The 468,510-nt window shown below is 46.1% G+C and overlaps 10 protein-coding genes and 7 long non-coding RNA genes across 22 annotated transcripts; 6 read left to right on the top strand and 11 right to left on the bottom strand.

The window, feature by feature from the left end:
- Nucleotides 1–1,865: 1,865 nt before the first annotated feature.
- Nucleotides 1,866–63,811, bottom strand: CFDP1 (craniofacial development protein 1). The gene is given in 8 exon segments (XM_053953045.1): nt 1,866–2,610; nt 7,562–7,720; nt 46,622–46,726; nt 60,535–60,635; nt 62,415–62,643; nt 63,375–63,483; nt 63,549–63,624; nt 63,626–63,811. Coding segments are annotated over 8 exon segments (1,056 nt in total). The 3' UTR covers nt 1,866–2,519.
- On the top strand, nt 56,170–58,513 carry LOC128793683 (uncharacterized). Its single transcript, XR_008432860.1, has 3 exons — nt 56,170–56,261; nt 56,580–56,631; nt 57,725–58,513. It is a non-coding gene; the product is annotated as an uncharacterized LOC128793683 (long non-coding RNA).
- Nucleotides 63,812–63,993: 182 nt separating the features above from the next.
- TMEM170A (transmembrane protein 170A) lies at nt 63,994–68,172 on the top strand. The gene is made up of 3 exons (XM_053953134.1): nt 63,994–64,119; nt 64,209–64,379; nt 64,953–68,172. Exons 1-3 carry the CDS (start codon nt 63,996–63,998, stop codon nt 65,081–65,083), a joined length of 426 nt encoding a protein of 141 aa, XP_053809109.1. The 5' UTR covers nt 63,994–63,995; the 3' UTR covers nt 65,084–68,172.
- A 673-nt stretch (nt 68,173–68,845) lies between these two features.
- SLC12A3 (solute carrier family 12 member 3) lies at nt 68,846–77,320 on the bottom strand. Of its 2 annotated transcripts, none has more exons than XM_053953132.1 (26): nt 77,027–77,320; nt 76,618–76,764; nt 76,312–76,387; nt 76,086–76,181; nt 75,800–75,939; nt 75,481–75,591; nt 75,180–75,291; nt 74,813–74,943; nt 74,471–74,555; nt 73,960–74,114; nt 73,550–73,657; nt 73,185–73,308; nt 72,983–73,084; nt 72,733–72,888; nt 72,558–72,657; nt 72,032–72,143; nt 71,344–71,484; nt 71,053–71,159; nt 70,823–70,905; nt 70,565–70,641; nt 70,293–70,413; nt 70,005–70,116; nt 69,623–69,709; nt 69,398–69,533; nt 69,225–69,292; nt 68,846–68,989 (listed from the first exon to the last, which is right to left on the bottom strand). In XM_053953132.1, the coding sequence occupies exons 1-26, from the start codon at nt 77,318–77,320 to the stop codon at nt 68,848–68,850; spliced, it is 3,123 nt and encodes a 1,040-aa protein (XP_053809107.1). In that variant the 3' UTR covers nt 68,846–68,847. The 2 variants fall into 2 exon arrangements, with proteins under 2 accessions (XP_053809107.1, XP_053809108.1); XM_053953133.1 differs by having other exon boundaries at nt 70,293–70,394; nt 70,573–70,641.
- A 4,726-nt stretch (nt 77,321–82,046) lies between these two features.
- On the bottom strand, nt 82,047–155,127 carry NUP93 (nucleoporin 93). Of its 2 annotated transcripts, XM_053952914.1 has the most exons (21): nt 154,855–155,127; nt 154,180–154,297; nt 112,659–112,721; nt 110,816–110,944; nt 104,288–104,362; nt 102,081–102,170; nt 100,602–100,741; nt 98,396–98,528; nt 97,253–97,410; nt 95,586–95,751; nt 94,716–94,809; nt 93,451–93,642; nt 93,097–93,223; nt 92,917–92,989; nt 92,549–92,593; nt 90,960–91,076; nt 90,219–90,337; nt 88,192–88,309; nt 87,736–87,819; nt 86,894–87,022; nt 82,047–82,283 (listed from the first exon to the last, which is right to left on the bottom strand). In XM_053952914.1, exons 1-21 carry the CDS (start codon nt 155,031–155,033, stop codon nt 82,173–82,175), a joined length of 2,460 nt encoding a protein of 819 aa, XP_053808889.1. In that variant the 5' UTR covers nt 155,034–155,127; the 3' UTR covers nt 82,047–82,172. The 2 variants fall into 2 exon arrangements, with proteins under 2 accessions (XP_053808889.1, XP_053808890.1); XM_053952915.1 differs by lacking the exons at nt 154,180–154,297; nt 154,855–155,127 and adding an exon at nt 125,518–125,675.
- Nucleotides 155,128–169,259: 14,132 nt separating this feature from the next.
- Nucleotides 169,260–170,605, bottom strand: LOC128793612 (metallothionein-1). The gene is made up of 3 exons (XM_053952942.1): nt 170,499–170,605; nt 170,103–170,168; nt 169,260–169,525 (listed from the first exon to the last, which is right to left on the bottom strand). The coding sequence occupies exons 1-3, from the start codon at nt 170,527–170,529 to the stop codon at nt 169,431–169,433; spliced, it is 192 nt and encodes a 63-aa protein (XP_053808917.1). The 5' UTR covers nt 170,530–170,605; the 3' UTR covers nt 169,260–169,430.
- Nucleotides 170,606–177,609: 7,004 nt separating this feature from the next.
- LOC128793637 (uncharacterized) lies at nt 177,610–178,609 on the bottom strand. Its single transcript, XR_008432844.1, has 2 exons — nt 177,822–178,609; nt 177,610–177,737 (listed from the first exon to the last, which is right to left on the bottom strand). It is a non-coding gene; the product is annotated as an uncharacterized LOC128793637 (long non-coding RNA).
- A 783-nt stretch (nt 178,610–179,392) lies between these two features.
- BBS2 (Bardet-Biedl syndrome 2) lies at nt 179,393–200,589 on the top strand. Of its 2 annotated transcripts, none has more exons than XM_053952493.1 (17): nt 179,393–179,618; nt 180,996–181,223; nt 181,600–181,725; nt 182,002–182,064; nt 184,580–184,657; nt 186,813–186,917; nt 187,784–187,870; nt 189,634–189,769; nt 191,649–191,788; nt 192,575–192,719; nt 193,293–193,464; nt 194,499–194,628; nt 195,229–195,297; nt 195,881–196,018; nt 196,463–196,575; nt 197,254–197,402; nt 198,065–200,589. In XM_053952493.1, exons 1-17 carry the CDS (start codon nt 179,502–179,504, stop codon nt 198,169–198,171), a joined length of 2,103 nt encoding a protein of 700 aa, XP_053808468.1. In that variant the 5' UTR covers nt 179,393–179,501; the 3' UTR covers nt 198,172–200,589. The 2 variants fall into 2 exon arrangements, with proteins under 2 accessions (XP_053808468.1, XP_053808467.1); XM_053952492.1 differs by having other exon boundaries at nt 195,229–195,360.
- Nucleotides 200,590–202,246: 1,657 nt separating this feature from the next.
- OGFOD1 (2-oxoglutarate and iron dependent oxygenase domain containing 1) lies at nt 202,247–210,221 on the bottom strand. Its single transcript, XM_053952494.1, has 13 exons — nt 210,071–210,221; nt 209,794–209,939; nt 209,651–209,697; nt 209,082–209,182; nt 208,566–208,682; nt 207,653–207,744; nt 206,496–206,621; nt 205,991–206,104; nt 205,592–205,671; nt 205,161–205,456; nt 204,163–204,285; nt 203,292–203,350; nt 202,247–202,791 (listed from the first exon to the last, which is right to left on the bottom strand). Exons 1-13 carry the CDS (start codon nt 210,219–210,221, stop codon nt 202,630–202,632), a joined length of 1,614 nt encoding a protein of 537 aa, XP_053808469.1. The 3' UTR covers nt 202,247–202,629.
- A 137-nt stretch (nt 210,222–210,358) lies between these two features.
- Nucleotides 210,359–217,614, top strand: NUDT21 (nudix hydrolase 21). Its single transcript, XM_053953020.1, has 7 exons — nt 210,359–210,581; nt 212,751–212,951; nt 214,073–214,136; nt 214,798–214,887; nt 215,520–215,595; nt 215,966–216,080; nt 217,322–217,614. Exons 1-7 carry the CDS (start codon nt 210,466–210,468, stop codon nt 217,341–217,343), a joined length of 684 nt encoding a protein of 227 aa, XP_053808995.1. The 5' UTR covers nt 210,359–210,465; the 3' UTR covers nt 217,344–217,614.
- Nucleotides 217,615–219,157: 1,543 nt separating this feature from the next.
- AMFR (autocrine motility factor receptor) lies at nt 219,158–247,554 on the top strand. 2 transcript variants are annotated; one of them, XM_053952742.1, is made up of 14 exons: nt 219,158–219,524; nt 220,976–221,068; nt 222,735–222,899; nt 224,687–224,839; nt 228,099–228,139; nt 229,848–229,980; nt 230,495–230,628; nt 232,264–232,374; nt 235,252–235,442; nt 237,063–237,166; nt 239,139–239,273; nt 239,924–240,007; nt 244,412–244,596; nt 246,040–247,554. In XM_053952742.1, the coding sequence occupies exons 1-14, from the start codon at nt 219,303–219,305 to the stop codon at nt 246,182–246,184; spliced, it is 1,896 nt and encodes a 631-aa protein (XP_053808717.1). In that variant the 5' UTR covers nt 219,158–219,302; the 3' UTR covers nt 246,185–247,554. The 2 variants fall into 2 exon arrangements, with proteins under 2 accessions (XP_053808717.1, XP_053808719.1); XM_053952744.1 differs by lacking the exon at nt 219,158–219,524 and adding an exon at nt 219,987–220,349.
- Nucleotides 247,555–248,702: 1,148 nt separating this feature from the next.
- GNAO1 (G protein subunit alpha o1) lies at nt 248,703–391,060 on the bottom strand. 2 transcript variants are annotated; one of them, XM_053952677.1, is made up of 8 exons: nt 390,525–391,053; nt 390,397–390,439; nt 341,889–342,030; nt 296,995–297,155; nt 274,737–274,865; nt 273,892–274,021; nt 252,391–252,544; nt 248,703–250,654 (listed from the first exon to the last, which is right to left on the bottom strand). In XM_053952677.1, exons 1-8 carry the CDS (start codon nt 390,640–390,642, stop codon nt 250,467–250,469), a joined length of 1,065 nt encoding a protein of 354 aa, XP_053808652.1. In that variant the 5' UTR covers nt 390,643–391,053; the 3' UTR covers nt 248,703–250,466. The 2 variants fall into 2 exon arrangements, with proteins under 2 accessions (XP_053808652.1, XP_053808651.1); XM_053952676.1 differs by lacking the exons at nt 248,703–250,654; nt 252,391–252,544 and adding exons at nt 255,318–261,680; nt 265,647–265,800 and having other exon boundaries at nt 390,525–391,060.
- Nucleotides 292,835–296,828, bottom strand: LOC128793477 (uncharacterized). The gene is made up of 3 exons (XR_008432817.1): nt 296,742–296,828; nt 294,414–294,546; nt 292,835–293,643 (listed from the first exon to the last, which is right to left on the bottom strand). It is a non-coding gene; the product is annotated as an uncharacterized LOC128793477 (long non-coding RNA).
- Nucleotides 391,061–391,204: 144 nt separating the features above from the next.
- On the top strand, nt 391,205–396,238 carry LOC128793476 (uncharacterized). Its single transcript, XR_008432816.1, has 4 exons — nt 391,205–391,359; nt 392,156–392,328; nt 392,946–393,110; nt 395,998–396,238. It is a non-coding gene; the product is annotated as an uncharacterized LOC128793476 (long non-coding RNA).
- A 3,578-nt stretch (nt 396,239–399,816) lies between these two features.
- LOC128793334 (uncharacterized) lies at nt 399,817–400,606 on the bottom strand. Its single transcript, XR_008432781.1, has 2 exons — nt 400,532–400,606; nt 399,817–400,267 (listed from the first exon to the last, which is right to left on the bottom strand). It is a non-coding gene; the product is annotated as an uncharacterized LOC128793334 (long non-coding RNA).
- A 1,210-nt stretch (nt 400,607–401,816) lies between these two features.
- LOC128793713 (uncharacterized) lies at nt 401,817–403,302 on the bottom strand. The gene is made up of 3 exons (XR_008432871.1): nt 403,159–403,302; nt 402,319–402,491; nt 401,817–402,232 (listed from the first exon to the last, which is right to left on the bottom strand). It is a non-coding gene; the product is annotated as an uncharacterized LOC128793713 (long non-coding RNA).
- A 40,064-nt stretch (nt 403,303–443,366) lies between these two features.
- On the bottom strand, nt 443,367–445,262 carry LOC128793699 (uncharacterized). Its single transcript, XR_008432866.1, has 3 exons — nt 444,981–445,262; nt 444,474–444,597; nt 443,367–443,635 (listed from the first exon to the last, which is right to left on the bottom strand). It is a non-coding gene; the product is annotated as an uncharacterized LOC128793699 (long non-coding RNA).
- Nucleotides 445,263–468,510: the final 23,248 nt, after the last annotated feature.

Raw genomic sequence — 468,510 nt, 5'->3', positions numbered from 1 at the left:
TCAAGGTTTTCCACATTTGCTCAGCTGAAAAGAAGAAAAAACTCTGGAGGGTTTCTGAAGAGCAGAACTGGGACTGGCAGGCAGGATCCCATAAATTGCAGGTCATCAATTTTCCCAGTTCACCAGCATACCAGGGGAGGTTGTGCTGGCCACATCCCTCTAACACACCATTAGCGTGTATGTGAATCCAAAGCCACCCCCAAGCCATCCAGAGCCAGATGCAGCTGCAGGACACACTACGGACACAGCCTGGAGCTCTTTAATGCGTTTAAAAACAAGGCTGGCTTTGGTGCCTCTGGCCTTTAGGATCTCCAAGGGTACTTGTTGCATCTCTATTCTGCTCTTGCTCATGATACAATGCACAGAATTATTTTCCATTTCTTACCTACTTGATGCTGCCCAACTGCTGGAGCAGAAAAGGCCCTAGAATGCTGCAGGGATACTCACGCTGCAGCAAATGTTTTGGTTGGCAGCCCCCAGAAGCCAGATGCCACCGGGTCCCAGCCTGTGCAGGGGTGACATGATCTTTCCCTGCCATTATCCATCATCAGAGTCATGGGGGACACAGGGCAGAGATGTTCCCAAATATTTCCTCTTCTCCTCTCAGCAACAGCAGAGCAAATAGGCAAATCATTTCCCTGGCTGCCTGCTCAGCACTCACAGCAGGCCCAACCCTCCCAGCCGTGCTTGTGGCTACCTCGGCATCTCACCATCTTTGGGGATCTGCAGCAAAACAAGCCTGGGCTGCCTTGGGGTTGCTGTTGGGAGGGACCTTGTAAGGAAGGCAGGACAGCACACAAGAGGAGAAGGTGCTGGAGATGGTCCAGCACCACCATTCCAAGCAGGAGAGCAGCTCAGCTACTGCAGCAGCACCTGCCTTGCTCCACAGCCCACACTGAGGTCCTGCCAGGGCCATTTACTGCCACTCAGGAGCTCTGAGCTGAGATAGCCCCATGACAGTGCCCTGCACAGGGACTCTGGTTGTTTTTGCAACCTAAGCCAAAGCAGCAACTAGCTTGGAAGTGTTTGGAGATGAAAACATGTCATCACTCCCGTTGTTTTGTTTCTGTCCAATTTCAGGCTTGTTTAAGCAGGTCCGTTACAGCTGATTCTGTACAGAACAGGGTGCCAAAGGCTGCAGCTCCCCTGAGCACGTGGTATTTTGTTCTGGTGTATTCTGCAGCACAGCAACAGAGCAGGGGCTGACTCAGCAGCGGACACATGAGCCCAAGGCTCAGACCATGCTCAGGAGCTGCAGGCAAGGGGCCACGGGCAGCGACGGCATCGCTCACGCTGTGGGCAGGAAGGATGGGGCTTGTGCTGCTTTCCCCCAGCACAGCACCAGCATGGGCTGCCACACCAAGCAGGCCCAGAGCACCCTGTGGGCAAATGCTGGTGAATACCTTTACTCCAAGGATGTGCACAGGCCAGACATCAGGAGCTGCCCAACTCCACCAGAGCCAGGCCAGCAGGGACGGCCGGGATGACGGTGCATTGCTGGTCTCCAGCTCCAGCTGCTCGATCCACACCCAGCCGCCTTGGCCTGCCCTCCCAGGCAGCTGCACTTGCTGAATGTCCCTGCGTGGCCATGCTTTGGATGAGTTTCCTTACTCCTGCAGCGCTGCTACAGGACTACATTGACCTTGTCACCCCCAGTTCTGGGTTTCATTGCACTACCAGCCCCAGTAATGAGGAGGGAAGGTGATTCAAGCACTTGCTCTGGCCCCCAGGCTGCTATCAAGGCACACACTGGGCACCTCTGAGAGAGGTTTTTATGACTCTCGTCAGACACTCCTTATTGTATGTGATCCTTAATTTCTTTGTCCTCTACTTCCCATACAAACCACACTGCCAGCATCCAAAAGTGTTGGGATGGAATACTTTATTCACGTGAACACTCAGATCCTGGCCCTTCCTGCCTGCTGCAGCTGCTCCCATCTTCTTGACAGCGTGAACAAGGAAGGATTTCTTCACCAGCTTGCTTAAACCCCCCCCAGCATCATCAGACCCCACAAACAAGTACAGACAGTTTGGCTTTGTCTGGACAGGAGCAGAGGGCGGAGGGGCAGGGAGTGCTGCGGGGCTAGCAGAGCAGGCAGAAGGGCTCCAGCCCACAGCTTGCGTATGTACAGCAGCCATGAAACCTTCCTGCAGCTCCACTCTCACCACCAAACATGCCAGTACTCTCCCAGCCTTGGCGCTCCTCCTGCTGCCAGAAGCACCGGGGATTGGTAAAGGATGGGTGCCACCACCTCTTCTCCTTGGAAAGTTGTTGCCAGAATTACACCAGTGTCTTCTATCAGCTGCTGGGCCATTTAACCCTCAAAGTGCCTCCTGTCCATTGACAAATACCCTCTCCAAACTATTACAGTAAAAGGAAAACCCTGTACGTTGAGACATACAGGCTGAGTCTTGGGTAGAGAACAGTTTCCGTGTTTGGTGGTCGTCAGTGGCCGGCAGCCCCCAGCCAGCCCTGGAGCACAGAAGGGAGCAAAATGCCCCCGGCCACCCCCAGCACATCAGGGCTTCATCCTGCTCAGTCTGATGTCACGTTCGATTTCGAACTGCCTGTGATCCACGCGCTCCAGGAACGCTTTCCTCTCGATGTACCTGCAGGGAGGCAGAGGCAGAGGCTGTGAGCGGTGTCTGTGGTAGTGTGGCCCCCAGCCTGGGGCAAACCCCACCCAAAGGGATGAGCAGGGAGGGAAAGCACTGTCTGTCTCCCTCCCTCTCTTTCCATGAACCCATCACTCCAGTGAACATCTCCTATGGACACCAAAACTGCTCTGCGGCCTGTTGGCTGTCATCTGGGGGACTCCCAGAGGTCTGGTGGTCACATAGGCTAGAGAACTGAACTGGCTGATTCTGGTTTCAGCTCTTCTCGTACAGCTGAGAAATGTCCTCCACAGACACCTTGAAGGGGATCAGAGCAGGCCTTTGCACCACCCAACAAAGCATCTCAAACCCAACCACAACCTTCAATACAAGCTGACAGGCCCACAATACAAGCCAGGAACAGGCACAGAGCGCATTAGGGATGCAAAAAGCATCACCCAGCAAGCCTGCAGCAGCTCAGGGATGCAGGCCAGGGGTTTCCCAGCCACAGACCAGCTTCTAACCACTGACTATTTAGTGCTGCCCCTCAGCATGGCACCTGAGTGCTGCGAGGAAGAAGGCACGCCTACGCCTGGAAAAGCACCTTGCTGCTCATTAATGGCATGCAGCTGAATTTTAATGTACTTTGCTGCAAACCCTTGCCATAGAAGCCTGGGGCTGTGCTACTAATTAACCTACAAAAGGAGCGAAATTGCAATTCAAAGCAGGAGCTGTAATTGAATCATCACAATTGTTTTGCATTTGTTCCAGGGTGGCAAACACTGGACTGCCACGACAAGGTCATTAAACTTGTGTGGGGAACCCCTGAATTTCGCTGTTCTGATGGTCACTGTTTTTCCTGCTCACCAGAGCAGCCCACTGCTTGAAAGCAAGACCAAAGCCTAATGGAAGACGAGCATCTCAGGCTCTGCAGGTTTTCCAGGCTGCTGAGTGGTTGGCAGTGTGCATGAAAGTGCCCAAGGCCCACATGGGAAGGCTGAAGGCCTCTCCTACCAGTAGTCTCTCTGAGACAGATGAACATTTGGTGATGAGGTCCCTTCAAGGTCAGGCTGGATGGGGCTCTAAGCAATCTGATCTAGATAAAGAATTCCTGCTCACTGCTGGGGGTTGGATTAGTTGGCCCATAAAGTCCCTTCCAACCTGAACCATTCTGTGAATCTGCAATTCTTTATGCTACAACTATGGAACCTGTACCGAATGTGTTCCCAGCAGGGAGCCTTTGCCCTTGCTGCAAGGGACAGCCCTGACACTCCTGCCCACCCAGTCATCATTGGAAATGAGTCAATCCAGATTCATTTCAGCGAGTGACTCCCCCACGCGGGTGAACAGCCCCGTGTGTCCCTGCTGCCACCCCTCTCCCATCGCAGCTCCAGCCCGTCGCGTGCTGACACAACGGGGTCAGCTCATCTCTGCTGGCTGCGAGGGGCAGGGACCAGCACGGCGCAATGCAGGCGAAGAGCCGGCTGGGAGGAGGTATTTCTGTGGCCCCTGCCCCTCACCGTTGGAGGAGGGCTGTGCACTGAGGCCCCCTCCCCACAGTGGTTCAGGAAAGGCAGGCAGGGGAGTGTCGCTTCCCTTCATCCCTGTGAGCAGGGAGGTGACCGGCTCCTGGGGCTGGGCTCAGAGAGGCCACAGGAAGGAAGCTGAGGGGTCACACTGTATGTGCTCAGTGTCATACTGCTGGGCGTGTGGCTTTTCTCCCCCTCCACTGCTAAACACCAACCACAACCCCAGCTGGGAAGACAAGGACAGGAGTTACTGATGTTCAACTGGGAACAGCCCAATGGCCTGAGCAGAACAGCCCAGCCTACTGAATCTGAAGCTCTTTTGGCCCTTCTGTGACACCCATCTATCAACCCCAGCAAGGGGTCAGTCTATTTCTTCTCCTCTTCCTCCCTGACTGCTGTGCCTCTCCGGTGGGCAGGGCCTGCCTCCTGGGGGATCGATATGGATCATGAACAAGGAATGTGGTCTCACAGCCGCAGCCAGCAGCGCTGCATGGAGGAGGAACTGCCACCGACGTCATCCCATGGCGTTGTCCTTGGCTGGCCACAGAAAAGTGCTGTAGGCACCAGAGCAGACCCCCCCAGGCACTACCTGGGCATACACCAGGGCTCATGGGGCCTGGCCAGCTTGTGCTGCAGGCACACAGGGGTGGAGGTGCAGACAGACGTGAGCAGGGAAGCTGCAGGGTCAGCACAAGCCCCTCCATGCTCTGAAGCCTGTGCTGGAGCTGCAGCTCTCTCTGTGCTCAGCCAGCTCCGTGCAGCCGACACCAAGGCACCACCAAACACGGTGCAAAGTGCATGAGTGAGGCACAAACACCCGTTCTGCGCTTGTCTAAACAACCTTTGCTACCTGAATCAATAGCTTCCTGTAAATTATCAACCCGCCTGGAAACAGGGCAGCTGTGATCCACAGCAGAGCAGTAAACCCATTGGGAGCAAGGCTTTCTCTGCTAACAAGGGCAGCTGCAAGCTGCTCTGGGGAGGGTCTCGGGTGCTGCCTGTCCCCTGTCAGTCACCATCAGTCACCGTGTGCAGCAGTGCCTGGGGCCGGCTGCTCCCCCATGGGGCTGCCCTACAAAGGTGGCCCAATTAAGAGGCCACTACACATTTCCATTTATAAAGCACATCAGAGAGATGAACAGCAAAGGGGATAGCTTCCTCTGCTCCTTACTCCAGCCCCTCCTGTCAAATCCAGGACAGGCCCTCAGGACCTGATACAGCCAGGCTGTAAAAGCCCAGATTCTACTCCTAAGGAAATGCAAATCCCTGAATGGGGGCTGGAGGTACAAGGGGTGGAAAATCAGAGGCAAGGGAGGACAGAGCCATGGGGCAGCACATGTCCCCTCAGGATTTCTAGGCCCAGGCTGTGGCTGACTAATAACTGGCACTGGCAGCAGAAAGATGCCACAGCCCCACTGCTCCACTGGTTGCTGTGTTCTGGTGTGGCTGCTGGAGAAGGGCCAGGGAGGTACGAGGAGCTCTGGGCTGCAGCAACTTCCACAGGGCTAGCACAATAAAGGAATTCAGCCTGTGTTCCCTCCTCCCGCCTTCCTTGAGACATGCATACACCATCTCTGTAAGTGCACAGGATGTGTGGCATTGAGCAAACATCTCCAGGAGTGGGCTGCAGCTTTCCTTGCCAGGCAGACATTTACAATCACACAGCAGGACACGTGGAGAGCAGAGGTTTCTAAGAGCACCAGGGATTAAAGGCAGCGCCCCACTCTCGCCTGCCTGGGTTGAAGGGTTAACAACAGCTCGTTACAATTTTTATAGAGATGTGTAAATGATTGCCCACTGAAGGGTGAGCACAGTTGACATTATTAAAGGAGAAGAGGCAGCTGCAGAAGGGACAACAGGCTCCTGTGAAATGACCTGAGGCCGGCAGCAGCTGTGTCTGTGTGACCTGCCCCGCAGGCGACATGGCTGCTCTGAGGGTACTGCACCCTTCACACCGAGGTGGCCTGTAAGCAGAAATGCAGTGGGCTGTGCCTCCATCGGTGCTCCTCCCTTCTCCCTTCACCTTGAAGGTGTAAGCAATTCCTAGTGAGCAGATACTCGGTTGATCCCTCACGCTGCATGCCTGACTAGTATAAACATATTCATAAGGAGTGTCCAAAGTTATCCTGGCATTATGTTCCTCCTTTGTTTAATGACAAAAACCGCTTGCCAAGAGCTCAGCAGATTTTCTAGCCTGGGATGTGACAGGCAGCAAAACCCAAAGCTGTCCAAGATTAAAGATGCTCTTAAAATTGCTGCTCTGCTTTGCTCATCTTTTCCCTGTGCTGATCCCTTCTTTAGCCTTCAAGGACCGTCACGTGAGCGTCGTTGGAAAGGTCTGCCAGGCATGAAGCTGTCCTGCTTGGATGGGGTGGGAAAGGAAACAGCACTGGCCAAGAACAGTCAACATACTGGGTTTGGGCACACAAGAGATGACACAAAACACTGCTCTGCCACACCTGTATGTGGTGTAAATCATGCACCTCCTTGGACTTCAGGGATCTCAGAGAAACAGCTGTTCCTCTCCAGCACTCCTATTGAATTGCTCTACTTTTTCAAGCGTATGCATTTATTTCATGACCAGAAACAGATCAGGGGAGATTTGATGGATAAGGTGTGTTTGTGGAAGGGTGCAAGACCAAACTGAAAATATCTATTTGATAGTTTGACCGTTATAAAATATCTGTTTAAAATAGAAAAACCAATCTGTTGGAATGCAGAAGCTTTGAGTTCTTCCAGTAAAAGAACAGCTTATAATAAAATGTACATTTTACGAGCTGTCCACTAAGCTGGTTATGTTTTCCCAGAGCTTAGCAAAGCACTTGTAGTGGAAATGCTGCTTCTGATCTCATTATCACTCCCCGCAGTGCATGTTATTAACTTTCTGTTTTATTTACAGCATTGCCATTTACTTTTATGATACTTCCATTAACTTCATTGGAGTGAACATTGCTTGATGCACACAACCAACGCCCAGCACTGCCATAATCTTTGATGCACCTTGCCAGCTGTTCTGGGTTTACACAAATCTTTATGCGGGAGGAAGGAGGACAGATGCAGCTGAAACATGTGATGTGATGAACAGAACAAAACCCTCCCAAACTGAAAAAAGAAAACAGGGCAAAGGCAACTGTGTCTCCTCATGGAGGGGCTGCATTAGACCAGTTCATGCTCTGTGCCACAAGCAGAAGAGATGACAAAGCCAGACATTGGCTGGACTTAGAGAACTCACAAGGTTGTTAGCAGAGAGTGATGGGTGTTTGCAGACTTACCTGTCTCCCTGTGATGCTTACAGCAGCTACTGGCTTTATGTATCCCTAGAAAAAATCCTTAAGAAATCCCATGGGTTTTTGAACTCTGTAGCCAGTAATGGGCTTCCCACACGTAAAGGAAGTGATGGGAAATTCTGGACTACTATTAGGTAAAGACCCTCTTACCCATCTTTCCCTCGGTTATGGATTGCCAGCTCCTCCACAATCCCCTCCTCCTCCTTGAAGTTCTCCCAGTCCAGTTTAGATTTCTCCAGTGTGCTCATCTTCTGCTTTTTGGCACCGATCTTCCCCAGGAGGCTACTCATACCGCTTGGCCTCTTCACCCTGACAGAGATTAAGGAGCAAATGTTGGTCAAATGCAGGGAGAGGGCAATTAAAAACAGAGCTGAGAAACGTCACGCATGAGAGTGGTGGCCTTGATGGTGGTGAGCCACCACCACCAAACAGATGGCCACCAACCCCAGGCAGCCTGCAGGCGGCAAGGTCACGCTTCCTGCAGATCCTGCTCTGCCGTTCCCCTGGAAGCAGCAGAGTTCATTACACACATATCTCAAGTGCTTGGTTTTTATGAAAGGGCTTTTTCATTTTTCTTCTTAAGAGAACAGAGAGCTTTCAGGCCAAAAAAGATCATTAAATCATCTAGTTTGACCCCTTGTATACACCAGGCCAAGCCATTCCACTGATCACCTCTGTGCTAAGTCTGCTTCTTTGTCTTCAGTTAAAGTGTTGTTTTCTGGAAGGCATCCAGCCTCAGTGCGTCACTAGTGCTGACAACACATCTAGGAATTAACCATTTACGTGGTACTAATGCTTGATTTTCTCTAGTTTTAGGTTCTGGTTGCTGCTCCTTATTCCAAATCCAAGAACACTTTGGTCTCCAGGTGAGTCTCATTAGTGACATACTTGTACACCACTAATGAACTTACATCTGAATTATTTTTATGCAAACAGATAGAGTTCCTTATATCTCTCATTGAAATGCATTTTGCCCCAGTCCATACATCACTTAAAATGTTTTGTCCCCCTGCTTCCATTTCAATGCTCTTTGAAAATGGGAGCACAGAACTGCCTGTAACCCCCACCCTTCTCCTGATTTGTTTCTGTCCAAGCATCACCTAAATCCTGTTAGCTGCACATTGAATCCCAGTGCATGTGCACTGTGATCCCATACCATCTCCTGGGTCTCTGTTTGGCAGGAAGACCACTTTGGTCTTTCATCCCTTGTTCTTAGAGGAGTGAAATCCCACCCGCGCAGTGGGGCCCCCAAATCTCCCCTTTATGCTGGGAAATGCACACACAGGGGCTCAGGTCAGCCAAACTGCCCTCTAAGGAAGACAATTCTCAGGGACAGGAACCCATAAAACAAACTTGTATTAACCCTTCTCCACCCCCCCCCAGGAATGGGGGACAAACAGCATCCCATTGAACTCGTGTTTACACACATTCCAGAGATAACTTCAGGTCTGCAGGGCCTTTGCCTCTGCAAGAAGCCAGAGAGGAAATTACTTTCGTTCCTGAGAGATGAAGGAATTTGGGAAGGGGGGCCCAAGGAAGGCAGCCAGGTGAGCATGGCAAATTGCTCTCCATCAGTGCTCTCTGAGCACACTCTTGCCCAGGGGTAGCCGTTCTTGGGAACGTATCCAAAGTTGTCCTTATCGGATCATTAGCATGGTTTATGCTTCCGTAATTTGCAAGCCTCTAAAGGAAAATAATTCTGCAGTTTATATGGAATTAAATCAAAGAAAATGACAACTCTGTAAGCCTCAGCCAGAAGACTCTCAATGAAAGAATGGCTGGCTAGAGTCACTTGGGGTTGCAGCTTCCTGACATAGATATATTTGGGATTAAGGACATCTTGGCAGGCTCCATAGCAACTGAACAAGGCTGCCTGTCCCTCCTCAATACCAACCAGAGGAGCAGGAATGTCCTAGGACCTGGCCCTCTTATTTCCTTCAGTCCCAGCCCATGGCTGGAGCACAGCCCAACAGCCAGCAGTTGTTCATTCTGTGGGGACACAGAACAAGCTGGATGCTCTTTGATTCACCTTTATCCCTGAACATCTCATCAAGATGTCTACAGCCCTTCACACCATGATCACACAATAAAACCTTGATCCTTGCTCGGCCTCCAATTCTCCCTTACTTTTCAAGGCATGATGGCTCCAGGTATCCTTATCTGCAGGTAGTAGGGAAGTGGTGTAAGGAGGCAAAATGGGCAAAGATGTTCTCAGCAGAAGAAAAAATTGGAGTGACTTGGTTCCCACATCTGGCTATCTAGGACTTGCACAAACACCAAACCCAGTATCAGATGTGTGTTCAAGATGTGAGGGAGTCAGAGGAAAGGAGATATGACAAAGAATAAGGATGAACCAAATAAAATATTGGGCAAGCCTCCCCCATGGCATTCCCTGCTGCACAGCTGCCTGGAAAGCAGAGCCACAGTGGTTGTGCACAGCAGTCCTTACGCTGCACTGGGAGGCCTTAAAGATGCCCTGAAAGACCTAGGGAAGTGCTACGGCTGATCCAGCTGGTAAAGCTCCTCTGTCCCAAGCCTGGCAGGCAGAAGGTGTTTAAATTAACACAAGGTATTCAATAACACATTTCTCTGAATAAACTTAACTTCTCAGACACAGTTGGGCTTAAGATTTTCCTACCATTGAAGTGGGAAAAGCAGGGATGTAGAAATGGAGGGTGTTGTCCCCTGTCCCTAGATTTCTCCTGAATGTTTTTTTGAGGCAAAAACCCCCAATGAGTCAAGAGCCATCTCACCTATCCAAGGATACCCACAGCTCATCTGCATCCACTGACCATTCCATGGGTGGAAGTCCACAGTCACTGTCACTTGAAATACAGACAGGTCTGACTGCAAAGGACACAGCACACACCTGGAAAAACCCATCTGAAAGTTCTGGGATCTTTCCTGGGTGTTAGAGAAATCTCTGCCCTGCAGAGTGACAAGCAGGCTCAGAGGCAGGCTCACACATGCTGAGGCTGATCCTTTTTGGCTGAACCTTGGTCGGCTGCTGGTATGGAAGAGCTGAGTTGAGACAGGGGCCAGTCGGCCAAGCGGGGCTGTTGAACTCATCTCTGCATAAAACACAGACTGGGACCTGCTGACAGGCCACTGCTGTCCCCAAATCACAGTGGAGGACAGATGGGAGGGAAGGGAACCAAAGGCAAGGTGGTTCATGGCCAAAGGTGGAATAAGAGGTGGTGCTAGCCTAAGGGAGCAGGAGCTGCAAATTAGATGAGAGCTGCTTACGATGTATCTTTTCTTCCATGGCAATTCCTGGCATAAATTAATAACATCTGGATGCACACATCCATCTGTAATGGTGCTCAAGGCCTCTGTATGTCCTCTTTGCCATGGATCTCAGGAATATTGCTTAAAACATATAATTCACCTCTTCTTTGAAGCTACAGAGTCTGGGCTATGATATGGACCTCCATCAAGGGCATCTAGATAATCACAAGAATACTCACAAGTCAACAGTTCCTTCAAGGCAAGGGAACATGACAAAAAAGGGCAGGCTATATTGCACCCTTGTGTTGATGACTACTCCAGAAATATTATTAATATCCAAAGCCAGTTCCATGCTGGAAACTGGTTCTGGGCTGGATAACCAAGTTCTGCTCCTGTCCAGACAATTCTGTGCTGCTGCAGCAGGACCAAGCCTGGGCCAGGCAATGGGGCCAGGCACAGGCTGAGGGACATGTTTGAGTCTGCAGCTGAGTCTTCATTCCACGCTGAGCCTTTTATCACCCTGAATAAATCCAGCAAACCTGGGGGTGGGAATTCCTACGCTTGTGCCAAAATGAAGTAAATGAGAAACATTAAAGTCCAATTAAAAACTTGCTTGGCCTTAAATGCCTCATCTGTTTAAAAAGCAAGTAAAGGGGCCTGATTAATTGCATTCAGTGCCAACAAGAGGAATTATTACCCTTTTTGTACTCATTAAGGGTATCTGCTGTGGCATCTTTAATCACTAAGGCATTTAAAAGAGGGAAAGTAATTTGCTAAGACATAATGGATCCCAGGGATGAGGATCAGGACAATCGCCTATTTAGGACACAAAGACATGCTCTGAATTTTTACAATTAAAAAGCACAGCCAAAGTCTGCCCCTGAGCCAAAAAAAAAAAAAAAAAAAAAAAAAAAAAAAAAAAAAAAAAAAAAAAGCAAGCTGGGGAGCTCTGCCTTGGTGGGGGGATTCCCCTGCACCATCTAACCATCTAATGTTGTCAGCACCAGGACTGTGCCTGTGCATCATCTGGCCTGGTTGTACACAGGGACAAGCAGCAAGCCATGGGCTCCCTTGCTGTCCCACTACAGGTGAACACGCTCTGTATCTCTGTCCTTTACAGTAACGCTTCCTCCATCTTGGTGCAAGCCTGCAGCTGACCAGGAGCTTGGAAAATTGCTGCTATAGCAGTGATAAAGTGCCACTGCCACATGTAATCCCTGATGTCCTGTAACATGCTCAGCAGTGTCTGGGAAAGGTATGCCTGTTTAATGGAGGTGGACTTCATCACAAGCTTTAGAAAATAATCTTCCAGCAATTGGGAACCTGGCTACAAAGGTCTCATAGTGCATCCCACCAGCCAAAGCAAGATGAGTTCCTCTCCCACCCACCAAGAGATGGGTGCTCTGAAGGTCTCCTGACAACAATCCCACATGCACTGAGGTTTCAGTACTTCATCAGCCTTTCACTTATGTAACTCTTCCCCCATGACTAAATTGCCTTGCTCAGCCTATGACCTGATATCTTCTTCCTAGTAGCTACTAAGAACAGATCACTCCCTCACTTCTTGCAGCAGCCTTTTATGTCTTTGAAAGCTTTTCATATTGCCCCCCCTCCAGCTTGCTCCTTTCTAGACTAAACAATCCCAGGTCCTTTCAAGCTTTTCTCATTCCTCATGGTTTCCAGCCCTCTGACCCCTTTCACCACTCTCCATGGACTCATAATGCAGCATCCAAAACAGGAATAGCATGAGTGATGGATTCACCAGCACTGGGAGCAGGGGAATGCTTCAGATGCCTTGGGAAGCACGCAGCTCCTTGCAGACCCCCTGTGACGTGTGCCTTTTCCACAGCCATGTGACAGCAGTGACTCATGCTGAACCTGTGATTCACCGAGGTATCTGTCTGCTCCACTGCTGCCAAGCCACTTTCTTCCTCCATCCATGCAGAACATTCCTGCTATCCAGAGGCAGAGCTCGGTGCTGCTCCTCCTGTTTGCCCTCACATTTCCCTTAACACAGTGGATCTCGGATGTCTTTGCAAATCAGCCTCTCCTATCCACAGCAACCATGCTGCAGCTGTTGAAGATGAACACTAGGGAAAGCATCTCCTGATTTTGTGAAATACCTATGGAGACTATTTAACAGCTGAACAGCACTAGTTGGCCTAAGAAGATCAAGGTGACTGGCCAGAAGCAGGCAGGGACCAGCAGGGTCAGACTGCAGGAGCTGACAGATGAACACCAATGAACAAACTGAGCCCAAAGGACACTTACTCAAATATTGGCCAAGGAGCCAGCAGTGTTCCCAGCTTTAGCCTGACCTCCACCTTGGGGATCACAAATCCTCTGCTGCTCTGTTTCTGCTGGCTCCACAGACCCTGTGCTGCTTCTCCATCTGCCTTGTAGCATCCTCCTTGCTGTGGATAACAGCTTCTGTAGCAGGAAGGCCCTACTTCTGTCATCTATCAATACTTTTAAGAAGGGCTCAATTTGTAAGAAAATACTGAACATGAAACAGGGTATTACTGATTCTTAGCTAACACTTCAATGCTTCCTCACCCCTCTTCTTGTTATGCCACATTTTGGGGAAATAGTGTGAGCAAACACACAGAAGAGGATACTCACTGATGTACACAAATCACAAATGAGTTGCTTGCTTTTCCCCCACTAATGAAAACCAGCCCCCTGAACCCCAATTAAACAGTGGCAAATAACCTGTTCTGCCAATGAAGGTCTTGTGACAAAGCAGCTGCTGCAAGACTTGGACCAAGAAGAGTATTTTTTTAGACTATGCTTATTCCATGAGGCATCCTGCACACCTTGCAGCTATGGGGTAGAGGAAATAAGACAACAGAGTGGGGCAACTTCTTTGGCCTGATTGCAGGGTTTTGCACCTCCCAGAGCAGACAATTTAGTGCTGGATACTCCATCATATTCCAGCATCCATCCAAAACATCTGGTGACTCTCCATGAGGCACTGCAGAGCAATCTTTCCTTCTGCAGAAATAAATGTGGACTCACAGAGATAACATGACGTCATCAGTAGGAAATCTTGCAAGACCAGGAAAGCCCCTGTGCCTTCTGCCCCAAGCCTTGGAAGCAGATTATCAGAGATCACCTTTACCAATTTAAAAAGGCAGGTTATACCTACCACCTATAAAAATCCACTTTCAAGCAAGGTTCAGAATTTGGATTGATAGTTTTTGTAGTGTGTTAGATGAAACTACTGCACTTGCAAGGGCAAGTGTATTTATGATGTCTGGCAGAAGAAGACAAGCAGGAGGCATGCATTCCCAGATCTCCAGCATGGCTGAATGGCTTTCCGATGGCTTCAAGCAGAAGAACTCAAACACACACTACAATACAAACCACTTCTCTGCTGGCTCCCTGCAGCACTTAGCAGCATGTCAGATCCCACCATCAGGACAGGGTGCTGGCAAGCAGATGTCACCAAATGCACAAAGATGGCATCTCAGGCCCCAAAGCCCTTAAAGCACCATCCTGACCAGCCAGCCCTGGCTCTCCCACTCTCCCTCTCCTTCCTCCCCTCCCTTCCTCACTGGAACTTGTGATATTTCCTTGCAACACAGCAATGGCAGCTCTGTTCCTGTCACCCCAAGTGCTTTGATGGCAGAGATGCAGGTGAGAAATTTGCCCACTCAGCAAAAAGAAGTTTTTGGACATTGTAGTATCTCTTCCTTCCACGATCTGATGTAAAGCTGAATAGTTTCCTTAAGTGCAGGAAATGGTTCTCATGCAAACTAACCACAGCTGGGCAACTGATGCAGCCAGTAAATACTTTCATTTTAATGAAGTGGAAGATTCCTGCCCAGAGCACCATGCCCTGCTGTCCTTCCTTCTGCGTGGAAGGGTGTGAGAAACACTGCATGAGAGGGATGCATGCAGAGACCTGGCTGGTGCCCATGTGCCAGCTCTGCTGTTCACTCCCAGACCATCTTCCTCAACAGAGGAGTCAAAATGCTGACAGGGAACAAGAGGGGCACGTCAGGAAGGCAAGTGCAGTGCCATCTGCCCCTTAAGGTCAGGATGGTCTGGCTGGATGGGGCAGACAGCAGCAGAATGACAGTGCCCAGTACTGCCAGCTTGTAGAAACCTTCCCCAGAGTGATATAACAGGTCTTGATCTTCAGAACCTAAAAGTGACCAGCTCTTCTCACCCCTAACCCTACATAACCAGCCAAGGACAGGAAGTCTTCCTGGAAAAACCCAACTGCATTTCTACTTTCTCTCCCTGCCCCTACTTGGCATTGTTTCCCAAACAGGCTCTCAGGTAGATGCAGAGAGCAACCTGGCTTGTTCTCAGCTCTGCCTGTCACAACAGGTATTTAAAAAAGCAAACAAGAAAGCCTCCTTAACACCAAACAAACAAACATTGAAATCCCAGGTGGGAAAAAAAAGAAAGCAAGGAAGAAATTAAGATAAAAGCAGGGTGGATGGGGCAGGAGGGCTGGCGATAATCCTGGTTGGAGGGCACTGCCCAAGGCAGGCTGGCAAGGCGAGGACTGATGGATTTCCACCATCCAGCCAGGGTGGCACAGCCCAAGGAACTCACTGCTAACACAGTGGTGCCTGTCCACATGCTCCACTTGCTGAGCTGATAGCAGCTACCCAGCATTTACACCCTAATCACACACAAAGTGAGCCAAAGAACCTGTCTGAAGTGCTCAGGGAGTAGTGGGGATTTTTGACACAGGGTTGTATCTTTGTAGTGAGGGCTGTCAAACTTCCTGCACTCTGAAGAGCAACACAGATGAAGCCACTTTGGAAAAGCAGCCATGGCTGGGACAAAACCCACTGAGTGCTGCTACAGGGTGCAGCAGAGCAGGCAGCTGTGTCCAAAGGCAGCAAGAGATGCAAATGCAGTGGGAAAACAGGAATTGCCCTGCCTGTGATCCTGCCAGCAGACCAAAACTTCTGCTGCACGGAGGGCTTTGCTGACTGCCCACCTGCAAAAGGAGCATGGTCTGACTGTAGCAGATCAAGTACTTATAAGGAACAAGGAAATGGGAGTTGTAACTCGAGTTGATAGTGTGAGTTAACTTTTCTCAGGCTTTTGTTCAGGCTTGCCAACCCAGGCTAACCCCAAGCTGCTTTGTCATCACCGCTTTTGCAATCTCAAGAGCTAAGCCGAGCCCCAGGTCCTTTCTGATTTCTAACGTCACCCCATACTCTCTGAGACCTCAGACAGTCTCATGGTGGAGAGCCCTACATGAACAGTGATGTTCACAGCTTCTTTCTACTCACAGGAAGTCTTTGACACTGGCTCCACTGAGCCAAGGAGGTAATCCCTGAGCAGGATCACAACTAAAGCACTCTAGTGTTCAGACAGTAATGTGACTAGCCAGGTCCCATGTTGAAAAGTGTAGGAGGGGGATAAAAAGCACCATGAGGAAAGGACAGTCGGACAATTCCATCCCAGCAGCCCACCAATTGAAGCCTGGGCGAGATTATGCATTTTCCATCAGTGTGGAGAGGCAAGGGCAGATGTGACAGAATAAAAGCCCACGTGATGTTGCCCTGGTGAGGACTGCTGCAGGCAGTAGCAAAGCTTGCCATGGGCACAGTTGATTCTGGATATACTTGTGTCTAAATATAGTCAGTGGGGGAACAAATATTTGTCACAGGGGAAAAAAACATGTCACTCCCAATTCCCAGCAACAGCAGCAAGCATTGCCTGACAAAGGGCAATGCTCCGGTATTCCAGGTTTATTGCTGGATTTGTTATTAATCCAGCACAGTGAGTTTAGGAGTGACTTTAGAAGTTGTGCAATGCTACTCTGGCAGAGTGCACCTCACCTTGAGGAGGGAAATAAGTGTCATGGAACCAGCTTTTGAACAGCAAAACTGACACAGCAGCTGGTGAAGGGGCTTGCAGAGCACCATGCCATGGGCTGCCAGCAGATACCAGTCAGTGACTTCCTTTCTAGTGCACTCTCCACGATACAGAAACACTTCATCCTATCTTCATGTCATGGACTGTACTGGATAGGCCTTTCCAAAGTACAAAGCTGGAAAAAGAGATCTAAGAGCTTCCTTGCTCCAAAACAGGACAGCACCTTATTCTCCAGTCCACTTCCCAAACTGGGGGATATCCCAGGTGTAAATATACATAATACTAAACACATGAATACAGTTATTCCAGGAATAAAACCAGTGTTGAGTCTCCATGTACAGTAAGAGGCAAACTTGCTGAGCAGGGGAGAGATGGGATGCTCTAGCTCAGGAATGTCAGAGAGCAGCAGCAATATTACAGCTCTGGCAGAGCTGGCCTTTCCTCAGGCAGGTCCCATTCTGTGGCATCTAGGTCTGCACCCACTTCTCTGGAGGGCCTGGAGTCTCATTTTACAGGCTCTGGAGGACGTGCTCATCAAAAAGCACGTCAGTTCTTGGGGAGCTGACTGGCTCAGGCAGAGCCCCTGACCCACAGGTTCCCTTATCAGCAGGAAGAGCTCATTAGGGATTGGACCAGGGTTTCCTGCTCAGGACCGAACCCTTTGTGAAGAGACTGCTGCCATGGAGAACCCACTTCCTAACAGCCAGAGGAAGCAAAATATTTCCCTTGGGTCTTTAAGACAAAGTTGCTATGGGGTGGATATCAACAAAGCAAAGTTGCACTTGTGGAGCTGGGCAGCACTCAGCCACGCACAGGCTGTTACTGCAGGATGAAGGTACCCCCAGCAGCATCCTCGCCTGCCCCAGAGGCAGGGACAATTCAGAGCAGCATAAGGCCCACTCTGTACCAGTGTAACTGCAGCTGCCCTCCGGGCTGTACTGGCAGAACTATTTTAGCAAAAACAAAATCTCACACCCTCCTAATCACTATGACATTGTGCAGAGCTCAGGGCTCGCTCTGGCTCCCCTCCAGCCTGGAGCACAGACAGAGGCTGTTTCAGCAGCAGACTCTCCCAATGCACTTGCAGCAGGCCAGCCAATTATATTACAGTATCTGTGCATGGAGTTCAACGGGAGCTTAATTGAAAGAGCTGTAGCATTCAAATGACTCTGACACTACGAAGATGTTAAGGACTCCAGGACTAACCAGCACTAACCAGCCCTGCCTGATGCTCGGCTGGCGGGTAAGGACCTGTAACTTGGGCTTGGTCTACAGCCAAAGCAACGCCCCTGTTACACACAGCACTGCAGCTGCAGCCAAATGCTGATGGAGCTGCCCCTTCCCAGCTGGAAGCTGCAGTCACTCCTCATGAGAGCTCTCCTCCACCCAGGGCATCCACACAATGCAAACCAGACCTGCTCCTGCCACTGAAGGACTGCATACATGCACCAGAACTCCCAAATTGTTCCCACATGGACTAAATTGAATTTGCAAAGCACTGCTTGTAGTAATTAATTTTATTGAAAAAAAAACTCACGCATGTTCTTTATGTGTATTTTACATTCCTCTTGAGCACATGTTTAGGGATAACGTATGTGTCAGTTTCAGATGGACTTTGCTACACCAGCAGAGTCAGTGCACCTACCCCACTCCAAGGTGGTGGGCTACATTTAATTTTGTATCTAAGTGCTGCCACTGAGACTGGCAAGAAATGCCTCTTATAAACTTCTAACAGTCCACATTGTGTGGGAAAGTGTAGGGGTGGGGGAGGAAGGTGTCCCACTTCTGCCATTCTCACTTCTGACCCAATGGACAGAAATCAACAGAAATGCACACATATGCAAGTTGCCAATGACCTTATACTCCTATGTGGTTGTGAGGCACCTCACACCCCAACAGCAGGTAAGAGCAAAAAATAAAAGTGAGAGGGCAGGATGTGTTTGGTACTCAGGTCCAACAGGTTGATGACTTGAAAGCTGTCAGAAGCTACTGCAGGTGGTGTATGTGGCACACAGCACACTTGCTGGGCTCCAGCTTGGGTCACACACTGAAGTATTTTAGAGTAACACCCTGCATTACGCCCATATTTAGCCATGCAAATAAGTGTGACTTGACTTTCAAACACTTGCAGCTCTGACTGACTTCACTGGGTTCAGTTGAGATGTTTCAAATAAGAGAGTAACGACCACAACTCTGGGCTGGGATCAAGCACAGGCCATTTTTATCTTAAAAGGCATTTGTTTGAGAACATTCAGAGCTGCTAGAACCAACAGCACTGAAGTAATTTCACCATGCAACCTTAAAAATGTTGACAGCTTTGTCTGCAAAATGACATGGATTAATTGGTGACCAATCCTTAAAAAAAGAATAGTTAGAAAAAAACTGCTGGCAAACAGAGAAGAAGTTCTTCCTCTCTCAGAGGCTCACTCCTTCCTTCTTTGTCTAACAGCAGACCTTTTGTTCAAGACTTCAGCTGCAAGCAGCCCCGAGGTACGCAGGGAATGTCTTGGTTATGACAAGCTCTCCACATTTGTGCACAGACTTAGTTTTAATCGGCAAAGAAACCCCTCCAAATCAGGCCTAAGAAGTCCTGCTAATGGAATTGTTCCAGTGCTAAAAGGATTTCAAAGTGAATGAGTGAGGATGGCGGAGCAGCTGGTGTGACTCCCAGATTGCTCTTTACAGCTCAGTGTGCCATGCAAGGAGGATCCAACACCCAACCACCCTTGAGAAAACCCCTCAGTGTCCCCCCAGCACTGCAGAGTCCCCGTGTCTGTCCCTGTGGCTCCCAGACAGCCTTAGTGTTCAGTCCTGGTTAGCTTCCCACTACAGTGATACATCAGATCAATGCCAGGCTTTGATCAAAATGAGGTGAGAACGGCAGGACAGAGGCAGGGAGGGACCCCCTCCTAGCCCAGCAATTAATCTGACAGCTTTAAGAATAGATCTGATTAAAACAAATACACTGCCTTCCACTGGCAAATGTTCACAAAGCTCAGCAGCCTCGAAGAGAGGAAAGTTCTCAGGAAATTAAGTGAGGGTGAAGGAGAATCAGGGCTGCATAGCACAAATGCATCACTACAACAAGCAACAAGCTAGAGCCCAGCGGAGCGGCTGCTTTGCTGTGTTGTGCAAGTTAACCAACAGCATAAATAGAAGACGGTATCTTATCCAGTGCAAAGCTTGGCCTGGCAGCGTGTGGGACTTTGGGGGACCATAAATGTTTGGGCACTACTGCAAACAGTCATAAAACATAAATGAGGGTTTGACCACATTTAATTGCTTTGGGGAAGGGTAATATCACTGGGGCATCCATCACAATTACCTGCTCCTGTTCCAGCCCAGATTAAGAGCTGGGCCCAAGGATCCAGATTGAAGAGGGTATTTTGGGGGTAAGGAAAGAAGAGAAATACCCTAAAAGCTTTGCAGATGTTTGCCATATAGAACATAATGTTCAGCCAGGAGAGAACAGACAATAGAAAGTCAACTGATGAAAGGATGTGCTCTTCTTCTCATTAAGAACTTTCTCTGTTATTTCAACAACTTTCTAAGGCTGGAGAAAAGCTTAGTAATGAACCAGAAGACAGTGCAGAGAGCCGAAAATGTACGCAAGAGGAAAAACTAAGATTATGCTCTGTTTTTCTTCCAGGGCTTGACTGAAGTGTTTTAAATGTCTGAGGCTGGCAAGGCCACCTCCCAGTGCCTTTTGGCTTTAGCAGCACTCACTTAGAACTGCCCTTCCTCTTCCCAGGGACCCACCTCACTGGGAATAGATTTAAGTCTCCAGAGGAAGAAAATGGAAACAGTTGACTTCTCCCAGCCACAAGATCAGTTGTCACCTTCCAGCTGGAGGCAGGCAGAGGGGTAAGTGCAAGGCTTCCCTCCTGCCCACAAAAAACTGCAGGCTCCCAAACAGATTTTGCAGCTAACATCCACCTAGCAAAATCTGCTCAGAAAGCCAAAGCTTTCCTTGAACATGAGGACTGCAACCTGGCAAGGCTCCCACTACCTCCAGCAGCCTCGTGCAGAGGGGCTGGCAGGGCCAAGGCTTTCATGACACATCATCTCTGGAATTCACTGCTGAGTGTCCCACAGCCTCTGCTTGGTACAATGCCAGAGCTGTTTCTCAAATCCTTTGTGACCTACCAGCTGTTGAGGGCAAACCAGCAAGGCACACATCCACCCAGAGAGGAGACGAGACCAGTGGAGTGTTGATAAACGAATACACTAATGCTTCACAAAACTCACTCCACACTCCTGGTTGGAGAGAACAGATTCAGTTCCTGGCTGTCCTAGAGGAGCCTGCATGATCCCAGAAGGCCTTTAGTGCCCTTGTAGCAAAACCTTTGTCTCAGGAGGCAGAGAGCCATGCAGCAGCACTGAGCAGGGCAGGCAGGTTGCCAGCTGAGGACTCAAACTCCTTCAGGGAACTGTAACAGTTACATGGTAAATGCATTAACCATGGGAACAGCTTCCCAAAGGATGTGGTGGATCCCAAATTGTAAGTCTTTCCATTGTGAGTGGATGCCTCTTTCAGAAATGCAGGCTGTAGTTCAACCACAAGTGCTCGTAAGGAGCTCTCAGGAAAATGCCATGACCCCAGAGAAGGCAAGGGCTCAAACAGGGTACCCAGGCAGACACTTTGAACCCTCAAGCACCTAACCTATGAGATTCCTGCTCTTTGCACTGTGCCATGGAAATTCAAGACTTTTCTTGGCTATGATCCTTTTCCATGTCTCTGTCCAGCCCAGTTTTCAGCTCTTTCTGTTATCTGCTTCAGGACAGCTACATTTCCTTTGACCCAACTTACTGAACAATCCTCTGAACCTTGTCACCCTCTCTAGCTGGTTTTGTTTCCTTGTTTTTCAATTACAAACAGATCTCCTAGTTAAACTTTCTCTGCCTTATAGCTTGAGATTCTGCTCCCCCAGCAACAGTTCCTTGGCAAAACTCTCAGGTAAGGACTAGTGAAAGCCTTCACAGCATGTAGCACCCAAGGACCCACTGCTAGAATCAGATTGTTCACCATTCTGCCTACTCTCAGTTCCTGAAGAGCAGTCCTTGGTGGGAGAGGAGACAATCTCACTCATAGCATAATTCCTCATCTTCTTTAACTTCAGCTGTGACAACTGCATCAAGGGACAAGGCTGTCACACACTGCTTAGGAGCTACTTTGGGATACCCCTACACTGGTACTGCAGTGTGCTCCACTGATGTTAAGCACCCAATTACGTGTGTATTCTGAGTCCCTTCCTGTAAAACGAGATGCCTCTAGCTGCTCAAAACATTTGGCAGCTTCCAGCAGAGAATCTGCTTGTGAACAATTCTGATGCACTTCAGAGGCTACTGTTAGCAAACGGGGAGAAAAATACATTTGAAGGGAGAGGAGAGGGAGATGCTTTGCCCTGCTCCTGACTTCACGCTGCTGGGCTCTCCAGCACCAGGACCATGCTCTGCAAACAGCCAGGTACAAGGAGGTCATGCTCAACCTCCCAGGAGACCAGTAAGAATCAGGAAATTTTCTGCATGAACAAAAAAAATCCCTTATCTGGCTCAATCACAGTAATATTTGGACAAAGTGTTCTTGCCCGTATCTGGACTGTAATCTGGTGTTTCAGCAGGGCTGTTCTCAGGTCTCCAGCAACACTTAGCTGATCCACATGCACCTTGCTGGAAAGTGTTACATATAAAGTTCCTCCTTTTCTTATCTCTTGGCTTTTGAGTTTCTAGTTCTCTTCAGTGACTATAATCAGATATTTGAGTTTATTTATAACCAATAAAAAGCCTCCTCCGTGATATCTATGCTACAGCACTTCTCCTTCTATGACTCTTTTCCTTCCAGTCACAAATCTAAATCACTTCCATGGGCAGAAAAGGTAAAGCCTTGTCAAGGGAAGAAGCTCTCCCATTATTCTCATCCAAGAAAGTGGCACAAAGGGAAAAAGACAAGAAGGGATGGCTCACATCCCTGGGTCATGGCAGAGAGCTGGGAAAGGCTCATCTCCAGGAGGACAGTGCCAGAACTTCTTTTTTTTAACTTAGCCAGCAGCTGCAGAATTTAAGCTTTATTAAAAGTCTATTTTGCCCTTGCTGCTGCAAAGGAAACCAACTCCCTCTTCTCTTTTCCCAAATAAAAGGCCAAAGTCTGCAGACAGACATCCTGTAATGTCACCTTAGAAAGAGGTGGCAACCTGATGCATCTTAGTGGAACATGCATGGAGCAGTTTTAGTTCAGGTTACAACAAATGAAATACATTGCTCCCACTGCTGATCCTTGCTTTGAGCCTTTATTATGAGCAATCTGACAAACCTCCAATATTCTCTGATTACAAGTGCAAGAAAGGAAAGGCAGGGAAAACAGGTGGGCTGGATTTTGATGCTCTAAGCATCATTCATTTCACAGTCTCCCACTTTGTTTGCAGCACTACTGCATGCAGGAGCCCTCTCTCCTACAGACACATGCTATGTGACGGGTCAAAAAGACACCATTTAAACAGCCTTCCTAAGACACATTTTAATGTAACACAAAGAAGAGATTGCTTTATTTGTCAGGTCAGAACAACAAGAGACAGAGAGCACTGAACTAGATACCACTTATTAAATATTGTTCTCCAATGGCTATTCTAAGCCTACCTCAATTTATAGATTAATCTGCTGGATGTGTAATTTGGGCTATTTGATGATTACCACTTAGAAGTATATGTTTCTGGGAACGCTGAAAATGTGCTTGTGATTTGCAAAATTACTGCAGGGTCTCTAGTGGATTATTTGTCAGAGGCAGGTGTTCAGCATTAGCCACATTCTCCCCTCTCTCCCCACATCCAGGTTTAGCATCAGCAATGAAATACCAACTGTTCCTGCAACATTTACTCTAAAACAGAAAAGCAAGTGTGAATCTTGTCCCCCTTCCCATTTCTAGCCTGCTGCCACACAATATTAAGGCTTTAGGATGATGTATATCAACCAACTGGGGTGTGGGGGGAAACAGGACCGGAAAGCATCCAAGTAATCTGTGCCCTCCCCACACCCTGGGGACAGCACCCAAAGCCTGCCACGACGAGGAACATTCCTCCTCTGCATCCGTGCTTGTGGAGGAGGATGGTGCCAGCTGAACAAAACAGATTTGAAGAGGGAAACAGCCAGTCTGACTCTGTTTGCAGCTAGCCCCTCCTTTTGCCCAGCCCTTTCTGACTCTGACCCCAAGCTGCTGCTATCTTTCAGGCTTGCGCTGGGATTTCCCCTGGAGCCTGTCAGCAGAGCTCTTTAAAATGGCAGTTGGAATCCTCGTGAAACACCAGACTAAGCATCCTTCCTCAAACAGTGAGTGCATGGGCTACAAAACCCTCCTGGAGCCTGTAGTGTCTTCAAAGCAGGCAGAGAGCATTGCTTCAGCTGGCTCTCAGCATGGCCCCTTTCATAACACAAAAGGAAGCTCAAATCCCTCAGGGCTCAGATTTTTTCCAAACTGGGTAAACACATGCAAACAGACATTATTTGCATGCACAGCAACTGGGACAAAGGATCTGTGGCCAGGTAGGTGTCTAACTGGTGGTCTAGGCATGTGGTAACATGTGTGCAATCCTAGAAATCTTGAGCTAAAACAGACTTATCTCTAGACTGACTCTATACTGCTTCCAAGTCTTGCTTTGAGATTAAAAAGCAGCCTTTGTTGTTTGGACCATTTCAGAAAAAAGCCCCACCCCTGCTCCACCCCCCTCCCCCAAAGGTTTAGTTTGTAACCCAAAACATCAGCGCCTTAATAACGTAAGGTCAAAGCCCTCCAGTCATTAGGCAGATTATATTTAAGAGCCCTATGTGCAGCTGATCAGAGGCTTATTCCTTAAAGGATTGAAATGGCAAGCCAGCGCACCTCAGCAAGCAATCTTGTTTCATAGTCAATTAAGAGAGACGTGCTCTTCTGAGCTAAAGATCACTGCAAACAACAAAAAAAGAAATGCACCACCATCAGCTTTCCTGCACTATTGCTATTAAATCAAGCCAGCTGATCTGCTCTTTCTTTAGCTGGTAAGGCAGGGACGCAGTTAGAAATCACACTGCAGTTTTATTCCAGCCAGGATGGTAACATTCTTGATAATAAACATTTTTTTTAGACTAGAGGAGGGCTGGATGGACTGAGAAGTCAATAGCAAAACCCCAGCTTTTTCAATACAAAGTCTTGTCTCTGAGCATATAACTAACCTAGGGCAAGATACAATCCTCCAGCAGGGTCCCCTTTCAGCTCCAGATAAGTCAACCCTACATGCAGTGCCATACATCTGGGAGGAGGAAGAGCTAACTAAAGTCACATTTGCATAGTGGTGATGTATTACTACCCACCAAATTACAGCAAGGGCAGGCCACCTACGTCCAGCCACATGTTGGCAACAAGCAGTGCTGCAAACCAGAGCACAAACCCAAGTTTCACAGGCACAGGGACATCAGTGTAACCAAGAGCACATGGGAGCTCCTCTCTAGAGCTGCCAACTCCAACGTTCAAAAGCCCAGTCAGCCTCCACACCCCCTCCAGCTGACGTTTGCTTGAAGACAGGCATTGTGGAAAAGGAACAAAATCAGAAGCAGCCATAATTTGCCTCCTAGTTTCCTACCCTAGCTTAAGCCAGCCAGAGTGGCTGTCCTTTCCTTCCAGCCATTAGAGGCAGAAGCTTTCTTTTCCTTTCTCCAAAGCTGAGGTTCTTACCTGATTGCTTTCCCTCAAGACTTCAGCTTTAGAAGGAAAATTTGCCAAGTATTTGCAGACTTGGCAGTTCATTCAAAGCTAGCATCACGCACTCCCACAATCTGTCAAATGTGACACTGGGTGACTCAATTTGCAACAAGAGGCTTGTGCTGGTTGGTTAAGAGTAGACCAGAGCTGTATCCAGAACCCTGCCTGGAGAGTGTGATGGAAAGGTTTATGCCACCACATCAGTGCTCTTCACAGTATCCCTTTTTAAAGAGTTTTAAGAGCAGAAAGACTAAAGGGTTAAACTGCTCATGGACTCTGAATGACCAGTTATGGCCACAGACTGTGTGAATGACCCTCTAAAATCCTCTGTGCTGGAAAAGGTGAAGTGCAATGTCATGCTGCAGAAAAACACTATTACTAGTGCAACCTTCCAGGCAGCAGCAAGAGCAGGGTATGAAATCTGTCCATACTGGCCCAGCAGCATCGACAGAACTACAGAATTTTCACAAAAACACTCTTCTGATGCAACATGGAAAACTTAGAGACATAGCAGACAGTCAGCAGACATGATGAAGGCACATCAAAGAGTTCCTCCTTGCTTGTGGGTTGCACTCGTCCCAGCAGGCTGACACCTAACCTGGGGACTCCAATTTACTCTCCTGCTTTAAAGAACAGGAAGAACACCAAGATGCCCAAAGCCTGATAGCCAGCCTGGTGACAATGTGCAGAAAGAAACTGAAGCTTACTTTCTGCTCTTATCATTGCCATGTTGACTCTGTACAAAGGGAACAAAAACAAAGCAAGACTGCCTGAATGCCCTTTCTCAGCAGCTAAGTTAAACAAGACTGATTCTGAATGGCAAAAGACTCTGAAATTGCCACTAGAGATGATAATTTTTCACAGCATACCCTTGCCTGAATGCAGCAACAGTAATGAATTCTGACCGAAGAAAAACTGACAGCTTTTGCCAGTTAAATATATGCCTAAAGGCATCACTTAGAAGTAGGATTCTTAGATTATGAACAAAAAAACCCTTCAGTTTTCTTCTCCCTCACAGCAAAATCCTACAGGAGCATCTCCCAGGTGGGGTGATGCTTACCTGAACAGACCCTGCTGTGCTCAACTCCTCAGAGAAACAGAGCAGATGGGAAAGTCTGCATCGGTACAGTCCCAAGTAGCAACTTCAGAAGGTAAGTGTTTATTTTACCTCTTTCCTCCCCTCTGAGTGGAGGGCTGGCTTTCCCTGCTGTCTTCCTGACCTTGCACATTTGAGATTAAGGTGGGAAGCAGCAAGCACTTCTTTCAAACTCAGGAGCAACAAAAGACTGCTGGGGCTTGAACACAGGAGCAGAGAGGCCAAAGTTACAGGCGATGGTGGTTTGTAACAAGAAAAGTGACATGGAGGTATTAACTCTCAGGGTTAAAGCACCACAAGGAATGATGCTGAACTTCAGAAGAGGACAGACACAACCTCTCAGTCCTCCATGGGTGTGAGGCACGCCCTGCAACTTGGGGAAAAAAAGAGCAGCACACAGAGATGAAGTCAGACAGCAAACTCAGAGGCAGAGCCAATGTGTCCTGGCTACAGGGTCACCTCCTCTTCACCCCACACTTCTTTCCTTCAGATTGTACACTGCCTGTACGTGCAGCTTGGCTGAGAAAGCCTTGCTGTGCTGTGGAAGTGTTGGTAACTCAGCTGTGTGTCTAATCCAGATCAGGGATTTTCCTTGCTGTGCCACGATTCCTTTGCTTTTTTAGCTTATCCGATTGTAACAGCCTCAGGGCCTGAAGGCAAGATCAGGCAAATAACAAATGGCATTTTTAGCTGCAGGGTCTCCCCCAGGCCTTCACCCTGCATGGGGTAGCTGCACCCACAGCCACATGGAAAACCTAAGCTGGTTTGGAGCACACCAGCAGCAGGAGGCACAGATTCACTCAGCTTTCCCAAAGCAGCATTGTGCCTGGGCTGCTCAGCATCTCCACTGCTCTCCAGACATGCTGGCTTTGCCTCACATCCTCCTCATCCTCATCCCTCTGGTAATACAGAGGGTGCTGGGTCTGGTGTGCCCAGCTCTCCCTCACACCCCCAAATCTATGGATCATGAAGTCAGAGTTTCTGTGTTCAGTTAAGCTACTAACAAAGCAAGTGCCCTGAGACACTGGGTAAGTCTGTTACGCCACACGAAACCTGCTCACCGTCAAATCCTCTTCAAGCAGCTTCACCACTTGTTTCAACCTGCTGACATAACGATGAATGGCTGGCAGGAGAACGTTAAACATGGTTTCAGGCTGCTCTAGAGATGGTTGTGTGGGAACAGCTCACACCCCTCTCCTGAGCACACGCTGGGACGAGTGCAGTCTGTACAATACTCATTTCTGAGGTCATGCAGCTACAGCAAGGGGAGCATCTTTGTTCCTGCCACATGTGCCTGCCTTAAAGGGGTATGAAAGCTGCTGGCTTTGTTTAACACCGGGATCCATGCCTTTCAAACCCCTTCCCACAGTTTTCAATACAGACAGCTGGAAGACCTTCTCCAAACTCTTTTCCTTGCTTCCTTCTTTGAGTTTGGGACAAAGTTAATCTGATCCTCCCTGATTTTGCCAAATAATTTTATGGAGATCCCAAGGATGACTATTTATTGATTGAAGAGCTGGAGCATCACAAGGCTAATGAAGAGGTCCTTTTCCCAAAAAGTTTTTGACAGTCAGCCAGAAAGCAAAAGCAAGAGACTACAAAAATCTCTCAGTGCTTCTCACATTACATCCTCTTTTTTGTTGTTCATATTTAAAGCATGCAAAACCCCATATATTTAATTCCCTGTACGTTGCTTGGTCTCCTGCATTGCAAGCAAGACTATGTCATGAGAACTCCAGCACAGCACATCCTTACCCATCAATTTTGGGAAACAGGGCTGGGCTGTGGTAAGCAGTAGACCAAGAGGAACATTGTTTTATTCCCTGTAGGATCTCCACATGCTTTCCTACCCCCACACCATTTGGAGGAAGCAGCAGGGAAAAGAGCAGCATGTTAGACACTTCAGTCTTTGGCCTTTTTCATATCTGCAAATACAAAGTTTCTTATTAAAAGATAAAAACCCTTTCATCCTCTCTGTCCCGACCTAATCTTTAAATACCCAGTGAAATATAAGTAATTGAGAGATGCCTTTAGCAGCTGTGGGCTCACTCATCCCTTTCATGTACGTAGGCAGAAGATGACTAGGACTAAGGGTTGCTTAAGTTAAAACTGACAGTGTGATCACTGTGCCTGGCAATGAATATTAAAAAGCAATGACAAGATTGACTTTATCTAGCTGCACTGTAGCTTCTACTTTTTTTTTTTTCCATTTAAATGCTCCGTTCCTCATTTCTTACTGCAAGGATCTGAGTCAGGAAAATATAGCTCAGGCTGACAACTTCCAGAAGTGCCTGCTAAAGCCCAGCTTGTAGTGTGCCAAACTTAAGACACTTTAAAGAGCTCAGCTTACAAAGCAACACAATTTCCTGAGAACAAACATGAATAAAAACACTCCTTGTGTGTCATGTGCTGTGCACACGTTTGAAGTTTCAAAGAGGCACCCCTTGTTTTTTTATTTTCTAAATGTTGGGCAACGTTGCTAAATCCTTCTTCACCTTCACAATCAGTTCTGTTCTCTCAGAAGTGACTGCAGAGAGGCAGTAAGGAACTGGAGCTCTCCCACGTGCTCTAGGGACCACGTTAGCTACAGTTTCTGCTCCCAGCGATGACAGATGTTTTCCTGAATGTGCAGAATTCTTTTTTTTTCCCTAAAGAAATGCCTTAAAAGCTGCTAAGTGTCTCCAACTGAATGAGTGGTGGTAAAACAGGGCATAAGACAGAACAAGCAAGTTGCCAAAACGTTTTCTCTCTTTAAATAGGAGAAAGCACCAGTGCCTGCACAGACTTGCTCCAATGCCCAAATTGCTCTCACCACGAATATGTACCTTATTTCTAGCTTCAGCCTTCAGTCACTGCTTATAGCTGCTTCTTGGTGGGCTGGGTCAAAGAGCACCTCCTTCAACTGAGAATTACATCCTTGTGCTGCAAACTACAGGCTAAGGTCAAGTCATGATTCCTCCTACCCCAAAAGCTCTCATGTTAATCAGAGCCACCATGTGATCCAAAAACTCATGCTGAATTTTGTAGTGGGGGTGAGAGCTGTTTCCAAGCAACAGGGCTAAAACCTTGGGCTGCCCAAGGTCACAGAGGATATCTCTGCTGAGGAGTGCACTCAGGCACTTCTGCAGCTGCTGCCCTGAACTCCACAGAGAGCAACGAAGTCTCCTGGGGGATCCCCTTGTATGTTCCACATGGGCCAGCTGGTTCTTCTGCAGCTGCAGAACAAACCTAAGCATAGCTCTCCCATGGGCTTCCAGCCCCACCTATTCTACAGCAAGGATGAAGGCAGCAACAGCACTGCTTGGGTGTCCACGGCAGAGATGTTCTTCTCCAGCTCCCGGGGTTTCCCCTCCCCACTGCTCTCACCCCACAGTGAGGCACAAACACTGCTGCCATGCTGGTCCCACACTGCCATCAAGCATTGCTACGGACTTGCCTCTTCAGGCTGCCTTACAGTATCAATTTGATCATTACAACTCTGTAAAGGGCAGAGACCCAATTCTTGCTACCTCTTTCCCCTCTCCCTGTCCTTCAAAGGAAATATCAGTCAGCTAGGAACAGTGTTTTCATCAGCAGATGTTCTCCTTGAGCATCTTGTCATCCCAGTCTGTCCTCTTTAAATCTTTCTGAAGTTACAAGATGCTTGCTGAAAGCTGATGGTCAAGAGCTTGCACAGCAAAATTGAGCTCAGCCTGGCCACTTTGTAAATAGTTTTATTGTACATGGAAAAAAGGTATGAAAGCCCTGCACAGGGCATAAACAAGTTGACTGTACATAATGGACATTGTTAGGTGTGTGAATAGGTCACTGACTCAAAGGAAAGTTCAGCTCCACAATGCAGGTCCTGAGCTCTGAATACAAGTAGAAAGCATCCCTGTGCACTCATACCCCATGAATTCAGCACAGCTGGATCTTTTTGTATTTCTCACTGTCCATTTCCTCCTGAATTTCCCTAGTTTCCTTCCATTCGTATTATGAGCCTTTGTTCTTTCTCTGCCCTCTTCCTCCTTCTATTTTGAAGTGTACAGATGGAGTCTAAGGGTGGAGAAGCAAACAGTTACAGCATACTAGAAAAACAACTTTCACAGCTTAGTAAAAATAGGATAAACCAACTCTAGCACTATATAGAAGCAGTGACCCCTGTTGCAAGAGACAGAACCCTGCCAAACTGTAGCTAGAAAGAATTTTGTATGTTAAGAAGTTAAAAATAGGGACCTTCATGGAATTAATTTCATCCTAGCCTTTGTTAGTTGTTAAACCCTTGCACATGAGGCTTTGGACAGGGACATTCCACCATCATGGTGGATGGGGATGTAGTGATAGGGCAAGGGAAAATGGCTCTAAAGTGAAAGAAAGGACATCCACAGTTTCTCAAGGCAAGCTGTGCCAATGCTTTTCCACCTCAGTGAGAGATTTCTTCCTAATAACTCATGTAAACTTCCTATCTCTGAAAGTGTTCAAGGCCCAGTTGGATGGGGCTTGGAGGAACCTGGTCTAGTGCAAGGCGTTCATGCCCAAGGAAGGGGGGTGGAATGAGATGATCCTTTTAAGATCCCTTCCAATCCAAACCATTCTAGGATTCTAAGAATATTCTTCTTCCCATCAACAGGTCTTGAAGTATGACAAGCATTTGTGCATTACAGTTCAACTTTGAACATGGCTTGAGACATCCTGAGCAACAGGTCTGAGTCACAGTCTTTCAGCATAGAGAAAGGTATTTGCACAGTGACATCCTGGGTTTGGGTCTGACACCAACGAGCTTCTCCTCTGGAGTCAGACAAGTTGCAGATTGCCCACTAACAAGATAAATTTTGTAAGAGGTGCCTGCTGTGAAGAACAAACCCAGAAGCTGGGTCAGTGATGTACAGCTGAGAAGCACAAGCTGAAAGAGATTCTCACCTCTAAGGACAGAGCCAGGGAAGTGCTGGAAATACCTACAGAAGTTGTCTAGTTGTTATGGGCATCACTTTGTTTTGGGTTTCGCAATTAGGACTGCCCCCCACTGAAGTCCAAGATATCCCAGGTTGTTCTGGGACCAAGGTAGGTCCTGCCCCAACAGAGCAGTGCAGACAAGCTGTATACGTTTTCTACAAGTTTTCTACAGCCTTTCCTTCCAAAAAAAACCTGCATGCATTGAAATCATCAGGACTTCTGCAGCACTTGAGACTAGCAGAGCTGTCAACTCTTTCAATGGTAATAATCACCTGTCAAAAATGCAGATCAGACTGGAGAAGAAATAAGGGTTAAAAGGAAAAGCATCAATAAGTACCTCAAGCTGGAGTCAAGACAATCACGAGACTGAATTCAGCTGCTTTGGTAAGTTATCTTTTAATTCAACATGTTCCTCCTTTAGTGCAGGAGCCTTACGGTGACTCCACAGTTGTTTTGTGCCTGTGGCTTTAAATTTGCTAATAAATAGTCTATGCACTCATGCACACAATGGTCATGGGGGAGGGGAAAAAGAGAAAGATTTTAGATCACAACAAAACCAGCATTTGTCACTTGCTTTAGTTGGTGTGAGACGCAGATTCCACGCTCTTGGTCTGAGGAAGAATATTTTCTGTTCCACTCCTGATGTGCTTGGCTGCCTTATACAAAAACCTGTTTTAAATCCATTAATGAGACTAGGCTGAGTCTACATAAATTTTAATACGCCAATGGGAAAAGGGCACTTGGGCATATTTCTGGGAACAACAGACATCCAAAATTCCCACTGCTGTCACATGAAGCAGTGCTCTATGGCCAGCTCCCTCCTCAAAATCCACTTTCTCCCTGGAATATCACAGCAAGTTGTCGCAGATTGCTTTATGGAGAACACAGGAGCTTGATGAGATTCACTTTTCTCTTTGTAGTGGCACCTCAGTACCAGCTCCTCCAGCATTGCTGCCGTGTGTGCATCCAGGTTCATACCCACTGGCGAGATCCCACGCAGACACGTGGATCAAGTTTTGGTGCCCATCTGCACTGAGGTCATGAGTGGATCTGTTCCAGCTAGTAAGGATAATGGGAATGACAAGGAAGTCTTTTTCCTCCTGTACTGCCCTGTCCTGCTTTAAAGGGACCCACCCAGCACCACAACCATGCCTCCTCTCCTCAAGAGAGGATGAGCTGAAAGCCTTCAAGGACAGGGCCCACTGTTGGTAGAGATGGGGCCTGTGCCTAGGACAGTGCCTTTCTCCGGAGATCTGGAGAAGAGATGCAAAAGCTTCTTACAGCAAAATGAGAATTATTCCAACATATGAAAATAAAGTCCTCTTTCCCAGACTGTTAAGGCACTAGTAGATTACTTTTTTAAAAAAACTAAGTAAAAGGACACAGCAACAGTTAATAAAATGGGCAGTAGTATTTTTTTGGCAGAAGTAATTTAAGGCTAACCTCCTGTTCCATGAACAGTGGCAGCCTAAATGGGAAGGATCACTGAGTCAGCTTTTGCTTTGGACTTCACAATGTGCTCTATGTTTTCCAGCAGGCTCTAATCTACTAGGGAAAGCTGAAGTGGAGGGAAGAGGGCAAACATCAGAGCTTTGAAGAAACGTGGAAAGAAATATATGGAATTCAAGTCTCTGTTTAATTAAAAAGCTGAAGAAAATGTATCATGGTGTCTCTGAATAAGCTCTGACTGCAAAGACCACAGGCACCAGCAGCTGCATGTGTGTGACTCCAGAGCTGCTGTGCTAGCACATAACCTATTTATTCTTGCAACTCTATGCAACAGCAGATGATAATCCTAATATCCTAATAGTAACCTTAACACATATACACACAGAACAGCTTTCACAACAGAAGATTGTTCACTGCAAGTGAGCCATTTGTCCAAAGGGCCTGGTTTATCCAGGACCTTGCATCAACTACTGCTCTAGAGCACACACCTAAGAGAAGAAAGTACAAAATGGTCCTTCCTTGGTGCATGATTCCTGCCTCGAGAAAACAAGCTCGCTTTGAAAAGATTAAGTTCTTTAACTAAGAATGAAGTTCCTTCACAATTAAAATCTATCCATGACACCGGCTCCAGCACTCAGCTGTTGCAGGGCTGTTTTAGCACGTGATGCTGGCAGTCAGGCTAGTTTCAGCTAAGTGCACTGAAATAGCTCAGCAAAAAGATCCAACAACCAAAGATGTGAGAGGAATAGTGGGAACACAACAGCCAGTGGCCAGATCATCTGGCTGACGCTGCAGGAGCCTAAGCCTGAAAGAAGTGTCATGCGAAGGACCACGCTGTTAACAGTATCTTTTGCAAGTAGCCATGAAAAGCTTTTATATTTAAATAAAGGACTTGGCAGAGAAAAATCACTTTCTCTCATTTACTCTCGCCACACTGAGTGAAATTTCAGCTGAATTAAGAGACTGGGTTGCTATTCCCCTCCCTGTCTCCTGCAGCCTCTCAGCAGCATTTGCTTTTTACATTAAGATAGTTATCCTAAATTCTTATAAGCTTGCTTTTCCTTCACCAACTAACCATGCTGAGGTGCTCAAACTCTACAGGGCAGTGTACACAACTGCCATACACACTAACTCAAAACAAGGTGCTCCCAGGATGCTCCCTGATGCATCAGGTGCTGAGACCCCTCTGGCACAGTACAAACGCAGGGTCCTCTCCTGCACAGCTTTACCTTGCCCAGAGGAGTCCCAGCTGTGCTAGGATGTTCTCTGCTACCCTCATCAATAGTTACCCCTTTATTTTGAAGGTTTCTTGTAGCAAGAGCTAAATTCTATATTGGAACAGCCTGCAAAAATTGAAGGAGTCACTACTAGTTATGTTGTAGATGACACCTACTACAACCAGCTACTGTAAAAGCCAGAAAATATCCTACAGGCAGCTCCCCACCTTCACAGCAGCAGGGGAGGAAGCGGGGCTGCAATGCCCAAAGTGTCAGATCTCTGCCCACTGCTGTGCAGCCAGCCCAGGTGCCTCAACAGGCATTGCCCAGCAAATCCCACTTGGAGAGAACTGATTAGACCAGGCAAAGGAAGGCACAAAGCCAGCTCAGATCTGAAAGCAGCACAGCTCATCCTGCACAAAGCTATGCTTTGCTAGGAAGCCCTCTGAGAACTGGCAGGTACGCTCTGTGTGAAGCCAGCTCAGGAGTCTGCAGGCTTCTTACAATTTATTCACAAGCTGTGATGGGGAAGAGGCAACTGCACAGGCAGGAACCCCAGCATGTGTGACTGTGTATTAGCTCCACACATAGCTCAAAGTCCTAAAGGGAGTGAAGAGATGAGAAGAACACAAAGTTACTTTAAAAAGTTTTTCAGCCCTCAACATGCCTTCTGGATGACTGTTCAACTTGATTAGCTGATGAAGAACCACACAGCAGAAGTACTTGATACTCTCTGGACTGAGGCTCTAGAGATGACTATGACCTACCACATCCAGCTCCCCAAGCCTTAAGCATTTCCAAAGAACAGGGTCTTCACCCCTTCCTCCACAGCAATCAATCCATAGGCGCCTAGGTTTCTGGGCAGCTGCTTCCTTTTTAGTTACATCACAAATCAAAGTAAATAAAAAAAACTGTCAGGGGCCTCTTCCAAAGACTCATCAGCCTCAATCGCTTCCATTTTCAGCCTCACAGCCTGTGGACCCAAGAGGACCCCATCCATTATTTCTCCATCTGAAGCATGTTACCACTTTGCAAAGCTCTTCCTTTTATTTTACACACCACTGAATTCCCCATGGCATTCAGCATAATCTCTGAGCTAATGCTTCAACGTTCCCAGATTGTCACAGCCACAGCCCTGTTATATTGGTATCAATATTTAAAACCAAGAGGCCTCTTCCTCCAACACAATCTGCATTTCCAGGTTTATCACAAACAGTAAAAAATTCATGTGCGTACATTTGGCTCAAGGTGCACATACGAAAGCAGATTCACTCATGCATCAGTCAGACAGCTGACATCCATCCTGACATTTATCTCCATGGATGAGGAAAGATGAATCACTCACAGCTATACAGCTGGGGAGTTTGCCCTTGGTCAAGCCAGTAAATTACATAAATCAGCCACTGTGCATCCTCAGATTCAGAGACAGGCACCTTGAGAGAGCTGGAGAGCAAGAGGGACAGTGCCAACCTCTTCCACATGAAACAGGCATAAACACAACCACGTCCTAGTGACACCTAAATAAGACCCCCCAGAAACAGAGCTCAAGAAATTTGCTGTATTCTGGGAAGTTCTAACATATTTGTAATTGTTTCAAATGATTTGTTCAACAATTAGTTGCTACTGTTAATTAAGTGCAAAGAAATGTAAGATTCTTCATTTATTTGAGTTGAAGAACTCAAAAATAGATACAATTCTTTGCCAGAGAGGCCAGACAAAGGCCACTGGTTTGGCACAGGCATGGCTGGGGAGAAATGTGCCACGCAGGAGCTGAGGCAGATGAACTCCTGAGCATTGCTGGCCTTCAGCTCTAGCAGCCAGGCAGAGGCTGTAGCTGACAGTAGTTGACTGAGGAGCCAGTTTGCAGGCCTGCCATACCCTGTTCAGAGAGGGTTTTGGAGTTTTGTCCTTTTTTTTTATTGAAACCTTTTATCATGCACAATCAGATTTTAACCTAAAAGCAGCACTATTTAGCCCAGCAGTCACAAAGACTACATGGGAAGCAAGTGCTACAAGAAAGACAATCCAGAAGCTCAGGGTCAGCCTCAGATCTGGGAAATTGCATTGACCAGGCTTCCTAGGAAACCTCAGGCACACCAGCCTGTGGGTGCCTTCAATTCTCTGTTTAACAGCCAGGATGGATGAAGACAATAACCACAGCACAGTAATCAGGAGCAGGCAAAGGGTATTTCCAGGGAGCAAATTAACAGGACAGTTGGTCTCCAACATTTTCACCCATTCCAGCAAAGGTTTTGGTACCTTCAGCACACATCACAAACCCACTGGTTCTAGCTCAAATTGCCTAGAAAATGGTGCTAAAGCCCAGAGTCTCTCCTGCAAAGCACAGATCCTGACAAAGAAAGGACACTGAAGGTTTGAATTTTTTCACTGTTACTCAAAAAAAACCCAAAACAAAACAAAAACAACCAAAACAAAACAAAAAAAAAAAACAGCAAGAGGTCAGGATGGGCTCATAAAGGCACTGTGTTCCAACACAGCTGTACATGCTGCTCAAAACTGTTTCAGGCTGAGATGTTTGCGCTGTTTTAGTCTGGATGGCACTCAAAGCCTTCCTTTTATTTCAAGAACAGATCTGACGCCAAATAATCTAGTGTGACACCTGCCACTGAGTCCCATACTTATTAAAGACTACTCCAGTAGTTAAGGACAAAGCAGCACAAATACCTGCTGACCTGGCTCAACAGGAATAGGGCAGGTTGTGGAGCAGGAAGGTATCAAAGCTGACCAGAGGATCCCTGTGCCATGCAGAGACAGGAAAGCACTTCTTGTAACAGCAGTGATACCTACTTCCCATCCTGCCTGCCTGATGCTAAAGGAAGGAGGCAGCAGGAAACTTTTTCCCAGGAGACATTTGTTTGTAACAAAAGAAGTAGAAGATAGACAGCTCTGTAGTGTCCCTCAACAGCTATGACCAACAAGCACTTACTAATATTTACCAATAAACTTTTACTTCTAAAGGCTTTGAGAAAAGTAAGGATGAAAAAACCTCCCCCATCTGTTTGAGTGCAGGTATTCTATCCCCATAAAAAATCCAAACCCTGCCCTACAATCGCAACAATGACCAGGGGGAAAGTTGCTAAGCACCCTGACTGTCCCATAGGACCTGTAAAGCTGCTGCTATAGTACTCCTTCAAAAGATTCTTAAGGGTCCTTGTTAAACGCAAGGGCCAGGCCATGAAACCATAAAGTGAGGATGGAGACAGCTATCCTGTACAGTCTTCAAAGTCAGCCCAAAGCACATGACCTGTTTTGTGCTGATCTCTTTGCAGAGGCCATGTAATTCTCGAGAAGTATTTTTGTTTCCAAAACAAATGCTACACACTTTGCTTTGACTTGGGAAAGTAGAAAAAATCCCTCCCAATGCAAAGAGCCAAATAGTGCTGGCGGGCTCACAAATGCACGCGTGTGAGTGGGAAAGGAAATGAAGAGCCTTTCCAGCTTTCCAAAGGGTTATTGCAAACAGCAGGGAGGGAAAAGGGATTTCACACATTAGGAAAAACACCATGATGGTGCTTGTCCTTAAAGCAGACGCTACACAGAAGGCCCTGGGTTGCACTGTCTGTTTAGCACTTCTCTAACACCAAACATTAAGTGGAACCCTTTGTCACAGGGTGCACATCACAGCACCGTGATGGCTGCAGGTCAGCGTGCAGAGTGCTGTACAAACCACTGCTGAACCACCTTCCTATTCTTCTGGCCTAAACAACTTTGCTGTGCATCATCCAGAACCTACAGCAAAGCCAAAGACATCCCCACATTCCAGTCTCCGGAGAGTTAGAGATATCGCATACACCAGCTGCTTCCTCAGCCGCCCTGCAATGGGAAATCTGCAGGTCACAGATGAAGAGGCAGACATGCTGCATCCCAGTCACAGTGTAAGGAAACAGCACGACCATGCTGAAAAATTACTCTTCCAGTGTTCTCCCAGGAAAGTTAAAAAATCTCATCGTTCACACGCTTACGCCTCTGCTGGGTTTTCACAGAGCTTCCCTGTGTGAGCCGTACTGGCAGGGACGCAGCTCCAGAGGAGTCAGGAAGGTTATCCTGCCTCTAGCAGAGGGGAGGGGGTGGGGGGAGACAGAGATGAAGCCGGCTGAATTCCCACAGGCTTTGCATTATGAAAGCCATGAGCAGCAATCAGCCAGGCTTCGTGAGTTCTCTTTAACCCCCTCCTTGCTGCTAAACAAACATCTGAACCGACCTCTGAACAGCAAACACATACTGGTGTACAGCACACCCAACATACTCAACCCAAAGGCAAAACAAGCAAGCATCTAAAAAACCAGGCAATTACTTTCTTTCAGTATTTTCCAAGAGGAGCAAGTTTTCTCTGTACTTCCATTAATGGGTGCTGCAACCAGACCTGCTGCTCTCAAGCCTACAGCTTAAAGGGGGGGAAAAAAGTGTAACAATCCAACCCTGCACATGCCCAGGACTTGTTACTTCAAGAAATGCCATCATTGTTCCCCAGCCAGGCAGTCGGGCGATGAACAGGCATCACTATTGTCCACTGGCTGCCTGGGGGCTTTTAGTAACAGCACTGAAGTATGAGCTCTTGAAAGGGTATCAAAGCTTTTGCACAAAGTCAGATCAGACTCATATATATCCTCTATTATTTGCTGATAATCATAGAATCCTAGAATGGTTTGGGTTGGAAAGGATCTCGAAAAGGATCATCTCATTCCACCCCTCATTCCACCTCCATTCCCTTGGGCAGGGACATCTTCCACTAGACCAGGTTGCTCCAACCTCCATCCAACCGGGCCTTGGTCACTCCCAGGGATAGGGCAGCCTCAGCTCCTCTGGGCAGCCTGTACCAAGGCCTTGCCACCCTCACAGGGAAGAATCAATAGTAGATGCTATGAAAAGAGATGGCACAAAATACATATTCCCCTGGGATTCACAGAAAAAAAGAGTGGTCTCCAACAGAAATGTCAAATAAATCTGTTCCCTCCACTCCCTGTCTCAGTGGGTACAAGAGCATGTCACACATGTCCTTGCACACCCGGAGGGACATCTGCTGCCAACACAACACTGGTTATCTGCCTCTGCAGAGGGTCCCTCTGCACAGCAACTGCCTCAAGGACCGCGCGCTGAAAAGCACAACGGCAAGGGCTCCGGGGCAAAGACGACTGGGCTGTAACCCAACACATTAGTAAGGCTTTGAAACTCCTTGGATAGGGAAACAAAGTACTCCATGGCTTGGCAGACTGGATTAGAGCACCCTGGAGAGCTTGAGACAGACTGGAGCTTGTTTGAGGTGCCCTTTCAGCTCAGACTGTGCACCAGTTCACTTGAGGCTCAGTTTTTTTTCTGCAGGAATAAGAGCAGTGGAAAAAATGGGGGACTCTGCCACCCCCACACCAGGACAGCAACAGCTGAAGTGAATCCTAGCTATCCTAATCATCCTCATCGCAGAGGAAATCCCCATGGGCCAGGCAGACACTTGCTCAGCCTCTCCTGGTCTTTTTCTAGAATCAAACAAAAGAGCAGTGGCAGAGACTGGTGCCAGCTGAAGAGGTTGCAGCTCTGAAGAGAGATCAAGCATGCTCCAAGAGCTCAGTCACACCAACACCTCCTTTCAGGCATGAAGGGAGAAAGCTGGCATTAGTTGGTAACTAACCCTAATTGCTTGACTTCACATCTTGATATCAATCCAGCCAGCCCATTTTCTAAACACAGTCCTGCACAAGGCTGACAGCATAGCATGCAGATCAAAGTTTTGGCTAACAAATGTGCTGGAAAATACTGGTGTGCTGATTTTCCATGAATGAGGCCACTAGTATGAGATTTTCCATGAATGAAGCCACTACTATGTGAAAAGCCTGGGGCAATGGGACTGCCTGAGAGCAGGGAGCATCACTCTACTCTGACTGCCACTCCAGCCTTACTTACTTGGTTCATATTTTATGAAGAATGATTCAGCTGAACTTGCTCCTTGACATGAGAAAAAAGGAGGAACACAAGTGTGGGAAAGCAAGAGGATGTAACACAAGCATCTGGTATGGGGGAGACACTCAAGGGAGATGGTAAGGCTCAGTTAATATGCAAGGAAGCACTATAAAAGCAAAATAAAACAGGAGTGGAAACAAATCTTGGTAGACACACAGGCAAGGCATGGCACAGCTGCTAACAGGAGCTCTTAGCATCCACCTTCAATCCCAGGATTTATCAATAAAGCAAGGCTGCCCTTCTCACCTCTCACTCCAACCACAGCAAGTCCAGCATGGGAAGATACAGGGGTTTCCCTTCGCAACTTTGCAAGGGGTCTGGAATAAAAATTCAGCTGGCTTCACTCCCCATTAGCAGTTAATTTCCTCAATCATTTTTCACAGAGGAAGAAAGAGAAATGCTCATGATCCAAGAGATGAAAGCATATGAAAATAAGCCTCATAAAACCTGTACTGCCCTAAGGGAAAACTGTCCCACAATTTTCATTGGGGAATTATCAAAGGCCCCAGGCTAGTGGGGGGTTGTTTTTATTTTACAAGACAGATGCTTTAGAGAAGTAAGTCCTCAAATAGCTGAGATTCCATTCTGCTGAACCTCCAACGAGACTAGAAAAAGAAACAGCTGATCCCACTTAGTCCAGCCCAGGGATTCAGCTTAGCCACATCAAGACGAGGACTGGAGTAAGGCACGTAACTGTACAGGCACTGGTAAACTTCTTTCCAGTTAGATGCCATTGCCCCAAAGAAAGGCAACTGCACGTGTGGTAGCACGGCCACAGGAAAGCACAGCACAGAGCGAAAGAATCTCATTCATTTCTGTTGCAAAACAGAGGCTGAGGTAGAAGGCATTGACTCATTTGGCCTGAGAACAAGAAAGAACTGCTCCTGAGAGACTAGTTTTAAACAAGGATGTTTAGTGCACGTTTTGCTTTGAGTCTGGGAGAGTGAGTATGAAACTTCCCACACTCAGAGCTCTGTTTCTTATCAAAATAGGTTTAACATAAGCTCAGGAGAAAGAACTGTTCAGAAAAGGGGCAAAGTCCCAAAATGGCAGAGCTCTCCCACACACAGCTAAGCCTCAGAGGTGACTGCAGCCCTAGATAAGCCTGCAGGAAGCAGTCAGGTCCCCAGCGCAGGATCCAATGGTAGAGTGGCCATGGCTCACAGCTGGCTGGACAGGCAGACTCACTTGGCTCCTCAGCTGGGCTGTGAAACCCCTGCAGGTGCCCACGCTGCTGCCAACCTGCACTGACCAAGATGGGCACCCTCAGTGCTGTGTTCTCATTTCATGTGACACTGACTTCAAGAGGGGAGGCAGATGCTCAGAGGATGAGGTGTTTCACATGATTTACAAGTGTGCAGTAATCAGCATCTTATTTACTATGGCTGATGAAAACACTTCAACACTGAACAGATAATTTTTCCCAACAACAAACTTCCCCCCCAGACACATACAAACACCTTTCCACATTCATCCCTATAGAGTAATTAATTTCAGTTCCATTAGCAAATAAAACCAAGATACTCCAAAACCTCACCTAATCTCGTTACCATATTGACTCAATGAGTGGATACGTGTAAAACAGAAGACAGACACTAACAACGAACAATTAAAATGAAGTTAATAACAACAAGGGATCTAAGATCCGAAGAGAAATTATTTACTTGGAACAGCTATTGCCACATTTAATCTTTCACAATAAAAGCGTATGAATAAGTAAAACTAGCTCTCGGGCACAGAGTATTGCCCCTAGCTGGTTCATCATGTTCACAGAAAAGTATGTCATGTGCTACTACACCCAGACGTTTGGCTGCAGTGCAGGGGGCTGGATCTCTCTGTCTGGGAGAACAGCACTCTCTGGAGCACATTAAGGGAAGAGCAGGAGAAAGATGGGAAGCTTTGAATTCACTAGAAAGAGCAGAATTATTCAAGTACTTAAGTGACTATTGAAAAAACTCCAGCTCCCCCAAATGTCTTGATTACTTGCTTTACTGGCATTCTTACTCATCCTGTACAAGAAAAATGTCCAAGAGTTTTAGCTAAATAATTGTTTGCAGTTGATACTGAGCTGAAGACTGTAAATTCTGCTTTCTGAGGAATAAAAGCCCATGGGATTGCTATGAAATGAAATTGCTCCCTAGAGGCATGCAAGTACTGCAGCACTTGCTCTGGATCATCCAAAGACTCCAAAAACTGAGAGCCTGTGCCTGTCTCACCAGTGTCCACATATGATCTCAAGTAACTAGTGTTGGTCATCATAGCAAAGGGATTCAACCAACTCATGCAGAAAGAGCATCTTCTGCAAAAAAAAAAAAAAAAAACTTTGGATGCAAAGTAGCTCCTAGGAGGGGCCAGGCTGGAGAAGAAGGTCAGCTTAGAAATTACAGTAACATGTCAAGATGCTGCAAACAGGCACCAGGTTCTCCCACCATCCCTATCCTCCCACAAAAGTTGCCACCTTGGCTCCTGCACATTGGTGGTAGAAAAGAAGCCATGGACAGATGTGTTCCTGCTGGAGTCCCTCTACTCCAACGTTAGCATGTAGCAGAGTAAATTATTTCTAAATGAAAAGATCTGAAGCTTTTCACACCATTTAGTAGTCAGTCCATGTGAACTGCTCTACTGTAGGGCTCTGGGAGGAAGGCGTCCATCATGAACAGGCTAGAGTTTATCTGGCTTTCTTCTTTCAGGGCAAGTATGTGTTCTCAGGGTCAGAGCTGTCCTGCAGTGCCTCTTCCTGCTGGGTCTTGTACTGAGGTCCAAACCCTTGCAGTCCCAAAGCAGCCTGGGGGTCGGCAAGCACAGCACCTCCTGAACTCTGTGGGAGCAGTGCCTGCTTGCTTCAAAGGCAAATTGTACCCGGTGTTTATACCAGCGTACAAGGCATGAAAAGGCCTAGGAGGTCAAATATCCACCACTGTAATTTCAGGCAGGATCAAACAGAAAAGCAACAGCTGGGCTGAGTGAGCAAGTCCACATTTAATTACAAATGGTTTCAGTAATAAGCAAAAGCAAGAACAAAGCCAGTGAAAAACCTCTCTTTTTCTTCCTGGCTCCTGTTCAGGCTGTATAGAAACAGTTGTCTAGAAGAGAATGTCAAATAAGATCCACCAACCACATTTTTTCCATTTTCAGGACTGCTACAGCACCACTATTCCCTGGGCAATGCCACTGTGCTTTGACAAGTGCCAAGGACCGATGGGCAGATCACAGCTGCTCCCACCGCAGGGCTGGGTCGGTGCAGGGCTTTCCCAGCCTGCAGCTCAACCCCTGTTGAGTCTCACAAGTACATGCACAGAGTCATTTTGCAGTAAGCTGTTTGGAGGATTTAATTTGCTTTAACATCCTTTGAATACGAAATGCTGCTGTAAAATGGGATTGCTAGCACAGAGATGATGGACCCTGCTCACAGGTCCTGCCTGGCCTGGGGAGAGGGCAAAAAACATCTCTTGGAGTACCAGGAATGCCCACTTATCCCTCCATCAGGTCAATGCATTTCATTTACAGCCAGGATCTACTCTTTCATTCCCCAAAAGGTCCTGGAGCAGTGGTTAAGGATAGGAAATGAGCCCTAAAACACAGAGACAAGAAGGCTTAGCTGAGTGAGTGGAGGGCTTTTTTTCGATGTTGGGAGCCTTCCACCCATTTATTGGGGTAGCAAGTAAGAAGAAATCAGTGGGTCCCCTCACCACATATGATACCTCTGATTGCATCAGCAAGAGCCTAACAGAACCCAAGAGCACAACAGAAACAACTGGAACAGAGTATCACAACACCAAACCTCTCCAAAAAACCAATGCCCACTGCTGACAGAACACTGCCTAGCTGTGTGTCACAGGAGGACACAATGGGAATAATGTGAAGGCTGGGAAACCATCACATCCCTGGGAACCAAGGGCTTCTGACCTTTCTAGCAAAGCCTGCTGAGAGAACTGGGTGGGTTGTTTTGTACTCCTGACTTTAATTACAGCCAAGTGTTTAAGTTATTCTCCTCCAACCACCCCCATGTCCCTCACAAGCACAAATCCAGCTTTTTATAGCACATCCGGTATGGATGTTAAACACATTCAGGAAATGCACTTTCAGCCCCAAACATCCCCTCCCCTGGACCAGTTAGTATGCAAGGGTTTGTAACGTGAAGACGTGGAGCCGGGTAGTTGGTTTTGTGACTGTTGCTTTTCTGGGTTACTTCTGCCTGTTTAGAGAAGGGAAATTCAATAAATGCAGCCTACCGAAGGGTAGGCTGGCTGCATTCAGAAATAATACACACTGCTTGCAAGGTGAAGAAAGAAAAGCCAGATGGAGAGGCCACTCTTAGCTGCTCAAATTCCCTGCACACAGGGCAAGGCTTTTTTTTTTTTAATAGCTGACAAAGCTCTTGGGGGCTGACAATGGCTCACAGCACAGTGGGTGTCCACAGGCACAGCTAAGATCCCAAAATCACGTTTTTCACTGCCTTGTGGCAATAGACTGGGGCTCTCCCATAATGCATAAGAGAAAAATGTACCCACTCCCCCAAATCTTCTATTTTAAGTAGACAAAAGGTGCAAAGAACTGTCAGGCTATGCCAGGCTCTGTTGGTCCCCAAGAACTGCTCTGGCATGTCACCAAGGCTTGTGACTCTTTGCTCCAGAGCAGCAGGGTCTGGATAGCTTGGCTCAAGTCTAAAATCTGACCTTTGAAATTTGCTTAACATATGGGGTTTGCCTCTGGCTTTAAGGAATACCACAAGCCTGCTAGTAATTTTCTCACCTGAAAATACCCTGGCTGGCTTCCCAGCTGGAAGCATCTTCCTAAGCCCAAAGGCAAGCATGTTTGCTGGCAGACTCAGGGATCAGTCTCGGATACTAGTCCAAGACTCCCTGGAGCACTCTCAGATCAGAGAGCCCATGCTGGCCAGATTGCCCCAGAGAACCTCCTGCTAAAGCCTCAGGAGAGCTGGCTGTTTCACACATTGATCCAAACACCACTGCTGTTCCTCTGCTATAGGATCCTGCACAAAGTCAGGATGCACTGCAGGAGGTTGTGAAAGGGAAGGCATTTGGGGCTGTGCTGCTTTGGGGTTTGGTGCTCTGAAGAAAGGCAAGACATACAAGCCCAGGGTATTTTCCGCCACCCTCCTCCACAGCCAGGTCACCTCATGTTCCGGCCAAGCAACAGTCAGTAGGACATCACACATCAGCAAGCTGATCAATGACCTAATTAAGCTGCTTCCAAAATAATCTCACTGAAGGAAAGTTAAAGTCCTTGAACTCATTATTTCTTATACTGATTTTTAGTCTACTTTTTTCCATATCTGATGTGAATTCTTCAGAGATCTGCAACATGAACTCAAACTGAGCTGTGGCTATTACTCCTGTGCAATCCAAGCTCCAGCAAAAGAAACCATGCCCCCTGGAAATGACCAGGCTGCACAAGTCCACTGGCCACCCAGCTCCTCCCCTGGGCCTGTAAGACGCAGGAGGAAACATGGATCTCTGCTGAACTGGAAGGTGAACAGCCTCTGGAGCTTTCCCAGTGGGCTGCCAAACGTGCCTGCACTCAGAGCAGCAGACTGGAAGGCAGTTCTGAAGACATGGGACCATCAGCAGTGTGCACAGTGTGGAACTGCCCCAGCTTCAGCTGCCACTCAAAGAAACTTCGGCCACCAAAACAGCACAAAGAATGCCAGCCCAACCCAAGGCAAGTTTTCCAGCACAAAACCCTGTACACAACACTTAGGTTACAATTAATGAGCTCTGCAGGGACAAACCCTTGTGCAGTGTGAACAAGAGCATGAAGACTATGCTCATCTATGCCTTCATTCAGCTCAGAGAACAGCAGCTGTCAAGGGTCATGCACACACACACATTATGCTTTCACTACCCTGAGCTAAGTACAAGCTATGCAACACTTAGCTGGAAAAATGAGTGACAATCCAGCTGCAGCAACTGAATAACAGCATCTCAGGGAAAGGCAGCCTTAACTCACACTGGAGAATTGCTCTAAGCAGACGGGAAGGACAATGTATTTATTTGATGGGTATTGTTTCTGTGTGATCAAATCATATGCAGCTTGTCTTTCAAATATAAATGCAAACAACTGACTTAAATAAAAATCATCACTGGAACACAGAAGCATCTCCTCTATTCCTAAGAAGCTGGTGATCTCCCAAGCTCATCAAGAACCAGACTGGCATGTCAGATGCACAGGGGACTCGACCTCCTTGTATCTTTGACAAGCATTATGATAATCTCAGAATTAGGTGTTAGAGCTTGAACAGAAAAGTGACAAATCCACATCAAAATGATATTAGAGAACATCAAAGAGGCAAAACCATCTCTCATTTAAATCCTCACCCAAAGTCTCTAAGAAGCCACAGCCCAGCCTGACATGGCTTTTTATAGCCCTGAGAAGCACCTGTCAAAGGAACTGCAGACAATCTCAGGAATGCTCCTTGGCTACCTGCAGTTTCATCAGGCTGCTTGAGACACTCAAATCGCTATTTCCTCACCAGGATGAATGATTTAAAGGATTAAAAATGTGAGCCTGAACCTATGAAGTGAGTCACTGGAACTCACAGGTTGCCTCCCCCGCTTCCCTCCAGCCCAAATCATCACACCTTCCAGGCCTGCTCTTGCTCCCACTGAAATACTGCAGAAAACAAACACCCATTAAATACTGCAGAGCCGGCACTATCGGCTCCAGTGCCATCTTTCTCACTAAGGGCCCATACCCAGGCAGGGAAATCCCACACTCACCCCGAGACTGTCGGCAAAGAAGCTGGAGCTGCTGACTGCAGTTTCTCTTGCTGCTTCAGAAAAGATTTAGCTTCTTTTGAGTTTGAGTCTACTTCTTTAGTTACCCTGTTGGAGGAAAAGAGAAAAACCAGAGGGTAAGGAAGAGCTGTACTCAACAGTAAAATCAAAGATCCATCAAGGAAACACAGAAAACAAGTACAAGAGTCTCCACATCCCCTGCACAGAGATCACCTTCATCAGCTGCAAGCTGCATACACATCTTGTTAAGATTTCATTCCAGTGACAAACCCTCTACATTCATGGCAGAAAAAAGAAAAAGAGTAGCTAATTAGAGCTGGGAGAGGAGGGAATGTTTTTTCTTTCCAACAAACTGGAATGCTTATTCATTCAAACAGGCGTGTCTCACTAGCAGCTACTAAATGCTCTCCTCAGGTCACTGGGGGCAATTCCAGGCTCTTAATTGGGCTCTTGATTTTCTCATTTGTTGGTCAGTGAGGCAGCTCTTCTGCCACCCATCTCTCACAGCCCATAGCACACAGGCTTGGCAACATCTGCAACCCAAACCAGAGCATGGAAACTGGCTCTGGGAATAGGCAACGGGAGAGAAAGCTCTGACAAGGTAGAATGTAGAAATTTACTCTCACTTTCTAGTTAATTTTTGTTTGAGGCCCTGAGGGTGCAAAATATTGAACTTCAAAAAATTATAAATCAATATGGCATCTACAGCAGGGAATGAATTATAAACATGAGAAAGAATCTCTAGAAAACCACTCAATAATTAATTGTTAGAAAACCCCAGCTACTTTAGCCCCTTCATTTACCATGACCTGCCTCCAGCAACATGCTTTTCACGCTCTCAGTAGCTCTTAATGAGGTTGCCCTGATTTGCCAAGCTAACAATTCTGTTCCCAGGGAGCACAAGCCTGTAAACCTCTCCAGGGCCCTGCAGCTCTATGGGCACAGAGGCAGCCTGACCCACAGCTCAGTCAGCACAGAAGAAACAATCCTCCATCTCACCCTCCTGCATCCTGGGCTTTTGGTTGTATCTGCTCCAGCAAGGATGTGCAGGCTCATCCCTGGTCTACATCAAATGCTGACGAGAGGCTGAAAGCCTGGCTGGCCATGGGGTCTCCCCTGGCTACAAGTCAGGCTAATCACTGCTTGCTTCCTACCCACCAATCTGACCCCGTAACTTGCATGAAAAACTGGCTAATAGTCATGGAGAAACCTCAGGAGCTGCAGCCCCAGATAGGTTTCTGCTGGGCTGCCGTCAAGGAAAGTGACACAGAGTTATCTGTTAACCCTGGAGGCACTGATGTCCTGAAATCTCATTTGCACACAACCAGTGCATCCACATCTCCATCCTGACAGTGAATCAGCATCTGAAACTTCCTTCCTCCTCCTCCACAGACTGCAAATGCAGTGCAAAAGGCACAAGAGTCAATGCCTGTGCTGTACAACCGCTCAGCCTTGTTCTGCCAGTGCGGGAGGAGATTAACCCCATTTCCCCCCAGCATTGTCACATGCCTTTCAAACCATGGCAGTCATGTGGATAGAGACAATCCCACACTATGAATACTTAGAAGTGTTTGCTGATCAGATTGGTAAGGGAAGGAGTAGGAAAAGGAGAAAAGCACTCCAGATAGAAAAAAAAACAACCCTTGCTACAGCATCATCACAGTTGAGAACACCCCAAACACACCATCCAGTCACAGCCCTTGGCAGCAGTGGTCATGTCATGTAGCAGTCATACACCAAAGGTTACCCTACATCCATGGATTTCATTTGACAAGATAAACTTGGTGTCTTCATGCAGCAATAAGAATTCCCCCCAACCATGAGGCTGAGTTCAGATCAGTGCAATCACAGAGTCTATTTATTTTCAAATGCAGCATCTAAACAGCCAGCTCTGACCCCTGCCAAGCTGAGAAGCAGCACCCTCTCTTGTGCACTTTGCAGTGCTGGCTCCTGGCAGGGTCCCTCTCCTCTTGTCAACCGCTGCACTGCTGTGTCATTAAGGGTGCACCCCTGGCACGCAGGGAGCACATGAGCCACAGAGAGAAACATCAGGCAACCTCGAGTGTGCAGGAGGCAACCAAGAGGTGCAGCACAACAGTGAGCAAGTCTTCAAAGCCAGTGGCAGAGCTGAGATCTCAGCACTGGGCCCTTGGCCTTAACCTCCTGTGTATCTTCAGCCTTCTCCAGCCTGGAAACAGAACTAACTGATGTCTCCCCCACCAGCTGAGAAAACGAAAGGCACAAGGCTAAAATGAAAAAGAGCTCTAGGGATTTGCACTCTGACAGAGTTAGCATACTCTTGGTTGGACCACCACTACAAGCCACAGCTCTTGGAACAAGAGATACTCAATCCCAGAAAGAGTGAGAAAGCAGAAAGCACATGATGCACAGGCAGAGTCTGGCACAGGCCTTCAATGACAGACACTTCAGCTATCCAGGGGTACAAGATATGTTGCTACCAAGGGTTTACTTGTGCTTCGATTCTCACACCCTCCTTCACCTTGGAGTACCAGTAACAATGGCTGGGCACAAAATACAACACTTAGCTCCATTTTCTTTGCTCCTTTGGCCTGTCAGCAGCTGCTCCAACATATATTTTTGGAGTTGTCCGCTGCAGAAATTTAGCTGCAAGGCTGCATGCAACCTGTTCCACCAGGACTGCCCAGCTGGGGACAGAGGAATGCGACAGAAATGTAATTAAAAGTGACCTTTCAAGGCAATTCCATCACAAGACACACTTACTGCCTCATAAATTGAAACAAAAGCTGCTCTGAGGCAGGCTGCTGCTGGGCTGATGCCAGCAGCAACTCCTGCACCACTCCAACAGGAATGATGGAAGAGTATTAAAGAGCTTTACAAGGTATTAATTCAGGTTATGCACATTTCAACCTTTCCCAGATCCCAGGCCAGGAAGGAAAAAGAAATCCTCTGGTCTGCATTATTATGGGAGACAATAACTCTCTCCATGTAGAAACCAAAACAATTCTTGCTCTTCATGGGGAGAAATGGGAGTCATTAATTCAGCTGGAAGAAATCACAGTCATTACTAAGGAAAATTACAAGACCTTTCACTTTTAAATACTTGATAAATAACTATTTGCCTGACTGTTTACTGGGATGCTATTCACACATTGTAATCCAGGACTAAACATGAAAATAAGTACATTGTCAGCAATAAAACAAGTAGCTAGTGTCTCGCCCACTTGCAGCCCTGTAATTCACACACAAAGCTGCTCACTCTCATCACTTTGCCACAGAGATTTCATTACACTGCTATGCTATTAAATTGCATAATAAGACTTCCAAAACATAGAACAGTTATTAATTTTTTGGACCATGCCAGAGCCTGGTAGCATAGATGATGCTACTGTACAAGGTGTTGTGCAACTGTAAAATAGAAATGTTTTCCATATTTAGAAGTTATTATAAGGAAAACATGTTAGAAAATGGATCACTAAGTGCCCTGAATACTTACAGATGTCCTTCTTAAAACCCTTCATCTCTGAACCAAGCTCAAAGTGGTAGCCAAACATTTAGGCATAGTCATACCCACCCAGCCTGCTGGTTTGGTGCCCAGTGGTGGGTATGTTAATTCCAACTTCCACTGAAGAACTTATCACCCTCCTTTTACAGTTACCAACTGAAATGCTGCAACCCAAGTGCATGGAAAAGGCCCCAGGTTATGTATGCTGGGCACAAACCACATGAAAACAACACCTGCTGTCAAGGCTGTCCCAGAAGGGGTTCCACAGAGCACTTAGAGTACTGAAATGTAGCAGATTAGTTTAAGAGCAAGTGGTTGATCTGCTCCCAGCAGTGCTCTTAGCCATATTAACTGCTACAAAGAAGGAAGAATACATGCTGGAATGAGCATTATGCTGACAGCTCCAGCTAATCTGCAGAAGGGGATTAAACCCAAATTTTCATGCTTTAGTTCAGTGGCAGAGTGAGTCTAACACACCTGCTTGTCTGCTGCACACTGGTCCTACACCTGGTGTAGAGCTACCAGGCAGGAGGGTCCCAGTCCATCACACCATGGCACAACACAACACCCACAGCCCAGGACTTGCCCCTGTGTGGTGCCCAGGTGCCTCCACTCCAGCACAGCTGAATCCAGTCCTGCTGGCCAGAAACAGAACTTGTGTAAGGGATGCCAAGGCTGCAGTGTGTCAGCAAAGCACCCAGCTCAGCAGTGAGCTGCAAGGTGCCCTGCAAGCCCTTGGAGAAGTGCACCAGCAGAGCTTCATCCTTGCACAGAGAGGAAATGGAGTCAGGATAAGGGCAAGCTGGGAAAGACAAACAGGCATATCAAGAAAGCTTGCAGGCTAATTATCTGTAGTCTGCTGTAGCAACCTTATGCATCCCAAGTGCCAAAATACTTCCAATTTACCCCCAGGTGGCTCAACACAGCTACAGTCTCCTAACCAAAACACCTGGTGCACATCAGGCTGAGAAAGCACATGTTGGTATTTGGATATAAGGGGACTTAGAGCAGTTAAAATCTTTACTCACAGCAGCACAAAGTTACTCTCTCCCTGACCCTCCTGCTGAGAAAGGGAGAACAAGGGTGGAAGCTGTGGAAAATGCCAGCTCTTTACCACTCGTACTCAGGACACTTTCCTTGCTTGGGAAACCTGCCCTAGTTTAGACCTGGCACAGTTATAAAACTTTCCACACTATCTTAATGTTAGCTCTGGGGAATCACAGACCAAGGAGGACAAAAATTAGGCTAATTACCCTTTTTCAATATTCCCCATCTGTGTTTAGTCTCAATAAATAGTCCTCCAGCCTTCTGGAATGATCACTTAAGGAGAAAGTAATACTAATCTACAGGGGTTTGTTAAAAAAAAAATCCCTTTTGAGTTGAGGAATATTTTTTCTGAATTTTTTTGGTGGACTTTTGTGCTTGAGCTGCAATGTTCCAGGTGCTTTCCACAGACAGAAACAATGCATGAGAGGCAGATCTTCCAGCCCGCAAGGTCCTGAAAATGCTGGTGTGCACAGGTTCAGCACTTTCCAGGAGGGAATTAAGTCCTCACCCAAGTGAACCTCCAGACCACAGCTGCCTGCACACTGCATATATATGTATTTTATGTTGAATTGCCTGGTGTAGAGCAGAGAGAGCTAAAATTAGTACAACCCCATCACTTTTCTAATTTCAAAGTAAAACATTAGTTTTCCCCCTTTCAGAAAAAAAAAAAAAACATTCCTCTTCAAACCAGGTAGGAGAAGCTGTTCCCTGGGAAACTCAGCCTATTCCCTGAAGCAACACAGACAAGACCAAGCTGGAATAACTGATAATTTTGTAGGTTGACTAGATAGGCAGAAGAAGCTGGCTGGTTTCTAGACAGAAGCTGTTGGCTGGTTTCTAAAAAGAAACAAATGTGATGAGAGCTCTCCTGCAGTCAGGCAAGGGCCAAGCTGCCTGCCTGGTGCTGCTCCTCACAGCAGGTGTGTGCTGCTGTCCAAGCAGTCAGCCCAGGCTGCATCTCAAACCAACTCACCTGAAAACAAGCACAGGTGAATGGTATTTTAACATCAATAATGCATACTTGTAAGCCTTGAAGGAAACGACCGATTTTCCGTGATCTCCTGCATGACAAAGACTCCGTGACAGATGCAAAGAAAACATCAGTGGATGGACAGTGCTGCCTCCTGAAATGCTGACCAAGCTGTCAGGCCCCTTTTGGACTTCTCCTTGCAGCTCCTGCAAGAGGCTCCCTAAATCCAGAGGGCAGTAGCACTCCAGTTATCAAGCTCCCACTGGGGCTTGCAATAGGTAGAGCATGCCAAACATGGCTCTCTGGAGAAGCTGACCCGCAGCCAGGGCACAAGCCTTCATCTTGTTGACTGGAGCTGTATTCACCCCAGTTTTAAGCACCTCCAAGTACCAGGTCTCTTCTTGCTTCACTGGATAAGTATTCCCTTGGCCAGCTCCCTTGCACTGCCTCAAAGTCCCACCATGCATTAGCATGTCAATCTTTGAAGCATCCCTGTGTTTTAATTTGTACCTCTCAAAAGGATTAAATTAAGATTCTGGAACACACCTCTGAGCTGAGTAATCCAGATGAACAGATGAGCTGCTGCATGTGTGAGTATGACAGTCCCCCATTAATCATGACCTGCAAATACACTGAAAGCCAGACAGATCCCTGCAACCCTCCAACTCCCCCAAAGCAGCACAGTGCTCGTGTCATGGGTGCCTCTCCTGCTGAAGGATAGGAATACCACACGTATTAAGAGCCAGGGGTTCCAAATTCACTTAGAGCTATGAACACTGGACACAAAGGCTACACGGATCATAGCAGGAGCCAGCACACACTACAAAGCAGAAGCATCCCCATGGGGGAAAGGCCAGACCAAACTTGGCTCAGTTTGTAGTGTGTTAATGAGATTGTATGGCAGCAAACAGCTCTGCCTCCCCTTCAGGCTAACACAGAATCCCTCTTGCTTCACCATCTCTTAGTTACAGAAGAAAATAATGCATCTTGCAAGCTGCACTTTTCAGCAGGAGAAACCCCAGGCCCAATGCCTGTGAAGCAGGCTCTGCCAGCACCTCACCAGACATCAAAAGCCCTTTTCTGAGCCTGGAGCTGTCAGGAATGAGCAGCAGCTTGGAAACAAGGGAAACAGGCCAAGCAGCAATATGCTGGGAGTGGATCTGAGGCCCCTGAGATGAAGGCATGAACAGAGGGACCAAAGAGCCCCTCAATAACAGCAGAAGAGCTCCTGTGATACCGAATTGGTCAGTAAGCATCTTCTGTTTTCACACAGGAAACTACCTGAGAGCCAGATAAAGAAACAGTATCTTCTTCTGGGGAAGGCTGTGATTTTTACTGAAGTATTTCCACACTGACTTACACAGAACACAGGCAGAACACACACTGAAGAACCTGAAGATGAGACAATGCAGCTTGTCATCCAGTTCCCAATGCAGCACCCAGACAACCCAGGTTTGAAAGACCCAGAAATGGCCAAATTAATCTGGAGGTCAATCCATCATTTTGGAGATGCTTTGAGACTCCTCCTACCTCTGGAGATCCCAGCTGAGCCTTCTTTTTCATCACACTGATTACCAGCAAAACCACACAAATGAAACCAGCATACATAAATTATTTCCTTGAAAGCAGCAAGCCACATTAGAAGCCAAAGATGACTTTCAGGTGGGCATCTCCTCAGTCACTTTGGGAGTTTCACAAAAGCATGTTGAGATAAAGGAAAACAGGGGTCAGCATGCTGGTGAGTGCAGGGCTGTAAAGTAACACTTTGCAAGTCACAGCCCCTCTGAGCAGAAGCCTCATCTGCACATCTGCTAATGACAAAACCCTGATTAGACACTGTTCATTAGCCCCCTCCCCTTTTCCAAGCACATTAAGCATAGCATGATTTATTTTAGAAGCAAGTGTTCTGGCTTAGAGTCCTGGCTTGATTTGATGTTTATGAAGTTACAATTTCTGCAGCTGCCTCTGAGAAAGGCAAATGGCTCACAAGTGAACCAGCACACAGCATAGCTCCTGCTCACACTTACTGACCTCATCCCTGGGCCACCGTTGTGCCAATCGGCACTGTACAATGTTAGTATTCCCCAGGGAAATTCTGAAGCATCAGGGAATGGATGCACACAGAGGAAAGGTTATCAAAACGAGCTCCTGAGACCCTGTCATTCTTGAAAGGTAACGTATTTTCATTTAATGGCTTCCAAAAAAAAAAATCAATAGTTGTTTTTTAAATTGGAAAAAGCCAATATAAACTGTAGATAGCTGAGGCATGCTTTGACCTCTAAGGAAAACAACAGCATAAGGGCAGAAACAGGCTGCTGCCTACACTCCATTATTCCAAGATCAGCATTTTGGTGATTGGTGGTAGAAAAGCAACCACCCACTTTTTAGTCTGCCACTCTTAAACAGTGGTCACATTCATATTCCAGGTAATTCTGGTCAGTTTGATTTTTCTTATGGTCCCACAGCATTATCCCCATGCTTATACTGTTCAGATTAAATTTCTGGGAAAATCTTAAAAGCCAAGGTTTTTGCACCATGCAAGCTTCCTTCAGAAAGTGGCTAGAACACATTTCTCTAGAACACCTTAGCCAAAGAGGACTGAGGATAAAACCCTACTGACAAGCTGGCACCACCAGTCAGCAACACAAAACAGAAGTCCTCAAGGAGTGGCTTTTCAAAGGGCCACTGAAATTCATTTGTCTTACTTTTTCTAACAATTCCTTGCTACTGCAATCAAAGCCATTGCAAAAAGCACATCAAAATATGAATGGTTTCTTCCTCTGCTCCTATTAGCTCAGTTCATTGTCTTCCATATCTAGCCTGACAACACCCAACCACCTCATCTGGTGGAAGTTGTGTAGCACTTGCTATCCCCCTGGACAAAAGGCAGGGCTTTCCAAATATCAGGCTTCAAGACACACATTCTGGTGATGCTCACCTGCCTTCTCACTCACAGGTACAAGCAATACAGCAGAAGCTTTTTCAAAAAAGCACACATGGAAGACTTCAAGCACATCAACCTTGATCTGATGTGCACCACACCACCTACAGCATCAAGAGATGCCCACCCAAACTCCTGATCTTTCTCCTGATTTTAAAAGCTACTGTGCTTCACTCAGCATTGCTCAAAACCCCATGAGCACAAAACAAATTACCAAGATTCACACCCAGCAAGAAGTGTGAGCATGCTGCCAGCCCCTTGCATTGATTCATCCACTGAGTTCCCTGAAAAGCATCACAAGGTAAGGAGAGGGTTAATGGTGTCACATGCTCTCTCACTGCTTGTTAGCCTGACAGGTCTGACTGGGCCATGCTGAGAGCACAGAGCAACACAGATGGACAATTATATGTTTTAAAAATTACCCTCTGTGCCAGCTCTAAATCTTGAGACTTGTGGGAGTCAATTCCCTGCTCTTTTTACCCATTCCCCTTGAAATACATCATCAGTATCAGGATTTTCCTTCCACTCTTCTTGCTTTCCAGGAAAAAGCAGAAGCAGCTGCTATTTCTCAGACAGCTACCTTAACTGTCTTCAAAGCAACAACATAAGTGACAGACTCCCAAACTCCTTTGTTTGCCAACTTTGTCACAGTTGGTTGGTCTTAGTAGTCATGTAAGGAACAGAGACGATATCACAGCCACTGATAAGGAATGAGAATCTGAGCAAGGACTGTGGAAAGCTCAGGCTGTTCTCAGGTGTCTGATCTGTTTCTCCTGCACCCTTTCCACCTGCTATCTCCTAAAAAGGGTCTGGGATCAAGTGGTTGAAGCTCTGGAAGAGGACAGCAGATCCAGAGTTAAAACAGTGAGCAGTCTAGGACATAGCTGTCCATCCAACAAGCACACAGGTGAGCTAAAATTAATAACAGAAAATCAAAATTTCAGTAAGGAGAGGCAGCATAAAGCAATCCCAAAGCAGCAGTACTGTACAGCTGCAGAGAACTGAATTATGACCTCACCTCCACTCTGAGGTCAGCACTTCTTGGTGCAAAGGAATAAATCAGTCCTCCACCAGGTCTGCACAACTCTACTGAGGAGCTCACCAAGGTGAAGAGCTCAGCAGCCCAGACAACACCTCAGACTGGGCTCAGGCCTCACCACCTCACCCAATCAGGCCTAAGGTAAACCTCAGTGATTTCACAGGACACCTATAAAAGAAACTCCATCAATGGTCTGTAGCTGCGCCTGCACAATTCCTGTTGTCAATGGCATTCTTGTACAGAGACTTGGGGCGCTGGCCCAGAAAGGGCTTCCATTAGCACAGGCAAGCCTCCTGACAAGAACCTGCTCTCAGCCACCTCCCTTCACCTTTGCTTCCTCTGCTCAAAAGTCATGAACTTCGCCACTAAACCCCTCAACTTAAGATCCAGCTTAAGGTCCTTAAATTTCAACTTGCAAACAATCTCCTCTGAATAATCTTTCTTGAATCCTTGATGTAGGCTGAAAACCTGTGAAGCAGCAACACAGAACGAACAATGAGGTTTTGTCCAGGTACATCCTAGATGATAACCACATACAGACAGTAACAGATGAAAATCAGGTTATTTTTCAGCCCATACTTCAACTGTGGCAGATGAAGTATCAAATTCAGCTAGTATAAACCTCAGTAATGACTACAATAATTTAAGCTTATAACTATTTGGTTATAAATCATATACCTTAGGTACTTCTTTAGCAGTTTTAAGATGTAATAGCTGCACTGTGAACTACTGTGTTCCCTAACTCAGAATACAAGCTCAGCTCTGCTCAGCACATGTACCAGCACAGCTTGTTTCCTCAGAGCACAGTGGTCACACAAGTAAAAGCAGTCCTACAGCAGCAACCCAGGGGCTATTCTACGTTACAAATGTGGTCTCCTACACAAGTCAATGACAGGCAACCCTTATCCAGAGATGGGAGTTCATGTCTCAGGTAGAACAGCTCAACACACTGTTTTCACATGAGTTTGCCTACCTCTTTCTACAGAACTATATAAACTTTAAGTATTCCTTAAATCCAGCAGCAAGTTACACACTCAGTGTGACACTGCTTGTTTGGCACTGGCCCTTCCTACTTTGATTTGGCCCATGCAATGCACCAGCTCAGTGTGGCCCCCACCTATCCTTGTGAGAAAGGAGCTGTGACAGGAACACCTCCCCATTCACAGATGGAGAGTGGAGCCCTACTACAGCTTTGCTTTGGCTGCTTGGTTCATGCACATGGGGAAGCAGCCAAGTCACTAAAGCAGCACAAGCCACAAGCTCTGCCAGCACAACACAGCATCATCAGTACAGCACAGCAACTCTGCAGTAGCAGGAAAGCATCCCCACCACAAGAACAACCTGTGTAAAGCTCTGGCTTTAAACTAGACGAACAAACCACGTGCAAGAAATACAAAGCTCCTAGTCTGGAGTCCTCTACTTGGAATCTGAAACATGAATAAAGCAGGGTGCTGAACACAGGCCTTCCTAAATTAACACCCAAGCCACTACTCCTTTTAACTTAGCTTTGCCTCCCACAAGCCAAATTAAGGTAGAGAAGATGTTTCAAAGTAAAATCTGTTGCTGACAGCAATCAATAATCTGACTATGCTTTTCCCTCATAGGCTGTCACACTGACACCATGGGGCCAGACCAGCTCCATGTATGTGAGCTCCACTCTGCTGCAGTCCCAGCTGGACACAAAGTTCACTTTCATGGAAAGAGCACAGAAGAACCATTTTGATGCACTGAGCACAAGAGAGTTTAAAGAAAGCCAAGGACCAAATCCTTTTGGAGTGCCAAAGAGAAAACAAGCAATTACAAATCGCAACAGTTTTTCCCTGGCACTAGGGATGCAATTCCCTATTAATGCAAACACACGTCCTGCACTGAGAGGCAAGTTCATAAACCAGAGGCTTCAAAGGAGTTTCAGTCTCTTCTGCCAGGGAGAAATGGCTTGAACTTCCATTTAGATGCTGAATTGCCTTTGCAAATTGCTCTTGCTGCCCACAGTTACAGCTATGTGGGTGACAGTCACCTGCTGCTCCTAATCTACATGAGGGAGACAGGAAAAGCAGACAAAGTCCCAACTGGAAAGCACTGCAAACAGTTTAAGATTGTTTCTAGTTCCAGGATTCAACAGCTTTAGTTTTACAAGGCAAAGTTATATAATGTATTTTCTAAAATTAGAAGCTACTAAATTAAAATCTTCATTTGGTAATTGTTAATTCTTAACACTCCAAAGCTAAAGTTCAGCACTAGCAACTGATACAAACACAGACTCATCAAAACAGACATTATGTGCAGCAAAAACCTACAGGGGAGTTGACAACACAAAGCCCCTTTACTATTCCACTATAGCCCTGTAGCTGGAGATCATTCAAGCCACTTCTGCTACTCCAGTCAGGCCAGAAAAATCATACCATCTTTGTACAGGAGAAAATAAATTGTTCTGCAACAGGAGATCAGGGCTAGACAATCTTCTGTTAAGAGCTTAGTGAGCAGACTGTGAAAATTTGTACCCTGAATCTTTCACTGCTTAAATACTGATCTAAATTCTTCTCAAGCTTTCAAAAGAGCAACACTCAACAGTAGCCTCAAATCATTTAGAAAGGCAAGCAACAGAGACAGCTCTCAGTTCCTTCAGTCCAGAAATGCACACGCACACAGCTACCGTGTGGTGGCCTTTTATAAGCAACGATTTGCCAGCTGCTTCCCTGAGCAAGGAAGTCAGTGTTTGGTATTCAGAGCATTTGCAGACGTTGGGGTGGTGCAAAGACAACCTCCTGCTATTTTGGAGAAAGAGCAGCCCTCTGAGCCTCACCTATTGCCATTAGGGGAAAGTACCAGCAGCTGTGAGTAGCAAGTACACCTTGTACTCTATCCACAGCTAACAGTGTAACCCATTTAAAGAAGCAAAATGTAGCAAACAACATAAAAGAATCAGCTTTGCACATCACAAAAATCAAGGGGGCAAAAAACATTGAAGGATTTTTCTGTTATCAAAGAGCTCAAGAACATAACTTTGTTATAACTCTGGTACCAGCAGAAAACAGTGCTCCAGACCTCACTGCAAACCTTCTGTTGCTGGCTCTGTAACCAATTGATATAATACCTGCTGTAAACAAAACATGCATTAACCTTGGTGTTTGCAGAATTACAGTCTCATTGTCACCCAGGCTCCAGCTATTGCCTATTTCATCAAGAACTGGTAGAAATTTCTAGTGATTCCTCTGCAGTTTCCCAAGGGAAACAGTAAGCACTGAGCAGTACAAAAAACACCATGAAAGCAACTGGTGCAGGAAAATATGTCTTTTTCTTAGTTACAGTTCTTAAGAAACTACAGATCAGATACTGATGTCAAAAGCATAAAATCAGCATCTTAGGAGCCCTGAACAACTTCTGTTCATATAAGGCAACCAATGTTCCAAAGGGCAGTAAATGAAGTGAATGAAGCTCATCAGTGAACGAGGGGTATTCCTATGGTCTGGCTTGCCCAGGGAAGTAGCAAAGTCCCTACTGTGGCTCACAGCTCTCTTCAGATTTTTCAAACAGCTCAGGCAGCAGTGCTAACATGAAAAGCAAGAGAGGCAGAAGCCCCAGCTCTGCCTCCTCCAGATTTAGGCAGGGTGAGTGTTATTGCTGGGAGCTGCTGCCCTCTGCTGTCACAAGACACGAGCCAAGTTAGTCTGACAAAACCAGATTTACTGCTCATATAAATAAAATCCCCATTATAAGAACCAGCAGTTCACAGGGCAGTCAGATTTCAGGTGGGTTCAGCCAGGCCCCTCAGTTCTGGTCTTATGCATTTATAAAATACCTGGCCCTTCTTGCAGCACAGCCTGAGAGGCCTCTTGTAAGCCAAACTCAGCCTAAAGCATGATTTTACCCAGGCCATCCCCTTTGCTGCAGCTGTTTCAGAGGCAAAAGCACTCAGCTGTTAGTCTGCTAACTAGCAAAACACCCCTTACTGCCTGCAAATCTTGTTTGTGGATTGTGAACATCACCAGGGAAAGTGCCAGCCAATATCCTGCCTGCAGCACAGAACCTGGACTAGGCTGAAGGAACAAAATGTGTTACCCTGTGGGACCAGATGTGCTTCCTTCCTTGTCTCAACCTTCCCAGTGACAGTGTCACCAGGGAAGCTCTGCCAACCATTATAAACACTGGCCAGATGGGGAAGTCTAAGTGAATTTGAATTACATTTATGAATGTTATGAAGTTGAGTAAAGACTGAGGTCTGCATATAAAGATACTCTGCAGCTCTGATGCAGGAAAATCTTGGCCTCATTTTGCCTGATATCTGTATGTGCTCACAATAAAAGAAAAAAACAGTGTAAAGAAGACCCACTGTGCTTTAGAGCTCAGCTCCAGCCAGCATGGAGCCAGCATGTGCACTGGGCCCACAATGGACACGTCACATCTGCCAACTTACTTGATTTCCTCACCAGCAAAATCAAACGTTTTGGTGATTGTCACTTTTCCTGAATCTTTTGGCTTCTCCTGAGGCTTATTCCCACTGTTCTCTTCTTCAGCCTACAAAATACATGAAGGAGAAAGCAAAATAATGCATTTGTGGTGCCAAGCCAAATTATTATTCCAAAGGGCCAAGGGCCCAACACAGACCTTGGGTAGCACTGCAATCAGTGGGTGGTCTAAGCAAGTCACTCACAGACAAGATAAAATAAATAAATAAATTTCATTCCACCAGAATGGAATTCCCCATTCCCCAGGCTGTCATTGAAGCTCTAGGATCAAAACAAACTAAAACAATAAGTGAAATTGTAATAAATGTAGGAAAGAACAAGAATACATTGCAGTGGTTCAGAAAGAAAGCAAAAGCCTGGAGACTTGGTTCTCTCAAACTAAGCACCACCAAGCAGGAAAGCTGCCAAGGTGAATTCCACTAAAGTATGTTTATTTTTACTCAAGAACAGAGAATAACAAAACTCATGAGCAGAAAAAGCAATGCTGATCTCCCCTGATCTCCCTACTTGTCAATAACATCTCTTTTATTTGAGAAGGAAAAATCTTTATCAAGCAATTTGTCAACAATGCCTCAATTTACTCAGTCACAGCTACAGCTAAAAGGATACATAAAAAACCTCAACTGCTGTAAGTTACCAAAGCAAACTCCAAATTCTTGGTCTAAATCAACCACACACCACAGAGATCTTCAAGGAGGCAATGCAAGCCCAAGAAGTTCACAAAGAGAACAGAGGAACTGCATGCCTCCATGAATTATTCCAGCCTATGGAGGAACTTTCAAAGACATCTCACATTTTAGCAACCAGCCCATAAAAGTAGAAGTGCTTAGAAGAAAATGTTCACTTCTCTTCTTCCCTCTGACTCTACAAGTAACCACCCCAGTTGCTCAGTCAGTAATAAGGAGAAGCAGGAGGGCTCAGATGAAAGGACTCTCCTTCCAAAAGCTGCAATCAAATACTACAAAACTATACTTGCTCCACAACCTTCCGACAGTCATAGGAAGAAGCTTCACACAGTCAGAACTGTACTCACCAGGCAGACTCCAGTCTTCTGCTACTGAACATTTATTTTGGCTGACCATCTAAAAAAACCCAAACTGATAATTCTAGCAACAGAGGCTCAGTTGTGGTACATTCTTCCCTTCTACCACCTAAAGCATGAAAGGTTTTGACAGGGAAGCACATGCACCTGGTTTTACTGAGAACCAAATCCTTTCAAATAGCTACCACACAGAATTCTCTCTCCAGAAAAACCTCTGCACACTGAGAGCACCTTACTGGAGCTTACAAAGCACACAAGAATGCCAGATTCTATCTTGCTACAAATGTGCAACATGCAGCACCCTCCAGACCCCCTCCATGAGGATGGAGGCACAGAGATGCCAGCACAGACCCCTCTTGCTTCCCACTCACACACACAAAGCCTCCTTTTTTTTTTTTTTTTTTGGTTTTTCTTTTAAGCATCAGGAAAGGTACAAGCCTCAGGGAGAGCTGGGTCCACAGGCACAACTCAGACCAAAGCTCATCATTCCTGTATCAAAAGAGGCATCCAGGACCAGAAAGGGAAGCCAACAGGGCTGTGTAGGACACTCCAAGATGCTGACAGATAGCTCCAAAAGCAGCACCACCTCTGCACTAGGAAGGAAGTCAGCACCTTGCAGTCTGGCCCATCAGGGGATGTGAGTCTTACAAAGGAGAGGGGGCAGGGGCAACCCCAGCCTCCTCCCAGCTGTGTCCAACACCTGATACCAGCCAGAACCAAGGGGGCATGCTCTAAACCTTCAGGCCCTTCCCACACTCCCTGGCTGAAGGCCCAGGCCCCCATTACCTTCTTGATTTGTGTCCCTTGTGTGGCAGCCACAGCTTTGGGCTTCTGTCCTACATCACTGAGGAAACTGGCCCAAAGAGCATCCTCTTTCTTTTTTTCTTCTTCTTCTCTGCTTCTTTCTACTTGCTCTACATTATCCACTTCCTCCTCTTTCTGCTCCTCTCCGTTCTGGGCCTTTTCTTCCTCTTTCTCATCTGCCTCTACCAAGAGACCGCCTTTCTTCCTCTTCCTGAAAGCAGATGCCAAAAAAGAAGAAAAAATGGAGCTGCTGCAACACTATTCCAGAGCTGAACTGTAACCTTGGGTGAAGCAACATAATATTTCATATTTTTATTAACACATCCAATTTGGGAGGTTCTCTTTTAACCTTGGGAGTATATGTATTTTATTAAAAGATGCTGCTGCTCAGAAAATACAGTGAAACTGATGCAGGCAGTGCTCCTGAAGTGAACTGGCCTATTTGCATGCATTTCTGTGAGTATATAATGTGCTGAAACACTGGCACAGATTGGCCACTGGCTGCCCCATTGCTGGAAGTGTTCAAAGCCAGGCTGGCTGGAGCTTTGAGTGACCTGTCTAGTGGGAGGTGCCCCTGCCCATGGCAGGAGGGTGGAACAACGTGGTCTTTAAGGTCTCTTCCAACCCAAACCATTCCAGGGTCCCGTGGTTCTGAGATAATGCAGGAGCCAGGAGGGGAGGAGAACCTGGGCTAAATAGAAACCAACCTCCGCTAAAGTATGTATATATTTATATCAACGTGAGAAACCCCGTATGTGCGTGCTTTGCACTGGAAAAGGCTAATATAAACAACTCCTGCTGGGGAGGGTTTTCCGGCACGCTGTCTCTCGGGGCCGAGGTTCTCTGCTCCTGCCACTAAACCGGAACGCAGAGCAGCGTTTCGCGTTCCTCCGCCCCGCAGCGTACCAGCGGCGGCACCGGGCCGGACCCCAGCGGCCGTACCTGCTGGCGGGGCGGCGGGGGCTCCTCCTGCCGCGGGGCGGCCGCGGGCTGTCCGCCGGCTCCTCCTCCCGCACCAGCTCGCTCTCATCATCCTCGCTGTACTCCGCACCTGCAAGCACAGACAGTGAGCGCCGGGACCGCCAGGACCGCCGGCGCCCGCCCGCCGCCACTCACCTGAGGGCACATAGTCGTCATCCTCGGCCGAGGAGTACTGCTCCTGCTCCGACTCCGACCCCGACATGCTGCGGCCCCGGCCCCGCCGCTTCACTGCGCCTCCCGCCCGCCGCCGCCCAGAGCGCCGCCGCCGCCCGCGGGCGCCCCCTGGCGGACAGGAAGAACAGCCGCGGCTCCGTGGCGGCGCCGCGCACGGGGAGCAGCGACGAGAGTCCGCCAGCGGGCCAGAGCGTCCCGCCAGCCCCTCCGGGGGCTCCCAGCATTCCTTGCAGCCCACAGCCGTTCCCATGGCAGCGCGGGGTCAAGGCGGGGCCCGGCTGCCCGGAGGCAAGCGCTGATTGGTGCTAAGCCCTGTCTGTCATCTCATAACGCTTCCTATTGGCTGCGGCGGGCGGAAGGGGGCGGGCGGAAGAGGCGGTGGCGGATGGCGGCGGGGCGGGTGCGGGGATGGACGGCGGCGAAGCGGGCGGCGGTGGCGGGGGGCTCCTGCAGCAGATCCTCAGCCTTCGCCTCGTGCCCCGCGTGGGCAATGGCACCACCACCTACTCCAGCCCGCTCTCCACCTTCCCAGGTATCTCCCTACTCGGAGCGGCGTCCGCCCGCCGGGGCCGCTGGAGGCCTGCGTGTCCCGGGCCGCCCTCACAGCCCTTCTCTCCGCAGAGATGTGGTACGGCGTCTTCCTGTGGGCAGTCGTCTCCTCCCTTGCCTTCCACGTCCCGGCCGCGTTGCTTGCCCTCTTCACGCTCCGGCACCACAAGTACGGCAGGTTCATGTCCGTGAGCGTCCTGCTGATGGGCATCGTGGGACCCATCACCGCCGGCACCCTCACAAGTACGGCAAGTGCCCCGGGGGGCTGTGGTGATCGGAGGTTGCCTTCGGGAGCGCGTGGAATGGCGGTGTTCCCCCCGATGGAGATTACCGTTCTGGCTTTATTCCCCCCTTGCCCCAAGTTTGAAAGAGCTGGGCCGTACCCCGTGTCGAGCCCTGCATCGGGCATACCAAACGTGCCCATCGGGTGCAGAGCCAAGGGGGCTCTCACATTTCTGAGCACCTGGAGGAAAATCTCTCAGAGGTTTGCTGGCAGTGCCCAGAACTGGGTAATGTTTGCAGCCTGTGGGCTGTGGGTGGGGGATCTTGTGGCAAGGGTATGTCCCGACCCCCCACACCTGCTGGAGGCCTCGACAGCGTTTCAGCACCAGTTCACCCATTCCCACTGGCACGCACAGGTTCCTGGCTGAGGTTTGTCAGACGTGCCCAGCCCAGCATTCTTGCCTGCTGGTGAGCAGGGAGAGGTTCAGACCCTGCTGTTCTCTGCCCCAGCCTCACATCCTGAGGCTTCCCCTTCATCCCTGTGCAGAGCAGCTGTCTCACGTTCACATCTTGGCTTTTCCCCCCTCTCCACAGGTGCTGCCATTGCTGGAGTTTACAGAGCTGCGGGGAAAAAAATGATTCCCTTTGAGGCCCTCATTTTTGGCGTGGGCCAGACGTTCTGTGTGGTGGTGGTTTCCTTCCTGCGCATTCTGGCCACTCTGTAGCTCCTCTGGAGAGGCTGGAGAACACAAACCAGAGGGGGAGCAAAGGACCTGCTGTCTCAGAACAAATCACAGGGAGCACAGCTCCAGCCTTGTGTTTTGTCTGCTGATTTAAGGAATTGAGATGGCTTGGTCTTGCCTCCAGCCTGGCTTGAAATTTTAAAATTGTGAATTTTGTTACTTTTTGGTAACATTAAGTGCCAAGTGAAGCTTTTATTTCTCTGGAGGGTAGGAAAATGTCTACCAGAGGAGGAGACCCAGGTACCTTTCACCAGTGATGAATTGTAGTAACAGGACATGACTAAAATGTGACACCAGCTATGCTGGGGTAGGAACAGGACCAGAGTGACATTGTGTCCTCAGAGCTCACTCACCACTTTGTTGCTTGGTTTACAGTGAACCTGAAGCTCTTTTAATGTCAGTTTTTAAATTAAAACATTGTTTTCTTCCTGGCCCAAATTTCTTAATACCAGGTCATAGCCATAGTGGATTTGGAAGCAGCAAAAGGAAAACTCACTTTAGATGGATGAGAGTGCAAATTTGTGTCTGGGAGCTCTGGCTGTGAATACTGCACAGGGGAAATGACTGGTATAAAAAAGATTTTGTGAATTTTATTACAGCAAAGCTCTTCTGGCCCTGTGAATGTTTTGCCCAGAGGCAAAGCAGAGTGGAATGGGCACTCCAGAAATCCCAGGTGTGCACAGCTCACATGTGGGTGTGCACAGCTTCTCCTCAGGCTTTGAAGGAGACTTGTGTTTTCAAACCACCCTGTTCTCCTTTGACTTGCTGACGCTGTTCATGTTGGTGTGGTGGTGCTGGGTGTCTGCACTGATCTGGAAGTGGCACTGGCCAGCTTGGATAAAATCCCTCATGCTGATGCTGAGAGCTGCATGGCCAGGCTGGGTTGTGACCTGGGGTGTCCCCAGTGCAGGGAGTGTGCCACATTTTCAGCATCCAGCCAACAGCATGCCGGGGACTGGGAGAGCTGCAAGGCTCCTGGCAGGAGCCTGGGTAATTCCTGTGTCCATGTGAACACAGCTCCAAATCAACCCTTCTCCACAGGCAGTACTGTCTCCTCATGAATTGTTTTAGTTTGTTTTGTTTTTAAGTGACTTTTAACTAATTGGTAGCTCTGCACTTGTGCCTGGAGTTGTGCTACATGGCTGGGGCACTTGAGCAGCTAACTGGGTATTTCCTGGGGCTTGGTTCCTTGGGGAAGCTGAGGTTGAATTCCAGGGATGTGGCTGGGCAGTGCAGCCACCCCTAGGGATTTGCTGTGGGCTGTGTTTGTACCCAGCTCACACCATGTGGGCTGTAGAGGGAAAGCACTGTGTCCAGCCGTTCAGGGGACAGTTCCCATCTGTGTCTGCATTGAATTCCTCTGGTTTCCAAATCAGTTCCTTTTGTACCTGCAGCATTTCCTAGGGCCATTTATCTACCATGAGCCCATGTCCTCAATGCTGGAATGACTGGATGTGGCACTTAGTGCCATGGTCTGGATGATGAGGTGGTGACCAGTCAAAGGTTGGACTGGATCTTAGAGGGCTTTTCTAAACTAAATTGGTTCTGTGGTCCTTCAACAGGGCACTGTGTTTATCATGGAAGAGGGTTTCTGTATGCATGGACTCCTCAAGAGTGGTCTGTGGTTGGTGGGAGGTGTTTTGCAGGAGCTACTAACTGAGATTGCTCTAAATTTTAGCCTATGTTAATTCAGGGATTATAGATGCACAGTTTAGGAAATAATTTAATGTGAATCCTTCTCCTTAGGTGGATGAGGTCCAAGTGGTGTAACTTATACTAAACCCTGGATCTGTGGAGAGCCCTGTGTGCTGTGCTGCTTCTAGAGAGCCAGTCTTCCTGCCAGGGCAGAAACAATGAAAAAAAAAAAAGAATAAGCTTGCATTCTTTTCCTCTTTCCCATTTCATATTTCAATGTGCGTACAGAGGGCACAGTTTAATTTACAGGAATTATCCTGTGTTTTCCTGGATGGATTAAAAGTATCTTATGGAATTTGAATAGGGTGGGTCTGGCTTTTCCTTTGAGGTGACACCAGAAACCAATGTCCTGAGCACCTGCTGTGCTCTCCTTTACCCTGCACCGGTGCCTGGCACCACTCAAGAGCCATTAAACTGATTGCAACTGAGAAAGCACTTTATCCATGTGCCCTGTGCTACAGCAAGAGGAGGTTTCCTTGTGGGAACAGGGCTGGGGGGTGCAGGACACAAATAGGGCTGTTTACAGAGCTCAGAACAAGTGAAAAATTGCTCAGTAAAGTCACTCAGTGCTAGGTGAACTGAAATCATCCCATTTTCTATCCCTTGGGATCTCTGAGAGTTTGTTTTGAGGCAGTTCTGGTTTACTTGAGAGTTGGCACCTTGACCCTGTTTGGAGTGTTTGGAGCTGGCGATGCCTGCATGCTGTGAAATTTTCAGGGAATTCTTGCATAAAAGGTGAACAATCAGCTGATTTGTCTTGACATATGAGCACAGCAGGCAAGTTCTCAGTGTCACCTTGGTGCTCACAGAGCATCCTCCACTCTACTGGCTGCTGCTGGTAACCTCCCTCTCCAGTAAAACCAGAGCTAAACAGAAAGCAGGAGTAGCCTTGAGCTGAAGCACCAGATGGCAGTTGAAGCACTGGTGGCAGTTTCCTCCCCTCATTGGTTTGGCCTTCCCTTTCCATTCCTTTATTCCAAGTGAGGCTTTTGGAGGAATCCCTTCAGTTTTTATCATGTATTGGTAGACTTTGCTCAGACTTGCCAAAAACTGCAAAGAGTTGGCAAAAACATCAACACTGAGGTGTTCTGGGCTCAGCAGTGCTGTGAGCCTCTGCTGGGGAGCCCAGCCAGTGTGCTGGTTAAGGAAACACCTTCTGGAGAAGCTGCCTCCCCTGGAGGAACACCCGCTTATGCTGAGGCTCGTGGCCCTGCTCCCTGTGTGTGACATCCCCTCTGCTCCCACCCAGCTTCCCTCGCTCACAGCTGCGGCTGTCATGGACAAATCTTTGTATGATTGAAAAGTCTGTACATTTTATTTTTCTACTGACACTCCTAATCCTGGTGGTGATTATCAGTAAATTCTGTAACTCTTGAGGTGAATGAATGTTGTGTGTTTCTTCTGCAGCATGACAGCGGGGCCTGGGTTGTGCTTTTGCAAATGAGCTGCACTCCTACTTTGCTTGGGGCCATCTGCACCAGAAATGTCCTGGTTCTGGTGGTAAATGTTGTCTCCATTAGGAGCTGGACCTGCATCTGCAGCAAGGCACCACAGTCTGAGGTGACATTTCACTGCTGCTCAGTTGTTGGGGACAGGCTTAGCAGTTGTCCATGTCCCTGAGGGGACATGCTGGGGCCCTGCAGTCCCCAGGCTTGGTGCTGACCTGCTCCCTGTCCCTGGGGCTGTTCCCACCCTGGGCCAGTGGCTTTGCTGGGGCCAACATTCAGTCCCTGCACACTCTGGGCTCTCCTGGGCATGCAGGTGCAGGACCCCACAACTCCCCTGCCTGGCTGTGGCTAACCCCAGGCCAAAGCAGTACCTGCACTGCAGGTATTGCACTGCATTGCTGTTTATCGATGTACAACCTACAGAGCCTCAGATGGGCCAAACAAGTGTTTGTAAGAGGGTGGCAGCTGTGCCTGGTGGGCATTTCCAGAGGGCTGGTAACCACCATGCCTTCACTGCTCCCCCAGACTCCCAGAGGAGCATGCTCCAGGATCAAAAGTGGCCTGAAAAATTCACATCTCAAGTCATCAGGAATCCAGGAGGTTTTATTGGCAGTAAAAGGTCAACACATTCTCTTGGTTTCCTCGTGTGAGGATGATGGGGGGTCTCAGGTCCTGAGAGAGTGTCTCGAGCCAGGCCATGTAGAGGGAGCTGGGGCAGCGGCCCTTCCTGCCGATGGGCGGAGTGCTGCGGCACAACGAGGGGCGTGAGGCAGGGCTGGCACAGAGTGCTGGCACAGACCCTTTCTCAGTCCATTGCAGGTTATTGGTGTCTTCCAAGGGCTTTTCCCTGTGCTGCAGCACTGTCACCCCAGAGCATTCAGGTGTCTGTGCAGGACCTCCCCACCCAGGGAGGGGTGGACATTCTGAGGAACCATTCCCATGGGGTAAGAAACGGGTGTGAGGGCATGACTGGCACCTACATGGCTATGAGTGCTGCATCCCGTGAGTAATCCAGCAAAATCTCATTCAACCTCACTTGTCGGAGTGACTGTGGAGCAAAGAGCATTGAGAAACACAAAATAATGGTTTCCAGAAAGACTAAATTTTGTCTAAAAAGCAGGAGACCCTTTGCAGGAACTCCCCACAGTGCTACCTTGGCTCTGTTTTTATCGACCTCCTCATCAGAAATCTTCCAGGGACAGCCCTGTCTCATCTCGTTCACTGTGGCCTCATCTTTGAAGCCATCATTCAGCCTGAAGGGAGCGATGAGTTCATCAAATCTCTTGATGCTGCAACACAAGCAGACAGTGCCAAGGAAGAGGGTCTCAGCAGATTTGGGGTGCTGTGGGGGCACAGGGAAGGGAAGGGGGATGGTTACTGCTCTGGCCGGGGTTTCTGGTTGATGTCAGGGAGGATGTGGACCTCATGGAAGCCGAGGCGGAACTTGCTCAGCAGAGAGACAATCCTAATGGAGGGAAAAGGACATATTTTCCCCAAGTTAGTGGGGAATGGTAGATCTGACAGGGACCTGCCACAGCAAAGAACCCTGCTGCTGGCCTCAGATTCCACTTTGGGTTTTCCCATTCTGCAGCCACATTGATTTCCAGAGAAATGGGGCAAAGTAGCTAGGTCAGAGCTCATAGATCCCATTATGGCAAAGCTGTGGGGGCTCAGCAGGGTGGGAAGCAGCTTGTATCACCACCCACAGGACAGTGGCAGTGGCCAAGTGGCTAAGAGGTGCAGTGGCCACCAGCACTTACGCCTTCCTCTCCTCGTCCATCCTGTTGATCTGCCCGCCGACAAACACCCGGATTTTGCACTTTCCCCAGCGCTTCTTGCGCCCCAGGAGGTAGGGGATGAGCAGCGTGAGACCTGGCCCCAAAACACCCGGTGGCAGATGCAGCAGTGACCCCCAGGCTCACCAGTGCTTCCTTGATGCCAAAGGCCAGGGATGCCCTGGCTCTGTTTGGCAGGGACTAAGCCCTCCTGGGCACTGCAGTGGAGGTGCTGGGCTTATGTTATGTGGACAGATGGAAGGTGAAGGTTACCTCCATCATCAAAGAGCCAGTAAATGTCAATAGTCTTCTTGCCCTGCTTGCTCTGGAAGATGGTGCTTGCCTGCTGCTCACTGGCCAAGGCAGTGGGGTCCACTGCTGGGGCAAGAGGGTCCTAGTGTCAGCAAAGGGCACCACCAGCCACAGATTAAAGGCTTCACTTTTTCCTGGTCCCAGCCCTGCTCCCATCAGTGCCTGAAACCCCCACCCTGCGTGCAAAATAATCCTCAGAGCTGGGGATGCTCTGGGCAGTCACAAGCCAGGACCAACTTACCTGTGCCTGGGGCTGCTCTGTTGCCAGTGCCGTTCTCGGGGTGCTCTGCTGCCTCAAACGTGGGGTTAACTGAGGAGGGAGGAGAAGAGCAAGGGCAGCACAGCAGTGCCTCACTGTTCCCTCCCCTTAGATCCCAGCACAGGAGTGATGTCCCGCCAAGACTGTGGCCTTTGTCTGGGGACATGGTGCTGGCTGGCACATCCCACAGCTCCATGTCTCTGTCCATCCCTGGCTGACCAAAACCACTTACCATGTGCCTGCAGCACTCGGGAAACATTCAGCCCTTCCTTCATCCGCATTAGGCACACGCCGTACTTGAAATCGAAAGCGTCGCTGGAAGGAGGGAGGAGAAGGCAGTTAATGGAGGGTGCACTGTCAGCCCAGCTGGACCCTGCACATGTGACTGCAGCTGTCAGCGACCGCGGGGCCACCACCAGGTGCCAGTGTGCCCGAGAGGTGGAGGAGCCGGTGTGGCCGTACTGCAGGATGCCCACGTAGTCCTCCAGGCTCTGTGGAGATGCCGTCCTCCAGTTCCTCTTGTAGCCCAGCACTAAGATGTTAGGTCGCATCTTCCCGAGGCCAGCAGCCTACGGATAGATGTCCCCATGAGATCCCTCTGCAGGGACAGACGGACACAGGCGGTGTCAACTCACTCCATGGAGGAGCAACACAAAGGGGGGGTACCTGGAGATCGTGGAGGGAGGTCAGAGCTCCCCCAAGCTGTGACAAAGAGGAGGGACCCTGCTTCTGGAAGGCCAAAGATGGCTGTACCTGGATGAGCATTTGGACACCACTTCTCAAATCCTCAGCGACCACATCTGTGTAGAAAGCCTTGATCTTCCTCTTCATTAGCCATTTTGTGTGGCCGTCTGCCACCAGCCGGGACTCTGGCATCTTCTGCTTCCGTGGTCCCTACAGGAATCAGGGGCAGGAGCTCAGGCAGCCCCTTCCAACTGATGGTCTTGCCACCAAGGACTTCTAGCTCCTCTCTTCCCAAATCATTGGCAAGAGGTGGATGTAACCACTGCACACACGGGAGGTTGAAATCACAGCCAAGAAAACCAGTGAATCTGGGGAGTCGACAGCCAGTGCACACAATCTCAACAGTCCTGTGGGTGCAGATGAGCTGGTTCTTACTGCACCCAATTGCTCTGGAGATTTCAGGGCTGCAGGAGCCCCCTGTCCTCTGAGCAACTACTTCATCCTTCCAAATCTTCTGCAATTAATTTGCAAAGGGAAGCCATAAGCCCACAGGGACATCCTCATGCTTCACCAATATTGCTTAACAACTCAGAGAGGCTTCCAGTTGACACATTTCATCATCCAGCAGCATACAAGTGGGCACATTTCAACCTCCACCCTGTATCCACCAGGATACAACTGGATTTCCCAGCCTACCACCCAATGGTGGCCAGAGACCCCAGGACAAGGAACCAACCAGCTTCTGCAGGTGACTCACAATCAGCACATTGCCGCAGAGCATCAGGCTGAGGTTCTTGGTGAAGGTCCCCACAAAATCCACCAGTGCCGGGCGGAAGTTGGGCGGGCCAGTCAGTACCAGGCACTGCGGTCTGCAGGCAGGGGAAAAAGGGAGTGGAGAATAGTACTTTGGAGGCATCCAGCCTCTTTGGAATGAGCCATGTCTCTTCTCCCATGCTTGGCCAGTGGCAACTTATAGGGAGCATCTTTAGACTGAGAAAACATTATGTGGCCTGAGGGTCCAGTCTCACTCTTTCGTCTTTTTATGACACCAGTGTGTCTGTGTCTGCCTGGTACAGGGAGGGCAGGGTTTGCCCAGTTTTCTACCTTATATGGCACAGACATGGGATTTTGGAGAAAGACACATTTTGCTGTAGCTCCTGGTTACTGGGGGTGGTGGTGAGGATGTGGCCAGCGGCACGAAGCCTCCCTGGGTTTACTGGAGTCAGGAGCTGGCTCTTCATCCCACTCCTTCCATGCCCAGCACTGCAATAAGCTGCCCTTGCCTGTAGTTCTTGATGTGCTCATCCACTTCACTCAGCCCCACTGAGTAGTTGAGGGCCATGTTGTAGGAGCTGGCTTGCATGGAGGAACCCCAGTTGACATCTGCATGGGGAAGATGGATTAGACACGGCCAGACACCTTCTGGGGCATCGCCAGTGCCAGGTTACCACCACCCACCTGGCTTTTTGTAGAGGACATATCCCAGGAGGAAGATGACGATCCCGAAGGCAATGAGGGCTGCCCACCAGGTCAGCAGGAACATGATCACCACTGAGACAGCAGCTCCAAAGAGCGCAGCCCACTTGCTGTAATACCGAAAGGAGGGTCGCCAGCCTGCACGCAAACACACACAGTGGCCGCTGCCGGGACGGGGAGCCGGACGTGGAACCGGCGGCTGCAGGGCACGGCTTGGCGCGGCACAGCCCACCTGGGGAGTTGGTGATGGAGGCATGGAAGCAGCTGAAGTTGATGAGGGCGTAGGAGCAGAGGAAGAAGTTGGAGATGATGGGGGCGATGGCATTGAGTTCAGCTGCGGAAGGAGGAGAAAGAGAGTGAGCTGTCAGTGGTGGGGAGTGAGCCACCATGCTGGTGGCAAACTCCAGGAGGGTACTGGGGCAGCAAGTACCTACCAATGAGGATAAAGCCAATGGCAATGACATAGGTGAGCATGTAGCCACGGATGGGCTCACTGTTCCTCCCATAGCCCTTCCCGAAGAAGCCGATGAGAGGATAGAGCTGGTCCTTGCAGAGACACTGCAAAGAGAGACACAGTGGGGACAGCAGGCTTTGTCAGGGACATGGGATGGCAGTGCCTTCCATGTGGTGCCTCCTGCATCTGTAAGAGCAAGGGCCAAACTGGACACATGCTCTGTGTTGACAGCAGCATCCTCCTTGCCTCACGGCTGCTCATGGATGCAGAGCCCTGCACCAAGGAGCATCACCCACTGCTGAGCTCAGGGAGAGGAGCTGGGGTGTGCGGACACCACCCCCTCACCTGGAAGACTTTGGGGGCTGAGACAAGGCAGGCCAATGCTGAGGAGAGGGTAGCGCCAAAGATCCCTGCTGTAATGAGGGGGCCAAATCCAGACACCATGCTCATGCTCTGCATGAAAACCAGGGCATCAGGAACCCCAGCATCCCTGGGGGGTCCACCCCAACCCTGAGGGATTTCCAGCCCCATCCTGCTGCATTTCCTTTAACATTATCCAGGCAGCAAAGTCCAGCCACATCCAAAAGCCCACTCCCTGGTGCCTTCCTGTTAAAAAATGGCTGTTTCAAGAGCATGGGTGCCCCCCAGGATGGCAGGTAGGTGCCAGGCATGCAGATGCCCTGGGAAAGCCATCCACTGCAGCACATACCTGGCCAAGAGCAGGAACAGGGGCTGGTCATGGTTCTGAGCAGTACCTGGTAGTAGTTGCTGAGCCCATATCGGCAGCTCTGCTGTTGGGTGCAGGCAGTGAAGTTCCAGCCAAAGCTGCAGGCCAGTCCCTCACAGCCCGGCGAGCCCACGGCCACGCTGTCGTTCAGGCTGCCTGAGGCATCTCGGACCACACAGGCACCTGAGGGACACAGAGGCCTAGAGCAGGGCTGGCACCTCTCCACGGTTTCATGAAGCCCAGCCCCACATCCTGTTGCCTGTGACAATTCCCAAGTCCCTGCCATGGGGCTGCCCCACTGCATGATGGCTTTGAGCAATGCCATGAGCTCCACTGCCCACCCAGGATGACTTTGCCCCACGTGGGGGTAGGAACAAGGTCTGGCACCTGTGGCACTCACACTGGGATATCAATGCCAGCGTACACAGCTTGCTCCTGGCTCCTACTCACCTGCGTCCTCCCAGGCCACCTATTTTGGGTAGGGGCCAGCCCACCCACCCAGCCCCCTCACCCATTGCACCTGAGGACATGCTGCTTACCAATGGTAGCAGAAAGCACCAGGTAGGACACAGTGGTCCAGAAGATGGCCATCAAGGTGCCCTTGGGGATGGCCACAGCAGGATCCTGCCCAAGGGAGTTGCAGAGATGTGTAAGACAGCTTTCCAGCAGCAGTGCTAATGTAGGCAGCTTATTTGTGGCTGCTGTACAGGAGGAATTTTAATTCACTGTATCACAAAGCCACAGAGCATCTCCTGGCTGAGCCCAAAGTTTGCATAAGAAATAAAACAAAGTCTAATGGTTGGATCAAAATGAAAGCCCCAGGGAAAATAGGGCTTGAGCCCCGAGGAAAACTGGCTCAGGCAGCAACAATCACAACCCACCTTCAGGTCACCTGAAATGTTGGCCCCAGCCAGGATACCAGTTGCGGATGGGAAGAAAATGGAAAACAAGCCAAAGAAGGAGCCCTCAGGTCCACGCCAGTTGGGCACAAAGTTCTGAGCAAAGATATCAGCTGGGGGGGAAGCAAAGGAGAAGCATTTGAGGCCTCTTGGCTACTTTTTTCCTTGCTAAAACACCTCAGCACTGGCTGTGGGCATAGTGCTGATGGCAGGGACCCCATGGGAGGGGACACTGTGCTTTTAATGATGTCTCTCAGCAAGGAGCACCTTCCCATAGCAAACATCTCCCCAAACTGCACCAAAGAGCCAGGCTCCAGAGATGCACTTGGACCTGCTGAGTGCTACCCACCTCGGTAGCTGAAGAAGCCCTTTGCTTGCTTCTCAGCAGTGGCTGGGATCACTGTCCCCACAAGGTAGTTAATGAAGGAAACCAAGATGACCAGGAAGAACAGTATTTGTGCCTGCCAGACCAGAAAGAGCCAGCTAAAGGATTGGGTGTTTGGGCACAGAAAGAGTGAAGAATGCATTAGGAGAAACCCATGCCCATTTTTAGGGAGCTACAGGCATCCTCTGCTCCTCAGATGCCTGGTGGCCAGCAGGGGCAGCTCTTATCAGCCCAGGAGAAAAATGTGAGCAGGAGTGAGGGTTACCTTGGCCTCCCATTCCATGCCAGCCAGGGAGATGCCCAGCAGCACCGTCACAGTGATGACCCCAATGATTCGGATGTCATTGGTGGGGTCCACGATGAGGGAATTGTGCTCCTGGGGAAGGGGAACTATTCACAACATGGAAATAACCCACTTCCTTACCAAACCACTGGTTTTCCCGTGAGTTTTAGCAGCCACTATTTGATTATCAGTGGTCCAATGACAATGCAAATATTAATAACACAGGTTGTGCAGGGAGAAAGTGGGGATGGAGGGGTGGGGGGGACATTGGGACCCAGAGGACACAGAGCTGCTTTCTTACCTGCAGCAGGTCCCGGACAGTTTCAGCAAAGCCCACTGTGTGCATGGCCACAGCCACCGCGTTTGCAAAGGCAAAGATCAGCCCGATGGAGCCGCCCAGCTCCGGCCCGAGGCTCCGCGAGATGAGGAAGTAGGTGCCTCCTGAGGCAGGGAACACCCCATGGCATTGCTGCTTCCCCCACATTTTTGGGGTTCCCCCACGCCTCACAGGCCATGCCAGGAGTTCACATCCATGGGGCAGCCCCAGGATAAAGAGACCCTGGAGTGGCCAGGGGGGAACACACTACCTGACTTCACTTTGCCATTGGTGGATATGGCAGAGATGGACAAGCCGGTTATGGTGGTCACTGTCACGGACATGAGGATGATGAGCCATGTCAGAGCTGCAGGGAAAGGGCATTACTTCACTCCTGTATCCCCCAGCCTTCCCTAGGAGTCCCACCACCCCCCAGGTGTTTGGGTGATGATGGGCCCAGTGCCACTGTCCAGCCCAGAGTGAACCGCAGCACCCACCGATTCCTGCCTGGGCGGTGATCCAGGGCAAGCGCAAGTAGAGGATAACTCCCCAAATGTTCAGCATGCAGCGAATCTGAGGGGGGACAGAGGGGAACTGGCCATCAGGGCATTGACACCTGGGGATGGCCAATCCATGCCAGCTCTGCTGCTCCTCAGACAAAACCACCCCACCAAGGAGGGCAGGGAATTCTCAAAGCACATGTGCTTGCAAAAAGAGAGACATTGAGAAAAATGCAACAAGGGTAAAATGATTACGAGGTAGGAGGGTAGGAGGATGCTCTGTGGGGGATGGGTCACACTCACCATGACGCCCTTCACCCATCCAAATCGGACAGGTTCTGGCACAGAGTCTCTGCCTGGCTCCCCTTCTGCCTCCTCCAGCCCAGCCTCTGGCAGGCCATTGCTCTGCTGCAGGTCAGACACGGGCGTGCGAAGGCGGCCCGGGTCAGGCTGTGGGACGGGGAAGGCAGGTGAGGGTGGACTTCAGGCAGCTGTACCTGGAGGCAATGCTCTGGTTGAGCACACAGCTGGAAACAGCTGGATTCTCTGGCTTCTCTCAGGGCCTTCTTGGGGATGTGCAGTCGGCACAGCACCAGTTATGGCACCAAGAAGCAGAGAGAAAGAGTGACCCACCACAGTCACTTCGGAGGGACCAGCAGCATGACCAGGGGGATGCCAGAGATGCTATGGGTACAGCCAAACCCCCTGTTACCTTGAGGATGGAGTGCAGGTCAGCCAGCGAGGGCCTGCCCTTCCTGGGGTCGCCCACCCCCTTGCTGTTGGCATAGTGTTCGTAGGCTGGCACCTCATCCACCGTGTTGTAGCCGAAGGTCCTGGTGCAGAGGGTGCTGCTGGACAGGTGGGTGGGCTGGACGCTGTCGCAGCTGGACCCCTCGGTGGCTGTGTAGGGACCCCGGCCCCCCTCCTCCACGCCCAGGAGGGTGCTGATGGTGAAGCGGCCGCTGCAGCGAGCCGGGGGCAGATCTGGGATGGGCAGCTCAGCCATTGCCCCTGCCCAGGAGCCTGCCAGGTGGGGGACAGGGTGGAGAGGGGCTTGCCAGCTTTATACCCCGCAAAACCGGAGCGAGGTGACCGGCACACACCCACCACTGATGCTAATAGAGGAAAGGAATCAGCTTGAACCACCCCGAGCTGGTCAGGGGGAAAAAAATAGCTGGAAGGGATACCAAAACCACCATAATGGGCATCACTGACTCCCAGCACTTGATGGGGGCAGCGATAACAGATTTGAGATTAAGTCCCAAGGACAGATCAGCAGAGAAGTGCAGCGCTGAATTTGCCTCCGGCCCCAACCCAGGAACATTCAGTTCACAGGGATTTATTATGGAAAAAGGGAGTAAGACTCCCACGCACCCTCGCCCTTCCCTGGGATACTGCCCCAGACCCGTCAGATCTCATAAATCATCTTGGCTGGTCTCCAAGATGCTGCCTGTGGCACTGAGCTGGGCCGGATGTGGGGAGGGGAATGGCACCCTTATCTCACAGTGAAACCAGAGGGAAGGGGGGAGCATGACATCAAGGGATCTGAGAGATGCCCCTGCTGGGACTCAGATTCCAGGCTGCTGGAGAAGACAGGCTGTAGTCAGTAGCGTGGTGTCAGTCTGTCTGTGCTTGTCCAGCGCCGGGAGCTGGCAGCTCTCAGTAGCAGGCAGCAGAGATGCCCATGGTCCCACAGCCCCCTTCCCCTCCAGACCCAGGGACAGGGTACCACTGAGCACCAGGGCTCAGAACTGCCCCCAGTCCCATCCCAGAGTTAATAAGCCACTTAAACCCTTGCTCCCATCACACAACACATGAGCCGAAGCTGTGTGGCCGTATCCCCACAGCCACAGCAAGCGAGGACAGGGGGAGGGATGGGCGTCTCTTACAGTCCCGCAGCCCCTGTCACATGTGCCACGAAAGCAGTTACAGATAAGATCAGCAAAGACAGCAAACAAGGCCAGCAATAAAATTCGAGGGCAGCCCATTGGAATTTCAGCTCCGTGTGGCTTTGCAAGTTAATGGAAAATTGGGCCTGCCTGCCCTGCTGCCTCTGGCTGTCTCTGCATTCACACACAAATTTTGACCTGATTTTTGAGGACTTGCTCCAGCCCCCTTGTTTGTGCGAGGTCAGACGGCCGTGATCACCCAAGCCCCGCGCAGCTGAGGGCAGGCAGCCCGGTCTGCATCCGTGCTCAGCCCTCGCAGCACTGCAGAGCACTGGAGCCTGGAGAGCAGGGACAAGGGCGAGGTGGGGACGAGGAAAGAGCATCACCCCAGCACCTCACACAACAACCTCCACAAAGTGGACACCAGCTTCCTCTCACAACAGATGCATCAGCAGACTCACAACCAGCAGAAGTGGCTTTATTTTAGAACCTCACTGTTTCATCAAAACCGCTGATTTGCCCAAAACAGCACAAACCAGTCTCTTAAATGGGGGGTCTGTTAAACACAGCACAGTCAGAGATGCTCCAGAAGACACAGGAGGGCTCCAGAGGTGGGCGAAGAGCGAAGTGAGTGGTATGATGCAACCCTGGTGTAGTGAAATAGCCGGATTGTAGGAAGCGCTTGTCGTCGGCCTGATTCACAACACCAGCTGCAGCAACAATACCGGGGCCGAGCGGCGCTGGGAGCTGCGGGCAGGGAGGGGAGCTCTGCAGCACCTCCCTCCAGCCCCTCCACTCACACGGAAGAGGTGCCAAGTTGTTTCTGCAGGGCTTTCCCTCATTTCCAGCCGATCCCCCAGTTTGGTCTGGATATTAAATGCTTAAAATGAACCCAAAATCGAGTTAAGCAGAGCATGGTGCGGTGCATTACACAGCTTCTTTTAAAGACTGCCGAAGTGTTATATTCCAAAAGGTTTTAATGAGGCTGTAATAATGACCTGTTTCCATCCCTGTGGAAGAGGGAACCTACCGCCCTGAGTCACACAGGACACACGAATGATGCAGGGGCTCGGCACTGCAAACCCACCATGCACAGCAGACTCAATTTCTCAGCACCACAGCAAAAGAAGCCTGGGAAAAGAAAAGAGATGGTTATTCAGCCAACTGCCAGTAACCTTTCCCAGTAGGAACACAGAGGTCATCTCCCATCTCTTCCAGACACCATCTCCATTCTTCCAACTTCAAACAGAGAGAGAAAAAGGACAAAAAATGCTGATACAGGGACATGAACAGAGGCAGTATTTGAGTGTTGTCCCACCCCAGGGACACAGAACTGGAATTAACAATATCCCCTTACTTCTTCCAGGCTGGAAGAAAAACATTTTGCTTCTTTGAGAGGCTAGGGTGGCAAGGGTTGGGAGAGTAACAAAACCAAAAGAAGTTCATTGAATTCACTTTTTCTGAAAACAATTTCTTCAGCTCCTGCAAGGAACAAGGTCCAAGCACTAGTAGACAAATGCAGTATTAGTAGGAAACAGTGGTGAACAGAAAAGCCATCTCATTTAGCAGGTCTACTCCAACCAGAGGGTCTGGAAAACATAATAAAAAATCAGACTGAGATGCAGAATCTGCATTCAGCAGGGAAATCCAAGGAAAGGCAGAGGAGTAGGAATGTAACCCATTGGCAAGTACTCTGACTATGACCAGCATACTCTGAGGTAATGGTGAAAATACTTAAAAGGATTAATTTTGTTGTCTGGACTAGAAAAACCTAACAAGAGACAGCTGAGAAGAGAGGTCCCACTGACACCAGCTTTCTGACAGTGTTTAGGAGGCCGTCGAGGTACATTTCAGCAATGCCAGTTCCCTCAGGAGCCGTCTTCCCTTAGCTCAGTGTCGTTTTTACCAGGTTAACCCTGAGCAGAACTTTAAGCTATTTTTTTTCCCTACTGGACAGGTAACACAGAGCACCTGCTATAGCCTCCTTGAAGGGCAGATGGAGAAAGAGTAAAGAACTGTTTATAAAAGGTCCCCAGGTTCAACAACGGACATGGGAACATGGCAGTGAGGCAGCACGACAGCTCTCCTGAGCAGAGGATGGGCAAGAGACAGGAGAACAAGGTCCTGAAATGGCAGCACTAAGAGCTGAGCCCCAAAGGTCTTCTGTTCCTGCATGAATGGCAAATCAGGGAGAGGGAATTACAGTGGGGAAGGTGGCCCTCACTCTTCCCAGACTCCAGCAAACATTGTCCCTCTCTTGCTCAGGTCAGTGGTTGCCTGAGGACAGGTGCAGACTTGCCAGACTCTCTGGGAGGTGGTTTGATGCTGGGAGTAACTCGGGGACAGGGGCTGAGCACCAGCAAGGAGAATACAGCAGAGTCATCCTGCAGGACTGCATCTGGGGCAGCCCTGGCCCCACCACAACTGTCCACAGACAGGGACGGTGCCTGTTCTCTAGGGAATGGCATCAATTCTTACCTGAGATATGTCAAGAAGCATTTCCACACAAATAGACCAGAAATGTTAATAGCCAATACATCTTTCCACACTCACCTGTTGACAAGTTTGTTAAGCAATTCTAGCCCACTCCCACCCTCAAATAACTCCTTGGTAACTCACCAACTCCCCTTTTACCTGCAGGGTGTTGTCCAGGTCTCCCTCAGCTTTCAGTTGGGACAATCCTGGCCATGCTACAGGAGCACTCCATGCCGTACACAATCCCTAGCTCTATCCTCTGAGAACCCAGCAGCTGGTTTGCTAATGCTGAGAGACATGGATTGGGGTGGCTGGCAAGCCCTTTGCTTCCTGTCCAAAAGGTGGACAAAACTTATGCTACAACATTTCTGGTGAAGAAAGTAATTGGGAAAATTGTCATCATGTCAGTCAGATATTCTTCCATCCCAGTAAACTAAGACATTGCAAAATGGAGATGAATTCTGTCCCATGATAGCTGTTAACATATAAAGGCTGAAATCAGCCCCTACATTTTGCTGCCTGCTCTGCATTCCAAATGCCACATGTTCTGATATTCCAGTAACACAAGAGGGTGAGACAGCAGCAGGAGAGCAGCAAGAGTAACCACCAACATTCCTCTCATTTTTTTTCAAAGATAGGAAGTTATACTAAAAATAAAAGTTTCTACTATAAAATGCTCCTTGGGCTTTCACTCTTATTTAATTGTAGCTCAAAACACTTAAAGGTAACAATTTTTAAAGCCCCTTGCTTTTGCAGGGTTCACATTTCCTGCTAAACCAACACCCAACACAGCCTCACCTGGGCCTCTCTGGTTCAGCTTTCTCACTTCTGGTGAACTTGACAGGGGCCCACTTGGCATGCAACTGACTAAAATTAATGTGTTGCTCACAAAAAACTCTCCTACCAAAATATACCTGTTTCCAACCCACCTGTTCCTGCAAAAGCTTCAGCAGAGCTCCAGGGCTGCGAGCACCTGGTTCAGCACGGAGGGGTGTGTGCAGCACACAGAGCTCACCGGCACCGCAGCAGCACATGCGCCACACGAGACAACGGGATGGGCTGATGGCAGTGTGTCACACGGGTGAGTGGGGCATCAGACACATTTTCAACACTTAACATGCATCCAAAACCCCCTAAAGTTTCTCAGCTGTAAGTACATTAAGCAATAAATCAAAGTTTTCTTCTCCATTTCCTCTTCTGCTACAAAATTCCATTTTCGTGTCCCTACTGCAGAACTATGACTTGTTTTTCTGCATAGCCTATTAACTAATTAAGAATAAATTTCTAAATGTAAACCAACTGAAAATAAAATCAATAAAAACATAAAACCACAAGAATCGGTGAAAATTAAAATGTCAAAAACAAATATCAAAACCAAAGAAATTTATTTCCATCAACAAAAATACAGAATACAAAATGACACTGGTCCCATGGGCCCTCTGAACGTACTAAAGACAGGCACAGGCTGCTGCAACCCCAGCCAAAGCTGCTCTGCTAATTCATAAGGATCTCCATTTGCACCAGTCTTGCGTTTGTGTCTCCTGATGTTCTGTATGGGATCATCCCAGCAAACATTATCAGTGCCCGAGCTTGAGACTGGAGTTGCTAAAAAAGAGAAAAACAAAGTACAGTTACTTTAGTATAAAAAAAGAACAATGATAGAATACTCTTCAAACAAACACATGTAATCTTTATCTCTCAGAGCTGCTCTCTGGAAAAGGAACCTCTGCATTTTGAAGAAAATCCAATTATTCCCTTTTCCAACCATTAAAAGTATGTCAAGTTACCCTTTTGTTTAAAAAATGATCCCATCTTATTTGAAAATATCTAAGAAAAATATTTTCAGCAATGTGGGGCATTGCTATACTGCAGCAATCTTATAATTTCTGCATGAAGTGGGATTTCCTAGGGCAACAGGATTCCTTCCCATCTTGCAAAACATAAAGTTGATCCTGTTGAAATGCAGCATCAATGTTCTCAAAGCAGAAGCACTAGAAATGAATCAGAGATGCCACACACACATGGAGATCTCCAGCATCACCCTGCAACATGCCAGTTCCTCAAAGGCTCTTCCCACCAATAACACAACAAAAGCAGAGGCACCAAGCCCACTCAGACCTTCACCCAAAGCAACCAAACCCCTTCTTGCACACCAGAAGACTACAGAACAGCTGAAGGAATTCAGGAATAATTTGTTTCATTTGTTAAAATGGTTATTAAAGTAAAAGGAAAGTCATTCCAATAACTGGTAGGAGTTAAGAGAATACAGAAAACCCAAATCTTTGTAGAAAACTGTTCAGACTGCTTTGACTGCTATAAGGTGTTTCTTCTTAAATATTAAGCATCTCAAAATTACTGTACTGTACAGAGGATCCAACTGTTCAAATCCTGCTTTCACCTACTGACTGCAGGGAAAGCCGAAGGTTTTCAGGTTGCTATTGACATGTGGATGGTTAATCTGACAGCAGGAACTTGCAAGCTGAGAAGTGACCAAAGCCCATTCCACAGCTGGGAGCTGTTATAAACACCATCCCAGATGCCTCTTTGGCCAATTCCACCCCTTTTTCAGGGTGTTGTTAAACCAGTCTGTTATTCAACAGCCACAGAGAAACTCTGGAGGCTAATAATGGAGAAGCTGTGAGAGTTTTCCCTAGACTGACCTAATTGCTATCATCTCCCAGGACAGTTTCCCTCCCAAGCTGTCAGTTACCACCAGCGGACTGGCAACTTAACAAGGTAGCATGGAAATCACTCCTTCTGCTCCACTCACAGTCTCCCAGCCTGCTCCCAAATGTGTTAGACAGTGAGGCTGTGTAATTATGTCTGAGCTGCGGCTTTTCAGTGGAGGTGGTAGATGAAAAAAAAAAGCATGTCAAGGTGTCTGACTTAGGAGTTAAAGTATTAAGAGGCAAAAACTCTCACCATGACTAAGAAGGGTCAAGTAAGGGTGTGAGTTACTGTTCTCTTTCCCTTTACAGTAGCAATGATACCAGAGCTGGCCTATTTTCAAAAATCTAAACAATACTTTGGGAAGAACAAACAGAGGTTTGCAGAGGTTAAGAGCGGCCTGGAGGTCTAGATGTTCTATTGGCTGTAATTACTTAATGAACGTTACAGTTACTTGCAATTTTAAACAAGACCATAGATAATTTAAAAAAATTAATTCCATTCCATTCATGACCTAATTTTGCCAAGATAATGCCCTTGGGCTGCTCCAGAGAGTTCACCACCCCTGACTGGGGTGAGTAGCCTACGACATTGCTGTCATGCACTCACAGCATCTGGGTCAGGGCTGTCACTGCAGCCATGGTTTCCAGGACTGCAGGCTGGGCTCCCTGCAATCTCTGCCTGAAATCTGACAAAATGGATCAGGCCTAGTGGGACAGAACTTTGTTCCCTTATTCCCAAAACTAATTAATTATATACATAAAAGAAAAAATACCCAAAACATAGCTTGGGTGATTTCATTTGGAAATAAACACAATGCAGAAATGCCAGCTCTGACCCCAAACCTGATCTTTTCTAGTCCACCTCCAAAGTGGGACAGGAGATGTTTTGCAGAGAGCATTACTGGGTTTGGGGGGGCTCCAGCAGTACCACTCCCCTCCATCCTGCCCGTGCTGCCAGGTCCATGCTGTTCCTGCTAAAGTCCCACCCACGGCAGCAGAATCCTGCTCAGGGTGCTCGGCAGAACCGTGCTTGGCACCAGAGGGCAGATTCAAGGGCTGATTTCCTCTCTGGGGGACGCTGCTCCCTGCTGTGTAGAAGAAGCCTCTGAGTTACAAACAGCAACTATATTTTCTTCTGATGAACAGAGGGATCTGAATCTGCCTGTTCTGATGGATCTAAAGAAAAGCCAGGGATTTCAAAGACCTGTTCAAGGAAAAGTAATTTCACCTTTGCTGTCCACTAGGCAATGTGCCAAGACTAAACTTCTGACAGGGTCTGCTTTCCCCATAAATTTGCTTCCCCAGAGAATATGGAAAAGCTGCCCTTCTCCCAGGGAAGTTCAGGAGACAAATTCTTGTCATGCACAGCCTGTTGAAGCTCATGTCTGTCATCTCCGTCCAGGTGAATGAGGTTTTGCTGAAGGAACACCTCTCTCCTCACATCTATAATGCCCTCATTTCTTCACACCACTAAAATTGCCTGAGTTGCCTCTCAACTGAAACAATCTAAATTCCCTGCTCCTGCAGTCTTGGAAGAAATTCTTCAGGGTAAATAAAAAGGATAACACATGCTAAAGCCATTCTTACCCTACCTTCCAAGTGCTCATGTCTGCTATTATTTCTGCACATGCAAATCTTTAGGCAGATGGGACCTACAGGGTGGTAGGAATTTTCTCTTGCTAATCCTACATTTGCAGATTTACGCTCCCTTGTGACACTCCAGTCACATAGCTGTTCCCTTATCCCCTCCCTGACAGCAGAGGCAGTGGACACTTGTCCCCTCTGATGGCAAAGCACAGCTTGTACTGCACACGGCAGCCAGAGATCCATGACTCAGAACCCCCCGTTCTCCCAACATCACTGACACCCTGCTGCCATGAGATCCCATCACAAGGCCTGGAGCTTGATTAACAAAACTTGAAGCCTGAAATAAAGAAAACTTTCAAGAGCTTTTAGCAAGGTACAACATCAGTTCATCTCCACAACTGTGACAACACCCGAGAGTGCAGAGCACATTTATGAAGCGGTGTTCACACTGAGCACACTGTGGATATGATACAGTATCACGGTGGCCGCCTTCCACACAAACCTCTGCCAGCAAAGCTGCTAATCCCATCCCCAGTCAGCCCATGGTATTCATCCTGACCTGGCACCTGACAGCACTCCACCCCTATGGAGATGGTAAATCCTTCTACACAAGGCATAAGACTGAAATCACAAAATCAAAACAAACAGTTCACTTGGAAAGCAAGGAGCTAAGGCACTCTTTTCTCAGTGCCAACCTTGTGAAGACACACAGCAGCTAACACCAGATTGTGTTGGCCTGGGACTTCTTCACACGTGCAGAGTTTAAGGTGGAAGAAGCCCAAGCAGTGTGTATCCATCTCCAGTGCTACTGACCTAGAGTACAAGCAACCTTGTGAGGCAGGATCCCGTAGCTCTTGCAGGCTGTTGTGCCCCAAGACAAAAGCTGTACCATTACCTAAGCCTTTTATTTTTCTATGTAATTTAAAAATGCTACTAAAACTTTTACCAGTATTACAATTTACAGATCAAATGCACTTCTGTAGCTGACTAAAGCCTGGAATAAAGCTGGCTATGGCCCAAGTTGGTTTTTCACTCTCAAAAGGAGTTTATATTTATTTTCTAATCTGTTAAGACAGGATGAATGGTTTGGCCTTGGTTTCAAGCGCCTGCAGCAGCTTTAACTTATTAAGAGTTACAAGACCAAAACTAGCTGGAATTAAGCCATGAACCCTTCTGCTCAACTCCACATGTTGGCAGTTGAGTGCTTACAAATCTGGCTGTGCCATTTAAATGCTGCCTATTCTGCAGCTTGCTGGAGGTGGAGGCTCCCATCAGTGGCTCAGGGAAATGCCTCTGCACCAGCTGGAGCAGTGAAGTCAAACCCACAGTGGTCATGCACTGCAACAGCAGCCAGACCAAGCTGCAAGCTGCAACAGCAGCCAGACCAAGCTGCAAGCTGCCCACTCCTTGCAGGGGTAGCAGAACAATGCTGGTGTTCACCAAGGGGATGTGCTCGAGCATCTTGGTGTTTCACCCAAGAACAGTTGGAAAATGTTGGCCTGCATCACTACAGAAGCAAGCTGAGGGGAAGAGTCAGGGAAGGCCCTTCTACCAGAAACGGGCACTTACTCAAATGAAAAAAGTGGCAATCAGGTGCTTAAAAAGCAACAGATCAGTTATCAAGGCAGCAACATCAACTATCCTAGAGACTGCACTGTTCCCATTTGCTTTACTATCTAAGATTCCACTAAGAAGCAAAGTGGACACTTGTTTTCTCTTGCTAGGAGGTGAATATAGATGCAATATCTCCATTAGCTCAATGTCATTTAAACAATATCATAGGCTCAGAATGGCTTAGCCTCAAAGGGACCTTAAAGATCACCCAGTTCCAACCTTTCTTTACACAAAACTGAAGGCATCAGACCATTAGAGATCCACAGTTACTTGAAGCCCAATCTCTTGAAACCAGCAGAACAGGACATAAGAAAACTTGTCAGACAGTGAGAATTATATTCTTACCGAGTCTCTGTCTTCCATTACCCGCTGGGGTCTGGCAGGTGTGGTTGGGCTTGTGCCTTTCATCCTCTTATACTTGGTGAATAAAATATTCATGGTTGCAAGCAGGACTTCAGATAAATTGTGTTTGATCTACACAAAACAAGGGGGAAAAAATCCACATTGCAGCATAAGCAGGTTGACAGAACCATGAGCCTTACTTTACAGATTTCTGTAGCAGTCATAGGTGTAATGGTTACCCCTGCTATGACTGCACCATCCAGCAGAAACACCACTCAGAGCTTTGAGACAGACATGCCCAATGGCTGCACCTTCCTGTCTGATAGCAGCAGGTCAGATACAACCCAAAGCACCCAAATACACGCAACCACTGCCTAAAAAAGAAGCGTCACCCTCCAGTTAAAACAGTTCAAGAGCAGTAACAGCTTTCCACTATGCTTCATTTGCTAATACACAAATCCATTAATTCCTGTAATTTAGAGGGAAAGAAAGAAGCAAGCTACAAATGCTTAGTGACCATTAAGAACACGAAAAAATTAAGTCACCAGCAAGTTAAAAGTTTTCAATATTCTGAATTCTTGAATGAAACTCAGTAAGTTCAGGGAGACTCACATCTGCAGATACTTTCTTCAAAATGGAGACAGGATTTCTGGGTAGGGAATTCTAGTGCTCAAAAGAGCAGCATTAAGAAGAAAAAGTTGCAAGCCAAGAGTATACTTGTATGAAATCAAAATAATCTCATCCTTCTTCTCCGCTAAAGAATAAGAATGATGAGATGACAAGGTTTTAAGATCCTTTTAATAAAGCAAAAGGCTTTAGGAAGCTAAACCCAAGACATGACTTACTTCATCGCTGAAATTCCGGAAGGCAGCGACTCTCTCCTTGACACAATCTTGGCTAAGAGGTACAAGCTTCAGGCGCTCAATAATCTTCAAAAAGAAAAGCAGGAATCAGGACAGATAATCAGCATTCTATGTACCATATATTAATAAAGCGTGTTTTGAAGTGTTAATGAAATGCTTCTGTTTCCATTCAAGAGAAATAATTTCATTGTCATTTACTGGTTTATCTCCTCACTTTGTTGAGCAACAGGAATGTTTTGTTTCATGTCTACAAAATAGCTCCAGGAAGATCATCCTGTTTCTCAAGCAACAGGGAAGAAACACCTTTTAGAATTCCTGTAACATTGCAGTCCCTTCTAACTCATTAAATCAAATTTTTAAAGTGATGTTATTTGAGACATTCTGGGCTTTCAAGGGCATTAGGAAGGCTACACTTCAAACAGAACTCTTAAAACTTACATCAAAGGCCCTGTCAACGTGACCAGCGTGATATTCATCAAAAAATGTGATTAAGTCTAGCAGAAGGTAGAACGTGGAGTCAATGGATTTCTTTGCACTTATCCCCTGCGCTTTGTACCTGAAAGAAATTGTGTTACAATTTTATTGTGCAAAATGGTAACCTTTTATAACTGTGCCCTTGCAATTCTTGGAAGTGGAGACATCAAACTCAAGGACAAAGGGCATTTAAAAAAGACAGCTTTCATTTTCCTTAACTGGGAGGCAGAATTTTCACAGGTTGTGGCTTTTTAAAAACACTGTTAATCACTTCCAGTTTTGCAAATCCAGCATTTGTTTCCTTTAAAATGTTTATATTTCCCACATTCATGGGGAAACAGTGCCAGGCAGCAGAGACCTGCAAGGCAAGCTCTGTACCAGCATGTTTAACACGCTGCTTTACAGCAGACAATCCTCCAGCACAACTGCCTGCTTTAGGCAAGAAGTTAAGACTTTAAAGATGGATTAAGAGTTCCTGCATGCTCTTGGGAGCTACACTGGCTATGGGATGAACCGGAGGGCTGCCTGCTCTCACTCCTAACTTCATGAGGGCACAAAGAAGCTATTTCCACAAGAGTGGTCCTGCAGATGAGGAAACCATGTAGGCTCTTGGCCTTTTTCTTGGGTGTCTCCCCTGCTCCAAAAGCATCACAAGAACACACAGGAGGAATGCTGCATCCCTACAGCACTGTCATCAGGACAGTACACATGGAAAAGCCCTATCTTACATTTAAATGTAAGAAGATGTGCTAGTCAGAACTGCTCTGGCTTTGCAATCACCCAGGTTTGCAGCTGTGAAGTGGCATTATTGTACAGTAATATTTAGTGCTTTCAGACAGATCAAAGCACGTAGCAAAGCAAAAAAGCCCATTACAGCCTTTGCTGAAGCTTTAACTCAAGCCATAGATTTAATTCTCTTTAATGTCTGCCACCAAATCAGTCTCTCACCAAGTCAATACGGCACCGATTTTGCACTTGATCCCAGCCTGCCCAAATAAAGGAAAGGCTGACTAGAAGGAGTGACTGGCAAATGCCACTTGTCAAAAGAAGAAAGGCAAAAGCCTCTGATGGAAATCAATACATTTCTGTATTTGTCTTCCCAATTTCAAAGTGCCAGCAAGTGGGCTTGGTTTATTTTTATTCTCTCTGCAGCTCAATGGTTGATAAAAAGCAGTAAGGCATTCCTCATAGGAATCCACATTTTGCTCTAGTAAAATACAAGAATTGTCCCTGGCAGTCACCGTGACAAGATGCACCAAAAGGTGACAATTCAAGAAAATCATGGACATATTTTGCAACTACAGCTTCTCAGAATCAGGTTAATCCCAGCTTCCAACTGTTAATGAATCTTGAGCACTGATGTCTCTCAAGCCCATACCCTAATTAGTATACAGACATGGCAGGGGACATTCCTTTCAGTTGCTTCCTTTCTTTCTGGACACCACACAGTACTTGGCATTAATATAACAGGCTGTGGAAATGAGGTCCACTGCTTGCATTAGCCATACACAGTTCATCTTAAATATTCCATTTTTAGTCTTCATTAAAGCAAAAGTTTTCAGACAGCTACCAAACAATTGTTACAACTCAGAATTACTGGGTTTGTAGCTCTCTCTTAATACTATTTCAAAAAAGTGAATTGCATGCAATGACTCAGCAACTGTTACAATCTTTTGCTTTAAAAATAATATAAAACATACAATTAATGTATTTATTGCCCCTTAATAGACTCCATCTCCAGCTGGCAATCCTGATTCACCTACAGATAAAACTTCTTGCCAAATTTACCTGACCTGCCCCTGAAGATTTCTGGTTTTGGTACTGCAAGCCATCACGAGCAGGACAGGGTAAATTCTGACCCCTTCTTTGTCTTTCTAAATATACTGCTGTGGATGCCACAGTCCAACCTGCAGAAACTAACATCCACAGCTCTGACAGTGCCAGGTTGTGCTGAGGTGAATCACCCAGTCCTGCCCTTACCTGAGTCTTACCTCTCAGCAATGGAATGGGCCATGTTCTTCAAACGCTCCTTGTTTGACTGGGGAGTGCTGATCTGGGGAACAACTGGACTAAGGAGCTTGTTCATCAGTTCTAAAACTTTGTCAGGGTTCTGTTGGCATTAAAGTTACAAAAATAAAAGGAGCACGATGAAACGTGGTGTCTTAATCTCATTGAAAAAGCAGAAAAGTCTCATGCAGTGGTGTCTACTGCAAGCCAGAGCCACTTCCCTCCCATAATGAGTCAGGGTCATATTAGCTACAAGCAACATAATGCTGCTGGGTCACAAGAAAAAGCATTTCCCCCTAGTTTTTCCTCTAAAACTGTGGTTATGGTTGTATCCACATCTATTTCCAAAGGAAACAAGAGTACTCAGTATAAAGACCAACTATTTTAGACTTCAGTTCAGCATCCATGAAATTGGAAGAGTACACTCCAGGTAAATAACTGCACTAAACTGAATTAAATCATGCATGGGGCACTCTCTTCAAAAGAGCACATTGATAAGGACCACAATGTCCTAAATCAGAATCCCTGGAGTGCAATCCATCTGGATGTGCTAACTAAAACATCTCTTCATGCAGCCTATGGCTCTGTTCTTCCAGCAGTAGAAATAAACTGCTTGAATAAGGGCAATTCAATCTCTGAGATTAAATTTAACCTCCTAATCACAGGTAGAATGTTTGGAAGGAAAAAAGGTGAACCAAATATAAGGCAGCACACATGATATATACCTTTGCAAGGTCATAGAGTTTTGCAGCTTCTTCAAACAATCCTTTATTTTCTGCTGCAGAAGCCACTTTGTTAATAATGGATTTTGTGTCACTTGTAAACTTGTCTATCACGCCAGGCTAAAGAGGTGAGACAAAAATGAAAAGAGAAAAGAGAATCAGAAGGCTCAAACACTCCAGAATATTCTGTCAAGGCAATGAGTATTTTACATGTTGCCTTATGATTGGAATGGCCTGTACATTTCCATGGGAATGTGCAAAAGTGAGACATTAAAAATAGAATGAGCTCTTGCAAGAGGGACTCTCTCTTAAATGGAGTCAGCACTGAGACATCCTTGGTTTCCAATTCATTCAAAATGACCCAGATAAAATAACTCAGAGTTTGAGCTGTTAATTGCTGATGACACAGAGAAGAAAACACAAAAGACTTCAGCATATAGCATTCCAAGGGCTCCAGGGATGCAGTTTGTTTATACTGGCATGACAGATTGTCAGGGAAATCTCACACAGATAAATAAAAGGGCAACAAGAATTTTAAAACAAATATTGAACATGTAGAATAAAAGAGATGAAAGAGTCAAGAATATCTGGACATTACTGTAGTTGACAATGCAAAAATGAGACTATATCAACTAGAAGAATTTATTTTAAACTTAAAATTGTTGGTTTCACACCAAAGAAAGTGCAAAACAACAAAATATTTGTAAAGATTATCAAGTTACCTTGTTCTCTTGTATGCAATCTCACTGCTTTTGAAATGAGACAATAAAGACACCTAAAAGAAATTCCTGCCAGAAATAACTTTCCCCCTCTATTTTTGACAGCAATATGAGCCCTAATCTTAAAATTAAGATGCAAATGATTCTGCAGTCTGCTTTACACAGAAATCTTCCAAAGCTGTCATAGCAAACAGAAAAACTTAATTGATTATCTAAAATTTTCATCATTTGCATGCACTCTCCTGTTTGCAGGTAAAACCTTAAGGTTTCCTTTATCTTCTGACTGTGTAATCTTACATTTTACTATTAGGAAACTGCTTTTACACTGGAAGCAAGATCCATCACATCTAAAAATGGCTGAACTTTTATCCAGTACTTGCTTTCACCTCTATGAAGGTCAGATAAGCTGTGCCTACGCTTGTGGTCTGTTAGCCCTTGCTCCTTTAATTACAAGGATTTCTCAAGGACTGCAATCCATTTCTTCTGTGAGGTGAATGAGGATGTCATAAATCATTTTCATATGCACACCTCGGTTAACAGAACACTCTCACACACCCACTTAAACTAAACTCCATTTCTGGCTGGGAAGACAAAATTCTGACTTCACTAAACTTACCTGATGCCATTTGCTTCCTCAGTTACAGCAGCTGTCTAGAGGAACATAGTTTGCCCTGCAGTTCCCGACCTGCCTTTTGTTAGGGCAGGCCACAGATTATTCTGTAAAAGGATCTCAAACTGGGAGAACTTGAACGTATTCAAACACAGTAATAATTTAGCTAGTGGAAAACAGAGAGAAGCAAAATAGCCTCATGACTACTTTGGAAATCATACATCGGTTGTTCTTTTAATATAATATATAAGTTGTGAACTCACCTTCCTACTACCATCCTTTTCCAGCTTTCCAAGAATCATATCAAACTATATCCACATGGATGTAAAGTAAGAAAAAACAGGAAACAAAAATAGATGAATTGCACATATTTCGTAACATATTTATTAATACAAAGACATAGTCATGGAATGAAAAACAGTGACCAATATAAAAGTATTTGTAACTAAATAACAGGCCAAAAGATATGACTAAATGTCTTAAATGCAAGGCCATTGCAAGATCTTCTCTCATCTGGGTCTGCATCAGGCAGAAAGAGTAAGCAACTCTAAGACTGTCCTGACTAATAAAGATTTTAAAGAAGAAATTAATTTCAGTTTAACTGAGGAAAGCAAAACATGGCTAAACGCACCTCTCTGCTTTCAATTACTATTTCACTAACGCAACGCAAGAACATATTCTCTCCTTGGCTGTCCTTCTCGTTCCTATAAAATAAAGAGAGGGAGAAAGGTACTCCTGTTTCTGAGAACAGATAAGAATAATAAAGCAGTAATAACTAGGAGAATATCTAAAGACATATATTGGCTCCTACCTGAGAAAATAAAAGTACTGCAGAGCTTCCCTTGGATCTGTTGATTCAAACTTACGGGTGTAAAGCATCAGAAGCCGCACAAAATTTAAACGTCTGACACCAGGAGGGTCACCAGCTTCATGGCTTACTGCAAGGTCAGAAACAGCACTGTTAGAGAATCTAATGCCAGGAAAATGCTGATCTTCCTCTCAAATTAGTCAGAACCATGATCCAGAGCTCTAATGCAACTAAAACAATTAATTTTTATGAGGTTGTTCCGATAAATCTTCGATTAATCACTCAGACCTGCCGTTTATAGAGGGTACTCTGAGGGCTAAGAAAATATTCCTTTACTATAAAGTAAATAGGACTTACATAGCTGTGCACTCTGCCCAGATGCTTTCAGGAGCAATTTTAACTCAAACAGGACCAAAGCAACATGAACAGCGTGGCAGCGCAAGCGCTCTGTCCGGAAAAGAAAAGCAATTGCAGCTTCAAACTGTGCTGTCAAGAACAACACTTGGAAGTAGAGGAACGGTGGCTGGTTCACTGCAAAATGTGATTCACCTGAAAGAAAACACAACACGTAGCATTTTCACACCATTTTCATGATTTTGCAGTCAGAGATGACTGACAGTGGATGCTTCCTGTCACACTGCATCGTTACTGTTTATTAGGTGCCAGCTGAAATGAACACAGTACACAAAACTGAATTCCTAACCACACATCAGTGGCTCACCTACAACTGTGCCACTGCAGATTTATCATGAAGGACCACAGCACAAAGACATATTCAAAAAGTGAAACAGAATAAACAGTTACTCAGGAAAGTTCCTTTGTTCTTTTCAGACAACAAACCATCAACTCTGATCAACTGTGATAGATTCTCTAAAGACCACAACTTTTTGTCTTCATTTATACTTATGCTAAGTGGTACAAATAATGTTGAAAAAACTGGATCTTCCTACTCAGTGACACCAACAGTAGCTTATTATATTTATTTTCCACACATTTTTATCTGAGTGTGAGTGATACTACAAACTAGAAGGCTGTGGAGACTCAAATTTGGTATGTTTTGGACAGTTCCAAGTGACAAAATTTTTATTGACTGGAAGACATTTACAGGAAAATGTATTCTGTGGATGTTCTTAAAACCTTCTGAAATGGAAGGAACTGTGACTTGGGTCCCCAGAAATTTGCTTGAAATGCTAATTTAAGGGAAAAGATAAACACCAGATGCACACAGAGGAAAAGCTTGGAAATACATGCCTACATTAGGTAGTGACTGCTTTTCTGTTCTGTATTTCCAAAGCTGGAAGTTCTACTAAAGGACTTTTGCATATTTATGGTGAGAGAAAGCAACCCACAATTAATGGATAAAGGAGAAACAGCAGCAGTGCTGCTCACAGATGAGTATTAACTCTCTGGATTGCTGGGAAAACATGGGACTCATTCATCATGTCTTACTGAAGTCTGCCACAGCTCCAGGGAAGCAGGCTGTCCATGGACAGAAGATGGCCTGTCACTAGTGGAGAGCTGCAGGGTTTTTGTGTAGTCCAGGATTTGTGTAATAACAACTGGAAAATGTCCTCAGCAAAAAAGCAGAGCCCCAGGTAAGACATCACTCTGTGGTTTCTCACCATAGTCTTCCAGCAGCTGCTTCTGGAACTGTGATAACGTTAGCCGGTCCTGCGGGGAGCTCGCGCCACCATCATCAAAACACACTTGGTTCAACTAAAAAGCACATCCAAAAAAGAGAAGCACAGATATTCCTCTTGCACAAGCAATGCACTTAGAAGCTATTAATTCCATCTGAGCCCCTCCTAGGATTTGACCAACTGACTAGAAACTGTATCTAGTCACAGCAGCAGCTCCATCCACTGCTGGGAAGCAAAGATCTCTAAGGCAGCAACAGCTGAAATCCATGCAGATATAACCCCGGGGTTCCATATCCCTCCATGCCAGCAAACTCTGATGCTGGGACTCCGAACACTCTCAAGCAGCATTTTTTGCCACAAATACAATAGTAACAAATACATAATTCTACCTTTTTCTGACAAAGAGGAGAAACAGGTAACAACCAGTATCTATCATGTCCTTGCCAAAACTGTAAGGACTTCAGAGACATTGACATCATTGTGTCTGGTCAATTCACACTGACATTTCAGACATCCATCCAGGAAGGAGAATTCAAAGAATCCTCACTGTAGCAAGGTAATACTACTTCCAAAAACAGGTGACAAAGATCAGTGTCGAATGAAGAACATGACAGTTCCAAAGACAACAGTACCAAACTAACACCTGATAGCACAGAGGGTAACAGAACAGCCCTGGGATTCAGGTTCCCAGCCCTGCATTATTTTCAAGGTCAGGTCACATGGACTATGTTGATGCAAAACACCAGATCTAGAAGTAGGAAGGGTAGCAGAGCAGTGGAGAAATGTGGTACCATTTAGACCTGCTCTTACAAAAAGAAAAACCAAACACCACAATCCCAACACCAGACTTACTTTTAGCCAAAGATAATCTTCTGTTTTATCAGCAACTTCACTCTGGTTGTCTGTAATGTCACAACGGCCAATAATACAATAAACAGCCCTTTTGTAGGGGTCAGTGTTATTTCTCAGAGCTCGTCTGTAATGAAGACGAAGTTTATTTTCTGTGGCAGGAGACAGTCTAAGGAAAAGAAAAGATTGAAGGAAAGACATGAAATACATTTTCCCTGTATGAGGAAACCTGGATACAAATCAGTGTAAATAGGTGCATATCCACAGCAAAGGCATAATGACAGTAAGCACTGGCCAATATTTCTTGCACTTCCAGTTCATATCTGTAGGTAAAAATTTTGCACACATGAATTTAAATACATAATTAAAGTTACAGAGGATCATCTTCAAATGCTCACTGCAGGGAAAGAATCCACATATGACAGTCTCTTTAGGGGTACAATAATACTGTGGCAGATGAGCTATTTTTGTCTGACTCTACTATTGCATCATTTCAGAAAAAGAGAGCTCACGACATCTTTTTAAGTCTTTGTGTTAGGAGCTAACAAGTGAGTAGGTCTTTGTACCATGACGTCCTTCAGGAGAGACACTTTCATCATTATTAAACAGTCATAATGTTCTTTGTCATTGTTTTTGTCTTGCAACCTCTTGTTGAGATTTTTACAGAATTTAATCAATAACGTATTCTAGACTAAGGCATTGTTTGTCAAATCTGTAGGCAGAGCACTTTTTCATAGCTGTAATAAAAACAAAATAGATCTATTATGTTGTATCTCATAAAAGTGTTTGTAATGAAAACAGTGACAGTATCTTCAACAAGGTTTCTGCAACAACCTTGATATAATGAGCTCTCCTAGATACTCTCTACAAAACAGGTTGATTTATAGAAGAATACCATGGCGTACCATACTCGGTAAATGGCACTTGGATTTTTATCCTTTCAGTTTATTTTGTTAGCTTAGTTATTTTTAATTGGTCTGTTTGTTGGTTTTTTGAGTTTTTTTTTTTTAATTCACTGCAAATTGAAAAGATGGAAAAGAAAACCACCGTGGAGTTTGGAGCACACCTTAGGGTGCACTAGCTTAACAACTTTGCAACCACATCAGCAGCAGTTTGGCCAATGGCCTCTGTCTAGTGCTGGACAGCAAAAACTGGAAGAGGAGAATAAACACAAGAAAGATATAAGAGTGAGGCCTCTAAAAGCCTCTAACAAACACTGCTTGCTTTTCCTGTGTAGCATTTTTATGAAAACAGGTGTAGTAAAAAGTGTTCCCCAAAGGAAATTCAGCTAAAATAAGCAATGGGAAATAAAAAGATACAGGATTAATGACAGAAGATGAAATCTGATCTATTGTATGCTATATTCCACTGTTATACTGGGCTTATCCTTCTGTAAAAAAGTAAAGCTACACTACATTGTATTATTTTTGAAATGTAAATTTTTTAATATTTTCAAGCAACTCTTTCTCTGTTGAGATTTCTCAACTTCAAAGCCACAAATTAAAATATGCAAACTTCTACATGTAATTTAGGTAGGTAATGTAAACCTCAGGCAATCATCACCACCAGAAGAGACTTGAACTTTTTGTATTTCTACCAAACCACTGATAATTTCACTACTCCACAGCAATTCCCATCCCTCACAAAGATCTTTCCTAGCTCCCAATTACCTTCTGTCTTTACTGTGCATGTACTCCTGGAACCAGGTTTTGAACTCTCCCAGCTGGTGCTGTGCCCGTTTCACCACGTGCATGGCTGCAGTCAGATCTCCACAGCGCATGCAGTAGTAAATCAGTGCCCACACAGGATGGCCCTCCACCTCACCATCCTGAAAAGAAAGTAGGACATACTTAATTTTTTCTTAAAAGCAACATATTTGAATGATTTTTCTTTATCCTTTGCCTCATTCATTATTTCTGTCCTTATACCCACACCCATACTGGTAAAAAATTCTGTTTGTTACAGAAGCCAGAGGTCATGAGGGTTAAGTCCTGGCAAAGCTCTGCACATCTCAGCAGTGATAGGTGTGATTCTCTTCTGCTTGCCCAGATTTCAGTTCAGAGGGAGGTTCTGAGAATCCCAGAATTAGCATATGATATCCTCTACAAACAAGAGACCGATCTGGATTAGGCCACCGAGGTATTAAAAACATTTTCACTGAAACAGAAAGATATCAAACTAATCACTGATCTCAGCAGGTAAGAAGAGACAGCTAGACTTAGCTGTGTGCATTCCAATGTTATAATTAATTATTTCTTCATTTAACTTTTATATCTAATTTTTCAACCCGCGCTGCCTATCTGATTATTTTTGTAGATGCACAGCTGTGCACATCTTACTACATGCAGGTAAGAAGGGTCTTATTCAGATTCTTAAATAAAAGGCCCAGGCTACAATTCAGATGAAATCATTACACATTCAGTGATGGTTTCACCATCTTACAATAAATGTAAAAAAAGAGAAAAAGCAAAACAGGGAGATAAAGTTAGTGCTTTTTTGAACCATCATAATGCATTTTAATTCTTGCTTGTTGATTTCTAAGATAATGACCAGAAGACCCCATAATTTCTAGAATTAGTACTCAAGCTTCTGAGCACCCACCATGCTTTGGGACTAGGTCTGAACTCAAGAGTGATTTTGCCTGCCATCTGCCATTTTCCTAGTGAAAAATTCTAGAGAAGGAGTAAGAGCCTGATGCCCTAAAAGCAGCTGAAACAATAGAAAAGCCACTGGAGGCTGCCCTGGTTTCCCCTGTGCACTGGGTGAACAGGTTTGTGTTAGTGCAGCTCAGTGGCTGACAGTGCTGCCCATACCTGCAGGCCAGGGACAGACGCCGGGAGTTTGATGTTCAGGAAGCTGCGGACCAGCTGGTAGGTGCCTGGGACTCCACCCAGCTGAGCCTGGTGCAAGTTTCCAAAGACTGTCACAAAAGTGTAATTTTTGTAACTGAAACATAACACAAGCAAAACAAACATGAACAGACTGAAACACACCTGCCACAAAAACATCCACTTCCTTTCAGATCTGACAGAACTAACAATTTAAAGCAAATTAACTCGATGTTCAATTATCATTACAACAAAAAGAGGCACAAATTTCGGTCAGTTTAGGAAGATCCTTGTATCTAGCAATCTCAGACAACACCAGGTTTGGAGTCTGTGGTGGACTGCTCCAGGTTCAACTCTCAATTATTAAGTTCCTCTTACTAGATTAGTACCTAGTAGTACAAAGTTAAGCTCAAATATATTTAACTGGCAAAAAGCCTTTCACCCTAATACTTTAACTCTCAATCATGAAAGAATAGATAAATACCACAGATGTGTTTGTCTCTCCTCTCTGCTCTATGGAAAAATATCAGCCTTAGGGCTATGGACTTACCAGAAGAAAATCCCAGAGAAAAAGGGAATTTAGAGAAATATAACTGGTAAAGGCAGCTTTAAGAAAATCAAAGCATTTAATCAAGGCAGATCAATTTAACAAATACTCATGTTTAGAAGCAGGAGTCTCAAGAATTTGCACACTGAAGGAAGACCTAAGTAAGCAGCATCAATAAATGACATGAAATTATTTTTACTTCTCTGCAGCACATTAGACTTGTGTGCCATCAGAAATCTGAAAGACTATATAAGCAATATATCAGAGGTATCAGAGTATCTTGATAACTAGAATATGGCTGAGGCAAGTGCATGTTCCTCAGTGCTTAAGATCATAGTTGTTCCAAAGGAACTAATGTATAAACAGCTGTGAGTGGCATTACATCTCTTTCACATATGAGTGAGGGGCTGGTGAGGCATGGAAACACTCTAGTATTAGCCAATTCCCACCGGGGAAGAAAAGCTATGAAGCAAGGCACAGAGTTTGGGCAAGGTTTTAATTACCAAAAAACCCAACAAAAACCAAGCCTGAGAGGCCTGATCTCCACAACTGGGAACATTGGGAAAGTAATACATATAACTAACTCTTAACTTCAGCTAGCAGTTAATGGCACTGTTAACATTTAGCAAGTTGGTTATGTGGCAAATCAGGTTAAGAGTCACTGCTCATTGCACTCTGCTGAGACTGAGGAACTGGGAACAGAAGATCCTTCTGATGTGTCAGCTCCTCTGTGCACAGGCAGCAGCTGCCACCGCTCCTGGGTGACACCGAGTGCTGATGGGGTGTGACAACCAACTGCCAGGGCCAAGAAGAGGCTGTGAAAGCATCTCTTCCCACAGTGCTGTGTCAGAGCGCAGGGCTTTCTGTGCTCCGATGCAATCTGTGTCCCTAACAAATGCCCACATGCTACCCTGCAGTTACTGCTCGCACGGGCTGGAAGAGGCTGCTGGCATCACATTGCAGCTACTAGAAAAGAGAGACTGCAATATCCATCCACATGTGCAGTGGATGGGCATTTGGCTTTGGGCAGCTTCACACCCTGCAGTTCTCCGAGAACTCTATCGGTCAAGGAGCTTAGGCCCCCATGGTACTTGCTAATAAACACAGCAAGCCACTTTCAACAGTCTGATAATCACTGCTACATATCTCAACTTCAGCTTCTTCACATTTTCCAAAAACTTTTCAGTGTAGAAATGGCATGATCAGAACTTGACTCACTGCACCAGGTTTGCTCCCATGCTGTCCTTTGGGCTGCTGACAGCAACCAGCAATCAGAAAGCAGGCATATAGAAAAGAGGATGTTCTTTTGCAGAAGAGAAACAGATCACTTTCCTCAAGTGAAAAACCTTCACATATCACCGTACATATATAGAATATTTATAAGCGACACAGAAGAAAGAATAAAAGTCTTTGCATCTTCTAAACAACCTCCCCATGGATTCAAGGCCTTTTAAACTAGAACACTGTTAAACTAGAACAGTTTTTTATTTAAGTGGCTGCTCTAAGCCCTGCACAATAAAAAAGACAGGCAAGAGACACGTCTGTGAGCAGCACGAGGTAGCTGACACTTTAAGTGCACTACAAAGTCATCCTGGCTTCTTATTAGGGAACTCTATCAATGTGTACTCAGAGCACCCATCTCACCTTTCCTCCAGGTAGTGCAGAGCGTGCCTCACGAACTCCATGCGCACCTCCATGTTGGTCCGGACCTTCAGGGCATCGCTGGCAGGAACCAGGGTGACGTCGGTCATTTGTTTTACCATGGCCCACATCTCGGAGATGTTCTGTAAAAAGTCATTCCATGCCTCAGCAATTAGTACAGAGATGAACAAGCAACACTGTTTTGAGCTACATCGTGTTTTGATGCTTAAGAAAAGCATAAGAACACAAGAGTAATTCATGTCAGTTTCGATTTGTAATGGAGATACTGGGCACAGTCATGAAGGTAAGCTGCTTCTGTTCCACAGAATTCAAGTTTTTTTTGCATAATTCTTGTGCAAGAAGATGGCTATAAATGTTGTACCTGCAATTGTTCCCAACAATTGACAACTATTTCCAAATTAGGCTGGGTACTTGGTATTCAGTCTCTTGCTCATTTCTAGTTCACACTTCCCACTCAATATAAACCACAGCATCATCAGCTTTCCATGTAAGCAATGGCTCTGGCTGCTGTTGGAAAGCTGTGTGATCAGCTGTGATAAGAAGCATTAGAAGGACACTGATCACTTGGACAAAGGCTCAATTATAAATAAAGGTTGAAAACCATCCAGATCTGTTCCTTCACAAGGACAAGATTGTATCAGTGTTTACAGGACTAGGGCATCCCTGCTGAAATGGCAAAATACTGAGAACTAACAGCACTGTTCACTTGGGCAAGGGCAGCACTTTGATCTCAGTGCTTCAAAGCAGCAAGAACACTGAAACTCCCCGTGCTGTCCCTTGCAAAACAAACAGAGCTGTTCAGAGTGAAGATGCACATCTGTAATTCAGATCCAATTGAAGGGTTTGCCCCTCAGCTTCTGAGCAGCTTTTTGCTCTCCCCATTTACACAGTTTTTTCATAGCTTGACCCTGTTGCAGTATTCTCCTCCAGGCATTTCTCCAAGGTTTGTGCATTTGTTTTCTTTTTTAGGGTGGATCAAGGCAACACAATTAAAGGAATAGAAAAAAAGGAAAGTAGGCAGATGATTGATTCAAAGTCAATCCTAGGGGTTTTATGCTTTGCTATGAGAGCCTATTTCAGCTCTAGCAGAGTCTGATTGAAGACCCTTTACCCCCATCTAAATACCTTCAAAGGACATTAAGAGACCACATTTTGCAAACCAAACTCAACAGAATCTACTTAAAATTACAAGCAATTTTTCCCTCAACAGCCTATCACCTATGATGGGACACCAAGTTAATTTCTTCCTCACTGTGTTAAGAAAATTTCACCATGACCAACTTCATGGTAGGTGGGCCCTGCTGGAGAAAATTCCAGTATTGCCTCTGTGTTTTCTGTGGAGCCATGCAAGTTTTTTTTTTTTGGCAATATCAGTATTTTTCCCCCTGATGTCAGCAGGCTGTTAATCACAGCCTGAAAACAGCTTAAATACATTTCCTTATGTTAACTTACTGGCAGTACCTTATCATCCAGGCCTGCAGTAGCAGCACAGAGGTCCACCAGGTTAGGCTGCAGATGTCCATTCACTATCTTCTCATTATAAATATAAATCTAAAACATAATTAAAGTAAGCATGTTTAACAATACATATTATGCTCCATTCCATCCCCAGCCACAGCAGCAAAATCTAAATCATGTTTCAAAACCAGTGTTCCCAGCAAGTCCTTCTGCTTCTCTCCCACATCAGCCACTTCCAACCCAATGGCAGAGGAATGGGCATCAGCATCACCCAAGCTTGCACACCACCTCAAAGCCCCAGGCCTGCCCCAAGGCCAGCAGCAGCCCAGCTGTTCAGCGGTTTTGCATGGCAGAGCACTGTGCTGAATGCCCTGTTAGACTAACTGCAGCTAATTGTTGAAAGACAAAGATTCAGAAGTGACCTGACAAGTGGATGGCTGTGATATTCCCCTGCATGGCAGCCTCCTACCTGCTGATGTGAAAGAAACAGGATTTTGCTGGTTTGTGGCAGTATTCAGGGAAATCTGAGACAGGGAAATGAACAGGAACCTGACCCTTCAGAGCCTGCCCTTAAATATTCCCCTGTTTTAACCCTTGATCTTCACTGAGCTCCATCTACTATTGTTTATTCTACTCTCAGTCCAAAGGCGTTCCACTATGTCCAAAAAGAATAATTCTCAATACTAGAAAGGCAATGCCATTGTACTTTAACTCCATTTGGCATGCAGCACTACTGAACATGGCCAGGGTGCAGACAAGATGTAGAGCTCAGGACTGCAAACAGAATGCAGCTTTGGTGAAATCGTGTCTGTGGATGCCACCGTGTTCCTGTGAGACAGTTTGAACTATCCAATAAGAACAAGTAATCACTTCACTGTAAATATAACACATTTCATGGCTGCTGATAAATAGAAGCAGCATGGATCTCCAGCTCTCCTGCCCGACCTCCAGGTCTCCCAACTCCCCACTGAGGCCACAGGAGCCCCACACAGACTGCTGACACTGGGTTATTCTTGAACTGCAGCAGGCTGACATAAGGACAGCTCAGCCAGGCCAGCTTCTCTGGAGCCCCTGTTGGGAGCACGCAGTGATTGCACCAAGTGTTGTGGTAGCAGAAGCCTGGCCACAAACACCACATTTCCAGGGCACACTGCAGCAGTCTGTGCACAGCCCGTGACCCTGACAAAGGCCCACAGTGACTCCACAGCTACCCCAGAGCCAGGACTGCTAGAGAGACTGGGCTTCCCATACCCAAAAAGCAGCACAGAGAAACAGTGATATGGCTTCCAAGCACAGACAGTTATGCTTTAAAGAAGACCTTTACTGTGGATATATTACAGTAGATATGAACTAAATTAACAAACTGTTAAGAGCCTCTAAATCAAATGTACACTTTTTCAGCACAACCACGAATCTTTTGCTATTAGTTTCTTCCCAGTTACCATAACTGAATGCAGATGTAGGAAAACAGATGCACAAGCTGCTCTCTGCCTCAGTGCAGACAGAGCCAAAGCACACAATAAGAGTAATTGTGTGCAAATTAAGCAACATCATTTCACATATTCCATTTTGAAAAAATCAAGTCCTTTTCTTTCATTTTGTTCTCAACAGTGCTGGTAAACAGATAATCTCAAATAACAACAGTAACAAATTGGTTATGTAAAGGTTTAACAGTTTTCCCTGAAAATTTTCCGAGGGAGCCTAATGCTACCAGGCACATTAATTCATAGCTGATGCACTAAAGCCTCTCATAAGCAATGTCATTAAAATAGGATATAATTCAACAAACATCAGGATTAACACTTCAGCATATTTTTTCCGACACACATACATGAGAAAAATGATCTTCCACATAATAAAGGGAATATAAAGCCTTCATTTGTAAACAATTATGCATTGACACACATCCTAAAAAAAACTGCTTTCAAAAACTTAAACGAATTTGAGTTTAATTTACAAGCTTAAATGCTTTCTACAGTCATATATGGTGCTCAGGATCTCTATTTGAAAAAATATCCTGTAGCAAAGAGGTGAGTATGCTTCTAAAAACATCGAGATTTATGTGTTTGTCAATAGCATTTTATCTCTAGGCAGGTGTTTTCATGTTTTACATACCATATTTTCTTTTACACTAAGCTCCAATCTTTATTTTTCCTGTCTCTCTCCATGTAGAACACAGTGTTTAATGAAGTTTTTTCACTTCCACTCACCTGACGAGCATATGCCATCTCCACACTGTCCATGGAGCTGCGACCTGGAGGACCCACCTCACCAACATAGCTGGGCTGTTGAATGAGAAGCATAAAGGAAGATATGAAGTATAGAAATACCACAATGCATTTTACCAATACATCTGCTCCTAAAGAACAACAGTAAAACCATGTTCCTGACAGAATTAAGAACAGGGTTTTGAACCATCTACAGAGAAAAATGCAGTCTCACTGCAATACCCCATTATCTTCCCAATATAGCTTAAACTTTCTAGAGTGACAGAAATCCTCCTTATTCAGTGCACAAACCAGCCATTAGCTCTCTAGAATTAGGACATCAGTGTCTCTTGGTAGCACCTTATAATTTTAATTCTTTGCTTTTGTTTCTTGAAAGGTTGCTTCTTGTCAATGTCTCGCTGTGAGGCATCTACTCTGAACCTCCATCACAGCAAGGACATAGAATTCAATAGACAAGCTCAAATAGATCCAATCTGGCAGATTTGATACTCCAGTTTTGTCCCAGTACCATGATATAGACATAAAATAGGACTGCAGCATTCAATTGTGTGCTGGAAAGTGCCCCACTGCTGGTCTGCTGCAAGAGGAAGTATGCTGGCAATCTCCTGACCTGAAAAAAAGTAGTCTTTTTACCCACAGAGACTATGCCAAGATTGAGATATTTTGAGCATAGAGCAGGGAGAGAGAGCCAATGGAACCATGGCATACAAAATTCATACTCTTATAAAACTCATAATACAACATGCCACAATAGTATGCTGCTGCATAAAGTGATTTTAAGTATTCACTCCAAGGCACAGGTATGTTCTCAGCACAGCCACCACTGAACATAGATGTTCAGTACTCTGGAGGAAAGAATACTCTGAGCAATGCTCTCTGCTATTTCCTGTTTTCTAAAAGAATGTAATTCTTCATTTCAGCATCAGCATTGCAAGTCTTGAGTTTGAAAAATAAAGTACAATAATTTTAAAGACAGATCCCTTTGAGGTAAACAGTCCTTTAATATCAGCTGCTTCAGAAGCCATGCTGGTCTGAAGATCAAAGCAAGACAAGCTCAGTTCAGAAGCATAATATTTATTATGAAGCCAACTGACAGAGTTGGGGCAGGCAAAAAGGAACAGACAAGCTTTCAGCAAAGCAAGGTTTTCAAGCTTGTTACCATATAACTCAAGGCCATGGATATTCATCTAAACTAGAATCAGTAATTTTTTCCGAGAAAGGGCAGGTACATCTGCAGAGTTTAAAAATTAAGCTTTTTACCATCAAAGTCAGTTACAACTGGCTGCACATCCTCATTAGCTGTTACAGTGCACCTAAGCAATATGGTCAAAGAGCTTTACTGCTTCTTACACTGGTTACCCAGAATGTCAGCACTTTACAGTGCAGCCAGGATCACCTCCAAGGATTGCTTCATGATGTGCTCTAGTCTTGCCTGGAAGAGTTCACTTAAATGTGACCAACTTGCTGCCTGCACAAACGTAAAGCCCAAATGCAATAGGAAAATCATTGTTTTCACTTCCAGTTTAATCAGCTTTAGAGTTCAGCTTTGCTGACACCTGTCAGACTGCAGCATGGCAGGAGCAATGTTCCTGCCATGACCTGGCTTGTGTGGATTTCAGGAAGCGATCCAGAAATGAACAGCTTTCCTCCAGATGGTGCCATCATTCAATTTCTTGTTTCAAATGCAGATGAAATACTGGCAGAGTCTTCAAAACAATCTTTTTTTGGGAACTGTATCCCAACTTCAAAATGAAATAACACAAACAAATGAACTTCCAGACATGTTATTGTTCAGTGTAAAAGTGATCATTCTCTCACTCATTCCCAAATTAATTTTATTTTGGTATTAGTTTAACCTGGAATATCTTCTACCATGTAAGACCTCTCTTACACTCATGAGCATGTGTCCTTACAAAGACAATTACTATTCACTGTCCCAGTCTGGGAGTTTTGATCAGTAAAGTGTTCACAAGTTAAAATTTAAAAAGAAAAGAAGTTACACAATTCGAATGACCAAGAAACTGTTCTGCACTGGCTAGGAATTTATACATGAAGATAAGGGCACAGACCTCTATCAAGAAATGATAAGAGCTTTGTGATATCTGTAGTTACAGGTTTCTGTGCAGTTGGTTACAGAATTAAAAATACTCAGCAGTGTTCGTCCCTTACATAATGAAATATAAATGAATGAAGGTACCAAGGATGAACCTGGACAATTCTTTAAAATGGCTGAAATAAATTTATTGCTGCATTAATTTCTCACTAATGCTATTTAAATAATGTTTAACCTGATTACAAAATCAGGCAGGTGCATTTAGACCTTAGGCTCTATAAAAATGCCTTAGAAAAAACCCAAAAGCAATTTCACTTTTCTTTCTGCAACTGAACTTACACTAAAAATATTCTTCACAGTCCCTCTTAGTGGGTACTGATATTCAGAAGCATCTGCATTTTTCTTTCATTGCCAAATCATCTGACACAAATTCCTTTAAACCCATCTAAAACCCGACAAATTCTTTGTTCTAAAGAACAAAGAAACAGTTAAAGCAGGTTTCCTGGGAGACAGACGTGATGGCAGAAATAGCGCTTTGCAGCCTCTCCCTGTGCCGAGCCAGATAAAACGCAGAGTTATTTAAAGTAATGCTAAATTATGGACGTTGTCATTAATTACCGATGAGGTTTCATCTCCTAAAGCAAGTGAAGACTAGTACATAGTGACTTGGTGTCACTGTCAGCCACTGCCCAAGCAGCAGACACACAGGGACTGGGGCTTTGTTTTGTGAATCGTTCCTTTTTCTGCTTTGCGGCACCAAAGAGCACCCACGTGGCTGCCACTCCAGAGACTGGTGTGTGACTGCCAGGCTCAAACGACTTTAGGTAACCATCTGAATTCAAAAGTGCATGCCTGAAACTAAGAAATAACTGCTCTGGGGTTGGGTTTTCCTTTCCTTTCGCCAATTTTAGTTTAAACATTATGCTTTAGCAAACACTTCTTAGCTATCTGCTGCAGCTGAGAACTGCCACACTGAAATTAAATTCTTTAAATTCTAATGGCTTGGCACTTTAGGAAAACAAAAATCAAGAAGTCTAGAATTTGTCCTAATTTTCTTATACTTTTCTTTCCTATGGAAAAAGAGCCATGGAGTAAGCTTATTTCCTATTTTTTCCCATCTCATGCATGCATTCTGGCTTCACCCTTGAATTATTAAACTACAAGAAAGCACTAGCTCACTGAACTATCACATGGCTGTGCTAAAGGGAAAGTTCAAAAGGAAAACTAAAGCAGTGAGTCAGCATGGGAAAGGCCACTTCCATGGCTCCCCCTGAACCGCAGAAATGGATTGTGCGGGCAATCCTTCCTAAGAAGGGAAGTACTTTCCCCCCTACAAACTAACGGGGAAAGTGGAGGTGGGGAGAATATCCTTTGCTGGCAAACCAGAACTTACCAAGTTTGAAGCAAGAAAAAGATAATGAAAGATGTGTTCAAAACAGCAGCTAGGAGCATATGAGAAGAAGCATGTTTCAGGTCAGGTTTTGAAGTTTAACTAGAACAGCAAAAGGAAAAGCAGAAAAGTGGGGGATGCACAAAGGACTGCAGAAGTGTAAGTGCACACACACAAATCTTGCTGTATCTCTAGTCTGATATTGCTTAAATGGCTTGTGCTGTTTTTCTCAAACACCTTTGCTTTTCCCTGCCCTGAATTTTGATCTTTCTAAAACATTATTCAGACCTGTAATATTTATTCTGAATACTATCCATTTCTCAAAGCTGCAGCTTAGCTGCACTGCCATCACGTTTTTATCTTTTAAATTCACTTAGCCAAACGATGCTGCTTTTCAAAGGAGTCCTCCTTCATTTGCACTCAGCCAAGCATTCAGCCTCACTTGCACACCAAACCCCGTGCATGTAAAGATGCATTATTCATCACCCTCATATGCATATGCACATTCCTCAGCAGAAGTCTGGGCAGACATTTTGTCAGCACTCCAAATGGCTTGGCCAGTAGATGCAGTGAATATCTAGGCAGGAGACCAAGCTGGAGAAACCCCATCAAAATACACTGTGGTGGAGTGGAAAGCATCTTGCAGTGCTTGGGATTTAAGGGGTATGAAGATGTGATTCAGAGGGGCAGAGCAGAAACCAAGAGGTGCCAGTGTCTCCCTATCACTACAGAAGCATGCTGCTTGACAGCGGGAGTGGAAGAGCTTATGGCAAGGGTGGAAGAAAGAAAAACCTGGAATAAAGAAAAACTTGGAAAAGGACAAAGGAAATGCCTTGGCACCTCATGGCACAACAGTCATAACAAACACCTTCAGACCATAGGTGTTTGATACCTTGAAGAGAAATCTCAGGCTTTAAACCCTTTTCAGCCCCACAAGAAGCACCTTTATATCAGCTCTGGTTTTCCCTGACAAGAAGGTGGCGAGGCTGGAGGACAAGGGGTAACAGAAAACCTTAATGGCAAGCCCTGCGCTAGGTTCTTTGAATCATGAGCTTTGCTTGTTAATTGGTCTTATTTCCATGAATAATGTGTTGGTATTTCACTCTGCCCAAATTAGCTTGCCCAAAGCTTGAGAATTGGCTCGCAGGCAGACCCGGACCCCTGCTGCGTTTGGATCTGTGCCTTTTCAGCTGATTCTCCATCTCCAGAGGATATCAATTAAACCTCTACTATATTCTACAGGCTGTGTCTGTTTGTGTCACATACACACAAAAAACTTATTTGACTGGAACAAGGCTTTAGAAGAACAACCTGCTGTGGGAGGTTAGATAACAGGCTTTTAACACAGTAGATGCACTTCAAACCTCTCAGACCTTTGACTTCTTGAAGCTAAGACTAGAATATATCAAGGATTTTAAATGCTCTTGAAATGACATACTGCTACTATGAAAGCTTTGAAACAGAGAGTGGAGTATTACTGAGTGATAGTGTACACTGAGTCTTTAAACACATTCACCAGAAACATGAGGAGCTGAGTTTTCTCCCCTCCTCTCTCACACCAATTTGATGCTTGGCATCTCAAGTGCCATGGACTGGGGGTAGCATCCATTTGACAATGAAACACCAGAATAGGGTTTTTACCTGTTCAGAGTGCGTTATTAAATTACTTCTGCTAGCAGTTAATGTCCACACTCCAAAAGGAAAACCCCATACCAGTAACTAGCACACAAATCAAAGATGTTAGAAGGTATCAGTGTAACTACCAAGCCTTCAGATTCACATCCTAAAATAATAGGATAGCTGTTCCTCGTTTTAAATTAATTCAGTCTGCATTATTTAGCATTTCTAATATTGGAAATCTGGACGACCTTTGAGAAGTCCCAGTAACGCATCAGAAAAATATTTTCTAGGGAAGACAGCCCCTATAAAAAGAGGTATGCTAACTGGGATTAACCTATATTTAAAAGAACAGTAATCAGAAAGGGACATTTCATTAACAATTTTAATTATTTCCAAATCCCTATACAGGTCATACCACATTAGCACCAAGGGCTTTTTAAATTTCAGTATACTTGCAGGTCACCCCAATGAACAAGAACTCATTTTCATGGGTGGAGAATGTGACTATAAAAAATATGTCTCTTTTTCAGCCTGAAAGCACAGCAACTTGCATCCCCCCACTCCCTATCCCTATCAAGGAAAGCTTTTTCATGGAGCACAGTGCAGCAGCAGTGATGTAACTTTGTGCTCCAGGGATCACAGCTGCTGTCTGATGCTTTCAGCTCAGAGGAGATGGGTTCCCAAGACCCTGCACGTAACTCGAAACATTTTCTTTAAGAGAATAAACTGTAAAGGTTTAAAGTGTAACAGAAGATAAAGAATGTTTTAAGATGATAGTCAGTATCTCTTCTGTTAAACATGGAGTCAGTCTTGCCCAAAGGATTTGGTCACTGCTGGATTAACCTGAACACCAGACGTCTGAGCAGCACAAAATTCTAATCTGCTCTGCATGAGACAACAAGATAAAAAGGAAAGCTTTTTTTGTTTGTTTGTTTATTCATTTGGTTTTGCCAAGAAACCTGAGAGACTTCATCAGTCTCCTAAGAAAAGCCATAAATCCAGGCTAGCACACAGTAAGGGGAAGAGACACTCTAAGACCTATGTGTAAGCACAGTTGCACCTGAGAAACTCCCTGGTGTCACATCACAAGGGTTTCCTGAAGCCCCCAGTGTGTTTTCTGTCCCCTTGGGTATATTGACCTAGAATGTGTTTGTGACTACGTTCCAGCCAGCACATATGTTGCTCAAAACACAGCTTCAGCAATAGCAGCTCCATTGCCTGTACCCATCAGCCAATAAATAGAAACAATCACAAAGGTTTGATACTCTGCTAGACAATGCATTCTGCTAGTCAGAGCCATTCTAGAACTAAATAGGGATTTTATATTTCTCATTTTCACACAGTTGTAGTTGCAGAATATTTCAGAGGTGGTTTCAGCAGTGCTGGAATGCCAACTGTGTACAGTGCTGTGCATGACTGTGTACAGCATTTAGAAAGACAGAGTTACCTCATTTTCCTGTGTGAAATCAAGAGCATCTTCCCCTGATGCAAGCAGAGAATGAAGAATCCTTTGTTTCACCTGCTCCCATTCAACCAGCATTGATTCTCGGTGATACTCCTCAGCCATGGCAAAAGTCTGTTGGTGAAGAAGAACAAGAGCTAAGGAACATGTAGAAACACCCACCAGCCTAACTCTGCTATTAACAGACAAGACCAAAAATGAAACAGAAAATAGCAACTACATAAATCAACCAGGTCAGCCCTCAAGAGCTGATGGTGTGCTGCATATTATTTTAACAGGCTTCCTGTTCAGGTACAATGGGATTCAGAAAGTAGGTGTACGTGGAATTAAGACAACTCTCACATACCCCCAGCTGGTAAAAGAGGGAAACTGTGTCTTTTCCATGGCACAGCAGCACAGGAACCTGAGCAAGCTGAAAATCAGAAGGCTTCCTTCTCTAACTTAGCAGCACACACACAATATCCAGATTCTTCACTGATTTGTGTGGCTTGTTGAGACTTAACTTTTCTAATGACCACTAGCTTTTCACCTCCCTGGAGACTACAAAGGTCTGACTCGATGGTCATTCTTAACTAAGATGCATGTTTATTGCCCATAATAATTTTCAGGTCTTTACCAGTGTGTTTTTCTTTTAAACGTGAAATAGGATAAAATAAGATTCAAAATATTAAGGGAAAACAAACCAGTGTCAAAAAAAATCAGGAAGTCTCTTTTATCAGGAATATAACTTGGGAAAGCACACAGGAAAATCAAATCCCAAGAAAAAACAACCTTTACCTTTAAAACGGCTGATGTGCCACATTGTTTCAGATCCAACTGGGGAACATATGGGAAGGAACAGCTTTTCCCTCAGTAATGGAAATATTCCCTTATTTTGGCAATAGCATTAGGATAGAGAAGATGCTTCACTACCTTTTCTGTTATTGTTGGGGTGAGACTAATAGCCTCAGGTGTATCACCACAGGAAATAAGAGACTCTCCACTAATTCTAAATAGAGAATAAGTTATATTGTGTCTTCTACTTTTGTCTTCACACAGCTCCGTGCTGCAACATACTTAACTAAATCTCTTGGTTGGCTAAGTTTTTCATTTCATTGCAGTTCACTGCTAGGATATTGTCAATTAAAGAGCAAAACGTTCCTCAGAAGAAAGAACTGATAAGAGACAGTGACATTTGGCAAACATTTAATTACAGTGCAAACATGAAGCTAGAGCTTAAGATTTGTGTTTCTTTGTTGCATTATAAAATTTACTTTATACTTTCATGGCAGGATATAGGTCTCACCCCTACCTTCACTATAATCACAGGGTTTTAAATATGCTTCAGTAGTTACAGATAATTTTATATAATTGAAATATTTTAATCATGTTTAGGTACTATTTCTTATCATTTGAAAGAAACACAGGCTCAGCTCTAAACCTGATGCCCCCAGTATACATGGAGGGAAACAATCATAAGATGAGCACTAGGAAGTATGGAATGACATTTCCAAGAAGGAGTTTCACGACAAACAGGAAGCATTTTTCCATGCTGCATAATTCAATTACGAAAAATCATTGCCCCAGAAGATGGCAGATCCCAAAAGCACAAACAGATTCAGAAACAGGATTAGATTAATTTCCTCTCAGAAAACAAGCTTCTGCTCAGATGATCTTCAAAACAGCTATTTGTTCACAGGTGAAGATACAGGAGATGAAGAGGGGAAGGCTAACTCTGTCTTTTTCTTACAGGCTAAATACTGATCCCTTTCAAGGGAAGAAAATCAGACTGCAGACCACTCCTGTTTTTGTTTTTAGGCAAAAACAATGGCGATTTCTTCCAACTTACCCTCCTCCTAGACTCTTCAATGGCAGACAGCAACGCATTATCTTTTTCATTCTTCAGGAATCCCTGCAGAAAAGGAGAAACAGAGCTTCAGCCAAAAAAAATCAACCTTGCACTAACATCAGACACATACTGTAGTACTCAGCTATTTCAGCTCTGAGAAGTGCTCAGAACTCTCTCTGCAGTCCAGTCCCAAGAAGTTTAAAAGTCACTTTATTTCACCAAAGGTACAGTAAGATGCCCATCCAGAGCAATGTGAAAATGAAAATGCATTAATCCCCTCTTTTAATATGCATTAAATCCTAGTGAAATGTCCTGCTTCTATTCTCTTTTATCTCTATGTCCCAGCATCTCCTTCCTCTTGCTCTCCATTTGAGGGAGCTAGGATGAAAGCTGGTAGGAGCGATAAGCCAAGATAAGATAGTTGGACTTGAGCATGCTGAAAAAAATAAAACAGGCTTTGACTTGGCAGCTTCAGGCAGAAGTGGAGCTCTTGGAGGACCGATACAACTGTGAGAAAGAGTCTTAAAAACAGTCAGTTGCAGAAGGACGGAAATAACTAAACAGTTGGAAAGCATACAGAAAAAGTTTACCACACAGCTTCTCTCCGTGAATACAGCTGGAGTGGGTAACAATGAAGAACTGTATTTTTAATTCTCAGTATATGAGTAAATCTCAAAGAGGTCAGGTGTGTATGAACAAACTGATTTAGATGAGCTGTTACCTCCTTATACCAAAGGTTACTTTTATGATCTATACTAGGAAATACAAAATGAAGTTTTAACTTTAAACAAGTAGCTGTGGGGTAAAATGCAGTAGCACACAGAGACAACAAACAGGATATGTTTATCACATTTTAACATGCATATCTTTATTTTGAATTTTCACTGTTATATCACTAATTAAATAAATCAAGCTGATGTGTATGCCCAGACTTCAACTTAATCATTATTCAGGTCATAAAAAAGAAAAAGAAGCTTTTGTATCCCTCTGAAGTAATCAGCTATAAATTATCAACTCCATTAAGTGCTAGTATCTTAAAAGTCTGTACACTCACTCCACAGCTCTAAAACCAAAAGCTGCTAACAAACCCAGAGAGAGGGAACTCAGTGGACCATGCTTATGCTTTTATAAAGAGAAAACACAGTTGCAGCAGTGTCCAACTGAATTTGTCAGGAATCAGAATGATTTTGTGCCTTTTAGTCTCCCTGTCTTCCTGCAAAGAATTCCTGTGGTGACACGTGGAGATTTGGGCTTTTGGAAAAATATATTTATGGTAGGTCTTAGAAACTACCCTGCAGCAGGAATATATACAATCACAAGTATCACAGAGTGATACTTAGCTCTGGGAGGTGAGGAGCAATTGAAATCTCCCCAATCTGAAGCAATCTGGCAGGACACTGTTGCATAGATGTACTGCTTGCTTCCTGCTCCCCAGCACCAGCATGTGAAATGAAGGGCATTGCACCCTCTCCTTCTGAAATATGTAGAACAAGCATTTCAGGTACATGGGACAGGCTGTGACCCCCTTCAGCTGGAAATAAGAAGGTGACCCCTTTCTGTACATCCGAGAGAGAACAAGCTGCCATCCTCCAAGAGACGTGCAGTGCAGTTCCCCAGAAACAGCCCTTGAATTACACACGAAGAGAGCGGTCACCGCTACCCAGCCTATTCTTCATTTCACCAGCCGACAGGTCCTGCTTTATTTTTAGACAATGCCCACAGAGAAATCACAGTTACAACCTGAAAAAAAGGAAGCTAAATCCAGATCCTTGCACATGTCTGGGGACCAGCTATTACAGCAGCTGTCACTGAGACAAGGGTTGCCGCAGCCACCTAACTGGGTCAAGACCCAGCCTCAGCTCTGTGCAGGAGAAGGATGGAGACATGCCTTGTAAGGCTTGTCCCTGCCTGCATGGGTAGAAGGACTTTGGGAGGGCAACAAGTTTTCTGGGTTCCTTTTTTTTTTCATTTCCCCACCTTCAACCTAAAATGGAGAAAAATTATCTGGAATTAAAACAAGCAATGCTTCAGAGCACACACCAATACGTGAACAGAAGAGACAGACCCATTTCTAATGGTAGAGATCAGATGCTGCAGAGAACAGTGTGTCAGCTGTATTCTAACAACACTGCTAATTTTACAGTCAAAACCAGCCCATTGTCTCCAAGATGCAGACCTACAGTTACTTGGATGTGATGGATGGTGTGAGCTTGCAGAGGTCCTGGATACCTGGCTTCCTTCTTACTCTGTGAGCTCTGGACTCCTGAACACCCCAAGAGACACAAGTCCTACCTTTCCTGCCCTTGGTCTTCTCTTTCCTTTCAGGGATGTGTGCACTAGCAGGTATCTGCCTAGAAATGTACACAGCAATGATGGTAATCAACAGGGTAATTTAAGATGTGCTTGAACTTCCCCTGATGTCAGTAAATCCAGGCTGAGTATCTTAATGAAACCACCCAGCTCCCAGAGACTTCTACTAGGTCTGTTTAAGGGATCATATTACACCAAATGCCAATTAGAGGATAATTGTCTTTTTCAATCTCAAAAACTACTTCTTTAGCAAAATAAAATCCTCACATATTCCAAATAACATCTGTAATGCCTCACTAAGGAGAAATAAATTTTAAAAAGGTTGCCCTATGTCTTGTGCTAAACATTATGACTCTAGCATGACAATTTCTGCTTCAGTTAATTACAGGCTAATTGTTAAACCTCAGAAGAGGGAGTTTCAGTAACTGATGCTGGAGCTCCTCTTACTGCTTCTGCGAGCTGCTTCTACTTACTTAGGCCAATAAGAGCTCCTGGGGGTGTCACTCCCGGCTTTGGTGGCCAGAATTTCACTCGTTAAGAAAGCGAGGTGCATCCGGCTGGCTGCTGGATTCCCTGGATTTATCGCAATGCCACCTAGTGGGGCACTACTCTTTGATCACCAGACATGATTTCACGGATATACATAAATGCACACAAATACACCTCTGCTGCATGAAAAAGCAGAGCCCCGGAACAAGGATAGGCAGAAAGATGGCAGAGATGCACTTTACATCAGAGAGTTTTTGTCCTCAGAAATCCCAGGTCACTTTAAGGGATCACGTATCTCTTAAGAAGGCTGGGCTGTGAACAGCACTGGTTGTGCTCACCAGTTACATGTGCCTTAAAAGCTTTCCGCAGTCCCAGAGGCAAGGTTTGACTTTGTCACGAACGCTGGCAGACTGTAACAAGGATACAGAGGTGCAGCGTTCAGCACACACGGGGAGTGCACGACCCACAGAGCAGGAGCTGCCCTCTCAGGGGAGATGCTGCTGATTGTACAATGAGTAACCAGATATTGCTTCATATTCAGCATCCAAAGAGAAAAGCGGGAGGAGAACAGAGATTATTGTTAGGAGACAAAAGCTATTTCACAGAGGCAGATGGCAAAGATAGGAACAGCCAACACGAGCATTGCTGTAATCTCAGAGGTGAAAAACCTCACCTTGCAGCTCCCCATGCACAAGCTTTGTCAGTGCAGGGATCCCAGTGTAGCCTGGATTTTGCTTGAAAATGAAAATCTTACTTCCCTGAGGCAGGTTTATGCAAAAAGCTCACAGAGCCTTAATGTCACATCACTCTGCCCTCCTCTAGTGAGTATCTTTTGATTTTCCTCTCTTTTACTGTCTGACTCCCACACATCCTTCCTGCATCTAGTTTGGAAGGGAAGTAGCATAACTCTTCTCCATCACCAGTTCTTTGCACCACTCATTTTTGAATGTTTCCCACACACCATTTGTACAATATCCGATGCGATGGTGTTTGCAAAACAGGGACACAGGCACAGAAACACACCCACTCTCACACCTTCAGGCTCCCGCTTCTCGGTTAGTCCCGCTTACACTTGCGTGTCTACTGACTCTCAGCATCCTTTCTAAGCACATTCCAGATCCTCTTGGATCTCCTACACCTTGAATTTCAGCCTGATCTCACAGTCTCCCCTTTTTGCTGAAATCCAGCCTCACTCTGCTTCACTCGCTGATGGTTTGTAGAAGTGGCCCCACAGTGGAAGGGCAGGACAGGACCCCAGCAGTCTGTGCTTGCTCCACTATTGCCTCTCATCTTAGACAGCCACTGACTGACACAGGCTGGTTTGACAGCAACCAGCACCTGCCTCGCTCCAGCCTGAATTCCAACAAGAGTGTGTTCCAGTAGTTCACTTTCAGTACAAAAGGGCACACGTTCACACACCAATGGTCTCTTTTTGACAGGAGACAAAGTCTCTTCCATTTACTGCAGTAAAAGAGGTTAGCAAACTCTCCTGGCTGAGAGAAGTCTCTTAATTACTTTCATCAGCCAGGCCATACTTTTAATGCTTGATCTTAGTATTCAAGCTGTCAAGAGAAGGCGAATGTTGCCAAATAGTATATTGAGGCTTTGGATGTTGACAGCAATGGGTACTTTTTCACTGGCACAGAAAGAAAGAAGAAAATGAAATGAACAATCTGGGACCATTTCAAGTCAATTGCTCTTTGATTAAAATATTTCCAAGTGCTGGATTTCCAGTAGATGCAGTGAATCCAGCAGGGACAGTTAACAAAAATCACTCTGGCAACTCCAGGTAAAGCACCTCAATTTATTATTTCTACTGGCAACTCTAAGAAACAATTTGCTAAATACAATCCTACTGAAAACATGGATACATCTGAGCCCACTCCTGAGGTGGTGTACCCTGGCACAACCCTCCTGGCCATGTTCTGTCTGGAAACAGAAAATGAAGCAAAACTACTTGTCACTTTTTAAATCTAAATTATTGTTTGTGCTGACACAAGCATCAGTGTCTGGCTTTAAATAGATAGGCCAAAGGGTGAAGAATCATGGCCAGCTATTGTATTCCCAAGGATGGGGACACACCAGTGTAGCATGGGCAGTATTTGTCTATTCATGCTTCCATTGTATGTGTGACACCACCATGTCACACATATAATATGTGGAATACATTATGGAAGCTTCCATAGCTCTCCCATGATTTGTTTTTCAGAAAGCATCAGTTTTTTTGGGCTAAAGCCATGCAGATAAGCAGCTTCACTACATACTTTGGCCTGTGCAATACTGTACCCTTCAAAGCAGCAAGGCAGATGCCCAAAGATCAGCTACCAAGCACGAGCCAAGAGCATTTGTGAAATTGGCTTCCTCCTTGGAGAGCTTCAGATGGCCAAACTGCTATGGGGCCAAAACAGACTGAGGGCAGAGAGTAAGATAACCCAAGGAAGGGTGATTCACCAGTCAGTACCACTTCAAAGCTGCATGAGATGCAAGGAATGCATCATTGTACACAGACAAAGAGGTCCACTGGAAAGGACAGTCATCCCATAGCTCTATACATTGTTCAATTTAAGGATTTAGCAAGACAAAATTTCCCTAGCCTAAGACAGCTGCAGTTGTCAAACTACAACATACATTTCTCAACTTCCTTACCATCATGTTTAGAGTGGGAAATTCCACAACATTTTTAATCCCCTGTTGACTGAACAGAAGAAGCAGGGAAAAACCAGAAGGCTTTAGAGTTTGATAAGACCTAAGAGTCGGTTGTTGCATCAGAGACTTTCAAAAGCAACAGCCGTGTTGAAGCTGAAAAGGGAAAAGCACATAGCAATAGCTAGAACACAAAACTGTGCTAATACAGCCAAACACTGGGCTTGGGGAAGATCTGCTGCTCTGCTACCTGCCTTCACAGGGGTCGAATCACATTCCCCTGTGCACTGTGACCCTCCTACACACTTGTAGCCAATACTCATGCTCAGCTGGTTTGAGAGTCAAGCTAGGAGAGTTCTTCCCCACCCTGCAAGCCAATAGCGTTTGAGTGGGAGTAAGTCATTAAAATATACAAAGTCTGGCTTCATCTCTGCTTCCTTGTGTGACTAGTAGCAATCTTAAACATTACTTCAGGGTTTTTAAAGTAGCTTCCTGCTCCAGCAAAATCAAATTTTGCAGAGCTGCAATACTGTCTTTCATGATGGAGAAGCAGCAACCTGGGCCTCACCCCAGCAGCAGCAGGAGTCATGCAGGCCAGGCTGGAGCCCATGTGCAGTGCAGAACAAGAGGGGCACCCCCACTTGCCCACAAGGCTCTCCCTGGGGCTGTGTTCACCATGGAAGATGCACAGAATTCCCCTTCCCAGAGACAAGCACTGGGGCAGGAACAGGCCTCCCCTACCTTGCCACTGGCACACGTTGATGTAGTGACCAGGTTCAAACACAGTCTTTAATTCGTGTTACAGAGTGAGCCTTAAGCAAATATTTACAAAGAGCTCTCTGCTGCAGGTTAGTGCCTGCAATGCAAAGATCTAGCACTCTTTTCTGTATTATTTTACTGGTTTAGACTGTTTTATCTGTGAAACTCATGCAGTTTTCACAGTAATCCTAAGACAGTATCCAGGAATACTGGATTTTGCTGTGTTGGATAAATATCATTATTCTTTCTAGCCATGACAGGAGAAACTCAAACTGCCGAAAGAAGCATTCCTTGGGAAAATCACGGATCAGCTCTAACATAAGCAGGGGCAGATGGTGCACGCTCTTTGACTCTTGCTGGGCCTGTTTGAATCTGGCAAGTGAAGACTGGAAATGTGTTCCTCAGACATACAGGCTTGAAGGGAAGAAATACAAACACCTCCTAGCACACTCACTTCAGCCAGGACACCATCCATCAAGCATGGAAGGCTTATATCAATACAATATCAGTTAATATAAAACATTCAGTTAGTATCAAACCATCCCCAGCACTGAGAGGCACCACCACATCCCACACCCAACCACAGTCCTCCAAAACACATCTGCAGCATGTGGCCAGCAAGGAGAGTGCAGGTATCTGCAGTGAATAGAAGCAAAATTTACCATGAAACATACAGGGAGCAGAGCTTTATCATACTGGAAATGTCTAGAAAAATACCACTGCTCAGATTTCCTGCAGAAATATTGTGCCAGGCACTCAGCAGCGCCAAAATCAAACTCTCTGCTATGTGCCACTGCTTGTTCCGTGTATAAACGAAGATCATCACTGCTGGCAAGAAACATGATTCTGCTTAATTTTAGTTACTTCTAATTCAACACAGGATGCTCAGTGAGTTCATGCACTATAAGATTTCAGTATTTCATTTAAAACGGTACTTACACGTGGCTTAACTCCTGACATAACATGAAAACTCATTGCAGTGTTCCTGTGTATTTTAGATTTTTTAAAAATATATCAGAGACATTTCCAAGATTTAACAGATCCAAGTGCAATTAAAATGATTGAAGTAGGACATGAGTTTTAAAAAACACCACAATATATCCACCATTGCAATATATATAATTTACATACTGCTTACACAGCATACATAATTATTAAAATACTAGTAAATATCCATACTATTTGTTCTGTCTTTCCCCTCCATCACAGTGAAACCAACAGAATTTCAATTACACAAGTTAGTTTCTCATTCTCAGACTCTAAAAATTGTTGCCATGTCATGTTGGGCTCCACAGCACATGGGAATGCTGTAAGTTTTTTTCAAAGTCACAAAGACTTTAATGGCATAAGACTAAGATAATACATTTCTTAATCCAAAATTTTGCAGCAAAGTTGATTAGAATGAAGTTCTCTTTCACATACAATCACCAGCCTCCACTGCACAGATCACTTTTGACAGCAATTGTTAATGCAACACAAAAGTACTGTAAACAACAGTGCTACTTTCTCTAGTGATCCTGTCTTTCTCCCCAGGCATATACTCCTTTTCCTTCTCCCTGTGGTATGACTGGGAGTGGTTCAACAACAATCCCAGGTCCTATCAAGGTACAAAGCACCAAGGAGATCAGTGCAATAACAAAACAAAGTCTAGAATAGCCCTAACTTGCTGAGAAGTCATACAAAGAACAGGAGGAGTAACAATGAAAACAAAAATCAGAACTAGAAAGGTATTACCATCTTTACATTCCTGAATATTTTTATCAGGAATATAAACATCTCTGTGTTTTATTAATTGAATAAATATAAAAATGGAAAACTAGAAAGAAGGTAGACAGACTCTTGCCAGCCAACTGTAGCAGAAGGAGACAATTCTCAAGAAGGAGCTTGTTCAGCTGGCTAACACTGGTACATTACATCTGAAAACACCTCAGATGGTGTTTCTGTTTGTCTTAATCAAGACAAAGAAACCAAAATGTCACAAAGGCAATTAGACACTGTGCTACCTCACTTAGAATTACAAGTTCTTGAGTGAGGGAATCTCTCCACACAGATCAGGCCAGCAGGAGCAGCAGCAGGACTCACGGGAAGCCTCCTGTGGCACCGGCATCAGCACAGAGCGAACAGACCACACAGTCTGAAACCTGAGCTCATTCACCAAGTTTCCAAATATATGGCTACCTGTTCTTCTTGACATTTTTGAATGTAGAGGGATGACCTTAGTGTGGGGCTTTGCTCAGACCTATGATGAATGGTTACAGTTTCCTCCCTGAGCTATACAAGTCCTCGCATTATGATCCTGAGTAAAAAATACAAGCCTACAAAAATCACAAACAGGTCAAGAGATCCACAACCAAAACTCAAGGCTTTTCCTCTTTTTTGGAATTTAAGTAAATTAAACTATGAGATAATTCCAGTGGCTTGATATCCACAACCCCACAGTGAAAATATTTATACCATGCAAACGAAGATAAGTTCTGATCATCTACTAGAATAAGCTGTTATACGCGCCTCTGCGGTATGATGATTTTTAAGGGAATATTGTGAAAAAATCTAGATATTTAAATGATTTAATATCTTCATTGTACAGTCATATCTAAGGCTGTAATGTAATACCTCTTGCTGGAAACATGCTCGCATCGGGCAGGACGCCCTCAAATCAAGCCATCAAAACCAATTTCACTGATGACGCCATTTTCTTACTTCTTTCGCTGCCATTTTAGCATCGTGCTTACTCCACATTTCCTCGAGAAGTAGCTGTGCATTCTCCCTGCTCTAAGAGGAAGCCAAGCTCGAATAACACGGTGACAAATGAAACTTCTATGTTGAATTTCTGCCTGTGTCATGTCCCTGCATGGCAGGGGCAGGGACGAAACACAGTTGCCATTGCAGACCACACCTCAATTCCCTGTACCGAGAGCTGGTGAGGAGTCTCCTAAGAAGGTGCAAGCTGAGAAACCAGCCACTGGAAATCCACAGGCACCACAGGAAAAACTGATACAACTGAGGAAAGAGGAGTGTCCAGCTCTTTTACAGGAGGTATCTCTCCGAACCCCACAGAAAACACTGGCTAGTAAGGGAGTAGTTTGAAAAGAGAAGCAAAAGGCATAAAGGAGGCACACAGACAAGCTTGCAGTGTCTGCTGCTGGACTAACTGTGCATTAACATATAGGCAACCACAAAAACCCACTCAACCTGGCAGCAGAAAATTCATTTCTCAGTATCACATCCAAAAGCTAAACAGTCACCCCAATCAATCAATAAAGTATTCCTTATCCCAAAATGACATTTCTGATGGATCACCAGCAAGAGGGGCAAATTATTAAACAAACCTGCTACTCATTAACACCCAGCTTCCTCTAATTCACTTCTAAAAATTTTATTGCAGTCCTTCAGTCTCTCCCATCCCTTGCTAAGTGCTTTATCCTTCTGCTTGTCTGACTGGGAACGTGTAACCTTGCTGTTTGCGAGAAACAGGGATGCTCTCAGGATTTTTTGAAAACCAAAACATGATTGAGATTTCCACATCTCTTCCTTCACAATTTGAGATGAATTGAAACAGTTAAATGCCTTCAAGTTAGTCTGAAACTCTAGGTAAAAAAACAGTAATGAAAAAAATTGGTTCTCTTTACCTCCTCTGGATTCAAGTAGTGAGCCTGGCAGCACTGAGTCTAACACTGTCCCTGTTCTCAGGCTGACTCAAGCGGAACAATTTCGGCTGCATGCCCCCATCCCACAGCTGAAAACCTGCATACTGCCTTCCTGAACATTCCTGAGGAGCATGAGTTATTTTTCTGCTTCATGAAAAGAAAAGCCAAGCAGCATCTTTCAACCTCCATCTGCATTTCAGACAGAAAGAGAAGCAGGCAGCGAACGCTCATTGCCTCAAAGGGACAACGCCTGGTTCAGACATCAGAATCCTGTCAGCACTGGAAATGCGACAACCAAGTTACACCGGGATGCAAATCCTGAACCAGCATAGGTGGCTTACCCCAGTGCTGTACCTCCACAAAAGGGATTCCTGTAACATTTCTACTGCAGTTTGAAGTCTCTCAGAAAAACCCATACAAAGAAAGAAAACCTTTCCCAAGTTAAATTTATTTTGCTGATGGTGACTAACATGACAAAGAGACAAGATTACATTCACTGTAGTGTGAAGAATGTAGGCTTTTTTACAAAAAAATACATGCTGGAATGTCAAGAAAATGTGTGAATTTGAAGTTCAGCCCTCTAAAATAACATGAGATGATTTGGCAAAATCATCCACCTGAGTTAAAAAAAATAAGCCCAAGTTAGCCACCCCATTCTTCCTCAGTATTTGCAAGTAAATCATAGCTACTTTGTTCACCTAATAGCTATTTTCAACATGACACCTTATCCCCTAGAATAAATATAAATATTTTACTGCCAGTGAAAGCAAGCAATTTGGAGTTCATACATGTCACGATATCTTTAAAGCCTCAATTTAAACATGCCGTGGTCTTTAGAAATGGTTTTTCTTTACTACATTACTGATACATTTCACATAGTTAATTATTTAAATTACATATGAATTATGAATTACAGATCATTAAACTAAGAAACAGAAGTCTGTAATTTACCTGTTATAATTATACAACTTGTATTTTAAAATGTTAGACACTAAAGGGCTCAGAGAGAAAAGCATACATTCACAAATTCTCTGCTGCAATAAATATGTTACAATAAACACTTTATCCTTTTTCATCTTATTTCTCCTATTGTGTAATAAACCTAAGGCTTAAACTTTCCAGACTTGGGGCATGAGGCCGGTGTGCTGAGGATACACCACAGACAATAGGTTTCCATTTTTCTCCTCTGGCTGTACTCCACCCTGGCTAAGGAACTGTCTAGCAGTGCGTGCCTTTATTTGCGCCTTGCATTAACAAGGCACACAAGCTTTCGGACTTTAATGTAAATGAAATGTCAAGTGCAGATGCTGCCAACAGATATCACGGAAAACCCTGCTATAAGAGACCTATAGCTAATTATTCTTTACAGTGGCTCAGTCATTTTTTCATACATTAATTTATGGAGCTTAGTTGAAGTCTGTCTCCCACCCACTTCAAACAAAGGAAAATAATTTGCCACACTGTACTAACTGCAGGGATAACTGAGCCGTCTCCCATACGGGGTCAGTGGGGATGGGATGGCTTCCTCCATGTTTTTACACAGGCAAACCACATATTTAATTGTCCTTTACCTGATTTTTTGCTGAGCTGCTTCTGTGGAAAGACCCCCCCCCTTTGCACAGGTAATCTGGTTGGAGAGAGGCAACTTTTTGGCCATGCTATGCCACTGTTCCATGTCTTCCCTCTGAGCATTTCTCAGTTCACAAAAGGAAGAGTGCAGAACGTGGCACACAGTCACCTTCATATTTGGGGAGGGAGCTCCAAAAGAGGCAAGTCACTCTACTGCAAAAGCCCAGGTGCCGTCCCAGCACAGTATATTTTATTAAACTGCTTCCTTTCATATACAAAAATAGAATTGAAAGGAAAGGAGAAAAAAAATCAACCCACTCTGTACTTTTGTCCCCATACCAAAGCCAGGCAGAGCTCCCAGTTTCATGCAGCCTCTAAGTCCCCAGATCTGAGAGTATTAAATGAGCTGCCACCCACCCAGCTAGTAATGGCCACAACATTTATATAAATGTTAATTCCCTGACTGCTTCCCTTTACTATGACTTTACTGGATTAACCCTTTTCATAATGTATCCTATTCACTTGAAAGAGAGGTGGGACCTAAGCTACAAACTCCAGTTGACTAAGCAAATATGCTTCACTACCTCATTTAAGAAATTAACAGAAAAAAAAAAAGGCAAATCTCCACATATCTTCATTTGCTTTGAAAGAGTAGAAATATTTTCTCTCTTATTTTTGTCCTACATTTGAAATCCTTACTTCAAAATAAAATTAAAGAAAGTTTAACGTGTCTTCTAAATAAATCATAAGTGCATATATAAGAACAGGGGAAACAGAATGGACCAACATCTCTGCACCACAATGAAAAGCAGGAGAAAAAAAAATTCATAATCAAGTAGCATCTTTATTTTTTGTTTAAAATACTTCCATAGACTTCTCATAGCCTAGGGAACAGAAAACAGGAATAAAGGCATTCAGAAAGTTATGCTACTGTATTTCTGCATAAATGAAAAGCAAAGTCAGCAATGTCAAGAGGGTCTTTAAAAAGGCAACACAAATGAAACCCAAAGCAGACGCTGGACTGCCCCACCCAACAGCTGCTCTAGCAAAGAACATTGGAAGGTAAAGGCACAGACCTTCCCATTTCTTTTCTGTGAGCAAAGGACCTTTTCTCCAAAACTATTCCCTGTTCTCTTTAATTACTCACCTACAAATTAAAACAACCTGCAGCAACAGTACAAAGAAAAACCACCATAAAAGACACCGAAAGGAAAACTCTCTCTTATCAAAGCAAGCTTTTTATCCTCATTTTATATATTTTAAAAGATAGACATTCCTACCTGTAGATCTCAGTACTGAGGAGTTACAAACCTGTTAATGCTGGCTGTAACTGCCACACTTCAGCTGCCTGGCATTTAGGCTTACACAGCTGTACCTATCCCTATTAATGTTCAAGTTTTCTCATCTTAAAAAAAAAAAATATATATATATAAAAATCAAACCTGCAAGTCTTGAAATGGCTGAGACAGTCAACAGTCCAGCAAGACAATAAGAAAGCAGCTGCTTTCCACAGCTGAACACCACTGCCTGTAAAGCATCTATATATTTTTTCCAGTGGTGCTTTATTCAAATTCTAGGAAAAGCATCAGTCTGAAACCAGTAACTGATGGGAGTAACAGTTTATAGGTTACAGAAGGATATTTTATTGTTAACGGACTGTACCATGTAGGAATTAGGAGGGGGTGAGGCGGCAGGCAGGCAAGAGGAGAGAGATGCTACTATTTTTTTTCCCCGAGCCACTGCAATTACCCTGATGTGAATTTTTGATGACTTCCGACATATTGCATGGTTAATAATCGTTTCAGCTGTCATGTTTGGTTAATGTGGAAAATGCATTTGCTGCATTGTGATGCAGCACTCCAGCCACAGATTGTAACACCAGTTGTGAAGCTATTCCCTTAACTGAGCTGCATGAATTTGCACATACCATGAGGCTGAAATAAATGGTAGTTTGATTTTTATACAGCAACTGAAAGCTTCTGCCATTTTAGACCTGCAGAGCTGTTGGTACAACTTGTACAGGCAGATAATTTTACTGCATATTAATTGCTGTTGATGCTCTTTAAATGGGAGCTTTGATTCTCCATTGTTTTGCTGTGTTTGGTTATTTAGCAGTTAAAAGACTGAGATGCTATTTATGTTAAACATCGCACATTTTTGTAGCTTTACACAGGTTATTTAATTGTAAGCAAATATACATCAATGAAACTGTCAGCACTACAGAAATGCAGCCTTGTTATTCATACAGGCTCAACCTACTTCTTCCTCCATATGATACTTAAGAGTATGTATATATATAACCTTGTTTTACAAATGATTGCACATGAGGTGTGAAAATAAAATGATTGCACGTAAGGGGTGAAAATATGCTGCTTACAATCAAATAAAGAGAATTTTATTTGCAAAGTACCACTTCTTCACCTACACTTTAAACATCAAAAGGAAAAGTATAAGGTTACATAAATACTCGTGTGTGCCTTTCACTGTCACCAAGAGAAAAACAATGCTGCAAGCAATCATGCAATTACAAGAGGAGATGTAAAACGGCAGAGATGAAGCCATGCTAGGAGCCAGTCACCCGATGATTAAAGTCAGGCCAGTGTATTCCAGCAGTCAGGTGATGGTGCCATCATTACAGTGCAGAAAGCCATGGAAAAATCGAGAAACAGACCACCCCCATCTTCAAGAAAAAAATTAGAAGCACCAAATGAATAAAGAATGCACTTGCTAATATGCCAAACGTACAACCATGAAAAAGCATTTCACAGAACGTGTGTGTAACACTATCGGGAAGTTACTGTCACAGGTCCCAAGTGTACATTTAACCCACGGTGCTAACCCAGCTCCAGTCTGCAAACTGCGGGTGACACTCCTAAATTCAAAGTTCGTTCTTTTTAAATTCCAGAACAACAGCCCTGCTGCCACATCACTTCATTTCACAGTTCAGCAAATCCGCTCACAAATGCACGTCTTCAATTTGCAAACACATACATGCAAAAAATCCAGACTTGGGATGTCTACGCTTAATGAAGAACAAAAAGCTATCAGGAGAGTGTTTTACTGTGCATGAACACTGACATACCTGCAGAATTACCACCAATTCATTAACTCCACTTCTGTTTAAATTAAAACAACACTGCAATGAGTATGTTAGACACAAAATATCAGAAAATACATTTTATATGGAAAAAAACAGGAGTCTCTGAATTATCACTGTACTCTCTGGTTTGAGAGCAATTCCCATTAACAGGGTTATGTCTGCTGAAGGTGCTCTGTGACTCAGGCTCACCTACCCCAAAGGCATCATTGCACCTTGCACAATTCAGAGTTTTGCAGGTGGCAGAGTGATCTCTTACAGTGTGTTCTGGCTTTGAAATTAGCAAACTTTATCTTAAAGGTGATTTTCCTCAAATGACTGCAAGGAGCCATCCTTCCCTGCTTGTGACCAAATGAACACTGAATATCTGAATCCTCCTACCAGGCATTTCATGAGGGATGAAGACAGGTCCGAATCCAACATTCTTAGAGGAAAACTGCAGTCAGTTGCATTGCAGGGAAAATTATTGATCACAACCAGCTACAACCCATAGTGCAGGCAAAGTCCCTTTTGGGAGAGGAAGGTTAATACATTTGCAGGGATAATTTAACTCTGGCATTCCTCCTGCATTTCTGAGCATCCATGTCTGGCACCATTGCTGCTGCTGGGCTTGCTTCAGTGACTTGCCACTCACCTCACACACACTGCTCTGGTTTTGATGGCTTCTCCCCCTGCTTACCTCTAGTCTGCATAACCCACTAGTGGTGCAGAGACAGAAGCACCAAGGATACACAGAGCTTTTGCTTCCTAGCCAAACTCTGAAACTGGTAAAGGTACCTGGAGGGACAGTCGATTCTTTAGGACAGACAGCAGCCTCCCAGGAATTTCAGGAGCACTATCATCCATCTGGAGCTGCTAGCCACAACTTTAAATGTGCTGCTTTTCTCAAGAGACATTCTCTATTATTTTCTGGCAATATAATGCTACTGCAGAAGCTCCTTGCAACTGCAGATCTATGCAGTTACAATCAGCACGATTATATATCTACACTCTGTTTTACATATCGCATTACCAGGGAAAGCCTTCCTGGTGTAGCTCAGCATAGCACTGTTTCCCATTACCTATGGATTTCTTAAAGCAACAGCTTTGAGGGATGTGAACAGAAACTAACCACCCCAAATGGCTGTTAGTGTAAACAACTGTGAGTGCTAAGCCAGCTAAGATGTCGGAACTGCTATCTGTTTCACTGGCAATCAATTTAGTGGAGCGTTCAGTCAGCTCATGCATCAATCACTTCTGCACTCTGATGTGACTGTGGGAGGAGAAGAAGGAAAACTACTGTTCAGTGTTGCTGGGCCCCAGCTAAGGAAAACTGCAAAAGTCTTCCTTCTGAGTAGAAAGCATCATATCTCTAAGAGAATGACAATGCAGAGAGAACGCAGAAGCCGTTGGAGTAAGAATAACCTTCTCTGGGTCCTGATCATTCCCTCACTCTATCTCTGGGTGTTCACAATGACTTCCCTGCCTTGTTAGGTAAAGCTTCACCTCTGGAGTGATGGAGATTCCTTCATCATTACTACAAAAAAGAAGAAAAAAGATGCAATCACCCATACCTTAAAAAAAAAAAAAAAAAACAAACAAACAAAAAACCCCACCAACAATCCATAAAACATGGTAGCCTGCACATTATATCATCTCATTTTCTTTCAGTCTTGCACTGGACAGGGATAAATTGGAAAACAGGACCAGCATCCCTGGATCTGCTCCTGTATTAGTGCTGTTTTGAAGCTCTACAGTTTCAATGTCTGCCATTGCTAGTGAGCATTAGCCAGCAAAATTGAGAGGCATTGCTGGCAGTGAGTTGTAACAGTGTAACAGCAGCTCCTTCTCAAAATTTCTTCTCTCCTTAATCCAGCACTGTAGCAGCAGCAGCAAATACTGCACTGTCATACTGGCTCTGGAGAAAGCCTTAAAGCATTAGCTGGTCCTTTCTGCAAGGCCAGCAGGGTGATTATCCAGCATTAATGACAGGCGAGGTCTCTTCCTCTGTCTTCAGCTCTGCACACTCATCCTCCCCCTTCAGAGGGATGCAGAAAGAACAGCCAGAGAGTTCAGGAGCCCAATCCAAGCAGGTGGTGAATGAAAGAGGAAGAAAACCCAGACTAACACTTCAACATCACTACAGTTAACACAAGCAGAGCAGAGTTTCAACACCTGAGTTTCAACACAGCTTTAGAACTAAATTTGTACCAAACAAGAGAGTAGGAAACACCCCTGACAGAACGGATTGAGGACCAGTGCTTTGTGTGACCAGGCAGATCCAGGGGGAAGTGAAACACAAATCCTGTAAAATTAGAAGAGTGCTGGTCCCAAGCAGGGGAGAGGTGGGGGGAGCCCAGCCAAGCAGAGAGGATTAACACCAACACTGGCAGTGCTGTTACCGCCATCCACACCCCAATTAGTGGTATCATTTGTCCGGATGAATGGGGAACTTGCACTCAATTCGGCAATTTGACAGGGTGTCACTGAACTACCTCACGTCCATATTTATCTAAGAGGCAAGTGCAGGAACCAGTTTTAATTAGAGCCTGTTTGACAAAGAACTGAGGGTATTACCCATGCTCTCACCATCAAGCGATAATTGAGATGTAATCGTTTAAACAAAGAGCAACAAGTGTCCATTTACCCAAAGCCATTGTTAAATATCCACTAGGAGATTATTTTCAAAATTATAATGTGCCATGAATATGCAAACCACTTTCCATCTTTAGCATTGAAAAGAATAATCACCTTTAAAAAAACCCACACCACCAAAAACCACAACTGAAAGCCGAACAGCTATTTTGCAGCAGAATTTGAGGAGTGCTTTAAACATGCCAATGCTAATTTAAAAGGAGGGGGAGAGAAGTGATGGCTCTGCTTTGGGGCCATTAAACTCTGTCTGGAAAGCCCTCTTTTGTACAGCACTAGCCTGCTGTAAATCTGTAATTATGAGGAGAATGTGTTAATTTTTAATTCAGATTGCTAACCCCTTTTTTATGTACAAACCCTGCATGTCAATCCCTCTTGCAGATGACTGTAAGCACCGACATGATCAAATTCAACCCTCGGTGGTAAAAGCACGCTCTCCCTGGGAGGTTTGGCACTGTGCATTGGAAAGCAACTCAACCCCGTAGTGAAATAGCTCTTTTATAAAACTGTCACCTCAGCAATGTGGCAAACAAATCCTCTCGACCCACAGCCTATTAAACCAGAACCATACGGCCACTGATATTCACACCTTCACTTCAGCATTCTTCTGTCTGGCTACTGAAATTCTAACACCACTACACAGGAAGCTGAATTCCCATGTCCTTCACATTCCCAAACACAGGGAAGGACAGGATGAGGAAGTTAACCTAACACTGCCTAGAGGCCCACACCAAGTTAATAGCTGTCAAACACTAAGCTCATCTTTCATCTCTTCTGACTCCTACTGATGCCAGCAATCCACGGAGCAACCTGACTTAAGAGCATGCTTTGACACAGTCCAGCAATGAATTATTAACTCCAGCGGAAGCTGCAAAGCGTCAGCTAGGAGCAAACATGAGCCTTCTATGATGATTAACCAGAATGCAATTATCAATGCTCCTGCTTCTCACAAAATGTCTTCAAATTCCCCATCACATAAAGTCCAAAAGGCACCACACAGAAATGCACATCCATATGCATGAAAGCAGATACAATTCTGAGCTTTTACCTTTCTTTCTTCAGGTTTATAGTATCAGCTGTGAGTGGTCTGAGAGACAGCAATTAAACATGGACTTGCAACACTAACAGAAGAGTCATATATGCAGAACCAAGTTCATATTTTTAATTTTCAAAGCAAATAAATCCATATTGGACTGGATAAAATACAGTCACAGAAACCTGCCTGCAGATTCAGAACAATCCTTGGACATGTTACACCACCCTGGGCACACAGAAGCAGCTGTGGCTCCCAGCCTGCTCACCAATAGTAGACAGATGAAGGTAGATACATTCACCCCTTATGATGACGAGTGCTACACAAAAGGGCAGCCCAGCCTCCTTCTGAAACACATGGGCCCACCCTGCCAGTTGGATGTAAGATATGAGCCTCTAGCAACATTCCAACATTCAGGAAGAACAACTTGCTCAATTCTCTGCCAAAGGAATCCAGACAGCTCCCCACAGTAAACCACAAGGTGCCAAGAGGCAACAAACACTAGTGATGGACCTAAAAAGACCTGCTGAATCCCAAAATGCACAAGGATGTTTGCTTGGAATGGGGTGCCATGCCGTTCTGAAATTAGCAGTGAAAAGCCAGGATGAAGACAGCATTTTAGGTTTTTCTTAGATGAGAAGCTAAATTTGTGCTTTTCCTTTAATTACAGCTGCCAGCTCTGAAGAAAGTGGCACTAGAACTGCTGGCCAGCATGGAAAATAAACGCCCACAAGCATGCAGGTTAAAGTGAACAACAGCAGTTGTATGGCTGCTTTGTAAAACCATCCTTGTATTTCTCATAGTGAAAGTACAACTGAAATCAGTATTGGCACCTCAGCAGGCTTAATTAGAAGTCAGGTTTACTCTATTCAGGTCTTTATACTGTGCTCATTACATTAATACCCAAGTGCCTTCCAGTCCTGCATTAAGTGACATGACTAACATCTGTCAGTGTTGTTTGTTCTCTTCTCCATTTCCTGGAGGAGTGGAAACACAGTGTTCAAGCAGATCACAGAACACCCAGAGACTGGGAAGGGAGATTCCTTCAGCCCTGGCTCACACAGAGCATGGCCATGTCTGCTTGGTTAATGGTTTTATATCATAGTCATCAGCAGAATGATTAAGCAGCTATATGTATTAAAACCACCAGGTCCCCTCCCAGCAGCATTTTCATGCAGGATTGACATGATTGGAAGATAAACAAAAATCTATCCTTTGTGGACCAAATGAAGTAATTTGGAATTTTATCATTTCAGTTCTCTGCCTGAATCTCCTTGCCTTGTCATCTTACATTAGATAATGCTGAGGATACAACTTCCAGCAGAGGAAATAAAAGCATCCATCTGTTGAATTTGAGTAAAAGGAACAACAAAAGTATGAACAGCTTATCCTAATCTTAAATCCCTTACAAAACACACATCTTAAAAGCTACAGAGGTTTCATCTGGCTATCAAAACCAGAAGACTGAAGTCAGTTAATTATTACTTTTGTTCTCACATGCCTTTCACCTTTCCCAGTGATTATCCATCTATATATCTCTATCCTTCTGATGTTGAAAAGTATTTATGTCACCATTTCTCCCAAGTTATAACCCAGTAATTCTTTGAAAAGACATTGTGAGGACACTGAGATAGCTAAAGAAGGGAAGAGCTAGAAGGAAAAGAACTGGGAGGGATTGAATCTTAGACTCAAGATGAAGGATTGGCAATGCTGTATGTCATAAGGTCAGCTAGCTGGGGTAGGGCAGATGCTTCTAGTAAAAGCAAATGCCTAGAGAAAGGTCAAACTCAAGAATATAAACTTGATAGAGATTGGGAAACAATGGGCTGCAGGGGATAAGACTCACTATCACCTTCTCATTTGTCCATCCAAACCTTCAAAACTGAAGGTAACAGAAGCCCACTGAAACTGAGTCACCAGCTGTTAGATCAGAAAAAAAACAAGGACTCATTCCAGGCGAGTGAGGGGAATGCACAGAGCTTTCATTTAATGCAATGTGCATAGCCATACAAAATGGGGATTAGTCTTTCACAAAAAAAGAACAACCTTTTCAAGTGTATAGATAAAAAGACTCTCAGGAAGGGACAGAGGTTGACTCAGAAAACTGTTAAAAGGACAAAGTGACTTTCAAATAGAGGTCACTAGTTCAAACATGAACTAGATCAGTAGTGGCCAAGACTAAAGCATCTAAAGACTGATTAGTGGTGTAAACAAAAATCTCTTGTTAATCTTCTTTGAGCTCCTGCTACACAGGAGCCCATATTGCAAGATCCATGCAGAAAACAATGCAGAATTTACTTTCTGTCCAGCCCCAGAGGAACAGCCAGGGCTTAGGTGGGTACCCAGAAACAAAGTGCCTGTCCCTAATCGGAGCAGAAGTGAGACAGCACTGCTCCATTCGCTTAAAATGGCTAAATTATTCATTCTGGTTAGGATACTCTAGTATCCTAGTGTGCTTACATGTTTGTTGGTGGATACATATTATCAGATATTGCACTGAACAACACCCACATAGCATCTATAAACAAGCATTATGATCACATTGCAGGCTTCCAGTATTATTTTGTCAGAGAATTTTCCTGTGAAAATACTTTGCTGATTCACTAATGTCATACAACTTATATATTCATGAAAAATAGACCACCAAATGTCATTTATCCTTTCCCCCAACACAGCTCACAAGAAGCTCCAGTTATCTCTAGACATCTTGCAGCACTGCAGACTCAGATGTCTATTATGAGAAGCCTTACTGCAGAACATCCTTCCAGAGGACATCCAAAGAGGGCAGACAGGATTCCAAAACATACATTTCAGTAATGAAAAGCAGCAAACACACAATGTTTATCACTCAGGAGGTACATCCAATAATGCAGCCGCTTTAACTTTGGTCATCAAGCACAACTTGGGTGTCTCCCATCTACCTTCACAGGGTATCACAGCTCTAACATCACACCATGCTGTAAAACACAGATATCCAGTGAAACATTATCCTTTTCACTACTACTGGGCACTATAACTGAGGTTGCAGGGGGGGTTGTGTCAAACCACTGTATTTACAGGTAGGGTTGTGTCAAATCATCCTTCAGCTACTATTAAACAAACACTTCTTTATGGAACTGCACTTTAAGTAGCACAGTCATCATTACATACATCAATGCATACTTTTATGTTGCTACTCAATTATGATATAGCATATTATTAATGTACTATTACTGAACTAGGATCCTGCAAATAACATTAATTCCTGTGTCTATTTATTGAAAGCAAGGACATGATGGAGGCAAAGATATTGAAGACTTGATTTCCTTTTTAAAGAAAACTTTTATTAATGTTTGTTCCAGACAAGATCCTCCAGCTGCTGAAGTTTAATACCACCCAAAATGTATTTTCCCTAGGGTCCTCCATTATCAGCAAGGGCCTTTCTTGCAAGACAAATCTTTCAAGATATTTTCTTTGCTATCCAATTTGGGAGACTTCAGCATTCAGCATTTGAGGAATGCAAGCAAGTCCTGCCCCTTCCAGGCCTTCTGGGGCACCTATTAATTTAACCTCCTGTAGAGAGGGAATTTATCATCTCTTCCAATTGCTAGTATCTAAAAAAGTAGAACACAGCAACTTAAATCTGCATTGCAATTATTTAGTCTATAGATAGTTGTTGCCATAGTGTTAATTAAATTGTTATATGGTAACGTCCTTTCTCTTCCACCTTTTAAAGTTGAACGCTGAATAAGTCAGGTAAGCTGGGACCATGCCATGTAAGAGTCCATGGAAAATGAGTACAAATGCTTAGACATTATATTGTATTCCACACAAAGATGAGCTGAAAAATCTGAAGTAGCTTGTTATGTTCTCTCTTTCCCACTTGGTATGAAAGAGACTAATTTCCAAAAGGCTTCATCATCTGTCACCCAAACTCAAAATTTTGAAAAAATCGCCATAAAATTTCACAGACCAACCACAGCAATTGAATGGATATGAACTGCATAGAGAAGGAAAAAAAAAAAAAAAAACCTGAAATTTTTTTCCATCATCTTTGTGTTTTGGAAAGATGGTGAACAATAGTGATGGCCACCTCTGCACAGGATTATCAGATCTGGCAGACCATTGAAACAGGGAAATGGAGAAAGTCAGATATGGATAAACAAACACTAAGCCCAAGATATGCCATGGCAGATAAAAAGTCAGTTTTAACACAAATACCAGCACAAGCTTCATTTTGGTAATTATACCACTCACACTGGTATTTGCTCAGAGATGGAGCAATTTCTACTACTTCCCAGTGAGAGAGAATTTTTTTTTTTTTGCAAAAGTATCATAATTTATTTTAAAGTGGTAGACTCGTAACAGGCAAAAACTTTACCTTACAAAACTTTATTATTTAATGGAAAGCTGAAATGACAAGAAAGGGACTGTATCAAGTCCTGGCAACAAGTTTAAGTGAGAGAGATTAAATAACACTCAAGACAGTAGTCAAAGGGCAAACTCTTGGCTCCTCATCCTTGTCAAGTGTTTCCCCTCATGTTTGGAAGTGCAGGAAGCTGTTTTGGTCTCCCTTAATTTCCAGTACTTCTAGCCACAGTGAAGTATTTAGTATTTGTGTAATCACTGGTTTTCAGCAGGCTGTAACAAACAGCAAAACTACCTGACAGAACCAGATAGCTGAAAATGTCATTTTCCACCAAAAGTGTGGCCATGCCACCACCTAAGCCCACAGATATACATAAACCAAAACAAGCTTAATCTGTTCTGTTTTGTGAAGGTCTGTGTTTCTAAAAAAGGGAGAGATAGCTCCTGAAGGATCCCTGGTTACCTGTACCAGAACAATTAGAAAGGAAAGGCCTGGGTAAAGAAAGGCTTCTGGCTCACCACAGTGGCAAGATTCAATTGATAGCAATTAAAGGTTCCACCCTGTCTACCTTATCAATACATCAAAGTGACTCCAATTATCAGGACAGCTGCTTTCTACAGAATTATTCATGTGCAACACAGTAGCATCAGGCCTTCCACACCCATCTGTCCAAAACCTGATGTGGTCTTTCCTATAAGCTGGACAACTGGCCATCAGTAGCATGAGCCTGAGACTGAAGCAGAAGGGACTAAGAGGAACATGGACCTTTAAACCACACTGGGAAGCATCCCAGGAACTGAGCACAGGTTACTGATGGTGCTGCAAGGAGGAGAGGGCATGACCCTTCTCACATCTGGAGAAGCATTACACAGTGACTACAACGGGCATATTTTATGAGTAGTGCTACTAACATGCAACACACTTGTAAAGCTATACAAATAAACTTTCCCCTAAAAAACAATAACTAGTTTAAAAGGAATAAATTAGAGCATCCCTTAATGTCTGTTAGCAGCTCAGCAAATGCTGGGCATGTCAAAGATCAAAGGTGAAAAATACCAGGAGGCACAAACCTTAGAACATTAGGATTTCTGTCAGTCTCCCTCTGTCTTCTTTTCAGCGTCTCCTGCTTCAGAGGTTCAATTCAGTATGTGAAGTTGAACAAAAACAAAACAAGGAAACTCACAACTTGCCTATTTATATTTTTTTAAAATCCAAACCGCTTTTAGATAAATTATATTATGAATGTAGAATTTCAATATTCTGGCACCAAGCCACATTTTAATGGACATTCCAACACTAACTAAGGAAATGGTTGTGCATTAAGCCTGTCAATAAGTCAACAATCAATACTTCAGTACTGCAGTAAAAATACAATGCACCCTTTTTAACTGCCAGTGGCCTCATCCTTCTTTATCAAGCTCAGCTCCTAATTAAAAAAATAAGAGTCCTGAAGCAAGAAATGAAGCACATACTATTCCACAGTCATTAAGCATTTATCTTAAAATCTAGACCTAATTGGTCCTCTGAACTGTACAGATTTTTGTTTTTCAAAACTGTGTTCTGACAGGGCAGAAGAGTCAGGAATAAAAAGGACAGAAGCTCAGACACAAAATTAATCAAGCAGGTCAACAGGTAAGGGCAGCAAAATATAGAAACCACAAACAGCAAAGCCCCAAGCAACTGCAAGTTAGGAGCTGCTTCCAACTTATCTCCAAAAAGCATCTCAGTCAAAAGAAAACAAAAAAAAATCCCATCAAAGCATACTAACATTTGTGTTTTAATCCAATTAATAGATTTTTAACTGCCTGCACAACATCAATCCTGCATAATCCCTCGACATAGCCATCCTATCAGTTTGATCCAATGTAGCCAAAGGCAACCTCTGCAGAGCATGAGTTTTGGACACCCTCTGGAAAGTGTGACCATCAGGCCATATTGCTCTGCAATAGAACAAATGCTTTCAAAATTTAGTTAACTCTGGCTTCCCAGTCAGCACCATCGCCAGAATGCTGAGCCACCACTCTATTTCTTGACAGTGGAAAAAAACCACAGGTTTTGGATGCTTGGAGCAGCTGTGTATGTCTGCAGAAAGGTTCAGGGTATGCTTTACAAGAAGAAATGGTAGCAGACATTGATCCAGTCCTGTGAAACCTGAATGTAAAAACAGGAGGACAAAAACAACCCAATTGATCATTTTTATCTCCAGAGCCTAGTAAGCTCAGTACTGAAATGGAACTTCATCATGGAATGGCTAAGCCAGCTTAATAGTTTGTGTAAACAAGCCAACTGAATTCTCCATTTTCTTCTCCGAGTCTGCAAATACACAGAGGGAAACAGGGAATGATTGTTTCAGAAATCCCCCCCCAGATCCCTTACATTTATTTGCTAAAACCATCTTGCATCCCTGGGGTTTCAGCTCAGAGCACGGTTGAGAATTTGGAAAGACTTTTTACTGATATTTTCAGGTCAGGACATCTGCATCTTGAGGTTGAGCTCTGCAGAAGTAGCCAAGGCTGCAAGCCTGGCAGGCAAGGGGCAGGAATACCCAAGTCCTCACAGACCATGGAGCAGTTTGCCAGTGCACAATCCGAGTTCAGGAGCAGGGTGTGTGCCCAGCAATAGCCTACGCCAGACCTCTGACTATTAGGTTTTGCTACTTCAGCTCACTCTCCCTACATCAGGCACATCCTAAATAATCCATCTCAAGTGAGAGTCACCACACTACTAAACACTGCTGCATAAAATGATTATATTGGGTAGCAGGCAGTAGCTGTATTGACCAAAGTTTTAGCCTACAACTCTAAACTGCCAGCTTAAAGGGTTTTTGCATGGCCACAATTCCAGCTCAGAGCAGCAATTAAGAGCAGTCTTTGCACAAATTCAGCTCAGAGAAGTTGAAGATCTCCAGCAGCCACTGCTGCTGTCTTAATGACAAAAGGGTGGTTTCAGCAGAGCTGCCAGTGGACAGGTGTTGGTAGCACAGCTTCAGTTTCTTGTTTCATGTGGGCAAAGGAGCTCTGCTGACAGTCTGTACCACAGGGGCAGCCAAGGACTGTGCTGTTTAGCACTGCCAAACTAGAAAACTACTGATTGAAAGAAACAATCTGATTTTTTCACAAGGTCTGGTGGTATCTGAGGGAGTGGAACTTGGAGGCCAGTTAAATGTTGCCCAATATTGTTCACAATCCTGATCAATAAAGAGGTCTGACAAAATAGCAAAAAGGAAAACATCCACATAAGCTTCCACTACAGAATCTCACAATCTTGTGAGAGCCAGTGGTAAATGCAATTTTTAATTCTCAGCTGAAGAAACTGATGCATAGGAAGGCATTTCTTGAACTCAAAGTCAAGCATAAAAATCATGACAAAAATTGGATCAAAATCCAGCTTTCCCAATTTCCTGCAATGAAAAGCAGCTGCCACAGAAGGCCATTTTCTAAGTAAATATATGCATCAGGGGGTGCCAGTCAGGCAAGGATCCAAAAATTCAAGGGTCAGGTGCTATTCAATATTTGAATCAGTACAATAAAACACTGCATAAATATTTAAACTGGCACTCTTGCTCCAAAATACTCTTGGAACGTATTTCAGCCACTTGCTTTCAAAGTTTATAACTGACATTCTCTTCTTTCTTCTGTCCTGTGGAACCTCTGAAAAAAAACCCATTCCCTGTTCATCCACAACACATCTGGCAGCAGTTTGCTTGATTTGAATGTGCTGCTTTCAGTCAGCAAGTACAAATAGATAAATCTCAAGTGCTGAAATCCTATATAATTGGCTCTTTATGAGCTCTTGTTCTAAATCCATCCTCAGTTTCCCTGAAAAACCCAAACAAAAAACCAAAACCTGAAAGTCCAGAACACTCTCCATTTTTTACATCTCATTTATAACCTCCGTCTTCAAAAGCTAATTGCTTGGGCTGCATTTCAGTTGTTTTCACAAAGTGAGCTATAAAACAACGTAAGATGCAATTTGTCATTAGACACAAACTATGGAGGACATACATTTGCTTAGATCTCAATATAGATCAAGTCGTCAAAGGCCAAGGACAAAGGCATTTTGATATTCCCCATACAATTGAACCTCCCAATTGTTTTAGCCAGTCATTAATATAAGTTATGATCTTGTAGGGCAGCATTTCCCTACTGTCAGTCACTATCTCTGCTGCCCAACCCAACCCCTACTTTTAAACTATGTGACATTCAATGAGCTGGAAGCTGCTGTAACTGGAGGTAGAAGCCCTGCACATGTGCACTGCCAATAACCCACCAGGCTGCACCCTCTAGCAATTAAATACACTGAATTGCAGCTCTGCTGGAGATTCCCATCCTGACATCTCCACAGTTACACTCAGTATGGATTTGCATGAACCTGCTCCTATCTCAGCCTTCATTTCCCTGTGCTTCTATGTCTTAGGCCTGTCAATGTACCTAAGCTCCAAAAATAGCTGAAGTTTCTCCTGAAAATAAAGTTTAAGAGGATTTTAAAAGATATTTCAGTAACACATCCTAAGAATCATTAAGTTTTATTTGTAATAAACACATTAACTACCGGCCAGAAATTTGACATTGCATCTGACACCTGCAGAGTTTTGCTTCTACTGCTGGTAGCAACAGCTTGTTCAGCAGATGCTTCTAGTAGCACCTAGGCAAGTTGTTCAGAGATTAATAGCAAAAACAAACAAATAAAAATCCAGACCCAAACCATACCCAAAAACCAAGGGACAAAAGACAGCTCTTTCAGTTTCATTGTAACAATTAACTAGAGCTTTGGTAGTAATGTAAAAGGAAGCTCTGATGATCCCACAGGTAAGATTACTCTGATGGAGGGTACCACAGTATATCAAAATGCTCTGAATTCATACAAACACTTCAAAAGGTAGTGCTTTACTTAAATTATTTGCACTCATGATGGCCCTGGAAGAGTCCAAAGAAATTAGCTGTGAGACTGTCAGTCTGAGCAAGCAGGATTTATTCTGTGAAACTGTGCCTATCAATAAACTAACTCACTGCACTGATTTCACAAACAGAAGGGTCAGTACTTCAGCCTTTCAGATCTGGCACTTGGCAGGGCCAGCAGCCTTACAAAAGCAGCATTACTGTGTGACCATGTGGAGGTCTCTCTGTCTGAGGAAGAGGTTGCCACCTGTGCTGCTGATATGGTGTCACTCCCGATTTACTATGGAAGCCGCAAGTTCATTTTTTAAAAAGATAATTAGCCAATACTACACAGTAAGGCAAAGGATCCACTGCTACAGCTATAGCAAAGGGTTGTTTCAAGATGTAAAAAACTTGAGTAAAATAAATCAATAAGCTTGGGAGTTGTTAAAACTCTGAGGTCCTGCCTACCCACTCTCTGGGCACAAATTCACATATTTAACAGAACTCCTTAGCTTCTCAATGAAATGCATTGACTACACATCCAGCTTACAAAAATAGATGGCAACACTCTCTGAAAAATGAATTGTGAAAGACACAAAAAGACCTTTCCTTTAGTCGCACGTGGTAGAGACTCTATTTCACTGCATGCATTTTCCATAAAGCAGAGAGATATAGGATACTGGTCATTTATCACCCTGGAACTTCAGTTAGGAGAAGTATGAGATCAGCAAGCCATTGCCTTTGCCACCAGAAAGAGCCTCACTAATGGGAAGGCACAGCCTGCAGAAGCATGGACAACCAGATTGTAACTCCTGCACCAGCTGCAGTGCAACAGTGAGTTTTTGCCCATATAAACTGCTTGAAGTCAATTAATTGGCATATAAAAGAGCTCCAGCAAAATCCATTTGCATTTTAAGCAGTGGCCATCCTTCTCCTCCTTCAGCATCTGACTTTCCAGTTTCAAAGTTTCCATGTTTTGTCTGGATGACCATAACCATCCAGCACTCTTGCCACAAGACAAACACTGGTTTGCAAATGCCCACCTACCAAGGCATGTTCTTTCCCATAGATGACACCAACCAGGGGTGCTGAAGGCAAAAGGATCCACCTCAGAGATCTGCACAAAATCAAATCACTTAGAAACTCCTTCAAGATGGCAAGATAAACCTTCTCTGGATCCACAGGGGTACTTCCCACATGCAACATGTTCTGCTGAGCTGTCTCTGCAACATGAGTCTTTGAATTGCGCTTCCCACCTTCCTCTCTGCATATGTGGTTTCAAGCAACATTTGTTGCCAGGAGGCATTGCTAATACATAATATATTGGCTGGAAATTAGTATTTCATCTCAGAGAGAGAAAATGTTACAGCAGCTTCTTCAGAGGCAATGCATGCCGAAGAGTTTAAGGAAAAAATTTTCTAAGACAAACAGAGCAAACTTGCAACCAAGAGAAGACAGATCTAGCAGAGACAGACAACTTAATTCTGCCCTTTAAGACAAATTGCAGATTCAACCCCCTGCAGGAAGGAGATCTGTTCTGTTATTCTGCTGCAGAATAATGTTATTTCTCAGAGTTTAGCTTTGGGTATTTATTAAAGGAATAACTTCTGACTGATGAGCAAGACTTGCTTCTATTTTCCTGATGATGCTTTGCAAAAGCCATTTCATTTCTGGCATTCCTGGGGATATGTGGACTCATACGTAATGTTTCCTCCACAAATTCAGCATCCCTAAATATCAGCAAGAACTATCCAGCCTTCAAAATCAAGCCCCAGACTCTTTTCACACAGAGGACTGCCCTGGTGACTGGTGGACCCAGGAGGCAGGAAGGCCTGGAGATTCTCAGCTGCCTTCTGACAGCTTTCAAGAGACACAGTGTAACATCCCTTACATCCTGGAAGGATTTCTCTGAGAGAAAATGTCAAAGCAAGGCAAAAGCAAATAGAGTAACTCAGAGGAAATGAGGAAAAAGGAAGAGAAAGCTAACAATTCTGCTATTGTGACTAACAGCGATATAACTGAGTGACAAGTTACCATCAACTCTAAGTCAAAGATTTCACACTACTAGTTGATGGGAATAATTTCCAGCTCAGCTTCCCCCTGCTCCAGCAACAAGCCAGAGGAGGTGTCCACCTTGAGTGTTTATTTTTATAATTCATTAAAAAAAAAACAAACCCAAAAATTTTCCTCAGACAAGGAAAACAAAAAAACAAGAGGACATTAGAAAAGGTAGAGAACAAGGCATCTAAGAGTATGATACCACAGACAAACAACAAAACATTTAGTGTAACTTTAGCTAATTATGCACAGCAATGTCATACACTTAATCTTACCAGGAAATATGAAGCCAAAACATTAACCTCAAGTAAAACAGCAAAACAAAAATAAGAGAAGTGATATTGATTCACTGTATCTGTTGAGTAATCAACATTCTTACCATTAGCAACAAGCTGCAAATTTTCTGGATAAGTCATTTTTAACCTTGGAAAAATTAAATCAAGATAAAGGGGGACTAAAAGAAATATAGCAGGGTTAGATCTGAGAAACAAATGAAAACAAACCAGAGTACAGAGTTCAAAGGTGTAATTCAGCAGTGAGATGGATCTCTGCATCCAGCTTCCAGCATTTAGCTTTCACTACAACTTAAAGCTGGTCACAGTCTCATTTAGTCAAAACAATGGTGAGTTTTTTGACTACTGCATTAGCACTTATTTCACATTCATTAAAACCTTCAGGATTTTGTATCTACCTAACAGACAGAGTAAAAGGATTTAAATATGCCATTTTCTGCTACAAGCCTTGGGGCAGGATAGAAATAATGAATGTTTCAGAGTTACTGTATGGTAACCATAGCAGGCAAAATCAATTACTGCTCAGAGGATCTGGAGATAACACACAAGTTTGATCATCTATTTGAAACATGGTTTGTTTTTTTTCCTTCTGCATTTCCTTCCCCAGTTTCTTCAGAAATTTCTTTTCTCATACCTTAGAATCTGGCCCAAAGAATCCTACTGACTTGTGTTTAGAGATAAGGATTTGTCGTGATACTGTACATCATTCCCACCTATGCACTCCCATTTATCTGAGATTAAAAGCAAATCCTTCACAGGTTGCTACTTCTGCCCTTCACACCGACACCAAACATCATTATCAGAAAAACCAAACAAACTGGTGTTATCAACAGCATTGTGTAAGCTGGACAGACACCCTCAAAAGAGAAACTGCAGGACACACTCAGGGAATTGTCAGAAGCATGTGACATGAAAGTCTGAGAACACTTTTTGGATGAGTAACATTAAAAAAAGGAACCAAGTAAGAGCTGGTACTTTAAGTGAAGTAGGAAGTTCTATAAAGGGCAGATCGTGAAATCCAGTTGGTACAGGTCTGAACAAAAGGAAACAATGTCTGTGTAAATGATACCGAGCTCAAAACGAATAAAGGAAATAAATTTTAACGTAATCTGTAATTGGATTGTGGAGTTTACTGCCACAGGAAGATGGCAAGGCCAAAACCATAATGGGATTAAGAACTGACTCAGTACGTATATCGATATTGACAGTACCTAGAGCTAAGTTTAACACTGAAATTGTGGAAAGAAATATTATTCCTCGTGCTTCAAGATAACCAGTTAGAGACTACTAAGGAACAAGGTGAAGCCTAAAAAGGCAAGTTGATATTCCCGTGACATTATGATAGTGTTTCTCCTCTGAATTATCTGGTGCTGAACATAAGCATGTAAAGGCAACCAAACAGATGTGTCCCAAATGCAATCTAAGAAATCAACTATGACAACTTTATTATCACCTAATCCCATATCCCTGAATCAAGCCCGGATAGCCAAGTGAAAGATTCAAAAAGGTTTAATGGAGCTGCTGAAACTGAAACTAAGCACTGAGGTGTTTACCACTGCCTTTCCTCATTCATCAGCCTTGGAACAGCACTTGTGTGACACTGGCAAACCCTTCCTTTGCTCCCTCAAAAACACCATACGTGACAAAACCTCTCTCCCCCTTTCCCCTCCATCCCACAGTAGACACTGAAGGTAACACATAATCCAGAAATTGATGCTCAAAACATATAGTCCACAGAGACTTCACTGCAGACACACCACCTAGCAACATGATATGTCATTCCTCTATTAAGTTATTTTAATACTAAATCTCTCCAACCTTCTCAAGCCATTTTTACCAAGTGATGATCAAGCATGCTGTTCCAATTAATTTAATTAAAAGATACTCTGTTAGCTCATAATGCTGCATAAGCATTTTGGTACTTCTGTGGAGTACCATGTATCTTGCATGCTTACTGAGATACAAATAATGGAATGGTGTAGAAAACTTCCAACTCATCTCCCTAAGCTTCTTTCAGTCATTTCCACATGCATGAAAAACCAATGAGACATCTAGCAGTAACTGCTTTTTGTTTGAGCAGTTTAATATTTTAGCTCAAAGTAAACAAATAACTCGTTTGTGCCCAAAATAGTGTCAAAGCAGAGACTTGAGTAAATGCTGGGAGGAGGTAATACATTAATTCAGAGCAGAAAAGCAAAGAGAATGAACACAACTAGAGTAAGAAAGACAAAAAAAAGAGAGTGGAAGAAAGATGAGAAATAAAGGATAGGAAAGAAAACAGACACTGAGAACAGAAGTTTTGCCAAAAACCTAAATAAGCTAAACAAATGCATGTATCCTTAGTTCTACCTCACAAGGCTGCAACTTTCTTTCAGAAATGTATCTTCGCAGGAATAAGAATTTCATTTTGACTTCAAAAAAAAAAGTTAAAAAACATCCCTGCACACAACCCAAACATTTCTTCCACAAACTGCCAAATTTTCAGGCTGCTGTTTTGTATGGGGAAGCTTAAGTACATCCACAGTTTGATGCCCAGTCACTGATAAACAGTTGTCATACTTCTTAGTTAGTGACTGTTTTAAATCAAAGCTTGATAATGCCTAGGATTAAGATTTTGGATGTGGAGTCAAACTGACTAATTACAACAGGGGAGAGGAAGGCATGCACAACAATATACCTGTGGCTTTTCCCCAGACTGCCAAATTACGCAAATGGTTCAGTAATAAATCCCAGTGGAATTCATCAGTCCAGTAACACTTTCAAGAGGCTTGAGTAAATGAGGGGAGCTTGAGAGGAGGGGAGGGAACTGAGAGCTGCAGCAGCTGCTGCCTTTCCTAATAAATTTGATGAACTGCCCCACTGGAAACTGAGTGTCCAGGGTTTTATGCTGTTTGTGACCACAGGAGTTCAACAAGAGAGTCTGGCCTACTCACATTACAGATTTCCCCCGTGGAAGAGTGATTTGCTCACAGCACCAGGAGGGATTAGTTGAGAAAAATGGTCAAGATAATGCTCACGTAATGAAGACTAGCAAAAAAACTCAGGAGAAAGGTAACAATTTCATCTCCCTTATAGTTCAGCTCCAAGCCTCTCTTGTCTCATTTCAGACAAGTTTGCTGAAGATCAAAATTCTTTTTTTCCTACTGCACTTGGGAAACTTCAGTTTCTTTCTCCTCTTTTTCACTAGTGTTAAAAAGCCATATTGATTTAAATAGGTAAATGTTAGTTTTTTAACCCCACACCTATGGCTTAACTCCACTAACCCACTGCAACACTGGGACTGAAAGCTTCTGCCATCAGTGTGAATTCCCCTCAACAACAACATCCCTGTATGGCTGTGAGCAGGGCTTCCCAAAGCCAAGAGCTTCCATTTCCAATTTCCACAGAGGCACTAGAAGGTCATACCAAGGTCCACTTAAAAAACTGGATTGTTTTAAAAATAAATATGTAAAAAATAATTACCTCCCCTCCAAACTATGATCTTATACTGCTACTATACAAAAGTATATATGCTGTTCATATATTAGAAATCTCATTTATCTGCTTGTTACTTTTTGACAACTTTTTCTTTTTCCTTAAGTGCAACAGAGATGAACCAGGTTTACTTCTGTGTATAATCAGTTCCACTTTGAAATTCCAGCACAGCCCTGCAAATCTTTCATTTCAGAGCTATAATAAAGGTACTGGAAAACTCCAAATCCTCTCCTATAAGGTCTATGCATTATTTGCAATGGTTTAAAAAATGTTACAAAACAAAACAGAAGTTATGCTTTGCAAAAGCTACATTTGAGCCTCAAATAAATAAATAAAACCATTTCTTTAATCCAAGTGAGTGCTCTATCACATGATATGTGGAGGGAGGAAATTGCCAGGCTGCATCTTAACATTGTTTCTTCTAACCAATCTGTAAAGATGCAGAGATTAAACCATTCTACTAAATTTCTCCTGCACCAAGAAAACACCAATTCCAACAGTTCATTTGCACATGCTGAGCACACACAGCCTAGGTCAGCAGCCAATACAAGCCCTCAGCAAGCACTAAATTAATGGGACAGCATGACACTAAGAGGTACCACATTGCCAGAAATGACATCCTCCTGGTCAGACACAACACAGATCCTGCAAGTCATTAATGACCCCACAGTACTTCTTGCAATAGTAACATTGCTACAAGCAGAGTGTCGGGGGAATTCTAGCTCAGATCCTGACATCCAGGTTTCCTCCTGAGTTCCAGCTATGAAAGGATCCAGCACTGCTACCAAGAGAAGTGGAGATGTCTACACCTCAGCACAGGAGAGGTCGCATTTTGGATACGTGATGTCCAAACTGTCTTTATATACTGTATTTACTCCTTCACAGGAATACAAGTTAACATTCAATTAGAAATAGGAACCATTTTCAAAGAAGGGCAGAGCTACAGGGTAAAAGAAGAAAAACAAGGAAGGGGGAATGAAGTCAAGCGTTATAACTCAAAATCTGGTATGTTTAAAGATGTTTGTAGTATCTGTTACAAAAACATTTATTAAAAGTTTACAGTTGTCCCAATTTGAGATGCAAAGAACATATCGGGATTAAGCAGACAGGAAATGTGAAATGTGCCAGGGCATAGCAGAATTTAAATAGATCGATAAATACACCTACTAGAAGCAGAGTTCCCAATTTTTCCATCTCATGACCTTGCATTAGCATAAAGTTCTGAAACATCTTTCCTACACTCTTGTTTACCCATGATGAAAGAGAAAGGTAGATCACGTACCTTATCTCCCTGTTCCCAACCCCTTAAGGTTAGGAAACCATGATCAGAACCATGATGAACTGGAAGATCACCACATAATTACTCCAATTAGCATGTAACCAGGCAAATAAAATTTAAAATAATTCATTATCAGAATATTTACTGAATGACTGTAATTTGGCCAATTAATGAAACACCTGAGTAGTCTACATTAAAGGAATCATGGTTTGGGATTTTTGGGGGTGTGCATATTTGTTTTTAAGCTTAATAAGGTCAGGATCATTTAAAACGGCACTAAACTATGCCACTAAAGCACTAATGAAAACTAGAGAAAATTGCTGCTTAGATGTAAATTACAGACATGAGGGGAAAAGTGACAAGCAAAAAAAAAAATCCCAATGTTTTGGGCTTTTTTTTTTCCCTTTCTGCCTTTTTTTTTTCCTACAGTGTTATTCACTCACCTACCTAATGCCAAAAAGAAGGGGATGTTTTGATTTTGTTGGGTTTTATTCCTTTTAACTTAAAACCAAACCAGACCCCAAAACCCCAAGTTGCCTATGAAACAGAGAAGCCTGCACTCTTAAATCCTAGACACATCCCAACCTACAGACAGCTTGGTACTTCCCAGGGCATCCTTTAATCAGCACAGGCCTTGGGAGGCTCTGGGCCAGCCCGTTCATTGAGAGGGGCCCTGGGACACTGTCAGTGTCAGGGAGGTGGCAGCCAGGCCACTGATCCCCTGGCTGCTTTGCCAGGGCTGTGAGCTGCCCAAGGCCCATGTCAGCCAGGAGAGAGCACAGGCAGCCTGCAGTTTATGTAAAATTGTTACACATTACTTAGAAGGGGACATCAAACACAGCAGAGATGAGCTGAGGAAGTTTCTGTACTTTATATTTCCAAGGTCCGCATCCCTTAGCTCCATTTGCTGCATGTCAAAATAACCATTAATTTCCCCACCACTTTCTTCAATTGTGTGCAAACTGCCTCTGGCCACATTTAATTACCAGGATAATTATATTCTTGCTTTACACACTAAATGTGTACATTAAGGCTAAAATCCTAAATGCAATCAGTGAGACAACCTCGGCAAAGAAGACAGCAGGATTTGATACTAGCATGCACTAGTAAAGGGAGACTTAAAAAATGACTTTTAAGAACCTTTGAAGATGAGGTATTTTTGGAGCCAAACATTTCTACAGTTTTTGAAGAATTCCCAACTATGACCAGAAATAGTATTTTTCACTTGGACTGCACCAATGCGAAGAAATCAGCAGCTAATGACCAACCCTAAGAAAACCAAGGTCAAAGGTTGTCCTCTTGCCTTCACCACCATGGCTCTGCAATGGTTAAAAGGTCCACACAGCTGTGCTGGCACCATTGATTAGGGTGAACAAGGAAGCGACTGAAAAATAAAGCCACCTTAATTTCAAGCTCCATTAGAACTGAAGGACTTGGGGGTGGGGGGAGAAATCAATGTTTGGCAAATGAGAAAGGATAAAATCTGCAAAAGGAAAAATGCATTTTCAAGCTAAGCTAATGCAAACAATGGATGGTGAACAGCACTTGAGGTTGGCCCTTTAAGGTTGTGTCAGCATTTCCATTTATAAACTCTGATTTTAGTTACACTCTAGTAGATTACCACAGGCTTTGGTGTTATTCTAGCATATACCACAAAGTATATCACAAATGGTCACATAAAATAGCAATTAGAGCTCAATTGTTGAATAATGCACCCTTGCAGTACCTGATGTCAGAATAAGAATTTTTAAATTACAAATCATATACATGCATACACACAAACAGAACATACAGGGCTGGGGAGAGCATCCTGGGACCCAGATTCTAGCAACACTAAAGTAGAAGTTAAAGCTACCTTTGATACAAAACCTATTTACAGTACTTTGAAAAGCTTCAAAATATCCCAGATACTTAATTTCAGTCTGTCTCTCATGTCACTTGGAGAGATTTCAGTCTAACCCTCTGCCCTCATTTAGATAAAAGCTCTTATTTCTGTATCTGGGCCTCCAGAGAGCTACTCAGTCAATACTCTGAATATCCACACCCAGAAATCAAAACCAAACCCTAGTATGCAACCTTTCATTTCAATTCTGCCTAGGTCAGAAGGCCAAGGTGAAACTTGTACAAATGAGATAATTGAACAAAATTTTCCTTCTGTGTAATGGAGCCAGGCCTTCACCTCAAACTTTCTAAGCAGATAAGCAATGCATGGAGAGCTTGTGTCTCCTCCTAATATTCATTTCACAAATCTGCACAGAGCTGGACTGAGCCAGAAAAATGAGAGCAAAACCATCCTTTTTTTTTTTTTTTTTTTTTTTGATTACCACCATGACTCTGGGCTTTTATTTTTCAAAATAAGCATAGAGGGCACCAAATCTAGTATCAAGCCCAGTGACATGTTCAAAATACAAAGCCAACAGTAACGCATAACACACAGTGTAACAGTAAAATGACCTTAGCAGGAAGAAATCAGGCCTTGATCTAACAACTAACTCTTACCCCAAAAATCTGTCTGAAAGAGCAGCACTGAATCTCTCTCTGACCTCCACACATACACCAAACAGCACAAGTGCAGGGGCCAGGTCCCACCTCACACATGACAATAGCACAGCCTACCCACAGTCTTGGAATAATTCCTCCACTGGCTGCCATTACTGCAGCCTGAGAGAGGATCTGCTATGACAGTGCTCACTAGAAGAGGACATAGTTTGCATCTCTGGAAGAGTGGAGAAATACCTCTTCTGAACAGAATAGCAAGGTTATGTTTATATTTCCATAACCCATCTTTGGCATACAGATTTGCATGATCAACCCTTACCTTGGATTTTTAAAAGCCAAAAAGAAACAAACAAAAAGACACAAGCACATAAATACATGCTAAATATGAGATCAAGAAGCACTTGACTAATACCATTCAGTCTTGTAAAGATTTTGCCAAAATAGAGCATTTTAGAACAATTTAGAAAAATCTTGATCTTTATAAAACTCCTGACATAAGAATTATTGTAAAATGGATTTACTGCAAGAAGTGCTTGTTGTTCTGCATGCAATTTAATAACAAACTTTGAAATGAGAGAGGAAAAATACAAATTCTTATAATTTAATGGCAAGCCTAGAATCTTTTACATATTCTTCCCGGCCTACTGCTCTAGTGGGAGACATTTCCTGGACTCACAACCCTTTTATGTGCAAGCAATCTACATTTTACAACTGATAAATAATTCAGATAATTAATTGAGCTGCAATTTGGTGCACTTTTTAGTCAGCACTATAGAGGACCATTTAAAGAAGTTCTGCACAGAAAGTCCCTCCTGCTTGTTAACCCAAGCTGAGATTTCTATTAAGGTGAATTCCTAGATTCTCTTAACACTTTTTGAATGTCTTGCACCAGCATCCTGGGACTTCATGCCCGATGATGCTCCCCTCTGATTTTTCTTGTTGTTTTACTCTCTACATAAGAAATAGGGATTTCCTGGCATTCTCTTTCTGCAGTGCTGATTGCCATCATTTGAGAGATTAGATTCTCTGCGCTGGCCTCCCACAGGCTGCTAGAACAGACTGCAATGGAAGAAGGAACAGAAACAACAAATAAATGCTTTAGGTCAGAATGCAGGGAAAGCTCAAGCAAACTGCCAGAGAAATCTCTAGATGCAAAGGAGTGAAGTGGGAACACATGGCAGAAAGTCTAAACGGTACTTTTGTGCTGTAAGAGCTTTGTTAGAATTTAAAAGTCAGCAGAACCCTGAAATTCCTATAATAAATAAATAATAAAGATTTAATTATATTTGTAGCCTTCACACAACTGCAACAGTCAGCAAAGGCTATGCATTAGGTCTGTGCCTCTGGCACAAGTGCCCATATCCACCACCTTCTCCTGTGCAGTGGTGCACAGAGGCTGCACCAATGCAGCCCCACCACCTCTTCAGAGGGAAGAGGGCACAGATCTACAGTCTCAGGTGCTTACCCCCAAAAAATGATGCAGTAAAGTATTTATGAATAGATACATACTCAAATTGAAGATTAAGGGACAGATATGAGGAACCACACAGAGAAGAATAATTGAAGTGTTAAAGAATCTACAAATGACAATTAAGTTTCAGATGGGATTTCAGGCTAAATAAACTTGCTGCGAACTACACAGGGTTGTGAGTCTGTGTCAAGCCTCAGGAAAAGACAGGTATGAGAAAGGACAGTTGAGCCTACAACACTGATGATAAAGTGTGGACCAAGTTCATTATGAATATGTGAAGAAGTTTTTGCTGGTCAAAAAGAGTAATAATGCCAGAAGGCACAGCCTGAGGGCTTGATGCAGGACACAACAGGCCTTCCCAAGCCACAGAATTAAAGCTTACCAGTATACCTGTGTAAATACTGAGTAACAGCAGAGGAACACTAAAGTCCTGTAAAGAAATAAAGCAGACCCCTCCCATACATCACTCTGCACACTATCTACCAGATACAATGGGAACAGCTTATGGAGCAAGGATTCTACACAGTGCAGAGATAGCTTCATCTCTCCCAAAACAAAGACAACACATCTGAAGAAGGCTTAAGAAACTATCTAGGAACAAGTAAAATAAATCCCAATAATCATCAGGAGGTATAAGAAAAAGTAACATAGAAAAAGAAACTTCTGTAGCACATCGTTATCTCAAGCATCAAAAAAATTTAAGACCTTCTTGATTAACAGAGGTAATTAGAGGACCATTAGCAGTGTCTTACACAAAGGTCCTCTTAAATAACTAACAAAAAACTTAATAAAAACTATTCTAAAGGAGTTGATGACTGCATACCAGAACCTACAGATAGGTACAGAGACTTGTCCATATTCTACGCAAGTAATTTTCAGGTACAGACCACAGTTGACACCAGCCAGACAGCTTGAGATGTGACTGCAAATACCCTCAGAGCAGAGAATGATGCTCTGCAAGACATAAATCCCTGCACCCATTAACTGCAAAAACAAGCAGGGACAAAACATTTAAAACTGACACTTGGATAATGTGCCTCCAAGATGATCTGAAGTGGAGCCCCTTGCCATCCTTCCCCCTGCAAATTGACTTTTAGCTAATTGACTAAAAATGTTTTCTGCACATGGCCTGCAAAAAAAAAAGTAAGATTCAAAGCACACATTAGGCCTCAGAGATGAGTTGTTGAAGTGATCAGTGAATAAATCACTAGTGTTAATCATGATTCAACACAGCAAAGATGCAACTTCAATTTAAATGATTGATTTTAATCCTGTTTCTCATTTGTACTTTTTAGCGGTTTTCCTGAAGAAAGGGCTGAATTGAATTGGCTGATTTGGCCATCTAAACACAATGATTTGCAATTAACCACTGGTTTTATGTTAAATTTGGAGCTTTTCCTGAACAGGAGGATACATTCAAATATTCACAAGGGCGACTAAAAAAAGGTACTAGAGATAAGAAAACATACCAGTATCACTACCAGAATATATCAGAATCACCATTTCAAAGAAGGCCTTGAGGTCTGGTATAATTAAGAAAGAATAAAATCATCACATTTTAGTTAGGTAACCAGCAATAATATAAAATATGATTATTATGCAATCATATCCATTTTCTCACAGGTCTCAGCTCCAAAGAGTCAAGCGTGCTACTGCTTCTGGGCTTGAGAATCTACAATAAGATTCTTCTTACAATAGAAAGGAAAAACTGTAGAAATCAAAGAATTAACAGCAGTAGTAAACCTAAAAAAAAAAAAAAAAACAAAAAAAAAACAATAAACCAAAAAGGAAAAACTAAAAAGAGGCAAGTGTTGCTGAAAAAAATCTAGACAGAATGAGGTCAAGAAAGACATGTACCAAGCGTAACATCAGCAATTAGAAAGACAACAACATCAGAAATTGGGGCAAAGGGATAAAATGAGAAAAGACAGAAAGTGAACAATGCCAGTGGTTTAGAGCTCTCACTCTATGATCAGGCAACATATAAAATCTCCAGAGAGTACTAATCTTTAGTGAAAGAAAGGCCTTAGAAAACTGGGGTTAAGTAAGTCTGCCTGAAGACAGGAGACCACAGGGCTCCTAAAACTAGCATGAGATTCAACTAAGAGCCCTGCACCCAAAATGGATGGCACCAAATGCAAAACTAAAACATACATTAGATAAAATGGGGTAATTTCACATGCCTCCCTTCCCCTCCTGAAGTAGTTGAGCATACTACTTCTGCAAAAAAAAGAAGAGCCTACAACTCTTCTGACCCTCATAAATGAGCCATCTGCCAGAAAGAAGAGAAAAGATGAGCTTCAAAGTGATTAACCAGTAATTCAGACTTACCTTCAATGCAACCCACAACATCAATTCTATTACCAGCTCTTAACTGAGTAATGAATATTGCAGGTTTCATAATGAAGATATTCTACAAGGGCAGGCAATGATCAGAAAGCAAAACTAGATGGGTCACAATAATTTCTAAGACACCCGGAGAAAATTTACAGGAAACTTTACAAGATAAATTCATCTGGTAAAGCATTTGAACCACAGCAAATTCAGTCTATCACCAAGACAAGGTTATGACAGCTGTGATACAGTGAAAGAAAAAACCTACACTCACCTCTTTTGATTGTTGACTTAAATGCCCCCTATTCCAACACTTCAAAATTGCCTCAAAAGTGGTTCCACATGTGTTTTTCCAATCAGACATACAAAAGGTTTCAAAACTATGAGAGAAGTATCCCTGCACAGTTTCGGCTTGCAAGGCCAACAAAGACAGGTCCACAAAGGGAGTAAGTATGCACCTAGCTCCTCTTGACTTCAGCAAAAATTTGGAACTTAAAATACTTCTATTATCTTGGTACTTAATGCTGCTTCTCATGGCTAACTCATCTTTCAGCATTGAAAGCAGCATCTCCCCTCTATTCACTCTAGCCAGTAAATTAAACAGAGAGCAAGACAATCTCCACAGAAGCCTTAGAACAGCTCTGCACCACAACACAGGAATGGAAGTGGCAAGGGCAGTGTAATTGAAATGTCAGAAATTTCCCTACCTGGATGTCAGTGTCCTTCACAGGTTCAAGAGGTTCAAATGTAGTGGCTGCACTTAGACTCTCAAGTCTCTGAGAAATGTGGGATATATCAAGCCCTCTAGACCCAAGAAGAACCGATCTATAAGGAAGACATTGTACAGATATGAAATTAGTATTGAACAGACAGAACTCTAAACCCAGACTCATTGTCAATATTTAGGTCAGCAGCCAGCCACGTACAGACAGTGCTCCCAGATGTGTTACAAAAACTGCACAGCACCAAACTCTGAACAGCCCTACGTGTCTATGTAAACACCTCAGCCCTGCTGAACTCTTTCTGCCGTTCCACTGCAGTGCTGCACAGCTGCCAAGTCCTTCCAAACAGAAAAAAATGTACACTGTGTTGGTAAACATCCTCAGCAGCAGCCAGAACAAGGTACTGCACTTTCTGGCTTTAGTGTCCAAAATCAAGAACAGTAGCTCCTCAGACAAACCCTTCAACTATCCTGTTGTTTTTTGGAAGTAGGAGAAAGGTTGGAAGGAGAAAACCGAAACACAAGCTTTGCAGTCATTCTAAAAACCAGCTTTGCAGTCATTCTATTTCTCCCAGCAGGACTCCCCCCACGTTGGAAACCAAACCCATAAACAGCTTCCACCCTGCGTGCAGAGTCTCCAGCGTCAGTGCTCCGTACTTACGCCTTCACATCGGCAGTCTCCTGGGAGGTGCGGGTCAGGGTGCGGGAGCGCAGGCGCTCCCCGGCCTGCTGGATCTCCTGCAGGTTGCGCTCCACGTGCGGGAGCTCCGAGATCCCCTCTGTCTCGGCTGCCAGCTGCTCTGCCTGCTGCAGCAGCTCTCCAAAGCCATCCGTGTCCATCTCTGCGGCAGGTTTCCCTCGAGACACACAGAAACCTTCAGGGAAAAAGGGAATTCTTGCTCAGCTATAAACAGTTTCTATGCTTGCGGGGTCACAGGCAAACCAGCAAGAGCAGGTCTTCTAGAACAGGATATACTGTCTATCCTCCCCAGGAATTAAACATCAAAGAAATCTTTACAAGTGGTCTCAGAGAGCTTTCAAGTAAGAACACAGTCTATGGACCTGTCAGAAGTGGGATGCACATGTCATATCGTAGTTCATATTTTGCCTTAAAACAAAGGAGGATGAAAGCAGAGAAGTCCCTGTGAAGAATTTGGTGTTAATTTAGCTATAAACTACTGGCATACACACATAAATAGATTGCTTGGAGTGCTGGACTCCATGATCCTTATGGAGTCCTTCTCATTCTATGATACTGTATTCTTATCTATTATGAAGTAAGATGCATACATGTGTAAGCATAGGAATATATGTGGGTTGAAAACACACATAAACATGAAGTTAAATTAGTAGCAAAACAGTCCAGCTATAGATGCACACAGACAGCCATAACTAGCTAGATGTTAAAATGTGTTGCTCCATATGTCATTAACCCCCAGCCAAAAGAAATAAGTTCATATTCTTCCAGTTTAGAAGACCTGTGTCTAAATTCAATGCCTACAGCAAGTTTTACCAGTGTGAGAATTCCTTGCATTGACTCAGTGACAGAATAATTTAAAAAGTTAAAGTACAAAGCAAGGGCTGTAAGAGAAGATGTATTAAATGCATCATGCAGTTCGAATTCAGAATGGAGCCTGTTATTTTTACAGAAAGGATGAAAGCATACATGCTTGGGATCACTATGTTAAAAGATGTGTAGCTACAATGGTGTCCACATTAACAAAATATGAAACCCAAAACCTCAATTTCACACATCAAATCACGGTTTGCAGCTAAACCAGCTACAAGCAATAAGCATCAGGCACCTCTATAAAGCCACAGATGCTGAATGGAGCTACAGAGATGAAAATCTCCAGTACAGTCCCTCTCTCATAGCTTTTGCACCCAAAGGGCCTGGGATGAAATAAAAGAAACCAGATCTCAAGCATTAACTCCAACTGTTTATCATTTACTCAGAAGTAAAATCAGTGAAGACTATCTGGTTCAAGGAAGCGCCCGAAGAATAAAACAGCGATTTTTACAAATCAACAATAGCCTGCAATTCAAGTATTTTTTTTGTACTCCTCAACCATACCAAAGCAATTTTACAGTAGAATTTGAACATTCCTCACGTTTTCAGTCTCACCACCATTCCTAAGTACTACTATGAGCAGCAGTAGCAGCACTTGCCTCTGTCTGGACAAATGATTTAAAAGCACTGCATGATGATTCATTCAGACATATGCAGTTTGAGAGAGAAATCCTCCTGCCTGGGTGCCAGGACAAACCCTAACAACAGCATCCAGGAATGGAGAATTTCACTAGCACTCCCCACACACTTCAGGAAAGCAGGGGGAGGGAATGATTGTATTTGCAATGACTTGTTAAATCAGGTGAGATAGCAGAGACCGGATCTGTTTGAATAGATTAGCATGCCACCGAGATGGAGTGGAACAGGGAGGAGGAGGGTGGAAATAAGCAGTTTCATGCCCTGCAATGCAGTACAGAACAACTTCCCAGTGTTTACTTGCAATAACTCAGATGCACCCCTGCCAGGAACAGCCTCTGCTGGCAGACACTGACCAGAACAGCCACACTCCTGTACATTCAAAGACTGATGAGATCCTCCAGGAGCAGTGACTGCGAGAACAACACAGACATCAGCTTGATTTGCTCCGATCTGGTCCACTTCCTCTTTTCATTACCAAGATAAAAAGCTGGGAATGTAAGAAGCACTCACGTCTCAGACTACTGAAACCAAAAGCACAAAAAAAATCAGTGCTACAGAACTGCACCCAAACCTGCACATTTTACCTGCAGACACCCCATTAATGCCATGTAAGGTCTGTCACATAAGTTTGCCTGCGTAGGACAACTGCAACAACTCTGTGAGACTGAACCCAATTCAGCAAATACGGAACAAACTGGTTATTTTGGAGCAAGGTAAAGTACCTGTGATTATAACCAAGCACTGGAAGCAATGTCTGAAAACTCAAGAGTCAACACTAACCAGCTTTTTCTAAGTGACAGAATTCAGACATTTAGACTGAATATTCATATATTCGTAACAGTGCAAACAACTTTGTCTCCACCCTGACAGAATTTACTGCATTCAAGAGTCTGCAGTCTGACTCTTCATGCTGCTGTGCAAGATGGAAACTGCTTCCACAGCAACGGGCACAGCCATGGCAGATTTTCTTGTCTGGCTGGGGAAGGAGCAACAACCAACATCTAAGAGAAAGAAAATACTTCAGAAATTAAATTAACTTCAGTGAAACCAGACTGACCTTGGGCAAAAAGCCAGGACTGAAAAAGCTCTTCTGTAAAACAACTTTGATGACTTATCAATAGAAGTTCCTGCATTAGACCACGATTCCATTAAACCCCAGTTTAATTTCCCCAACATTTAAAACCACACATAACCACTACATATTGTACAAACTCACTAAGTTTAAGCCACAAAGAAAACAGAAAAGATGACAGGTTTCTTAAGTCTATTCAGACTGATTATAGTTGATTATTTCTTACCTAAAAACCACTAAAAACTCCTCAAGAGCACTACAGTGCTAACTTAGGAAGAAAACTGTAGCTATTCTACTCCAAATACAGCCTTGATGAACATTTTACTGTACTTGATTCAGAAATACACAAAGCTGAAATACTCCAATGTATGTGCAAGTGTCTGCTGTACTTCACACATTGACAGGGTTTGTGTCAACTAACCAATTAACTTTGAGAATCAGTAAAAAAATTAGGTTTTTCCAGTGCTCTGGGAAAAAGAAAGGAAGAAGATGTCACAGGAGAAGGAAAGCCTCACCCAGTACATTCAGAGTGCTGATGAAGCAAGAGTTCCACAAGTTGCAGAAAGATTCTTCAAAACAGGAAGGAAAAAGGAAGAAATCCAGTGTTGGTTTCTCAAAGAGGCTCCAACCTCAAAGTGCTCAAGAGACCCAGTCTGATGAGTCAGGATCAGCTTCTTGTGGAAAGAAAACACAACAGCACAAGTAGTAAGACCAAGCCAGCAGTGCTCTACTTCCTACAGCCAAGATCTGAGGTAAAAAGTGCTTTTTCAACAGGCTCCAAGCCTGGGCTGCTACAGAGAATGGAACAGCTTCTGTCCATTAAGCTAAACATGAATAAGTAAAAGGTCCATTTTGCAGGCCTGGGGAATTCTGTCTGAGCAGCAGCAATAATACCCAGCTCTTGCATGGCATGGCATAAGCAGACATCCAGACATTTCAGCAACATAATCTCCATGTTACAGAAAGGGGAAGTGATTAAGAAACACAGAGATGATAATCAAAGAGCAGGTGGACAATTGTACAACCCAAATATCTGCTGCACATTTTCAGCACACCGTCCTCTTGTCCATAAAACACAATAATGATTATCAAACCTAACAGAGGGAAAGCTTCCATACCTTAACGACACTAAACCCAGATAAAATCACAATAGGCCACCTGAAAAATACCTAAAAGCTTCAAGCTATATTTGGTACGCCATCTGGTACAACTGCCTCTTCCCCCTGCAACAAAGGCAGATGCAAGAAAATCCTGAATAGATCACACAACAACCTTTGAAACAATACTATTGTTTCTTCTACCACTGATCCATTAATGCTCCTCTGCCTCCTATAAAAAGGCTTTCAGTCCTGCATATTTTCTTCTTCATCTCATTTGTTGGTAGATATGGAGAAGTCCAGTCTTCTTATGGTCCCAGAGAGCCCTTACAGTAGGTATGTTGAACAAAAATGATTTTTTTCAAAGTTTTAAAGGCAGTAACACTGGGTTACTTGCACTTGCACTGTAAGAAAGGACAAGGAAGGGCACACAGTGCTTCGCTACACTGTTCATTATTTAAAGTGGACCTGAAGAGTAAGCATTTGAAGTGATTTCTACCAAAACACACTAGCACACATTTGTCAACACTTCCTTTTATCTGCCATAAATTCCTCATAATGGTCTCAAGTCCCCATTGTTCTGAATAACTGACTCAGCTGGCAGTTTTGCTGTATTACCATGTTCCCTCTTTTCCAAACACTTAGCCTTTATTTTAAGCACCCAACTTAGCAGGGAAATAACTTGCACAGGGTGGCAAACTGATCCTCATTAGACAGAGCATTTGGTTCAGTATTTTGGTATTTTGAGTTCCTTAAATGAAAACCCATATCCTCCCCCCACTGAATTTCCTGTCATAGCTGCACCACAGAAACTTTATGGATTTAGATGACAGAATCACATGCATTCTTCCAAGCAATTTTAAGCTTTTTCTGTCAGTTTTCCCAAGGAGTAGGAAAATTTTTTATGACACAACATAATTGAAGCAGCATTAAAGCATACAGGAACTGGTGTTTCTTTCTCACTATCATCTCTCCATACCCTAAGTACTGTTCCCAGACCAACATGACCAAATTGCAGGAGAAGAGAAGCAGCCCTTCTTTGCACCTGGACTTTAATTCAAGCCCTTCCACTCACTGCTCATAAATTCTTCCAGTATCTGAAGGAGTCCTACAGCAAAACCAGAGAGGGACTCTTTGTCAGAACTGTAGTGATAGGACAAGGAGTAATAGATAAACATTGAAAGAGAGGAAATTTAGGAAGACATTCTTTACTGTGAGGGTGGTGAGGCACTGGCACACGTTGCCCTGGGAGACTGTGACTGTCCCATGTCTGCCAGTGTTCATCATGCCAGGCTGGATAATGCCTTGATATACCTGGTGTAGCAGAAAGTGTCCCTGCCCATGGCAGTGGGGTGGAACTAGATAAGCTTTGAAGTCCCTTCCAAACCCTCTATGAATTCCTAGGAACCAACCAGCAAACCCACGGTGGAAGAGAACAAGCCCCACGCACAGAACTCGAAACAGACACCAAACCACACACATACACAAACCCGTTCCCCGGAAACCTTCCCGAACAACCAACTTCTGCTTCCTGAGGCACCAACACTGCACTTCGGTTAAACACTAAACTCCCCTTCTACAGCCGGGCTTGGCACTGCCGACCAGCACAAAAACCCGCTCGGAAGAACAGACCCCTCCTCGCGCATCCACAGCCGGCCCCGCTGCACTAGCGCGGGTTATTGACAGCAGCAGCTTCCGCAGAGCCCCGGGAGGGCCCACGAGGAGGCCTGGAGCGCTCCCAGCCAGCCTCCCGCCGCAGCGGCCTGCACGGGCCAGAGAGGAAGCCATGGGCGGGGGACAGCTGCCGGGAGCTCCGGACGCGGGGGGAAGCAAGCAGCGAGCACCGCAGGCGGGGAAGAAGCGGGGGAAGAGGCGGAGGGACGCTGAACCCCGGCCCGCCCGCACGGCGCCCTCACCTCACCCGCGCTCCGCGCCGCCCGCCGTGCCCGCGCCGCGCGCCCCCATTGGCTGCCCTCTCGCCCTTTCCCGCGCTCCCACTGGCCGAGCCGCCGGGCGTCCCGGCTTCCCGTGCTTCTATTGGCCCAGCCGCCGCGCTCCGCAGCGTGCCGGTTCCCGCTCCCTCGCGAGAACAACTTGATTGAGGCGCTCGGAGGGGGCGCGGACCGAATTGGGGGGGCGGCTGCCTCCGGAGGCCGCGGGTTCGAGGCTGCGTCCCTCCTACTCGCGCTGCGTGCGCCGCTACGAAATCAGCGAAATATGAGATAGACAGAAATAACGTGCCTGGGGTTGTTCCTCTATTCCCCCTCTTCCGTCTTAGTAAGCGCTAACTCTTGCTGGCAAACCCTGTCTGTGAGCTGATTCCGTGGGAGGTAAAATGACGATAACGAATTCATCCCCATTTTGCCTCCTATGGCCAAACACACCAGCAAACAAACTCACAGCCAGCAGGTACTCACACCATCACCTGTATAATGGTGCCCTGAGGGTGTATAGGGATTCACTGTGTTTGGTCCCCTCTTGGACACACACACGATGGCCCTAAAACAGATATTGCCAATGGCACATGAATTGTTGGGCAAAATCTGGGAACTGGGGATTTCATGGACCCACAAGGCGATAGCCTGCTTGTGTAAGAGACAGCCAGGACCTTACTGCTGTTCTGAAACATCACCCATCAAACCTTCAAAGCTGAACAGATTTCCCCATTAATACCATCTCTATTTCCAAATTTTTCCATGTAGAAAGCAGCTCCCAGCAGGCCAGAGGCAGCGCTGGCACCGGCTGTAACTGCTCCTCTTAATTGCCAAGTGCGTGCAGGGGGTCAGGGTACATTCCTGCCTGTCGCTTCAGTTTGAGGGGAGCACTTATCCCCGGCAGGATGCCCTGGTGGAATGGATACCCTGGTGGGAAAGATGCCTTGGTGGGACGGTTGTCCTCGTATGATGGGTGTCCCGATGGGATGGGTGTCCTGGTAGGGTGGCTGTGCCACCCCAGCTCTGCCTGAGCCCTTCCAGGTTCCCGGGGCATCCTTCCAGAGCGAGGAGAGTCCTGGTCCGCCCGGAGACCGGCGCTGGTGCCCTCCGGGGCGGGAGGGGGAACGGCCGTCCTGAGGGGCCGGGACCGGGAAAGAGCAGACCCCGGCAGGGACCGAGGGAGGCGGGGACAGGCAGGGAGCCGGGGCCGGGCGGGCGGCGGTGCTGCGGGCAGGCAGGTGGCAGCAGATCCCTGTGGAAGGGCTCGGCGGCCCCGGGAGCGGAGCCGCTCGGGAGAGCCGTTCCTGGGGCGGGACCCGGGTCCTCTGCACAGGGGGCAAGGGGTGCTGCTCCCTCTGTGGGTGCCCGTCCCTCTACACTGGGCGCACAGGGAGCCTGTTCCCTCGCTCAGGAAGCGCAGGCTGCTGTCCCCTCTACATCAGATGAATGTACCCTCCATCCTGGATGCCCATCCTATAAGCATAGCATCTCATCTCTGTGCCAGGGGTTTTAGACTGGATATTAGTCAAAATACATCACTGAAAGTGTTGTCAAGCACTGGAACAGGCTGCCCAGGAAAGTAGTGGAGTCACCACCCCTGGAGCGATTTAAAAAACGTGTAGATATGTCACTTGGTTTAGGGGTGGGCTTGGCAGCGCTGGGGTAGCAGCTGAACTTGATGACCTTAGAGGGGTTTTCCAACCTTTCCAACAATTCTATGACTCTGTATTTTCCCCTCGCACTGGGTACATTTTCCCTCTGCCCTGGGTGCACTTCCCCTGAGGGCAGGGTGTTATTTCCCCTGTGCACACGTGCCTGTCACCTCTGCACCAGGTGTGTTTACTCTCTGCGCTGGGTGCACGTCCCCGCTGCACACAGCGCTTGTCCCCTCGGCACAGGACGATGTCCCCTCAGCACAGAGGTTCCTGTCACGTGTGCGCAGGATGCTCATCTCCTCTGCACACAGTGCATCACTCCCCTGCACAGAGCGCACATCCTTTCTGCACTGGGCACGTGTCCCTCCTGCACACGGTGTATGCCAGCGCCACGCAGGGTCACGGACACCCATCACCCCCCTGGGATTCACACACAGCCAGGAAAAGTGGGACTGAATGCAGTCCCATGGGCAGCTGCAGGGCTGCTCGTCTGGGAGTGCACCCAGGACCCCCTTGTCTGGCTCTCCTGGGTGCCCAGAAGGGATCATGGTCACCGCAAATCACCTCGGCAAACTGTGCTGGACTTTCCTTGGCGGGGCTGAATAAAACACATCAGCGTCTTCATGGATCAAGCAAAGGCTCCCCTCACCCTCCCACTATACAGAGCTGTCCAGAGGCTGAGAGCACTTCCTGCTTCATCAAAAAGTTTTGTTTTTTGTTTTTTTTTTTTTTTAATAGAAAATACTCTTGAGGGGACCAGAAAGCCCTCACCCACCTCACTGAGAGCAGGCAAGGGCAAGCACTGGATACATCCCTCACCAGCTCATTCCGCTGGTCCTGTGGCTTTCCTTGCCCCAAATCCGTCCTGGGGAGGCTGGAAAGGTTGGGGGTCTCTGCCAGCCGGGCGTGCAGGCAGAACCAGGAGCAGGCAGGGCAGGCTGGCAGCGGCAGGGTGCAGAAGTGTGTGCCCACGTCCTACCCTGGCACGCAGCTGGGAACGGGGAGCGGTTGATGCCTGGGGCGCTTCCTGTGAGGGGAAACCCCATCCGCGCCCGGCTTTGTTTCTGGTGCAGGATGCGGGCGCCTGCCCCGGGGGGCTCAGTCTGCAGCCCCTCCGCTACAGGGGCCGGGGTCGCAGCCCTGTTTCATATGGCTCCAGCAGCAGAGCCATGCCAGTCTTCTTTTCCAGCAAAGCATCTTCCCCTGGGATTGTTTTTTAAATGTATTTAGGGCAGGGCAGACCCTTAAAAGCCATTTCCATCACTACACCTCTGTTGCAACAAGCAGTGCTGGGAGGCTGCTTGGGCAAAGACACACTGATGCAATAAGGCAACACATTTAAAAGGCAAATGGGTGCTGAGCTAGGTGTTGCTTTTCTCACTGGCAAAGTTGGGTGCTGAGCAGTCTGGGGAGCCATGTGCTGAAGCTGGGCAGACTTTGGGGAAAGGGTGAGCTTGGATCATCCTGGATGCCTGAAACATCCCTGGGAACTGGTATTGCCATGCTGCCACTGTGCAGACACCCCACTTTGTGCCACCCAGCCTAAAAGAAAGGACTATGTGGGTACCCAAGTGACCAATTTTGCTGGGTTTTTAATTTATCTTGTCCCTGGTGCCTTGTCACCAAGGGCTGCAGGAGATTTTCCTGCCAGGCAGAGCTGTCCCATTGCCCGAAGAGACACAAAACGGGTGAGGGCAGCACGGCTGGGAACTTACATCTGTGGTGGGGCACACCTAGGAGACGTGTATGGGCAGGCAGCTGCCTAAAAAGTGACTCTTCCACTTGGCAGAGACTTTCGGAAGCAAAACACATCCCATGCATCTTCCCACCACCCCCCCTCCCCCATCCCAGCAGCCACCCGAAATCCAGGCAGCTAAGCACTGCATTCACAGCTATGATTACCTGCCCTCCTGCATCTGGAGGTCTTTGCAGCTTTAAGTGAGGTGCTTCCCAAGAACGAGTTGGAAAAAAGTGCTTGGAGGTTTTGCCCTCACCAGGAGCCAAGCACTGTAGCTGCAGGTATTTGGCATGGGGAGACTGCAAGGAAAGTGTCCCTTTGGGGATGGATCTGCTCTGCAATGGATTGGGGTTTGCAAAGCATGAGCTTTTGAGGAGGGGAGGTTTGTCCCCACTAGAATTTGTCCAAGTGCTCTCCAGCAGCAGCTCAGGGCAGGCATCTCGCCAGCACACATCACCCTCCCACCCACCATGCTTGCTCCCACAAAATCTTTCACCCAAAGGAAGCCCCTAACATGGTGCAGAGGCACATGCCATGTAGCCAAGGAAAGGCTGGAGGGGACTAGAAACCCTCCTTCCACACCTCTGAGTGTGTCAGCTGTCCTCCCTGGGAGACCAGCACCTTAAAGATGCCCACACCAGCCTCACATGTAGGATGAGGTCCATCCCATGCCCTGTGAAGCTCCTTTTCTCCCTCAAGGAAGGTGCAGAGCCCACTTAGGGAAGGACATGGGAGTGTTTCTGAGCAGTCCTCTCCCACCCTGCAGCGACAATTCAACAATTCCCATACAGGCGTTCCAAGTGGCAAAAATGCTCAGCCTCCAACCCATCCCCACAGCAGCACTCGTACCTCCAGACAAACTCCTTTATTTCCATCCAGTTTCACCACCGGTACAGAAAATACAAAAGAAGAAAAACAAAAAAAAATAGGCTTTTTTGTGCCCCCCACCCCCCCATCCCCAAAGCGTGCCGACTATTTACAGGCAGAGGTGAGCAGCTCAGTGGCAGCAGCTGCACTTGCTGCTGGTCGGCTCCTTGCACACGCAGCCCTTGGCGCAGTTGCTGCAGCTCGCGGGGCAGCAGGAGCAGCAACCTGGAGGGGACACAAGAGTTAGGAGGTAGGTGGAAGGGACTGGGGTTCTGTGAAGCAGGGGGACCCAATGGAGAGTGGGAAACACCACCTCTGCATGAGCAGGGCTGATGATCCCCATGGAGATCTCCATGAGGGTTCTACAGGGCAAGAGAGGGAGTGATGGGGTCTCCATACAGGGTCTGACATAGCAAGACGGGTTGACTACAGGGTAAGAGTTAGGAGGTCCCCATTGGGTCCGACAGAGCAAGAAAGATTTCCCTTGTGGAAGAGGAAGGTGTCCATGGAGTCCCACAGGGCAAGGAAGGGTTTCCCTATGGAGCAGCGAGGTACCCAGGGAGTCCCACAGTGTAAGTTTCCCAATGGAGCAGAGAGGCGCCCATGGATGTCCCACAGGGCAGTGGCAGCTCCCTCCAAAAACAAGGCCGGGTCTCCCCTTCCTGAGCCCCCCACTCACTCTTGCGGCAGCTCCGGCAGCGGCAGTTCTTGCACTTGCAGGACCCGGCGCAGGAGCAGGAGTCACCTGGAGAGCGAGGGAAGGAGAGCGGGATCAGCCAGGAGTCAGGCAGCCGGGAGTTAGGCGGGAGTCAGCCGGGGCAGGATGGGACACTTACCGGCGGCACACGTGCAGTCCTGAGGGTCCATGGCTCGGCTCGGTTTAGTTCAATCTAGCTTGGCTCCGTTCGGCTCGGTCCGGCAGGGCTGACAGTGGTGCAGACCAGCGCCGGCCGCCTGTTATTTATGGAGCAGGACGCGGGGCGGTGCTGGCGCTGCGCACGGTGCAGCGGGGCTGCCGGCACCGGGCCGTGCTCACCGGGGGCGGTGCCGTGCCGTGCTCAGCCCGGGGCCGTGCTCAGCCCGGGGCCGTGCTCACCGGGGGCCATGCTCACCCCGGGGCCGTGCTCAGCCCGGGGCCGTGCTCACCGGGGGCCGTGCTCACCCCGGGGCCATGCTCGCCCTCGGGCCGTGCTCACCGGGGGCGGTGCCGTGCCGTGCTCACTCCCGGGCAGTGCGCACCCCGGGGCCGTGCTGTGCTCACCGGGGGCCGTGCCCTACCCCGGGGCCGTGCTCACCGGGGGCGGTGCTCACCGCGCAGCCGTGGCTACCCCGGGGCCGTGCCCACCGTGGGGCCGTGCCGTGCTTACCCGGGTCACGGACCTGCCCCCCACGCCCGCTCCCAGCCCGCTGTGTCCCTCCTGCACCCCCCTCGCCGGCAGGGTGCTGCGCTCTGGGGCACCGAGACGCTGGAATGTGGGTGCGGGGGTAACAGCACTGGCACGGCACTGCCGCCGGGTCCTTCACTCTTGGGACAGCCCCGTGGCGCTGCCCCATGTGTCCAGCGCTGTGGTGCAGCGGTGCCCCCCACCTCAGGGGTGGCTGTGGGGTGCACGGGGCTGTTGTCCCTGAGGATGAGACTGTTTCAGCACCCCACTGGAGAGTGGGATGGCTCTGGGCAGTCCCCATGGGGCTGGAGTGCTCAGATGGCCTCCCAGGAGGAGTGACTCGTAGAACACCCTGAGTTGGAAGAGATCCACAAGGATCATCGTGTACAGCTCCTGAACCTGCACAGGACAACTCTAAAAAGCACACCATGTCCCTGAGTGTGTTGTCCAAAAACTTTCTAAGCCTGGCTTGGTGCAGTGACGACTTCCTTGGGGACTCTGTTCCAGGGCCTGACTACCTTCTGGGTAAAGAATATTTTCCTAATACCCAATCTAAACCTCCCTTGACAGAGTTTCATGCACTTCTCTCGGCTGAACATGGGGATGCAGTGTGGTAGCTTGGCATTGCCAGCTAGGAGCTGCTGGGAATCACTTTCTCATCCCTGTGAGTTTTCCACCTCATCACAGGGTTTATGTGCCAACGGGCTTCCACTACCTCGCACGTGCCCGTGGCCAGTTCAACATCCAGCATGGATAACAGTGTCTGGGCCAGAGCCAGGCTGTCCCCTTGCCTGCACCCCCTACTCTAGGTGGTGTTGCAGATGGGGCAAGCCCGGGTTCAGAGCTGGTGCTGTGGATGGGTCCATCCCCATGGAGCCTGGGCCAGCGGGCTCTAGGACCAGGAGAGGTTCAGTGACCCGGGTGGTTGTGCCAGGGAACGGCTCGTGCTTGTTTGCAAAAGCACGGAGTTGTTTTTTTCCTGGCAGTGTTTGCCAGCAGCAGTGAGGCGAAGCCAGCAGGCATTGCACACGCCACTGGCTGAGCGGGAAGGAGGAGAGGTGGAATAACCGAGCACATGTGGTGTCACTGCACATAAACACGGGCTGTGAATTAACTTCTCTCCCTCCTGGACAGCCCCAGCGCAGTGCTTCGGGAATGTGCTGCACCCGCAGGCCCCCCCCTCCAGCAGGGCAGGTTCTGCTGCACCCGTGGTCGAGGAAAAGAGAGCCCCGACCACCCAAAATGGGATCGTGCACCCCTGCACGGAGCCATTCCAAAGGTGAGGGATGACTGTGCAGGGCCAAAGCAGGGGAATTCCCAGATTGCTAGGAATCCTGCATATCATACATCGAGGGGCTGTGCTTAATCCTGGGACACATTGTCCTGGGCCCACGTCACTGTGAGCGGGAAAAGGCAGCACAGCATCCCCACAGAACTTTATGTGGAGCTGTGATGAGAAGAGAGTCTGGAAAATGCCTGATTTCCCAATCTGAGCATTTCCACTAAATAGTGAGGTCATCCTGCAAGCAGAATAGGGAGGAATGAATGAGTATCCCCTGAGCCAAGGGCTTGCTGAAAGGCCGTGCCAGACATCAATGGCGAGAGGAGAGCTCGGAGGGGTCTGCTGTATTACTGCTGGCATTCCAATTTCCCAGGGCACGGAGTAGTTAAACCCAAGTCTGTTCCCTTGTAAGAGGAGTGCCATGTCTAACTCTGATTTTATAACAGTCATAAAGTGAGCAGCAGAGCTGCAGCTGCCCAACACAGGTCTCAGGGCTCAGAGTTGGAATGCTGGAACCTCTGTCTGCCCCCCCCCCCACTCTCCCCCCACCACTTCCCCTGAAGACAGGAGGCAGCATCTGACAGCTGCTCTCCATCATACTGCTATGGGGCACAGGGATGGGCACAGCACAGAGCCATGGGGCAGGATCAGTGCAAACTCACATGGGCCAGCAAAGCCAGACTGATTCTGTGAGCTTTGCTGGGTTAAACCAGATGTTTGGTGATAAATCCCATTAGGAACCTTTGCACCTGTCAGAAGTGTGGGGTGATGGTGACATCTCAGGGGATATCCTGAGGGAGGACCCCTCCTGGGGCAAAGGGGTATCCCCTAGGGACTGGCACCCTAAGCAGCCCGTGGGCACAGATGCTGTGCTGTAGGCTATGCCAAATCCCTAGCTGAGTCCTGGTGGTGGTGATTGGGTGGGTCAGGAAAGGTTTTTAACCTAAAAAGTGGCTATGAGCAGCTGCATTTGAGGAATGCAGGGACAAGCAGAGCCTGTCATGGTCCTGGGAAGCAGCAGGGTGGCACGGGGCACCTGGGGTGCAGCGTTCTGGCAGCTGCATGGCTGTGCTTGGGCAGAGTGAGCATCACACCCTGACACGGGCATCGTGGGCATCACATCCCATTGTTGGCTTTGCACCCTGGCATAGGCATCCCATCCCATTATGGGCATTCTGCCCCATCACAGGCATTGCACCCCATCACATCCCATCCGTGGAATCCTGGTATGGGCATTGCAAACCACAGCGGGCATCACACTCTGGTTTGGGCATCACATCCCATCACAGGCACTGAACCCTATCACAGGCAGTGCACCCTGTTGTGGGGATCCCACGGTGGGGAACCAGGTCACCTGAGGCTCTCCAGGAGCACCCAGCCAGACTGGCAGAGGTGGCAGGGGCATAAGCAATGTGGTTCTTCCTGCCAGTTCAACTAAACTGCCAGGAGGAAAACTAAACCTGTTTCTCTGCCACCCCACCTGCCGTGGAAACATTCCCCTTGGAAATGGGCAGGGCTGGGGTTGTTATTACAGTGAAAGCTTGTAATAACGAGCTGCTCATTAGCCCCGAGGATCTCTGGTTGGAGGAGACAGCATGGGATTTGCCCCTGGGTAAGAAGAGGGTGGTGGTGGGGGTGGAAAAATCCCTTATTGTGTAGGGAAAGTGTTAAAACAAGAGTCAGAACTACTGTAGGGAGAGCAGAGCCAAGACTAGAAGACAGGAGCAAAAATAAGACACAGGCTCTTTGCCATGACCTCCCACATGCACTGCCCTCCCGCTCCCCTGGGAAACTGCTGCACCCAACAGAAGGGCCAAGTTCCTCATGGACCTTTATATACATATCACTTTATTTATGTAGCTTATTACATGTCAAAGTGGCAAACACGAAAGAAATCTGAACACAAATATAAAAAAAGACAACTAACATACACAATAAGGTTATTTTTCTTTGGCCCCCCAGATGTGCATCACCCCCAGATGTGCAGCCAGGGGTCCCCTATTTGCAGCAGCTGCACTTGGCAGAGGGGGGCCCCTTGCAGACGCAGCCCTGTGCACACTTGGCACATCCAGCTGGGCAGCAGGAGCAGCAGCCTGTGGGAGAGACAAAAAAAAATAAGGACATTCTTGGAAAGTCTCAGGCTGGGGCTCAGGGTGGGGGTTTCACTCTTCTGGAGACCTCCCACGTATTCATGTTGTTCCCTTTTAGCAGCATCTCCATTCTTGGCAGTGTCTTCCAGGGTGTTTGTGCAGCCAGGACTGGCACTGGAGAGGCAGGGGGAGAGTGTGGCACTCCCGGGGGTTCACCAGGATTCCCCCAGTCCCTCTCTTTGCAAACTCTCATGGCACACGGCTCTGCTGTGGGTGACAGCATCAAGAGCACCCAGAAGAAACCCCAGTGCTGGTTTCCTCCCCAGCATCCCCTTGTGCTGAGCCTGAGGTGCTATTGAGGGGAATGCTCAGGTTTAGGTGGTACTGAGTGACTTGTATTGCCTGGAGAGGGGGTGGGATTTACACTGTGCTCCTTTGTGAGGAAAAAACCTTATGTGAGGAATAAACTTGCCACTGGCAATGCTAAGACTGATTTGATTCAGTGCATACACGGATGTGTAGTGAAAACCCCCCAAGTGTTTCTGCTCCCCACCCTGGGGGGCTTAGGGATCCCTCTTACCTTTTTTGCACGATGTGCATTTGCAGTTTTTGCATTTACAGTTGTCCCCGCAGGTACAGGTGCCACCTAAAACATGGAGAAAAGGAGAAAAAGAGGTTGAGAAGAAGGTGGTGGAAGGGGATACCAACAATCCAGAGATCTGCGGGGAACAGCACTGCCTGCCCTCCGAGCATGCACTGATGCTTCAGCCTCGCTCAGAGGGAAGGTCACGGCATTCCCAGCCGCTTTTCCAGTGTGACAACGCAGTGCTGGGAGAGGAGTTCAGCTGCTGGCCCAGCCCGTACGAGAGAGAACATCGGGAATGGCGGAGGAGGCCGACGGGCGGGAGTGTCGGTGTTCCCGCTGGGATGCTGGTGCTCCCGCTGCCCCTCGAGATGGAAGGAAACGCTGCCTTACCTGTGGCACAAGGGCAATCCTGAGAATCCATGTCTGGCTGGGCTGGGTGCCTGCTGTCGGACGCGTTGGGCGACGGGAAGAAGCTTTGGCAGGACTCGCAGCCGCCTCCTATTTATCCTTGGCCAGACGAGAGCGAGTGCAAAACCTCCGCCCCTGCAGCCTGCGCACGGCTCAGCCCGGCTCCTGCCCCGGGCGCTGCTGATTCACTGCCCGGGCGGCGCAGCGTGACCTGCGGCTCCCGCATCCCCCCGCGCCCCCTCCCCGGGGTGCTGCGGCAGCAGGGAGGGCTGTCGGGGTGACCACCCCTCTCTGCTGAGATGTTGAATGGGTGCAGAGAACGGCCAAATCTCATCACACAGATGACACCTGTCTCAGGAGTGTTGCTGCACTCGACGGGGCTGGGGGCTGAGGGGGTGCACCCAGGGAGCCCCCACAGTCCAGCTTTTGATTGATTGATTGATTGATTGATTGATGCCAAAATCAATCTGCTAATCTGACTTGGGGGATGCATTAGTCCAGGAAGTGCCACCACTGCTAGGAAATTTCAGTCCCCTCCTCTCAGAGCTGGCACAGTAGGGTGATGGGGAGCTGGCACCATGAGGTGACAGAGATTCAGTGCCTGCTTGAGACCCTGTCCTCTGGTTCCTACACCCTTTCTGCAAGCAGGAGCAGCAACAAGCTGGACTGGCCTGGCCAGAGCCTGCCATGCCCTCCCAGTGCCCCAGGACAGTGGCACCCACGTCCCCTTGGCGCCGTGCATGGCACCTCGGGGCCCTGTCTCCTTCCCGGCTGCAGTGCTCCATCCCACTCTTCTGAATTAATTTCCGTGTGCCATTAACTGGGTGTGCAGGGGAGGAGGGTGGCAGGCAAGCTGCCATCACCCTGGTCAACTCCTCCAGCGGGTTTTACCCACCCACTCGAAAGCACAGTGAGTGTTTGGGGGGGAAGGCACAAAAAAAAAGATGCTTGCTGAGATTTTTGGTGTGGGGACAGTCTACTTCATGTGCATGAGGCATTGTCAGCCATGGAGCATCCTTCCTCCTCTATTCCTGTGTTTCTGTGTACTCCTTAGTGTCAGTGATACCCCACCCCAGTTGCCCCTTGCTCTGAGACTCCTTTGCCTTGGGGTTTTATCCCAGCAGGGCTTTTGCCTGAGGTACCTGGCTGAGGCAGTTTGTCGATGCTAATCCAGCCAAAACAGCGACACGGGGAGTATTTTTACCACTCAGCTGTCCAGACTTGTTGGGAGCTTGTTGGGTGACCTGATGGGGAGCATTGCCAGCACCCCGACTCAGCATCTCCTCCAGCCTCTCCAGGCCAGTGTGGGAAATCTGTATGGAAAAGCCCAAGAAAGGCAGAGCCAATGGGCCCCTTCCTCAACTCCTCTACCCTGGAGCAACTTGTCAGTGCCCTGACATGCCAGCCCTGCGGTCGTGTCAATGTCACACTGCTGCTGATGCACTGGGGCGTGATGGCAGGGGACAGTGCCAGGGACCAGGTTCATGCCAAGAATGTTATTGCTCCTGTGGGAGCAGGGAAACACAAACATGGGAAACGCATGTGCAAATGGTCACCTGCCACCCTGGCTATGTCCCCCTGTACTATGTTGTTGTCATGACAGAGGGGCAACATCTCCTTGGGATCTTGCATTTGCTCTGGTCCTTGGCTGAAATAATCAAGCACTCCTGTGGCACAGTAATATGACGAAGGAAATCCTTCCTGCTGTGTCGTGATGGATTAATGGTGAACAGCAATATCACTGTTGCATCTGTTGTGTCTTCCCCCACTGCCTGGGACCCTTGGCCACCCAGGCAAAAATTGGCCCTATCCCCAGCTGGTGGTGGCCCAGGGATACAGGGACATGTGGCTTCTCCAAAGTGGTCCCTCTCCTCTAGCCTAGGGGGAGGAAGGTGGAGCCCATACAAAGGGAAGAGAACAATCTCTGCCATTAAAGGACAGGGTGCAGGAAAAGCTCTCCAGCATCTGTCAGATCCCAGTCCTTTTTAGTTTATTTCCTCTCTTTCTGCACAAAGGAAAAAATAATCTTCCAGGTGATGTAGGACTGAGAGTCAGGACTCTAGTAGATCTTTCATTGCTCCTGGTCTATTCTGTAATTGATTTGAGATACATTCTACAATTAAGTTGGGATTAGACTGGAATAGTGGGTTGTCAGGCAGACACACACCAATCAGACCACCTCCAGAAGCAACCTGTTATTGGGGTGACAATGATGAGCTAGGGACACCTTCCTGCTGTTTAAATACCCCCTTGATAAGGTCTTGCCAGCCTCAGTTTGCCTTCTGGCCCCTGCCCTCCATTTTCCTGGGGGTTCTCCATCATTTAAACGGGGCTGATGCTGCTCCCCAGAGCCAAGCAAAACAGGCAGGATCCCTGCACAGAATTTATTCACCAGCCCTTGCCATACCAGAGCTGTACCCCTTGGCTCTCATGTCCCCTGCGTGGGATTCCTGGCTCTGTCCCCAGGCAATTACCCTGAGATTGCCAGGTGGATTAACACGGGTGAGTCAGCGTGATGCTCCCGTGCTCCAGGCAGAGCTGGAGATGGGAGGATGGTGATGGCTGAGCATCACCATGGGCATGCCAGGGACAAGGCTCCCTAGAAAGGAGAGAAGGAAGCTGACAGCTTTCAGGACAATGTGGCGGAGGCACCTGTTCCTGTGACACCTTGGGTGTCTCCAGCGGATTGCTGAAAGCCACAGGACGGTGTCAGGGCTGGTGCTGGTGACTGGCAGTGACTCAAGGCTGATGCCAGGCAGGTGAGGAGGGAGGCACAGCAGCCAGCTCCCGTGGAGGTGAGCTGGCACAGGTCTGCCCTGGCTCTCTGCTGAAGGACACGTGGCTCCAGTCACCTGTGGGCACGCTGAGGTGCATAATGGACCAGCATCAGCCTCCAGCTGCCTGTGGTGTAGCCACCCAGCACATCACCTTCTGGGGACCCTGCAGACTGCTACAAGTCCCCCTCTCACGGCACGTGCCCCCCGAAGCGATTGCTCTGGGCTCATCATCCCCTCTGGAGCAGTGATGTGTTCGGTGACCCCTCCTTCACCCAGATACAAGATCCCAGGCATCCGGGGGCCTCTGCTGGCAAAGCACCATGGCTCAGTGGGTACAGACTGTGGGCAGGGATGCAGGGCGTATGAACCCCGTGTGGGCACAGCACTGAGACCTTGGAGGGACAGTCCCTGGGTGTTCCTGGGGGTGCCCTGCCCCTCACCATTGCCTATTGCTTGCTAGGCAGGATGCTGATGCAGGGTACCCAGGGGTGGCCCTGACACTGCAGCAGCAGCAAGGGCAGATCAGCTATGCCTGCTCCAGCTGCCCCTTTGTGTTGGTCTCTGGGCAGGAGAGCCACGGCTGGCCAGGGCTCAGCGGGCTCAGAGGCTCAGGGATCAGAGGTACAGGGAACCACAGCCCACCTGGGACCAGCAAACACCCAGCAAACACCCAGCACATGCAAGTGCTGAAAGCCAGCAGGAAGCCCTAGGAGTGATTGCTGCTTAGAAAGCAGGCTCAGCTTTGATCCGAATCTCAGGTTATTGTTTGCTGATGATAAACAAGTGTTTGAAACACGGGAAATAGGTGCTGACGTGGTTTTATTTTGCTGGTGCTTGCCAGCCCTTTGGCAGAGGAGGAAGAAGGTGAATCACCCCTTGTCTGCCCTGGGAAGCCATTCTCAACCACTCCCCATGTGCATAGGCAAAGCCTTGGAAACATTTGGGAGTGAAACCGGATCAGTGGGGTGACCTCAGGCTGTGGAGACTTCTTTCTTTTTCCCAGAAAATTGGGAGCAAAGACTTGTTCTGCTCTCAGTGGCAGACATTAGCTAAGCTCATTGTTCTCCGTCCTTGCATCTTCCTGGGAAGATGCCTGCTTCCCTGCCTGCACCTTGATTGCAGCTTTAGGAAAATACATCCCAGCAAGTACTTCTCCAATATCAGCCATCAGCAAATACGTGGCATGTCCCATTTTCCTGAAGAAATGCTCTTCTTGGCGACTTGATGGCCCACATCATGTCTGTAACCATAGGAAGGCACCTTCAGCGAGGGCCCGCTGGCAGTGGGAAGGGGATGGGCAGATTTCCATTAAGCAGGAATTGCATGGCGTGCAATCCTGGGACGCTTTCACAAGCCGGCAGCACTCTTTGATGTGGGCTCTTTGGGAGCCGCCTTGTGACCCAGCCGGCTGCGCTGGGGCTGGGACTCCCAAGGCCAGGATTATGAGTCGGGCTCAGCTGCCGGCTCATCCTATGGCTCCAGGCAAGGGCTTGGCCCTTACTCCTTCTTTCTTATCTGCAATGGAGCTATCAATATTACCTTCTCCTTGAAAAAGCACTGTGGAGAGGATAGGGATTTGCTAATTACCGATTTTTAGGGAGAAGGGAAAGGAAGAAATGCTGAATGATGCCATGAACTGGGTCCAGGAGAGTGAACTGACCTTGCAAAGTTCCCACCAGTTTTGGGGTGTGCATCCTGAGAGACCCCAGCACAAGGTGGGAGCTCCTGCCTGGCAGGATAGGCTTTTGGGGCCAGGTGATGTGTGTTGGGGCATGTCTGGAAGATGAAAGGGCTGATTCTTCTTTTGATCATGAAATTCTCATAAATGTTAATGGGAATTACTTCGAGGTCTAACGAGGGTTGAATTGCAGCCCCCAAGGGAAGGAAGGAGATGAGGACCAACCAAGCTTTGGCTGGGAAATAAAAATGCTTGAATTTACCTTGTCCTTCTCCTGTGAGAGCAGAAAAACAGTGGGTCTGGGGCTGCCCAGCATCCCTGCATACTCTTCTGGGAAAGGGGTTTGCCAGGTGTCCCCCACTTTGCCCAACACTGCTGGCAACTGCATGACAGGCTTTAAGCATCACCTTAACTCTAGGCATCATTTTAATTCACCAATCTAATGCTTTCCCAGTGTACAGTTTGGATTTTATTTTTTTTCTTTGGTTTTGTTTTTTTTCCTTACATCTTTCCTTCCCTTTTGTGTCTTTCAGGTTCCCACAGACTTCAAACTCACCTGCTTCAACTACTCGCCACCTCCCCTGGCTGAAACGTGACCCAAAGTTTCCAAGTATCGTTACCTTGGGCATATTTAATTATTATATTCCCCTTTAGTTGCTAATTAGAAGCCAAGAGTAGAGGGGATGACTAATTCCCTAGGATGTCAAGTACACACTTGCCTGAGCTTGCAAAGAAAACATCGGCCCCCTCAGTATAAAGGTGTGAAATAAAAGAATGTGATATTTTCCTTGATGTCTTTAAACCCTGCTCCTGAGATCCAGAGATCCTTGTTGTCTATCTTGGGAATGATTCACACAGCTGCTGTGCCGGATCCTGCCTCCCCCGAGAGCAGTGTAGCTGTAGAGGCAGGATCTGGCACAACAGCGCTTTACATCCCCATCCAAAAGTGTCTCCCATCCCAGGAATGGGCATGGGATGGGGGGAGAAATGCTGCTCCAGCTGGGGCAGCAAACCTGGGATGGCAAAAGAGAAAAGCCCCCGCAGACAGGCTCATTCTTCATTTTAAGGAGTACTTAAGCGTGCAGGTACAATTGCTCATGCCTTCCCACTCCAGCCATATTATCCCCCTCCTCAAAGGATGGCGATGGTTATTTTTGCCAGCATTTTCCCTAATTCAATATCTGAGCACTCCTCAGTGTTCCTCTGCCAGGCAGATAAAGGCATAGTGAATTTTTGGTTACATTTGAAGTCTTTTCAAAGAAACAGCTTCTGGGTGTGTGACAATCTTCATACCTGTTGTGCTGTCAGGTCCAGCTTCTCCATGCAACCTGCCTAGAAAGCCAGCAACCCATGCCAAGCATGTCTGATTATACAATCCATATCTATCTATATCTATATCTATATCTATATCTATATCTATATCTATATCTATATCTAATTTATTATATGATATTTTATTATATGATATGTATTATATGAAATCATAGTGGCTTAAACAATATTATATTAAATGATTATAATATATCAATTATAGTTAGTAGGAGCTAGAAAACAGCAAACACTAGTCACAGAGCATTGCCTTGCCAAGCCTGTGCAGAGTAGCCAGGAAGGAGGATGGTGATGATTTCTTGCTGGATTTTAAGATCTATGTTCTAGTGAAGAAGCTGAATAATCCCTCAACTACAGTTACACTAATCCTGGCTGCAAAGCAGCCCCTGTCTGTGCAGCAGTGAAACCCAGGGGTTTAGTGAGTATTTTATGGGATTTCCCCCCTTGTAAAGGTTGCAAAAGGGAAGGACCCCTGTCCTGAGCACTGCTCAGGACTCAGGACTGGATGCTGTACCTTTGGATGTAAATAAATTTTATTATGTTTTATTATTTTATTTATAAAATAAATATATTTAATTTCATTTTATAAATGATGGGCTTTCAAACGAAGGGAAATGAGTGTTAAAAGCCACGATTTCAATATTAAGAATTTCAGAGCCAGCTGATTCAAAGTGGCAGCTGTAATTTAATTGTGTTGCAGACGTGCCAAACCCAATACCATAATTAGTGATTCAAAATAATATTTACAGCTCAAATAATACATATTTAGCAAGAAGTTGAAATTTCCATCTATTTACAATTTTACCAGCTTAAAAAGGTCTCTAAGCTCAGTTTTTCCCCCATTTTGCTTGGTTGGGTTTGAAGAGCCCGGCAGAGCAATCCTCAGCACTGCTGGGAGAGGAGCTGGGGATTTTGTACCCACCCATGGCACAGGGGTTGGAACTGGATGATCTTTAATGTTCTTTCCAAGCCAAATTATTCTAGAATTCTGCGATTTTCCCTGTGAGGACAGCAGTGTTTGCTGGCCTATAGCAACACCCTATTGTGTGCCTGAGTTCACGCCAGCGCTTTGCCTTTGTGCTCTGGTACCCAAACCAGCATGAGGGAGGGGGACCCACTGCACGGCTGGCACTGACACCCACGCTCACCCCAAACAGAGCCACAGAGGGAAAAAAAACACCCTCCTTAATATGCTGCACGTGATTGCTGCCTCGTTATCCACAAGTATAATGGCACATTGATAGAGGTGCCAGAGAACCTTGGTAAAAACAATTTAAAGAAGAGAAAAAGGAGGTCGTCACACTCAGAATCGCATGATCCCTGCTCCAGTGCTGCTTTTTAGAGCCCTCCTTTGCATGCGGGGCAGGGACACTGCTGCCGGCCAGGGCTCGGCCAACGCACAAGGAAATGCCAACCGGGATGTGTCTGCCAGCTCTCCTAGAAACAAATGGATCTGTGCCTCAAACCAGTGTCCTTTGCAGGGAAAGAAGAGCTGTTTTTCCAGTGCATCCTCTTCCAAACCTGCTTCTTGCTGGGATGGAGGTGATAATGTCCCAGTGCAGGTCATGGATTCAGGCACTGTCAGAGCACTGTTTATTTACAGCACGCATGAGGGTTATCATGTTAAAATATTGCTTAAACCGAAAATAATTTAAGAATTTCTAAAGTCATGACCTTGAGTCAGGGTTTCCCTACTCAACCTGTGTCTGGGCAGGGAGTGGGCACTGCAGGGAGATCCATGAGGGTCTGTATACCAAAATCCACTCCAGGACAGGGACCAGCATCAGTGTTTACACTGTGTCTCTGTGAGGGCTTGCCTTTTGTTTCCCTCATCTCCAACCTCCTCCCAGTGCCCCAGTGGCTGGATTCTGTAGGATCCAATGCACAATCCCACAAAGCAGCAGTAATGACGTTCTGAGGCTGTGCTTTTGGCTTCATGGGACATTGTAACTCTAGGTTGGGTTTTCCTGGCTTGGAGATCTCTCAGTTGGAGATACTCCTGGCAAGGTGTGAGTAAAGGTGTGTGTGGCAGCTGGCAGACAGCAAAAGGTGAAGTGAGGGTACTGGGGACAGAGAGGGGACAGGCCTTGGCCCCAGCTGGGTGCTGACCTTGCAGAGAAGCTGGGACTAAGATGGCAATGTGGGTGTTGGAGGCCACTGCAGCTGCCCGGGGGGCAATTGCCTCTATCCTCCTGTCCTTGGTTGCCCCCAGTACCTCCAGTTGCTCCCCCAGTTCTCCTGACCTCTACCAATGCCTCCCCCAGTTCCACACATGCAACTCACCCCCACCTCCCCTAACTGCCCCTAACTGCCTCTCAGCTCTTCTGACCTCTGCATTTGCCCTCCTGGCCCCCTAATCCCACACCCCAGCTGTCTTAGATGCACTGTAATATCTGCAGTTGCACCCCCCACCTCCCCCTATCTCTGTGAGTGCCCCCCACTCCTCCAGTCCTCCACTTCAGTTGACCCCTGTCCTTTGCCACTGGCCCCAGTCCTACCCCATCTCCCCCACTGCCCCCGGTCCCATCTCCCCCACTGCCCCCGGTCCCATCTCCCCCACTGCCCCCGGTTCCATCTCCCCCATTTCCCCCGGTCCCATCTCCCCCATTTCCCCCGGTCCCATCTCCCCCACTGCCCCCGGTTCCATCTCCCCCACTGCCCCCGGTCCCATCTCCCCCACTGCCCCCGGTCCCATCTCCCCCATTTCCCCCCGTCCCATCTCCCCCACTGCCCCCGGTTCCATCTCCCCCATTTCCCCCGGTCCCATCTCCCCCACTGCCCCCGGTTCCATCTCCCCCACTGCCCCCGGTCCCATCTCCCCCACTGCCCCCGGTTCCATCTCCCCCACTGAACCCGGTCCCATCTCCCTCACTGCCCCCGGTCCCATCTCCCCCACTGAACCCGGTCCCATCTCCCCCATTTCCCCCGGTCCCATCTCCCTCACTGCCCCCGGTCCCCCCCACTCCCCCCTCAGACCAACCGCCTTCCCCCGTCCCGGCCCCACAGCGCCCCCCCGCGGCCGCCTCTCGGGCTGCGCCCCTCCCGCTGACGCGGCGCCTGCGCGTGCGCGCGTGCGGTGCCGGTGCCGGCGGATCCGCGTCCGGCGGCGGCCCCGCGGCCCGGCCAGGCTCGGCTCCCTCTGGCGTTCCCCGCCCTGCCCCGCCCCGCGGCCCTTCGCCGCCCCGCGGCCCTTCGCCCATCATGTTGGTGCCCGTGTTCACGCTGAAGCTCAACCACAAGATCCTGCCCCGCATGGTGGCGCTGGGCCGGTACGACGGGACGCACCCCTGCCTGGCGGCCGCCACGCAAGCGGGCAAGGTAACGGGGCAGGAGCAGCCTCGGCGGCTGCGGCGCGGCCTGGCCCGGCCGAGCAGCCCCGGCGGCCGCCGCGGAAGCCGCGCTAACCCCCGCCAGCTCCCCTGCCAGGGCTGAGCCGAGGCAGGAGCCGGGGGCTCGTTCCCCTCGCCCTCCGCAGAGCCGCGGCCCGGGCGCTCGAGCTGCGTGCGGGCACGGGGACGCGATGCTCGAAGCCTCGCTCTGCTGCAGCAGGGAGCTTGCAAACATTAATAGCAGGAGACGAAGCTGAGCAGTAGCAGAGGTGCCCAGAGAGGCTGTGGAATCTCCAGCCCTGGGGAAATTCAAAAGCTGTCTAGACACAATCTGGAGTAACACGCTCCGAGGGACCCTGTTGGAGCGGGAGGTTGGACTGGGTGACTTCTGTGGCTTCTTCCAGCCTGAACCAGTTTACAAACCCAAGTCGCCAAAGAAATTTACGTTTTCTAGCAGACAGCGGGACTTTTTTTAAGCCATGGGTTTTATCATGCAGTTCTTAGAGCAGTGAGCCTTGGCACTGTTACAGACCAAGCTCTGTGCTGATAACGGGACTGAGGTTTCTGTGGGTGATGCACAAACAGCCTGACGGGAACAGAGAGCATCCTGTGTGCTCTTGTTTAAGTTAGAAACATAAACAAAACAGAATTAAGTACAACCTGACTAATAAAGCATAGGTTGAAGCATAAACCCACAGGGGCACTTAGGTTGTAAATACAAAGAGAGTTCATCTGTGATGTTTCCCAGCATTATTAATTTTATTTTGGCACCTTTAGAACAGCATAGAACAAGGGCTTGTCTAAGGGACAGACTGCACAACTAGAAAGCAAACTGTTGAGCCTGTGATCCTCTGACTTGGCTCCAGGCAAATTACAATGACTGAACATTGGTCAGTGAGAGTAAAACCATATTTATCATTCATCCTTTTTAAATTAACCATGTTCACCTACAGATGGAGGTTACAGATATGTACCAGGTAAATTGTGTTAAATGTTTGGGATGTTTTGCAAATACTGTTACCAGCTGGAGCTAATTTGTTTTGTTTGTTGTTGCTCCCTTTGGTTTCCTGCTTTTGCCTTACTCCAAAGACTTGTCAGTTGTCATTTTCAGAAACAAACAAAACAATGATGTTGCAACTCCACTGGTCAGAGCACTGTTTTTCCTGCCATTTCCCTTTTTCTGGTATAGTTTAAAGAATAACTGGGAGAAATACTATTGTCAGTAAAACCCCCAGTCTTTTGTCCACATTTAGGTTGAGTGAATGCCTTCTATCCCATCACAGTTATTATCCAAACAATAGTCTTTACTGTTTGTATACAAACAGATACATGTGTTGTATTAATATTGATATCTTTGTTTCTACAGGTTTTTATTCACAATCCTCATGCCCGAGGACAGAGAATAAACACAAACCGAATGGTGCAAAGTAACCAAGATTCAGACATTTCTCTTCTGAACATTAATCAAGGGATTACTTGTTTGACTTCGGGGGTGCTGAACCCACAGCTGGGTTATGACTGTCTTCTGGTTGGAACACAGACTAATTTATTGGCTTACGATGTGTATAACAACTCAGATTTGTTTTACAGAGAGGCAAGTTGATTTAACTGTCTGCTTCTTTTAGTATCTCCATAATTTTCTGTTTCTTTGAATTGTAAAGATTACAGTTTTTACATTACTTTGTCAACTAATTATGTGTCTGTGCTATGCATTACTCCTACTGCTATATTCAGAATGTTTTGTCTCTAGAATATCTGCAGTATTTCAAAATTAATATATGAAAATTTACACTCACACATACAGATATACATTGCATTCATATGTCCCATCACCTAACAAGACCAACTTAAAAAAATAATAGGCATTCACAGCTCAGCTAAACTAATAATATTGGAAGCTCTCTTCTTCACTTGTGTGGTCTGATGTATTATTGCCTGCTGTTTCTTTTTCCTTTAATGCTTCTTTTCAGGTTTCAGATGGAGCCAATGCAATAGTTCTTGGGAAGCTGGGAGATATTTCACCTCCACTTGCTATTATTGGTGGAAACTGTGCCCTGCAGGGCTTTGACTATGAAGGAAATGACCGTTTTTGGACGGTAAGGCCACGCATAATAGTTTTGATGTTATTAGAAGACTCTTTCAATGGTACTAAATCATCCTGGTTTTTTTTTTAATATGATAACTGTTATTTTAGTTGTTGATTGTTCTTAATTTATCTCAGGTCTTAAACTGTATTTTAGCCAGCTATTCAGTGCACTCAGGTGTTACTTGAACACTGATTGTGTCAATTGCTCTTCTCCAGTTGGGATAATAAAAATAATTCAGCTTCTGACAGCTATGACCATCACTGAGTACTGTCCTTCTCATTGCAGGTTACTGGAGACAACGTTCGTTCATTAGCACTGTGTGACTTTGATGATGATGGAAAAACTGAGGTTTGTAACCATTTACACATAAATTCAGTTGTTCTTGTGGTCTTGTAGTGAAATGATAATTAAAAAACTTAGATTATCAAATACAGCTGACTTACTTCACCAGTTAAATTTCTCATTTTTCTTTACGCCAGGAGCAATACAATGAAATGCCTGTGATCATCAGTTGGCAAGGCATCTATTTCAGTGGTATTTCTTGAATATGGTTATGAAATCTTTTAAATTTCAGAGAAACAACTTGCAAGCTTACATGTAAAAGTGAACTTTAAAAAAACTATTCTTTTGAAAAGCTTCACTTATGCTCGGTAAAATTGAGAAATCTGTCTTCATGTCCTGCCCTTCTGTTTCCATATAGGGACACGGGGAAATGAAACACCCTTTGCTTTGCTGTTTTAAAATGACAACAACTTGTAACACACATCTTACTGATAATGATGTGAGACAAACAATAGGAAACAGCTGCCATTCTGATTGTACAGGCTGCAAGAGCTGGTGAAATTGTGAATTTGGATGGCATTCTCTTTTGGAAACATTTCTTCATCCCAAATGAACAACTGTGCTTCTAAATATGAATATTTAAGAAGATTAATGGCTTCCTAGTATACATCAGATGCAAATCAATATGAAGTTAAATCATTATGCTAAAAATACTTACTTTTATAATTTGTCTTAAGACTTTAAACATAATTACTTGAACTTCTTTGTTTAGTTCCTGAAAAATCCTTGTTTGGAATATCCAATTGGACTATGTAATAGTGTGTAAAGGGCCTTGACAGTTTTCATGTGTTTTTTATAAGCACTAAACTGATACAGGCCCTGCTTGATTGGGATCTTTAGGAAGTGAAACAGCTTCAGGTTTTCAAATCAATTTTTGCACAATTTCTTTTCAATTTTTTAATGTGCTGAGAGGTGTTTATAGAAAGTGGAGACAGTGTCTAGGGATTCAGAAACCAGGAAACTGATCTATGACACTAATTGCAAATGTTTTGCACTTGTGCTTTTAAGTGGGTTTTGCTATATTTTTCTGCTTGATAGAAGTTCATTCTTGGCAGTTGGTGTAATCTGGCGCTATTTTGGGCTGAGTAGAGCTGGATACAATATCTGACTAACTTGTTGGGCCAGTTACCCCAACATGCATTTACTGAGACATTTTCAGGGTTCTTTTTGATCTTAATTATCTAGGTGATTTTAAAGGGTTTTTTCTTTATTTACTTTTATTTGTGGCTTTTATGAAACTGCCTCTGGTTTAAAACTGAAGTTCTGAGAAAATGCAAGAAGAAGCTTCCTAAATTATCACTTTGTGTCTTACGTGGTAAATGACTGTGTCAGCTTCATTTCTGTTCTTTCTGCCCCAGTAAAATCAAGTTTATATTTAAAATTTACTGATTTTAAAAACTACATGAATATACTTCTAGTAGCTAACAGAACTAACTTCTCACTGCCTTCCTCAGGATTTTTTGATTGCTGAAGGTTACTTTCTGCCATCTGGCAGAATACTTGTGGAGCAGAACTTTGACTCGCTCTTTAAAATTTCTGTCCAGTGGAATGAAAGTCACTGAGGTGGACGGGGTGAATCAAACTAACCCAAAAAATCTAGGCATGTCTGGAAAATACAGCATCACCAGTAATTGTGTCAGGATTTTGTGCTTTTATCTGGTTGCCTTTTGCTGGTGGTTGCAACTTGGTCAAGAAATCTGTGCTTCTTAAATATGTTAATTGTTGCAAATAATTTCAGTAGGTGCAGTAGACTTAGCTTGATGTGATTTAGGTTGACATAATATGAAGCATGTTTACTTGGGAAGAAAAAAAAACTCTTAATATTTTTTAAAATCCAGCTTTGTTATGGATTTGTATCACTTTTGCCACATAAAGATGAAAAACTCATGGGTTCCAGTGGGGAAAAGTACTACCAGGTTTTAGACTTTGATTTGTAATTCTGTTTGTCATTGATTTGATGGATGACTTTATGGACAAGGCACTGAGCAGGTCTGTTCCTTGGTTTATCAATTTGCAAAGGGAACCTGACAATTGTCACGATCTTCAGTATGAACTTTTCCACTGGGCTCCTTTCCAGTTAATGCCTTCTACCTGGTGAACTAGGAAACAGGAAAAGAACTAAAATGTAGGAAATATTAAGGAGTGAGGAGGCAGAAGACCCAATTCAATGCCTATTGGTATAATAATTTACATCAGTTAAAGCTGATTTTACTTCTACTTGGCAGTAGTGGCAGCCACCACTTAGGTTGGAGAAGCAGAGATGGTTGATACTTGGATTCATTGAGGTTGGTTTTTTTGTTTGTCTTGTTTTTGTTTTTTTTTTTTTGGTTTTTTTTTTGTGTATGTTTGTTAGGTTGTTGTTTTTAAATGAGAGATCTTCAGTGCAACACTTGCAACATTTCACAGATCTGTTAAAACCTCTTCATTGCTGGACTTGAAATATTCATTTGTCCTCTGGATTCTGATGCTTGCTTCCTTAGCTTGAATGATTATTTTTAAAGAGCATTAATTTTTTTTTCAGCTTCTTGTTGGCTCTGAAGATTTTGACATCCGCGTGTTTAAAGAAGATGAGATTGTGGCAGAAATGTCAGAGACAGAGGTAAATTATTTCTGCCTAATGTTTATTATAGTTGCTGACAGAGCTGAAAGTGTTGTGTACTCTAAAGCTTCTCTGGTTCAGATTTATTGTGTAGTTAAGTAGTTACTTAACTATTTGGCACAGTATCTATTCTGCTAGAACTGCGAAAGTTTGAGTTTAATAATGTCTTTCATCATGCAGGGGGCTTTTTGCTTTGTTTATTTATAAACCTTTCACCCCACTGAGAAAAGTGACTGTTCTTGGCTGACAGTCAGGAGCCTGTGCAAGGGTGATTAAGGTTGCTGGATTGTGGTTGAAGCTTTTAGTGTCCTCTGAGTAAAAGGATGCCTTCTGCAGTTTTCCTCAAATGTTTTTGATGCAGTCATGATGATGAAACTTGTCCCTGTGTGTATATCCAGACAGTGCATGGCAGGGTAGAAGGGGGATGCCCAGGCAAAACGGGAAGATTATATTGCAATTGGAGTTACACTCTGGCTGTATAAAAAGAGCTGTGGTGACTGAAGTAAGGTATGGGGGCAGATATGTTTACAGAGGGATAGGAATAGCTGTAGGAGTTGCTGTTTAGCTTAAGAACTGAGAGAAAATGCCCACTGATTTTGGTTTCTAGGAAGGGAGTAGAATATCCTTATCACTTCATTTAGAAGTGTCCTCAGTCTTCTCACGGCCCTTCTGGACCCAAGGTAGAGTTAGGTCACAGACCTTTGTCCTTTAAGATCTGAGACCTCCCTGCTGCCCAAGATGGGGCTAAAAGGCTTAACTTATAAACCACTTATGAAGAGCTATAAAAGACAAAGCCAGGCACTGTTCCAGAAAAGGAGGTTGTTGCTATCACTACAATTAGAACTGGGCCTGTAATATGTCTTGTTCTCTGTGTAGTGGCTAGTCTGGTCATTAGATATTTCTAGTTAAAGGGATGCTAAAGGTATGTCACTCTCAAGTGTGATTCATTTCCAGATCCTCAGTAGAATTGTTTTAAGTTCACACCTGCAGTCATAGGAGGCCTGTTATGATTCTACTGTTCTTACATAAAAGGACACAGCTGAACCTAAACCTTTCTTTTTAGGAAGGTAAATTCAGGGAACAGTGTCTTTGTACATTATGTTTGGTTTGGAAGTCTTGGATAGTTTTAATTTTCTGTGTTTATTCATTTACTCTGGTGAAGCTGAAGCTGTAGACTGTTGTGGTTCTTACAAATGGAGAATAAATTTGAGTTTATTGTTATGTTTGAATTTCTGACTGTTGCTGTGGTCTTCTGTCCCTTACTGGGTACTTGTAATTTAGTTTAATACTTAGGAAAGACTCAGCAGAATATTGTGAGAGGAAGGGATAAAGGGTTTTGAAACAAATTTTTGTGGTAAAACATCCAAGGGGCACAGTCAGATAAGTTTAAATAAAATGTTGGGGAAGAATTTAATTGAAAGAAGTCTCCTGTGCTACGTTGTACAGAAGACCAGACAGATGATTGCAATTGTTCCTCCTGACATTAAAATCTCTAGTCTCAGTGTGTGGAAGAACCTGCATTTCCAAGCCCTGAGAACCTTAGCTCAATGAGGAATGAGTTTTAAAAGGAGTGAGAAACAGGCCAAGTTATGACTCTCAGGTCTTTCTCAGAGCTTATTCAGGTAGGACATCTAGCCTGGTGTTCCAAAGGAGTCCAACTGTGGCAGTTTTTAATTTTTGTCTTACTAGCGCTGGGCAAAGATTTTCTACCAGTAATATCTCCGGGGCTTTCCTAACCCAGGCAAGTTGAACCTTTGGCATCATCAGCTCTTTAAGCTTAAGGAATATTGTGTGTAGTTTCTCAATGCTAGTGTGTTAGCCCTGATGACCACAGGACTCATATGAGCAGTTGTTTTGCTATCTGTGGTAGGAAATAGTTGGTCAAAGTACACAGTTTGAGGGCAGTTCTGTAATCCTTGCTGAAGTGTGTCCTAACACTGGTAATACAGCTTGTGTGAGGAAATCCTACAAGGCCTTCAGTGATTTCAGACCGATTCCTAAAAGTAGTTACTTCAGCATTCAATACTTCCTACAACAGACTTATTTACCACTTAGGAAATGTAGGACTCATATGATAGGTCTATAGGCTGTTCCCTGTTAGCTGAAGTTGCACAAGTTCTCACTCCTGTGTCCTCTCTCCCTCCTTTCCCACCAGACAATCACTGCACTTAGCCCCATGTATGGCAGTCGCTTTGGCTACGCTCTTGCCAATGGCACCGTCGGAGTTTACAACAAGGCAGCGCGCTACTGGAGAATTAAGGTTAGTCCAATGGTGGGGTATCATCACTGGAAGCTTGAAGGCTGCCTGGAGACTTGATATCTAATTTTAGGTCATTCTGATGTTACCCTTAGGTGAGCTTTGCTGAGCAGAGAACTTAATGTAATTTTGTTCTTACAAAAATCTACCTGTTTTTATCGGTTCTATAAAATACCAGGTCAGTTCCTGCAGTATTTTAGGCTGTTGGTGGTGGTTTGAACAACAGGGATACAACCATACAACTAAGGATTCTTCAGCTTAACAGGAGACATTCGAGTTCATGTTAGAATATCCTCTGGTTGAATCAATAAACTTTTTCAGAAGCTGAAATCTTGCATTGTCTATGTTCAAGGTTAATTTTTCTCATCAATAGCAATTTCCTGCTCCAGCAAATCAGTTTGACAAGATCCTTTCCTGATGCTCATTTTAATATTCTTAATATAACACAGAACATTATATTTAATAGTAATAAGAAGATTCCTCGAGAGGTGGCAGGAAGAGGCTCATGGTTGTCCTTAGTAGTCTAATTTTATGACTGTGCTGAGGCCCTGATACTTTTTTTCCTAGAGGATTTGGTTTTTACACTTCGTTTATGTGAGTTCCAATCATTTGCTTAGATGAAAATGTATTTAAAGGAACTATCAGGGCCTTTAAAAGCAGTGTACTAAACTAGTAGTGCAAGGGCTAAGATGTCACATGTGTCTATGTGTCTGTGACCTTAGTGATGCTGAAACTTCCTGTTAAGAGGCATAGTTATACTCCTTTCTGTACTCTCTGTAGTCTCACAGTCCAGTGTTTTGCAAGTGGCAAGTATGTGAAGTTTAGAGAACATACCCAAGCTTAATTTGTTCTTTCTTTTCTGCCCTCAGTCAAAAAACCAAGCAATGAGCATACATGCATTTGACCTGAACTCTGATGGAGTGTGTGAGTTGATCACTGGCTGGTCTAATGGGAAGGTGAGTTTATACAGGGGAAAATGAGGAGCTGTAGATATGGGGCTGTGTTTGAGCAAGGCTGTTAAGTTATCTGATGAACAACAACCAAAAAATGAAAACCAATTGAGAAACCTGAGCACTGCAGATCTATTGCAATAAACCTAGTTTGGCTTGTGAGTCTTGTGCCAAATGCAAGATCAGAGAAAAGCTGCTTCCCCTGCTTAGCTCAGAGTCAATTGCTAAGGTGTGGCAAGTTGTTACCATGGCAGCAGAGATCATATGCCACATCCTAGAGTTCTTGAGTGTCTCTATTCAGGTGTGTCTTGAGGACACGTGAATAATCCTCTGCAGTGTGTTCTGAATTCCCAAAACTACAGAGAGGACAAAGCAGTTATGTAACAGGAGAGCAGCATCTGTCTTGACTGTGGCAGGATTAATCAAGCATTATTTCATTTTATGTAGAGGCATTCTATACAGCTCAGTTTTAGTCTTTTAAGCCTGTTCCTTGGTATTCCCCTTTGCCAGAAATGACTGTTCTAACTGCCACATCTCTCCTGGAAGCAGCTTGCCAGGTTTTTCTGTAAAGCTGTGCTTTTTTCTTCACACCTCTTATTACTCTCATTAGCCCGCGGCACTTTAATAACTTCATATCAAGCTGGCAGTCCTGAGCCCAGATGTGTTGTAACTTACATTGGATTAGATGTGTAACGTTGTTAAAGAGAGAACTGTGGTGGTGAAACAGCAGGCCAGAGGCCTTACAAACTGGATCCTGACTTGAGCTAACAGAAGCCATGAGAAAGCTGACAGCTCTTCATGAGAACAGAGTCCTGCAGCAGTGAAAAACAACTTATTTTCCTTGAGAAAGAACTCCAGGACTGTAGAAAACAACCTGCTTTCCCTGAGAAAGAACTCTAGGACTGTGAAAAACTCTAGCCACCTGTATAAACTGTTTTTACACCGTTAGGTAGGAAAATGAAAATTGTATGTCACAAACAACTCATTCTGCATATGCACACCAGCTGATTGAGTGACCAATCAGTACAGGGTAACAACTTGTTACTGCCCAACTGGGGATAGACAGGGGATGCTCTTTAAAAACTCTTTATAAAGAGATGCATGAATAAACCAAGATATTTCCTCTTTGCTCCATAAACATGTGCCCTGCATCTTTCTTTACTGAGCTTCACAGTGACAGAGAACCTCTCCTTGCTTTGCTTCTGTTCTTTTCCACTGGTAGTCTCTACTCAATTTGTTGGTCTGAAGCAGTCCATAACTCCTAGAAAGAGTAATGCTGTGATCTGTGGAAATTACACAGCATGAAACTGAGCCCACCTCACCCTTCTTATCAAATGAAAGGTAATTGAAGGTTGTGGTATTTGTGTATAAAAATAATTCACCACACAAGGGCTGCTGCTGAGAGGAGAGGTTGTAAATACTGCATTAAAGTTATTTCTGGTTTAGTCCCATCATTGCTGCATCATATGTGCATAACCTTTCCAGTGCAGATTTGCAGTTCCTTTTATTTCCTTCCTTTTTTAGTTTTGTAACTTAGGGAAGCATCTCTGAAGAGAAGTTCCTTCTAGCTCCTTCTAGAGTCTGCCCAGAGGTCATTTCTTGATAGTACTTTTTTCATGTGTGGTGTTTGGATGAGCAGAGCTGCACCTTCCCCTGCAGTTCTGTGAGCAGAGCTGGCTTTCAGTTAACAGCTCAGAGTATGGCGTGACATGTGTTTTGGAGATGGCTTTTCTCTTCATGCTGAGGCTTGGAAGTTTTTGTTTTTCCAGGTTGATGCACGCAGTGACCGGACTGGGGAGGTCATCTTTAAGGACAACTTTGCTTCCTCAATTGCAGGACTGGTGGAGGGGGATTACAGAATGGATGGGAGCACCCAGTTAATCTGCTGCTCAATTGATGGTGAAGGTAAAAGCATTGTTAATGGTATTAATGTAATACACAGCAATATCAGGCACATCACATCGTCTCAGATTAGCTAAGCATCGTTTTTGTTCCAACGTTTTGTGTGCCAAATTCCCTTTGCTTTATGTGCAGTTAAGGGAATTTTGGGTTATGCTATCTGCAGACAGGATTTTGAATATTGCCTTTTCTGTGAGAATCAGCATGTGTTTCATTATGATCCAAGAAACCATCAAAATTCATTTGTCTAATGGAAGAAACCCCATCCTAATGCAAAGATAATGATATTCAGTACAGACTCTGGTTCTTCAGGCTACATTATAATAGATGAATGTGTAGGAAATCTTTTTTCTATGTTTTAATTCTTTGCCACTTTACAGTAGGTAAAGGTGTTTAAAGAACTGAGGGTGTGTGTGTTTTGGTTTTCTTCTGCAGATGAAGAGTTTTTATATTAGAAATTTTAGATGTTAACAGTGCTTTGTTTCCTGGAAAATGCTATCCTGAGACTGGAGAAGTGGTGGATTATCCCACCATGCATTCAAGAAGTCAGATCTCGTTATTGTGAGTGGAAATAAATATGATCACAGATGATTTAAATAAGCTCAGGATGAATTTACAGGGATGGCTCCAGGAAAGACACTGGTGTGATTATCCGACTCCTTGGCGTCAGTGGCCTGAGACAAGCAGGTCTGGCACAGCCCATTTGAAACAAAAGCCTGTCCTTGTTAAATAGCAGTGTGTTTTGCTGACTGTCTTAATCATAGGCTGTGGGGATTTGCTGCATTTGGGCTTCAGCTTATAAAACTTCTTCCCAAGCTTATGGAAGGGGAGCATTGTAAGCAATTCTGGAGAACCTTGTCCTAGCAGAGTTGTGTAGGTTGGTATCACTGAACATGATCATCCTTTTCTGATGGGTCCATTGTAGACAAGCCTTGCACAATGGGGATCCCTTTAGGCCTTAGTAATTAGTGTGGCTGGGGTTATATAGAGAGTGTTATTAGAGTTCTATTTGGGACCAGCATCCTTTCACATGAGGTGTTCTCTTGTGTTGCAGTGGTTTTTGTCTTGCTCTCATTTTAAATGAATGATTCACTCAGAAATAATAAAGTGTGTCCTTTCATCAGAGGACAGTGTGCAAGCTGAATGATTTCAAGTTCCACGCAACTCTTTACAGGGCAGCAGTCATTTGCAGTCAGGCAGCATATTCTTCCCAGGTAAAAGATTTTTGTCCCTGGCTTTCATTTTTAGAGCTGAAGTCAAGGTGCACAGCCTTAGAGCAAAATTAAAGTTGTCTCATCACCTGTTCAGGTCCTCTGTCTCCACTGACAGTTTGAGGTATTTCCATAACTCTGTGCTCCTCTGGGCTACTGGGAAACAAGTCTTACCCCTTGAAGTGAAATATCCCTTGATTTGGGGAAAAGCTAGTGTGGGTAAATCTTGTTTACTGGCTGATTAACAGTGACTTACAGCCACTTCCAGACAGCCACAACTCCTCTGACCAGCTCTAGAAATCCAGGCACACATTTTATTAATTTTGCATAATTGTAAACTTGCCTAAGCACCTTAAAGAATGATTGCAGTGGCAGTGGGAATCCTCTTGCAAAAGGACTGTGTGCTGCACTTATCTGGTCAGGTGAGTACAGCTTAAAAGACAAGTTGGAAATTCACCTTTTTTTTTTTTTTTAAATGCAGTTCTCTTGCCTCAGTCACCAAGAAAGTAAGAGACTCTGTGGGTCTAAATCAATGCTCAAGTTTTCAGCTGGATAGTACTAGCGGAAGACCAGAACTGCAGAGGTGGTACAAGAGAGTCATGTAACAGAAACTGAAGTTCTGGGCAGGCTGTTGAAGTCTTTGCTGAAATGGGCTATGTTTTGTTTTTGTACAGTCCGAGGCTATCTGCCAGGAGGTGAGGAAATGAAAGGGAACCTAATGGATACAAGTGCTGAGCAGGATCTTATCCGAGAACTTAGTCAAAAGAAACAAAATCTGCTGCTGGAATTGAAAAATTATGAGGAAAATGCAAAGGTACTGCTTAAATAATGTCTAGGGCCAAAACACACCTTTGTGTTGGTAAAAATCCAGAGTAATCTGGAAAGCAGTTGTGGGGCAGTCCAGACAAGTCAGAACTGCAGCTTTGTCAGGATGCAGTGAGATTGTCTGCTGGGGGCTCCTGCCTCTGCATTTGGCTAGCTCCTTGTGCAAGTTCAGAACTTGCTTTTTGTATTTTAATAATGCTTTCTTTGCTTCTTCCTCTTGCCAGAGCAGTTGTGTTTAGAACTGGATTCCCTTCAGCCTTGTGCTTTGGCTTATGATTGAAAATTGTAGTTTTCAGTGCATAAGCCATCTTGGGAGTCAGAGGGGATTGTGTGAGAAGATTGGGTCACTGGGTGAGGGTGGGGAGCACTGCCAGGATGTAGGAATCACACTTATGGCTTGATGGTGAAAGTTTCAAAAAATAGTTTGAGGAAAGAGCAAACTCATCTTTGAACAGCAAATGACCACCATGGCAGAAGCTTGGAATTCTGTAAGATTGTGTTTAAAATTGACATATTTGATGTGTTCTTTGAGTAACAGTTTGCATACAGAGCTGAGGCCTATCCATAGTGAAGCACTCAAACATATTGTAGCCCAAGTGTCCGCAGCTCCATGCCCAAACCAGCCACCACTCATAGCTAGTTGGGAGCATGTGGGAATTGCTGTAATACAACCTTCCTCTGAAAGAAAAGAGTACTGACTTGTGTATATGTTTTCTAGGTTTTTTGAATCAAAATCTTGACATTCTGATGCTGATGGGTATGTGTTCTGTAACAGGCTGAATTGAACACTCAGTTGAAGGAAGCTGATGGGCAGAGAGGTCTGATTCCAGCAAACACCCAGCTCCAGACAGCCCTCTCAGTTAATCTGGGCTCTGACAGCCAGTCTGCCCATGTGGAGCTGTGTATTTCCACCACAAATGGTGAGTGGTAACCTTCAACCATTGATATTCACTTCATGTAAAATCATGCAAAATTTTAGTTAAATTTAGCTGATGATTTGAATGTCACCCCTTTATTGTTTGTAACGTCCCTTTTGTGGTTTCTTTCCTTTCACAGAGTTTTGAATCAAGCTGTGTTCCTTGGATGGGTCTTAGGGGAGGAGGAGTTGGATGGAATTTGTTTCTTATGTGTTATTTTCTGAGGCAATTAACATTTAACTTGGATGAAACCAGCATTGGTGATCCCTGCAGCACTTCTTGTGTTGACTGTAAACATCAACCCACAGCTGCATTAGTGAGGGTGTTGCATGAATGCAGCTGGATCTCAGTTGGCATTACATGCAAAACTGGAATTACCCCAAGACAGCAAATTCACCTTGCAGCAGGCATGCTGAGTATGCAGTCAAGTCCAGATAGTCCTGGTCACCTGGGATATTTTAACAATTCAGAGGAGTGATGTAAGGAGTTGAACGTGCTTAATTCTGAAAACAGTGGTGGTTTGTTGCTAGAGGACAGCTTTTAATTTGGGAGCTGCTTTTTCTTCCTGTTGCTAAGACACAATCATCCGTGCTGTGCTGATCTTTGCTGAGGGCATATTTGAAGGAGAGAGCCATGTGGTCCACCCCAGTCTCCAGAACCTCTCAGGCTGTGTTAGTGTTGCCCTTACTCCACCCAAAGATGTCCCTGTGGATTTGCACATCAAAGCCTTTGTGGGTTACCGAAACAGGTGAGTTTGTGGTGTGATCTCTGCTGGTCTCCAGAACTGTGGGACCAGGAAACAGCAATAATGTGGTTTCATGCTTGTCCCATGGGAGGTGCACCGTTAATTCCTGGGTGCTCCATTTCTCTATCTTAATGAAAGGAGAGCTGCGATGCTTTCTTAAAAACATTGATGCACCTGTGGCACTGAGTTCTTTCCAGACAAAGTCTAAATGCTCTGGAATCACTGTGAACTGTTGTGTTTTCGTTCTGCTTTTAGGGAAAGAATGCACACTTTTCCAGGAGATGTCTTACTGTGGGTGTGTGGAGGGAATCAACAGATGCAGAGACTCTGTCCTGTCATCCCTAAGGGGCTGGGCCCTGGATCATGGCTGCTCTGGGTGGAATGCTTGAGCAAGCCTGGAGACAAAGCTGTGTTTCTCAAGCTATAAAGTAACCCTGAGCCCATTTGGCTTCAGGGCAAATAGAAAGTAACACATGCTTGATTTCAAGACAACATTTTTCCAGTCTCCCATAGAAATCTCTCCGGATAAAATAAAATGTCTCTTCATATACCCTTGAAAACAGCTTTCTTCCTGCTCACATCTGCCAGTGCTGTTGCTGCCTGAGGAGGCAGCATTCTTTCCCTGAACAGGGAGGCATATTTTGAGAGCTAGCCACCCACTGCAGAAAGACTGTATGGGACTGAATTCCCTTTCTCTTTTCTCTATTTGCCTTTATTATTGCTTTTAATAAGACCTCACTGAACTTGTAAAGAAAACACCCAATCATATAGTAAAATTGTAAATGTATTAGCCTAGAGAGTATACTTCATTGGAAGGATTATTGAAAATTACAGCAATGGAGAGGAATCATACAACCGTGTGATAAGCCTGGAATTTCCAAGTTTCAGTGTTTCTTCCAGGGAAGCAGTAAGAAGCTGATTATGTAACTGGAAACTATGGGTGTCAGTCTTTAGCTAAAAAAGAACCAGGAGCCATTGCAATAGGTGAATCCCTGCTATGTTATTAACTCTCTGTTTTTCCATTGGATTGCTTCCAGCACACAGTTCCATGTATTTGAGTTGACAAGACAGCTTCCCCGCTTTTCCATGTATGCCCTGAGCAGCCCAGACTCAGCCACAGAGCCCCTGAGCTTTGTTAACTGTACCATGAATGAGAGGCCACAAAGGGTAAGTTTCTGCTCTTCTTCCTGGTTTCAAGTCTTGCACAGGTGAAGGGTTTGCAATCAGCTTGAGATTTCCAATAGCAAAGGAGAAATTATGCAGTGAACGGCACTAGTGGCCTTTGGAGTCTGTGTATTTCAAGTCAACCCTGGTTTTTTCTGTCTTTAAAAGATGACTCAGTTGAGGCATTCCAAGCATCAGGAATTCCTGCAGGAACTAAAGGCTTGAGATCAGAAAGTGCTTTATAGATATTATCTTGTTTGCTGTGTGCCTGCTGATAGCAGGAGACCTCTAGTGAGTGCTGAATTTTGTAAATGAGCAGAGAAAGGAAAAAGGTAGCACAGTGCTCAGGTAGTGGCTCAGTTCCGTAGCAGTCTCCGATTGTTGGATTTGATTATTTTAGGAACAGTCAGCTTTGGTGCAAAGATTCAATTGTCCTCATTCTAAGAAGTTCATGACATGGGGTTATGGGATGAAATTTAGTAAATGAAATTTCTGTGGTACCCTGAACAGAGTGTTCTGATGCACATTATTTGCAGGGACATTGTGTGGTTCCCAGGCTTTACACACAAGGGATGGCTGATGCTCTTAATTTTATTTTTCAAGATCGTTATGTGGCTGAATCAGAGCTTCTTGCTGCCAGAGGATGCAGAGTTTCAGAATGCTCCCTTTCAGGTTTGCTTCACTTCCCTTCGTAATGCAGGTCAGCTCTGCATCAAAATCAAGCCTGGTGGAGAGGTGAGTGCCTCTCTGGACAAGGGGGGCAGCCCTTCAATGATACTCCAGTAAAACCAGTATACCCATACTGCCAGTTGGAGGCAGTAAAAGTGAAGGATGACTAAACAGGCAGAGAAGGCACTCATGCTTTTGGAAACTTCTGTGTCTGTTTACTGTTGGTGGGTAAATTCCAGGGCCTGTTAGTGAAGTAAACTGCTTAGCCTGCAGATCTATAAGAAAGAGAGAAATTATTTCCTCACCGAATGGTTTCAGAGAGCCATAATGTGAGGCATAAAGGCTGCCTGTAACTTCTGCCTGTAACTGGTCCTGTGTGCACAGATGCCTCTCTATCCCAAACCTGAATAAAAGCCCCTTTGATATCAGTGTGTTCTTGTCTACTGAAAGCTGTAGAGCTTGCCTGTGCCCTCTTGATAAAAGGACCTGATTTGAGTGTGGGTAACTTGGAGAGGCAATACTGCTGGGCAGTTTCACATGTTCTGGCATGGAAGAGTGCTAAAGTGCTTTCTTTCCTTTCTGACAGATTTCCATCAACACAGATGATATTGATCTAGCTGGTGATATTATCCAGTCAATGGCCTCTTTCCTGGCCATTGAAGATTTGCAGGTGAAAGCAGATTTTCCTGCGTACTTTGAGGAGCTGCGTAAAGTATTGGTGAAGGTGAGGAGGCTTTGGACATTTCTAAGTAGGCAGATAAGCAATCACTGGGTTTTTTTTTATGAGATAGTCTCTAAACTATTTTATCTTCTTTTGTGCAAATCAGCCCACAATGGCTTACTGTATATTCTGTGGCACACTCAACTTTCTGTCTGTTTTTGTTCTGTAGAACAGGCCCTTGGTCCCATCAGTTGGTTGTTTAGGATAAAGTAAATATGTTGTCTGGGAGACTGAGCTCTGGTTTTGGGTCAGCATGTGAGATGTGTATCTCAGTGTACTCACCCTTTCTGGGGTCAGTGGGGAGTGAGGGGAAAGAGAATGGTGTCAGGGTTGCTGGTTGGTTAGGTTGGGATGTTATTTCCTATTGCATTGGGCTGAGATTTAACCTGAACCCTGTGTGCCCAGGGTACCAAGGACCCTTGCTCATGACTTGTTTGCCTTGGACAGGTGGACGAGCATCACACAGTGAATCAGTGGATCACTGCTGACATGGCTGAACTCTCCAACCTCATCCGCAGCATGTTGGTTCAGGCAGAAGATGCCCGGCTCCTGGGAGACATGTGAGCAATTGCTTCCTGGCTTGTGTGTTTGGGGTTTAGACACAGAAAAACATTGGTGTGATACAAGAGTTGCCTAGTTACAATTTTTGATGTAGAATTGTGCCTTTGATGGTCTCCTTGTGCCATGAGCTCTCCTTGAACCTTGTCATGTTCTTTAGGTAGGAAACCAGTCAGGGGAAGGCAACAGGGTTAGTGTATAGCAGCTGAGGTGAATCTACTCAGGATGGTGAGATATGTTAGAAAAGATATATTAAGGGAAGAAGGCAGGAAAAGCTATCTGTGGTGTGTAAGATTTTGAGAACACCAGGAAAGAAACTTTTGGTGTCAGGCTTTCATTCTGATTTGCTGTTTTCTGCTAATTCCGAGCTTTACACTGAAGAGCAGCAGTAAAGAGGCCCAAGCTACTGCAGGGTGGTGTGGTACTTTCACTGGGGAAAGTGGTGCCTCCACTTTGTCTTGCTGGATAAAATAACTGCAAAAATAGACTGTTCAGGGTTTTTTAGTAAAATAATGAGTATAACCAACATGTCTAGACAAGTCTGTTGTCTTGTAGCTGGCAGACAGGCAGGTGACTGTGGTAGCCAACACAACCATGTATTGCTACACCTTTATATTGACAAACCAGGAATGACTTTCTTGTCCTCAGAGATGCAAATAACTGGACTGATTGTTCCCCAGGAAAACCATGAAGACACGGTACAGCGAGCTGTATGACCTGAACAGAGATTTAATAAGTCAATACAAAATTCGTTGCAACAATCACACAGAGCTGTTGAATAACCTGAAAGCTGTGAATCAGGCAATCCAAAGGGCTGGGCGGTTACGTGGTAAGTCTTTGTTTTTGAAAGCAATGGGGAGTCTCAGACCCCCAGAGAAGCACGTAAGATGTATCCCAGAGGTCACCTGGGTTAGTTAAGTGACTTCAGGCTTTTTGGCCTGAAACTCAGTTAGTAAAAGTAATCTTTCATTCTTTAGTCATAGCCAATTACATGTGACAGTCAACTGTGAGTGTCCCGTATAATCTGGGATCACAATTCTATAAAGAACAATTTGAAATAATTTCCAGATTTCTGAATGAGGCAGAAATTGATAGTTTTGTTGAACATACTACTTTAAAAATGTTTTTAGAATTACTTCAGTTCTTAGTTTTTTTAATTCTGCTTTTAAAAAAGCAACTACTAACTTAAGCAGGGCTGTTTTATCTGCATTATTAGTCCTCTAGGTCTTTGGGGAGGGAGGTGCTTTTTTGTATGTTTATAGCATTCCCCTTCCAACAAGTTCTCATAAGACAGAGCTACAGGGGATTCGTCTTTAAAGAAAGGATTTTATTTGTGTACTAGAAAAAAGGTGATGATTCATCATGTGTTTAAAAAGTATTTGAAAGAAATTCCTAAATTCTCAGCCTGGATCGAGTAAATATTTTTACCAGTTTATTACACTGTAACTGAGAATTTTTTCCCTTTCCTTTCCTTTTTTTCCCTCCTTGCAGTTGGCAAACCTAAAACACAGGTGATCAGTGCTTGTCGGGATGCAATAAGAAGCAACAACTTCAACACACTGTTCAGGATAATGCGTGTGGGAACAGCTTCTTCTTAGGCAGAGGAGCAGCAGCTGTGCAGAGGCAGTGATTCCATGCACTGAGCAGATAATGGATGACAAGCAGTTAATTCAGACCGCTACTCCACTGTAGGTGAAGTAAATACAATGGTAGTGCTGTAGTTAACTTGTTAGGTGAGAAATGTTATACAGACCAAAACTCCATTAAGAGAGCAGCAGAGTGCAGATGTGGTATTTATGCAAGACAGAAGTTCAAACAGTTATTTTTTATTACAGTAACTTATTTATGTATTTAAATATATTTTGTAGTTAAGGCATTGGTCTTTTCCATTAAAACATAGACTGGCTTGACTGATTTTGTTCTGATTTAGTTGGGGAGATATGTACTGCTAAATTTGTTTGTTGAAAAAAACCCAACCCAAAGAACTTCTCTGATTTCTGCTGCATAGTTCCTTTACACTTGAACTCCCTGTGCTGGAGAGTCCGGGGTTTCACACAGGGATGCGTGGCTCTCTTGGTAAACTGCAGAGCAGTGCACGAAAACCACCAAAAGATAACATCTTGCTGGCTCTTAAGCCAGAAGATCTTTGACAGGTATCCAGTTCCATGATCTGTGCAGGTAGGATGTGGTCTGTTTCATATCCAGCATTCTCCCCACACCTGGATTGCAGAAAGTTTTGCTTCCACCTACTGGTTCTGTGCTACTGCTGGAAAAACTGCAGATACGGAGATGAGCAAGGGTGCATTTCAGGAACAACAAAAACAAACTACACACCCAAGCTTGGTGCATAATCATGAAGAGCTGGTAGTACTTAATGGGATCAAAAGAAGAAGGTATTGGAAAATTACTTGGCTCCTGGCTCAAACCTGTTTAATTGTGTGATCTCTTAGAATTGGATTAAAATATTACAGTAAGGCTCTATCTCAGATCTAAAGGTATTTTAGAACCTTTGCCAAAGCAAATTTCTTTTTGAAGCTAAAAATAACCTGCACAGGATCGAGATTGGGCCCAGTGCTCCTGCATCAGCATCACCCTTGCCACCATACAATGGTGTTTGCAACGTGGGCAGAGAGGAGTTGGCCCCTCTCGAAGTTCTTGGGTGGCTTCTTGGGGGTGTCAGAAAGAGTCATGGCCTCTTACTGGTCTCTCTTACAAGCCACCTGAATTAAAACCAGCAACTTACCCTTTGTTACAGAGCCACTAGTGAGCATGGTGTGACCAGTTGAATGGGGAATGTAATTCTATCAAGGTTTTATTCCCAAAACTGCCTCTCACCACTGCCTTGGCCCCTTCCCTATGGAGAACTGTGCTGCTGAAAGCGCAGATCAGTGTCAGTTAGAATCTGCAGCAGGAGCTCATTTGAACCCTTCAAGAAACTGGTTGTTAGTCAAATCCAGCTGCTTTGTAGAAGGGTGGTGAGCCACCCATGCTGTTCTAAGCAAGTGAGCTCAGAGACTTGATTATGGAACAGTCTCCTGGCATAAGTGCTGGGCTTTCTGCCACTTGCTGTACCTGTTCCCATTGTTTCAAGCTCTTGTTCTTTATGTTCAAAATCCTAATGCTTGCTTGCTTACATTTATGTACTCCATTTAATGATAAGAGAGCAAGAGAGCGGCTCTGATCAGAAAGCAGCTTTCCCATCAGTCTGATTTTCAGGACTATGCACCAGGTACTGCCAGTCTCAGCTGTGGTCTGCTCCTGGCAGTGAGGTCAGTCCTTCACTCCCTGTGCAGACCTTTGGTAAGGCTGATTTCCCTTATCTAAGTTTCTGACAACAAATTTTAAATTTATTTTCCTGTAAAACCAACTTTTACCTTTGACAAATGAAAAATGCACATACCTTGCAAGCGGCTGCACGTAATTGTAAATACAGATTGGTATCCAGCAAGAGCATCTATAGAGAAAGCTCCCATTACTGGCACTGTATAAATTAAGGCCCCTCTTCCTCCAGTAGCTCATGTAATTTGAAATTTTAGTGAGTGAAGTCTTTCCTCTGTACCTGCAGCACCAGTCATGCCTGGGACTGCCTGTGGCTTTAGGACCTAACAAGAAGGGCGGGAGCGCAGAGACGTTCATTTTTAAACCTTTGAAAGCTAACTGCAAATTTGGCTTCTTAAATTACTTCATCTGAGTCACCAGAGGAAGAAGGGTGGTTCCTTATGTGATCAGGTAGATAGGGGCTTGCTCAAGCAGAGGCTGGTATGCCCTCTAGTGTAATACCTATTATTAAAAAGCAGCGAGCTCTAAAAAGCCTGACTTCTTCCCAATCTTCTGGAAGGATGTTCCAAGATCTACCAAGCACATTGTTAGGCTCACAATGCAGTCAAAGAAGTAACTTTGTTTTGTTAATGAATTTACTCCCAACTTTGCCTAGCAGACTGTGCTGTGAATAGCTGTGGTGTCTGTCAGTTTTGTTCCAAACTACCCAAATAAAGTAGGGTTTTTTTTCTTTGAAACCGCCCTTACTTGTCTCGTTCTAGGGGAGAGCTCAGAATAAGAACTTGTTCTATAAGAACGGCCTTCTTCCCAGGAAGATCTGCTGCCCCAGTAGCAGAAAGGTACCTCAAGAAACCATGATTCAAAGGGTTCTGTCCTCACTTCAACATTTGTTTCTAGCTTCATCCCCTTACCTTTGTAAGTGGCAAAGGAAGATTAAAACTGAGCAAGAGAGTTTTGGCAGCACACAGAGATGCTTGCTATGGGAAATGAGTCAGAATATGAACAAGATCTTGCAACAGCTGCTCAGGGCAACCACCTCCCAGCCATCCTTCCTGCCCAACAGAGTGCGAGGGACCAGCTAGAACTGAGCAGCTGCTCATCATCTGGGTTGGAACTGACACTGGAACTACAGAGCACAGCGCTCTCTAATAGCAGTGTTGGCCCCTTGCTCTGGCACCTGTGGGGGCTGAGATACCTTTCCCTTTGGAAGCAATGGCAGGGGTTCCTGCCACCTGCCTCAGGGATTCCTTTTTTGAATTTTGTGTGTTGGGATCGAAGCTGAAGGCTCTTGCTCCTGTATTTTCATGCAGACATGCCCACAGGACATCCCACCTGCTTGGGAAAGGATCCAGAGTACTCATGTCAACAGCGAGCCTTGCTTTGAGTTCACTGCTCCTGTACTGCCAGCTGTGGTCTTACCCCACTGTGGTGGCCTCCAACAACAGGCCTGGAATGGGAGAAGGAGCAGGCTTTAATGCAAAGCTACCCTCTCCCTAACCCAGGAGAGACAGGAGCGATGAAACATGCACACTCCCCAGCTTACTGCAAGCCCATGGCCTGCACTGGCTGGCTTGCATGAGCTGCAAGAACACCTGTCTCTCAGTGACAAAAAAAAATTCAGGCAAGCAGGTGCAGACCAGGGCCGAGCCTCCAGCAGCATGTTCTGCACTCTGGCTGTCTCCTGAAGCATTGGTACAGCTCTGCTGCACCTCTTGGTGGGCTGGACACCTCAGAGGTGAGTCTGGCACAGTCCTGCTTGCAGTGACTGTGGAGCAGGTGCACAGTATTGAAAACGTGCAGGGAGGGAGGTGTTGCACCAATGCTACACTCGCTGCCTTTCCTGCAGCGTTTACCACAGAACTACGCTGGCTGCTGCCTCAAAACATCTGAGATGATCTCCAGTGACACAAGCCACATTAAAACCCAGGAGATCCCAGGACATAACAAAATGGACACAAGGCCATGCTGTTGGGTGACCTCCCTATTACCTGTGGACACCAAGCCAGTAAAAGGTAAGTTGCCTCATTCCTGCTTCCAGTCCCTGGCCCCTGTTCTGAGGCTGGAGCTCAGAGCTATCTGCACACACACCCAAGGAGAGTGTGCAGGAGGAGGTTTCTTCTTGGCTGTTTAGCTTGTAAATTCTTTGGAAAGAGGGCTGCATCTAGGTCTGTCTGCACAGCATTTAGCATAATAAAGTCCTGCTCCTTGTTATGGTGCCAAGTGCTACCCAATGCCTTTATAGCCTCACTGTCTTCCTTCCCAACTCCACAGAGTTGTGCAGCTGGAAAAACCTCGTATTTCCCATGGCGGCTCCTTTGTTTTTGTCTCAGGAACACAGTTAAGCCCCAGAAAATGTCTTGGGCATTTTCTAACAAAACTTGCCTGACCAGTGTATGAAACATTTAACTGACGCGTTTCCTTTTTTTTTTAATAAAGTCAGTCAGCAGCCTGGGGCAATGGACCGTTGTAATTCTCACCCTGATGGGTCAGAGATGCCACTGTGCTGCTCCCATGAGAAAACAGCTGGAAAGGTGACAGTTGTTGTGACAACCTCACCTACAGAGCACTAAAAGCAGTTGAGAGTGTGTTACAATGGATACAGGAAAAGACTGAATTTCCATTTTTGCAGTAAAAAATAACCCACCTGCCCCCCATTATGCAGTGTGATGGAGTTGCACAAGCAAAGTTTGTCTGTGCTTAGGTCAGAGCTGAATGTCTGGGTAGCAACCTGCCCACCACCCACTACTGTTCTCTGTGACAGTGGTCACATTACACCATCACTCATAATAGACAAAGGAAAAATCCCAAAATCCTGTTCTGTTTGGATGTTTGTTCAGGCGTTCCAAGCTTCGATGGTTGATGTATTTCACAAACTTCATCGTTTCTTTATCTCTATAAACTAAGGCCAAGCAGTTTTCCTCTGGATTCACTGTCAACAGCTAGATGACACAAAGATAAGGAAGGAAATCAGTTTCACATAAATAGCTTTGATAAAATTCTTAAGAAAAACCAAAACTGTTTCAAAAGTTAGAACAAAGGGTTGTTAGAAAATGAACTGTGACACTATTTTTATTTTAATACCCTTTACCTGACTGTTCAGAACTGTCACTAGTACTGATGCTGAATGGGACCCCAGTGAACAGCACTTCCCTGGACAAGTGTTATCCCTGCCTTGTGTCCCTTCAAGGCAGGCTTCCCAAACAGCCCCGGGTGCAGGTGCCATGAGGCACTCTCAGGGCCCAGGTCTCATGCTTTAGGTTAATAGCAGCCTCTTGAAGCTGAGGCCAGAGCTTTGCCCACGAGCAGTGACTGGGGCAAGGAGACTCCAGTGTGCAACTGAGCGCCCTCAGAGTTATGTTGGCATTATGACAAAGTGTAATTATGTCTTTCCACCCTAAACAGTTTTATCTGATTTGCAGCTAGCAACTGAGGTCCTTACCTCTTCATCTTCACCTTTAGCAATGTAGGAAGTAAAGCCACCATATTCAGGATCCCAGTCTTAAAATAGAAAAGAAAGATTCTTAGAAACCTCAATGCTGTTCACGGTCCACACAGCCTTCCCTGAGATGCCATTTTTTCACCCTGTTCCCCAAAGTTACTGGATACAGGGTAAGTCTTTACCTCCTGCCAGTCTATTTGTTTTCTTCTGTTCAGAAACAACTTGAAGCAAGTGTACTGGATTTGCCTTTTATGGTAGATGAGCTATTTAAAGTTGTTTGGTGCACTGCTCCTCACCTGTAGAACAGTTCTGCCCTAGCAGATATGCCAAAGGATTATGCCAAGAGGCTGTATATTTTGGCCTCATCTGGTCTAAAATGCTTGTGTTTAGATTTTTTTTTTACCACTGTCTAACTAGCAATCAACCCAAAATGCCTAGGTATGCCTAAAGTAACTTTTGAAAACGTTGAGCTTTGTAAATTGGAGGTGTAGTGAAAATTCTGATGAGAAAAGGGATGGAACACTCCTGGTGGGTATTGTGGCCACCTGAGCCTCCAGCGTGCCCAGAGCCCCTGCTTAGCAGAGCGAAGGTCTGGGAGGCTCAGCCTTTCCCTCTGTCCAAGCGCCACCTCCTGGCGCAAGCTGGAAAGGCCAGAGATGATTCCAAGGCCACAATACCAAACCTCTGCCTGAGTACTATTGAAAGCAGGGTTTATGCCAAAGTGAGGACTAGGACAAAGTCTACAGACACCTTCTATGTAGGAAAATGCAGGGAAATTTTGGCTGTTTTAGAACTGCTGACAACTCAGAAGTCATTCCTTTATGCAAGCCTTGTAAAAGGAGAGTCTGACATCTCTCTCTCATCCACTTACCTTCACAGCCACAGAAGAAGAGCAGATCAAGAGCAAATTCTGTGGCTTGAGAGTCGTGGACAAGAGTATAGTGCCCGTGGGTCCAGCGTCGCAGCTCCCCCGCACACACAGGAGTGCCTGAGCCTAGGAGAGGGCACAAACACCCAGGGAGAGCCATGAAAGCACATCAGCTGAGCTCAAAGCATGTGAGGAGCTCAGTGATCTCACACCACTGTGAAATTGTCTGCTGGCCCCAGTGAAAAACGGTAAAATCACATATCACATGTCAGTATCTTTCCTAGAGGTGACTCTAGGTTAGGTACTTCAAATGATGTGTAGGAGTGGGACCAAGATGTGCTCCATACATCCTTTGCTCCTGGTAACTGTTCTGGTGGGATTTTTTCAGTAGGACTTGTTTTTTTTATTACCTTTTATTCCAGTGTCCACTAACTTGTCTTAGTGCAAGATGAGCATTTTCAAAAATTCTACCCTTAAACTTCAGAGCCACTATTTTAAATAAACATCCCCAATCAAAATCCAAAATTAATCTAATCTTTCACAGTTGTCGCTGCTGACAACTAAATTCAACTAAAGTTGTTTAGGCTGACAGTGTTTTCTGAAAGGTTGAATCCTAGTTTTAGGTATCCATTTTCTAATTCTAAAATTGTTTTACTTCTGACCTGCTCACCTTTCTCTTTTGGATTTGTTTTCTCATACAAGAATATGCTTTATATGAAGCAGGGGTATGTGGATATAAAAACCACATAACTATTGACAAAAGATTAACAGTCCCCCCAGAAGTCCCACCCTCAGGACTTAGGTCTGTTCAAAATGGTATCTTCAAATTAGTCATTGATTTACTCCAAATTCTTTGCAATGGTCACTGATTTCAGATAATCAGTCTAAAATGCTTTAGGTTCCATGTTTGTGCTGGTTGCAGTACAAGGTGAAACACTAGTTACATGAAAATCACTGGGAATTTTGTTTGAATCCTTTTACACTGCTGCTGCTGTACTCACTGCTGTGAGTCTCGCCGTCCTGTGCTTCAGGGGTGTTCTCAGGTTGGTGTGGCTGATGGGGGTTGCCATTAGCTGGTTGCTCAGTCTCTTCCTGCTCAGGTTTGGGACTGCTTTGCCCACTGGTGTCTGCTGCTTGTCCCTCCTCAGCATCTTCATCCTCATCAGAGGGAGCCAGGAAGTGCAGTTTTAGGCCAGTGAAGTTGGAAAGCAGTAAAAATAAGGCCTCAGAGCGCAGCAGCTGCAGGAATTTCTTCAGGGTGTCAGGGAGGCTGTCTTCCTCTGCTGCCTCATAGAGTCTGAAAGACAGCAGATGTATTCCTTGTGGGAGAGCCAACAAAGACCACGTCTAGAACAATAGCACTGACCAGTGCAGCCTCATGGCAGCTCCTGCTCAGCCTGATCACCGGGTGCAGCGTGCTGTCGTTCCCCACCTTTTATTGGCTGGCCCCCGACTACTCCAGTGGATCTCTTCATTCTCCAATGCTTCACACAGTAGTTGGTACTTCTCTTTCTAGGAGAAAGAGATGCAGAAATGTTAACATTTAGCTCCCAAGAAAACAAGGTTGAAGACAAGTGTTTTATTTTTGCTGAGTGCCAATGCAGTAGTGCACAGGCAGTCAGAGGGGATAATTCCACAGAATCAGAGTGGTTGAGGTTGGAAAGGGCCTCTGGAGGTCACCTGTCCATTCTCCTTTAGGTGTGAAACTTAGAAGGGTTTTTGTTTTAATGGATGTGCAAGGAAGCCCTTTCCGAGCCTTCGTGCCATGTAGTGCCTGCCAGCCCTCTGACCAGTTCTGGCAGATCACATCAAATGCAACCACTGGGCTCACCTTAAGAAAGTCTTTCAGGAGAATTTCTGATCGCTCCTCAAATTCCTCCTGGATTTGAGCTTGGGAGTCCAGGTCCATATAAACTTGATTGATCCACTCATACAATATTTCATGCTGGAAGGGAAACAGATAAGAACACTGAATTTTCAGAAGTGAAGAAGATTCCCCAATTCCCCCCTACTGAGCTGGCCACAGAGCTGGATTCTTACACACAAATACAGGTGTAGCATGGTACTTCCAGATGGGCTTCTTGAGTACCTGCTGCACGAGCAATGAACAGGGTTTCATTGCACCACAGGTATTCGCCACATTCTCTGAACTACTCTAGGTATGCAAAACATACAAAGATGCACAAGAAAGAAACTGGATACAAATTTATCAACAAAAATGAAAATGAGAATGGGATAATGACTAAAGCATCCCCAGTGCATTGATGCATTCCCTAACAGGTATTACAGGAACAGAGACAGAAATGCAGATATGCAGATATAGGCTTGTTACTCACATCATAGGGGATGTGTGGGCTTCTGGCCAAGGGGGCTTCAATGTGCCGTGCAGGTCTGGCCACAGACGGGCCGTGGAACCAACCGCTCACTGACAGGCGGCACTTCTGCGACACAACTTCTGACACCTGCAGCAACGGTGGGCAGCACGTCACGGGTCAGACAGGGACCAGGTGTAACCAGTGCCATGCAAACTCCTGACAGGAGATGGACTCTGCTCCAGAGAGCCCACTGCATACACAGAAATGTCAGACAGGCCTAGACCAGGACAGATTATCAGAGAGAGGCCTATTGTCCTGAAGTCCATTGCAGGTTTCCAGAATTCCAGTCTAAGCTTTTACTCCAAGTTCACAAAGAATCCATTCTCTCTCCTCCTCTGAGAGATTTGAGTAATGGATTTTTAAGACAAAATTAAATCCAACTAGACGCTGCTCTTAATTAACAACTGTGAGACATAAATGACACAAAAATAGCCCCCTAAGTGGCCTAGGTCAGGACATGCCCAACCTATATCATTGATCATCTTCCTCTCCAGCCTCTCTGGCCCTGTTTGATGTTCCTGGTACTCTCAGGTACACAGGAGTGTCAGATTTCAGTCAGGTGTTTCTGTCGTGCAGATCCCCAAATTATTCATCCTGTTCCCAGTCTTCTTCCTGACAAGTGTCACAGAGTACTCCTTAACTGTATCAGCATTTCTGCTGCAGGGCACTGCACCATGTCTGTGTCACTGAAGGGGTACAGCCAGATCTGCACAGTGCCCTTGCACTGTTGGCAAGGTGATGGATGGCCTGAGGAGCTCTTCTGGAGCAAAGTCATGACCACATCAAAAATATGAGCTAGTTTAAAACAAGCTAACAAACAGAAACAAGTGAGAGCTAAATTCACAGCAGTGGCTTGCCAGGATAGTAACACAAAAAGAAATGGAAATTTTTCTTTCTCAGGATGATGCAGCTAGACTGATGGTTTAAAGTTGGTTGGTTGGTTTTGTTGGTTCTTGTCCTCCTTCAAGTCCTTGAAGCCCTTCTTTAGCACACAGCACTTTGCACAAGTATCCACTCTACCCACCATTCTTCTCCCTCCCCATCAGGACAGTAATAACACACAGAATGAATAACCACAACAATGAGGATTAAAAAGTTAACAAGAGACAGCTCCTTGCCTGGTGGAAAGAGACTGGAGACACTTCAAAGAAAACCAGTGTGTTCCATGAAGGCACTAATGACTTGGTGATTTGCTGTGGCTGAAAGTGTTCTGAAGAAGAAAACATACTCTGGTTAAGATATGAACTGGGACTTCTCTCTGACAACATGACTCTGTGACTGGTGGGACACCTGGGTATAAGGCATGGAGCTCAGAGCAAGGGCTTGGTGAGGAATCAGTGCACCTCTGCATGGAGACAGGAAGAGAGAGTTGGGGCTGTTCAGCTTGGAGAAGAGAAGGTTCTGGGGCAACCTAAAGCCTCTTCCAGTGCCAGAAGGAGCTACCAAGAGTGCTGGAGAAGGAGTTGGGACAGACAAGGGCATAGAATAACAGAACAAGGGGGAATGGCTTCAAACAAAGGGTGTGTTTAGATTAGCTATTAGAAAGGAATTCTTTACTATGAGCAGTGAGGCACTGCACAGGTTGCTCAGAGAAACTGTGGATGCCCCATCCTAGAAATGCTCAGTGGGGTTTGCAGCATCCTGGTCTACTAGACCATGTCCCTGCCTACAGCAGGCGGGCTGGAACAAGATGAGCTTTAAGATTCCTTCCAACCCAAACCATTCTGTGGTTCTGCTGCTGGAAAGGGAAGTTAGTCATCAGTCTGGAGTTCCAAGCACATTTACTGGCATCACTTCCATCTTGCCTCTACTCCTGACCCCTCCAAAAGTTTGTCTGCTGTTGCCTCTTAGCACTGTCTGCAAAGCCTGCTACAGCCCATCCCTAAGGGACACATTTTACTTATACATCAGCTTCTCTGCACAAAGGAGAAACTCTTTATCTCCCTTCTACTGTTTGAGGTGAGAATGGCTGCAAGGGGCACATAAGCTTCATCTTTTTCATCCACCTGAGGATGAGCTTGGAGCTTTTACCGTCTGTGCTGTACAGATCCAACGTTCCCCCATCACTTTTCTCCCAGGGTGGGACGAGGTACAGAATGAAAGCAATTCTCCGACCTTCCAGTTCGTCATCGTGGCACAGCAAGACATCTGCAATTACACATGTTTTGCTGCTGTAGCATCTTTCCAGTACACGCATGATTCATTCCAATAACTGCTTCCCAGCTTTGTCCCCGCAAGGATATGACAAGAAAAAACATGCTCTTTCCAAGAACTGCATTTTCACTCATCAGCATCACCAGCCTGAGATCTGCAAGATTCACTTCTGTGGGACTGCACTGCAATTGACAGATTGGGCTACTCTGAAGGTACAGGCAGTTATACACCAGCAACAGTTGTTTCATCATTTGTACTTAATTTTCAGACACTGTTTTACTGCTGACAGCCTATAGGACCCTCCGGAACTAGAATAAAATTAGGTATTCTACAGACATTTTGCTCCCCGCACATGCACAGAAGCTTTAGGGAAAGGATCGCTTATAGACTGACCAGTATATTCATATTTAGCACAGGATATGTCAATAGTTGGCTCCAGCACTATCTGGGTCACAGCAGAAAGCCACACTTGGAATTCTTCACACAGAGCATGCCTGAGAAGATAAGCACACAGTAAGTGTCCTCCTGTGTTATAAACATATAATCATAGACGAAACCAATTTATTGCCTCCCTGCCAACTGTTTAAACAGTTACAGGTGCTGTTGCTGTGAGTGACAGTGTGCTTCTCTAGAATCACACCGCTACTGGCCAGGAAAACAGCCCAGTGCTCACAGCACTGCTGGCAATAACCAGCAGCGAGCATGCAACCAGTCGGAAGGTGCACCGGGAAGCGTTTCAGAGGTGACAGATGCAGAAGAGCTGAATATGGATGAAAGCTGAACAGACTTCAGTGCCCATGGCAAGCACAGAGCAGATTCAGCTCTCCACAGCCGTTTTTTGACCCGAGTATGGGGGCAGAAGGCGGCCACGCCGCGGCCCCACCCCGCAATCACCTTCCTTGTGGAGCCACCACGCTCTTGCCCCCACCCTGAGCGGGCAAAGCCCCGAGCCCACGCTTTACCTCAGGGCAGCGACGTGGGGCTCCGGGCTTGCCCCCAGCTCCTCGGACTGCGGCGGCCCATGGAAGAGAAGAAGGGACGGGGTTAGCGTGGCTCGGCGCAGCTCAGCTCGGCCCGGCCCGGCTCAGTTCGGCCCTGGGCCCACCTGCCGCAGCGAGAGGAGGTCGTTGCGCCGCCCGCGGAAGCCGAGGCCCAGCAGCTCATCCCGCAGCGCCTCCGCGAAAGCCGGGCCCGCCAGGAAACCGGGAATGACACCGTGCCGGAACGGGGCCGCCTCCAGCACCACCGCTTCTGCAAGGGAAAGGCCGTCGGTGAGGGGCGGGGAGCCGGGCCACGCTGGACCGTGCCGGAGCCGCTCCCCGCGGGCCCGGCCGGGCCGTACCGTGCCGGAGCCGCTCCCCGCGGGCCCGGCCGGGCCGTACCGTGCCGGAGCCGCTCCCCGCGGGCCCAGGCCGCCCCCACGCGCTCCCGCAGCGCCGCGTCCCCGAGGGCCGCGCAGAGCTCTGCGCGCGCCTCGCGCCTCCCGCGCTTCGCCGCCGCCGGCGCTGCCGCTCCGTGACGCTTGGTGGCCATGGTACCGTCCGGCCGGACTACAACTCCCTGCGGTCCCCGCGCTTCGCCCGCGGTGGCCAATCGGATCGTGCGGGCGCGGGACGGGAAGCCGTTGGCCAATGAGCGAGGAGAAGCGGGGCGGAGCGCGGCGGGTCCCAGCAGGCGGCGCGGCGCTGAGGGCTGGGCGGGTGTTAATGGCGGACGCCGCTCCCGCCGGCCAGAAGTGATTGACCGCTCCCGCCGCTTGTTCCCGCCGCTTCTCGCCATGTCCGTGGTGCCGCCCAACCGCTCTCAGACCGGCTGGCCCCGCGGGGTGAACCAGTTCGGGAACAAGTACATCCAGCAGACGAAGCCGCTCACGCTGGAAAGGACCATCAACCTGTGAGCGCCGCCTCGGGCCTGTCCGGCTCTGCCCCCTCCCGTCCCGCCCCGCTGGCGAGCTCATCCCCGCTCCCTCAGCAGGCTCGGCGGGATTTTCCCTCAGTTTCCGCCGTGTGAGGTCCGGAGGCTCCTGGCCCTTCGCAGGGCTGGGGGCACAGCGGTGGCAGAGCCCGAGTGCCGATGGGGGCCCGCCGCCCTCACAGGGGCTGCTGAGCCGCGCTGAGGATACTGAGGGTACCGAGGGCTTGCCGGCCTTCGTGGGAGTGTGGAGTATTTGGTGTAAATATTGTAGTGCTTAGAAACAGCGTCTGGCTCGGGAGATGTGAACCCCAAGTAACACAGGAAAGGTTTAGGTGTGTTGAGTATGACAGACATTTTCACGCTCTCATAGGCATCCGGAAAGGCGGCAGAGAGAGACAGGGTTTTTTCTTGGCCTCGCTGGGGTTTGGGCTGATCCTGGGCAGTCATTAGGATGTGGCTGGATGTGCCTGGTGTTTGTGGATTGTCTGGTACAGGTGTTGGAGATAAAATTCAGAGTGTTTCCTACCACAGAAATTCATCATAGATACAAACTACTTACTAATAAGTATTCATGTATTTTTTATGAGAAGTCATATATTTTTGCTTCTTCCAGTAAATCTGGTGGATTTGGGACGTGTTCTTTGCTATGTAAATCTGTCAAGTTGCAAAAACCAGCAAATGTTAGCTGCAACAGTTAATATTCAATGTTAGCTATTAATCACTGACACTTTTGTGGTTTTTTGGTGTAGCTGAGTTTATTCACAGAGTCATGTGGAAGTTCAAATATGAACTTCAGAAATTGGAATATGTCTATCGGGTTTCTGAAGCAAAGACTCATCATGAAGCTGTGTTGCCAGCAGCATTTTTTTTAAGTTGAGACTGAGGGTTTTGATGTACAGACTAATGCATCCACATTAGTATAGTATGGGTTAGCTTAGTAGGTTATTATTAAATCCATTTGTGTATCTAAAAATGGAAACGAAGGGAAAAAGAAATGTAGATGGTTTTAAACTATAAGTGGGGGAGCTTGTTAGTAAATGAACCTGTGGTTTGGAAGCTGGTTGTTTTGGGTCTCTCGTCTACATGAGAAAAGGCTCTAACAATGGTAACTGGCTTGTTATTTTAACCACTGTAAAACATGAGGAAAATTGGAGGAGGAGGGGGGCTGGAATTTAAGGGGAGAAGAGTGTATGCTAGTAAAGTTTGACATGTCTGGGGAAGGAATCCATGCCAAGAAGCATCTCAAGGAAAACATAAGATCAGTCATTCATTCTGTTAATTCAGTTGCTGTGTGCCACAAGTCAGTAAAACCATGGTGATTACTCATCACTGCTCTTCCCAGAACCATTTTCTTCTCGCTTTTGACTTAGCTGGGTGATTCTGTCTTTCCTCCAGGTCTCCTGCCATCAGACCTCTCTGTTAAATGGATTTAATTGTACAATAACAGTCCCCTGTTGTCCTCTGTGCTGTCTTGGACTGACCCATTTCTTGCCTAACCTTTCCTTTCTTTCTGTTTTCAGTCCCTCTTATCTGGAGAAATCGCCGAGTTTCTGCTGCACTGTTCCAGGAGTGCAGGCACCCAGCACCAGCCCAACAGAGGGATCTGCTCACACTCTTGATCCTACCCCAGGCTCCCAACCCTGTACTCAGAAACCCAGCATTTCTCCTCTTCTGTGATCCACATGTCTGATTTCCCACTTCAAAACAAAACCACTTCTAACAGTTTAGTTCTCAGGCTTCATTACATCTGCAGAAGAAAACCTGCAGTCCTGTGCAGCTTCCTTCCTTCCCAGCAGAGCCTTTTCTCCAGTCTCTTTTCCAGCTCCTGTCAGTTTCATCTGCCTTTTCCGTGCAGCGTGGAGATCAAAGAGGGTGGCTGTTGAATGACAGTTGGTTCTGTGCTTCTTTTCCTTCTTTTGAGCCTGCATCAGGCTAGAGTGCAGCTCAACAGGACTGTCTGTGCTTGTTTGTTCCATAGTTCAGATCTCCCTGGGACACGGGCCTCATAAGCCACTAACAAAGACTTTTAGCCCTGCACTATGACTTACCCATCAAGCAGTGAAGGGTCTGCCTCAGGCTAGATGCTGTGTCATGGTGATTTAAATTAGATTTCTTGTTATGCAGTAACATTTTTTCTCCTCCTTACAGGTATCCTCTGACAAATTACACGTTTGGCACAAAGGAGCCTCTGTATGAGAAGGACAGTTCCGTGGCAGCTCGGTTTCAGCGCATGAGAGAAGAGTTTGACAAGATAGGCATGAGGCGGACAGTGGAAGGAGTTCTGATTGTGCATGAGCACAGGCTGCCCCATGTGCTGTTACTGCAGCTGGGTACAACTTTTTTCAAGCTGTAAGTGTCTGTTTCCTAAGTGTAACTGCAGTTTATTGTCACAAACCACTAAATGTGGGCTAGAGGTTAAACTGTGGCCAACTGCTCAATGTTTTGAATGGGATTCATTGCTTGTAAAAGACTTAGTCTGGAAAGTATTTTTTGAATGGTGGGGTTTCCATCTAAAGTGTGTTTGACTCTGCTTGTGAGGGGGATGATTTAGTTTGGAACTGACTGGGAATCTTAGTTACAGTGCATCACTGCAGTAAAATCTTGTTTAAAACTCATTATCAGCAGTTGATGTGTTTTACTTGCATTGTGAAAGCTGTTATGCCTCAGTTGCTTATGCTGTGTCCATAAAAATGGGCAAGTGGAGGCCAAGGACTAACCCCCTGTAAATGCAGAATGATACCTCTTTACAAACTAATGGCTGAGCTGGGATAGCTAGAAAGGTAGGCATCTAAATTTGAGAAAATTGCTTCAGTTCATCTCATAGTTATCACAGCCAGACTGAAGTTTTAGTGATTGCATATGGATGTAGTGATGGTGGTGACTTTATTTTTTAAACTAGATGGCCTTGACTTGTCTCATATTACCATGCTTGTGTTCTTGTTTTTCTGTTTTAACATTTTATATTGTTCTCAATTTTGTGTGTATGTTAAGTCTAATTTTACATCTAGGTTAGTTTTTGAAGGGCTGTTGCGGACAAACTAGGCAAGACTTTGAAAATGAATAATCCTGCATAATTTTCCTGCATGAGTTTTATTTTCTGCTTTCTGTGTGCTTCAGTGAGTGCTGGTTTTGTGATAAGAACAAATAAAGGCAGTATTTACAGCCCTTCAGTTTCTGGTTATTGTTAAAACTTTACCCTATAAGGGTCTGAGTTAATATCATGTGTATTGTTATAGTTTTTCGTGCTGAACTGAAAGTATTTTATGCAGTGGTTATTTTTTAAGGGACATAAATAGCCATTTTAGTTTCAGTTGAGGTGAAAGCTATGCTGCTGTCTTCAAATTCAGCAAAACTAGATCTGGAACTCCTGACTTAACAGCCATAAGCCTGGAAGCACATTGGAACGTGACTGTGAAGATTGGTACATGCAATAAAATAACTTTGGCTTTCATCATTGATTATTTTAACAGACCTGGTGGTGAACTCAATCCAGGAGAAGATGAGGTGGAAGGGCTCAAACGTTTAATGACAGAGGTCTGTTTTCTTTCATTATATTGCTGTAGGAGAATGTTGCATTAATTTAGAACTACCAGAATAAGATAAAGCATTAGAGTAGTATTCTTACCATTGTTGTTATTTTGTTGCTTTTGTGATGTTCTCAGGTAGTTAACAAATAAAGCAGTCAAGTTTTCATTTATCTGCATCATGAGTGTGGCTGACTCCTACCTGCTGCTCAAGTCCTGTGTTCATTTGCAGCTTTGCTTTCTGACTGGCTTCAGGCAAGTGAGTGTAGAGATGAGCAATAAAATATGTTGTGGAGGACAACCGATGGGGACTTGCCTTTGAGATAGTCCTCCCAATGCACCATTTTCTCCAAGTAGCTAAATTAATTCTGCTAGATAATGTAACAATATGCTTCATTCTTCCCATTGGTCTGATAGGACTCATTCCAGCTGAGTACAGCATAGATTTTGAAACGCTTTCTAGAGTGCCCTTGTCCTACCAGGTGAAGCTTTTACTTAAAAAATCTCACTTTATACAAAAATACTCTACAGTTCTATTGAAAGCTGTCTCAGAGTAGTTATGAACTACATCAGACACGTATTACAGCAAGTCTTTTTGCTTCCAGTATGTGTTTACTAAAATAATTTCCTTGAGGTAGTTTGAGGTCTGATTAGTACTGGATTTTTGATAGATACTGGGTCGTCAGGATGGTGTTCAGCAAGACTGGGTGATTGATGACTGCATTGGCAACTGGTGGAGACCAAACTTCGAACCTCCACAGGTGAGTACTCCCGTGGGCTTCCATCTTCTTTGGTCAAGTTCTGTCTTCTAAAAGCCCTCAGCCTTCCAGATGGGCTTCTTGAGTACCTGCTGCACGAGCAATTAGTTTTTCTGGGTTTTGTCTATTTCATTTCCTTTCTATGACTGAAGATAAACTACAGCCTTTTTTTTTGAATGAAAACTCTTGTCTTCTCACACCTCTCCTGATGGATGAGAAACCACGAGATGTAGTAGCTTCCAGTTCTATGTTGAGACATATGCACCATTTAAATTCCTTTTGTAGCCACAATGGAGGCTCTTGCACTGCTGCTTATGGAACAAATGCCCTAGTCTCACTACCCTATTTCTAAGGGCTTTAATATTGAAAATCCTTGCTTAGTTTGCTTTTATACATTTCTGTTTTATTGGGTTGTGATATTGGTGCCACTTCTAGAGCCTGTCAATAGTTGTGACAGCAACAGCATTCCTTTCTTAAGTACTTTCTTATGAAAATGGTTTTCTTTGATGCCATGAAAGAATAATATATGGCACACTGAAAACTTGTACAGGGCTTGATAATTTATCAAGTAGTATTTAAGATTACACAATATTTTCAAAGCTCTGTACAACTGTTTTTTACCATTTTTCTTCTAGTATCCATATATCCCAGCTCATATTACAAAGCCAAAAGAACACAAAAAGCTATTTTTGGTCCAGCTTCAAGAAAAGGGTAAGTGTTTGTTTGCATCAAAGGGTTGTATTTGTAACAATGTTTAAATGCTTGCATTTCACTCAAGGAAAACAAAGTTGTGATTGTGATGTTATACCAAGATATGTATGCTTGCAGTTGTTTGTGGTTGATCACTAATAAAGTTAAATGCTGGTATTTGTTTTGAAGGTACATGAGTTCCTAGTAAATTTTCATTCCTGCTCCTGCATCAGTCTGTGTACAGAATGTGAATCCCATATTTAACTAGAAAAGCCATAAACCTGCTTGAGTGCTCTATGTAGTTAACTTGTTTTGAGGTCTGTGGGGAATTATGGTATCTTGGCTGAATGTGTGCTGTTTTTTTGATTCATCAACTTGTATTTGTTTTTAGCTTTGTTTGCAGTCCCCAAAAATTACAAGCTGGTTGCTGCACCATTGTTTGAGCTCTATGACAATGCACCAGGATATGGACCTATTATTTCCAGCCTTCCTCAACTTTTGAGCAGGTATGTTGTATTTGTATAGTGGTTCTTGGGAACATGGTTTGCTGTGGGACACCAGAGCAAGGCAAGGTGCTACAGAAACCAACTTGAAAAGGTGGCATCTATCCCAAAGATTCTGCTTCAGATGAGCTGGATGGACGCTTTTGAGGCACTGATCACAACTGACTAGCACCAAAGTCCTACCTAGCAGCTGTAGCTAAGGAAGAAATGGAAGATGTGAGGATGAGGCTGTGCACAGACTGAGGAACAGCTTCTTGTAGTTATTGGGGACAGCTGGAGAGTTAAAGCCAGGATGTAAATTTGAAGCACTGAGTTAGGTATGCATGTTATCACAGCTTTGTGCTGGTTAAATGTGGTGGGTTTTTTACACTCTGTAGTAGAGTTAATGAAGTGTAGCATCTTTATGACACAAATATCTGTAGGGACAGCTGTATTTTTTTCTTTCTCTTGCAATGTATACCATGCTTTGACTTTATTACTTGGAAATGGCTTATGGCTTGTCTCTCTAGAGCTCACTGGTCTCTTACTGAGAGAATGTTCAGGCATACCAGGAGTCCCACAGCCTGCCAGTTCTTCCTCAGGAAAGTAGTTGTCACCTACCTACTATGATGAAAAAAGTATGTTAGCAGAATGTTAGCACTGGTGTTGCCCATAATATTCTTCTGAGTATTATTCTCTCTAGCCCAAATTTTGGCTTCCCCTCCTCTAAAGACAGCAGGTACTTCCTCTTGAGTACCAGCAAAACACTGTCTGTTATGCAGGTTGGGTAGTGGTGCAACAGACACATCCAAAGGCTGGGCATCTGGAAGCTGAGATGGATGTTTGCTTCCACAGTTATTTATGAAACTTAGCTGGGAAAAATTCTCTCTTCAGTATGTCTGTATGTTCCCCTTGGAACATGTAAGGTTGGTATAGCAGCAGAAATGCTGCAAAAGAGTTGCTGATGGAGGAATGTAACTCTCACTGTGATTTATGTACCTATGATCCTGTTTTAGGAGATGAAATGTTAATAATTAGTTCTTCTGCAACCATAAGAGACAGTTGTGCAATGCTAGTGTAGGATTGGCTGTTAAAAATTATGTATGTACTGCTATACTGTAAAGCTGTCTTATTAAAAAATGTACTTTTGTCCTGTCAGGTGGATGCTTATCCAGAGCAGAAACAAAATACTTGCTTATTCATTCAAAAATGCCCTTTAAAAAAGAATGAAAATTCCTCACTTGGTATAATCCTTTTAATTTTAGGTTCAACTTTATTTACAACTGAATTCCTATATACCTGAAGACTCCAGTAGAAGAAGCCGTCTCTGTGAGCACAGCTTTGAACTGTAGAGAAACGAATATGTGTGACACAAGGATTTTTTTTAAGTCATTCTGTTCCTGAAGGTCACTAAACATTCTAGGGTATGAACAGAGAAGTGAATCTCAACTGTTTAGCTAGAGAGATGGCAATGGGCTACCAGTGTTATAATCCCTCATCATTGTAATACTCACCAATTTTTTGTTTTGTATGACATTAAACAATATGGTTAAGATTCTGTTTGTCTTGGGTTTGGTTTGCTTTCTGTTATGTTTTTTTTCAGGTTTTTTTTTTCTTTTTGTTTTTTTTCCTTCTGTTTATTAGTTGTTTTATTTTTCCTTATTGTCTTTTACTTTTAGATGCATATTTTAAACTTTATTACTTTTCTTCAGGAATACAGATGATCTTGGAATGAGGAGGAGCTAAGCCATTCAGAGCCCATTCAGATGCTGTGATCTTTATCCGTGAGAAGGGACTATCCCTAGGATCAGGGAGAAATGAAATAGCTTAAGTGGATTCAATATTGTTTTGAGTCTTAATTAACTTGGAGACCAGAACTGCTTTTTTGAGGGACAATGAGTACTTAAAGGCAAGTGTAGCCTTTACCTTTTTTACCAGAACAGATCTGTTTGTACAGGGTTTGGAGGAGATGCAGCATGTGTCTGTTCCTTCAGTGTCCCCTTAAGACAGTAACAACCCCAAAAATTCTGTTGGACTGGTCTGAGATACAGTTAAAATAGGGAAAGTGAGGTTAATTTTGCATATTTTTCCTTAGCTATGGGACAGAATTAGGGTCATGCTGAAACACTTAGTCAATGCCACATGCAAGTGGTTCAATGTTATGCTGTCCTGTGCTGTCTCATCCTGCAAGGGATACCCACTTTTGCTTTTTCTCAACGTTTCAGTTTCTTGTAGGCAGTAAATATCAATCTTTCTAATTCTGGGGGTTTTACATGCTTGGCTAAACATAAAGTCCAGTTGGATGTGACACTTCCCAATGCTTTTAGTCTTCTATAATTTTGCTTAATGAATGAGTCTTTGAAAGATTTGTTTCCAAGTTCTGCCTCTGATCAGAAGATGCACTGTTACTTGTGCACTGTCCTCTTTTATGAAGGCAGGGTTGGAGAGTGCCTGCTGCCAAGAGAACTGAATCTTGCCAAAGTGCTTGCCTCTGCTGCCATCTGCACTGGTAAGCAACGTACAGAACAATCCTGACAGCTTGGTGCTTTGGTCAAATTGAAGCTGTGCAGTATGGCAAATGTACTGCAAAATGCTGGGAAAGGTAGTGCAAGGGCTGTTCACTTTGGTCCTATGGAAGGAAGGGCCAGACAGATGGTGAGTAGAGTGTATGGTTTCTTAGCTACCAGCTAGGGGAAATACAGGTAGCAGGGGAGTGGAAAACAGAACATTTTTTGCCTGCAGAAGTAAGGACAGGCAGGTAGAAGTTTGGAAGTCAGATGCTGCAAGAACAAGGAGCAGAGTGCAGCTTTTGAGACCTGGCACTTAAGAGCACCTCTCACCTTACCACACGGTAGTTTGTGAGACTAATTCTTGTTCCAGGCTGCCTGTGGAAGGGCGCTGCTCCTGCAGTCTCTACGCGCTCTCCTCTGCCACCCTGCCTGTAGGTTTGGGGCCTCCCGAAGGCGCCTCTAATTCCCCCACGCGCGGCTCCCGCGGTGCGGCCGCTGTCCCGGGCGCGGGGGTGCGGGGCAGGGCCGGGCCGGTGGAAGCGCCGCCCCGGCCGTGACTCAGCGCGCGGGGTGACGGGCGGACGCGGCGCCCGGAGCCGGGGCGGAGGGTTCGGGCCCGGTCTGTTTCCTTTATCCAGTGGGGGCGGCTCGCCCGGCCCCGGGGAGGGGCGGCGGGGCGGGCGTTAAGCCGGGGGAGCGCGGCGAGCCGGGGCCGGGCGCTGGCGAGGGCTCCGCGATGCCGCTGCTGTTCCTGGAGCGCTTCCCCTGGCCCAGCCTCCGCACCTACACGGCACTCAGCGCCCTGGCGCTGCTGGCCGCCGGCCTCAGCGCCTACCGCGCCCTCAGCCAGGCTCCCGGCGGGGCGGCGGGCACCGAGTCGGCCGAGACTCAGCGCTGCGCCGGCCCACGGGCCCTGGACGTCGCCTACTACCTGCTCTCCGACAGCCTCTGCGTCTGGGTGAGCCCGGGGCGGCGGCGGGGCCTGCGGGCCCGCGGCCTGCGGGGCTGGCATCGGGATCGGCCTCTGCCGGCACCTCCCCGCGGCCGGGGGGAGGTGGGCGGGTCCGGGGGGGTGTTTGTTACTGTTGTTTGAAAACTGCTTGCGGAATGAAGAGGGGGCTCGGCTGGGTTTCCCCTGCCAGCCCCGGGCCGCCTCCGCAGCCGCTTCCCTTCCTGCCTGGCCGGGGCTGTGGGGCAGCGTTAGAGCCGAGCGCCCAGAGAGTTCAGCCCGCGGCTTGTGCTTCGCTCCCCGAGCGCCTCCCGCTCGTCCTGGCCGGGGGGTTTGGGAGAAGCTGTCGGGAGCGTTTGCTGCGGTTCCAAGCGCTTGCTGGGCTTAAGCTTCGCCAAGTACTGCCCGACCTGCTCTGCCAGAAATCAGAGTTAGGGGCTGTCAGGTATTCGAGCCTTGCTGCCTTTATTTATTTTCTTTTTAATAGCACTGAAAGTTCTGTAGGTAAGAGGAAACATTCTCACCGTTTAAGGAAAAAAAAAAATCTGTACTTTTTAAAGCCCAAACCTCATAATGGTTTATGAATTTTGGCTCACTGATTAGCAGTTGAAATAAAGGCTCAACAAGGGGATATTGGATACTTTGCTGAGTTGTTGCTGTTGAACTTTTCATCTGTCTGTCACTCAAAGGTGGCAGTAGTTGGACATCTGCTTCACAACATACTTGCTTGACTGAGGTGCTGGTTTTTAATATACCAAATATATTCATCCTGTTGAAACCTGGTCTCACAGCCTTAAGAGTCCTGGAAAAGTTATGTCCTTTGGAAATGACAGGGTGAGGCTTCATCATCTACCTTCTAGCCTTTTTAGTGTCCTGCTTAGGTCAAAAGTTAATTACAAGTGCCTTTGCCAAATATGAGATAGCAGTTTTCCCAGGCCCATGTGTTCTGCTTCTTGCCACTTTGCTGTAAAGAAGTTTTCTAAGAAAGCCTCAACCAGTGTTACTACTGAAGGGCTGTGTGCTATTCAGAATGTTTTGAGGCAACCTCTGAATCCTCTTACTGTAACAACAGATTCAAACTGGATTTTTCTCATCTGCCATATGTTAAACAAAAGGAGCATCTTGGTGATCTCTAAGTTTTGTCCCCATGTTCTTTTATGGAATTTGCTAATCTGTATGAAAGAATTTGTTGTGAAGAGGTAGAGCAGTTTGTTGGCTTTACTGCTGTATCAAACTGACTGTGTTAGTATTTCTAGAAAAAAAAAAAAAAAAACAACAACTTAGACTTAGCTACTTCATGTGTCTTAGAAGAGGCCAGGCTTAAATTTCATCAAAAGAAAAGGCAACTAATACTGTTCTGTGAACAATGGCAGGTTTTGTTAGACTTCTTCATTCCCCTTCTCTCCCTTCTTCTAAATAGGGCAAAAGTATTTGTCACTGACTGCTTTATTTCTTTCCAGGTATTAGTGAACACTGCCTGCTGTTTTCTGATGCTGGTTGCTAAGCTAATCCAGTATATGGTGTTTGGTCCTCTTCGTGTCAGTGAGAGGCAGGTGAGACAGCAAACAAGGAAACTGTGAAACATGACAAATAAAATCACATGGTGTGATTTTTCTATATGGAATTGCTGAAACTGCACAAGAAAAATAAATTTTACAATATATGTCTTACCATTTGGTTAGCTAGTATATCCACAGCCACAAGCTTCCAGTTTATTTTGAAGAGAATTTTTCCTATTGTATTTTATAAGCCCACAGTCAGCTTGAAAGATCCTGTGTCTTTAATGAACTCTGTTAGATTCCTTAGAAGCACACCTCACTTCAAAACACTTGTAACGTGTTCTTCTCTATCCTGCCTGCACCTGGCAGCATTTCTCCCTTACATTTTGTAGTTGTCAACACTGGCAGTTTTGAGCTCCCTCTTTTGTACCTTGACTGCTGGAGAAGTGCTTTCCATCCTCATACACTGAGTAGATGGTTTATCAACCTGCAGGTTTAAGAGGGAGTAGGCAAGAAAATCCCCAGAGAAAGGAGGTGAGCAGGACAGAAAACAGAGGATGTTTAGTTCTGCTCTTGTCTATGTGAGAATGTTTGTAAAAATTCAGCAAAGAAACTATGAAAGCCCAGAGTTTTTAAAAACAGGATCCTGCAGAAGATGAAAGCAGCAGCAGGACCTTGAATAGTATTTTTTTTTTTTTTAATGAGGCAAATGCATAAGTTGCTCGCGTAAATGTAGAAGCAATGGTTTGGAGTGTGGTCGCATATTAAAAAAAAGTCTGTAAAAGGAGTTCTATAGGAGGAATCAGGCCATGATGATCTTTGACATGCAGAGCTGAGGCACACAAAGCCTCATTAATAACTGTGGATCTCTCAAAGCCTATTGTATTTGTAATTCATACCTTGTAGAGGCTCTGAGTGGTGTGTTAAAACCAAGCCACTATCAAACTGCAGTGGGCCAGATTGTTTCTGCAGTCCATGTTGACTATAAGGATGTGGAATTTTAACTGGTGATGGTTTCCAGGATATTCTCTACCCTCTTAAAAACTGACATGAGAAGCAGTAGCAGTGTGGGTCCATTTGTGTTTGGACAGTGGGAGTTTGCCTCAGTTGTCATGTAAAGGAAAGCTGCTTATTAATACTGGCGAGCCCAAAACAGCAGCATCATTAAGGATTTCAGGACCTGTTTTAACTAAACTCCTGACTTCATCATGTACTTTAACAAAACATTTTGTTTCATAAATTTCTTAATCCACTCCAAGCTGGCTTGCTGTCTGCTGCTTGAGAACATCATATTATTTCTTTCATACTTTGTGTATGTGGGAACAGTTTTATTTTAATTGCTCATCCATCTCATTCTCCACTGCAGGCATTGTGGTTCTTAAGAACAGACTTCATCATCTTTTCTTAATCATCCATACTTTTTGGCAGGTTTTTGGAAGCAAGGTGCTAGGCAATTTGGGCATCTTGACTAACTAACTGTGACAGCTATTCCAGCAGAGAGGACTGTGTGTTTGCAGCCTGGTAGCTGAGTTGCTTGGGCATGAAGACTCAAACTGAGATCAGACTTGCTTTGTGCTGAGCACTGTTTCAGGAATATTGCAGGAAACTGCACTGTGTGCTGTATAGCACAGTTATGCTGCCATGGTACAAGAAACTAGATAGACAGTAAGGTCTGCTGGTATTTTTAATATGTTTCTTACTTGAGTCTCTTCCATTACAGCATCTCAAGGATAAATTCTGGAATTTCATTTTCTACAAGTTTATCTTCATTTTTGGTGTGCTGAATGTTCAGACAGTGGAAGAAGTAGTGATGTGGTGCCTCTGGTTCTCTGGACTTGTGTTTCTCCATCTGATGGTTCAGCTCTGCAAGGATCGCTTTGAATATGTAAGTTTTGATTAAGAGCTGTCTTTTGGGGCATGCAAATTCTGTTTCTGGATCAGGCACTGGCTCAGATAAGGTACAAACAGATCATTTAGACCTTTTCCACACCTTGTGGTACTGAACATGTGCACTTTCCATTTGCTTCAAATACTTGCTTTAAAGTACAATGTCAGTCTTACTCCTTCAGTTTTCCCATGAGACAAATGGAGCTGAAGATACCTATTTTCTGTAATAAATGGCTCCTTATATGTGCCCTGTAATTACTGTTACATAACTGGATGAGATGGCTTCATAGCGCTCCTTAGTAAAGACATCTTAACAGCAGAGCATCCCTTAGATTGGTGCCCTTTAGGGTTGGCCTATGGAGCCTGTTTCTGCAGATTCTGTACTCAGGTTTCACACTCACTTAGATACACTGAATTTTGACTGCCAGTGTCTTTACAATATACTGTGCAGTTTTCTCTCTAAGCTGCATTCCACTTTGTATTAATACCAGGAATAAATTAGGTAGAGATGCAGAAATTGAAGGCTAGACAAGGAAGAAGAAACTGTAATTTAAACAGTAAATCTTGGCCTTTAAACTATAATAGGCCTGCATTTTCCTAGGCTCCTCTCTCCTGGCATAGAAGTTTGACCTGAATTGAATCCATGAATTTGTTTTGGTAGAGCTGGGCTTTGCAGGTGTTTTTTTTTTTTTTTTTTTATAGTAATGTCCAGTAAGGCCTGTTAATTCACAGGTAGCTAAGCACTTAAATTTGAAACTGAATTGGCTAAGGTTAGGAAAATTAAGACAACAGTGAACAAGGCAGTCATCTGGTATTTTTAATCTTGTTCAGAAAGCTGTGAAAGAATACGAGTCACATGGGAAGAAATCTTTATTATATTCTTTTTTGCATTCAAAGCATGCATAGTCAGTTTTTGCTTGGACAAATGATACTTGTATGATTTGCCTTGTGAAGATGGGGCATGTGGAGCTGAATCAGATACAAAGAATTAAGAAAGAACCCATTTAAAAAAAACCCATGGGAATCAATTTGTAAATCAGATCAGAGTGAAGCTTTGGGTAACTCCTTCTTTCCTTGTCCTATTCTTTCTCATCCTGCCCTGGAAAAAAGAGGATGGACCAACATCTGCTTGGGTTGCTTTTGATTTAGACAGACCAGATGTAGCCCTCTGTTCAGGTAGTTTAGAGATTTAGCACACTTTGCATGCTATTGAATGAGACAACTGTTTTTGAGCAGAGTCTGTTCAGTAGTCCCTAGCTGCAGCTTAAATGTTTTTTTGGGTAGACATCTCTTTCTTCTATAAGAAAATGACAGTGGAAGAACTATGGGATGGAAGACTAAGCTGGAAAAATTCAGATCAGCTGTTTGGTGAAAAATTGGCAAAACATTGCTTGAAAACTGTGTGTTAGGTTAGGTGTCTTTGTAAAATCCATATTAATCCTAAGCAGATGCTGTGGATTTGGTGCACAGACTACTGTGTCTCTGATTTACTTGCACAGGTGATTTAAACAGCTCAAATAATCATAGCAATTGTAAATAGAAAAATTGTAACTGATTGTTAAAATGTGACTGTAAAGAACAGTAATGGGGCTTTGGGATAGTGTGTGGGTTTAGCTTTTTTCTTCATAATTTATTACTACTTAATTTCACCATTGTGAAATTGGTCTTATTCTAGAAAGCAAAAGATTTTCCTGAATGAGGTCTTGTTTGGTGGGGTGACAGTAGAAGGCAGGGTGGACGAAGTACTCCTTTAAACTGTCATGTATTTATGTATTTGTGTTGCAGCTTTCCTTTTCTCCTACCACACCCATGAGCAGCCACGTCAGAGTGCTGGCCCTGCTCATAGCCATGCTCCTGTCCTGCTGTGGATTAGCAGTTGTCTGTGGAGTTGTTGGCTACACCCATGGCATGCACACATTGGCTTTCATGGCAGCAGAGGTGAGACTTTCTTCATGTGTGTTGTGGTTTCTGCTTTGCCTTTGACCCCTCACTTTGGGGTATCCTGGTACGCAATGGATTGGCTTTTAATTCCCATAAGAAACTGTGGAGACACAAATACTCCTCTGTTTCCAGAAGTTGCCATATTGGCATGCTTTCTCTCTTTAGCCTTTAACCCTGAAAACAGTCTTAGTCTGAAGAAGAGAATGAGAGGGTAGACCTGTAAAATGATGCTGAAATCAAATGACAGACTATGAAAAATGTAATGATTGTGCTTTGTGAGCATTGCAAGAAGGGTTGGTGAAACAGCACTTGAGAGATGGAGAGTGCATGAAAGTGTAATGTGCACTTCAGCCTCTTTCTTTGAGGTTGTATTTTCTATTTCATTTCTTCCCAAAAGGAGTGAGACATCCTTTCTTTAAGGCATACTCTTATGTTTGTGTAACAAGTTGTGTCTCAGCTGAGATAAGCAAGGCATTTTTTTGCACTCCTGAACACTTTGCACTGTGGACTAAACATCAGTATGTTTGTGGAGTGAACATATGTTTTGATGTTGTGGTGGGTTGTTGCACTCTGCCTGAGGAAATGATAATCTTTAACAAAGGAGAGGAATTCAATCCAAGTATGTTGTGTTAGCACATCATTAGCTCAGATAACAAATAACGTGCAATTTATTTTTCTTCTCCTATCTTGAATTCATACTTGGAGTTAGGGAGTAGGAAGGAAAACAACTGATAGTAGAATATGATGCGTGTCACACCACAGTTCAGTTATCAATATGTCACTTTATTTTTCCATAAATATGAGAATGTGCAAGACCAGATTTGTAATAAAACAGTGGAAAGGTATTGGAAGATTTAAGTGTCTCTGAAAGGTGGGGTCTCTTTGGTGTCATGTCTCTTATCTTGGCTTGGCAGAAGGATTATCAACATTACACCAGCTTGGGGTAAGTTAATCAGGGAGTGTTGTGGTGCCTGTGTTGCCTCCTCAGTGTGTGCTATGTAGTAGTGTGAGTGTTTGGGGTTGCAGGATGGGGCCCAGTTATTCATGTCAGTGGAGCTGTTCTGTGTGCTAGCGAAGGAGTGGCTCAGTCAGTGGAAGTGTGGGGTATCCAGCCAAGCCCTGGATCCCCTGCTGTGGTGCTGGTGGGCAGTGAGGAACTTTGTGGGGAATGCAGAAGTAAGGGTCTCCTAGCTTTGCTTGCAGCCACTGCTGTTTGAGAGCATTCCTGAGCTGAGGGCTGTACAAACCCTTTGGGTTTGGTAGTCCCAGATGTACTCTGGAAAGTTGTCTGATCATTCATTGAACTTGTTTGTATGTCAGCCTCTGTAATATCCAAAGGCAACAAACTCCACATTTACTTGGCTTTGTGTACATGAAAGATGTCCTGTTTGAGTTGCTCTGAATCTTGTGTTTTATAATCACAGGGATTGGAAGGGATTTTAAAAATAATCTAGTTCCCAACCCCCCCTGCCATGGGCAGGGAATAATGTTAGCTATCATCAAATACATTTATGGTGAAAATAAGCAAAGAATCATTCCCTGTTTAATCTTTTTCATAGAATTTGTGATTTTTATCATCCTTTTGCCTGTTCTTGTACTGCCTTTCCTTCTAAGCAAAAGAATTCTAGTCTGTTTAATTTTTTCTCATAGGAGATTGCCATTTTTGAACATTTTAAATATTCCCCATATAGATTGGGCAACCATGAGTAATTTCCTTGATTTTAATACCCAGCACATATCTGAGTGGAATAAAATATTTAGGTTCCCTTCTGTATGGGTACTGGCAGTGACACCTCATAGCAGACTTCAAGCTCTTAGTAAAAAACAATAAATCTTTGAGACTGAAATGTTTTTCTGGTGATGGCTTGTGTGATGCTCCTTGAGAGGGACCCTGCCAAGTGTATTCCATTAGTGTGAATTAATTACATTAAGTTACATTAAGCTATTAATCTCTCTCCTGCAAGCATTGATTTAGCTCAGGGTTTTGAATAAAACAATAGATGTTTTTCTTGTGTTTTAGGTAACTTCCCCTTGTTCTCTGTTGCATGTCAGCATTTTTTTTTTTTTTTTTTTTGCTGCAGGGAGTGGATGTGAAATGTGCAAATGCCCAGAGAAAGCTGAGTAGGGACTTGTCTGTATTTTTGAGTAAACATTCATATTTTTGCCTTCATATATGGTGTTCAAGAATTACAGTATAGCAAGCAGTGTCCAGTCTGTATATATTTGCATGTTTTGTTTTAAAGCCAGCTAGTAAAGAGTTGGCAGATACGTTGGGTATTGCAAAAGGTTAAATATGCATAGAAGCACTTTAAGAATGCTTTTTACAGATGGAAAAATTATTCAAACCAACTGGCTTATTGCTACTTTGGGAAGTTAGTGGTTTTGATAGTTCTTCTGTCCTGTTTATAGTGCTTATGCTGACGGCATGCCATCAGAGCAGTATCACAGAAGTGGTTTCAGTTGCTCATTGTAAATCCCCTGCATCTCAGTGTCACTTGGCCCCTGCTAACTATAGGGTGGTGTGGGCAGTCTCTTGGGGAAGCATGTCTGGTGTTTTTCACTGGGAGGATAGAATGAAGAGATGGAGCACTGTGGGCTTGATGGATTACAGAGAGGTGATGGGGCCATCGTCTCTTAGATGATAAGAGCCCATGGAAATATAGTTAACCTTTTTGGTGACTTGTCTTTATACTTCTGATCTTACACTTTCTGATATACTCAGGGTTTTTTTTCTCTGTACTTAGCCTAGAAACATAAGTATGATTAAAGAGAGAAGTTATTTTAGCAGCATTTACATCTCAGGAAAGGGGGGGAATTATTTGAAATTGTGTTCCTCAAATTTTAGTTGTTCCAGTTGTTTTTTTTTAAGAAGTGGGATGAGGACAGGTAGTTGGTGGGATTGTGGTCTCAACGCTTGCTGAGTGATAATAATTGAAAGAGGCTGAGTGATAATAATTGAAAAAGGCAATGCATTCTGTGTAGTTGGGAAAAAATGACACTTAACAACAGCAATACTAGTGGCTGCTTTAAAAGCATAGTGTCTTTGGGAACAATTTCTTCCATATTTATTTGTAAGCTTCATGGTTGTCTCAGGTATATTGTGCACACAGTCATCTATAGTGACCATTGGTTCACAGGGCTTGTTAAGCTGCAATAAACGAATTTTGTGTTTTAGCTCTTGAGCTCCTGCATCTGAACCACTGTCCCTGCCAGAATGTTGTTAATATGTATGGCTTTTTTTCTTCCTCTTTTGTAGTCTCTGCTGGTGACAGTCAGAACTGCTCATGTGATTTTACGGTAAGCTTTATAAGTTATGTTTTGCAGGATGTGTGCTCAGGATGGTAGTGGATATAGCATGTTTATGCAAGAGGTGTATGTAATTACCTCATTGAATTGCAAATGCATGTTTGGAGATGGAGAGCAGCCCTAAGGAGAGACTTGGGGGTGTTGGTAGATGAGAAGCTTGACATGGCCCAGTAATGTGTGCTTGCAGCCCAGAAAGCTCAACCACATCCTGGTCTGCATCCCCACAGCATGGGCAGCAGGTCCAGGGAGGGGATTCTGCCCCTCTGCTCTGTTCTGCTGAGACTCCACCTGGAGTCTGCATCCACCTCTGGGGCTCCCAGCATGAGAAGGATGTGGACTTGCTGGAGTGAGTCTAGAAGAGGCCTTAGAGATTTTCAGAGAAATGGAGCAGCTGCTGTGGAGACAGGCTGAGAGAGCTGGGATTGTTCAGCCTGGAAAAGAGAATGCTCTGGTGAAAACTTAGAGCCCCATCCTCTACCTAAAGGGGCATCAAGAGAGCTGGAGAGGGACTTTGGACAAGGGCATAGCATGAGGGAATGACTTCAAACTGACAGAAGACAGGGTTAGATTAGATACTGGGAAAAAAAAATTCTTCCCTGTGAGAGGAGTGAGTCACTGGCACAGTGAGTGGTTGCCCATAGAAGCTGTGGATGCCCCATCCTGGAAGTGGTCACGGCCTGATTGCATGAGGCAGCCAAAGGGATTGGAAAGAGATGATCTTCAAGATCCCTTCAAACCCAAACTGTTGCAGGATTCTGTGAGATGAGCAAAGGTGGTTAGCTTTAGCCTGTGCTGTTTTTAAGCACAAATTTTGCAATTGACTTTTTTTTTGTTTTATTCGAGTGATGTGTGTCTTATCCTGAAGCCTTTATTTGAATGAAACATTATACTGGTGTTTAAGTAATTACAGGAACACTTCTTTTAAAGTCAGCTAGTAAACAGTTGGCAGATATGTTGGATAGTACAAAGGATTAAATATGTGTAGAAGCATTTTAAGAACTATTTTTACACATGGAAATGCATTTTAGGATTGCTTTTTACAGATTTGGGTTGAAATGCATAGATAGCTTTAGTGGGTGGTGATAGCTTGAGGCATGGATTAAAGTGGATGGGTGCTGCTGGATGAGGGTTAATAGATGCTACTTAATGTCATTGTACAGGGTTTGTTTTAAGGCCCTGGTCTCTCGAAGGTCAGCTTTGAAAAAAGTCCCATGCATGTGTACCTGTAACACACTTGTGTGTGCATATGTAGGCATGGTGTGTAATGCAGGAGCCTCTTTGTGCAGGTCACTGTCAGCATTTCAGGTCTGACACTGAGCTGTAGTGACTCACCTAAGAAACACCTCACATGCTGAAAAATGTGCTTCTGTAGTTACTATAATCCTAAGACTGAGTTTCAGTACCCGAAGCAGTTTTTAAAAAATGCTGCATCTTTTCTATCAGCTGGCAGTGTCTGTAGTGCCAGTGTGGGCCAAGCATTGACTGCTTTTTGCTTTTTTAAAATGTTGCTGTTTGAAACCAGTAACATTAAAACAAGTCCTCCTTGAATGAGCATAGACTGTGGGCACAGAGCCTCAGAAGGGCAAAGAATCCATATCCAGAAGTTTTTTGAAAAATGGACAAAATATTTTGAATTATAGAGATGCTGTTTAACAACAACAACAAAAAAAGAATAATGTTAATTTCCTTCCTCTTGCAGATATGTAGTTCATCTCTGGGATCTCAACCATGAAGGAACGTGGGAAGGCAAAGGCACTTACGTCTACTACACAGATTTTGTCATGGAGCTAACCCTGCTTTCCCTAGACTTGATGCATCATATTCATATGCTGGTATGAAATACTGGACATAATGCTGAACAAATAGACTGGCCTTAAAATAAAGGGTATTGGGTATACATATTTAATATTTATATTTTACTTTGCTTGTTTTAGAAACCAGATATTACAGAGAAGTTACTTCCTCCTGTGTAGTTGAAGTCATCACAAATAACTTTTTTAAGGAGTATTAACTGCTGTGTGCAATTATCTGTTTGGTAGGTGTTTAATTAGCTTTTTTTATTGAGTAATACCAGACTGAATTATTTTCATTGGCAGCAGGGGATGCTAAGCTGGACAAAACTGAATTCAGTTTATTTTCATTAATAAATGCTGTGCTGCCAAAGTTGTATGTGAAGAGGTAATGAGTGTGGTAGTACCTTTGAACATGTGTGGTTGGTCTGAATGGACCCAACAAAAGAGAAATTCTTCAGGCTGGTTTCTTGATTTCTTTGTCTCTTAAGACCTGATGCAGCTTCTTGTTTCTCATGATGCTTGTTTCTAATCACTGCTCTGTTGTTTTCCCAAGCTCTTTGGCAATATCTGGTTATCCATGGCGAGCCTGGTGATTTTCATGCAGCTGCGCTACCTGTTCCATGAGGTGCAGCGGCGAATTCGGCGGCACAAGAACTACCTGCGTGTGGTTGGAAACATGGAAGCCAGGTGAGCCCCTTACTTGCTCTGCAATCTTGATGTAGATCTAGTAGAGAGGATCCTGAGAAAATAGTTGGGATTCTTTTATGTTCCTTTGATACACAGTGGCATGATGTAAGCTGGACAGATACAATGTTCCAAACCTGACCCTTGAGTCTCTACACTTAGAGTGTGTTTTTACCCATTTGATTTGTTAGTGGGGAGACTCTTTCTGGTTTTAACAGATACGTAGGATTGAGTTGTATAATGGCAGTATTACTGGTAATGTAAAAAATGGCAAAAAAGTGAACTCCTCTGTCCAGTATTTCTTCTGTATTCTTTTGCATACTACCTTAGTGAGGTGACAGAAGCTCTGAAGAGCTCTGCCTATTTTAGCTGTCACATACTGGCTTTGGCTGTGATAGAAATCAATGCTCTTAATTTCATTAGGCCATACCATTCACTTACTGACTGAAATGAAATCAAAATATTAATTAAATCCTGCCTAGCTTTACCTATGTATTTACTAAACCTGAAGCCAACTCTAAGACTCTACCTAAAGTGGAGCCGAGAGCACCTTGGCAGTACTTCAGTCCATTCCCTTTTAGTGACGTAATATAGAGAAATTGGGAGGCCTGCTAAAACCTAATGTTATACCAAATAGTACTGCATTCTGATCCAGTGTTTTAAAAATTCATCTGTATTCTTAAAAATTTTAAGAGCCACAAGGAATTGTACTCTTTCTGTACATCACTGTACTGTTTTAATTTTAAGCCTCTGTGCATTTGATTAATTCTGATTCCTGCTGCTGTAGTCCAGGTGGAGAACGCTGGCTTGTCTAGAAATTCCTGAGGGTTTTTTTGAGAAGTTGTTTAATGGCTGTGATATTACATTAAGAGCTGCATAATAAAGTTCATCCACAATGCATTGTTTCTTTCCAGTAAGATGCAGCCACTGAACCCCTTTCAGCTGCTCGCAAAGGTGTTTGAGTTGCATGTGTCACAGACTTCTTATCTGAACAACTCGATGAGTTTTGGTCATTCTGATTGTGCTGGAAGAGCCACATTCTAACTTCCTTCTGAAGCTGCTGTTGGCAGCTGCCTTTATGTGCTTGTTCTTCAGATACATTCCACACCAGCAGTGCTGTGAAATGTTGTTGCATCACTCATTTCTATATTGTCGTGTTTGGATACTGCTTACATGGCACTGTAGCTTAAAAAAAAAGGGAGAAAAGTCAAGACAAATGGGAATGGCAAAATCTGAGGCCAAAATTAGTCACCATAAATGCTTATGATCCCAAAGAGACAGCTTAATGGGTACAGCTATTAAAACTAATTTAGAAAAATGACATAAACCAAATCTATACAGATTATAATTTAAGGATCTCAACAAAATGATCATATAATTGTATCTTGGAAGGTACTAAGTCAAAGCTTTTTGCACTTAGGATGTATGAGGAGGTGTGCAAGAAAGTGCCTGCGAAAGGCATCAGAGGCATGTGTATGTGTGTGTTCCTTTGCAGTGCAGCCTGAAAAATAACAAATTGCTGGCATAGGTCCCTTAATGAAAAGTTAACATGGAGGGTAAGGTTTTTCAGTGCTGGATTCTCTAGAGAACAGGCTATGCTGAGCTTGTGTAGTCATTCCTTCTGTTTCTTCTTCGTAGGTTTGCAGTTGCAACACCAGAGGAGCTGGCAGTGAACAATGATGACTGTGCCATTTGCTGGGACTCCATGCAATCCGCACGTAAACTCCCTTGTGGCCACCTCTTCCACAAGTACGTGTCCAGGCTGGAGAGGGTGCACCCAGCTGAGAAGGGAAGGGATAGATGGGCATGGGCTGAAATTTACAGTGGGATGACAAGTAACAAACTTCCAGCAACGCTGTTGAGTGCTTGCTGCCTGGGTCGTCTTGGTCTGGTTCTGACAACAAAGCACAAGTCTTTTTCACTCCAGTCATTTTCATGTTTGAGTTGTTCCACCTGGTGCACTTCTTTTCCCCCAAACTAAGAGTGTGCACCTTGTCAGCTAGTGGGTAACTAGTGCTGAGTTTCTCAAACACAGGTCAGTAGATTTGTTGTGTGGAAGTTGTGTTAATTTTCAGGTGAAGAAGAAAAAATTTGAGCTGGATCCTTAAATACTTTCCAGATATCAGCTTTAAGGAGAAAACAGGGAGTATTTTTATATAGTGCATCCTCACATGGTGGTGAGTCCCCCAGGACAGGCCTGGTCTGAATCTGTGATTTCAAGGGACAATAAGTCTATCAGGGCTGTAAAAGAGGTTAACAAAATCAGCAGAAATGGTCCCTAAGCAGCTGGTAGGTAGAACTGGGAGACTTTTGGCCAAAGAACCTCTCTATACACTGCTTCTTACACTCATTCAGTAGTGAATAGTAGCATATGCTTGTGGACATAGTATGCTGAGCTGGATGTGACTTTCCTTGCATCTTTTGTAGAAGTGCTTACATTTCCATGCCTGTGCTTAAATATGAAATGAGAAACAGGGGTTGAAGCAGGCATTTCTGAAGGGCCATGTGATGAATATGCAGGTCAGTTAAATTGTCCCTGTGGTGTTACTTTCTGTAAATAGCTTTTTGCTTTTCTGGTAACTGTCAAACCAGAGGTTGTAGTCTGTGTGCTAATTTGTTGTCATTTATGACAAACCTTGCCATAAATATTTATCTGTGTTCCAAGAAGTCTCTAATGAGATAATGTGCCTCCATAGCAGAAACTCCTTTTTCAATGCTACTGAATCATGTGAATATTTAATCACCTGCTGTGCACTTGAGAAGCCCAGGGTCTTCTCTTCAGAAAGACATTTTCTCTGTATTTAAAAGGATCCTTTTGTATTTTTTTCTGAAGCAATTACAGTTCTGAATAAAGTTACACTCCTTGGTGCTTTTAGGGAGCGAACATGTTACAGTGAATGGCTTGCATATAAAACCAGATGTAACTAATAACCCTATTTACAACCTGAGAGTGGTTTCTCTCCTCATAAAAGCCTGGTGATTTTGTCAACAGGCTGAACACTGTGTCCATTCTCAATTATGTGGGATTTTCTTTCCCCATGGGTTATTTGGACTGGAAGAGAAGGTAGTAGGGAAGATTTGTGTTGCTGAGATCAGCCCTGTGCCCACATATTAAGGAAATTTGATGGGAGTAGGTGTCTGAATCTTTTAGGCATGTTGAAAATCTCCTTTACCTTCTAAGAAGCAGGCAATTTCAAGAGTTGTTGCTCTGAAAGGTTGCCAGCCTTGACTTGCTGTTTGCCCTCCTCCTCCTGAGGTGCTGTGGGTGACCGAGCCCTTCTGCCTGTGTGGTACACAGTGAGTGTGGCCACAGCTGGCTTTTCGGGTCTGGTGCTGATGCAGCTGACACAGGGTTGTGTCCATTCCAGCATCTCAGCTGTTGAACTGTTGAGGAGCAGCAGTGTGGTGGCAGCTTGGGAAACTCTGGGTGTATCCCAGGTGACCTTTGGAGTACAGCTCAGGCAGAGGTTTGGGTTTGCTGTGGTCAGGGTGGTTTCCGGTGGTCAGGGAATTGATGTTGGACAGCACTGCCAGTGCCAGCATGCTGGTTGTGCTGGTGATCAAGGTGGTGGAAGGTGGCAGTTGTTTACTGTGGTGCTTTGATTGTTTTTGGGAAACCCATCACTGTGTATCCCTCCATTGCAATATGACAGAAAGCACTTGGCAAATTTTCAGGAATTGGACAGAATGCTTGTATCCTTGACTTCACTATAGTCCTGCAATTAGAGCTTTTCCCTTGCTCTGTCAACCCAAATCTGTGATCTGTGCCTTCATTTTGTTTACAAATACACAATTTTGGGAACAGGTTTATTTGATTTTTTTGTATGTCTTTACCTTTTTAAAGTGTTTTGAGAACTTCTGGAAAAAAACCCACCCTGCAAAATGTGAAGTATATGTTATAATATTGAGAAGCATTCAGCCCTGTGAAATTCAGTTTTTCCACACTGAAAATTAGGTATAACTTGAACAAATACTGCAGCTGGTCATATCAGCATGAACCAAAAAGCATGCACTGCTTTGAGTATTTCAACCTGCATTTCAAACACTTCTCACTTTCTGCAGGACAGAAAATTTCAGAATTAAGGGAGGATTGTAATGGCACAGAATTGTTAGTATTAAGAAATATCTGTGTAGAGGGTTCTTGGAGTTGTACTGGCTTTTGTGGTTTGGGTATTAGTATTTTAAAAAGCTATTTGAAAACACTGGAGATGCTATTGCCTCATCACAGGCAGAACTGCTATGAAAATGTGTCAGGATACATTAACTATGTGTCCAGTTGGTTTTTGCCTTTTTCACTTGGGAATGGTGAGAGAAAAGAACTGGTTTCTTTTCCCTTCCAGGCAAAACTTTCTTGTTCTGAGCTAGAAGGACAGCAAGCTTGGAGAGTGTTTTAAGCTTGTGAGAAATCTTCATGCACATTTATAAAAAGTGAACACTTGAGTATTTTCAGCTGAAAGTAATAAGAAACCTATTTCAGAGTCATCAGGAGCTCATTAAGGGTATCTCTGAGCAGTCCATGTGTTGATGTTGTATACAGAATATGCTACAGCTGCTTGATGTATTGGTGACAGTGGTGTTTTGGAAAGACACTGGAAGCTCACCACAGTGTTACTCTTTTCCTGTCAGCTCGTGCCTGCGGTCCTGGCTGGAACAAGACACATCTTGCCCCACCTGCAGAATGTCTCTTAATATCACTGACAGCCATCACGTGAGGGAGGATCACCAGAGGGAGAATCTGGATGAGAACCTGGTGCCTGTGGCAGCAGCAGAAGGCAGACCTCGCCTGAACCAGCACAATCACTTCTTCCACTTTGACGGTGAGCTGAGCACGTTTGACATCCGCTGCTGTTATAAACAAGGGCAGCAGCCTTCTCTAGAAGGGAGTTCTCTCTGTGCTTCAGCTGAAACTCAAACCATGCTCTGCTTGTGTTTCTGTTGGTTCTTTTGCAAGAGCTCAGATGTGTCTCTGAGGTTTCCCAGAACTCTGGAGATTTCTTGAAAGATTCTGTACAAGTGCTCCCTTTTTCTGGATTTGTTGTGGTCAGCAGCTTCAGTTACTGCCATTTATTCATTGTGTGCCGTGTTGAGAAGCAGAATGGGGAATTCCTGTGTCTTTTTTTGCTACCATGTGATGGTTAATCAACAACAGTCAAAGAGGGGGGAAAAAAAGCCCTCTGTTGTGCAGTCCAAAAGTCAGTTTTTCCCCTATCACCTAGCTAATGTGTAGTTGTCAAAAGCCCATTTGCCACTCAGTTTACAAGATACTTGCAATACTTGGTTAGGTGCAGAAGATTAGTCTCAGAAGGAATCATGTAGCCACAACAGTTTAAAATGTTTTTAGTAGTGTGCTATAAGTACTCTCAAAGCAGATGTGATTCCTGGTCACAATAAGTTCTGTGTATGGAGACAACTTGTTTTGAAAAAGGCAATTTATGTTGTTTGTGTTCCAGATTTTATTAGAGTTTTGGTATTGGTGCATGCTGGTCTTCTCCCAGATTTTGATGGCACTCTTGGTGTTTCTCAGATGATTTCAGTACTGCAAATATTCAACTTTGGGCTCCGCCCTTGTGGAGCACCCATGAGGCAGTTGAAATGCTCACTGCAAACTTACACAGTGACTATTCCTCATCTGTGCTTGTTTTGAAATCTTTGGAGATTGTAGGGGGAGAATAATGGTCAGAGAAGGGTCAGACAATTTCTAGGTACATGGAAACTGGCTGATAGCTTCTGCATGGCTTCCACTTCTGGGGTGCTTTATGTCTCCAAAGGACATATTTGTTTAGAATAACACAGTATTTTTGATGGCTGTCCTCCCCAGTGCTCTCCAGTGTCTTGGAGACCTGCAGAATTACCATGGAGATAGAAGGAGAAGTGGCATAGAGCAAAGCCTGTGTTTATTTAATTGGCAGCACAGAAGGAGGAGGGAGCCACCCATGTACCCTACTCTGCTGAGCTGAAGCACACAATTGCAGCAGTCACTTTGTTCAGTTACTCTGTGTCCCTTTGAAGTAGTATTTCTCAGTGATGACCCTGAGATTGGGCCTGGATTCAGGTTGCTTAGAAGCTGTACTGTTTTTGTAAAATTGCTGGATTCATATTCATATATTCCAGAACTGGATTTGACTCTGGATTATTTTAATTTTCACTTTAATAGGAACATTAAAAAAAGAAATCAAGGATGTGTTACTTCCTTGATCCTTTTCCAGCCCCCAGATTGTTATACCACTCTGACAGTGTGTTTGAAGAGAGTATGGGCAGTTACTGATTCACTCCAGCCATCTCCATCTCTGGGAGACCTTAGGGATAGATTGCACTGCAGAACTCCCTGCACATACCTTGTGGAATATAACGATTTATGTTAAATACATGTAGAAGTACTTGGCCTGCTGAGATTCTCATGCTCTTTCTCGACTTTCTTGGTGACTTCTTACTCCCAGGCTCCCGAATTGCCAGCTGGCTGCCCAGTTTTTCTGTGGAAGTGATGCACACCACCAACATCCTCGGAATTGCACAAGCCAGCAACTCCCAGCTCAATGTTATGGTGAGACTGCACCTCAGCCTTCCTGTTTGTGTTGTGTAGGGGAAAGGGTTACATGGAGATGGAGAACATAAAGGGGCAGGAAGTCAAAACAGTGGTAAGACACTAGATGAAAGCTGTTTTTCTGAGAGAAGCTCAGAAAGCTCACTGAAGCTTTACTTCAGTGAAGTTAGGGCTGTATTTGGGTTCAAATGTGCCAGCATAAAAGAACAGGTCTGGAGATAAGTGAATGAGGTAGAAGAATGACATGTACTTCCTGGGTAGATGAGTAGACTTTTTCTCAGCTTGCTTCATGCAACTTTTTCAGTTCTTTTTCAGTACTTCTGTGACAACTTGTAGCACCAAAGGGTGTGAGTCTGTAACAAGAGAATTTAGCTGTTGGTCAAGTAGTAACTGATTAAACCATTCTATAGGTTTTGATTTGTTTTTTTTTTTTTTAATCTTTAATAACACTAAGCTTCAAGATAGCAATTTCAGTGTCTTATCAGTGTAAGGTGGGCTCTCTAGCACCCTCAGCTTTTGCTGATTCATGATGATGATAGAAGTATAGATGATGAAATTCCATATTTGTTGAATTTGTCCATAAAAACTCTAATGTAGTTCAAAAAGAAAATGATGTGTCCTTACGAAACACTTCATTTTTTGAGAAGTGCTGTTTCCTTTGAATTCTTCAAGCTACTGTGTTCTATATCATGGTAATAAATGTTCAGTGAGGTGTCTCATAAAGTGATGAAATTTTCTGAATATTAGGTCTTTCCCACACATAGCCTATACTTCTGTTTAAACAGCACCAGGGTAAGGCCACTATTTATAGGCTGTTTGAGGCAGGGAGGGATCAAAGAGATGCTGGCACATGATTTATTAGTTAAATATGCAGGAACTCTCCATCTGAGGTCAGTTTAATTTTTCTTTTACTGGACACAGTGACACAAATGGGCTTTATTAAGGATAAGGATAATGATATTTTTAGGATTGTGTATTATCAAAAGTACAGTAGCAACTTATATTAAAATGTCTTACTTCAATGGAAAGCTGGTTAAAGGTTAGCAAATCATTAAAGTGTTACACATTTTTAATAGAAAATAAGTGACATTTTCCTTTGTGTTACTGAATAAAAACTTAGGGAAGTATTTTGAGGGGAAAGCCAGAGGCTGAAATGCTGAATCAGTTGGTTTGGTCACAAGTTAGTACAGTGGAGGGTTAGGTTTGCAGTAGTTTCTTGTGTTGGAACTCACTGTCAGTTGGTGCATAGTTTTTGCTTTGTTCTCAAAACTCCTTCCACCTTTCTTTTCTTATTGCCATTCTCATTCCCCTCTGCCCCCACATGACTTTGGGCATTAGTGGAACTAGACATTTAAATATTAAATGAAATCTAATTGTTGGACTCTAAAAACATATTATTTGTCTTCCTTCTTACCTTTACTTACTTAATTTGGATATTATTTAACTTGGAATTCAATAATAACAGTTCCCTGACAACTCAGTTTAATGTAATTGGATTTTCAGACCCTATTAAACTGGTTTGTAGGGAGGGTGGCTGGAGGGAGTGGCTTATTAAAACTTCACTTGTCCATGTCGGTACCATTTTGGAACCAATATGGCAAAGTATTTTTTTTCTTCCCAGTGTTGATCTAACTTTCAGTCACCCAAGAGTTTTGTATAGACCTTTATTAAAAAGGCTGTTATAAGAAGAGGGTTGGGAAGCCTTTGAAAGCTTTGTGCATCTACAGGCACTGTTCAGGGCCATGTGGTGTCTCCCTAGGAGCTGCAGTTTGGGTGTTGACTTTAGTGGAGGCAGCATATTGCCCTGTAAGTCACAGCCAGCATGGGTTTTCTTTCTCTTTTCTTTCTGTCTGTGGGTTTGCATATCATAAGCAGCATCTTTGAGCTGGTAATATTTTTAATCTCTTTCTGTTGACATACTTATCAACTAACTTCTATTTACTGCTGATACTGACTGTATTGCTTTCTCCAGGCCCATCAGATTCAGGAGATGTTCCCTCAGGTTCCTTATCATTTAGTTCTGCAGGATCTGCAGCTAACTCGTTCTGTAGAGATCACCACTGACAACATCCTAGAAGGGCGCATCCAGGTGCCTTTCCCCACACAGGTGAGTCATAAAACTGTGCACCTAAAATTACTTTCTTTCTTATCAGAGCACTGAGCCTCTTAATAATGACTGAGGGGAATGAAATGAGTTAAAGCACTGGTGAATCTGGGATTTGTTTTTCCCTTTGTTAAAATCTCTGTAAATGCTGTGTATTCAGTCATGTACCAAAAATATATTGAAAATGTCCTAGCTAGAAAAGAGACAAATATTTGCTCAGTTAAAGCAGCTCTTCCGAGTCTCTCTTGTGCAGAGCTTTTAGAACATTTCCAGTTGATTTCTCTGCTGACAGATAATTGAATTGTACCACTTAGGAACATTTTTTGCAAAGAATGTCATCAAAATGATGCCTTGTTCTTAGTTAGTGCCAGTAGATTTCATAAAGCAGTCTGGGGACAGTGTTTCTGTTAATAACAATATTGAATTCTGGTTCTGTGCACATCAGATAGTACTGTTATCTGGAGTCTGCGTGTGGGGAAGCAGAGACAATTCTCTCTCAATACAGAGTATTCTGTTTATTGCTAACTTACCTGTTTCTAAATTGAACACAATGCCTGACATTGTAGAGGGCAGAGTTTGAATGTGTTCAAAGAACTCAGGATTTTTTTTGCTATTTCCCACACTGTATTAAACCCATGATGCTTGCATTTCAGCGTGCAGATAGCATTAGACCTGCACTGAACAACCCTGTGGAAAGGCACAGTGCTGATCAGGAGGATACTGGAACTGTCACACAGGTAAATTGGCATAACAATGGGCAGAAAGCACAATTAGAAGCTGCATGGACTGGTAGGTGCCTTTGGTTCTGTAAGCAGGTCAGGCTGGTGGCAGCCTTTCCTTGCATTTCACATCAGAACTAACACAGTCAGGCAGATAAATCAGATATGAATATAGTGCCCCTGTAGAGGATTATTTGTGTGCTTTTCTTTTTCTTCCTTGAGGGAAAGTGCTCTCAAATGGTACAAAGAACAGAAGATCATCATGTCTCTTTTCATGTCTGGTCAGCCCATGCCTGTCTGTGGAATATGTAGAGCAGGTTGCTTTGCTCTTCCCCTTTTTCTTCTCATTCCCATTCTATACATCTCCAAACACTTCCATTAAAAGGAGGAGTATTTTTTTTTTTTTTTGAGTATAAGAATTCTTTTGTGTTCTGGAGGAAGCACTTTAGGACATGGGGAGCTTTGGTGGGAATGGAGTGAGATATGAACTGGACCAAGAGATAACAGCCCTTCTGTATACAAAGCACAATAATGGGTTTTTCTGTTCTTTGCTAAGGCCTTTACTAAGCAGTATGTGCTATCTAAAGTGTGGCAGGGAAACAAAATTACCCTGTGAGTAAAGTAAGATCTCATTTCACTTTTGTTTTCCCTGACTGTAATAGTGACACCTGAGGGTTTCTGTTTTGTAAATCTCCCTTTCTGCTGGCTGAGTGAATTTGTGAGGTGTGTGACTTTCTCTGCAGCCTTTAGTGACCTGAATAGCCAACCTGTTACTACCTGGAATTCAACTGTGGCAGTTCCCTTGTTAACGGATTGCAAGACAAAAGCCCTTTTGATTTGGTCTGATTCTGCAGTTGAGGCTGAGGAAGAAGTGGTAGTGATGGTACAGATATTTGATAAGAGCCTGAGGCAGCAGCTACAGAACTGCAGGAATGGAAATCTTGGTCTGGATCAGGCATTTTTGGGTTTCTTTGGAGGTTTTGGAGGCATTTGCTCTCCTCTGTAGTAAGACAAACCTCTCTTAGTACAAATGGTATCTAACTAGTTATCCTTAGCTTGATTCTGGCTTCAAATCCCATTTGGAATGATTGTGTTGCTTTTCATCTTTCTTCCCTCCTGCCTGGCACTGCCTGTATTTCTGTCCTTCCTTCTACAGAACCTGAAAAACCTGGGAGTGGTGTCCATACATTACAGCACTGAGCACATGTTCTCTATTAGAGATGCCTTTTTGCTTTGCAATGCTGCTGAGCTCTGCTCAGATGATGTGCTCTGGCTGGAGCAAATGGTGGTTTGGATGGAGAGCCTGTTTTTATCATGTAGGATAGCACAGAGATGACCGGGAGACAGCAGAACAGTTGTGAATATCCCACAGTTTAGTTGGGCTGCTGGTGGCTACTTGTGGGGGATGAACTGGTGGCCTCTGTTTTCCTGGATGGATATGTACTGTGCCAAAGGAGGGAATCATAGGCAAGAGCTGAAGTGGGAGACTGAGACTGCCATGCATAGAGAGAAACATGCTGCTGGGTAGTGCTGTGGAAGCTGGAAGGGGCTACTGTCCTCTTCCTGCCTCAGAAATGCTTTGTGCATTTAGTGTTAGCTTAGGCTGCCTTTGGACAAACTGCTCACTCTTCTTACAAAACTCAGAATTCTACCAAGGAGTCTTACTTAACTCCTTGCTGTTGAGAGTATTTCTGTTGTGGAGAGGAGCCTTGGGAGCCTCTGGCTCTAGGAAACTCCTGTCACTTTGGTGTCCCCTTGATTTTGATTTTAATTTGTAAGTAAATACCTGGTGCTGGTGTATCTCTTTCTGCTTGCCAGAAGAATCTGTTGCTGTAGTCAATCAAAGGCTTGTCTGTGAGAAAAGAGCAAGCAGCAAACAAGCTACTTCAGCAGGGTTCACTGGAGTTTTGAGAAGCTTTTTAAAGGCAAGTGGGAAGGGACATTAGAAGCTGCCATAATCTTCTCTGAGTATGACTTGAATTTCCAATTTGTGGATAGACAGACCTTGACACCTTATGACACAGTCTCTGAGAGAGGCTGTAGAAACTCCAGTTCCTTTGTGCTGCAGCCTTAGAGTAAGTTTTACAAGCATTCTACCTTTTTTTTTTTTTTTTAAGCAGCATACCCACTGGGAATCTTTGTAGATCTCCAACAGCAAGTGGAGATCAACAACAACCTATGAGTTCTGCTTGACTTCTTAGGGCACCTAAGACTTTCAAATAAAAGAACTCTTCTTCATGTGTAGTGTTGGTTTTCCTAGTGCCTTATGTCATATTATGACTTCATTCTACTTAGAGTTCAAAGGTCTTAAGATAGAGCTAATGACTGGGGCTTTTTTCCCCAGTTGTACCTTGTGGTTTTGGGGAGTCAGTGCTGATAAAATCTAATGGTAGTTGAGAGGCATCTCTGCGCACCATAATGGTATAAAATCATGTTACATGTTTGTGAGATAATGCTCTAAATACTGCCAGCCTCTATCAGTCCTGGCCTGTACCCTTAGTGAGGCACTGTGCATGTGCTTCTCTCCAGCTGTGCGTTGGAATGCTGGTGCTTCCAGTGATGTGCATAATGCTTTGCCTCCTCTCAATTCCTCTGCTATATGCCCTCCCTTGCTTAAGTACTTGGTGGCTATTTAGAGACACTTCTGAGGCATCCCATGGCTTTCATGAAACTTCTTCTCTTGGAGCCTGAAAGAAGAATAGTTTCTGTAGTATACAGGCTTCTGCATCTTTGTTCTGCTGCATTACTGAGGCTTGTCATAACCTTTACTGCAATTAGCTGTGATAGTTTTGTCTCTAAAACCTCCTTGGTAACTGTTCCTGTGCTCCAATAGAGGATTGGGCTCTGCTTTTGAATCTTTGTAACCTTATGGAAAACCCCCAAACTTTAGGTGAACCAGCTTGCATCTTCCGATACAAATGGCCCAGGGGGAAAAACGAGTGGTCTTGTCTGAACATTGACTGCAATGAGTGGCCTCCTCACTGCTTCCCCCAGCAAGGCTTCCCTTTTCCCTGCCCACCTGTGTGGGAATTGGAAGCAGCAATTGAGTTGCTCTGTACTTGTTCCACTGGGTCTGCCAAGGTCATCTTGGCCCCCAGTACAATCCATTGGACCATTCTATGGGGCTCTCCCTCCCTCCTCAGGGGTGTGGCAGTGCTTTGAGGCAGTCCAGTGGTTGCCCCTATGCTATCCCAGTGCATTTGTATGTGTACTGGAGCCCTCTGGTAAATTGCAGCACTGGTGGTTTTGCTGAGAGAGGCTGAACACCCGCACTTGTGTTTGAGGTTGCAGTGACTGTACTGACTTGGTCTCCGGGATTCCTGCTTGGCTCACCTACCTAATGGGCAGTGACATTTGTCTCGGTGTTTGCTCTTTGAAGGCGTCGTGTCGGGGAGATGGTGTTACTGGCCTGTCTCTAGGGCTTTGGGATGACTCAGCTTGTTTTGCACATCAGCTGCCTAAGCCTGTGTGTTGTGCTGTGATGCTGCCACGTCCGGGCCGTTGGGGCTGGAGCAGCAATCCCAGGGAGTCGGCCATTGCGGCTCCTCGGCAGCTCTGCCAAAGGCCCCAAACCAGGCAGTAGGAGATGCCTTGGCCAATACTGCCTTGGAGCATCCCACTGGCTTGAGTCGTCCTCTGGGATACCAAATGATGGCTACACTCTTCAGTGCTTGCTTGAGATGATTTGTTTCTTGATGCCACCACTCTTGGCTCTCAGCGTGGTTCTGCATCGCGGGGCTGATGTGATCGTGTGTGGCAGGGTGTGATCAGGGTGTGCTGTTTCACCTCTGCTGCCGAACCCACACCATCATCCAGCAGCTCAGTTTTTGGGTTAGTGTTATCAGCTGGCTGTCAGGGGAGAGAGATACCATGTGGGAGCTGCCAGCTCCTCTGTTGGCACACCGTGCTTGGGATGGTTGTCAGCCTTGCTCCAGCAGTCTAATCCAGAATAATTTGGGTGCTGCAGAACCCAGTGAACCGAAGCCTCATGAATTCCTTTCTTGAGCACAAATTATCTTTGCAAATACATTTGTTATTCTTTCCTTAGTATGTGGATTTCTGCTTTTTCAACTCTTTACTGTTGCATCACTTGTCAAGTCAGCTGCAGAATCTGACTTTCAAATGCCCCATTTTCAGAGAGCATTAATTATGAGTAATTAATGTTTGTCTTTGACATTACTTTCAAACATGGCATGAAAGATAAAACGTTATAGGATACAGGATCTTTGAGCATGGTTTGAAACAGCTTTGTTCAGTTTTTTGGCTGGGCTTTTCAAAGGAACCCAAAGGAACTGGGTATAGCAGGTGAGACTCTGGTTTCTTCCAGTGCCTCAGAAAACGACAGTTCTTTATAGCTTCTTGTTTTGATGCAAAGAAGCTCAAATTTTGCAAAGATGTATGCTTTATTTCCTTTTCTCTTAGACTGAGAGAGTGCCACTTGAACTGAACTCCAGACTGGAAGAAATGGTGGAATTCAATGAAATGGAAGCAGAACCTAATGAAGCAGAAGATTTTGAGGCCAGGGGAAGTCGCTTTTCCAAGTCAGCCGATGAAAGGCAGCGTATGTTGGTTCAGCGGAAGGAGGACTTGTTGCAACAAGCTCGAAAGTATGTTCCTTCCTAAAACTCCAGCCTGGCCACTTAGGTGGAGTCCCCCAGAATGGGTTTCAAGTGGATTTGGACCACTGAGAGCCTGAGTTGATGTGAAAACCAGTAAGAGGAATTAATACATCTGTCACAGCAGACTCAGGATGCTGTACTGCTAAACCCAACTCAGAAATAGCATCATGTGTCCCAACATGCACACAGCTTCCTGTGCAGTTCATCCAAAGCTCTTTGAAATCAAAGGCTGATTTTTCCAGCTTCAGAGGGCTTTAATCTAAGAATGTACTGAGAACAGGTTACTTGGGCTGAGTCTTTTAGCAGTCTTTAGTTTGGCTCCTGGCACAGGTATCAGCCCTTACTGCCTGTGCTATTACAACTGAAATTCCTGTCAGGCACCACTTTTTCCAGATACAGAGCCCAGAGCAGTGCAGATCTGACAGGTGACCCTTACTAGACCTCACCAGAGGAGCTCAGCACCAGCCAGTCAGCACCACTGAAGAGAGGGGGACCAACTTGAACTGTTTCTTTTAGCCCAACCAGTAATAGCTGTTACAGGTAGAATTAAACTTTTCTGGTATTCCAGTTATGTTGGTAGACTTTACTAGCATCCAGTTGCTGATTAAGCAGAATAGGAAGAGTATTTTAGTGATGTAGAAAAAACTTTGTAGTGTTCTTAACAAGTGTTTTCCCTTCCTTCGTATTGCAGGGACACTGCTGAGATGGTCTACAACAACCCCACTGAGTTCTGAGTCCTTTGATGTTCTCAGGCTACAGCTGCTTTTTTTCTTTTCCACGCTGAAATGCCTTATAAATACCTGGGGGTGTGACACCATTTATAAGTCTATAAACAGACTTGCTCCTAGACTTAATTTTTCCTTGATGTTTGAAAAAATGTCTTTTAGGAAGACAGTATTTTTGACTTTCTGGTTTACTGGTTTGAAGAGCTGTTGAATTTCAAACGACTGGTTTTTTGCCATTAAAATGTAAAAATTCACTGGGATGTTAACTTTGGCAGCAACTTCCTTGCCCTCTGGCCTTACCTTATGCTGTGCAGCCCCTAGTGCCCCTTCTGTCACTGACTTAGCTGCTGTCATCAGGGAGTGCCTTGTAGGCAGTGCCAGAGGCTGAGGAGTGGAGTAACAGGAACAGAGGGAGTCAGTAACTCACCCGCTGTGAATGGCTCTGAGTTGAGGACAGCCCTCAACTTTAGAACTGCTCCTTCCCACAGGCACAAGGATCCTGCACAAAACCTAAGAGCTTCTGCCAACTCTGCAGAGCCTGTTGTAGGTGACATAGGCTTTTTTAAGGAGCACGTAACTTGTGTGCACTTTTATTGAGGCATTTTCCTCCTAGTTTGCCTTCCAGCCCTCCCCACTGCGGCAATGCATTTTTCAGAGCCAGAACGAGGTGGGTTCTGCTCACTCATCTTTTCCTTTTTTCCCTCAGGCGTTACTTAAACAAAACCTCCGATGAGGAGCTGAGCACAGAGAAGCCTTTGCCCGAGGGAGCAACAGCAGACGCCGTCACCCTGCGCCGCAGGACCCTCGCTGCCGCCGCCGAACGGAGACTTCAGATGCAGCAAAACTCTTAGCGCTCGCTGCCCCTCCTTCCTCCTCCTCGTGAGCAACGTTGAATAAATAAATTACGTACGAAAAACCCTGCGCTTTCTATACCAGCAAGAAAGTGTCTCTTCAGAGTTCAGCTGGCTGTGCTGCCGAGTGAGCTGGCTGCCTCTCTGCTGTATAAAGCATGTGGTCTAATAATGTTTGGACAGCTGACAAATTAACCTTTTTTGTAATATTTTCTATGTGACGTTGATCCTCTACACAACAAAAGGCAATTTCTAAACCACGGGCATGACTTCTGCAGCTGGCATGAGCTATGGGGCTGACGGCACAGCAGAGACTGGGGAAGTGTGTTCTGAGGTAGCTGTGGGTGCAGGTCACGGAGTGCACGGGCATCTTCTGCTCGGGATCAGGGGCAGTTACTCCGAGGGAAGGAAGCTTAGAAGCTTGCAGCAAGCCCTGTGTTAGACGAGCAGGCTTCTCAGTCCCTGTTCCTTCAGCAGCCAAGGGTGTTACGTAGGGCAGCTTGAAGGGCTGGGGAGTCTCGTTGGGAGATTCTTACACTGGATGAAGTTGTCTGGCTACACAACACAGAAAAACCTGAATTCATGAATTGTGCAGCAAAGCGCCAATTCCCGCATAGAATAGTTCACTGTTGCTGGGCTCTTCTGCACTGGCAGAGGTTTGGCTCTGTTCATCCCCAGGGCTGTGCTTTTCCTTTGCCTTTTATGTCCAGGAAGAAGTGAGGGACAGAGGGGGATCCAGTGAAGAAGAGGGACCTAAGGCGAGGTTACAGTGTTACCATGAGCCGAGGGAGTCAAAACTAAAACCTGCCTGTCCTGGACTCCAGCACAACACGAATGGGACGGTGCAGAGATCGCTCCATTATCTTGCTTTTTATTTCATTTTTAACCCCACAACCTCACCCTGAGTTTATTCAGAAAGACTGGAGGAATGGGAGCAGCTGGACCTTGGCTGGCTGCAGCCCAACCTGCTAACCTGGATTTTCTTAAGAGTTTTTGAGATCCCCTTGGCGCCGCCGCCGCTAGCTTACATAGTTGAATTTTACATGGCAGTGACTTAATTTTTAAACTTCTGAAGAGTTCTAGTTTCACCGTCCTTTAGAAGGAGCCCAGTATTATCTAGAATTGTTGGTAATTTTTTTACTGTTGGTTTTTAGGTGAAGGTGAATTTAATGAGAGGAATTGCATTGATGTTTAGGTGAAAATAATTTATTTCAATAAAACTCTTTGGGAAGCCTTACCTTGCAATGCTGTTAGTAAACCTCAAAAATTTTTTTTGAGATCTTTGGTTTTGCTTTGAACACAGCTGTTTTGTTTTTACTGTTAAAAAAAACCCAATGAAACAAAAATAAAACCTTGATCAGTGTTGGAAATTGTTTGTAAATTCCTGTAGTATGATTTCTCATGGTGGGTATGTTTCAGAGACTCGGGCTGTTCTTTCCAGGCTTCTGTTGTGCTCCTGACTTTTCCCGGCAGCTCCCTGAGGAGTGGACCCTGGCCAGCCACTGGATGGCACCTTTGCCTGCAGCACCGCCGCACAATGACCTACTTGAGCCATGAAAGGCTGGTTTGTGCAGAGGAGCGCAGGACCAGTGGTGGCCTCTTGGCTGGCTCTGCCTCCCTGGAAAGGGAGGTCATCTGAGGAGAGGAGGCCTGATCGACTTTCCCAGTGCCAGCATTCGCTTCTGGTGGCTGTAAACAGCAGGAGCCTTGGAAAAGCCGTGTTGGTCAGGAGCTGCTGCTGCTGCGTGCAGGAGTCTCTGCCAAGCACCCCTCCCTCCTCGGGCTGGGCAGGGGGCACGCCGGGGGCACGGGGGGCCCCGGGTGCCTGGGTCACCTTGCCATGGCTCCATCCCTGGGTGGTCCCGTGGGGTTCGGAAGCGTTCCGTGGTACGGGAGGGGATGTCAGGTGTGGTGCCCAGAGCCAGCCCCGTGCCAGACAGTGCCAATGCTGTGCCCAGGGGCCACTGCCTCTCCAAGTGTCCCATCTGTGGTCACGGTGCGCAGTGCTGGCATGCACAGGAGCTAGGGAGCTGGGATGACGGAGAGTGCAAGAAAAACCCAAACTGTAGGAAAAAACCCCAACCTCCTCCTAAATCCAAACAAACCCTGAATCTCCCTGAGCAGCAGGGAGAAAATTTTAACTTCATTGGAAAACCTTCCTCTATGTTAGGGGGAAAAACTTGAATATTGTGGGATTTGTGATGTTGCCATAAATGAAGGACTCTGGTGATTAGCTTTGCATTCCCTAAAGAAATAAAAATCTTTTATTGCCTGGGGGGATCTTTTGCAGGGGGGACCTTTGCTTTGGAAGCATCAGAGAGCTTCCACGAACTGCTTTCTTAAGATTTACACCCATTCTATACTTACACCAATCTGTAGTTCCTTCTCCTCTCCCTCTGCAACCAGCAGCAAATCCCCCCAAAATGTGGTTTTTGGTATTTCTTCCTCCTCTCTTTGGAAGGAGGCAGGCGGCGCGGGGGAAAGAAGGAGGCGGAGGCGCGGGAGGGAGAGCCCGGGGTACAGACAAACATTCTCTTTATTGAGCTACACATGAATTTTTCCATTAGTCAGAGAAAGAGATTGGCAGTGTGTAATATATCACAGAAACCTCACTGATTGGTAATAGAAAGGCTTAGAAAGACCTGGCGCTTTTTATATATATATATATATAATATCTTTTTTAAGTTTCCTCTTTATTTACTCATTTTCTTTTGAACAGGTGTGACTGCTCTTCTTCAGCAAAGGTAACTCGTAAAAGTGAAACTGTGAAGACGTCTGGTTACTAATCAAAGTAGAAATGACGAGGGATTGGTCATGAAAACAGTGGCTTCAATGTAAACACTACATTCGATTTTTGTTGTTGTTTTTTTTAATTAGTTTTTAATTATTTTTTTGTGGTTTTGTGTGTGTTTTTTAAAATTTTTAAATTATTTTCATTCTTGCTTTTTTTTTAAGTTTGCTTTTTAAAGTTTTTTTTTCTTTTTTTTTCCCCTTTTTTCTTATTTTGCAGCACAAACATCCCCACATGAGAGAGAAAACACCATTCACTAAAAGGGAGAGAAGACTAGGGCAGGAGAGGGGGAGAGAAAAGCAGCACAAAAAAGCATTCACTGGAAAGAGTTAAAAATAAAACGAAAACAAAAAAATACTCTAAACAAAAATAAAATTAAACAAAATATATATATATTTGTATAGCCCTCCCTGATGTCCCTGGTCAGCCCTGAAGGAGGGATGGGGGGGATTGTGGTTGGGGGGGCCAAGCTGTGCTTTTGGATACGGACCTGGAGAGCGAGCAGTGACCAGGAGCAGGGAGTTGTTAAACCAGGAGGGAAAAAATGGGAAAAACCCGCCGGCTCCGGCTGGTGAGGGCTTTGGCCTGAATTGGTGTGGAAATTCAAAAAATCCGACCTAAACCCCCCTGAAACCCTGGGAAGGGAGCAGGCAGAGGATGCCCCCACTGCAGCCTTCCCCCCGAACAGTCAGGGTGGGAAATGGGAGAAGATCTGCTTGTTGTTTCCCTTTTTAGCTGTGACATGTGGCCGGGGGCAGTTTTCAATTTTTCCCCTCCTTCTTTATAAAAAAAAAAAAAAAAAAAAAAGAAAAAAAGAAAAAAGAAAAATCTTTTTGTTTCTGAAGGTGGCAGCGGGACCGGGGACAGGCAGAGGCAGCCCGGCCTTGCCCATGCTGGGAAAAAAAAAATCAAAATAATTATAATTTCAAAAAGCCAACCCACAATAATGAATTACAATAATCATAATTTAAAAATAGCAGCCCATGGTCAAATAACTGCTGGGAGGAGAACCAGAGTGACCCCGGGCACTGCCCCTGTCCCCCTTTCCCTGCCTGGTGCCGGGGCAGTTGCTGGGATGGTGGGGCCGGGCAGGGCCCCCCCGGCCCACGGGGGGCCCCCAGGGTGGGACACTGGGGGCTGGAGGGAGGAGCCTGATGGGAGAAGGCGATTCAAAAAAACAAACTAAAAAGGTGGGTGTGGATTTTTTTTTATATATATATATACGTATATATATAATTTTTCCTTATGCCTTTTTATTTACCAACTCGTATGATTATGATGACATTTTTTTTTCTCTCCTTCAATCTGTTTTTTTTCGTTTCTTTTTTTTTTCTTTTCTTTTTTTTTTTTTTTTTTCTCCCCGCGCGCGTGTGTGTGTGTGTGTCTGTGTGTGGTTGCTTTGGGTTTTTTTTTTTTTCCTGTTATTTTTATGTTTCTTTTCTCTCCTGGCGCCGGGATCGCCACCCAAGCAGTCGCTGTGCGCCGCGGGGGTCAGTACAAGCCGCAGCCCCGCAGGTTGTTGGCAATGATGATGTCGGTGACGGCGTCAAAAACCACCTGGATGTTGTTCGTGTCTGTGGCACACGTCATGTGGCAGTAAATCTCCTTGTTGGGGGAGCGGTTTTTGCTCTCGAATTGTGCTTGGATGTAGGCGGCCGCATCCTCGTAGGTGTTGGGACCTGCGGGCAGAGCGGGGGTCAGGGCTGAGGGCCGCCACCCTCCCGCACACCCGGCCCCGTGCTGCTTGCCAAGCGCTTTCATTATAACAGAAACTGGCAAAACGATTTATTTTCACCCACCCTCCTTTCACCCCTTAGCAGAGTCCATTTTCCTCCCATCTCCCTCCTTTGCACCCCCATTACCCTTCTGCTCCCCCTCTGCCCCATTTTCCCTGAAAACCCGTCCAACCTAAGCCCTGTTGAGGGCTCCTCCTTCCCCAGGTGTTGCTGCTCCGCCCTCTCCCCTTTTCCCCCCAGGAAGGGCAGGATCCCCCAGCTGTGCCCAGCCGGGCTGTGCCCGAGGGATGTCCCCGTGGTGCACCCCCACACTGCTCCTCACCGCGCGGGGAAGGCTTGGTGACCCCTCGGCCAGGCAGGGGCAGGGATGGCCTGGAGAGTTGGTGGCCACCCCAACATCACCCATGGACACCGGCTGTACCCCCTCGGTGGGGCTGAGCCCCTGTGTGCCCCGCCTGGGCTGGGTGGGGGTCTCACCCCAGGCACCGTCCCCAGCCGCCGTGTGGGGACACACGTGCTGCCTGCGGGCTCCGTGACTGGGAGGTTTGCTTTGGGAAGGTGGGCTGGAGAGGCGCCAGATGTTTGAGCCGAAAAATGTGCATTATTGCATTAATCTGCTTAGGGCAGCGGGAGAGGCTGCGCTGGCCCCTCGCGGGAAGCCACAAAGCTGAGTTACGCCCCTGGAATCGCCTTTGCAAGAGCTGCTATTATCTGGAGATTTATTTTCCTTTCCCAGCTTGCTGGTTCCTCTCATTCCTGATGCAGGGGTGGCTGAAGGAGAGGGAGGCTGGGCTGGTGCCACCGGGCTGTGCCCCTCTGTGGGTTTGCCAGGCTGTGCCATACAGCTGCATGTGGGATAGTCTGGTTTGTTCTACCAGGTGGCTGTGAGGAAAGTGCTGGTGCCTTCGGGATGGAGAACCTGAATGCCTCTAGTGGAAATGCTGGTGTATTTATGCTGTAGGGGAATGGGTGCCATCTCACTGGGGGACTTCCTTGTCCCCAGGGTTTGGCATCCAGTATGGATGTGCTCTGGGTGGAACAGTTCACAGACATCTCAGTATCTGCAGGGCATGCCGGAGTCTGAATTTAAACTGTCTTTTTTCTTTCTCTTAGAGAATTCCAAAGTATCTATTCTTGCCCATCTTCTTGGTTATTTATCCTTTTCCCCAGGCCATGTTGGTTTCACTACAAAATGGATGATTCTCTTGTGGTTCCACAGATTCCTGCTGTAAAGGGGCTCTCTCCTCCCCCAGCCAAACCCAGCTTGAAGGCACTCCTGGGAGGATGCAGCCTGAAGGACCATGAGTTTTAGCTCCTCCTCTCGCAGGAGATTCCCAGGAACCACCAGCAAACAGGATGGTTCCAGTGGTGGCCAGTCAGCTCCTGCCAAGTCTTCTTTCCACAGCTCCCTGTGCCCAGGCTCATTTCATCTCTTCTCCATTTGTCTTGACCCCCTCTCTGTCCCACCAGCTGCTTGGGCACCTTTGCCACAAAAACTGCCCCACCCAGGACACAGCCCCAGCCCATGAGTGGGGTGCTGGAGCTGCATCACAGCCCATGAAGGTGCTTTTGCAGTGCTTTTGCACCCCCCAAAGGCACCCTGTCCCCTCTGTCCCCCCAGCCCTGGTGGCGCAGGGTGGGAGTCACAGCAGCTGTGCTGCATCAGCCCCAGGACCTACCTGTGTACTCAGGGAAGCAGATGGTCAGAGGTGACTTCTTGATCTTCTCAGCAAATAGATCTTTCTTGTTGAGGAAGAGAATGATGGAGGTATCGATGAAGAATTTGTTGTTACAGATGGAGTCGAAGAGCATGAGAGATTCGTGCATGCGGTTCTGCAAAGGGGAGCAGAGGGAGGAGAAGGGAGAGAGGAAGGCAAAGACAGAGTTAGAGGAGAGGAGAACATTTCTGTGAATTGAAATGGTTAGAAAGCAAAAAAATCTCTATAATAAGACAGTGGTAAATTTGAGCGGGTTACAAAAGTGGAGGAAATGGGTACTGTGCTCCTCTTGGGCTGGAGGCCAGGGCAGGTGTGGGGCTGCAGCTGATTCTCCCCCACATCCCTGTGGGGCCACTCTAGCAGGGCAGGCACTTGAAACCTCAAGGAAGAGTGGGGGGAAAAAAGTAATTTGCTCCTCCCCTGCCTCACCAAAGGAGTAGGGAAGGGGCCCTGTCTCTCTTCAGAGACTGTGTACCCCTGAAGCATCCTTTGGAGAACCCAAATAAAGGATGGACAGACAGCATCAGCCAGCACCTTGGACACACTTGGCATGGAGACTGGGATGGAAGGGGCTTTGGCCATCCCAGGGCCTATGGGCCTGCCTGCAAGGGTACTTGGCACTGAGTGGTGTCATTGTAGTGAGACCAGTGCCAAGGTATTGTCCAGAGGTTGGGGCAGGTCCTGTCCTGGAAAAATCTTCAGGTCAGCTTTGAAAATACCTGTGGTGGCCAGGTGGCCCAAGTAGGTAACCTGCATAGTGGTAACCAGTACAGGTGCCTCTGCCAGCCCACTTCCCAGCTCTCCTGAGAGTTCTGGGCTTGCAGGCTGCTCCAGGTAGACTTTAAGCTTGGAAAAGCTTGCGTAGAAGCATAAGGGTAAATTTCTAAAATCTGTAGTTTTGTTGGGTTTTTTTTTTTCTTTTTTTTTTTTACCATTTACATGTGGACAAAACCCATAAACAGTCATCTTTCCCCTATGCTACCAAAGTTTCTTAAGAAGTGGAGAGCAGACAGCAGAACAGGAGGAGGTGAGGTGAGGTTGTCCTGTGCCCCACTGGCTGCCACAGGGCCCCACAGAGCAAGGTGTTCCCATGCAGGTGCATGCACTCACTGTTAGTGTGAAGGTGCCACTGGACAGGACAGATCTGGCCCACCAAGAGCTCCCAAGCATTTTCTCCATCATTAACTTGCTCTTAGAATCACCAGAAAGCCATTCCCTGCTAGTCCTCTGACAGCTTTGGGGGATGTTTCAGGAAGTCTCTGCGACCCTTTCCTTGTTTGTACCCCGCTCGTTTCTACTTGAACTTGCAAAGCTTCTGCTGCAAGCCCAGGGCTTGGTGAAGTCTGAAATTGCTGCCCCTCCCTGTAACCCCTGCTGGGGGCTGAGCCCCCCAGTTCTGGCTCAACTGCCTCAAGCTCACATGGGGACACAGCTGTTCACAAAAGCCTTGTGGAAATCTCATGGAAAGGCTCTGCAGTGGGTGGGGAACCCTTCTGCAGCAAACACCCCCCCACAACGTCCCCCCACAGCCCCTTTCTTTGGAGGCGCAGCAAAGGGGGCTCTGGACTCACTGAAGATTTGTGAGAACACATGTGTTTGCTAATGAAATGATGACCCAATTACACATTTTGGAGTTTTCCATGAATGTTTTATTAGTGAGTCATTTTATTAGCTCCACTTCAACGGTAGCTTTTGCATGCAAAATTTAGCAGCTGTCTGATTTCATCTTGAAAGGCTTCGCGATTGCACTGTCGGTTCCTTGACAAAGAGTAGCTGGGGATGCCAAGCAGGCGCTTTCCAAAGCCTGGGGACTTCAATTTGATCCTTATCTTGAAATTAAAAAAAGGCTTTATTCATAGGGAAAACTGAAGCTGCCACCAAAGGATGTGGTTCTTCTTGAGTTGTGGTTGTTGCAAAATTGCTAGGTCTTGAGATTTTCATGGAGAGTATCAGGATGGGCTTTTCCTTGTTCATCTCTGGTGTTGTCCTATACATTTATTATATTTAAACAAAGAAGTGATGGTGGAAGAGTAACTGAAATAAAGCTTCTGCCCAAGGAAATGAGAATTCCCATTCAGGCAAAATAACCCTGATGACTTCATGGTTCTGAACACCCAGGCAGAATCTGAGCAGGATGGTGTCCTGGAGAAAGTTCTAAAAATCCCCAGTATCAATACACAAAGCAAAATCCTTTCACTCTCAGCCATTTGCTTTTCTCAAGGCTGGCCTGTAGTTCTGTCTGATTCATAGGATGGGCCATGTGGGAATTCCTGTCTGAGGATGGGTCCAGCTGAAGCCACATCACTGGAAGTTGGTGAAGTCAATAGGAGCAATGGTTCATTTTCCTTTGCTGAGGTTTATAGAAAATTTTCCCTTGGTTTCTTCAAATTCCTTATTTCTATATTATTCCACAAATAATGGAAGATCTTTAGTTTAAACATAAAAGAACAAACTGGCTCAAGTATTGTTTTAAAGAGAGGGAGGGATGTTCCATGTTTTGTGCTACTGCAAGGAGGAGAAAACACCATTTACTGAGTTGAGTGGGTCTTCTGATTTTGTGCTCACACGAAGAGACAGTGCAAAAGCAAAGCTTGTGACTTGTGAAGGATTTGTAACTGTTGCGGTGGAGGAAACAGCGGGGCAGCATGGATGCTCTGCCCTGCTGCTGCCTCTGGTGAGCAAAGGAAAAAAAAAAGTCCTGCCAAATACTTACATAAAATGAAGTATCTTTTGGTTATATCCTTTTCAAATCCTTTATTTCTAGGTGGATGAGGCTCTGGCAGACAGCTGGTGCTGTGTGTTGTGCAAGTGTTTGTGGAGCAGCCATAAGGTTAAATAATAAGTTTGAGAAGCTGGACGTGCTCAATGGAGACACAATAAAACCACTCTCACACTAGAAAAGAGCTGGCACTTTATTAACATTTTGTAACTAATAAATACATTACCAACAGCCAATAAATTATTACAATAACTAATGCTCTATTAAACCAATGGACAGTCACTCTTCGTACAAAATTACAGTTAATACAGTTTGGGCCATCAAACATGCAGGAGAAATGATTCAGCGGGAAACCAGCAAAAGGAAAATGGTGACGGCCTCCGGCGATCCTCTGGGAAATGTGATGGGGAGCGGGAGCCCAGAGGGGGTGATGGTCACTCTTCCCTTGTCGAGCTGAAGTGGGAAAAACGAGGTGGGGGAATAGGACTGAGGAGCACAAATTAGGGACTGGGCTAATTAACGGGGCCATGGCTGGTGCTTAAACAATCCTGTCTGCTTGCCCAGCATCACCAGGTTGGTCCAGCACTGGAAAAGCTGGTGAGACTCAGGCACTGCTGAAAATGGTTTTACTTGCCATGATCTCTTCTCACCACCTGGAGCAGTGGCTTTAGCTCTGGAGCTGCTTGCCTGCACTACATTCCAAGACACTGGGTGGAAGAGGGCCTGGGACAGTGAGCATCCAGCCAGCTCCCAGCCCCTCTACTTCTCCTGGTCTTTCCTCCCTGTGCCTACTGCACCCAGTGTCTGTGAACAGAGCTGCCCTCTTGGGGAGATAGGGCTGTTTTTTGAATCTTTTCCTCTGCCTGCAGGATGCCAGCTGGAGGCTTTGGTCCTCCTCTCACTAAGGCATTAGTGTTTAAGGGCTGCACTTGCTTGTGTTTGCACACAAATAAAAATCTCACAGGCTGTGAGATTTTGGGGCATGAGTGGTCCTGTGCAAAGTCCCTTCCCATAGCCACATTCTCAGTATAACTATATAGGTCATGTACCTATATCTGTCAGCATCAATTACCTGTGTCAGTGCTGGAGCTCAGAAATGACACGGTACCCTCAAGTCTCAGGGAGCCTCGGGGTCTGTTTGCCAGCTCTCTCCTGCAGGGAGGTGGAGGCAAGACTGTGGTCTGCAATTTTGTGCCACTTGGACCACGTCTCTGCTTTCTCATGGGTGCACTGGGGATGCAAGTCAGTGATGGGTCTGGGTGCCCAGGGTGATGCTCAGTAACACCATTTCTACTGACCTTGGCGTGTCCAGTGTCAGATCACTAAGGAGTGTTTTAGTCTCCTTGGAAATGGTTGTGGAGTTTTTGGTGGTAAGCCTGAAGACAAACCATGGAAACACTCAAACACACTGGAACTAAGCTTCTCTAATTGACTTGACAGATGGTCAGCCTTCTTCCAGGAACTCAGCAACTCTCCCTGGCTCCAGGAGACTTTGTGACCACAAAAAGCTTGGGACATGTCACACAAACTAACAGTTTGTGTTGGTCCCTTTCCCAGCACTGACTGCAAATCCCCCAGGGGCGATGTCTGCCTTGTTGAGCTGCACAGTGAGGCTGGGCACAAGGGGACCTTCTGGCAAAAGGACATCTTCTATGTCACATCCTGACCTCTTGGAAATTGCACTTCTGGACTGAGAACAAGGTCTGTTCCCTTGCAGGCAAGGGGGAGTCTGTTCCCTTGCCATCAAGCAGGAGAAATAGTAGTGTTTAACACTGGAAGCATTTCATCTTCCAAGCACTGGGCTCATGCCGTGATAGATTAGACCCACCAGATATGTTTTAATGTACATTAAAGACCACCCTCATTAATACTTTTAGTGTCCAGTGAAACAAAATCACATTGATAGAGGAGGCACGGCAGGCTCCTCCTGAGGCTGCTCTCCCCTCCATGGAGGGACGGGCTGGCCAGCCATCCAGGAAAGCTGGCTGAAGGCAAGAAGCTGATTCCAGTACAAAACTCCTGAGAGAGATGTAGTTGGAGGTGTCTGTGGGCAGGCAGTGGGAATGTGACCATCCCGGCGCAGCGGGAGGCCAGGGCAGCGGGGACGCTCGGCGCTGGCAGACGGCAGGGCCAGATGGCCGCGCCGAGCGTTCCCGCTGTCCTGCCGCTCCGCCGGGCTCCTCCGGCCCCCTGTGAAAACCAGACTGTGTGCGACTTCTATATGCAAGATTAAAAACTGCCTTTGGCAGCCTGGCACTCTATTTTAGTGTGTGCTTTCCCGGTGCATGGTTACTGCTCGTTCTCCCAACCAGCCCAGCTACTGCATCCTCCCCAGGAGCTCTGCAGCTCAGCCTGGCAGCGCTGCAAGACTTTTCTTGTATGGGTTTCTCTATTTCATTGAAATTGTTGTTTAAATAAAGAAGCTATTTGCATTTTTGTGGTCTCATGGCTCCACAACTGACCCTCTCATTGACTATGGAGCAAGCCAACAGGGAGCTTCCTTCTTTCTTTTTGCTGCTGTCTGAAGCTCATCATGAGTTGTTAATGCTACTTTCAGTGCTGACACCCCTTGGATGCTTCTGCTGCTGGAACAGTGACCTGAGTCATTAAAAACCTTCTGCATCCCAAAAAGGGCTTTTTTTTTTTTTTTCTTTTTTGCAAATTCCCACATTAGCTTTGAAGGGCAGCAGGGTGTATACATAGCTGTTTCCATCGTGTGCTTTTAAAAGCTATCCTCCATGCCCTGGTAGGATTTCTGATGCAGCTGTACCAGTTGCAACATCCCTGCTATGTGGAAACTGCAAGCAAAACACAGCTCTGGCTCTCCAAGGGTCTGGATTCAGAGCACGGCAATTGCAAAGCACAAGGGGCTGTTAAGAAAAGGCTTTTCAAAGCAGGAGATGTATTTCAAGGTACTTCTTAGGCAACTGCTGCAAGAATTGCTGGTGTTTAGAAAAAGCACAGGGCAAAAGATTGCCTGCAGAAGGCACATCTGTTCAGGAAGGGCTTCGGAGGGCGCAGAAGCCAGCACTGAGTAATGATTTGGCAGGCGCTCTGCAGACACAAATCTATACACGGCCATCAAGCGGGAGAAATAGTAGTGTTTAACACTGGAAGCATTTCATCTTCCAAAGGCTGCTTCCAGCATTTGTCAGTGAATCCTCATGACACTCGTGTGAAGGAGGGAATGTCAGCAGCAGCAGCTGAGATGAAGCTTTAGACACACAATATGCCAAAGAAAATGAAAGAAGAGGCTCTCTGTGGCAACATTTCCTCTGCTTTTTCTCCCTTTTCTCCCCATGGGGTACCAGCTGTTGATGGTCATCAATGTGCCAGGCACCTGCTGGAGCTGCAGAGGAGGCTTGGACCTCCCAGCTGGCAAAGCTGGGAATGGGTTACCTGAATCAAGCCTGGAGAGCGGTAAAAGTGCACTGAGCCAGCACTGGCCACTCGACTGCATTTGGCAGAGTTTGGAGTTAATTTAAATTGTCTTTACCAAAATATTCCTGTGTGCTTTATGCTGGGAGCTCACAAAGCCTTGGTGTGGTGCTGCCTTCCCTGGGAACAGCTTCTGTTACTTATTTGCTTGGATAAAACATCATTCACAGCAAGGGGTGGGAACAGAACATCTCCAAAACTCCAGTGCTTCTGATCAAACTCTTCTTACAGAGCTTAATAAAAGATCTGCATCCCTGCCAGCACCAGCCATCATCATTCTGGGTCCAGTGGTTACGCAGGTTACATACCAAATTTAACCAATGTGTGGTTTTTCTTGCCCTGGGCTTGACACAACACCCACGTGGATGCTGGGTGTTAGTGCTGGGGCTCGGACAGATTGTGGGTGGGCTGTGGCATAAGGAGCAGAGAGGGGCTCCTGGTTTTGCTGGCCAGCTCTTTGCAGGAGCTGATGTCATTGGAGGCATTTTAAGGCTGAGATGGTGAAGAGAAAGGTGGATGCTGGCTTGTGCCAGAGCAGGGGAGGCAGGGAGTTGTGTTATTGCTGTTAGTGCCCAGCAGAGCAGCAGCAGGTCCTTGCTGCACAATAGTAAATGCATCATTTAATGCTCTCTAGGGGTTACTGACAGTTACCAGCCGTGCTGGGCTGTAGCTGTTTGGATGGGTGACAGACACCTCGTTTTCCTCTGCAGGCCTTCCCTGCTTGCCTCAGGTGCTCATATCCCTTGCTGGGGATTTGTCACAAATGTCCCACAAATACTGTTGTGGCAGAGCACAGCCCCTGATGGGGACTCTCCTCTGGCTCCCAGGTGCCCTTCTCTTCCCATCCTTCCTGCTGCCTCAGTCTGCCTCGTCTCCCTTCTGCAGCTTGTCTCCCAAAACGATCCCTAAGTCTCTCTCACTCTCCTCCCCCCTGTGCACCCTATGCGTTCCTGTCACTGTCTCCTGAACGCTGACCTGGCCCCTCCCCTTCGGGCTGTGCTGCTCTGGGCTGCTCTCACACCATCTCTCCTCAATGGGCACAGTGAGAAGAGATATTGTCCCTCTCAACCACAGCCCTGAAGAGACTTCCTGAGACCTGAAAGCCACTCCTAGGTCAGGCTCCCAAGGAAGGACAGTTGAACTTCCGGCCAGCCTGCAAAGATTCATGTTTTTCAAGATAATTGACTTCTAAGGGAGGCAGAGAAGAGGCAGGGATCAAAATTGCCCACCTGCCCCCAGGTGAGGTGGGCCCTGAGTGGGACCTCAGAGGTGGTTGTCTCACCTAGACAACAAACAAGCTTTTGGGGTGGACTTCTAAGAATCCCTCCATGTCCCCAAAGGTGACACCCCACCTCTCACATTCCCTTCTGCCTTTGACTCAGCAGCATCCAGAGTTCTTGGTGGTGGCAACAAGTACCTCAGCCCACCTGCATCTTGCCCTCTCTGAGCCCCCAGATTTGCTGTGCTGGGTGCTACCCTCGCCCTTCCCACTCCTCTCCTCTGTCCTTCCTTCTTCCTTTCCTTACACTTTTCCTTCCTACTCCATCACTTGACTCAGATCAGCTCCCTGAGCTCTCCTTTGCCTCTGTTAACCATCCCTCTCAATACTGGTAAAGAGATGCCCTGGCTGGGGACAACAACCCTGGAGCTGTCTCTCTGGGGTGCTCAGGCAGGAGGTGACACAGGAAAGCCACTGGCTTATGCTCAGCCAAGGAGGCTCAGAGCACAAGGCTGGGCTTCTCAAGGGGTTTAGATGCCCAAGGGGCAATGAAGGGCCACGAGGTTCTTGCACACTTTTCTGCTGCCCAAGCACAGGGAGGTTTCCCAAAGCACCTTTCCCCGTCTCAGGCACTTGAAGATCAGACTCTGCCTACAAGAAGCCAGGGCTAATCATTTTTTGTGCTACCCAGCATTTCAAGGCTGAAGTTTGGAAAGTGATGCTGTGTGTTTGCAGAAGCATCAGCTCTGCTGAATCACTAAGGCTGGGAGGTGCTGTGGGAAAAGTCCCCAGGCTGGATTCCTTGTCAGGATGCCACTGAGTGTGGAGTGTCCATCAGGACACCATTCCCGGGGCATCTTCACTGCCTACACTCCAGGGGTCCCAGCTCAGTGCCTCCATGGCCTCCATGGAAGTGCCTCAGAAATGGGTTACAGCAACCACTAGATAAATTTTATCATTAATTTTGAAAAACTTGAGGTAAAACTGCTACCAGTAATGAATGCTTTTAGACAAGGCTTAGTAGGCTTTGTTACTGTATCCCTGTTACTCAGACACCAGCAGAACTTGATATGGCTGTTTTACTTGTTCAAATAGCTGTCTGGAAAAAAGGAGAATGTACAAATCCAAGCTATGGTGGCTGCAGTCAACACCAAACCCTCCAGCTTTGGGGTCAGAACTGGAGCTGTAAGGTACCCTCAAAATGATCAGGTTGTATTTAGCACTTCCCAAAGGAATAGTGTTTTTTAAAAAAGGCAAATAACCAGGAGAATGAACAACATCCCTTAATTTTCAAGGCAAAATAGAAGTTTTGGTTCCAAACTACACTGTTCCTGACCAGTATTTTAAGGCTTTGATTTTTTTTTCTCTTTAAAACTGAAGTATTTTTGTCTTTTGGCAGTTGAAATGCACTTTGTGGGAAATGCGTTAGCTCCCTGCACAACACTGTGAATTAGAACGGAGGAGTAGAACGGGGCAGCAAGGGGATGAACCAAAAATGAACCAAAATAAAATAAAATGGGTCTGGGGAAAGCAGAACTTGCTGCAGAGTTTTCTGGGACAGGAGGAGGGAATTATGTATTTCTTCCTTGTCATCTTCTGAGGAGGAAAAAACAAGGAAAGGGAGGACCTGTCCGCGGGAGCGGAGGATACTCCGGGCGGGTGCCAGGAGAGGAGGGAGGAGGGAGCTTTAGTAGAGTCCGCATCCCCGCAGGTTGTTGGCGATGATGACATCCGTGACGGCGTCGAAGACGAACTGGATGTTGTTGGTGTCGGTGGCGCAGGTGATGTGGGTGTAGATCTCCTTGTTGGCCGACTTGTTCTTGCTCTCGTACTGAGTCTGGATGTACGCCACCGCCTCCGTGAAAGCATTGGGGCCTGCAGGAGAGCCAGGGCAAAGGAAAAAGAGTGGGTTAAAGCAAGCCCATGGCCTGGAATGCCTGCAAACAGCCCCTTGTGGGGATGTGAGGAGCTTGTGCGGGGCTGCTGCAGCCCAGGTGCCCTCTCTCCATCTCAGGGATGGGCACCACTACCAGCCAGGTTTGCTGCCAGGCAGGAGATGCTCCCTGACTGTCAGCTCAGCTGTATTTTTATTCTGAGTTGCTGTTTATAGACATGAAATAGATGAGGGAGCCGAGTGTTAAACAGGCTATGATGGAAGAAATTCCATATCATGGTGACAAAAAAGAGAAGAAATGCAGTTAGTGCTTGACCTAGGAAACAGGCTTATCTTTTTTTCCTTTTTTTAGATTTTTTTTGATTAAAGCTTCAGGTTTTGATGGAAGAGTTAACATGAATTGAGGGCAGTATTGGTAGCTGTGCCCTCCTTTCCCTAAATCATTAAGAGAAAGGGACATGAAAAGATCCAGCCTCTATTACAGGGCAAAATGGGCTTTTCTCAAAAAAAACCACCTAAAACTCAACAAAAAGACTGATACACAATGTCCCCTTTTTTAGGAATTAGGATCACAGTACTCTCTGCTACAGCCAGACTAAAATCACACTGTGAGGAGTTTCTTGTTTTGATATATAGAGATATCTGTACCAAACCTGATTAACCCTCAAATTTTGTATTTAAAAAAAGCTTAGAAAGAGTCATGCAAATGAGTAGATCCTTTCTCCTCTGGCCAGCTCTGACACACATGGCTCCTTTTGGGCACCTCCTTAAGGCTGATGAAAGCAATGTCTGGCCTGGAGTGCAGCTCCCAGCACTGCCAGGCACTGTCTGACCCCTAAAGGGCTCCACAACAGTAAAACTGCTACTGCTTTTGGGTCCCTTTCTCTCCATGATACTTTACTGATGGGAAATGCTGTTATTTGCTAGAGAGAGGCTTACTGGGGCTGAAGATGTGCTGTGGTGGAAGGCAGCTGCTCTGGGAAATCCCACTTGCACACACATGCTCTGCTAGTGGAAGGCACAAATTCATGAAGGCCATGGGACTTGAGAATAAGCGTGACACAAGAGAAGCAAAGTTTTTTCTGGGAGCAGATTCTTGCATGGAGAGCTGTGTAAAGAATCAGTTCCACATCCTGAGCACAACCAGGAGGTTATTTTATGAACAGGAAGTTAGTTGTTCAAGCACATGAGGATTTAGATGCTTGATTCTGTCTAGGAGAGCAGGGAATCACTAATGCTAGCTTGGTTTAAATCAAGCCGTGGATTCTGCTACTGCTTTACTAAGTATTGTGGATTAGTTAAAAGCATGGGTGAATTAAGGGGATGGAAATAGTGCTCTAGAAAACAGCAGGCAAATTTGTGGATGCAGTCTTCTAATAATTCCCTGTCAGCAGAACTAATGGACATCAGAAATTTCATTTCATTAAAAGCATTTTGTGGAACCTACTTGTGATGTTGAAAGTCTGCTTGTTCAGTTTATAGGCTTTTATCAAATAATTCTTTTTAACTCCAGGGCAACATTCTAATAATGTTGCTTTTTCATAAGGCCACGAGGGTTTCATCCTGTGGGCTGTGGCCAGCAAAGCAGGGGCAAGCAGACTGAAATGTGTGCTTGGGTCTAAAGCCTGGGCTGAATGTTAGCACAGCTAACTCATAACAGCATTGCTGAACACCTGGGGTGAGATAACTCCTTACCTCAGATCCCTGTTGGATCAGTAAAAGGACTTTCAGCAGCCAGATTTTCTGGCCTCTCTGATGGCACAAGAGAGACAGGAGATCTGTTAAGGGTCTCTGGCATTGTGAGAACTCCCAGCTTCCAGAAAAGCATCCTGAAGGAATTTAGAGCACCTTTGGGGGTCCCCTAAGACTTGGGGAAGATTGGTTTGGTTCACTTGTGGCTGAAGTGCTCCAGGCAGAGGAGCTCTGTTTAATCAGCCAAGAGCTTAGCTCCATGTGTATGAACGTCTGCCTCCCCCACTGAACTTCCCTCCTGGGCTGGGATAGCTTGGGAAGGAATACAGAAAATCACATTTCTTCTTGTTCTAGTCTCTCTGACATCAGGGGTTCTGTGAGAATGTTATTTCACACTGAGGTTTCTGAGAGACAGCAGTGAAGATCTACAAAACCAGGTGCATAAAATGTGATCAGGAAGGAGAGAGAGGTGAAGGTTTGTTTCACTGAGAAACGGGAAGGGAAGACGACATGACAGAAACCATCCCGTATAGGCAAGCACTGCTATAAAGAAAATGGTGATGAGCTGCTCTACAAGCCATCCAAAAGCAGCAATCTAATTTGCAACCAGGAAAATTTGGGGTAGGCATTATTGTGAGCTCAGCTGTAAAGACTGAAATTTCCATGATTAGATCTTTTCTGACAAATTTGTTGGGAATATGTTGGTTCTGTCTGGACCAAGCAGATGACTAGGTGGCTGAAATGTGCTGGTAGTGACAAACACCAAAATCTTCCCTGGAGAGGAAGCCTGCAGATGTTCTGAATTCAGCTGGAGTTGTTCAGCTCCATGGCCACAGACCGTTCAGCCCAAAGCAGCAATGAGGGATCACTTTTGTCTATTCACAGTGAAAAATCAAGTGCTCAGAGATAAGAAGCTCTGGCTAATAATTTGTTGGCCTGCCCAGAACTGTGACACTCCTGGTGCTCCTGGTTCACAACTGTGTTTCCTGACAAAGAGATTGGCTTCTCTGTCTGTCGGCTTGATTCATCTGGATGTCTCCGGTGAGTTTAAATAATTCATGACGATAAAAGTTTATTTTTGTGCCATCTCGGAATGGTAATGAGGGTTTGTGGAAGCTGGCAAAATGCAGAGGGAAGCAGCGGGGTGCAGCTGCAGCCTTTGCATGGGTGATGTATTCCCATCATTAGCAGGCCAGATGCCAGGCGGGCAGCAGGAGCGGGGCCTTCTTGCACGCTGCCCATCCCAGAGCTCCTGCTCTCAACTCCATGGATCACCAAGGCCTCCTTCTCCCCAGCCAAGCTCAGGGCACGGCTCACTGTGGCTCTCCTCTGCCTGCACTGTGGGTTAAGGAGTGTGGGAAGATCAAATGTGAAACACCTTGTTTTCTACCTGCATTTAACTGGAAGTGTTTTCATGTCCAGATGCTTGATGTCGGCAAACCTGTGAGCAAAACTGGGGACTCTTCAACAGATGTGATGAAAATGTATTGCTTGAGCTAAAGCAGCCAAGCTGTGAGACGTCCTGTCTGCATACTGGAGGGCTGATCATGGAATCATTGAATGGTTTGGGTTGGAAGGGCTCTTTAAAGGTCATCTAATCTAACCCGCCTGCATTGAGTAGGAACATCTTCAACCAAGTCAGGTTGCTGACCCAGCCTGGATATGAATGTTTCCAGGATCATGATGATTCTACAGCCCCACAGTGCCTGGAAGTGGAGAAGGTGGCCAGGAGCTGCAGAGGGATTCTTGCTATGGCCATAAGAGAGCATGGTTGGGAATGAAAGAACAAAGCTGTACTCCAGCTGAGGACAGCCTGACAAACCCTGCGTGTTGGTCTCCTGTCACCCATTTATAATGGTTACAGTCACTGCACCTTTCTGAGAGACCTGCAAGAAGGTTCATGATCCTGTGTGACACAGGGAACCAGTGCACATGGGTTTGGGGAGTGCACAGTGGCCCCACACCTGCAGATGCTGGCTTGGCATCAAACCCACTGGTGAGGCACAGATCACACACCTGAATCAGTGGTGGTGACCCACCCTGGTGGTGGTCAAGTCATCCTCCTGCTTTAAGTGGACCATGGTGGGGGTGATCCTTTGGCACTTACTGAAACAAAACCTGTAGTGAAGCCAATGGGAGCTCTAGCTCTGCATCTTTAGCCTCGTTGCCTGCGATACACTACAGCATCAGCCTGGCTGGGGAGAGCTCTGTGGTCCCTTTGCTAAGCACTCCTGTACAGCCACATTTCTCATTACCTGTGTACTCAGGAAAGCAGATACTCAGTGGAGATTTCTTAATTTTCTCCTCAAATATGTCCTTCTTGTTTAGAAACAGGATGATAGATGTATCTGTGAACCATTTGTTGTTGCAGATGCTGTCAAAAAGCTTCAGAGATTCATGCATGCGGTTCTGCAATAGAAAGGAAAGATCGCATCAGGCCAAAGCCAGCGACCCAGGGATGTTCAACATGTAGGGAAATCTAAATGAACTAAATTAAGGAGGAAAGCAACAAAAAATAAAATCTACAATATACATAATAAATTTATGTATACATACAGCTGAACATATACATACACAGATGCAATCCCTATTACATTGGACATACAATTAGCAACTTAAGGGCATTTAACAATACAGAGCTGTTTTGATTTTGCATAACATTAATTTACAGGATCCCAGCTCATAGAAATCATCATGCACCATGCATGGATGGAGAATTATTTTTGCCCTTTGATCAGATTTATGTGTTGGTGTAGCTCATGCAGATTTTCTAAAATGTTTTCAATAATTTTTCTAAAATGTTTTTTCCACTTTCTCGAATGTGTGCGGCACACAACTGGTTACATTAACCAAGGACTGGTAGATCCTTGAATTAATCTAGAGTTGGAAGCAGACATCAAGGTGACATAATTTTGGAAATGACCTTGCCGTGACCTTTGACTAGTTTTGTTATTTTGTTTAGTGTTTTCTGTTGTTGCGCTTTTAATTTTTAAACTTTTTTGTTTTAGTTCTCTTGGAAGATGGCTCAACAGAAAGTGTCTTGCAGAGAGGAAAAAAGTGAAAAAAGGAAGAGAAAATAGTATAAAAAAGGAAAAACATAACAAAGAACATCTAAGAACAATCAGACTAGAAGTCAGGCAGCTACCACTGGTGTTAGCTCATGCCTCTAGAAGAAGATTAGCAGAAGAGCCATACATCCAAATGTATGCACAGCATGAAGTCAGCTTTTTGGCTATAGGTCATGCAAAAAAAGAACATGGAAAAGGAGAGAGATAAGAGGAATGGAAAAACCAGACAAGTTAGAGAGTTGCAAAGTCCGCCACGTGGGTTTATGGTGGTGGGAAGAGCTCACGGCAAAGTCAACCAAGTGTCATGTTCCCCGCTGCTTTCAACTCCCAATTTGGTTTTTCTTTTTTTTTTTCTTTGTTCAAGAGAAGCTTCATACCTGCCAAATTTGGTTGGTCTCTCAAATGCTCATTTTTTGGCCTTTGTTTGGCTAGATAAGGTCAGACGGCCGAGGAAAAGCTGTGGAGGTGCCGAGGCTGGCGACGTTTGGCGCCGAGGCCGACGCCGGAGCGCGCACGCCGGTCGCGTGGCCATCTCTCAGCCGGGAGCCGGGTAGTGCAGAGAGCAGGCGCGGTGAGGATGAAGCACACCCAAGAGTCAGGGGGTTATCAAAGGCAAAGCATGGTACAGACCAGACCGGCTCCTCGGCTTTTCCAGCGGGATCTCCTTAGGACTGCACTCCCCAAACCCGCCAGTGCGCATAAGAAACCAGTTACAGCCATCACACAGAGACACTGGAGAGAACAGGGCTGCACGGCCTTGTTACTGGACGGTTTTCAGCGGGGGTGCAGCATGTTCTGTTCCCCCCAGCCCTGGATTTGGGAATGTGGAGCGGTACATGAGACAGATGGGGGCCTTCACCCCTCTCCCACTCCATTTCACACCTGTGCTGGCATAAAGTTGAGCCCAGCACCTCACTGATTAACACATTCCTTTTCATTGATATGCTTTAGTGTCTACTGAATGTTTTATATAGATAGAAGAAGCTCCATGGATGAAAGAAACATCTGATCCAGCCCAGAGTGAAACAGGACACGTGTGATTTGCTGTGCCCTGTCTTGAATGACCACACACTTCCCCACCGTTTGTATCAACACACGGGGACGACGCAATCACATACAAACATAAAAATGCATTTGCTCATTGGGTATCAGTTGCAACACATTGCTTATCTGGATCATCCTGTGCCTGTGGGCTGTTTTTTGCTAACTCATTTGGTACTGGCTGGTGTGGGAGCTCCTGAAGCAATGCTCCCCTTTGCTACTTGTCGTGCCAAAATTGTAACCACATAGAAAACTGGTGTACGAAGGTTTTGTGCAAGAGATCCTTGGATACCCAAAGCCTTTGGGAGGAGAGAATGAAGTGGAAGGTGGTCAGGGGAACAGAAAGCAAATACAATTAACCATTTTTTTAAAGCAGGGTCCCTCACAGAACATTTTAAATGACATTTTTATCATCCTTGCTGATTTAAACTAAAAGTGTGGAGAAACACATGAATGCTGCTTGTGGGCTAAGCCCGTAGCTCATCCGCAGCAGCCATCAGCCACCTGGGCAGCCTCGTGCCACGGCTGCCACACTGCACAGCCCTGGTGGAGAGCAGAAGGGTGAAACTGCTCTTCATGGCATGGGGAGCAGCATGGGTGACATTGTGTTTGTCTAAGAAACAGAAGCTGAGGACTTCTGAGCTGGGCTTCAAGGTTAGGTGAAGCCAACTCTTCTATAGTTGTAAGACAGTGTAAGGATCCTGCAGAAGTCCTCCTACTTCTTTTATCCAGTTTGATCAATTTGCATTAGTACATGTTAGGAAATGAGACTGTTTTCCCAAGAAATAGTGACTATTAGTGTTCAGTGGTATCCAGAATACAGAATCACAGAATCATGTACACACAGTACATCCCACTGCAACATGAGGGTTACACTAAATGACCTCTATTTCTTTCAGATTCCAGAAACAAGGTTCAAAGCTTCCTAAGGCTGTCTGACCTGGCTGTCTGATCTCCACACGTCGATTTTCCCTCCAGCTTTGCCAGTCAGACAAGTAAACACAATGAACTACTCTGCCCACTCATCCTTATTTACGTGGGAAATGTTTTGGTCTTAAAATCCACCTTTTACTTCCCCACCACTAAAGAGAAGATGACATTATTCAAAAGCCTTAAATTGCTTTCTGTGTGTGGCAAAGGTGCAGAGCAATATTCTGGTGAGCAGGCACAGATGCTTCTGTTGTCACACCTGGATGCCATATGGGAAATGTTGTTGCCAGGAGGGCTTCTGGGAGCCCATGCATGGCCACAAGCTGTCCTGGTGCTGGCTAGCATCAGGAATCCTCACTATCTCCCTTTCCTTTCCCTTCCCAACTGTTACTGGTTCAATAGATGTTTGTAGGAGCCCTGCAACAGCTCAGGCAGACCTAGGTGCAGAGGCAAGGATGAGGAAGCAGTGTCTGGGTACTGTATGTGAAAGGATAGACTGCTGCTAAAGAAGGAGTGAGAAGTTAAATTCCCCTAGTAATCCCCCTCCTTCCAGTAAATCCACAGTGGAAGACCAGTTTTGTCCCTTAGAACTTGGCTGGGGCCCCTTTCTGCTGTGATGGAGCAGATGTGCCTATTCTGCTAGGAGGCACTAAAGATTATGCTCCTCATACTTTTAGATGAAGTGACACAAATTATTTCTTTTGGACCCATCACACTGCTTCTTCTCACTTTATGTTGGGTCTCTTATTAAGGGAAGAGCTCTTCAGACATTAATTTCTTAATGTCACTTCCTATTTCAAAACTGGTATTTTAAATCCTTACACTGGCAAATATTTCATACCCCAACAAGAAAAGTAGCCCCAACAACTGTGTTACACAGGAGTCACCATTTGCCCATGCATATTCAAAGTCCAGTTAACTTTTCCTGCACAGGACAAGAGACAGAATTGCTCATAGCTGAGTTCAGATGTCATTGCACAGCTGTCACCGATGTGAAGAGCAAACAGCTTTTCACTCAGCATGAGGGAGAAAGGATGCTGCGGTCAAGACTCTCTCCAGGCAGAAACACACTTACAGAAAACATATTTTTTTTTACCAGAGCATGGAAGGATACCTGGTGTTTTCTGCAACACTCAGTTCATTCAATATTTTCTGTTTTCCTTGGTGATTAAGTGCTACCTGTCATGTGAACTGTAAGAACACTGATGGTTATCTTAAGCACAGCAACTCCATATTCCCCCTCCTGCTTATATTTCCTAAGATGTCCAAGCCACTTTGGCTTGCTTTGTCACTCCTAAGGCAATTTCTGAGCACTGCAATTCCATTTTCCTTGCCCAATGACAGCAGAGAGAGCACGCTAACCAGGTCATGCAGTGTGATACAAACCAACAGGCCAACACTAATGCACCAAGAGTTACCAGCACAGAGCCTTCCACCCATCCCATCCTCAGCAACAGGGACACAAACAATACTTGCATGTCTTCCCTAGATATGGCTGACCTAAATATCTTAGCTTCAGAGGCAGCAATGTGCAGCATCATCATCTCCCTCTCTTGCCATGATTCCTTTGAATTTGCAAGGTAAAAAAACAGAGGATAGTCTCAGTTCCCATGGAAGGTCCCATTCCATTGCTGTTTAAAAAAAAAATTCCATTAGGAATTCTGTTTAGAAAGAACAATGGAAATCTACCTTTGTGAATCATCTTCTCTAGTTTTACTGAGTGATGTGACTGTCCCTCTCTCTTCCCAGATTACAGAGCTGAGGCTTTCCTTCTGTAATTTCAACTTATGAAACAAAGATCAGTTGAAAATGAGACAAAACAGCCTTGTTATGCAAAAACATAGTCCAGGGAGGTGTTCTGCCAGTTAAAGCAGGATGTTCCCACTGTGTACAACTGTGGCAGAGAGCCTGGCAGGTCCTTGTGAAGGATGTGGTAAAGGCACAGGCAGGTGTAATACCTTGAGGGCAGTGCCCTGTGCGTTGGATGGGCTGGGCAGAGGGTACCATTTTGCCACGTGAGCTCTGGCTTGGGCTGTGGCTGGCAGCAATGGGACTGATGAAGTCATTGCTTGAATCTCTCTCATGCCTTGTTCCACTCCCCTGGGAGCTGGGCACACAGGGACACAGTTTAGATTTGCCAACAGCAGCATAAGGTGTTGGAAGCAACGGGAGAAGTTGGATTCAGCAGTACTGGGAATGTGTGTGAAAAGTGTGATCTTTATGGGTGGATGGGACTAAAAATCACAGATGCAGAAAGTTTTCTTTATTTTCTTTATGTCTTTCTGATCTGGACATAGAATACTTGCTTTTCTCAACTCCTGCTGTGTGGCTCTTTGTGACAGGGAATTAGAGAGAAAATACATCCCTTATAAAAGTCTGCCTGCCCTTAAGGAGCAGGGACAGCTTCAAACACAACAGTCTTGTTTTAGCTGCTGCTGGAGGACGGGTGCTCAGTCTTTTAAAACAAAGAGCACAATAACCCACAAAACAACTTTACAAGCATAGAGCTGTGTTTGAATTTTAAGGGCAGGGACAGGTCAGAGAGTGTTTCACCCAGCCTTATTTAACCAGCTATTTGGAAAGGATTCACAATAAACCTGTTTGTGAGCTTTTTTCAGTGACACAAGCTGACCCTACACTTGTCCCACCTGGAGCTTACCAAGGTGAGCCTGTCCCTGGCCCATGTGATGCTGACTGCATCTGAACTGCAGTTTCCTCCCCCTGAAGTGTGGTTTGACTTACAGAAGTGCAAAAAGCACCTGTGAACATTGACAAGAGGGTGCTGAGCACAGGAGGAAAAGACATTCTCTACATGCACCCAGCTTTGGAATGGGTTTTTTGGACCCTGATATGCTCAACACTAGTTGGGTTATTTCTCTCTCATGGTTCCATGCCAGCAATGAAAGCTCTCTGCAAGTCCTTTCATACTCATGGAGACATCTGTACAGCCCCCAAACTTTCAGTGGCTCAACACAGCTGCAAGTGCCTGGACTGTAGTAAGTGTCTCTAAAAAATGAAGCTGGAGGAGCAGCATCCAGCTCACTTTCTCAGCTGCCTCCTCTTTGTGTTTTCCAAGTGAGAAGCAATAAAAGCTGATTGACGTCATTAAAGCCGGCAGATGTGACGGACGCAGACAGCAAATCAGCTGACTGAGGAGATGCTGGTTTACTGCTGGGTTTTTGGGGAGGCACCACATTACCAAGGAGGGGGCCAAACGCTTGGGGGTTCACCTGGGAGGGGCCAGGGTCTGTGGGTGCCACGTTTACACCTGCCATTTGTGATGGGGATATAACAGGGCAGGCAAGGTCCAATTTTTTCCTGAGTGCATTGGCCTTGCTCAGGGCTGTTTATCTGGGTCAGGCAGGGGCGTCCTGCCGGCCTGGTGGCGATGCCGAATGCTTTCCCCATTTACGCCGAATGTGTAAATGAGCAGCAGCTGCCTCTGCCCTCCTGTTGCTCAGCATCCCCCAAAATGTGTTGTGAACAGGGACTGAAATAGCAAGCAAATGTCAGTGCTGTGCCAGAGCTGCACCAGGCTGCTCTCCTGCTGCAAAGGGAAAGGTGGAGATGCATAAATCCCAGTTTCTGCAGCGCAGCACTTCAGGGGGAGGCTGAGCTGGCTCTGGGGTGGTGCTGGGTGAGGAACAATCACTGGCAGGGCTCTCCCCAGGAGAGCTCTCCTCTAACCTCCAGTTCAGAGGAGCAGAGTAAAGGCTGACATTTAAAAAATGGCATTGGCATACAGAACATTCCATTTTGTGCTCCATGGCTTTGAATCACAGGCTCTGACTTGTGTAGATGGGCACCCAAAGGTGACCTGTATTAAAAGCTGCCTTTGGCTTCACAATTTGGATGTCACAATCCAAGTTATACCTACAGAGCACCTTGCTCTCTACTCATATCACAGCTCTGCTCCCTTCTCCTGGACCTTCCTTCTCCCTCTGTGTTCTTCTGTGTCCCCTGGCTGATTTTGCTGCCCAGCTGCAGAGCTCTATAGTGTTGAGCTAATGGCTGGAGTTTTCAAATCACGTCAGGAGATTTTGGTTCTTTCCCAGTAAATCCTACAGAGCTGAGCATCCTGATAAGGGCCAGGGTCAGAGGGAGGAGACAACTGGGGATTATAAATAAGTGGACATGACAGGATGTAGAGTGTCTCAGTCAGTCTGGAGGGAGACACAGTCATGATCACAGAATCACAAGGACCATCCAATCCAGCTCCTGGTCCTGCACAGAACAACCCCAAGAGTCACACCATGTGCCTGAGAGCATTGTCAAAATGCTTCTTGAACTCTGTCAGGCTTGGTGCTGTGACCACTTCCCTGGTAAGCCTGTTCCAGTGCCTGATCACACTCTGGGGGAAGAACCTTTTCCTGATTTCCAGTCTAAACTTCTCTTTGACACTGCTTCATGCTGTTACCAGTCCTGTGATTGGTAATGTTAATATAACCCAGAATTCTGGCATCAATATAAATCAAACAACCAGGTGAGTTTGCTAGAGCTCATAAACCTGGCTCAGAGGCTAGAAACCACAGTCTTCCTAGTCTTTTTGGGACAAGACAAATATCACCTAACAGCAGTATTTCCCTCAATTCCATCCCCATCCACAGCTTTCTGCAAGCCTGATATCTTTACCAGCAGGAGAATAAAAATCCTCAGAAAGGCAGAGCTGGCAGGAGCAAGCACTCCATGCTGCTGCTGCAGATTGGGCACCGATGAAATCATTACTGAGTCTGAATATGGCCTCCAATTCCTTTTCATTAGACAAATGTAACTGGGTGCCCACAGCAGTTGTCATTAGTCCCAAAAACATGCATCCCTGTCATACTGAATGAATGGTCAGAATACAGTAATGACTGCATCAGTTTTTGTGTATTCAATTCACTTGTATTAATTGCACTCTAATACCAGGGAGCACACAGGTCCTCACCAGCTTTATTTCCAGATGGTATTTTGAGCCTAATGTCACAGTGGGAAGTCATAAAATCTCTCCTAGAGCAAATTACTTGAGGACTCAAACAGTTCCATTCTCACTAAGGAAAACGAATTTCTGTAGCCTGAAGAAAGAGGTTATATTCCTGGGCTGAGCCCCAGGCGTGCACTGCTGTCCTGCACCTCTGCACCACGGCCTGACTGCTTCCCTGTTTTAAAGCCCACCCAGCTGTATCCTCTTGCTGGTTATAGGTTCCTGTAATGCATTTTGAAAACACAGGTTGGCTAGAAAGGACAATCAAACACTATGCCTTTACCAGTGTAAGGAAGCATTACCTGGGTATGCAGACTTCGTATCAAAGAACGTGAAGGAGGAGAGATCTCCCCAGGATTTCAGAGCCAAGGGGGAGCGATGGACAAAAGCACATTACTGTAGCACCCCAGGGAGCATTCGGTGACCTCTGAGGAGTTGCTGGCTTATGCAGTATCCCATACAGAGGTGCTGGGGCCTCCAAGACCCAGTTAGACTCACCGTGGTTTCGTCTTCATGGAGCACCTGGTCGTAGCCACTCAGCGCGACACAGAAGATGATCGCTGTGACATCCTCAAAGCAGTGAATCCACTTCTTGCGTTCTGACCGCTGGCCCCCGACATCGAAGAGCCTGCAGCACAGGGGAGCACCATCACCACCCACTCCTCCCTAGCTACCAGGGGATTTGAGCATTCTGAGCATTCTCTGACCACATGGGTCCTGGGAGGCTCCAAACACAAAGCAGTGGGTCTTTCACTGCTAGCTTGGTCTTCTCCAGAGCCTGCAGCTGAGGAGAGCCAGGAGGAGCAGTTACAGACAGGGATGTGGGGATCTGTGGGAGAGCCTTAGCAGCGTGCTGGGTCCCAAAGGGTCAGCAGAGGTGGAGACCACACACTCTTGACTTTTATATGCTCTAAATACTGTTTGTGTGTGGCTTTCTGTCATTGTGCCCTCTTCTCTCTACTGGATGGCATCATGAGGGTCAATGTATTGTGTTAACTACATGTCACTGACCCACTTAAGAGAAAAGATCTGGCCAAATATTTTTACATTTATGAGGTTTGATCAGATTTGGGGTTCAGACTTGTATTATACATTCCAACAAAGAGGTGTTGTTTGGGTTAGAAGAAGCTGCCATGAGCTTCTATCTTACAGGCAGTGACTTTCAAGACAGGATTGCCAAACTTTTCATTTTGTTGACCCTCCAAAATGCTGTGTCTTCTGCAGTGGGAGCTGTCCATGCATTAACCAGCAATTAAGGAGAACCAACTTCTCCTTTAGGAACTATGGGGAAACCCTGTGATAAATAGTTGTTCTGAAAATTTACTGTACAGTTTTAGACTAACCTGAAGTGGAGGTTTTTGAATGTGAAATGGGTTTCTACGATGCCAGTTGTTTTGACCCTGGTTCGGAGGATATCCTGCTCCGTGGGCTGGTAGTCTGCAGCTCCAATTCGATCTAAGCTGTCTAGGTAGCTGAGAGAAGAAGGGAAAAGAAACAGAAAACAGCTAAGAATAAGACACACATTAATCTTTGTCAATCTCAGATGAATCCTTCAGCTTCCTATTAATCTTATTGAATCTCATTTTTTATGGCTGAATGTATTGTAGCTAAAGGAAAAAAATATCCTATTCTGGGGAAAAACAAACCTCAGTAAGCTAAGCATAAAATCTGATAGGGAACTGAAAGCAGGAAATTAAGCATGGTGTGTTGTGAGTCCCGCCTGCAATCTGTGAAAATACACAGTTTTAATATTAACTTGCTATTTTTATTCCCTGAGGAACAAGGGTCCAAATCAGTCCATTGTGCTGGATTCTGTACACAAAACCTTCTTCTGCCAGGGTTTATTCAGATAAGAGGCTGCAGCATACAGGTCCTGCTCCCAGAACACACAGGTCGAGTCCTCTTTGGACATGGCTCTCTGTGCTGGGAAGAGAGGGAGGGACATGCCATGCCTTGCTTTCAGTCAGTTCAAGTGAAGGGAGATGAATCTGCTCAGGTGAGTCACTGCTTCAGTTTGAAATGCAGCATAGGGCTGGGGCTGCACGAGATGCAGCTCTTGGAAATAATCCAGGACTCCACTTAAATGGTAATAATCTGGGAGTACAAATTGGGGCTTTGGGGGAACAGAGAGGAGATTTAGCTTTCTTAAATGCCTGGACAGTTTAAAACATGTAACTTTATTCTGCTTTAGGCTTAAAATCTATGAACACAGGCAATGCCTCCCTAGGCTGAAACTTGGTCCTGTCTTGGCATGAAATGTTTATATAAAGGAACCCAACATCTTTGCACATATGACCACAATCCAGTTTTCCATCCACATTCAAGACAATTTTAAAAACAATTTATAAAGAAAAGAGGAATTTGAATTACCATTTAATATGAATTATAAACACAGACCTGCATCACACAGCACAGTCTTTCTCACCACCATTAAGCCTGCACGCAGACACTCCAGTTTCTCTTAAAAGGGGTTTGATGTGCATTACAGGGCATAAATGTCCACCTCTGGCCCCAGGAACATCAATCTAATGCTCTGAGATGCTTTCAGTATATTGTGAATATAATAGAGCATGTCTGTGCATGAGCAGTGATCTTTTCCTTTGATCCCTGTGCCTGGATGTCACCCAGAGAGGCAGCGGGGCAGGAGGTGACCTGCTGGTGGCAGGACAGGAGGGTACCTATTCAGGTACCAGAAGATGGCAGTTTTGCCCAATGCAACAGGCAGAGAATAAAAAAGAGTAAGAGGAGCTGCACAGTTGCAGAGAAGGAAAAGATTCTGTTGTCTCAGGTAAGAGTTTGCTGGTGAGTATGAGATGGTATGAGCTGGAACTGTTCACTCAAGATAGCCATGATGTCTATGCTTGACTTTCAGTTTGGCTAAATGCAGTTTTTTTAAAACACAGGACATGGATTTAGTCCTGATGAGTAACCAAACAAACCTCCCTCATTTGCCTTGCCATAGCACATCCCATTTGGCCTGAACTTGGCCCTGACCTGCTGCTGGAGATGATATCCCTGCTGCATCCAAACCAGGAATGGCTTTCCATTTGTGTCCTGGAGGGAGTGCACTGAGCCAGGGCTCTGGAGCAGGATACCTGGAGAGCTGGGGCTGTTCACTCTGCTACCCAACAAAACTCCCTGCCACTGTCTCTCACACCTACCCCACAAGCCTGGAACAACAGACAGACAGCCAAACTCTACACTAAGGTCGAATACAAACCTCACTCTGCTTGTATTGTGTATTTTCCCTATCCATCACATTTATAATTTATTTTTGCTAAAAAATTCCAATAATCACGTCATCCAGAGGAAAGCATATAAGCTAAGCAGGCTTATTTTTGTTGTGTCCTTTTTCAAGCATTTAAAGGCATTTTGGGTTTGTGACAGATGCTCCTTTAATAACCCTATGATGGGCATTGGATGGATGAATGGGGCTTCATTTGAAATCAGATCCTCGGCTGTGACAGCTGAAGCCACGATCTCTCATCTATTCACAACTGGTGTCAACTGCTGTTATTTAAGAGACAGCTGCATCTCTTCACAGGGCCCTGCAGAGTGAGGCAGCTCTGCAGTGCTGGTATTCAGAGACTCAGGCTCTTCTCTGTCCTCAGGAACTTCAAGGTGATATTAAAAAGCTGAGGTGTAAGAGGGGGGATTTTCTTTTCCTCTTGCAGCTCTTGGCAGTATCCTGAAGTCCTTTATCACTTCCTCCATCTTCATTTTCTGCATTTTCTGATGACCCAACTCTCTTCAATTTAATGTTCTCCATTAATTATTCTTGCTTTTGAGATCCTCCTTTTATGCTAGGAGTGCAGCAAATGAAATTTACTGCAAACTGGCCAAAGGACTCAGGTCTTCAGCAGTGCAGTGATGGAGAAGCTCTTTACTGTAATTGTTGCTTTAAACCTGCCATGATTTGCTGGTGAATGGCAGCATCACCTAAACCCTGGGCTGTGTGCTGGGATTTCAGGGCATTCTCACTCACACTACAGCATGCCCACTCCATGGCTCTTCCACACAGCATTCCCCTTGGCTGCTTGACAGCAAGTCAGCTCCAGATTTGGTCCTGCATTCAACCTGGCTCTGAGGCTTGGAAAGCCTTGCCTCCCTTCCCTTGTGATGCAGCCTTGTGTCTGGCTCCAGGTGAGTTTTCTGGGAATCAGGAGTTTGGGGAAGCTGGTGCAGCCTGCCAGCCTTTCAAGAGGGCAATATGATAGTGATAGAGAGAGGGGAGAGCCAAGCAGGATCTCCATCCCATCTACCCTCTGCTACCTGACAACAGCCAGTTTGTGACCCCAGCTGGGATATCTCCATTGGAACATTGGGTGGGGGCCCTCTAGCACCTGCTTCCCAGTGCTTAACTGGTGCTTGGCAAAAGAATACTCAGTACCCCCAGTACTCAACCTTTTCTGGATGCAGGGGAGCTGAGCTCTGCAAGTCTAGAGCCTTGATATCAATCCCACACCAATGCCTCCAGCCGGGCTGCTGGGCACCCCAGCTCCAATACCTGCTTGCCAATACACCCTTTGCCTTTTCTGTTAACTCCTCTCTCCATCTCTTTCCTCTTCTCTAGTCTTTTCCAGCACTCGGTTTCTCAATGACTTAAATTCTTTCAGTTGTCTAGGTCTGCTTTTCATCTGTTCCTGGGAGTCTTGATGGGGGTCAGACATCAATTTATATGAAGTTATAAAACATTTTCAGTGCTGGTTTTGAGGCTGCGTTCCAAAGCTGTTTACATCTTTGGCTGCTCTCCTCTAGAAAGGGACTCGGGCTGTGGCAGATATTTTGCCCCCTGCACTTGGCTGCAGCTGAGCTGGACCCTGTTGGTGCGTGCAGCCTGTGAAGCTCAGCTGGAGGAGTGTGCCAAGGCATGGCTGCCACACTACCACCCAGCTGTGGGAATGGGAGGAGCAGCCAGACTGCTGTTTGGATGCTGAGCTGATTTTAGCTGCTGCCTGTTCTCTGCAGTTCCTGCTGGAAGCACCTCTAAGGTTTCACTGGAGTGCTAGTGCTCCCTGCCCGTGTTGCTTGGAAGGACCTGATGGTATGAGCCTGAGCTGGGGGAGAACAGTGTACTTCAGGGGTGCCACCTCTTTGGGAACAGGGAAACCCAAGTGAGGACAAATTGCTACACATGGTGCTGGATGGCAGCACTGCTGGTATGCCCTTTGAGCTGAAAATCTCAAGGCCAAACTGTTGTGAGAGATAATTAGTTGTCACAGCCAACAGGCTCTATGACACATAATCCCCTCAGATGCTGGCATCTGTTTAACCAGCAGAAATAAGAGCACTTTGGAGGCCGTGAAGTGAGAGCTTGGCTCCCCCTTCCACGTCATCGGTGCTGGCATCCAAGCTCTTCCACTTCCCAGCTCCAGGGTTTGCACGCTGGAGTGGAAGCATATCTGAAATGACACATCAGCTCTTACTGGCAGCCTGGCTTGCCCCAGGTTTGCAGGGGTTAAAAAAAGCTGAAGGAAGGTTAGAAGATTTGTGAGTACGTGAGTAACCCTCTAGCATTTCTGCTCCTGAGCTGAGTAGCTCCATTACTGCCTATATCTTTTATTTGAAATGCTTTGTTTTGAAGCAGATTGCAGGTTTCTGAGTCACTCCGTATACCATGCTCAGGGAGGTGAAGCCCAACTCTTTTATGCTGCTAAAAGCAAAATGCAGAGGAAATGGCAATTCACAAATACAGGGAAAGGAGATCATTGAACAGAGGCTAAGAAAGGCAGGAGCTCTGTACTGGCTAGTTGACAGTGAATAGCTATACACTATTCTCCTATACCCCTTCATTTGCTGTTTCCAAAAGCATCTGGTAGCAGCACTGTTGGTGCCAGAGACGCTGCATGGAGAAAAGGAACTTTTGTCCAGGTGTCCCACGGAGTGGCTCAGCGGCGGCAGCCTGCGTGCAGCGCGTGCACAGGGACCCCTCCTCAGGCTCTCAGCTACCATGGGAACCTTCTCCCAGGACTTGGCCTATGCCAAAAGCTCCACTGGCTGCTTTCTTGGATGAAGAAGTGCAGCTGAGGTTGCAGGCTGTGGTCAAGGCTGGATACCTGCAGCAAAGCTTACACAGACGGACATTCACGTCTATTGAGCTTAAAGGCAGTCAGATGGTTAAACATCTGGTGGGTTTTTCTTGCCTTGAGGGTGAAACCTTGGCAGTCTTTTTGCATCATGCAGCTGTCCCTGTGCACACCCAAGGTGCTCACACTGTGTTGATGCCATGCTCACATCCTCAGAGCTCAAAGAGCTGTGGTGCAGCAGCAGCCACAGCTGGGTTCTGATTTGGGGCAGGTCTGCAGGGAGTGGGAGTTGGAGCTTCAGCTCCAGGAGCAAGCCTGGAGACAACAGCATCTTCCCAGTGGCTCCTCTATCCCAGCTGTCCTGAGTTCTGGCCATGTGTCTGTGAAGGAAAGGCCATGTGTGCATGGGATACCCCAGCCTCGATTTGTTGGCTTGTGTTGTATTTGATGAGGAAGCAGATCCCCATTTGTCAACACATGCAGCTGAGTCACTGCTGGGCTGTTTTGGACTCTGTGTGCTGAGGCACTCAAGGGGCAGCTCCAACACTGTGTCCTGGCAAATGCTGAGTTTTTAATCAAGGTTGTCATAAGCAGGTTCCATCTCATCTAAATCTAAATGATTATGTAGAGATGGCTCTATCTGAGCACTCCTTCCTTGCTCATGGATGGAAGGTTGCCTGTATCTGATCTTGTCTTCCACCTTATCTTCTTCCTTTCTTTCAATGATGAATACACAATTCAATGTATATTTAGCATTAAAACAATTTAATATTTAGTGACCGTAGAATAAGGGTACAGAGGATAAGCTCTGGATTTAGGGAGTGTCAGTACTGGCTCTACAACAGCAGAGTAAACTCGGTAACAAGTAACTCTTGTAGTTATCTCCTACCAAAGAGCAAAGCCATGTGGGCACTGCTGCCTGAAGGTGTGATACAGTTTGGTTAGGCTGCCCAGGGCAGCTGGTGCTGGGCACGTACCCAGAGGTCATGGAACCACAGTGTTTTTTCTGCAGACCCTATGTCCAGTCAGATCTGCTGTTATATTTGAGGGAAAGGGCAAAATCAAGCACAGCTCACTCTCAGAATCCAGCACACATAGAGATGATGTCACAGGTGTCTTAAATAATCATCAGTTATGAAAAGCTTGAAATGATGCCAAGCACTGGCATGGTGTCCCTTCAAGAGTCAATCCTGTCAGAAGGCAGAGACTGTGCAGAGCCCTCCTCTCCCCCTAGCAAAAGCCAGAAGGTGGTACACACTGTTCCTGAGGCATTTCCATGTGGGTTATGGCAGGCAGGGAAAAGACCGTAGTAATACGAGTAATTCATCTGAGAGCAAAAACATTGTCTGGTGTTTTCTCAGTCCAGCTTAGAGAAGGAAGGTCTTGGGAATTTGCTCCTGGACTTTGGGTAATGTGTTTAGTGTTTCTGGCTCTGCTCCTCCATCAGCCAGTCCTGCCTCCATGACAATCATATGAATTACATGGCAAGCCCTGCTATCTTGCTGCTGCTCCTAATGATAAATCTCATTTCACATCCAACCAGATGAGATGCCGGCATGAAAACTCCCCAACTTCCTTCCCCTAACTTAATCCATCCAAGTGAGATGTCACTTCTGGTGCCTGCTTCTTGCAGGCTGCTAGAGTGATGGTCACCAGGCTCAGGGATTACTGGGGTTACTTTCCTGAAAGAACCTTGCTGGATGCCATGGGTTTTCATTACTCATCTCTGGGGAGTGAGGAGGATGATCCCTGCTATTAAAGGAAGGTGCCAAATCTTGACAAAAAAGATGCTGCGTTGTGATGAATTTTTAATGTTTTTGGCCCTGCACTGAAGCAAGGCTGTACAGGGCTTGTACATCAAGATCAACTTGACAAGTTGATATTAATACTAATGATAGGCAGGAGGAATGAATAAAAACAGGTTGGCGTTTAGCTGTCCTAGTTAGACTTGCAGTTTTCCAAGGCATGACTGGATCCAGAATAATTTTTAGCATCACATGTGGATGAGAAGAGTCACTAAATTGCAGCTGTGTAACAAAGGTACTTGAGGACATGAGGGGTCTTCAGGTGCAAGTGCTGGCTGGCTTTACTCACAGGAGGTCAGCTCTGGCCATGTCTCTGCTCCTTACTGCTGGAATTAAAGGCCGCTGTGCTATGGTTTGAGTTTGTGATCACAGTGATGGGGGTGAGGTGGGTTTTAGAGGAAAAGCAAGCATGAAAAACTTCCCTAGAAAGGATTTTGGAGGGGCCCTGGGAAAGGAGATGTGGGCTTGTCTTTCTGCATTGAAGCTTGGAAATTGGGTGGGATGTCATCAAGAGGGGGTTAAAAAGATATTTTTTGACATATCAGAGCCCTTACAAAAGAGAAAAACAATGTGTCTGGGTCAGATCAATGACTCACCTAGCCTAGCTAGTGTCCAAGAGCAGATGTTAAAAGTACGAATAGAGGGCAAGCATGCAGTATTCAGCTTTCCCAGCCTCCAGTAGTTCATATGGATAACAGAGTTTCAAACAGAAGCGTGATATCTTTATATTTATTACCCCTCAATGATTTTTCTTCCAGAAATTTGTCTAGGCAGTTTTTGCAGCAATTTAAGCTTCTAACAACCACATCTGCAACAAGGAATTTCCAAGCTCAGCTACCCTGTCTGTGAACAAACTGCCTTTTTCCAGTTTTTAAACTGCCATGTCAGAGTTTAACTTTGTTAATTTTTGAATGGGAACAGCTGTCCTCTCTCTCTTCCCTATCTCTCACTTGTTTCTCTGTAGACATCTCTGAGACCTCCACAACATCCACTGTACAGCATCTTTACTCTGCTACCAAGACGTTACTTCATGGAAGCACTTTGGAGCCCTTTGTCACATAGAAAGGGGTTTTCCTCATGTCCCACATCCTTTCTGAGATGGAGAAAGGAGAGAGCCACAGGTGCCTTGTTCTACAAGTGACCATCTGTTTTATGGTCACTCCATCTGATGCTATTTGGAGAACCAGGCAATGTAACACCAGGTCCAATATGGTGACCACAGTCCACCAGCAGTGCTGTGATGCCTTTTAGCAGTGTCCTCATCTGGGCAGTGCCACTGTTTTATATAAAGTCTGTGATTTAAACTGTTGTTTAGCACGGAGCTGCTGACCATAAGGTACCTTTGCCTTTGTTTTATAAGCAGAGGATTTTGATGGGGCTGGCTGTGTCTGTCCAGTGGCTCTGTGTAAGCCCAGGATGACGCATTGCTCAGGCTGTGCAAGGTCTTCTCTCCTGGTGGCCCTGCACACAGGTGTCCTCTGCATAGCACTGATCGAACTTCGGCTGCAGCAGAGGAAAGCTCAAAGCTCCAGCCTTGCTCCTGCTTTACATAAGGCTCTGCTTCCTTCTGACACCCAGCTCTGAAGGACAGTAGCTGAGCTGGAAAAGCGATGAGGAATGGTGGGACTTGGAACCCTGGAAGTGAGCAGGATCTGTGCCTAAACCTTTATGCAACAGAGTCAGTGGGTTTGAAGCTTTTTTAATTTGTTCCAGGACTGCTGTTATAAGCTGGCTGACAGTGGAGCTGATGGTTTTCTATACTGCAAAAAGAAGAAAGGAAAGAAAAGGAGGGGCTAAAAATAAGCCCCAGGGAGTTTGGGATAATGAAGGGTTTGTTCTGGAAAGGAGTCTTGCTCAGAGAATGCAGGCCCCGTGCTGCAGCAGGGCCCCTCGTGCATTCACAAGCATCTGCTGAGCCCAAACAGGGGAGAGACATCAACTAACCCAGTTTGCTGCATGCACAGCCCCCAGTGAGCACACCAGCACAGGCACGAAGGATTGCTTGCCCCAGTGCTCCTTGCATTAGACAGCAAACATTCAATTTGGCCCCAAGGCCAAATGAGCTAATTACTCAGAATTACTGCAGCCCTGGAAAGCAGACAGCTGGGACCACAGATGAAACCAGTCCCACAGACTTTAACCTTTTGATCAGCCGCTGGCCAGAGATAGTCATTGGGGTGTGCACAAAGGCCTGGGACTATTTACACACTTGTTGGTGAAGTAACATTAGCATCTCCATTTCTAAGCTGGAAGAAAAGAATTAGATATAGCTGCAGTGTTTTGTAGTGCTTGGTGTCTGTCTGCAGCAGGGATAGCACCGGTGAGGGATTTAGAGCTAATGCTGCAAAGGAAAGCATCGCTTAATGAGATCTGTGCTCTTGTATCAGGTAGCTGGAGGATGCCCATGGCTGGATGATGGTGCAGTTATGAGGAGTGGGGTAGGTCTGTTGGGAGCTGACTTCAATCAGGGGCCCCATTTATCCACTCACCCTGCTGAGGAAGATGTGTTGCTGGTGATGGACTGGGAATCATATCTCTGGATCTTCTCATCTGTCCATTTTCCTGATCTATTAGCAAGCTATGGGGATTTCTGCTTTCAAATGACATTTAAGCATCCCTGCCAAAAACCATGGGTACCAAAATTAGCCAGTGCTCTGCCATGGGCAGATGTGACTCATAGGTAGCAAAAGCAAAACCTGGAAATTTTACCCCTGGCTGCACGCTAAAAATATCTTAGTTATCCCAGACATAGGTAGATCTCTCGGGCGTGTAAAATCTGTTCTACGCAAATGGACTTTCTGGTCCTTCTCAGCAGCTGTCAGGCTGAGGCTCCTTCGAGAACAGCTTTGCTTGTGGTATTGCAGCATTTTGGTTTCAATCCAGGCCGGATCCAGAAGCAGAGACACGTAAGGGAAAATTCATGGAGTTTCTCATCCCTTTAGAATATGTTCAACTGAATCGTTGTCAAGAGAAGATTGTTTACAGTATATCAACACAGCTCAATTGTTCTCACCAGGAATGGCTCTCACCTGCTGGCCCCTCATTTTTCCTTTCTCCCTCTTTTATTGGCACAAGCAACCTCAGAGGTCTATTACTACAGTCTTCTGTCGCCACACACCCACTCCTGGGGTTAGGCTCCTGCAGTCCTCCAGACAAGGGTTTGGGTTGCTCTCAGGCTTCTGCAGGAGTGGACTGATCCCTGTGCTCAGCTCAAGATGCATCAGGGACATTTGCATGACAAAACGGATTTGGGATACTCCGTATGGGACAGCCTAGCCACAAAGGTGCTGTGGCTCTGTGGGAGATGAGCTGAGGACACCACCTCAGAGGCATGTCCCTCCACAGGGCTGGGAAAAGCTGTCTGCACTTGAGCTTGTGCAGACTTTTCTCTGTGCCCTGGGGACCTGTCCCTGCCAGAAGCAGCCTCTGCTGCCTGCCCACGGACCTGTCAGTGGCCACATCTCCTGGGAGCAAGCCACGGGCCAAGGTGCTGCAGTAAGCCAGCTGGGCGGAGCAGGAGTTCCTCCCTGCTTCTGGGAGAAGTTTGAATTGACCCAAGAGCACTTCACTTCCAGTGGAGGATGGAGCTGGGCCAGAGAAGTGTTAGGTCTGGAAAACATCAGTTCTTCCAGACATGGTGGGCTTTATTCCCAATAAATGCCTTTGGTGTGCTTTGTCTTGGCTGCAGGAGGGGAGGAGAGCACCTCGAGCAGATGGCTGGTGAGCAAAGCATTGCCCCTGCTCCCTGCTGCACCTCAGCTCTTGCTGAGAAGGATTGATGTGTCCTCCCAGCCTCCCACTGGAGCAGGGAAATACTGTTAATCATACTTGCTTTAGGAGGCATAGAGGTATTAAGGGGATAGATGATTTGCCTGAGGACACAATGGGAAGTCTGTGGTGGCACTTGGAAATCACTTTGGGTTCCCTAAAATGCAGTCAGAAGCTTTGACCACCAGAACTTTCCATATGGAGTTTATAAACCTCAAGCAATATTCTTCCATGCTTTTAAGAGAGATTTTGCCCACTTAGGGGCAGGTACTGCAAGGCCGGAAGAAACTGAATATATTTTATTAAGGCCCACTACAAGAAAGAAATATATTCCCTACATAAAGAGCAGCTGATAAAACAATGTTACAATTGATGACTGAATCACAAGTTAAGCCAAGAATTTGAATGGAGATAAATACATGCTTTCTTCTTTTTTTTTTGGCGAACAAACAAGGCTGAAAATGGATGTTGTCATGTACCTTTCTGCTCCATCCAATATAATTTCATGCATTCCCTTATGGATTTTGATGAGTTCTGCAGATCAATGACACAGCACTTAAACACAAGCTAAGCAGTAATTACAGATGCATGCAAGATTTATTCATCTGGTGGCACTGCACCAGCTGATGGTAGGATCAGCCGTATCCAATCAATGTTTGAAGCTTCTCAAAATACAGAGGTTTTTTGGCTCCCACTCCAAAGTGAAAATAGAAATAACCTCCTGAATCCCAGGAATGCCTCCTTAGGTCCATTCAGGGTAAGGTTGCAGGATGGATCTGGGTCATATCTGCACTGTTGCTTGTCCCTTGCCTCTGCATCCCCATAAATACTTTTCTTGTGGGGTCTTCTTCACATGCTCACTGCATGACCCACTTGTCCCCAGGGCTGAAGACTGGACTGATGAGATTTAAGGCATAAGTCAGGAAAAAGAAGAAGAAGCACTGCAGAGAAAAGGGCCATGGAGCAGGCATGCCCCACGTGCCCAGGCCTGGCGTGCACAGGCAGGGAGCCAGCGTGACGTGCCACACTGTGGTACGAAGGGAGCACCTGGGGGACCACAGCTGAAACCACAGAGGAGAGTAGTGTGGCACTGCTGGTTTGGGAACATGTGGCAGGGGAGGCAGGGTAGCATGTGTAAAGAAAGAAACCAGATTTTGTCCAAATTTTCCTCAGGCTTTCCCTGTTGATGTGAGTTATCTGTTCATACAGGAGGTCTTGCCTTCCATGCAGCAAAGCTGTTTGCTCCCCACTGTCACCACGGGATGCCCTGACAAGTCAGGGAGTCCCACACTGTGGTGACCTTTGCTGGGACTTCAGAGAGGGTGCTAATCCTACACCTTGCACTGCCAGTCCTGGGTGCAGGTGGGACTGGATCGAGACCATGGATCAGGAGATTCAGCTCTTTATCATGTGTGGGGGAAGAGACACTTCCATCCCCACATGTGGTCCCCTGGGCAGGGTATAGGTAGTTGAGCTCTTGAGCAGAAATGTGCAGCCTTTTTTCCTGAATTTGTTTGTAACTCTTGCATTTGTGTCATTTCTTTGTTTATGCATTTTTGTTCAACGAGAAAGTCCTCTCGGGATTTCTTCATGTGAAGTTGCTGCTTTAAAATTAGTTTAATTTGAGCAAAGGTTTTTGCCTGGACTCCATCATCAATTCCCAGCTCTCAGCATCTGCTAACTAGCATCAGCCACCTCTGTCTCTTTCTTTCTCCTACTCCTGCCTTTAGCATATTTGGCATCACTGCGCAGCACACTGGTGCAGTATTTCTCATGTTGGGGACTGCAAGACCATGGATCTGTTTAACTGCAAATGTTTAAACTGACATTAATGATGCTCAGTAGGATGTACTGGCTGGTGTTTTCCTGAAGGAGGATTTGGAAATGGTTCTTATGCTATTGCCAAACCTTACATACCAACAGCAATACCGAGGGACTGGGAAATTCTGATCTATATCACTGAAAGTGCTGTAAAAGCCTCAGAGCTACAGTGACTGCTCACATGGTGTTTCATGGACCAGGCATGCAGTTCTAGAGCACTAAATTTCTTTTCAGTTCTGGTGTTCCTAGCAAACCTGCTGCTCAGCACTGGGGTGACAGTGTAGCCCAGCAAGGAAGAGGTTACAATGACACAAAGTGCATTGTAAATCCCCAGCAAATGACTTGGACTAACCACCAGAGTTGACACTTGGTGTCCATGGTGCAGTTTGTGCCTGGCTTCCCTCTCCCCTGTATCTCCTCTTTCCCCTCCCAGCAGCATGGAGTAGATGCTGCCAAAAATCTGGGCTCAGAATAATTTCTTCTCTTTTTTCCCCAATAAATTCAGTCTCCAGAGAGTCTCAGGGTGCCCAGGGACCTTTGAGGAGGTCCTTTCTCCAGGCACTCAAACATTCAAATGCATTAAATGTATTGGAGGTGGGGAAGGTCGTAAGCATGTGGACTTTGGCACGAGGATGGGTGTTCACTCTGCTGTTCTCCAGCCTCCTTCTGCTGTCACGAACAAGCTGAGAAACCCTGCCCTAAGCCTGTGCCCACAAAGCAGAGTGAGTGTGTGCCTGTCCCTCACAGTCCCTGCAGGAGTACCCTGAGAGCCTGAGCTGGGCAGGGGGAGAGGCAGGTTGGGGGGTTACAGGGTTTTCTGGGTGGACTGAGAATACAGAAGTTTTGGGTTTGGATCTGTGTGCTATGTCAGTGGTCTGAAGGCAAGGGACATACATGGGGAAGATGAAACAATAGTTCATAGACAGTCTCTGTTATTTTCACTGCAATAGTGTAAAAGGTGTGGATGAATGGACTGATATGAACCTAGCACTAGCTAGTCCCAACTAGTGTGTGGCATGGGCAAGAAGAAAAAAATACAGGAAAAGGTCCAAAATCTGTCTGCAGTGTATTAGGCCCTCTGATGGGACTCGTGCCCAGTTTGTATGGTAGAGTGGCACGTGGGCAGTGCCGTGGCTGCTCAAATCAACAAGAGTCTTATCTGTGAGTGCTCTGGGGAAAACCAGGCACAAACAAACCCCTCGTCAGGTTTCCAAGAGAGGGAGGAGGCAGGAAGGCCACCCCTGGCACTGACCCAGCCCGGGAGCGCCGGTGTCCACAGGGCTGTACTGAAATCCCAAAGGAAAAGCACAGCCCCCCTGCCGCCTGCACAGCTTGTGCCTAAATGCCGCCGGTGCCAGGGTTCTCCCAGGACACTCCATTTATACACCACACACAGGGCACTGGCCATGGCCAAGCACGAGTCCATGCTGCTCAGTCCTGGACAAAGGACCCCATATTTCCCCTCTTCCCATCCAAAATGCAGCTCGATGGCTGGGGTTGCTCAGCACATGGCCTGGATAAGCAAGACACAAAGTTTGCTCCAGGGCTAATTAGAGCTCTTGTATCCATTAGTCTGTGAAAGAATCAGTGCCCTTAGCCCGCAGAACCGTCTCGGCCAGGTGCTGGGGCTCTGCTGCCCTGGGGCTCCCCCAGCCCCCCTGCCCCGCTGTGCCTGCCCAGCCCCACCAGCTCCGGCCCCGCTCCGCTGCTGCCTCGGCTGCTCCCGGCGCCGCGCGCGTCAGCAGCTCAGAAACAGCAGCGCGTTATGGTCCCCAGCGGGGACCGCGACAAGGAGCTGCAGCCTGCTGGCCCACAGGCACCACGGGCTCCCCGGGAGCTCTGCCTTCCTGACAGAGGCTGTGCCACCCTCCCTTCATGGGCACAGATCTGGTGCTTCAAACCCATCATTGCTGAGTCCTGTGGTCTGGTGATTTTACAGCGTGTCACAACGTTTGCTACATCCTCATTTTTTTTTCCCCTTCATTTTTGTTCTCTGAAGCCCCTCAAGGCTGGATATTAGATGGGCTATTTGCTTAAGGAAATAAAAGGGGGCTTTCCAGCTCTCCTGTTCACAGACAAAAGGCTTTAAAGTACAAGCCAGAGGGTTTAGGAAGCAGCGGATAAAAGCAATTTTCCAATGGTTCTCTTACTATATTTTGAAAAACAGGGAGTTTTAGCTAAGCTTGTGATTGGTTTTGGATTTAACTCCTAACCTTGAAGTTGGATTTTGGATAAAACTCCTGACCTGAGGATGGGGATGCTGCATTCTTCTAGTGGGAAGGGTGAGTGTGTGTGCACTGTCTGGTCCCCAGGAGGGGGTGGGGAGAGTGTGTGGCAGCAGCTGCACACCTCTAGCAGTCACTCAAAAGCTTTTGGAGCTCTCCTGCGTGGAGATGGGGCCTGATGAATTGCACCACTCTGACACAGTGGTGTCAGAGCCCTGAGCAGGGCACAGGATGGGGAATGGGATGATCCAAGGAGAAATCAGAAACTATGGAGGAGGGGAAAGGAAGACAACTGCATCCTGAGCACACAGGGTTAATCCTGCTTGGCAGGGCTTGTCCTAGGCTGGAGTGGCTCCTCCTGGGCTGTTCACCCCATGGCTGGTACAGGCAGCTCTGCCCCAGAGTTCCCAATGTGCTGCTACATGCTCCCTGGACTGCAGCAAAGTCCTTTTTCAACTATTCCTTACAAACTGGGAGGATCTGTGGGAAAGGACTTGGGGAGGGGGGGCACAGGCAGCTGTGCAGCATCTCACCACTGGTGCCTGCAGACCTGTGTGGAAGGCAGCTTGCTCCATCGTGGAGCCTGGCTACAAAGAAATCCCTGCATTCCTGCCATGCTTTGCCATTTAAGGATTTCAAACGGATAGCAAATACATTGGGAAACCACATGCCACCGCCACGCTCACCTCCCAAGCCTCACAGATGGTGCCAGACGCCAGCCGTGTGAAGAGCCTCGGCATGGTGGTCTCCTGACAGATTTTCCTGCAGACACACTGCAGAATGAGGGGGCTGAGAGCAGCCGGATGGTCCCCACGTGGTCACACGCGTTGCTGGGGGACAGGGCTCAGAGCCCCCGGTGCACAGAGCTGGGTGCTGCCTAGCTGGCATAAAGCAGGAATCACACACACGGGGGGACAAATCCCTTGCTAGAGCTATCCAATTCCCTGAGGAGCTTCTAGGAGCAATAGTTACCTTGAGAGCCTCTCTGATGTACCCCTCAGGAGGTGCCCCATCTCCTGCCCCCAGCCTGTGTGAGTGATGCTGTTTGTCTTGCAGGGCAGGGTGTGATGGTGGAGCTGGGGGTGCACGGTACGTCAAACCTCAGGGTGCAGAAAGGGAGAGGGAAGCTTGGATTCCTTGGCTTTGCAGGGGAGGAGGAGCAGAGGCTGCGAGTTCCCAGGAGAGTCTGGACTCCCTGGCTGTGAAGCTGCATCCCAGCATTGCCACACCCCAGTGTGATGAGGAGGTTGGGGTGAAAGGTAGGAGACACAGAGAGGGGCTCACTTTAGGGTGTGAGTGCTGCCTGTGGAAGGGCAGAGCTGGTGGGAGAGGGAGGCTGCAGCCAGCAAGAGGGGCAGCAGTGAAAAAACAAACTGAACGGAATAAAAAAAAACCAACCTCAACCCTTGGTGGCAGCCTGCCAGCTCCAGCTGGTTTCATAAGGACATTTCAGCCTAAAAATACACAAATACTCAGCCAAAAAAAGTCAAATCTTTCTGCGCCAAATCTGTCACCCACAGCCCTTCACAAGGCAGGAAGAAATTCCTGTTGGGTCTGTCAGTCGGAGATGAGAACAGATTATCCGGGGTTCAGGACTGTGGTTCAGCAGGTTTCCTTGGGGGGATGCCCTGTGCTGTGTTTATAGATGGTGCTGCCTGCTCACCACTAAGCAAAATGTGAAAAGAGAAGAGATCGTTTCCAAGTTCTTGCAGTGTCTCCTCCTCCAGGCAGTGTGAACTACCTCAGCCTTTTGGTGTGAGCTTTGCCAAAATGGGGACAGCCCTGATCTGATGAGCCCATTTAATTGTGTCTTATTAAATACCAATTTACTTACTCAACGTCTCAAGGTTTTACTAATCCCAGGCCAAAGACAACACAGTTACAATGCAACACAGAAAGAAAAATGGCAGGGAGGTGGCAGGTACTGCTATGCCTTTGTGCTCGAGGAATGAACTACAGATGTAGCTTCTCTGCTCCTCCTTGCAGGGCAGTCTGTATCTCCTGTGTCTCTTCAGAGCTGTACCCCAAAAGAGGGTGGGTCTGGTGGAGCTCTGCCTCTGCCCTGGGGTCTCAGAGGGGCCAAGTGGGATGGGCACTATAACAAGATCCAGTGTCTTTTGAGGAGGCTGTGTTACGCAGAGTCCTGCAGACCTCTGCCTGTGAATTTTCTGCCAAAGAAGTTCAATCCTCCTGCTTTCCTGTCAGCGTTTGGTGGGATAGGAAGGTGACTTAACACATTCTGTAAAGATAATCTGATGTGCTCTCCACTCTGCTTTGGGCCAACAGAGGCAGCCCCTGGAGAGTTTCTACCCAGTTTTGGTGAAATTGGGTGTTCCAGGTGGATGAACACTGAGGGGAGATGCTGGAAAACATCCAGCTGATTTAAAACACAATGTCTTTCCTATTGTGCTCTTCCTCCAACTCACACTCAGCCCTAGGTGAAGCCATATAATAACAGCAATTCCTTAATTTATGAGGATAATAAGACCTCTACCAAGCCCAAGCCCTGCAAAACTGTAACAAGGCTGAAGCTCAGATTGCCCGTGTCTCCCTCACCTTGCACTGACAAGAAACAGCCCCACTCCAGAGCCAGAACCAGCACCAGCAGACATTGCAGAGCTGCTCCTCCCTGGAAATAGATTTGCATCTCATTTGTGGGAATGGAGCAAGGTTGGTGATTCCAATCAACCAACTCTGGCCTTTATGGACTGTTTTGCTTTTCTTGTTGAAGGGGGAACTTGATTATTCAGAGCTGGTGGACATGTTTATTTACTGGGGTAAATTAAATCATAAATTCAGACAAATGTACCTACCTCTACACTTGTGATGTATTTTTCCTTTCTGCTTTATTGGGCTCCAAGACACAAAGGTGCATTGTTCAATAAGCAGTGCAATGCAAGTCATCCCAATTAATTGGATTGTTCCATTTATGCTGCTACTGCCTCCAATTAAATGCAAGGGAACACAAGTGACAGGCACGAGTAAGATGGGTGTGCAGAAAACCATATTCTAATGCAAAAGCTGTGATGAGGAAATGGAACATACACACCTGATAGGAATATTAATCCAAAACCATGACCTATAATTTTTCTTTCTTCAGTCTGAGTGTGCCAGAAACAATTGCACCTCATTAAAATGGATCATGTCCTGACAGTCATGCATAATGACCAAGTCCCACAATCCCATGGTTTAAATGTTTGCCTTGCTGGTGGAGCCAGCAAGGTAAATGTTTAGATCATGGGACTTGTGGGACATGGACATTATCATAGAGCTCCATGGTCTTGCATGACTAGACACAGGAAACTGCAGCAAACCTCGAAGACCCTTTCTCTCTTTTAAACCCAGTGTTATCAGAGAAAAAGTGAAGGGAAAAAGAACAAACCCAAGAGTGCCAGTGTGGGTTGGACCTCTGGAGTTCATCTGGCCCATCCCCCCATTCAAAGCAGGACCAACTTCAAAATTAAATTCAGTTTGAAAGTTAGCTCAGGTGGCTCAGTGTTGAGCACTTCCAAGGATGGAGGTTTTACAGCCTCTCTGGGCAGTCTGTTCCAATGCTGCTTTGTCAGGGCTCAATCTGGAAGCCATTCACCACATCACAACAACATCTGGCTCTACTTTCTTAACTACTCTTTTGATGCAAAGTGTGTGTTGGCACGTGGCATGCAGTAAGAATCAGTAGGGAAGGTGATAGCGTCGTGCAAAGACAATTCTTTTGCAAGGAAAATAGATCAGAAAACAGTCCCACACAAGATGGGGTGAGAAGGAAGGCATTGCAGTATTTTATTCTGAGTCTGGTGCTGTTTTTCTGTAAGGCACTGCCAGACCAATTCTTGAAGATGAAATAACCAAAATGTTGTCCAGTTTGGGCTTGGTATTTGGCACAGACTTGAGATGTCAGTGCTGTGGTTAGCTGTGCTAGGGCAACAAACACAATTGCATCTCTTTCTCCACTGAGCAGTGAGGTCTGTATTCCTCTTCAGAGGCATCTCTCTCCCCCTTGGCTCCTGATGGAGGGAGCCAAAGGCAACAAGCTTCCTAGCCCTGACACCTCTGATATGTGTGAAGATGGATGGGTTGAATGCAGGCCTAAAATATTTTACATTTTCACGGTAGTTTCACAGCCCTGGCATTATCAAATGATCTTTCAAAGTACTTGGAAGCAGGAAGAGAAGAACTTGAGATAGATTCTGGCTTTTTTGTGTCTGTGTACTTGCAAACTGTCTCTGCCTACACATCTTGCAGGGCCTGTTCCTGTTTGGAGATGCACAGAGAAAATTAGTGCTCGTGTGGATGCTCTGTCTGCTCCATTTCCCCTGAAGTTTGAAGGCTGTTCAAAGATGGTCCCCATCACTGGGTGGTGACTTGCCCTTTGTGCTGCACTCCACTGACCAGCCTAGTTAGGAACTTGAGGCTAGGAAACACAAGACAATTTTAAAATCTGAACAAAAGTAGGAGATTAAGGAAACCAGCTGGAAACCTCTGTTTTGCTGATTTTGAAAGCAGAATGTGGGTCACAGATGTGCTTCCACAGACAGAAACTGGCTGGAGAAGAAAAAGACATCAGCATTGCCCAGACTCTTTGATGATCAGAGGTAGATTTAGCTCCTAGGCATAGAGACAAGAAAGGAAGAGGAGACTAAGTAGGAATAAAAACATAATCAAGATATTAGGAATGTGGAACGCAACCCACCCGTAAATTTGCCTTAGGGAACTACAAAAAAATGCACTAACAAAAAAAAAGATGAAACCAATTACTACATCTTACTCTTTTTCCTTGTCTTGCCTTCCTTATGGTTTTGCTTTTTGCAGTCCAAGACACAGGGGGTCCATTACAGACCTTCCCTCTTCCTCAATCATGTTTTTTCTTTGCAAAAGTGCAGTTTTCTACTGCTCCTTTGCAGCAGCTATGAAATCCTTGCTAAGGACTGGCTGACTTTAGAGCCCAAAAAGAAACAAAGCTTTGCAGGAAATCCATACTGTCTGCATGTATCAGAGGCTAGAAAGCAATGTCCTCTGGCCCATCTGGCTCCAGAAGGGAGCTAATACTCACTTTTTTGTTTAGTCTAACACAAAAGATGAAACTTATTTTCAGTGAAATTGATGACAGACTGGTAAGAGCCATGCTGTTGACCCTTGCAGGCTGTTGATTAGCCTGTGACTTGGTCTCCCAGGGGCTGCAACAGAAGGCCTGTTGTTCCAGCCATTTCAAAAAACTCAAGGAAGAACAATTAAAGACAACAGCAGCACTGCCTCAGAGAAGCCCAGGTGGTGGTTCCTTAGAAATAGCCAAGCAGCAGTTCTGAAAGCATTCAGGGCACTTGGCAGGTGGTTTCTGGGGTGAAGGGAAGTGCCTGGAGCACTCCTGAAGGTCTCACCTGTGCTGGCCACAACACGACCCGGTCACTTGGTGCCTTCAGGCTTTGCGGCACGTGCTGAGCAGCCATGGGGCACAATCTCCAACTCCTGCAGGAAACTTCCCTTCTGCCAGCAAAATGCCAGTCCCTAAGGCTTAACACCAAGAGAAGCCTGAAATGAAATGCTAGTGCAGCTCACTGACTGTCACTGTTTTTCAGACTTTGGGGAACTTAGAATTCAGTTCTTGTCTGGAATTTATTTTTCTCAGCCCTAATGAAAACACATTTTGTAGTTGTTACTGTTTGAAATTGAGTATCAGTGTCAATAAAGCCAAGCCTTTTCCCAGGCTGGGGAAAAGAATATAAAACTGTCTCAAATCTTCCACTCATGCAAAAGTAAACAACCCCAAAGCATTGAAGAATTAAATAAAATATATGCCTCTTTTCACTGGGGGTCCACTGGGCGTGCATAAGAACTGAGCTCTCACTTGCACCTCACTTGCATCTACTGTGATGTCTAGAGGTACCAGGGCCTAGAGGTGCAGAAGGATGTGTTTTGGCACCCTGCCATGTGATTGCATCTTTGCTCCCAGTGGGGGAACCACCAGAGGCTCCTGAACACCAGCAGGACTGTAAATGAGAAGGACTTTCTTATCTCCAGCTTCCCCATCCAACCTAGCCCAGAGGAAAAAAGTTGTCCAGGCACAGCACAACTCACAGAGCAGCTAAGGAGAGAGGCATCACAGCACTGCCCTGGCATGGAGGGTCATCCATCCTCATCTGGATGCAAGAGATTTTGTCAGAGACACCAGAATTCATTTGGCTGGGCTGCAACCCCTAGACTGAAATTGCTGTGAACGCTACAGCACAGAGACTCTTCAGCTGGTGTCTAGAAACTGCTTTTGGTTTCAGAGCTCCTGCTGATGAATTGCACAGCAGCTGGTCATATTGGGAAGGCTCTGCTTATTATTTTCAACTGCTATCTTGCATGGAAGGAAAATCAAAATACTTTCCTCAAGGTAATTGGCTCTAAAACAATTGAAGGTTTTTCCACAAAGTTGTAATGCAATTAGGACTGGCATTTTAGATAATTTATGTCTCTAAAGGTATGCTTATGCCATCATACCCTTATTTTGTGAAAAAAATTTAAAAAAAAGAAAAAGCTGCTGGCAAGAGAAAGCTTGTTTTGCTATTACAGGCAATGAAATACAGATTAAACCATCATCCACCTAGTACTGATTAAAAGGCAGCAGAATGCCAGGACCGTCTCTGAGGTGTGATCATGGTTGGGTAGGATGCTGTGCCACCAACCACACATCTGCAGGTTTCCCATTCAGTTTTCCATCAATGCCAAATGATGTGTCATCACTTGCCTTCTGCAGCACCTCAAGAGCTGCTCTCCCCAGCTGCCCTGCCAGCTTGGATGGGAGCAGCTGGTGCAGCTGGGAGCACCAGGCCCACCACACAGGATAAAACCAGCAGCCACGCCAGTGCCTGGGCTGTGTTTTGATAGATATCCAGGAACCCCAAGCAGAGATGCCAAACAATCCAAACACAATAACAACTCCAGAAGTGCATGAAACAGCTGGTGAACTTGTTGATATGGGATATTGTGACAGTCAAAAGCACAGACATAGCATTGCCCGACACCACTGGGAAGTTTCTGTCTCCGTGATTACTGAAAGGTCCAAGGGTACAACTGGGGAAACGAATGCTCTCTGCCTGCCTGGTCCTTATGCTTATACTTAACCACCTTTGGCTGACTCTTGCCCAAGATACAGTCCAGGGCCAGGGGCAGTTTGCCTGACTTGCAACAGATGCTGTGATTGAAATTATGGGATGAAAACCTCTGGTCTCCTGTCCTAGGTGGAAGCAAATATATTGGATCAATTATCATTATAAATAAGCCTGAACTGAAACTGGGGAGACACTGGACATCTCTTCAGAGCCACAGCAGCCATTTATGGGTGGATGTCCTGTCCTCATGACAGTATGAACCAAAGCCAGGGATTCAGACAATTCCCATTGAATGACATCTGGATGTGGTCCCTAATGGTAGAGAAGCCACCGACTGTATTACAAGAGTAACTCAATACCCCTGGAAAAGTAAAGATGTCCCTTACCCTTGGTTGTAATCCAGCTGACCTATCAGTACACTGTACAACTACGGAAAGTAAAGTGGGAAAAAAAAGCAAACAGAGGAAAGAAAAGCAAACCCAAGAGCTGTACTGCTGTACAAAGCAGGTGATCACACCCTTCTCTTCTCAGTCAGATAGACAAACGAGCCATCTGCTGTGCCCACAGGTCGATCTGCCTATATTCGCTAGATCCATGTTTGCAAAAACCTACCTTGAGACATTTGGGAGCAGTTTGGGAACCTGGCCATGGGGTCACAGACGTGACCCCAGACTGGCCAAGAGGGGACATGAATGTCCTGCCTGATCCTTTGTGCTTTGCAGTGGCCTGTGACACAACACACATCCGAAACTGTAAGCAGAGACACGTTCAGTTCCACTGCTATGAGGTCATTCACTTCAGTTAAAACTTTAACAAATCCAAATGCAGCTTCTTAACATGCAAGGCTATGGACAGGGATACTCACTATTGGGCTGAGTCGTTAAGTTGATATTCCCGGGACCGGTTGAAGCATTCTTGAATCCCAGAGTCTGCCCAGAGCCTCATCATAGCTGACAGCAGCTCTGGAGAGAAGGGCTCTGTGTCCTCCATCCGACTTACAACATCGCAGACCATCTTGGCATCAGCCTGCAGAGGAAAGAAACAAGAGCTCACATAGATGCTTAAGGCAGAATTTGGAGCCAGAGATTTCAGAAACCGTTCACCAAACCATCAGGAGTAAAGAGGCCGTGTTTCTTGGGATGGGGCTTTAGCATCCACACTGTGTGATCCAGCTGAAAGGGCAAAAGGAGGATGGAGGAAGGAAATCACAAGGAAAAAGATTGTTTGTGCAATCCACCTCATATCAACAAGTATTTCTATTCAACAGACAAAGTAGTCTGCACTGCACATGGGTGGAATTTCATAGGAACAGATAGGAATTCATACATGTACAAGGATATTTAAAAATGTTAGCAACAGCGCCTTGCTTTAACTGAAAGTGGAAACTTGCTGAAGTGGGGGCTTTGTATCAGAAAGAACAGCAGAAAGACTCCAGAAACATTTTTTTCCAGATGCTGGTTTATTGCTTTTCCTAAATTCTTGTTCTTTGTTGTAAGCCCCTGCTACGAGGGCTAATTCATGTTAATGCAGACCACCTTGGCTGGCTGTGCTGCTCTGTGACTCAGAGGGAGAGGAATCTCCCACGGTTACAGAGCATGGCAGTGAGGGGGCAGGGCCAGCTGGCCATTTTCAGGTGGAGTCTTTTTTAGTGAGAAAAAATGAGATTCACTGGGACAGCAACGTTTCCTGGAGGGCAGTGCTCTGACACAACTTGGGTCCGGAAGATGTCTCAGATTTAGGATGGGAATGTCTAGACAGCCTTGGAATAGCTGAGTTCAGCCTTCCCGTAATAGTCCACACTGGCTGATGCTTCACTCGTTTGTGAAGCAGGACACTCAAATTCATGAAACCCTCTGCTTGCTTTGCAAGAAGTAAATGTCCCACAGCACCCACAGACTCCTGAAACCCTTGGGATGTTGACTAATCTGCAGAGTTTTTCTTTCATTGCTTTGAAAATCTCTCATATTTCTACTAGCTGAAACAAACCCAATTATTATTGCTATAATTAATTGGAAAAGAGGAGCTCTTGTTCCTTGTGTGCGTGCAGCAAACTTGTGAAGACAACCTTCTTGTTTTACTCTCTTGTCTCTTGTGTGCTAGACTGAACCCATTCTTGGCTAAATGCAGGTGGAAATCTTTGCCTTCCAGGGTGTTTGATCACACAAATCTCAGGAGGGGAATGCAGGCTCTGCTCATGCTTTGCTGGGAACAATTAGAAGCGCCATCATTGAGGAGCACCACAATAACCTTATTGTATGGATGGGAATGACAAGTGTATGACAGGGTCTGCATGGTCAGGATCAAAACTCTGTAGCCTCTTTGCTGAACACCGAAACTGTAGAAAAATTGCAGGGCTCCAAACTGAAAGCACTGAAGACTGAAGCTGCTGGAGATTTCAGTGCTCAGTGAAAGAGTCTCAAGTGCCCTGAACATCCAGCCTTTACGGGCTGAAGAAGTCTCAGTACTGTATGTCTCAGTATTGTATCCCATAAAACTTAATGGGGTGGACTCTATGCTTTGAAGGCTTTATGAACATAAAACCTTTCTCACAGAGCACTTAACTTCATATTTCAGTGCCCAGGAATCTTCCCAGTCCTCTGTACAGACTCTGCTCATTTTGGAGAAGAAGTATTGGTGACTCACACCTCAAAGCCAAGACAAACGAAGAACCTTGAAGAGTTCAGTTAATTTCAAAAGCTTGTTTTCTGCCCCGGAGTGCTTTGTGAGCTGAGTGAATATTCATAAATCATCCGTATGGTTTGCCTGCCCTGCTGGAGCTGCAGTTCTGCTCTTTTCACAGACTCTAAATGACATAAAACCTGCTAATGGCTGCGATCTGCCTTGGCCCCAGTATTTGTGTATGTGTGATGCAGGAAAAGCATCCATGCTTCCAGCCAGGTAGGAGGATGTCTTTGTATGTTATCTTGACTGCTGGAGTGGGTTATAGGTGTAAGTCACACATCTGTCCATCTGTCTGCGATGGCAAAGCACATTTGAAGCTCTCCAGCTGTCATGGGCATGGTCTGAGCTTCTTCTGAATTTTGTGGATTTAACTGCAGGCTGGTCTTTGCAAAACATCAGAGGCAATGGCACAGTCATCATATTTTCTGTGCTGCATCACCTTTTCAACTGCTGAGACTTGAGGCAGTTCCCTGTAAGACCCAGCATGGGGGGTGGGGGGAGGGTTGAGCAGAAGACAGAGATGAACAGCAATGACAAGGCAGAATGGGAGTGACCAGGCACAGACATTTCTGGCTGTGGTTATCTGTGAGTCTGTTGGGCCAGAAGTGGGGCTGAGCACCTAGGGCAGGGGATTATTTGGTACATGCTCCTCTGCAGTAACTGGAGGCCCCTTTTGGGGACAGGAGAAGCTGTCCTCCCACAGTATGGACACCTGCCTGCAGGGCAGACTGAGAGTCAGCAGGCTGAAACAGGGGAAGAACTCGAAGGAATGTTTATTGCTCCTGCTGAACAGTAATAACAATATTACAGACTTAGTTTTATTTTGCAGAGTGAACCACTGAACTCTTGATTTTACAGATCCAGAAAAAGCATGTGCAATGAGTACTTTTAAAAATACTCCTTCCCCCTGCCAAGGTTGAAGTCCCTCTGTCAAGGAGCATGGGGCCATCCAGGAGTTCAGGCATTTGTTAGATGATTTAACGAGCAATTAAGGATCCAAGAAGAGAAGATACCCCTTTCTTTTCTCACTCTCCAAGCTGTGTCTCAAGCTGGGAATGACATTAAAATCTCCAACTCCCCCTGGGCTCAGCAGGTACATTTTTAAATACTGCCTGATTGACTTTTCCCTGCCTGCCTCCCCTGGGTCTGCTGCTCCTACTTTTCCCGAGGTGAGAGGAGCCGAGCCTCCTGCCACGCTCTGCTTCTGTACTGCAGCCAGCAATTAAATAAAGCAAAACAAAACAGGCAAACCAGCCCCCCACTCCCCTGCCTTGCAGTTCCCATCCGACAGGGCTGTTGTTAATGAGCATCATGGTGGTATTTCAGCTACCTCAGGAGCTAAAAATAGGCAGCACTTGGCCCCTGGGATTGCTGGAAAGAGCTACAAAATGGTGCAGGGCTCATTCCATCACTGCCGCCTCTGCCATTCCCAGCTGCTCTGTCTTCTGTCTCCTCAGAACAAGACATCTGGGAGGGGGGTAAGAGGTCAGGCTGGTCTCCTTCATCCCAGCATGAGCATCCTAGCCTATCTCTGCAGCATTCTGACATGTCCTGCTGCCACTCCCCAATGGCTTGCATTTTCCATAGCAGGTGAAACCCTAACACCTGAGCTGAATGCCTTTGGGCTGCTCATTATGGAGAGTGGGATTTGACACTTTGTGTCATTCCTGAATGCTGATTCCATCCACCTACAGCAGGAGAATTAAAGCTGGCTAGCCATGGCCTGGGGAGACAGCTGAGCTTAGAGACTGTGGTAAAGTGAAATTACACATGCAGGCTTTAGACATCAAGCCAAGACACCAAATAAGTCTTTACTAAAGAACAGACCTCCGCTCTGGTCGGGGAATGGAGAGGACTCTGTAAGGCCAGGGCAGGCTCTGAAATCCACAGGCACATGTGAACAAGAAGCTAGTAAACACAGTGGGACATCGGCATATGTCATTCCTAACCCCAGGTTGTGGGCCTACCTGTGCACCACACTTCTGGTATAAATCCAGTTCAGAAGGGGATCTGTTCTCTCCCTAACCTGGATATAACTGCAGTTTCTTAATTGTCTCCCATATGTCACTGTCACTGAGCACCACGCTCACAGCCTGTGCTCAGCATACAAACTTGTGACTTCACTTGCAATAGCCACACAGCCCAATTAATGTGTTACCTGGCTGGAAGGGAGAGGGGCCCCTCCCTGCAGTCTGACACTACTGGCAGTTGCCTTTGTCTCTGCAAGCAAGCTATTTTCCATCACACTGACACAGACCAGCCCTAATTACTTGCTCCTCACCATCAGCCATGACTGGTGCCCACTAAGATACCAGCAGAGCTGCACTACAAAGGTACCAGCAAAGGTACTGCTGCCCTGGCTGCTGTAGAGTCACACTGGAGTAGGACCCAGGTGCCCATCTCTAACTATCCCAGGGCAAATCCTGGCTCTTATCCTTTGAAGTTGCCTGGAGACTGACTAGGAGACTTTTGTTTAAATTTTTTAATTTTTTTTTTCCAAAAGGAATAGTTTTCTGGAAGGGGAAATTTAAGGGAGAGGCAAAACTTTGTGTGAAGCTGTGTGGTACAAATTTGCTAAACCTTACAGGGTTGTGCTGTGTTACAGCCAATGGAGGTATGAGCTGTGTACCACACTGTACTGTCCTTCCCTTTTGGTGAACTAAATCCCAGTAAATATAAATTTTTTTTTTTTGCTATTATTTACTCTGATTAATGATACTTGTCAGTTAGCCTATCTCAAAGGTTAACCCTGGGGCAATTTCGTCTGGTGGCTGGTTGTACCAGAAGCTGCTTCTCAGAACAGTTCAGAAAATCCATACAGTGGGGGAAAAGATAAGCACTTCAGTTTGGCTGGTGGTACAAGGCAAATCAGCACAGTGCCAGTCATCAGCAAGTAATCTTGTGAAAATAGTAGTAGCCATCATGAGTCATGAACCTGGGGTAATCAAACTGATGTCTAGAGACCATCCAGCATCCAAAAAGGACATCCATGGAAGGGAACCCTTGTGAGGGACCAGATCCTGACCTCAGGGTACAGCAGTATGTGCCTCTGCTACTCCAGGGAGAAATTATGTCCTGTAACTTCATGGAGAATGTGTCTCATAAACTGAAAACTTCCCCCTTCTCCTTAAATACTGTCTCAGAAATATGGAGCCCACTTCCCAGCCACAGTGTTTCAGCCTGAATAAATCCTGGAAACAAAGCATGGCTGGTGAATACGTCTTTTCCAGAGCCATCCAGGGCCCAGCTCCAAGTCCATAGACGTTTTTGTAGACATTGAATAAATAGCTACATGTATGACTGTCCCCCTCACTCTCCCTCTCGTTCTCACACATCTGTGTTTCAGAGCTGACCTCTCAATCTGTGGAAGTCTGTCTGGCATTAAGCAGCTGCTGTGCATCGTGGGAGAGACAACTTTCCTCCTGCACCCTTCCATCTACCCTCAGAACATTTAATTGAGCCCTCCCACCTCGGCTTGGCATTTGGCTTGCTGAGAGATCCTGGAAGGCACTGAGCAGGTAAAAATCTATTCAGTGGCTTATTAATATCTATCCCTTTGGAGATTACCTTGAGGTGGGCATTCAAACTTTCCCTCTTCATTCTCATTAGCTGGAGGTGGAAATGCAAAACTCTGGACACAGATCCCAGTGGTCTGAGAAAGGGGTTTACACAAAAGCTCAGCGTAATGCTCTCTAGCAGTTTGCATCATGCAGCAAAGCTAAGCCCAAAACTTCAAGTTAGAGACGACTGGCTTTCCACAGCGTCCCAGTAGCCATCTACCCTCGTGTACACCTCTCACAAAAGCTTGGCTGACTTGGATACAACGCCGAAGGGCTGCCTGCTGCCTGTCTGGGAGCAGACAGACTCTTGTGTACAGAAAACATAACCAGACAGCCACGGTGACATCCAGATCTTCTCGTGAGCTTGTGCTGTCCGGCTGGCAATCAGTACAGCCCTGGTTTTCATATCCTTCTGGAGCCAAGATGGCACCATCACCTCTGACTGTCTTGGCCAAACAGTTCTGTGTGTCTGAGAAGTGGTCTAGGATAGAGATGGCCTGAAACCTTGTTATAGCTGTTTTTTCTGTCTGCTGCTTCCTGTTTGGGCAGACATTGAGCAGGACTGATATTGCAGATGATGATGTTTCTTACAGCTGGCCAACTGCTCTGTGTCCAGTACTACCTTCATTCCCATTCTGTATGACACTGCAGTTGATCAAATAAAATTTGCCAGCCCTTATGTGGGTATAACCCTCTTTTCCCCTCCTTCAATACATATAAAATAATATTCCTGGTTTGCTTGGACTGATGACTATCTGACAATCCAGAGACTGGATAATGCATGGACTAGACTAAACTCTTGGGCTGCCAGCTGGCCATTACCATAGTAAAAATTCCTATATCTCCACATCCTGTAGAAAATAGTGCTTCATTCACTACTGGGGGAAAAAACCCATGACCAAACAACACAGAACTCAACCTACAAGGACAAGTTATTTCCTGAATTTGCCTTTTTTCTAGGAAATGCAGGGTCCTCCCCTCTTCTTAAGGAGCTCAGAGAAGCTCCAGAGCTGGGTGAGACAAACACGGTGGGTAGCTGACCTGATTTTTCCAAGCAAGAATGGGAAAACCAGAAAGCATGTGTTAAATGGTCTCAAAATAGGTCCTGACCCACTAGCTGCAAAGGCAGGAAAGAAAACAGCACTCTGTCCATGCCAGTCCCCTCTATTTCAAGAAGAGGGCATCCCCAAGAGACCAAGAGCCACTGCATGCTCCCCCAGCATCGCTCCAAGAACAGGATGCTTTAATGGGTCCTCTGCCCTACAAGCACTGAGCAAAAAGGGCCTGGCTACAGGATCTGAAAGCCCAAACGTCATCATCCCTTGCTGAGGACTTTCAGGCCATGCAGGCACAGACAGCACTGCCCACCAGGGAGGGGATGAGAGAGAGAGTCACAGATGGGGGACATTAGCCGCATGGCTTCATGCTCTGCAGGGAAGTGCTCTGCCGCAGTGCTGAGGAACAGGCTGGAAACATGTAAAGGGGAGAGAGCAAAATCCTTGCAGCTTACTGCCCTTCTCCTCTCCCTAATATCCTCTGCTGGGTAGAAGTCCATAAAATGTAACAAGGCACTGGAGTATTTGTGCTGCAGTAAACGGCAGGGAAATGCCTGAGATGCCACAGTGAGAACACAGGTGGGGGAGCTGCATTGGCTCCTGGCATTTGTAAAATAAATGGATATTTTCCATTCATTGCAATGTGGATGGCTGAGGATGAACAGAGTGGGTGGCGGTTCTCTGGGAACCCACTCCAGGTTTGGGAATTCCTGATGGGTTTAGCCTGTACATCTTCCACTCCTGAAATGTCTTTAAGATTTTCCACACCACCTTTCCTCTGGGTGACTGTGTTAAGAGCGGCAGGGCAGAGGGGACACAGTTTCATTCCAGGCTTTCCCACCACAAAGGGGGAAAACAGGCTTTGTATTTGGAACAGAAAGGGAAACCAGCTCCTGTGGTGGGTGCATTCCCAGGAGAAAGATTTTTTTAACATCTCTGGCTAAATGCCACTTGTGTATGATGGTTTACAGGGCAGTGCCTTCCTGCTGGGAAGTCATGCAGTGCTGGAACCTAGTAATTAGTTTAATGCTCAGAGCTTGATGCTGAACGGTGGGTGCTAATCTCCACTCTACAATTAATCTCACAGATTTATCTGTGCCTCTGTGATGAGGGACTAAGCCTGTGGGTTACATTCATCTGTCCCTGAAGAAAGAGATGGTGTTTCAACCAGAAAGAGCCCTGTTTCATTTTATGGTCCTTTTTTACTTGGTGATCTCTGTTGAAGATATATACCTAAAGGAAAACAGGGAGAGGGAAAATCCCTCCCTTTGCTCCAACCCTGTTAAATTTCATCTCCTTGTTGCCTCTTTTCTTCTCATAATCCATAATTCTTCTGTAACCCATAACTGAGATATCTGGGTAGGGGTTTCATACTGCCCTCCACTGACAGAGCAGTCAGTGGATTTGCTGTGCATACTCAAGTTTTGTGCCTGATGTAGAAGGGGGGGTGTCAAAATTATTTCTTGCATTGCTGATGTGACATTAGTCATCACAGCAGCCAAAGAATACTGATTCTTCCACTTGGCAGCAGAACTGAAAAATTAGGTGGTGTTAAAAATCAGCTTGGATGAAACATGGATTCTCCTGTGAACCCAAAATCCTCTGAAAAATTTAATTTCACATCCAGCCAAAGCACTTGCCTTAAGTCCTATCAAAATATTTTGAGTTATTTAGATGCTTAGTATTATTTTTAGAAGTATTTTTAGAAGTCAAATTTCAAACAAAAAATTGGGGTTTGAATGAAAGTTGGGAAAATAAAACAAATTACTTTGTCCTATCTGGAATGCAAAACCCTCTTGAAAAATTCTCACATAATCTCCTCTTGTTCATGACTACATGTAGATTTTGACTGGAGTCGTAGATTTTAACCAGATTTGTAGACTTTGACCAGATTTTACAAATTATTTTGATTTATTTCAGACTATTTTTTAGCCACTTCATCAAGCATTTCTGTCCAGGTCTATTAATAAGTAGAACAAGTACTTTAAGTACTTTCTTATCAGGAGTCAGCTTATTCACAGCTTATTTTCTTTTTTAATTTCAATTGTCACCACCTCAAATTTTCTGGTTTTTGGTCCTGTGCTCCTTCACCAAATGTCCTACAAGATGACCACTGCTGAGTTTTCCTTGCAATGAAGGGATTTGCAGCAGTTCCCAAAGCAAATACCCAAGCGAGGTCCTGAGTAAAGCATGTGCTTCCTGTCTTTGCCTCTCCTGGTACAGAAGCTTCTGCTTTTTGGTCTCTGGCTGCAACACAACCAATGATGGAGATGCAGAGTGACCCCAGACAAGGGGGAAGGACTTCACAGGGACACATGTCAGGTTTAGATTAGAAATTAGGAAGAAATTCTTTCCTGTGAGGGAGATGAGGCACTGGCAGATTGCCCAGAGAAGCTGTGGATGCCCCATCCTTGAAAGTGTTCAATGCAGGTTGGTTGGGACTTTAGGCAACATGATCTAGTGGGAGGTGTCCCTGTCCATGGCAGGGAGGTTGGAATAAGATGATCTTCAAGGTCCCTTCCAACCTAAACCATTCTAGGATTCTATGATATTTACATTGTGAAGGGGATAGACTGAAACAAGATGCTATTCACTGAGTGACTGATTAGCAAAATTCTGCCTATGACTTCTTACTACTACAATCCTTGTTTAGCTTCTCTCCCTCTTAATGTCCAGGTGACTGTGAACCCTTCTCTGCAGGGAGGAGCAGAGGTGGGGGTAGAGGAGCATTTGTCCGGGGTTCTGCTGTGAGTGGAAGCTGCCTCTGATGGGGCTGAGGTTGAGCAGTGACTGGTCAAGGAGTCTGTAGCTGCTTAAAAGGAGTCACAGAGTTCAGAGCAGATGAAAGACAGATTTTTAGTTAAATCTCCCCTGTGCTGCTGTATTTCCAGCAAAATCAAGACTTGGGTGCTTGTAACAGGCTTGGAGGAGTTCTTTCTTTGATCAGCAGGGATTACAGAGACTAACCTCCAGCAAGTTCCTCCTTACCGGAGCTGAGGCACGTCACACACAAACAGATTTGCTTGCACATTGTTTCAGGTTGCTGCAGAGAAAAAATGTCCTATATTTTCCTTACAAGAGCATCAAGAAATTTCCCCAACCCATTGATAGGGGGAGGGTGGGAGAAGAAGAAGAGGGAAAGGGAAAGAAAACAGAGGGGAAGGAACCTGTTGGGTTGAGTGTGAGCATTGCTGTTCCAGGGGAAGCTGTTCTCAGGGATATTAAGGGGAACTTTATTTTTATTAACTGCTCTTTTCAGAGAAAATGGACAAATGGGACCTCAGGTGCATCATTAGATGACAGAATAGTTCCTAAGATAAGTGGCTGGCAGAGAACTACCTTTCTAACAGCTTAACAAGGGTAGGCAGAAATAGGCTGGGTGGCTGGAAGAAATCTTTGATGCTGTTGTGTATATTTATTATTTATTCTTCTGGCACAAATATAGCATCAAAAATATCAAAACCAAAAAAAGCCCATAAATTGCTGTCACTGGATTAGTCCTAGATCTCTGTAACCATGGCATCGTGTAGTAATGACAAGAAAAATCAGCAACAATGGGAAAAAAACACCCAGCATTTATGACACTTGGAGAGTGAGGCAGACTTCCTTACTCTGGTGAGGATGCATCAGAAGGGATAAGAAAATCTGAGAGCATCTTACTAGCCTGGGCATCTGTGAAGATCAGCTATGGTGGAAAATGCCACAAAACAATGGAATTGCTCCCTTGTGTGTAAGCTTGTGTGATACAGAGGATAGAGAGTGGATCCCCCCCTGAAACCCTTTGCTGCCATTACAGGTCACCTCAACCCCCACAGAACAGTGGGGAGGGCCCCAGTGCCTGCCTGTAGCCAAGAATGGAAATGGCTGCACCATCTCAGCACCATGGTTGAGGCTCTTTGTCACTGTGACCTGCTGGTGTTCATCTCTGGGGGTGTGGCACTGCCAGTCCTCAGCCTCTGTCTCTCATGTTCATCCTATTTCAGTGCACTCCTTCCTTCCCCTCTGTGCTCCCTCTCTCTTTGTGCCAACCCCCTGGGTCTGCAGGTCCTGCAGCTGCTGCAGTGGGAAGCCCTCCCTGGTGGCTGTACAGAGCAGAGGACTGTGCTGACATGAGTAGCAAGGTCCGAGCTTAATACTGCATGGAGTATTTCTTGGAAAATGATATATATTCACTCTTTTCTGGAATACTTTGGCTGGATTGGAAAGATTTCAAGTACCATCCAGAGATTAGGGAGCTTCTTTTAATCTGCTTTTGTTTGGTTTCTTTGCAGAAAAAGGAGTAAAAGCCTGCTCCAAAATGTCCTCCATGGAGGGACTGGGATTTGGCAGTGTCCTGCAGTGATGCCAGTGGATAATGGGATGTGATAACAGTACAGTCTGACTGCCTCCCAGAGCCCCTTTGCAGAACGGTCAGACTTCTCCCATAGACAGATTTGGGGCAGAAGTAACCAGTATTCTCCAGCCATCCATCTGGGAGCAAAGCTCAGGTTTAGGGTCTGTGCAGCCCTGGACTCGCCCAGCAGCACAGAGCAGAACTGCTGAATAAAACCTTGGAGCAGAGATTTTCACAGCTGCCTAATGGGTCTAGAAATCGGATTTCTTCTAAAATAAGCAGCCCAGGCCTGTAGTCACCATGTCCATCTCGGCAGCAGAGTGCACAGTGGGTCCCTCTGTGGCACAGCCAGTTAGATGGAAAGTGAGAAGCCCCAAGAAATCAAAATTCTGCAATTCCTAACTTCTCTCTATTTTCCCTTCCTGGTTGCTTTGGCTTTTTCTCTCCTGGCAAGCCCCTCTCCCCAGCACTACTGCAGCTCTGCCTGCCTGCAGCCATCCCAGCCCCAGGAACAGCCCTGCCTGTGCAGCACTCTCTGGAGATGCCATTTCTCTTGCAGGCGTTCAGCCCATGGTGCATCGCAAAAAAATATCCCCAGCGGAGTGAACGATGCCAGTAAGACTCTTGCCTTCCCTCCACCTCCCAGGGCTACTTTCTGCCTTGGCTACGAGCCTGCTGCATCTTTGTGTGGTTAATAAAAATAACCTAAAAGTACTCGGGAGCAGACAGAGCAATCCCAGAGACTCCAAACATCTAAGGGGCTTTGTTTCCAAGGCAACATCTTGTCTCCTAGCTGCAAAAGGCCACGGGAATGAAGGCAGCCTATGGAAAATGAATAGCTAAATGACAACAACAACAAAAAAAATCTGCTGGGGAGTGTTTCAGAGAGGGAGGGGTGTTCGTAGGGGGGCCAGGAAAGAGTGAAGCTAAACAAGCCAGGAGTAGCTGCACAGAGCATGCAAAGGGACAGGGTGCAATTTATCTCACGAGAAGCTCAGTCCTGCCCCCATTGAAATGCAGAGCACCACTTCCACAGACTTAATGGGAGCAGGGGAGCTCGCACAAATCAGCTATTCTTTTCTTCCCCCCCCCCGCTTTTTTAAGCTACAGTGTTTGAAGATTGGAGCTAGTTAAAAATAATCTATTGTCCAAGGCAGAGACTTCCCCGGTCCCAGGAGCTCCCCAGCCAGGGTGGCAGCTCACTGTTGATTTTGGTCACCTCAGTTTCCCACTGCCAGAGCTGCCTCCTCCCTCCACAGCCCAGGGCAGTGAGACAGGCAGGAGGTGCCAGAGCACCAGAGCATCCCTTCAGCTCTTCCAGGAAAGAAGCATGTTTTCACCCCTTTTCCAAGGTTTCCAGAGCCGTGCAATGTGTTCACATCTGTGAGCAGTCTAAGCTGCAGTCAGCTCTTTCACTATGGCTGCAAGGATGGCTTTGCTCTTACAGCCTTTTGAGCCAACTGCCCGGGTAGCAGACTTGGAGCATTAGGCACGGGGAAAGCACAGACCCCTCTGCCCCCATGACAGCCCTGTCTGACAACACCCACCCTTGATGAGGGCAGGCAGGCAGGTCTGGGGCTCCACCATGGTGCCTCTAATGTGCAAGCTGCTCTTACGTAAGTGACTGCTGCAGTCAAATGCCCCCGGGATCATTTATGGGATTGATATCAGGCAGGAGGGGGGAGGCTCCCCAGCGCCAGCCGGGACGCCTGCCTGCAGATGCACTGCTCCTGTCTTCCCTCTCCCTCGTGTCTCATGGGAGTGCTAAAAGCTGAGCATCATGATGCCAAGTAAGCTGCCAGAGCTTTTCCTCTGTGTCCCAGGAGGTGGCACGGGTGCCCTGGGAACATGACAGGCATTGGGTCAGGAGCTCCTCTGAGCTGGGTCTCCGCTCCTCAGCAGCACAACCTACATGGAGTTCCACCATGCCAGAAGTGGGCCCCTCACACAGTGAGGGGAGGAGGGAGCCTGGGCATTTCCCTAGGGTGGCCAGGAGGGATTGAGGACGTTAGGGTTTGTTGGTGCTGGTCTCTGTCCTGGGCTGGAGTCAGCCTTGGGCTCAAGCGCTCCCTCTCCCTTCCTCAGAGACTCTTTGGGATGATGAACAACTCAGCCATTGATGTCCTGCCTGATGTTAAAACATTTTATTTAATTAATGATTTTTCTTTGTACCATCTCTCAATCAATACCATGTGGGCAAGAGGTTCCCAGAGGGAGAGCTGATGGGAAATGCTCACCTCACACTTTTTTTTCACACCGTCTGCTGTGGGCAGAGGCAATCCATCCACATGGATGGATGGATGACTGCTATTTATTATTCATCTTGGTATGCGGAGCAGAGCCTCTGTCTGAGCAAGTTTTGAGATGATGAGGTTTGCTTCTCACTCCTCCTCCTTGAAATGGTTTTAAATTTAGCTTAACTTCAGGGAATTCCTCTGAAATTGCCCTGGAGAAGCAAGGCTGGAATTTGGTCCCTATAGATCTGCCCAGAGCTGGAGGGCTGCCATGGGAAGCCTGTCTGCAGGGAAATCGAGCTGGCCTGCCTGCTGTCACCACCGATCCCGACGGGCAGTGCTGGTGTGTCACCCTCCCTGACTCCTGGAGAGCAGTTGGGTACATGCAGTGCAGGGCCAGGAGGCACAGGCTGCTGGAAAAGCAGTCTGGCCAGTCATTCTGTTCCCCCTCTTCCCAGGGGACATTCAATAGGGAAAACCACAGGCAACAGGGAGCTCCTGGGGCTTGTGGATGGACCAGTAGGGATGAGACTTGATTTAAGAATGGGGAGAGCATGGGACTTGGATGTTTGTATCAAAACCACCACAGCCATTTTACCTTCTTGTGCCCATTTCCTCCTTCTTGCAAGTACCCACTAAGAGTATTGTGCATTTACCAATTTTCTATCCTCAACTCCTTTGCTGTGTTCCTGGATCATCTTCCACTGCCATAACTTTCATCCCTACATGGCTGAATTTCACTTCTACACGAAATGATTCCTACAGATCACATTGAGTTTTCACTTGCAAATACTCTTGGACCACTTTCAAGGCACTCACCCCCACTTAACCATGACATAAATAGTGTGGTACTGTCTGTACGACTGGTTGTTAAAATAGTTCAAAATATTAATACAGGAGCTGGGATTTTCCAAGGTACTTGGTATTGACCTAACCTGATTCACACTGGGCTTGACTGTAAATTGTTAGCAACAGGGAACAATTAATGTTCCTGAAAATCCCATTGCTTGGACATAATGATAGAGAAAACAGATTTTGCAGGATACATTATTATTGGCTTGTAAAAAATTCTCAGCCAGTTGTCTTTAAAAATGCATCTGCTCAGCTTGTTAATGGCATTTGCATGGACAGTCTTGTCATTATGTCTGAATGAAGAAATAGTATTGATTTATACTATAGTAAATTTATAGAATAAGAGCTAAAATACAGCCAGCTGGGTGGCTGGATTATACTTTGGAGTATTTACTGGCAAATGTCTCATATTTTGGTTTTTCAAGAGGACTGAACAGGGGACAATACACCTGTTACCCTTGGTCCTAACATAACCAGGTGATAAGCATCTGTGAGCAGTCAGGGCACTCCAACCCCCACCTAAAAACCTGCCTGCCCCTTCATTTTCTGTGCCACCCTTCTGCTTCAGGTGGCTTAGCTCATTGACTTGGGCTCGACAGACACACACACTCTGAGGCTGGCTTCCAGAGCCCCAGCCAAGGATAGACAATACATGCTTACATCTCCTCCACAGATAAAAACTGTCAAGCTTTCAACCTGCCTTTGAGCTGACATCTTCAGAGTAATAGGTCAGGCTGGAAATGCATTTCCAACCCTCGTCTGCCTACCAGAAGCAAGCTCTCCTTTGCTCCTTGCCACTCCTTGTGAGCCACAGCACTCAGTAATGAGGCCATTGATGGAGCAGTGGTATGTTCTTTTGTCCCTGCCAAAACCCCGCTCCCTCCTATTCAACTCAACAAGATGTGAAGCCCTGGTGCTGCCAAGTGTCTTTTCAGCTGCCAAAGGAAAAGGAGCTAATCAAACGAGGAAAAGAGCCCAAGTACCAGGCTCCATTCCCAGCTCAAAGCCTGTGGAGACAATACCCACCAGCTGGCCTGGTCAGCTCTGAGCAGCTCCTGTTCTGCCCGTCCTGGGGTGAGAGCTGTGGGCTCTGCTGCTCCCGGCCCACATTACTGCTGCCTCAGTTAGCCTGCGTTGGAAAGCTGCTGCATTGATCCCTCTCAAGGCACACCACAGCCTGTACTCGTTAGTCCTTTATTTTTTCTTAAATTCTGTTCTGCAATGCCAGCTTCCTATCTCTCCCCTCCTTATTTCCCACACAAGGAGAAAAGCCTCATGCTGTGCCTTTCATGTCCCTTGGCCTGTCAGTGGGCAGCACCTTTGAAGTCATCTTTTTGGCCACTGTTTCGAACCTTGCAACTCAAACATTTTCTCTGTAAAAAACGGGAGGAGACTGTTGGCTTTCAGTATCAGTATTTGAAACAGTGTTTGGGTCGTTCTCCTGTAGGCTGCTCGGTCAGTGACGCTCACAGAACTGTCTGGGCAGGGCCGTCAGCCGGCACTGCTGTGTTGGTTCTGCTGCTGCTCCATGCCAGATGAGGATGGGGTTTGTTCTTGGCCACATCCCGATCTGCTTCTCCACAACATTCTTCCATCTCTTCATTTTTAGCACTGACATTAAGTATTTAGAGCATAAAATGACTAATTTGCCTCTGCAGCCGCTATGTTTTGAGGCCATTTGGGAATCGCTGAAGTTATTTGCCACCTACAGCCCAGTGAGTTTTATAAAGGGATCATACATTTCCATACTACTTCTTCCTTCCAACTGCTTATTTACCACAGAGCCACCACTGTGACAATGACTGGGGGGCAGCCTCTGCTGAGGTTAAACGTAGAGATTATTGAACAGCCTGCTTACTACGCACAACAGTTTAGGATGGGAGGTGAAAATGCTGCTTTGCCAAATGAGTAACACCAAGTTATCTGTTTCAGCTGGAGCTGCTCCAGTGCTTTTGGCGTTTCTAGGGCTGATGGACACCGCAAAGAATATTTAAGGAGACAAAAAGTAATCTGCACACTTTGGAGGTTGGCGACAGTGTTGCTGTAAATGCCTCTCTGCTCTTGTAAAAGATGCCATAGGCCCTTCAAAGGTCATGGGTGCTCAGCTGCTCGGGGTCACATCTCTCCTGCCAACACAGGGCCCCTCACATTGAAGGGAGAAGCAGGACAGCTCTGAGGTGGAGAAGGATGCAGTATGCTCAGCAGCCCTGCATCCCTCCTCTGATGCTCTCCTCCCTCACTGGAAAGCCTGCCTGAGCAATCTATCCTTGGGTGCACTGATCCTGGCTTGGCCAGAGTTGCTGGAGGAGGGGGCAGCCTTAGCATTGCCATTGCAGACCATCCCAGGCTGGTGATGTTGCTGACACAGCACTCATGAGACAGGGAGCAGTCATGGGGCTGAGCTGGTGAGCAGCACAGTGCTCCCCAAACCCAGACACTGCAAATACACAGGGGGCTGGTCAGTGTCAGCAATGGTGCTGGTGCCACATCACAGAGGGGCCAGCAAAGCCACTCCTGATGGACCTTTGACTGCTCATGCTGAACCCTGTCTCGTGGCTACCCCCTACGTCACTCATCCACAGCACCGAGGTGCTGGGTCTTTGATGACCTCATCTTCAACACTTGCCCTGCTGTGATGTGAAGGTGGCACAGGAGCTTTCCAGCAGCTCTGCTCCCAGCCTCAACACGGGACGTGAAGTTTGGGACATGCCACTTGTGGGCCCACACTCCCTACCATCACAGCCCATGATCTTCATAGTGCAGACCTCACCTGTGTTTTGGCTCATTCTTTGGCTCCAGGAAAACCTCTTCTGCTCTCTGGCTGGGCTAGGGATGGTCTGGCTGCATCTGCAGTTAATGCCTGCTCAGGGCCCAAGACATGAGCCTGTGGCCTTTCTCTAAAGGCTTAGCTGAAGGGATCATGGTCTACAGCAGGCAATATTTTGTCAACCCAGTTTCTGTTTATTGTCATGGGTGTGGTGAGTCTTGCCTTCAACACTCACGTGTGAGCTCTGCATGTTGCTGAATTAGGGATAACAAACTCCTAAGGAGCGGTGTTTTGAAGGGAACATCCTTCTGAGCTGCGGTGTCAGGTGCTGGTGCCCTTCTCTGTCTGACATCTGTGTCCTGGAAAAAGCTTTGCTTGCTCCATGGGAGTGCTGTCTCCTCACCTTTATCCATGCTACCTTCACCTGCCCATCCAAAACCAAACCAGAGTTTGTGTGATGTGGTATCTTACCTTCTTTCACTGCACTCCAGCAGGTTTTCTTTCTCTTCATTTCTATGAGAAAGCTGTACAAAGCCTGCTCCACCATTAGGGCCTTGTCAAACAAGTAACACCCCACCAATCTTCCCATCCCACTGCTCCAGGCCAGCCTGATGGACTCATAACCTCACAAGCTTTTCCATTTTAATGTGAATGGTCCTCATCCTCCAGCTGGGGTAATGACCACTGGCAGGAATTTTCTGTGTTCGTAAATAACTCCCAGCTACTGTGAAGAGGCTGTTTTTCCCATTCTTCGTATCAGATGAAGATAGCTGTTCTGCCAGCTCACCATGTAAATTTAATAGCATTCCAAAACCTCTGTCCTACATAAATATGAATGTATTTCATCCAAGAGGAACCTTTTTATGAAGGAGCTGCATTGCTAAATCATTCAGACGGTTATTGTTTGAAGTACTTGCAGTCAACGGTGTCTTGGTGATTACAGCTCAAAAAGGGAGGGAGGGTGGAGGAAAAGAATGAGTGGGAATCATGGAAACATCTTTAAATGAGGGAGCTTATGTACCAAGATCATCAAGGTATAAGCAGGGCATTGCCAACCAGCAGGTCTGGCCCCAGGAGGATGGGCCAGCTGCAAGCAGCTCTACAAATTATTCACTGGCAATTGCTTTCTTGCTGCTGCCCTGACTTATTTACACTCCAAAAGATTTCTGAAGTATGTTTATTTAAGAAAGATAAATCCAGAGGCTCTGGAAGGGGAGAGGAGCTTTCCAAAGGAATCAGGCCCTGGCATGACACAATTCATTTCACTCATTAACCCCTCCTCACAAGGAACACACTAAGTGCTTATGCATTATGCATCATCAGGAAATTCTGATTTGATGGAGACTGAAGGTTAAAAGGCATTTCTGTGCTTTTCCTTACTCATTGTCATGCTGGAAGATGGAGAGATATCATGGAGGTGGGGAAAACTGGGGGAGTGAGAGCCCCTGTACCCTGACACTGAGTGCCACAGTGCAGATGGGAAAAGCTTCACTGTTGTTTAAGGACATGTGTTCCCCTGACGTTAATGTCTCCTACTGAATTCAAACATTTCCACCCTCTTTAGTAAATTCCCTGCTTTCTTTGAACAGTTTTGTGTCATCAGTACACAAACCCACCCAAATCCTCACTTTCAGACCTGTTAAGAAACATAGTTCTGGGTCCTGCAAGAACTTGGAGAAGGCACGAGGTCCAAACAGAGACCTTGTTCAGGCACTGCACCTTCCTAAGTTTGTAAACCAGCAGCTGGCAGGCCTCAGAGTTTCTAAGCTGATTTCAGTCATTTAATTGATGATGCAACTGTAGATATCTACATCTCTGTCCTTTACTTTTTACTGATTCATCTGTTCCTCAAGCAAATGTTTAAAATTAATTTGCTTTTTTACACCTGCAAGTTGCAAGTGTTGTATTGTAAGATGTCAGTCCAATCATTTGGAGGGCACATGTTTATCTGCCCATAACAAGCTGGATGTATATCACAGGTAGCTGTAAGGGACAAAAGTCTTTTTAGCCTGCAGAAGTGTCCTTTGGGAGCATGTGCCTCACAAACAAGAACCCCCAGCAGCATTTCAGAGACATCCATCATGGCCATCGTTCTCCTGGTTGTGGTGCAATGTGTCTAAGACTGATGACTGGAGCAGCCCAGGTCTCTTGGGTTACCATGGGATGACAATGCCATTATCACTTTGCTGTTGATGTAGCTCCAAATAAGAAGTACATATTTTCTTGTTGCTTTGCTCCTCTACGTGATGCTGTTCAGCCCTTTCTAACAGCAAAGGTTAGGACCCCATCTTGTTTTTACTTAGGTTCAGCTGCATGGATAATTCATATGAAGTGCTCACTCCCAGTGCTGCTGGCTGGAAAGGCACGTCTGATACCACTGGCCCGGCCCCACTCTGGCACTTGAACAGCATGTACTCATTTTCATGATGAGTGAAAGTTGTCTTCCAGAGTTCTGCTGAAAGTTCTGCTGAGCTGCTCAGGGTTCAGAATTTTGTTTTCAGGGAATGGGCTTTCACAGTCAGGTACTTCTCATGCATTGCAACAGGATGAAGCTATTAAAAATACAATTTAATTTTGGTCTCTCTGCTGATCAGTCCAGTGGGAATTCTCACTTTATTCAAACTTTAATGTTTTCCTTGTAAATTTCAGTAAAATCAGTAATTGGTCTGATAATTGAATTTTCAGATCATGTGTCAAAGGAATAATGGCATGCATGGGATAAGTAGCAGTCTGCCTTTGGAAGCCCAAACACCTGGAATGGAAAATTCTGCAGAATTTAGATAAAGATTTGAATATACTGCTGTGGAGCTAAGAATAGACCATATTATTTATATCGTCAAAGGAAGCAGCAGAAATCACAGAGATCTTCAGAGACTAAAGACAGTCCGACAGTTATGCACAGGAATTGTGCTCATGGAGCTGACGCGGAAAGTTCCTGACGTCTCAGCACAGGCACACCGTTCCCACAGGGCCCCGTGCACCAGCCAGCATTTCATGCAGAAGAGAAATGCCAGGCTTTTCCCTCCTGGAAGACACTCAGGGGACCTTCCAAGTACCTAGGCAGAGAGTGGGCAGTAACGTGCCCAGGGCAGAGATGCCTTGTGCCCCACCAGGTGTTATCTGCCCTGCTCTGATGTCCCTGTGTGCTGCATTGTGTCCCATGTTTCTGATGGAGAGACTAATTTCAGAGGTTCATTAGTGTTTTCCTGTTGAGTTATTCTTGAAGTCCATTCCTTAGTAGGAGCTGACTTCTAACTAGATTGGAGAATAAATTAAATAGCTTGTAAGAAAAATTCAAAACATCCTTTCAATTAAAAATAAAATAAAATATAGGCCATAACAGATGCCTGCATTTCTCTGAAGTTCACATACTTTAAGAACTGTGTCCCTCTCTCCTGGGACCATGATAGCAACACTCCATTTTTCCTGTACTTCAGATGCTTTCAAAATTGGAAGCATTTCCAGAAGTACAAAAAATGCCTGCTTTCAGCCCTTGTTTAATTATTCTTTCTTTTCTCCCAAGCATGTTTCTTGTCTCTTCACTGACATTTTCCAACTTCTCATCTAGTTCACTTTCTCCCAAATTCAAGGTGACCATCTCCAACCCTGAAAAAGATGGAGGGATCCTGTTTCCTCTCTCTCCCCATTTATGCCTTCAGTGGCGTTGGTGATATTGCTTCTGCTCAAATTCACATACAGGGGAGGAGAATGAGAGCCCGTGAGCCCACTCCTGCTGGGTCTGTGTGATACCTTCTTCCATCAAGCCAAGGCTACGGGGATGTGTGAGAGGAAGGTTGGAGCGTGCCCATCCGCAGGGGTAGGAGACAGATGCTGGGTGGGAAGCACGGCTGCAGCCCGCTCCGAGAGGCTCAGGTGCCAGATGAAGGATCTGCTTTCCTGGGAGGAACAGGCAGTGCCAAGCACATGCTGCATCCAGGACTCTCCCCTGCAGAGGAGGGGGCAGGGGCTGTTCTCACACTGCCTACGTGGGTGCCACCAGCCTCTTCAAGGAGCTGCAGTCAACACTTGCAAAGAAGGTGATCACTCATCGCTCTCATCATCTTAGGTGTGGAGGGAGAGATGATGTTCCCACTAATTCAGGCTTAATCCTTTTTTTCTTTCTTTTTTTTTTTTTTTACATGAAATGTCTTATATGGCTTTGCCAATCCTATGTCCATCAGAGCCAGCTGGACGCTGGGGTTTCTTCTCAGTGCCATGACAAGAACTTACACTGTTTTTTGCAAAACAAATGTGCCAGCAGATTTTGGCAGGTGTTTCTCATGCCCTGTTTAGATAGCATTCAACTTCAGCAGTATCAAATGTTTGCACTACAGTAATGGCAAAATATCCTCTTGTAGTTTTTTCCTTAAATTTTAATTTTCCTCTGACTTTCATTTATCAGCTAAGCACTGGTATTGCTATGTAGGAAAAATTAAGATATTTAAACTGTTCTGCTCAGCTTTTCATTGTCAAATATTCCTGCAGAACCACCTTCCCTGAAAATGGTGGATTTTGAAAAATCTGCATTTTTAGACAGAAAATTACTTCCAGGGAAATAAATAAAATTGGATAGAGTAAATGTGCTGGCATTAGCTCAGCTCCTTCCATCTCAGGGAAGGGGAGTTGTTTTAAAATTCAATCACTTGGATGTGCAGGAAAAAATGTCTCTGATTTGTTCTGATAATTAAAATGTCCAAAACTATCAGTTTCCTGTCCATCATTCAGAGTGTGTTTATGTCAGACAGCAAGATGAAGGAAAGTTTATCCTTGAACAGTAACAGAAGACCAAGAGACTGGCTACCTCCAGCTGCCAAGGGCCACTTGCTATTGCAGGCCTTGGTAGTCATTTCCACATTAGAACCAACCACTGTGTCAAGGTTAAAGGCTTCTGCAGACACAGCAATCTACAGGTATTCCTTATTAATAGCTCCTACTGCTGTAAAGACCAGGAATTCTGTGCTAACTGATCCATCAGGCAGGTTTTGCTGACAGCATTTAAGCAGCAAAAGTGCTGTCACACTGATGGTGAGCACCCCCAAGTAGCACTGTGTGGTTTTGCTGTGGGGATAGGAAGCAATCCCTGGCTTCATCCTTCAGCATTACATGGATGATGTTAACTACATGTTACTGGGAGGAAAACATGGTCCATCTACTCCATTTCAAGTGTGAGATGGGCAAAGAGAAGGGGCTCTGTAGTAGTTTAACAGTTCACAGCATCCTCAAAGGGTGACAGCCATGCTGTAGGGCGAGGAGAGATCTTGGGCTGCTCAGGTTCCCTGGTCACTGCTGGTACCAGGCATTGTGGGAGGAAAAGAAAGGGTGGTTGTGTAGCTCTGAGATACACATGGGGTGACTGTGAGATTGGCAGCCCCTTCTTCTCAAATATGCTGATGAAAATCTAGCCTGAGAGGAATTTTCAAAAGGTATGTAAAGCTATGGAGAAGTAGGTGGTTTGCAAGCAATGATGAAGAAGTGGTGGAGGGAAAGGATGCTCTCAACTGCAAATTACTTTCCAGAGTCAGATGTGTATGATCGCACTCTGGGCAGCAGCAGGGATGTGTCTTTACCCAGAGATGTGTCTTTACCCATGTGCTCTTCCCCCATGCAGTTCACACAGCAACCATGCTTCTCCAGGAAAATGTCAGGGGAACATACTGCTGTGATGGCCTCAGTAGCATTCATTCCTCATGCATTCCTGGGGAGCCTGGCAGAGATAAGCCCTCCTAAGCCAGTGGGCAGCGCACACACAGGGGAGCACTGCTGCATTTCCATGGGGCACACGCAGCCAGGCTCAGCGGCTGCCACGCAAACACACCTCACACAGAGCCAAAGCACTTCCAGAACCCTGCAGGCTCACTGAAGGAACAGCAGTGGGAAAGGCAGATGAACAAGTGTTAACAGACTGACAGATGTTTCCAGTAGCAGCAAGTTGGACAGAGAGGTGTGGGATCCAGGAATCGTGTCTGTGGGTGAGCGCACATCGGAGTCAGGTGGGCTGGGGAGCAGACCCTGTTCTCACAACCAGTAACAGCTACAGCAACTCTCAGCCTAAAGATGGTCTGTCAAATGTTTTGGGCCCAGTCTGTGGAGAAATTTTTTGTCAGGTGATTACACAGCTGGTGTACTGCTGTACCAAAGGGGCTCTTGCTCTGAGGGACTGAGCAGTGCAGGATTCTGAAGGGCTGAGCAGATCCAAGGAGAGCACCTCTGTTGTTGTCTACCATAAGTCAAAAGTACTATGCACTGGAGAGGATACATCATGTTCAAATGTAGCACTTTAGGACTTCTGTTAGAAAATCCATACTCTGCTTTAAGGGACTTCTGACAAGCAATAACAAGAGATTAGCAGAGTACAGAGGGGCTCTGAAGCTCCCAACAGCAGAGTTATTCTCTTTAAGATGAAGCTGTTGATAGGCAGCCAAGTTAAAAGTTGTCAAGATACAGATGATGTCTTCTCTTTCCCTTCACTCTCATCCTTCTCTGCTAACCCTTTTAGCTTCTAACTGCATGCAATAGATGCTCTAAAACATTTACCTCTCTAAATCGGGAGAGGGAAAACTGCCCATTTTTTAAGGGTTACCCAAGTTATCTGCCCCTGGTCAATTCTGTCTGGAACCTGACTGCTCCTCTCCAGCCACCTGTTTGTCTGGAGGCAGCTTTGTGTCCTCTGACCACAGAAGGACCCAAGACATGGCTTTGAGACTAAGAATCTATATTTTAGACACTTTTCTTTGGGAGAGAAATAAGCTCAATCACCTTCACAATAAAGGCTTTTCTGGGCTCTGGCTCAACTGCTTGAGTGTTGCAGCAGTGTAGGAGGAACTTCTGGTTTTAGGGTTCCTGCAATTGAGAGCAGTCAGGAGCTCAGTCACAGAGGAAAGGGAAACCCAAGAAGTGTGAAATCTAAGCCCTCATATTGTTTTTTTTTTTAAGTTCCTAAAGAAGTGGAAAATAGCAAACTATACCATAAACTTGGAAGTTTGACCCTTGGGAACTCCTCTGACTTTGACTTCTAAAGATATTTTTTACCTCTTTGTAGCTTGTTTTTGATCTTAATTATACTACTCAGATCCTGCTTTGTGTATGTGCTGTTTCCCTGTTCAACTTCTGGAAATGTGAAGCTGACTTGCCACCCTAAGGCTGTTCAGCAACCCACTGGTCAGATCCAGCCACAAAACCTCTCCAACAGACAACCCCATGGTGGTGCCCAATGTGCCAGTGCTAAGTGCCACAAGGAGTGTGCAAGAAGAGCAGATTTCAATCTGCTCTGTCCTAACTTCAGGCGTTGTACAGTCTGAAAGCCCTCTCCACTCACTTAAGCTTAATTGCACAAACTATTAAAGCTACCACCCAGCTCTGGAACTGACTGATCCAAACCCTAAGTGCTTCCCAGCTCTTCCAGTGATATAGATGACAGTGGATTTGGATTCAGGTATCGGAAGTTCCCAGCTGGCAAAACATAAAAGCTTGTAATTTTTAAAGTTTAGTAGGCTGCTCTCTTTCAGTGCCTGTGTATGAAGGGTGTGAGGCTTGCTACTTGTTGGTACTGAGTCACTGGGGTGCAGAACTTGGACTGAAACACTGGGAATGTTCAAAGCTCCAAACTGACCTGACCCCTACTGATGCCTTAGGTTTTAGCTTTTATATTATTCAGATTCTGTACTGCTTTAGTGTGTAGTTCTGAGCTTCATATTAAGGGATGGTAAGTTCTCTTCACAGAGTAGCTAGACAAAACAATTCCTTTTCTAGCTTGGGTCTAAGAACAACTGATCCAAATTTCAGGCCCAAGAGCATAAAAAATGTGGACTGAAGAGAGAAAAACAAGAAGGATGGGACTTCATAACCTAAAGCTATAACTGGACAATTGACTCCAATATGCAAATGGACCAGAACTTATAAAAGTGAGAGACCTTGTTACCGGTCATCAATTTTGTGACTATTTTGGGTGTAGCCCTGGCTGGGCTCTTGTACTGCCCAAGGTGTATCCATTGAGGCCTTTTAATAAATACCTATTTTATTCTTTAACTCCATCTAGCCTCTGTTCTAGGTCAGCCTTCACAAGGCACCACTACGACTTGGAATGCCTGTGTAAGCATTATTTGAAATGTAACTTTAAGGACAGGTTCAAAACCTTAAGATTCCAGCACTGTGAGAAATAACTTGAAAGAGTTTGGAGGAGTAACTTGGAAGAGTTTAGAGGACTAATAGGAAGTAGAGACTTAGCTAAAAGATACCCAGCATCTTTGAAGGCAGGAGAATTCTTAGGATGTGGCAACTGAATGGGCAAATATTGCAGTCTCAAATACTCAGAGATTTTCTCACCCATTACCAGGTAGATGAGTTTGGAAACATCAGCATTCACCCTGTAGACCATGAAAATGGAGTGTTCTGTGAGAGACCACTTACAGGGACAGAAATCCCTGAGGTTCTTCAAACCTCGTTTCAAGTTCTCAAAGTAGTACAGCAAAGGCAAATGGGAGGGTAAAACTGAGAGATGTGGAGGACAAAAGGCAGAAAGAAAGATACAAACCCAAGACAAATAAATATTGAGTACTGTCTCACTTCTGAGTTTTCTTCGGTGTACAGAGCATACTCTACTGGACTTTTTCTTTCCCTGCCTGCCTGACATAAGCCCAAATTAAAATAAAGCACATTTTCCACAATGCAGGTTTTCCCCCCCATATCTCATCCTGTTACTGGTACTGGGCATGGGTAGCTAATATAATCAAGAAAGTAAGCACTAGAGTGAAGCTTGGAGTAAAGATCTGGAAAGCAAAGGTTATGGGAGGTGGGAAAGGTCACTGGATACTTGGACAGCTTGACATAACTGACCTCATGGGGAAAAAAAAACCTAGAAGAGCAGCCATTGGGTGTTGAGGGAAAAGAATTAGCAGAAGAGGTTTATTGTCTCCTTGCACACATGCACAGTGTTAGGTGAAAACGTGGAAAGTGAGACTGCATACCTCACTATTGGTTATGGGTCAGGTTGTCACCTCACATTAAATCATCTCACTCAACAAGTAAAATCTCTGTAACTTTTCCCCAGATGCTCAATTTTTCTCCTATCAATTTTTCCTACAACAGGAACTTTCTGCTTGAGGAAAAGCTGATGTTTATGATGACACTTCCAAAGACCAAAGTTCCCCAAGAATCAGAACAGACCTGTGATTACCTGACAAGTATACTAGTTTAAAATCTCTTGTGGCAAAAAAAATCGATGGTGAAGCAAAAGTATACATAAATAGCAGTCAGCTTGGTGTCATTATCCCAAATACAAAAAACATTTGGGGACCTCTTTCATGTGCTGAATATTTCATTCAGTCCTGCAGTGCAGTGACTCCCTAAACCTTCTCAAGCTGAGTTCTGCTTTTGAGGCTCTAATTTGCTGTTGCCATGACATTGTTAATGTCTGAATTGCTTTTTTTAAGCACTTTTTTCTTTTTCTCAATCTCTTGCAGAGGCATTCTGAAATAGTGGGCATGAGCTGATCTTGTGGAACAGTCTGTGTGTCCTCAAAAATAACAGAAGAGTGTTCATTTTTACAAGCTTTTTGGCTGATAGAGCCTTGATGGATGAATAATTACAATCTTGATGGATGATAGCTTTTTAATTGGAGAAACCACAATGAACCTACCTGACCTAAGTGAGAAAGTTTTGGCTTTGGTGGTGGAGGGGAGAAGAGTGGGGGGCTATTTCATCTCTGTTTTTTCTTAAATAATGACAATCAGAAAAAATGTTATTAAAAAGAAGAAACATCCTTGTTTTCTTATGCTTAATCGGGCTTCCAGAGTGAGTAGAATGTACAGAATAACATTAAGTTTCTCAGCAGTGAGTTTATAAACATACTTGCTTCCCAGATCCAAAGAGAAGGTCAGCCTTAGCAGAATGGCATTACTTGCTCAGGAATGTTTTTTGCAGGAGATGTACTTCCTTTAATGGGGCAATACCTTCCAATTGCCTGGGTTCTTAATAAAACAGCAGCATTTGCTGTCCAAGGGTTTAAAAATGATGGTTTTGGTCATTATGAAGAATAGGTCAGCTCAGCTCAGCCTCTCTGGGCTTTGAATCTTCCCTCTCTCTGATCAGCCAACCTTGCTAAGACTCATGCCCATCCCTTTGAGACTGGCAGCAAATGCTCCCATTTCACCTGTAACAGCAGCTACCCCAGACTGGCAAATACCCCTCTGCCAGGGAGGGCGAGGACATGGAGCCCAGGCTGTCTCTGCTGCTTTCCTGAGGGGCAGATCTCAAGATCTCAAGATCTTAACTTCTGAGCTTAAAGCTGAAGTGACACAGCTGAGGCTGGCTGCTGTCACCTCCTCCCAGCAAATGCATCCAGTACTAGTCCCAGTTCTGGTCCCAGCACGGGCCTCAGATAGACTCCAAAGAGGAAAAGGTGGAAAAGGGAGAGATAATCCTCTGCCATCAGTATTTTGCCTTTGGGTTATGTCTCTGGTTACCAAGGCTAGAGAAGTGGGAAATGTTTAATGAGGGTCCAAACTTTAAAAAAAGTACCAAGCTTGATGGAATGAACAGCATATTCTTAGTAATATAATTTAGTTTTAGGTGGTCCTGTGAAGAGCAGGATGTTGGGTGTGATGAACCTTATGGGTCCCTTCCAGCTGATACTCTGTGATTCTCTGATCCTCTAAAGGCACTGTTAGGATTGTAGATGGAACTTTAGCAACTGTCATGACGCAGAAGACAGGCAGAAGGGTGATGATAGTGCTCAGAGAGCTGTCCTTAGCTGTCAGATGTGGACCCTGCCAGCGACCATGACGGGACTGATACTGGGACATACTGGGATACACTGGGATATACTGGTTGATCCCATACCTGTGAGCTGGGCTGTATTGTAACACAGTGGCATGTGCAGCAGTGATGCCTCTTAATGGCACTGGCCTTAATTCTGACGTGCCAAGCAGAGATCCAAACCAGTTGCTCCCAAACGTTCACTCCAACAGGAGAGATGGTGTTTCCTCAATGCCCTGGACAGATGTAGTTGGTGTCTTTTCAGTTTGATCTCTGCTGGGTGGCTCTAACCTGGGCAATTTCTTGAGCAAAGACTCCTCTCTCACTAGGGCTCAAGTCAGTGATAAATTTCCTATTCAATGAAAGAAGAACAAGTCCACAAATGTTGGGTTTTTTGGGGCCATACAGAGTGCAAACCACTACTCAAAACCTAATAGTCCCGTAATGGCTCTAAATATTTCCGTGCTTCAGTCTCAGTTTTTATAGGTACATCTGAAAATAAATACTGCTCTTAGAACGCACTGACAGTGACATCTGAGTATTTCCAGGAACCTACACTATAAAAATGTCTGCCCACCACTGAAAGGAACACAGATCGACATTTCAGATAACAAACAAATGCCTTTGATTTTCTCTGCGTGCCAAGGAACACTGATATTGTCTCTGTCTCCTGGGCATTCCTCAGTGTGCCTCATTAGAACATTATGAAATGTTGCTCTATTTGTTCTGTTGTAGAATACCAAAACAAGCCCTGGGGGCAGATTGACTCCAAGGGAGCTGGATGTGCTCAAGCTGAGGATTGGCCCTGTGCATGGGGATACTTCTGCCTGGTGTGGCTGGGGCAGGGAGAGCTGGGAGAAGAGGGCAAAAAGGGAGAGACACTCCTTTGGCACCTTCTGGCTGTTTTCTTCCAGTAGTTCAGCTAAGGAAACTCCTAACCTGGAGCTCTTTAATGTAGAAGCTTGATCAGACCAGTTTTGCTGTATTAACACACATCTGTAGGATTTCAAAGGTTTCAGTCTCTAAGAAAGAGGTGGAGGCAAAGGCAGATAGAGAACATTTTTAGAAATGGTTGTTTTTCTGAAGTTGGAACTCTTAAGCTAAACAGATAGCTGAGAACATCTGAAAATACCAAGGGTGTTTTTTTTTTTGGTTTTTTTTTTTTTTTTTAATAAACACTTGCAAAGAGCAAACCAGAGATCTAAGGTTAAAACATGCATGGAAAAACTTTCTGTGTCTGATTTTGCCACTGCATTTAACAAGTCTACTACGGAGTTTCCTAATGATCCAAAGTGGTACCAGATCTGCAGACAGGGTGAACAGCCATACAAACAGTCACTTACAATACATAGAGAATCAGCCCACACCTCTTCTGCTATTCCAGATGCCAGTGTGTTAAAGGGGAATGTCTAATCCTGCCTTGTGCTAATACCATCATGCTTGCTTAACTACATTAGTCCAGTTACTCCCAAGGTCTTTCCCTCTACTATGAATAATCTTGAAGCTCAAGTGGCAAAGGCCCATTTCCATTTTTAGAGATTTAAATGTCAGCCACAAACTTAGATGTAGATTGGTCTGGAGATCTACCAAATATGGACTCTTCAAAATTCAGTCCTTTCAGAAAGGTCAGAAGTGATTGGGATTGCAAAATCTCCTCTAGCTTGGCAAGCTTGCTCTGAGCTGCCATGCTTTGGACTGAGTCCTAGCTTTGGACAGAGCTTCAACAGTGTCTTTTAATCCTGGTATTTCAGATGTCGTGATGGGATGTTGCCATGTGGACTCACATCAGCTTTATGTACAAATCAAAATGGAGCAAAATTGCTGGCTTCAAACCCTTGAAGAGTTTGCCCTGCATGATATGGTTAATACAAAACTCAAAAATACTGTGATGGAACAAATTAGAGTGGCGTGAAATAGGATTGTAGTTAAAACATCTAATTAGAAAGCGCTGTGAATTATACACTTTTTATTCTATGTAAGCTGGTTATAAATAGGACAGCACCAGCAAGATAGACCAACAAAAAGTTGCTTCTTGAAACCTGCAGTGCAAAGGAGTATTATAGGATCAGCTCTTTTACCAGAAACCACAGCACTTTATGGCTCTGGTTAGCCCTGGTTAGCCCTGGATAGCCCTGGATAGCTGATTCCCAGGATAGCAAAGATTAGTTTCTCTGGTTCCACATGCCCAAATTAAGTATTTCAGCTTATGTTTTCTTCTGGGTAGAGACTAAGAGGTTGTTGACAACATTGACAACATTTTTAAAGATTTTGCTTGAAGATGAGCTGCTTTCACTGAGGAATCATCTCTCAACCTACTGTACCTGTATCAGTCTAGCAGATATAGAGGGCTGTTGAAACAGAGGGTTCTTGGACCTGTTGCTCTGTTCATAATGGGTATGTCTTTATTACCTGATTGAGGACTTTCTCTCTGGAGCACCTGGATATGGTGGTGGCAGCAGAACCTCACTGGGTAGGCTGCTGAGGTTCAGCACAGCCTGCAAAAGTATCTGCCTTCCTCCATCTACACATTAAGATGGAAATGGCTTTGCTGAAACAGGTGTCTCAGAGCTGGCTGGCTCCAGCATCCCTGGACTGATGTGTGAAGATGGCAGGATGGCTGTTTCAGAGATAGTGGCAACATGCAGACCCAAAGGAACCATCCCCTTCCCCTGTGGCACTCTATGTTTGCTACAGAACCTCTATTCCTGAATGAATGCCCAGGGATTCCCTGTGCTGACATCTCGGTGTCCTGGCATCATTTCTGTGAGACACACCAACTCTGTTTGACATTTAATAAACTGATTTGGTTTTAGTTTTGTTTCTCAGCTGCCAATAAAGTCCCTTATTGCCACAACAGAAGGACATTGATAAAAGCATGGGAAAAGCAAGGTTGGATTACCCTTAGCCTTGTGTGACTATTGTGTACAGAGTGGCTGTCAATCTCTATGTGTGTGCTGCCAGGACTGTAGGGCACATTGGTTTTGACTTGGTATGAGGGAGAGAAAACATGCAGGCAGGCCTGCCAGCATTTCTTTTCTGACATATCACCTTAGAGGGTGGAAAAAGAAGCCCGACTCCAGATAAACAGCCTTGGGCAGTGTGTACTGAACGAAAGGCTTCTGGCTTGTGCCTGTGCTTTCACAGGGGTGCTGACCAGCAGGTCTGTGCTCAGAGTGTGCTGGCAGTGAGCACAGCGGCATTGCCCTCTCTCCGCAGAGGGGCACTGCAGCATTTTGAAGCCCAGGGATGAAGGCTTGGTGGTGAGGATGGTCCACGTGAGCCATATGCCCTCTTAGGTTGCTCCCTGCCATGTTGTGTGTTGTATCTGCAGAGGCAGAGCCTGCTCTTGGAGCCAAGCCATTCCCAGTGATAACGGATGGGACAGCTTTAGCCCTGTTTATTTCAGCCTGTCCCAGCCAAAAGCTCAACTTGTGGATGAAAGGAATAGCTGTTCACAGAGCTAGGAGAGTACATGCAGATCTGACCTTTAGAACAACCTTTTGCAGTCACAGAGATGCTACGTTTATCACTCTACTACTTGCTATTCTATTTAGTATTCAGCTAGAATCTATTGCCCCTTTCTTTCCTGTAAGAGCTGTGAACAACCATCTAAGGATCTTTGCTGGTGGTCCTGCACATGAAATTGGATCTCCTTTCCTTCCACACATCAAGCTCTTTATTTCTGACTGCTCCTAGAATATGTCCATTCAGATTTAGGTGCTGGTCACTGCTTCACCTGCCCTGGATTTACACCTGTAATTTTCTGTGTCTGCATAAAGATGCTGGACAACATTGTGATGTCTGGTTCAAGCCCAGAACTATGGTAACCCTCAAGTCTCTGTGGCTCTGCAAGAATCTAATCTCACTGCTCCCACCTTTATCACAGGCATTAATGGGTACTTTTCATTAGCAGTCTCCCTTTCCAGGCCAACTGTGAGGAAACAGAAATGAAGCTGGTGTCTCCCTGAGGCATGCCTGGGCCCGGGCTGCCATTTGCAGAGGATACTCGAGCAAAGCTCACCTGAATCCTGCCACTTGCCTTGAGAGGAAGCAGTGATACTTACCCCAGCTCCTGCCCCAAAGGAGAGGAGCTGTCTGGTTCAGCGAGGAAGATCAGAGTGAAGTCAGCATTGCCTCTGCTCACCTGATGAGGCCCCACTCTTTAGCCCATAGATGATCCCTCCTCTCAAGAACAGCCAAGAAAAGAATACAGTTCGGTGCTGGTGGGGGAGATTAGGGACGAACTGGAAAACTGCCCTGGCACTACTAAACCTCCTTTGTGGTTTGAGTGTAGCAAACTGATTAGTAACTTGTGGTCTGAACTAGGAGCTGCATAATTAGTATGAAGTGAAATCTGATTTTTCTGGCTCGAGGAACTTGCTGGACTCATTCTTTCCGATCCCAGGCAATTCCCTCCAGCTTCTTACGGAAAAGGGCTTAGAACTGCACGGTGTGCTGGTGCTGCCGGACGCGTGTAATAGGGTTTGCACGGGCTGCTGGGGAGAACATCTGTTTACATCTGGAACTCAGCTTGCAGAAAGCTGGTGCTTTGTGGTGGAGTTGGCTCCTGAGCTCAGTTCTCTTCCTAAAGGATCACTGAAGACTCTTGAGCACTGGAACTAATTTCTGGCAATCTCTTGGAGGATTTCAAGGCAAGTCAGATAATGATAGTGTGGACTGATAGGCCTCCCCTTCCCATCAGCCTTTACTGCTTATCTGCTGTCCATTCTTTCTTTGCAAAGTTGATGACAAAGGAGAAAGGGACACAGTGCAATAGCCTGCTCATTCTCTCCATCCTTTGTGCTCTTGGATTGGCCTGGAGATATGAAGCTGAAAATGTGTGCTGGCAAGCAGCCTGATGCCAGAACTGACCCCCAGGATTATAGGGGACAGATGATTGGTGGTGAAAAGGCAGCTCAGAGCTGCTGCTGCCTGTGTGGATTACCATTAGCAGCTCTTTCCTCATCATCTTTCTTCTTTTTACAAATGAATCAGTTGATCATGCTTTCTGGTAATTTGAAATGTGGTGGGTATGTCTTGCTCCTTGGCCATGCTGTGTAGCAGTGCCCAGGGAAGGACAGGCAGAGGTGTCTATGGTGGCATGGCTGGCTCGTGGTTAAAGGCAGCTGGGGGACAGTGAGCCCAGACACTCCATGAGTGGGCCAGGCTTTGCACCCTACAGCTCTTTCAAGAATGAGGAGAGCCAGAAAAGGGGTGTCACCTCAAGAGGAGGCTTTTAAGCTGATTCAATCTCTGTGCATACATGACTGAAATAAGCACAGCTGTGGTTTGAGTCTGGTGTGTCTTGGTTTCTGAAACCTCATGGCCTGGGGAGCCTTGATGCTGAAATTGCTCAGAGTCCTCAAGCTGGAGGACAGGCTTCCTCTTCCTTGTATGCCATGCAGGGATTTAGAGTTGGGATTGTTTCAGAGGTGTAAATTTTTTGCTTGCATCACCAACAAGAAATAGAAGATGCACAACACTTAGTCTGCAACAACACAAACATCATCTGATCCAAAAGCTCAGCCCTGCAGAGCCTTACATGCTGCTACAAATCATCCTAGAGCCTTCCCCGAGGTTCTGTTCTTGAAGAGAAAGTTGAGGAAATAAGGATTTTTGCCTACTCACTGGTCACAAGACCTGCCTGAACTTGGCTCACAATCCACTGTAATGCTGAATATGGTCTTTTCAGTCTTGGTATGACTTTTGCCTCTGGAGCAAATTAAATGAAGCACACCCTAACTGCAGACAGCAGATTTAACCTTGTGCCATTTCCTGAGTGAAGGATCACATGAGTGGAAGTGAGCGTGGGAAGACTCAAAAGCCACAGCAGCTATGAGATGCAGAACTTGAACTCACTAGCAAAAGGTGTTCATCTTGGTGGAAGCTGCCTGCAATATGCATTGAGGGCAACTGGAGTAAGACAAAAGCCTATTTAAAACCAAGGAACTCGAATGAGGACAGCACAGATATCACCAGTTAGAAATATGCCCATGGCAGAGGAACTTGGCAAGAGAAAAGCTTTCTAAAGCTTATAGGACCAATAACAGCAATTACAAAGAATAAAGGCTGGAAGAAAAATGGCTGTGAGACCTTTGGCTAAGGTGCTGGTGAGGTGGTGAGGAAAAACTACCTTGAAATTCCCCTGTCTTTGGCATCCACAATGTCACACCTCCAGATAGGCTGTGCTGCAAACCTGCCCTGCAGAAAAGAAAAAAATTCCACAAATGGGATGACATGTGGAAGGGAGAAACAGACGTGAGACCTGCTCCTCATTTGGAAGAAATTAATTTGCAACTTTACAGAACTAACTCAAACTCACTGCATGGTGTCTACTGGCATCTTTCTTCTCAGAAAAAAAAAAAAAAAATCTTTTATTGCCTGTAATATCATCTACCAGCACTAAAAGCTCTCATAATTTTAAATAAAAACACAGTAAAATTGGCAAGCCAAACACTTTCCTGGACCCAGAAAACTCTACTTCTCTGCCATTGCCTCCTTTTGCTTGGCTTTGATGGCACAGACAGAGACACGGATGGGAGCAGGGCCAAGCTGTGATCCAAAGGGAGTGAGCATGGCTGTGTCCTGCTGTGCCCTTCCAGAGGAGGACTGGGCAATGAGGTTTCTCCTCTGGAGCACAGCAAATGCTGGCAGTTAGAAGGGAGAGGGATGGGACCCTTTATCCTTCCCAAATATGTAAAGGGTCATTTTGGAGATGTAATTCTGTTTGTATCCTCTCTCGTTGCTGGATGCTTCTTTTCCTCTGTGCAGTACAGCCCCCTCCCATCCCTACTGGCTAAACCTCATTGGGCCAGAAGCAATTTTTCTGGAGGACAGTCTTGCTCCAGTTTTACTGTCAGACTAACTAAAGAGTAACTGGTTGTATTCAACACATGACCATACAGCCTGAATACCCAACTGAACATCTGTAAGGTGTATTCAGCATGTTAAGATTGACTTAGTACCCCACTTCACATAAAGGAACAAACATCTGCCCAGGGAGGTTCCAAATACAGAAAGGTGGGTGATAACCATGTAGCTACCCTGAGCATTTACTGTAGGACTGCTCCTGTGTGTCACTTGAGTCTCCATTCCCACGATCGCAGTGTAAATCAAGAGTAATTCCCCTCTAATCAATGGAGTTAATCTAGTCTTAAACCAATCTGTAGGCAAATGAGGACTTAATTATACATAGCCAACCTAGGGGAATTATTTCTTAGTAAGGGAAAAGTATCTAGCAACAGTCTCACCATCAACATAGATACAGTGTGTGGCAAACCAGAAACTCCTACAGCCCTGGAAAATGAGTAGCACAGCAAAAAGGAAGAAATGTGTTTAAAGCCTGTGGGTGAGATTTTCTTTGGCTCCTGAGTGGGTTTTGACACTTGGAAGGGATGTGCTGTGCTGCCTGGAGCAATTCCGGGGTGACGTGACGCAGATGTGGGTCTCTGCTGGGGAAGGATGAGCTGTCCTGAGGCCCACAGTGACTATCAAAAACCCTAAACCAGACACAGGCTCATTCACATATCCTGCACTTTTTTCCTCCACATTTTCATGCTGACTTTGACCACAAGGCTAAACATTGCCAAGGTGCAAAATCATACTGTTTCACAGCAGATCTTGAGGCTTTGTTGTTTCTAACATTCATTTGGAGCTTGATCCTTTCCTTCCTTTCAATGCAACACCAAGAACTTCTGCCCAGTCACCTGCCACAGCAATTCTGACCTGGGTGAATGGCATCTTTGAGCTCCTGCAGCCCTGGGTGAGGCTGGTCCCTGCTGCACTGCCAGGCACCCTCACATGAGATTCAGTGAGTGAGACGGAGGTCAAAGCAGTAATTACAGCTGTTAAATGAGTTCCCTTGTGGTATCTTTAATCAGATATTACCAAGGTACACAATACTGATTAATAGCCTCAGTAAAACCTGTATTCGGGTAATAAAGTCTTCATGTGTGGCAGACATTCTGCCATGCCCATGACTGATGCAGTGCAAGGGACACGTTTGAGGTGCCACCATGCCACTGTGCCTCTCTGTGAGGGAAGGCAGCTGTCCCACTCTCAGCTGGCTGATCCAGCCTAAGAGAAGCAGCCACTCGCTTTGGAGGGACAGGGCTCCCCTTGGGTGCGTGGGGCTTGGGCCCAGCATGGGAACATTTTAGCTTCCTTAAGGGCAGCAATCAGCTGGGAGCTCTGTGTCCTTGCCTCACCAGCTCAGCAAAACTCCCCTTTTGGAAGAATGGGACTTCACAGCCACAGGCCATGAAATGGCTCCTCTGCTCCGGTGTGTTCCCTTGTCTGGGTTCATTCCAGGCTGTGAAGGCTGTCAGAGGCCTTCACACACCTCCCTGCTGAAGCTGACAGTGAAACCTGCTCTCACGGCGTGCGAGGTGGCCAAGCACCCGGGTTCAGTGTGCCCTTGGACCTGGTGTTCCTGCGAGGGCACCTGACATCGTGTCCCTTGGGGGCTGAAATGTTTTGGGGTCCTTGGCCAGAGCAGATCACGGCAGAATAAAAAAAAGCCCAGAGTTTGTGAGCATCTGCTGTAAGCAAGGAATATGTTCCATGTTCCGTGTCCCTCCTCTCCCATGTGTTTTGGCACAACAAAGCAGCTGCTCACACTCTCCTTCCTCCATCCCAAGCTGTGTCAAGCCCAGCCTGCCTGTGCTCCTGCCATTTTGGAGCAAAGACTGCCCCTCACCACCATCCCTGAGTAAACATCATACAACAAAGCCAAGGGATAGATCCCTTCTTTTATGCCTTTTTGTGAGTTATGCATCAGAAATCTGTTTAAGGCCAGGAATACCCTATATAAATGTTTTCATTTCACATCTGGAAACATTCAAATAATAGGAACATCATAGTAGGCATGTGGAAAATAAATATTTTTAATGGCATTCCTAAAACTGGTGAGTAAGCAGCATGACTCAGCAGTGCTTCCCAACATTTCCCAGAAGAGATGGAAATAAATCTACTTAATAACTGACATGTATTTGAGATGTGCTGAGTAGTTAGTAATCTGCAATTGCTGCTTCGAGAGCTGACTTGCAATCATACCTGGAGGCAGCATCCTGCCAGTGCAAGGCTGCGGCCAGATGCAACCTGAACTTCAGTCTCAAACATGGTGGTGACTTCCTGGAAGGACTTCAGCAAGTGCCTGATCACCCATGCAGGCAGAAACACACCTTTGAAGCCTCTGCCATGCCAGTGTTTAACTTCAGTGCATCTGTTGTGAGTACATCAAATACCTAGATGCATTTTTTCATCCTGGCTTACAAGCCCTTCAATCCCTTTATGGACAGAAAGGCTCTAGTGAAGGACAGACAGTATCTGCCTGTGTTCACCAGCACCAGATGCCACCCAGGGCAAGGCCACTGCCACCTGCTCTGTGGGGAGTGGCTGCACTGAGCTCCTTCTGATAAGATGGAATCTGCCTTGGCCTGGCTGTGCCATCCACCAAGAAGGAGTGAATGGGGTGTGCAGCCAGCTCTCCCCTGACTCTAGACCCAGGAACTGCCAGGAAGCCCCTTTTCAAGGAACAAGGTTTTCCCCTTCTCAGGGCTCTGCTCCATCTGCCAAATATTTTTTGAACAGTTTGTCTTTTGTGCTGTCCCACTCTGGTGCTTTCCAGGGGCTTCCAGAGAAGTCATCTTCCATCAGTATCTTGTGGGAATGGAAAGCAGCACTCCACCTCTCATTAATTTGCCACAAATGTTACAGTCTCATGTCTGCTTCACCCTCTCCTCTGTGCCTTTTCCCTGTCACACCATGGCCCTGACAGCCCTAACTGTGGCTGAATTTAAATAACAAATCTCAGGTATAAAAAATACAGGGGAAGGCAGGCAGCCCTTCTTCCAAGGAACAGGAATGGGTGGGGTTTCTTTCTTCTTTTCAAACTAAAAATATTCCCTGCATCATCCAAAAAAACCAGTATCAAACACATGAAGCTCACAGAGGAAAAATATATCCCTCTCTCAGTGAAAAGAGAGAGCTTGCACACAAGGAGGATGAAAGCCTCATCTCCCTATGGCATGGGGTCTGCATTTTCACAGGTGAATGGGGGTATTGGACAGTTTTAGGGGAGGTGAGGATCCTTTTCAAGGATGATTTGGAGGACTAGGGTTGTTAATTCCTCAGAAATAAAGCCTGAAATGGCAGTTGATGGCAGAAGCACCATGAAAAAACTAACATCTCTGGAGATGGATTTGCACCTGAAGAGGCTGTCTTCCACCACCCAGGGAGCAGACAATGCCAGGAGAACTCATCACAGATGCTTTTCTGCTGGTAGTTGGCTGAAGAGAAAGGCAATACCCACAATTTAAAAATTACCTTTTGGGTATTTTCTATTTTCAGTGATCCTCCCATACACAAATGTCCTCAGACCTCTCTTATCACTACACTCATCTAACACCCAAAGGAATGGGTAGTCCTTCAAGTGCAGACTGCCCTGATCTCTCTTGATACCATGGAGAGAAGAGGGAAAGCACTATGAGCCCAAGCTCATCCCTGACTTTAATTCCCCCTCTCGGCACCAGTGACTGCTGCCTTGTCCTCTCACTGTGTTTCTCTGGGAATACTCTGGCACCATCTTCTTTAAAGCCTTCCTTAGGTGGTGAAAGATGTGATTAGACTCAGTCTGGAGCCTGGAGTTGGAAAGAGGTGACTGTGGTCTCTCTCTTATCAATGATCCCCTGAGATATCTCTTTATCTTCTGATTTTCTTCAAAAGAAAATTAAAAGGCTAGTTTTAATTGATGGAATCTGTTCTGGTCAGTGTTTTTGTAGGACATTTAGCTATAAAACTAATCTCAGAATTAGGAAGGCAGCATGGACAGCAAGTATCACCAACCTACAGTGCCTGGCTGATGCCAAGTGTTCACCCAAGAAACAGATCTGGTGGCATTTTAAGGTGTGACCACATCTCTTATTCTCATCTGTCTCCCTGAGAAATGACGCTGAAGTGCTTCACAATACTTTTTTTCCCCCAGAAATGTGTTTCTTAGGAACAGATTTCTGACTGCACAGAGGGACTGGAATACCAGGTGAACTTCTATTCCACCCTGTCCCCTGACTGCTGCCCATTCACCATCCATGTCCAGGAGAACCCAAAAAGCAGATCCAGTGTTTACTTTAGAGTGAGGGTTGCCATGCCAGCACCATGGATATCATCCTGAAACAGGACCAATGTGAAAAACATCAAGCTGGCACATCAGTGCTCAGCAAGGTGGCACCTTCCAGCGAGCTGCCTTCCACACGACACGCGTTTCCAACGTGCTACGCAACTGCCACCCACTCTCCCCTGCCTCCCTTTGGATCCATTTCAAGAGGTCTCTTTCATTCTTTAGGGATTTTAACTACAACTGGTAAATTTGGCCACCCTGGGGAAGTTTGGCTTTTTAGAGCTCTTGTGAGTGATTAACAGACTTCTGCTGAAAGAAAAGTTACTGGTACAGCCTCTGGTGCAGCACTGGCCATGTGGTTCAGTTGCTTGCCTAGAGCATCCAGCTGTTTCTACTATTACTACTACATTTTCTGGCCATGATGTGTTTGTAGCCATGAATCCAGCATATTTTTCTCATTTCTGATCACTATCTTTATTAGCAGTATGAGTACAGCAGAGCAGACACTATGAAGATCACAATGTTTTTTGCCATGTGAAGATCACCGTAGGTTATAGACTTGATGATCATGACTTCAGGTCTGCAGGAGCACAGAGCCACTCTGTACTACTGCTACTGCTGCTGCTGCTGCAAAGCAAGGTCTCCCAGGTCCAGCCACAGGTCTCAGCTGACTTGGCTGGGATCCTTTCTGGTTATGATGGAGTTTGACTCTCCCTAAGAGGCAGAGCAAAAGCATGGGAGTAGACCATTCCAAACTCTTTCAGCTGGTACAAAGTGCTATCATAAACAGCCTTTGTGCTCTGATGTTAATTTAGTGCTATCATTTATTAGGAAAGGTCTTGTATTTTCAGGGGATCAAGGGGTTTTCAAAGGAGGAAAATATATTAGTGGCCTGTAGAAACTGCTGCTTTGTTTAGAGAGACTCCAGAGATGGTGCCATAAGGCATGTGGGTCATGCCCTGTGACCATGCAGGCAGAGCTTACTCTGAGCTTTCCCTTGTTCTTTACTGTCTCCCTCTTTCTCCCATACCCTCATTTTGCAGCAAAGATTCCAAATACATTGGCCATCTTGGCCAGCAACCACAAGCATTTCTTGAATGAGCCAACCATCTCCCTGGCAACAAGGCAGGCTGTGATAATAACAAGTGCTTTCCTCTCTGTTTCATGTTTTCCACCTCTCAAGAAATGCCCTGCCCTTTATTTGTTCCCCACCCCTCAGAAACATGAATAATGGCAACTGAAATGTGCCTTGTAGAAGGACCAAGAGGGAGGTGTGTGAGAAAGATGGCTGCAGCATTAATGGAAAAGTGACAGACCTTTACGAAGGGCAGGCTGAAATACTTGTCCTGGATTGTTACTTGGGATTTGTACTGGCTCTGATATGGTACAGCAAATATGATTATATGTGAGCTGTGACTATTGCAAGAAGACATTGTCTGCAGCTGGATATCCGGACAAATGCTGACACCAGGTAAAAAATGGCACATCTAGTGCCACCTCTTTGTTCCATTTTCCCTTTTCTTCCACTCCATCCTGCCCTTCTACACAGCAGCCGTAAGTTCCCATCACTTACAACAGCAGATCAGCAAGGACTGGCTGCATCCTCAGTCAAGCAGCACAAGCCCAGGAATCCTGTGTCCATGCCCTAGATCATCACCCAGGTAGCTAAGGGAGGCTTCCTACCAGCACAGCAGTGTCTGATTAATCTCATCTGCCCTCCCTGAAGTTATTAGCCTTTTTGCATTTTTGAGAAATCTTGGGTTGGGGACACACAGTAGGAGCCAGCTGGTCTAAACAGATACCTGACTCAAATAAAGTAGCACAATATCTTGAGCTGACAAGTACAAAAAGCCAGTTATGCAGGAGCAGATCTTATGAAAGAGAGATCCGAGATCCTCCCCCACACTGCTCCCCTCCAGCACCTGGAAGGCAGCAGGTGACAGTGGCTGTGACTTTGCTCCTGCCACTGCCAAGCAAGAACAAGAGGAAGAGGGCAGCTCCTAAAATCCCCTTTTGGCATGTGCAGAGGGGAAGGGGCTGGAGGCACCAGGTTTCTACAAGCACCTCTCTGTTCAGAAGCAGATTTGATGCAGACCTCTTTGCCAGCCACCCCGGGTGAGCTGCTCAATTACACTACAGAAGGGTTTTTTCAAGGCTACTAGCCAGTATTTTAAAATGTCCCAGCACATCTTTGTTTGGCTCACAGTTCAGGAGTTGCAGACCGTACACAGCAGAAGGTCACCACAGACACATTTTGCTACAAAGTCCGAAAGAAAAAAAAATGCTAATCAAAATATTTTAACACTTCAACAGCTTTTTAGTTTTCTTGTTCATAGCTGAAGCAGAGACATGTCCAGACTCACACTGGGAAAAAGTTTGATGTGAAGATCACTGCCTGGCACCTCTGGACCCCTAAAGTGCTAAACCTGTGACCTCCCGCCTCAGACACTTGGATCTGAGCCATGCAACTGATATTTGCATTCTCTGTTGAGTACTTTCTGAACAATTCCAGCCTGTTTCTCTCTGGTTTATGAAAATATGAGCATGATTTACAGCTGCTTTCATACCAGCATGCACAGGGTAGGATGTCCATTGCAGCCTGGGACCAATCCAACCTGAAGACATCTCTCCAGGCCCCCCAGCCTGGCTGCAGCTCTGGCATTTCACCAAAGTGGGATTGCAAGACTGCATTTCCAAGTGGGTTCTGGGGTCAGCGTTAACTCACAGAGGAAGAGACCTTATGCTTCTGGCTGGGGTTTCTGAAGCCAGACTTCAGAACTAGATTTTCAAACAGAGATATGAAAATCCATCCTTACCCTGCCCTTCCTGCTTGATCCTTTCCAAACACTTGGACTGACTTCTAGATTCCTGGTTTCAAACCTCCATTTCCCATTTCCTCTGCCTGAGTACACTGAAATGGAATCAGTGAGGAGCTTGTTTTATTAATACATTTGCACTTTAGAGGACCATTTAATCCACATGCTACATATTACAGCCTGCCTCTTTCCTGCCTGTTAATCTGATTATCAAGGTAGGGACTGAGTAGTGCCCTACAGACCAGCTGGAGAGTCCTGAGTAGGCAGGTGAGACTAAGCTTCTGCCTCTCTTCCTGTGTGTAACCCCCTGTCTTGTCAGGGATCCAGACCCAGGGCAGCAGTGGCCCTGGAGATGAGCAACACCCACAGATGTCACTTCTCCTGCAGCTGGCTCCTGTCTCCTCACTGACTGCTCCTTTTCTGCCCGCCCTCTTGTAACACGTGAAGGATTTGTGACTTTGCACTTGCACAGCTTTTCTGGACTTTCAGCCTGGCCTTCCATGCTGTGCTCAGTGACAACGTGCTGTGAGCTGGCAGGATGTGCTCCTGCCTCCCGTGCTGAAGGTCATGAAACAAGGACCTGGGTGCTGCCCACAGGCCATGAACCTTTCGTGAGCTGGGCAAAGCTGCAAGAAAACCTGCTGCCCTGGACAAGGAGCACATATAAAAGTGAAATCTGACACATAGGCTGTTTTGTTCTCAACCTGGGAACAAGTCCTTATCAGCAGAGAGGGTCAGTGAGACCTGGAGCATATGCTTTTTGTGATTTATTTTGTCTTTTTAGGTCCTATTTCCTACATTGATCTCACTTTGACCGCCAAAAGCAAGGGGGTTTAGTCTTCCCCCAGTCTTTTCACTTTTATTGGACTAAATACTGGTACAATTATGGCCAGGAGAAAAATGAGAAGAGTGAGAGGATTTAGTTATTTTCTGTTCTGCATAAGAGCATGCATTTATTAAGTAGGGAAGGGTTTTTTTTGCTTTGATCATGGTCAAGGTAACATTTGGAAGGGATACAGATGCAGATCCATCTCCCAGAAGGTGGAATGGGGGAAGCAGTAATAGCCAAGTGGTCTCTGAGGAAAACCTGTCCTAGGCCCAAGTCTCCTCCTTCCTTGCTGCTGAATCAGGCTGGAGCAGCCACAGCCTTGGCTCCCCTTCCTGAGCTTCCTTCACTTGGGGGCTTAAGTGATGAGTAGGGGAAAATCCCCCACTAAAAGATTTGCATTGGAAACCCTTGGCTGAGGAATGATTTCTAAAATAGAAAAGCTTTGCCTGAAAAGGGATGAACTATGTACCATAATACTCAACAAATCGCCTGTTTAATGGCCTCTTTTTTAGCAGCTGTGCATTAATAACAAAAGCAGGGCAGCAGAAGCCATGTGCTTCTTTGTAAGATTAAAATAAATACTATTTCATACTAATACCAGCAACTTTCTGAGCCTAAGAGAAAGGAGCAAGTGGAAGATCACAGCCTGAGAGACTTGGTTTCCTTCCCTTAGTTTCCCTTTTCCCCTTGGTTTCCTTTTCCTTTGTCTAGTGCTGGATGAAGAAATATTTTTGCCATCTATGAAGGGAACAGATACACTGAACCACCCTCCCAGACAGTGGTTTGGTTTATAGTGGTTTGTGGCAGGCTTGTCTCACACAGTCAGCATGACACCATTGTAAGACAGGAGTAATTCCTCCAGAACTACATCTTAGGGGAAACAAGGCTGGGGAGAACTTAATCAAACTCAGTTTTTACTTTTCAAAGCATACTACCAGATCTCTACTGCCATAAAGCATAAATTGAAACAACAGTGGTTCACGCTAGACATAAGGAGAAACTTTTTCATCATGGGGACTGTAAGAGCAGTGGAGCAGGCTGCCCGAAGAGGGTGTGAAGTCTCCATCCTTGAATGATTTCAGATCCAACTGTGTAGAGCCCTGAGCAACCTGGTTTGACCCTAGACTTTACCTGAGCAGGGGTTGGGCTTGACACCTCCTGAGCTCCTCTCAAGCCTGAGTTATTGTACAGTCCTAGGAACATTTGGCATCTTTTCCATGGGAATATGAACGGACACAACATTTTGTTCAGCTCAGTACTCCACCTCTCGTTCCTGGCAGTCCTGATAACAGCTCTCCTCCTCCACCCCCTGTACTGTGCCAGGCCTGGCACTAAAGCAGTGATGAGTTTTGCCTCCTCAAACTAGGACTTTAGGTGTTTAAAAAAAAAAAAAATTACATTTTAAAGCTGTCTGCAACAGACTATTTATCAGACATGGAGAATGGTTGTTTCTGTTTTGCTAGGCATAGGTTTTAGCTGAGCGAGATATGTTGCCTTGCTGAGAGCTGAGTCACTGAGTAATCAACAGATTAATGTATTCAGTTTGAAAGCCATCAGCATTAGTTCTCGGCAAGCTCACAAGAACTCCATTATGGTATCATCTCCACGTTTGGGATGGAAATGTCTCCAGGATTTAGAGTTCCTATGGGAAAATCCCTAGATGCAAAGAAATCAAAGTACTTCTTTGTGATTGGCAGAAATAAGGTACCTTCTCATACAGTAATACCATAGCAGGATTTTGGCATCCCTTCTAGTGAATGCTTTTATTATCAACACTCAGATAAGGAGTTTGGAGTATGTTGTACGTCTGTCATTTGATAGCTACCCGAAAATAGTCATGACAAACTCACTGGCATATAGGACTTTGCCTTTACCAGGTCTTTAATTTGAAATTATTTTATTTCCAGTGAAATCAAGTAGTTTTACCTTCTCTGGGATTGCAGCATGCAAAAAGGGTGGTTTTGACTCCTCTCTAGGGTTCTGAGTTCCTCTGTGTGGGCTTGGTCTGAGCCAGAAATGCAAGGCAGAGGCTGGCAGGGGCACCTCACAGAGGAGCCACTGTTTAAAAATAGGGAGCTGGTGAAAGTAATCACAGACTAGCAACTGTAAAAGGACAGGGTGGCCTAGGTGTGTGGTACAAGAAGGCTGCCAAGGATCATGTATCTGTTCTGATAAGACAGATGCCAATGCTGCTGCCTAAGAGCCTGTCCATACCAACCTTGCTGAAGTAATACATCCCCTTCTCTGCAACCAAAATTGCTGTTTGGGTACATTGAAATGGGGGATGTGTGAGTAGAAGCCAGTCAAGCCCCAATGAAGGTAATCCTAAAAGCTTTCCTACATTAGCAGGCTGGTGGAAGGGCTTTGAATGGCAGCAAGACTCACCAGTCCATGCAGTCTCTATGTCCAGCACATGCACAGGAGACAGGACACATGTTCTCACTGTTTTCTCAAGTCTGTCGGTAGATCTGTCTAGGCTGTCCCTAGATAACAGATTAGTTTTCTTCCCTGGCCTGACTAGAGCAAAGGCATGAGAGATTGTGGCTTTTGTGACACACTGGTGCCCAGGGCTACACTTCCCAGCGTAAGTGTACAAATGGCACATCACATACAATTGTGTCTCTGTTGTACAAAATGCATGTGCAGGAGGCATACAACAGTGATGTAAATCTCCCCTCCCTCCTTATCCCTCCAAGGCATTGAGATTGTGCAAATGCCTCCTGGTCATGGTCTGGAGTCTCTGCAGTGGTGATTTTAACTTACCCGCCGTTCCTTATCGCCGTACTCAATGCCCAAGGTATCCATGGCACGGACAATAGCTGCCAGTGACTGTATAGTGTTGCTGTAGACCACTGGCTTGTACTGCTTCACGTCTTCTCCAGAGAAGCCATCCTCATGGATGATCCTGAAGAAAATGCAAAGGACAAAAAATTCTTGAGAATGTAATTTCAGTGGGAGAGACATTTAAAAGACAGCTGTGCTCTTCTGAAGAGCACATCTGCTGGCTTGATTCGCTTAATTTAGTCAGCATTTCTTTTTAAACCTTTCTGATTGTTCACCAGTAGTGTGTCTGAGCCCAGTGCTGGAATTAGCATCCCTTTTGCTCTCTATCAACAAGATTTTGTGCACAGTTGGTGCATATGGTACCTCCTTTCCAAATGAACTGCAAACGCTGAAGCCTGGAGCACCTTGTGTTCGCATGCTCAGCAGTCACAGGGGGGAGGTTTCCAGGTCCTACATTCCCTTCCCAGTCAAGGTCTATGGAAATATATTCAACTTGGACAAATGACCATCAGATCAGTTCCTAACCACTGGAACAAGTGATAGAAACCCTCTAGTTCTTGTCTGGTCCTTTTAGCAGTAGTAACTTCTGGGGTACCTTACAAAAGGAACCAGAGTCGAAATTCCCCTGTACTCACAGGGACTCAGGCATAGAGGGGGGAAGTGTCTTAGTTATGAAGCACTCAAAGTACCCTCCACACTTCCTTCTCCCTCTTTCTCTCTCCTTTAGAATAATTGCTGAGATTTTTTTTTGCTTCAAGGCATGTTATGTTATCCCTTCCCCAAGCAAGACAGGAATGTGACCCACAATCCTACCAGCTCTGTGCGCTGGATGCTCTGTGCACTGGTCTCTATTAAACTATGCAAAGGAATTAGCTGAGGGAGCAAGTTATTGCAGTCCCTTGCTTAGGTCAGAAGGCTGACCCCTGTAATTTATTCATCTCTAAGTAACTCCAGAACTAAGTCTGGATGTGTCTCCAAAAACAAGTAGGATTTGCAGAACTAATTGTGTTTGACTATAATTCTTCCCAGTGAAGACATAAGTTATGTCTTAAATGTTGGAAGAGAGGGTGATCTGCTTAGCAAAAATGAAATCCTTGTTTGCTCATCCTCAGATGTCACTGGACAACAGAGGGTCCTTCAGTAGCAAATCCGGTCTCTGATAAAACCTAGCACCCTTTCTGTAACAGGATTTTTGATTCTGTTTTTTTTTTTCTAAATCAGATACACAACATGAAAGGTCCTGACAAGTGCTGGCATCCCCTGGGAGAGAGGGAGCACTAGCTCACACTGTGAGCTTGCAATAGATACAGTGCTGGGATGGAGAATGGAGCTGGATGCCAGCCCAGTGTTATTAACAGATGACTACACGAAGAACAAGGCTGGTAGAAACATGCTGACCAAAACAGAGATCTCCTTTCCCTGATATGAAGCTCACAGAAAGGTTTTCTAACACAAGTGACTGACTCTCTGCTGTCCCCACCTCAACCTTTGCTTACTCAACACTGAACACTGAGCTCCTGGGAGGAGCTGCTCAACAACTCCTGAGTCTTGGGAAAACATGACTACAAGCAAAAACAACCTCAGATGGACAATAATTCAAATCAACTGGCGACCAAGATATTTTTAAGCTACTGATCTGAGGAACTGGGCAGAGCCCCCCGCTTAGGTACCCTCCAGCAAAGGCAAGTGGTGCTGGTGTGCTGGAAACAGCACAGGGGGTTGCTGGTTCCCCTCACCTAAGCTGAGGAGAACAGGGGCAAATGAAAACCTTTCTGACTTAGTAAATCCAGACTTGAAAATTTGCCCAAAAAAATTTGGTAGCTTGTTTTGATTTTGTTGGAGTTATGGGCAACAGCAGATCTTGTACTCTGTAGCTTTTATTTCCTTTGAATCCAGTGATTGTGGTGAGGTTTGGAACAGAAACGTTTGAATGATGGGAAGGGGGTGGGGCAGCAGAGCCATGTATCAGCACTGGATCTCATGGATCATTTACTGTTACTCAGACAAGTTGCTGAACTTCTGGGAAATGTGTTTCTTTGCCAAAAGGCGCAGTCAACACAAAGAGTTATGGGTGGCACAAGGCAAAAGGATCTGCATCAATTCTGTTTGAATTCAAGAGAGACTGTACAGCAGCACTTCCTCCCAGCTCTGAGCATGACAATACGAAGCACAGCAGAGCAGGGGTCCCAGAGGAGGCAGGCAGGCGGTTCATGAAAGCATCACCAGGAATAATTCATTTTTTCTGGATGGTTGGCTCATGGCTGGATTTTGGGGCAAGCAAGATTAAATGCTGGGTTTTGGGCAACTAAGAGAAGGAAACATAAGAGGGGGAAAAGAAAGGGTGAGGACAGGCACAAGGAGCAGTGTAATGGTCTCAAGAGGATGATGCTGAAATTTGTTTCGTCCAGCTGTTGTTTAGGATGGAGGAGATGGGAGTGATGCCTACAGCTTGGGCTGGATTTGTTTCTGGCTTGTACTGACAGGCATCAGCTCAGGAATTCAGAAAGCAAAAAGAGGGCTGGATAGCTGTATGGGAAAAGAGGTGAGTTTCTGGTCTTCCTCAGAGTTTAAACCATTTTTAGCTTTGTGCCATGAAGTTGGTTACTGACATTTTCACTTCTAATCACTCCAAGCCATAAGTTCTCTATCAAGTAAGAGGTCTCCTTGTACCAAAGGGGCAGAATTAAGGGATGGAGAGTGGCTCTGGGATCCCTCAGTGAACACACTGCAGCTGGGCAACAATGCTGCCATCATTCAAACACAGAAGTAAAACTGGTACTTTGAAAAGGGACAGAGAAAAAACACCCCAATTGTTCCCGTGTGAAATCTCTCTAGAAGGCAGCCATGGACACTGAAGGCAGCGCTATGGATGCCAGTATGGAAGTTTTGCTGTCAGAAGTACCTATGGATTAATCAATCATGCAGTGAGCACATTACCTAATATCTGAGCGAGCCAATCCCCCCTGACTCCTGTTTCAAAGCCTGCTAGGACACTGTGAACTGGTTTATTGTCCTATATGCTTTTCACAAATGTTTCTCCATTTGCTTGCCTTGGCAATCTGATGGCTCCAATCCTGTAGCAGCTTTTTCCATAGTCCCTTGGAAACGTTCATGCTGCCACTCACCTGTTTGGGATACACCATTCTTCTCGCCTGCTGCTGTGCTTTACTGTCTAGAGGACATTTAAAGCTCCAACACTACTCCTGGGAGGTATCTTGCTATAGGACATGGCTTGAGCCAGCTCCTGGCGCCACAGGACCCAAGAAGCAGTGGGGTTTGTGTGCTGTAGTGAGCTTGACCATTAAAAACATACAGGTGTAGGAACTAACAGAAGCAAGCAGCATGCCAAGACTGTAAAGTCTTTACAGGTTTAGGCAGGGTAGGCTACTCCTTAATCGACCTGCAAATTATGGGAGCAGAGGGTTTTCAGCACCAAAAATGTGAATCCTCAGTTTTCTAAATGGCATATATTTTTCCCAGTGTCTGAATTACAAAGGAACTGCTGCAGGCAGGTTCCTCCTTGCCACACTAGAACTGGTTCTCTCCAGGGCAAAGGAAGAAAAGGGATTTTAGAGGATCCCCAGGGGCTGTAGAGGGGAGAGAAAATGCTGTAATTTAAAAAAGTGATTCTGAGCAATTAAAAAGCCATTTCATTCACCAAGTGACTAATAAAACACTGTGCTCTGAATGGAATGGTGAGAGACAACTGAAGCAACCTGATTGCCTAAGGTACCCATTAATGCCTGCTCCTCATCCCTCAGCTGCTAACAGCAAAACCCATATATTGGCAGGTTGTGTTGCTTACTCATTTCAGAATGGCAGTAACAAGCAGGTATTTGCTGGAGAAAATGGTTGCACCGCAGATCAGATCTTCTGCCATCCCCCAGCAAGTCGTTAATCCTGAAGAAGTGCCCAGTGCCTCAGCAATTATTGCTTAATTACAAAATAAATGAAATACTTGGAAACAGGGGGTGCATTCTGCGTAGCAGCTTACTTTGGCTTCTGTTCAACAAAGCACTTACGTGCCTTCAGCCTTTCACTACACAACGACCGCATCAAGAAGGCAAAGCCAGAGATGATTGTGCCGCCCGTCCCTGCTGACACGCGCGGCCCCTGCGGCTGCGGAACAGCGGCTCTGAACAAAGCCCAGGACAGCTCCGGCGCGCTGGGGCTGGAGCTCAGCTGGGGGCTGATTCCACCAAGGAGCCAGTTTGCCCAGGTCACTCCTGAGGGAAATACTTGTCCATCACCCTGAAAGCTTCCTGGAGCAGAGGCTACAGTCATCATCATTCCCATACATCAGTTCTAGCCAAGCTTTTCTGGTGCTTTCCTTCCAGCCCTTCCAACCTGAGCCAGCTTTAATCAACACACTGACACTTCCCTACACCTTCTCAAGCAGGCCCTCCTCTCTTTTTTTTGAGGCACAGTGTCCCAGACTAGACCCAGTCTTCACATCTCCAGTCTGCCAAGATCATTTGAAGCTGTAAAGTTTATCCTCTGATGTACTGAAGCACATCTCCCAGCTCCATATCACTGCCAGGGGTAAGTAATGATGTATTTCCATCCATTTTTCACTGATGAAAATTTAGAAGGAAATTGACACAGACCCCAGTGGATTCCTGCTGACAGAGTCCTCTGCTCTGACCATAAGGCACTGATAATTGTTTTCTTTGGGAATGAGTTGTGCTACTCACCCATTTTTGTGTAAGACCTGTAGTAGGTTTATCTGCACTATTTTTCCAGGTCACTTTTTAAAAATACAGTGGGACTCTGACAAATCCTTCCCAAAATCTAGATATGGCACCAACTATTGCTCTTCTACTTCTGCTGAGAAATCAAATGAGACTAGTTTAACATGCCTAATTTTGTATAATCCATGCTGTATGTCACTCATCTCCCTTTTTATCTCCTAGGTGGTTGCAAATTACATGATTGATAGTTCAATTCTTTTGAAAGCTTCTAGAAGTTGACTGGTCTATAATTCTTACTCCTCTTTTCTCCCTCTATATTTAGAGAGAGGCACCATGTTTACATTTTTCCCTGTCTTCTGGTGCCTCACCTGCTCTCTAAGAGCTCTCAAGAGAAGTGTTTGTATTTCTGAGATGGCGCCTATAAGTATGTACTAAGAATTTCCTTAAACATGGCTGACCTGAAGGCATTTAGCCTTCCTAAACTTGTCCTTTCTGTGCCAGAAGGAGGGAGTGGCATGCTCAGCAGTGGAGATTTGTGGACACCCCCTCTTGCTTCCAGTGCTCAGCAGCCTTCATCCTTTTCACAGCTTCACATGCAAGCTCTCATGCCCCAACTGACACAGCCTTGTCTCATCTCCTGCCTTTTGTCATCACTCCAAAACCTCAAGCCAGTGCCTCTGAAATATTTCCCAAAAAATTCAGGGACCTTGTGTGGCTTCAAACTGTCTGCATCACTGTGAAAGACATACTTATAAACTTCCAACTGCCTACCAGAGAAAATAAAACCCATACTGTTTCTGTTTTACCTAAGATGATTTACTTTCAATCAGCGAGATGTTTCCAGCTGAATGAAGTTTTCCCATATCAATGCACATCCCTACAATTACAGTGATTTGTTTGAATAAAACCAGGCAAGAAATCACCAGGAGATTATTACACTCAAAGTGTATCACAAGCAAATATCTTACAAATGAACGGTCCAGTTCCTATAAAAGCAGACCTGCTCCTCACCTTCACCTGGACAAATTAAGGAATTTAAAGGTGATTGCACAGCTTTCCTACAGAGCCCTGTGCCTTGGCAATGAGTTTCAGCCTCGGGGCTCTGGGGCACTGAGCTGGTTGGGGCTGGCAGTGGCACCACCCTGTGTGGCACCCGCAGGTTCCCCCCAGCCTGGCTGGCTCTGAGCTCCTCAGCAGCATCTCCTTCCACCTCTGGAAAGCTCAGGTCTGCACCGTGTTCCAAGTCCACAGGACACTGTGGGACAAGGCAAAGCATGTGAGATGATGCTGGGGGGTGTAAAATGCCGTGTAAAAGGGAGGGCCATGGGAAGGGAGGTGGCATTACAGAATTACAGAGAATTTGTCCACAGACACATTTTTGCTCAGGCTGTTGAGTCCCATCAGTACATTCACGTTTATGGTATAGACTGATCCAAGGTGGATTTTTGATGGGGAATCTTGGAACAAACACACATCACAAAATCTATTTTTGCTCAGCAAACTTTTCTGATTTTTATCCCCTCCCTTCTTCCCCCTTTTTTCTTTCAAAAATAAACTTTTCTGTCTCCTACCCAGAATCAGGCAGGTTATTCTGGTGGGGCTGGGCAGAGCTTGAGTCAAAAGAAAAAATCTAATTCTGAAGAAAACTCTGCAATCTTTGTTTGCAAATGGGGAAAAACAGCACAAAAATCTGACTTTAATATGTAGAGAGGAGGATGATCAAATTCTGATGGAAAATCTCCTGCTAATCAACTACTTTAAATTTATTTTTATCTTGATATGAGGTTAAAAACTTTGTTTACAGGGGAGTTATGAAGCTAAATTCCAGTGATTCTCTTCTCACTCATTTAATAGCCTGAAATGCGATTAAAAAGTCCTGGATTATGTTAAACTAAATCAACGCAGATGCCTCTGACCTTGTGTTCAAAGACTGCAAAGGCACAGCTCAGACCTCCATGACAGGGTGCAAATTTCTCTAAACTCTCATTCTTCCCCCCAGCTGTGCTAGAATGCCATGTTGTACATCCTATTCCCACAAGAAATTCTCCAAGATGAAAATTAAGATGACTGTTTGCCTACATGCCTTTTTTTAAAAAAGAAAAACAACTTCCTTAGCCAGGGTCATCTAAAAACTGCAAATGGAGCTCATTTTAAAAAGCATAATTTTTTCAACCTGGACTTCAACACTGGTCCAAGAAATACTGATGAAGCCCTGTGATAGACACCCAGCTGGGGAAAATCTCCTTTCTGGAGGAAATACCTTTGGGTCACTCAAAACTGAATTCTTACCACCAAAGTATTTCTTGCATGCAAAGATATTATTCTAACTAACCAGATGGTTCACGTTAAAAAATAAGCAAATCCATCAGGCAATTGAAATGCTGCCAAAATCTACATCCCTGGAAATGGCCGAGCTTAGCCAAATGAGTTGCAGAAGTTTCACAGACCTGTACAAGGCAGAAGCACTCTTGCTCTTCTCAGGCACTTCAGTTTGTGCCTAATGACTGCAAGTCCCTCTGATGCCTTCATGGCGTCTCTTTAAAGCCAGCCATGTGCTGCTGCACCTTAAGTGCTGGCCAAAAAGCTTGAAGATGATCTTGTAAGAAACTCTCTTGTGTCTGCTCAGAATCGACATTGCTACCATCTTATTTTTGTCTGTAGACAAATGGCTATTGAGCCAACAATGATTAGCTTCCAGACATACAAGAGTCAGATACTACATCTTCCCCAAAACCTTTGATTTCAGATTGTTTTCAGGTGTATAAAATATTTGCAGAATACTCTTCATTTCCAGTTTAATATAGCCCTAAACTAGGAACATGTACAGCATTCCCAACATAGTGCTGTGTCCCTGCAGCCCTGTGGCTGTTTGGAAGTAGCTCTTGGTTTTCTTTTAATTATTATTATTATTTTTTAATTGAGTTCTACATCAATGCCTAATTTTGGCTTTGGGCTATCTTGAGCGGTGATTCCTGCTTCGCTTGAATGCTGGAGCTGAGATGAGAGATGATTTCCTGGACTGCATGCTGAGGTTCCTGCTAAGTGTCCTTCACTGGAATGGGGTGTTGGGTTGGCTTTGGCACCCCACATTTGGGATGCACCAATGACTTTCCCATCTCTGCAGTGTGAGGACTGTTTCGGCATTTGCATTTTCAACAGGAAGCAGTGGAGTGAAATACTTTGTTTTTAAGTGTGTGTATAAAACAATTTCAAGACCGTAAACAGTCTCCTGCATCCTGAAAGTAATTAATTAGTGTTGATGAATGAAAGACACCAGTTCTGATATTTCAAAAGAAGGCAAGGCTGGGCAGGCAGAGCAAAGCCAGCTACTGTGCTAATACTCCACCCAACACAATAGGGACGTAGTAATCCTTTGAAATTTAACACTACAAAGTCAGGAAAATCATAGAATTGTTTAGGTCGGAAAATACCTCAAAGATCATCAAATCCAACCCTTTCCCTAGCACTGCCAAATCTGCCAATAAACCAGGTCCCTAAGTGTCACATCTACACATCTTTTAAATGCATCCAGGGATCGAGGCTGCCACTTCCCTGGGCAGCCTGTTCCAGTGCTTGACAACCCCTTCAATTCCTCTGAATATCCAATCTAAACCTCTCCAGGTTCAACTTGAGGCCATTTCCTCTTGTCCCATGGCTTACCCTTCACAATAAGCATTTCCCACACCAAGCCTAATTGTGCACAGTCAACCATACCAGTGCTTTAACCCACCGGAGGAACCTAACAAGTTTTTTCCTGTAGAGATTTCTGGCCACTGGTCCCCAGAGGAGTTCTGGTACCCAGATGCACTATCCTGCTCCCAGGTGTTAATGACCATAAATGAGCTCCTCCTTTCTTGGGAGCTCCTGGTTCTGGTGAGGGCCAGGCTATGGGCTAGCTGGGGAAGGTGCACTGATGTACACAGGCACAGGATCTGACTCCCAGCACGGAACTGCAGGGATTCAGTGCCCAGCTCAGTCCTCAGTCCAAACCTCAGACCCTTCCCCTGCAGCACAGATAGGGGATGGCACTATAGGGGTGTGGTCAGAGGAAGAAAAACCCATCATACTAGCTAATACAGAAGCCACACATAATCCCTCTTTTTCCTGCTCCAAATCAGTTTCTTCTGCTCCTGAGAAGCAGATCTGCCCAGATGGGAAGCAAAGGGTGGAAGCAGGGTGCAGGCAGAGGTTGCCTCTGACCCCCATGTCCTGCACAAAGCTGGAGCAGCGCAGACTTGGGTTTTCTGCAATGTCAGGCCACTGGCATAGTTTGGTTTTACTAAAATTTGCAGTCAGTTAACATTGATAATGTACCCTCTCCTGGGGCCTTTAATATTAAGATCAAATATTGAATACCCTACATGTACCTAATTAGTTTTAATATGCATCCTGCTTGGCTCAGTAAGAACAGCAAAGAAACACAGTCAAAAACAATTAGATCAGGACTTTTTTCGATTAAAAAAAGACAGCTGGACTACACGGATTCCTGCAGCAGCATTTGCATTAGATGAGATTGCATTTTTCTGTGGAAAAAGCCTTGGAGCCAAAAGGGTTTCAGATAGCACCAGAGGAGGCTGACAGCTGCATTCTTTGTTGTGCATTCTCAAATAATAATTCAGTGAAGGAAAAAGTGTTCCTGCTCTGAGCAACTTATCATCTCATCCCATGCAATGTGCTACATAGTCAATCTACTTTGTCCACACTCTGCCTGAGACCAGTGAGATCCCCCAGGGAAAAAAAAATCCACCGGGCTGGTGATGACCCACATGAGAGAATTCTCATTAATTCCTCGGTAATGTTACATAAGGTCATTTTGTTGAATTAAAATTATTTGGATTAATCCTCTTAAATGTTCTCTTAGATGCAAGGGAGATCCAACTGCAGCTGGATCATCCCACAGCTGGTTCTAGAAAGTCAAAATAGTGTTTTAAAGCCCCTAATGGTTTTGTTAAATTCATCCCCCGAACAAGGACACAAAGCAGCTTTTTATGGCTTTTTTAGATCACTTACAACTTCTGTAAGCTGTCATTAACTATCATCAAAGCCTGAAAAATGAAGCAAATGGGTTCAATGTCAGTTTTACTGCCCAAACCTAAATAATATTTTTGGTTTCCCATCTGCCTCATCTGAAGTGTTTTGATAGCTGCAAGGTGACTTTGCCTTTCAAAACCTTTTCAGATGTTGCTCTCCATAACCAAATATTCAGTGGACAACAGAGGCAACAAGAGGCATGCACAGTCTCTTCATTGCCCCTTGTATTTCATCCTCACAATCCACTACCACTGCCAAAACCCACCATAAGAAGACCAACCCTGTGTATTTTACCCAGACATTAGAAATTAGTGTATCAAAGGAAGGTTTTGGTAGAATGCACCTGGTTCCTCGCCCTAGTGCAACAAACCTGGCTTCCAAAGCCCCTCATTCCACTGAAATCCACTGGGATTCAGAGTTCCTCCTCTGTGTCTAGAGCCGATCTTTGCACAGCTGACATATTTTTCTGTGTGTCCTAGTTGTATTAGTGCTCATTAGGAATTGTGTGCTGTCATGAAAACACTCAGCTAAAATAAAAAGATGCTTTAAAGCAGCTTTGCTTTTTTGGGATATCAAATCTAGTAGCAACCGTCTTTCTGAAGCAATAATTGATGTGTTTGATTTGGTCTGGTGGCAGATGGGGGTTTTTCAGTACTTTTGATGTTTCAACATGTTAAGCTGAGAAGGAATCAATTCTGGAAAGAGCGATTATGCCATTCCTTGTATCCTGTCCATCTTCTCTGGCACGATTACAGCTCAGGGGCTCCATCTCTGAGCGTGTGCTTGCCACAAGCCCCTGGGTGTGCTGCCAAGCTGACATTAGCCTCCACTAATCGCAGCTCAGAGATTTTTGAGTCATGGTGTTCCCAGCTCTGCAGTGTGCTGTCTTTCTGTTGGAGGATGTAATCAAGCAACACACCACACCCCACAGAGCACAGGCCGAGGGAGAGTATTTGGCTGCGGGGAAAAATCCCTGAAGACTGCAATGGATCCTCCATCAATGGAAAATTTTGCAGTCAAAATGAGGATGTCTTGTGTAGATGAGATACAAGTCCTGGGTGGAGGAATAGCAGTTTGGCCTCTGTCACTCTGGCTGCTACAGGCAGCAGAAACCCAAGTCTTGCCTGTCTAACCATGCTATTTCTTGCAATGGGGCTGCAAAGTTTCTGCTGTCTGTGTTTACTGGAGCCCCATGGAAGTCTGCCTGCAGCTGAAGTGTGGCTCTGATACAGCAGGGGTAGGCACCTCCCCAAAAAGAGGTGGTGAGAGCTTGCTGTGGGCTCCTGTGCTCAGTAATGCCAGGTCATGGCTCTGAGCTCTCCCAGCCAGGTCTGCTCACTGAGGCTTTCCAAGCTGAAGTCTTTGAGCTGAAACCTGGCAGATGCAGTATTTTAGGATTCTGCCCACACTGCTAATAAGATTTCACAGCAGGAAGGAGATATATTGCACTTGTGGTTAATTACATGCATTTGGATATATTTGAATCATAACTTCTACACTTGTACTCAGAGAACAGGTTATCTGAAAGGAAGACAAAAGCACAGCTTTTACAGCTTTTCCCTGACACCTGCCACAAGGCTTCAAATAACCCTTCAGTGATTCTCAGATGCAGCTGATGTTCAGAAAATACCGGTGGGGGGACAAGGCCTTGGCTGGTCTAACTCAGCACATGCCTCCAGACACACCTTACCTGTAGCAATGGGGGAAGGCCCCGCCTCAGCTCTGAGTCTCCCACCTAAAACTGCTGTGAGAAAGATGAAGGAACAGTTTTTTCCAGTGTTTTTCCAAGCTTTTCAGCCAACCTATTCCAACACAATACTGTTTGAAAGAGAATGAAGACCTTGGGCATCCTCAGTGTCTCATGGCATTTCCTGACACAGAGCACCTGCTCTACTGAGGAAGAATACAGACATATGCCACAATGAATGCACCCACTGCCAAAAGACCACAAATAATCATTTATTTGTCCTTGCTCTGCAGAGTGAGCTGGCACTTTGTAACCAGATCCAAGTGCTGTCCTGTGACCTCCCAGTGGCAGCAGGAGAGAAGGACAGGGCTCTAACCAGGAGAATTCCTATGAAATCAGCAGAACAAGGGCTGGCCACTGGCACAAAGCACACCAGGTTCCCCTGCATCCCTGGGTGACTCAGCCACCCTGGTGGGATCTGCAGAGCTCCCTTGTGCCCCAGGCACACCTCTCACACCCTCTCTGGGTAAGGCATGGGTCCCTGCACTTTCCTAGAGTTTCATGTCAGCTCTTGGCACAGAAACTCCTGCCAGCAGAGAAAGGAGTGATCAAGAATCAAATAACTGGGGTACCCTGGCCAGACACTTTTCCATCTGAAAGCCTGGCTTAGAGCCAGGCCAGCACTTAAGCTCTCCTTCCCAGGCCCATTCTTTGTTAATGGGAGCCCCAGGAGCACTGCACTACCAAGAACCAAGGCAGAGACTGCCGGCAAGTGATCCTCTGAGGACAGCATCCAGCCATCAGAGCACGCCCGGCACCTCTTCCCCAACCCCTCCTGTGGCTGCACTGCCTGCTGGCCACCAGACCCCGCAGAGGCAGCAGATGCCACGGGGCAAGCAGCTGCCCCTGGGTGGACAGACTCATTCTGCTTCAGCCACCACTGGCTTTCCAGGAGACACCATAACTGGGAGCGGAGACACATTTAAACAGATGTGTAAATGTGTTTGCCCATTATGCTGGGAAGCGACCGCTGCTGCAAACACCTCAGAACATGAGAATATTCCTCCTACTGCTTTCATCAGTCTTTGTCATCCCCCATGTCCTCATCTTCAATTGAAACATTCCTTATTGATTTAATTTGCAAATTTGCCTGTAAGTCTCTCCCAAGAGTACCTGAGAAGATGCAAGACAGTTCAAAGTGACTGTTTGAACCGTCTTATAAAGCATCCAGCTAGATATGGTAAATCTGCATCATAATAAATTTATTCCACATCTGATCGTCAGAGTTTAAGCTTATCTCTAGTATTATTTTACTGTCCCCACTGTAAAAGATTACTGCCTTCTGGAGAGGTTTGATTAGATTCAGAGAGGCTGAGGTTTAATGAGCACAGTCTTCTTTGACTCTCTCTTCCCACCCACGTAGTAGGTGTATTGCTGGTATTTGGATGATGAGCCATTTTGATGGTGTACACCTCTGTTTTTCCAAAACCCATCTAGGAAAGCTTGGACAACTCATTTGTTTCTCAAAACTTTCAAGTTTTCCAAAGAGCATAGACCTTCCCTTCCCTCTCTGACCGGGCTTTCCTCCTCTCACCCATTGCCCCATGAAAAGAAACTGCTCCCAGCTTTACTACTGTTGGTCTGGGGAGATGAGCTGGGAGCACGTCTGCCCTTTGGGGGATGTGGGTAGGAAGAAAAGAAAACAAACACAACAATGATCTAAACTTAGGAAACATAGGTAAGCAAGTGCTGATTTAGTATCTAATAGCCCTGACAGTGTTCCCTTTAAACAGGGTGATTGTGGCTTACTAGTATCTATATAATAGATTAACAACCTACAGAATATGGGGAAATAAATGATAAAAAGCAGCACCTAATCTATGAGCAGAGGCAATAGTGCTGAGTAACCTTCGGCAAACAAGTGGCTCATTAACCAATCAATTGACAATGTTAAATGGAATAACTCACGCTGAATGCTGCTGCTGCCCTGGCACGGCTGGGGAAGGCAGGCGGGGTGGACGAGTCCATCCCCACTTTGGGAAGGATTGTCACAGGTGTCTCTACTCGGGAACTGGAGAGCTGGAAATCACATTTATTCCAACTAATGCCCAAACAAGAGCCTGAGATGGGGTCAAATGTCTCCTGATAAAACCCCAGGAAACAGACTGGCCTTGAGGCTGTTTCATCCAGCTGATGGAAGTGAAACTTCTCTTGCTGTTTTTCACTGATAGCTCTTGGGGACCCCCAAATCCCTCAGAATATCAGGGCATGATGCAAGATTGTTCCCTCCTCTTCATTCCTAAATCCTTCCTTTAGAGGATCCTGGGCAATGAGGCTTTCGCCTATTCTCTAGGAATAATAATCCATAGCATAACACATTTAATCCCTTAGAAATGATTCCTGTTGTCCAGTCAAAATGTATGGATTGACAAACTCAAAAAACAGCTTCCACAATGTCATTCACACAGTTATTTTTAGTACCAGTGTTGCCAGCAGAAATAACAGGCCTGATGTGTTTCCTCCCCCCGGCTTAGAATGAGGCTTCTGAAATTATAGCTGGGAGCACTAATTGAGTACCAAGAATGTTACAAACGATTTGCACTGCTGTGGAATCTGGTAGCAAACCAGTGTGCTTCCAACCCCACTTGCACATGCAATTATGCCACTGTTCGCTCAAAGGGACATCCACTGGCAGGAGTATTTTTGACCACAATTTACATTTGCTGCTACAAACCATCCTTGACAAGAAAGCATTTCAGATTTTTTACCCCAAAATAACATTAATCTTAAAGAACTTCCCCTCCCCTTGTTTTTCAGTTGTGGTTCTTACAGACATAATAAGACTGAAATGAGTCTTTCGATCCTTTTGGTTTCTGTGGTGGGGCGATGGACTCGTGCCCACGGTTCCAGGACTCCCGGGACCACCTCGCAGTCCCACACAGGACCAGCCCAGGAAGGCTTCCTTGCCAAAATCTCGCAAGCAACTGTGCACAGCTAAGGCTAAACTGTAACACAGCTACTGAGCAACAAAAGGAAAGAAAAGCTTTCTGTTCTCCAGTCATTTAAACAAATAAGATAAACAGCATTTCCCAGCCCAGGAAGATTATGTGTGGCTTTTGTCTCTCCTGTTTTGGTTTCCTGTGCTAAGCACTCACTCACCCATTCATAGTCACTAATGCCCAAGGCTCAGAGTAGCACTCCCTTGTGTTGATTTCCATGTGTACTTTAGGGTTTCTTTACATACCCAAATCCTCATTATCACTCTAAACCACGGTAAATTACAGGAACAGTGGGCTGATAAAAGTCCTCCTAATTCAAAGCAATAGTGAGCCTATTACTGCTGAAAGCACTGGTCCCTGGCTGCAGAAGCACACAAGAATGGAGTGGGAGAAATAAAAAGAACCTGGCTGGCTAAACAGCCAGGATGGACGGATGTATCAACAGCACAGGAGTGACACAGCTCCATTGGAGCGGGAGCAGAAGGCAGACAGGGCCCCCCACCAGGGCTGGGAGAACAGAGTCATCTCAGAGGACTATTTCCACCTCAAAACCAACAAGGTTTCCTGATAATTCAATTCAGATCTCTCTTGTCTCCATCCCTAGTGTCTTCCTAACTCAACACACATATTTCTGGCTTATTTTTCTTTCAATTGCCCCTCATTTCCTTATTTTACTCACTCTCCTTTTCTCGAAGCGTGAATATTAATGTCAATCTCGGCTCATTTAGTGTCGCCTCTTGCCACCCCACTCAGAAGGAATCATGTCACATGGAAAGCCAACGTGTCCGATCTCCATGGAATCCGGCTGGCAGTGCAGCTGTGGGGGGACCATGGGCTCCATCCCCCCGAGCTACCTGCCAGATGATGGAAAGACACAACGTACTTAACGCTGAGTCCTTACTGCACAAATTTCCTGGGCCCTGTGCAATTAGTCATCAGCAAAGGGGTTGTTAAGTGCTGGATGGAAACTCTACTGAAATCTGTGAGCGTCTCTAGTTTCTTTCCGAAGAGTTGGATCAGGCCCTGGGAATGCATTTGTTTGTTTTTCCCTTGTCATCAGCCTGCCTTTGGCTGAAAGCTATAATCCATTCAGGGAGGACCTGTTTATCTGTGAGAATAGCAGCATTGCTGTGAAGAGGTAAGAGTGGGAGTGTGCTTCAGGCAAAAAAATGCAGATTATAGTCCCCTAGTAATGAATTCAGCACAGAAAGAAAGAAATGCAGGCTGTTCTAATTTTCTGAATAGATGTAATTCCATTTTGTTCCCTGTGAGTCCCTTCTCTGACAATTGTCTGAGTGGAGGGAGGAAAAAAGGCTTCCAAGCAAAACACTTGTCTATGAAGGATGTTATTAAAATGTCCTACTTGAACACAGGCTCTCTGCAGACCAGGGATGCAGAATACAAACGTTCTCTCTCTCTTAGACAAGCTTTGTCTAAATGCAGAATGTTTGTCAATTATTTTCCAAAAGCACAATTGCTATCATCAGAATTAGAGCTGGCTTGACTTGTCCTCCCTGATTAAGCACCCACTTTAACAGGGTAGGTTCAGAAGTTCAACATGAACTTGAGGGCTGCTGGATTTGCAGCAGGCTTTAAAAATTGCTCAAGAAAAAAAAAACAAAAACAAAAACATGGCGAGGGAATAGATGCAAGATATACAGAAAATAGGGACAAAACCTGAGAGTGATCAGAGAAATTTAAAAATACTGTGGTGAGTGAAAATCCACTGAAGTAATGCTGTGGCCAAAGTCTCTGACTGGGTGAACTTTCATAATTTGGCTTCTGAGGTCTCATGCTTATTCACACCTGCGTACAAACTTGGTTCCACACATTTGCTCAACCTGGCAGTTCTTTGGCAAGAATTGGGCTGGCGGTCTGCAACATGGATGTCAGTTAAGTTTTAGCACAGAAATTTGCCCTACCATCCTCCAATATAACTTCCTTTTCTTTATTGGTCAGGGAAACATGTCCCGTCTCGGGCATGTGCTACAAACAGGACGGGTGTCCCATGAAACAGGAAAATGTGTATTTTTGTGACCATGTGCGGAGTTTGTTCACTGCAACATTTAAGAGTGATGGGGCTTCCTAAGGCACTCCCTGCAATGCGATCAGTTACATCACATCATGAAACCTATCTAACCTGCAAAGCCCGAAAGCATCTCACCCTGTCCTCCAAGTGCTTTTCTTCAACCTCTCCTTGATTTGTGGGAAGAAAGTTGTTTTAATTCTGCAGGGCTGGATTCCAACTAGACACATCATGGACTATGGCTGAAATAGAAATAAACAGGAGAGAACCTGGCTGTCCCTCACCCCATCACTCTCTTGAAGGTTGAAGAAACTTGTTCTGACCTTTCCTCTTAAACTGGAAGAAGTTTTGCATATGAATTCTAATCTGCCTTTTACATTTACATTCCCATGCCACACAGAGGTACCAGGGGCACCAAAGCTTTATGCCAAGAGCAAAGGGAACTGGGGAAAAGTGCTAAGGACAATCACATTCTGTTCATTATGTGAGTAGCAGCACCATCCCTGGTGTCCTAGGGCCACGTCTCTTGTGAAGAGGACACAGTCCCTTCCCCTAAACTCTGACTATGTGACTGTGCTATTATTGGTACACTCAATGCTGAATGGCCAAAGGAAAACACTGCACTGGCTCCTGCTTTTTTCAGATACAGAAAGGACAGCAGGCACAAAGGCAAACATAGCCTCTCCTGTGCACATGTGACAGTCACCGCCTAAGTGACTCGCCATCAAAATGCCTCATTCCTCCTGACAGGTCTTGTCCTAAAACAATGTCTTAACGTCTGCAGCTGGGCTGGATTTTCCATATCCAGCTGAAACTGCCAAAAGAACAGCAAAAGCCCTGCTAGCAGAAAAGATGCCTCTTAGTTTGTAGAGAAAAGCCTTCCCAGCAGTCTGTCTATAAGCAGTGGATATGGTTTGCCATCCTCCTCCTGAGTGGATGTGCAGCTGTGGCATCTTAAAGCAGAGTATGCTTGGGAAAGGGTGTCTGCTCTGTTCCATGCCTGTGCAGAACTGTGGATAAAGGGTATTTCACAGAGAGGGAATGGTACAGTTCCCATAATTAATGAGGGTGGGTTTCCTTTGCTATATTCACCTAGATGTGAGTTCTTGGCTCCAAAGCATTGAGTCTATTTTCACATGGCACCTGCTCGGTACAGACTGTTCTCACATAAGAACTTGGCTTAACTTGGATGAAGTACAGTTGCAGTCTGGAACAATGTAGTCTCTCCCTCTTAAATGCAGCACCTTTATATTTGTTTCTGAGTTTTACCTCATTGATTTTCCTGTGCTGTTTCAGCAGCACTGTTTCTCCTGCTATCCACAGAAGCACTTGCAGCTCTTCTCCAGTATTTCTGAGCTATATCTTATTCTGAGTTGTACTCGTTTTATACTACCACACCAAACATGAATGGGTACACTGAATAGCACTGTTTGAAAGCACATAAAAACAGTGTGGGCACTTACAAACCCACTGTACACTCACTCTATGCTCAACACCATGTCTTACAAGGTGCTGTTTATAGGCTACTCGATAATTTTTGATGGCATCTCTGACTACCAAGTTCAGGTACAGCAACACTCAGTTCTGTAATCCCTCTTGGTTTTTCTAAATTAGTGGTCTTGCTTTCTCCCCCTGTACTCAGAGCTTTGTGGATAATCCATAAAAGAAAAAGGTGTACCTTTCCACTTCTATCCAAATGATTGCTTCTGAGCTGTTTTGCCTTAAACAAGTCATCCCTTACAAATGAATGAGAGCACTTCAAACACAGCAGCCTCTAATGCTGCCACTGCAAAAGTCTCTTTGGTTTGTATCCCTTGTGAGAGAGCAGGGGAAAAAAATCCTGAACTGATCAGCAACAAACCAGCCTCTCCTACCCGGATGATCCCTGGCTTCTTTCCAACCTAAAAGAGTAGTGAGAACAAAACCCTTGCTGAGCGCGCTGCCTCTGATCCTGCCCTGCTTCAGCAAGGGATGTGTTGACACCAAGTGCTGCACGAAGACAGACTAGAGCCAAACTAAAATGCTCTCAGCTTGGCTGGGTGTCAGAGCACTGCTTGGAGCTCAGCTGATCCAAGGGCAGGTAGCATGGGGTGCCTGGCTGGGGGAACAATGCTGAGCTTTCACAGCCAGGCTCAGACTAAAGAGACCAAGCCCCTGTCCCTTCTCCCAGGGACCTTCTCCCTGTTCCCCTCCTTGCTTCCAGTAATGTTTTGAAGGCTGTGGTGGCCTTGGCAAGCAACAGGGGACCTCAAGCACCTGCCTGGAAAAGGAAATGCATGGAGCATCAGGAAAGGAGCTCCCACAAAATGAATTACCCCTGTTAATTAGCACACATTCCTTACAGCACGTCACAAGGAAATCCTGGCCAGCGTTTCTAAGCTTTATCCATCTTGCAATGGTTTTCACCCTTGCTGTTGTTTACAAGCTTAACAAACTGAAGACCATTTGAAAGAGATCACTCCTTAATCTGGCTTGTCCTAAAACCAATAGGAGAGGAGGAAGGCAAGGTCAGGCATATCCAAGGCCAGCACAGAACCATCCTTATTTATCTTCCCTAAGCTGTTTTAAATGTTAACTCCTTCAAGATATACTTAAACAGTCAAGCTTTAAATTTGGTGGTGACTGCAGGTGGTGGAGAAACCCTGACATTTTGTTAGCAATTAGTTTTGGTTGGGTTTAAACTTCACCCTGTTTGGTCTCTTTGGGCAGGTCCAAGCCATGGGACCAAATATGCAGCAAAGTCCCAGATGAGCATCTCCTGCCTTCTACTTCCTACTCAGCTACAAGCTGTGGGTCAGCCTCAGAGCCCCACTTCTGTGGCACTGCCAGATGTCTGAAGAACACTAAGAGTCTAATTTCCAAGAGTCTAATTATGCATCCCCAACATGAAAAGCCATCCTCTAAATATCTGATTGGGGAACACGGAGCCAAGGAATGAGACAGACAGCTGAGCATAAAGTTATTTTTTAGAAGCTGAGTTTAAGGTTGGCTAAAAATATGGCCTATCCCTTTCAAGGGTTATTTTGCTTACGGTGTTGACAAGAATAAAGCTATTAGTAACAGAGCATTCAGAGTATTTGGGGCTGGTGTTTGTCTGTCAGTCACTCATCCTCCAAAACACTCTTGTCAACATTTGGAAAGCAAGTGGGATGTATGCTCCAGCCCCCTCCCGGGAAGGCTGGGAGAGGATAACAAAGCTGTAAGAGCTGCAAAAACTTGGGGCTAAAGAAAACAGGATGGGGGGAAGAAAGGGAAAAAAAAAAAATCCGTTCAGAAGGAAACATATTAGAAGCCCCAAAATGTCTAGAAAAATGGTTTTAAAGGACAAAAATAATCAAGTACAGGGAAAAATAACAAAACCAATTGTTTACAAAAACCCCATGAAAATTGAGAAAATAAAAAAAGAGACAATGACTGGAGATTCCATCAGGGAAGAGGAAAAGTGACCATAGGAAAATCAAGTTATCATCTTTTCCTTGCATAGCGCAAAAACTGTGTTCACACAGCATGGATTCCCAGGACATATAAAACACTTCCCCTAGAAAAAAGAGCATTGTGTCTCAGGCACCCCAGAAGTATAAGACTAGGGGCTACCTTGAGCACCAGCCTTGCAGTCTGCTCTCTAACCCAGCTTGCTCGGCTGCCAGGTAGAAGAGGTGATCACAGGGAAATTTGTTTCCTGCTTATACTTCTCCCTGTCTCCTACAGCCAGTGCATGAACATCTGCAGACTGCACTACCCTAAACCAGCCTCTTGTGTCCCTCCTCTGCACCTCTAACAGATCCTGTAACAAGAACATGTTGTCTCCTTTCCTCTCCTCAGCTTTTCAGGACTGAGCTCCTAGTGTCGACGACATTCCTTTTTCAAAGGAAATCCTTTGCATTTCCCCTTGGTGCTCCCTGTGGAAGGTAAGTGTTCTGTTTCTAACAGCATGTTAAACACGATTGTCATTTAAAGTACCTGCTTGGAAAGGGGAGCAGGAACCTGCTAGGGGTTGTTCCCTGTGCCCATTGTCCTGGGCAAATTGCCTGCTCGCTTTCTCCTCATCACAATACCAGCTCCAGCCTCACCCCTTACCTCTCCACCACCAAGTTAAATATCTGCAGAGCCAAGAGATATTCAATGCTTAGCACAGCAATTTCTCTGATGACGAATCCTGCAGTTAGACACCTTTTCCCAGGGATGCCATTGCTGACACACAATCGGCTCCCTCTCTGCCTGGATCCGTGGCACACGGTGGAGGAGAAGGCTGAGTGAGCTCAGCCCCAGCTGCTGCCTGCACCCGTGTAACACACAGACAAAGCTGCCTCTCCCCCCGTGGTGTAGAACCTCTCACCTGGGTTGTGTTGGGAGGAATGGGCTCAGCTAAGCATGCCAGGCAGTAACTGTGGTCTGCAGAAACGGGACAATAATCTGTCAGCACAGTAAAACCCTGAGGTGCCCAGCCTTGCCTTTAGATGATAGAAATTATTAACTGAGCAGTTCCGAGCCAGGGGGGGTGGGACACTAAGGTACCACTTATGACAATGAAATGTGCACAGGCAAAGTGTACCTTTCCAGGCATAACCTGGGGGATGAGAAGTAACTTTACTCAGGCTCAATTTCCACCTCAGTCCATGAAGTTGGTCTAAACAGATTGAGAGCTGAGTCACTTAGAGCTATCTTCACAAGGAGCTCATCAATTTGAGTAAGCCATTAGCCCCAGGCTATAGCACGTGGCCATCCTTGCCTTCACCCTCCAAAGAGCACTGCTGAGATCCCTGGAGCTCTGTGGATTTACATCAGTAACAGCAGAGAAGAAATAATCTCAGTGCAAGAAAATGGTTTGGTCCTGCTCCTGTTGAAGTTCATCTCAAAGCTCTCAGACATAGCCAGGGATGCAGCTGACCTGGCCAGCTGTGCCCATGAGCAAACACAGAGCTTAGGAGAAAACAAAATTATTGTAGAGAAAGAAAGCCCTGAGATGGGGTTCCTTCCCTCTCACCGGCCCCTCTACATCGACTCTGCTCTACAGCGAATCTCACATCTGCTTATTGCTAAGTTGCCAAATAGCTTATCCCTAGGCCTGAGACCAGCCTGGAAAGGCTGCCACATTCCAGAGGGCACAGCTCCCTGTGCAGATGGACTTGATCTCCAGCAGGACACACCACGTGCTGAGGGGAAATGGTGAAAGCAGCAGAGAGTCTCTGGAAAAGAGCAGAACCCAGATCTCCATGCTCTGCACTAGTTCACATGAGACCCATGGCAGCATGTAGAAGAAAATGGGGGAATTAAATGGTTTTGTGAGCAAAGACACATTTTCAGGGTTTTTCACCTCATGTCTTTGTCATTAGCTTTCTAAAGAGGAGCTTCTATGATGAAAAATGCAACCCATCCCACTGGTTCTCCAGAAAGAGGTAAGGCTGCAGTCACCAAGGGTGAAATCCTGTTTGCTTCACTTGTGGGTCTTAAACACACAACATGCTGTAAATACTGCTCAGAGCAGGTTTACAAGTGGAAATCCTTTGGAGACCTTTTACTGCAGGGGAAAGAAGGTAAATATGCCAATGATATGAACAAATTCTAAATATTTAGTTGTTTAAATAAATAAAGCTGTTACAGATTTTTGGTATCTATTATTCATGGTGTGCTGGGGGTAGTCTATATCATGTACCAAGGCATAAAACCTTTTTAAGAGGGTAGAAAATGACATTTAGTCTCAGAAAGGTGAATCAGTTTGTGTACTGAGTGCTGGTCCAGGCCTGCGTATCACTGGACAAATGAACTCCAATTACCTCAGTACAAAATGTGCTGCAATTCACTGGGCATTGTAGCAAAATGACAAGTAACAAGACTAGAATGTGATTATTTTCTTTTCTAAACATGTTGAACAAGAAGGGGGTCTCTGTCAGCAGTAACATTGCAAGGTGCACATGTCCCCACAAAGGGGCTCAGCAAAAGGTGGAAATAAGCAGCTATGCTAATTCATTCACTGCACGTGAAATTGGTCTAGAAACGACCTGATTTTCAGCTTTATAAAAACACTGAACATTTGAAGTGCTTCGGTGAAATGATTGTTTGAAGCAGTTGGAGGACTAGAAAAAAAGCCATTGTAATCCTTTTGGGATGCAGTTTTCCTGTTAGCAGTATGCCAGCTCAGTGTCACTGTCAGAGCTTCAATACAGGCTTCCTGACTTGATAAAAACACCACCCTATTTCTCTAAGACTTTAAAATGCCATTCAGAATCCAGAGTTTTCCCTGTGCCTGTGTCTGTAATCACACTGCATGATCTCAGAGAAAACACAGCTAACCAAAGATGGGCTGCTCTGACCTGAGCAACTGTCTCCGTGTATTTGTGCCTTTGTCTTGGCATTTTCAGCAGGGTACAATTAATTAAAATTCCTGATTAATTAAAATATTTTGCAACAACAGCAGCAAAAATTGTTTGGAGAAAAGCCTGTGCAAAGTGAAACGGGAGCCTGGTTGGCATGAATATGCATAGTGCCCAAAGTACACTGTACTGGCATGTGCAGCCTGTCCCTAAAGTAAATGACATAGTGAAGGAAGAGGAAAGTAGAAGCTTGACAGATGATGACACAGGGGTGTAAAAATTTGCATTATCCCCTGTATTTCCCCTAGTGCCTGTATCTCACAGTGCAAGTGCATGGAAATACAGTGGCTTTCAGTACAGCTGGATGAATGCATGGCTCTGCCAAGGAATTAGGACTTGGCAAGTGCTCCTGCTCCTTGTTCTGACCATCACTGGCTGAAAAAGCTTGTACAAGTTGCTTTTCCCTTCTGGGCTTCGGTTTCCCCTCTGTAAAATGCAAACAACACCACTTCTCTATCTTGTGTGAAGTGCTATGAGAAGGAGAGAGAAAGAAATACAGTACAGAAAGAGAAATACGTGTTAGCAAGTGACTCTCTTTCCTTTTGCCTTTGTCAGATCCGTACTATAACGGGAGCCAGCTCCAGTAGCTCGGAGCTGTGAGGAAATCCTTGTTGTGCTCTGAAAGCCCTGCAGCGGACTGTCATTGTCAAAGTGCTGATGAATGGTTCCACTGGGGATCCAGAGCCTGCTCTGGCGGGAAAACAGCAAGCCTCAATAAACAGCTCCTGCTATTGCCCAATCCGGATAATTAACACTTCTGCAGTTTTAGAGGGAAAATGCCTCGTTGTTGCACAGAATGCAGGGGGCCCTTGGCCCCGTTCTGTCAGCGGAGCAGTCCCGGCCCTGGCTCTGCCTCACAGAGGGAATGCCCTCTTTGAAATGCCAGCAAAGGGGATGAAGTTTCTCCCCTTCCCCTCCTTTCATTTTTAAAACAGGGTTTCTTTGGCAAGCATGACTCCCACTTTAGCAATTTACGGGCTACATGGAAGAAGTCATACTCTGAAACAGTAATTTCAAAAAACATCTGCCTGCAAATGGTGTGTGTTTATGCAGCAGCTCTGTTCCTGGAGGGGGTGAAGACTTTGGGCCGCTCATTTTTAGGGTCAAAAATTAATTTTGCAACTTCCACACCAAGAGGGCAAAGAGTTAGAAAGAGAGAGATCTCTTGCCTTGATCAGGATTACCAGAGCCCTTCTTCCCAGGACACATGGCAGTGCCAGGAAAAATACTTTCAGGGCAGAATGACACATAACAGCCAGACCACCATGGTCACTGGCTATGGTATGTACACAAGTCAGAAAAAAAATCTTGATTATGAGATGTTTTGCAGATTTTCAGGTGTTTAAAGAGATGACTCATATGAAGTTGCTGCTCTGAAGCATGTAAGAATTGCATTTCTCAAATCTCTTATATTAAAGTATGATGAACACACATAATTCTTTCTTTTTAAGGTTTTTGGGTCCACTGTCAACTTCTATGCTGCTACCGAGGATGAGATTTTATTTTTAAAAACCCAAGCTCTAGAACTGAGGTTTCTCAAATTCATTTGCCTCCAGGGGTTTTTAAGAAAAATTCAGGAGGTATCATAAGGCTTGCAAGAAGGAGTAGGAACCCTGCAGTGACTTTTGAGCATAGTCAACTGAAATTATGAGAGTATAGCCACAGAAGCTTAACATTAGCATTTTCTTTTAAGAAACAAATCACTGACTTAAAATTGATAACTATCCACAATAATTTACTGCACTAAAAGTCCAGTTATGTTCACTAACTGCTCCAAAATGTTGTCTGTCAAACTGAAATGAATAACCAACCCTATTTCTTCTTAATTTCAAATAATATTTACTTAGCTTATGCTTTAAAGAGGGACTGGGATTTTTTTGTTGCTCCAAATCCAGCAGGTAACCAGCTAGGAGGCTCTCAGTCCAGCACAGTGTCACAGCACTATGCAGTGTGGAAGCTCAGTGAATCAGAATCATTTCCACCAAGACTCAAAGGCAGCAAAGAATATTTCCTGGGAACATAAGTGGCCATGACAAACAGTCCTTCCAACTCAGAGAAGCACCAACCTGTTCTTTCAAATGCTACAGGGATCACTGGCTTTTTCCTGCTTCTTTGTTTAAAATACAGTGGTGTGACAGGCGTCTTACTCCCTCCTCCATAGGCTCAGCTTTGCAATCAGCTCTGCTTTTCTGTGGGGCAAAAGGGCCACTGGTGGAGAGTTACAAAACCCCTCTCCCAGAGGCACTGAGTGGGGAGACATGAGCATGTACCTTGAGCCTGCTGAAAGGCGACATGTTTTGGAGTAGTGATTAGGATGTCGAGGAAGGAGGGGATGAGAGACCCTCTGGGTTTGAACTCTGGCTTGGCCAACACGCTGCCAGATGCACAATCCAGTCCCTCAGCCTCTTCCTACCCAGTTTCTCCACTTGTAAAATGAAGCAATGGTATTGGCTTAATCAGGGACATGCTTTGAGATTCACTAAGAAAAATGCTCTGGATGGTTGTTATTCTCATTTATCCATCGACTATTGCCAGTCCTGTTGGCTTAAATGAGCTCATACATGTGAGTAAAAAGTATTCATAGACAAAATGCTTAGCAAATTAAAGGAAATATTTCTATAATATTAAGCATAAAATAATATTAAATATCAATATCTATAATATTTATATAACGTTAGGCCACATTTAGGGCTAACAGCTGGTTGCAGAACAGAGAAACTGATTAGCACAAGCAAATATTAATTAAAATTACAGTCTGTATTCACACACAGGTTTTCTTTCCCATTCTGTTCCTCTGCTTTTTGATTAGGAAATAATCATCACATTACACAGTATTTTCCTCATTAAACTACAAAGATCCCTTGCTTCTTTGGCCAATTAGTGCCCATGTACAATCATCAGGAATACAAATCAAAGCATGTTCCAGCTCTGACCTAATAAGACATCTACGCAAAATCTAAGCTCTGCATTTTTCTGTCACTACAGCAATTCTTTTTTCTTTACCCCAAAGCAACCAGCACTGAACAGAACCTTCCTTTCTTAGGAAACTACAAACCCAAATTGCATGGGCTGGGGGCTGCCAGTCACCTCCAGCTTAGCTGGTGGTTTTGTTTTAATCAATAAACCCCAAGAATCCTTCTGCACTCTGCTTGGGCGCAGGGCTGGCAGGGTGGGTGGCTCCCAGGACACAAGGAAAAAGAGGAAGCTCTGGGAGACTAGAAGAAATTTGCATTTTCCTCAGGGCACATGCTGCAAACAGGGCCCTTTGTTCCTGGCGGCTGGTACCCACTTCTCACTACAAACAGATCCCTTCCTGGCCTCTCCTTTTTTTCTCCTCTCAGAAAAAGGCTGTTTTCGGAGTTTGTACTTCTACATCCACCCCCGCCCCAAATCTGTGTAAGTTATTCTCACTTAAACCAATTTTGCTTTCCCACTGAGTACCAAAGCATTGTGAGTTACACTGTGCTGTGCTACTCACGCCTACCCGACAGCCATTTTCTGACCAATTTCCTTCTGACATGCATCTTAACCATCTTCAGCTTCACTTATGAATTTGGCCTAAATTGGAGAATAATATACTGAAACTCTGCTAAAAGCAGTACATAATTGATCCCTGCCAGAAGGGGGATATGAGCTTTTTTGTTGTTTTTCAGGGAGACGGAGGGGGAGGCGCTAAGAAGGGGGCTGTGTGCCTCGAGGTTCAGCTCCTGTTTTCTACTTCCCCAGATATCTTACAGAAGGCAATTAGCAGTGTCTGTTCATCAGTGTGATTCTATTTATTGAAACTTGTTAATAAGCCCAGAATTACTTTTCCTTGTTAAAAAAAATGCTTCAGTGAAGAATGATTTCAGAGTGGCTTTAGTATGTCTTCTTGCCTAAGAATAATTAGGTTTAATATCTGTCCAGTGGTTTAGGAAACCTGGGTGATAGCTCTACCAAAGCGTTTCTCAGTCTGCTCTTTCTCCATGCATCACCTGCTGCATGGCCACCCATGTACTCCTGCATGATCCTCCTGCTCCTGTTTCAGTAATGTTTCAGTTTCTTGGCCAATTTTAGCAAATCTGGTGGAGACCTCAAAGGAACTGAGCTCCTAGACTAATTATACAAGATATGGTGGAGGAGAAAAACTGTCCCTGTTCCATCTCTTGGGGACAGGCATCCCTGAGGAACCAAACTGATGCTCACTTTTGAGACAGAACTCACTGAAGCAGAAACTCACAATTTCCAATGCTCAAGGCATGATTTGATTGATTGAGAGGTTTCAAAGGAATAGGGAGAATCAGTGAGAGCACACCTCTCTGCATCAGGCACCACCTCTCTGTGCTGGATGTAGAGTTCCTGATGTGATAGGATCTTGCTCAGGTTACAGCTCTGGCAAATCGCTGTAATAGAGCTGATTGATCCCTTACTAACTTCCACTGGGTGGTTCTCCATGGAGGAGAGCCTTCCTCTGTCACTGTGAACTTCCCTAATCTAATTACTGCTAATCAGAAGTGTGAAGAAAAGTATTTTCTCTGGGTTTCAGGTGTGCAGCAGATGGGGCAGCCAACTTGTGGAGTATGGATATTTGTTTGTTTAAATGGGCAGAGAAAGTGATGGATGCTGCAAATCCTGCAGCATGTAAAAGACAGCTGAAAGCCCCATGAAATGTTAGGATTGGGTCTGGAAGCTGTGTAATCCCTTTGAATTTTCTAGAAAAGGCTATGGAAAATTTTGTGATGGCAAAGGGGTGGAATTGGCCTATTTTTGCTGTGATTCACCTCACTGTAGAATGTGTGGCACCTGCAGTTACAGACTGACCCAATATGTTTATTTACTGAAACCATCAAACCATCTCTTGCCACGTGCTCCAATCTTCCAGCCCAAATTAGCGGTGGCTCCACTGCTCCAAGTGGAACAAATGTCAGTGTTGTGTTTCACTTGGTCTCCTGCTGCTGCTTTATTTTATTTTGGGTCCTGCTGCCTGTCAGGGAAGAAGCACAATCCTGATTTTGTGAGGTTCAAATGAGCAATTTCACTTTGAAGCTGAACAGGCCATTGCCAAAGGGTTAATGACCATTTTTATCGGTATCCTGGAAAATTGAATCTTTCTCCCAATAACAAATCCTAAGAGCTTTTTCTGGCCTGCGTAAGCCAGCACGTATCAATTGCTGCCCTTCAGCTGGCTTGGCAGTACGGGCACTGAGGGTGTGATGTCCCCTGCGTGACCAGTGCTGGCACACCATAGCACCCTCTAAGCAAATCCACCATTCCCAGGCATTGCAAAGGCAAATCATTCCACTGCTAGAAACCTTTAGCCTCTAAAAAGCAAACCCATCAAAAGCATGTACTGCTTGCTTTACATTAATGGGATGCATTCCAGGCATATTTGCTCTGCTGATCAATGCGTTAAAAAATACATCCTTGCCTAGGTGTGCAGAAACACATCATCAGCGAAACAAGCGTGTGATGGAACAATATCTGATGCAGAGGAAATTTTGTTAGCCCAACACAATCTCAGAATAGTTAAACAGAGCAAAACAACTTGTATTTTGCTCAAATCCTAATGATGTTTATTTACTAGGACAAATATAGCTGAGGGTAGCAACTTATCAACGCTTGCTTTATTTCAAGAGCAAATTGCTACCATGGAACCAGACACTTGATGTTTCCCTGCTATCGCCCAACAAAGAAAGCTCGCTTTACTGACTCGGCTAATGACCAGCAAAGTCGCCTCACGTGGATTATAAAAGTAAAAAGGACAAAAGCTTCAGGATGAAAAATAACAATTTCCCTTGCTTTCTTTTGTGATCAAACAGTAGGAAATTCGCAGCAGAAAACTCTGCTTTGAAATAGAAAAATAATAGTAACAGTGAAAATAAATGACAAGGTCTTGGTTCTATTGAGCTTTAGTGAGCCTGAAAACCCACAAGTTTTGCTGCTGGAGAGTGTATGAGGACTCATTCAAAAGTCAATAATCAGCAGAAAGGGATTAGTGCCTTCCAATAACTGTTCTAACTACAAAGACAGTAAAAGGCTCAAGCAACAGCCATTATTTTATCCCTTTATATAGGCTCATGGCCCTGAGCTTAACATGTACCATGTTTACTATTATGGCAACAAAGCAAATTTGATCAGAGCAAAACCAACAAATAATCAAACAGCACCATTGGATAAAATCTGCCTTGGTACTTCATGAATTTGCTGAGCTGCTGCACCCCAATTTCAAGTTTCCTGGACTGTGGAATATGTTCTTGCACAGCCTGATCACATCTGCAGGTGTGCAGCAGACTCCTGCATGCAGGACTGTGCACTTCTACCCTTTGGGACAGACTTCCCTTCCTGTTCCCCGACTGACCAAAGTCCAGAACCCCCACATGTCAGCTAGGTGGGAGCAGACCAGGACATTACCAGTTTGTTCTGTGCAGGCATTGAAAAACCAGGTGATAAGAGCTGTTTCTCCATGTTTTGCAGCACCCACAAACAGATTTACTTAAGAGATTCATAACGTAAGAAATCAACTAGAAATGGAAAGTTCAATATCAGATTAAATTGGTTTGGCTATCTCTGACACAAAATATTTATCTACTAGGTTCCCAGAGACATCAAGCTCTGAATCAGTTATCTTAACACAAATCTACAGTTGTAAGTTCCCTCATTTTAGGTTTGAAGTCACACTTCTATCTTGGGCAGCAAATGGCATTTTACTGCTGTTCCTTATGGCCACTGCCCCTTCAGCTTTACTGTTGACATGTTTCTAGGATAAAAAAGGTAACTAAAAGTCATCTCCATGCTTATGTATTCTTCTCTTCATGTTAAAATTTATTCCTAGCTGAAGACCTCAGAATACTTGGTGAACTGGTTGGTGACACCTGGCCCTCTGAATCTACCTTATCAGCCACCCTAACAAGACAGCAACCTGAATTTAGTCTTGAGCACATGCCAGACCCTACGCTGAAGTGTGGTGCAGGCTTGCAGGACACATTGTTCCTGAGGGCTGATCTGCAGACCAGCTGCACCTAGAGCCTTGCAGCGAGGATATGAGGCAGCATGGGGAATGGCAGGTGGTTGCACATAGAGGGCCACTGGATAGCTCTTGGAACCAGATGTCTGTTTATCTGGCAAGAAGAAAGTTCTTCCTCCCTTATGGCTTTGTGTCTTGGAGGAACTGCCCTACAAGCCACTGGTCCAGAGCAGAGTCTGAGACTTATGTCTCTTTATTCACTTCTTGGTTTATATTTCCAAGACTTTTCTGGGAAGATCAAGCCCCTGAAGAACACTCCCTGTGGGCCAGGGTGGGATGATTGCATGATGAATGTGTCATGCAAAGCTAGGTTAATTCTTCTGTGACACCTCTGAGAAAAACTCCTCCTGGTTTCCATGCCTACACTGCTGCTGCTTGAGTGTTTAATGCCAAAACCAAACGCCTGGTTTTCTTGACTCTTAAGTGAATTCAGTGTAGACTGGTCACTGCACCAAAGGGTTCCAGCAGTTTGTCTTTTATTCATATGGCATCTCTCAGAGGGGGATCACACCCTATGTGTGCAGTGTCTAGCTCTAGGAAGACATGAGGACACCACACCAGCTGGCTTCCACTTGAATGCAAACATGTCACAGGGGTTGTTACAAGGACTCGTGTGATGCAGAGGTCAAACTGCTTTGGTGTCAACCAGCAAGCAGCAGCCCGTTTTGTAAGTGTAGTCTTGAAAATCAGCAAGCAATGCCTATCAATGCAGTAGGGTCATTCATGGTCTTCAAACTGACTGGAGGAACCTCTTGAAATAAGGCAACCCATGGCAGGACAGATGGTATCTCTAGATAAGAAGTTATGAATCTCCGGGAAGGGGCCTTGTGGAGATCTGTAAGCTTGAAAATTTTGAGTCTGTCCCGATCCCTGTGTTTTTGTGTTAGAAAAGGCAGAGGGCTTGAGAAAGACAGGGGGAGTCTAGATCCACCTTAAACACCACCAAAGAGATGCAGACTACAATAAAAGATAAGCCCAACAAAGGCGGTTGCTGAAAACCAACTATATCAACAAACCCCAGCTCCTGCAGCTTGGTGACTATGCTGCCCAGTGACTCCTGTTCATAAAGGGCTGATTCTCCTCCCTTTCAGAAAACAATGTGTTCTACACACTGAAATAAATAACAGCCCCTCACCAAGGCCCCGGCAGTGTCAGGGGGTGTCAGGCTCTGCTCAGCAGATAACAAAGGCGTCAGCATGGAGCCAATCTCCTCCTGCCATCTCATGCTGCCCTTGCTGCACTGAATGAAATTTTTCTCCTAATGGAAATGAAGAAAACCTCCAGTGCAGATAATCCTCTGTTATAATGGCCGTAGATTTGGGAAAGGGGCCAAGCAATGTAAAGAACAAGCCAAATCTCTTTTACTTAAAGCCTGGTCTGAATGTGATAATGTAATGACTTTGATTGGGATGTTTCAAATGCCATTCATTGAGATTGACTTAGCACATAGATGATATCAGCCAAAATAATTAAGAACAAGGAATTGAACAGATAGGATCAGCTGACTCCTCCTTCCCAACAAAGCTGGTATCCTTTTCCAAGTAGTGGAGAGGACTACTTGGTTTAAACACTGCTTAGTCCAACCCAGCTAGCACCCTTTCACTTCCATTGCCCTTTGCTTTCTGTAGAAGAATCAATAACTATCATCTTAAACACAGGCTGAAGTCCCAGGAACCCTCTTTGCAAAGGCAGAGTTCCTGGTTACTTTGTGCCTAACCTCCATCTGGCCACTGCTGGTCACACTTTGCACTCAGAACTGATTAGAATCCCACTGAAGCCCTTGGGAAGATTCATGTTCATTTCAGTGGATTCTGGATCCATGAGTTTCTTTTAGCAATGTAGGTTTCCAAAAGCGTGGTAGCCTTGGCTGTTGTTTAGCTTCCTAGTATCTGTCATAGCTAACTATTATTTCTGTTTTACAGAAATAAAATGCAGCTCAAACTCTGATACTACATACAAGCTTAAAATGGCTTTCAATTACTATTAGCAAGCTTTTAAATGGGATTGTGGTGACAATCCTAAAGAAGCAAAATACTTAGGGGAGAAATTAAGCTATTGGAATGACTGGTTATATTGAACATGCTCCTCACACAGCTGGCAGGAGCAAAATAAAGCTGAAATAAATTGATGACGACCACATTCTGGAGGAATGACAGTTTATCTTAAAAGAGAAAAGAACATTCAGCTTCTCTGCTAAAACAGCTTATGACACTGAGCATTTGGACACTTCTCCCACAAACCAGGAAACCAGTAGCAACCAGAACAACCACAATAGAGCGCTTTCTATATCCCACACCAGTATAACTGAGCACAGAAGATAAAATGAGTGCAAAATGCCACAATTCTGAATTTAATATGTCCAATTAGCATCATTCTGATGGCTACAAAGGATGGAAGGCAACAGGGGATTACATTCATTGTCTATTTCAAGTCTTCCACTAGGCAAATAAACTGAGACCTTAAAAAAAAATCTAAAAAACCCCAAAAACCAAACCAACCAACCAACCAAACAAACAAACAAAAAAACCCCAAACAAAACCCCTCATATATTGGACAAGCTTTGGAGTGGTTACAAGGCCAAGATCTATTGTTATGGCTGAATTTGTTACAAGCCCTGGGCATATCATAGAGGAATATCTGTATTTGAAGGTTTTCATCTTTCTGGTCATCTAATTCAGCTCCTTCCAGGGAGGTAATTTATTTTCTTCACTGTTGCCTTCATTCACTAGGTTTAGAGATGAAATCAAGATGCATCAGCAGCCTTGAGCAGGGTGTCAATGCTACTTTGAATTTTCCTTCTCTTCTGTTTAATTGAATTTTCATTTGTATCTCCTCAGTTGTTTCCCCTCCAAGGCCTTTCCCCCCCTCTCTCCCCCCTTTTCTCCACTCATCCATATAGATCCTACAAGCATTTCTGGCAAGCACCAGCTGCAGATATGAGTTCTTCGGCATCTTCTACTTTTAGAAAAGCACCAAGAGCCCAAATGACACCAGAGCTTGTTCTGTGAAGCTTGAAGTCTGCTTTTCAGAAAGACCAATCTCTTTATTAAATCCACTGCCCTCTCCAAGACATATGATAAGATATGGAGGGCTGCAGAGCTATGCAGGTGTCACTGCAGTGGACAAAAAGCTGTGTCTGGGTTTACAGCCTCTGTTTTGCTGGGTCAGGACTTTGCAGTAGCATTAAAAAGTTATTTCAAGATTTCTCATCTACATTCTCCAAAAATTGTCCTGAGCTCCTGGCAGGCCAGCATTCCAAATGCAGTCTAGCCACAAGCCCTCCACTTCTGATTTGTTTGCCATCAGCATAATCTTTCTTTCAGCTTTGAGCCTGCTTTAGTAGACAAATTCACTAGGAGGGATTTGAGACGTAACCTGTGAAATCTCCCACCTTGAACTGGTATCGCTTCCTCCAACCACTTCCTTTCATTGAGGGGGTCTGTGGTTAAGGATGGTCTCTCTTGCACTGGAAATCTTCAGTATAGGAAAACACACCAACTCCTCCATCCAAACTCGGGTACAAAGGCTAGAAAAGATACAGTTCCTCACAGAGATTCACCACTCATACTTACTACTCCAGCTGAAAGTGATAAAAGCTCTTCTGTGCAGAGAAGTGATTAGGAGAAGCAAGAGAAAATTTCAGACAAAATTATCAGGCCATTGGAGAAAGTTCTTTAATGCAAAAACTATCTGCAGTTGAGTGATACACAATTCATATAACAATTCAAATACTCATGTTTTTAAGTCATTTACGAGTAAACCATGAACACTGAGGAATATATAATCTAATAGAAATCTGCATTAGGACAGAGATGGACAAAACGACCTTTCCATGATCTACTCCATCATTCACTAGTATATTTTCTGCTTGTAATTAATTATTCTGAAGTTGTTTACTGTTTTGTCTATGACAAGGGCAACTTCCATCAATGAGTTCTTGAATGTGGAATTCCTGGCTCGTTATCAGAGGAAACCGAGATTCTCATTTGAATATTCACCTTTCTTGCTCTTGTACACGGTACTTGATCCATCACTGAAAAGTTGACATTGCCTTTGGCACTGATGTTCTGCCAATCTGACATAACCTGAGAGATATTCAGGGTATGTTTTGCTACTTAGTGAAAAACTACAGCACTTCAGTCATTAATAATTAAGTGTGAGTTTGCAATTGGATATAAGATCTGCTTCTGTACCTATGTAGGTTTGCATTTATTTTTACACTCATCACGCTGCTGTTGGATATTTACTGCAGGAGCTTTGGGCAAATGGTTCAGTGTCTCTCACAGTAAGGACCACTACTCGCAATAATAGGTATTAAGGAGGTCTTCTAGGAGAGAATAAATCTAGGAGAGAATAAATCTAGGAGAGGTTAAAGAAAGCTTGCTTGTAACTGAACTTGAATTGAAACAGTTTCTCTCCTTTTCCCCTGTGTTTTGATGTTGGTTATGGAAAAGGAAAAGCACATTGTATCACTGTATCTTTTAGCTTGTAGAGTTCTGAGTCCTGCTTCTTCAGCCTCATTTAGGAAATTAGTCTTTGAGTCTTACCATGAAAAGAGAGCTTGCTAGGATCTCTCTTGTTGACAATCTCTTATGGTCACATCCTACACTGTGAATGGGGAGGTTGCCATTTTTGCTGCCAGCTTTTGCCCTTCTTAACAGCTTTGACAGCTCTGATCCTCTTACTCTTGGCACTTGCTTTGAGCAAAGTTCACATAAAGATGTTGGTGTCCAGTCCAGGCATTGTTGTATCAAGCTGCTGTCAGTCTTCTGGATGACTGCTTAGCAAACAACCTTGTTTTGTTATCCAGAGCCTGAACTTGATCATGATTGCTTGTTTGACTCTTGCTTCAAAAGATTAAGCTCTGTCCCTCTCTGCCTCTTTTTCGCTATCTGCACTAAGTTCTTCTCTTGCCTGGTGGTGTTAAACATCTGCCAGGCTGGCCATTTCTCTCCTGCATGTTTGTAAGTGATGTAACAAGTAAACAAAACAAGCATTTAGGGCCTTATTTTCTATTTCCTTAGGGGATAATGCAGGAACACAGTTGAAGCCAGCACGTTACTACTGCAAAAGGCAATGGGAGCAGTAAATTGTTCCAATTCAGAAGCAAGTGGGGCTTCAAAGAACACTAAACAGCCTGGTGTGCTTTCTTGGTTTTTCCTAAGTTCCTTAACATATAGCATCTTCTTTTGGGGTAAAAGGTGTTTAAGTGGAAAGCCTTCTCATAAGGAAAAGAGGAAACACAAAACTTACAGAGGGAAGGGATAGGGCAGGTTCCTTCTGGAGCTTTTGAGAAGCTATGAATGTCACAAATATCTTTCACAAGGAAGACTTTCTACCCTGGTTTATTTACAGGAAGAGCACAAAAGGTGTCCTAATGAAGCTGTGAACTGGTGAGCCCTTGTGAGGCTGGAAGAGCACTGGGGTAGCTCACTGTCTGAATGGGAGATGGGTGAAGATGCAATTCTGTATCTCCCTTTAAAAGGCATCAGTGACCTATGAAAACCACACTGAATACCAAGGTTAGGCTAATCACATCAACCTCAGTTTTCAAAATTTGCTCCCAGTAACATGGAATTTGAAAATATTGTTCAGCACTCCTGTAATCAGGATTCTGTAACATTTTGGCACCTCAAGAGGGAAAGTTACCTTATAAATGACAAAGACTGTGTCTAAGGCTGAGGGAAAATAGAAGAGAGAAGTCTCCAAAGCCCAAGACGACTAAAGCTTGTTACAAAACCAGAGCGATCATTGTAGTGTGAAGCAAACCTGAGTTTTGCATTAAAAATGTAAATGTGATTGAAATAGCATAACCAGATTAAATGGATTTGACCTCTAGAAGCATGAAAGATGGTCTAAATACAGTGAAACAGCAACAAATGGCTGCACTTTCCTTCTCACTGCGTTATGCATCACAGAACATTTATTTAAACAACACAGAAATTTCAAGCCAGTAAGAGATTTGCATTTCTTTTACAAGAACTCATAGAGAAAATAAGGCTGGTTTGGGAAAAAACACCCATCATTTAAATGCCTAAAGGCAAAGAAGAACTTAGAAATTGCTTTTCAATCTTGAATGTGACTGATTTACCCTCAAAAATTAAGCCCTAGCACACAGAACTAGCCAGGAGTGACTGAATCCTTCAATATAAGCCCACATCTCAACCTTCAGTACATTGCTGCCTTAAGGGAGCATTTGACAGACATTTCTTTCTGAGTTTTTGGGATATTTTTTTGAGTTATGTTAACTCATATCAATGCCACAGTCTGGTTCACTGCACTGCCATATATCACCATACAAGTGCCACCATACCACCACAGCAGGTAGGGACAGACATCACCAACAAAACGAGATGTTAGTCAAACCCCAGTTTAGGATTTCAGAAGACTGCCAGTAAAATGCTGTATGGAATAAATCTAAGAAGACAACACTCAGAAGCAAAGGAACAAACCAAAGTGGTGAGAAGGGGAATTAGGAAAGTTAACCCAACAGTCCCAGCTAAGCCTGGCTTTTTATGCACTCGCAGGGAAAATTTTGCTAGTGCTGTGCTAGTACTGTCCTTCTGGTTTCCACTTGGAGAGGTAAATCTTTAGTCAACATTGCCATTAGGAACACTGAGTAAGAAGACTAATTTGGATTTTCTCATAATAGAATCATTGAATAACTTGGGGTAGAGGTCCCTGTCTAGAGCAGAGCTACCATCTCATGTAGGCCAGGTTGCACAGGTCCTGTTGAGTTTTGAAAATCTTCAGGGATGATTACTCTCCCCTTTCCTGGGTCCAGTTCCACTTTTGCATCAACCTCCCCATGAAACATTTTTTCCTTATATACATTTCCATGAAATGCTTCTATGTTGCCTCTGATCTTTCACTGTGTATCTCTAAGAAGAGTCTGGCTTCACATTATCTCTTGCCCTCTTTGAGTGGTGGAAAGGAGCAGCATAGTCTTCCTCAGCTTTCTCTTCTTCAACTCCCTCAGCCTCCCTTTACTCGACCTGTGCACCAGCCCAAATACCTTGGAGGGCCCAGTTTATCAGTGATTCACCCCTTGATTTAGGAGATCCAAAACAGAACATGACATTTCAGATGCTGCTTTGTGAGCACCAAGTAGGGGGGAGAAAGGAAGATTTAATTCCAGATGATTTCACACAACCTAATTTTCTTGAAGTCATTAAATACATATAAAATGCTACAATTAAACCTGCTTTTCCTAAAACCAGTGTTTTTTCCTTCTCCTTAAACAAGAAACATGGCAAAGAACTGTAACTGAAATAAATTTGAAAGCTGGTACCTGAGAGCTCCTGTGGCAAAAGAGAAATGCATGTGGCAGGTAAAAGCCCACAACACAAGAATCATTTTTTTCCCCTGATCTTTTATTTTCCAAAAGGAGTAAGAAACAGAATAACATTTGGACAATGGTTAGATACACAGAGTGGCACTAAAACTGGGTGGCAATCAGCACAAGCAGAAATTATGTGGTCTTCAGCAAGGCTCAGGTGTTAACCCAGTTCTGTTCAGCCCTGTTGATGTTGATGTGCTGATGTGTATTAGAAAACTCAGTTGTTCTGGGGTTTGGGGTCTGAGCATGAATGAAACGTCAGCTACCTCCTAAACTTAATCACATACAGATTAGTTGCAGCTCTAATTTGGAAGCCCTGTAAGTCCCATGGCCTCAGTGCAGCAGTGCTGAGCTGTGCGGTCTTCACACAGCTGCGGGGCTGCTGAAAACCGACAGCGGAGAGTTAAGCACGGAGTGAGTCTTCAGGAGGATCCAGACAATCGTTCTGCTGAATGAGGAGGATTCTCCAGGAGAACAGACTGAGCAGGATGTGTCTGAGAGCTTCAGACAGGCTCTGTGCTGCACCAGTGTGTGCCCAAGTTAGTGATGGAGCCACTAAAAATGTGATGATCTTGGTTATTTTAAAAATCTCAGTATATTTATACAGTGACTTTAGAATTTAAATTCACCACTTTGGCTGGGTTTGTATCATTGTTCTGGACACTTTGTAAGAACTTTTTTCCAAATTTTTACTGGAAACTCCAAAAACCTATTTTAAAGACCATGAAGGAGTAGTGAATAAAACCAGAATTTCAATTTAATCCTGTATACGGTATATCTATTTATGCCAGAAGGCCTCACCTATTTGTTTTATCACAGATGGGGAAATTAGTACTATTTGATCTCACTGATCAGAACTAAAAGTACCAGTGTAATAATTCAATTTTCATGCTCTGTCATGTAGGAAAAACTTTATAATTTGTTCAGCTAAATATGCATTTAAAATAAAGAGATTTCTTGAAAGTATCAGGAAACAGAAGTAGTAGATAAATAAAAACTTACATAGAAAAATAAAGACTGGATTCTGAATTATTTACTGAACCATATTAAAATTACCAATCACTATTTTTTTACCATTTATGGGCTCTCTTAGTGTTTCTTTCCTCTTCACATATTTGTTGTTGTTGAATGCTTTTAATAATTAGCTATGCTGAAAGACACTGAACAGACATCACTATCACCACAGAAGATACCAAGATTTTGATTTGCTATCAGTACCTGGATTCCTCAGTGCCAACGCTGGCTTTCCTCTGTCCTGCACATCCCACCTCACTGCAGAGGTAAGATCTGGCTGGTGCCAGCAACACACTTCCAGGGGAATTCTTATTAAGCACAAGGCTGTTGCCAGGATGAAGGTATTGGGGGCCCTTCCTCTTTTCTAATGTGACCCTGATGCCATCAGTCAGTGCTGGAGAAATGCCAACCCTGGAGCTGGGATTTGGCACTGCACTCTCCCGTTCCTCCTTACCAGTGTTTCACAAGGGCTCAGGGCACGCAGAGAGATGCAGATAACAGACCATGACCATCAGCTCATGTATCTACCATTCAAACATCTTAAATGTACACACTGAGCAGCATCAGGTTTCCTGTTGAAGAACTGGCTGGACAGAAACCAACAGCAACAAGTTGATACAGCACCGTGGCTTTTTTCCTGAGCTGTAAAAGCAGGAGGATATAAATTTATCATACCGCTAAATTGAGGAAAACAAGGGCATGCTTCTAGGAGCTTTCTGCTTTATTAAGTAAACAACTCCTCATTCATGTGGAAATTTTTTTCCAATTTGGCTAAATAATTAATCACTGAAGAGTGACTGGTGATTAATGAACACTATGATGACTTTCTGAGGTGTATGTTCATCATGACAATTTTCTTTCATCCCAGTGATTTGTGCTGGTGTTACTGACAAAATGTGATGATAAAGGCTCTGCAGTGTCTGTGGTGATACAGATATTGCAATGATACCAATCTGCCCATTTTAGAACTTACAAGATGTGAGATGGGGTCCCCACCTAACCTTGGGAAGGAACATCTATCACCTGGGCATCTGTGCACCAGCCTGGCAATGAGTGATTGATTTCTTATTCTCCCAAGGGCACTGTAGTAAGAGGTCTCCTTGGCTAGTGGAAAGAGCTGGTTTATTTGCAACAAGCTAAACTACCCTGTAACCACCCCTGCTGCAACACCCTTTCACATTGCTTATAGATGTAAAGAGGCTGTGAGTAAATAAAAACAGATTCCCAATATGCACTGAATCAAATACTCAGTTCTGTACTACTTAAGAAGCCAAGCTGATTGTGTTACATTTAAAACTCATTATGAGGATGGTATTTCTCTCCTGTGGATGAAGCTGAGCAGAAACCTTCATGCTGTGGAGGAGCACATACCCTGCCATGCCAACCATTTAGAAGCACAGGAGAGGACGACAAATTCACATAGCCTTAGCTACTGCAGTCTGAAATTAGGGCATGCAGATCCACATTGTGGTGCCCTGGAAGTAATTTTTAAGATCTCACCATGAATTTTGGAGAGACCCAGAGCTGGTCTGCACCAGTTCTACACAAAATTCCTCCATAAATGTATACATGGGACTATTTCACTGCAAGACATCAAAATGAGATATTCTCCCTCTGCTATAAAGGCAGGAGCTGGATTATAGCAAGGTCCAGATGGAATAAATAAGGAGCACTATACTGGCAGTGGGGAAACATCTCTGTATCACTGTTAGATAGCACACGCCACAGCTCTAGAAATCCACCTATAAAACTTCTCATTTGTTACCTAGATAATTCTGCTTAATGTCCATTTTGTGCACTTAGCCTTTCCTATACACTTTTACTTAATGCCTTAAAACTGGAGCTACTAGCTCCAATCAGCTCTAAGAGGGTGAGGATAAACCACCCAATTCTGCTAGGAGGTAGTACACATTTTTATAATTTAAGTGATATTTTCCTCAATAGAGGCCATTCTCATCTTATTCTCTTCTGTAATGATTTCCAGCTGAGGCAGAAATACTCCAAGTCTTGTACCAGACTGTTATGGTGTGTACAAGTTGCTGTTGATTATGCTCTTGTAGACAAGAGAATTTAATACAAGTCTGAAGTTGCTGGAATCTCAAAGCATGAGTCACTGCTCTGCCTTTCAGACTGTTTTAAGCACTTGGGGGGTTATGTTTCAGAGGAGGGACGTGCACAGAGACAAAATGTCCATTGCCAGCCTCCCTGCCAAGGTGTAAGACTGGGGTCTGGTCTGAATTCTCTAAAGAGGAATTTTTCTCTTGGACAAGTGAAAGGCTGCTGAACCACTCAACTGAAGACATCCCTCATGGCCTCCCAGTGAAAACACAGATCTCCCCATTCCTACACTACGTAGCCTGACACATGCCAAAGAAAAGAAAATCCCTTTCCTTGTTATCAAACCCTTTATTTCCTACCTGCATTGGATCCTGCTTCTGCTGAAACCTGCTCCCAGTAGCTCCACTACCCATCCCTCTTGTCTCTCCTTCAAGCTGGTGTATTCCAGCTCCTTTGTTTTAAGCTTACAGATGTTATACTCAGATAAAAGGCTTGCTGATGAACTGAAATCATTTTTGGTGACCAAGTAAAGCAGAACATGCCCAAGAATAAAGAAAAACAAGTAATTCCAGCTCTGCCAGTCCTTCCCTTTCAATGTCAAAAATTTCATTGATTAGCAATTGGAAAACAGGCGTGATATTAGCACTACACAGTTTCCTGGGCTCCCTTCTGAGGGCATTCCTCAGTTCTTTCTCAATTAACGTGAAAGCTGGGGACAGTAAGAATTATATTGGTAAGTTAAGAAATGCCTCCATCAAGAGTTTTATTTTAATATCGCAGTAAGCACACAATGATTGAGTCTTGGATTAATTTTTTTTTCTCCTTTTTTTCTCAGCACTAGAAAACCATCAGTTCCTTTGCTTTGTGTTACTCAGTAACATTTTTCAGCCTTTTGCCTTTTCTGATTTTAGGCAGATTCTTAAGAGCATCTTATAATCAGGACTGTAATCCTCCAACCTCCCTTACATCTGTAATTTTCCTTAATGGTCTTAAAAATAAAATGAGAATGATTCAATTAATGGTTATGGGGGATTTTTACATTAGGCAGAGCATTTCTTCAGCATTAGAAAATATGTGGCACAAATCATTAGTGTTTCCTTCTATGAATAAAAGAAAAAAAAATCAAGGCAAGAGAAATGGCTGTAGGTTTAATGTGCCAATGCCTTCCAGATCCTTTAGTTTCCTGGTTTTGGTTTTGTGAATGAAACTTAGCAACATCCAGTATCCCACCAAGTGTCACACAAACATTTGAAATTCATCACATCTCATCAAACCTACAGACTGAACAGATTATCATCTTCAGTGTAGGAAGAACTTGGCCCAAAGTCCAGTGAGCTCAAAGAGAGGATTTGGGGTCAGTAGCATTCAAATTGATTTGAAATAAGTGGGGTTGCTGATTTCAATATCACCAATGCTAAAAGGTATCAGGCTTCAAAAGTAACCAAGCACTTGAGATGTATTTGGTTTCCTCACCTTCATTTTGGGAATACTCAATTCTTGAGTACTCAGAATAAGGTAATTTATTTTTTAACTTTTCTCTGAAATGAGGAGAGCTGGAAGTTTTCTTTCAAAAACAAAATACACATTTAAGCAAAGACCACCTGAAACCAGAACTGATCCAGTCATCATGTGAGTCCAGGCTCCACAGAAATAATTTCACACTCTACACAAACCCCCAAATACCAGGAGATTTGCAATAGCACCAGGAAAAGGGACTAGACTCCTAAACACCCTGGCCACTTGAATTTGAGGTTTTGGCAATTCTCACCTGCTGGTGAGAATTTAAACCAACGTAATAAATAAAGGACCAAATCCCATCTTTCACACTCAGTTGCAGTCAGGGTGTAACCATGGACTTCAGAGTGTAGAGGATGGGGCTGTCTGTGCACTGTGTACGGCTGCTGCTTCATTGGAAAAGCCTTCTTCACTATCTGAGCAGGAGTTTGCAAAACTGAGCTCTTGGACCCTGCACTTGCATCATGATTTCTGGCTGCATATCCATCAGCTTCAACACTCATTTGTGATTTTGTATCCTGCAGATCCAGGAGAAACCATGGGAGCTTGACACTTGCAGAAGCAGGCTGTAACTCTGAAAGGGGACTGAAGAAAACGAGGTAATTTTGCGTATGTGAGACATTCCTGACTGCTCTTACTCTCCAACAACCTGCTTCTGTCTTGGCCATCAGTGAAGCACTTCTTCATTTCACTCTTTCTCTTGACCAGACCAAACAGAAGAGCAAACACCATGCCTTGACCTCCATTATTTGTCTCTTTTTCATTCTTCACCCATTTTGATTATCGTCCCTATATTCCTCAGGTAAGCACTCTGGAGAACTCACATCAGGTATGAAGTTGTATGCCAGACAAATAGGAAAGGACAGACTGAAGAGGAAAACCACAACCTTCTTTAATTTGTTACCTAATTCATTTGTCAATCTAATGTCTCTTACAACCTCTGGGTTAGCCAAGCCATAAAACAAAACAGATCCCTGGTTACATTTGTGCAGCAGATTTGTCTCTTTCTTCTGAGCTCATTAAAACAACTGCTTTCATCTCATTAGATTGCTAAAACATTTCCAACAGGACTAGATGTGTCATGTCAGAATATGACAGGCAAATTTCTTTTAAGGTTTTAAAACTGGGTTGGAAGAGGAGAAGCTATGCAGCTCACTGTTGTCACTGAAAGATATTTTTACTTTTATGAGTCCCTAAAACAAGGAACAAATTAAGAACTGTCAAGGAAAAAGAAAAAACACAAACCCAAAATGTATTTTATCTTGCCTCCTAACATTGTTATTGCTTTTCTCTGAAATCTCTCTCAGTCTAATAACAAGAACCTTAAATATAAAAGAAGGAACTATGGTTGTTAATGTTTTGGCACAATTAAAAATCCAAGAGGAAGGAAATAAATGCTGAAAACACGATTACCCTTTGCAACTACAAGCCACAGTGAACAGCCTTACTCTCCTCTGTTCCCAGCTCTTATTCTTGCCTGTTTCAGGAGCAATCTCCCTGTGCTGTGCCACTGCAAAGTGTGGAACATGACACCCACAGCATCCAGAGACGCAAGAAAGCATCTGTGAAGGTAGGGAAAAAAGTTGCTCTGAGGGGAGTGCCCTCTCCTATAGTAGCCTCCACTGGGATGATCTCTGACACCCTGGCAGGAGATCCTGCCTTGCTCAGGGTGGGCAATGCACTGCCCAGCTGCCATCCCAGCATGCCAGAGCTGCCCCAGCAGGAAGTTTGCTACTGCTTTCACTGCAGGTTCCACTGCCAAAACAGCCCCACCAGAGCCTCCTTCCTGCTGGGGTCCGTGTGCCACATGCACGGTGCCAAATCCACACCCATGGCAGAGTGTGCTGGGGCAGGCCTTGGGAGAATGACACAATTTCATTGGGAAGGCTGCAGCTCTTTCCCTGCTTAGGCTGCAGCTCTTTCCCCTGCTTATTGAAACCCAGCTCAAATACTGCCCAGGTGCAGCCTGTCGCTGCCCTACTTTGGGCTTTAAATCACAGAAATCCTGGAAAACACCAGGAGACAAGGATGAGGATGGCTCAGCCTGACCTGGTGCTCTAGTGAGGTCCATGCCTCTGGGTTGCCAGCTCATACCACGATCCCAGATGGAAGCAGAGCAGAGTGGGGCTGTGCACCCAGTGCCAGAGGGCAGAAGAGCTATGCTGGGGAGTGGGACAGACCATGAAGACACAGTTTGCAGCCCTGTCCCTGAGAAGATGCTGCAGAGGCAGAATCTGTGCTGTTAGCCCCTGAGGGGTGAAGTATTCCTGGGGGAAGGGGCTGCAAGTGTGAAATCACTATGGATTTGAGACACAGACATGCAGCAAAGAGCACTGATGTGGGTGTTCACAACACATCATTTCATTTCAATGGCATTTGGCATCAAATTGCTGTAAAACCAGTGGGCGGGGATTGCTTCTCACTGAAGAAGTTCATTAGATTATAAGTAATTTGGTTACATAGAGAGCAAGTAGAACCTGGGGCTGTTTTGAGGGGCTTTTTGAAAAAGGTCAGAACAATATATCAACCGGCTGTTGGGACTGATGGCTGTTGGGGAGAAGATAGTAGATATTTCAAGATAAACACTGTACACTAGTGTATTTTTCTCCTGACTGTATATTTCCATCCTTCTCATACTTAACACAAAAAACATTTTGTGAAAATGACTGGCACAGCAGAGAAGCCTATCAACTGAGTTACTGCCAGCACTTCTGGTGAAGAGGCACATTGCTGCTCTCGAGGACATGCAGTGCTGGAAGCTCCGGCATCTTGTGAAAGGGAGCTGGACCCAGCTCTCTGTGCCCAGCTCAGCAGGGGACAGAAGCTGCTGCTTCTGCAAAAGCAGAATCCAAAACCAAAACCCAAGCCACAAGATTTTTCCTGTGACCAGGTAAAGCCATGTCTCCTCTGGAATGCCACACCTATTGCTAACCCCTCATTTGGGAAGGTGAAGTGTTGCCCTGGCTCACCAACCAGAACGGTGGCTGCTGAGTAGGTGGCAGGACCTTGTTTTTGGAGCCATGCCAGCTAACTCAGCCTCTCTGAGTAAGCACAATTAAACACTGAATTCCCTGGAAGCTGTGTGCTGATGGCAGTGGATGGTGTCCCCACCTGAGCAGTCCAACCCTGCTCACCACTGGATCGTTGCACGGATTTAAGTGTCCTGTGAAGCAGTAAGAGATGGAGATATGCTCAGTGTCCTGCTCTGCTGGGGCTTTTGATGAACAAGCATATTCACTCGAGTTTTAAGTCCCCACAAAAGTATCTTAGAATAACATCAGTCCCAATTTCATGCTGCAATCCAGGTATTCCAGAAAAGAATATTATAAGTTCCAAATTCTGCACATGCTCGACATTTATTTGAATAGATAAGATCTAAAAAATGTTAACATCCACTATACTCCTACATCATTAATTTACTGAGATAGGGTGGTGTGAGTGGAAGATGAATTTCTCTTGTCCAGTAACTCTCACCTTCTAGCTTGGATTTTAAAGGAAAGCCCCAGCTTTGCTTGGTTACAGATGGTTTTTAGATTAGGCTGAGTGAAAACAGAATCTGGACACAGCCTGATTCTGAATGCTGTGGCACACTCCGGAGTCTCATTGGCTTGCATGGCACAACCGTGCCTTTCAGAACTGTTTCTCTGACTAGCTTGGCTCTGACCCTTCATTTTGAGGCATGGGTAAAAGTATCTGGACTGCTGTGAAAAAACTGGTTGTGAAAAAATACGACAAAATTAATCAGCCAAGGTGGAGTAGTCAAAGTGCAAGGCTGAAGGGTGTTAAAACAACCATGAGTGCTAAGAAAAGTGTCATTCCTAGCCTGTGTTGCCACTGTTTGAGATGTACATTCCAGACTTCAGTCTCTGTCATTCACCAATACCTCTTTTTTTGCTCGATAACCCCCCAGTCACCAGCTAAAAGGTATCTCCAAATATATCACTAAAAAATCCTGAATTACATTTACAAATCCTTATCTACATCCTGGCTACACTCTCAAATTACTGCAATTACTACTGCTTCTGATATCTAACATTTCAAGGATTAACTGGGCAGTGTGTAACCTCTTCTAGTCCTATGTAACAATGTCTGCTCTCTGTTCCTTTGTCTTAGCATTCTCCAATCTGTCTGTAGATTCCTGTGCTTGTTTTCAAGGCAATACCCAAGTGTGAAGCTGCTTCAGCCATTCATGAGGATGAGATTTATTATCTAGAAGCACACCAATAATACAGTATTAAAAAAATAGCACTCTTTCATCAAAATCTAATGAACATGCGATTTAATCTTTATTAAAAATTCATTAGGTTCTCAGCAAGGCTGTCTAATGGAGCTTGACCAGGTGAAATGCTAATGCCTACATTATATTTAAATTAATTTTCAGCAATGTTAGTTTCCCCGCGTTGTTCCCTGCACATCGCTCTCCCTGGCGCCCATGGCTGCGTGGCTCTCTCCAGATGCTGCTGCCGTGCTCATAGCAACACCACTGTCCCCACCCCAGCCTCCGCACACTTCACTGGAGTTTCCACACTCACAGATGCCTCCCAATTTCCAACAGTACAAGCCCATCCACCATAGCAGCTTCCTTGACATTTTCGTATTAGGTACAAAGCTGCAAGCCTAGCATGTCTTACTTTGAGTAGTTGTAATGAAATGCATGTATGTATATATATATATATATATATATATATATATATATATATATACACACAAAATGGGTATATTTCCGTCCTCAATATACCAATCTAGTCCAACAAACAGGTTATTATCTTGATATGATTTGCTTCAAAAAACAAGAGCTCTGCTCTTTGGAAAACAAGAGTAATTATAGGCTTATTGTGTAGCCAGTGTGGTCACTGCCTGCCCTCCTGCCTATGGGCTCTATGTGTGCACTCTGCTGTTGTAGTTCCCACAGCCTCTCCCTTTAACCAAAACCCATTACCCGCCATTCTGGCATGCTTCTGCAGAAGCAATTCCTAGAGATTAAATAATTTATTGGTGTTCATCTGCAGTGACATGTCTCCTGATCCACCTTCTGCACACAAACAAGAGCAAATCAGACCCTACCCCACCCCAGACCCAAATCAAACTGTGGGGGTGAAAGGGGGAAAAGCCGTCTTTCAAACACTGAAAGGGGATAATCAGAGCCTCTACAGAAGTAGGGTACACAAACATCAGTGGGGAAAGCCACGGACACCACTGTGCACTGGAGGCGATTCTCCTCACAGTGAGACCTCCCAGCCCTGCAGTGCCTTGGGAAAAGCATTGCCTCAGGCGGGGATGATGGTTTCATTGAACCCCCGAGGGGTGGGCACAGCGGCCACGGAGTTGATACAGAAATATCCGGGTCACCCGCTAAGCCACCCTGCCTGGAGGGGAGCTGGGCTGAAGGCCCAGATCTGCCCCCGTGGTGCACACACATGCACACGCACATGCACACCCACATTCACACACACACACAAACACTCATACACACACACTCACACACACACACTCACACACACTCTTACACACAGAGGCACACTCTCACACACACACTCACGCACACTCACACACACTCACGCACACTCACACACACGCTCACGCACACCCGGGCCGGCTACGGGAGCTCAGAGCTGCAGCTTGCGAGGGGCACGGGCCCCTTTGCTTATTCCGGAGCCCCTTACGCTTCTCCCCGGCCCCTCCGGAGGCAGCCGAGCGCGGTGCCGGAGGTGCCCCGCCGCCGCCGGTTCAGCCCCCGCCGGGCGCTGTCCAGCGCGAACCGCCTGAACGCCGCGCCGGGACCCGCCCGTCGGCCCGCGCAGCCCCGGATCCCCGCGCCGGGACCTGCACCCCGCTCCCCGCGTCCCATCCACACCCATCTCTGAGCCTCTTCCCCTCGCTAAGCAACCCCGGTCCCGGGGGGGCCCCTCCCAGACACAGATCTCTCTGCAACCACCAGCATCGCAAAGCGGCAACCGCTCCCAGCTGAAATCCAGACCCTGAACCAGCGCCCAGGCTCGTTCCGTGATGGCGCCCGCCTCCAATCAGCCCGTCATGTTTGTAGCGGTGGGAGGACGGGATATTTAATTGTATTTTAATTTTTGAAAAAAAATGGGTGGGGGGAGAATAGTCGCACCACGAGTGTACCTCCACCTTTATCAGCCTTCCCTGCACCTGCTTTCCTACGGGGTGCATTTACACGAGCCACGGGGATGCTTGCAAGAGACCTTGCAGTGGGGCTTTTCACTGCTGTTTATTACACGCTTATATCTAATTAAACACAGAAAGAGGGTGTGGGAAGCCCCAGCGAGGAGCAGCGCCGAGTACCGTAGGGAGACTCGGATCCCAGAGCAGGAGATGTTTGAATGAGATGAGTGGCCAAGCTCGTCGTTCATTAATTAAAAGAAGAAGGTACAAGCTCAATAAAAGGGGCTTTCAGTGATAGGGAGCCTCGGTTTAAATCCGCAGAGCCGGCAGATAACACCCCGACATTAAGCTTAACTGACAGCGGTTGGCTTCACGGGGACATCTGCGCCGAGGGGGAAGGTGGGCTGCCGGCCTCCCTCCACCGCCGCCGGGGGCGAGGCCGCGGGGCGACGCTTCAGCACCAGCGGGCCCTGGACAGCGCCGGGAGCGGCGGCGGCCCCGCCGCGCTGTGCCTGCGCGGTCCCCTCAGGTAAACATGGCGCCCGCGGCCCTCGCTCACCTCCGCGAGCCCCCGCCCCGCTCTCCCGCCCCGCACCGCCGCTCACTCGCTCCCCCCGCGGGACTTACTTCATTTGCTTCACGATGGTGCTTTTTCCCGACTCTCCGGCTCCTGTTGGAAGAGAGATGAGGTGGGATAAGCGCGGGGGAAGAGGAGGAGGAGGAGAGGGGCGATGGGGGAACCGGCGGGTTCTCACCGAGCAAGAGTAGTTTCACGTCTTTGGCCGCGCTGATCCCGTCCTCCTTCAGGTTCTTCTCGATGGCCTTGCTCCGCTCCAGGGCGGCTCTTTCCTCAGCACTCAGGGTACATCCCATGGCGGCGATGAAAATTTAAAAAAAAAAAAAAAAATTAAAAAAAAAAGGGGGGGAGGGGGGATGCAGCCCCCGCCGCCTCGGCTGGCTCCCGCGGGCAGAGAGGAGGAGGCGGCCGGGGGGCAATAAAAGAATTAAAGCAAATGGCCGTGAGGCTCCGGGTAGCGCAGCGCCTCCGCGGCGGGGCTCCCGGCTCCCTCCTGCCCCTCTCTCCCCGCGCCCGAGCGCTCAGTGCATCCAGCGGGGCTGCAGCGGGCACGGCGAGCTCTTCCCGGCCGGGAGGCGGAGGCGGAGGCGGGGGAGGAGGTGGAGGAGAAGAAGGAGGAGGAAGCGGGTTGGCGGCGGGGGAGGGTGCGTCCCTCTCCCGTGCTCCCGACTGTCGCTGTCCCCTCCTCGGCGGGCGGCGGCGGAGCCGAATGGAGGCGCGGGAGCGGCGGCGGGCGGGCGGGCGGGCGGGAGGGAGGAGGGAGCGCGGGGGCGCGCCGGGCTGCGCGCTCCCGCCGGCCTCGCCCGTGACGCGCGCGGCTCGCGCATGCTCGGGGCCGCCCCACCCGGCCCGCGCCCGCTCCCGCTGCCCGCGGCGGGGCCGCCCGCGCTGCACGGGCGGAGGTCGCGGCCCCGGTGCCCGTCCCCTCGCCCCGGGCTCCGGCACCTTTCCCCGGAAGGGAGACGCCGTTGCTTGGGCTGCTGCCCCCCCGTTCCCGGTGACTCAGAGCTGAGGTCTGCCTAGGTGAAGGGTCTAAAGGGGAAGCCGTACGAGGAGCGGCTGAGGGCACTTGGCTTGTTCCGCCTGGAGAAGAGATTGAGGGCAGAGCTCATCCCTTCCTCGGGAGGGGCAGTGGAGGGGCAGCACCGATCACTCCTTGATGTGACAGGACCCGAGGGAACGGCTGGAGTTGTGCCGGGGGGGAATTAGGTTGGATATTAGGAAAAGGTTCTTCACCCAGAGCGTGCTTGAGCACTGGAGCTCCCCAGGGCAGTGATTACAGCACCAAGCCTGAAGCATTTCAAGAAGCATTTTGTCAAGGCTCTCAGGCACATGGTGTGACTCTTGGGGATGTCCTGTTCTAGGACGTCATCAGCCCCTGTTCATCTAGGGCTAGGAGTTGGACTCGATGATCCTCGTGGGTCACTTCCATCTCAGGCCATCCCACGGTTCTGTGGTCTGGCCCGGCAGCGCAGAGCTGAGTGCTCGGGGATGTGACAGCGGTGTGTGTACGTGGGCACTGGGCTCCCCTGGGCACTGCCCCGGGCACTGTGGGAGCCCTGGCTGCCCTGAGGGTCCCCCACAGCTCCTGCACCCACACCCTGTGCCTGCCCCCAGCCCACAGTGCTGTGTTTGTGACCTGACCTGCAAGGAGCCCTTTGGGAGCTCCTCACAGCTCAGGCACTTTGATCGACTCTTGCAACGTGAATCGTTTACATGCTCCATGCAAAGCATCAGGTTTCACCACCATGTTGGATTATGTTTTCCATCAGTGTAATTAACAGATGGTTTGGGTTTTTTGTGTTGCAGTGTGGTCACAGACTTCACCAGATGACCTGCCTTCTTTTCATAACCATTCCATGACATCTAACAGTGATTTAAGAATTCTAGTGAATTAAAGTCCCACAAGTTTCCTGGCAGGTTTTGCCATTTCAAAAGGATGGAAAAGAGAGAAGAAAACAAGTGTCAACAAGGAAAATAAAGTAAATAGAACTTTGTTTAAAATGCTTTCCTACAGGCCAAGACAAGTACAATATACTCAACTTTAATCCATAACATTGATTGATATGTGACAATCTAGCTATAAAAAGATCTAGAGAGGAAAGAAGTATTGAGCACAGCGAGGTAAAATGCATCAAACTAAAATGAGGATGATCAAGGATTGCTACCTGATCCATGGAAAGGACACCCACCATTTCAGTACACAAGAAATCTGCAAAGGGAGGTTTGGTTGTTCAGAAGTAGATGTGAATGCTGAGGCTGCTGATTTTGCCTCTAAAAGCCACTCCACCTCTCTGCCAAAAAGCACCCAGCTACAGCAGGCTTGACAGGAACATCCCTGTGCTGTGGGAAGGAAATGCAGGGCTGCCCCACAGGCCTCGGGGAAGGCAGGGAGCTGCTGTTTGTGCTGTTGGGTGTGGGTGACCATGTGGGTTTTCCACTTGGGACCTCTGATCACTGCCTCCTCTGTGATCATCTTACCTGCTGTCCTGAGTTCACCAGATCCCATATCCAGGACCATTTCCTTAGGGGTAAAAATATAATTTCTAATAGCACTTAGAGTATTTTAAGCATGAACTCACAGGCACTTTCCTTCCAGGCAACCATCATCTCCTCCCAGTGCTGTTTCCCATCCCTTCTTCCTCACAGAACATGCTCTTCCCATTATCCCTTCTGACCTCTGAAACAAAAGGGAAAAACAGGACATATGGTTAACGAAGTAAAGAGGGGGTATGAAAGAAAAGCAGACAAAAGAAAGCAAAAGGTAACTCAGTGTATTCTACTACACATTTGTGAGCTAATAGGTGCAGTATATTTGAATTTTGGGTAATTTATTTCTGGAAGCTCAGGGGACTGAGATGGACAAGCAAGCCTACAGCATGTCTTCAGTAGGGAATAAATGGAGATGGGTGCAGTTACAGAGCAGTTCCTGCTCTTTCATATTCGCACAAATCTCATGTGTAAAATCAATAGGATCAAAATTTCAATCAATAAGTTTCATTTCAATGGTTCTAGCCAGAGGGAATTACAAAAAGTGCCGTATAGAGAAAACACAATGAAGAAATCCAGAGGCAGTGTCCTCATGAGATGGCTGCATTTTCTTCCCGTCTCCTCCAGCAGCTTGCCAGTCTTGGACTCATATTGGGAAACTCTCCAAGGGTTTTACTAAGAGAATTAGTCTTTTGTATCAGCCTCTGGCTACTCGTTATCTGACAAATTTGTAGCCTGAGTTTCCTGCCATGGAGAAAATTATTTCTCTTCTTCTTGACCAGTGTGGAGTCTGCAGTCAGCCCTTTGTCCCATGAACATCCCCATTGCTACACAATAATCTGCTAATTTCTTTCTTAAGGGAAAATCAGAAATTGGCAAATCTTCTCCTTGCTCTCTCAGCTCTCAGAAAAATTCAGGGGAGCAGCTGTGAAATTGAGCCATTTCTAAGCCATTTTTTTTCTGCTGCTAACTGAGCAGAGCTGGTGGAAATGTTTCTTTCAAAATTTTCTTAGAGGGAAATTTAATTTTTTAACAAAATCTGCTTATTCATGGCAGATGAATTTCAAGAACATGAAAGAAAAAAGGTTGCCTCCTCCACCAAACAAAATGCATTCCAGCCTACTTGGCTTTTGAGATAAATATATTGAGTTTTGTTGCTGAAAAAGATGTTTCCATTTTTCAGGAGCTGACAGAACTCCTCTTTTAATAAAAAGTGGTTGCTGGTAGTAACAACTTCAGATGAAAATAGGCTTCTTTTTTTTTCCCCTTGTAAATGAGAGAACCTCTTCATTAAAGGTGGAGAGGAGGAACTTTCTTTCTGGCTATCCCTGCAATTAAACTATTTCATCAAGATGCATAAAGAACTCACTTGTTTCTGCTCAGACTGCTCTCTTCCAAACCTAAGAGTCAGCAGTGTATTTTAAGCAGAAGTCTTTATTCTCCTGTATCTGATCTGTGCCTCACCAAACCCAGCTTCTTTCTGCAATCAGTTTTCAAACATTGTGCTAGGAAAGTTAATCAGATAGTAATTTCTTTAAGAAGTGAAGGATGGTAACAGAACTGATGAATGCCATTGAAAAAGACTGTGCCAAAGTGATATTGTGGGGTAGATGACAACTTTATGATCTCACGTGTGTTGTCTTATCCTGGCTACTTCCAGACTGGGGAGAGATGAGCCTTCCAGAACACATCACCATCATGGGCTCTGCTACCTAGCTCAAGGGTTTGTAGAGTGCCCTGGCTTTCTTCCTAGAATCACAGAACAGTTTGGGGTGGAAGGGACCTTTCAAAGTAATCTAGTCCAACCCCTCCGAAGAGAGCAGGGACAACTTCAACTGGGCCATGTTGCTCAGAGCCCTTCCCAGTCCTGCATTAAATGTTTCCAGGAATGGAGCATCCATCACCTCTCTGGGAACCTACAGTGTTGCACCCCCCTCAAAATCAAGCATTTCTTCCTTATATCTAATTTAAATCTACCCTCTTCTAGTGTAAAACCATGATCCTTTCTTATCACAACAGATCTTACTGAAATGTTTGTTCCCACAGCTTGCCAGGAGGTAGTAAAGAGGGGTGAGAGAACTGTTCCATGGGCCTTGAGAAAGTCTCATAGCTACCACGGCACTCCCACCACCACCACAGAGATTGCAGTAGTATTGGAGGGAACACCACATAGGTTCCATCCCCGTAATTAGTTGATATTGCAGGATCAGCACATCCTCAGAGAACTGGTGGGTGGCAAGCCCAGAATGATGTGACCATAGGAGGAAAGCTGCAAAGCTCTGCAGCTCGTCTTTTCCCTCCTACTTCAGTGTTGTTCTGTCCGATCTATAATCTTATATTCCTTTGGTGTAGTTTTAATGTACATGCTAATGGAACGGCCACCAATCCCACAGAGAGATAGCGATGCATTCTAGTAGATCTCACCATTAGGAAGTTTTGCCTGGATATTCAGCTTAATTTTTCATTCTTTAAATTGATGTCAATTACCCCTCAGCTAAACCTAGTTATGCAGTGGAAGACAGGTTTAAAATACTGCATGATCTCACTAAATTGGAGAAATGGACAGAAATCAATACAATGAGAGGCAATAAGAACGCCCATAAAGGTTAAGTGGTTGATGGAGGAAGAATTAATGAAATGCACAGATACTAGGTTAAATTGCAAATATCCTTACTTCACTCTTACTCACTCCATACCCCACAAATAAGTTCTACTCCAGCAAATCAAATGAGGAAGCACCTTAGAATTTGTCTCGCGATTTGGAGAAGTAGAGATGAGTATTAAGGGAAGAGATGGTCTAAAGTGGATTTATTGTGTGGAAAATTGGCTACAAGGCAAGAATGAGACACCAAGAGTCAAAAAAAAAAGTGACCTGTTGATAAGATTATGACCTGCAATACAATTGGTGTCAAGAAATAAGTTGGACAGCCTGATGAAGTCTAAAGAAATGCAGAAAAACCTACTTTTGTTGTTAGTTTTTCATACCTGTCTGGGTGGACAATGATAACTACAGTACCTGAGAGTCACTGAGAGTTTCTGTCTTGAAATCGGGTGAAGTTTTTGGGCTAGGGCTTCTGGGGTTAACACATTTGCATGGCAGAGAGATACAACAGCTTGTCTTCAAAGTACTTGGAACTAACCTTAGAAAGTTTTCTGTTCAGGTCTGTCATGCCACGGAGAGAAGAACGGGATGTATTCTGAGGAAAGTAACAAATGCCAGAGGGAAGATCTGCAGGGGAAGCTGAGGAGAACTGCATGTACCAGGGCTGGAGGAGGTCCTGGGGCTGGTTTGTCTACCAGTCCCAGAAGACAGCAGCTGAATGAAAGCACTGCTCAGTACTGTGGTTCAAACCAATGATTTCCTGAGGATCCGCATCAGTTTCTGTACAATAAAGTTTTTTTTTAAATATAAAAGTAAAGAATTATACTACTTATTGTTAAAAGAAATTTATTGTGTGGCCTGAAACAGGGCATTACCTAAGTTTGCAGAGGGTCCCAAGTTATGTTTTCTCTCTTGTCAATAACCCTTAATGTGGTATGAGCTTCTCTCTTTTTTTTCTGCAATGACTTTCAACTCCCAGCTCTAAGGAGTCTTTGCAGTGTCAATGTTTTCCATTTTCTAGTGGTTCAGGCACACATGGTGGTTAAAAGACTGGTAGACCTACAAAAAAAAAATCAGAAGTGAAATTATTAACTCTTTTGCTGCTGATCATTGAGAGGAAATCAGTACAGTTTCTCTTATGGGTATTTTTATTGTTGGGGACAGGTTTACATAATGATGGGCTATTTTCTACCCCTTCATTTGATCCAATTTCTGCCTGTATGGTAGTGCAGATATTCGTCCTTTGATGGTGATGGGAGAATCTAATGGAACAGAACTGAAAGCAGGGAAGAAGCAGACATCTATCCACTTTCCCCAGTAAGAAATATGTAACAGCATGGGTGATTCAGCAGGTGCACCAGTAACCTTGGAAAGCCACAAAACTGAAGCTATGCAATTTTGTCCTTCAGGCAAGAGTGAAATGGTGCCAAAAATGAGACAGAGAAGCTGCTCCTGGCTTGGAATTTGATGATGACAAGGATCTGTCAGCCCTTTACTATTCCTATTTTCACAACATCAAGGGTGATGATTTAGTAGGAATCAAATTATTCCAGCCACAATCCAGGAGTGCTGGTTAGAGGCAAGGTCTTGATTACTCTGTGTAGGAAAATCAGTCATTGCTTGGTCTTGGTGAAACTGAGCTTAACCTTCTGCATTAAGCATTCAAGCTCAGACATGCAACTGATTGCACACAAGTGTCATTTCATTCAGCTACTGTCATCAGATGCAAGACTTGGATAGACAATTAAAGCAGCTCCATTTACAGCACTTCAGGAACATTCCTGTTTTTATACAAATGCTATCCAGAAACCTTGCAGCTCTTATGCACACAAGTAGTCCTGATGAGTGATCTTATTGAGGAATGCTAATTCAGTCCCTGAAAATATCAGTGTATACTTATAAGATTCACAGCTCTCAGAAGCTAGCTCCAAGTACAAATATACCATTAGTTACATACAACTCCTGCACTTTTTCCTCTGCAAAAACCTCTCAGGTTTTTTTTTTTCACAGAATTATCATTGTTTTTCTATCAAAAATACCTGTTAAAATATTAAAAGAAGCATTGGCTCTACCAAGTGTTGTTTCAATGTTATGCAGTGCTTCCTGACTCTAAGTACTGATGTGATTCACAAAGGCTGGCTTTAGCTGACAGAGGCTGTAATCAGTGGAGGAAAAGAGACACTCCTCTGGAGGATGAATAACAGGAATCATCTCTCACCTCTGATTTTGAAGAGAGCCTACAGACTGGCTGTCCTTGGCTGAAGCTAACCTTCGTGAGCATCCCTCACAATGCCCTAAGACAAGGACTTGCTTTCACTGGGAGGGGATGTGGGAGAACAAATTCTGTACATGCAAAACAGGCAGTGGTATTCTGAGAAGGTCATGTTGGGGGAAATGACATCTCGGGCAAGAACGAAACAGTACCTGAAGCAAACGCTGTATTTGGAGGATCAGTGTACTCAATTAATATCAAAATATTGGCTGGATGCTAAACCTGATCCAGGTTCAAAAAGCAGAAGAAAACCGTCATGTAGAAAAGATCCATCAAAGGTTATTAAATACAGAAAATTACTGCCTCTGGCTAAAGCTGTCCCCAGGTGACAGACTGTCAGGAGCATGAGTTCAGGAGGAGAGGCTGCAGTGCTCTATCCCTCCTAGTGCAGCCTCCACTGGCCTTGGAGAGAATCAAGGAGGCTGGGCTGGGCAGCTCATCAGTCTGCTGTGGTGTGCCATCCTTGCCTACTGAGTTTGGCTGTGGCCAGCAAATACCATGAAAATTGCCAAGAGCAGGGTGTTGCCCTGGGAGCTACTGTTGGCTCTTTCTTATGGCTTCACCAGGCAGCAGTGAAACTCCCCTTAACTTTGGTGATGTCAGAAACTGAGCATCTGGCCACCTCAAGAGACTTCTACATTAATGACTAAAATGTTGAGAAATGCATTGTCATAGCATGAGGCATTCAATTTCTGTAGTAGTCCAGCTTGTCTGAGATATATTTCATTGTTGCCTGGACCAGAAGATCCAAAAATTGTCTGAAAATGCTTATTCTGTGGCTGAAGAAGAGTTTTTCAAATGTACTGCATGAGTTCCCTGATCTACTAACAAAATTGTGTCCAGGAGGTTTGTGTGCTGGGGTGGGATCTCTGGCAACCTGCACTGATAGTTCACATGAATATTAAGCTGGCTACCTCTTGCTTTCTCAAATTCATGGACTGTTGTATTCTTTTCTTCACCTCATTTACTGCTGGAAAACAATTACACTAAATTTTTAAACACTTGTCCTATTCCACTTTATGGCAGGAGGTGACATGAGACATAGGTAGTCTGATAGTTTGGTGTTCTTTTTTGGGATGAACAGATATGTAAATATAAGTTATTAATATCTTGTTGATTTTTTTAAACCTTTGGAAAAAACAGATGACACATTAGCATACACATAAGATGGTATTTCTTCCTACCCTCTCTTTTTCTTTACTTGATGTGAAGAACAAAGTAGGTCAATGAGAAGGGTTTTTTAAGTACTGAAGATGAATGTGGTAGGACTTACCCTGTTGATGGAGGAAGGATTAATGAAATGCACAGATACTAGGTTAAATTGCAAATATCCTTACTTCACTCTTACTCACTCCATACCCCACAAATAAGTTCTACTCTAGCAAATCAAATGAGGAAGCACCTTAGAATTTGTCTCACGATTTGGAGAAGTAGAGATGAGTATTAAGGGAAGAGATGGTCTAAGGTGGATTTATTGTGTGGAAAAATGGCTACAAGACAAGAATGAGACACCAAGAGTCAAAAAAAAACCTGCAGAGCTGGAGTTGTTTGGAAGAGAGAAAATTCTGGCTGTATGTAAGCCCACCTCCTTCAACAGGCTAATGCCAAGGTAGAATTAAAATGTGTTTTTGCTAAGAAAGAAAGGATCTTAGCAGTTATTTTTTCTTCCTGATGATAATCAGTGGTTGTAGAGGGTTTGGTGGTTCATGTGACAGCTGTAGACCTCTTGTCTCCCAGGACAGCCCTGACCTACACAAGCTGAACACCAGAGGCACATTTTGGAATGCCACCTGTACTCCTGGCAGGAGGAGGATGGTTCGGGAGGGGTCTCTGACAGCTCAGCACTACAAATGTTATCAAGCAAATAAAATGTGCCTCCCCCACACTGTCTACTTTAGCATGTGATCACAAAATAATCAAACCAAAGTCCAGCAATGAACTGAGGATATATCCTGGGCAGTTTTGACATAAAAAAGTAGGGAGGTCATTTATTTCCTCTATCCATTGTAGCAAATGGGTCATACTGGCTGGCTGGCTTGGGAATAAATACAGGTTAACCTCCTAACCAACTCTATAGGAAATCAGTCTCAGTGAATCCAAGCTAAATGAAGAGATATAATGGATATATTTGAGGAAAGAAAAATCTGCTTGCAGTGTGGCTGGGCTGCTGGGTGAGTGGGTTCCTGGGCTCACCCTCCATTCCTGTGTGCCCTGACGAGCCAGAGGATTTTTGGAATGATCAAATCATGGTAAGGCTGCACAGTGGTGCACCCCTTGATCACACCATTCCAGGAGGAGCCCAGGAGGGGTTCTTGTGGTACTTGGTCACCATCCTGAGCCGTCTCTGATGAGCAAGTGGCTTCCCTGGTTGCTGGGTGATGGCAGCACTGAACAGCAGCACAAACACATGCTTGTGTTGCTGGGTTGGTCCAAGACAGGGGCTGGTAAAGCACAAATCTCTGCCTGTTTTTCTCTTTCCACGTAAGAACTTCAGCCCCATGCCTTACTCTCAGGTCCTGGTCTCTGCTTAGCCACAGTGAAACTTCAGTGTGTTTTCCTGTGCAATATAAGACAAAAAGGAAATTAGGCTGTGCATTACTATCAGGAGGGTCACAAAGAGGAGAGGACCCCAAATCCTGGGTGCCATCTGGAAAGCAGCTGATTTGTGAAAATCCTTTTCACAATTTATTTTACAGTGCTATGGATAAATACATCCCAAGTTCTCAAGCATTTGCTCAAGTTGCAGTAACAGGGAACATTGCAGGGAACAGAAGAACAGGGCACTGAATCCTTAAGTATATACAGAGTTATCAAATGATACCTAAGTTCCTTGGGTTATGACCATAGCAGGACTTGTAGGTCCCTACTGTCTCCCTTCTAAAATCTCCATCTTGTTCCACTAGACACATGGGAAGAACAATGAAGTGTGTCTGAATAACTTTTGTGATTGTATAGGGCAGATGGAAGTCTAACAAAATTCATTACTTTATAGAAAAAAGTGAAAAAGCCTTCTCTGAAGAAAATCTGAATCTGTAAAAATCTCAGGTTTCTGAAAGCCTTCTTGAGGCCATGTTTTACATTTCCTCTTTTCTTCCTGTTTTTTCTCCAGATTTTTTCTCCTTCTCTCTTAACTCTCTTTCCTCATTTCATTCCACACTGCTAGTCCCAGGGTTTTTTTCTTGCTCAAATTCCTGCTCCCTTTTAGAGAGCATGGGGGTAGCTGGGAAGATGTCTGTGAGTCACAGATAAACAGTCTCCACTGTGAGTAACTATTTCAGATCTTGCCATGCAATGACACAGGGTGCTGTCGGTGCCTGTTAAAGAGAAACCCTCCTTTGGGAGCATGTCCTTGCTGATGAGGAAGTTTTGTCTTCCAAATACCTTTTAACCCATACTTTTGTCTGCGTTTGCTTGTCTCAAGACAAAACTCAGTAGCTGCTGTTGGAGGTGGCAAGGTGAGGTGACGTGAGCCTGTGGGTGCGGGTGCCCTGCTCTGGCTTTGCTTGCTCTCTGCACTGCCAGGAAGCTCTCTGAAGGTGGTTGGACACAGTTTATTTGCACAAGGCTGGGTGCTGCAAGAATTGCGCTTATGTGCCTTCAACTTAGAGCAGAGCAGATCTTGACAGGGGGATGTGTTTTCCCACCCTATGTTTGAGTGGGAGATTTTGGAAAAACAGCCATTATTTGGAGCAATATGAACACACTTTGTAGCAATCCCCCAGCCACCCTCCATGCCAGTGTGACAGCCTGATGTGACACTGCTTGGGGGCCAGATTTAGGGAGCAGGAGGTGCCCAAGGCCTCTTCTTTGGGTTTCCCAAGAGGTGTTTCTTCTGGGATCACTTGGTATGATGAGATGAAGAGCTGCAGGTTTTGTGGCATGCTGCCCATGTTCCCATGGCTGTGGCATTTCAGGAAGGTGCATCAGGATCTGCTTTGCAAGTCCTAGTTTTGCTTGCCAGGAGATTTTCCCTGTTGATGTCCCTGTGGTGGTGTCCCTGGGTGGGCACCATGTGAGAGCAGAGCTGTTGTTTCCTACTGGCAAAGAGCAACTGAGGCAGCTCCAGTCTGTGCAGTGCCTTTGCTGATACAAACACTTTTGCTTTTCCCCTGTGACAGGACAATCTTACCTTGGTTTGCTTGGCTTTATTGAGAGAAACAAGCTGAAGGGGTAGGAGTTATCTGAAACTCCCACTCATCTGCCTGGTACATTGCTTCTCTTGCAGAATATTTAGCTTTCAGGCCATGGAGACTGCATCAAGCTTCATCAGCTGATGTTGAATGTTTTTGAAGTTTCAATTGCTTCCTTGCCCGAGATGGAGCTATCATTTTTATTGCTTTGGTTGCTTAGGCAGGGAAAGGGAAAGATGAGCAAATCAGTACAGCCCTCTTGAATTAGGATTGATTTTCATGAATTCTTCTTGTTGATTTTGAAACACAATTGTTTCTAAAACATTTAATTGATTGAGGTTTTTCTTTCTCCATTCTTTTCAGCAGCATTTGTCCTCAGCCATTTGCCACTGCTGGGAGAGGAAAAAAAAAGAAAATAAGCTCTGTGTGAGATCAAGATTTCAACGCATTACACACCAAAACATTTGTTGCTATTTACTTTTAAAAGTGCCCTTCTGAGGCTGCATGGCTACAGCTGCCATCTGTTCGGGATTACGCTTTGGAACTCCTGGTTTCTCTGCAAACCTCCTGCCTGGCGCTGCTCCGTTGGCAGAGGGAAGAGGTGCTGGGGACAGGGCTGGCTGCAGGGGAACAGCACCTTCACAGCTGGAGCTGGTCAGGAGACCACCAAGATGGAAGAGGATTGCAGTTAGTGAAGGTGACTCCAGAGTGCTTTTTCCAAGATTCAGTGAGATATTCATTAGGTGCTCGTTGAAACGCCAGAGAGGGCCATGACAGGAGTGTTGCTATTCATCTCCTCTCTTTAGTCAGGCAGCAGGGGGATGTGACCAGCGTGTGCCTGGGGCCCTGGCAAAGCCTCTGCCCAGCTCAGCTTCCGAGCTGTGTCATGTGGTGGCAGAACAGAGTTTATCAAGGTGCTGGGGAAAAACATCATCCCCTGAAGTGGCAGGAGCATAACTGTGTCCTGGAGCCCATCTCTTAGGCAGAGTAACTTCCAGTGCTGGAAATCCCTCACAAGTGTGTGACAGCCTGAAAAATGCTTTTTCGCACACAAGCAAATGCGCACATCAGTTGGTGAATCAACTGAGGGAGGTTTTCTTCAGGAGCCAGTGCAGGCTGTGTTTAGTTCTATCTTTTGGAAGTAAAGTGCTTTTCCAGTACAAGAAACATGAGGTTTCATTGTCGTGTGGTCTTTTTCTCTGGTTTTCAAAACAGGTTTGTGGATTAGGTCTAAGCAAATTCTCTGGGATTCATTTGGCAAGGAAAATGATGGAGCTCCTATTGCCAGATGTGCAATATGTCCCTGCTCTGGACCCACAATTTTCAGTAGATCCAAGAGCCTTCACTAGTCCCTCCAGGTGGTGGGAAGCTGGATCCAGTGATCAGCCACAAACCCAATGGAGATGCTGGCACAGCATTTTCCTCCCTTGCTTGGATCTTGCTTACAAGCTCTGATGGCAACAGATGCTAATTATTAACGTAACAATCGTCACCTTTGTGGCTGTATCTGTTCTCTACACGTCCCTGTACCCTTAGCCCATCCCAGCTCTGACATCACTGGTGTGACAAATGGTTAAACTACGCAGGAGCCTGAAGATGGGTCTGTGTTTATGAGCTTTGCAAATCAACAAAATGATGTAATAAAGGCTGAAGGCAGGGTATTGCTTGGGCCTGCATCAGGGAATTCTGCCTGCCTGAAAGGGTCCTGCTTTTTGCAACATGGGCTTCTGAGACCAACTTTATGAAATTGCTCATAGACATGAAAAATGAGCAGTGTTTTTCACAAGTATTCAGCAAACAAGAATTCTTCTTGTGCCAGTGCTGTGCATATGAAGGAAACCTGTTTCTCTGGGCCAGATTCTGGATGTCTTTTTGCATTTTTTGACTTGTGGGCTTGGATATCTGGAGAAGGTCTGAATTATGGATAATACAGTAACTCTGTTCCTCTGGGTTCCCAATATGTGCTCTGAGTCCCCAGTATACTTCTACTACAGAGGCTAAATGGATCTGCTTTTCTAGATAGTCTCTTGCTCAGATTTGTAATTACAGCCAGAAATAATAAATTTTTTAGAAACTGACAGAGTTTAACCTCCCAAGCAGTGAGCAGTTTTTAAAAATTGCCCTGGTGCTTCTCAGTGACTTGAGTAAATTAGAGAAATATATCCTCTCATGTGCTTCTTGTCTATTTACTTACCCTTCTGCTGCCCAGAAATAATTTGCACAGCTAGCGAAGAGGCAAGCCAAGACAGCATCCCTGTTTATAGCAGCACTGCCATTTGGAGGATCTATTCTTGCTTTGGATCACCCTGGCCATGCAAACCCCAGCCTCAGAGCAGCACAGTGGGCTCAGTGTTGGCACCTGCCATTCCTCAGCCAGCCCAGGGAAGATGGTTTGGGAGAAATCAGTGTGGTTCTGTGGCTTGATTCTCAGCTTTCAGTGGTAAGGAGCTGCTCTATCTTTGGTGTGCACAGTACAGGTGCTCCTGTGGAGCCCTGGGATGCTCTCATCCAGTTATTTTGGTTCACACCCCAGATTTTATGGGTTTGTCACTAATCACTTTACATAAACAAGGTGGAAACATACGCAAGGTTGGTTGTATAGAGGTTTTGCACTTGCTGGACCATGGCAACTCAGAAAAAGTTTCTATGAACCTGGTGCCAGGTTTGTGAGGAGCTGAGGATGGGGAGGAATTTCTTTGCTCTTTATGTGGCCAGATAGGCTATGCTGTGATGTGCAAGCATTTAGCAGGTCTGTTCTGGAACTAAACTACATGTTAGAGCTTTTCATTTCCTCTCAAAGGAATGTTTTTTTCCTTTTTCCCCCTTGGTATCTGTGTCAATAAGATCTGGACTGAAATCATGCCAGTGCTTTTCCAGATAATATCACCAAATGCAGGGGAAAGGAATAATGCACTTCCTGGATGGGTCCCTGGGGGCTTGCAGGGCTTCTGGTGACTGTAGGGATTCTGGCTGTGGGCAGAGAATGAGGCAAGAAGCATCTGGACAGCACTGGGCTGGGAAGGCAGTGGACAATTTTTTCTTGGACTAATCACGTCAGGCAATGGAGCCAGCAGCAAACTGTGTCATGAAGAATGTAAAATATTGGCAACATCCCAGGCTTTTCCATTAGGGCTGGATTTCCCATCTCATCTCCCTCTTTCCTCAAACCTGTGTTGATGCTGTTTTTTTCTTGAAGAATTAAAGTATGTCAGATTCTGGCTTCTGTCAGGTCACAGTGTTGTCAACCCAGGCATCCTGCCATAGCCCAGTAGAGTCTCAGGGACTCTGCTCTCTAAGGTTACAAAATTAAGGCTTGAATTGTAATAGAGAAATAATCTTTTCAAATTCTCCTTTAGCCCATGCAATTCTGACCATCTCCATATTCATATTGTAAGTGGGTTTTATAAATTTGCTGGAAAAAGCAAGGGATAGTTTGCATTCTCCTTGCTGGAAAACAACATTGTTTAACCCTTTAGGTCTGATAGGTGTGGCTGGAGGGAATGGACTGGCTTTTGCTGAAGGCTGGGGTTAAATTTGAGAGGCACATGGGAGCTGAGACACAAGTGTGACCTTTCCCTGACCAGGTTTCCAGCACTCCAAGGCTGACCAGCATTGTGGTTTGCAGCCCCTCCAATGCTGGAAGGCTGGGCTAGCAGACCCTACCCAGAGTCTTCACAGAGCTGCCTGCATCACTCAGTCCCTGCTACACCAGCATCAGCAGCATGTTCAGATTCAGTGCTGCTTTTCCACTGCAGCCACTTGCTTGAGCCCAGGATTCAGCGACTCTTTAGACAGAGATCAAAGGCTTCATCAGAGAATGGGGATGCTGTTGCTTCTGCTTGGTCTGTAATCAAAAAGGCACAACCCATCAGCAACTCTTGTTGACAGGACACGCAGGGCAGTGAATCCCTTCTTTCCTTCTTTCTTCCAATGCTTAAGAGGTGGTTTTGGTTTTCGGATGCGTGATTGTGTTCCTCGGTTGTCAGGCTGTGTTTAATTATTTTATTAGTCATGCAAATTTCGCTGGCATTTTTTGTACATCCAAGTTGTTACTCTAGCAATTAAAAGGCTGCTTTGATGAGCTCCTCTCACGGTGCGTGGTGCAGCAGAGCCTGCTCAGCAAGGTTTGGATGGGGTGGGCGGTGCAGTGATGAAGGAGATTTGCTTTCTGGCTCATTGAAGGACCATCAGGGCTACTGAGAGGAGGGGTCTGCTCCTGGCAGTGGGAGACTGGTGATCTCCAGACCTCGGGAAGCTGAAGTTACCAAGCAATAGCTAGTCTTTATTGGAGTAAAATGTTGGCCTGAGGCCCTGCATGAACTCACCACTTCAGTGTTATAGATGGCAGTAAAAGTCCCCTGAAGTCCCTCACAGGATGCATCATCAACCACACAACTAGGCAGAAACCTCCCAGTTTCCCCTCTCAGCCTCACAGAGAATCAACAGGAGGAAATTTTTGACAGGCAATGAGCTTCTCTGAAAGAGAAACATCCAGTGCCATGTTCAGTGGTGCCTTCAGACCAAATTGTACATATTGTGTAAATTGGACACAAACTGCCCAAGGTAACTGGAAGAGTGACAGTCCTCAGGCTTGTATGATGGAGGCAATTATTTTATTGAGAATATGTGTATGATATGTGCTGAGCTAAGAAGCAGCATCTGTAGGTTCCTTCTCTGCCAGAGGAACTGATGGTGAACAGGAATAGTTGCCGGTGGCCCATGTGAGCACTGTGGGAAGGGAGGTGGGGGCAGTGTCAATGTGTGGAAGTGGCTCGTTTTATGGAGTGCAAGTGATTTCTGTAAATGGGTCCAAGTTTTATGGTCCTACAAAGCCTCGAGGGTAAAAACATGTTTTGTTTGGTTCTGGAATGGCGGGAGAAGCCCTTGGGACAGAGAGTGCTTGAAGGGCACAGCCTGCTGTCGTGCTGGGAACTTTCATTCAAACCAGCATTGGTGGGCTTGAAGTGAGCTCAAAAGCTTTGATTGTTGGTTCTTTGGAAATCCATTTATCCTGCCTATCACCCTCCTAAAATTAGGTTTCATTTCTCAGCCCTTAATTATTTTACTTTGTCAAACATTTTTTGATGGGAAATCAATCTCAGTGTTTTTGCTATTGCTTTCTCAAGGAGGCCTCCCGTTTCTCCAACTTATTCCATTAATATTTATTGCACTGGAAGGTAGGATCCTGAATTAAAGTTTCTATTATTTCCCCATCTCCCTGCTGCTTTCTCTGTACTTTTGATCAATGTTCAAGTTGCTTTGACTCTATACATTCATTGCCCTACATTTTCTCTTGCAGCCTCTGAGCTGCAGCTGTATTTTGCTTGCAGGTCTCCTGAATCCACATCTCCTTAGTGCTGTCTTCTTCCAGCCTCTCCTGTCTCTGACTCCTTTAGATCACTGCAAGGATCTAAAAGCTGCTTTAGGACCTCATTGCTCACCACTGCAATTAATGCTGCATTTCAGCCCTGTGTCTGTCAGTGCTGGGGGCAAGCTGGGGACAGGCTTCATGTTGGGAGGTGGTGAGGAAGTTCTGCATTGGAGAGGCAGTAACTTCACACTGTCCCAGCCAGGCATGGTCACCACTGGGCTGGCACCAAGGCTGGTGTGTCTCTGTGGGGGCCTGGCCTGTTGTGCCAAAGCCCTTAATGTGGACAACATTGTGGGTGGGTGGCTGGAGGGAGCTGGGGAGGCAGCTCTGCTGACATGGAGCTGGCATGATGATTCAGCATGTGAACAGTCACTTCGTGCCTCTGCCAAGGAGGTGCTTGATTACTCTCACTGAGAATGAGACTTCCTTCCTCCTGGAAATCCTGCCTGGGCAAGCAGAGGAATGAGTTACATGAATCTGCTGGGAAAATTCATAGAATAGAAGAATACTGTTTCTGCCTGTTGGAGATAAACAATTCAGGGGCCCAGTGGTGGGCACTGGAATGGGCTTAGCAGGATGGGCTCTGCCCCATAAGCTGCAGCCCTGGCTGAGCAGGGCTCTGCAGTGCCAGGGCTGGGAGGGGAAGCTCCCCAAAGGCAGTGTTCATCTAGACACACCTCTGCCTTTTGGGGCAGGGGAGTAGAAAAGGTGCACTGGAGGGAGACTGGGCTGTCATATTAATATAGCAAATGGTTTTTGTAAGGTGGCTTACAGAGGAAAGAGGGTGTTGGCTGCCGGCACATGAGCTTGGCTTTTCTCCTCTCCCAGCAAGCTGTCAGAGGGTGGGTGCTCGTGCACTGCAGATCAATGGCAGCAGGTGAGTGATGTGAAGTGTCTTTGTCCCCATCTTCTCTCATCATCCCACACTCCAAACCCCCTTACTGTCCCTGCAAGGGGTGCTCCAGCAGCACCCAGGGGTGCTCGGGCAGCCCTCAAGAAGAGGAAGCTGTAACCCAGAAGCCTGGGAAGACCACAGGGTTCCCAGCACATGGGGCAGTGTGCTGCAATGGAGTAACAGTTTAGGCAGGTAATAAAGAGCAGAAGCTCCTCCTTTGTTACATGAGGCCAACTACCAGATCACTTAGTAACTGAGCAGAGACCAAGTACAAGAAGAGAGGGAAAAGGAATAATTCAGTGATAGTTTAGTAGTAAATGATTATTTATTTATGTTTATGGCTGGCTCCCACTTCAGCATGTGGGTCAGGGTGGGATGTGTACTGTGTGCTGTGTTTGGCAGAGGACCAGGTCCCAGTGCTGTGTCCCAGCACAGGGCTCTCCTGCACACTCTGGCACCTAAATGAACATTAAAGAAAGGGAACTTTGGGAAAGTCCTGGAGGGAGATGGTATTTGTGCAGCTCAGTGAACCACTGAAGGCTGCATGGATGGAAAACCAGGACAGGAGGAAAACAGTGATATTAGAGTCAAGAAGACACCTACTTCTGTACCAGCTTGCTCAGCTCTGGCTGTATTAAAAAGTCATTTTCTTCCCATCTGCCTCAGAGCTAAAACCCCAGCCTCGAGGTCACAACATGCCCCAATTGCCCTGTGGCTGAGAGTGGGACCTGGTCCCTCAGGGTGATGTGCAGGACCCTTTCCCCCTCATGCTGGATGCAGAGGGCACATCTCCCATGAGGACCCTCCCCCAGCTCAGCACGGGGCAGCAGCTCGAGGGGAGCTCAGGGTTCAGCCCCTTGGTTTGCTGACTCAGGGCCTCGCTTTTGGCTGCCGCCACTTCCTGGAGCTCATTGTTTGGCCACGCTTCCTTCCTCCCCGGTCCAGCACCGGTGAGGGAGTGGAATCCCCTGGTTGGGGAATGAAGGATTATGCTCCCAAGTGCCACTTCACCCCCATTTTCAGCACATCCCCTTCCCCATCATGCCACAGCAGCCATTTCCAAGGAGAAGTAAGGTTACAGAGGAGGGGAGAGATGCTCCCTCCCTGCCTCTCCTCTTCCAAGCCTTAGATCCATTGGGCACTCAAAATCCACCCCACCACCTTCTGAAACTAATCCTCAAATGACAAACGAAGTTGTGGCAACATCTGGGAGAAGCCTGTTTAGGATGCCCTGACCAAAGTGTGTCACCTTGACAACTCCCTGGTTTTAGGCTCTGATTATGTAGAAATGGGTGTTTAGGAGAAAATGTTCTTCAAAGGCTTTTGTGTCTTATGGAAATGGAGAGATAAACAGAAATTACTTGAAATGTGCTGAATAAATGATGGATGAAATCTGGCTTGGTCCAGCTGCTAGAGGTTTTATGCAGAACACAGTCTAGCTCATTGTTGGGCACCTGAGCTTTGCTTAACCTCAGATTTACAGAAAGTAGTTTTAGTCCCATTAAAATATGTCCTGACAGTCATTCAGTCCCATCTGCAAAAGGAATTGTACCTTTCCCAAGGCCAAACAAATCTCATTTGTGCTTCATTTGTTCAGCCCATTTATGTTTTTTCTTTGTGTTGCTTCCTTTCAGCCCTCTTTGAATAAACCAGAGCTGAATTATATCCTGGAAAGAGAATGCAATTGGTCAGTGGAAATAAGGAGCAGAAGTGGATTATTTGGATAAATATTCATTCCTAGAGGCTTTTGGAGGTAGCAGAGCTTCCAGGGAAGCACATGGCCTTGTGGAGGATGGGGTGAAGACTGGGTCTGAGCAAGGCTTGGTTAACCCCTCCATCCAGGACAGAGCTGCATCTCTTGGAGGCCCATTTTTTTTAAGGTGCCTGTTCTGACCACATTACCTGTGTCATTTCAAGACCTGTCTTCAGCAAAGCCCTCCTAACTCAGCTGCTCACAGCAAGCTCCTGGGCTCTGGCAGGGCTGGCAAACTGCTTGGGCATAGCTCAGCGTGGCTGTCCCTGCTGCAGCGATGCCAGTGTGTGTGCTGTGGAGTGCAGGGATACTCAGGGAGGTTCGGCTCCTCCTGCTGTCACTCACCTGGAAAAAAATGCTTCACTAATCCAGGCTGACTCATGGCCTTCTGGTTTTTTTTTTTTTTTTTTTTTTTTTTTTTTTTTTTTTTTTTTTTTTTTTAAATTATCTACCTTTGTTCATCTCACCTTGGGTTTCTTTTTCTGTGTTTTCTAACCTACCCTTCCCTCTCCTCCAGCTGCACTACAGTTTCACTGAGGTAGCCCAGCTGGCCTTTCCAGACTGAAAGCCCTTTTCAGAAAATAAGGGGAGAGATTTTATTGTATGTCCGTTCTAAAAATAAAACAGTTTTGTATCTCTAGAGCATCTTCCAGCTGCTGATTTCAGAGATCCTTGAAATTCTCAATTAGTGAAGCATCCCAGCTCCCTTGGGAAGGAAGCCCTGGGTATTGTTATTGGTGCACTCTGCGAAGGAAGGACTGTTGCTTGTTCTGGGCTTTGCTCAGTCCCTGAAACTGTGAGTTCCTGCATGACAAGAGGGAATATGAGGGGATTTGAGCCCTGGCTTGCTGTCTGCCAGATCCCAGCAGGAGCAAAAACTCTATTTCTTGTTCTAAATTAGGAGATATGGTCCCATGCAGTCCCTGTCTGTATTCTGCTTCCATCTTGTATCACAGTTGCAAGAGGCAAAATCACCTTCTTCCCTTCATTTTTATACAGCACTTTGTACAGCCAGGACTTAATCCAAAATCCCCCCAAATCAGGATATGTTAAAACTGGGAGGTTTTCCCCAGAACAGGCTAGGTTACAGTGGAAGAGGGAATGATTCCCATGTCAGATTTGACAGAACAATAAACAGCCAAGTGTGCAGGGTGGTGCAGACACGCAGACCTACTCAGGCTGCCCAGCTGTCCTCACAGCAGCACATCCCCGCAGAAACAGGAGGAAAGGTTTCAGCATCTGTGTGAAAGCCTCCAGCACAACCCCATGTACTGAGCAAGATTTCAAGGACTCATTTTTTTTTTTTTTTTTGCATGAAGCATCTTTGAAATATACGGCTCCTCGTGTTAGATGCTTTTTGAAGCTTTGTTGCTTTTTGAAGGAGCAGGGCAGGAGCAGCAGCTGAGGTCGGCGGCTCCTCACCCCAGGGCACAGCGCTGCGAGCCCGGCCCTGCCGGCGCTTGCGGAGCTCTCACGGAGCAGCCGGGAGCATCGCCTGCCGTGTCCTCAGATGGACTCCAAGTGAGGAAGAGCAGGAATGGGAGAGAGCAAACCAGAGCCCTCAGAGCCTCTTCCCGGCCTCAGGGAGGGGAGGGATGGGGGAGGTTTATTTTGGGAGCTGTGGCTGCTCTTCCCGGCGCTGGCCATGGGGCAGCTGCGTGCACGGGCTCTGCCCCAGCTCGTGTTGGTGCTGCTCTGGGCTTGTGGCAGGCTCAAAACTTGTGGAAAAGGTCGGCAAGGACAGAAAATGTGGAACTTTACTTTTCTCAACTAATCGAATGTATGGAGAATAAGAATAATTTTTTTTCTCTAAACGCACCCCCTCCCCTACCCCAGCCAGCCAAACTATGTTTGAGTTACATCAAACTTGTTGATCTTAGTAAGAATGTCTTGCAGTCCTTTGTGGGACAGGGTTCTGTGGGGGTCACTCCCTGTTCCTGGCTCCCTGCAAGGGATATCTCCTGATGCCCCTTGGCATACTCTGCTAGAGGTGGTGGGGGCAGGGATTGATACTTCCAAGCAAAGCAGGAGAGGGCAGAAAAAATGATGCTGAAGCTTTTTATGTGGTGCACAATATCCCTGAAGCCCTCAGATGCTGTTTTTCAGGGTTTGGAGCCCTGTTGAGGTCTTTCCCAAGGTTACAAACCCATGCTACCAACTTCATTGCTACTGTGCCTGCTGATTTCCAAAGGAGCCAACACAGTCCTGCAGCCCACAGGACCCACGGCAGAGATGTTCTGCTGGCATGCAGAGGGCTGTGAGATCCCCACAGCCTTTGATATCCTCACTCCTGTTTTCAGCTTTTTTATCTTTCCAAGAATTGCTCTTTTCCAATCCTATTTTACTACCCCTGTAGCAAGGCTTTCATCTGCTGAGGCATCAAAAGCTTTCTGAAGTCCAGAGTGAGTCCTGCCCACTCCTTCCACCTTCCTGAATGTTTGATTACCCCCCGAGCAGATGATGGCCCTGCATCATGCTCTCCCAGCCAGGAGCTCGAGCTCAGCCAGACCCAGTTCTGGCACAGGGAACCTCAAAACCATCCCATCTTCCTGCTGCTTGGATGTAAATAAGGAACCTAAATACCTACATCCGTCCCACAGCCAACTCCAAAGTGGAGAGTTGTTCAGGTGGTGTACAGGGGAAAAAAGAAAAAGCTTTTTTTTTTTTTTTTTAACATGATTTTTAGAATTATTTTTAGAGCCTGATGTGTGAATGTGAATCATGGGTTTAGCTGTATGAAACCTCCTTTTCATCTTTTTACCTTATCATTATCCTTGCACACTCAGTTTTATCTGTAGTTTGACATCTTTTATCCCCAGCCTTGCAGACAGCAGAAATAAGGGCAGCTCTTCTCCCCAGCACTGGAAGCACTGCGTATGCAGGGCACACCGATTTGAAATTATAATCCTCTTTTTGTTGTATCCTCGCACTGTTTATTGTTACTGTATATATTGCTTGTTGTTGTAGTTTTCCATTTCATGCAAAATACATTAAAAAAAATGCCACAAATGCTTGAGGTCTGTTTGTTATTCTCTGCGTTTAAAACTATTTCCTAAAAACTAACTTCCCCGAAGTGCCTGCGTTTGCCCTTCGCTTGCCATCCCTCTGACTCCACTTGCATTAGCACAAACCCTACAAGCTTCCCATCAAACTGCAGAAAGCTCTTTGTTTGCAAAGGGTTGGAGGAAAAACTGTGAATATGTTCCCAGAACCGGGAGCTTGTCCCTTTGCTTTGATTTGCTGCTTGGCTGATGTAACTTGGGACTGTTTAGATTTCTTTGATGTGGCTGGTGCTGTGGGTCTGTGATGCTCCTATGGCTTTCTGGGTAGTCATTATCCTGTCTCTGTCATGCTGCTGACAGCTTTTACGTGGCCTTCCCCCCCACTCCTGGCCTCCCCCCACCATTTTAAAACAAAACAAAAATACATCAAATGGCACGTTGTCCTTTGTCTTTAATTTGGCCCCAGTCTGCCGTTTTGGCAGTGAGGAGAGGGTTTCTGTATGCACCAGGATGCAAAGCCTTCCTCTGCAGCCCTACGAAAAGAACTGTGGAAAAAACATCCCATAGCCTGTGGATTTTCATCCTTGAGCTGTGTTTTGGGCTTCCCCTGATGCTTCTCCCTCTGCACAGTGCAGTGAGCAGTGATGTGGTTCCTCTTGGTGAGGCTGGTCTGGTGGCAGTGCTGCTGGTGGGAGGCAGGAAGGAAGCAGTGCCCCAGCCCTGAGTGTGCAGCTGCCCCAGCCTCAGCTCCTGGCTGGAAATGGACCCCAGAAAAAGAGAGAGCTTTAGTCACTGCTGCTTGGTGGAGCAGTGTCTCAGGGAAAGCAGGGACCAGAGGACATGAGCCGCACAAAGGGAGACTGAGGCTCTTCTCCCTGATCCAGGGCAGGAAGTCACCCATGTCCCCAGATGAAAGTGCAAAGCTGGATGCTTCTGTTCAATGGCGTTATACAACCTGGCACAAAGAAATCTCATTTATTTTCTCCTATCAGCCTAATGTGATGATTTGGGAGAGGGGGGAAGAGCGATCTCCTGAACAGTTGGGCTGGGATTATACTTTTTCTATGGAGCTCATCACCGTAATAACCAGGAGCTCTGTTTATCAGCCCACCAGCCATGCCCTTTTAGGAGATTACCATTTTCCAATCTCATTTCTCATAAAAGAGGATTGCTGCCCATCCCCTCCCCATCCCAAACCTCTTGCTTATGAGTGTTTATCTACTCAGGGTGTTTATGAAGCTCCAAACAGGAAACTTCTGTTTATCCTCTGCGTCATCAAGAGCTGGAAACTCAATGGGATAATTACTCTATCAACAACACACGTAGCCCATCAGTAGACTTTGGCATTTTGCTGGTGTCAATAAAATATACATTTACCCTGCAGAGAGACATAATGCTTATTTGTTTCTTTTTCCTGTCTCTTTAACTTGGCATGAGATTGGGGTTTCTGGCTTTCAGGGTATCTCGTGGAAGGGAGGATTTTTACTTAAGGTTAAGGACAGGTGCTGCTTCCCTCAAAACCAGTGGCACTAAGGTGTCCCTAGCAAGAGAGTCAACTTGCTTGGACAGTGCCAGCCCCAAGACATTGCTCGCTCTGGCAGGACATCACTCACTGCTCTCACCCAACAATTGGAGAAGTCACATGTGGAGATGGCTTCTTCAGATGTTAACACAAGTACCTAGGCTGGGAGAAGGCTGGAGAATTAATAATTTATTTGGCAGAACTCTTCCCTTTTCTCTGTCTGCAGGTTGCAGGGAAGACATTCTGGTTCCCTTCACCCTTCAGACGACAATTTGTGAACTATGCAAAATGCAGAAGTTCATTAGTGATATCCACCCAATGAAATTCAAGATGTGAAGTGTTTTGACTAGCGCTGTTCAAATAGAGAAATCACTCAGGAGTATATTGCAATCAGTGCATTAAGATAAGATCCCAGAGCATTGGGTTTCCAGAGCATTGATTATAGATTAGCATCCCACTGCTTCAGAATGGAGTCAGCCATCCATGTATAAACCAGAAGAGCTGACACACATGGATAGACTCATGAGGGAGCGGCAGGGAATGCCAGAAAACACCAGTGTGCTGTGTGGTCCCCACAGCCACAGCCAGCTGAGCATGCCCAGGCAGTTTGTACACACCAGCAAATCACAGAATCCACCTTTTCTCCAGGGGCTGTATCATTCCTGCTACTCAGGGGCTCCCCTGCTGCCCCCCAGGACTTGGCCTCCCTGACCATGCACAGAGCATTATTTTGGCGAGGCTACAAATGTGGAAACCTTGTGCGGTTGGTCAAAGCAAATTCATTCAAAGGGAGTGAGTGCTTGCCAAGCTGCCTTTTTTTTTTTTTTTTTTTTAATTCATTTTAGCTGTATTCACAGACCACAAATCTGCAGGCAGGAATGGGAGACGTGTTTCTAATTTAGTACAAAACTTTTATTCCCACTTGGCGCAGAGCTGTTGCAAACGTTGAAGGCTGTTCCTAATCCTCTGTCCTGTGCATTGAAAATGTGCTCCATCCATCCAGAAATGGAGTTATTTGCATTGCATAGCAATTTTCGGGCGATAAATACAAGGTTAAGTGTTTATGGGGACAAGGACGTGGCATCATTGCTGCATCATATGCAACCAGAAAGCAAAGACAGCAGTGAAGCAACGTGGAAGGGCCGGATTTCAGGAGCTTGTAAAGTTCAAGCTGCCTTAAAAAAATTAAAGTCAACTTTTACCTTTGTAAACAGAATATTTTCAAGATCCTGTTGGAGGAAACTAGCACTTGGCTGTGTGCTTAAGAAGGGGACTTGTCCAGGTTTTATTCCAGTCGATAGTATTAGCCACATGCCGAGGGATAAGCACCTGCTTAACCAGCGGGGTGCTGGGGTTTGTGGGACAGCCGTGCCCAAATGGGACGAGTCCTGCTGACCTGAACAGGTTCCAGGTGATGCTGTCTGTCAGTCAGGATGTGATGTGGGAACACCCAGGGTATGAAATATTGTGTGTCAGGACTAGAGGTGTCTCCAAATTCTTTCACCAGCCAAGAAACTGGCAAACCAAATAAAAATTATCTCCCCTGTATTAGGTGTAAATACATTCAACATCGTCTAAAAGCGATACTTTTCTGCAAACCCTACCATCACCTTGTGATTTCAATTGAAGATGAAATCAGCTCCACAGCTGAATGTAGCTGGAAACAATATCTTCTTTTTGAAAGCATTCTGGCCTTCTTTTTCATGCCCTTTCTTGAATTCAGATGTTTTCTCTATGCATAACTCTTACCCAGGGAATACCCACAGGATACATAGTGGAGAAGCTGTGGCTGCCCCATCCCTGGAAGTGTTGCAAGGCCAGGCTGGATGGGGCTTTGGGCAGCCTGGTCCAGGGGAAGTTGTTCCTGACCATGGCAAAGGAATTGGAACGAGATGAGCTTTAAGGTTCCTTCCAACTCCAACCATTCTGTGGTTTTGTGATTTGCAAGAGGGTTTAAAAGTCCTTATCAACATTGATATGGATACTAACTCTGCCACAGATCACTGCCAAGGATCACTGCAGCTCTGGTGGCTGTTGGCTGTGGGTTGTGGTTATCTTTCCTCCCTTTTGGGGGCTGTATTTACCAATAGAGTGCTTGTCTTGTTGCTCCCTTGGTGGGAACTGGATTAGCATCTCCTGACAGCTGTGAGCAGGGTTTGCATCACTGCTAGCAAGGCGCAAGGGCAAGAATTCCCTTTTCAGCAGTAGTTTTTGTCTGGCAGGTGTCATAGCCTAGGGAAGGGGACAGATGGTATTTGCAGAGGTATTTGTGAATAGTGAGGGGATGTGAAGGAGAGTGGCCAGAGCAATGTGTCTTGAAACACGGGGAAGATTATTTTGATAAACTGCATAGCTGTCAGAATTTCTGTTTCATAAAGGGTTTAATAGCACTGGACACCAACAGGGCTTCCACATCCTGGAGGAAAGAAGTTGGACAGTGATGAAAAGAGCTCTGCACACTGCCACAAGCCTGGCACCATGGGAACACACCTTTGCTCCTCCAGCAGCCTGGCCCCACAGAGGAATCCAATCCCTTCTGCAGTGCTCGATGGAGAAGAGCTGGCACAGCCTCTCCCTGAGCTGCCGGGAGCGCAGGTCCCTCCTCACGCAGTCGAGATCTGCAGTGATGCTGTTAAAGAGCAGCCTGGGACAAGCAGCAGGGAGCTGTGCTTAAGATGTCAATAGCGAAGAGAAGGGTGGGGCAAAAATAGCAGGGCTGTGATTATTTGCCAGAAATTTGAGTCCCAGGGGCAGCAAGCTACAATAAGGAAAATCCTTCTGTGTGCATCTCATTCCTCTGCCAGGAATGCATCTCCTGCATCTCCTGCATCTCCTCCCAGGCCAGGAACTGGACATTTTCATGTGCCACCAGCAACCACAGCCTGCAGAGAGCAAGGCATGCTGAGGGCACGAGCTGTGTGCCCCCACCATCCTCTGCAGTACCGAGCAGAGGGGTTTCTCCCTGCCCCACTGCTCCTCACTGCTACAACTGGCCAGGAAATACCACAGGGAGTGATGCCAGAGCCAGGGAGGGAGGTAAAGACACCCACAGAGATTGACAGCGGCATCTCCCAGGGTTGGGAGCTGCCCAGCCACGCTGGCATGTGTGTGATGCTGGTTTCCATGGAAACGCAGCACACGATGTACTTCCACAGAGGAGCCACCAGTGATGCAGAGTGGACTGCAGGGTGACCTCTGGTCCCCACTTTCGGTGCCATAGTGGGGGTTGTAGGGCAGAGAGGACATGTGAACCTGCTTTAGGATGAGCCCCCGTGGAGCACACGGATGGATCATGCTTGTGGGGATGCCCTGGTGCTGTGCTGCCTTTGCTGCTGCCCTGGAGGGAGGAGGTTGTCATTTCAAAGTGCTCTTCACCTGGGGCGTGCTGGAGAATTGCAGGGGTGTCCCATGGGATTCCAGCAGAGCAGCGAGGGCATACTTTGAGAAGTGGAGGGAAACCCTGCCACATCCCTAGGGTTCTCAGGCCCTGGCTGTGATTGGAATGGGGCTGAGACAGCCTCTCTGGGGTATCAAGAAGGAGAAATAAGGCTGCTTCATGGGGTTTTTATGGTGCCTCTGTTTTGCTATCCTCTAAGGATGCAAAGCATACATCTCTGCTTGGGTTTTAATATTTCATTAAATTGCATTCCAGCTTTCCCTGTATGGCCAAGGGAGAACAGCATGCCCAGGTCAGATACTGCCAGATTCGTCCTGTGTGGAGCAGGCAGCAAAAACCATGTCCTGGATGGTTCCATCAGCCCCAGTGCAGTGGGACATCCACCTCTAGGAAATGCATTGTCCCCACCCCTATGACTTTGAGCTGCCCATGACAGAGTGGTCCAAAAGATATAGCAGCTAATGCACTGCTCTGCCCCAAGCAGGGTGGTGAGGATTTCTCCTGTCTCGTTTCTGCTGCGAGGTGTTGTGGCTGAGCAGCTCTCGCAGAAGGCGGCTTGGATTGGTGCAGGAGAGAGGGAAGCAGGATTTGGTGGAAAGAGACCCTGTCCCTCCATGCCTACAGCTGAAAGCTGGGGCCACAGCTGGGATGAGTCACTCTGGGCTTATTTTATCATCCCAGGAGGAAAGCAGTGTGAATCATCTCATCCAAATGCAGAGGTGTGCTAGGGTGCCTAATGTACCTTTTGTTGCCTGGGGCTCCCTTCTGGCTGCACACTTTACAAGGGACTATAGGGCTTGGGAGTCAAAATCTGACTTTGAGGCACTGTGAGTCAGCTGAGCTGAGCCTATGACTGTCCTGGATGGCCAGAGAGCAGCACACAGTCACACTACAACGGGTGCATCACATCCTAAAGCCAGAAAACAAATCACACAGAGGAGGACCCAGGTATTGTGACCTGCAGACGAGGGATCTTTCTGCTTCCCCACCCTTCCTTCCAAACCCAGGCTTCTCCTGGCTCCACAGGCTGTACATCCCCCTTGCTCTGTTTCCTGGAACTTGATCCTCCTAACGTCCAGGATTGCTGATTCCCAGTGGAAAAGCTGCCTGCAGGGAGTGGTACCAGCTCCAACACCTGCCAGTGTCTGCTAGGAAGGAGGGCGCCAGCTGAGGATGCTCTTCAAGGTTGTAATAGGGAGCAGAGGGGCTGTGCCAGTGTTAAATTACCTGTCGGTGCAGAGGCAGCACTTCCACCAGGTGAGTGATGGGAGCAGCCGTGTCACATACCACTGGGCTGGCCAGGGTGTGTGGAGATGGAGAAGCCGTGTCCGTGTCCAGGTGCTTTGCTCAGCAGTGCTGCCTTTCCAGGGATCTCCTCATCCTGTGCTAGGACCAATAACTGGACCCAGCTTGGCAATGCATTCAGCTGCAGAGCAGAGCTCATCTTCACGCTCTGCTTCCTACTTCAGAAGCACTTCCACACCATTTCCCTCTCTACCAGCTGAGTGCCCTCGTTGCCCGTTGTTGGCTTTGTTGGAACAGGCCTTACATGTTTTGTGAAAACTGACCACAGTGTAGCTCTCCATCTCAATGGAGATGAGCAGCAGAATTTCTGTGTCCCTCCTGCCCTCCACCTGGGTGTGCTCGGAGGGTTTTGGGTTTTGACCACCTCAGCCTTTGCTGGCCTGACTCCCAGCATACTATTGCTCCTGGACTGTAGTTTCCATGTCCAGGTTTCCACCAGCTGCAAACACAAACTGGGGTGTCTGACAGTTGGATAGGAGAGGGGCTTGAGTGATATGACATGGATAGAGGTGATTGCAGATGGTGCTGGCTGTGCCTATTCTACCTCCTGGTGAGTTTCTTTGAGTTCAGGATGGAAAATCATTCTAGGCTATGCACAGCACATGGCCCTGGTGATGTTAGATGAGCCCTCTGCCCAAAACATCACCCTGCTTGGAGCAGATGAGGAGTAATGGAATGGGTGGTGGGACAAACACTTGGTTCAAGGGAATGTGAGTGACACGTGGTGCCCGGGCATCTCCCCGGCATCGCTTGTGCAGGAAAGCAGAACCATGTTTTGCCTTTGGAGGTAAAGCAGAACTGTGTGGCTCATTAAGTGGAAACACAATCTCCCGGCCATTTTGGGGTTTCTCAGCCAATCCTGGCCCAGCCCTTGCAATGCCTTTCAGATTTGAAGCAAGGGCACTGATCCCCAGGGAAAACTGAGCCAGAGGGAGGTGAAAGGCAACTCTCCCCAGGATGCTGCCCATGGTCTTCAGCTGATTTCGAGGTCAGTCCTTTCCCAGCAAAGATGGACTCAGGAGGGTCCATGGGGTCTAAGCCACAGGGCTGGGCTCAGAGGGGGAAGGCACCCCTACATCCCTCTGCAGCTCAGCTCTCCCCAGAGGGCATTGCAGAGGAGGGAGAAGAGTGAGTGGAGAGACTCAGATTACAAATGTACAAGCATAGGAAGCAGAGATATATATTCCCTGGATATTAATTACCTCTAAAATGTCATCTCTTTTTCCGGTGAGTGGGTACTTTAGGCAACTGGATATATGATGGGAAGGAGACTGTGTCAGGCAGTGGGAGGACGGACAGGGCGGAGGCAGCTGGACACCACTGAGGGGCTGGGTGCTGCATGGAGCACTGGAGCATCCCAACAAGCCTCAGAGCCAGCCAGGGACATTGCCCTCACACACTGCCCCCTGCTATGATTGTGGTCTGGCTTGGTCCCTCACCAGGCACACTCAGCTTGAGAGCTCAGTTCAGAACAAAAACCTGCTGAGGGGAAAATCCTTGGGTTTAAATAAGAATAGGTTCAGAAAAAGTGTCATAAAGCATTGTGCTCTGCTCTGAACTGGGAAGGGGCACCTCTGATTCCAGCATGAGGCAGAGGCAGGGAATAGCCAGCATGGTGTGAGTGGAGATGTTCTTCACATCATCAGCCTGTCAAATTAAAATACAGAAGTCACTGAGGAAGATATTTTGGGGACTACATTGAAAATAAGGGTTAGGATTTTTTTTCCCCAGTGGTTTGAAGTTAATTCTCCCCATGGATGTTACTAAAGGGCTCAGATGCCAGCAACTGGGCTTTGGGGATCAAAGCTGCCTTTTGGGAGGCTTAATATGGTGTAAACCTGCTTCTGCATGACAGCTAATGCACCAGCTGGATCCAGGCAATGCTGACACCTCCAGTGGGAGCTGCCTTGGCCTCTCCTGCCATCCAGAAGAGCAGGAAGAGGCAGTCCTGGTATGGGGGATTCTCACACTGATGCTTTAGCACAGAGAGGCAGCAAAACCAGTAACAAGACTTTATTAAGTGTCAAAGCCTTTTGTTTCACCATTTTCCAAGTGAAGCACTGCAAATGTTGGCTTTGAACTGACCTTTGGTCACAAAATTACCTTGCCTCAATTAAATATTAAAACGAAACAAAATGTCCTGAGTGTGGAATGAATTGTTTTGCTCCTCCTACAGGGATTTTTTATTTCACTTGAGTGGAAAAACTGAGAACCCAGTGTCACATTGTCTCACCCTGAAATGAATTTTTGTTCTGGCTTCCTATCATTAAATGTCAGCAAATGAAGAAAAGCAATTATTTGCAGAGTGTTTTTATGACATGAGAATGTACCTCCCTTTCAACACCTCTGCTGGGATTTGGGTGGTTATTGCTTTTTGCTGGCTCTAGGGAAGACTCGTGCCTGATGCTGGGTTATAGTTGGACCCACAAAACCAGTTGGGCTGATGTGCTGGGGTCTCCTGCTGAGGCTGTAGAGCCTTGCTGTTCCCTGCTCTTTGCCTAAGTCAGTATATTCATCATTATTATTGTTTTATTGTATTATTTATTCTACATAACTGCTTTGGTGATTTTTCTCATTGGAATGTTGAAAAATCAGCACATTTAAATGTCCTATGAAATAAACTTGAACTGCCTACTGACCTTCCAATCATCCTGACAGGAATCATTTCACGGAATCACAGAACAATAGAATGGTTTGGGTTGGAAGTGACCCTAAAGGAACATTTTATTCCAACCCCCTGCCTTGGGCAGGGACACCTTCCAGACCTTCCTTCTAGACCCGGTTCCTCAAAGCCCCACCCAACCCAGAACTGAACACTCACAGGGATGGGGAATCCGCAGCTTCTCTGGGCAAACTGTGCCAGTACCTCACCACCCCCACAAGGAAGAATTTCACCCTAATATCCCATCTAACCTTGCCCTCTGTCAGTCTGAAGCCATTTCCCCTTGTCCTGTCAGTCCATGTCCTGTCAGCCCAGCCCCTTTCCAGCTCTCTTGGAGCCCCTTTAGGTACTGGAAGCTGCTTTGAGGTCTCCCAGGAGCCATCTCTTCCCAGTTTCCATGAATTAGCCTCCAATAGCCCAGGCTATTCCTGGCATAGCTACTGACCTGGTATGTTGTTGATGCTGAGCAGTTGGCTTTCACAGAAAACTTTTCCTTTCCCTTCAGTCCTTCTGCTTTTGGGGATGGACAGAATGGATGGGTGGGGTGGCTGTGTCCATCTGCCTCATGCCCACCTGAGACAGGGATGTTATGCTCCAGCCTGGGTCACCCCAGGTTAAACCTCACAGAGCGAGCTGGCCCGAAGAGAGATTTACAGCCCCAAATCCCATCCTGAGCCTGAAGATGGATATTCATATTTCACTCAACAGGGATATTTACCTACTTAGGAAAAAAAAAAATACAACACTAAGTGCTTTCTTCCCAGGCATGTTTTTGCCTGACAATGTGTGTAATCCTAATCCCCTGGCAGGGCTAAGCCAGCGCTGGCATGGGCAGGTGCCTGGCACAGGGAGGGAGGCAGGGTCTGATGGGCACTGGGTCTGAAGAAGGGCTGGAAACATCGAGCAAAGTGGCTGTAACAGGAGAAGGAGAGGAAGAGTTGGCATAGCTCAGAGGAATCTGGGTTCTCCACCCTGCTCATGCCAAAGGCATCATTACGGACCATGAGTTTTGGGGCAGAGGCTGAGATGTAGGGAAGCTCAGGTCTGGTTCTGAGGAAGACCACAGTGGTTTGAAGGTGGGTGGAAAGGCCTGAAGGATGCCACTGTATCATGTCTGGGATCTGGACACAGGATCCTCCCCAGTACTGTCCTCCCCAGATTCTGAGCTTGTCCAATTTCTAATTTAGAAAAGGAATGCCAAAGGAAGAAGGAACTGGTTTATATTTTCCCGAGAAAAGCCAGTTCCTTGCACTCTTCCCCCAGGCAGGCAGGATTAAATTGCAGCTCTGGGTATGTACAAACATTCCCTTGTTTTCCCAGCACTGAGCTGGTCGAGGGGGCTCAAAGGTCATTACTGAAGTTTGGGTTGATTTGGTAGCAAAAGGGTGACTCAGAGAACAAGTTCAGGTTATGTTATCACAGGATTATGTAGAGTTTTAGAATAAAATCTTCTTTAGAGTCCTTGGGCCTTAGCCAGATGTCAGATTCCCCTCTGAGCATCCACCCGATGGGGCTCAGCTGTGATAAGGCACCTCTCCAACAAAATGGCTTTTACTGTGGACAAATGCGCTGAGCCCTGAATGCCAGAGAAATGTAAAAGACAGTAGCTGTGTGTAGCTCCTGACTCTGCTTGAGAGGTTCCAGGGCAGAGGGATTTTTTGTTTGAAAACCCATTAAAGTCCTCCAGTTTGAAGGGGTGTCATTTGGCCCCTAAATTGTTAAAACTTGCTGAAGGATGAGCAGCAACTGGTGGGAAATGTCTGCTCATGCTTAATGCAGTGTCTGGGAGCCTGGGAGCTGGGCTCTGTGCACTGTCACTCTGGTTTGGCAGCAAAGAGCATCCTTCACATCCCTGACAGTGCAAGGGTGGGGGGGAGGAGCACTGCTCTGCTTGATCAGGGCTCTCCTCCCAAAATCAACCAGATCAGCTTCCCGCTTTCATGCCCATCCTCTTTCTCTGCCTTCCTCCTTTTCCTGGAGCTGAAGCCTCCCAAGCCTTCTCTGAGATCAATAACCCCACGGGGATCATGAATAAATGTCTTTGCATTTATGCAGAGCACCCAAAATTTCTGCCTTTCCTGGCAGTGCTGTGATGGGGAGCTGAATCTCAGCAGTGGCTGTTGCCAGCATCCCCTGTGCTGTTGAATTCTTTAAAATGGCTTAATCTGGGAAATACTGTAATCCTCGTCTGACTTTGCACACAGAGGGATCCAGGTGGCATTTTGCAGTGCCAGCAACAATCCTGTTATCCTGGCTGTGTGTTTTACACTCCCTTCAGTGGCCCTTGGAAAAATGAGCCCATCAGCTCAGCAACTAGCAGTGCTAAAGAAATAGGAACTTTTAGAAAATCAAACCCTTTGCGGGGAAGAAGGGAAAAAGCAGTGCACCAGCCGCTTTGTAAGGTCTGAAATGTGTTGGCCCAGGCACAGGGCAGCACCAGGAAGCTTCCTTTCCCTGGCTGCTTGTGGATCCTGGTGGGAAGCAACCTGTAAAAAATGAAATATCCATGTAATATCATGGCTGTTTTGGTGGGCGGAAAGCAAGCTAGCTCCTCAGCCCCCTGGGGAGATGAAAATAGCATCTCTGGATCTTTGCTCAGAAAAATATTTGAAATATTTTCAGAAAAAAATAATAGGAAAATTCAGAGTTATGTTTAGTAACAGAAGACAGTTGTGTCCTGAGCTAGAAGACAATGTGGGTTAAGATTTCAGGGCTCTGAAATCACACGTGCCATGCACCAGGATTTGTGTTTGAGCTCCACGAGGAAGGGTGTGAGGAAGAGAAACCTGCAGTGGATGGGGATTTGTGCTGGGCAGTCCAGCAAAGCCTGGGCCCAGGGGGGCTGCACTGGGGGCACACGGTGCTCCTGGCCCTGGCAGCAATCCCAGGATGTTTGAGTGAAAAGTGGGCAGTCACCAGTCAGGAGAACGTAGCCTATCCCTCCCCGGTAGCCAGGAGAGTTCTCAGCCCTTTGATTCTCGTTGCCATCATTTATATTTTATGCCTTTTTCAGGCCTAATGACACAGGAATGCAGGAGCCTCATAAATAATGCCTGTTGGTGTGAGCCTGTGTTAAAGCTTACCCAACTTCCTTCTGGGTCAAGTGAGAGGCCCCAGCCCTGGCCCTTGGTTGTTTCCCACTCAACTTTGCTCTCTCTTCATCACTGCCTTTTCCATCACCCATCATGCTCCTTCCCATTCTCCATATTCTCCTTCTCCATTCTCTATCATTGTCCTTCCCATCCTCTATTCCTACCCTCTCCATCCCCCATCATCATCCTTCCCATCCTGCATCATCTTCTCCGTCCTTCATCCCTGTCCATGTGGTGGTGGCTCTGCCAAATCCCAACATCCCCAAGGAGCCAGCACAAAGCCTTGCGAGCCACCAGCCAAGCGCCTCTTTGCACATGATCTGAAATTCAGGGATTTCTTTTGGACTTCTTTAGGAAAAAAAGGAGTTGAGCAATCATGTTCGGTTCCCTAGCAACACTTCAATTCCTGGTTATTTTTCCTTTTGGGAGGATCCTTCACATGGTGTGCCCTGAGCCACAAAAACTCTCCATCCCCAGAGCAAGGAAGAATCCAGGCAGGAGGACAGTGCCAGAATGTCCATGGCATGGCCAGGGACAGAGAGGGCTTGGGGACAAACCCCACTGCGATGGGTTTCCTGACCCACAGCCCTCCTTTTGCCCCAAATCCTCAATTTTTTAAAACAAATGGCATTTGTGAGTGTAGGGAGATTCCTGCCAGTGCCCTCCCCGGTCCTGTGGGTGCTGGGTGCTGATGTCAAGCCATAAATACTGGCAAAATGATGACGGTGAATGGAGCAGCTCTCCACAACTAATGGATGGTTTTCCTCATGCACTGAAGTTATTCAATAAATCAGCCATGACCATCTCAGAGGAGATTACTGCAAGTAGAAACAATTATGTACTTAAACAAGGAGGGAAATAATTTTAAAGGCGTATTTGAAGTTAGTTTAAAGTGAGCCACTGCTTGGAGGAAAGTTTTCCTCCCACTGGTGGGGTAGGAATATGTGTCATCACCGGTTAAGGTGGCTTTTGGCTGAAAATTGAGGCTTTAGGCTTTGTGGGTTTGGATCATGCTGATAATGCTTTCCACAGGGAAAATAAAAATAAAGCCCTGACAAGGAAAAATGTTTTTTTGGGTCTTTTAGGTCAAACATTAGGAAAATTCTCCCAATATTGCTTAGAAGGGAATATTACAAAACCCAAAGTATTTCAGGGCTTTTCAGTGTGGCATTCACAGAAAACCCCATCTCTCACTGGGCAGGGAGAGGAGATGAACCTATCTCCTCATGGTCCTCACATCACTGCATTCACCAGCACCACTCCATCCCCTGAATTGCCTGAAAGTAAAATTAAACTGGCCTCAAATCAAGGGGCAAATGCAACATGCACAGGCTGTAAAAGTCAATCCACAAATGTCAACTTGGGACCACTTTTCCGGCAGGGAACACTCCCAGGTCTGCCTGGTGCAGCTGCAGGATTAGGACATGTCTCAGGAAAAACACCCGGCTGCATTTTGCAGAGCTCCTTTGCTTTTCCATATCTTTTATATTTTTCTTCTAAACAACATAATGGAATTTAGTACAAAGCTATATCCATGCTGGAAATTTCTTTTGCAAGTAAAAGCCTGCCAAAAATGTATGATTTAGCTCTTTCAAATTTCTAAATATACATTTGCATGCAAATTTGTAACTTGAAATTATAAACTGAAATGTGCATTTCCCCTTTGCTGATGTTAGGAGTGTTTTCCTGAAGCCAGAAACATTATCCTCATTATTTGACCAAAATGTGTAAGAATTTTATCACCTATAAAATAAATGTTCTTGTTATTTAAGGCGTGTTTAAAAAAAAGCTCTCAATACTACTCTCTTGGCTTCATTTCACAACAAATGTATCATTTCCAATGACTGACATGGAGCAGGAGATGAATTTAAAGTGTGTCTAAATCCAGCTGGTTTATTCCCAGCATTGGTGTGGACGTGGCCAGTCAAGCAGAGCGGAAGCGGCTGCTCCCTGTACTGGAGTCAGACCCTGGTGTAGGACAAATCCTACTCCTGGACCTCCTGGCTCAGGCTTTATATTTGAGACCAGAAGGGGTGAGGATGTCTGGCCCTTCATCCCCTGCTCCCATCCCACCATGGGAATGGTGCAGTTTGGAACCCACCTCTACCTGAGCACGTGATGAGTCGTTTATGCCCACGTGCAATTCTACGTGGCTTTAAAGAAAACCCACCCCCTTCAAAGCTTCTCCCAGAAGCTCCCATTGACCCTTTTTGAGAGCAGGGGTATCCCACATCCCCAGGCTGTTCTGTGTGTCCAAGAGTGACGCTCCAACCCTCCGGGTCCCTGCCCCAGGGCTCTGAGCTATCATGGTTTGCAGTTCAGCTCTGTCTGTCCTAAAATCTCTCCTCAGCCTGTGTAAAATCATACATCCCCTGGGGCATATTGCCTGATCTCACCTGCTCTGTTCCCACCTGCTCCTCCAGGAGCCAGGATCAACCCCTTGGGAAAGGAAAGTCTCCCCCTGTCCTAAGGGTGGTCGCTAGGCTTGCAGCAGCAGCAGCAAAGACTCCTGTCTGGAGCTGTGCCAGGCAGCAAGCACAGAAGGATGCTCCAGGTGTTAAGCACAGCACTATTTTGATCCTTTCGTTGTGGGGAAATTGCTTCAACAATCTTTTTTTGGTGTAAGCAAAGCTAGAGTAATTACTGGGGAAAAAAAAATTAAAAATCAAATGTTAACATTTCTATGAGAAAGGTCTCATGATGATTAAATATTTCAATGGGTTCCTCTTTAGTAATGCAAAACTAATCAACTTCCAGATGATATTTAAAAAGCAGAGAATGGTGTATGGTTTAATATCCTAGTTTCAATAGGCCAGGGTTTAGAAGACAGCTAATTATAAAATAATCCTTTTATGTTGTATAAAACATCATTTAAAGCAGATACTCACTACAAACACAGGGTTTCCTTATTGCTGGAGGTAATTAGCTGTGTGCTTATTAAACACGTGAATGTGCATGTGGAGCAGCTCTCAGGATGTGCTGAGATGATGGAGATGATTTTGGGGTGAAACATCCCCTCTTTGGGCTTGTTACGCAGGTCACATTGGTCCCAAAGGATGCTTTGACAGCACGGTGTCTCACTGCTCAGTACACCCCCATCCCTCCTGGCTGAGGAGAGGAATGGAGAGGTACCTGAGCCTGGAGCTGGGGCACAGCTGGTGACAAGAGGCGTGATAAATGCCACCAGAACAGGCAGCACCATTGCCCAGCAGGACACACAGCCAGGCAGCACCTCTCGAACCCCACAGCACCCCATGTTTGGGGCAGGAGATGCCTGGGTGAGGGGGTAGGTACCTCATTTCTGTGGTCTCACAGCCAAGGTCTCTCTCCCTTGGAGCCCCCTTCAACTCCAACAACAGACAAATAATTGGAGCCATAATTAAGGCCTGCTCAGGGGCATCCCTACTCTTCTCAAGGGCTTATCAGCAAGAAATCTTCATCAGATTCTTCAGCTTTGCAGCTCCAGTTTTGCTTCCTTAGAGTGGCAGAAAGCACTGGGAACCAGTGGCAGGAACAGCACCGAGCCAAAATAAATTAACCTGGAATTTTTCCTCTGGAACTGGTGTGAAAATATCCCCAAATGATGCCAAATATCAAGTCAATGCAGGGGTTTAAGGGTCTGGATGGGATTTGCACGGGGAAGAATTGTGAAGGGCGTTGCACACGGTAAGTGCAGCGGCAGAGCGGCTTCAACACGTGCCTGGAATATAAACACTGTGCAGTGCATTTAGGCACACTTGGCTCCTGCCAGCCTGATAAGCACCACAGCAGGACGTGTTGGCAGGGGGCTGCTCCCCAGGAGCACGAGGAGGGATTCCTTCTGCATCCTGGCACACAAAATGGGGCTGTCCCAGGGGCGAGGTGTCTGTCTAGGGCCTGTGGCAGAGGCTGCAGGGACACCACCCCTGCCCTTCCCATGCAGTTACAGCACATGTATATTTCATGGCCAATAATGGGATTTCGCTGTCGATACCACTCCCAGATTTCTTTCCACCCTGCTGCGTTTTCAGGTTAAATAAATGTAAGTCTTTAGGATCTCTCTAGCTCCAGGGGAAGGAGCTTTCCTGGTGAGTTGGCAACGTCCCAACGTAGTGGCCAGCACTGGCCAGAAGACAGGCATATGGAGGCTAGGGCTTGCCCAGTGCAAAATCCAGTCCCAGCAACTCATCTCTGTGAGCCAGTGCCAGTGGAGGGCTCTGAGTGCCAGCTGCAGCCAGACGAGAGGTCTTTGCCCTGCACTTGTCCTCATCTCTGCAGGTGGCCTTTGGCTGAGAGGGATGGGGAACAGAGATGGGGAGCCTTGGGAGCACCCAAGACTCTGAGCATTCCTTTCTGAGGGGTAGGAGAGCAAATTTTTCCAAACATCCTCCCCACTGTCCCAATCCACTAATAGCCTGGTAATCCTCTTATGGGGGTCAGCCTGGGGCACCCACAGAGCCTTTGTGTAATGCCAGGGAGGAGAAATGTGTTTTCACTGCAGCAGTGAAAGGCTGGTGCCTGTTGGCTGCCACTGCCCCAGGACAGGGATGGGGCCCAACGCTGCCCCATGCCCATGGGTGCTCCAAACACATCACAGCTCCAGACATGCTGGTGCTGCTGTTGCCAGCCTTTTGGGGAGCTCCCTGACAGAGCAGCCCATTTGGGCATCCCCTCCTCTCGGCAGCCTATTTCGGGACCCGTAAGCGGTGGTTCCGCTTTGCCTCTATTAATATCCTGCCCAGCTTCTCTGGGTGCTTAAGCTCCCATTTAATGCTGGGCTGGAGCCAAGTGAGACTCCAGAAGGGTAAGGATGGTTTGGTCTCCAGCCTCAGTGCAGCCTCAGGACATGTCCAAGCCCCCTTGGTCCCCAGGGCTGGGTGCACATGGTCCTGCCATTTGCTCCCTGACTGTACTGCCAGCAGTACAGCATCCTGCAGGATTAGGATTGATGATCTGCATGTTAAAATATTTGTAATTTCCTCCAAAACTGGCTACTTTTCTCTGCAGGTAGTGGAAAATGAAGTGCAAACTCCAGAGCAACAAGGATTTTATGGCAACATCAGGCAGCAGTCTGGTGTTGAGTGCCATCAGATGAAAAAGAGCCATTTTCCACCGTATGTCAAACACTGCCAATTGGTGACGTTGCTGATGAGGCTCAAGGAGACACTCAAGGACCATGGTGGTGCTACCACAGCCATGGCCACGCTCTGAGGCATGATCCAAGCACATGGGCTCCCAGACACAAACCCATACCCAGCCAGACCTCTTCCCTGGGGCCAGGAATGTTTTCCTTGGGGCTCTTTTTTTAATCTCCAAGACCTTGCAAGTGCTAGCCTGAGGCCTTATTTACATATTTTGCAGGAGCTGTGCTGGTTACTCGTCCCTCCTCATGCCCTTGGGCCAGCAGACACAATGCTGCAGCCCAGGAGAGGGTCTGGGGAGTGTCAGCCCCCCAGGAGTGAACTGGGGTTGTCACCAGCTTGAACATCCCCAGCAAATGAGCTACTTCATATCAACATATTTATTTCTTTTTGGTAATGAGACAACTTCATTTCCGCGGGTTGCTCGAACAGTGCACAGCATCTGATTATTAAAAATGCTGCTGGAAGCCAGCCCACAACCTACTTAGGCATTAATCTTCCCTGACAGATGCTGACGAGGAATCGCTCCAGCAGCCGGGACCAGCTCCCCTGCCCAACGCGCTTCATCCCTTAAAAGCCGGGTATTATCCCCGCTACCGCCGGCAGGAGCCACGACTGATGCCACATTGCAGGAGAGGTTGAGCCGGGCAAGCGGCAGCACAGACATCCAGGGGGAGCTGCCCGCCTGTCCCATGGCTGCTGGAGATGCTCGGGGCTGGATGGAGCTGGGTGAGCTGGTGACAAGTGGCACAGGAGCTGCTCCGGTACCGGGCAGCGTTATTGAGTCACAGCATCACAGAGTTCCTATTTTTCTCTCACACAGAAATACGCAGAGTCATGTCAAGTCAATCACTCAATGAATTCCTGTTTTGTTTATCACGTGTTTTTTAGGAGGGAAAAAAACCCAACAACATTTCTCTCCCAAGTCAGACTCTTTCACACTGGTTGTCTCAGAAGGATTTTACACTTTTTGTGCTGACATTTCCTCACCAAATGTACCCCAGTGCAGTTTAAAGAAGCAATTCAGGATCCAAAATTAAACATTTTACCCAATTCAATCACCATTTTCTCATACCAGTCTCTACTGAACTTTTTATATCTCCATTTACTTCAAAAAACTTCTTTCCTAATGTTTTTTCTTGGCTCATGGTTTGGAGAAACCCATCCTTGTTGCTGCTCTCCTGTAAACTCCACAGTACATATATTTGGGGTGCAAATATAATACATGAGCAGCCAAGTAATCACCCAGATAGAATTTTTCAAAAAAGCGTATTTCATATTTCTGGTGCTTGCTGGGACATTTGGACATTTTGAGTATTTGAGATGTCTCAGCAGTTTCAATAAGCTACTGTTAGAGGCAGAGGAAAACCCAAGGAATGTTATCCCATGTTTCAGCAGAGCTGTGACACCTCCCAGGGCAGGGAGGGGGGACGACACCAGGTGTGGGCAGGCATGAGCCGTGCTCCCAGATTGTGGGTGCTGGCATGAAGGCTCAAGCATGGATTTCCTCCTCCCACCTGATTCCTGAGCCTTGATAAAAAACCCAAAACCATCCAAAAAAAAAAAAAAAAAAAACCAAAAAACAAAACAAAACCCACAAAGGAAACCAGGCAGGTAGCAGGGCAGCACTTGCAGGGATCCTCACCTGCCAGCAATGAGCCAAGGGTTCCCTGGCTCGCGTGGGCAGAGGAGGTGCAGGGATGTGGCCAAGGCCACTGCGTGAGTTGGTGGCAGGACCAGCTCCATCCTTGTTCAGTGTCCCATTGCTGGGAAAGCTGATGGGAGGAAATCAGTCTGGGTCTGGCCCCTCGGTGGAGTTCTCTCTCCCTGATTGCAGGGTGGAGGAGGGAAGGCAGATCCCTCCTGGGACAGGAGCGTGGCCACATCAGCCCATTCAGCCCTTTCTGCCAAAATGCCCCAGCACTGTGAAGCGAAGCTGTGAAGGCTTGGGTGCTCATTGCATTCTCTTTGCTGCCTCTGAATTATTTTTAGCAGCTCAATACTGGGAGAATGGCAAGAAGCCAAGGTGGACACGTGGCGAGGTCGGGTCCATCCGGCCCGAGGGCTGCCGGTGCTGCCGTGCACCCAGGGGCGCTGAAGAAAACCCTGCTGGGGCTTGAGGGCCGGTGGCACCGGCAGGGGTGGCCTTGCTGAGGTACAGCAGGCGCCAGCCAGACCCAGTCTGGCAGATAGAGCTGGAGCGTCGTGTCCCCAGGGCTTATCAGACCTTGGGAAACTTCCCTCCCTCCAGCCGGCCGCTGGCTGGCTGCGGTTTTTCCAGCCAGCCCCTTCACCCGACACCCACATAAGGTTACAGGTCACTATAACCCCCTGGGTCTTAACTTCCCAACAGATGAGACTAAATTAAACCAGTTTTCCTGCTTCACCCTGAATTACTATGATGTCCTCACAACCTCAGCATTGTCTCTATGTGATTTTTCTCAGAGAAAAGATGAAAGAAAACCAAGTGTCCCACTCGTGGCAGGTCCTCACTGTCCCAGTGCCCCTCCCCACCACCTCTGCAGACGCTGGGTCCAGCAACTACTCCAGGATATCCTGCGGCCTGGCCGGATCCAGGGAACAATGAGCTGGGCATCTCCTGGCCATGAGCATCCGGCGAGGTGAGGAGTGCCAGCCAGCTCCTTCCTGTCTCCCAACCCTCGCCTCTGGCTCAGGCTCCTTCCCTGGCTATGGAGGCACCTGAGCCACAGCTGCAGCTCCTTCAGCAACCAAATTTCCATCCAGAGGCTCTTGCTTCCCACTTCACTGAGCAGAGGCAGCTCTCCCTCCCTCCCTTCTGCTTTGTCCAAAAACAATTGCAATTAATTAGGAGGATGGCTTTATCCTCAGCCAATGTCAGGGAAATTACCAGACGCATTGCTTTTCTTTCCCTCTTTGCCTGTTTGCAATGAAACCTTGGGTGCTGAGGGGATGCTCTGGTCTCCCCAGGTTCCTTCCTTGGCCATGCCTCTGCTTCTGGCCAGAGTTCCATTCCTTTGCAGGAAATCACTGCTTGGCTTTCAGTTTCTGTAGTCCAATTTCCTCCCTTTCTCCATTATCATGTGCCACACAATCACTGAGGTGATTATAACATCAAGCAAATGCCCTCTACCTGCCCTGGGAGCAAGGGAATGATAGAATCCTGGAATGGCTTGGGCCGGAGGGGACCTTGAAGCTCATCTTGTTCCAACACACTGCATCAGGGAGATCAGGTGGAAGGAGCATTTCTTGATGGAGGGCCAGGCTGGGGAGTGGAAGGCCCTTTTACAGATGAAACGGATGAATTTGAGGTGAGTGTGGAGCTGCCCTTAGATCTGCTCCTGGTCCTTCCTGGCGAAGTGCCAGGGATGCTGCCAGCAGCAGGGCCCTGGGAAGTCACAGTGGGGCTGCACAGCCCATGGAGGAGCAGCGTCTTCCCAGGAACCTCCCCTCCAGCCAGCTTACCAGCAGATGGATGAACAAACCAAAACAGTAAAGCCATCCTTAGTTTTGGTAAGTGAGCACAGAAATGCAAGTGGGACCCTCCTTGCCCAGTCTCAGCCAGGGCTGTCCCCTGAGCACGGCCACTGCCTGGGCTGTGCTGGCCCCCAGAGGGGTGGAAAGTGTTAATCCAGGGGGAGCAGTGAATAGCAGCTCTAATGGAACTGTTGGCAATTAACAGCCTTTCTGTCCATCAGCTCCTGTTGGGTCATGGCTCTCCCTACCCACGTAACTAAATCTGGTTTTACAGATTCCAGATTTTGCATCCTCATGGTTTTGCATCCTCAGGGATGAGGAAGCATCCATGCCTGTGACAGCCACAAGAAATCAGCACTGTGCATTGCAAGAGAGGCTCTCCTGAGGGAAAATCACTGACCTGCTGCTGCAGCCCTGTGTGCCAAGCACCAAACCCACCCTGCAGCGGCCCGTGGCACTTGCTGTGCCTGGGATGGCTCTGCTTCCCACCCATCCCTGCTCCTGGAGAAAGCCAGGTGAAACATCTCTAATGAGCTCCTGAAGCCCATGCATTTGGAGCCACCTTGAAACTGCATATGAGGTGGTTAGAGATAGCTTTTGGTCAGGTTTGATTTCTTCTCCTGAATCCTTGCACTCTGCAGTTGGATTTTAGGGTGAGCTTCTTTTGACTGGTGTTTAACCTCTTGGTGTTCAATCTCTGCAAGTATTCTCCCTGTATATGTGGTGGTCAGGAGGTCTCCTGAGTGCCAGGAGGCTCAGAGCTGCCACAGATGGGCTACTTGAGGATTTTGCAGCACTTGGAAGAGCTGGGATTTGGGCATGTACACAGCTATGTCACACCAGAAATGGTGCCTCCCTCATAAGTTTTTGTGAGGCACATTTAATTTTTTCCATGTTCTGGGCATCTGTACAGCTTTGTTGCTACTTCCCTTGGGGTGCTGGGTCATTCCTCTTCCCGAGTCCTGGAGGATTTGATCAACAGCAAGAGCATTTTGTTCTGGGTAAGACAGAATGAAAAGTGAATGTGTCACCTCTGGAGCATTTAAAATAAGCTTCTGAAGAGATTATTTTTTGTCTTCATTTCAACTTTCTAAAGTGCCTTCACTTCTAATTTTCCTCCCCTTTAAAATGCCAAACATCTTTAAACATTTCAGAACTGAAAACAATTCTTTCTTAAATAAAGCACTACCCATCTGACAGAGCAAATCTACTGGGTTTGAACTTAACACTGTAAGGAAAAAAAAAGCCAATTCCACGCCCAAACCATATTCCCCACAAATTTTGCAGCATGGACATTTTCCATTAGCCTGGCAGGAGGAATAAAACCACGACTTCACTGTGTACCTGGCTTCTTTGCTGATTCCTTGCAGATGGATTTATGTGCACTTCTCGTCACCCTCTGTCACCTCATCACCCACTGAGCTCAGCCAGCAGCTCCCTGGTGGCATTGACTCTGTGGCTGTCTCCCTGTCCACTGGGATGTAGGGTGCTCTCCCTGGCTTTCCCTTTTGGGGACACTCCCATCACGCAAAATCTCTGCCCACAAGTCTTGTGCAAGGGAGGGAGCAGCTGGGTTGAGCAGGAGCTACCACAGTGTGGTACAGAGCAAAGCCTCTGAAAGTCGCCTGGATGAAACACTCCAAGCAAGAAGTATATCCAAAGAATATCCAAAGATTTTCCTAGGAAGAGCAACATCAACACAAGATCTGCACGTGGCTTGCTCCTGGCCTATAGCAAGATAAATTTTGAAGTCGGGATGTTTTTGTGCAGGGAGAAGAGGTTCGCTGCAGGCCGGGCCGCTTTTGCCGGTACATGCTGCCACCTTCAGCATCTCGCAGGAGGAGCCGCCTCTGCCTGAGCCCCGCCGGCCCCACCGCTCGCCTTCTCCAGCTGTAGGAGCGGCCTCTTCGGCTTCTTCTGATGCTCAGCACCACTTGCTGCTGGCATGTTAATTTAGTTATTGAAGAAGAAACACCCTCTGGATGTACACTTAGCTGTGTGAGCTGGGGAGGGGCAGCGGGAGCAGCTGATGGTGGCTGGAATAGCAGGAGCCAAGGGTCAGTGTGTGACAAGCACAGCACAGCCAGGGAACGAATTTTTTAAAATCCCCAGCAGATTACTGTGATATTTCTGGAGTATTATATGTTAGACGGAACATCTTCTAAGCTAACCAAGCATCACAATGTCTACCCATGGGGCAAACCAAGGGGCTTTTATGATAGCAGGAGGACACAGGTGATGGTGTGGGACAGACTTGCGGTGTCCACAACAGCTCCAGACCCAAAGCTGCCATATCCCCAGCACCTCTCCATTGACTTCACAACCCTGGGACCAAGCCATGGGGCTCTGTGGCTAGAAATTAATTTCAATTCCTTTGCTACTGAGAGCAGATCATGGAGTTGGGAAATCACCAGCAAGCTGGGATCCTACATCCATTCTCCCTGGTGATGTTCCACACTGCTGCTGCTGCTATTAATCACAGCTGCAGTAATGAAGTTAATGATCTGGGATCTCTTCTAATTATGTCTTCCCCAAACACAGGTCTGCCTTCACTGAGGGGACTCAGTGTGGGTGATTCAAACTCCACATGCTGCAGATGGCTCAGATTTCTAAATCAGCTTCAATTTATAGGATGGCCTTAGCTGAACTCCTGTGTTTTCCCCAAGCTGGCTGACTGGGCAGCAGGACACCCTTGGTCACAGAGCATTTCAAGGGAGACTTGTATTTTGTCAAAGTTTTAATAGAGTGGATTTCAAAAAATAATTTCATATAAACTGGGTATCTGATTAAAACCCAGAGCCTTCTGCAGCTCCTTTCAGTCATAGTCTTGAATAGGGCAGATCTACCCTGGTGTTGGGAAGATTTGGGGTTTCACTGCTCAGGAAACCTAGTCAGTTTAATAGCCTGGAGCCTGGCTGTGGGGTGCACTTGCTTTGCTAAGAGGTGACACTCAGGTTTCTAAAAGAAACCAAAGTAGGCTTCATTTTTATCTTTAGACACCAGCCCTGGGACTCCTTCCAAAGGATGTTTCATTTTTTGTAGCCATAGGAGGTGAAAGGTAGTCACAGAGTGTTGCATTCCCCAGCAAGACCAGCTCTCACCAGATCCCAAACACACAATTTTTAGAAAAAAGCATGAGGATTTCAAAAGTTTCTGAGGGAGATGCTGGCCCGCACTTCTGGAAGCTACCAGGTGCCTCAAATGACAAAAGCATCATGTCTTGTGGGGAAGAGCTGAATGGCGTCATGCTGAATGACGCTTTCATTTCCTTCACCCTCGCCAGCCTCTTACAAAGCAATGTTGAGCTGCTCAGACGTTCAAGATGCCACAAGAGGTGGCTTTTAATAGAGCTGGGGACTTTGTTCCTGATTTGCCGGAACCAGATGAATTGCAGCCCGGAACGGGTGCGGGGAGCAGCACTGTTTGCTCCTTGGGGTAAAAGCAGCGTGTTTGCACAAAGCACCTCTCTAAACTCCTGGGGGGTTGAGGTTGGTTTGGCATTATTTTCCTCCCTTTCCCCTATTCTTCATACTTGAGTACTAAACCAACACCATATGATGGCTGCTTCATTTTCTCATTAGAGCAGCTCTGTTGACTGTGTAATTTCCCAGCGTCACATTGCAGCACTACACATTGCAGCTACTTCTCCAACAGCCAGAGCTTGTGTGCTTGGGCATCTGGGCTCTGCTTTACACAGGCAAAAGAAACAACTTGTCTCCTGGGGGTTTCTCTGGATCCCCAGAGGCTGAGGGAGCATGGCATAGAATCAGAGAATTCTAGAATGTTTTGTGTTGGAAGGGACCCTAAATCCCTAAATCATCCAGTCCACCCCCTGCCATGGGCACAGACACCTTCCACTAGACCAGCTTGCTCAGAGCCCTGTCCAGCCTGGCCTCGGACACTTCCAGGGATGGGACAGACACAGCTTGTCAGGGCAACCAGTGCCAGGGCCTCAACACCCTCACAGGGAAGAATTTCTTTCTAATACCCAATCTAATCCTGCCCTCTGTCAGTCTGAAGCCATTCTCCCTCATCCTGTCACTCCATGCCCCTGTCAAAAGTCCCTCTCCAGGTCTCTTGGAGCCCCTCTGGGTACTGGAACAGGCTCTAAGGCATCCCTCGAGCCTTCCTTTCTCCAGGCTGAACACCTGCAGCCCTCTCAGTCTGTCTCCAGAAGAAGAGGTGCTCCATCCCTCAGAGCATCTTTGTAGCTTCCTCTGGACTCACTCCAGCAGATCCCTGTGCTCCTTATGCTGGGGTCTCAGAGCTGGGCACAGCACTGCAGGTGGGGTCTCAGCAGAGCAGGGCTGAGTCTCCCCCTGCTGAGGTGTAACACTGCACATACTGAGGCATAAGCAGTGCATGTGTTAAATCCAGAGGCAAACCCCTGTTCTGATTAAGGGCTGAAATCAGGATAGAACATAAGAAAACGGTGAATAAAATATTGAGACTGAGAGGATACAATGTTTTGTTTCTAAATGGCAGAGTTTCACTCTGAATATGGTAAATTAATTACAAAGATCAGCCATTGAATGCGGTCCAGAGCCCCAGCTGAGCTGTCGCCATCCGTGTCCAAGCCACATCCCTCTTTGGAAAAGAAAGCCCCAGTAACGTGTTAGTAAACAATATTCATGCTGGAAAAAATTATTTACAACTCAGCGGGGAGTAGCCCAGACATTAAAGAGCTTCTAAATGCTGATGGACGTGGCAGAAAACCTTTTCTGGAGGGCCGGCAGGAGCGCTGCAGGCGCTCGGGGCTCACGGGCCGCGGGTCGGAGCCGCCGGGCCCGGGGCGCCGCCGCTCACGGACCGGGGCCGTTCCCCGCGCGGCCGCCAGGGGTCGCGGCGGGGCAGCGGCCGCCAGCGGGGCCCGGGGGAGCGGCGGGCACAGCCGGGCTGGGGGGTTAATTGATTTGGGGGGTTAATTGATTTGGGGGTTAATTGATTTGGGGGGTTAATTGATGTGGGGGTGTGTAATTAACCCCTCTGCCCCGAGGACTGTGCTCGGTGCGTGCTGCACGCGTGGGGGCAGAGCCCGGCTCTGTCCGCGGTTCTCTCACTCGCCGGACGAGGGATTAGGGTTTTTGGAAGCTGAGTTGTGCTGCTCTCGCACCGCAGATCGAGTCCAGTCCCGGAGCGGTGTGCCTCTCTCAGCCCCTGCAGCAGAAGCGCTGCTGGGTCCGTATTCCTGGCTGGAATCTCTTTCATAGCTTTATTCTTCCTCACTGTGACTTGTGAACATGCAGACCTTTGGAAATGAAATCTTCACTTTCGGACAGAAATGTCTTTGCAGGGATGAGCTCACTGAGGTTCTGCTGTTGTCATCAGAATTCTGGGCTAGAGGAACATGTTCCTTTTTGGAATTGCAATTTCCTATCAACAGGCTGTTAGTTCAAGGTCAGGGCTGCAGCTGCCCCATCATAATGTGGTGGCTGTCATTGTTGGATGGGATCATTTCTCATCCCAGGCTCAGATTTTGCTCCCAATGTGGTTTCCAGGCAGAAGCAGCAACTGTGCCCAGGAAAGCCAGATGTGTGGTACCCACAGCTGCCTCATGTGATGGGTAAGGGCACAGGTCTGCAAGTCTGTCCCCAAATAAGAAAGATATGTGGCCTATAAATCCTGGATCAGGACAAAGTCCCAAAGTGAAGTCATCAACAGAACTTTATTTCTTCATCATTCTTTTTAATTCCTGGATAAATATTGCTTAGTTCACCTCTCAGCTGCTTTTATTCCTCCATATTTCTGACAGGATTTCCCACCTCATCGCTTTGAACTCATTTTTGGATTCTCTTCCCAAGCCCATAGATACCTGGGGTGTAAATCACTGCTGTGGGATCAAATGTCAGGTTAATCCTCCCAGGAGACCTTTTCCCTTTCCTTCTTCAGCTCACTGATAATGTTCTCCAATTCCTTGGCCACTGTTCAGAAGTACAGAAGCTAATTTTCCCCTACCTGCAATGAGATCCCAGTGTGCTTACAGCCTGTGTGTCAGCCTGCATCCCAGTGCCACCCCAGTGCCATCCCAGTGCCACCCCAGTGCCATCCCAGTGCCACCCCAGTGCCATCCCAGTGCCACCTCAGTGCCACCCATCAAGGGCTGGCACATTCAGCTCTCACATTATTCTCTATCATAGCCTGACCAGCCACCACTGGTGTCACTTGGCAGAGAGGTTGTGACTGCTGCAGGTTTATTCACTGGGATAAGTGCCGGCATGGCTGAAATCATCTTTTCTGGCCTTAGGGTGTGGGAACAGCCACAAGGTTTGGTTTTGGTGGAGGTCAATGATGAATGAGCCTGTCAGATGCAGCGAGGGGGGTAAACCCCAGGAGAGGCCAACCATGGATAGTGGTGACAGGGACAGGGCTTGCAGATGTCACTACCCCAGATCTCATCTCTCTTTTATTCCTGCTGCTGCTGCTGTGAGTCAAGGCCGTTGTTACCCTTGTGGCCATCCCCAGTGCTGCCAGGAACAGGTACCAGCTCCTTCCAGAGTGTGGGGCATTTTAACAACAATGAACACTGACAAACTGAAATGAGAGAAGAGGACAGGCAAGGGGATGAGCCTCCTCTCGGGAAGTGCAGGGGCCAGCTCTCCTGCACACCTCCTATATTTATGGCATGTCTCTACTGCCTTTGAGCCATACATTTTGTCAGTGACTCTCCCTTGGTGCCTCCCTGAGATCCTCTGTCCAGGATTTACTGCTCAGCTTTGCCACGGAGAAATACAGCACTGGCCACAACTCACGGTGCCGCAGCTGCCAGCCCCGAGTGCTGCGGTGTCTTCCCAGCTCGCCCTCCGCCGGAGCCTGGCCTCGGGCATCATTGCTTTTTATTTAGAACTCTGTTTGCTGCTTTGTCGCAGCTCTTGGGGTCAGTATCTCATGTCTTGGAGCTAAGCAAAGAGCTGGTGCAGTGCAGGCGGGCGGGATTGTCCTCAGGGGCTGCTGGCAGACGCCGCGGGCGAAGGAGCGTGTGATGGTATCGCGTGTTGCTGTTGGGTTTCATGCACCACGTACAGGTCCGGGCTTCCTGTTCTCCTTGATATCGCAGAGCCCATTAAAGTTTCACATCTCATGTTATGAAATACGGCACACGTCAGGGCTTTTTCCCCCCTTCCTGGGCTCGTCTCAGCTTTCAGCTGACAGCCTGCGAGAGCCAGCAGCCCTTCCGCTCAGCGTCCCACTCAGCATCGTCCTGGAAGGGCTGGTACCCACCCCATCATTCCTAGCTGATGGTCTGCTGGGAGCTGTCTGTCCTTTCCATCCCTTCTGCCTCTTCAAGATGCTGCTGAGCCTGGCTGAGGCCAAACAGCAGCTGAGGCCAAACTCTCTCACTACATGAGTGGCCACTCTTTTTGCATAACTGCTCTGCTTTTTCTCCCACGTTTAATCCAAGACGATTTTGCCTGTGGAGTGATCCACCCTCAGGGTTTTATGGGATTGGCCTGGCCCACTGCCACCCCCAAGCGGGGCAGGAGGGACTTTCCCAGCTTCTCCCCGGGAGCAGGACAGCCCCAGTGTCAGCGCAGTGGGCTCGGCGGGAGACAGGGCGCTCCCACGACACGCTCAGCCTGGCGCTATCGGCCTTGGCATCTCCAGGCGCGCCTTCCGTGGGGGATTTATCTCTGCCAGATCTGCAAATCGTAGCATGTAATTTTCCCTCTTTCTAGTCCGGGGGAGGCTTTGTGGCCGAAGTGGAACAGACAGATATTTGAGGCTGGGAGCAGGGAGCCTGCTGCGCCACGTTCGCAGCCAACCCCACAGGGCAGCCTTGCCAGTAACAGCCACGGCGAGATCAAAGATGCTGTTTGCCACCAGGATCTGTCCTTGACAGCAACGGCTTCCTGCGGCGAGCTGCGTATCTCATCTCAGAGGGGAGTCATCTGATGTCTGGATGGAGGGCAAAGATGAGTGCTGTGTTTCACCAGGCCTTCCCAGCCTGCTGCATCAGTGCAGTAATTTCGGGGCTAGACCCTTGCTGCCCACCTGGAGGCCCAGGTTTCTACACTGAAGTCCCTATTTTTCAGCAAAGCTTCAGCTTTCCACAGGCAGAAGAGGAGGTTGTTTTGTGCTGCCCAGACTGGTGTGCAGAGATGGGTTCATACTTGTAGTTTTTAGTGATTTCCCCCTTTTTCAGGTCTCACAAAATGGCAAGTTCAGAAGGTGACATTAACAGGTTGTGTCCTGATTCTGTTTAGCTAGAAGTTATGGAAAATAACATTACGCCAGACAGGGATAAAATAGGCTTCAGTATAACCAAAACTGTAAGTATCTGGCCTCAAATGCTCGGTCAGAGCATTTTCCAGAGTATTTTTCTTCATCTTGCTGCTGAATCCTTCCCCTCTCCGGAGCTGGAGCTGACAGTGAAGTATCACCTTGGTAGCTTACTTGCTACAGAACCTCCTTCGGGGAAGAGAGTAAATGCAAATCAGAAGCCCCTGGGGACAGGCAGCCCCAGCTCCAAGGAGGAGGAGGATCACCCTTATCTGCTGACCTCCCCACTTTCCAGTCAACGCTACTTGGCATCAACAGGGCCAATTAGTGCAGCTACAAATTGTCACCCCGCTGCAGCCAGGGTGGGCAGAGCGGGGCGCACATGGCCGGCACCGTGTCACTTCCCCCCGTCCTCCCGCGCCGCAGCTCCCGGCGGGATAAAGCCAGAGGTGGTTAATGAGTGTCCCGGGGGAGGGGAGGGCTGGGGCTCTAATTGCTGCTGCCAGCCGGGGGTCACCAATTAAGAGGCAAAGCGCCGGCGGTGCCGCACAGCCGAGCGCGCTGCAGCCGCGCCGTGATGAGCCGGAGAGGTGCCGGAGCTGCTCCCACCTGGCTGCCCCTTTCAACAAGTGCTTTTGTCTCGTCACCGCAGGCCCTCCTGCTGCCTGGGCGCCCGGGGGCTTCGTTAGCACCGAGCGCACGGGAAGCCGGTTCTCACTCCCAAGGAGAAGGCTGCTCGCCCAGCGCTGTGTGATGGGAATTGCAGTGTCAGCCCCGCGGTGCCAGGGAGCATCCGCCCCTCCGCAGTGGCCGTTTGGCGATGCTCAGTTTAATAACACTCTCCCAGTCTCGCCGGTATAAATAAATGCTCCCAGGCCATCAGCTGTGTGATGCCTCGATGCCTGCCCGTGGATGGGGCAGCAGGCGGGCACAGAGCGCTGCAAACCTGGGGGCGTCTCTCACCCCTCCGCTGGTGTCAAAGGAAGGATCTTTCAAGGGGAGGGCAGTCCCAGCGGCCCTCCAGCAGAGACCTGGCAAAGCCGGGCATCCCCAGCTCCCTGGCATTGCTCCTGCGTGCGGGGGTGCTCCCACCCATTCCCTCTGATGTGGATTCTCTGGTGTGTGCTCAGGGTTGGGTCCCCACTGTAGTTCCAGCGCCCTGGTCCCCGCGAGGAAGAGGAGAGGGCACGCAGGGTGCACATGGGGACAATCAGATACAGCCATAACAAGCCGCGGCCGCTCAGCCAGCAAGGCTCCTGGTGCGGCTGGGTGGGCCAGGGCCACCCAAAGCCACGGCGGGTGCCACGGCTGCCCGCGCCCCGGGGAGCAGAGCCGCATCGCCGCCTCCCTGCGGCCTCCTGCCGGCAATCGCCTCCGGGCGGGGGCGGGGGGCTTGGGGGGGCCCCAAAATACTGCCCGCGGCGGACGATGCCTTGGGCTGCCCCTCCACCTTGGGACACGTAGCTGGGGTGTCCCTGCCGCGGTGGACTGGGCTGCGTTACTCTGCACTGGGATTGATGGGGAGCGGGCACATCCCGGCTTGCAAGGGATGGGGGCAGCCTGGGGGAGCTGGGAACGGCTCTGGGTGCTGATTAAACTGCGGGGGGGAACAGGATCTCCTCTGGTCCTGCTCCGCCCTGGCCAGGCTTTTAACTCCTCATCGCCCAGCGCCGTGCCTTTTGGTGAGGATGGCTGCCCAGCCCTGCGTGCTCATCGCCTCTGGCACAGGCAGCATCAGGAGAAGGCTTTAATTCACCCTTCAACCCTCTCTTCCAGCAAAACGCTATAGATTACACAGGACAGAGGCTCAGGGCACTCCCGGGCTCCTCCCTGCCGGCTGTGCCGAGCCAGGGGCAGCACCACCAGCAGATAAACCCCTGGACGCTTCCCAAGGCTGGCATCTTCTTGCTGCCGTGGGCCAGGGTGCGGCTGTGCTTCGGTGAGCGATGCAATTGGAGACCGGTGCGAGGGCCAGCCTTACCAGCCAGTGACTTTGTCATTGCCTAAAATAAAATACACAGGGGAAAAAAAAAAAAAAAAAAAAAAAAAAAAAAAAAAAAAAAAAAAAAAGGAAAGAAAGAAAGAAAGAAGCCCGACTGGATTAATAATTCAGGCTGGCAAGAGAACAAACCCATCCAGAATCCACCTTCCATTATATGCCCACAAACCACATAAAATGGAAAAAGAAAGAACAACATAAAAGCCCAACGACCTTGAGTTTCAGTGGCAGCCCCAGATGTGCAGGGGCACAGGCAGAGGGACCAGGCTGCAGGGATGGTCCTTGGGTGTGCCTTCCTGCTGCTGGGGCTGGGCAGGATGGATGCTGGGGTGCCCCTCGTGAGGTGGGGTGTGGGATGCTGTGCTCGGGGGTGGCCAGACCACACAAAACACACTCCAGACAGCCCCAAGCCCTCTCTGCAAAAAAGCAGTGCAGCAAAAATGTGCTAAATCCTCAAACTCAAACAAGGTTTGCCTGCCACAAATTGCAGGGGAGATTTGGGAAGGAATTTGCTACCAGAAAAGTGGTAACAGGCTGGATGTTAAATATTTGGGGTGGAGATGTCCAGGTCCATAGTGGGGGAATGCTGAGCTGGGGCTGGGCTGCTAGGGACTGTAGGGAATAATTATAACCAGGTAATTATAGAATCCTTTCCAACAGAAAATCCCTTTGGAGAGTCTTTTCCCTCCATGGAAGCACAGATGCTTGACACCCTGCCCAGCCCACCCAGTACCCAGCCCCATCCCTCCCTGCTGCTTCTCCAGCCTCCAACCTGTCCCAACCAGGGAACATCTGGCTGGCAAAGCAAATGGAGCAGCTCAGCCCATTTTTCTCCTCCTCACTTCTCTTTTGTGGCTGTTGCAATGAGAAATTGTTCAAAAGGAGCCCTCTGCTACCAGAAGTCTGCCTGGCATTTGGGAAAAATTCTGCCCATGTGAGCTTCTGCCAGGTGACTTCCTGCCATCCCTGTGGAGGAAAGGAAATATTTTATGTAATTGTCCTGGGGAGCTGTGGCAGAGCATCCCAAGAGAAGCCCCTGGGTTTTGGATCTTGCTAGGTGTTGTCTGGGCCCCAGCTCAGGGAGCAATGCCACCTCTAAAGCCATACCCAGTCCCCAGACCCAAACATCCTCTGCTAGTCAAACAGCAAAGCAATGCAGTTTAAACTTTAAATGTCCCATTACTCTGAGCCTGGGGCTAGTGTTTCCTTAGTCTCCCCAAACAGAAACAGGAAGTATGGCTGGAACAGTCCCCTTCTCCCTCACTCTGCTTTGCATGTTCAATATTATTACTATTCCTTTTATTCCTTTTTTTTTTTTTTCCTTAAATAAACTGTCAGCACAGCACTACCTCAGCTGCTGATGTGCCAATTTAAACTTCTGATTTTCTATTAAAAGCTCCCAGCGTCTCCCTGTGAAGGTGTTTTCCATGGAGGTGGGCAGGGGAAGGGGACTAGAGGGCTGTGGGACGGGAGCCCTGCACAGCCATGGTAGGCAGGGCCTCTGGTGGAATTGATTACATTTTAATCCCACCCTGGAAAAACTCTCCTGCTTGCCCAGTTTCCATCTCTTGTGGCATCAGAGCTGGTTCATGCCCCTGTGGCAGCACTAGGAGGATCTCCCCTGGGAAACAGGGTGGTGGTTGTGGGGTGAGCAACCCCATGTTCCTCACTTAGCCAGGGTATGTGTTTAAATGTGCTCTGAAGTCACAGGTAAAGCCAAGACAAAGGTTATGTGTCTCTGTTCTGCACCAGTGTTGCTCCAGTGACACATAAGAAATCCCTGCTCCCCAAGCCTGAAAGGGAAAAATCTCCACAAAAACCCTTTTAACCCCAGAGAGGAGTAAGAGTCCTGGTACTCAGTACCAGACCAATGGAGCAGGGCGAGAAGGGACTGAGAATCCAATACCTTTGGACACCAGGGGAGGAAGCATTAATTGAGCTGTATTAATGAGCCAGCAGCCAGAAGGAAAGAGCTTTTAGTATGGGAGTGGGGCAGCCCTGGAATGCTGAACAGCATTGGGATGGGGACTCTACAAAACCCAGGGGCTGGTAAAGCAGCAGAACCCCCACCCTCCCCAAAGCAAAATACATCTATATATTTAAAAGAAAGCACAGGCGTTGCAATGAAATAGCTATATGTGGTTTGAAATCCCCAGCTCAGCTCATGCCAAAGGAATTTCCAGGCCTGGTTTAGATCTGATTCAGCAAAGCTTTTATAACGGTGTGGGGGGTGTTCAGAGGACCCAGGGCTGCTGTGTGCGCTGGGGTACCACAGTCCCTGTCTGGCCAGGGCACTGAGGCTGGGCCCTCCATTGGGATCCCTGAGACAGGACAAGTGGGCATGTGAGCCGTGGGTTGCCTGTAGAGCTTTTGTTGCTTTTCTCCAGCCTCAGTCCTGGAGAAAAAGAAAGCTGGTGCCTTCCTGGGGAGGGATGTGTGCAGTACTTGTGGCCCTTGCCCCGACTTCAGCCCAAGTTATGGGCCCAGTGGGATCCAAAATCAGCCCCAGGGGTGATCATGGTCCCCCAGGTTTCATGAAAACACTGGATGGGGTGAAGGGAGAAATTTTGTCTGCCAACACAACCCTTTCTAGCCTCCAGAATCTGCACAGTGGGGTGGCTCCTCTGGGGACCAGGCACATCTCCAGCTGTGTCTGCTGCCGGGGGCTCTGGCAGCAAGAGAAACAACCCCCCCCATACCCCATCCTCCCGGAGTGAATAATTCAGACAAAACAAAGGGAAATGGTGAAAGTTGTGGTGTCCCAGTGCCAGGCATTGGAGATGATGGTTTCTTTAGGCAGAAGTAGGAAGAAAAACAAGCAGTGTAGGCAATTATCTCCCCCATGAGTCACTCAGGACTGGGAATTTTTTTTTTTCCATGGCTAAGATTTCCCAGAAACTGGTGAGCTGTCTCTCTGGGGGGTGTCTGTCTGGGAGTGGGGGGAGTGTCTGTCCAGGGATGGTGAAACACTGCCAGCTGTGGTCCAGGAGCTCCGTGGTTCCCCCCTGCCAGTGAAAGTCCTAAAGCTTTAGAGTCACAGAGGGGTCTGGGGGTGTTCTCTACATCCATACCCAGGGATGTGGAGACCCCCAAACCCTACAGATTCTCCTCCATCCTTCAGCCCCCAACACCGGCCGTATTTAATTGTCAGTTTAAAGAAACCATTTGCCTACAGGGATAAAAGATAGGGACAACATTGACAACAGGGGTTTCAGAATCAGCCCTAGCAAGGAAACTGTTGGATTTTAGGGTACTTCCACTCATGGATGGATTCTCCATGCTTTTCATAGAAGGTGTCCCTGTCCATGGCAGAGGGGTAGAACAAGATAACCTTTAAGGTTCCTTCCAACCCAAACTATTCTGTGATTTTATGATCCCTGCATCCTGGCCTCAGATCCCTCCGGCTGGGAAGGGTTACCCAGGGACAACAGCACAGCTCCGTAACCCGGGGGAGTTCCGCAGACGGAGATGCTGCTGCTTTGATAAGGCTCTTCAGAAGCTTGACTTGAAGCTTGCAAGCCTCTTCTGAAACACTTTTGAGCCTAATTATTTTTCAAGATGAAAGGGAAAAGAAGAGTCCCAAACCCTCCTCTTTACTCCTCACTGTTAAGGTAAACACTTCAGCCAGCTCCGCGTGGAGAAGATGCCCCAGAGCCTGTGGCCCTGACTGCATAACAGATCCCGACCACCACTGCACATTCTCCCCCCTCTTCCTTTCCTAATTGTATTCAATTTCGAGATTATTGAGGAATAATTGCATTACGAAAGACAGCTCCAATCTGGCATTAAGGAGCGCTCTCCCCGCCTGCACATCACTGAAGGTCCCGAGCCCCAGCGGTAATGGAGCTTACCACAAGCACTCAGGGAAAGAGCTCTCAGCACTTCAGCTAAAACACTTATTTGCTTTGAGCATTTCCTGAGCTCCTGAATCTCTTCCCTCCTTTCAAGGCTCACATTTGCCAAGAGTGCACCTGGGGCAATAGCGAAGGGGATGGGAGTGCTGCAGGGGTGTTGGACATGCTGTGGGACAGCACCACATGCCTATGGGATGTATGGCATTCCTCTCTCCATGCCCAAGCTGGACAGAACAAACCATTGCCAGAGATAAATTAGGTCTTTGCAAGAGGCAGAGCAAAGGGAATGAGTGCAGCAAAATTATGTGCAAGGAGGATGCACAGCCATAGTGCAGCCTCACTTCCCCTCTCCCCCTCCACTCCCCTGCTCTGGAGAGAACACCCCCATCCCACCTCAAGCAGGAGCCAACCCTTCGGGACAGCCACCAAGGCCCTTTTGGTTTGGAGTCAGGTCTTCCTTTGCTACCTTGATCCCCGACCCTTTCAGCTGCCGCCGCTGTCTGCCTTGTGGTTCTTTATCAAAGGCTTTCTTGAAACCCAGATAAAGGGTGGCGTATGCAGTGAGGCTCCCACCCTCACATGTAACCACTCAGACAGGCTCTGGAGATTAGCCAGGGCCCAGCTCTCCCCGGCTCGCCCATCTCTGCCAAGAGCCAGCCCTACCCAAGGCAGCGATAGCAGCGTGCGTATCTCCCCGAGACTGAGCACTCGCTCGCGCACTAAAGCAGTGACTGCACAACGGTGCCACACAGACATTACCCCGGTAAGGTGCTGCACAGAGGAGCAACACATCTGTCTGAAATGTGTGGTCCTCAGAGGTGGGTCAAACATGTGGCATTTGGAGCCAAATCTGGAATATATTTTGGCTGGTGGCTGGGCTTATCAGCATTGCAGATGGACGAGCTGTTGTCACAAGCCTTATGACAAATGTTCTCCTGAGGTTTTATGTGAAGGTCTGAAAAAGCTCCAAGAACAAGCTCACCTTCAAGCTAGGACAAGATCTGGATTTGGCACCATCCCTCTTGTTCTTGTTGCAATGGGCTGAGCAAAAGCTAGGCAGTCCTTGGGGGCTCTGCACCAAGTGTGGTGCTTTTGCAGAGAAAAACTCTTCTGGACAGCGTAGGAGCAAATCCAAACTGCCTTTGCAGCTGGGTAAACTGAGGCAGGAGCAGGCAGGGATTTGTCCCAGGTGTCTTCTCCTGTTGATGCTCCTGTCTACCATTCACCCTTTTAACTCTGCTAGAGCCATTTCACACCCTTGGGTCCCAGTACAGCCGCAATGCCAAGTGATAATGATTTATTATTATTGTTATTACTCCTGCTATTATTATTGCTGCCTAGATAATCCCCTGTCAGAATATAAATGTGCCTTCCCTTCCAGCATGAGAGTGTCCTGCTTAATGATGTTGTTTTCCTCTCACTGGTACCTTCAGCTCTGACATATCGAACGTTAATGGCACCAGGAGAGCTTTGGCTGTGCTGCTTCTTCAGAAGACAGGTCATTATACCATCAGCCATCCTGGTACGAGGACTGCTCTGCCCTCCTCCTTTATTAAGATTTGCCTTTCCTTGATTAGATTAGCTTGAACGGGCTGCTTCCACGGGAGGGATGGATGCCTCCATTATCGCCTATTCCTTCTGAAAAGGACGTGGGGAAAAAAATACAACGTGGCCCGGGATAATTGAATGAAAATTTAATGAGCACTTGCGAGAATACGTTAAGAGAAATGCCAATCGATAGAAAACTGATTTCCTGTTTTTAGCACCAAATGGACTCGTGCTGGAGAAGTCATTCCCTTCCACCTGTAGCAGGAGTAAGAGGAAAGGCTGGAGCAGCCAGCCTGCCCCACTGGCAAACACGGCTGAGAACCTGGGACACAGAGGCAGAATTAAGTTATTAACACACTGGTAATCACCTCCAAATGAGTACCCTGCCTGCTGCTGTACTCTGGGTAGAGCAGGTGGCTGTTGTAGGAGGAATAACAGCTACTGACTACAGAGGAACATGAATGGAGGCTGAGCAGCCCCTACCACCCAGCTGTGTTTCTCAGCTTGGTTTAACTCTTCAGCACTAACCAGCCGGTGATGTGGTGAGTCCAGGCTGTCTGGCTGGTGCAGCCATTCCACAGTGAGGATGCAGATGATCCCATCACTTTCAAAGCTCTCACATGAGCAGCTCACTTCAGGGGTCCAGTGCCCGTATCATGCACATACCCCACCCCAGAGACACTATGGGGGAATGGCCTTTCCTGTGTCACAGTTGCCTCCCTGGCTGACCTCAGATACATCCCAGAGCAAGATTTTCAGAGGGGCACTATGCCAGGTTTGGAAAGATAGCACATGTCCCAGCCAGGTTTTCCCAAGGCACTGTAGTTTCCCCAGCCTGGGTTTTCCCAGAAGCTCAGCCCAGCACCTTCCCCAGTTGAAAGCCATGGCAGTTGAATCCTTGATGAGACAGCAATGCTTTTGCTCTTGGGGCCAAAGGCATCCTTGGTAGTGACCCACAAAGGTCACTGGAGCAGCTCCAATTCAGTCCTGTGGGCAATTTCTCAGTAAAACTGGTCAATAAAATACAGCTACCTGAGAAGAAGAGTGCAGTTTGCAGGTCTCTGCCTGCTGCTGTTGGAAAATGCTTTTTTGCTTTCTGCTGAAAAAGCAGGAGGTTGCACAAAAGCTGCACTTTATTAACTAAAAGAGTCCCCGTACGGGGCTCTTGGCATGCAGTGGGGGCATCTCCCTACCAGCCCCCCCCAGCAGCAGGGCACATGCCATGGCTCCTCACTCCTGTAAATCAAGATCCTGCAGACTCTGGCCACTTTTCCACTTGTTATTACCATCTTCCCACGAAGAAATGATCTGAGCAGCCATCGTGGCAGGAGAGTCACCCGACTGCCCCACACCACGAGACTGTCCCCATGTCCCCAGATGGCCCTGGAGCCCCGTGGAAAGGCCTTTGGACACACTGACACTCTCATGTGCACGTCCCACAGCCCATGTCCAGCTCATGTCTGAGCTCCACTGTGCCCTGGGAAGCTTTGGTTTCACCCCAGATGCCCTGAGCAGGAGGGCGGTGGGGGGACCCCCGGGAACCCCCACCCTCCCGCAGCTGCCCCGCACAAAGCAGCCCATTCTCGGCAGCCTCCAGCACTGCTCCGCAGCAGTAAATATTGCATTAGCTGCGGTGGGCCAGGGCTCCGGGCCCTCTTCCAGCTTGGCAGGCTCCTCTCAGCCGGCCAGCAGAAGAAGCAGGGATTATGTGAACTGGGCACAGAGCGAGAGGGGCAGAAAGCAGCCTGGAGGAGCAAGAAGTGCTGCCAGGGCAGCGTTGGGTCATCTCTGTCCTGCTTTCTGAGCCGTGATGGCTGACAATACCCTTGTGCCACATGTGGCTTTGGTGGAGTCACAGATTTCCCCTTGGGGGAAAAAAAAAGGAAAAATATAGTGATTTTTGGACTGAAGCATTTGGGAATCGGAGCCGAAAAGCTTCCAGTGTCGATCTGAAAAGGGCTTTTCCGCTCCCAGGCGATGCTCTGGGGTTTTGCCGCTGTGATTTTGAAACTTTCTGGAATTTGTCGGGTTTTGTTTCTGCTTGCTGGGAAAGGTCATGGCTTCCCAGGCAGGGAGGGAGAGCTCTGCTTTCTGGCACAGCCCTTTGCACCCAGCCTGCCCTGGAGTGCCCTCTGTGGAAGTCTGGGGCAAGGGGAACCCAGGGAGACAAGACAGAGGCATTAATAGATCACTCCATGAACAAAACCTACATGCAAAATCCAGTTATAGTGGGGCAAAATAAATCCAAGGTGGTCCTTCCAAAACTGCCTGGCTAAGTGAGCTCCCGGTCCCGACTCTGGCGTTTCCCCTCCATCCTGTGCACAACAGGCCTTTTGTTAAATTTCACATCCTGAAAGAATTTAATAGCATTTTTATTTTTAATCCATCACATGTGTTTTGTTTGGACTAATCCAACGGGGCTCCATTCACAAGCAGCTCTTTTCCAACATCACTAAATTTCTCAAGGCTTAACCTGTTGACAAGGACGGGATGTGTTCGGCCTGTGTTACACAAGCATCATTAGGTGCGCAAGGACTCGAGCTGTGAGCAGATGGAGTGGTCAGGGAACTTTGCTGAGGATGGCAGGAGAAGGGGATCTCTGCATGGAGGGGAACCTGTCTCCCCTTTCTATTGAAGGCAACCTCAGGGCTGCTCAGCAGCTTGCAGGCATTTTGCATTGATTAGTGCTTCTGCAAACCAGACTATGGGGTTTTGCTGGGGAGGAACTGGTGTTGCCACTGCCCAGCTGAAGGACTGAGCTTGGAACTATGGAAAGCAGCAACACTGATGTCCCTTAATTGCTGTAATTTAATTAAGCCCTGCAGTGGGTGCAGCCAGGCAGGAAACCAGCCCATCTGCCCGTGAGCCCAGGGCTGCTATGTAGCCACAAGACATTCAAGCACAGGTTTAACTTTAAGCCTGGTTTGAAGATTATCTCTGCTTATAAAAGTGTTCATTCCTGAGGTGACGTGTCCTCAGGTCCTGTTGCTTTTCTGCGGCCCTCAGGCAGGGTAAGGTTCGTGTGCTGGGCAGCACAGCAGGCAGGAATGGCCTCAGCAGGCTTAGGAAAGGGCTGGGGAGCCTACGGGCTTACACACACTGCAGATGTGCCTTTGAGCACATCTGGATCCTGTAATAATTTGGGCCGTGAAGAAAACGCGCCGACGCGAGCTCACACCCCCGTGAAGCGCCTTTGTGTGATCCCTCAGAAGTGCCTGATGCCCAATCTGCGGATTGCTGCTCTAATGAACTCCAGACGTTGTTTTGAATGTCAGATAGATTTCAGTTGCTGCTGCAGAAGATGTTCCTCTCCTCATCCCTGTGCAGGAGCAGGAAGCAGGCAGGGCTGGGATGGCAGGGCTCCGAGATCCCTGCGGGCTGGATGCCAGGGCTGCCCGCTTCAGCGAGGCAGTGTCTGTGGGCTAAAGCTGGATGGTGGCTTCCAAAGGACAATAGCACAGTGAGAAACCCCACTTCAGACACTCCTTGCTCAAGAGAGGCCCAGCCAAAAAACCGCCAGCAAGTCGGGTTTTATCGCTGCAGGGCTCAGCCGTCAGCCTCCGGCACGGCTGCAGTCAGCACGCCTGGCTGCCCCTTGGGTCACGTCTGCATGCCGGGCTCTCCCAGGCTTGGATTTGAGCTGGGGGTTTTTAAGGGGCACCAGATTGTCCTATGATCATTGTTTCTATGTGCAGGTGACCATTTGGTTTAAATCCAAGCTAGAAAATGAGCTCATTACAACATATTCCCTCCTGGGCAGGCAGCCGGCTGCTGCTGAGGCCAGGAATGGAGTGAGTGCATTTTATACAAATCCATTTGTTTTGAGCTCCTCAGTGACAAGCAACCAAACTTCCCTCCTTGCAGCTGGTGCTGGCAGCACGGTGCTGGATGCAGGGATGTCCTGGCTGTGGGTGGACACAGCTCTATAGGAACTCCCTGGACTTGATGGCCGGTTGAGCTTCTGAGCATTGTGGCAAGTTTCCATCCCCAGCTCCAGGGTCTGGAGGCCTCTGAATATTTGCTTTGATCAAAATATGAAACCAAAGGCAGAATAAGCTCTCACATGCTCAAGTTTGGTCTGTAACGCAAGGCAAGTTCCGGGAGACCTTCTCAAAGCTATGAGACCCACTGAGGGCAAACCAAGGCCATCAGCACTCCCAGACATGCCTGCCAAAAGGGACAGCAGGATGTGTCCCTACCAGCAGCAAGGAACAAGGGACAGTAGCTTTGCTATTTACCAGTGCTTAAAGAGCAGATTCATGAGGCTTTCAGGAGGTCTGGAAGGATGCCTTGACCGTGAGGTCCTACAGCAGTCACCTGCTGACAGTCAGTGGGTGCCCTGCATTTATTTATCCCCCTCCACAAAATGCCTGAGCAGCTCATGCCAAACCACTGTGGCCCCCTCATTAAATCAACTTGTGCCTAGCATGGCAGGGCTTGGAGATCGCCTGGTAGATCACTCTGGGGTGAGTTCTGTGTTTGGGTTATGTTTGATAGTGGGGTCAAAATTAATAATCTGATAAATCTAGGCTTTGTCACAGATTTGCAATAAGGCCCCAAACTGGAGGAAAATTCTATGCTGGGTGGAGTCCAAGGGTGCTGCATTGCACAGGGATCATGTTCAACTAATAGATTTATTTTGTCCCTGGGAACTGGATCCCTTCAGGCTAGCTCCCGGGCTGGGGCAGCACAAACCCCAGCCACTCCCTGAGAATAAACCTGGCTGGATAAACTGTGAAGAACCAAGAGACAAACATCTCATTCACCAGCTCTCCTGGAAAAGTCATCGGGGTAACAGTCGTTGCCAAAGCCACTGCAGCAAAGGCATTTCTCTTCAGCACACAGGAGCAGGCAAGGATGAGCCTGGGGGTGAGGGTGACCCAGGAAGAGATGGGAAGGATAGGGCTCAGTGGGGTGGTCTGCTTGCTGTGTGGCTGTGGGAAACCTCCCAGTGTGGTGCTCATCTCAATGGGGGAAATCTCTCTGCATGATGCTTTGGCCCCTTGCCTGTAGGAAAGGACAGCAGCGCTTCTGCAGGGAGTTTCAGGGACAAACTGAGGCTTTGTGTGTGGAAGTAGACTTTAGTGTGGGGAAAAAGAGATTGAAGAATGGCCAGTGAAAGCAGGGAGCGGACTGAGGCCTCTTTGTGCCCTGGCAGGCCTGCCCAGATCGCACCGGGGACACGGTGCTGGGAACATATTGGGAGCACATTGGAGAGATGAGCTGTGCTGGCTGCTCTGGGACAGACCCTGCTCAGCCTTTTTCCTGCTTTGCAAGGGAGAACTGTTATCCATGCATGCACACCCCTGTGCCCCTCTGCCATGCTCACATGCACCTCTGCACCACGTGCAGCCCCCCTTGACCAGCCTGGCATGCCAGACCCACCTCTTACCAACACAGTGCCCTCACACCTGCTTTTTGTGGGGTGATTTTTCACTTATACCACTTCTTCAGCCCAGATCCCAAAGTACTGCAGATTTAGGCCTGGCTAACTCAGGTCAGCCTGTCTAATTTAAAAGCACTCAGTTTAGGAAGAAAAGGGTTATTGTAAAATGTAGGCGAACTCAGTGGGAAGAAATTATGATGTCTAACTCTAGTTCAGAAGGCTGAATGATGTTTTTTTATTATAACTATGTTATAATATATTAATATACTATATGAAGGAAGATACTAAAACTACAAACTTACTTGTTTTAACTACTATATCTAACTAACAATTTGTGACTTTCTCGCGAGAGTCTAGACACAGGTGGATTTGATTGGCTATCAGGCTCAAACAATCCTCACCAGAATCCAATCAAGCAATCACCCCAGGTAAACAATTCTTCAAACATTCCGCATAGGAAAAACAAGGAGCAGAAATAGAAATTGTTTTCTCTTCTTTTCTCTCTGTGCACCTCTATAAAAAATCCTGAGAGAGAGAGAGAAATGTGCTTACCACAAAGTGTCACATGCTGTCATGTAGGTGAGTCCAGAGCTGCCCCAGGGCAGAAGGGTCCACGTGAGACAAGAAGGGATTTGGTCCAGGATGGGACACTGCCAGGGATGCTGTGCTCCAGTGCTCCCTGAGCTCTGTCCTCTGTTGTATCTGAAACAGTAACTTCCTCACGCAGAGAGAAGCATCCCCCAAAACATCTCATCTGCTGCTGTCTTTCCTACTGGGAAATCCCTGTCCTGTGAGTTGAGCCCACTCAGGTGCAGCCTCTGCAGCAAAGCATCCTGTGGAGGAAGTATGGGATCCAGATGCCAGGGGTAGGGTTTGATTTGCTTTCAATATAAGGCATAAGAAAAGGTCCAAGCAGAGACTATTTATGGATTTTAATGAAAATAATATGTTGCCTTGAAATGAGGATGTTAATTAAAAGGCACCCGCTGCTGTTTATCACTGGCTGGGTCTCTGGCAGCAGTAAAGAGAAAAACGAATGGGGGAGCTCATGCCAAAACCTCCCCGCAGGGAAGGTGGATGGTGCTGGGAGTGGGATGCAGGGCTGGAGCATTCCTGCTCTCCTCTGCTCTGAGAGAGCAACTCTGAAAAGAAACTCTTATGAAAGCTGGGCCTGGCAAGCAGTGTTGCTGGAGAAGGGGGAGACTTAAACCCAGGCTCCACTCCAGCCAGCCCTGCCACTCACAGCACGTGAGTCTGGGCAAATCCCGCCCCAGCTCCCCTGTTTACTTAATAATTTCACACAATAGCATCCTTTAGAGAGATAGAATTTTTGTTTTCCTTCTCCTCGTTAGGAATGAGACCACTATGCAGACAAAGAGGCACCATGCACATAAAAACTTGCTACATCTTGCCTAGAGGCAGCAAATTTAAAAGCAAAATTGAATTCTTAAGGCCCCATGGAAAGTGACTGAACCTGCCATGCAAGGTCTGCTGGCACAAAGGCAGGGACGCTAAATAAAAACCCCTGGGTGAGTACTACAGTCTTCTGATATAGATCCAGCAAGCAAAGGCACTGGGCTGGAGGCGGGGAAGAGCTTCTGAGGTATTTTTTCTTGTCTGGAAAAGAAGCATGATCATGGTTCAAGAAGCATTCAGCTGGTGAAGCATCCTGCTTGATTGCCAGTTGCTCCCCCTGTGTGCTGGCTTGCTGGGGTTTCTGCTCTTCCCTGATTCCTGGCCCTGCACAGCACTGACCCCCTCTGCAAAACCCTCCAGGTAGTTTGGAGGGTTTATCAGTTAACTTTTGCCCCCAGGCTTTGAGCATTGCCTTTGCCTTCCTCCTCCAAAGTTGCTTTCTGGTGATGGATCAAACACTGTTCTTGGTGTGAGATTGACAGTCCACTTCCATCCATCAGAGCTTGGATTTCCTCTCCTTTCCACCCTCCTTTTCTCATACAACCCACTTAGACACCAAAAAACCCAACTTCCATTGCAGGGAAGTGGGTGTGTGAGCTCAGGACTGGGCTCCTCAGCTGCCCACAGAAGGGCTCACCCCACACGCCCCAGCACTCTCCAGGAACGTTGGCTAATGCTGAGAATGCCAAAATCTATAGAGAAAAGATATTGGGTTGCTTTATTAAGAAATAATGCATTAAGAGAGCTTCTGTCGGCTTTGGCCTGCTTAATACGGAGCTTGGGGCTAAAAGCAATGTCAAAGCCAAGACCAACCTATTACTGGAGGTAATTCCTACAATGTTCTGTTCAATTGCTGGTATGAGAAGTTCAGAAGCCTTCCAGAGGCTTTTGAAATACCCAAGTTTTTTCTCCTCTCTCTTTCCATGTTAATTCTCATGCAGCCCATCTATGGCCGCTCTGTCCCGGCAGCGCCCTGGGTGTCCCCCCATGCTCAGGGAAGACAGGAGCAGGCAGGGACATGCCCAGCATGCCCGTGCAGAGGTGGAGCCTGGGTCCATATGGGCTAAGTCTAAATGATGCTCGGGGGACTTTGCAACCAACAATTAGACATGTTTACTCATGCATTTGCCAAAGGTGCCTCCCTGAGCTCCCAGTAAACAGAATCAAGAGCTACTTCTCCTCTACAGAGACTTCCCAGGGCAGATCCTGACTTCCCCGAGGCTTGTGGTGGGGAGGGCCATGTTACTGCAGCGTGTGGCAGCAGGATGGCCAGGTCCCACTCATGAGATGGTGGCAAGTTTGTATAGATGGTGAAGAAAGTGAAAGTGCAGCCATTCACCTGTATCGACCCCAGTTCTTGCCAGGATCAACCACATCAAACAGCTTGTGGGGATTACTCAAAATTCGAGTTGAGCTGCGTGAGGCGGCGAGTAGGCTTGGCAGGGCTGGTCTCGCAGCCTGCCCATGGGCACGCCAAAAACAAATGCATTCAAACATTTGGTTAGAAAATGGTTTGGGGATTTTTTTTGGGGGGTTGTTTTCTCTTTTTTTAATTTTTTTTTTCCTTGGTCTGGAAGCCATGGGTGAGTCATGTTCGAGCTTTCCTCAATGAGAGATCTAAAGCAGGTTAAAAAAAAAAAAAAAAAAGCCAACCAAAACATGTCTGTTGTTTTAATCACGGTTTGGTTTCACAAGACATAGCTGGTCTGGGCTGTGATGCAACTGAGTCTCTTCTTCCAAGTCACATGCATGGATTTTTAAGTTTCCTCTGAGATCCTCTACCAGGCTGGCAAAGCTGGTACATGCACCCTCAGATTCCCCCAGGGACCTCTGTTGTGTACATTTGTGAGCTTGTAATGTCCCAACACGAAAAGTAGGATTTCTTACCTTAATTTGTTCCTCTCCAGGTCAGGGCAGTTGCTGTTCTAATTTGAAGTAGAAGCCACTGCAGACAACTGCCCACCAAGGTTGCCATGCATTGGCAGCCAAAGTGCCAAGGGATTTAGGAGCCAGGGCCCTGTGGCTGCACATGCTGGTGGTCAAATGCAGCTTGTCTCCTCCCTGGCTTAGTCCCTGTTGTGTGAAGCATCTGTGTGTGTGTGGGGAGGGTGAAAGAGTGATTTATTTTGCCTGTGGGAAGGTGGAGAGCTGCAGCCATGGGGATTTCTGATATAAAACAGCAATCGATTTTTATCTGGGTGTAAAACCCCGCCAGAAACCAGGGCACGCTGTGGTGTACAGGCACAGCCAGCAGGGTTTGCCTGCTCTGGGAGAGCTTGGGTGAATAATGCACCAGTGAGAGGCTGCAGGGCTGGCTGAGAGCCAGCACTGGAAGCCTGGCAAGAGGATGCTGGAGCAAAGGGCAGAGCTGGTTCCTCCTCCAGCAATGAAGCCCAGGCAGCTTCAGATGCAGAGCTGCTAGGTGGGTTTTCTTCTTTGCATTTAACACAAATAAAAAGCTCACAATCCTGGCTTGCACCACTTCCCCCCTTCCCTCCAAGAAAAAATCCCCCCCCAAACTGTGGAGTGAGTGGGAATATTTATGAACTGTGAGAACATCAACCACAATGTTATTTTTAAGTTTGTTTTTGATGAGCAGCTCTGGCTTTTCCACGACATAAATCAGCTGTTGAGTTGTGTTCGGCTGCGAGGTTCCTTTTTTGATCTGAAGGTGATATTTCCAGTGCAGGGAAACACCCGGAGAAGGCTTACATCCTGCGGAATGTCGTGCTGGGCTCTTCCCATCTGTAGTCAGGAGTATTTGCCACGTGTTATCATTTAGAAACGAGCTCTTCTCATTTGGCCAGGCAGGAAAAGTGGTTGGAAAACATCACAAACCCACACAGCCTTTTCCTCTGTACCCTGTATCTCCGGAGTGAAACAGGGCAGCAGACTAACATAGGGTCCTCTGTAACATTTGACAGCCCAGATCCAGCCCACGAGCCATCAGAGAGCTGCTACTGATTGTCTAAAATGAGTGTGAGCTGCCCAGTTAGCTCCAGTGGGCACCAGTTCTGAACCTCCTGGGAAGTGTGAGAACAGCCTTGCTCCCTCTCCCTCCAACGGGTTCAAGCTCTTATTGCACAGAAATTCCTGCCTTCACCAGAAAATCATTAACTTTTCAATGTCTCCAAACATCAGATCTCAAAATCTGCCTCTCTACAATGCATGAAAAATGTATCCCTGGCCTTACTATGAAGAAAAATGTACAGCATAGAAAATACTAAACCTGCTTCTTGTATGGTAGGTGTTTTCCAGAAAATGGCTTTCCTTCCAACACGAGGCTAACACTGCTCACATGGGCACCTACTTCCCTTGTACCAAACCCAGAACTTCCCTTACTCAAAGGGAAAATGAACTCTAGAATTCATTCCTGAGGGATGTGCAGCCCCAGGGATGTCCCCCCTCCCTTCCACCCAGCCCAGGGTCCCTGTGGGCAGGGGGAGCTGGGGTCTCATCAGCTGCAGGACTCACTTATAAATCTTGGAGCAGGGATTGTCTTTCTATTCCAGAAGCCTGGAAATAAACACAGAGCAGTCTAAGGAGTCTCTGGGGTCTGTGTGTGGAGACTTCATTAGGAATCAAATGCACCTTTACCCTGTGGAGTTTTAGAAATGTGCTGTTTGATTGCAGGGGTGAGCAGGGCCTGAAAGCACAAATGCAAGCACATGTGCTCATGTGTGTAGGAAGGTTTTTAATCCAGAGGGCAGCTCTTCCCAGACTGGTGTCACCCAGTGCTGAACCATGAGCTTTGAGGGAGCAGCTTTGGTGAAGGGATACAAGAAGCTGCATGAGAGGGATGGTATCAAATCTTTAGGTCCTGAACCCAACACCAAAGTAAATGCACTGGCAGATTCTCAGCTGAGATTTGTGGGGGCTTTGAGAGTCACAAAACCCCATGGGTTATCAAACACCTCCTCACAGTCCCCTCCTGCTGTGGAGGAGGACCAGGCGTGCTGCATCCTCTTCATGTGGCAAGTCATGTGTTGCCACCGCGCCTCGAGCTCAGCACAGGCACTGAGATGAGAGAGTGTGGCTGTGCTGGAAGGCTGGGTGTTTCACTGTGAGGCAGGAGGATAAAGAGCACACACCTTTGTGCTCTCTCCTGCCAGACATCCTACACCCTGCAGAGGGGTGTGCTGCTGCTCGCTGCAGTTGATGCTTTGGGATGGGGGTAGTGAGCAGCCACTGCTACAGGAGGGCTTGTTTGGGATGGCTGGGGGCAAACAAATGGAATATTTCCTTGCCAGGCTGCTTGAGAGTTAATACAACTTGCTCTTTGCATGCTGGAAGGGGAAAGGCACCAACTACATATGGCTGACATGACCCTGGAGGAGGATGCAGCAGTGCAGGGCAGGGTTTTCATGTAGACCCCGGCCCATAGGGCATAGGGAGGGATGTGGCCACTGCTGGATGAAACAGATCTGCTGAAAGGATGGAGGAGAACCAAGAGGCATTAGCCATGGCTATTTTTGACATCAGACTTGGATTTGAATACAACATCCACCACAGCAGCAGGAGGGTAAAGATGTAGTAGATCTAGAGAGCAATTATGGGCATCACTTCTCGTGCCTGCTGCCCACCAGAAGCTTGGGTGTCTTCTGCCCAGGCCTTGCAGTCCACTGCATTGCCCAAAAGGGTCGTGGCCCCATCCACTTGTGGCCACCACAATGAGATCTGCAGGGCTGATGCTGATGCCCAGATTTGCTGCCCAGTCCTTACCCTGCTGACAGCTGTGCCAGCACCCGCCTAGAAAGCATGGGGTTTTCTAAATTGGAGTAAACTGTTACTGGTGTAAATCCTGCCCAGAGCTGGCACAGGATTAAGCATACACAGAGGGACCATGGCAGCCCTGATTGCCTGGGGAAAGTGACTTGAGTGTGAGGCTGTCCTCCCGTTAATCCCCACCATCATCCATGCAGGTGGGGAAGCTTGGGAAGGGCCAGGAGGAATGGCCTCAGTGCTCCATGCTGTGCCCCAGTCAGGCTCTCCTCCAAATTTAAAACATTCTGTGAATGGTGGGATCTGGCCAGTGCCCTCCGAGAGGGGCAGGAGTGGTTGGGAAGCCCCACTGCTCTCGCCGTGGGGAGGAAGCAATGCAGGACGTGGTACATTGGCTCCGTGCCACGGGAGGATCATCCTTGGCCAGCTTTGCCACGCCTGGGGTCAGCCACGAGGAATTGTGGTGGCCTGGGCTCTGGGCACGCAGCTCCCGACCGCCGGCCTCGCCAGCAGCGCTGCGTGCCAAGGCGCCCATTCGAGGCAGAAGAGGAAGCAAAAGCGGATTTGCATGCCGCGGCTACACCCTGCCCCAACCAAATTACCAGCAGATGAGCCCCGGCGCAGCTCCTGCCTGCTCCCTAATTTATGTCAGGAGAAGCAGGGAGGGGAAAATGAGGGGGAGTAGAGGAGGGAGCAACAAACATGGCTATTATACATGCAAATACAGCGCTTTGCGCTCCTTCAGTGCTCTCCCTCTCAGCACCCCCGTGTATTTTCCCATCACTAACAAACTGGTGCTGTCCTTCACGTTTCGGGGTGCAAAAGGACTTCGGGGGGAGAAGGGCAGCCGGTGCCGTCTCGTCCTGCTGCGGGTGCAGCAGCGCTGCTAGTCTCCATCCCTGTGTGTGCCCGCCGGACCTGCCTGGCCCCCGGGGCTGTGCTCGGGCAGAGCCGCTGCCCACACCTGCCTGCACGGCCGGGCGGGAGCCCCGGGGCTCGCCCGAGGCCCCGCGCTGTGTCTGGGACGGAGAACAAAGCCGGTGCTTCACCTCCCCACCGACCCGCGCAGACTTCCTCCTTGGAGTATTTACCAGTTTTCCACGGCAGCTTCCCATGGGGACAAGCCAAACAGAAACTGCTGTTTGAGGCTGTGTGAGGCTGGCCATGCCCGCTGGCTCAGGCACATCCTCCCCACGTGCCTGCCGGAGCTGCTGCCTCCAAGGGTCAGCTACGAAACGGGGATGTGCCGACACTGGAGCCCTTTCGAGCACCCCTCAGCTTTGGTACCTCTGGCCTTAGGTCGATGCTGTTGGAGAGACTGAGGTTTGCCTACCCCTGCAAATAGGGAGTAAACCTGCTGAGCAACTTTGGTATTAAAAAAGCGAGTCCAGGATGAAGCAGTGGCAGAGCAGGATCAGTCCGTTTGCAGCTCCTCCAGCAAGGCTCTGAAATGGAGCAGTCCTTTGTGCATAGCAGGAATGGAAACAACAGCCCTCAAGTCTGACCCCAGACAATTGTTTTCAGTGAAGAGGGCTGAGGAGGCAATTAATAATGTTTAAACAAAAGAAATTAAAAAAGCAATACTGTATCTAGAAATTCTTCTGAGGGCCAGAACCGTGACAGAAAGATATATGCTTTAGCATTGCTGTCAGAATAAATGACCCTCCTGAGGACAGGAGTTTTCCAGGCTCTTTCTGCCCCACTGGACGCAATTTAAGAAATACATTGCCGCTAAAAATCACTAATTTTAGCCGGAAGATGAATTGCATAGGGTCATGTTTTAATTATTAGAGAGCCAGAATGCAAACGGTAGTTTCTGATTAGAAGAGAACATCGTCAGCATTTCTCCAATTAGGCGTGGGCATCAAGTTCCCCGGCACGCAGAGGGGCTGTTAGCAAACCTCTGGGAGCAGAGGAGCCGGCTGAGGAAACAGCCCAGCTCTTCAGAGCTGCTGTGGAGTTTCTCAGAAAGAGCCACCACCTCCTCGACTCCGGCTGTCAGAGTGCTGCAGCCCTGCCGCCAAGGGACTCCTCTACGAATGAGAAAAGGGGTGTTTTCCATATCTCCTTCCAGAGGGGTTCTGCAGTGCCGATTTTCTACGACGTGGATGCTCATCCCCTGAGACCTGAACCCAGATCACCAAATTCATTTTGCAGAGACCACCAAGCGGCCATCTGAGATCAATTAGCTTGTCATTACTCATCCCCATCAGATCTGAACTGCTGACCTACAAGTGAAAGTCCGTATATTTGTCTCCCAGCAATGTGCAGACTCATCCAGCTATCTAATGAGAAGAGCTTCCTCTGTAAACAAAGCCAAGGAGGTCGTGCTCTGGCTGTCCATCGCCTGCTCCAATTAGCTTGAACTCAAGGGCCAAGTTGAGCTCAATGTGATGGAGAGGTAGGAGTCTCTGGGGTGTCCAGCTCTGTGACAACAGGCTGCTGACTGGAGCAGAATGGCTCCCATTAGTGACAATTCCAAACAATTTTACCACTTGAAATGCCATCTTAGCTTTGCATTTGAATGGCTGCTTTGTTATTTTAAACTGCTATTCATAACTAGTCAGTAGTTGAAAGTATAGCCTTATTTGTTGAAGATACTGAATGTGCAATCTGGAGGCAGTATTCATCGGGTCATGTGCTTTGAAAGTTCATTATTTAGATGAGGATATGTAACGTGGAAGGAGATGCAGCTCTTTTAATTAAAGGAGCGTGAACTTGACTGAAGCATTTGCTGCCTGCAAAGGCTGTAATTATCACACATGATACAATTCTTCATTTAAATCTAAAAGATCCACAGCCCCTTTCCTCATTTAAATGTATGTGTTCTTGCATTATCTGTTTTCTGATATGGGGAGCCCTTTGAAACAGCATTAGTCCCAACTTTGAATTACTTCAGGATGCCTGGGAGGCACCAGTAGGTTTTAGACCATGTGGGATAGTTGCTCCAAGTTTCCAGATCTTTCTGGCATGTGTGGAAGTTGCTGTACAGGTGTGGTGGGTGGTGTTTAGGTGTCTCATTGTATGGGCTTGGGAACACAGATACAGAGAATCATTTAGGTTGGGAAAGACTTCTAAGACATGAAGTCCAGACTGGAGCATCATCAGGGGGAGCATTTATCTGCCCTTTGAAGGGTTGCACCTCCCTCCTCTCTGCTCCCTGCTCTGCAGGAGATGGTCTCCAGCAGCCAGCCCCAAACCAGCTCAGGCTGTAAATCATCCCATCCATGCCCCTGAATGCACGGCTGCAGCTGGATCAGTGTCTTTGTCGAGCAAGACGCTGCCAGCAGCACTAGGGCTGTAACTTGTGCCTTTCTGGTGTTGGAAATGCAGCTGGGGGCACCAGCCTGCTCAGGGACACCTTCATGACAGCAGCTGCACAGGCAGGTCACTGGCATGACCCTTCCTCTGTGATCGTGTTGCTCTGAGCACAACTGTCAGCCTTGCTTAGAATTCACTGGGTTTATTACTGTTTAATTTTTTGACCAATTGTTTTTCCCTTAGAGTGATGGAGAATTTTATTGTGAGCTGCATTTTCCAAAACCTTTTCAAAAGTGAAAGGGCTATCAGGGAAGCAAGTATTGGCTCCAGTGGGTAATTTTGGAGTTGTCTTAAGCTTCCCCTCTTTGGTGTGGGTAGGGGTCCATTGTTGGTTCCTCTGATATTATTTTAATTAGAAAAACCCAAAGGCAAATGGCAGCTGGATATGACAGATGAGGCTAGTTTAGTGTTGGTGCTGTATGGCAGAAACCTAAACAGCGCTGCTTTTTTTCTTTTAGAAACAATATGCCTCTACCTAAAGTGTTGGTATAAAGAGAAAGCTGGAAATTGTCACAGCTTGGAAAATAATTAGTTCTTTTTTAAAAAATCCTAGAGTTAATCAAAACCATATTCTTCATGATTAAGACTCTTTGAATGTTTTCTTTACTGTATCTTTAAATTCCAAATAAATCAATGCCTCTATGGAATTTTCTATTGACACAAATTTGTTCCACCTAAAATGAATAGTAAGTCTGAGAAAGCAATAGGAAATTGTTAATTCATCACTGCCTGCCTTCCCCTGCTATATTTTTCTCCTAATCAAAATGCAACCTGATATTCAATCCAAGGAAAACATTTCAAGGAGTCCATCATATGCCACAAGCTTCCAAATTTTCTAAATCTGATAGCAAGAAAACATCATACATCTTAATCATTAATGCACACTATGAAAAGATAAATGTAATGTTCAGTTTTTACCACAGTTGCAGCAACCTGTAACTGATGGCCTTTCCACAAGATTCATGAGCTGATGGAACAGCAGCAGAGGGACATTTCAATATACTGTGTTACAGTCTTGGGTTTCAATGTTTAAATGAGCAGAAAAAAATATCCCGTCTATCAGGCCTTGATTCAGAACAAATCTGAGGCACAAGCCTGAGGCTCATTCAGGTCAATGGCTTTTAGGCATGTGCTGAATAAATGTCTTCCTGAGCTGGGGCCATACCCACGAGCACAGCGAGAGCACAAGTCATTGGAAACATATTGGCAATGTAAAGAAAGCAGCTGCTCTTGATCTCGTATTTCTGCCTTTACAAGTCAGGATAAAGCTGTGCCTGACAAGCCAACCCCTTGGGGTTAGGACAATACATCTTGCAGGAAAATCCCTCACAAGAGTAATGAAGCTTTGGAAGAAAGATTAGGCCGAGGCTTATGTTCCACTGCAATAGAAGCACCTCTGAGCTCTGTGCCAGGTGTGTGTGCCTTGCCTGCACCAGGAGTGCCAGAAATGGACAAGTGGTCCCTTCCTTGCCTCACAAGCCATCAGCAGCTGGAGCACCGTCTCTGGCCCAGATGACTTTTAATAGCTGCTGCTGGCTTAGTACCCCAGGAGCTGTAATTGTCTCTTTGAACACGTGCATCTCACAGGTGCTTGGCACTATATTTAAGTTACAGATTCATCAGCAGAGAAACAGGAGCTTTGCTGGGGAGCGCTTGTCATAGCAAAGGCTTCACGTGCTCAAAATAGAAATTAGGAAATCAAAAAGACAAAGAAACTATTCAAATAGTTTCTGAGCAGATTAATGGGAAATGCGGGAAAGTAAAAGTGTGAACATTGCCTCTGCAAGGGTCCAAGACTTTCTGAAACACTTGGGGAGCTAGGGGGAGAATAAAGCAAGGGAGAGTTCAATGCTGGGCAGCTTTCACAGACCAGTAAGTGAATAGTTGATGAGAATATAACTAGCTGCTACTGCAGATGGGGGCTGTGACTTGAAATTGCAGTTGCTGCTTTGCTTAGCTCATTTTATGCAGCTGAGCTGGAAAATAAAACTACTCACTTTCTCTACCTTTGCTCTCAGGATCTGGGGTGTTCATTTAACTGTCTATAAAGTATTTTCTGAAGTCTTTGAAGAGAAAGCTGGATGAAAAAAGCAAGTACTTAGTGCAACTGCTGATAAAGACAAAGTGCTGAATTTTAGGCTCCTTTTAATCTTTCAGCAGTCATGTGCTCCCTGGATACATGTGTTTTCTTACAGAGCAAATCATAATCAGCTTTACATCCTGCATTGCCATGAGCACTTCCTCTTCAGTTCAAAGGCAGTGCAGAGGAATTGAGATGGAGAGACCCATCTTCATGTCCATATTCATGCCCACCTCTGCTTTGACTCTATTTCAAATGTAGCACTTTGCACTTAGCAACTCATGATCCTGTTTTCTCACTTCTGTGTTGTGGCAATGTTGCTCTCCTTGGAGAAAAGTTCTTGTTTGTCATTAAATACCGGTGTTTGAGCAACAAAGCGGAGGAGGATGGTACTTCCAAACCAAGGACATCAGCATGTTTTTAACAGCCTGCCTCCATGCTTGGGACTGCAGCTAGTTACCCGAGGTACTCCCTTTTGCCTACGTAAACATAAAAAAAAAAGGTGGATTACAGGCAGCTCCAGAGGAAAACGTGCAGACCTGACTTTCAAAGCACTTTGCACGCCCTTCACATAAAGCAGAGGGAAAGCTGATGCGCAGACAGGAGCCGTGGGAGCAAGAAGCTCCCAGGCAGTGAGTTCAATCACTTCATGGTGCTCCTGGGCTTTTGTTAGATGTTTGCAGACAATCACACTCTTCCTAAATGCAGTGTTAGTGATAAATGCTGGGAAACAGACCCACTGAGAGCACAGCTAGGACTCTCTGTACTCCTGTGCCTGGGTGGGGACGGCAGTGGTGTGTGGCTTTGACGTTAAGCTCTAGTTACCTAAAGACCAGAATGACTCAACCAGCTTCAATTTCAGTATGTGCCAAAGGAATTCAGGGACTGCAACAACTTGAATTCAAAATTACTAGAGTGTATTTTTAGTGAGCAGAAAGTGGAGGCTTTTCCCAGCTTTGTGATTGTCAAGGGGAGTTTGCTTCCTGGGGACACTTTCAGGTGTCTATGGCTTCTCCTGTGGGAGATGGAATTCCAGCCAGGGGGGAAAACCCACTGAAATTCAGCCTTTAGCAACCAAAATGCACAATGTGGTGGGTGACAGACCTTGAAACAGGGAAAGCTGGACCTTAGGGGTCTGTTCTGAAATGCTTTATTGGTGCTCTTACATGAAAGTTTAAGTGTTAGAATCTATATATTCTGCTAAGAACAATTTTCTTGGTCACTGTTTAATCCCCTCTCAGATGAGTGGTGCCCAGGAAGAACAGGCCTGCTCTGACAACTTACTAACTGATGAAGCTGCAAAGTAACAGTTACTTAGGCTTGGTTTCTCCTTCATAACAACCTGCAAGCTTTGCCTTGGAGGTGATGAAGGACTATACTGCCTGCAGGCAGAGCTCTCAGGAAGGTAATCCCTGAGTGCCATTGCAGGTTGTCTCTGGCACACTTTCATCCAGATTGTTACTGCTGAAGCCTAAGGTGTGAATCCCTTGAATATGTACTTGGCATTTCCCAGAGACAGAAGCCTAAGGTGGGTGGCCAAACATACCCCGTCTTGACCCTAAAACAGTAGCATGAAGAGCACACCAGGTTTTCATCTTTGGAAATGCATGCTTCAGGTTCCTGCCAGATAAAAAATACTAAAGGGCAAAGCTCTGCAATGGCAGTAAGGCAGACTCCTTATAAGAGCAGAAAAGAACCATTAAGATGGCATGGTGGAAGATGAGTTTGTTGCCAAACTGCATGAGAGCAGATGTGATGGGGGTCAGGATCCAACACCCTGTGAAATCAGTCTGCAGAGTGCAAAACAAAAACCTCTGGATCCTCTGGATCCCAGATCTGTGACACTCAAAATCGATACTCATAAATTTGTTATTACACAATAACATAAAGGAAGCTGCTGCTAAGAGCAAAAGAGAAGTTGTGGTGAAACAAGCCAAGATCACGAGCTGCCCGCCAGACATCCTCAGCTAGGCAGTGGTGGGATGTTCTGACATCTGTGGAATCTTCTGATATGCTCAAGAGGCTTCCTTTGATTCCCAAAGGATGCCTCTTTGACTTCCTACAATTAAAACAAAGCCTTGAACAAGAAAGAACAGAAACATCAAATAAAGAGGATTCCCCACTTTATGAATAGTTAGATATACAGTGAAGACCAGCCAGGTTGGAACTGAAGAGTATATGATGAAAATGGGGAGGAAAAGCTCCCATTCAGGATCTTTCCTCAGAAAGATGAAACACAGGAGACTGCTAGATAAAAGGGACATAAGCAACCTTGGATCTGACAGCAGAGTGGAAATCCCCTGGCTGGAGAAAAGAAGAGAGGATGAGCTCTAAGGAGATCCTAGGGTAATGCGCTCAAATAAACCCTAGAGCAGAAGAAGAAGCAGTCAAAAAAGGAACTCCATCAATCAGTGGCCATAAAAATGTGCATGTGAACTTCGAAGAAATTCCCAGGGAGAAGAACAATTTGGGTTGAGAAGTGATGAATGCAGAACTCTAAATACTGGTCGCTGGCCCTACCCAAACTACTTTACTATAAGCATAGAGAAGTC

Source organism: Vidua chalybeata, chromosome 11 (genome assembly GCF_026979565.1).
Source record: "Vidua chalybeata isolate OUT-0048 chromosome 11, bVidCha1 merged haplotype, whole genome shotgun sequence".
In the NCBI taxonomy this organism is placed as follows: Eukaryota; Metazoa; Chordata; class Aves; order Passeriformes; family Viduidae; genus Vidua; species Vidua chalybeata.
The sequence above is the reverse complement of the archived record's forward strand: the minus strand, read 5'-3'. Positions and strand labels throughout refer to the sequence as shown.

Coding starts and splice junctions, on each gene's coding strand:
- TMEM170A (XM_053953134.1), top strand. CDS start 63,996: ATGGACGGCGGCGAAGCGGGCGGCGGTGGCGGGGGGCTCCTGCAGCAG. Junction 64,120..64,208: donor CCCGCTCTCCACCTTCCCAG/GTATCTCCCTAC, acceptor TTCTCTCCGCAG/AGATGTGGTACGGCGTCTTC. Junction 64,380..64,952: donor CACCGCCGGCACCCTCACAA/GTACGGCAAGTG, acceptor CCCTCTCCACAG/GTGCTGCCATTGCTGGAGTT.
- SLC12A3 (XM_053953132.1), bottom strand. CDS start 77,320: ATGGCTGAGCTGCCCATCCCAGATCTGCCCCCGGCTCGCTGCAGCGGC. Junction 74,115..74,470: donor GGTGCTTTCTGCTACCATTG/GTAAGCAGCATG, acceptor TGTGTCCCTCAG/GTGCCTGTGTGGTCCGAGAT. Junction 72,144..72,557: donor GAGCACATCAAGAACTACAG/GCAAGGGCAGCT, acceptor CCCTGCCTGCAG/ACCGCAGTGCCTGGTACTGA.
- NUP93 (XM_053952914.1), bottom strand. CDS start 155,033: ATGGACACGGATGGCTTTGGAGAGCTGCTGCAGCAGGCAGAGCAGCTG. Junction 91,077..92,548: donor AAAAGGATGGTAGTAGGAAG/GTGAGTTCACAA, acceptor TCACCTCTTTAG/CCTGGCGTGATAGACAAGTT. Junction 87,820..88,191: donor ACGTTGACAGGGCCTTTGAT/GTAAGTTTTAAG, acceptor TTCTTTTTGAAG/ATTATTGAGCGCCTGAAGCT.
- LOC128793612 (XM_053952942.1), bottom strand. CDS start 170,529: ATGGATTCTCAGGATTGCCCTTGTGCCACAG. Junction 170,169..170,498: donor GGATTGCCCTTGTGCCACAG/GTAAGGCAGCGT, acceptor TCCATGTTTTAG/GTGGCACCTGTACCTGCGGG. Junction 169,526..170,102: donor ATGCACATCGTGCAAAAAAG/GTAAGAGGGATC, acceptor TCTCTCCCACAG/GCTGCTGCTCCTGCTGCCCA.
- BBS2 (XM_053952492.1), top strand. CDS start 179,502: ATGTTGGTGCCCGTGTTCACGCTGAAGCTCAACCACAAGATCCTGCCC. Junction 186,918..187,783: donor CGCGCTACTGGAGAATTAAG/GTTAGTCCAATG, acceptor TTCTGCCCTCAG/TCAAAAAACCAAGCAATGAG. Junction 196,019..196,462: donor TGCGTAAAGTATTGGTGAAG/GTGAGGAGGCTT, acceptor TGCCTTGGACAG/GTGGACGAGCATCACACAGT.
- OGFOD1 (XM_053952494.1), bottom strand. CDS start 210,221: ATGGCCACCAAGCGTCACGGAGCGGCAGCGCCGGCGGCGGCGAAGCGC. Junction 209,698..209,793: donor ACCTCCTCTCGCTGCGGCAG/GTGGGCCCAGGG, acceptor GGGCCGCCGCAG/TCCGAGGAGCTGGGGGCAAG. Junction 203,351..204,162: donor CTTCTTCTGTGGCTGTGAAG/GTAAGTGGATGA, acceptor TTCTATTTTAAG/ACTGGGATCCTGAATATGGT.
- NUDT21 (XM_053953020.1), top strand. CDS start 210,466: ATGTCCGTGGTGCCGCCCAACCGCTCTCAGACCGGCTGGCCCCGCGGG. Junction 210,582..212,750: donor CTGGAAAGGACCATCAACCT/GTGAGCGCCGCC, acceptor TCCTCCTTACAG/GTATCCTCTGACAAATTACA. Junction 215,596..215,965: donor GGTCCAGCTTCAAGAAAAGG/GTAAGTGTTTGT, acceptor ATTTGTTTTTAG/CTTTGTTTGCAGTCCCCAAA.
- AMFR (XM_053952742.1), top strand. CDS start 219,303: ATGCCGCTGCTGTTCCTGGAGCGCTTCCCCTGGCCCAGCCTCCGCACC. Junction 237,167..239,138: donor ACTCCCAGCTCAATGTTATG/GTGAGACTGCAC, acceptor TGCTTTCTCCAG/GCCCATCAGATTCAGGAGAT. Junction 244,597..246,039: donor TTGTTGCAACAAGCTCGAAA/GTATGTTCCTTC, acceptor TTTTTCCCTCAG/GCGTTACTTAAACAAAACCT.
- GNAO1 (XM_053952676.1), bottom strand. CDS start 390,642: ATGGGATGTACCCTGAGTGCTGAGGAAAGAGCCGCCCTGGAGCGGAGC. Junction 274,866..296,994: donor CTTAACGACTCAGCCCAATA/GTGAGTATCCCT, acceptor TTCTTCTCTCAG/CTACCTAGACAGCTTAGATC. Junction 265,801..273,891: donor TCCATGAAGACGAAACCACG/GTGAGTCTAACT, acceptor TTTCTATTGCAG/AACCGCATGCATGAATCTCT.